At 35.3% G+C, this 576,716-nt stretch overlaps 8 protein-coding genes and 1 long non-coding RNA gene across 14 annotated transcripts; 4 read left to right on the plus strand and 5 right to left on the minus strand.

The window, feature by feature from the left end:
- The first annotated feature begins 9,739 nt into the window (after positions 1–9,739).
- On the plus strand, positions 9,740–15,531 carry LOC126976416 (epidermal retinol dehydrogenase 2-like). 4 transcript variants are annotated; one of them, XM_050824737.1, is made up of 6 exons: positions 10,911–10,926; positions 11,567–11,712; positions 11,920–12,108; positions 12,642–12,974; positions 13,788–14,032; positions 15,175–15,531. In XM_050824737.1, exons 2-6 carry the CDS (start codon positions 11,710–11,712, stop codon positions 15,365–15,367), a joined length of 963 nt encoding a protein of 320 aa, XP_050680694.1. In that variant the 5' UTR covers positions 10,911–10,926; positions 11,567–11,709; the 3' UTR covers positions 15,368–15,531. The 4 variants fall into 4 exon arrangements, with proteins under 4 accessions (XP_050680695.1, XP_050680694.1, XP_050680693.1 ...); XM_050824736.1 differs by lacking the exon at positions 10,911–10,926 and adding an exon at positions 11,016–11,286; XM_050824738.1 differs by lacking the exons at positions 10,911–10,926; positions 11,567–11,712 and adding an exon at positions 9,740–9,920.
- A 2,392-nt stretch (positions 15,532–17,923) lies between these two features.
- Positions 17,924–240,385, plus strand: LOC126976380 (protein lin-10-like). 2 transcript variants are annotated; one of them, XM_050824680.1, is made up of 25 exons: positions 17,924–18,078; positions 56,926–56,972; positions 161,997–162,025; positions 180,143–180,289; positions 192,250–192,378; positions 193,927–194,089; positions 194,716–194,788; positions 195,828–196,150; positions 196,742–196,894; positions 197,633–197,776; positions 199,284–199,518; positions 200,402–200,508; positions 202,054–202,153; positions 203,974–204,313; positions 206,515–206,579; positions 207,041–207,120; positions 214,782–214,907; positions 215,659–215,695; positions 219,075–219,208; positions 226,522–226,776; positions 227,987–228,154; positions 229,670–229,823; positions 230,864–231,057; positions 234,046–234,186; positions 236,305–240,385. In XM_050824680.1, the coding sequence occupies exons 4-25, from the start codon at positions 180,168–180,170 to the stop codon at positions 236,374–236,376; spliced, it is 3,315 nt and encodes a 1,104-aa protein (XP_050680637.1). In that variant the 5' UTR covers positions 17,924–18,078; positions 56,926–56,972; positions 161,997–162,025; positions 180,143–180,167; the 3' UTR covers positions 236,377–240,385. The 2 variants fall into 2 exon arrangements, with proteins under 2 accessions (XP_050680637.1, XP_050680638.1); XM_050824681.1 differs by lacking the exons at positions 17,924–18,078; positions 56,926–56,972; positions 161,997–162,025; ... (11 more) ...; positions 206,515–206,579; positions 207,041–207,120 and adding an exon at positions 211,757–212,472.
- Positions 79,521–240,385, plus strand: LOC126976452 (uncharacterized). Its single transcript, XR_007731913.1, has 2 exons — positions 79,521–79,564; positions 238,610–240,385. It is a non-coding gene; the product is annotated as an uncharacterized LOC126976452 (long non-coding RNA).
- On the plus strand, positions 108,024–110,678 carry LOC126976406 (putative nuclease HARBI1). Its single transcript, XM_050824720.1, has 2 exons — positions 108,024–108,648; positions 109,639–110,678. Exons 1-2 carry the CDS (start codon positions 108,241–108,243, stop codon positions 110,446–110,448), a joined length of 1,218 nt encoding a protein of 405 aa, XP_050680677.1. The 5' UTR covers positions 108,024–108,240; the 3' UTR covers positions 110,449–110,678.
- On the minus strand, positions 108,664–110,797 carry LOC126976420 (uncharacterized). The gene is made up of 2 exons (XM_050824741.1): positions 110,471–110,797; positions 108,664–109,390 (listed from the first exon to the last, which is right to left on the minus strand). Exons 1-2 carry the CDS (start codon positions 110,795–110,797, stop codon positions 108,782–108,784), a joined length of 936 nt encoding a protein of 311 aa, XP_050680698.1. The 3' UTR covers positions 108,664–108,781.
- Positions 240,386–244,565: 4,180 nt separating the features above from the next.
- LOC126976433 (ubiquitin-conjugating enzyme E2 N) lies at positions 244,566–245,938 on the minus strand. The gene has a single exon (XM_050824763.1). The coding sequence runs from the start codon at positions 245,721–245,723 to the stop codon at positions 245,268–245,270; it is 456 nt and encodes a 151-aa protein (XP_050680720.1). The 5' UTR covers positions 245,724–245,938; the 3' UTR covers positions 244,566–245,267.
- Positions 245,939–251,854: 5,916 nt separating this feature from the next.
- Positions 251,855–266,342, minus strand: LOC126976430 (calcium and integrin-binding family member 3). Its single transcript, XM_050824760.1, has 5 exons — positions 266,261–266,342; positions 263,512–263,546; positions 262,089–262,206; positions 255,469–255,596; positions 251,855–252,746 (listed from the first exon to the last, which is right to left on the minus strand). Exons 1-5 carry the CDS (start codon positions 266,309–266,311, stop codon positions 252,509–252,511), a joined length of 570 nt encoding a protein of 189 aa, XP_050680717.1. The 5' UTR covers positions 266,312–266,342; the 3' UTR covers positions 251,855–252,508.
- Positions 266,343–267,391: 1,049 nt separating this feature from the next.
- Positions 267,392–273,724, minus strand: LOC126976439 (uncharacterized). Its single transcript, XM_050824769.1, has 3 exons — positions 273,617–273,724; positions 271,350–271,437; positions 267,392–268,597 (listed from the first exon to the last, which is right to left on the minus strand). Exons 1-3 carry the CDS (start codon positions 273,672–273,674, stop codon positions 268,465–268,467), a joined length of 279 nt encoding a protein of 92 aa, XP_050680726.1. The 5' UTR covers positions 273,675–273,724; the 3' UTR covers positions 267,392–268,464.
- A 10,261-nt stretch (positions 273,725–283,985) lies between these two features.
- Positions 283,986–464,828, minus strand: LOC126976412 (galanin receptor type 3). Of its 2 annotated transcripts, none has more exons than XM_050824732.1 (5): positions 464,588–464,828; positions 291,317–291,441; positions 289,696–289,871; positions 289,008–289,149; positions 283,986–284,820 (listed from the first exon to the last, which is right to left on the minus strand). In XM_050824732.1, exons 2-5 carry the CDS (start codon positions 291,420–291,422, stop codon positions 284,141–284,143), a joined length of 1,104 nt encoding a protein of 367 aa, XP_050680689.1. In that variant the 5' UTR covers positions 291,423–291,441; positions 464,588–464,828; the 3' UTR covers positions 283,986–284,140. The 2 variants fall into 2 exon arrangements, with proteins under 2 accessions (XP_050680689.1, XP_050680687.1); XM_050824730.1 differs by lacking the exon at positions 464,588–464,828 and adding an exon at positions 378,473–378,563.
- Positions 464,829–576,716: the final 111,888 nt, after the last annotated feature.

Here is a 576,716-nt window from a genome sequence, read left to right on the forward strand (position 1 = left end):
ACGCGTTTGGTGGTTAAAAAATTGATGAATAATATAATTTACGCGACGATACTGAAAGGAAAATTCGAAGGTGAGGAAGTTCTCATTCCGAGGATCCCGATGATCCCAGCCGATATGCCGTTTGAATTTAAAAGACTTCAATTTCCGATCCATCTTGCATTCGCCATGACCATCAACAAATCACAAGGCCAATCCTTAAAAGTTTGTGATTTGAATCTAGAACATCCATGTTTTTCCCATGGTCAATTATATGTGGCATGTTCACGGGTCGGAAGACCATCGGCGTTGTTTGTTTTTGCGCCTGATAAGAAAACAAAAAACGTCGTGTATCACAACGTACTTAAGTGAAGAGCAACCTATGTACTGAAATGCAGAAACAATAATAAATGATTAATGTACTTCATTTTTTTTCTAATAAAAAAAATTAACTTAATAAGTATATTCGAAAATCTGCTTATTTATTGCCTTTAAGGCGGAACAGAGTTCGCCGGGTCAGCTAGTATACTATATATATTATTAGTTAATTATCGATAAAAATTATGTATTGATTCCAACCCTATATATTTATTATATTGGCAGCTCTGATATTACGTCATTAGTTGATGATGTTGGTATCAAGTTTTAGTGCAACACAATACAAACGACATTTCTCATTAATTTGTATGGCACTCCCGTCTCTTGAATGAAGTGTTTAAATTCTCTTTGTTCTGTGATGACAGAACAGTCAAAGAGAATTTAAACACTACGTTCACGGAACACTTTTGCTCTAACGAGAAGAACGACATAAATACAAACACGATACTAGCGCCAGTTTGTTCCACCGGAACTAATCAGTATAAAAAAGGTGGGAGATTTTGAATATTGCTAAGGAAGTTTAGGTATTGTATTGTAAGCATATACATTATATGGCCCCCTAAATGGTCGCTATAGAATAGACATAGTAAAACAACGTTTTATACAACATAAATAGTCCACATTATCTCCTGACCAAATTCTTACATACAATAGGAACACTAGAATTTACTAAATAATTGTTCTTGAATTCTTTAGAATATAACCTTACATAATTTTTAAATTTTGCACTTGTATTAAATCGCCTCTCTTCATATAAGTTATACAATGTTTGTCTACGTTTGTGTGAATCGACGGAAGCCCAGTCATTAAAAGATAAAGTATTTTTTGGAATAAATGATTTTGAAATGAAAATAGAGTTAAACAGTTTAGTAAATGATTAAAAAAATATGTTGTACATTGCATTGGCATCTTAGTTAAGTTGAGGTAGGAATAGAGAATTGGAACTGAGGCAATTTTACAATTGATTTAAACGATAATTTGTTACAGGAGTACATTTAACTTGTTTTTTCAGAATAGATCTGATGTCTTTTATTTTTATTAGTTGACCAAAATGGTCTGAGTCTAATTTACTAATAATACATTTGTTTATTGGAATAATGTCAGTGAATATATTGTCAATACACGTGGAGCTAGTCGCAGATATTCTAGTAGGCTCCGCAAACAAATGAGAGAGATTAAATGATTTGAACAGATTCAGCAATCGCACACTTGAGCAGCAGTTATTTATAATATTAACATTAAAGTCGCCACATACAACTAATTTCTTTAAAATACAAATTCTTTTAAATACAAACACGATACTAGCGCCAGTTTGTTCCACCGGAACTAATCAGTAAAAAAAAGGTGGGAGATTTTAAATATTGCTAAGGAAGTTTAGGTATTGTATTGTAAGCATATACATTCTATGGCCCCCTAAATGGTGGCTATAGAATAGACATAGTAAAACAACGTTTTATATAACATAAATAGTCCACATTATCTCCTGACCATATTCTTACATACAATAGGAACACTACAATTTACTAAATAATGTTCTATAATCTGGACGGCTTCTTTCAGCAATAGCCTCTAAAATGGCTTCAATGATTCTTCTCCAGCGGCTCCAGTCCAATCTGAGCACCTGAGTGAAAATAGATAATATTTTAGAAAACGAACTTATAATTAATGTAGGTGATGATAGCAGTGACGACAGTGAAAATATGGACGAACTGATTAAATCTGGCCTTTTGTTACACCTTTTTTGAAGTTATACTTCTTTTGGCGCGATGGAGAAAAATGATGAGACTGAATTTTTACAATGCGCGCGCACACCGCCACCTGAATTCTACATCGTGAAGTTAGTTCTAGGTGGCATGAAAATTGATAACTATGTTCAAGTTGTATATTCTAGTATTTTTATATTTAGAACACGTGTTTCGTAACAGTACAATTAAACAGTGTGAATAAATAATTAATATTATTTTGGTGTTTTTATTAAATCAATTTCATATACGACGGTGATAGTATTTACTAATAATTTATTAGTATATCTGTTTGCGCCGTTATTGTGCGCATTTAATAGCATATAACGCCACCTGGGGGGCTGATGTACAATCCGAGCATTGGCATCGCCATGGTCTTCGCATCGGGCGCTGAACGACTCTCTGGCCGCTTACAACGCGCCACTTACCGATTGGTCTTGTTCGAGTGGACACCGCTGACCACGCTCGCGCCGCGTTACGCATTCGAGCATCATTGTCGCACGTGGTTTTTTATACTACTTTTTTATACCAGTATCAGGTGAGTACTTCAGCCACTTGGCGTATTAAGTTATTTGATTGTGAACAGGCCAAACCCGCAACCTCACTTAACCTGGACATCTTGCATTACACCGCACCCCCTTTTAGACTCCCTCGCATCAACAATATCTATATATATTGAATATTAGTGATAAAACTGATTTAATAAACTGTTTTGAGGGCATTTATAGATTTAAGGTTAATTGTCGATATGTATAATTTATTAACATCGTTAATTAAAAATTATTACATAATTATCTAAAAAAAAAAAAATTTTCTGGTATATTAACAAATTTAATGTATAAAATTTGCTGAGTAGCTAGTTGTGTATGCTACAATTATATTTATATAAATACACACAGACACGCGCACACACGCGCACACACACACACACACACACACTTGCACACTAAACACTCATTTCCCTTCTTTCCCCTTTCTCTGATCATGTCTATTTTATATATAGTAGTAACGTAACGTATAATGGTAGAACTTTCATAAATAGTTTTAAAGTACATATTATTTCATTTGTGTAATTTGCATTGTAAAAAAAAAAAGGTCAAAATTATATTTTTATTAGTTAACTTTTACATGTATGAATAACTCTTAAGTATAATGTAATTTTGTTTGTTATAAATAAAGGTTAAAGAGCGGTGACTCCCAACACAGGCGATAAGCTTAACGGGAAACACCTGCCCCTAGTTTTTAAGTACTTTTTGTTAAAGAAATAAACAATTTATTATTATTTATTATTATTAAAATATAAAAAAAAATCTATACTTGTTTATATTAGGTCCTTACATATGAAATTGGCGTTTTGTATGGGAGGAACAAAAAGTCGAATATTTTTAAATATAATATATTTAATTAATCAAAGTATGAAAACCATTGTTTTCTATGCACTTTTGCCATCTCATAGGTAGTTCATTGATCCCTTTACTAAAAAAACCAGTCGGACGGAAATCAATAAAATCTGTGAAGGCGATTTGGACTGCCCCATCAGAGTTAAATTTTTTCCCTTGCAAGAAGTTGTCCAAATTTCGGAAAAAATGGTAATCTGTTGGAGCAAGGTCCGGGGAGTACGGAGGATGTCTTAGACATTCCAATTGAAGTTCTTATAATTTGGTAGCTGTCTGTTGTGCCGTGTGTGGTCTAGCGTTGTCGTGAAGTAGCAGTGGAGTGGAGCGATTGACCAGCCTAGGTTGTTTAGCCACTAGCTTTTCCATCATGGTTTGCAATTGCTGACAATAGACATCAGCCGTAATAGTCTGGCCAGATTTGAGAAAACTGCAATGAACAATACCGGCACTAGTCCACCAACGCTTACAAGTAACTTTTATGGGGTTAATTTTCGCTTGGGGCAGGATTTGGCTGGCTGGCCAGGATCCAACCATTGCGCTGAGCGCTTCCGATTATCGTAAAGAATCCATTTTTCATCACAGGTAATGATTCAGGTTTAAAATACCTTCATTATTGTGCCGGTTCAGTAATGTAACGCAGCAGTCGACGCGCGTTTGCCGGTTTGCTTCAGTCAATTCGTGAGGTACCCACCTTTCAAGCTTTTTAATCTTCCCAATTTGCTTCAAGTGAATTAAAACAGTTTTATCACTAACACCGCAGCCTGCAGCTAACTCGGACGTGGTTTGCGATGGATCCGCTTCCACAATAGCCTTCAATACTTCATTATCAACTTGGGTCTCAGGCCGTCCATGGGGCTTGTTCTGTAGGTCGAAATTTCTAGAACGAAAACGTTGGAACCAAAAACGAACTGTGTTTTCTTTTGCAACATGACCGCCATACACATCATTCACCCTTCGAGTCGTTTCCGCAGCACTAGTGCCACGGCGGAACTCGTACTCGTAAATAATGCGATACTTTAAGTTTTCCGTTTTGTAAAATGAGTGACGCAAACAGATAAAAACGACGGTCATCAAAGCACAAATACATGAGTAAATAGCTGTACAAATTTGAATTTGGAATTCCTTACCAAAGAGGAGAGCATCGTGATTAAAGTGGCCAGTACGAAATACGCCCATTTCATATGTAAGGACCTAATATTAACCCTAAATGCTGAGTGTTTATACTGTCTTTGATCTTAACTATTTGTTAAAATTTGATTTATTTTTTCATACGCCAAAGAAGTATAACTTCTAACGCGTGTACATAAGTACACACACACATTTTTTTAAGTTAATGGAAGTTTTAGATATTATTATGTTAATTAATGACAGGTAATAGCTATTCAGTAAGGCTAATTAATTTTTTATTTATTTTTTCATGACCATGGAAGCTAGTCCTTCAGTCGAGATAGTAAAATAGACTTCTTATATTGGTATTACAATATAAAATCATTAAAATAAAATTTTACTTAATATGCTTATTAATTATAAGCCAAGATAATTTGACACTTTAATCTTCTCCACAGTGTTCAAGATATATTTATAAATTGGAATGAAATAAACTGAATTTGGTAGTAATTCTTCAACGGCGGGAAATACTTACTGAATGTCCCTCTGCTATATTATTAATAATTTCACTGACAATGATTTGCAATCTAATAACATAGAGTAGGGATGGAGACTTACGTATTAACTTTCGAATGTAAGGTATTAACCAATAATATATGATGTAACCTGATGTTACACATATGTATATATCCAGCCCGGCGCAACTATCTATTAGACTTGAAAATGTATGAAACGCGTACAAAAAAATAATGGCGGCAAACGCTGCCTTGCTCTAACATATCTAATCGACTCTTTTTTTTATGGAATAGGAGGACAAACGAGCGTACGGGTGACCTGGTTTTAAGTGATCACCGCCGCCCACATTCTCTTGCAACACCAGAGGAATCACATGAGCGTTGCCGGCCTTTAAGGAAGGTGTACGCGCTTTTTTTGAAGGTACCCATGTCGTATCGTCCCGGAAACACCGCACAAGGAAGCTCATTCCACAGCTACTACGAGGAAAAAAGCTCCTTGAAAACGGCACTATGGAGGACCGCCACACATCCAGATGGTGGGGATGATATCCGTATTTGTGGCGTGTCGTGCGAAGGTGGAATTCGGCGGCAGGAATCAGGTTAAACAGCTCTTCGGAACACTCCCCGTGATAAATGCGGTAGAAGACACTCAATGAAGCGACTTCTCTACGCAACGCTAAATGATCCAGCCGTTCACAGAGCACTGGGTCCACGACAATTCGAGCTGCTCTGCGTTGCAAGTGGTCAAATGGATCGAGCAGATACTGGGGTGCGCCAGACCAGAGATGACAGCAATACTCCAGGTGTGGCCGGACCTGCGCTTTATAGAGTGCTAGAAGTATTGCCGTGCTCTATTAATGATCCCCAGCTTCTTCGAAGCCAATTTGGCTTTGCCCTTCAAGATGGCCACGGAATTGGCAATCGCTCGAGATTTCGAGACCCAGTATTCCGATACTAGGCGAGGCTTTAAGGGAAGTGTTGTCGAAGAGCGGTGATACGGCAAATGGGTTTTTTTGTGCTAAACGCGCAAACTTGAGTCTTCTGGGGGTTATATTGGAAAAGGTTCAATTTACCCCATTCCGCAACCTTCTCGAGAGAGGGCTCGATAGAAGACACAAGTTTCTCCCGGCACTGGTCGACGATTTCCCGAGAGAGACCTGCATGGCCCATGTATACGGCATCACCAGTGCTGTCATCTGCATAGCAATGAATGTTGGAGGTGTCCAACATATCATTGATATGCAGAAGAAACAGCGTGGAAGATAGCACACAGCCTTGGGGCACTCCAGCGTTCACGGGCTTTGGAATCGAGCAATAACCGTCGACAACGACCTGTATGCTGCGCCCAGTGAGGAAACTGGAGGTCCACTTGCATAAGCTCTAGGGAAGCCAAAGCGATGGAAGTTTTGAGAGGAGCGCCTTGTGCCATACACGATCAAAGGCCTTCGCTATATCCAGGCTAACTGCCAGGCCTTCCCTCTTGGTTTCAATAGCTGCCACCCATCTATGTGTTAGGTATACCAGAAGATCGCCAGTCGACCGACCATGGCGAAAGCCGTACTGCCGGTCGTTGATCAGCTGGTGACCCTCAAGGTATACCGAGAGCTGGCGGTTAATTATGCTCTGCATGATTTTGGAAAGCAGGGAGGTAATCGCTATAGCCCTGTAGTTTGCTGGATCCGAACTGTCTCCTTTTTTTTTTGGATCGGATGGACAAGGGCTGACTTCCATGAGTCAGGGACTACGCCTTTTGAATAAGAGTGCCGGAATAAACGCGTTAGCACCGGCGTCAACTCAGGGGCACACGTTCTAAGCACGATTGGAGAAATGCCACCCGGCCCGCTCGACTTCCTGACGTCCAACGAAAACAGAGCTCGCTGAACAGTTTTTTGTCTGAACTGTACTTCAGGCATGGAGCTCTGACACCGCGGGATGGTCGGCGGTGTTTTTCCGTTGTCGTCAAGAGTCGAGTTGGAGGCAAAAAGAGTGCACAGGAGATCGGCTTTCTCTTTTGCCGTATGGGCCAGGGTGTCATTCCTCATGTACAACGGTGGCATGGACGGCTGGTTGAAGTTACCAAGAGCAGCTTTCGACAACGACCAGAACTTGCGTGTTCCGGTCGGGTAGCTGGAAAGCTGCTCGCCAATTTTGACGACGTGCTTCGATTTCACACGGGCGACTTGCCGCTTAAAAAATCTGGAGGCACGGTTATATTTCCTCTTCAGAACTTTGCCCCCCCTGATTTTTGTAGTCAGATGGTGCTTTGAGTGACGCATCGAACCAGGGCTGTGATCTGCCACCGATTGGTACTACAGAGCTTGGTATAAAAATATCGAAATCGAAAATATAAAATATATATGCCCTGCAGTATCACATAGGCTACTGCAATGGCGCAGGCACTAGGATCATACGAAGGGAAACAAACCTTGCCCCAAGGGTAGAATGTAAAAAAGGAACGCATCCTAACCCAATCTGCTGACTTGTAGTGCCAAACGCGGCGGGTCGCTGGTGGTCTGCGACGTTGGCGTCAGATAGGCACTACACTCCTGACCAGGCAATGGTCGGACGTTCCGAGAGGGGCGTCGACGAAGACCTGGTAACCATCGGGATGTGTAGTCAGCAGAAGATCTAATAAGGACGGCATTTGGCTATCCATATCCGGGAGCTGCGTCAGCGACTCAACCAATTGGGAAAGACCATACGCCAATGCAAAATTATGCACAGATCGCCCTGCGTAGTCTGTGGTACGTGATCCAAGTCATTCGACATTGTGCCTGTTGAAATCACCCAAGAATACGATTTCAGCGGAGGGGATCTGTGCAAGCACGTCATCAAATGCCGCTTGAACGCAGCCCATGAGGTGATCCGTTTCCACTATGGGACCTGTAGACACACGCATAGATGCGGACGCGGTCCTCTAAATCTACTACCCTCAAAATTGCCGAGACGGTGACAGCAGATATCCTCCCTAACGTACACACATACCCCGGCATGAGGCAAAAAATTATGCTCAATTTTGTACCGGGGTACGTTAAATACGACGTATCACTAGGTCGAGATATCTGCGTCTCCGTAAGGAAACACAAGGCCGGCTGCGCCGTCTCAAGGTGGTGGTGACGGCGTTTAAATTGGAGTGAATGCCCCTGATGTTACAGAAGTCCACATTTAGCGGGGAGCGGGGTGCCGTGGTGTTGCTGCCCTGTTTGTCCTGTGAAATGCGCGGTACTGTGCCCTCCCCAGAATACGAGGGGCAGCCCGAGCGCGAATGCTCGGGGAGGGATTCTCCGGCTCTGGTAGAGCGGGTACCCTCCTGGGGTAATACCTTTTTAGGACCGCTCTTATATTTTTGTTGGGGGGTGATGGGGAGGGGGAGGGGGGGAAGGGATGGCCTCCGGTCCTCGACACTAACCTATGCGAAACATAGCGGCACTAGGCCGCTACTTCACGCCGGTATTCTGTGCGAGTGTGGTAAGTAACCCGGACGAGTCTGGCCCGATTGTGCTGACGTCATAAGACGGTAGCGTGACTCTCCCACTTTCAATAAGCCCGTAGTGGCCTCTTACGACACCCTTGGGCCTGGGATTACCCTATTATTTTTACACCCCGGGCAAGTACAGGTTTGAATTTTTAGTGTCATGTAACATGTCATTCATCCAAAATAAAAGTGATTGATAACAATTTTGGTACGAATTGTTGTTTTTTTTTATTTATTTATATCGTTTTTATGGTATCTATATTTTTGATTAATAAGTTTATTGAACTTAAAATTATTTATAAGTTTACTAACCTTTTATATTAAATTTATTCCTACTGAGTTCTTTTTACACTTCTTTAAAAAAATAAGAGTGTGTTTATTGATTTAACACGAAAAAACTTCTAATTGAATAGATCTTGATCAGAAAGTAGGGACAGACTAACAAAAGTAAAACTTATAGCAACCCTCTTTTTGGGCAGGGTTAAAAAAGTACCTAACTGATACTCCACTGATGCTACTGTTCATATCGGGTTCTAAATTCAACATACACAGCTTAATACACGTAAAATAATACGCATTGACAAGCCGCTGCGCGCGCGCCAAAATGGTGCCGATCTATGGCATACCGCGCGGAGGCACTTGCCGATCACGGAAAGTTAAACTGAAAAAATATTTACATTGCTGCATATTGAGTATTGACCATTAATTTTTTTAGCAACTGGAATAAAAGCAGAAATGTATAGATATCGGAGTCGAAGCTTATTATGGTGTCATTAGTGGCATGTGCCATATTTCGGCTTTGTTTTTGTATGTCGTGAATATTCTGACCTTTCCACAAAAACTACAATATAAAGAATAGACGTTAATAGTCTTTATGTACAGAACATCATTGATCTGCATAGTCAAACAAGGAGTTTTTCTTTTCTCTTTTATTTCAATTGATAGGTTAATTGGATAATATTAATATAAATAATTTTTCAAATATTTTTTTAATATAGGTTAAATTAGGTTAAAAATAGGTTAAATTTTTAAAAAATATTTCTTCTTTTATCTCTGTTATTTTTTAAATGAAAACTTATTTAGCATCGTTGTGATTTGAAAGTCGATGAGACGAAAAAGCGAGACAGTAAAAAGAGGCAGGACACATAAATTCATTAAATTTAACGTGGGAGAAAATGAAAAAGGAAGCATTATACAGTGTTTTGGTACCAGGCGATCATAGTTTTAGTTGAAGAAGATATTGTCTTATGTATGACGCGAGTATACCTTAAAATTGTGACGTCATGAACTCAACGTATTACTACACAGACACCAGGAGAACATAAATATGGTAGCGTTGATAGTAATCTTTTTCATAGCGGTTGAAATCATGTGCCATTCTAGCAACCATATACCAGGACTGATTGAGTTTTTGGACGACAAATTTTATTTGAAAATGTGCAGCAGGCGCACTGTATCATCAACAAGATCAAAAACAGTCATTGACGCAGTATTCCGAAGATATATTGACCATATTAAGACCAAAGTATTTATTTCATACTTTATTTACCATAGCCTCTAAGAATTTAATTAACTTCTATAATTTTTGAAGGTTTTACTTCTACCACGTATAGACAATACATATTTTTATTGTTGTAGCAGTTTACACTTTACAGTATTACTTTTATTTTTTAATAGTAATTATGGAGTATTTTTTATTAATTTTTATGTTTACCATAATTATTGTCCTTTACTTTGGAATAACAAATTGTAACACAAGACTTAGAAAATCGTATATTATGATGAGGTGTAGTTATATAAAATAAATAAATAAATTACTTATGACTTAGCGATAGCGATTAGCGACTTGATGGGCTGTGCGCGTATAAGGTGTGCGCAAACAATAAAATTTTGTTAATTACTCTACAAGTCTCTCCATTCCTTCTAATTTCCATTTAGCCTCGCTACCTCGTTAGAATAGAAAAAATATTCTTTGCTCAGAAGCTCATATTTTGAGCAGAAAAATATCAAAAAATTAAAATAGTGCTTCTCGCCGGGTGCTTGAACGCGCGTACACTAGTACGCGCGTGCCGTTTTTTTTTTTACGAGAGCCGCCAATGTGCCTCTTGGGCATCTTGGGCAATGAACAAGCATTGAAATTTTGTTAATTTTATTGAAATTAATAAAATTTTCTAGAATGACTAGAAGTGGAAAAAAACTGAGACGTAAAAAACAAAACCTATAAAATTATATGAAAAAACAAAGATCATGACGCGTGGAAGAGAATAACGGAAGTTTCAAATTTTTGAAAACACTCTTTGACGAATTGAGGGCTTAATGTGAACGTGATATAATATGTATGTTGGGTTTTTAATACTAGGTACAGCTGACTACAGTTAAAAAAGAAACTTCCTAAAAAAACTCTACTACCCACGTAAAACGACTTAACATCTATAAATCTTAAATCTTTGCATCTTAAAAGTTTGAAATAAGAACAAAATGGCACACAAGTAGGGCTCGAGTTATGACCTCGTCAACCCCCATAACTAGTCAATCATCTTTCAAGATTTCATTTTATTTGAAGATTTTAAAGTTTATTGTAGAGTGTTGTGTCGACTGTCGACCCCTGTAAAATCGATTTAGGATTGTTGACATCGATAACGACAACATTCGGAATCCCTATCCCTATCCCTGGTTTGGACCATGACCATGTCTAAGTACACACATAAATTTAATATTATCAAACAATGACATTTAAATTTTGTGTAGATTTCAGAATTCAGATAATTATTACCTACGGTTGCATTCAATACGAGCAATTATACTTAACATAATATTATCAGTAATTTATTATCTTATCTTAAAACTAAAATATAATCATTCGTACACTTGACCTTTTTATTATAATATCCGTTTCAAATTTAGAATAGCTTTGTTGCTCATAAATTTATACTTGTTTTATATGGAGTTGAAGGTGTAATAGTTATTTTTTTAAAGGAAATTTCGGTGATAGTGGTAATACATAGAAAAATTGTTTAATATTGGTTAGCTAAATAATTTTGGACATAGTGACTACTGACTTGTATAAGTTCCTGTAGTATTGAAAGTATTATTGAATTGGTTTGAAGTGCTAACAAAGTATGGTAAGTAGAACATAGAAATTTTTGTTCAACATTTATTACTAGTTTATTATTAAAAATAGTAATATGTAAATTAAGTATCATGCTTTTTTGCTACTTCATTTAGCATTAAACTTTTTAAGTAGGTACCTACTCAATATTTTTTTTAATTAATATAAGAGCAATATAACATACTTCATGTTCATATACCTAATTTTATTTTGTTTACAGGCATCTGTTTTAAGCAGTATATTAAACCCTATGCTGCCCTTTCAGATGTTATTGAAACTTTATTCACTGTGTGTTCTAGTAGTGGACATAATATGGGTTTATTTAAATACTATATATGCAATAATAGGATCTGTTTATGGATTTTTCAACCCACCACAGTTGAAATCTTTAGTGAATGAAACAGCACTTGTAAGTGTTATATTATTACTAAAATTGTTCTTACATATAAATAAATATATTTCAAAAATGGGAATAAATTTCCAAATAATTATATTTAGTAGAATTTTAACTGGAAACTACACTGTTGAAAGGGTTAGGTTTAAGTATTCTTCTTCTTCTGTACTCAGTTACCAGTGAGAGGCTCCATTGCACACAGGATGCCTCCTAGATTATGGGTACCACACACCACCTATTTTCGTGAAGCAGCAATGTGTAAGCATTATTGTGTTTTGGTCTGTAATATCACTGGGCAAATGAGACTTAACATCTTATGTCTCAAGGTGACAAGCACAATTGTAGTGCCATTCAGAATTTTTAGGTTTTTCAAGAATCCTTAGCCGCACTGCTTTGTAATGTGCAGGGGGTATCAGTAAACATCAGCTGTTGAACATCCTGCTTGTCTCATCCATTATTTTCATAAAAAAAAGTTAAATTCCTTTTCTGTTATAATACTTATAATTACTGGCTGTTTTCACTACATAAATAATTAAATAAATTTCTAGGTGATTGGAGCTGGGAGAGGTGTAGGACAATCAATAGCACTACAGCTTGCTGAACTTGGGGCGGTTGTAATATGTGTTGATATAAATGAAAAAAACAATAGAAATACTGTCAAGTTGATTAAACACAAAAGTACTTCTGCTGTACACAGTTACACCTGTGATATTACTAAAAAAGACAATGTAGTTGATTTGAGCAAGAAAATAGAAAAAGAAGTTGGTTTTGTTAGCATGTTGTTTTACTGTTGTGGTATTCCGAGCCCCAGGTCATTAGTAACACAGCCACCTCAGGACATACATGTTACATTAGATCTAACACTGACTTCATATTTTTGGGTGAGTAGTCATGTTAAACGAAATCTTAGTTCAATTATTAATTTTTTCAAATAAACTAAAATAAAATTCAATAAACTAGTTTAGAATTAAGTAGGGATTCCTACTAGTGAAGCTTATTTTTAGTTGTCCACATCTGCATCCAGAATCCCTACTACCATTATGATTCCATCCCATAATTCGTAGCAAGCTGTGATCAACAATCAACACCAACTTGAATTGAAAATGTTCTTTACTCCTTGCCACTTTAACTTACTGCGAACTAACTTACTTACTTACTAGTTTTTACTGCGAGCAACTTAATTATGGATTCTGTTAAATTGTTTTGTCTAAAACTGTTGCACAAATAAATTCAGATCATAACTCTCTCCATAGCTCTTTGAGCGACTGAGATTCTGTGTTAAACAATAAGGACCATGGTTTAGACCATATGTCATCACTGGCAATACACACAAATCGAAAACTGTAGTCTTCTGGCACAGCTTGCCAAATGCTGCCCAAGTGAGTTGAATTCTTCATTTGATTTCTTTGTCAAAGGTGGTTTGACTTCTTTGTCGAAGGTGGACTTAACTACCCAATATGTGTACTAGGTACATGTAGTCATCAATAATTTCGAGGATACAGTTATCAACTACTATAAGCATCGGCGCTACATGGATGTTACATATATATATATATATATTTTATTTAAAAAAAACTGCATATTACTAAACTAATAAATAAACTACCTACTGTTTTATCTGATCAAATGAGATATCGTAAGTAATTAGTGTTTGATCACATTACTTAGTATTTATATTATGTACAATATTTCAGCTTATAGACCAGTATATGCCACAAATGAAAGCCAAAAATCACGGTCATATAGTAGCATTGACATCAGTAGCTGGCCTCAGCTATTTAAAGGATCAGATGCCACTGAGTGTTGCTCAGTTTGCTGTTCAAGGTCTTGCTGAGTCATTGATGGAAGATTTAAGGGTGAATAAGGTTAATGGTGTCCATGTCACACTTACGCATATTTACCCTTTCATTGTTGAAGAAAATTCTCAACTGCGGCTAAAGTAAGTTTTACATGATGTTTAAAAAAATGTGATGTTTGTTTTGTAAAAACATTAGATTTTGTGCCCTTATTTGTGAGTGATCTGTAGTCTCAGTGGAAAGAAACAATACAGCATCAATTTCTAAATCTCTACTAGAACTCCAGCTTCTTAAAAGCTCTATAATATTGTGATGATCTGTAGAGATCTCGATGGCACAATTTGAAAGAAAAATTATTGTGTATGTCGCCGCGACTTTCCGTCAAAAACTAACATTTAAGTTTAATATTATGTGTTAGGATTTAATTTCAAAATACTTATCATCCATTGCATTGAAAACCGTTATTTAACTAGGTGGCGATGGTTTTGTCTTGTTATTGAGCGCCATCGCCATAACGCCATCTGTATGATTACATGTGCAGCTGCAGGCATTGCTCCCACCGCCGGTAATTTTCCATGTATTAGCGTCCGTTGGTGGGGCAAGCGCTTGGGAAAGGTAGGGCTTTGAGTCGGGGATTCAGAGTAAAAGTGTTCTTTGCTCACTTTGGCTCGAGGTTTTTGAGAGAAAACATTGAAAGTAGAAGCTTTGTCGGTTTTAACTAAAACTGTAATTAATTTTGTGAACTCGCCTTAAATTCACTATATCAAAACAGAAAGGCTGGATAAAAATAATAATAAAATATTTTATAATTTTCACAAAAATGCTCATGTAGATGTATGTTAGGAAATGGCAACCCTGGTGTCATGCCACGGTCAGATTGTAAATATTGGTGAAAAGATCCGACTTCTAAATCCGGTAGGAAGAAGCTAGGAAATTATGCCAGAGGCAAGCCTTCCCAAATCGTCAGTGCTCTAAGGCACTAGATTTTTCAGATACACCAAAATCGAGTTCTGACCCTTATTTTGTTTATAAGATGGTTTATTTTGCATGGTATTTAATACCATTGGTTGTCATCATCCTAATTATAAGCATTCTATTAGTACAGGTAAAATAATACGCATTGACAGACCGCTGCGCGAGCGCTAAGATCGCGCTGATCTACACCGTACCGCGCGCCGATTATAGAGCGCTAGGCTAGTAATTTAGATTGATTAATCTAGATTTATATCGATACAGAAAGTTAATAAGCTCAATAAAAAAAAATGCTGAAATACATTTGTTTCAGAATATCGAGTTTCTTTGGTTCAATAACACCAGAGAAGGCAGCTGCCTCTATCCTGGACAGTGTGAGACGGAATTATCCTGAAGCTTCCATTCCAAAACATTTCTTATACCTTGGTCATTTACTACGTATCCTGCCACGCAAAGCTACAGTATTAATTAGAGACCTGTTGGATACTGGGGTGGATTTCGCATAGAGATAAAATATATAGCTTTTTTAAATTATGTAAATTTAACATAATTATGAAATAAAATTTAGTTAAAAAAAATTAGACTGATAATCCTATTGTATTAGTGCCTTGACAAATGTGATATTATAAATATATAACAATGATGATAAATAAAAAATATTATTTTAGAATGTAATTTTGATGACTTATAAATAAGGCCTTCTTTCACCATCTTCGAGTATAATCGCTGAGTATAGTCACCAGTTTCTTCGCAGGCGAATTTCACGACCTTCAAGTAGGTAACACTAATTATACGATTCTCTCTCGAAACTTACATACCGCGTCCCTTTTCAATAATAATTACCGTGGTAACTAAACGGTTGGCAGTCACACACTATTATTAGTTATCGTTTAGCGGATCAAAAAATAATCGGATTAGCGGAACGGAAAATCAATATTTGGACCAATAATATAAATAATAGGTTTCTAAGACATAAAAGGGCGAGAAACAGTACAGTGAAAACTGAATTACAGTTTACACGAAAAACAATCTGCAATTACAACCGATAAGTATATTTGACGTATGATGGAAAGTTTCACAAACGAGCTGGTCACCTGATGCTAAGTGATCACCACCGCTCACATTCTCTTGCAACATTAGAGGAATCACAGGAGCGTTGCGCATCGTCCTAGAAACTCCATAGTTTGATGTACGTGGAAATAAGTACCTTGAATAACATAGAGGAATGCCAGGCATCTAGAGAGTGGGGATGATATCTCTATCAGTGGCTTTTCGTGCAGAGGAGGAATTCGGCTGAAGGAATCAGGTCAAACAGGTCTTCGAAACACTACCCGTGATAAATTCGGTAGACACAATGAAGCAACGTCTCTACGCAACGCTAAGTGATCTAACCGTTCACAGGGCACTAGATCCCTGACAGCTCTGCGTTGCAAGCTTAGACTGAAGTGCGCCAGACCAGAGATGACAGCAATATATGTGACGGGACCTGCACTTTGTAGAGCGCTAAAATGTATTTGATGTATTGCCGTGCTCTGTGACGCCAAGCTTCTCCGAAGCCAGTTTCGCTTTTCCCTCCAGATGACCGCGGATTTGGTAAATTGGTCGAGATTTCGAGGAAGTGTTGTCAAAGAGCGGTGATACGATACATGTTTTTTGTTGGTAAACGCGCAAACTTGATTATTCTGCGGCCTAAATTAGAAGAGATTAATTTTACTCCATTCCGAATCCTTCTCAAGAGACGACTCGACAGAAGACACAAGACACAATACGGCACTAGTCCGAAAGACGTGCAAGGCCTTTGTTTAAGGCATTCATTGATATGCAGATGAAACAGTGTAGGAAATAGCACTCAGCTTTGGAGAGGATGTAATAAACGTCAACTACGCACTGTATGCTATGCTCTGTGAGTAAGCTGGTAGTCCACTTGCATAAACTCTCGGGAAGAAATCGGAAAAGATCGGACGGACAAGGGCTGACTTCCATGAGTCAAGGACTAAGCTTTTTGAGTATGAGTGCCGGAATATACCCGTTAACACTGGCGTCAGCTCAAAGGCACACGTTCTGAGTATGATAGGAGAAATACCACCCGCCGATCCACTCGACTTCTTTACGTCCAAAAAAGAGCTCGCCGAATAGTTTACCGTCTGAACTGTACTTCCAGCATATAGGAGAAATGCCATCCGCCCATCCTCTCGACTTCTTTACGTCCAAAACAGAGCTCGCCGAATAGTTACCGTCTGAACTGTACTTCCAGCATATCGGAGAAATGCCATCCGCCCATCCACTCGATTTCTTTACATCCAAAAAAGATCTCGCCGAACTGTTTACCGTCTAAACTGTAATTTCAGCATAGAGCTCTGACGCCGCGAGATGGTCCAGGGTGTCATTCCTCATATGAAGCGGCGCCAGGGACGGCTGTTTAAAGTTACCAAGAGCAGCTTTCTAGACCACCCATAACATATATTTTCCAGTCGGGTAACTTAATAGCTGCTGCCGACAACGTGCTTAGATTTCGCACGTGAAATTTTCCGCTTAAAAAATCTGGAGGCACAGTTGTATTTCCTCTTTAGAACGTTGCAGTTAGGATCCCTTGTGCCGAGCGTTGCAACCCAGGTTCGAAGCATCGAACCAGTGGTGCTATTCACGTAATTTCAAAACCGTTGACCTTAAGTTCCAAACCTATCCACGTTTTGCTCTACTTTTGTATTCTCCTATCATTTCCCTTTAAATTAACTTAACAACTAAAACAGTTACTCCCAACAATTGACGTTCTATCGTGTAACGAGAATACGCGTAATACGATTTCCCTAAATCGGAATGTAACTTCACAATCGGAACTGAACGGTCAATTTGTAATACAAGAATCATACGAAATTTAACTTTTTGACATAAGGTTGCTTTGATCCCATTCTCGTTTTGATATGAGAATAGGGGTAATAGTTAACTAACAGCTGCAGGTAATTTAACCGTGAACGCAATGTAGATAGACCCGCCCCCCCAATCTGGCATCTGCAAATTGTCAAAGTCACTGTCAATGCTAGTGCGCTAAAGTACCTGTTTTGTTTTATGAAATATTGTCAATAGTGTACTTTAATTTCTCACTTAGCTTATTGTTTTTATTTTATTTTGATTACTTAATTTGTGATATAAATAAAAGTACTGTGTGAAATTGTGTAATGTGGAGGCGGCTTCCTCAAGGAGGTGCTGAAGTTTGAAGGTAAGTCATAATATTATAATCTCGTAGCGCAAGCTGGAATCAACATTCGATCGATATATGAAAATTTATGTTTTATTGGATAATTAGAACTCTCACCTCTTAAAACTTTCTTGTAGTTGTTACCCTGTTTAATAGACTTAGTATTACTTACATATTTATTATTCATATATCCGAATTTAATTATTTAAGAGCTTTACATGTATAAGCTCATCCTTGTAAAAAATGTTTTTGGGTTAGTAAACTTGTGTTTGATGAAGTATTTCATTTATTACAAAACTATAATTTATTATGAGGAGGTATTTATTACAAGCAAAAATGGTTAGTTTTATGACTTTTGAAATAGTTGCACATTTCAATATGGTAAGTAATATGAAAGTTTAATGTCATGTGCATGTTATCAATACCCATCTATTGTTATTGAAATTGTTATCATGGAGGAATGTTTAATTTTTTATTTTGGGCAAATAAAAACATGCTTACTCCATAAAATATTCATATTATAAAAATATTTATTACAAACATATCTTCTTTGTTTATAATATAGAATATTGTAGAATCTTTAACTAATATTCTAAGAAAATCTTTTTGCATAACGCTTCATAACTTGCACAAAATTGCACACAATATTCTTTTATACTTTAAATCAAATTGATTGTGCTCTGTGTTACACTGTTAGTTAACCAATCCTGGTGGCTATATGCCAGGACACCATTCCCCTCATATATTACAATAAACAAACAACAATATACCTAACCTTAATGAATCGGTGCTCTTTGATCCTCACATGTCACATGGTGTAGATTGGCACAATTTTGGCATTCTGTCAATGTGTATTATTTTATGTGTAGCAATAGATTGCTTATAATTAGGATGATTTGAAATAATGTATCAGAAAGCTATTGAAACAAGCTATAAGACCACATATAATAAACCATCTTATAAACAAAATAAGGGTCAGTCCTTGATGAGAGAATAGGGTGCCATATAGCACACTTGGTTTTGGTGTATCCGCTAGAAGAGATGCTCATACCAAGTGAATTATGGATGTGTATGCTCTGCAGTTAATGTTACCAATGTGGGAGATCAATAGGTCAATTTCGATTAATAAATGCCCTGTATCACTTTTGTAAGATGTGGTCAGTATGTACTAACCTTTCTTCCATACTCACTGAAGCTGAATAACAAATGTAACAATGAACGTAGACTCCGGTGATAATTATTAACGAGCAGACGTAGGCGCGGACGATTCTCCAGTCCATGTCCTGGGACAAACTACATGTGAGTGCCTGATGGAGTCACTTACTTGTGACTTACTGTCATAATTGGTTTGAGGTACTAGGTACTTCAGACCTTGATGTGAAATTGTGTGTGTAGGTTATATTGAGGTTTTCAAAGAGGCGCTTGGTACTTACAGAGGGTTTAATGCCAGCTTTTCTAGGACTTTACAATTTTTGTGGTCTACTGGATGTGTCTGAAATTTTAATTTCACAATTTGAAATAATGTCCAGAGGTGAAATTTAGCTGCTGGTCTTCAGAACACTCCCCAAGATATAATGTGGTAGAAAATACAGAGAGACCTCACATCAACGCCAAATTAGAGCCGATCCGACTTGAGTGTTGATGATTCAAGCAGCCCTTCATTGTTGTATGCGGTGGAAGAAGCACACGACGTGAGCTGGAAGGACCATTCTTGGTTATTGAACATGGTGTTGTTAAGGGTCTTCACTACCTTCTCAATATCTTGATACACTTTTGCCGATGTTTTTATACCTTTTTCACAAAAGTATGGCTCAGTTGCTCCTTCACAGCTAATACCCCACCAAACCATGAAGTCGGATAGTGCCCACGTTGCACTCTGACGACTAATTGGGAAGCTTCCTTAGAGCTTTGAGCATAAAAACGTTCATTTCATTTGTTAAAATGTTGCTCAATTGTAAAAAAAAATCTGATCTGTAAACAAAACTTTTCTGTGACCTTCCTTTGCATTCCGCTTCAGTAGTTGTTTCGAGTTTACCACCCTATTCTTTTTTCAATTATCAGTTCAGAAATTACCAGTACGTTTCTTATAGGCTGCAAGTCCTAAGTCATCTTTCAAAATACGCGACATGGTTCTAGGTGCTATCTTCATCTCCCGAGATCTCTCTCTTGCTCGCTCTCTTTTGCTTTCGGACAGGTTTTCTTCGAATTCTTTCCAGTAATGGAGTTTTGACCACCTTTTTCGTACGAATACTACGTGGACGGCCAGATCTTTTTCTGACACAAACAGAGGCCTCATTGTACCTATTAATAGCTCGGTACACAAATATTTTACTACTACCAAGCATATGAAGAGTTTTAAAAATGGCAATTGGCTCCATACCTACTTTGTGTAATGCAATCATAGTGATTCGGTTATCTTTATCATCCCACTCCATTATATAATATCGCAAAGTATGCTACAATGTATTGGCGCCAAAATAAGAAAACTCAATGAACAATCATATAAATATGACAGATTCCAAATTAAAATGTAATATTTTGTATATTTTATTATTTTTATTGTAACAGTATTTATGGCCAGATTAAGTATACGGACGCCACGTATACACATACAGTCTGTGGCAGCTATTAGAGGAATGATCTCACATCGAGGGGATACGACAAAGAGAGACTTAGTAGGGAATGAACAGAATTGTGTCTTCTTAAGGTTGAAATGGACAACATTTTGCCGGCTCCATTCTGAGAACTCGCATAGCATAGTTTCGATTTTATTCGGCAAAACGGATTTTAGCAAGTTTTCACTCAGATCCATAAAAATGCTTGCCTGGTTTGTTCTGGAAAAGATTAAGGTTCATTCGGCTATTATTGACAGGAAAATTGTATGTAAAAGCATCACAGTGAGATTATAATTCATGGCCTACTTAGTTTATTGCAATGATAATACTGTTATGGTTCAGTAAATATTTCTTCGATTCCTATTCATCAATTTCTTGATTAATTGCTCTCTAATGGCTGAGAGCATTAGCAGAACATTTTAATGCAAAATTTTGACATCCTTAATGCTTTAAATATTTATTCTAAACATATTTTGCGCTTTGAGAACGAATGTAAAGCGTATTTTGATGATTGATTCTCTGAATTTTTATGATGTCTTATTTGACATAATTTCAAAATCTGTATTAATCTTAAGCATTCACATGTCGTTTCTATACTATTTATTTTATTGTTGCCTTTTGGGTTTATCCACCGGATACTTGATATTTATTTATTTTTTGAGTATGTAAGAGTATGTGTTGTTTCATTTTTTACTTAGAATAATAACTTTGATCACACGTTTCCGATGGATTTTATACTACATTATACCCGAATACCTTAGGTACAATTTATTTTTTCTATTGACAGAACAGTGCAGCGTCTAGTGGTCAGCTAGTATATCTATATATATAAAAATGAATTGCTGTTCGTTAGTCTCGCTAAAACTCGAGAACGCTTGGACCGATTTGGCTAATTTTGGTCTTGAATTATTCGTCGAAGTCCAGAGAAGGTTTAAAAGGTGAATAAAAATGAAAATGCTCGGAGTTAAATAGAAACAACAAATTTGTTTTACCTTTGATGTGTCCCCGTCGCGGTCGTTCAGAAATCAAATTGAAAGAATAGTTTAAAATGAATAACTTACTAGAATTTATATCTTTCTAACTTTCTCAGGAGGTAAAAAATAAAACTTAATTTATATATATAGAACAACGTGTGTCGGGTCAGCTAGTTACAAAATAAAGTCCTCTGCCGCGTTTGTCTGTTCACGATGAACTCTATAACTACTGCAGTGATTTTCATGCTGTTTCCACCAATGAATAGCGTGGTTCTCGAGGAAGGTTTTAGTATATAATATGTTAAGTTTTTATACATTTTTGTTTACATTAAAGATATTTGTTGGAGGTGTCGGAAAAAAATGTCTTCTAGGAGCTTTCAATGAAAACGCTGTCTAAACCCTTTGAGATATAACAAAATAATGTATGGTGGATTGTGTATCTTATAATAGATCTACAGAAAAGTCCGCAATGGCATATGTCTATCTCTTATGGATAACAAACCATATCCATTTTAACACTGTAAAAAGTTGGCAATAATGAAGCGGTAATGTAACAGCTGTTTATCTACACCCATGCTTTAAATCCTCTATTAAAGATTCTGAAACAGAGCTTATTGCCAACATTAAAACACCCAATGTTCTAATAATCCACATTCGTGTTTTAATACCCCTTATTACACAACAGTTGCATAAATAACTATTACACAAATACGATATTACTCCTTATCATTTTTTATTACTACATATAATAAAATCATTCAATATACGTTTTTGTTACATTTTTTACTCCGTAACTTTGATTTAACATTTTCGATGACTTTAGACAACGTTATTACCGAATACTTACATAATTTTTTTACACGCTTTTATTAGCTTCACCTGTATGTATGTATGTTTGTTTGTTTGTAACCGACTCATTTGGGCGCGATTTTGACCCAATTTAAACGGCCAGATTTCGTTCAAACTTCATAGATTTATCGAGGATCGATGACAAAACATTAAAACGGTAAAATTATTATATTTTTCAATTTGCAAAATAAGATTTTTGTTAATTTATATATTTTTTTCATATATCATCAATAAGACAGGGATTGATGTTAATTTTAAATTTCAAACATTACATTTTCAACCAAAGCGTGCTATTTTAGTTTTTTCAAACTATTTTTATACTATGTAGGCACGGACGTGTAAACAAAGAAGGACTCCGCGCCGTGATATTAGCAAGTGAAGCACCTTTATGCTAGTGTGTGTGCGGTTACGGGGGATACCATTTACACAACTTTTTCTCTCTAAAATAATCATATAAGGCCACAAATACTTTTATAGTATCGTTTTTATACTTTATCACAACGCACGACGGCATTTTTAAAATATTTTGTTGCGACGCAAACTGATCTGTCAGACGATGGCAAATCTCATAATGGCGGCCGATCGGCTTGCATTAGTGTAAGTGTGTGCGTGGGGCTATGTATTTACACGTTTACCGGCTTGTTTTGGTGCTTCACTGTTATGTAAGGTGACACGGAGTCCTTCTTTTTTACTCGTCCGTGTATGTAGGTATATTTTAGTGATGATATACTGAGATTTGTTGTAAACTACAGTTAGTTATTTTCTATTGACAGAACAGTGTCTGTCGGGTCAGCTATATATTATTATTTATATATAAGCGTCCAATCGTACCGATTTAGTAAAAATTTATCTCGAACCAGCATTTTAAAAGGCCTTAATTGTAGCAGGTGCGCTATCCGATCGTTTTCCGAAGTACGGTGCTTGAAAATTTTATTATGCCATTATTTTGTCTCGCCTTAATACTTGTTTTGGGTACACTCGACTATTAAATAAAATTAATAATTAAGTTTGTATATAAGGATAAAGTTATGAAAACATTGTGTTATCTTCGGTCTTTGGTAAGTATTCATATATCAATTTATTCTGATATTTTGATATACAGGTGAAGCTAATACTTAGTATAAAGCGTACCTATAATTAAATGTTTACATTTTTTAATATTTGAATCTACACGATATATTGATACTTCATCAGAAGAAAGTTTTTTTTTTATGAAAATAAGGGACGTGACGAGCAGGACTTTCAGCTGATGGTAATTGATACGCCCTGCCAATTACAATGCTGCTCAGGATTCTTGAAAAACCCTAAAAATTCTGAGCGGTACTTCAACTGCGCTCGTCACCTTGAGACATAAGATATCAAGTCTCATTTGCCCAGTAATCTCACTAGCTACGGCCCTTCAGACCGAAACACAGTTATGTTTACACATTACTGTTGAATGCTGTAATTAATATCGTCTTAACTGTTAGCTCAGTTGGGAGAGCACTGGCATGGAACGCCAGAGGTCGTGGGTTTAGCCCCGCATCGTTCATAAAATTTTGTTATTCAAATTTTATTTGTGTAATATCGTCTTACGGCCGTTCCCAATATTCAGTCTATCGCTTAGTTGAGATAAAAATCGTAACTATCGTTGACATTTCTGTCCCAATAAACTTATCGACGTACACGCTGTCTGTCAATGGGACGACGTATAGCTTACCAGCGATAGAAGTTTGTATGGAAATTGCAATTCACGCGTCCCAATATAAGGCGATAAGAATGACTTATCGGGTATATTGGGACAGCTTCAGATTATTGACATCTAATTACTGAGAGTAGAAGGTAGTAATTTATCTCTATCTGTATATAGTACTAGCTGACCCAGCAAACGTTGTATTGCCGATATTAAAATCGCGATACAAAAGTAACTGTTGATCGTAGATGGGTGAATATTTGAAGTTGTATGTATTTTTTAATGCTGACTCATAATGAAACAAATTTAAAAAAAATGTCAAAAAAATTAAAAAAAAAATCTTGTGGACCACCCTTAAAATTTAGGGTGATGAATAGATTTTGTCCGACCTACCCAGTATGCACTCAAAATTTCATGAGAATCGGTCAAGCCGTTTCGGAGAAGTTCAAAGTTGAACACCATGACACGAAAATTTTATATATTAGATATTGGGAACGGCCGTAAATAATTAATGGTTTACCATCACCATAACTCCGAAACACGTGAGCAGCCGTGTTTCAAGCAAAACTTCTGTTAGTTCTCTAATTGTGCGCTCGTGACTTGTCAAATTGTTACACTGTAATTTATTTTCGGTAGAAAATAGGTCTATAGTTCGCGTACATAGCTATTGTATGAAAATGGGCCGTCATGGCATTCGAATTAGAATTGGAAATTGGAATTATCTGAGGTTTTCGCCGCACTGTAAGAAAAAATACCTTATTTTTTTTCATAATCTCTTGCCCATCTCAATTAAACTCGACTTTTCCAAAGTCGACAAATATATCGCACTAAAACAAGTTGTCACATGTTATTGTCTATAAATTCTTAATCAGAAAGTATTACTTACTGGCCTTACGAAGAATAAACTCCGATTAGCCATAGTTTGTAAGCTTATAGCTGTTATAAATCATTGGTAATTTGTAATTAGAGATATATTGTTGGTCTTTTAAAATTTAGGCTGGAAAAAGCTAGAAAGCTTTAAATACAATGTAGTTAAATGGGGGGTGGAAAATGTGTAATGATGCCATGTGAAAAGTTGCTCAATGTTTGTCAATTGTAATTTTTTTGCTAATTATAATAATATATAATAGATTTATTCCCTAATCGATGATAATCTAAATCCAGAAAATTAGTACCTAACATAAAAAAAACATAGGTTTACCTACTTTCATTAGCAAAAACAATCAACGTGTGTATCTATAAATGAATACATGATGTAAAAGGCATAAAAGGCATTTATTTTCTCAAAATGGATTCCTTTACAATTATTTTTGATGTCATTTCTAATAACTACGAGATACTACTACCGCTTCGGAAACAAATGGCGCTCTGAGAGAGAAGAAGCGGCGCAAGAAACTCTCCCAGCATTCTTTTTTTGCGCTCTTTTCAATAAAAATATACAATATTGTACAGTCATTTCTATCGCTATAAAATAATCACAATCTGGTCCCAGGCTGTCCGATCATTTAGATATTCAGCAGTGGAGTTATAGGATTTACGACAGAGCCATTTTTTTATAAAACATTTAAATTTATTTATAGATAATGCCTGAACAGTGGCTGGGACTTTATTATAGAAGTGTATACATTTACCCTTAAAGCTATTATGTATCTTATGATGTGAAAACTAGATCCATATTTCGGAATGTTGTCGGACACAGGACAGTATAAATTTAAGCAGAGAGGAAGTGCAGAAGGCTAAAACCAAAGAGGATGTAAATACTGCGTAATAAGACGTTGGACTGCCTTAAAAAAATTGTTTAGTAAGAATCGTGTGGTGAGATTTGCCAAATTTTGAAATAGTTATTACAATCTGAGGCGACGAAGTGTAATCCGGCTACGTTTGAAAGCGAACAGTTGCTTAACACGTAGTGTATTTCGGCTATCTCCTTTTTTTGCAAGATTATACCAGACATCTGTCAATCCATCAATGACTACACGTTTCATACAATTGCATACAATCGCTTTTTTACTAGAGAGTTTCACTAGGGCGGCTCAAGCGAATAATTTTTTTACACATGTTACAAATAAATAAATTATTGAATTATTCTCTTTAACAATGTCAAACAAGAGTCTTAATGTCAGAAAGAAGACACATTTCTCTGTTATTGATCTATCGAAAACAAATACGACGAAGTCACTTCTAGTACATATAGTTCTTCCTCATATATTCCTACTTTTGTTAAGCGTATATCTGGTTGGTTCGTAGTTGGCTCAAAGTAATAATAGTTTTGACGAAGCAAAATGTTAATATCGTACGTAATATGTTACCGTTCCTGTGTTACCTATTTGTTAAATGGTTTGCGTTCCGGTCCTCTGTTGGTACAGATAATAAATTGTTTTGAGTAACATCCACAAGATTAATCGCTTTGTCTTGACATGCTTTAAGTGAAAGCAGCTCTTAAACTTGTCGAATAAATTCGTTGGTGGTTTGTGAGGTCAGCGGAAGGTCTGTTGAAGGTTTCGAGAGGCAATTTTTTATCTCGGCGATAATATATTTAATGGACTCGCGGGCTAAGCAGCCTCAATTCATTTTATATTTTCGACGCGAGGAATCAGTGGGGTGGGAGTATCTGCCGCGGTGCCACATCAGGCCGATGTTAAAAGCTTTTATGCTTTCCGGACAATGACTCTTAAACGATACTCTCCGCATAAATTATAATCGCTGCTCGCTTTCTTGAGAGCTAGTACATAATAGACGTAAAAATTTTCATGAGCCACACCAGCTCTTAAATTTATATTACGCTTTGGAATTTTACGAGTCGTAAAAATCGGACAAATGCGTTCTCCTCACGTGAAGTGTAGGGTTCTGTAGTTACCAGTCTCAATATACTGGATTAAGGCGACACTAAATGCCAGCGACCTTGAGCGATATGAGTTATGCCGGCATCTATGTAACAAAGCCAATATTTTCAAAATTCTTGCGTGGAAAACAGTTTATATGCTTACAATCCTCGTTATTCACTACTTATCTGAATAAATGAACCTACACATAAAAGTACAAGCTATAAGAATAACTTTTCTGAGAGAAGTACCAAAAAAATGCGTCACGCCATAAAAAAAAATTTGTTTAACTTCAAAGAAAAGTGGTAGTTCAAAAAGGCTCGGCAGTGTTAACTATAACCAACAGCAAGCATTAGCAACCTACAAATAAGACTTTAGGATATGTGTAACAGGATTAAATAGTGTTCATAGCTCGCTATGCTATATATACTTTCACCACAAAACTTGTCTAAAAACATCATGTTTGCATGTTTTCTGCTTACTCTTCGCCTTAAAAGTGGGCTGTTTTGCTTAACACGGTTCATGATATATTTATAACCTCTTATACAAAATTAACAACAAGTAGGTATGTTATTACATAATATGTGGATTTTTATATATGTATGGTACCTACGATTGTATCAATACAAAACCAGTATTAGGAAAATTATATGCAAACATAAACACATTCTGAAAGAACATTTACAAAAAACAAACACTTTCATAATAGACACAATAATGAGTATGACACTAATTAAACTTAGTACCAATAATTATGGACTGAAAAATTTATTTACCACATTTAAATTATTTATGTATTGCTTAGCCAAATGTATAACAAATGATAATTCCCTTCTTTAGTGCTTACACTTTGGTTACCTTACTAGAGCTGTGTAATATGTTAGATAGAAGTAAGACCTCCGTAGGGCCTCCTGTAGCTTCGTGGAGTTTACCAAGTGTTGTTCAATTTGCTATGTTATTGTCACTCCCTATAGTAAATAAATAATATATTCTATTCTACCAACAGGATATTTATAAATATTGTTCTCATAAGTGACAGATTATGTTTTAAAAGAGTAGAAATGTTCTTTAAAACCTAATTATTCTTTACATGTTCCTTTATTGCCACAAATACTATATATATGAAATATTGATTCATTTGTAAAGAATTGTTGATTTTACTTTGGCAAATTCGTATAAAGCATCGACAATTAAAGAAAACTGTTTCGCCTGGGGCAACATTATCTGAATTTATTTCAACAATTTCCATTCTCGAGCTATCTCAAGAAACGAATAAGGCTTTAAGTAATTGGGAAGAAATATGAGGGCCAGGTGGTTCACGTTGACGATAAATAAAGCTTAAATAGACCGTTCATAAAAGTTGCGTTGAATAATTTGGTGTGCCTTCAAGATGTTGTAATACGTCTCGCATTGTCTCGCTTCTTCAAATTCTATTAATTTTTTTATGACAGAGAATACGAGTGTACGCATCTTATGTCAACTGATCACCGCCGTACACGTTCTCTTGCAAACTTTTAGTAAGTACCCGCATTTTTTGAAAGTATCCAAGTTTTAGGGTACGTGGAAGAAAGTTCCTTGAAACCGCATTGTAGAGGAAGGTGGGGATGATATCCATGCTTGTGGTGTTTCGTGCGAAGGTGGAATTCGGCGGCAGGAATCAGGTCAATCAGCTCTTCGGAACACTGCGGATAAATGCGGTTGAAGACACACAATCAAGCGACGTCTATACGTCGTAAATACTGTATGTATTTGTGCATATTATAGGAAGATTCTACATGTATTACTTATGGATCTAAAAATGTTGTTAAATACTTTAAATGTTTGCGTGCTCCTGCATTATTAATGGTATTATTATTTTAGATATAAGTTGGTTTAAGCGAACATCCCATAACACAAGTTTATTATATGGGTATCAGAATTTTCAATACAACATTGCACTTTATTTTATTTAAGTGTTGTGGACTATTATTTTTATTACACCAGGCCAAGTGATCTAGGTATTCACAGAGTACTGAATCTTATTACTTGGACCGTACAGTGCAGATTTATATAATAGATACCTAATAGTGTTTTGATATTCATCGTCGCATTAATTGATATAATATATGACTAAACTGAAAACGAAATAGTTGATAAGCTGTACACAACACTAGCTTTAATTATCAAAAAGGTCGGGTTAAGAAGTTTTTAGTGTTGGACATCGATAGGATTATAACATATTAAACTCATGCCTATAAAATTATAGACGTGATATTTATTTACATCATTAAAATACTACGTGCTGGTTATTAAGGCTAGGGACCGCGCCGATGGCCTTGGGCAGGGGTGCTCAAGCTTGAACAGCTGGCGATCTACCTCAAAATTGTTAGACTACGATCGATCGGCTCTGAGAGGCTTCAAGTATGTGTGATGAAGGATTGTCGTCTAGGTAGAGTGTCACGATGACATAGATATTAGCTTTGCGCAAAATATGCATTTTTTTAGTCAAGGTATTGTAAATTGTAAAGCATAGTTCTGCTCTTAAATGTCAATCAAAAAACTCGTAATTATTATTCAAAATTGCGAGTTTATTGGTTCTTACAAAACGAACGCGTTCTAAAGTTCTAAGCTTAACTAAATAGTGACTTTGGATGTTGAAACGTGACACTGCATGTCCTGAGCATACTTTTCATAAGATGGTACGTAATTACCGATTTTAGTTTATTATAAAATCGACAGTTTGAGCACCCCTGGCCTTGGGGAATCGAGGGGAGGTAAGTTTCCGCTCTCGCACAAGATCGCCATAAATTTAATATAATAAATTAGAACCATTTTTAATTTATTACAAACATAATACAAAACTATGTCATGTTAAATAGTATTTATTGAATGAATTTATCAATTTTCGAACAATTTTTATATAGATTGAATGATTAGCATCTGTATAGGTTATGGGTAGTTCGGTGATTTTTTTTCGCATTGTCTAATAAAGATAGAAATGTAAAGAAAAAATTAATTTTGTTCTTTTATTTTTATTTAAAAAAAATAAAAGCTTTATATAAACCGTTAAGAAATGGTTTCAATTTTGCGCTATTTAGGCGATTTTTTACGATAGCGGCCTTAATGAGAGTGTATCAGTGTGTAAACTTATCGGTGGCGGAGAGGGAGAAGCGTGGGGCCAGGATAAGGGTAGAGGGCGAGAGGTCAGTTCTGTGTTGGAATATATATATTAATACTAGCTGACCTAGCAAACGTTGTATTGCCGATATTAAAATCACGATACAAAAGTAACTGTTGATCGTAGATGGGTGAAAATTTGATGTTGTATGTACTTTTTAATGCTGACTCATAATCAAACCAAATTTAAAAAAAAAGTCAAAAAAAATTTCGTGTGGACCACCCTTAACATTTAGGGGGATGAAAAATAAATGTTGTCCGATTCTCAGACCTACCCAATAGGCACTCAAAATTTCATGAGAATCGGTCAAGCCGTTTCGGAGGAGTTCAAAGTTTAACACCATGACACGAGAATTTTATATATTAATAATAATAATAATAATAATAATCTTTTATTTGCGAAAAACTGCCACCAATTTTTTTACAATTACAATAGATATGAGCAATTAACATTTAATAAAGAAAAGTAAAAAATAACAATATAAATGTTAAAAAACAATAAAGACAGAGATATTAATGCTTTAAAACATGTAAGGATTATTTAATAACTAGAAAACGAGGCAGCAGCGCTATTAGATATAGATACAATGATGAATCGTACAAGCCCACACAAGAACAGTCATTGAAATTTGTCAATGCTTTGCTATTTTCTTGGGTTTAATTTTTGATAGTTTTGTAGCGAAAACGTCTTTAGGCCTATTGGGTATTTTTTGAGATCGAATAAAACCATTGAAATCGCCATACTATTGTTATCTTTGATGTTACTAACACCTCTGTGTATAAGTATGAACATATATTAAGTTATGTACATACATATACACATGCGTGTTGGAATTTTTATAAGATGAGAAAACATCAACTTGCGGCACTGTTACACGAGAAAACTTCATTTAAGGTATAACCCGCACAATCAAATATTTCCGGACGGTTAAAAAAATACAAACGCATTCGTTCAACCACTTCTGTCGGTCCTCCAGGAGCGCCACTGTTTTTTTTTACATAAATGTCTTTAGTAACTGATAAAGCAGTTATATAGCTCAAATCAAATCAAAAAGAATTATATTTTATTTGAAAAAACTTCTTGATGTTTATAAGTTTTCTACTACTACGCAGCTTTTGAATAAAGGGAAAACGTATCCTCGGCTAAAACGAAAAATACCTACACCAAATTGCATTGCAAAATTGATGCTACTTCTCTGTTAAGGATTTTCTTCTATACTTATAATATACTAGCTGACCCGGCAAACGTTGTTTTGCCATGTAAATTGTATTGATGTTTTCCTTGCTAGTTGATAAGAGATGGCGCTAGTTGTATTCATTAGTAGCAATCACACTTCTTTTATATTTTGTATAATTCACACTATAGTTTTATAAATTATAGCCTATTTGTTATTCTGGTATGTAAGCTATATTATTGTAAAGTTTCATCAAAATCTATTCAGTAGATATTGCGTTAAAGAAGTTCAACATACATCCAGACATACAAACTTTCACATTTATAATATTAGTAGGATATTCATAACAAATAAATTTTGGTAATTGATGTTTATAGGGGTGTGATATAAACCTTTAAGTCCTTATACAAATATCTCCCTTATATTCCACTCTTCGTATTCGTTCGCCGTCGTTCGTTGTATGTGTACCCAGCCTTATAAAAATAAGATGGTGGCTAACAACGTAACACTAAATAACAATAGTATAACTTTGCATGATAAAGCCATACGATATGTATTTGTTTGGAAGTGCGAGCCCTCCTCATACACGGGAAATAAAGCGGCATGTGTGTTATTAGTGGGTGAATATGAATCATTCATATTGTGTACATCAATTTACTCCGCCGGCGCTGGTGGGAGGGACTGCTCAGTGTATTGGTGTCGTCATTTTTTTTTTTTTTTTTTTTTTTTTTTTTTTTTTTTTTTTTTTTTTTTTTGTTATATAAAATATATAATATTGCGCTGTCATAATCTAGTCGCAGGCTGTCCGATCACTTAGATACTCACAACTCTGGAGTAGAAGAATTTACGACAGAGCCATTTTTAACCGACTTCAAAAAAGGAGAAGGTTCTCAATTCGTCGGTATTTCGTTTTTTATGTTTGTTACCTCAAAACTTTCGACTGGGGTAACCGATTTTGATAATTCTTTTTTTATTTGAAAGCTAGTGCTTCCCGTGCTGTCCCATTGCAATGGTCCAGACCTGACTATGGCATATATGAGAAAACCATAAAAGTCTTAAATTTGCTATACATACGTATAGCAAGTGGATGATAAATTTACGAATAACTCAATATTTGTGGCAGAATTTCTGTCTGTAATCAAATTGCAAAGCGCTTACGTTCATTGCTGCATTGAATAACTTAGTTTATTCACACATATTTAGACAAATTGTTAGTTAGTGTACTTCAAATTCACAAAAATAAAAAAAATAACAAAAAAACAACCGACTTCAAAAACACTATTCGAAAACAAAAGATATATACTAGTCAAAACAAAATAAGGGCCACCACGTTTTTACAGTATTCTCATGAATTCTCGAGGTTTAAAGGTTGATCAATGATTCAATTGGATAAATTGATTGATTTTTATTGTAGACAGAATAAAAAAATGATGCATTCCATTAAAAAAAGAAATTTTCTACATTTTTTCTAAAAATTAACATTTTTGCAAAAATAATTAGTTAGGAAAAAAATTCTGAAAAAAAAAAATCATAAAATGTCGGTTGATTTATGACTTTCCTCAATATCTAGTATGCCGTCCTCGATTACTAATGCACTCTTGAAGCCTACCACTGTTTCTTGAGGAATTTGTTCCTAGCTTGATTTCAGAACGTTTATTAGCTGTCTTTCATTGTGCACGGGTTGGTTTATGCTTCGAACACTGCGTTTCAGTAAATCCCACATGTATTCAATGGGATTTAGATCCGGACTGTTTGCAGGCCAGGCTAACACCTGTATACCTAGAGGAGTCTAGGGCTTCTCTGGTGGCCCTAGCTGTATTTGCGCGAGCATTATCGTGCATCATATGGAATCTTGCGCCGATTCTCTGTGCATATGAGACCACATGGGGTCTTATAACCTCCTCGATGTAACGTTGAGCTGTTATTGTGCCTTCGTTTAGAATTACCAGCTCGGTTCTGCCTGACATAGAGATTCCTCCCCATACCATAACATTGGGGCCCCCAAATCTGTCACTTTCATGGATGCAAGCATCCGAAAATCGCTCACCTTCACGCCTCCAGACCCTAATGCGACGGCGACGAAAAATTTAACGTTGCACTCATCCGTAAAGAATACTGTCCTCCAATCATTCATATCCCACGCCAGATGCTGCCTTGCGATTGATAATCGGTTTGCACGATGAGCACTTGTTAATGGTATCCGCACTACGCGTCTCCTGGAGAACTGCTGGTCCTCGTGTAAACGATTTCAAAGAGTTTAATCACTAACACGTGTACCGGTCGCCTGCCGCAAACGGTTTTTTAAGGAACGGGCTGTTATACAGCGTTCTCTACGCGCAGTCAAGCGCACGTAGCGGTCCTCCTGTGCTGTAGTTGCTCGAACTCTGCCAGATCCCCGTCTCCTGGTTAGTCTCCCAGTCTCTTGAAAACGATTCCAAGCATTCTGGATCGCTCGCCGGGAAAATCCCAGCTGCAACGCCACAGAACGCTGCGAATGGCCTTCTTGAAGCAATGTTACGGCCCTAGTTACGGTTGGCAAGTCCATATGACTTCGAATTCTCGGCATAACTTTTTTTAAAAGGCTTAATTCAGCCACTAGTCAAACAAAACTCACAGTGTTCCTGAGAGAATCGTCAATTTGACTGAGTTGAAATCCGTCTTAAAATCGGGTAGAATCAAGTGGTTACAATAAATTATCTAAAACTACCCACTTTAAAAATTTATGCGGGTGGAATGCTCAAAAAATGTGTGTTAACAAATAAGGTAACACCACAATAAATTATCAGCTACTTGAGAATCCATAAAAAATTAATTATCGCTAGCGAGGCCAAAAAAATCAAGGCCCTTATATTGTTTTGACTAGTATAATATGCACTAAAAAGTATAAAAATAATTTTTATACAATCTATTTATTTAACAATAATCGTAACTAGAATTAGATTAATTAATTAGGTTGTATAAAAATACGCAATTATTTTTATACTTTTTAGTGCATATTATATCTATTGTTTTTGAATAGTGTTTTTGAAGTCGGTTGTTTTTTTTGTTATTTTTTTGGTAATTAAACATTTAAATTTATTTACCGGTAATGCTTGAACAGTGGCTGGGACTTTATTATAAAAGTGTATACATTTACCCTTAAAGCTATTATGTATCTTATGAAGCCTTCTAAAATTTGTTACAAGCAACCCCTGATTTCTATGGTAGATTCAGTAACTTTAAAAAAATATTTATAGTGACGATTCAAAAGTGGGAGGCTCCTTTGCACAGGATGCCGGCTAGATTATGGGTAGGTACCGCAACGGCGCCCATTTCTGCCGTGAAGCTACTGCAGCACATTAGGCACTATGTGTAAACATTATTGCGTTTCGGTCTGAAGGGCGCCGTAGCTAGTGAAATTACTGGGCAAATGAGACGTAACACCTTATGTCTCAAGGTGACAAGCGCAATTGTATTGTATTAATATTGCTCAGAACTTTTGTGTTTTTCAAAAATCCTGAGTGGCACTGCATTGTAATGGGCAGGGCGTATCAATTACCATCAACTGAACGTTCTGCTCTATTCGTCCCTTATTTTCATAAAAAAAAGCGATTAGTTTACTCCTAATTGAATAAAGTACATTTGTCTTTGACTTTGATGAAATAGTGGGCACATTGAATAAAACTATCGAAACCAAACTTTTTATATACAAACAGACTGTTGGCCACAATATTTTCCTCTAAATTACACTAATGATTAACCAAACAAACAAATCAATATAAGAAGTTGTTAATGAAGATTGGCACGTGGATATTAATACGATTGAACACATCCATGAAGGTTTCGCTTTGGCTTATTTCCCTCATTAGGCCGACTATGGATACTATAAATCATTCTTACGTGAGTGCAAACTCTTGTTCCACGATAAACTTGTATGGCCAACATTGGGTTATTCTTACGCACCGTATAAGCTTTCGTTTGTCCTATATAAGGTTGGTTTCGTAATGGCTAGATATGGTTTATCTGGAATACAATTGGTGGAAATGGACACGTGGTTTTATTTAACTTATGGACATAATAGGTTGAAATCTGTTTTTTTTCTGTGTAGGCTTATTAATATTTTTACCTAATTCGAAGGATTTATTTTTAATTTAATTAATTGCGGTAAAAAAGCAAACACAGCGTATAAAAATACCTTAAAGGCCGGCAATGCATCTCTTGACACCTGTTGTTGCGGATGTCCATAGGCGGTTGCCTCACCACACCTCATCCCGTGAGCCTCTTGCCCGTTTGCTCCCGTTTATATAAAAAAAAAAATATATGTGTAACCTACTACAAATATTTGTAAGCTGTTGAGTATGTGACTCTGAAACACTACCAGGAAGTCGATGTATTGGCTGCCCGAAGACTGCAGCTTTTTGTGTCAAATAACTTCTGTGTTTGATAAAATCGTGGATAAAGTTTATATTGTGGCTCAAGCGTTAGACCGCTCATTGCGTACCTATGACTGTAAGTAGCCTAAGATTTTACTTCTGGGTGGGGGCTCCCCGCAACCATTTGACCGCTTCTTCCACTTGACCGCATACAACAAAGAGCGTCTCGAATGATCTACGAAATTTGGCGTTGCGTAGAGAGCTGTCTCTGCATCTTCCACCGCATTTATTATGGGGATCCCAGAGTTGTTCGGGTTGATACCCAGCACCCGAATTCCGCCATTGGAAATTACGTCATTAATTCAACCTACATCATATTGACGTCTGGCATTCTACAATCGTGCGTTCGACTTCGACACCAGGACTTGCTTGGAGGTACCATATTTGAGTCTGAAAATAACAAATTTGGAACAGACAGCCAACCACCGGCCCATGATAGATATGAAAGAAATCGCTTGAGTCATATTTGATTAATTTGATGAGGTTATAGATTAAGGCCGAGGGAAAAACATGTGTCTTAAAAAGTTCAATCTGTTGTAGGTAATTACAAGTTGGCTCGGTCAGACTGGTTGCTCTTGTAAGCGACGGGGCCGGCGGATCACGCTCCATTTCATTGCCCGAATCGATTTCGTGCACAGCTGTTACATACATATGTGAGGCTTGTCGAACATTCCCGAACTACTCTGAATTACTCTATGTCCATTTCATTTCTCTAAGTCATTCACATTTGAGTAGGAAATTTTTCTGAGTTTCTTTCGCCCGTTCTTCTCAAGTCGTGTGTGTGTTTTGAATGGGTGGTAGTTTTTTGACATAAGTAATTTTAGATAAAAATCTTTGAATTTGAATTCACTGACTATAGACATCTGATTAAATATCTAAATTTATCGAGCATACATCCAAAAATATTAAAGCGGTTTAGCCAGGCATTCTTATAATAGTCGGAGCGGCGGCGCGGGATGGATCTTGATTTTATTTCTAATTTAAGTAGGTAGACAGTTTTTTAGTAACCTCTCGATTCACGGGCGTCAAGTGAAAGCCTACTATTAAAGGAATTAGTATTGAATAATTTATAATGGCCTTATTTAATAATACATCTAAAAATAAATGAAAATTCGAGTTAAAAAAATTAACGTGAACTCCTGCAGGACGGGTTCTGCATAAAATCAATGACGTTCTTTTCATATTATAACAAATGATGTCGTATAAAAACATTGGAAATAGGGTACACGACACAAATAACACCATCATAAATTTCGACTGCTATATCTATAATACATTGCTGCATTTAGTCCAGTTGTTTGCAATATTTTTGGCCAATAAGCAGCAATTAAAATGTATATTCAGTTCAGTTTAAATATGTTGAATTCAGAACCCGATTCGAACAGTGACAGTTGCCACACGACTGAGAAAAAAATTCTGCTAAAATTGTCTTTTAGTACTTTTTTGCCGTTCTGTTATCAGACTGCGAATGAAGCGTTATAATAAATAAGCTGTTAAAAGCGTTGGCCCAATGTAACCCCCTCAGTAAGGCGAGTACACTCGCTGAGCCGTTAGCGAAATTCTGTGTCAACGTGTACAACCGCAGTAAACAACCTCTTTTTTATTTGAATGACGGCTATGTTTCTATTAACCAACTTGATTTTTATTACTTGTTGTTTTACCGGCAATAATTATACATACCCTGTCAAAGTTTTAACATTGACTATTACGGTTCATTAGATACAGGCCGACCCGTTGGCCATTCATTGACGTACAAAATCACTTTATTCATGAAGGTCACGGAAATCACATGAATGTCAAGAAAAGAAGTTTTTTTTTCTTATTGAATCTACTGCTTCTTCGTAAAGGGTTGAGCTAATGAGAAGATGTAGCAAGAAACTCATTGCCACTCCTATAAATCATGATTAACATTTTCATCGTTTTACAAATACATAATTTCAATTACAATATAATTTGTAAAATGATGCAACAAACATACTAGAATATAGATTCTCAATAACGCTCAAAAACTGTCCGAGACAAAAGTCTGCTTAACACATCTAGTTTTAGTCGACCTTGTTATAACGTATTCACGTTTTAGTAACAATAGCACATGTGTAACTATTTAGTGTGGTAATAGCTCTCTAGTGACGCGTGCGTATGTGCGTACGTCATTGCACTTTAACAGTGAAGATATAGGGTCTAAATCGAGTGCATTTATTAACGTTACTATCAATGTTAGCTGGAGAGGTATCCAAAAAGGTTCGGAAACTTTTTGGTCGCGCTATCTTAGCTTCATTTTCATTTTCATAGATAATAATATCTATCTAGTTAGTATTGTTAATCAAATCCCTTGGAACATGGAAAATATTGTTATATCTTTTACGGCCGTTCCCAATATACTATGTACAGTACAAGATAAATTACTTGCTCCTACTGTCAGTAATTAGCTGTCAATAATCTGAAGCTGTCCCAAAATACCCGATAAGTCATTCGTAGCGCCTTATATTGGGACGCGTGAATTGCAAATTCCCTATAAACTTCTATCGCTGGTAAGCTATGCGTCCTCCCATTGACAGTCAGCGTGTACGGATAAGGTGAGTTACCATCGATAAGTTTATTGGAACAGAAAAGTCAACGATAGTTACGATTTTTATCTCAAGTAGGCCACAACAGGAGATAGACTGAATATTGGGAACGGCCGTAAGTGGACTTGTCGATCGACCCCGATGAAAGGTAATACATACTCACAATTTGAAGAGGTTTCATCAAACATAATGACTCACGTACGTCGTAAGGTTTAAGAGCATAAATCTTATGAATGTACTCCATTAATCTGGGGATAATGTATTCCAGTCAATTCTCTCTCGTTTTATAATAATTTGTTGTTACCAAAAACTTAAATGAGTCCGAGAAAGTTGAACGTGTAGCAAGATCCAGCGACTTTTAATTACGAAATTCCTAAGCTCGTCTTATATTTTGCGAAAACTTAAATAGATACTGACTGTGCAGTGTCTGAAGCTAATGATTAATTTGGAACTGTAAGGGTCTCGTTCACCATGTCCAAGTAAAACGTTGATTAGTTACTTTTCAATTACCGTTAATTGGAATCTATAAGTTTTGAGTACCATTTGTCAATTTCACAAGCGATAATTACGTTTTCAGTTGGTAATTGGTAAAGTGAACGATGAATCTATCCCACGTTACATTCGTTCAATTTTACGTCAAACATCACTAATTGTCAAACGTATAGCTGACTGTCGTAGATGCTATAATTGTTCTGTGTTCTGTTTGCCGCTTGTTGGGTTTTGAAAGCGAATATTGGAAATAGTGTATAGTTTAATTGTTACTTAGATTTTGTGAGTATGTGTGGCTGAAATTAAAGAAGTGGAAACTTTATGCAAGAGATATTGGTTGCGCCAGGGAACTTTTAGTGGACTGTATTTATAAAAGGGGGTACTAAGGTGAACAGATCAGGAATCATTGGAGTAAAGGGAATAGCCGGTACTCATCTCTTCTGCAAGATTCTAGGTTCTTCTATATTCGCCTGAGCAAACCGCAATATATTATTTTTCGCGGGACACTTAACGAAGATATCACTATGATCTTACGGCGGATAATCAACAGAATACTAGGATTTTCTGGATTTATAATTAAATGTTGCGGTGCTTAACTTTTGCGTGCGGTTACATGACCTAATGTGTCATATGACTATAGATGTCGCGGCTCGCATTTTATTCTTAACTTGTACCGGCTAAGTTGCTAGGATAAAGGTGTAAGGCGTTAAGGAAAAGTTTGTGTGTTATTTGGACATCTCGATATTACTGATACCAGAATCATTGGCTGAAGATGCCACGATACTTGTTTATGACTTCATGTAGCATTAATCATCTGAAGTTGTCGAATTCATTCAATTTACTCAGTGATTAGCCTACTATACCTAACCGATCGGAATAATACTTATACCAAGATGCAGCGTGTTTCGGAGTAGGTATGGTCTTTACTTATCCGGAACCTATATTTTTTTGACTTGGAATTACCTATATTTGCAATACAAATCATACATTAAAGGACATTTCATTAGATACTAATATTTATTTATTTATTTATTTATTTATTTAGAAATACCAACATTTGTTTACATTGATGCGTTACATATTTATAATATAGACTAAATATAATGTGCTTAATGTAACAAACAATTACAGGTATCTACCACATGCTTTAATAATTTTCACAAAGTAAATATTAGTTTAAGGGGAAAAAAAATATACGCTAACAAGTAATAATGGTTAAATGATTTGGTTTGAAATTATTATTATTTAAGATTATTATATATTATATTATAAAACTAAGAAACAAAATTATTATGACTACATTTTATTCACTAAACTTATATACAAATAATTTACGAACTGTATAGACAGAAGTCGTGAAATTAATATCGATGTAATCGCTATATATGTTTACCATCTTGCACAGCCTAGGAATAGGAGAGTTCGCTCCAAACATACATCTTCGAACCGGTGGAACTAGCGGAGCAATTTGCTTCCGGGGATATCTACTAGGGACACGAAAATTAATTTTATTCAGAAGCTGAGGACAGTCAATCTTGTCATTTAAAAGTTTTAATACAAAGATAAGATCGATTAGAGTTCGCCTGTCTTCTAAGGAAGTCATTTTGGAAAAATACGAGTCTATTAGCATAGGTAGACAGACTTTTTCTTGAAAGTCCGTTCGAATAAATTAAATGCCAAATAAATCTTTTTTGAATTCGCTCTATTCTTAACATGTGTGTCGCATAGTGAGGTCTCCAAACTACCGATCCATATTCCAATATGCTCCGTACCAATGAGTTGTAAAGTGAAATTTTTAAAAAGTTGTCACGAAATACTTTTATGTTTCTAATTAAAAATCCTAACATTTTAGATGCCCGAGAGGTAACATACTCTATATGGGGAACGAAAGTTAACTTATCATCAAAAACAATGCCAAGATCTTTAACTTGATTTAACTTATGAATAGAAGTCCCATTAATGCTATAATTGTACGCTACGTTACTTCTTTTCCGTGAAAAAGTAATAAAGTGGCACTTATCTGAGTTTAATACCATACCATTATAATGGCACCATAAAGTAATGCTCTCGAGATCTGATTGAAGTCTGGTACAGTCTTCGATTGAATTAATTTCTTTTAATATTTTCAAGTCATCGGCATAGAGATAAGGTTTTGATGATTTTATGGAATTGACGATATCGTTAATAAAAAAATTGAAAAGTAGGGGCCCTAAATGAGAGCCCTGCGGTACACCAGATGTAATAAATTGAGGAGAGGAATTGAAGCCATTCACCACCACAAAAAAGTAGCGACTAGACAAATATGATCTAAACCATTCCAAAAATATGTTGGATATACCATAAGCTGATAATTTGGCGATCAAGATACTATGACACACTCGATCAAAAGCCTTACTGAAGTCAGTATATACAACGTCGACCTGTTTCTGTGCATCCAGTAATTCGGTTATAGTTTCACAAAAATCTACGAGATTGGTTGTTGTTGATCTTAAAGGTACAAAGCCATGTTGAACTTCATGTAAGAACAATTTGAAGTGATTTTGTAGAAAAGGACAAATTAAGGATTCTAAAATTTTGGCAAATGTGGACAAAATGGAGATTGGTCTATAGTTTTTAATTAATTCCTGAGGGCCTGACTTATGTATGGGGACCACCTTGGCTGTTTTCCAATATAACGGAAAGCATCCCGTACTGAGAGATTTATTGTATATAAATGAGAGGGGTACTGCCAACTGCTCAGCACATTCAACCACAAAAATTGAAGGAATTCCATCTGGCCCAGCTCCTTTATTTCTATCCAGTGATTGCAGTTTTTTTAAAATCATATTATCGTCAATCTGTGGCGGCATCAATAACGGACTATTATTCCTGACATTATAGAAATAATCAGAGTTTAGACAGTTATTGTAAGGTTGTCCACTGTTATTTGTATAAATAGAGCCAAAATATGAAGAAAAAAGTTCACAGATTTGGGGGCCATCTGAAGTTATCACCTCACCATCAGTCATAAGAGCCGGATACGCACTAGTACCACCACGTTTCGATTTAATGTAACTCCAAAAAAACTTTGGGTTATGCCTAAATTCTTTTTGTAAATTGACTAAATATCGGTTATAGCAAACAGAAGCCAGGTACAACGTGAACTTATTAACTTTAATTCAATATAATCTCGGGGGTTTCTGTAATGTTTGAAACGGAATCTTAACTTATTTTTTCTTTTAAACAATTAATTAATGAACGGTCATACCAAGAAGGATATTTATGATTACATTTATTTTTTAAAGGAACCGTTTCACGTATTATTTGTTGAATATTGGCGTAAAATAAATTAACCATATCATTAACGTTGTCATGTTTACTTATCATATCTTTCCAGTCAATCTGTGCTAATTTTGAGCGTATAATATCATATTCTGCCCTTCGAAAATTGAGTTGCGGGTTATTTTCATTAAAATGTAATTTATTTTCACGCATAAATAGCATATCAATTTCCAGAGGAGGATGCAATACATCAATAGTGCTTAAGGCATCGTGTGATTGCCTGACTGTGCAAGTTGGCAAATTAGTTAAGACCAAATCAAGAATTTTCCCAGAATGGTTAAAAATATAATTATTTTGTTTTAAATTATTAGTATGAATAAAATCAATTAAGGAGCGACCTATTTCAGGAATAATATAATCACTGGGAGCGTCATTCAGTAAAGGCCAATTAATGCTGCTCAAATTAAAATCTCCAAGTATACAATTCTCACAAGTTTGATTACATTCTAATATAGAGCTGCATTTATCCAAAAAGCCGTTCAGCCTAGAACGATTAACTGGTGGAGTCATGTAAATTACACAAAAGGCTATCTGACGAGTAATTTTAAACTTAGAAAAAGGTAAATCTATTGGTAATCGGTTGCATTGACGAAGTTGCTGTTCCATTTGATTAATACGCACACATAAGTCTTCTATAGTATTAGTAAGGGCTGCATTTTTTTTCCCAAGGTCGGCTAACTTTAATTTAGAACTTTCGTGATCTTTCTTCATTTCATCGTATTGGTTACTCATAAAGTTGATTGAGTCCGTAATTGAGGACAATTCTAATCTTATTGGCTTAAGCTCTTTGTTGATAGCACTCATTAAATTATCCTGCATCGAAGAGAAAAAGTCGTTCATAGTACTTTTGACAACATCTTTCACCACCTCTCGAATATCATCCCGAGTAAAAGAAGAGATGGATTTGTCCATGGGTGGTGAATTAAGGGCTTGTCTTTTACTCCCCCTCGTTGTAGAAACATTGCGTGCCGGCGTACTATCATTTTTAGCTGATTTGGGGATTGTACGCAAACAGTCAGGACAACTCCAAACGGCACGCATTTCCGAGTTAAATACGGCATCATCCAACGACATGCAGGCGTAATGATAGGTTTTAGTGCATTTTAAACATTTTATAAATTTATCTTTGTTGTCTTTGGCAGGTGTACAACATCCCCATTTTTTCTTATCCATATTATAATATAATATTTAATTGTAATACTTAACTGACAATGGTTAGCACAGAATACAATTCGATGCAAACTGGGTCCACAAAACATCCAACAGATCTGAGTTATTTTAATCTATGACAAAACGGCAGTAAACGAGCCGCAATGCTAATGCAAGCCGAACTCGCTCTTCAGACAAAGCGTACAGATGCCAAAACTGCACGGAGACACATTAAATTATTTTACATCACCGTCACTTTTATTTTACTAACTGCCCGCGCCCCGCACATAAAGTTACTATTGTTTATTGTTAAAAGTTTATAAATGAATTAGAAGTTCGTACGAAATCTCTTTATCACTGCACAATCTAAAATCGCATTTATTCAATATAAACTATGGATAAATTAAAGCCGGACTTCAAAAAGTAAGCTTTAAACTATTTATATGATTTAAAAATTAGGAACTTATAAACCAATATGTTTACTTGTGAAACGTCAAAGACTAACTGACAATGCATACAATGATCGGGCGCGAGGTACCACTTTATATGGTTAAACAAGATTTGCCGGGTCAGTACTTCAGTATGTAATAAAGTTTGGTTTACAATTACTGCATGTTTAAGATCTTCTAATTCTTGTTGACGACATCTGAGTCAGCTACATAAAACTAGTCAACCCAATATACTATCTACAGATAGAGATAAATTACTGCCTTCTACTGCCAGTAATTAGCTGTCAATAATCTGAAACTGTCCCAACATACCCGATAAGTCATTCTCATCGCTTTATTTTGGGACGCGTGAATTGCAATTTTCATACAAACTTCTATCGCTGGTGAGCTTAATACGTCGTCCCATTGATAGACGGCGTGTACGAATAAAGTGAGTTACCGTCGATAAGTTTATTGGCACAGAAAAGTCAACGATAGTTACGATTTTATCCCAAGTAAGCTACAACCGGAGATAGACTGAATATTGGGAACGGCTGTAAACCATTTACTACCAATTAATAGTATTATTAAATAATACGAACATAATTTTGAATGATATCTGACTTGAGAGTTTCGTAAAGATGGCAGCTGACAAAAATGTTATATTTCACCCGGAAAATGTTGGACATATAAAGTTACAAACACGTAATAACGGCGAAAGGACAATTGATGTTTCTCTTACGTCTAATATAAATGACACATGCTTTTCTCAGAAGTCAGCGTTCGAATCATTAACTTAATATCTCAATTAAATTAAATCTTTTATCTTTAAACGAGCAATTCTTGTACATAAATGTATTTAGATTTTAATGAAGTTTAGTGTACAGGCAGTTTTGGGGGTGAGAAATCGATAGGCTAGGTTTCAATTTTATAAAAATGTACAAATGATTTGAGTTTCCTTTAGTGTTAATTCCGCCAATATTTGTCTTTAAGCAATTCGACACGTGTTTCGCCTCTACACGAGGCATCCCCAGGATGTGTTGTCTCGCCAAAATTTGGCACGAGACATTTGGCGGAATTAACATTTTCCGCAAAGCAACGCCTACTTCAATAAATTTTCTTAAAAAATGTAGTTTTATCCGTGTTTTAATGAGAAACAGTTACAATAACATTAGAATACAAAGGTAAATTTCGCCACTATATACAAGACTATAACAGCTCAGATGGGACATTGGGTGATCCGGAAAGCAGAAGACCCCCGTTCGAATCCAGATGTCCTATTATTATTTTTTTGTTCAAATCAAATCAAAATTACTTTATTCATGTAGGTCACGGAAATGATACTTATGAATGTCAAAAAAAATATTTTTTCTCATTGAATCTACCGCTACTTCGTAAAGGGTTGAGCTAATGAGAAGAAGTAGCAAGAACCTCATTCAAGTTTTGTTCCTTCTCAAAAATCCGAGCAAGGCTCGGTCGTCTAGGTACTAATGTATTATTCAAAGATGAAACTTGAAATGCTAACAATACCATACGATTTAAAATCCACTAAACTAAATTTTTATGTTGACCTCGGAGTTACTGGTCTGTGCTGACCATAAACACTCTGCAGTCATCTCACGTTCTGTCTACAAGTCTAGACTGTATATACAAATTGTATATTTATAGTCCAGGAGGGCACCGTCGGTAAGAGGTGGTTAAAGATATATTAAATATATATTCTTATTATTTACTTTCTGGGTGTGTCCAATTGTTTTTTTTTTACTTAAAGTGTTCTACTATCTTCTCGTAAAATAGATTTATGATATAATATAAGATTTTTTTTATTATTCGATGGAGTACTGATCAGCTGATGGTAATTGATACGGCTTGCCCATTACAATGTAGTGCCGCTCAGGATTCTTGAAAAATCAAAATTCTAAGCGACACTATAATTGCGCTCGTCTCCTTGAGACATGATGTTAAGTCTCGTTTGCCCAGTAATTTCACTACCTACGGCGCCCTTCAAACCTAAATACAATAATACTTACTCATAACTGCTTCACGGCAGAGTTAGACGCCGTTGTGGTACCTCATAATCTAGCCGGCATCTTGTGTAAAAAGGAGCCTTCCACTGGTATATCCAAAAAGTAATAAAATATATCTATGTACTTATATATTTTTATACCACCATTGTATGACGGTCTTCGCTTGGACTATAAAGCTCATGGAATAAGTTGTTAAGCTTGATTGATAGAATCTTAGAAAGCCTATAAGTGAATTTGCTAGAAACTGTCATAACAATAATAACATTATACATTATAATATATTATAATAACACCAGGAACAGACATAAACTTATAATGCCTACTACTCGGCTAAGTCGAGTTAGTTAGTCTTTTGTGGGGCGATGTATATGCTTTTACAACAAGATCCCAGATACCATAACTTAAATGACTTTCTTAATGATACCACAGATTGGGAATGAAGCGACCGCCCTCAGGATAATAAATACTAAGTTTATTTTACAATATTACTTTGTAAACATATTTTTTTGATGAAAAAAAAGCTCTCTGAGTTTGTTGCGCCCATTATTCTCAGGTCTGAGGCATTCGTTTTGGAATGGGTAGTTTTTGAATATCAATAAGTGATGTCACATCCTATCTATCTATATATATAAAAATTAATTACTGTTCGTTAGTCTCGCTAAAACTCGAGAACGGCTGGACCGATTTGGCTAATTTTGTTCTTGAATTATTTGTGGAAGTCCAGAGAAGGTTTAAAAGGTGAATAAATAGGAAAATGCTGCTAAATTAAATAAAAACAACAAATTTGTATTTCCTTTGATGTGCCCATACATAATTTCTATGAGAGAATTTATTGACGCACGGTTTGACAGTTCTGCTGTGAAACAATTTCATTACGACAGCAGGATGCATATTTTACGAAGTAATTTTTGATGTTATGATATATTATTGACAAATTCATACAAAAACATTATTTTATTTATTATATACAGAACATCGTCTGTCGGGTCAGCTAGTTTTGAATAAAAATATTTAAATTTCAACTTACTTTAAAGATACTTGTTTTTGTACGCCTTTCGTATATAGTTTCGGGCGAAGCTTCGATACAATTCTTATTGATGTCTGGCTTTTGAAACATAATACTTATTAAAACTTTACAGGGACGGGACTAAATAAGGCTAAAATCGTCGGGCTCTACTTGTGGTGGCTGTATGATCTTGTTATTGCGAACTCTACTTTGTGTAGTTAATTTTAAAGTAATTATATTTATAATGATACATGTATAAATTTTTTTTTTGTTTATATTATGCTTTCATAATACCTTTATTGTTTTATCTATTTTTTTATTTCGTTGTAAAAAAGGGGGAGGTTCTCAATTCGACTGTATTTTTTATGTCGATGATTCTTTTTTTGTTTGAAAGTGGCGTTCTCCGTGTGGCCCCATTGCATTTTGGTGCATATCATATCTATTGTTTTGGAATAGTTTTTTTGAAGTCTGTTGTTTTTCTTGTTAAAAACTTTATCTATTACTATAACTCTTGTGGTTTAATTTCAATTAATTTACATTTTTTTTTGTTTAAGTTTTTTTGTTGCGTTGCTTCACACGGATTTTTAAAGTATAATAAAATTAATTTGTGAAATTATGAAACTGTAAATATTGTTTTTTTTGTTTAAAACGGCTTTACTCAGGGTCTGTCAGAGTTGGTAACGACTAGTTTCTGACCATTCGGAGGTCCTTCATCAGAGTGAGTGTAGTAAGTTCACAATTACCCGTCTCAATCTGACGATTTGCGCTTGCAGTGCGCGGCTTGACGTTTTATACAAATAAAGTTATAATATTTTTTTTTTATGAAAATAAGGGACGAGACGAGCAGGACGTTCAGCTAATGGTAATTGATACGCCCTGCCCATAACAATGCAGTGCCGCTCTGGATTCTTGAAAAATATTAAAATTCTGAGCGGCAATACAATTGCACTCGTCACCTTGAGACATAAAGATGTTATATCTTTTTTGCCCAGTAATAGTAATAGTAATTTCACTAGCCCCCTAGCTCCCCTAGCGAGCTTCCCACTGGTAGATGTTTAATGCCTCACTAAAGTTTTAATAATTTAAGCAAATGTAAAATTTAAAAGAGTGGCACTTGCCACTTCTTCACACCAAATCTCAACCTTGTTTTTGTTACTGATGCCTCATAATCAATAAGAAATTTAATTTCTTAATACAAGACATGTTAATCTACAGTTAATGCTGAATTAATCCGTACGTAGACTTCGTTAGGGTTAATAGAATGCCCCAGATGAAAGGAAGCTGAGTTATTATCTAACTTGATTAAAACTGCTATTATTCTGTTATAACTCTCAGTGCGCTTAATAAAGTAATATATCACGTAGACGGTGCTAGTGTGGCTATGTTTACTGAGGCAATGTATCATGTTATATGTTTCCTAGAACTAATGCTGTTAGTGAGCGATGTGGTCTTGAAGAAGATGCAATGAATATTGAACAGAGAGTATGCAGGGAGGATGAATTATGATAGAGGCGATAAATAGAGCTAATGTGGTTGGACATGTTGGGTATGGAAGTTCAAGAATTCAATTAAATATGTGAGGACAGTAGCTAATAGATCCGTTAGCTCTTTCTGGTTGACAGGCGTGAATATTTGTATGTATGTGTGTACAATTGGAAGGAGGGGTTCATAATCCCGTTATATCTGATAATATTAGTGCTATCGCACGATTGCGTGTATTGCTGTGACAAAATTCTCAATTGTATCAGGCATTACTATGTGAATCTCCATTTTAAAAGATTGCTGTAAAAATATCTTAAAAAACGGGCACTAACCCATTCTAGGGTTAGGCACATGAAATGTTGTTGCAAGTATTTAAATATAGCCTTCTCATAACAAAAAAAAGTAAACATCTCTGAAGTTGGGTTTTAAAAGAGTTTTATGTAATACATGGGGCACACTAAAAGTTTTGCACTTCTAGCTGATTGGAACTATTTGAATTTCGAATGTTTAAATTTTTTGAAACGCTGCAACCTTTTTTTTTATCAAACATCAAAGTTCTACGTACGCAACGACTTTTTTGTGATTTTAAAAGTACTCTTCCTCCGCAAGCCTGCGCTGCTCGTCTTCAAAATGCGTTTGGGAGAGAAGCACCTTGCTTGAGCACCGTGAGGCGATGATTTGCTGAATTTGAGAGAGGTCAGGTTTCTTTACATGACGAATTTCGTGAAGGGCGGCCTTAAAGGTTTTAAGCCACGCTCCACCAACCTCCCTCTAACGGTAGAATCGCTCACAGTCAATCCTCGAACCTCACGGAGCCCCTTCTGCATTTGAATTGAGTTAAGGTGACAAAACTTTAGAGAATCTGATACAATATCTATTATATCATTATATACCAGGACGATTGACAAGCAAGCAAAATAATATTCAGGACGGTGAATTAACATACCAGTGTCCCGATAGGCAGATACACTCTTTTAACTGCAGTAAGGTGTCCACGAATTGCGCGGCTTCCGGGGGCGATGTATCCAATTTTGTTAGGAAAGAATTTAATTAACCAGCAGAATGTCACAAAGGTTAATGATAATCACCCTCAGGTCAGCTAAAACGATATTTAATGCGGTAATTCCGACGGAATAAACATTGAAAACAATCTATACATTCATTTATTGAATGAAAATTATATCCCAATTTGGAATCAAAAATGTTTATAATTACATATTATAAATTCATATGATAACAGAATTATTATGTCTCTCTGTCGACGCATAAACTAAGAGTTTTGAATTTTATAATCTATGGACAGGCTGCAATGCGCCAATGGCCATTCATTGTCAACGGCATTCCAAACTGTGATAGAATCAATTCGTCAGCCATGGCTTTCGGTAGCGAACGTGACCTTGAGATAAACCTTTCCGAGCTGTTTCGTATTCATGCATCCTTCCAGAGAATAATACAAATGACGTTTTAATCAGCATTATCATCATCCTCATCATCATCAGCCGGAAGACGTCCACTGCTGGACAAAGTCCTCCCGCAAAGATCTTCATGACTATCAGCATTATATATTAAATATATTCTACATGCGGCACAGTACTGTGCGCGTTTATCGCCGGTGCAATGTCAAGCTGCGCACTACGAGTGTAAATTCGCAGTGCCCGTCTAGCACTCGACCGCCTCAAACTCACTACACTCACCATGACCTCCGATTGGTCCGAAACTCGTCAGAACCAACAATAAAGCCGATTTAATAATAATAATAATAAATCATTTATTTTCAGGCATTTCACCCATAGATTTACAAACAATATTAACTTTAATTACAGAACTTAACTTTAATTGTTGAGTTTGATTTCAGTTTAATTAAATTACAGATAAATTTAAATCTGCTTAAATTAAGTTATTTTTATTAATTAATGCAATAGGCTTTATCTTTCTTTTTTTTCTTTTCAATCCTCTATAATTTGCATGTATCTATCATTTAAAAAATATCTATATAAAAGAATAATTAATTTTAGAAAGCTGGTATGTTCCCACCCTAATAACACGTTAACCTCGTAAGGTACCTCGGCAAAGTTAGGATCAAATTAAGGAACACATTGTTTTCAAGCACCGTCTACTAATCGGAGTGAGCTAGACTTGGTGCCTACGATCCAAAGTTTGAAACTCGACGTATTAAGACAATATCCAAGTTTTAAATTATGGCTTGAGAAGCTTAATCGTTGTAATATAATATATGTTTGTTCAGATCATATTAACAATTGTTTTAAATTAAATTAAATATATTATCTACACTGTTACTATAATGTGAATTGTTCAAGATATTTAAAAAAAAATAACTGTCATGATTTTCAAATATTACTTTAATTTTTTTAAGGAAAAGGAGGACAAACGAGCGTACGGGTCACCTGGTGTTAAGTGATCACCGCCGCCCACATGCTCTTGCAGCACCAGAGGTATCACAGGAGCGTTGCCGACCTTTAAGGAAGGTGTACGCGCTCTTTTTTTTCCGCGTAATCGTAAATATATATATTATATTATACATATATAAATAAAGCTGTGTTAGTTTCACCATAGGTACACAATAGAACGGCTATACCGATTGTTTGATCTTTTGAATTTGTCTTCTCTCCGAAGATAAAAATATCTATCTCATAATTTTTTTATGGATTGATATTAACATCTCGAGAATGATATTTCAATGTATGTTTTGTTCGCCTCACACTCCAAGGAATTACTACCGTATTGGAAAGGTGAGAAAAAGCACAATTTTTAAAAATCAAGTTTATTCTCATCATCTGAATATGAAGCAATCGGCTCTTCTTCGAATTTACGTTTATCATCAGAATAGTGTTGAACGCTTCTAATTTGTTGTTGGTAAATGTTTATAACTAACATAATTGGAATCACTTCACTATTAATAGGTAGATTGTAGTTTGTCCAACATTTCGTGCTGCACGTCAAGCAAATTGATTGCTTGAAAACGATTCCCATTGGGATGTGATATCCCTTCACGCTTCAGCTATTGTTTGGACATCTCCAACTCGGACGCGCCCAATATTTGCTACATGTATTAATTGAGACAATATTCCTATCACATGCACTGTGACACAATTACAAGAACGTTATGAAAATATTAATGGAACCTTTATTGAAATAAAAAATATTATTTAACAAGCAAATAAAATTTTGAAAAACAAAATTTTATGAACGATTCGAATTCTCCGGCGTTCCGTGCCGGTGCTCTAACCAACTGAGCTAACCGTTCGAGTACCGCCTCGTTATAAAATTCTGTTTGCTTTGTTCAACTCTCAGGTTGTGGCTTCATCTACAGGATCTACTTTACAGTTGATAACCTGCTCAACCCCAATATTTGCATATAAGGAAATTGACTGGAAATGTCGCCCTTGTGAATCTAAACAATATGTTATGTTTTTAAAGTGATAACCCTCACTTCTAGGATTAATACTATTATATATATATTTAAAAACATAACATATTGTTTATTTAACAAGTACAAGAATACAGTAACTACTTACTCAATGGGTCACCAGGGGGCTGCTGAAAATCAGCGCTGTGTTGTACCTATAATAGCAACGCAGTATGACGCTGAGTTAGCTCCTTTTGATAACAATAACTGCTACACAGTGCTTTCAAATTAAGATAACATACATACATACATAAAATCACGCCTCTTTCCCGTAGGGGTAGGCAGAGACCACTTCTTTTCACTTGCTACGTTCCTTACATACTTGTTTTGCTTCGTCCACTTTCATTATTCCTTTCATACATGCTCTCCGGTTTAGGGTACTCTTGACCTGGCCTTTTTTCAAGACGTCCCTGATTTGATCTTGAAACGTCCGCCTAGGTCTACCCCTTCCAACACTTTCATTCACACTGGCCTTATTCACTTTCTTCGTCAATCGTTCTTCATTCATTCTCTCGATATGTCCAAACCATCTCAGCATATTAAGATAATCACTATAATATTTACATATTATTATATTTGTTTATTTTTACTTTTTGTATTTTTTTTATGTTATTAGTTCTTATTTTTTTAACCTCTGTAAGTCGTTTTTACTTGTTATCACCCATTCAAAGTTCTCATTCACATTGGAAGACGTTTTATGAGTTTTCTTGATTGAGTTTAAGAGATCCTGAAGTCAATGTTAAGTAATAGGTACATAACTAGGCTTTGCTTTTGTTTGAAGACATGTGTGTAAAAAGGACGCGTTAAACGTTAATGAAGGCATTTGATGATTTAAACTTATTTGCATTCTTTACATACAATAATATACCTTGAATTTTTCTATAAGGGTAAGTAACAGTGTTCATAGCGTGTTTATGTAATCCGTTAAATTTTTCGTTCTCGCACCTCAAACCAAAAAAATAAACTATCGTACATCAATCAAGGCTGAATAAAGGGTACTGAATACAAAAAATTGATTAAGATAATAAATTAACAGCATTTGTTGTTGATTCTAAGGCGCCACGAAGTTCATCGTGTCAGCTAGTTAACAATTTAATGAAAAAAGAAATTGGAAAATCCAAAAGTGCACGCCTCGAACTCTCATGCTATATTTTTTTTTAAATAAAAGTTCAATTTCGAATAAAATCAAATCACCTGCGTAGATATAAAAAAAACAAGAAGGCCTACAGTAGTGATTTTCGAAAGGAACCTTCTCTGGTTAATTTTGAAAATTGTGAAAAAAAATTAAGTTTCACGCAGTTTTTTGAACCACAGACTAATGGACGTCCTCAATATTTTTTTTAATGAACTTTTTTTATATTAATTCGTATTCGACAACTTAAAAAAAGTATCAGGATTATTCATTAGTGTCTGAGCTTTATATCGATGTGCTTTTTCATATTTTTTTTCGGAAATTCTGTTATTTTAGAGTTGGGAGACTGTATCGTGTGATCAGTAACGCTATGAATTCCAATCCGTTTAACTTGTTATCATTATGCATTGCAATGGCGTATTGTATCATAATAAAATAGATTAATATAAAATAAAAAATAAAAACATGTGTTAGAAACCGTATCTAAGAGTGTGTGTGTGTGTATGTGTGCGTGTTATATGCGAGTACGTGCGTACGTGTAACAACAAATGTTTTTTTGAAATTCATGACCTACTTAATAATGCTATATGCTTAATACCTAAGAAAACAAAGCATTGTATGATTAATTATAGCCAAATGTTTTCGAGTTTCGAGTTTTCAAGTAGAATTTTATGTGAGCGAAAAATTATTGTGAATTTTGGTAAGTATATCTATTCCAAGAAATCAAGAACTCAAAAAAATATTTTTGATCATATTTAGTTAAATATATGTTGAAGGACTTCTTTTATAAGTTTTCAGACCCTGTGTTAGGGAAGACCGCTCTATCCACCGGATAAGAACGCTGACATATTATTATAATGAAAGCAGAAATACCTAAGAATAGTTATTAAAAAAACTTATTGACTACCTTTATCTATATTGTTCTCAAGCTTGAAACGAAAAAATAAATAAACATAAAACAAACATGAAATAAATTGTAAGTTTGTTTCAAATAGCTTCGAGTGTCTAAAACACAAGTTAGAGCGAGCTAACGCCTGTTAGGTCGTTGGTGCTAAATGACGTAATACAGTGAATGACCTAGAGTAGACACAATTACATGCAACTGCATTCGCCGAGTGATAAGCCGCTGAAAGGCTTCGTAATCAAGACTTAGGGACTACGCGCACTTATTCAGCTCCATTCGCGTTTCGCTGAACGATTTTGGTCACATTTATACAGCTCTGCTTCTATCAGCCGCGTACGGAACTTTAAATCACGTCTGCACTCTTTGATCTTTTCATGCATAATAATTTCGTCAAATCAATTCAGGAACAATATAGGTCGCAACTTGTCGACAAGGAGTCGCGAACCATCCCTGTAAAGAGCTGTTCCGCCGCATTCGACGCGAACAGCGCCGAACGCTCTCTATAGCATTCGTATAATAAAAACACATTTAGGGACTACTCGCACTTATTCAGCTCCATTCGCATTTCGCTGATCGATTTTGGTCACACTTATACAGCTCTGCTTTTATCAGCCGCGTACGGCGTCGTAAGAATGAGAATAATAACTTTAAATCACGCCTGCACTCTTTAATCTTTGCGTGCATAATGATTACATCAAATCAATGCAGGAACAATACAGGTCGCAACTTGTCGACAAGGAGTCGCGAACCATCCCTGTAAAGAGCTGTTCCGCCGCATTCGACGCGAACAGCGCCGAACGCTCTCTATAGCATTCGTATAATATAAACACATTTATCCTCATTTTATGCTGGTTTGCCGCGAAAGCAGAATGGACGCGGAAAGCTGAATCGACGCGTACCTACACGTCTCCATACAAAATTGTTGTTTTCTATGGACAAAAGCTGAAAAGAGCTGGACAAGTGCGCGTAGTCCCTTAAGCTCACATTAACAGCGGCTGTACACTATCCCTGTGGAGAGGCTTACGTCGCTTACGGCGTGTACTCTCTTTGTCCGCTGCCTCGTAAAAAACCGCCTTACGGCTCCATGCTTTATTAATCCCAGAACTTTCTCTCAGTACCTACTCATTATTGGGGATTAGTTGCGATTGGAATATTTTCCACTTAACTCACGCCGATGTAAATTTTACGCTGATAATTTCACTTATATCTAAAATGGCTTGATAACTAAGAGTCATACAACGAGATATCTGATTTAGTGCCATACTAAACTAGTCTCACGAGAGCGTTTCCTATAGCTAACTCTAGTAATGTGGAAACATTATTGTGTGTCGGTTTAAAAGACGTCGTCTCGCTAGCCAAAATACTGGGCTAAAGGGACTCAACATCTTATGTCCCAAAGTGATATACATGATTTTAAAAAATACTTAAATTTGATTCTTTACATCCTAATAGTTATCAAACACTTCAAATTATTGATAAAACGTTCTTATTTAATTAAAAAATAAATTATTTTCGGGCAATATATTTCGGCTATTCAAACGCCGCATTTTGCGCGGGGTTTCTGTGACGTCAAAGTCTATATCAACAATCTATATTATACTAATAAAAGAATGGCCGATTATTTTCTTCGGATATACTGTGAAAACTACTGAACCTATCGGAATAATACTTGTGCCATTAGACGCAGCGTGTTTTAGTATACATATACATAAGTTACGTGCATACACCCAATTGCGGTCAAACTGTTAGGTTCAGTGGGTTCAAACATGAATCCCGAGTCTTGTCACTTTTTATTATAAAAAAAAACCTAAACCTACCTCGACCATATTTATTTTTATATTAGTAGAATATCTCAAGGTATACATACACAAACATACTTCGTGACTTTCGTGTTGTAAGTTACGTTTCTTATAAGTAGATTGTAGAATTAACCCAGCCTTGAAGAAACAAAATTATATTTTTGGCGCTAAAGGTTTTTGAGTTTTTAGGACCTATTTTCGTAGCGATGTTAGCTTTTCTGTATAAATATGTTCTATGAATGTTTCTGCTCCGCGATTATTTCGTTACTTTATTCCGTTCCCAATATATTATCTACAGATAGGAATAAATTACTACCTTCCACTGTGAGTAATTAGCTGTCAATAATCTGAAGCTGTCCCAATATACCCAATAAGTCATTCTTATCGCCGTATATTGGGACGCGTTAATTGCAATTTCCATACAAACTTCTATCGCTGGTATGCTATACGTCGTCCCATTGACAGACAGCGTGTAAGGTGAGTTACCGTCGATAAGTTTATTGGGACAGAAAAGTCAACTGTAGTTAAGATTTTCATCTCAAGTAGGCCACAATCGGAGGAAATGTATGCGTCTTCTCATGAGATAGAATAGCTGTTAAATTTTATATTTGGGTCAAGGGGCAGCTGCTTGACACAGCTAAGGTTCTATTTTGTAGCTGTCTATTTAGTAGTCAGCTAAAATGTCTTTTGTCGTCGCTATGCGCATGTGTATACATTACTTTGTTTTGTTGCTTAGCTTGTTTTTGTTCCTCAGTGATAAGGTTGGTTTCGTTACCGACCTACATAATAGTTAAGGAGTGAATATCCTCATTTTGATTATTATCATATGTCTCGCTATTAACCATTCTATACCTTAATATATATAAATCCAGTGTCGTAATGTTTGTTTCCAGTGAACTCGTAAACTAATGAACGGATTTTAATGAGGATTACTTCATGGAGTGCAGTTTAGTCCAACTTGATAGATATGATAGTTTTTATTTTGATTTGGGACCCATAATTATTTTTATTTCCAATATTTCTTTTGTATGGACATATTTTCTATGAGAGAATTCATTGACGCACGGTTTGACAGTTCTGCTGTGCAACAATTTCATTATAACAACGGGGAGCATCAGCCGGAAGACGTCCACTGTTGGACACAAAGGCCTTCCCCAAAGATTTCCACGACAATCGGTTCTGCACTGCCCTCATCCAACGTATTCCGGCGATCTCGACCAGATCGTCGGTCCATCTAGTGGGAGGCCTACCAACACACTGCGTCTTCCGGTACGTGGTTGAATATTATGAAATATTATTGACAACATCATTAAAAACAGTATTTTATTTTCTATGTGCAGAACAACGTCTGTCGTCAGCTAGAGCAATTCTAAAATTTATTTATATTCTCATTTATATTTATAATATATTCTTATTTATAAGATATTTAATTTCTTGCACTCATCCAAAACGTTTGTTTCAGATTTTGTTTTGCAAGAGAAGAGTTGTTGAATCGGCGTTCTATTTAATGTAAGTATTAATTACTTATAAAGACATTTTAACAATTTTATGTTTACTTCTTTATCTGTTTATATATAATTATATTATAAAAAGGAAAGATTTTATTGTTTCTTTGTTTGGTTGTTTGCATTGAATAGGCTCCGATACTTCTGAACCGATTTGAAAAAATACACTAACCCCGGGTGACATACGCTATTTTGCTATAAAAATTGGGATCCTTACTAAAAGTCCAATAACCCAAGTTGTTTTACCAGTGAGAGGTTCCTTTGCACAGGATGCCGGCTAGATTATGGGTACCACAACGGCCCCTATTTCTGCCGTGAAGCAAAAACATTAATGTTTTGATCTGAAAGGCGCTGTAGCTAGTTAAATTACTGGGCAAATGAGACTTAACATCTTATGTCTCAAGGTGACGAGCGCAATTGTAGTGCCGCTCAGAATTATTGGGATTTTGCTGCCTTAGTACCTAAGTGGACTATGACGTCGCGATTTATATTAAGATAAAATAATATTACTATGTAATATTCATTTTTATGTACGACATAATATTAGGATTTTAAAAGGAAAAGCAATGGGCAATCTTGTAAAAGCTTGGGTATTCGTAACTCATATATATATAACTGAAGAAATATCGCAGTTTAATGAACCGATTCGACCGAAATTTATGCTACAATAGGTATTTCCACAGGGTTAGATTTGGAATCGACTATATTTCCGCCCAACAGAAAAAGGAAAAATTGAAAAATGTATTAGTTATGTCCACAACTCAAATAATGTTTATTGCGTAATATCCAAATGTGTTCACTGTACTGTAAAGTATATTTCTTTGAGCCCAGAACGATTAATTGTATAGGTGTAATAACATATAGAGGTTACCGAGTACTCAAAGTTCAAAGTTCTTTATTTGCAAGAATCATTTATAGTTAAAGATGTAACAAATCTTCATAAATTTTTTAAAATTCAAATTTTATTTGTGCATTCATCCTAGAAGTGAGGGTTATCACTTTAAAAACATAACAAATTGTTTAGATTTACAAGAGCGACATCTCAAGTCAATTTCCTAATATGCAAATATTGGGGTTGAGCAGGTTATCAACTGTAAAGTAGATCCTGTATATGAAGCCACAACCTGAGAGTTGAACAAAGCATACAAGATTTTATGACGATACGTCACTTGAACGGTTAGCTCAGTTAGTTAGAGCACTAAGTTACCACAATATACAATGTCATTTTTTAAGTCATAAAATGTTAAAAGAGACACTATAGTAATAATAATCACAAAAAAAAATATAATAATAAGAATTAGAAGTTTGCCAGTTACCACCTCGTTTGATAATATTCGTGTATTGAGTAAGAACAATATTTTATTAATAGCGTTAATTATTTAAATTAAAATCTATTTAATGTGATTAATATAGTTATTGAATATACATAGCATGACAGTATTTTTATGGTTCTAACACATTAGATTATTATGCTACTGTAGCCTGTAGGCTACTGGAAGTCTGGTAAGCTCACTAGATGGACAAGTTTTGTGTGGCTCATTTTAAACTCGCATATTTAATGCTTTTTATGAAAAGTAAATATTGTATTACTCATGCAGGAAAAGTAGTATCTTGGTACACGCTGTTGCGGTTGAAAAAGAGCCTGTTTGTGCGTGCATTAAGTGCAAAGTTTACTTGTCGCATGCATTAATTATACTTGGCACACGCAAATTTCGAAATATCAAAACTGAAATGAGGTTGACGCGTCCGACAGTTTAATGAAATATAATTATTATTTAAGTTACAAAAGTTTAAAAACTAATATGGAGTCGGAAATAATAATGATAATAATAAATAATACATAAATCGTCGCATTTGTAATAGGTACAAAATAGAATTTGCAACTCGTGCGACGTTGTCGATTACCCACGAAAGCGAAGTTAAACATTCGTCGGTTTTTTTTGTTTGTAACCTCAAAACTTTCGACTGAGTGAACCGATTTTGATAATTCTTTTTTTTATTTGAAAGCTGGTGCTTCCCGAGTGGTCCCATTGTAATTTGGTCCAGATCTGACAGTGGAATCCATGAGAAAACCATAAAAGTCTTAAATTTTGCTATACATACGTATAGCAAAGTGGATGATAAATTTACGAATAACTCAATATCGCGCCAACCGATTTCGATAATTCTTTTTTATTGGAAAGCATATACTTCAAAGAAAGTTTGATCGGAGTTTGGTTAGGTTCTGATTACGGGATCCATGACAAAGTCACGGAACACTGTCTGTAATCAAATTGCAAAGTACTTAAGTTCATTGCTGCATTGAAAAATTTTGTATATTTACACATATTTAGACAAATTGTCAGTTAGTATACTTCAAATTCACTACAAATCATAAAATATTTTTTTTTAACAAAAAACAACTGTCTTCAAAAACACTATTCCAAAACACAATTTTCTATACAATCTATTTAATTAATCTAATTCTAGTTACGATTATTGTAATTTTTGGAGTCGGTGTCATCCAAGATAGGTTTGTTACTACATACATAGTTGTAGGTGAGATGTGCTTGAGTCGTGAGGAGGCGAGAGGCGAGAGCGGGTAGCGGCGGAAAGACACCGATTCCAAAAATAACAATAATCGTAACTAGAATTAGGTAAATTAATTAGATTGTATAAAAATACGTAATTATTTTTATACTTTTTAGTGTACATTATATTATATATTGTTTTGGAATAGTGTTTTTGAAGGCGGTTGTTTTTTTGTTACAAAATTTTTTTGGTCATTCGCTTGAGTCTTGTCGCTCTTGTTGCACAATATGCTATTGTTAGATTTAATTAGAGTAGGTACAAGACAAATCTCGATATATCTCAGAAAAATAAAAAGCACTCAGTGTTGAGTTTTGTGAAGTATATATGTCCAATTCTATCATTTGCGTTAGTAAACCCATTTTAATGGTTACGTTCCTGATATTAAAAGGGTCTGCGACCTTCGTTAAAATATTAGAGAAATTTTAAGATCTTTCGAAAGCAATTTGCCGAAGTGCCGTTTTATATTTAATCTGTTATAATAATCTTTGTCATCTTTAGTACCAAGGTAACTACTCGATAATTTTGCTTTTACAAAGTTCGACTCTTATCACATTTATGAATCGAAATATACAATAATATACTTAATAAGTGGAAACAACATAAACAAAACTTGCATTGTAATGGGCTGGCGTAGTTACGATCATATCAATCTCCTGCTAGGTCACGTCACTTATTTTAAAAATTTTCTTAAAGATAATACTAGATTTTTTACCAGTGGGAGGCTCCTTTGCACAGGATGCCGGCTAGGTAATGGGTACCACAACGGCGCCTATTTATGCCGTGAAGCAGTAATGTGTTAGCATTATTGTGTTTCGATCTGAAGGGCGCTAGTGAAATTACTGGGCAAATGAGACTTAACATCTTATGTCTCAGAAAACGAGCGCAATCGTAGTGCCGCTCAGAATTTTTGGTTTTTTGAAGAATGCTGAGCGGCACTGCATTGTTATGGGCAGGGCGTATTAATTATCATCAGATGAAGGTCCTGCTTACTGTCATAAAAAAAAATTGAAATTGGAATCGTCGATTAAGATAACCTTCATCTATATAAGTATGTATAGGTACCTACATAAGATTACATCGTGTCAAAAGTTACATATAAGTCATGTTTCATTAAAAATTCAGTTAAACGAAATCAGTTTATGCGCAGACGGTAATACATCTTCAAATTGTGTTGCGAAAATAATAAAATTTGTTTCGGAGACAAAGCCTAGCTGACACCTTTTGTACATATTTTTTCATTCTGAAAAGCCTTTTCCGCTGATCCAATTACGAAGCGAAAAATTTAACACTTTAGGTGTTAGCTAAAACAGACCTTTGCCGTTATTTACCTACGGGCGGCTGGGATTCTTCATTTGTTGGTATGTATGTTTATTTTTATATAATTTATATGATCTAATAACTAGAATAATCCTATTATCCTATTAATATTACAAATGTGAAAGTTTGTATGTCTGGATGAATGTTTGAACTTCTTTAACGCAAACACTACTGAATGGATTTTGATGAAACTTTGCAATAATATAGATTACACACTAGAATAACATATAGGCTATAATTTATAAAAATATTGTGTGAATTATCTATATATTGAAATAAAATTGGAGTGTATGTTTGTAATATTGAAATAACCGTTTTTTACTAAATGTATATTATGAATACATATACGTACCGTATATGCACTAAAATAACATTTTTTACAATTTTTGTCTGTTTGCCTGTCTGTCTGTCTGTTTGTTCCGTCTAATCCGGTGACTTTTATTGGCAGGTAGCTGATGTAATAAGGAGTACGGTTATTTTAGAAATATAAAGCAATGTCCATGAAACGGTCTAACTCTAAAAATAATTTAAATGGCAAAACAACGTTTGCCGGGTCAGCTAGTTATTAATAACGTTAAACATTAATTGACTCACATTAAAAAATATATCTCTTAACATATTATTGAAATGATGAGTTTATTTCATTGCACTGCTGCCACACAATTTTCAAAACGCTGCCAAAGTGTAATAACAAAACACAATCACACAAATTTAATCTCAATATTATTAATTAATCTAATTCCAGTTACGATTATTGTTATTTTTGGAATCGGTGTCCTTCCGCCGCGGCCCCGCTCTCGCCCCTCGCTTCGTCACGTCGCGCGTGCGACTCAAGCACATCTCACCTATAACTATGTATGTAGTTACAAACCTACCTTGGCTGATACCGACTTTTACTTTTATGGTTTTCTCATGGATTCCATTGTCAGATCTGTAAAATAAAAAAGGGTTACGGGTTAAGGGAATTGAGAACCTCCTCATTTTTTTAAGTCGATCAAAAATGTAACACATTCTTTAAATGTTCTATTTTCAAATAACGTAATTATATTTTGATATAATTGCTTAACATCAGTATTATATAGGTACTATATCCAAACCAGAAACGTCAGTAAACCCCAATCACAAATTATCACACGGTACACGTTTACCTATCCTCCTATTCTTCGTGTAGTTTTTAAGCCCGTTACCTTATTTGTTCGAAGATTATGAAGATCAATGCGCAGCGATAACCATTTGCATGATATTATCATTTAGAATAATAATAGTCTGGGAGAAAATGTACAAATGCGTATTCTAGAGGAGTTCTAACAACACTAAGCTAAATTAACAATAAAATGTTTGCTCTGTTATGCTATATTTTGTAGATACCTAAAGATGGTATTTGAAACAAACCACACCTGGTTTGACTAAGTATACTTAATTTACAATTACAACGATCTGAGACTGAAAGGTCATCTTTTCATGTACCTTGTACTTGCACATGTAAATTAGGCTTCCACCCGTGACTTTTTCGTTATTGAATTAAGCTTCTGCCCGTGACCTTGTTGATATTAAATTAAGTTTCTGCCCGTGACTTTGTTTGGTATTAAATTAAGTTTTTTCCCGTGACTTTGTCGGTATTAAATTGAGCTTCTGCCCGTAACTTTAAATTCGTATCGCTTTTCCTCAACCACATATAACGAATGATGGTCCAAGAGAAAAGCTATGGTATTGTATTTTCCATTTTGTAAGCAAAATTGTACAAGCGAAGGTGCACTTCCGGAAAATGGTTGGAGCGGGGAATGTACAAATTCATTTATAAAAGATTCCATGCCTTGATGGACTGAAAGGTGTCAGTAATGGGGCTGCTAATGCCCCCAGGAATGGACAATGGAAAACCTTTTAGTAGAGTTATTTTCAAACATTAAAATTTCCTACCTTCTAATTGTTTTTGTGCCAAATCAACTTAATCCCTATGCAAGACGTTATCATGATTGTATTTCAGTTAACTGTGTTAGTTCTGTTGTATTAAAAAATAACACAGTTTTCTTCTTAATGCAAAAATGCAAAAGACGTTCCCAAATAATCTTATGTTAATAATACATGAGGGAAAAATACATTAAAGTTAGTTAGGTATGTTGAAGGAATTATAACTTTGACCACTAAAACTACTAACATAAACTTTAGATGGGGGTTTTATTTTTTAGTCCTATGTTTATATATATTGTACTTATATTTTGAAGCTCGATGATTACTTGATCTTTATCATCACATAAATCTACTTAAACGGTATAGTAATTCGTTTAAGTAATGCTTTTTTTCTAACACCACTTGCTATATCCAAATTTATAAACTTTCTTTAGTATCATCACAATAAATCCTGTTACGAGCATATGTTTTGCAGCTGTACTATGGTGTGGTGGCAGTATTTTCTCGGAGGAAACGAACACTCAAATATAAGACTTTAATATTCATCGACTAACTAAACCCAACTAAACAATTATACGTTAGATATTAGTAAATGTGGTTTCTTTCGACAGACAATTCAACTCATTTATGACGATCCCAATTTACTTTGAAAGTCTCCTTATGATAAATACTATTATGTCAAAGGCACAAACAACAAAGTGCTTCTCAATCTAATTCCAATTCCTTTATCGCTTACGTTTGTTTGTTCGATATTCAGTTTGATTCCTTTTGTTTCCTTCCAATACTATTCTTTGCATGTAGTCTTCGATATTCTATTTCCAAGTTTAGTCTATGTATAATTTACTAGATTTGAGATCGAATAACACAAATCGTTGGAGCTGTTTCCGATATTCAGATTATATATATATATATATATATATATATATATATATACAATATACAAATTGCTCGTTTAAAGATATAAGATTTGATACATTTTATTTTTGATTAAAAAATTTGGCTATAGCTAACTGTAACATACTACTTATGAACAGTGTTAATTTTGTAAACAATAATTTAGACAGGAATGTACGGAATAGTGGGTTTAATGTAGATTGAACTAAAACCACAGCAATTAAATGCTCGCAACACAGGCAGGTATGCCGCCTATCGTCTGATACAATCACTATATAAATGGCTTGCAAATGACAAGCAACGTTGGTGCGACCCTTATCAAAACGACGGAAACCGGTGAATATCGGGAATGGTTACGTGTTTGTATGTGACAAAGTGGTTGGAAAGTGTAATATTTGAATATCGGGCAGTTAACACGTGCAAATAATACACACAAAGTGGACCACTACCAATAACGTGATTGGGGTCTACATGACTTACGAGTGTGATACTCGATACGATGATTTGGGATATAACTACATTGTTAGGATTTTCTAGTCATAATATAAACAGATCGTTACTTTTAAGTGATATCCCTTACTTCTGGAATAAATAGACAAATTTAAAATGTATGTACCAAAATCACAGTTCTCAGACAGAGCCACAACACGAGAGCATGAGCAAAAACATTAAAGATCATGCTGCATGGGGATTGGTGGCTTAGTTGGTAGATCGCTGGAGCGTAATCCGAGAGGCGCGGATTCAAATTCCGCATCATCCATAAATTTCGATACTTGTTAAATTTGTATAGTCATAATATACGAATCTGGTTCTCTATAGTTGCAATGAAAGCAAGCATTATGAATCGTTTTTCTTTCCCCTTCAAATAGCTGGAATATTTCGCTAAAGTACTATGGCTTGCTCGTGAAGCTATATGGTAGAAATGTCGTCTCATTGTGTATGAATTCTCTTGACCTGATTTCTGTCACCGAATTCCACCCTCGTACGACACGACAACTATCATATCATCGTCACTTTCATGGGATTCCTCCACAGTGCGATTTTCTAGGGACTTTCGGCCATGCACTACCAAGCTGCTTCAAACTGCAAACGAGCTTCCTTGTGTGGTGTTTCTTGGACGCCACGAGTGTTCCTAAAAATAAGCAGGTACGCTTTTCTCAAAGCATGAGAGCGTGAGCAGGGATGATCAGGTGACAGGTAAGTCGTTTGTCTTCTTGCATAAAAAAGATTGGAATAAATTCCTCTTTTAGGTACAGTTCTGCAAGTTCATGGCACAACCATCTACCAAGTGTCTCTGATTAACTTGTATCAAAACTATATCTTTACCAGTGGGAGGCTCCTGCACAGGAAGCCGGTTAGATTATTAGTACCACAACGGCGCCTATTTGTGCCGTGAAGCTGTAATGTGTAAACATTACTGTGTTTCGGTCTGAAGGGCGCCGTAGCTAGTGAAATTACTGAGACAATGAGACTTAACATCTTGTCTCAAGGTGACGAGCGCAATTGTAGTGCTGCTCAGAATTTTTGGGTTTTTTCAAGAATCATCAGCGGCACTGCATTCTAATGGGTAGGGCGTATCAATTACCATCAGCTGAACGTCCTGCTCGTCACGTCCCTTATTTTCATAAAAAAAGGTTCCATTAAAACGCGATAATAATAAGACACGAACAGATCCATCAATATTGTGAGCACAACTCCGAATTTAATCATCTGTAAAATATGGCTGTTGTTTATGTTACTCAATATTCATTACAGGGGCGTGCGAGGAATAAAATCTTATAACTCAACGCAAGGACATTGCTGAACTTAATAAAGCCGACGTCAGCCCACGTATCTCGATCGCGTCGCTTCTGCGACTCATTAAATTCATAAGTCTGTGATGCTCGCGTACGTCTTGTCACTAAATGTCACTGTGCAAATCACTCGTGGAAGCGACTCGAATTGTTCGAACAACTCGCTGGTAATAAAGCGTAATGAGTTATTGTGCTGGCAGAATTGACAGGTTCGTAATTTATATTGGATTTAAAGAAATGGAATTGTTCCCAGCTTAGACTTATACTAGCATATAGATAAACAAAGGGAGAGAAGAACATCTCTAACGGAGATTCAGCGAGACAATCTATTGTTACTGTAACCAGTTTTGATTGATCCTCTGATGATCTCGATGATCTCCTTAGTATTTTGCATGTTAAACTACTATACTATAACACACACATTGACAAATCCCCAAACCAATTTTGGTCACGCATTATCAGCTGTCAGGTCATCTAGTATATTCTAAGTCTGCGGTGTCAAGTGAATTTTGATTGATTATCAATAACAACTAGATAAAAATAGTACTACAATAAGCAATGACGTTCTTATGTATAGAACGTCATTGGCAATAAGAGATAAACTAACACTGCCCGTGATCTTATGTTTCTATGTAAATTAAGGTAAAAAAATTATTATTTTTGTCATTGTAGTATCACAGCAGTATCCAAAAATTAAGGTTTAAACAATATAAAAGATTCCAACCTCTTCGTAAGCGTGTTTAGCCAATCCATAATTTTTTTTCCAGAGGAGGATTAAACATTTACGTATTTAGACCCTGAAACAGGGCTCATATGTCGGGCTCGCGTGTCCACCCCCTACCGACTAAAAACCTCCCTTGTGCTCGCTGTTGCTTGAAAGCTTTTCCACTGAGACCTGGCGTGGGCCGTGGAGGCCAATTTGTAGCTACAGCATGGGGCGTCTTGGAAGGAGTATCGAACCTCGAACCGACTGCTTGCTAGGCTGGATGGAGAAGATAACTAACGATCTAATATATTTGTTAGTCCGTTGATCTCGTTGGTCTTTTTGGTATCACAACAGTTTAAATATTATAAAAGATGCCAACAACTTCGTAAGCGTGTTTAGTCAATCCAGTAACTTTGCCTATCTAAATATTTCTTCTCGGATACTATTGCGTATAAAAAGCACATAATTATCTTTAATATCGGCATTATTGCGACGAGTGTCAGTAATTTGTTCGTAACGTCATCAGAGTGTCGTTTATAATCTATTTTACTTTTCTTTACTGATGATTTTAGTCTTAGGTTAGGTTGCATCATATTAGCTGTTATAGTTAAGGCTTCATTAAAATTTAACGTTAACAGTATCGCTGACTTTAAATAACCTGCAGAATGTGTTACACCATCGTATTCCTTTGCATAATTAAAGTTAAAAAGTGACCTGTGAGTTTACCTATTTAACATTAACAATACTATTAATTGCCGAATATTGGACGGTTACGGCTATCAAAAAATTGTCAAATGGTACAAAACATTTTTGCTTAAACGGTACGTTAAAAACATGTTTGTCATTCCTAAAGTTGGGTGGTGCAACCCAGACTTAGTATTTTACATTGTCATATAACAATTTGTAACAATAACAGTTTATGCTTGCAATTTCGTTTTCTTTAAAGGTGAAACAACCAACCTTCGTTCAGTCTTGTTCAAATAATAAATTTGTATAAAATTGGAAACTGTTAAGTACATTATTATTCGTACACAACTATATGTAATATTCGTATGACGTAATATCGAGAACGAATAATATCGAGTTCGGACACGTCTCCCGGCGCGAGAGTGAGTCCATTGAGTGCCATGTCCTGCATGGCAAAGCGGAGGGCACCAGAGGGCGTGGAAGGTCGCCCGTGCGATGGACCGGCCAAATTAAGTCTGTTGTGGGTGGTCCAGTGAACGAGTGTACGAGACTGTCGGCAAGCAGTTAAAAGTGGAGAATGCTCGTGGGGCGAATCACGTCTGCCCCGAAAGATGTCACTTCGTGATGACTATCAATCAAATATATAAATATCGAGAAATTATAATCTGTTGTAGAAATATCAGTGTTTTATTACGAGATAAATAAACTCCGCAACTTTCTTTTTATATGAGAGGGGGCAAACGGGCAAGAGGCTCACGGGACGGGGAGAGGTGAGGCAACCGCCCATGGACATCAGCAACAACAGGTGTGTCAAGAAATGCGCTGCCGGCCTTTAAGGTGGGAGTATGCTTTTTTCTTGAAGGTCTCTAAGTCGTATCTGTTCGGGAAGACAGCTGCCGGTAATTGATTCCACAAAGTGGTTGTGCGAGATAAGAAATTTCGAACAAAACGCGCGGTTGTGGAATGCCAGACGTGTACGTTACATTTTGTGTAACAAGTCGTTTAGAGGTTGAACCGTCCCCTTTTCACAAGCGCTAGAGCAAATTGAAAATTATAAATCAAAGTATATCTGTCGAAATATCGGACTCCACCTGACAAAAAAGTGAAGTTAAGTCGGTTCAGTGTGCAGTATTTCCTGCAAATATGATGTACCTTATGAAGTCATGTTACTAACATACAATATCAATCACATTTCTGATAGTATCTCAACGATCCAATATTTACTTCCAACTGCGGAATAGAGGAAATGTTATTTCCGAGCAATAACAGATTTAGGGACGGCTTACACACCGATATCACTGGCGCAATTAGTTTGATGGGCGTAAGAACTATTATTATTTCTATTGAATGGTTCATTGATAAACCTTTTAATAAGATCAAATAAGGCGTGACGAAATTGGTGTGTGTGCTTCTAGCGTTGAAAATATAAAATTGACATTAAATTTAGTTTAATTTCGCAATCGACTCTCTTCAAATTTTATAAAATCGATAAACCTATACATATTGCAATCAAATCATAACTTCAATTTCGCAATCGACTCTCTTCAAGTTTTATAAAATCGATAAACCTATACATATTGCAATCAAATCATAACTTCGAAAGTGTGCCATCTGGATGCGCCGTAATTATAATTTTTATCGTTTTTTGGATGTGGCAACTTAATTCCGCCGACGGTTTCCTGTAGTGTGTATATTAACGATTAAAAAAAAACTAACGAAATCAATACTCATGCAATCGTGGCCATAAAATATTTTTCAGAATTTTTATCTGTCTCTTAATGCACGCTTATTTCAGTCAAATCTAAACTGATTTAAATGTGGTGGCTTAAGTTCATTGTTGAGACAAGCTTACCGTAACACAAGTGTATGTTTCATTTATTGAAATATTCGTAGAATAAATTAAAAATTGTATGACGTATTAAAATGATTTAGAGTCATGCGATAGTGAGTAATAAGTTGATTAAATTGGAACCGCAACAATTACGTACCCGCAACACAACAACACTGGGTAACGGTTGAAATAATCAGTTTATGAAATGCATACATGCATGCCATGCAAGGTACCTCGTGATGGATTAACACATAGGACCGTGAGGCCCGGGCCTCACGGTCCTACGGGGTGAGGGTGGCATGATTTGGGGGGGCGCCAAAATTTTCAGAACGTTAAAATTTAAGAGCCGAAAGAAATAAACCAAAAGTTTATTTTACAATTGGCTTTGTTTTTTTTCAATTTATTAAAAAAATTCTATGGACATATGTATATATAATTGATGTATAATATAATTTATTTTTTTGTTGATAAGTTGTACTTTTCACTTTTGTATCTTTGATGAGATTACTCTTACATATATATAAAGCATTTGAAATTACATATTGGTTTTTATTTCCCGCTTTTTCTTTGAAAATCGAAGAATTTCAAAGCAAAAATAGGGAAGTTATAGGCTTCACCTCGATTTTCAAAAATCTTGTTCTCACCGGATCTTCACGTTCGATCAAAAGGGGCGGTATATCAGACAGCGCCAAGGCGGCAAAGCATAATCCGCCACTGATGATACCTTACCTTGCATGGTCTGCATGTATGTTGGTATGTTGTTATGAGCCGTATCAAAATAGCGGAAAAATGCGACCAATTAACGGAATGATAACGTGTTTGTATGTGACAATGTGGCTCGAAAGCGTTATTTTTAGATATCGGAGATAAACCCCGCGCGAATAATACACACAAATTGGACCATTACCAATAACGTGATAAAGATTGACGTAAATGTTGGTGTCGAGGTTTGAGAGGCGCTTATTTGAAGAATAATACTTGTATAATTATATTCGTTTTGATGATGGTCACGTAACATAGATGTTGTGTGGAAATAAAAATACAATTTAGTATTGTTCACGTTAAACTATCACTTAAAAAAGGCAACTCTGTGACAATTTACTTCTGCTAGTAATTATTGTTGCTGTTCTTAATTGCAACCATAGATCATACAACATGTGCAAGATGAATAATTGTTAGCAAACTGGGTGCGCTAAAGTTCACCTAAAATTTCAACTCCGATAATTGGAAATCCGAAAATGTTCTTCCTAACATTTTTCAACCTAACAATCACAATTCCTAATTAATTGTCTCTAATGTTAATTATTCCGTAGCATTCAACTTCATAATGTCAGTAGCAATAAATATCTATTATACTTTAATTTGTTTTCCTATATTTTCTCAACATAACCATCGTTTATACTATTATTCAAAGTCATATCTTTTTTGCTTAGATAACGACGGGAGAAAAAAGTTTTACACTACGTGACTTTTTACTACCACAGCGGTACCTTTTTCAGTTGGCAAGCAATAATTTGCATGCACTGTTTGTCCTTCGGTTTGAAGCGCCTACCTTAGTAATTGACTTACGGCCGTTTTCAATAACCTATCTATCGTAGACAAATCTATCCTTTTAAGCTTACTTACATTACAATAACCTATTGACATAAAGCATTGGACTATAATTATATTGGACATAACTATGGATAGATAGATCTTCTCATTGTATCTGTAACTAGGGATACGTTTTTGAAAACTGCCATAAATCTATCATTTAGTAGCATTGGTATGCCACAAATCCAATCTTGTAATGAATGTATGCGGTGAAAACGTTTAGTTTATTTATGTTTTCTAAAGTATTATGGGGAGTTGCATTAAAGTCGTCAAACTCAACGCAAGAACATTGTTGAACTTAATAAACTCGACTTCAGCCCACGTATCTCGATGATCTTGCTCGCAAATTCTGCGTCACATTAAAATCGTAAACTGTATGTGTCGCTCGCAAACAACATCTTGCCGCTGAATGACACTGTGTAAATCACGCAGAGAAGCGACTCTGATTATTTAAACATGTCGCTAGTAGGTATAATAATATTAATAAAACCGGATAAGTTACAGTACTGTCTGAATTGATAGTTGCGAAATTAGGTGAAAAATTGATTAAAGATACAGACGGTCGTTCACTATCAATAAATTAAGCTTAAATACATTCATATGTTTATTGACGTTGCAACAATAAATTCAAAGGGACAAATAAGTACTTACTACCCACATTCACCGATTCACCGAGAATTATTATTCATCCTTGAGATGAAAGAGCGACTACAAAATGCTCTAGTCATACTATAATTACAGAGGGACAAATTATTTTTAGAAGTAGACCGTTTCTTGGACATTGCTTTATTTTTCTAAAATAAACGAAGCCTAAGTTACTTATTACATCAGCTACCTGCCAATAAAAGTCGCCGGATTAGACGGAACAAACAGACAGACAGACAGGCAGACAGACAAAAATTGTAAAAAATGTTATTTTAGTGCATATACGGTACGTATATGTATTCATAATATACATTTAGTAAAAAACGGTTATTTCAATATTACAAACATACACTCCAATTTTATTTAAATATATAGATAATTCACACAATATTTTTAGAAATTATAGCCTATATGTTATTCTGGTGTTTAAGCTATATTATTGCAAAAGTTTCATCAAAATTCATTCTGTAGTCTTTGCGTTAAAGAAGTTCAAACATACATCCAGACATACAAACTTTCACATTTATAATATTAATAATAGGATCAGCTAGTCTTAAAAATACTTGAATAAATGCATACTATACCAAATCAATTTATCTTGTGCTTGAACAAGGTATCAAAGTGTCCTTTTCGATTTTGTCGAGTTGACAGATCTTCAAATTTTAAGCCTAAAATAATGAAAGATAACATCAGCATCGTAAGCATGTTCCGTTAATTTAATTAAGGGTTTGTTTTCAATTCTGAAGGCCTAATTTTGCTTATCAAAATATTTTTCGTCTTGTATACTTCAATGCTGCGGATAAAAAGGACGTAAATTACTTTAATAACAGAGCTGTTTCGTCTTGTGTCAGCATTTGATGAAGTATTGAAAGATATCTAAAGCTCTATCTATACTGATGTATCTTTTTGATCTATTTTGTGTAGAATAGATATAATACGATAAATGACACTTATTACCTTTTTACTATTACATTCCATTCATTTGAATGTCGGTGGATATTTCTTTATTGGCTTCTCTCGTGTTTTGCTTTTACATTCGTACCTGTTCCTTGGTCTTGCTCATTTTTGTATTGAGGTATAATGAAAACAGTTCACTGTAGAGCGTATTCTATTATTTTTTTGTTGTTATCAATAACAAATTTTTAAATAAATAGACCTGTCTGCGAATTAACCACTAGGTAGTTATTATATTTTGTTGTTACGTAAAAAAGAAAATCTAAATGGTCCAACCATTTGCTTTGGTTTTTTTTTGTTCTGATATAATTAAGATTGATTTAATTTTTAGATGAGCATTTCGTACGTATGTCAATCGCATTATTCGTATTTATAAACCCGTCACGTGAATAATTAAAATATCCTCTTAGTGATATTGGGAGATTTTCATTACTGATATGCGTTTTAAATGTATCCTGTAATATTGTTTCGAGTTTCGGCGTAATTAACACTTCTCATTATGGATTCGCTTTGCAGTATTTATCGTTACTCTTGATATGAATTATTATAATATATTACATAATAAAGAGAAATTAACTGTAAATGTAAAAGATTCTGATATATCATCATTTCTCAAACTTCATTTTTTTCTTTTATGTGGAGTAGATATTTGAAAAACTATACATCATTACAGTCAGTCATGTAAGAAGAGAAATAGAACAATTCCCGATTTTTTTCGAATTCTGTTTGCATGTTTGTACGGGCTAATCGTTGAAACTATTGGACTGATTTAATTGAAATTGTGCATGATGGTACCTTACATCCCCTCCCTCAACATCCTAGATACTGTTCATCCCGGAAAATTAAATAGCTCCCGTGGGACAGTTAAAAACCTATAGTAACTGAAATAGCTTAGTACACAACAACGTGTGCACGATATGTAGTAAAATTTGACATGTTGATACCTTATATTGCCGGCCAACATCTTGGATACTTTACATCCCGGTAAATTAAAGGGTTCCCGTGTGATAGTTGAAAACTAGTAAATTATATACTTTGTGACAATAACTTGTACAGATAATTTGATAAAATATGGCATGTTGATTCATACCTTATATTGCCGGTCAATATCTTGTATTCTTTTCATTCCGGCAAATGAGTTCCGGTGGGATAGTTAAAAAATTTAGTAACTTATATAACTTATATACTTAAATTATACTTAACTTATATAACTTAAAAGAGCCCATCTCTAAGCTCCCTCTTTGGGCTTAAGTTAAGAAAAAAAGAAAAATTAAAAAGCGCGTACACCTTCCTTAAAGGCTTGTTGGCCGCTCCTGTGATACCTCTGGTGTTACAAGATAATGTGGGTGGCGGTGATCACTTAACACCAGCTATAAAAAAAGAAACGAGCTTATAATACGGAAATGTTTGCGACTTTATTTGGATCTAAACATTTCACCATAATATTTCGATAATTTTTTCGTACTGTTAGACAGAATATTAAAAACAATCTTTTAAACTAGAAATAATTGAAATGTATGAGTGTCTCAGGATCCGGAAGGAGACTGACTGCTTTTATATATTAATAGGTGACGCCTTGGTCTTAAAGTGCTGACCCTAATGTTATGTCTGCATTAAAGCATACATATGTACCTACATATCTAACAGTAAGTCTCCACCAATTATTTATAGACATCAAGTTTATTAAAGATTTGTCTGCCCAATAGTGCCCATCACACTACCTACCTGATGCAATTAATTTTATATTTATAATCTTCAGTTTTAAAAGTTATGTTTTTTTCACCATCAGTCAACGATAGTATTAAAGAATATATCCTATAGAAACCCCAGAAGCACTATGGTACGTATTCAGATTTCATTGCTCCTATTTTAAATTCGGACTTATATAGAAGGTCAATACTTAGTTAAGAATTTGTGACTAGTTTCATGCAATAGCATTTATTAAATTTATACATGTTTCGATCTTGAAAAGTTGAAGTTAAAAGCACTTCGAATTCTTGTCATTTTTCGTCGGCATGCCCTTAAGGTAAGCAGATTTTATATTCATGAGCGTGGGGGACTTTTAAGAGTCGGTTACGCTTTTTGTACGAGCACCTGCACTGGCACTGGATGCTAATACTAAAATAACAATAGGTTTACAGTGATGATACGCTTTTCTCAACGGTTTTATATAATTGTTTGCACGAAGAAAGGCAAGTACCTACCCAAAGCTAAATAACAATTCGTTTCAATTAAACGGTAATATAAGACGACACAAGACCATATTGGATGAACTTAACTTAAAAAGTCGGTTTTTTGCAGTTGTAGAGTGCGAAAATGGTTGTCTGTTCTTTTTTAAAAACAGTTTTTTAACAGTAGTTATTATAATAGGAATGTTTTCATGTTAAATTATTAAAACTTTCGTGAGTCATTATAAACTTTATTTGTAAAACTCAACCTGATCACGCCTCCGAATGGTTAGAAACTAGTCGGTGCCTACTTCGACAAACCGTGAGTAAAGCCGTTTTAAACAAATACAGTGTTATTACAAAAAAAAATATTTAAGCATGGCTTAGACTCGTGTTTTGTTAAACAGTGAACTAAATGTAACAACGTGAGTAACCTAACAATAACGACGCGGATGTCTATAATGTAGTTGATCTTTTTCTTTTACAAAACAGTATTTAGCTTATGTTTAACGATAACTTCGTTAAGCACGACATATTCAGGAACAAAACGGACGGAACGCAAATTTGTCAGCTGTCATCATATAATCTAAATCTTCCTTGAATATGCTCTATCCGGTAGACACACCTTAAACAAGCTGCGACTCGTGTTTAAATATAATCAATGTCTAAAAATTGTTTAACGGTAAACAACAGAATTTGTAATAGAACTTTCTTAAAACAAGTGTTCAACACATGTTAAACTTGTTTGTAAGAACACAGATATTCATTTGTAATTATTATGACGGGTACTCACGATATGTATTTTATTGATTTCATATAATACATTTCTCGCCACCTCCGCAGTCCCATCGCGACCACGATTCATGCAATTGGCTTGAAATAACGGCATCAAGTCATAATAATTAAAATGTTAAAGTTCTGCGATTATAAAAGTTTAAAAACACAGATAATGTTTTCATGTTTACAAAGCCCGAGGTAAAGTGTAAAAGGGATTTATTGACACCTAAAATCTTGTAAGTAGGAGTTCTGTCCTCGACAAACTCGATAAATTGAATTGGCAGCCGTAAATCTAGCACTCGATACCCTGAAGTAAAACCAGCACTCTAATAGCCACTCTAATGAAACTTTCCGACTTCGCTTCACGTTGTTGTCGGGCGTTCAGGTAAATTAATGTTTATTGTTAATCTATTCTCAAGTCTACAGAACCCTATGGATATATTGGATGATAGTGAGCTTCGGATGTCCACTATTTTCGTGAATAATTTAAAATTGGAAAAAATATTTGATAGAGAAAGACTGTAAAGAAAGTGGAAGGCTCTTTTGTATATGATGCCTATATATAGACTATGGATACCACAATGGCGCCTATGAATAATAGGCAAATGAGACTTAACATGTTATGTCTCAAGGTGACGAGCGAAATTGTAGTGCAACTTAAAATTTTCGGGTTTTTCAAGAACCCTGAGCAACACTGCATTGTAATGGGCAGGGCGTATTGTTCGTCTCGACCCTATCATAAAAATAATGAGATGAGATGAAAAACATGTTCTCAATATAATTTCTTTCAAAAAATTTTTGTATAGAAAACGAGAACAAACGAGCATATTGGTCACCTGGTGTTAAGTGATCACAGCCGCCCACATTATCTTGCAACACCAGAGGAATCACAGCAGCATTGTCGGCCTTTAAGGAAGGTGTACGCGCTTTTTTTGAAGGTACCCATGTCGTATGGTCCCGGAAACACCGCACAAGGAAGCTCATTCCACAGGTTTATAGTACAAGGGAGAAAGCTCCTTGAAAACCGCACTGTGGAGGACCGCCACACATCCAGATGGTGAGGATGATATCCTAATTTGTGGCGAGGTGTACGCGGTTTTTTTTAAGGTACATCGCACAAGGAAGCTCCTTCCACAGCTTTATTATATTCACGTACGTAAATGTAATCATTAGCGCTTATTAATGTTAATTATTTGCTACATGATGTATGATGAAAGTATTGACCTCTTAAAGATAATCTTTACAACGAGCCCAAGATGTCTGTTAAAATATAAACTACACAAAATATTTGTAGCCTTACGATATTTCATCCCATCTTCCCACTCCCTTAGGAGGTAGAATTTTATATCGTCTTTCTCGGCGAAGTTCTACTTTGTTTATTAATTTAAAATTTATTAAAAAGTCCTTCGTTGACAATTTATAGTTTCCCGGCCAGCTGTGCATTGATCGTTTATTTTCTTAAGATATCTTGAACTATTTGAAGACTTGGCGAGTTGTTTCTCGCAATTTTCCCAGCGGACCTTACATCTCGTTCGAGTTAGTGACGTACGAGTGGATTCACTTTGATGTATCGCGGGACCATGAGTAAGGCGTGCGAATATATCAATTTTTAATATCATAAGGTTAGAGATAAGATTAAGTTGTCTATTAAAATAATCGTAAACTTTACATTTGTAAAGATTTTTTATACAGTTCATGAATGATTATGCTTACAAACATATTTCTTACTTACGAAGAAACAATGCAGAAAATATAAATCGTTCTGTTTGAAAAATAATAACTTATGTAGTTTATTATGTGTTTAATATAACTCAATAGATTAATATATAAGAATAATAGAATATAATAATAAATATAACATATAGTGGAACATGTAGAACAAGATCGTATGAAACGGTCGTGTTCAAAGGTCACCAGTGGGAGGCTCCTGCACCAGATGCCGGCTAGATTATTGGTACCACAACGGCGCCTTTTTCTGCCGTGAAGCAGTAATTTGTAAGCATTACTGTGATTCGGTCTGAAAGTCGCCGTAGCTAGTGAAATTACTGGGCAAATGAGACTTAACATCTTATGTCTCAAGGTGACGAGCGCAATTGTAGTGCTGCTCAGAATTTTTGGGTTTTGGTGAATTTGTGTGTATGAGCTTTTACCGCCGGGCAGAATTCGGATCTCTACTGCCAACAACTGATGAGATCTAAGCAAACAGTTGAGAGAAAGCGACCGGAATTGATCAATAGAAACGGTGTGGTCTTTCACCAAGATAACGCTAGAGCATACACATCTTTAGCAACTCAGCAAAAACTAAAAGAGTTTGGTTGTGGTGTAAATATCGATCCATTTGACCGCGTGCAACGTAGAGCAGCTCGAATTGTCGGGGACTCAGTGCTCTGTGAACGGCTGGATCACTTGGCGTTGCGTAGAGACGTCGCTTCATTGTGTGTCTTCTACCGCTTTATCACGGGGAGTGTTTCGAAGAGCTATTCAAGCTGATTCCTGCCGCCGAATTCCACCTTCGCACGACACGCCATAAGTTAGGTTATCATCCCCACCATCTCGACGTATGGCGGTCCTCCACAGTGCGGTTTTCACCCAATGTCCCATCTCAACTATTACTGTTTTGTAAATAGTGGCGAAATTTACCTTCGTATTCTAATGTTATTGTAGCTGTTTCTCACTAAAACACGGATAACACTACATTTTTAAATTGAAACCAAGCTACATCGATTTATCGCCCCCAAAATCCCCTGTTTCAAATCGAAATTTCATGAAAATCGTTGGAGCCGTTTCCGAGATTCAGATTATATATATATATATATATATATATATATATATACTAATCGGACATCTGGATTCGAACCGGGGTCTTCTGCTTTCCGGATCACCCAATGTCCCATCTGAGCTATAATAGTCTTGTATATAGTGGCGAAATTTACCTTTGTATTCTAATGTTATTGTAGCTGTTTCTCATTCAAACATGGATAAAACCATTTTTTTTAAATTGAAACCTAGCTAGATCGATTTATCACCCCCGAAATCCCCTGCATACTTAATTTTATGAAAATCGTTGGAGATTCAGATTATATATATATAAGATGATCGTTTAGTAGCATAAGATAATAATATTGGAAATATTATATTAATAGTTTAGCAACTAGGTTTATCAGGAATAATGCTTGCATCCAAGGGGAAAAACAACTCTCAAAATCAAATGTGGCATAAACTTTGTGTAGGCGATTTACTTGTTGCTAATTCCTTACTGTTGCTAACGACAGTCGCTATCCTGGATTTAGGTCGCATTAGATCTTCCAAATGAGCAAATTGGCCGTGTATTTAAATGAATGTATCAATGTTGTTGTGCCTCGCTGGATTAATGAAAGAGAGATCTCTACGTAAATGTAATAATAAAACCAACTCTACCCTCATTTTTCCCGTCAGTGTTTATTTTCGTGTAAAAATATAATATGATAATAATTTCACGAACCATTCTGTTTAGTTGATTCGTATATTTCTCTTTGTTTGGTAGAAAATGTGAACAATTTGATATTTTTTAAAGTGATAACCCTCACTTCTGGGATTCATTACACAAGTTCAATTTAAAAACAAAATTTATGAACGATATGGGTCTCGAACACGCGACCTCTCGTTCCGTGCGAGCGATCTTCCACTGAGCCAACCGTTCCACTTACGTAAAGTTCATAAATTTTGCTATTAAATTTAACTTGTGTAGAAAATGTGAAATTAAATTTGAAATAATACCGTTAGAGTTTCATAAATTTAAACTGAAGATATGTTTTTTTATTGTTTTTTGGTAACTGATGATTATAACACTACTTAAGTTATTAAAAAAAATCACCTCAAAGGGATCAAAAATAGAAAGCTACATTATCAGCAAGCAAGGACTGTATTTTACCTTGAAAATAAAAAATTGTTCTTTACGATCTTTGCAATAGTGTTACTTAAAGTATTGATTTATTTTTTATTAAAGAGGAGGACAAACGAGCATGCAGACGGGTCACGTGATGGTATGTATCACCAAGGCCCTAACTCTCTTACAACATCAGAGGAATCTTATAAAGTGTTTTTTTTTTATGAATATAAGGGTCGAGTCGAGCAGGACGTTCAGCTGATGGTAATTGATACGCCCTGCCCATATCAAAGCAGTGCCGCTTAGGATTCTTGAAAAACTCGAAAAATTATGAGCGGCACTACAACTGGGCTCCTCACCTTGAGACATAAAATGTTAAGTCTCATTTGCCCAGTAATTTCACTAGCTACGGCGCCCTTTAGACCGAAACACAGTAATGCTTACACATTACTGTTTCACGGCAGAAATAAGCGCCGTTGTATTACCATAATCTAGCCGGCATCCGGTACAAAGGAGCCTCCCTGGTATTGGTTTTAAACTAATTCGACACGTGCTTCGTGTAGAGGCATCCTCAGGAGATGTAAAGAAAACGCATTGGTAAGTGGCGGGCGAGGATTGAACCCCGGTTTCGATCGAACACGGGCTCCGTGCTGAGTTTCAACTGTGTTTGTCTTTAAAAATAATGCTCCTGCGTTGTGAAATGTGAGGAATAGATTTTTTTATTTTTTAATAATTAATTTTATTTTATTTAATGGAATAGGAGGACAAACGATCGTACGGGTCACCTGTTGTTAAGTGATCACCGCCGCCCACAATCTCTTGCAACACCAGAGGAATCACAGTAGCGTTGCCGGCCTTTAAGGAAGGTGTACGCGCTTTTTTTGAAGGTACCCATGTCGTATCGTCCCGGAAACACCGCACAAGGAAGTTCATTCCACAGCTTTGTAGTACGTGGAAGAAAGCTCCTTGTAAACCGCACTGTGGAGGAAATTAGGAAGCCGATGTGCATACATATCTTAATCTAAGGATAATTCCTTTATAATGTTGTACACTCCACTTATAGGCTAACTCGAAATGCATAATAGGTATAATATACATTCTTTGTTTAACTAAAACTTTTTACTTTGTGTAACCTTAAGCTAAAGATAACTTTGAAAGATATATCAAAAATAAAGCTACAAGCAAAAGGCTGATAAAAATAATAATTTGGTACTTACTTAATAAACAATGAAAACAAAAGAAAAAGCCAATAACTACGAACAATGACTAACCATCTTGCAGTATTTTCATAAATTTTTTAACTTATTTTTTGAAACATGGGGCAGAGTGCCGAGAAATATCTATGCCAGCCAGTTAGGTGGTAGATACACTGGATTTTATTTGATCACGTAGCGAGGACGTCTCACTAGTAAAAAATATACATAAATCATTTTAGAAGATCACTGACTTCATTAATATAAAATTGTTATGCTCTGTAACCCAACGATACGGTCCCGACACTCGTACGTAGTCAGGTGAATTAGTCTGCAAATGGACCCCAAAGGGCACGACATTTTCATTTGAGCTTTATGAGTACGTTGACATTGTCAACTAGCTTTAAGCTGACGTTTATTTAAGGTTGTCATGAAATATATTATCACTAGTGGACCCGACAGACGTTGTCATGTACACACGTCTTAAATTTGAAAAATCGGCCCAGCCGTTACGAGGAGTTCACTAAAATACACATGAGCAGGAGAATTATATTATATGGACAGAATTGAGAATCTAAACCAATCTCAAATTCACTGAAACATACAAAAAAATCATCAAAATCGGTCCAGTCGTTTAGGAGGTAGTTTAATTGTGAATCTAAACCATTCTCGAATCCACCTGAAAACACACACCAATCTCAAATTCACTGGAACTCACAAAAATATCATCAAAATCGGTCCAGCCGTCTAGGAGGAGTTCAGTGACATACACACGCACACAAGAAATATACATGTAAAGATAAATAATTTATTAGATTTGATGAAGTCGGAACATGTATTTTTTTTATAAAATGTATATTTTTATTTTGTTAATATCTGAAGTCAGGTTTAACGTAGGTAAAAATAACATTAAAGATACTGCTTCGTATGTAGACCACTGCCTCAACCGGTAATCGGAATTCGGAAACGGCTCTGCAAGGGAAAATTGATATAGTGAGCTGTATCTATTTTCAATTGAGCCTACTTATTAGAGGCACATTAAACTTTCCTTCGTTAGGCTTTTTGGCTCAGGGTCACTTTTGTACATTAGGCTTAGTATTCACGGTGCAGCTAACACGGCCATTACCACAGTGATCAATACAACACTGACGACCGTACGTTCACACGACGCATTGACTGAAGACTTAAGACGGCGAAAAATCGTGTGCATGCAAGAGGCCTCACTCTCCAATGGCCTATCATGCTCCTAAACATCAGGTAGGGTACTGCTCCGGTCAAGAGCTAGTCCAACTCGCAGTCAAATCTTTCCTTGCTTCGTACATTTTTTTTAAATTTGCGGCTTTTTATATTTATTCTTAGCGGCAATATTCAATCAATTCATGCATACTCTACGTCAACATTTTAGCTGCCTAACTAGTTTCCTTAGGTTACCTTTTGTACGGAACCATAGAAATGAACACCTTTCAGGTAGAAATAGGTTCAAGATTTTTTCAATTAGGCGTTACTTTGCGGTAATCTATAATTATCCAAATGGTACGAGTACTTGAGTGTTAATTCAGCTAAAATTTGTCTTAAACTAATTCGACACGTGCTTCGCCTCTACATACATATCCCCAGGAGATGTTTACTCGCCAAATTCTGGCACTGACTGTCTCGTAGGTTAAGGCAAAACTTAGGCGGACTTAACACTCATAGAAACTTAACATTTAGAAATAATTTTTATATTAAACGTATCGCACACAGGCAAATAGGCGCATAACTCATCCATTGTCGATAATCGAATTAACGAACATTGAACCGCTCTGTCGGGCACTGCCGCCTGCGTGCCTGCGAGAGCCTCGTCAACTGAATTTCGCATGTCGACTTTATTACTTTACTGTTTCATTTATTGCAATTTGAATATTCACTATTGGCCTGGCTTCGTTACGTGGAATATCACATTCGTTACGTTTGACAAGTGACGGATCACATGAGATTTAATTGCACAGATTCAGCTGATGTATAATTCTGTGGCCTGGTGCTAATAGGGCCAATATCAATAATCATTATTTTCTTAGCGGCTTAAATATACTGCAGCCCTTTTTATCATTTTTTTTTTACTTAACTGTATGAAAGCTACATTGGCCTTTTTTACATAGTAAATTTTGAAAGATTGTTAATACACTAACGCCCTTTTAGCACAAAAAATATCATACTTTTACAATAAACTGGCATTACAATCTCGTTTCATACGAAAACATACTTTGGCCCTTTTAGCACCAGGCGACAGAATTTATCCATGATATTAGCTGGTTGGTGCTAGCATGTGGTTAAAAATTATGTCAAAATTATTTTACGCGCGTTTAGCTCAAATATTTCTCCACTGAGTTACGTATATGTTCGTGCGAGGTAAAGATGCTTGCAGCAACGTGAATATTTTGAATAAAAGTCACAGTTGAGATCACTTGGCGTTGCGTAGAGACGTCGCTTCATTGTGTGTCTTCTACCGCTTTATCACGGGGAGGGTTCCGAAGAGCTATTCAACCTGATTCCTGCCGCCGAATTCCACCTTCGCACGACACGCCATAAGTTAGGTTATCATCCCCACCATCTCGATGTGTGGCGGTCCTCCACAGTGCGGTTTTCAAGGAGCTTTCTTCCACGTACTACAAAGCTGTGGAATGAGCTTCCTTGTGCGGTGTTTCCGGGACGATACGACATGGGTACCTTAAAAAAAGCGCGTACACCTTCCTTAAAGGCCGGCAACGCTCTTGTGATTCCTCTGGTGTTGCAAGAGAATGTGGGCGGCGGTGATCACTTAACACCAGGTGACCCGTACGCTCGTTTGTCCTTCTATTCCATAAAAAAAAAACAGTTTTAAATGCATATAAATATATTTCCCGCTGGCTAGTCTAGGCTAGGCTAGGCTAGTAGTAGGCCACAGAAGTTTCGAGTACGAGCTTGACCTAATTACTATTCAATAATGACCTTCTAGAGTTACCAATTTCATGGAAGCATTTTACTAGCTTAGTAAATGTAAATGTATAATACTCAACTTTGTTTAAACATTATTCAATTCTGATACAAAACAACCATCAATAACATATTATATAGCTACAAACTACTACGGGCGCTACGGGTGCAACTCTACAAAAATCATGCCTAGTATAGAAGATTCTAGGCGCCATCGTGTGTCAATGTCATGACACAACTACAGTACACTCGAAACGCGTGTAGGAACTTAAAAAAAAAAGGTATTGCTGAAACAACCAAAAAGCTAATTTATATATATAACTAGCTGACCCAGCAAACGTTGTATTTCCGATATTAAAATCGTGATACAAAAGTAACCGTTGACCGTAGATGGGTGAAAATTTGAAGTTGTATGTATTTTTAATGCTGAATCATAATCAAACAAATTTAAAACAAAATGACAAAAAAATTAAAAAAATAATTTTGTGTGGACCAACCTTAATATTTAGGGGGATGAAAAATAGATGTTGTCCGATTCTCAGACCTACCTATCCAATATGCACTCAAAATTTCATGAGAATCGGTCAAGCCGTTTCGGAGGAGTTCAAAGTTTAACACCATGACACGAGAATTTTATATATTAGATGTATACTTTTAAAATTAGAGAAAATTTCAGATTGGTGGATATCCTGCGGAGATATAACAAAACAGCACATAATAATATAGTCGAATTGAGAATATCGCTCATTTTTTAAAGTCGGTTGAAAAGAGGTTTATAAATTGGTCGGTTAGTCAGTTTGCATTCAGTTTATTTATGGTTATGCAATAAATGGGGGACATTTGCATTTTATCACACGCGATTCATTTCAAGTCGGAACCTCGCAACTGAACGATGCATGGTGATTTGTAAAATTTTATGACCAGTAACTAACTCCTTGATAACTTATTTAAAATTGTTTGTATACTTATTATCACTATTGTCACAGACAATAATAATAGACTATGTACCGGTACCAATCAAAATGTCTGTACGGTGCCTGCTATGTATTTAATTTCTTTGTTCTTTAGCAACATTACATTTAGAACTTTTATCAATAAATATTTTAAATGGAATAATTAATTATAACAGAATGAATTAAATTGTGTTCTTTCTTATTTTCTCCCAGTTTATAATATCTAGATAGGCCATATAAAAATTATGTACATGTCTTTTAATAGTTGTGTAACAGTCAAACAGAAAAAATACTTCTTGAAACACTTTGCAAAAATCTACTAACAGCTACAATTCTACATAATAATTCGGTGATCCATCTCAAGTGTCTTAAATAAAATAAAAGCTAAAGAAATGCGACCTTTCATTTCCAAACCGATCTATAAATATATGAATGCTTTTTTAAAATGAGACCAATCAGACGTTTCTTATAGCAGTTGAATAACGGCCGTTTTCAGTAACGTATCTCTAGTTACGGATAAATTGCTGTCATCGTTTAATGACAAGGTCTTATGTATCCATAGTTATGTCCAATATAGGTTTGATGTTAGGCGAAAAGGAAAAATTTGTTTACCTCTAGTAAGTTAATGATAGATAGATAGATAGCTTATTGTAAACGGCAGTAAATGTCTATAATTTCACACCATTTCCTATCCAATAATATCGATAAAGTGCTCTCTCATATATATATATATTATAGAAACTTCAATATTTTTTATTATGATTATTTAAGGGGAAAAAAAATTGTGTAACTGGTATACCCCGTAACCGCATACACACTAGCATAATGGTGCTCTTGCTAATATCACGGTGCTTCCTTCTTTTTTTACTAGTTCGTGGTCTGAAAGAGGATGTTGTGACAAGGACTAAGAAAGGAGTGCTGAAATGGGTTGGACACGTGGAGCGAATGAGTGAAGAAAGAATGACGCTACAAATATATGAGACAAGTGTGTGTGGGTTAGTCGGGCACGGGAGACCTCGTAGAACATTCGTCCACGATATTGGGGACGATTTAAGAAAAGGAAAGGTCCGGAGTATCCGCAACCGGCGAGCATGTATGAAAAGAGTATTGAATGTAGAGGAAGCGCGTGAGGTTTGTAAGGATAGAAGCAAATGGCATTCTATTGTCTCTGCCTACCGCGACGTAACAAGGCGTGAATGTATGTATGTATATATGATACCGGTAGCTGTAGGTGTTTGGTTACAATTGACTCTATTTGCTGTTGCTGACGCATATATTGCTTGATTGAACGATATTTGGAGTTGTATCTGACGCTAATACTATCAAGTAGGTACTTGTCTTATCAGATTAACAAAGTTCAAGTACCGTAGTATCTAACTGACGATAGATTATTGCGATTGCTACTGGTCGATTAACAAAAGCTGCGACGTTTAACACATTAACACCTTACCCATGTGTAGTGTCTGTGAATAAGCTCGGAGCATGACATCTACTTCATGCGCATTATGAGTATGAACATAGACTTGTAGCAGTTGGAGGCTCCTTTGCACAGGATGCCGGCTAGATTATGGGTCCTCACAATACATCCAACATTACTAAAACAATAAAAGACTAATAGTCACATATTTTAAAAAACAACTATTCTATCAAAATCGTTTAATTTTTAACATACGTCATATTAAACGTACCCCGAGTACAAATTTGAGCATAATTTCATGCCTCATGCCGGGGTATGTGTGTACGTTAGGGAGGATATCTGCTGTCGCCGTCTCGGCAATTTTGAGGGTAGGGACCTGTCTACTCTCTGGCTCCGCGTAGATTTAGAGGACCGCGTCCGCATCTATGCGTGTGTCTACAGGTCCCATAGTGGTAACGCAGAAACGGATCACCTCATGGGCTGCGTTCAAGCGGCATTTGATGACGTGCTTGCTCAGATCCCCTCCGCTGAAATCGTAGTCTTGGGTGATTTCAACGGGCACAATGCCGAATGGCTTGGATCACGTACTACAGACTACGCAGGGCGATCTGTGCATAATTTCCCACATCCGATCCGCAGATCCCGATGGTTACTAGGTCTCTGTCGACGCCCCTCTTGGAACGACCATTGCCAGGTCAGGAGTGTAGTGCCTGTCCGACGCCAACGTCGCAGACCACCAGCGACCCGCCGCGTATGGCACTACAAGTCAGCAGATTGGGATAGGATGCGTTCCTTTTTTGCATCCTACCCTTGGGGCAGGGTTTGTTTCCCTTCGGATGATCCTAGTGCCTGCGCCGTTGCAGTAGCCGATGTGATACTGCAGGGCATTGATATTTTTATACCAAGCTCTGTAGTACCGATCGGTGGCAGATCACAGCCCTGATTCGATGCGTCAGTTAAAGCAGCATCTGACTGCAAAAAACGGGCGCATCGAACTTGGGTTGCGGCGCTGGGCTCAAAGGATCCGAACTACAAAGTTCTGAAGAGGAAATATAACCGTGCCTCCAGATTTTTTAAGCGGCAAATCGCCCGTGCGAAATCGAAGCACGTCGTCAAAATTAGCGAGCAGCTTTACAGCTACCCGACCGGGACACGCAAGTTCTGGTCGTTGTCGAAAGCTGCTCTTGGTAACTTTAACCAGCCGTCCATGCCCCCGTTGCACATGAGGAATGACACCCTGGCCCATACGGCAAAGGAGAAAGCCGATCTCCTGTGCACTCTTTTTGCCTCCAACTCGACTCTTGACGACAACGGAAAAACACCGCCGACCATCCCGCGATGTCAGAGCTCCATGCCTGAAGTACAGTTCCGACAGAAGACTGTTAGGCGAGCTCTGTTTTCGTTGGACGTCAGGAAGTCGAGCGGGCCGGATGGCATTTCTCCAATCGTGATTAGAACGTGTACCCCTGAGTTGACGCCGGTGCTAACGCGTTTATTCCGGCACTCTTATTCAAAAGGCGTAGTCCCTCATTCATGGAAGCCAGCCCTTGTCCATCCGATCCCAAAAAAAGGAGACAGTTCGGATCCGGCAAACTACAGGCCTATTGCTATTACCTCCCTACTCTCCAAAATCATGGAGAGCATAATTAACCGCCAGCTCTTAGTATATCTTGAGGGTCACCAGTTGATCAACGACCGGCAATACGGCTTTCGCCATGGTCGGTCGACTGGCGATCTTCTGTTATACCTAACACATAGATGGGCGGCGGCTATTGAAAGCAAGGGGGAAGGCCTGGCAGTTGGTCTTGATATAGCGAAGGCCTTTGATCGTGTATGGCACAAGGCGCTCCTCGCAAAACTTCCATCATTTGGGTTTCCCGAGAGCTTATGCAAGTGGACCTCCAGCTTCCTCACTGGGCGCAGCATACAGGTCGTTGTCGACGGTTATTGCTCGAATCCCAAGCCCGTGAACGCTGGAGTGCGTCTCTCTCGGGAAAACGTCGAGCAGTGCCGGGAGAAACTTGTGTGTATCGAGTCCTCTCTCGAGAAGGTCGCGGAATGGGGTAAGTTGAACCTTGTCCAATTTAACCCCCAGAAGACTCAAGTTTGCGCGTTTACCACTAAAAAAACCCCATTTGCCGTATCACCGCTCTTCGAGAACACTTCCCTGAAAGCCTCGCCTAGTATCGGAATACTGGGTCTCGAAATCTCGAGTGATTGCCAATTCCGTGGCCATCTGGAGGGCAAAGCCAAATTGGCTTCGAAGAAACTGGGCGTCATAAATAGAGCACGGCAATACTTCAAGCCGGCCCACATTCTAGCGCTCTACAAAGCGCAGGTCCGGCCTCACATGGAGTATTGCTGTCATCTCTGGTCTGGCGCACCCCAGTATCAGCTCGAACCATTTGACCGCGTGCAACGCAGAGCAGCTCGAATTGTCGGGGACCTAGACCTTTCTTCCTCGCACAACGAAGCTGTGGAATGAGCTTCCTTGTGCGGTGTTTCCGGGACGATACGACATGGGTACCTTCAAGAAAAGCGCGTACACCTTCCTTAAAGGCCGGCAACGCTCCTGTGATTCCTCTGGTGTTGCAAGAGAGTGTGGGCGGCGGTGATCACTTAACACCAGGTGACCCGTACGCTCGTTTGTCCTCCTATTCCATAAAAAAAAATACTGTATAGTGAAATTGTATTAATGTATGTTTAAATTATGCATGAATATTAAAAAGAGGTTGGGACAAGATACAGGTTACATTACATAATATATATATATGTAGAAGGGGTTGGTAATTTAAACGCACTTAATAAAATTGTAATATCTGTATTTTACGGTTTCCACTAATAATTATAATAATTACTGACTCAATTCAATTTGGGCAGCGTTACCCCTTAGAATTCACAATAAGTAATGCCTCCTTGATTTTTTTTTGCGCCCAAACAAAGGGAAAGGGCTACCCTCCGGGATAACGACGGGAGGCAGGTGGTGAATGCTCATGCATACCAACGCAGCCTAAGTCTGCGTTGGTTATGTGGCACTCACGTGAAAACCTAGGTGCTTACCCACTAAACACCACCTGCAGTTGGCTTTGGGCAGGTGCCCTCTAAGCATACATCGAAGGCGACCTTCTCTTGAGGAGAGAGAGGCGCAAGCGGCATTGCCTGTGGAGTATCCGCTGAGATAAGCAACCACCTCGAACTGAGTGCTCTGGCTTATATAGGGCACGACCGTCTACCGTGATGATGCTACCAACTGCTGCAGTGCCAACTAACTTACACGAATCAAGTTAACTAAAGATCTAAATATGATATTACAGTTATTTCTAATCGTAGTGATAGTTATATTAAATAGTATTTAAATATTAACAGTAGTTAAAGAAATGTAATTATTTATTGGGATATCTTATGGCGTTGCTAGCGCTTGTTAACAAATCAAGCTATAATATTTTTTCTGCTTATGGCGTCTGCGCGGACGATGTCACGGGCAGCAGCTAGTATATAAGTTTAATTTTTCGTAGCCTCAGCGTTGAACTCTTTTAATTTGTGTGTGTTCGTGTAACTTTTTCGATGTGAGAATTGACTGATTGTAGTACAAATATAATTAAGATTGCACGCGTGAAAGTAAAAGATGCGATGAAATCTTTCCAGTCGAATAACAGTAACAATTGGAACAAAACCCTTATCGGGTATACCCGATATTATAATAAGGTCGTCCGAAAGAAGACCCTTCGATAACTCCTCCGACATTACGAAAACGACGGAAAGGGTTACAGCACTGGTTTGTGAGGAAAACTATCCTAAGAGGATTCATACGACAAAATGCAATCTTTCGTATAAATTAACGCGTGGCACACTGAGCAATCGAGCGTATTTGTGTGGTGAAGTTTGTAGTTTTTTTTTAAATAATGCTGCTTTAGAGTCTGGAAAATTTGTCTATACAACTTGTCCATACAATCCCGTAAATTTAATTCAAAAATGATTATCCAGTATGAAGCTAGCTAGACATAAGAAATTAAAATAGAGTCACATTCAGAATTTTTTTACGCCATGTAAAAATACTGTTAATTTAAAAATCCTGCTTCAGTGTTAAGTATCATCTAGTTTTGAAAAAAAAAAATCTCTTTTTATGTAAATCCTAATGCTCCACAGCTGAATATCTGAGTGATCCGATAGCCTGGGACTAGATTATGATTATTTTATAGCAATAGCAATGACAGTGCAATATTGTATATTTCGTTAAAAAGAGCGCAAAAAAATAATGACGGGAGAGTTTCTTGCGCCGCTTCTTCTCTCTCAGAGCGCCATTTGTTTTCGAAGCGGTAGTAGTATCTAGTATATTAGAAATGACACCTTTTATGCCTTTATGTCTTTTAAAAAATATATCAATTTTCTTTCTATAGACTCCTCCGAAGAAATTTATGTGATGATACACTGTCTTACATCAATGTTTCTTGGGATTAAATTGTATTCTGTATGCAGATTTCATATCGCGCCCCCTTTGTATCTTGTTTATTTGCATTTGTTATTTTCAACTAAAATCCTCGTTCGATATGCATAAGCAATTTGTGTTATAAATCGTATCTTGAACGGAGATACATCAAAAACCTTGTTAGGTTCCTAGCGTGGATGTGAATTTGACTCCGGATAACTTAAGGTGCTGTATTGATGAGTTTGTTTATTTATTTGTTTATTAGGGCAACTAAAAAACAAAGAACAATCATTAATTCAATAAGGACAAAATTACACTTTTGAGTGTCTAAGTTTTAACTACCATTTCGGATGAGTTGAGCTTTCTTTGCTCTTAATAGAGATTTTCATTATTATAACACTAGAAATAAGGGATTGCTTGCAACTAATTCTAGTAGGCTTCATAAGATACATAATAGCTTTAAGGGTAAATGTATACACTTCTATAATAAAGCCACTGTTCAGGCATTATCAATACATAAATTTAAATGTTTTATAAAAAAAAATGGCTCTGTCGTAAATCCTATTACTCCACTGCTGAATATTTAAATGATCGGACAGCCTGGGACTAGATTGTGATTATTTTATAGTGATAGAAATGATTGTACAATATTGTATATTTTTATTGAAAAGCGCACAAAAAAAGAATGCTGGGAGAGTTTCTTGCGCCGATTCTTCTCTCTCAGAGCGCCATTTGTTTCCGAAGCGGTAGTAGTGTCTAGTATATTAGAAATGACATTAAAAAGAATTCTAAATGAATCAATTTAGAGAAAATAAATGCCTCGCCTTTAATGACAAGAAGTAGCAAGAAACTCATTGCCACTCTTTTTAATCTATATTTACCGTGTTAGGATTTTAGATTATATTTTTTACAATGTATTGAAAGGGATGCACCAAAATTCCTTAAATTATTTCCTTAAAAAATTTGGCTTTCGCGTGTACCTAAGTCAAAAAATAGAAGTGGTTAATAAAAAAAGAAACTCAAAAGAATAACGTGTACGGTAGATGTATCAATTCGCCTACACTGTACAATTAGTTATGCCAGTGGTAGGCTCCTTTGCACCGGATGCCGGCTAGATTATGGGTACCACAACGGCGCTTAATTCTGCCCTGAAGCAGTTATGTGTAAGCATTACTGTGTTTCGGAACTCTTGTGAAGGTGAAACATGTGTCGAATTGGTTTTATCAAACTTAGCGAAATTAACACTAAAGATTATCATTAATAACATTTTTTTTATGGAAAATTTGGCTTTACCCTTCAGATTGCCACGGAATTGGCAATCGCTCGAGATTTCGAGACCCAGTATTCCGATACTAGGCGAGGCTTTAAGGGAACATTTTTAACTGACAATGGATTTTACCGCAATATAACGCCTAATCTACGAGTCGATTTATAATGTCGAAGGTAATGGAAAAGATTACAAAAATAACCAAATCAAATATGAATTTAAACAAAGAATTTTAACGCATTGCGAATTGTAAATTTGCTAACGTACAATTTGGCGAAGCTCTCACAACACAAGTCTGAGAAGGTTTAACTTTAACAACTCCTTGACCTGATTTTTAAATAATCTCTGATAAAGAGGTTGCAGGGGGTAATCTCTGGATCTACCGTAGCGATTTTGTAAATTCTGCTACCAATAGAAAGCCACATTATTTGTAGAAAAATTAAAAGACTTTTTCGTGGTAGTCGGATTTGCAAAGTAAGTCAGAGAAAAAACGGTCGAACGATAACATGACTTACGAACGCTGCCTTAGCGATAAGAGATATAATATGATTGTTTAAACAATTCGTTATGTTTTTAAAGTGATAACCCTCACTTCTCGAATTAGTTACGCAAAAAGAACTGGAAACAAAATTTTATGAACGATGTGGGATTCGAACTCTTTTCAACTGAGGCAACCGTTCGAGTGACGAATCGTTTATAATATCTAGTATGCTATGTTCAACTCTCAGGTTGTGGCTTCATCGACAGGATCTAGTTTACAGTTGATAACCTGCTCAACCCCAATATTTGCATATTAGGAAATTGACTTGAGATGTCGCTCTTGCTAATCTAAACGTGAGAGGTTGCGGGTTCGAGTCCCGCATCGTTCATAAAATTTTATTTGTATGATTGTTTAAGTTGTATATGCATGTAGTAGGAACAGCAACTAATATGGTAACACTGGTAAATGCGGACAAACTCGCGGGTAACAGCTTCATAAGTAGACCTGACCCTGTATATATCGATTAGCCATTAATTCTTCATTACTATCATAAAAATAACTTGTTACATTAAAAACCGGTTAAACAACGTGATCGCACAACAGAGTGCCATCCTCGTTTCCCCGAATAAAATATGGAAGCATAAAATTCAAGCGGCGTAATGATGCAAACGTTACGCAGGCAAAAAGCTCGTAAAAATCAAAACGTACACAGAGCCGTGTTCAAAAGCTCGTTTAGCCTTGTGCCGCAATCAATACAACAGCGGTGTTACGTGGCACGAGCGTTGATTTTTTCGTCGGCCAGTTGGTCTCGGGGGAAATCATATGTCGGCCAACGTGATCGCCGACAGGTTACGAAATTGTTATGCCGCATGCTAGAGCTGGACGTGATGCCGGGATCCGAGATGCTCAAGTCATACGGGAACTGGCAGATTACATGTTAGATACCTTTATAATACGCTTTTATTAGCTTCATACGTGTGTCAGTATGTAACGGAATCTTTGAACATGATTTTGACCCCCTTCAAGACGTCGGATTAACTCGAATTTTGGCATATTAAGGGCCAATGACAATTCAATATAACAAAAAGAAAACTAAAAAATTAAAAGTAAATAAAAGAAAAACTAAAAAAATACGCTTTTATAGAAAATCCCACTAAGTATAGAAAATAAATCTTAAAAAAATTGAATTAAAAATAGTGTAAGAAAAAATGATTTTATTGTAAAAAAAAGCGTGGGGTGCTTTTCAAGATATTATCAAAATAACCCTTCTGTATATCTGTTCATAAAATATTTATAACTATTGATACCATGTACTCCTCGCTTTTTTTTTACAATAAAATCATTTTTACTTACACTATTTTAAACCATGATTTTTTTAAATGTCTTATTTAAATATAATAATTTACAAAAATTAAAAAAAAAATTGTAAAAACCACAGAGGTTTAAACTCAATGCATTTTCTTAGTCAATGCCTTATGTTGCAAAATGTACAAAATAAATATCATATAAACTTAACATTAAATTCTATATCTACATCCAATAACTAATATCTATAAATAAAAAAAAATTCAACAAAAAAAACAACCGACTTCAAAAACACTTTTCCAAAACAATAGATATAATATACACTAAAAAGTATAAAAATAATTGTGTATACAATCTAATTAATTAATCTATTTCTATTGGAAACCATCTCCGAAGCAACCAAAAAAAAAAAACATGTGTCAAACATTTCCCAGCCATAGGTATATTGTTTTTTATAAGTATTCTTTAACTCGAAACAATAGCTTTATATCGTTCTGTCATTGTTGTTTTGTTGTTGTCATTAGTGTGACGTGGACTATGTTTCTATATTAGATAATTTGTACATCTAGATAGAGCCTCTTTCTGCTAGACAAGCGATGAAAACAAGCCAGGTTTATTACTTTAGTGTGCGTGACAAGCTAAGTTTTACACACGCGATTTATGTTACCTTGCGTTACTATGCGTACATTACCCAAAATTTCGTCGTTTTCAGTCTATATAGATTCTGGCCGTCTAGAAACTTCGGAAGCATTTAATTCGCAAAAACTTTTTAGGAGACTGAATCTTAAATCGATATCATCTTGTTTTGTATTAAAAAAAAACTGAAGACTTGTTTACAAAAACTTCATAAGCACAAAATATTACGCATGTGTCTCACAGTAGTAGACTGTGATTACGGAACTCGATTTTCCGTGGCTATTATATATTTATTTTTATTGACAATAAGGGACGAGACGAGCATGACGGTCAACTGATGGTAATTGATAAGCCTTGCTTCATTACAATGCAGTACCGCTCAGGATTCTTAATAATACCCAAAAATTCTGAGCGGCACTACAATTGCGCTCGCATGATAATCTTAAGTCTCATTTGCCTAGTAATTTCACTAGCTACGGCGCTCTTCAGTCCGAAACACAGTTATGCTTACACATTACTGCTTCACAGCAGAAATACGTGCCGTTGTGGTACTCATAATCTAGCCGACATCCTGTGCAAAGCAGCCTCCCACTGGTAGGTAATTTTCTACTAGCATCGACACTTTCATGCATGCCTCGACCAGGCCGAATCAAGGAATTCCATTGGAACACTTTGGCTCGTTAAGTTTTTAGTTATTTTTTTCCTTTCCTTCCTATAACTGTGATTAACATCTGTACAATACACACATATAGGGAAAAGGTTTGTATTTTGGTATGTATGCATTTTGATTTGTAATCAATGGACCTAAACACTACTTGTCAGATTTTAACATTCTTATACCAGTAAAATAGTTAATTATCACTGAGTAACATAACATGGACTGTAGACAAGAGATCGTTACTTATATTACAATATCGTAGAAATAAGTAAACATCATATGTATGACACACTTTATTTTTAGTACATTTATGAAAATGTAATATATACGTTCACAAAAAACCTTCCGTCACAGCCACTGTTCAGGCATTATCTATAATGCGATTTTAAATGTTTTATTAAAAAATGGCTCTGTCGTAAATCCTACTACTCCACAGCTGAATATCTAAGTGATCGGACAGCCTAGGGCCAGATTGTGATTTTTTTATAGCAATAGCAATGACAGTGCAATCTTGAATATTTTACACAAATAAAATTTGAAAAACAAAATCTAAACAATTTGTTATGTTTTTAAAGTGATAACCCTCACTTCTAGGATTAATACACAAATAAAATTTGAAAAACAGAGAGAGAATTGGATTTACAAGAGCGACATCTCAAGTCAATTTCCTAATATGCAAATATTGGGGTTGAGCAGGTTATCAACTGTAATAAAAGTAGATCCTGTAGATGAAGCCACAACCTGAGAGGTGAACAAAAAGCAAAACAGAATTTTATAACGAGGCGGTAATCGAACGGTTAGCTCAGTGGTTAAGAGCACCGGCACGGAACGCCGAAGGTCGTGGGTTCGAGTCCCGCATCGTTCATAAAAATTTTAATTTTGTTTTTCAAATTTTATTTGTGTATTAATCCTAGAAGTGAGGGTTATCACTTTAAAAACATAACAAATTGTTTTGAATATTTTATTAAAAATAGTGCATTAAAAATGAATGCTAGGAGATTTTCTCGCTCCGCTTCTTCTCTCACAGAGCGCCATTTGTTTTCGAAGCGGTAGTAGTATCTAGTATATTAGAAATGACATGAAAAATAAGTGTAAAGAAATCAATTTTGAAAAAATAACTGCCTTTTCTGCCTTTTAAACTTTGCTGTTAAAAAGACCAAGGCTCTACTTTATCCAATTCTTATACTCTTAAATCAGCCCGTAAGCAGTCGAAAGAGTTCTTACACTCTGAGTCTCAATAATAACAAATCTAATATTTATTAAACTTTATTATATCATCCCAGTTAAAAAGGAATTAACACCTGACATTTTCCGCACAACTCGCTCAAATTCTATCAAAATGTATATACAGAGAACAAAGGAAGTTGAACTAGTTAATAATAGCACAGCATCGAGACGGTGCTGAAGTAATTGTAAGTAATGAGTGTCGTGAGACGGTTTCCCGTGCTTCGTCCGCGCCTGGTCGATGAACCCCGAGAACTTCTCGGAAGGGAAAGAAGGTCCCCTGCCGAAATACCCGGGACGCATAATTAATGTACCCCGAGCGAAGAATATTTGTTACTTTTGGCGGTTTTTGGCTGTTACCTACTTTGTTTAACTTTATTGCGATGTGCGTGTTCATTTAAAGCCTTAAATTTCTGTAATTTTGTATTTATTTTATGGTGTTGTATTAAAAGGCATAAGAGACATTTATTTTCTCAAAATTGATTCGTTTAGAAATCTTTTTGATGTCATTTCTAATATACTAGATACTACTACCGCTTCGGAAACAAATGGCGCTTCTGAGAGCGAAGAAGCGGCGCAAGAAACTCATCCAGCGTTCTTTTATTTGCACTGTTTTTAATAAAAATATACAATATTGTACTGTCATTGCTATTGAGACTGACTTCGTATTTGCTTAGTTCAGCTTATTTTTATAGAAGTAATCACAAACAGCCAATGTGTCGGGGAATTCCCAGGACATTACGAGACCATTTTCAGCCTTTAAAGGAGTCATTAACTCATTACGCACTTATTTACCTGACTGCGTGTACGTTTATTCGATTTTAGCTTTCCAGAGACCAAACCTATTGGCTGATTTAGATGTCACCTGTTTTTATTTTGCACGGCGTGTTTGACACGATAGTCGGTTTTTTTTTCATGATACTTCTATAATATTTTGTAGGTTTGTATGTAAGTTTGAAGAGGTAATTTAAGGGTTTTTCTGGCTTTGGTCTTATGAAGTTATATTTTTTTAGTACGAAGAATTTTTTTTGCGATACGTTTCTAACACTGTTGTGGTACTACTGGCGATACTTTGGCCCATTTGCCCCACCCCGAGCTATGTATGTACATTATGCAGAGATATTTGTAATACGAGCTTATGCTTTGTATTTTTATCTGTTTCGACTTCAAAATTTACGTGTGTGTTAGTCTGGTTAGATTCTTTGTTATGGTCTTTTCTACCGCAACATACATTGATAGTCAGAAATTTACGCTAAAAGGTTTACCGATATCATATTGTTATATAATCATTATAATGATTATACAAGTACTTACTTTATTATTATACGTATTACCATACTAATTTACATCAGGGCAGTTCGTGACTTATAGAAGGACATGCACACACATACACACACAAGCTCTACCGATTTATATAATAGTATGCATCCTAAATTGATGTAGATTTTTACATTTTTTGGGCTTTGAAAAGATAAATGAAGTATCAAAGTTTAACAAAGATTATTATCGATATAATTTTCAGTCGCTGCTGCTATAGATATCTTTTAAACTGCTTCTGTATAATGAGCGTCTGTATACTTAAAAGATTTATCGTCAGCGACTTAAAGTATTACGTATCTATAAGCCTGTTTTTTTATATTATTAATGCGCGCGATGTTGATAAAACACAGTAATAATGATCTCTATAAAATGTTTAGTAGGTATATCAACTAATATATTATATAAAATATGTATGGAAATTGGCACGAATATGTGTTTTCCTTACCAGCCAAACTCCATAATTCATTCTTTTCATCATCATTATTATTTTGCCGTAAAATTACGAACCACCAAAAGAGTTGTGCGATTCCAAACCATTTTTGTTAAGTAATCTGTTTTTTTTTTATGATAATAAGGGACGAGACGAGCAGGACGTTCAGCTGATGGTAATTAATACGCCTTGCCTATTACAATGCAGTGCCGCTCAGGATTCTCAAAAACCCCAAAAATTCTGAGCGGCACTACAATTGCGCTCGTCACCTTGAGACATAAGATGTTAAGCCTTATTTGCCCAGTAATTTCACTAGCTACGGCGCCCTTCAGACCGAAACACAGTAATGCTTACACATTACTGCTTCACGGCAGAAATAGGCGCCGTTGCATAAAATCGGATTACTTTAAGATTCTTATTTTTGACTCATATTTTTTTAGTATTAACCCAACTAGCTTTGTACCATTTTGGAATTCTGATTAAAGGCGCCAACTCTTGATGGCAATTGCCAAGACACTCTAGTATATATTTTTTTTTCAGAGGCTCTGTCATAGTTGAGATATTTAAAAAATGTTTAATTTGTTGTTTGGTAATAAGTGCTACTTCTAGGAAAATTTGTGGCAATTGTGTTATTATTTTTTATTGTGATCAAAGATACATTTAGGGTCATGGTGACATGTTTCAAATGGACAAAAATAACCAACATTAACCGCAATCAGCAAAAAATGGTTAAAAAATTGAGGAAATTTAATGCCCATAATTTCTAAAGAACATGGGATGGATACTTTTTATGATTTTTTCTGATAAAGTTAACCATCTGTCCTATCGACCCGTTTCGGCTTCACGTTAAATTTTGGGACATCTTTTTAAAGAGATTTCCACACCACGATATCTCTGGAACCATTAGGTGTAGAGACTTGAAATTTGGTAGGAATATTCCTATCGTCGAGTGGAGGTCAGCTTACGAGGAAGTTAAGGAATTTACAACATTTATTAGTTTTTATTTATTTTGAACAAAACAACGTCTGTCGGTCGGGTCAGCTAGTTTTTCATATATATTGTTTTAGTAACCAGGCTTAAAAACTGAATGTAAATTACATATCCATATACACGCTGGCGATTATAAAAAAAATGTATGAAAATTCTGTTTTTATTTGTCGTTTATTATCATTGCTCATCAAACTCCCAGTCGTTATCAGCCGTGGTATCCTGACACGATGTGGAAGTATGTAGATGGTATTCTCAAATTGAGTCATGTTGCTATTTACTTCTTTGAATACCATTTCATGCATACCTTCTCCAGTTGACCAATGCAGGAAAGCTTTTCGCCTGACTATCGCTACAATTTATAAAGAATCCAAAACGAAGGTTATGTATACAATTACACTTCAGAAACTCGTTTGTTTTGTAATCAAAGTCAATGGCGAGGACATTGCTAATACAAATTAATGGCTTACTTTATGTGGCTATCGGTATTAGAAGCTACTCGATACGTGAGGAGGAGGACTTAAAAAGAATCACCTGTATTTCGAGTCCGCTTGTCTAAAATCATCATTATCATCATCATTTCAGCCGGAAGACGTCCACTGCTGGACAAAGGCCTCCTCCAAATATCGTCATGACGATCAGTCCTGCGCTGGCGTCGTCCAACCTACTCCGGCCATCTTGACCAGATCGTCAGTCTATCTTTTAGGGGTCCTATCAACACTACGCCCTCCGGTACGTGGTTGCCATTCGAGGACCTTACTGATCCAACGGCCATCTGTCCGTCGAGCTATGTGCCCTGCCCACTGCCACATCAGTTTCGCAATCATTTGGGCTATTTCGGTGATTTTAGTTCTCTTACAGATCTCCTCATTTCTGATTCGATCTCGTAGGGAAACTCCGAGCATAGCCCTCTTCATTGCACGCTGAGCAACAATGAGCTTCCTCATAAGGCCCATAGGCACTGGCAACACACATTGGTTAAAAACTTAGAGTGAGAACGTTTAACGTGAGATAAATGGAAAATGCTTGTCTAAAAACAAGAAAATAATTAGTTATGTGATCTTTTTCTGAAATGATCTGGAAAAGGGAACTTTTAAACACTGTCATGAATATACAATGTGGAACTTTTACTAATACTTTTTAGTGGACCACAATGTAGCACGATTTATTAATGCATCATGTTCAGCTGCCTTTATAGAGATAAGTTAACCGTATGAAAATGCGTCCGCCATATGGCAGACGAGACGCGCCCTAGTACGAGAAATAATAATAATAGACAATGAAATGGAAAAGTCCAGACAGTGCCCCTCTAATAACAAAAACAAGAACAAAGTTACATTTCTTTTGAAACAACATTTAGCCCCGCGAGTTTCGAAATAAGTTTCGTGATTATGGAATTAAAATATTTACAAATGAGAATCACAAGAGCTTACCTTTTATATTGGGAGACGAGCATTCACATAAGTCAATATAAGAGTATAAGTGTATTTTACAAATGACACCCATCTTTCGATCTGAATACACTGCGAAGTAAGTTCGTTTTTAATTTTGATACTGTATATGAACGCCACATATTCAGATGGTGAGGATATATATGAAGCCATAGTTTACAAAAATATGTTTCATGATGTGCATATTTCATTCACCTCCCTTCGATAAACTAGGGGATTTATAGAATTTTGGGGGATTTATAGAATTTTGAAATCTACTTATTCTGCCCATTAACGCCACACAACCAGATGGCGATGATATATCTAGCATTAATTTGCACACATAGTATTTGATGGTGTCAATATTACCACTTATTACCTTCCTCCCAAATAGAGTTTACAGAATATTGGAGTGTCGATGTGCAATATAAACTTTTCTTGTACTTAAACGCCACATATCCTGATGGTATGGTATGGTATGGATGATATATCTAGCAATAATTTGCACACAGAGTATTTGCTGGTGTCAATATTTCCATTAATTACCTCCCACCCACAAAGAGCTTATATTATTTTGGAGTGTCGATGTGTAATATCAACTTATCTTCTACTTGAACGCCACATATCCAGATGGTGATGATATATCTCGCAATAATGTGCACACAGTATTTGATGGTGTCAATAATTCCATTAATTACCTCCCTCCCACAAAGAGCTTATAGAATATTGGAGTGTCGATGTGTAATATCAACTTATCCAGATATATACCTAGCATTAATCTGCAAAAATATATTTGATAGTGTCAATATTTTCATTTATCTCCGTCGAAGAGCTCACGGAACAATGGAGTATTTATCGCTATGTAATATCAACTTATCCTGTACATGAAGGCCACATATCCAGATGGTGAAGATATATACGTGGAATTAATTTGCAAAAATATATTTGATATTGTTAATATTTCCAATTAATATCCCTCAAAGAGCCCTCGGAATGATGAAGTATTTACTGAAATATAATTCAAATTCAAATTCAAATATTTTTATTCAAAATAGGATGTGAAATTACTTATTGAAAGTCAAAAAAAAACAACCACCCATTCCAAGATGAATGCCTCAGGCCTGAGAAGAATGGGCGCAACAAACTCAGCGGGCTTTTGTTTTTCATCAAAAATATGTTTTAAAATTAAAGTAACATTTACAAAGAAACAAAGTAACATTGTACAATTAAACTTATTATTTAATAGCCTGAGGGCGGTCGCTCCATTCCCAATCTGTGGTATCATTAAGAAAGTCATTTATGTTATAGTAACCTTTACCACACAAACGTTTTTTAACAATTCTTTTGAATAACGTAATACTTTTGTTTTGAACATTTTCTGGGATCTTGTTGTAAAAGCATATACATCGCCCCACAAAAGACTTACTAACTCGACTTAGCCGAGTAGTAGGCATCATCAGTTTATGTCTGTTCCTGGTGTTAACATTATGGTTATGACAGTTTCTGGCAAATTCACTTATGTGCCTATGAACATACATTACATTATCAAGAATATATTGAGAAGCAACAGTCAAGATGTTAATTTCTTTGAATTTTGCTCTCAATGATTCTCTAGGACCTAGGTTATAAATAGCGCGAATAGCCCTCTTCTGCAGCACAAATATTGTATTAATATCAGCAGCGTTGCCCCATAGCAATATACCATAGGACATAATACTATGGAAATAACTAAAGTATACTAGTCGCGCCGTATCCATGTCAGTTAATTGTCTAATCTTTTTAACCGCGTATGCTGCAGAACTAAGTCTGTTCGCCAATCCTTCAATATATCAACTTATTCTGAAAATTCTTCGTTACAGATATGACATGTGTCTTTTAAGTTTTAATTTTATGAATAAAAGATAATGGAAAAGCTAAGCGAATACATTGTTACTGTAACCGATTTTGATTGACAACTCATAAACAGTTAGCCACGCTTGGCATTAGCTCCTTAGAATTTTAAATATTACTGTGATACTCTGTAGTGACCTTTCTGGACCATAATGAAGAAATAACTTGATTGTTTTGTCTTTTACAATAAATTTTTATAACAAATCTAAACTGCAGTTGAAGTATGTAGTAATAGAGGGTGCGTGATTTCGACTCCTGCTTGACTGGTTTATAATTGCGTCCGCGTGCCATACTGTTATATAAGTGTGGCAGGAAGCGAGGTCATTGCGTGTGTGCTATGCCAGGATCGATGGCGGCCGATGTACCCTCGCTGCAAAACACAGTACTTATGTAATAAATAAGTTCGATTTTTGTAGAAAACTCTCAAAACGTGAGATTGATAGATTTATTGGTTGATTGATTGAACGACTCCCGTTTCCCCTTAAGCCCCTCGAGCTCGTCCTGCAGTTGCGTCGGTACGGTTTGTAGTTTCATTACCGTTGGGTACATGTCGTGATGTTTTCGTGATATCACTGATTTGTTTTTGAAGTTTTCATTGATTAACCTCTTCAGACCTGAGTGTTATAGAAGCAAGTTCAAAGTTATTTTAAGCTAAAATATTATTATTTAAAATATTAGTTTTATCAAATAAAATATTTTTTTAAATGAAATAATTATTTTATTTTTATTTTATTTGAAAACATAGGTACACATTTGTGTACCTCAGGTTCGAAGATGCACTTTAGGCACTAAGCATATTAATAGCTCTGTAGTTTCTGCTGTTCTATGTCGTTATAATAGTGCTGCCAGAAAAATACATATTTTTTTACTTAACCCAGATTTTAAATACTGAAGTTCATTTTGATAACACTATAAATGAGGGATTGCTTGTAACTAATTCTAGTAGGCTTCATAAGATTATGAAAAGCTTTAAGGGTAAACTTTAATAATAAAAAGTACAAGCAACTGCCAATAATGCCTGATTATCTGTAAATAAATTTAAATGTTTCATTATAAAATGGCTCTGTCGTAAATCCTACTACTCCACAGCTGAGTGTCTAAGTGACCGGACGGCCTGGGACTATATTATGAATATTTTATAAATGACAGTACAATATTGTATATTTTATTAAAAAGAAAAAAAAAATCCTTGGAGATTTTCTTGCGCCGCTTCTTCTCTCTCAGAGCGCTATTTGTTTCCGAAGCGGTGGTGGTGTTAGAAATTACATCAAAAAGAATTCTAAAGGAATCAATTTTGAGAAAATATATGCCTTTTTATGCCTTTTATCTGTACAGTGACTAAAATTCTTCTTAATTGAGTCTGAGTGTAAATGTAACATTTAGTTATTAGTATATATTTAATTTAATTTTACAAATGATTTAAGTTTTCTTTAGTGTTAATTCCGCCAATATTTGTTTTTAAACAATTCGACACGTGTTTCGCCTCTACACGAGGCATCCTCAGGACGTGTTGTCTCGCCAAAATCTGGCACGAGACTGTAGTACTTGAGTCAACAAATATTGGCGGAATTAACACTAAAGAAAACTTAAATCGTTTGTATAATTATGGATTTCCTCAAAGTAACGCCTACTTCAATAAATTTTCTTAATTTAATTTGTCATTCGCTCAGTTGTCATTGATCGAGCTTTTAATTAACATTCAATTTTATTATCTGGCGGCTTATTGTCGTTGTACAACAGAGCAGCGGCACTTTGTTAGTAGCAAGTAATGTTATTAGCAGTAGTAATTATTGTTACAATTTAGTTACAGTGTAGCGGATAAATATAGACATTATTCCAATACATATAAAATTCTTAGTGTTTGTTTTTCTGTTAAAAAGTAACTGGGAATTTGGGGTATACTGTCACCATATTGTCCGTCTAAAATCGTGCCTCTTTCAAGCATAAAGCAAGTCTCCTGATGATTCCTCGGGTAGAGGCGATTCACTTGTCGAATTGTTATTGTGAAACTGAAATAACGCCTGAATAATTTTCACGATTTTGTGTTGAGAAGTAGTGATTGCACATTTCGGCTTCAGTTTGTAAAATCCGTCTATGATCACATACTCGTACATATAGCAAGGCATATTAAAATAGGAGCTAATTAATTATGGTTCTAACATGGAATGAGCTTCCTTGTGCGGTGTTTCCGGGACGATACGACATGGGTACCTTCAAGAAAAGCGCGTACACCCTGCTTAAAGGCCGGCAACGCTCTTGTGATTCCTCTGGTGTTGCAGGAGAGTGTGGGCGGCGGTGATCACTTAACACCAGGTGACCCGTACGCTCGTTTGTCCTCCTATTCCATAAAAAAAAAAAATGAGCAACCTTACTATAATCAATACCAAAGGCCATGCATAGGTCGTACATGATTCGTTCAAATCTATACATCTTTACATATAAATAAAATTGAAGTGTCTGTTTGTAATATTGAATAACCTTTTTTTTACTACATGTATATGAATATATATGTTTAACGTGATTCCTGCCGCCGAATTCCACCTTCGCACGACACGCCACAAGTTAGGATATCATCCCCACCATCTGGATGTGTGGCGGTCCTCCACAGTGCGGTTTTCAAGGAGCTTTCTTCCTCGTACTACAACGGTGTGGAATAAGCTTCCTTATGCGGTGTTTCCGCGACGATACGACATGGGTACCTTCAAAAAAAGCGCATACTGATTCCTTAAAGGTCGGCAACGCTCCTGTAATTCCTCTGGTGTTGCAAGAGATTGTGGGCGGCGGTGTTCACTTAACACCAGGTGACCCGTACGACCGTTTGTCCTCCTATTCCATAAAAAAAAAATTATATACGGAACGGTACATACCCAAACACAGACATACACCAAAATATTTTTTTTTACAATTTTTTCTGTCTGTCTGTCTGTTTGTTCCGGCTAATCTCCGAAATGTCTGGACCGATTTTGACGGAACTTTTACTGGGAGGTAGCTGATTTGATATTTAAGAAAAAAAAATTTATTTTAGAAAAATAATGTAGTGTTAAAATAATAATTTATATGGCTAAAAACAACGTTTGCCGGGTCAGCTAGTTTTAACAGAAAACTTTAATGAGGTTTTATTTTGTATCAATAGCAAGAAAACAAAGACCTTTGACTAATTGTTATTTGATATTAGACTGTGATGGACTTATTTAATTTAATTTATCAATTTGAAATATATTGTACAAAGTTTCGTTAGTTTTAGCTTTCAGCACTTCTCTATGTAAACTTACACTACTCGGTGTCGAACAAAACTTTTGAAAGAGGTATAAAGTTATCGTGTAAAATTACAATATTTAATTAAAAACATTATATTATGTTAATTCGTACTCAAACAATAGTACTTTTTTTATGAAAATAAGGGACGTTCAGCTGATGGTAATTGATACGCCCTGCCCACTACAATGCAGTGCCGCTTAGGATTCTTAAAAATTCTGAGCGGCAGTACAACTGCACTCGTCACCTTGAGACATAGGATGCTAAGTCTCCTTTGCCCAGTAATTTCACTAGCTACTTCCCGCCCTTCAGACCGAAACACAGTAATGCTTACACATTACTGCTTCACGGCAGAAATAGGCGCCGTTGTGGTACCCATAATCTAGCTTAAATAAGAACAATGGGTTCCTTAACCATTGATAATGATAAATAAATGAAATCAACGTTATATATATTGTTCTATTAAGATTTATTAGAATTCTCGTTTATCCACCCCGTGTAAAGTGTACAACAGTGTAACCTGGCAAGTGTCCAGTATTAAGTTATCCGGAAACGCTCAGAAGTAATTGCAAAAGGTTGTTGCAATGTTAATGAAATCGATAGAAAAACGGTCAGCTCTACTATGTATTACCAAGTATATTAAATGCATTACCTAATGATCTAATAGATATATATCTGCAAAAGAAAAATTTCAAAGAAAAGCTAAAAAAATACTGTCTAGAAGCTAATAACCAGGAATACCTATGATGTATATTTTTAATAATACTACTATATGTTATATTAAGTCTTAAGTAATTAAAACAATTATTGTAATGCGAACTTACCGCTCGCACATAAACCTTAGAGGTTTTGTGAGTATGTCTTTATTATTATATAGCTTAAGATAATTTTGTTCATTGAATAAATAAATAAATTATAAAGTTTTGCAGAAATAATATCTGTTATCGCGTGGCGTTTGAATAGTCAATAATTTATTATTTTGACTTGAATTATTGTGCAGATGTGCAATGTAACGTAAGGCGCAGTGCTTCCAAACTTGGATATATTTTATTTCAAAGCAATCAAACCTTTCGGGAATTTTGTAGATAATTTATTCCACGAACGTTTGATTGAAACTGGCTGCCGGGCGACGACCGCGACGTGTCAATCTCCTCATTACGTCTGCTCGTCTCTAATTAACGTCAGTTTTCATCACTAAAATCCCGATGGCACACATTGGCTGCAGTACATTCGAAAATTTCTATAACGCTGCCTTATCAAAACAATATCCTATCCTGGGGGCCTACTCCTAAAATCGATATTCGATAAATCGTGGCATTAGTCGTGTCGAATTAGTTACATCGTATTCAATGTCGAAACGATGATTGAACGAACGAAACATTATTCGATATTATCGGTCCTAACCCTACTCTTAGTTGAAAATGTCAGAGACGAATATTCGAATTTCACAAATAATCAAACGCCACTTTTACGATAATCTCAACGACACCATCTAGGCTGTCGTTGCTATTATCGTTTCAAGTTGTATAGATATTTTTGCCATACAATATACATAGTTAATAAATATTATTAAAATAATTATATGTGATTTACTATTCAACAGGATTTTTTTACTACTAAGTTATTTAAGTCATTTTGTTGATCGTTTATGCGTAGAAATAATGCAAATGGCCGCCTGAGAAATAGGAAGTCGACGAGAAGGTTATTATCCGCGAGTTTTGTATTATTTATTTTAAATGGCCATATTATATTCATTACATATTTTTTTAACATTTACATTATGTGTAAATGATACCAAATTGGTGGTGCAGAGTCTGGCATGGTCCTTAGCGCCTAAACTATGTTTTGACTTTTGACACTTCACAGCGACAAAGCACAGATAATGTTAAGGTTTGAACATATTACATTCACACTAACATCGTAAAAAAATCAAAATATTAGTCTATGGTAACGATAAACGATATGGAATTCGAACATTTGTTAGAGTAGGATAGTTGCGATATATTCGGAGTATTATCGTATCGTTCCGAATGTATCGTTGTCGATTTTGCGAGTAGACCTCCTGTTTCAATTGGCGCCTATTTCTGCCGTGAAGCAGTAATGTGTTTCGTTCTGAAGGGCGCCATAGCTAGTGAAATTACTTGGCAAATGAGACTTGACATCTTATGTCTCAAGGTGACGAGCGCAGTTGTAGTGCCGCTCAGAATTTTTGGGTTTTTCAATAATCTTAAGCGGCGCTGCATTGTAATGGGCAGGACATATCAATTCGTATCAGCTGAATGTCCTGCTCGTCTCATCCCTTATTTTCATAAAAAAATAACTGTTGATTTTTTTTCATTTTAAATTTATAAAAACTTTAGCCCAATTAAAATTGGTAATGAGCGACTGTTGGAAGCTACTGAGCGCAATTGTTTCGTTGCGATTTGTGATGAAAAAATACGGCCAGGGATCCTTTTGTGTGCTTTTCAAAAGACCGAGTCCGACCTACTCTTAACGTTCATTATTGTAGCGTGAAGCCAGTGGCACTCAAAGGTCCAAGGATCTCGAATATCGGTACAAAATTTGTATAGAACATTGGCGACGCTATAAGTCTGTAGATTATTAAAGAGAATCTGTGGAGAATCTTTGAATAAAGAAGTATTATAGGTCTTATCTTAATATATATAAATTACGTGACACGTTGTTTGTCCGCGATGGACTCCTAAACTAATGAACGGATTTTAATTGGGATAACTTCATGGAGTGCAGTTTGGTCCAACTTCAGAGATGGGATAGTTTTTTTTTTATTTGGGACCCATAATTATTTTCTATGAGAGAATTTAGTGACGCACGGTTTGACAGTGAAACAATTTCATTGTAACAACAGGGAGCATTTTTTGCGAAATACTTCTTGATGTTTTGAAATATTGTTAGCAAATTCCTATAAAACAGTATTTTTTTTATTATCTACAGAACAACGTCTGTCGGGTCAGCTAAGTAATATATAAAGCGTCAGTAATTTTTTGTTTAAGTTTTTTTTTATTAATAAAAAACAAATTTTACATGGAGGTTTCAAAGTAATAAAAACCATTGAGGTTTGTACAATTGCTAAGTTAGGAACACGAACAGAGTTAAATTAACAAAAGATAAAATAGATCACAATCGTTAGAAATTTAGGATAGTACTTATAATCTTACAAATAAAAGTAAAAGTACTGGATAAACGAAGCATAATAAGTTGATCGGCGGTCAGTCAAGTCTTAAAAAGTATTCTTTTTAAATTTTGTATAAAATTTGTCTCATTTAACGAGTCGATCAAGTCACGTGGCAATCTATAGTGGGAAGGTATAGTGCTTGTGAGCGCGTTTTGATCAACATAAAAGTAATAACCACACTACGTAACGCTACCGAAACGAGGTCGCTCCAGTTGGCAGTCCTGAATTACGTGTAAATCAACACCAAATAATAATTAATTAGATGTGGTTATGTATGATTCCTAATTTGAATTTGATGACGATACTTATAACCAAAACAAGCCTTTTCTTTTGGTGCTCCCACATTGCCGTTATAAAATGTTTGTAAACATTTTATAACACCAAAACATTTACTAACAAATGTTAACAATTGTTGCACTTTGTTAGAAACTGTTACATGTTATAAGTGCTCCTACATTGATGGAAAATGTTTAAACATTTTATAACATCTAGTATTGGCTCGCAGTTTGGTTTCGCCTTCTGAGGGCTGAGGACGTCTACACGAAAATGGAAGAAGATTTGCTCATTGGAATAGCTTTTATTTTTTGTTTAAAAAAGAAGAAAAAGCGCTCTTATTGGATGCGCCAAACGCTAAAAGCTAGAGGAAAATATAGTGCCACAGACTATCTCAAGGATTTAGGTATTGATGGTTGCTTAAAAGATTTTATAAGAATGAACAGTTCCGAATTTGAATATCTACAAAATTTAATTGGGGCAAAAATAGGCAAACGAGACACTACATTTAGAAAATCTGTAAGTGTGACGGAAAGACTTGCGGTAACGTTAAGATTTTTGGCAACTGGTAGCAGTTATAAAAGTCTTGGAAATGTGTTCAAGTTGTCAGACCAAGTGATATCTATTATCGTACCAGAAGTGTGCGAGGCTCTCAATGAGGTTTTAAAGGAATACATACAGGTAAGTCAAACAACATTTTTAATTATTTTTTTATTTACTTTTAATATGATCTAATCTAATCATACTTTAGGTAGGTACCTATCTTACCTTACTAATAATTTTTTTAATACTTAACAAACCAAACATGTATTTTTTAATTTTTGATTGATTCCAACAAATCGTTTAATGATTGGGTCGAATCTTGGCTTGATTCCGATAAATTAGACGGACTCTGTGTTCTTGCGCTGGTACGAGTATGTGTCCTGGAGTTATCCGAAGAACTGGTTTCAAATGAAGCCGAGGGACTCGGTGCGGTGTAGTATCCTCTCGAGCTACAGTCAGCATTATTTTCCGAAAAAGTGGATAGATTTGGTTCAGAGTTGTATCCCCAGGAACTACTAGCGGTTGGGTCTGTAAAGGTTGTTGGAAAATCATATTGTCCCATTGTCGCATTGTACAAAATATTGTTAATGTGATGTTGAGCAGTATTCTTAGCATGACTGTTTTTTATTTGTTTCAGTTTCATCGAGACATACTCTCCAAATGCGTCATTTTCATCCCTGCTTTTTCTAGATTCGTACATTCTTTGTAAAATATTTACAGCTTCTTGTTGTGTTGGATCTTGTTCTACTTCAGGCCGTCTTCTTTTCCGAAATGGTTTTGGGGTGGCGAAAGGCGTGCCCGTAGTTTCATCAGTGACAGTATTTCCTGTTTCGTTCAAACTGAGAGTGTTTTCTGAAGCAATTCTGTTTTCTTCGTTACCCTGAAAGAATAGAACTAAACGATAATTTCAAGTTATAGGCGCGTCAAATTAGCTAAAATTGTAAAAAAATCTATAACCGCGATTTTCTTTTTCTATTACTTAACAACCCTTAACTGAAATCATATTTTTTTATAGTGTATTCTATTAATATTTCATACTTAATAAAAATATCCAATAAAATTTGTTAGAATAACGAGTTATAAATTTATTTTTCGCGCCTATTTCTTAATCTTCTATTTTTGTTCCAGATACCAACAACACCTCAAGAGTGGCTACACGTGGCAAATTCATTTGAAGAAAAATGGAATTTCCCAAATTGCTTAGGAAGTATCGATGGAAAGCACGTAGCCATACAAAAGCCAATTGATAGCGGCAGTGAATATTACAACTATAAAGGATTTTACAGCGTTGTACTTTTAGCGATAGTGGACGCAGAATACAACTTTCTGTACGTGAATATTGGCTGCCAAGGACGCATAAGTGATGGCGGAGTTTTCGCAAACACAAAATTTCGAAATAAAATTAACGACAATAGTTTAAAAATACCCAGTGACAGCTCACTACCAGGCAGAAACAAACCTCTTCCTTATGTGTTCGTAACAGATGATGCGTTCCCTTTACAAAAACACTTATTAAAACCTTTTCCAGGACCACAGGATAGCAATTCTAAGGAAAGAATCTTCAGTTATAGACTGAGTCGTGCGAGGAGAACAGTAGAGAACGCATTTGGGATTTTGTCAGCCAGATTTAGAGTTTTACGAACTACAATATTATTAGATCCAGAAAAAACTACTACTTTAATTATGACATGCGTGCTACTGCATAATTTTATAAGAAAAACTGAATCGAGCATGATTTACGCTCCATCTCAATACTATGATGGAGATGACATAGTAACTGGTACACGTATCGATGGACAATGGAGATTAGAACAGCAGCAATTAACACCACTTGAAGCATGTGAATCCCTGACAGATGATGGGAAAGAAATAAGAAAAGAATTCGCAGAATATTTTTCAAATGAAGGGTTTTTGGACTGGGCATCTAAATATTATTAAAAGACGTTAAAATAAAACTCACCTGCAACCCTCCATCGACAGTTAAACTTGGAATATTTTTGCCTTTAAGGAACATGAGTTTTTTAAATGCAAACCATTTACTTGACTCATTAGCTCCTGCACCAGATTTATTAGATTTACATTCTCGGTTAAATTGACCTACGAGTGATCGAATCTTTTTTTCAATTACTTTTTTATCCATATTAAATTCACTGGCAATTTCCATCCAAGCATCGTGTTTTTTATTTCGGTCTTTGTAGCTCTCTGACATCGTGTTCCATAGTACTTCTCTTGCTTGAAACATTTCAATCAGTTTGTAAACATCATCGTTATTCCAATTACCGGACATATTTTATTGCTTGGCGCACGCGCAACCACTAATACACACGCACAGCGATGCACGCTGACACAAAGGAACTGACAAGCGAGACACCACGCGCAGCGACCTGCGTACTCTAACCCCCACCGCACCGCACCGCCTATCCCGCCATCACCCTTATAAAATGTTTACAAACAAAAGATAACACATTTTACTAACATTACTAAACATTTTCTAACATGAAAATTTATTTGTGATTAAATGTTTGCTAACAAATGTTTACTAACGTTATTAAACATTTTCTAACGGCAATGTGGGAGCACCATTTATCGAATAAGAGGACAAACGAGCGTACGGGTCACCTGGTGTTAAGTGATCACCGCCGCCCACATTCTCTTGCAACACCAGAGGAATCACAAGAGCGTTGCCGGCCTTTAAGGAATGTCGTATCGTCCCGGAAACACCGCAAAAGGAAGTTCATTCCACAGCTTCGTTGTACGAGGAAGATAGCTCCTTGAAAACCGCATTGTGGAGGACCGCCACACATCCAGATGGTGGGGATGATATCCTAATTTGTGGCGTGTCGTGCGAAGGTGGAATTTGAATGAAAGTATTTGATTGAAGAGTGATATCGAGGATTGGTATCATTTGATATCGGGAAAAGTGTTTAATTCTGAGAATAAAATAGAACTGCCACGCCGGCGCCGTCTATCTTATTAATAATAGCAATGAATGATATGATATGATATTTATTTCAGTAAATAGATCTTCGCAGACAGTTTTACATGTCTTTGTATTACTAGATGAAACCGGCATTTCCTATTTTACCAGTGGCAAGCTCCTTTGCACCGGATGTCGGCTAGATTATGGGTACCACAACGGTGCCTATTTCTGCCGTGAAGCAGTAATGTGTAAGCATTACTGTGTTTCGGTCTGAAGGGCGCCGAACCTAGTGAAATTACTGGGCAAATGAGACTTGACAACTTATGTCTCAAGGTGACCAGCGCAGTTGTAGTGCCGCTCAGAATTTTTGGGTTATTCAATAATCCTGAGCGGCACTGCATTGTAATGGGCAGGGTGTATCAATTACCATCAGCTGAACATCCTGCTCGTCTCGTCCCTTATTTTCATAAAAAAAATATGACGAGCCTTGAGATGATAAAAAAAGTTACTCCCAAGTATAAATTACTTCTCCCTGTTATGTAATTCTGTAATGATAAAGAATAAAAGTGTTTATTAATAACACAGCATATGTTTGAGAAACACGGCAAATTGGCGACCGCAGAAAATTCGAGACTTGAGTTATGAAACGTTTTACAAATGAAAATACCTCGCAGGAGATAGTTTTGATGCAAGCAGCAATGAATATAGAGTTCTCGACGCAAATGTGGAATGAAAACTAATATTATTATTATATTAGCTAGCACCTGAGACTTACTTTACACTTAAATACTTAGGGTTTCAATAAGTTGTTACTATGAAAGATAGGTTCACTAATAAAAGCATTTAGCATAATTTATATCAATAAAATGATAGAGGTTCTTGTTTGTGCGCGCATCACGGATTTTTTTTTATATATTTATTAATAAAAAACAAATTTTACATTGCGGTTTCAAAGCAATAAAAACCACTGAGGTTTCTACAATTGCTAAATTAAGACTACAACAACAGAGTTAAATTAATAAAAGAAAAAATAGTTCGCAATCGTTAGAAACCTAGCTATACATTATAATTTTACAAATAATAGTAAAAGTACTTGATACAATTAATAGTTAGCACGATAAGTTGATCGGTGGTCAGTCAAGTCTTAAAAAGTATTTTTTTTAATTCTGTTTTAAATAGTAATAATTACTGTATAGATTTCAATTAAGTCCTTTAAGTTTTATTCCTTAGTATTCTGGCCCTTATAGTTATAAAAAATATTTCGATATCTTCTTTTATTAAAAAGTTGCTACAGTTTCAAGAAACAACTTTTATAAGCACTTCGTGCTATGCAGACGAAGTCGATGTTATCTAGTATCTATCTATCTAGTAGCTGGCTAGTATCTATTAAATAAAAATTTTAAAGGATTAAAACACTTGTTATTATATTATAATTAGAACATGTTTAACATTATTTATTTACTCGACGTTTCTTGAACGTTCATACGCGTTTTATCCTTTGCTAGCTGTGCCCGGTATTTCGGCAGCGAAATCTTAAATCTTTTGACATATTAAATATTGCGCGGCTAAATTATTTGGACTTCATATGAATTTCATGAGTAGTTCCTTCTATAAAAAAACGGATACTAATAATAGCAATAATCATTTATTTCAGGCATAACCAACCCAAAGAAAATAAAATTGAAATAAAGAAAAAAATTAAGATGTAAATTTATTACAATTAAATTTATACGAATAGCAAGTTAAATTAAACTAATTACAATTACTTACGTGTGTAAGAAAATCATTTTCTATTTTTATCCATAAATACGTCTATCCGTCTTTTGTAAATATTATTATTATTAACATTGTTAGAGACAGTGTTCAGAATTGTGTCTCATTTGGTCCCAAAAAGATGCAATTCTTGTGCGAAAAAGTCGGGTACCTTTTCTCGGTCTCGCAAACATATTTGTATGTGACTGAAGAAACAAAAAACCGTATGTGCATTCAGTCATGAAAACTTCATCATTGACGTTCATTTTTTGTTTAATATTCATAAAGTAGTAATAATAATATTAACAATCTATGTAAGTATTACATAATAATTTTATGTTTATTAATTATTAATTTTACAATAATCATTATATCCGATTGCCATCTTGCAACTCTCTTGCGTATCTGTGGATGGAAGAGAACAATATTAAAATCGCGATACCAAGTAAGTGTTGAACGTAGATGTGTGAAAATTTAAAGTTGTATGTATTTTTTAATGCTGACTCATAATCAAAAAAAAGTCAAAAAAAATTATAAAACATTTGGCGTGGACCACCCTTAACATTTAGGGGGATGAAAAATATATGTTGTCCGATTGTCAGACTTACCCAATATGCACTCAAAATTTCATGAGAATCGGTCAAGCCGTTTTGAAGGAGTTAAACTACAAACACCGCGACATAAGAATTTTATATATTAGATTATACGATGCACCTATTATTTTAGTTTTAGTATTTATAGTATTGGCATTACTAAACGCAACAATGTAAAAACTGTACATGTAATATTTTTGTTAAAGATATGACTTGCAAAGTATTCCACGCAAACACCGAATCAAAAAAGTTCTTTATAGATTTTTGTTTCTGTTTACTGGATATATTTAATTCGTATTTCGCATGAATATTAACAATAGTTCGGAAAAACGTATATATTACATATTATTAGCGAGTTTCAGTCACAGTACTTTTGTTGCTTTATACACGCGGACGACGTCGCGGGCAACAGCTAGTATAAAATATTACTGAAAATATATTATGTTGACGTTTTCTTTACTGATTGCGCTCCCTTACGGCCGATTTCTTAATGCTTATTTTAATTCATTACCTGCTTTTCGGCATTTCAAAAACCGCTCTGTGGAAAGTTTTGGTGATGGTTTTTCAAAGCATCCATTTGCTGGCAGATTGGTATGAATGTGATAAAATATTAACATCTGTATTGTATATTGCAGTGCTGCCGATATTAATACCATCTTTGTGCCTGTAGAAGATGGCTATTCGTGCTATTTATAACCTAAGTCCCAAAGAATCATTAAGAGAAAAATTTAAAGTTATAAACATTTTGACTGTTGCTGCTCAATATATTCTTGATAATAAAATTTGAAAACAAAATTTTATGAACGATCCGCGACTCGAACCCATGACCTCTGGCGTTCCGCGCCAGTGCTCTCACAGCTGAGCTAACCGTTCGAGTCATAAAATCTTGTATGCTTTGTTCAAATCTCAGGTTGTGGCTTCATCTACAGGATCTACTTTACAGTTGATAACCTGCTCAACCCCAATATTTGCATATTAGGAAATTGACTTGAGATGTCGTTAAAGTGATAACCCTCACTTCTAGGATTAATACACAAATAAAATTTGAAAACAAAATTTTCGACATCTCAAGTCATTTTCCTTATATGCAAATATTGTGGTTGAGCAGGTTATCAACTGTCAACAAGGTTATCAACTTTAATTAAAACAAATGTGTTACGAAATTAAAAAGAATTATTAAAAAACGTTTGTGTGGGAAAGGTTACTATAGCATTTTTGTTAATGATACCACAGACTGGGAATGAAGCGAACACCCTGAGGCCCTTTAATTATAAATGTTTATACGATATTACATTGTAATCCATATTTTTATAAAAAAAAAGCCCGCTGAGTTTCTTGCGCCCGTTCTTGTCAGGTCTCAGGCAGTATATTTTGAATGGGTGGTAGTTTTTGACGTTCAATAAGTGATTTTGAATCCTATTTTGAATAAAATAAATGGATTTGTAAGTGATCTTAAAATAGGGATTGAATATTGACAGCGACCGTTAACAAGCTCTTTTGTATTTTTCTAATATGGATCTAAGAGCTACAGTGCTAACAGTTTGATTCTCCTCGCAGCTGTTGTCGCTCAATATAATGCCACAGTTCTGAACTCTCGTTTGATATGACGTCATCGTTCCCGCGCCACTCGACATCAATCATAATTTAAAGATAAATAATGGAAACTTCGTAACGGTTTTGTAGCGCCCAAGTTCCTCAAGATCGCGAGACATTAGAGGCTTATGAGTTAATTGCTTGATGTTTCAAGCTGTCGGAACGTGAAAATTTAATGCCGTCAATCTGTGTGACGACGACGTTCGTACCGGGCGGGGCCTGCCTACGATTGTACGAAGGTTTGTCGAGACATGGTTATTGTATGTATCAAATTTAAAAAGACAGTTAATTGACTAAATACTGATCTATTGTGAAAGCTCTTTACAAATTTTATTACTTAGACGCGGTAGTTATGGTTAGTGTATATTTATGACTAAAATTGAAAAAAAAAAAATATATCAGTATCAAGTTTGCCGGTATATAAAATATTGTTTGTTGTTTTGGGCCTTTTGTGTGACTTATTGACCAAAGTCTGATCTATAATATTGTGATAGTTCTTTTCAAATTTCTTTACTTAGACTGGGTGCATTATATGGTCATTTTATATATTAATATTTAAAATTTTTAAAGAAATTTATATAAGTGTTAAGTTTGTGGGTATATAAAATATTGTTTGTTGTTTCGGGCCTTACTTGTGTCATATTGACCAAAGATTAATCTATTGTGATAGCTCTATTAAGATTTCACTACTATGTAAAGTGTCTTACATTAGTAATACATACTGGTATAGTCGTCTAAAATTTAAAAAGAAAATGAAATGTTTTAAGTTAGCAGTTATAAAATATTGTTTGTTGTTTTGGGCCTTTCGTGTGACACACTGACCAAGGACTGATCTATTGCTATAGTTCTTTTAAAATTTCACTGCTTAGACTAGTTACATACATCACTATCATGAATACGTGTATAATAATATAATATTGTTTGTTGCTTTGGGCCTTTCATGTTTTCTTCATTAGTGAGTGATCTATTGTTTACAAATTTTACTACTTAGATTTGTTACTTTCAACAAATTCTAGATAAATTGGGTCGTAGTAAGTTGTGTCTGTTTTGGTTGATGTACCGTCCAAAATGAACATTTTGTGTACGAAGTAGGGGCAAGCAAGAGCAGATGGTGTGCATTGTTGTTTCTTCCGCTTCTTGACCACACCACGACCTATAGTCTCTTGTAATACCAAAAATTCATTGTCACGTGTTTGACGGGTATTGAACCGCAACACTGGCATGAGAATCAACGGTTCTACCTATTGCGCCAATCAGGAGACTGGAGAAACAAGAATTCAAATGTCACTCTAAATATATTACCGACAAAGCTAAGTTTCTAATGACACACTTATAAGATTAACTTCGATTCGACACTCTACTTTGTTGGCTCTATTTACCTGATTCCCTTGACAATATTTAGCTGTAGTGGAAATGTAATTGATCGGGCTGACTGTATTCAGCTCTTGTTCATTGTATAGCTGAGCGGCTCCACTGAACGCACTGAAAGCAACAATACCTATCACGATCGAAAGAATCCAATTTCATTTACCATTCGACTTTGTGGCTTTATATTCGTATTATTTATGAATTATCTGTCGCATTTGAAGTTTTTGTACTACCTTCATTAAAGGCATAAAAGGCATTCATTTTCCCAAAATTGATTCCTTTAGAATTCTTTTTGATGTCTTTTCTAATATACTAGATACTACTGCCGCTTCGGAAACAAATGGCGCTCTGAGAAGGAAGCGGCGCAAGAAACTCTCCCAGCATTCTTTTTTTTTGCGCTCTTTTTAACGAAATATACAATATTTATTGTACTGCGCTATTGCTATAAAATTATCATAATCTAGTCCCAGGCTTTCGGAACACTGTGATAGATATTCAGCTGTGAAATAGTAGAAAATAAAACATTTAATTTTATTAATATAATAACAATATAATCAAAATGTTCCTTGAATATAATCTATCCGCTAGACATACATTAGACAAGTTTTGACTCGTGTTTAAATATATATATAATGAAAATGGTCTTTGTTTCAGGCTCAATCACGCCTAAACCACTGATCGTATCGACATGAAACTATCACCATTCGATGCGAAATTTAATTTTTGAATTCCTACGTTCTTTCCTTTTAAAATTCGCCCAGTGAAGCGGGCGGGAAAGGCTAGTATATATAAATATAAGCAATGTCTAAAGATTGTAGGTATAACGCTTAATAACAGAAAGACACAGTTTTGTAAAAGACGCTTTTTAAAACAAGTGTTCAACACGTGTTTAACTTTCAGTAATAATATAGATAAAGTTTAATGTTTAGAATTTGACGATCCATACAGCCCAGTTAGTGATTCTGCCTACTGAGTTAGAGATCCCGGGTTCGAATCCCAGCATTTAAATGTTTGCACTTGCTGGGAACATGGAAGTTTCCGAATCATGAATGTTTATAATATTATGTATGTTTAAGTATGTTTACCGTATTAAATATATCGTTGTCTTGCACCCATAGTACAGACTGTGCCTAGATTAGGGCAAGATAATTTGTGTAATGTGTCAGTATTATAAATTATAAATTCTGATTAAGTGGCAGATACACTTTGCACAGCCTACTGTTAAAGAAACTCATGGAGTGGGTAAAACTCACGTTCGAAGGATCCGTTACATACATATATACAGAGGAAGCTTATAAAAAGCCTCTTAAAAGTGTCTAATTAACAAAATAATCGATATTTTCTATTTCTGTCTACACTTTGCTGAACAGTGACAAACGAAGCGCGCTTCAGACGTTCTTTTCCAAGTCAAAGAATTAAGAGTGCTGATTGAAATGACAGTAGCTTTAATTAAAAGTCGGGCATATGGATGAGGCGCTGGCACAAAGAGCGCGCGGGAGCGACCTACTAACGTGCTGACATACAAACATACTTAGCCTGTAACGACGAGCTTTTAAACCGATTTTGTATATTTTTTTATATTAAGGGACGAGCCGAGCAGGACGTTCAGCCGATAGTAATTAATACGCCCTGCTTATTACAACGCAGTGCCGCTCAGGATTCTTAAAAAACTCGTCAACTTGAGACATAAGATGTTTAGTCTCATTTGCTCAGTAATTTCACTAGCTACGGCGCCCTTCGGACCGAAACACAATAATGGTCACACATTACTGCTTCACGGCAGAAAAAGGCGCAATTGTAGTACGGCTTTCTGTTCAAAGAAGCCTCCCAGAATATTTACACCCAGCCATTGTTAATTGTTACCTTTATGTATATGAAGACTGTAATAAAGTGTAATTAATATTCAGATGTAAGAAATAATTTCAATAACTCTAAATCTAACTCTAAATAAAAACGTCTCATACAACCTTGTACTCATGAAAATAGTCGTCGAGTATGATGATTTTGAGATATAGAATGTCTCTTTTATATATATGCTCGTCTCGAGATAATGTTTTTGTTGAAATGGAGTCATTGTTTTAGTTACTATTTCAATCCCTTAATTAGATTCATAATTATTGTAATATTTGTCCGTAAAACCAGTGAACTATATTATTTACACTAATATGTTAAAAGGAGATGGATACCCTTTCATACATTATTGGGCCAAAATGTAAAAGGATGATATTAGTGTCAATAAATAGCTTATAAATTAAAAAAGCATCACTGAGAATTTGATGATTTTTGGCAATCTGAAAGCTGAGTTATTGGAGGTTTTGTAAAATTGAGGTTATGCAATATATGGGCAACAATCTATATTAAAACAGATGATTTTTGAAATGCGATTGTTTTTTGTTGTACTATAATGACCGTACAAGTTTAGCAATATCAGAAGTCATATAGAAAGAAGGCAAATATCAATTAAACAACGGGAAACACTCAAATGACAAATCGCGTAGGTACGCACAGACGATACTACGAAACGAGTGATTGACAATTGACATTCTAGACAATTCTGTGCGTATGTCACCAGTGTTGCCAGATACGAAATGTGAAAATGCGGCAGCGGTACTTTAAAAATGCGGATTTTCAACAAAAAAAGCGGAACTATATATTATAGGGACATTATCGATTGTTCTTTCTCCATAAGCTTTATTTTTTTTATATGTTTATTCATACCAGGACAAGAGATTTTTTAAATTAAAGGGAATATGTCAGTGATCATAAAAAATGTGAGTGTTTAAAAGGAATTTTATTCTTATTCCTTATTCGATGGAAAACACATCCTGAGCATTGTCCTCCGACTCTTCGACCTCTGCTTTTGGAATGTTGTAAATCTGATTCACAGTCATCTTTGCCAACATGTTTTGAGAAGCTTTGGAATTTTTGGAACAGCCTTCATTTTTTTCTTACAGCCTGGTCCGCCAAATGTGGAGTACATTTTTGATTGACTGTTTGTGTAATTAGACGATTTCGCTTGTCAGTTTTATATTCTTTATTACTGAGAATTTCCTATCATGATCAGCATTTGAAATAGAAACTGACAGAGCTGTGAGCGCGAAGTTAGGAAGATTTTTGAACAGCCGTTCATCAATTTCGTCTTTCACCATTCATTCCATAAGTCACCATTTTTTCGTGTACTACTGTTACAACAGTCTTTTCAGATTGGAAGTATTCATTCAACCAAGTAAATTTTCAACTGTTCAATGTTGAACATGACATGGAACTAACTAGTCTCAAAAAGAGCGGAACCGCGTCAGTTAAAAGCGGAAGGTGGATCCATTATCAAGAAGGCGGTGTAAAAAGCGGAAAAGCGGTCCATCTGGCAACGCTGCGTGTCACTGTCAGCAAAGATTAAAAATATCCAGAACGAGAATCGGAATCGACTTTTTCTTCGATCGATTTCTTTATAACATTAAGTTGATATTTTTTTTAGAAAACAAATTAAGTATGTTATGTTAATTATAATGTATTTTTTAGGTACTTTTATTGAATCAATCATATGTTGCGAGTGGTTTTGGGTTGAATGTATTAACTCATTCACATTAATCGCTTATAGTAATCGATATCCCATTATTAATCGTGAATTGTAAGATAATGAAAACTTAATTTTAAGATTTCTCGTTTTCTATATTGTGAATTAGGGTAATTTTCTATATTTTGAAATAGAAAAATATGGCAAGTTTTTAAACCATATCTCAACTTATTACATTTTGGCCCAGAAATCCCCGTCTCCTTTGAAATTAAAATGTTATTCCAAACTATCCAACTAGTTTAGTCTCGCTGTATCCTACTACCAAATTTTGAAGAATTCAACGGCGATTTATTTATCATAGCTAACCTAGATTTTGTTGTATTTGTCACCAAACAAACTGTGCCTTTTTAGCGACATTAAAGTACGGCGAACAATGTTTTTTAGGCCATAGAGAATAGACTTGTTCAATAAATTATGTACTTATTTTCTATCCTTAAACGAGCAATTCTTGTATACCAACATATATATTACACATATAATCTCGGAAACGCCTCCAACATTTTTAATGAAATTTAGTATACATGTAGTTTCGGGGGCGAGAAATCAATTTAGCTATCAGTGTTTTTATGAGAAACTGCTACAATAACATATGATACTGACAAGATTACATACAACACTATAATAGCTCAGATGGGATATTGGGTGATCCGGTAAGCAGACGACCCGGTTTCGACTCCAGATGTCCTATTAGTTTTTTGTTTTGTTCAAGTTTTGAACATTCTTATAAAATCCGAGCAAGGCACTGCCGTCTGGGTATTATTAGTGATCGTGCCTGTATAAATGGATGATAAAAAGGAGTAGAAAATACAATTTTAACCGAATGTAGTCACGGAAAGTCTAAGCAATGTCTACAGTAATAATGCACTACTTTTGTAAATCACATAACAGCGGTGTGACTCCCGACTTCCGCGCGGGCGTGAGTGATCTAGTTTAAGCGTCGCGTCTGTTCTTAGCCGTCTTCTCCACCCAATCCAGTATCTAGAACATCACACGTAACAATATACCGAATGTGGAATATTTTTCGCCTCCGCGTTCATGTTAAGCTGCTATTATGACTGGGATTTATCTCACACAGGCGCGCTCTCAAATGACACGTTGAGTATTGCGCCCGCTTTATATATACGTGTTTATTTTATGTCTTCTGTATTAAGTTACAATTTTTTCCCGTCATATTGTTGGATTCGCGAATGTTCATGTTGATTTATTAATTTCTTTTGTCGTTTATTCCTTATTTTTGTTTGATGCCTCTGTTTATTGATATTCTTTTCAATGTACAAGATTTTGTTCACTTATATTTGCAGTTCGTATCGAATTAGTTAATGATATTAGTTATCAGCTTTCGGGATTATATATTTAGTGTGTATTGTATTTGGATGTACATATATATTAAATGATTTAGATTGGAAACTTAAGACCTGCACTGTGGATGTATTTAATTTTTATCACGCTTTTATTAGCTTGGTATGTATCTATGTAACTTATTCTTTTAACTTGATTTTCACGGCTTGACGTGAAACTTTTCACAATGAACTAACACTGATGACAATGCAATGATTTATGTAGTGGCATGTTCCATTTTACCAAAATCTTAAGCATTAATGATTTTTTGTATCCGATACCCGATATTATCTTTGCGCAGAAAACCCAGGCGCTTGCGCACACCATAAAGATGTTATAAAATTATTATTCGATGTTATAAAATTTGTAATCGCTCAATTCAGTCATAATAGCTAATGCCGTAATCAATTATTCTCAATTGAATAGCGATAACAAACAGAAGTATGTAATACTATCTGACTCGACAGACGTTGTTCCGTCATGACATGCTGATCTCTACTCAAAAAAGGAATATTCCTACCAAATTTCAATTCTCTGGGCTTTAGGGTTCCATAGATATCGTGATGAGTCAATATATAGGTGAATATCTTTTATATATATAGGTACTAGCTGCCCCAACAGACGTTGTTCTGTAGATAATAAAAAAAAATACTGTTTTATAGGAATTTGCCAATAATATTTAAAAATATCAAAAATTATTTCGTAAATGCTCCCTGTTGTTATAATGAAATTGTTTCACAGCGGAACTGTCAAACCGTGCGTCACTAAATTCTCTCATAGAAAATATGTCCATATAAAACAAATATTGAAAATAAAAATAATTATAGGTCCCAAATCGAAATAAAAACAATCCTACTTGGAACTAAACTATTTTAAATATAGTGTCGGGTGTCCAGTGAATATGTCAAACTAAAGGCTAAGAAATAAAGGCCAGTTTTGTTGTCACTCGGAAATAATTTAGATTTTCTTGACAAAATGGGTCCGATGGTCCTTGAGAAAATTTTGTAACCCTGACCACTATTGAACAAAATTTAAAGTCATGTAAATCAGTTGAGAAAAAAAAAACACATGTCCATTTATAATATTAGTTAGGATTGTGGACAAGAATTATTCATGCAAGTAAGTAGGTACAAATAGGCACAAAGTTACAAAGAATTTCCATCAGTCAAATGGCGATTTTATAAATACCACAGACTGTTTGTCGTCTATGTTTGACTAACGCAATATGGTGTGTCGACTTTATCTTTGTCTGGCCGCTGTATGAATATGCCATATGCGTTGCATACTTGTATTTGAGTCCTTAAAAAGAGATGGAAACAGAAAAATGAGAAGATTTTTGACTGATTTTGTGAACTCATCAGTTTTGTGACATGGCTTTTAAAATGTATTATAATTGCAATTATAACCCCTTGTTTACACCAAGAAACAAGTCAAAAACCTGTTTTGTACAAAACATGTAGTATACTTGCCAAAACATAATTACTTGTTTTAAACATGTATTGCAAGTGTCTGAAACATACGTTCACACTGTGTTGCCAACAACTCTTTTTACAAGTATAAAACACATTTGCATTCACATACAGATCTGAGACATGTTTGATATAGTCTGATACATTAACAGCGTTCACACCAACATAAAATATACATGTTTTTAAGAAGTATTGTTAATTTCATTGAAGTTTATGTATAATACATATTTAAAATAAGTTTTATACTCTATCCATGCTTGTTGGATAAAGTTTTAAACATTTACCGGACAGACCGCTTTTTTTTAAAGTTAAAGAGAAGAAGATAATGGAATGGTCAAATAAACAAACTTTATTAGCAATATTTATCTCGGCTTGCATTAAAGTACTCTTTCAATACTTTCATAATCGTCTCGCAAGCATCAGTAATGCATTGACTCCTTTTTGCCTTTGATATTCGATGCAAATAAACTAAAGAAGAATATGAATCTGATGAAATCTCAAACAAACAACCAATAGTCTTTTTGAAGCAAATTCTCCAAATTTACTGGTGTAAGTGTAATTGTAACAAAGTTTCTGAATCCACTTCTATCTTCTGTTCTTAAATCATTCATTAAGGAACTATAGGCCCCTTCTTGCAGTCGTCTGTAAAATGATCGCGAACTGTACTTGCGTGGTTTCCTTGAATTTGCCTCATTTTGTAAGATGTACAAGTATAATGCACTCATGAAGCAAACTTACGCAGTACCTTCACTTCCATTGTGAGTACCTGTAGTTGAGATTAATGAATATTTATTAAACATCAGGACTGACATGTCCTACTTTAGGTCTGACGTGTATTAATATACAAATTTAGCTAAAAGTCCACAACAAGTATAAAACATGAGATCATATATATGTAGATAACTAGTAGTTGACAAACAATTTCATCAGACAAGTTTCATACAAATTTTGTCTACGACAAGTTATATATTTTTGTGTTTTGAAAACATTGCATACAACTTGTATTTGAAATTTGCATGAAACTTGTAAAATACATGTATAATTCCTTCGTGTAAACGAGGTGTAACCTGATAGATCTTGATGTTAAAAATCATAAAGTTACAAATTGCATTCTGTCTTTTATAAAAAAAAACACCTTTCAATGACAAAAAGCTGAATCACGGTTGTCAATATTTGAGTTTAACTCTTTTCAATGTTTGTAGACAAAAAGTTATCTGGTCTCCCATTCTGTGAGTCTTTATAGCGAGATTTCGCAAACAACTGTGCCATTTGTCACGCAAACAATCCCTATTCTTGTATCATCGTGAGCATCGTAAATTCACCGCTGCTCCTAAAAAGTATATGATACACTCGCTAACATATTGCCAGACGTAGTTTTGTACGCTTGAAAGTATCTTATCTCCAAAACTGAACTAGCTTCGTGCTGTTTCTGTGTGAATTTAAGAATATTCAACGCAATCAGTCCTGTGCTAACGTGTGTTGAGTTATAAGCTGTCGGTGGGAGAAAATCACATGCTTCGAAATAGGACGCTATTACCTGTATAGAAATTCGTAAAAATTTATTTCCAATATGACAGCGACAATTTTCGCATCGCCTGTACAGCGGATCACGAAATCATCCCCTTTGGAAGCTATAAGCGGGGCGCATGCGCGGAAGCCGGCGAGCCACTTCCCGCAGTCGTCATTAAGTGTACCGAGAAAAGCACACGTAACCTCTGGGTGCCATTTGACCTGCAGTGACGACACTGTAACTCTATCCGCTCCTAATCCTCGTGGAGAAGTCCCTTGTGAAGTTGAAGTGCCATAGACCAGCCGAGACCTGACTGTGCAGTGTTCGTTCGTATTGATTTTAAATTAAATATTCATTGAGGTTATAGGGTTACGAAAATCGCGGCTTGAATTCTTATGATGCCGACGTTCATGTAAGTTTCTTTGTAATTGTCGTGTTATTATCGAACTTGCATAATCATTGTAGAGTTTAAGAAGGCTTCTGTCAAGTATTATGTTTATATTTATTGCAAATAACTTATATTTATAATAACTCTATACACTACCACCAGTAAAGTGTTTTAAAATACGCACCCCTAAATACAAGAACATAGTTTTAATAAAATATAATACCAAAAATGTAACATTCAATTCTACATATTTCTGTAAAAATTCATTTTCCAAATAATATGTCGTTAAAATTATTTAAAGAAAGAATGATTCAACAACTGCAAGAATATCTTGGACTATAACGTGTAAATATTTTACGCAGTGTAGTTGGTCGATAAAAGATAATCTAGAAACCTAATGGTTATCGATTGGCAATGAAAACGAATGAGTCACGAAGGGGCATCCCGTGTGTTGATTAGTTGGAGGGTCTGTCCCCCGTCGTCATCGCTGACGTCTGGGGGACCACGGCCGAATGGTCGCTCTTTTATTGAATGCCCTTTGTTTGGATAGTGCTCATGAACATGTCTTGTATCTAATACAATTACGTATAATGTTAACACGAGGAACAAACATAAACTTGTTATGCCTACGACTCGGTTGGGTCGAGTTAGTAAGTCTTTTGTTGGGCGATGTATATGCTTCTACAATATGATCCCAGAAAATGTACACAACAAATATGTTACGAAATTTAAAAGAATTGTTAAAAAACGTTTGTGTGGGAAAGGTTATTATAGCATAAACGATTTTCTTAATGACACCACGGACTGGGATTTAAGCGAACACCCTCAGGCTCTTTAATTATTAATGTTTATTGTACGATATTACATTGTAATCCATATTTTATATATAAAAAAAAGCCCGCTGAGTTTCTTGCGCCCATTCTTCTCAGGTCTGAGGCAGTCTCTTTTGAATGGTTGGTAGATTTTGACGTTCAATAAGTGATTATAAATCCTATTTTGAATAAAAATATTTGATTTTGAATATAATTGTTGAAAAAATCTTCACAATTTGCTTCACTAATCAATTTCAAGTAACTATTTATGTGAATTTTTTCCTGTATTACCTTAATTTCTACTCGTTAAAGTACAATAAATAATACGAATTTAAAACCAGCATTTACGGGTAGATCGTTTCGTCATTGGTATTTTAAATAAGTTTTAAATTAATTTAATTATATTTTAAATATCCCAGTTTATTATTATTTATTGTAATTAATTTGATTATTCGTTTTCTATGCATTGTATGCAAAATTTTTTTTACCCGCTTTTTATTAGCTTCACCTGTATGTGTGTTTGTTTGTAATCGACTCATTAGGGCGCGATTTCGACCCACTTAAACGGCCAGATTTCGTTCAAACTTCGTAGATTTATCGAGGACCGATGACAATACATTAATTTTACAAAATTATTACATTTTTCAATTTGCAAAATAAGATTTTTGTTAATTTATATAATTTTCATATAATTCATATCATCATTCATATAAGGCAGGAATTGATGTTAATTTTAAATTTCTTTACTATTTTGTAGTTCGGTTTTGTATTAAAAACGTGTTTTTTTAGTTTTTTTAACTACTACATATTTATTTTACAAAAGAATGTTAATTGTTGATTTTGCATTGTTATTTGGCATTATTACTGTGTTACGTACAATGTGGCAGTATTATAGAAAATTCGTTTCGGTGTAAATTATGTTTCTTAGGTTAATACAGCTATGCCGCAAATCATCATCAACACGTGGTCCGGCCACAAACAGGGCATCGTCAAGTTAGCTGAATGTACGGACTGGTGAACTCAATTGCAATTTCCGTATTGCCGTTCATGCATGTGTATGTTCCCTTTGTGTTAGAGAGGTTCTATATACACATATATATCTATAGTCACTCTTCCTTAAAATAAGTTAAGAGGGTCTTTATCTATATCAGGTTCGTATGAACCCCAGCGAAGGAAATGGAAATCGGAAGTCGCCGCAAGCCGCGAAAATAATTTGCAGTTTATGCAGTGTCGCCAAGTGTAGCATGACATCGGTATACCTAAGCGTTTTAAATCGTTGAATTTTCTAATCCTTTGACATCTTAATACACGTCGCTCTGGTCACACTGTTACGGAAAAATGGAAAAAATTTCAAGAATCATGGGTGGGCCAAAACTTTTCTGTTCCATTCGTACACACTGGTATTCCATAAAATAAACATAAACGCAACAGGAAAAGTAACACTTGAAGTAAATTTAGTCAAATTTAAGTTCAGAAATTGCAAGATACGACATTCAGACTACAATAATTGGTGGCATGCCAGCGAACGCTGGTCCCACAGACGGCAGGCACAAGAGCTTACACTCGTTCCAAGGATAACTAACATTTTAATGTACCCATAATTCACATCCACCCGTATAAGTCTGAATTTATGATTATAGTTTTCATGGCCGAATATTCAAATTTCGTGCCGGTCTCAAATCTTTAATGTACATTTTATCATGACGACGAAGAACATTTCTTTATTCAAATACTTTAAAGTTACAGTTTTTCTTTTAACTGACTCAGTTGTGTGTGTTATCTTAACATACGTAAAATCGTTGTATTTTACATCGTAACTACGCAGTGGTTTTATGTTTATAAGCACATCACACGTCATCTTGATGTATAAGAAAATCCTACGATGTTACTTATATTCAAATTCAAATTCAAAAATTTTTATTCAAAATAGGATTTATAATCACTTATTGAACGTCAAAATCTACCACCCATTCAAAAGAGACTGCCTCAGACCTGAGAAGAATGGGCGCAAGAAACTCTATATGTTTTCATTACTGTGTTAATCTGCCTGATGATCGATAATCGATACTTAGCCAGAAAGAACGTCTTCTCCGACTGGAAACTATATTTGGTCTAGATAAAATATATTAACTATATGACCTGTTTATACCGTCTTTGTGTCTCTATGGAATATTAGTGATGTATTAGTTTCCTTAATGTACTCCATTAAAACTATGTTACAAAAGAAAAAAAAAGAATTTACGATGATGCAGTCACGGATATTTGTAGTAAATAAGCCCCAAACCTATTCATCATCGCAATAATTCAGGCTACAGCAAATAAAGAACGATGCCTCGCAAAATTGTGTCTCAACTCGAAGGCTATGTTAAATAAAGGGGACTGCAGAATTTACTCTCATTCGATCCAATGAGGGGAGACGGCAACTTTAACTATTTTCTTTGAAACATTTACAATGTATTATTGAAAGCCGTATAAGTGTCGGTGCATGTCCGTATTCCGTGTATCGAGTGCGTACACTAAGTCCGCGGAGGTGGTATTACAGTGAACTATTATGACAGGGTTACATGGGGTTTTTCTACTTTAAAAAATGATATGATAGTATAAAAGACAATCATACAGCTTACTACAGGGTTGGGTAAATACAAACAGGGTTGGGGAATAGGTATGCTTGTGATGAAATCTAAATTATTGGAAAAGGTGTAATAAACATTGGACTTTTATTAATTTTATTATTCGGAAAAACGTATTTGGAATATTATTTGGAAATACATCAAATTAACGTAGGTACATGAGCAGGCTGTTTTCACCCACTAAATATTAAAAAACTGTAACATTACAAATGGCCAATGGTTTGTGTTTTCTATCTATTTGCAATTTCAAGTATCCCAAGATTCTTTTAATTATTGGATTAGCACAGCTAAACAAGTCTGTATTGCTAAGTCAAAATAATAACTTATAACTGATTAGTATCCAATCTTACAAATCAGTCGCAAAATCAATTGTACCAATAAAATTTTTAAGAATTTGCATATCGTCATCATTCAAACTGTTAATATTAATTATTATAATAAAGATGAGAACTACAATGCTGTCGCTTTAAATAAACATTTGATTTATGTTATCAGAATACGGCAGAGTGCCAAGTCAAGTACGAAAAGAAAGAAACTGGCGATGCATAAAGTCGTGTTTTAACAACTAATTAAAATTAAGTATAGCCATTTGTAGATTTAATGATATTATTGATTTGTATTTATATGTATATTTATATTTGTTGTGGTAGTCATCTATGGTATGATGTCACATATATATTTTGAAAATTACCGAGAACTGAATAACTTTAAACTACATCTAAACTATTGCAAAACATTTTTATTAAACATCGAGAACCAACCAGGCACCATAATAAAACACAGCGAAAAGGTTGTATAGTTTAAATATATAAAAAAAAACATATTCATATACTTTATATGTTTTACGTTTATACTGTTATTTTTTTGTGTTTTTAATCACTATTACAATGACGTCACGAAACTTACGGCGCCTCACCCTTTGTTATATTTTTAACACTTCGTTGAACTTAATATATCGTGACAGTAATTTATGCAAGAAACAAGAAATTAAGTTTAAATTTATGAATATTGCAGTCTATTATTAGTCCATCCTTTTAGTCAAAATCATGAAATGAGAGGATTGTGACAGTGTGTAGGCAGAGGGATCATGTAAGCCTTCCCTTGGCGGTCGTTGACATGCGATCGTTCCCTCTATTCTGAAAGCCTAGTCAATATGATAACTAGATTTCACTCTCGGCTGCTCCTTTTCAATCCCTACTATACCTACTGGCTTCATATGTAAATTAGCTCGCTGCGTAATGCTGAACTTTCATATGCACGAGTTCCGTGATTATGTGTTTACTCAATGCTTGAGCTTCTTTGTGTTCTGACTTGATTGGATTTTTCTTTTTACCATAGTTTTATCACATGATTATCACCATACACTTTAATTTTATACTGTTACCCCCTTATTCATAATAGTCTACTAACTTAAAGCATTACTAATTCTCATTCTGTCTTCTTCTATTGACCTAAGTCAGAATGAGAAAAAACACTCCTTAGCGGCTGTTATAAGTTAGCGGACCATTATAAATAAGGGGGTTATTGAATAATACGATGCAGCATAATAAAGATGTCTAAATAAAATGAGTAGTCTTAAGTATATAATTTTCATTATAACTTTTGACACTTAAACATTTGAGAATGATGAGGTTTTAAGCATTTATTATTTACATTCATTATTTAGGTATAGTTAGGTAACTATATATACTTTTGTTGTAATTAATTTATTTATATATTTTTTTGTAATTAAATAGGTGGACTAATACGTCAGCGGCAGAAATATAATAGCTATGCTCAGGTTTTTGACTGCGAAAGTAGCATAAATAAATTTAGCAACTTTATTTTTAGAATTTTCTATATTATTGTATTTTTCCATTAGATTTTTGCGTAAAATTTACATGTATATTATTATTTGTAATTTTATTCACGCCACATTAATTTAATCCTTTCAAAAGTGCTTTATTTAAAGTTTGTTTTTTTCATTTACTGACGGAATTATTTCAATTCATTAGATAATATTATTGATAACAAACCAAGAGCGGCGCTTTATTTCTTGATACTTTTGTATAAAATATAATTAATAATAGTTATAATATAATAGCATTATTTTAATGGTACTAAAGCTTTTAAGTGATTATTTAATGCTTACTCAACAATACTCTGACGTTTTCATTTGTTACGATGAAAGGCTACTATGGCACTAGTTGACCGCCCGGGGCTCTGCTCGCTAACGCCTTTGTCTCACGTCTCAAGTTCTATTTTTTTTTTATGGAATAGGAGGACAAACGAGCGTACGGGTCATCTGTTGTTAAGTGATCACCGCCGCCCACAATCTCTTGCAACACCAGAGGAATCACAGCGTTGCCGGCCTTTAAGGAAGGTGTACGCGCTTTTTTTTGAAGGTACCCATGTCGTATCGTCCCGGAAACACCGCACATGGAAGCTCATTCCATAGCTTTGTAGTACGTGGAAGAAAGCTCCTTGAAAACCGCACTGTGGAGGACCGCCACACATCCAGATGGTGAGGATGATATCCTAACTTGTGGCGTGTCGTGCGAAGGTGGTATTCGGCGGCAGGAATCAGGTTAAACAGCTCTTCGGAACACTCCCCGTGATAAATGCGGTAGAAGACACACAATGAAGGGACGTCTCTACGCAACGCCAAGTGATCCAGCCGTTCACAGTATTATAGTTATACAGTAAATATTATAATTTAACAATCTAATGTTGTTCGGGATTCGTCGGCGCCTGGATAATTGTGGGGTCTACTTTACATACATGGCTCGTGATAACTTTCTATTTGTTGGCAACTTTGATATGTATATGTAGTACCTAGCTGTCGTCCACGTTTTTTTTATGACAATAAGGGACACGACGAGCAAGACGTTCAGGAGATGGTAATTGATACGTCCTGCCCATTACAATGCAGTGACGCTCAGGATTCGAGAAAAAACCCAAAAACTCTGAGCAGCACTACAATCATAAGATGTTAAGTCTCATTTGCCCAGTAATTACACTATCTACGGCGCCCTTTAGACCGAAACAAAATAATGCTTACTGCTTACTTATCTGTTTCACGGCAGAAGTAGGCGCCGTTGTGGTACCTATAATCTAGCCGGCACCCTGTGCAAAGAAGCCTCCCACATGGAAGCTATAACCAGCAAAAATACTATGCCTGCATATATTATATAGCATGATAATACAAGGCATTTAGTTTGTCCCGACCTCTTGTTAATATTTGCAATCCCCCTTGCGGGTAAAAATTCGTAAAATCCGTCCTCAGGCCTTAGGTTCCAGAGATATCTTAATGGGTCAATACATAAGTGAAAATATCATATATATTAAGTAAAATAATAATATGAGTTTTTCGTTATTATTTACAAAACTCAACAGAAATTATATTTTATTTCCAAAACGATCGAGCCTTTAACCAAGGAGAATACTTCTCTAAGATCTCTGGTATTGCAGAGGTACAGGCATCAAGGGATATCTCACAACCAGTCACCCTCTTGTTCTTACGCTAAATATAAAGAAAATTAATAGAAATGCGACAGACAATAAAATAAACAAAACAATATACCTATTTACAGCACCGATTAGATTATATAATCCTTCCAGATGGGGATTTGTTTACGAGACTCATAGAATTTTTCTTTCTTTTTCAGGTAAGTAGTGCGTCTGCCTACATGTTGACTTATCCTGGCCAAGAATTTGTTAAAAAAAAAACGAGCAAGAAATTATAACGTGAGAACTGGGTATGTATGTGTTATCGTTAGTACCAGTGTTAAATACTCAAATAAAATTATATTCAAGGAAAGGGGAGCAAATTCATATAGAAACGCTTTATGTGAAAAGATGTTCATGTCTTATCTTATCTTTTTCTACCTATATATATATAATGAAAATGGTCATTGTTTGAGGCACTTTCACGCCTAAACCACTGATCGTATCGACTTGAAACTACCAATATTCGAAATTGCGAAATTTATCCTAGCTGGTTTATGGCTACTTATTTTTTTATTGTATTTGTAATAAGACGAATAAAATTTAATTTATTTCCTTCTAAAATTCACCTGTCTAGGAGATTTTCTTTTTCCCACAACTTTTGTTATAAACACCTACTAAATAATACCACGTATTTCTTTTTTAAGGGCTGCCAACGGTTTGTTATTTCGCTGGTTTTGCTAGGGAGCATGGGTAAAAGTGATAACTTTGTTGTGGCTCGTAAAGTTTAAAAAAACCTTGAAAGTACCCGTAATTTTGTTTATGAGAATTGTTTTAAAGTACATTCGATTATGTGATATGATAACATTTAAAACTAGCTTATTGACGAAGAGTTTTTCGTATTTTACAAATAATTCAGGTTTATTATATGTAAGACGTGTTACAAAATCGCTTTTGTCATTTGTTGGTCCCACATAGCTGGTTGCGTTAGTAATCATCATCATTATGAAGAGTAACCAATTAATGATAAACATTTTATGTGCAATACGAGTACTGTATTTGGTTTGTTTTATGTTATGCGCGCTATTATATTGGGCGCTTAGGAAGAAGAATGAAAGGAAGATTGCCTTCAGCGAGAGAATAATAGAAAGGAGCATGCTAGGGATCCGAAAAAGACATAGAAAATAAACAATAAATATATAAGAGAAAAAACTAAACTCACGTAGCAAGGAACAGACGGCTGAAATTTAGTTGGGCAGATCATATATGCAGATTAGACGATTCAAGATGGACGAAAAGTGTTACGGAATGGATAGCATGGGAAGGCTCTAGACAAAGATGGAGACAAAAGACGAGATGGTGTGAGAATTTTACTCAAAGAGTTGGATTGGACTGGATGAGAAGAGCCCGAGATAGAGATTATTGGGAAAGTTTAGGGGAGGTCTTAGCTGTAGAGGCAACTAGACTACTTATTGCAAAGTAGCAGTAATAAAGCTTTTTTTTACGTTTTTTTATGTAATTATTTAATTAAAATGTTTTGTTGCAAACACTTAATATTTCTATTTCTTTTTTAGATTCTCGTACGTAATACTATTATCTCGCCATAGTTACATAGCGTAGTATTAAACCCGTCTATCAGCTATTTATTTCAGGATATTTATAGTTTATCCGTACGAAAGCCCCGGATGTGAGATAACCCTAACGGGATTTGCTGTGATGTGAGTGTGCGACCGGGATGAAACGTCTTACGCATCGTGGATGCCAGGGGACCGCCCTCTCCCTATCGACAAGTTATAAGTTGGAAGGCTCGAGACTCGATGTAGCTGTATTAAAATGACTTCATATGTGTATGATAAATTGCGTTACAATATTCTCTCTCTTTTCTTCGATTTTGCTTAATAGGCGCCTATGTTTCACGAAATATCTTTTTTTCTTTATTTCTGTAACTGGTAGTCATAAATAGGAACTTATTTGTTTATAGTTTCGTCTATTCGTTTTCATGTCTGCATCCATATTGTACGTATGAGTTTCTGAACTCAGTACAGGATTAACAGCGATTACGATTCATGCAATTGGGTCGAAATATCGGCTTCAAATTAATAAAATATATATTGTGAGTCACAGTAATATTAACAACGTTTGGTGGATCTCGAAGTACTTAAATCCAAGACTATTTTATGTGAGAATATATTCCGAGAACAAGTATGTGAGCCAATTCAATAAATGTGATTAATGTTTGAACTAAGAGTTAGAACGTATTGGGGAATACAGTTAAAATTGTCGGAAGAGTAGGTACTATATCACCTACCGTGTAGTGAGCCCAATGGTAGACAGGCGGTTACCACAAAAATAATTTCACATTTGGTTGTTCAATTTTAATTATCTATTAATACATAGTTCGTAATATTCGCAATATGGCCAAATGTTGATTTCACAATAAAATTTACAATGTAAAGTTTAACTGTTCCTGTGTTGTGTGTAGTAGAGTATTGCTGTACTGCTTAACGCTTCAGATTATGATGCAGTCCAACGTCAGGTGGCTCTTTCTTTGACTTATATAAAATATTGCATCAGATCATTTTGCTTAGTGAGCAGTCTGCACTGGTTGCTAAGATTATGTTTGTGTGTCTATGCCATCTCGATAAAAATAAGTGTGTGTGTACTTACGTATGCACGCAAGAAGTTATACTTCTTTGGTGTAACAAAGCAAAAATCCTTAAAATTATTTATTCCTCGTGCTATTCTACGTTTGTAGAAAGAACAATATTGTAAATATCTTGCAACGATGGCTTTGACAATTAATTATTGAATAACTTTAACCCTTTGCCTGTCCTAATAATGGACGAAGAAACCAAGAAAATAACGAACGTCGCAAACGTCAGAAAATTTGAGGAACCAACTTCACCCTGTTACTTTTGTGTTGCAGTGATGCGCGCTCATCTTAAAATTTCACTCTCATCATTCTTCATCGCGCCTAAACAAGTATAACTTTCGGACAGGCTTGTTAAAAGTAATAGGCGTACGAAAGGCGATAAAGATACAAAGCAATATCGTACCGATCAGAAATATGTAGCATTTGTCTGTCCTTACTAAAAAGCAGCCTGACGAATATGTTTACACAATGTATGCCACAGTTGTATTGAACATAATATCAAGTCTGGTCTCGGTATGTAGGTCTGCGCGATAAATTCTCTACTTTATTGTACACATAAAAAGTATAGGAAAGGCGACATCGTCTCAATCGAATTACTGCTACACGCTGCGTCAGCAGTTTTATAAGTTGTAGTTTATTCGGTCTTGAGCCGAGCAATTTAGTTTAACTAGGAATATTCTATATTGCCTCTAATGTTAATAAGGTAGTAGTAAAATCAATAATCCTGTTGGGATTGCTATATTTGAAAAAACATTGAAACACGTGAAAAAAATGTGACAGAGTTAGATTAAAGATTGGTCTTCGCTGGGCTCCAGTCCTACCGCACTACCTAAGAACAACAGCTTTTTATTACGGCAACTATTAGAAGATGATTGATGTAACATACGCTTCGTGTTATTTTACATTGAAATAAATAAAATAAAAAGTACATACTGATGATATGTGATCCCAGTGTCTTTCTTATTTCTTGAAGTATTATTTTTACACAATTTTACCACGCAACCCGGCATTTTAGTTTCAATTATTAGCAAAGTTTAACAGAACATGTGGCACGTCAACGTTACATATTGTTCGAGACTGGCTCGAGTTCCATTTGGGCGTATTACTTGCCGAACTTTGTGACTACGCCTGCGACCAATCTTGAATGTAAGGTGACAGAATTATTATTATGTGATGACATTATCGTTAAATATTCGTAAAAGACCCGACTTATAAAACGATTTTGCAAGATAGCGTAGTCCATGCTATCTATAAGGGAATAGATTTTTTTTTTCTTTGTTTGAATGAAAATATAGGCACGCCGAGCCAGTTAACAATTGATAGCTTTTAGTGATCATTATTACTGCGAACTTTTTTACCTTCTGCAGTATTTGTTCAAGGTTCAGAAAAGGTCGAAGATGGTGTGAATGAACTCTTAAGATCAGTACCTAAGCTGACAGAGGAGTGTGCCTGAAATAAATTCACCGCAGCTACTTTTCTGGATTGTCAATATGTGTTTGAGTGCTCTCGACAGTGGCGAATGGTAAAATTTACTTACAAAGCATTAATAAACCGATGAAGTATATGTATTGTTCGAAAAAACTATTCAATTAGCTTCCATTTTGGGGAAGTTTTATTGCGTTCTTTCTTCTTTCACAGAATGTCATTTTTTCTGAATCGGTGGTGGAAAAAATTCCAATAGAATTAATTTTTTAGGAAAAAATGTCTTTTGTAAATTTTCAAAGCATTGCATACTATTAAAAATTTGGTCATCTTCACTAATCACGGCTGTTTATAATATTGACACACTTTTTACACAAATTATCTTGCCCCAAGTTAAGCATTTATAGCCTGTGTTATCGGTTAGAAGACAACGATATATTTAATACAATATACTTACTTAAACATACATAAATACATTTAAACATCCATGACTCGGAAACAAACATCCATATTCATCATATAAATGCTTGCATCTACCAGGATTCGAACCCGGGACCTCTAGCTTAGTAGGTAGGATCGCTAACCACTCGGCTATACAGGTCGTTGTTTATAGACAATGGGGATCTTCAGCGTCTCCATTCGCTCTTCGAGATCTTTCTTAGGAACTTTTCACGTACTTTTCTGAATAGACCAAGCAGCCCGCACTATCAATACGTAGTTGGAACATTAATACTTAATCTGCACTTTACTGTCTGCACTGTGTTATATTGGTGTAGGCAAATATACTCTAAAATACTTTCTTTTTAATATGAATAGGAGGCAAACTGGAGTAAACTAGAGGACTAGTCGCATGTGATTACCGATTATGTCGAATTGACTTGGATATACCGGATATACAGGTCAAATAGCTTATTGAAACACTTACCGAAATATACACAAGAAGAGACAATTAATAGTTATTTATGCAACTGTTGTGTAATAAGGGGTATTAAAACACGAATGTGGATCTCACTAGGCGAAGCCGAGTGTGATAATAGTATCACATGAGTGTTTTAATACCTAATTATCAACAGTTGCATACAAGACTTTATCTACACCCAGAATATGAATCCTCTTAAAGATTCTGAAACAGTTAGCTTACTGCTAACATTAAAACACCAGTCCTAATAGTAACTTAATATCATCCAATACCGATTATATACTTATACTAAGTTTTAATGAAAGAATTATTTATTTTAGTAGTAATTTACATTTTGTGTAGAGCAATAATTAAAATTCACTTGAATATTATGTTTTTTTGCAGCCTTTAAAATCAAACGCTCATTTTTTGTAAACAAAACAATAAAAATATCTAAGAAAAATGGCGGGGATTCGAATTACCTACTTTTTTTTACGGCGCGCGACGTTCTGGTGGTGTGGAACGCGCGTAAACGAAAATGTTCTTTTTTTGAAATTCATACAGATACATTCATACGCATCGAGCAATAAGAATGTGGCTGTCTGTTAAAACTCTTTGAGCACGAAGGGATTGAAAAAAAAATTAGGGAGTGTTGTTATGAAATTCAGTACAACATTACAACACTCGTTTGGATGATGTAATGGTTATTAGAACATGGGGTGTTTTAATGTTGGCAATAAGCTAACTGTTTCAGAATCTTTAATAGAGGATTTATAAAGCATGGGTGTAGATAAACGTCTTTACGCAACTCCAAGCTATCGAGCCGGCTCTTAATAGATAAGTAGATAATCCGAGAAGGACCTTCACAAATCTGTGTGACAGATGAAAAGCATTTTATATCAAATGAAATATGTTCATGAAAATATATAATCCCGAGTGGGTTGTCTGAATATTTCTGTGATGACCAATCGGAAGTCTTTATTAGTTTTGTAATATACAATATCATCATCTATCCCCGCTATGATCGAACATTGTGGTATTCCCGATGCGGGGTTAGTTTTTTAGTTTTTTGCAGACCAAATAAGTAACAGCTTTAAAACTCTTCTTTCTCAGAGTGTTTAGACGTCTGTGATGGTAGAGTGTGTCTCGCATATAGAACATGGAGACGTTAGGTTGATTATTTTTTCCCTGTAATAAGTATTTATTGGGTTGGCAATTAGCATACCTGGAGATTAATAGGTAGGTAAATATCAATAATTTGCACTCATATGTTTAATATATAAAAATGAATTGCTGTTCGTTAGTCTCGCTAAAACTCGAGAACGGCTGGACCGATTTGCCTAATTTTGGTCTTGAATTATTTGTGAAAGTTCAGAGAAGGTTTAAAAGGTGAATAAATATGAAAATGTTCGGAATTAAAAAGAAAACAACAATTTTGTTTTTCCTTTAATGTGTCCCCCGTCGTTCAGAAATCAAATTTAAAGAATACTTTAAAATGAATAGCTAATTAGAATCTTTGTATCTTTCTAACTTTCTCAGGATGTAAAAAACACACTTAATTTTAGCTACCAATAGTTGGTATAATAACTACAAATGTTGACTATGATAGCAATGCAACGTTTGATGGGTCAGCTAGCGTTAAATAAAAACCTTGGTATAAAAATAAAGATAACTTCACTCCAAAAAATGATATTGAGAACTGCGAAAACTTGAGTTAAGGTTCAATTTTTTTAAAACTGACAGCAATATTTCAGACAACCTCCTCGTGATATATATTTATATTTTTAAATTTAGAATAAAAAAGTTGGCTGAACACCAAAGACTATCACAGAGTTCTGGCTCTCCGAGCAATTGTAAGCTTAATTTATTAATGTCCTAAATTACCTGGAAAATGCTATCTTGCCATGTACACCTAACATAGATATTATACATACTACAAAAACCAATCAAACACTATCTCAGTTATATGACAAATATCAACAAAACAAAATGCAAATATTTATTTTTAATTTAACAAGCGACTGGTTCGAAAAATGTAAACTGAACTATATCAGTATTTTAAACGCTTTATCTACGCAGAGTACGCGTCGGAATGAAGAGTCTAGAAGAGGCACTCGAGTGGAATGCAATTTATGCGAACCCTCCCTCCCTATGTATATATCAGCCATTTGAATATAATCTACCATTATTGAGAATTGTGAACTATTAAGTTACTCTATTATCGATTGGATCCGACTGAAGTTTCATTAATATAGAAGAATTGGGAATTTATTTCTTATTTATTTTATATTTATCTCTCCTTCTTTTTGTTTTGCCTTCTTCTCTCTGTTTATTCGTTTTTTCTATATATTTATACAGTTGTGTTATCGTTGCTAAGAAGTATATGATTCTGTATTTTTTTAATGTATGTTCCTTCATTTATCCCCGCTGTTTCGGAACCGACTATGTAAGTGCGAAAGGATAATATATATATATCCTTTTGTAATAAAATCTGATCTGATGATGAAATCTATTTGTAATTGAGGCCACTCTTCAAATTTAAAATTTATATAGCGAGAAAGTATTATTTGGTGAAGACCACAAAATACCAACAATTAAATGATAGTCAAAATAATTATAGTAAGATCATAATAACAGATAATGAAATATTATTTCTTAAAATCGTTTTTTTTTTTATTTACTATCAGTCTATTCCATAAAAAAGATTATTTGTGTAGTGATTCTGCTTTAACCACACTTAAGGATACCCAAAATTATAATATCGGCCTTAGATTGAATCTCAAATGAATCAGAAATAGCGTTTTTATACCTCGATCTATCTTGTTTCTAATAATTTCCCATTTAATTCTCAACGTGATCAGATTTTGTGAGTTTATGTTATGTAATAATCATAAAAAAGGACTAGGACAAACTCTTTTCATTGCAGGTGTAGATTTAAGTGTAAGTTGCTTTTTGTGCTTCTATTTAGAAATACCGAGAAGTATTCTTGGAGATATTAGATGGTACATTAGTTGCGGCTTCACCGCATATCGAAACCAATATCTAAAATCACGGACGAATAAAAAAAGAAGGACTCCGCGCCGTGATATTAGCAAGTGAAGCACCTTTATGCTAGTGTGTGTGCAATTACTGGGGATACTAGTTACACAATTTTTTTTTCCCTTAAAATATAATCATATATGGCCACAAATACTTATATAGAATCATTTTTACACTATTTCACAACGCACGACGGCATTGTTAAAATATTTTATTGAGACGCAAACTGATCTGTCACAGACGATGACAATTCTCGTAATGGCCGCCTATTGGCCTGTAGTAGTGTGTGTGCGTGGGGCTATGTATTTACACGTTAATCGGCTTGTTTTGGTGCTACACTGTTATGTAAGGTGACACAGAGTCCTTATTTTTTTACTAGTCCGTGTCTAAAATATGTCCAATCAACACACGTCAAGAACAATTTTGCAAAATGTCATACTAACGGACAATCAAAGACATGTTGCGCTGATGAAATAGCGGGCACAGCTATCTGTTCAAGTACATAAAAGCCCACACCATAACCAAGTTATTTCAATTTCATTATAACAGCAAATAATTGGTTATCGAACCTATATAATTGATCTGGGAGCGACAAAATCAATCGCCTTTCGTATCGTCTACACCTATTTTCCTGTAACTAAAGCAATTAAGTTCGCCACGTCCCGGTCGGGAGAGTCACTTGAAGTATAGTTGATTTAATTTGAGAGTCCTTCCCGCTTTGGCTGTCGGTCGCGGGTCGGTACTAGCCACTCGCTGGCGCGGCGCTTTGGCCTCGATAACTTTTAGCTTTTGTGGTCACACATAGTGTTGGAGCCTTTTTTGTGTTCGCGCAATGTAGGAAACATTGGTTGATACAATTCTTTTAATACAATTTCATTTGCCATTGTGATTAATGCACTATTGGCTTAACAAGTTATATTTCGTATGATAAAGGTAGGAATGGCGATGTGGTGTCCGCAATTTCTCTCAATGAGAGGAAAGCGAGACGGTATATTGTGCGTGAAGTTTTCGATAGGCAGATTCTGACTTTCAGAAAGTGATAGGGAAAAAAATATTTTGAATAAAAATATGTATTTGAATTTGAATCAAAGATATTCATGTACAAACTCGATACCTACGAGTACATGCATTGGGAATTTCTTCATACAAAACCTTTGATGAAAAAGGTGCTTCTTAGATTCCAATAGCTAGTTAGTTCTTTTTGGCTGGGTTTTTTACACACGTAGTTCCTAGATTAGGCCATTGTGCATATCGGCCAATCTTTTTACTTTACCGTCCCAGAACGCTAGCAACCTTTTCAGACCGCTGCAGGCGTCCGGAAGTGATCGTTTAATTTTACTAATTTTAATAACTTTATAATACCACTGGAATTGCATTCTTTGTTTGCTTGCATCTCTCACTTTTTCTCCATTTTTATATGTAACCCATATATAAGTCTATCTTTGTTTGTGAGCAGCCATGTTTTAATCTGGGCATACATCTGCAGGCTCAGGTTCCCTATTCCCTAATACTAATAAATAGTCTGCAGCATCATTACCCAGTGAACTATTCCTACCTATAAACATGTATAAAAGCTATTCATCGCCGTTATAGTGATAGCACTTATACTTTTCACACTATTATTACTAGGTGTTAAAATTATCACCCTAATTTTACAAAGCTTACTGAGCAGCATTGTTATAGCTACCGACCAACAGAGGGCGCTTTTACAATATTAAAAAATGTTCTAGAACAATTCAGACACCTTAATTTTTTTTAAATTATTGAGTACAAAGTATTTTTTCGAAAACAAACTTATCTATACCATGTCCAACCGTTTTAGCGTAGACCGTCTCGTCTCTAATACCACAGTGTCTGAAGACGAAGGTTTTTAACCAGTGTGTGTTGCCGGTGATGACTATAACTATTATGAGGAAGCTCATGGTCGCTCAGAGAGCAATTAAGACGACTATGCTTGGAGTTTCCCTGTCAGATCGAATCAGAAATGAGGAGATCCATAGGAGAATCAAGAAATGCAATAACAGTTACCGTTACTATTTACATGAAAAATAATCTCCAGCACTTTTAACTCTCATACAGCAAAATTCTGCCGTGAAGCAGTAATGTTTGAGCATTACTGTGTTTCGGTCTAAAGGGCGCCGCAGCTAGTGAAATTACTAGGCAAATGAGACTTAACATCTTATGCCTCAAGGTGACGAGCGCAATGCTTACATTGTTATTGGCAGGGCGTATCAATCACCATCAGCTGAACGTTCTGCTCGTCTCGTCCCTTATCATAATCGTCTGTCATAATGAAACCCTTCGGATTATTCGGCGAAATGAGAAACGTTCCTAAGTTCTAGCTCAAACAGTCTTGAAAGAACTCTCCGAAGTGTGAACACTATGCTATCGAGTTTGGCCTGTTAATTTTGTCTCTTTGAGTCGTAAACAAAAATTATAGACATTGGTATAATTAAGCGGACGAATAGCGGAGCTTTATCGTGTTAATAAAAGTCGCCGAGTAAGTATAGCTGAAAGTGGACGTTTTTATTACTAACGGCTTGTGTAAAATTTAAAAATAAACTTTATTTAGATATAAACACTTTCGAATAGAGTGTGAATTTATTTTTTTGTCTTAAGCTAAGATAAAACCCGTCAATAATTAGTCTTCGAAGCTCTTGACAAATTTCACGGCGTGTTTATTTTGATAATTAAAGTAGTATTATTTACAATTGAGAGGTCACAGGGAGAACGTCTTGCCAGTCTCGGCAACATTTTCTCATAACAATTAGAATCTGCATTAAATAAACTTTTATTGAACATCTTATATATAAAATTCTCGTGTCACAATGTTCGTTCCCGTACTCCTCCGAAACGGCTTGACCGATTCTCATGAAATTTGTGACCATATTGAGTAGGTCTGAGAATCGGCCAACATCTATTTTTCATACCCCTAAATGTTAAGGGTGGTCCACACGAATTTTTTTTTTAATTTTTTTGACATTTTTTTTTAATTTTTTTGATTATGAGTCAGCATTAAAAAATACATACAACTTCAAATTTTCACCCATCTACGATCAACAGTTACTTTTGTATCGCGATTTTAATATCGGCAATACAACGTTTGCTGGGTCAGCTAGTATTGTTATAAGATTTTTGTTAGTAAATATAACGTCATACACGTTTTTTAATTAATATAACGTCATTTGGCAGACAATTATATACTTTTTACAACAGCAATAATATGGGCTGTAAAAAGGTATCTCGTTGGTTATTTTTTTTACACAAGTACATGATTTATCGAAATATAAACATTTTTCTTCTTTCTATTCTTGAATTTTTTAAGCTTTAGAGTTACACTTCTTTATGCGCGTTATTGGTTAATATAGGCAGTTTTACAGACGCCCGATAGAAGTGAAAACTTAGAGCTTTTAGTATTAAAATTTGAAATTTTAATAAATACACACATCAAAAAAGTCTAACCAACATGCATGATACTACAAATTTACCATTTATATTAATTAATTTCTAAGTCTTTATTCGATTATGTTTTGTTTTTTTTTTTTTTTTCATAAAATTAAATGAAAGGGAATTTGTGTGAATTTAAGTGCGTTTTTATTGCTACGTTTAGTCTTGATTTTATAATTTTACCAACCATTTAAATAAAGTTAGCGACAAAATTGAATTGTTAGATATTCTTTACGTCATGGAGCGACGTCATTTGACGGCAAAAGGACATGGACCCAGGAACAATGGGATAAAATTATATTTTCCGATGAGTCGCGATTCGGGTTTAGGCCTGATACAAGAAGGGTGCGAGTGTACCGTCGGCCCGGAAATAGTGAACTGAACTGATTCAGGAAGTTCATCCGGTTATGAAGAACAGGCGAACTGAGCTCGTTTTTGTAAATGGAAACATGAACGTTGAAAATTACGTTGAGGATATTCTCAGACCTTATGTCCATCCATTTGCACAAACCTTTGGCTTAGATCTTACGTAAAAAAAATTACATACAAGCCTCTATTGGGGAATGTATTAGTATAGTTCTAATGTACAAAAATATAACCAGAAAAATTTCTCTTCAATTAATTTAAATTAAGTTATTCGACAAGGGAGGACTACTCTTGCAATATTATCTTGCAATATTATCTTCAAAATAGGCAACATTCACCAAATGTAATATCTGAAATCAAGGCTCTATCGTAAATCCTACTACTCCACAACTGAATATCTAAGTGATCGGACAGCCTGGGACTAGATTATGATTAATTTATAGCAAAAGCAATCACAGTTCATTATTCTATAATTTATTGAAAAGAGCGAAAAAAAATTGAATGCTGGGAGAGTTTTTCTCTCTCAGAGCGCTATTTGTTTGTGAAGCGGTATAGTATAGTAGAAATGACATCAAAAAGCAGTTCCGCAGTTCCGCCGCGACCACGATTCATGCAGTTGGATCGATATATCGGCATCAAATCAATAAAATATATATCGCGAGTACCCGTCATCACAATTACAATTCTAATGGAATCAATTTTGAATTATGCCGACGTACCTGGTATTCCTGGACGCGATGATCTGCAGTTGGGGGACCCCGCTAGTCCTTTAGGAACTCCTGGTGCTAAGGTGCGTGCTACTTCCTCTCGAGGTGCGTCGAAAAAGGGTTTTGGGATGCGTTACAACGAGAATCTATCGATTAGATCCTTGATCACTGATGAAGTCTTCTGAAGAACTTGCGTAATTATATTAAGATTATATATATGCGTAGGTGACGATTTGCGTGACAACTATATTGCTACAATTTGTTATGTTATTAGGCGGCGAAATAGACACTGTCATTATGTTAATGTTTGCGTCTGTTGTCTATGGTATTTCTCTGTCTACAGGAATCGTCGGCAATAAAAATAATAACTGCGGCGCATCCATGTCTAAAAAACACTGTGTTCAGTGAATATGCAATAATGTAGTGAAAACGCATGAGTCCTTGGGCGGAGTACGCTTGACCCAGTGCTATGCGAGATATATTAAATCAGCGAACGAACACGCCGTATAATATGAGAAATAGTTGAGAGACGTTTAACGAGATGTGTTTCTATATGAGAAATGGAACAGCAATTACCTTTCATATATACAGTTTGTTCACGGTTTTTTGAAGCGAGTTCGCGTGTGCTATTTATTATTGGAACTAGCTTGTTGATAGTTAGTAAAGTTATTTTTTTCTATGATTAACGCGAATGTCACATGTTTATTTTTTATCTACACCCATGCTTTAAATATTGCATTGAAGATTTTAAAACAGTTAGCATATTGCCAACATTAAAACACCCAATGTCCTAATAACCATTACATCATCCAAACGAGTGTTGTAATTAAATTCATTCGTGTGATAAACCCACATTCGTGTTTGAATACCCCTTATTACACAACAGTTGCATAAATAACTAAAAAAATTTTTTTTAAAGTTGCATTTTTACAATCCTCCTGAAAATTTCAATAAACCTGATTGTTGATATTTTTATTGTTTAATACAATCTTCGCCTGTATCTGTTTTCTCTTATAAATTTAAATAAAACTGTTTTGTTGATATATTTATACGTTGAATATAAGTTTTTATGTGGGTAGCGGAATCTTTGAACGTGATTTTTTGGTGAAAGGGCGTTGGATACTTGAATATTCCCACACATCTCAAGGACTGCCGATAGAAGATTATTTTTCTTTGGCCTTGTATGAGGATCACCGGGACACTAATACTATATAAAAAAAAAACATTTAATTTATATGTTTGTTCCATGTTTCGTTAATCCAAATAAAGCTCTATTAGTAGTATTGCAAACACGGAGCTAGAGAAAAAAAATGGCAGTTGTAGAGACTGCCGATAGAAGTGAAAACTTAAAACTTTTTGTGTTGAAATTTGAAATTTCACAATGTTAAACATTAAATTATTGATTTCAATATCTTTTGAAACTTATATTCAATAATATATTAATCAAACACAAACACTATTTCAATAATGCGCAGTATATACACTTTGAACTTTTTACTAAATCCATTTAATTTCATTTAACAATAAAGGCATAAAAGGCATTTATTTTCTCAAAATTGATTCCTTTAGAATTCTTTTTGATGTCATTTCTTATACTACTAGGTACTACTACAGCTTCGGAAACAAATGGCGCTCTGAGAGAGAAGAAGCGGTGCAAGAAACTCTCCCAGAATTCTTTTTTTTTGCACTCTTTTCAATAAAAATATACAATATTGTACAGTCGCTATAAAATAATCACAATCTAGTCCCAGGCTGTCCGATCATTTAGATATTCAGCAGTGGAGTAATAGGATTTACGACAGAGCCATTTTTTTATAAAACATTTAAATTTATTTATAGATAATGCCTGAACAGTGTCTGGGACTTTATTGTAGAAGTGTATACATTTACCCTTAAAGCTATTATGTATCTTATGAAGCCTACTAGAATTAGTTACAAGCAGTCCCTTATTTCTAGTGTTATAATAATGAAAATCACTATTAAGAGCAATAAGGTGACGATTTTTGTGAACATATATTAAATTTTCATAAATGTACTGACAATAAACAGTCATAATATTTATTTCTTCAAATATTTCTTTGAGAGACTGTCTATAACCAAGCTGATATATAGCACGAACAGCTCTCTTTTGCAGTGCAAACACTATATCAATGTCAGCAGCATGACCCCATAGTAATATACAGTACGTCATGATGCTGTGAAAATAACTAAAGTAAACTAATCTAGCGGTCGCAACATTCGTGTACTCTCTAATCTTTCTAACTGCATATGCCGCAGTCTATCTGCTAGATGGGTAATATGTGGACCCCACTGAAGCTTTTTATCTAACGTGATACCCAAGAAGACCGTAGTGTCCACAAGTTCCAATCTCTGGTCATTTATAAGTACGTTGGTTTGTACCTCCGCTGTGTTTGGTGCAATGAACCGTAAACACTTTGTTTTTTTACTGTTTAAGTGCAGATTATTCGTCTCAAACCAACGCACTATCTTTGAGAGTGCATTGCTTACCTCGTCATCAATATCCGCACGTCGCTTCACTTTAAAAATAAGTGAAGTATCATCAGCAAACAATACAATCTCATGGCTATCATCTACCACAAACGGTAGATCGTTAATATATATAAGAAACTAGAAAGGACCGAGAATAGAACCCTGTGGAACACCTATTCCCACAGGTTTACCCGAAGACCGTTTGCCATTTACATCGACTATCTGAACTCTTTCGCTTAAATATGATTTTAACAGATTTAGGGCTCTATTTTTCACTCCATAATGCTTTAGTTTTAGGAGTAAAGTTTCATGGTGGACGCAGTCAAATGCTTTTGACAAATCAAAAAAAATGCCCAATGCATCCTGTGACTCTTCCCAGGCGTCAAAGATGTGCTCAATGAGTCAAGTACCTGCATTAATTGTCGATAAGCCCCTAGTGAAACCAAACTGATTTTTGTTCATTAATTTACAAAAATGCATTTGGAGCTGTTGAAGCAAAAGTTTTTCAAAAATTTTACTAAAAACAGGCAGCACTGAAATAGGTCTGAAATTAGCAGGGTCAAAAGAACTGCCCGATTTAAACAAAGGTATAACTTTGCTGTATTTCATGAGGTCAGGGAACACACCCTCATCTATGCATTCATTAAATATTACTGCTAATTCAGGTGCTATAATGTCAAGTATGTATTTAACAATATTAGCCGAATGGCCCCATAGGTCTTTTGTATTTTTTAGGTTAATTAGTTTGAAGATTTTTATTATATCGCTACCTGTAACATACTTAAATTTCAAGTCAGTAGAAGATACTGGTACGTGTAATTTAAGCATATCATATGCTGCTTTTGGCGAAGAGTTAAGGTATTTGGTCGTGACAATCGGGATTTCGGAGAAGTATTTATCAAATTCATTTGCAATTTCTATTTCCGAATTTATAACGCGATTATTAATATTTAAACAGATAGAGGTGTTACGGCAATTCGATCTACCAGTTTCATTGTTAATTACACTCCAAGTCGCTTTTACTTTATTATTACTGTTTTTAATTTTATCTGCAATGAAACGTGTTTTCGCTTCATGACAAACTATTTTAAAGAGCTTGGAGTATTTTTTTACATATATTTTAAATTCTTCACTATTATTGTAATGTTTCTCATAATAAAGGTCATATAAGCGTTTACGACTTTTGTGGATACCCATTGTTGCCCAATCATTAAAACTATGTTTGTTGTTTACTGTCACCGTTACTGGAGTAAAAATCCTGTCAAATTCCTCACAGAAGGAATTGAAGACTAAGTTGTAGTGAAAATTAGCAGTTTCGCCACAGTGTAAAAATGGTATTGTATTTACCAAATTATTTCTAAACCTCTCAAGACGGCTACCCGTAACTGGTATAATCGTCACCTTTTTTGGTCTGACATTGTCCAATCTTGTATTTACTTTTATAAGTTGCCCACTATGGTCGGACTGAAGATTATTAATTATGAGTTTACTAGTAATAGTAACATCTGTAAAAATATTATCTAAACAGGTTGCTGTTGTAGAAGTGATTCTAGTAGGTTCCCAAAATACATTGAACAAATTAAAACTTTGAAATAAATTTTTAAGGCTAGTACAATTGGCCGAAGGTTCAAGCAAGTTTATATTAAAATCTCCACACACTATAATTGACTTGCTAGTTTTGCTAAATTTTGATAGTACCTCCTCCATTCTATGTTGGAATTGTTCATATGATGCAGTGGGGGGGCGGTATACACTTACAATAATAAATTGCTCTAGTTCTATACAAGCTATCTCAATTAGTTGTTCTATAGAGAGATTAACAATATCTCTTCTATTTTTACATTTTAATTTATTATTAATAATAATTAGGGAACCTCCATGTATTGCCCTACTTCTACAAAACGAACTGACTACTTTATGTTCTCTAAAACTAAACTGGAGCTGATGACACTTACGCCAATGTTCTGTAATACATAATATATCTATATTACAGCAGCTCAAAAACAGTTCAATTTCTAATTCCTTACTTGAGATACCTTGTATATTCTGGTGAACAATATTTATGAGCTTTATATTATGATTATCTATAGCAGTAACATTTATATTTGGTGAATGTTGCCTATATTGTATGATATTGCAAGAGTTGTCCTCCCTTGTCAAATAACTTAATTTAAATTAATTGAAGAAAAATCTTCATTGTTATATTTTTGTACATTAGTACTAATACATTCCCCAATAGGGGCTTGTATGTCGATTATTTTACAATTTTGCCCAATAGAGGCATGTTTATTAAATAATACTACAGAGGAAGTAGTTTGTTGACTAAGACTATAAGCTACTAAAGTAGCCAGCTGAATACGTCAGCTGTATAGCTACAGATATATGCTATAAGCATTTCGTAACGCGAACCCATAAGATTTTCTGCTAACAAAAAGTGCCCAACGCGGCTAAAGAATTTTCACTTCAAAATTTGAAAGCTGGGTGCTCAAACAACTAGATAATATGTAGAATTATACAACTGTCAAATTCTGAAATCATGTTCCCGTTCCAGTGAAATACTCAAAGGGAATACAAACCCAATAATAAAGTACATCAAAGCTGCCGAATCACATCGAATCGCTTACTCGGATTTGTTCCGGCGTAATTGTAACTGTGATAACGGTGCGTTTATCGAGACGCATTTGCATATTGATTTCAAGTAATATATCCAGCTGAGTCGCGGCGTTTCGTTTATACGTAATAATTACTTGTGACGAATGAGAAACGTTTTCAGTTGGGTATTTGACTAATTTTTTTTTATAATTTTACTACTTAGTATTTTCTTTGATTAACGCGAGTGTTACAAATTTAAATAAAACACTTTTTAAAGTATTAAAACGCGTGTAATTGTAACTTTCTTTTTAGAGTAGATTCTTGCATAAAAGTAACATTTTTATTATTATTATACGAGTAGTTAACCCGAGACGTTTCAAGACCTTTCCAGATCTCGTTTTCCGCGGGACTGGAATCCCTTAAAAACTTTTAATCTTTTAAAAAGTGTTTTAATTAATTATTTTACTATAAACTAAGATTGAAATAATGATACACGCTGAAAATAAATTTAGAAGTTATAGGCATTTAAATTTTTGGAGTGTGGTTCTACTGTCCCTATCTTGCAGTACTAAAAATAGTATAGCTGCTTTGGCAAAAGTCACGTCACGTTTTGTTATGGCTATCTTTGTCTATTTAAAGAAATATTGAAATCCTTATAACTTTTCATGTAATTTGATCGATTGAATTAGTTTTTTTCATAATTTTATTTCAAACTAGCGACAAACGCGACTTCGTCCTTGTACACACATGAGCAAGTAGTGCTATTATACAGGGTGTTACGAAACTACCCGTAAAGCCAAAAAGAGGTTAAATTTTAATATTTAAGAACCGTAATTACGCTGTCCAAAATTACGATTCCAAAAAAAAAATATGATTATTTTCACTGGTGTGCAAACCCTATTTCAGTAAAATTAAAAAGTAACCTACGCAATATGTACCTACATTTCTATCTAATTTTTACGTCTGCGGGGTCATAAAGCCGTATCCTACTCAAAAGTGAAACTTCGCTAAACGAACATTGAATACGTTAAAACTGTTCGTGCTCAAATGAAAAGTAACACGTAGAAAGAGCAACATGTGTTTGTAACAAAAAACACTCAATTGTCCATGTACTGTAGGATATTTGAGCGGCCGTTTTGAGCGCTTAGCTTTCAATTCCATGTTACAATTTTTTTCTCTATATTTTGACGCTCTTTAAGATTATCGTCATAGTTAACCTTAACGGTAACATTTACCGGTATTTTAGTGCACCCTTAGGCTAGGTTGCATTATATTAGCTGTTATAGCTAAGGTCTAAGCCAAATTTAACGTTCACAGTAACGCTATCATTAATGTGGACTACGGAATGTGTTGCACCAGTGTATTCCTTGGCATAGATAAAGCTAATGTTATCTATAAGTCAATATTGACTATTCATTGGAAACTTTTGACATGTCGCTAATTAACATTACAATGGATTTAACAGTTAATAGTTATTTATGCAACTGTTGTGTGATAAGCCCACATTCGTGTTTTAATACCTAACTATCAACAGTTGCATACAAGACTTTATCTACACCCAGAATATGAATCCTTTAAAAGATTCTGAAACAGTTAGCTTACTGCTAACATTAAAACACCCAATCTCCTAATAACCATTACATCCATACATTATCCAAACGAGTGTTGTAATGTTCTACTGAATTTCATAACAACACTCCTTTGTTTTTTTTTTTCGATCCCTTCATGCGCAAAGAGTAGAAGATTTAAAGCATGGGTGTAGATAAAAGTTATTACAACATCAAAATTTGTCAAATGGTGCAACTCATTTTTTATTAACCCGTACTTTAACATGTTTGTTATTGCTAAAGGTAGTTGGTGCAATTAGCAATTTAGCTACTAATATTAAAAAATTCATAAGCTCTTTGAAAAAGTTACTTTTGGAAAAAAGTTACTATTTTATTAATGAATACTTAGAGAAAAAAAAAATTTGAATCTCTGCCCCTCTGTCGTTCATTGCTATGCCTTATTACGAGGTGCATGTGATAATTATTTATAACTAAAATTTTGTTTAGTAACTAATTCGCATGCAACGCAATTTAAATAAATAAATAAATAACAGTGGTTAGCTAGTTTATTATTACCGCTATTACAATTTAAACTAGCTAGCTATCAAAATTCTCATTCGCTCACTAATTCTTTTCCTCAAAATTACCTTTTAACTTGATTTGCAACATCATAAGGCTCGCTCAACCAAACGGAACGTTATTAATTTTTTGGAGATGTTTTGGTCTTATTCGGTCTCTGGTATTATTGTCAAAATAGCTGTTTGTGATGAACACGTCTGTGAATATAACCAGTATGTCTTCAAGATTTTATTTTCATATAAGTCACATTTGAATATTCTGAAACTACTTTTTTAATTTTACTCTTTAGCAATTTTGCCTTGATGTTAGATACTATCATTCATATTTGCTTTATTTGTTTGCGATTTCAACACAAACATCAAAGTTGTAGTTATTGGAATTTATAATGAATCAGATAGATGCTAGAATGATTGAAATTTAAATGTTTATTCAACGGACTAAGTTGAAATTCCTGAATATTACATCTCTTTGATGAGTTTCACAGTGAACACGGTGTTGAGTGGTGGTGGAGACGTCTCGACAAATAGAGACGGGGTGGCTTAAGGGGGTGCAGGTTGTTGTATGGTATTAGAATAATAACACTGTGTTGATATGAAGCAATTACCAACTAATTATGTATGTTCCACTACTTACAATCACAAACCTATTATTAATAATAACAGTATAAGTATACCTATAAATAATACAAAGAGAGAGTGACTTTTTTGTAAATTAATTGAAGTGGATTCAAGGTCTATAATTTTATTAAAAATATGACGGTATTTTCTTTAAAGGATTAAAACGCGTGTGATTGTAACTGTGTTTCAGATCACGTGTTCGGAGCAGTCCCCCTGAAAACGAGATCTGGAAAGGGCGAAACGTCGGGCTTACTAAAATAATAATAAAAATGTAACTTTTACGCTAAAATCTAATGAAAAAACACAGTTACATTTACACGCATTTTAAACCTTTGAAAAGTGTTTTATTTAATTGAAAAATGATTTTAAATCTTTATTTGAATCTCAAAATCTACTTACCCAATTGAAAATAAGTATATTCCACAGACTATAAAAGAACGGGTGTAAGAAACTCAGCGGATCTGTTTTTTCATCTTAAACTTGCCATCCTACAGCGCCGCAAAATGATCAAACATGCATAATATCATAAACTCATTACCATCCTTTGTGTCGCGCACCAGGGAACAAGCTTACAACGCTATGTTATCTATTACAGTAACAATTTTATCTACCTTATACGACCAGAGTGACGTCAGAGGTTCATCTAGTATATTAAAGACAACTCAATACACCTATCTTCACATGAGTTTATTGTGTATTCTGTATTATTATTTACCAGTGCTAGATTATGGATAGGTACCACAACGGCACCTATTTCTGTCGTGAAGCAGTAATGTGTAAGCTTTTTTGTGTTTCGGTCTGAAGGACGTCGTAGCTAGTGAAATTACTGGGCAAATGAGGCTTAACATCTTATGTCTCAAGGTGACGAGTACAATTGTAGTGCCGCTCAGAATATTTGGGTTTTTCAAGTATCCTGAGCGGCATTGAAATGGACAGTATCAATTATCATCAGCTGAACGTCCTGCTCGTCTCGTCACTTATTATCATAAAACAAATATTATACTCTACTCCATGCTTATTTCAAAAAAGACAAAGGAAATACCTCGAATCTTTAGACATGGGTCGCATCCGTGATTGACAACAATTGTTTTGTTTTAGTTGCAACTCTTGTATAATTCAGAACCGTCCAACCAGTGCAACAACATTAAGCAAGAATATTGTACAATTGTGTATGTGGTTCCAATGAGTTTGTATTATTGTTTTTTTTATATTACCTAAATTCTTCGCCAATTACATCCCGATTTGGGTTTTATGAAACTTAATTTTTTTTATGAATGCGAAACTAAAATGGCAGCGGGCAGCGTACATAGTTCCACGGACAGGTTGTTGGGGCAGTAAAGTCCTTAAATTTCGACCATGTACCGGAAGACGCAGTGTTGTTAGGCCCCCGATAAGATGGACCGATGATCTTATCAAGATCGCCGGAATACTTTGGATTTTTGAACGTTTTCCAGCAGATATGATGATCCGTTTTTATGAGTATTTTAGAGCCCCGCTCGACAAAACCTCGAAAGTTGTACGTATCTGAATGGATTGATATTAGTTATCCTGTTTTAAATTTATATTCAAAGGTTGTTTATTTTCAAGTTTATTTTTACACCTTCTTCTGATAAATTTACAATATGAAGAGCAAACTCAAATTTCAACAAATGTTTAGAAGTTACACGATTAAACGATCCCATTTACTAATCGGACGAATAGCCTTGGGAAGTGCTTTTTCCACCTTCGGACGACACGCCACAAGTTAGGATATCATCCCCACCATCTGGATGTGTGGCGGTCCTCCACAGTGCGGTTTTCAAGGAGCTTTCTTCCACGTACTACAAAGCTGTGGAATGAGCTTCCTTGTGCGGTGTTTCTTGGGTTGGCTGGGACGACATATATTTCTTAAAAAATTCTAAATGGGTGGCCATGCTTCTGTTACTCCTTTGGTGTTGCAAGAGAATGTCAGCAACGGTGATCACTTAACATCAGGTGACCCATGTCCTCGCTCGTTTGTCCTCTCTTCCGTAAAAAAGAAAATCTCTAACGGAGACACAGCAAGATAGAAAAGGAAAGCGAAACTATTATTACTGTAACCGATTTTGATTTACAAGTCGTAAACAGTCAGCCACACTTGGAATTAGCTCCTTAGTATTTTGAATATCAAACTAGCTAATGCATAAAATGAAAATTATAAATCGGTCTCGCATTATAAGGCTGTAGGGTCATCTAAATGCTATTAAGTCTATGGTTATTACTGCGCCAAATTTTCAGGAGGATCCGGAGTACTAAAGGCATAAAAGGCATTTATTTTCTCAAAATTGATTCCTTTACAATTCTTTTTGATGTCATTTCTAATATACTAGATACTACTACCGCTTCGGAAACAAATGGCGCTCTGAGAGAGAAGCAGCGCAAGAAATTCTCCCAGCATGCTTTTTTTTGCGATCTTTTCAAAAAAATATACTATATTGTACAGTCATTTCTATCGCTATATAACAATCGTAATATAGTCCCAGGCCGTCCGATCACTTAGATATTCAGCTGTGGAGTAGTAGGATTTACGACAGTACCATTTTTTTAATAAAACATTTAAATTTATTTATAGATAATGCCTGAACAATGGCTGGGAATTTATTATAAAAGTGAATACATTTACCCTTAAAGCTATTATGTATCTTATGTCTACTAGCAGACCTTAGGATCTCACTCGAAGCGTATCTGACCCCCTTGCCCGTTAGTTTTAATTATAATATGATGGCTTCATCACGTAGGTCCGGCTAAAATGTTTGTTCGGTAAACACGTTGCCCAATCTGCTACTGCTTGCTGCTGAGCGTAAACATTAGAGCAGTGCTTGCAGCAAAATTGATTAAGTACTTACCGGCTTGTACGGTGCGAATAAAAATACATTTTGTACTATGTTTTTATACTGTACCAGTTTTATCCCGACACTATTAATTTAATTTATATAACGTTGACGTCTTTATAATTTAGGGCTATATTGCAACGGGACATCACGGTGGCGCAACCAGCCGCCGCTACCAATAAAATGTATACAGCTCTACACGGACGAGTAAAAAAAGAAGGACTCCGTGTCACCTTAAATAACAGTGAAGCACCAAAACAAGCCGGTAAACGAGTACATACATAGCCCCATGCACACACACTAATTCAAGCCGATCGGCCGCCATTATGAGATTTGCCAGATCAGTTTGCGTCGCAATAAAATATTTTAAAAATGCCGTCGAAAACGATACTATTAAAGTATTTATGGCCATATATGATTATTTAAGGAAGAAAACATTTGTGTAACTAGTATCCCCCGTAACCGCACACATACTAGCATAAAGGTGCTTCACTTGCTTATATCACGGCGCGGAGTCCTTCTTTTTTTACTCGTCCGTGACAGCTCTATAGAGATTTACTCACCCGGTGTCCATTTGGTAGCGCAACCAATTTGATTGGCGCGATCAGCTCGTACGCGTTATGACTCTGGTGGTCTAGTTTGGAAGCTTACGGACACCACATTGGCGCGACTGGTTGCTAGAGTCCCGGTGAAATATAGCCCTTACTGTTACGAATGTATTTGTTATATTAAACTGAAATTAAACGACTGATAAACAATAATTGAGAGCGGAATGTCGGAAATAACTGGTCGCATGGTCCTCCGTTGTCGGTTATGTTCCCAAAAGTTGAGTTCAGTTCGTGTAATCACATTTTTTCACGAAATCGTTGCTCCAACATTATGTATGCCGAATAGGTCGTGGGTTCGATCGCACGTATTTTATATCCTCGAGTCGTGTCGACGACAGTTCACAAATGAAAAGAACAGGAATCGCTGATTGCATGATTCAGCCTTAGAGTGTGTTCTTCCACATGATCGAAGGTAAAATGAAATAGAGCTACGGTGATTTGTGGTTGGTAAAAATGTCCATGTTATACTACTGTTTTATTTCCTCGCAATCGAAATGAAACGCAGAGTTTATAACTCGTCCACAAAACCTTTTTATCCTCGACATTACTATCAGTTACAATGATGTGGGTTACCCTTTTGTGGGTTCCTTATAGAATCACTTTGTTATAAGACCATTTATCTCGGGAACGCGTGGAGGTATCGAGTTGAAATTAATACGATTTACTCGAGTCTCTTGAAGCTATAAAACTTATGAACTAAAAAGCAAAAATAAACTTCTAAATTAACGTTAAAGAAGATACGGCCGTTAATGCCGCAAAAAACATACATTTCGACACTCTCAAGGATTCCCTTAGGATATTTTCCGTTGACCTGGCACTATTAGATTTGGCAAGTAATACTGTCATATACTACAATTAGTATAGGTAGACGATACGAAAAGAAATCTGAAAACTATATATTTGTAAATAAAACATTAAAATCAAGGTCTTTATGCAAGGAATGTCGGTACAAATTTTGATTTAAGTTAACCGTGTCATGTGGGGTATTGTATGAAAGGTCTTCATTCGCACAAGCTTTAACAGATTTTTAATTACACAAATTAAATTTGAAAACAAAATTTTTGAACTATGCGGAACGAAGCCTCGAACCCGTGCGCACGGAACGCAAGGGTTCGCCGGTTCGAGTCCCGCATCGTTCATAAATATTTATTGTTTTCAAATTTAATTTGTTTAATAATCCCAGAAGTGAGGGTTATCACTATAAAAAATAAAAAAATATTTAGATTTTTAATGATTCTATTATATGACCAAAAATGAAAAAAAAAATGCCTTTTCCCTTGTTTATAAGTATAAGTCCCTACCTAATAATATGTGCGGAACCCTGCGTGGGCGAACCCGACTCTCACTTTACAGGTTGAAAAAACTGATCAACTTACGGCGGTTCCCAATATACTATCTACAGTTAGAGATAAATTACCCCCTATTTATGTCAGTAATTAGCTGTCAATAATCTGAAGCAGTCCCAATATACCCGATAAGTCAGTCGCCTTATATTGGGACGCGTGAATTTAAATTTCTGGTAAGCTATACGTCGTCCGAGTGTACGGATAAGGTGAGTTACCGTCCATAATTGTGAGTTATTTGGGACAGAGAAGTCAACGATAGTTACGATTATTATCTCAAGAGATAGACTAAATATTGGGAACGGTCGTTAGACTCGAAAGATAAATTGCTCATTAAATATACCAAATCATGATCTATATCGCATATACAGTAGTGCCTATCATAGATATGGTGCACCGCAACATGCCCGCTCCGGTATGTTATTCATGTTAAAATATATCAACGTTGATATTACTGCTCGTATATTTGGAGCGGCCAGTTGTTTAATTAACGTTTGCGGTGTTATCATATATCTCATCATCGTAACATGGCCGTGTTCCGTGTTCAACTCGATGGCTGAAAAGGAGGCTGTTTAATATGATACGTGAAATTTGAAATATTTCGCTGTAAATTCTAAATCCAATACACTAGTTGCAATTTGAAATGAAATTAGGAAATTCGGTATACTGGTTGTGTGGGTTAGCGCCAATCTTGATTGAGAATGCGTTGGACATTGGTTACATTACATTAACGATACATTTCTCTCTCATCTCAATACATTTTTGATAATGTTCTGCATGTTCATAAGTGCATTGAGGAATTTTCTAGAAACTGTGACATTCATAATGTTAACACGAGGAACAAACATAAACTTGTTACGCCTACTACTCGGTTGGGTCGAGTTAGTAAGTCTTTTGTTGGGCGATGTATATATGCTTCTACAATATGATCCTAGAAAATGTACAAAACAAATGTGTTACGAAATTTAAAAGAATTGTTAAAAAACGTTTGTGTGGGAAAGGTTACTATAGCATAAACGATTTCCTTAATGACACCACGGAGTGGGAATAAAGTGAACACCCTCAGGCTCTTTAATTATGAATGTTTTTTGTACGATATCACATTGTAATCCATATTTTACATATTAAAAAAAAGCCCACTGAGTTTGTCGTTTTTTTTTTACTTTATAACATTTATTTCTCATATTCTTCATATTGAAATAAAATATTTTTAACCTTACGTACAGAAATGCTACCTAGCCTAGCGCAAATGGAGAGTTTCATTTCGTTCCAGAACCGTGGATTAAGATAAAACACCTAAATAAAGTACCTGGTGTTAAACCGGACGTGTCACGGAAAACATTTCACGTTTAACTGGATCTAAACGACTGCATCGGGATTGTCTCTTTATTGCTTCATTTGCGGGGTTTTAAAACCAGATAAGTGGTGTCAGCGCATCCGTTATTAGCGCCTATATACACAGAGGGCGTCACTATAAACCTTTTAACCCCTATACAGCACGTATTGTCACCGGTACTGGTCCTATCCTTATTTTATATGTTAAATTTGTTTATTTCGATGCCTTATTGCCTGCGGCAGGTACCTACAGTTTTTATTTTGGTTATTTACTATTTTTTTAAGTCCATCCATGAGATAATAATTTGTATTTATGTATGTTTAAGTAGGTATATTGTATTAAATATATCGTTGTCTTGCACCCAGTACATGCTATGCCTAGTTTGGTGCAAGGTTGTGTAAGAGGATGTCAATATTATTATTATTATTAAAATTATGATTTTTTATGGTTCACCAATATATTGTGGATTACCATGTTAGAATGTAGAAGTCAAATTGTAGACAAACAAAACTTGTTTACTTTAGGTCTAATTCATTTCATAATCGAAATGCTATTTTTAATGCTAGCAAGCATTAGATGTCAAAGTACGTTTTGTATTTTAAGATCGTTTTTTTTATATTTACTTATTTCGCTAAAGTATGTCTGGTTTTTGGTAAAACGTATTACGATCGCGGCAAATCCGTGGGACCAAGCTATTTAAGGCCAAATTTGTTCTGTACTCTTTTACAAATTTAAAAAAAAATGTAAATTTTAAAATAATTATAGCGATACGTCTTGGAACAGCGAAGCCAATACCAGCCTTCATCCGTGAACAAACAATTAGTGACTTATCCTTATTTAGTACCCGTTCCATATCTCTGGACATGCCGTCGATGACGTCACATCGTCGCTTTTTTACGGTGTGCAAAACAAGCATCACTAGGATATTACTATTAATAAATAAACTACGATTTATTTTTCAGTATAATAGATTGATGTAAAAGTGTCGTGTTGTGATCCTGATTATTATTATTATTAAGAAAAATCAATGAAAGTGACTAGGTTAAGTACAAAGTCTTTATTTTTCTGACAGAAATATTATAGCGACACAGAACAGCGGAATCTACAGAACTATTAACAAATAAAGTCAAAACGTAGCAATGAAAACTTCAAAAACAAAATAGTGGTAGTACGAAAATATCACGACATGTACCTGACGGTAATGAAACTGTAAAACGTACGGACGAGCGCGAAGGTGTGAAAGGGGAACGGGAGGGAACTTCACGTTCCAGCGAGGTCCAGAGATAATGTGGCCGTATAGTAATATTACATATTGAGGCTTTCTATGATTTAAATCTAAACGTTCCAAACAAAAAACAAACATTTTTAACAGTAAATCTTATACGCTACGATTTCTAGCTGATTAATATTATTGTCTGACTCTGCATTTTTTAAAAAAACCTACAATAATATCTGCTCTTCCTATTTAGTAACGCGCTGTAGCTTAAATCGAGGCTCTACGCCGTAGCTTCTGGATTTACTTGTGAATAAGCTGTAGCCTAGATGTAAATATACATTTATATGTCCGCCCATTATTAATGTACGAACAGGTGTTCATATTCTACCATCAAGTGATCTTCATTCTCAGTCGTTAACGTCTTGCAAAATAAATTTACACTTTCACCATCAATTATAATATTGTTAGCGAGACGTCGGCCATGGATTTTGTTTTTCGATCTCAATATTTCATCAGCATTCTTCATTATGAACGTGAATGTGTAATTTAAATAGATATTTGATATGTTCGATTGTTCGTTGATAGCTTGTTCTATTTATAGTAGCAAATATTCGGTGAATTCAATTTTTTGAAAAATAATTAATTTATAAGTTTCATTTGATTTGGTCAAGTTATACCGCATTCAATATGTATATTATTTTATGACAATAAGGGACGAGACGAGCAGAACGTTCAGCTGATGGCAACTGATGCTCTGCCCATTACAATGCAGTGCCGCTCAGGATTATTGAAAAACCCAATAATTCTGAATGTCACTACAACTACGCTCGTCACCTTGAGACATATGATATTAAGTCTCATTTGCCCAGTAATTTCACTAGCGGCGGCGCCCTTCAGACCGAAACACGCAGAAGTAAGTGCCGTTGTAGTACCCATAATCTAGCCGGCATCCTCCTACTGATGGAAACACAAGTATCAGTTTTACTGTTGCGAGTTGAACGGAGTCCTTAATAAGTCCGCTCCGCTCGCAAAAGCGGCTGTGCTCTGAAACACAAAACGGTAACTGAATGTACGCGCACTTTCAATAATATTTCCATGAGTTTTATAAACACTGTATCATATCATTGACCTAAAACAGCACAGGCGGCTTTCTAGCTTAAGCTCTAAGTGCATTAAAATTAGAATCCGCTTTGTATAATAATCAATGTTTGTACGAGCCCGCCTAAATGTCAGCAGTATCAAATGAACTGGCTTTTGTCTTCGTGTCCATTGTCGTCGGCAATAGAGGCTCTTCACTATGGGTGTATTGTCATCCGTCTATTCAAATATTGTATGGAATTTAATCTATACTGAATGCGTCATTTTTAATACTCTTACTATAAATCGCTCTCGTCTATCTCGTGATTAATATTGCATTGAATGCGTTGTAGAGATAACTGAACATACAATAGTTTTCATTTATAAATATCCTGCAATTATTTTATAATTTTGTTCTTGCTGTACTTTTATTCATTACTAGGTAATGCCTGCAGCTTCGGCCGCGTAGATAAAGGGTTTTAAATAATAATAAGTAAGATTGGAATTGAAGATTATCTCACGTCCTATTTCCTTAGTCCTTAGCTCCCGTTTCCAACATATTAAATAAATCTTATTTCGAGGAAGATTGCTATGGCAAATTAAATCTACTATTGGTATAGTTATAGCTCATCGACGTTATTTTCAGATTTTCAAAATCCCACGGGAACCATATTTTTTTCTGGGATACAATGTTACTATATGTATATTATATATTATGTGACAGTTATAATATTAATAGGGATGTGTCATAGGTTGCTAATGGAATAGAAAGAACCGTTACTAATCAAGTTGAGTGTAAAATGCACGGTCCAGTTTCACTTTTTAAGTATTGGTTTTATATTTGGAGGTGGCACTGTTTGATACATTCAGACGGGGCCCTAACGAAATGTTAAGGAACGTTAACTCTTAAGGACTCTTCTTAATTTTCTTTGTTGTTTTTTTTTGAAGGGCGCCAGAGCTAGTGAAATTTCTGAGCAAATGAGACTTAGCATCTTATGTCTTTAGGTGACAAGCGCAATTGTAGTGCCGCTCAGAATATTTTGGTTTTTCATCCCAACATATTTTGAATCTTGAGCGGCACTGCATTTTAATGGGCAGGGCGCATCAATTACCATTCGTTGAACGTCCTGCTTGTGTCATTCCTTATTTTCATAAACTATCAATATGTAACACATGAACGAAAATGACTATGTGGTTATAGACGAGAAGAATACAACTTGAATGTAGGCTGTAGTCTTTGGCTGGCTTCGCTGGCATAACGCCCAGCTCTCATCCCATTTCAAGTGGCTGTACAACCATTTTAATAATCGTTTTTTGTTTGTTACAGGCTTAAAGCGGACACAATGATCACCGAAGGTAAGTAGTTTTATTCGTTTGTCTGCAGAATTATATGAACTCACTGTTCAAAATTATTACTCTTTAAAATTTATCAAATTTTAATACTCTTAAAACTAAGACATTTGAATTTTAACTTTTAACTGGCAAGTGTTAGTGTAAATTCGGAATGTGTCATTTCAGTTGCCAAATTTTACCAGTTGGAGGCTCCTTTGTACAGGATGCCGGCTAGATTATGGGTACCGGCGTCTATTTCTGCCGTGAAGCAGTAATGTACAAGCATTACTGTATTTCGGTCCGAAGGGCGCCGTAGCTAGTGAAATTATTGGGCAATTAATAACTGAGAAAATACGTTCTGAAGTTTTGGGTTTTTCAAGAGTCCTGAGCGGCACTGCATTGCAATGGGCAGGGTGTATCAAATACCATCAGCTAAATGTCCTGCAGCTCGTCTCGTCCCTTATTTTCATAAATCAAACAAATAGCACGAGAGAGTGGTGGTGGGAGAATGACTTCAGACTAAGATTATTGGATACGAGTGGCATGGGACAGAGCACAGAGCACACTGTGAGAAGTTGGAGGAGGTCTATAGAAAAAGGCACGCCGACCTGATGATGCTTACTGATGTATACTATTTATCATTAACTGTTAAGAGAAAATTTATTGGATTGGGCGTTATTTTGCTGAGATCCATAATTATCCACATGTGAGAATACTATGAGTCTCGTGACAGAATTTGGCGTGTTCAGCAACTCCTGACGATGCGTCCTCTACACGAAACACGTTTCGGATTGATGAAGGACAAATCTTAGCGGAATATACACTAAAGAAACTCACAACATTAGGTTAAAATAAAAAAAATCTGTGCGTACAAAGTACACAAAACCAAAGTACCTACCACAACCTCTTAACTGCATAATATGAAGTCTTGGTACATGTTGCTAGAAAGTCACATGATTTCAACCGCTATGAAAGACATTAGTATCACCGCTACCATATTTATGTTCTCCTGGTATCTATATAGTAATACGTCGTGCGCATGACGTCAGAATATATTAAGGTATACTCGCGTCCATACACCCGTACACTCCCATGTTAAATCGTGTCTGTCTCTTTTTTCTGTGTCGCTTTTTCGTTTCATCGACTTTCGAATCACACCAATGCTAAAGAAGTTTTCACTTCAAAAGTAGCCTTGGTTGCTTCAGCAACCATAAATCTTAGTTAACAGTCAATTTTAGCACAATTTTTGTCTGCAATAAAGTATTTATTTCTTAGAAACAAATTAAACTAACAAAAGCAGATCTTTTGATTTTAATAAGGTAAAATAACTCGTTTGCTAATGCGGCTGGTTTACATTAAAAGCTTTGAATTAGGCGACTACGTACCTCTTGTTTTCCATTTACAGTAGAAACATAAAACACCGAATAAAACTTTAACCAGTCTCAACATAACCCATTTAAACGCTAAATGTTCCGTTGAAATTTTCGAGAAACAATTTTTGTGCTCTTGAAAAGTTTTTAATTTACACTCCCCTTTAAGAGCTGTTTGACCAAAATTGGACCTTGTTGAGTTTTATGTAATTCACTCCAGTGTTTCTCTTTCTTGGCACAAAGAAACAACTCCGCAGAAAGGGTTCCCTTGTTCAAAGTTTTGTATTTTTACCACTTTATTAACATTCTATATTTTATTTTGCGTGTTAGAAATTGTGTTAGAAAGTTCGTCAAACTTTTGAATATTGTTATGTACGTGTATGGACACATTCTCAATTGGACGTAGTTCCTGAAATTCGTGTTTAAAGTTTATTAAATATTAGTATATTCCATACACATAGGTTCGATTACTAAGTCATGATGTGATTTAAAGAGTGACAGTAGCGCTGCCATTTTTGTCAGTCCGTTAATATGAAGCACGTGACCAGTTATGTGTTCTTTACTCAATTTTGACATAATCGTGGTTTGGAACGTTTTTCTGGAATTACGTCCAATTGATAAAGAGATTACAAAATCAATTTGTCTGCATTAACTTTAACGACGCTCTGAAACGTAAATTATCTAATAGTCTTTCTATTATGGCTCAGCGATTAACTATTTAAAATACTTTACTACTTTTACTAAGATAAATAATAAGGTTTTATTAGGTATTTTAATTTATTTCTTTGGGAAATTAAATTATAATTTAGAATAATATCTTTTTGTCCTGTATTTTGCCGCATGTTAATCTAGCCATTCTTCTGTTGTACGATTTCAATTTTTTTATATGAAAATTGCAAATATTCACTTTTAAATAAGAAAGCCTTTAATTTCAATTTCAAGAAAGATTTCAATTAACTTATCATACAATTAAGTTATCATTATAAATTTAAGTGTTTGTTGTGTTATTTGTTTAGATTTGTGTTAGGTAATTTTTAACTTTTCTACCCCTGAGTGGGTGAAGGCTTCTTCCAATGAACACCAAATGTATCTATCCTGAGCTGTGTGTATCCATAAAGGTCGGCTGTTATTTTTACTTCATCCTGCTGTTTAATATGTGTGTCAGTACAAGGTTGAAGGTACGTTACATACGAGCGCTTAATGCGAACGTACGCTTCATACGATTAAAAGAATTACCTTTATGTAACGTGTTGCTAACAGCGCAGATAATTGGTGAAGCGGAGATGTCGAAGATATTTTGTTGGAAAAAGTACGATACAAAATCAAATAAGCTACATTGTATACCTACATTTATTTCTACTCGTGAGTATTGTCAATAGTGTTACTATTTAATGAAGTCTTCTCTCGGTTTCAGCGTAGTCATAATTTATTTATGGTTGAATGTCGGCATATTCTAGATAGGTGCTCACTGTGTATACTCTAGAGCATAGGTTCTCAACGTGGGCGATAACGCCCCCTTGTGGCCGTTTGAGACTTTCGGGGGGGCAGTAGAAGACCCAGAGAAAATTAGGGAGCATTGAGATGGCGCAGATGGGGCGTGGGTAGATTAAAAAATATAGTCTAAAAAGGCAAAAAATACACGCTAATCACGTACTAAAGTAAAATAAAAAAACATATTCTCAAAGTGGGCGGTGAGCAAAATAAGGTTGAGAAACTATGCTTTAGAGCATTTCAAATGAGACAGACTATAATTTTAAGACGACAACGACTTGGCACGCGATTATTGATCAAGGTTTTGTTTAAACTGTATAACAATATGAAGACATAATACGCCATTTTGCTTTGCCCCAAATCCGGCTCGACATTGATCGATGATTGTTTTTTTTTGTGAGAAAAAGCAATGAGACGTTTAAGACATTCGCCTGATGATGATACGCTCTGTCCGTTATAATGAAGTGCCGCTTAGGTGCCGCAATTGCGACCGATACATTGCTTGACGGCAGACAAAATCGCCGCTGGGGTACCGACCAATCCGGCACCCTGTTCAAAGAAGCCCCGCACTGGTTAGAAAACTCAAAACTAAAATATAAAAAAAAAAATATAATGAAGTATGTATACTTACCGTGGCACATCTTTATGATAAAAATAGTAATAATGCAACTATTAGAAGAAATTGTTTCATTACAATCGCAGAACGGCTTTTTTTTAATGAAAATAAGGGACGAGACGAGCAGTAGGTACAGATGGTAATGGATACGCCCTGCCCATTACAATGCAGTGCTGCTCAGGATTCTTGAAAAACCTCGAAAATTCTGAGTGGCACTACAACTGCGCTCGTCACCTTGAGACATAAGATGTTAGGTCTCATTTGCCCAGTAATTTCACTAGCTACGGCGCCCTTCAGACCGAAACACTACCCACAATCTAGCCGGCATCCTGTGCAAAGGAGCCTCCCACTGGTAAATGATGGCATGACATGACAACGTATCAAACATACATTAAGTTTGCTAATATATTCAATATTGACAAGAGAGGTTGCGCAATACCATGAACTAACCTAAACCTCCCAATCAGTCAGCGTACAAATTCAATTAATTAACCGATTACTTGCGATGCGACAAATTCTGAATAATTAATATTAGTATTCTAGACTGTTGTAGCTATTTTCTGGGTTCTTCGTTAACTTGTGAACGTTGATGGATTGCAATCTACCTACATTTTATATAAAGCACAAACACGGCGATGAAAATTAAAACAATAATTAGGTATGATTCACAATTAAATATTCACCGAAATAAGAATATGTTGATCTGAACTATAAGAAATGACAATCTTACGGGTAAAAACGGTTAAAAAGCAAATTTCACAGGCAAAATAACAAAATAGCCCTGAGTGGACTATATGTTTCGGTCTGAAGGGCGCCGTAGCTAGTGAAATTACTGGGCAAATGAGACCTAACATCTTATGTCTCAAGGTGACGAGCGCAATTGTAGTGCCGCTCAGAATTTTTGGGTTTTTCAAGAATCCTGAGCGGCACTGCATTGTAATGGGTAGGGCGTATTAATTACCATCAGCTGAACGTCCTGCATCTATATATTAAACAAAGCACGAAGATGGTGCTGGAAATCAATCAAACCCCCACAATATATCGTTGAATAGGTCTTGATGAGATAAGCTTAAAATAGCTCTTGAAAAGTTTTTAATTTACACTCCCCTTTAAGAGCTGTTTGACCAAAATTGGACCTTGTTGAGTTTTATGTAATTCACTCCAGTGTTTCTCTTTCTTGGCACAAAGAAACAACTCCGCAGAAAGGGTTCCCTTGTTCAAAGTTTTGTATTTTTACCACTTTATTAACATTCTATATTTTATTTTGCGTGTTGGAAATTGTGTTAGAAAGTTCGTCAAACTTTTGAATATTGTTATGTACGTGTATGGACACATTCTCAATTGGACGTAGTTCTTGAAATTCGTGTTTAAAAGTTTATTAAATATTAGTATATTCCATACACATAGGTTCGATTACTAAGTCATGATGTGATTTAAAGAGTGACAGTAGCGCTGCCATTTTTGTCTGTCCGTTAATATGAATCACGTGACCAGTTATGTGTTCTTTACTCAATTTTGACATAATCGTGGTTTGGAACGTTTTTCTGGAATTACGTCCAATTGATAAAGAGATTACAAAATCAATTTGTCTGCATTAACTTTAACGACGCTCTGAAACGTAAATTATCTAATAGTCTTTCTATTATGGCTCAGCGATTAACTATTTAAAATACTTTACTACTTTTACTAAGATAAATAATAAGGTTTTATTAGGTATTTTAATTTATTTCTTTGGGAAATTAAATTATAATTTAGAATAATATCTTTTTGTCCTGTATTTTGCCGCATGTTAATCTAGCCATTCTTCTGTTGTACGATTTCAATTTTTTTATATGAAAATTGCAAATATTCACTTTTAAATAAGAAAGCCTTTAATTTCCTGCAGATTTCAATTAACTTATCATACAATTAAGTTATCATTATAAATTTAAGTGTTTGTTGTGTTATTTGTTTAGATTTGTGTTAGGTAATTTTTAACTATTCTACCCCTGAGTGGGTGAAGGCTTCTTCCAATGAACACCAAATGTATCTATCCTGAGCTGTGTGTATCCATAAAGGTCGGCTGTTATTTTTACTTCATCCTGCTGTTTAATATGTGTGTCAGTACAAGGTTGAAGGTACGTTACATACGAGCGCTTAATGCGAACGTACGCTTCATACGATTAAAAGAATTACCTTTATGTAACGTGTTGCTAACAGCGCAGATAATTGGTGAAGCGGAGATGTCGAAGATATTTTGTTGGAAAAAGTACGATACAAAATCAAATAAGCTACATTGTATACCTACATTTATTTCTACTCGTGAGTATTGTCAATAGTGTTACTATTTAATGAATTCTTCTCTCGGTTTCAGCGTAGTCATAATTTATTTATGGTTGAATGTCGGCATATTCTAGATAGGTGCTCACTGTGTAAACTCTAGAGCATAGGTTCTCAACGTGGGCGATAACGCCCCCTTGTGGGCGTTTGAGACTTTCGGGGGCGCAGTAGAAGACCCAGAGAAAATTAGGGACCATTGAGATGGCGCAGATGGGGCGTGGGTAGATTAAAAAATATAGTCTAAAAAGGCAAAAAATACACGCTAATCACGTACTAAAGTAAAATAAAAAAACATATTCTCAAAGTGGGCGGTGAGCAAAATAAGGTTGAGAAACTATGCTTTAGAGCATTTCAAATGAGACAGACTATAATTTTAAGACGACAACGACTTGGCACGCGATTATTGATCAAGGTTTTGTTTAAACTGTATAACAATATGAAGACATAATACGCCATTTTGCTTTGCCCCAAATCCGGCTCGACATTGATCGATAATTGATTTTTTTTGTGAGAAAAAGCAATGAGACGTTTAAGACATTCGCCTGATGATGATACGCTCTGTCCGTTATAATGAAGTGCCGCTTAGGTGCCGCAATTGCGACCGATACATTGCTTGACGGCAGACAAAATCGCCGCTGGGGTACCGACCTATCCGGCACCCTGTTCAAAGAAGCCCCGCACTGGTTAGAAAACTCAAAACTAAAATATAAAAAAAAAAATATAATGAAGTATGTATACTTACCGTGGCACATCTTTATGATAAAAATAGTAATAATGCAACTATTAGAAGAAATTGTTTCATTACAATCGCAGAACGGCTTTTTTTTAATGAAAATAAGGGACGAGACGAGCAGTAGGTACAGATGGTAATGGATACGCCCTGCCCATTATAATGCAGTGCTGCTCAGGATTCTTGAAAAACCTCGAAAATTCTGAGTGGCACTACAACTGCGCTCGTCACCTTGAGACATAAGATGTTAGGTCTCATTTGTCCAGTAATTTCACTAGCTACGGCGCCCTTCAGACCGAAACACTACCCACAATCTAGCCGGCATCCTGTGCAAAGGAGCCTCCCACTGGTACATGACAACGTATCAAACATACATTAAGTTTGCTAATATATTCAATATTGACAAGAGAGGTTGCGCAATACCATGAACTAACCTAAACCTCTCAATCAGTCAGCGTACAAATTCAATTAATTAACCGATTACTTGCGATGCGACAAATTCTGAATAATTAATATTAGTATTCTAGACTGTTGTAGCTATTTTCTGGGTTCTTCGTTAACTTGTGAACGTTGATGGATTGCAATCTACCTACATTTTATATAAAGCACAAACACGGCGATGAAAATTAAAACAATAATTAGGTATGATTCACAATTAAATATTCACCGAAATAAGAATATGTTGATCTGAACTATAAGAAATGACAATCTTACGGGTAAAAACGGTTAAAAAGCAAATTTCACAGGCAAAATAACAAAATAGCCCTGAGTGGACTATATGTTTCGGTCTGTAGGGCGCCGTAGCTAGTGAAATTACTGGGCAAATGAGACTTAACATCTTATGTCTCAAGGTGACGAGCGCAATTGTAGTGCCGCTCAGAATTTTTTGGTTTTTCAAGAATCCTGAGCGGCACTGCATTGTAATGGGTAGGGCGTATTAATTACCATCAGCTGAACGTCCTGCATCTATATATTAAACAAAGCACAAAGATGGTGCTGGAAATTGTATTCCTCAGCAACCACAATACACACACAATCAAACCCCGATAATATATCGTTGAATAGGTCTTGATGAGATAAGCTTAAAATAGTTGAGTTCGGGTTTCTAGGTGATCAAAATCTATTCAGTTTCAAACATCTCCCATAGAGTTGCATTTAATATGAGCATTTTTTTAAGTTTTAACTACCATTGCATATGCTTAAGACATGCATACACGGGCAGGAGACACTAGGGTCGCCAGTACTTAATAAATAATAAAAAAAAAAAAACATTAATAAAACATCCAAATGATTTGAGTTTTATTTAGTGTTAATTCCGCCAATATTTGTTTTTAAACAATTCGACACGCGTTTCGCCTCTACACGAGGCATCCTCAGGACGTGTTGACTCTCCAAAATCTGGCACGAGTCTCAAAAGATGCGGAATTAACACTAAAGAAAACTCAAATCATTTGGATAGTTATGGTTTCCACAAAGTAACGTATTTTTTTTTAATAATAAAACAGTTTGTTATATTTTAAAGTGATAACCCTGGGATTAATTACACAAATTAAATTTAAAAACGAAATTTATGAACGATGCGGGACTCAAACCATTGACCTCTCGCGTTCCTTGTGCTCTTCCACTTAGCCAACCGTTCATAAATCTTGATATGTCTTTGTTCAACTCTCAGGTTGTGGCTTAATTTACAGTATCTACTTTACAGTTTATATTGTGTAATGATAAAACAGTTTTGCACTTAGCGATATCGGGATCGTAGCCGGATAATACCTCTGTTATAAATCTAATTCTTAATCCTATAATGGGCACTTTTCCTCATCCTATAAACGAATATTAATTCACCGTCAGCGGAAAGATTACGTTGAAATAAGGTTTGGATGTAATTCCCAAACGGCCAGGAGTGGGAACGCCTCTAGATATATATTGCGCACTCCACGAAAATTTACTTTGTGAATTTAACTTGCGTGACAACATTTTATTAGAATTGTATTATAGCTTTATTAAATTTGTGAGGAAGATTATCTATTCTTATAACAATTTAAATGGTTTTTATAAATCTTATAATTATGGGTCAGGTTACGGGTTATTCTGCCTAAAATTGGCAGCCCGTATCAGTCGTCACGCGAGTATTAATGAAGTCAACCGCAGGGTATTTGCCGTTTTTAATATACTAGTGTTTTAGAGCCAAATGCTATTACCCGCCACTATGGCAAGCGTCGTGATGAAATGACCCTGGTGGCTTGGGCATGGGGAAGGGTGCTGGTGTGGAATGCGACTTGCGTCGACACTCTGGCTCCTTCTCATGTCCAAGTTACGTCAGTTGGTGCTGGGGCTGCTGCTTCGACTGCTGAAGACAGCAAACGTCGTAAATATGTCGGTCTCAGTGAGTCTTACATCTTTGTGCCATTTGGTGTCGAGGCACTTGGCCTGTGGGGCCCAGAGGCGTGGAGAATGTCCAAAGTACTTTTTTCGCGCCTCAATAGTGCTACTGGTAACCCATGCGCTGGCAGCTATCTCGGTGAATGAAGCAGCCTAGCTATCCAACGTGGACATGCTGCCAGTATTTTTGATACACTTCCCGTAATGATAGTTTTAATTTCATCGTTTTTATTGTATTGTTGAATAATTAGTCGGTTTCAAAAAAGCTTAAATTTATTATAAACATTTAAGTAAAAGATTTCCACGTATATAGTCACTCATCGCGATATCTCTGGAACCATTAGAGCTAAAGACTTGAAATTTGGTAGGAATATTCTTTTCACCGAGTAGAGGTCAGCTAAGATTTTCCAAAATTCCATCCGCAATAGTTTTTTTTTATTATGAACAGAACAACGTCTGTCGGGTCAGCTAGTTTATTATAAACACTTAAATTACCAGTGACAGTTGTGTTGAGTCTTTCAATTGGGGTTTTCTAATATATTTCCTTATTTTTACTAACTCGAGTAGTCGTGACTTTTGAGTATTTTTATATTCTAATTAAACAGATCTGTAAACACGTGATCAAGGTGCAAATATTTTGGCATTATAAATAATCCATAAGTTTAAGAGATCCAAATAACATAATTAGATATTATTAGTTGGCTTAGAAAATTTATTGAAGTAGGCGTTACTTTGCGGAAACCCATAATTATCCAAATGTTTTAAGTTTTCTTAAGTGTTAGTTCATTCGCGTGCCAGAGTTTGGCGAGTCAACATGTCCTAAGGATGCCTCGTGTGGAGGCGAAACACGTGTCGAATTGTTTAAAGACAAATATTGGTGGAACTAATACTTAAGAAAACTTAAAACATTTTGACTTAGAAAATTGTAAAGTCCATTCAATATAAATATCATTAAATAACTGACAGTGTAATTGTGAACTTTGCCAACAATATTGTAGCGAGTGAAATCGATGTCTAGTTGTGTCTTAGTTTTATATAACTAGCTGACCCGACAGACGTACTGTACATAATAAATAAAATACTGTTTTTTTTTTTATGAATTGTCAATAAAATTTTATAACATAAATAAATATTTCGTAAAATATGCTCCCTGTTGTAATAATGAAATTGTCTCACAGCAGAACTGAATGAAACCGTGCGTCAATAAAGTTTCTCATAGAAAGAATGTCCATACAAAACAAATATTGAAAATAAAAATAATTATGGGTCCCAAATCGAAATAAAAACTATCCTATCTCTCAAGTTGGACTAAACTGCACTCCATTAAATAATCCCCATTAAAATCCGTTCATTAGTTTAGGAGTCCATCGCGGACAAACAACGTGACACGTAATTTATATATATTAAGATAATAAAACGACAGTGAATTGAAGGCTCATATTAATTGAGAAAATCCGTGGTGTGTTACTTTAATATTAAATAAACATTATTCCGGTAAGATAATTATTTCGATATATCCATAAACACAGACACACGGACGTCAGATAAGATTATTTTTAATGTTATTATTTGCTATATTAAACAGAATTATTGTAATATATATTATGTATCTGTACAAATTATTTGACTTCATATAAATACACGCATATTAACCTGTAAATGCGATGTAAATAAATAAAATCAATTTTAGCTTCGAGAAAACTGCTTTTGTTGACATGTTGGTACGCTTCGCTTATGAAACGTGCAATATATCACAATAAGACCTGTCAGCAAACGACATAATGAAAACTGGAGAAAATTTACGTAGAGATTTTTTTTGTGATTCGGTTCTAAATAAAATTCTTGTTTTGTATTTTCCTAATCCAAAACGGGTAATGAAATAATCAATGCCCCGACCCACAAATTACCAGCCACTGTTCAGGCATCATCTATAAATAAATTTAAATGTTTTATAAAAAAAAATGGCTCTGTCGTAAATCCTATTACTCCACAGCTGAATATCTAAGTGATCGGACAGCCTGGGACTAGATAATGATTATTTTATAGCAATAGAAATGACTGTACAATATTTAAAGAAATATGTATTTTTATTGAAAAGAGCGCTTAAAAAGAATGCTTGGAGAGTCTCTTGCGCCGTTTCATCTCTCAGAGCGCCATTTGTTTCCGAAGCGGTAGAAGTATAATAGTATATATTCTAGTATATTAGAAATTACATCAAATAGAATTCTAAAGGAATCAATTTTGAGAAAATAAATGCCTTTTATACCCTCCTCAGCATTTTTGAGATATTTTCAGCCTTTGAGAAGAAGTATTATATAATAAAATAATTTATTCTCATAAGGGATGTAATATAGAGTCGCGCAACGGATTTTAATTATGAGGCAGGAGATAAAAGCCTAAATGTCGTTCCGCATATAAAACTATATGCGATGGGAAATTCTACAGCCATTCAGCAAATGGAGTTTTAATTATATCCGGGTGCGAGTGCTCTTGAATATCCTTTTATCTTGACTAGCTTCCTTACCGCGGTTCCAACCGCGCGGAATGGATAATTGCGTGAACGGTTGAGATTATATTAATGAAGATGGTTTTAAACGACTTTAAATAGGAGGCGGTTATCAAGTCGTGTGTAAGTCCAGGAGCTAGTAACAGATTTATATGACCACTCCTACCAGTGGGAGGCTCCTTTGCACAGGATGCGGGCTAGATTATGGGTACCACAACGGCGCCTATTTCTGCCGTGAAGCAGTATGTGTAAGCATTACTGTATTTCGGTCTGAAGGGCGCCGTAGCTAGTGAAATTACTGGGCAAATGAGACTTAACATCTTGTCTCAAGGTGACGAGCGCAGTTGTGGTGTCGCTCAGAATTTTTGGCGTTTCAAGAATCCTGAGCGGCACTGCATTGTAATGGGCAGGGCGTATCAATTACCATCGGCTGAACGTCCTGCTCGTCTTGTCCCTTATTTTCTTTAAAAAAAAAAACTCAAAAGATTATTATTAGCTGGTCGCTTTAATATTAAGAAAAGTAACTTTCAATGCTTTCTTTTCAAATAAAAATTTTCAAAAAAGCTTAATTGCCACTTTTTATTATATTTATATGTCAGCTAGCATATAAATATATCCAAAGCTATTATTATTGTATATGACTATATTGGATTTGGCCGAAAGGACACAACCTTTTATAAAAAAAGCTGCGGTTAAAATCACACCCTTTCAATTCGCGAATGCTGGATATCTTGCGCTGAAATAGAATCCTTAAGCTTTATATATGATTGAGTAACATAGATAAGCTAAATTAATAAAATAATAATCTTTATTTTATTTTATTTATTTACTCCAAACAGATTACAATAATATCTAACTTTAAGTCTTAATGAAATTATATTTTGTTTTTACAATTATTATTATATTATTAAACTTCGCACGACACGCCACAAGTTAGGATATCATCCCCACCATCTGGATGTGTGGCGGTCCTCCACAGTGCGGTCTTCAAGGAGCTTTCTTCCTCGTACTACAAAGCTGTGGAATGAGCTTCCTTGTGCGGTGTTTCCGGGACGATACGACATGGGTACCTTCAAAAAAAGCGCGTACACCTTCCTTAAGGGCCGGCAACGCTCTTGTGATTCCTCTGGTGTTGCAAGAGAATGTGGGCGGCGGTGATCACTTAACACCAGGTGACCCGTACGCTCGTTTGTCCTGCTATTCCATAAAAAAACTGAATTAAGCTTGAATATTAGATTTTATAATCAAATCAACTACAAAATTCCTAATCTACTTAATTATTTCACTTAGTTTATTAAAAAATAACGAAAGTCTTGAATCGTAAACATCTATGTCTAATTTGGCTATTTTATTATAATATGAGCGGCACACATTTAGCGAGTTAGTTGAAGGAGACCTCGTCAGCTGATGCATCGTATATTCCATCAGGTAATATTTCGGTGAGAGGAAATCAGTGAAACTATGCTGAAGTTCACACACCATGTTGTAGTCAGCTGATTGTTCTTTTTTCAGTGAAATATTGGGTTAATTGCAATTAAAAAAGTTTTTATGTAGAAGAAATGATTGAATGAATTCAAAAGTTAGTCGTTTGTATTTATTATTTCTAATAAAAGTGGTCTAGTGGTCTGAAAATTTCGTATCGTATCTCTCAAAAAATTTGAGTCTCGTGCCACATTTTGGCGAGAGAACACGTCCTGAGGATGCCTCGTGTAGAGGCGAAACACGTGTCGAATTGTTTTAAGACATATATTGGCGGAATTAACACTAAAGAAAAACTCAAATCATTTTGATATCATACTGCAATAGTGCAAGAGGAAATTATAAAACTTAAAGATGACTTCGAAGTCCTGCCTGTCTATGAGTATAGTAGTGGTTTTCAAAATCAAATTGAAATAGATAATAGATGTATATCTAACGGCGTTTCCCAATATATACTATATACAGAATAAAAATTCCCAGTTTCCCAATATACAGATAGAGATAAATTACTACCTTGTACTGTCAGTAATCAGCTGTCAATAATCTGAAGCTGTCCCAATATACCCGATAAGTCATTATTATCGCCTTATATTGGGACGCGTGAATTGCAATTTCCATACAAACTTCTATCGCAGGTAAGCTATGCGTCGTCCCATTGTCAGACAGCGTGTACGGATATGGTGAGTTACCGTCGATAAGTTTATTGGAACAGAAATGTCAACGATAGTTACGAGTATACTTACGGCCGTTCCCAATATTCAGAATATCTCAAGTAAGAGATAGACTGAATATTGGGAACGGCCGTAAGTATACGGTACATTGTAGGTGTAAAAAATGTAAAAATACTAATGCCATTACGAATATTCCATTTCTGTTGCGAGAGTTGACCGTTCTATTTGTGATTGCAGGGTATTTCTCTATTGTTCTCTTTGATTGACGCGAGTGTTACACATTTAAATAAAACTCTTTAAAAGGAATAAAATGCGTGTAATTGTAACTGTGTTTTTACATTCCCCCTCAAAATGAGTTCTGGAAAGATCTTGAAACGTCGGGTTAGCTAAATATTAAAATAAAAATGCAATAACTTTTACGCAAAAATCTAATATAAAAATACAGTTTCAATTACACGCGTTTTAATACTTTTAAAGTATTTTATTTAAAAAGCTATTTCTGTTATTTGTGAAGGTATTTGTGATAGACGAACAATCTCCCTGCAACAATTATCATGAAACAGTCGTTTTCCGTGACGCTGACAGTCCGAGTAGTGTCTGCACGACATGCCCGACCGAGCCAAGCATAGGAGACCGAAGTTGGAACCTTATGTAACGTACTGTGCTACGATAAATCTTTTTTACTTTTTTTTTGTACTATGCAGCTTTTGTTAAATAAAAACGTTTGATTAATGTGTTTGTATTTATGTCCACTGCCGTTATGTAATCAAATTGCGAATCATTAAGAGAAAAATTTAATGAAATAATAGTTATCTATGCAACTGTTGTGTAATAAGGGGTATTAAAACTCGAATGTGGATTTACCACACGAGGCGAAGCCGAGTGTGATAATAGTATCACATGAGTGTTTTAATACCTAATTATCAACAGTTGCATACAAGACTTTATCTACACCCAGAATATGAATCCTCTAAAAGATTTTGGAACAGTTAGCTTACTGCTAACATTAAAACACCAGTCCTAGTAGTAGCCTAATATCATTAATTACTGATTATATACAAATAAACTAAGTATTAATTAAACAATTATTTATTTTAGTAGTAATTTACATTTTATATAGTGCAATAATTAAAATTCACTCGAATATAATGTTCTTTTGCAGCGTTTAAAATGAATCGCTCATTTTTTGTAAACAAAACAATAAAAATATCGAAGAAAAATGGCGGGGATTCGAATAACCTATTTTTATTTTACGGCGCGCGACGTTCTGGTAGTGTGGAGCGCGCGTAAACGAAAATGTTCTTTTTTTGAAATTCTTACAGATACCACGCATCGAGCAATAAGAATGTGGCTGTATGTTGAAACTCTTTACGCATGAAGGGATATAAAAAAAAACATAGGAGTGTTGTTATAAACTTCAGTTGGATTCACTCATTTGGATGATGTAATGGTTATTAGAACATTGGGTGTTTTAATGTTGGCAATAAGCTAACTGTTTCAGAATCTTTAATAGAGGATTTAAAGCATGGGTGTAGATAAACATTTTAACTGTTGCATCTCAATATTTTTTGAATAAAGTTCTATATGTTCATAAACATATTAAGGAATTTGCTAGAAACTGTGACAATCATAATGTTAACCCGAGGAACAAGCATAAACTTGTTGTGCTTACTACTCGGTTAAGTCGAGTTAGTAAGTCTTATTGGGCGATGTATATGCTTCTACAATTAAATATAATCCGAGAAAATGAACATGAAGCGGGTACCCCCAGGCCTTTTACATTACATTTTAATCTATATTTTTTTATAAAAAAAAACCCGCTGTTTTTCTTGCGCCCGTTCTTGTCAGGTCTGAGGCAGTCTATTTTGAGTGGGTGGTAGTTTTTGACGTTCTATAAGTGATTTTGAATCCTATTTTGAAAAAAAAAATATTTGAATTTGAATGATATGTCCTTATATGTGCATAGAACGGCATTGTACATAATACGTTGATTAAGGAATCAAGTAATAGTTAAAATATAATGTATTCACCTGTCTTTCCCTATCACTTATTCCCATAAAATCCTATTGTATATAAAGCTGTTAACAATTGCGCAACTCAACCAGCACACTCAGTTGTATTTGTAAAGATTTCATGTTAGGAAAAATGCGAAGCAGTACGAACGTCACAATGTCGTAAGCAATGTTTGCTTAAATTTAGTCGCAAGTTTAACACTGAGGTCTTCTCGCTTAGAACGTAGGGCCATGAAACTTGCGGTTACTTGAGTATTGAAGATACTTTTTAATAAAGTTTATTCTGTAATCATAATTATTATTTTTTATGAAAATAAGGGACGCGAAGAGCAGGACGTTCAGCTGATGGTAATCCGCTCAGGATTCTTGAAAAAAATTCTGAGCGGCATTACAATTGCGCTCGTTACCTTACGATATGAGGTGTTAAGTCTCATTTGCCCAGTATTTTCACTAGCTAAGGCTCCCTTCAGACCGAAACACTTACACATTACTGCTTCACGGTAGAAATAGGTGCCGTGTGGTACCCATAATCTAGGCGGCATCCTGTGCAGAGGAGCCTCCCACTTGTATTATTATTACACAAGCATCATTCTTACAAAGTACCTATAGCTATGATATAAAAGAGTTGACAGTTTTGAGAAATATGAACTGGACTATTGCCAATCATACTATTCATTTAGAATCAGGTTAGAAATAAATTACCAAATTAAACCTTATAATGCAAGTTCGAGAAAAAATAAAATCACTGACTGAATGTCATATCAGTGTGCGCTTACAAAAAAAAACAGTAGCAATACTCATCAAAGGGTAATGATAGAGGTTGAAAAAGTGGGATGTTAATTAGGTTGAAAAGGTTTATTGAATACCGGGAAATGTGTTGATTTGAAAGATTTTCTGCAGACTTTGGAATAGGTTGAACGAAATGAAAGAATGTCAAAAGAAAATCTCCAAATAAATTGCGTTTTACGTTGATCAAATCATATTAAGTAAAAAAAGCAAGACATAATTAATATAAAAATGGATTAAGCTTTTTAATTATATCTTACCATGAAACCAATGGAATGCTTCTTCACCAGATGATTACTCATGTATGTATCAACGGCGCCTATTTATGCCGTTAAGCAGTAATGTGTAAGCGTTACTTAATTTCAGTCTGAAGGGCGCCGTAGCTAGTGAAATTACTGGGCAAATGAGACTTAACATCTTTTGTCTCAAGGTGACGAGCGCTGTTGTAGTGCCACTCAGAATTTTTTGGATTTTCAAGAATCCTGTACGGCACTGCATTGTAATGGGCAGGGAGTATCAATTACCATCAGCTGAACGTCCTGCTCGTGTCATCCCTTTTTTTCATAAAAAAAAATAGGTTACCGTAGTTACCATGCTAATTTTTTTCGGTTTGAAGTGCGCCGTAGTTGTGATATTACGGGGCTAATGAGATTTACCGTCTTATATTATTATAACTTATTATTAATTATAACTTACTTTGGATTAGAATTTATCAAATCTATTTATAAATGTAAAAAGATAATATAATACTGAATCAATATCCTTTCTAATGAATGAAAAATATACAACTATTTATTATAAGGTCAATATTGGATAGAGCGGTTCAAATAGATCGCTTTCAGTTTGCGGTGGTGGCCACAATGCTAATGTAGTATTGATCTTATAGTTTGGCAGCGGCTTCCGGCCATGGCATGCGGCACGCGTCGCCGCTGCGGCCTCACTCTTGCTGACTAATGAAACCTTTATACTGCATCTGATGTGTGCCCTGTTTATATTAGCTATCGCTCTCTTGGTTAGGGTGCCAGGATCATTAAGCATTGACGATTATCGCTACTGCTTATTAATTACCTTGTGAGAAGGGTAAATTTTAATAGAACGAAAGAATAATTATTATTTGCTACAATATGACCAAGCAAAATAAAGTAATACATCACAAATATATACTATTTGCCGCAAATGGGTCACACTTCAACATGACGCTGACTACTGGCGTAACCAGCGCTGATCTTCCAGTGACTCCTCACTGCACAACTTTTTACATTTTTTTTTAATTTGTTCGCACTGTAACAGTAAGGAATTTTTTGGGTTTTGTAAAATTAGATGAAATTTCTTGCAAGGTCAGGATCAAATCGAACAGAGAAAAACGGATGGAAATTGTGTAAGCAGGATATAAAATTACCTGAGTGTGTTGCAAGTCCATGGTTTTACAGTTATACCAGTGGGTGGCTTCTTAGCATAAGATGCCGGCTAGATTATGGGTACCACAACGGCATCTATTTCTGCCGAGAACTAGTAATGTGTAAGTATTATTGTGTTTCGGTCTGAAGGGCGCCGTGGCTAGAGAAATTACTGGACAAATGAGACTCCACATCTTATGTCTCAAGGTGACGAGTGCAACTGTAGTGCTGCTCAGAATTCTTAGGTTTTTCATGAATCCTGAGCTAAGGCACTGCAGCTGAACGTCCTGGACGTCTCGTCCCTTGTTGTCATTAAAAAAAAAAGCTTTTGTCAAAAATGGATATGATGGCATAGCTTTAGATATGAATTGATATTGTTGTGCAGGTGAAGGAGTGAGGGCTGAGGCGCCATGAGCGCGGGAGTGTTGCGGAGCGGCGCCGCGGGCGACGCCACGCCCGGCTCCGACGGCGACCCCATCACGCGTCTGTTCCCCAAGTGTAGGCCCAAGTACGCGGGCCAGCATCACGAAAGGTAAGCTCCTCCTACGCTTTAATGTGCCACACTTCTGGCGCCAATTGATGGGAGGTAGATACCTATACCTAAGGAAACGTTGTGGTCTGAAAGACGATGTTGTGACAAAAATCGAGAACGGTATGCTGAGATGGTTTGGCCATGTCGAGAGAATGAATGAAGAACGATTGACGAAAAAAGTGTATGAGGCTAGTGTGAATGAAAGTGTTGGAAGGGGTAAACCTAGGCGGACGTTTCGAGACCAAATCAGGGACGTCTTGAAAAAAGGCCAAGGCAAGAGAGCCCTAAATCGAAGAGCATGTATGAAAGGAATATTGAAAGTGGACGAAGCGAAACAAGTATGTAAGGATCGTAGAAAGTGGAAAGAAGTGGTTTCTGCCTACCCCTACGGGAAAGAGGCTTGATTATATGTATACAGTATGTAGATACCTATATGAAATTTGCCACAAAAAATAGTTTTTTGTCGTGGCAAAGCCTTCTCAACCGACTACACAAAACGTCAAGTAAACGTATTCCAAAATAAAGGGGTAGTAAGTGGCGACCACGTACTAGAGGATAAAGTGGTAATAGACCCCCACAAGATGGACCAATGATCTGGTCAAGATCGCCGGGATAGTTTGGATAAGGCAGCGCAGGACCGATCTTCGTGGAGATTTGGTGATGCCTTTGTCCAGCAGTGGACGTCTTTCGGCTGAATTGGCACAAAACGGAGATGGTTTTCTCACTTTGTGTATTATTTGTATACTCAGATCTCCGACAAATTTTCAATTTGAATTTCATCAATAGACAGGCTACAATAGATAGTTGAAGAAATACTTCTATTCAAGTCACAATCAGGTTGGGCCTTTTTTTATGGAGTTTTGCTTTTTTATATAGTGTGATGAACGGTGAGTGGCAAGTGAGAGATGTTACTATTGTTAATGATGATAAACTATATGAATAAGTAAAACTTATACAATCTCTACTAATATTATAAACGTGAATGTGTTTTTTTGTTACGCTTTTACGCCGGAGCTACTGAACCGATTTTGATGAAATTTGGTACAGCGATACACTAGAGCTTGGGAAAGGACATAGGCTTCATTTTATCCCGAAAAAATCCATGGTTCTAACTAAACCTACCATTCGTATTGACCAATGGTAGTTTAAGTTTGCCATAGCAATCTTCCTCAAAATAAGATTCATATATTATGTTGGCAACGGGGGCGAAAACGGGAACCGAAACTGGAATAGGACATGAGATAATCTGCAATTCCAAACTTGCTTATTACTTTTAAAAACCTTTTATCTACGTGGACGAAGTCGCGGGCATCAGCTAGTTAGTTAGTTAGGGCATAAAGAACTTAATGTAGCATCAACAAAGTAAATCTTCCAAAATAAGCCTATCTGAAGTACCGTGTGCGTAACACCGTAAAGTTCCGATTCCGTCACGCTGGCAACTGATTCATTAAATGTAACGTAGAACTCGTAATTACAGTCATCAAATAGGGTCTAGTCCGACGCAAATGTTAATTCCGCTTGTTTTTTTTGTCACATCTTTAGTTACCTACTGTTTTGTAACAAGGTATTAAGAATAAGGATAAGAAAAATTTATTGCATGGCAATTTAAATACTTCGTACATATATTCCAAATCTAAACTTAATGAAATATGCTCTGTGGCAAAAGAAAAGGCCGACGCTCAGCTTTTACTTTAATTCAGTAGTGGCTGCAGCGCTGATTTTCAGCATCTACCTGGGTAACTGTTGGAGTGCCAGTATATATATATATATATATAATATATTAAAGTAGTGTACATTGTATCTGTGGCTAAGATTGGTTCTTGTACTCGGTATATATAAGTTTTTTATATTCGTAATTCATCATACATAAATACTTCGTAGCAAACGCAACTCATATGACTTCATTATAACTGAAATTAAGTTGACACTTTTGAAAGATCACAATATGTGCCATTCCAATGTGTCGTGCGCAGTGAGAATCGTGACGGTGTATTACACAACACTTAAAACCTTCTCCTCGTTCCGTTATTTATTTTGACTTACTGTTCCTTCTTTTACTATTGTATAGTGGTCTGTAAATAAACCTTCAATTTATTTCTTCTATCTGACTATGAGGCTGTGGACTTTGAGCAGCGCAAGCAATCAACGAAACAGCATGAAACGTCCGTCCTCTGTGGTCGATTTCTTGAACGCCATTATACTTGTCCACTCGACTCAAATGGTTTAATTTTCGATATAACATTTAACAATTAAATACGATGCAATTTATGATTGTCGTGCACACCTACAAAAGGCGAGCTTCTCATTCGTACCCAAATATGTAAGGGAGTCTGTAAGGGAGTTAAAATGGTAGCACATTTTCATAGAATATTCTATAACGTTCTCAACTAAAGCGGTTCTAGTACGCGGCTATGGGTACGTAAACAAGCAAATTATGATGTTAACGATACAGTGATTTATATGTATATTATAGTCTCTGTGTGCGGCTGGCTTGTCTTTATTTACACCGTGTTGCCGCCGAGAAATATTACTTCTTTGACCCAAATGAATTAAGATTTTGATTTGATTTGATACCCGTTCTAGCGGATCATTTTTGCTCTTAATAGTGATTTTCATTATTATAACACTAGAAATAAGGGATTGCTTGTAACTAATTCTAGTAGGCTTCATAAGATACATAATAGCTTTGATGGTAAACGTATACACTTCTATAATAAAGTCCCGGCCACTGTTCAGGCATTATCTATAAATAAATTTCAATATTTTATAAGAAAAATGGCTCTGTCGTAAAACCTTTTACTCCATTGCTGAATATCTAAGTGATCGGACAGCCTGGGACTAGATTGTGATTATTTTATAGAGATAGAAATGGCTGTACAATATTGTATATTTTTATTGAAAAGAGCGCAAGAAAAGAATGCTGGGAGAGTTTCTTGCGCCGCTTCTTCTCTCTCAGAGCGCCATTTGTTTCCGAAGCGGTAGTAGTATCTAGTAGTTATTAGAAATGACATCAAAAAGAATTCTATAGGAATGAATTTTGAGAAAATAAATGCCTTTTATGCCTTTTATTGCTATCCAGCCATTTCATGACTGACTCACAGCCCAGACGGCTATAACCAACAACGACATTTTAATGAGTCTCTTCTTTCATGATACAATAGGAACAGAATATACCTTATTACAGAATCACCTATTAACCCAACTACTGACCCTAGTTCAGGCAAGTTAAAAAAGGCAACGACATGTTTTATAAGTTAAGAAGTGATGAGACCAGCAAGACTTTCATATGATATGCCCTGAACAGTGCAGCTCAGGATTTTGTTGCACTCGATATTTTTGGACAAAACACGTTGATTTGTTAGCCTAGTAATTTCACTTACTGCGGTGCCCTTCAAAACGAAACACATATAGTTGTTGAAATTTCGTAGACGAATATAAAAGCATAGAAAAAAAAATTTTGATAGACTATTCTATAACGTTCCCAAATAAAGCAGATCAGACAAGCAAATTATAATGTTAATTTTGTGTTCTTACTAGCACTAACGATAGAGTGTTTTTGATATTATCATCTCTGTGTGCGGCTGGCTGGTCTTTATTTACACTGTGTTGCCGCCGACAAACTGTTCACAAATTTTCTGTTAAGAGTATATATAATTTCTTTTAAGATACACGTAGCAATGCACAAATAAAATTTTGTATGTGAAATAGATGAGATGAAAGCACCAGCACTGAGCAATCGAGCGCATTTATGTAATAGTGAAAATTGTAGTTTTTGTTTATTTAATAATTATTAGAATTTGTTTTTTTTTTAAATGTTGCTTTAGTGTCTCGAAATTCCAAATTTTATTCCAAAATAATAATAGCTTATTAATTTTAGTTAATTTTAATTAGCGCTAAGAAATTAAAATAGAGTCAGATTCAGACATTTTTTTCACCATGAAAATATACTGAGATTTTTAAAATCCTTCTTCGGTGCTTACTTTGAAAAAAATATATTTTTTTTCTTATATCATGTAGTTCATAAAACAATAGATTTATTTGAAGTTTTAAAAATATAGCTTTTTACTATAACATTAAGCTATAGTTTTCTGTATGTTACTTGAAAATTCCATTAATTCGTTCGATCAAAGACGGCGAGCGTACATTTTGACGCGGCTTTGTACACAGCAGGATGTTCTTAAAAAATCGTTTATTCATTATTGTTTTTCAATATGAATATTTGATATAAACAGCTAATAATTTTCTCAATTCTTACTCCAAAAAATTTTAGTTCTGCATTGATCGAATATTTTTTTTTATTTCTCGTGCTATTTTATGTTTGTAGAACAAACAATACTGTACAATAAAGAATGAAATTCATATTAAATACAACCAATGACAATATTATTATACCGCATAATTTGTGTTCATTTAGTCTGAAGTATGATACAAATAGTCTAGTTGACCAACGTAGACAACAGCATTGTAAAAATTCATTCAGCATCCTCATAATTTTTCCCCAAAGACCCAAAAGAAGAATAGCTAGCTTCAAAATATACTCTCCATTATAGCCCTGCAATAGTCGGCGTGATAGGATATTAATTCCTTTCAAATATGAAGTGCGGGTTTCAGATTTCACTCTAAATTTGTACATCTTGAATGAGCTTCCTTGTGCGGTGTTTCCGGGACGATACGACATGGGTACCTTCAAAAAAAGCGCGTACACCTTCCTTAAAGGCCGGCAACACTCTTGTGATTCCTCTGGTGTTGCAAGAGAATGTGGGCGGTGGTGGTCACTTAACACCAGGTGACCCGTACGCTCGTTTGTCTTGCTATTCCATAAAATAAACATCTCTCCGGTATATAAGAACTCGAAGTATAAATGATGTTGCTAAAGTTGGTAAAGACGATTCTACTCCACACAGTTTATCTAATGCACCTAGAGTCTGCCTCAGAGTGTTTACTGGTGGAGGGACAAATTAGAAATAGTGTCAACAGCTCTGAACTAAGTGGATTGAAACAAACACTTAATGTTACGAGGATCTTGCAACAATACATCAGTGAAAACCGCATTCAAATCGTTTAAATTAAAATTCAAAAACTAGTTTTTTCGCCTCGGTTATAAAAGTAAGTAAGTGATATTAGTCTTTCTGAATAAATATTTAATATAGGGACAATGGCATTCAACTATGGGGAACTGCCAGTGACAGCAACATAATATGTCTTCAAAGAGCACAAAATAGTATCTTGCGGACAGTACTAAATGCACACTGGTTTGCTCGCAATGACGAGACACATAATTATCTGGACATAATACTGCCCACTATAAAGGAGGAAATAAAAAAACATTCCAGACGCTACGCCGAACGCCTAGCCACTCACCCAAATCCCTTGGCTACTAAACTGCTCGAGTCCTCTCAAGCCATGAGAAGACTAAAACGAAAGCAAGTCTCATTAGAATAAGGGCTGGTTGAGGCGATGGCTTTCAAAACCCAAATCGTTTAACCAAACTCTACGGAACTGATTATAGTCGTTACCGACTGATGGCAGTTAATAATATTATAAAAAAAAATATAGGGACAAGGTACATCTTCGATAGTATTAAATGTTTAACCAATGGGATACTCCTTTGCACAGGATGCCGGCTAGTTTATGGATACAACGGCGCCTATTTCTGCTCTGAAGCAGTAATGTGTAAACATTACTGTGTTTCTGTCTGAAGGATGCCGTAGCTATTGAAATTACTGGGCAAATGTTAAGTGTAGTGCCGCTAAGAATTTTTGGGTTTTTCAAGAATTCTGAGCGGCACTGCATTGTAATGGACAACGTGCATCAATTTCCATTAGCTGAAAGTCCTGCTCGTCTCGTCCCATATTTTCATAAAAAAATGTATATACTGCAGTATAAAAAGATATAATAACCCGTCCTGATTCCTGCGTCTAACTCTATAATATAACGTCCCCCAGGTTCATTGTCCTGAACGACCCTTTAGATTTCAAAGTATTTGTTCAGCAAATGAAACTATTTCTATTTAATCTATAGCAGAGTTTAATCACCCTTTCGCGTGCACGAATGCTAGCAGCCGAGACCTGCACGTAATGACCTAGTTGAGTCTAAAACTTCGATTTGCGTCGACTCACCGCAAGTTCTTGGGTTCTAAGCCATACTAATCACGGAGAGGGCTGAAGCCAACTGATTAGTATAACGTTTTGCTAGCGATTTTTTTTTTATTTAGTTTTGAATTTGCTGTAAATGCTTAAACTTTTGCTTCTTTTGTCGGCTCCGTATCTGATAGTCCATTCCTGATTAGTATTAAATAATCTTTGCTTAAAATTAATTTTTAATTTATTTTTGATGTTGCTGTAAACGCTTTAAAATTTTGCTTCTTTTTTGAATTCCGTTTACGAATTACCACTCCACTGTCCGTCTGTCCGTCGGTAGAGAACTGAAATTTTGACAGATTGTGTTTAAGTGTTTTTATTTGTTGTTATAACAACAAATAAAAAACTAAGATGGCGCACTCCAAATTTTCTTTTGCAAATGGTAATAACGAGCGCCCTCTCTTGTTCCTTCTAAAACCCCAGATGGTGAATTCCACATTATTACATGTTATGCCCTCCTTTCCTGTTCCATTCACAAAAGTTTTTTAAATGTGGTATATTAACTATACCTATAGGTGTAGGTAACCTTGTGTGAGCAGTCCCACTCGCACTCGACCGATTTTTCCCATGTGGATAGATTTGCTTGTAGTGTCTACAACTTGTCAAGTCTACCTTGTACAATATTTTCGAGCATGTAGACTTTAAATTAATGGATAGAAGATTTAAAATTTAAAGCCTGTCACCACAGAGCTCCCCGCCCGCGATTTACCAATGTGTTTTCGAATTTAGAATCCATATGTACGTTTATTTCACGATTTATAATGTTGGCAACGCTCTTTTGTTTTCTCTGGTGTCACAAGAGAGTTTGTGCCTCGGTGATCACATACCATCAGGTGACCCGTATGTATAGTCGTTTGCCCTCCTTTTCCAAAAATTTTTTTTTTTATTTTTTCACTAGAGAGGCTCACGGCCTGGGGATTAGTGAGGCAACCGCCCATGAACATCCGCAACAACAAGTGTCAAGGGATGAGCTGCCGGCCCTAAAGGTGGGCGTATTCTCTATTCTTGAAGGTCCCAAAGTCGTATCGGTTCAGGAACACAGCAGCCGGTAATTCATTTCACAAAGTGACTGTCCGAGACAAGAAATTTGTTGAAAAACGCGCGATAGTGAAATGCCAGACGTCAACGTGATGCTGGTGGTTTATTTTGACCGTAATGTCTGGTGGTGGAATTCGGCCGCTGGAATCAAACCGAAGAGCTCCCCTGAGCACGCCCCGTGATAAATGCGGTAGAAGATGCAGAGAGAACCCACATCTACGCAACGCCAAAGAACCAAGCCCATCGGAGATGACTTTATCGTAGATGATTCGTATTGGGTCTTGTGTCTTGGAACTTGTGTCTTCTTGGGGTTGAATTGGACAAAATTTTGTCGGCCCCATTCCGAGACTTTGCAAAGCATAGTCTCGATTTCAGACACAAGTTTGTTCGGGTTCACGTCGACGCTATCCCGGGACGTGTTGGCTGCATAGCAATGACTACTGCTGATTTGCGGCATATCATTGATACGCAGAAGAAACAGTGTAGGGGACAGTACCGCAGCCTTGCGGGACTCCAGCGTTTATGGGTTTTATGTCGGAGCATGCTCCGTTGATGATAACCTTGATGCTCCGATCGTCTCAAATGCTGGTGACCCATTGCACAACTTCTTGGGAAGCCCAAGGATGGCAGATTCGCTGTAAGCGCTTTATGCCCCGATCGAAGGCTTTCGCTATATCCAAACTCACCGCCAACGCTCTCCCTTCAACTCAACCACTTCCGCCGATTTAGATTGAGTGGATTGAGAGGTATGCAATATGCATGCATAGTGGTATATCAGTTTGCTACCGGGGTCAGTAGAATAGTAGTAACTACCCGTCTTGCCGGGTCTTACATACATACATATAATAATTTTCTGTGCCCCAGAACGGTATACAAATGTATTTATGACTAACCTGCCATGATGCCATGATAACCTGACATGGAGGTGCATTGAATCATTGCTTAATGGAATATATCTTTTTCTTGGCACTTTGCACTTATCAACAACCCTCATTTTCAACATTCATTTTTCCAAGTGATTAGTGACCCTGCCCACTGAGCTAGAGGTTCCGGGTTCGAATCTCAGAATGTATGATAATAATGGATGTTTGTTTCCGAGTCATAAATGGTTATTATGTATTGTGTATTTTTAAGTAAGTATATCGTATTAAATACATTGTTGTCTTGCATAGTACGGCTGTGCCTAGTTTAGTATAAAATTCGTGAATATTAAAAATTTAATTCACCTATATTGTCAAATCAAATCAAAATAACTTTATTCATGTAGGTCACGGAAATGACACTTATGACTTAAAAAATATTTTTTCTTATTGAATCTACCGCTACTTCGTAAAGGCTTGAGTTAGTGAGAAGAAGTAGCAAGAAACTCATTGCCACTCTTTTAAATCAAGATTTACATTTTCATTGTCATTTCACAAATCATTTCAATTACAATATAATATGAAAAGTAATGCAACAAACATACTCAAACGTCAAATAGTCAATGCCTTACGTCAAAAAAGTAAATGTAAATTAGTACAAAACAAAATTTATTCAGTACAGTAGCTGCATCATCCACACACACCGTAAATAAATAAAGTTATGTGAACATTTTATAAGGGATTATATATATAAAAAAATATATAATAACTATTAAGAATCTGCAGCCGAGCCTCCCGCAACAGGATCATCCTGCCAACACAAATAACGCCCGTTCACGAGCATGATGCATGAGCCAGCCATCGCCTCCCTCAACCATATTTTAGGGAAGCAACGACCCGTCCCATGTCGCCGCCACAAGCAGTGGCATTTAAGCGAGCATGATGAAAACTGTCACATAAACCAAATAACAAAAACACGAATGTTCATTCAATCTCATTAAATCTATTTTCACTCATTCTTCTACATGACCGAACCATCTCGTGATCCGTGAGTTCCAAGTCACTGTGTTTAATTAATATCAGCGCGGCAACACATGGGCTTGACACATCACTAAAAATGCTTCATGCTCAACCCTTAACAAAAAGCCCTTACAAGTATTTATTTTACTTGCGAGAAATTGGAAAAAATTGCTATTTATGAAATCTAAAATTATTAACACTTGCAAGTTTAAGAAAATATTATTGTATTGATTTCCTTTGAAGTATTCTAGGAATTATTGAGTCTATAATTCAAAAGTTCACCCCAAGATGCATCACGATATTATTCTAGTATCTTGACGGAAATACTTTGAAAACTCGTAAATCAAAAAGATGTGCTGTTCTGGCAGGAACGAATGCGAGAAACAATATCTCAGTGTCGATTATTTTGGATTATTGATAGATTTTGTATTTCATATTAGGTATAATAATGATAGGCAGTTTTGATGATGTTTGAAATAGAACTATATGTTTTTTTAACTCCATGAGAATCTTGAAATGCTTAAATAAATTTAATAAACATCTACATACAGGGCCTCCCAGACGTTTGAAACAGAGCTAGATGCTTTATGGGAATCTTGAAAAGCTTTAATTGATTTCATTTACATATTCATACAGGGTCTCCCAGACGTTTGAAACAGAGCTAGATGCTTTATAAGATTATTGAAAATCTTTAATTGATTTAATTTACATCTTCATACAGGGCCTCCCAGACGTTTGAAACAGAGCTAGATGCTTTATGGGAATCTTGAAAAGCTTTAATTGATTTAATTTACATATTCATACAGGGTCTCCCAGACGTTTGAAACAGAGCTAGATGCTTTATAAGATTATTGAAAATCTTTAATTGATTTAATTTACATCTTCATACAGGGCCTCCCAGACGTTTGAAACAGAGCTAGATGCTTTATGGGAATCTTGAAAAGCTTTAATTGATTTAATTTACATATTCATACAGGGTCTCCCAGACGTTTGAAACAGAGCTAGATGCTTTATAAGATTATTGAAAATCTTTAATTGATTTAATTTACATCTTCATACAGGGTCTCCCAGACGTTTGAAACATAGCTAGATGCTTTATGGAATCTTGAAAAGCTTTAATTGATTTAATTTACATATTCATACAGGGTCTCCCAGACGTTTGAAACATAGCTAGATGCTTTATGGAATCTTGAAAAGCTTTAATTGATTTAATTTACATATTCATACAGGGTCTCCCAGACGTTTGAAACAGAGCTAGATGGTTTATGGAATCTTGAAAGGCTTTAATTAAATTAATTTACATATTCATACAGGGTCTCCCAGACGTTTGAAACAGAGCTAGATGCTTTATGGGAATCTTGAAAAGCTTTAATTGATTTAATTAACATCTCCATACAGGGTCTCCCAGACGTTTGAAACAGAGCTAGATGCTTTATGGGAATCTTGAAAAGCTTTAATTGATTTAATTTACATATTCATACAGGGTCTCCCAGACGTTTGAAACAGAGCTAGATGCTTTATGGGAATCTTGAAAGGCTTTAATTAAATTAATTGACATATTCATACAGGGTCTCCCAGACGTTTGAAACAGAGCTAGATGCTTTATGGGAATCTTGAAAAGCTTTAATTGATTTAATTTACATATTCATACAGGGTCTCCCAGACGTTTGAAACAGAGCTAGATGGTTTATGGAATCTTGAAAGGCTTTAATTAAATTAATTTACATATTCATACAGGGTCTCCCAGACGTTTGAAACAGAGCTAGATGCTTTATGGGAATCTTGAAAGGCTTTATTTGAATTAATTTACATATTCATACTGGGTCTCGCAGACGTTTGAAACAGAACTAGATGCTTTATGGGAATCTTGAAAAGCTTTAATTGAATTAATTTACATATTCATACAGGGTCTCCCAGACGTTTGAAACAGAGCTAGATGCTTTATGGGAATCTTGAAAAGCTTTAATTGATTTAATTAACATCTCCATACAGGGTCTCCCAGACGTTTGAAACAGAGCTAGATGCTTTATGGGAATCTTGAAAAGCTTTAATTGATTTAATTTACATATTCATACAGGGTCTCCCAGACGTTTGAAACAGAGCTAGATGCTTTATGGGAATCTTGAAAGGCTTTAATTAAATTAATTGACATATTCATACAGGGTCTCCCAGACGTTTGAAACAGAGCTAGATGCTTTATAGGAATCTTGAAAGACTTTAATTGAATTAATTTACATATTCATACAGGGTCTCGCAGACTTTAGAAACAGAACTAGATGCTTTATGGGAATCTTGAACGGCTTTAATTGATTTAATTTACATCTTCATACAGGGTTCCCAGACGTTTGAAACAGAGCTAGATGCTTTATGGGAATCTTGAAAAGCTTTAATTGATTTAATTTACATATTCATACAGGGTCTCCCAGACGTTTGAAACAGAGCTAGATGCTTTATGGGAATCTTGAAAGGCTTTAATTGAATTAATTTACATATTCATACAGGGTCTCCCAGACGTTTGAAACAGAGCTAGATGCTTTATGGGAATCTTGAAAAACTTTAATTGATTTAATTTATATCTACATACAGGATGACCCGGTAGGAGTCGAGGAACGGCATGGAGGTGATAGAAGGGAGATTTTTTAGCTGTATTAGGTGCGTTCGATAGGAGTTGTGTGACCTTATTATTTTTTTTTGAATTGTTATTAAATATAGATATTTTAGGATAAAATTCCGCAATGGGTTTCCACAATTTTTGGGTTTTTCAAGAATCCTGAGCGGCACTGTATTGTAATGGGCAGGGCGTATCAATTACCATCAGCTGAATGCCCTGCTCGTCTCGTCCCTCATTGTCATAAAAAATTACAGTTTAAAATATTATACAGTGTATAATTTTACGTTTCAGACTGAATTCTGGTATAGAGAGCCGAGATATGAACAATTACATCAACAACGCGTCTTCGGACGACGAGCGTGATAACGACGGCCATGTCATACTCAACAACAAGGGAGCCTATAAGCTAAGGGATTCTAGGTAAGAAGTCAATTTGATTGATAAATTAATCATTTCATAATTACACAATCTAAAATTTGTATACCATTTTGATTGTATTGAAGACGAACTTACAGGAACACCGATTCTATTAAATAGAAACTTCGATAGTGAAAGTTTTTGAAAAATAATAATATAATATATGAACTGATGAAAATATTCGCAGTAACTTTTTATGTTTTTCGCTGTATGTCAAATCAGCAAGAAAGTTGCCATGAGACTTTAATTGGGTTTTGGTGGTGAAGATGAAGATGAATTGTTATAGTCGTGGTTAGTGGTTATTTCTGTAAAGATTTTCGTAAAGGTCGTCCGGCGATAGCTGTTAGTAAAACTGATATTGATACCATACGCCAACTGATAAAAAACAATACAATATGTCAGTAAATTCGTTCTGTATTAGGTATTGATATGAAACAAAGTGGGCGAAAAACCTCTCTGTGTCGCTTCTTCACATAGAGTAGCGCTCGGCCGTCAGTCGCGACGTTAGTCACGTGATATTAGTTCGTTTGTTCCGGTTGTTCGGACATTCTGAGAATTTATTTCACCAAGAAATTAATTCACTGTATGTCTGTCCTTCAGCTCTATCATGTCATGTTGGCTCTCTCTCTCTCTCTTTATGTAAGAGGGGCAAATGGGCAAGAGGGTTACGTGATGGGAAGTGGTCCATGGACATCCGCAACACCAGGGATCTAGAGATGCGGTGAATGTCTTTTAGTAGGGAGTATGCTCTAAGCTCGAAAATCCCTAAGTCGTATTAGCTCTTTGTCATGTTCCAGCTAACGCGTAGCAAAATTATTATCACTATGAGATTAAAATACCTATTATGTAAATTTTCAAGCCAACACTAATATGTATTTCAGAGATCTTTCACATTATAAACAGGGAAATGTAACGAGTAATAATATATTCACTCATCGTCTTGAAAACGTATTTCTTCGGCCATAAGCTTGGGATATGCATGTACGTGGTAGTACGTACCACATCGGCAAGTTATATTAGAGCAGATTCTACTTCATAGGAGTTTTACTGGTTGCATTTTCAAATTATTCCTGTAACCGCGAATAAGTATATTCTCGTCGCTTTAGATTTAGTAATAAATCATTGGTAGGGAATATCTGGAAAATGTTTTTTGGTATACGTCAGATGCATTAAGTCCTGTAAACCATCGTACGACTTTTTCGGAGGTTGTTGCAGGTTGGAATAATTTATAACATATTACAATAATGTCTTCTACATACAACACTTTTGCTTTTATAATAACACTTGCAAACGATGAGAGAAAACTGAGATATAATATTCAGAGTCACTTTGAAAATGTTATGTGTAGAAAAACTGCGGTCGATTATATTCACGTTACTTAACAAGCAAATATTCAAAAGAGAAACGAGTTAGTGACGTAGTAGTTGTTAAATATGTTGTATTGTTACTGAAAAGTATTAAAAAAACAACACATTTCCTCTGATGAAGTGATTTAAAATATTTCATTCTAAAGTCGGTTTCTTAACTTGAACGGAGTAATCTTGTTAACAGAATAATAGAAATCGCCGGGGGCCGAGAGCTTTACTCGCAGAGTAGAACAAAGGCGGTGAGGAAATTACGGCATAACAATACACATAAGCACAACCTGAGGAACAAAATAAGGTCTATCAGCAAAGAAGCTATTGAGTATGGAATGGACAACGTTTCACACGAGGTAAGAACTACATTTTCGCATTGATAATTATTATATATTATATAACTCAGAATGCTCTGAAGTATTTATTGTTCGACGAAATTTTTACGCTAGGTTTCAGATTGTTCACTCGCACATGATTTCCAAAATTGCTTATATGGCAGATTTATACAGTATCTCCAGTACAATCGTCAGCTCAACAATGCATTCTGGTGATATCTATAATATTATAAACTAACAAATTAAACTGCCTCGGTGATACAGCTTCCAAACCTTCACGGGCCTCCGAGCAACAGTATTAAAATAAATAGCAATAAATATTACTTGTACGTTAACAAAATCAATGAAGATGGTGATCCACTCAGCAGTGTCAAGGATAGTCTTTTTTTTTTATGGAATTGGAGGACAAACGAGCGAACCTGGTGTTAAGTGATCACCCTCGCCCACATTATCTTGCAACAGAGGAATTACAAGAGCGTTGCCGGCCGAGTCTTATGAGATAGGAAACAATATGAAGGAAGCTACAAAACAAGCGCCCTGTGCCGTGCACTATCTAGTATCCAAGTAGTTACAACTTAGTAATTTATTGAATCTTAAATTGTATTTGTAGTGTCCCACTTAAATAAACACTAGTATTTTGATTTCAGATATCGCTACACCGAATTAACAGTGAGCCTAAGAAGATGATATCCAGACACACGTCGCCAACATACACGAACGGTGATAGAGATATTCTAATAGACCAAACAATGGGCATTCCCAAAAATAGTTCACCAATACTTGATCCTCATAAGACTAATGACGTTAGCGCTAAAAGTAGTCCCATCGCCGTTGTAGCCGACGGCGAGGTCGTTGTCTTTGACGGCGATGATGATTGGAAAGGTGATTTCGCTAGTTAGCAGAACGACCTGTCTTCAGTGTAGTTGCTTTATATGCTTTCAGTTTAGCATTCCCAATGATCTTTTTATCGAAACACTGAATTATTTATCATAAACATTTTAAAAGCAATCTTTTAAACAGATACACTTCTTAATCATTTTCAATATTGTTCACTTCCATTAAATTTGATTGATTTTCTTACTTGCATCAGAAACATACTTCTCTGTCTAGTGAATTTTTGTATTCTTACTAAATCAGTTCCACTTTAACTTTAATATATTAAGTATTCATCCTACCACAATGTCAAAGTAAAGTTCCTGAAAGGCTACTAAGTTTTTTTAATATTTACATTTCATCAAACGGAACTATTGACTGCGAGGTTGCCTAACTGATCTGCCAGATAAGTCATCTAGAAATTAAATATAGTGATTGTGAAAAGCAATCTGTTATATCTGGAACTTTTATGTAGCTATTAATTTATCTAGCCAATCCTTTGGTAATCTGCTACTTTACTGGGACATTGTGAAACAGCCCCTAAATACAAAATACTTTACCGATTTAAATCGTTAGGAGTGTGTTGCTTGTGTGTTGCTTATTTTGCTTCGACAGTCGTCTACTTGTAATCTGGGAGTCTATTGTGAAATTCTAACATAATTCATTTTGAATTGGAAACGACACTATTATCATATGAATTACAATCAAATTCTCAAGATCAAATTGGAAATAGAAGAACGAATAGACAAAATGAAAATGTTCGAAATTTGTAAAAGGCTTCCTGTTCTCAAATGTTTTACTTAATTGAACCTTAAATTGAACCAACTCATACAACCATATATTATTTTTCTTTTATTTTCAGTGATATTGAATTCTGTGTCTCTAGGTCTGAGGACGGAACCGGACGCTAGTGACAATGAAGTAGATATGAGTGTTAAAAGGACTTTAGACAGTTTGAAAAATGGTGATATTGACCTTGTTAATAATAAGAGTGTTACTAGTGGAAGTGATTCGAGTCCTTCGAAGGATGATGCGAGGCTTAGTGATGGCAGTGCCACGGGTGCCTGGCTTTCGGGTGATGAAGACAAGAACAGGGTGACTAGAGTGATAGGCGAACTGCCGATAGCGGAATACGAAGGGTCTCCTAGAAGATACGGAGTTGGAAGTCAGAAGAATCAACTGCGCTCACCAAGGCCAGGATTCCCGCAGGTAATTAATAATTTCTTTAACATCTAAAGTAAAATACAAAATGTATAATTGCTGGCAAAGTACACTTGATTGATCTAGTATCAGAGCATGGTGAAGGTAAATAGTTATAGGGTGACCGTAAGCTAGTTTAGTTAGACTAGAAATGGTAAACACTTATAGGCTAAGAAATAATAAACCGATTACGAGGAGGTCGGGTATGATGACGTAACCCGGGAACATAAGGGCGCGTGTACATAACACGCCTGACACATTATATAAATATTTTAAATATGGAACATGCCACAAATTACATTACATAATAAGCTTCGACTGCATTATCTATACATTGCCGCATTTACTCCAGTTGTTTAAAATATTCTTGTTCAGTAGGCGGCAATGTACAATAATTATTCAGTTCAGGTTCGATTCGGAGAGTTAAGTTGACATACTACTAGGAGAAAAGTGTGTTTAAGTTGTCTTTTAGATAACTTTTGCCGTTCCGCTATAAAACTGCGAATGATATATCCTTATATGTGTATAGAACGTCATTGATACAAACACTCAAAAACTAGGGTGAAACATTCTAAATATAGTGTAATTCATGATTCGCAGCGAATTATAACGGAGAGTAGGGACGAGACGCCCCCGCGCAGCTCCACCGCGTTCGACTATCTCTACGAGTTCTCGGAGACCAGGAAGGTACTCGAGGAGTTCTTCAAATGTCCCCAACAGCAGATCGGCACCGATGAAATTGTTAATTTTCAAGTGAGTACCGACTACTTTCAGTACATATTTATCAAGAGCTGTTAAATATAATAATTTAGGTAAATGATAAAAAAAAAGTTTTAATACATAATTCTATATCTTGCATAATTCATTTGATCGATACATCTAATCTCTTTAGACTTTTGGGTTGTTTTTCTTTTTCCCTTTTTTTTAACCTTCACTTAGTAATTCAAAACGTTTGAGTAATTTTGGTGCATCACTTAGGTATAAAAAAAATAATGTAAAATGTTGAATCTGTAAATATAGATTTAAAAGAGTTGCAATGATAGTCTTCCCACTTTTTCTCATTAAAGATCAACTTTTCCGAAGGGATGGTAAAATCTTTGACATTCATAAGTGTCATACTGACCGAAGTGAATAAATGATGTTTCTTTCTTTCAAAACACCCTGGGTTCCAATCTAGGTAGCCCACGTGCCACTTAGTAAACTTTACCACAAGAAACTCAGCGAGCAATATTTATTTGCAAAAAGAATTTAATTTATTACGTATGTTACGTAACTCAAGCCCTATAACTCAATTTACTTTAAACATTATGTTTAAATCTATTAACTGACAAATTTTTAGTATCATTTGACTGAGTATAAAGTTTTTATAAAGTCTAGTGTTCGGCACTTCGAGTTTAACCTTATTTCTTAAATTGTTATTAGGGTCGTTCACTCATAGGTGCAGCTATGCAAGGGTACAAAAGTAAAGAATAATGTAAGTTAATATTTCAGGAGTTAGACTACGAGCTGAGACGACAGACGCAAGAGTGTCCGTCGGAGAACAGTATCGACGACAGCGAGTCAGAGTGGCCGCCGGCAGACAGCCTGCATTCACCACATACCACACACAACCATACCAACTTCCTCGGCCTACAGGTACTAAAGTGTCTCCGACAGCTGTCAATTGAACCTCAGACTTTCTTACTTCCTTCCTTGTGTGGTGTTTCCGGGGCGATACAACATGTGTACCTTCAAAAAATGCGAATACACCGGTGTTACTAGAGAATGGGCGGCGATTATCTCATAACACCAGAATACCCGTACGCTCATTTGTCCTCTTTTTCCATGAAAAAAAGAAAATAAAGGTCCATATTGTGTTAGGAACCAGGCTTAAAACTAAATGTTAGTCTAATGCTAAGGTGTTTGTCCAGCGTGGAGGTTCGCCCAGTGCCTAATTATGGGACAATCTAGTCTACTCGCCATCACACCAATGACGCTGTTGGTGCCCTGTATTTTTACTCAACATTCCAGATAAATTTATCAGTGTTCGTTCGGGGAATACTATGCCCAAATATCTATTTCCGTGGCAAACTCACTTTGTTTCGGTATAGATAATTACCCGCATGAAATATTGTTAAGATAAGCTTGTAAAAGGTGCAGTCTGGTGTGATTGGATCATATAGTGTGCAAGACATCGTTCGATTTGTGATGCATAACGATTTAGCAAATATTTTTATCTTTATGGGTAAGAATATCCCGCAAATTATATATTATTTAGACTAGATTTGCATTAGAGATGGAAATAAATATGTATTGTTTTGAGTTGTTATGTTATTGTTTCTGTACTGTACAAAATACATCTATTGTTAAATTTAGCAGAGTTTTGTGATGTTTTTTATATAATGGAGTAGAAATATGGGCAAACGGCTCATGAATGAATGATTTCAATTGAAAATAGTGGATAATGGACATCTGCAGTAACACAGATCATGAGATAGATCCTATGGCTAGCTCAACCGTATCGGTTAGTGATAATATTGTTGTCTGGCAGATGATTCTACGTAATGGCTGTACGAAACAAAGAACTTCCTGCGAAACGTGGGGTTCGAAATACCAGTTAGTTCAATACATCCCCAACGTGTGTGGTAAAAATATTACAAAATGATATCACTCCTTTTGAATGGGAACCGCAAACAAGTTATTTCACTTATCAAGTAATATTTACTATTATGTAATTTGTCTTTAAAAAAAGTCTCAGTCTCAAAATTACCAGTGAGAGGCTCCTTTGCACAGGATGCCGGCTAGATTATGGGTACCACAACGGCGCCTATTTCTGCCTGAAACAGTGATGTGGAATCATTGCAGTGTTTCGGTACGAAGGGCGCCGTAGCTAGTGAAATTACTGGGCAAATGAGACTTGATATCTTATGTCTCAAGGTGACGAGCGCAGTTATAGTGCTGCTCAGAATTCTTTGGTATTTCAAGAATCCTGAGCGGCACTGCATTGTAATGGGCTGGGCGTATCAATTACCATCAGCTGAACGTCCTGCATTAAAAAGAATCTTCTCCGTATGCTATTTCGTTGGTAGATTCAGGCTTGCGTTCAGAAACTGATTAAATTTAGTTAAAATGTTTCATTTTGATTTTGTGTATTTCTCTGTAGCAACAGTGCACCCGCTACGGTGCACCGGACATGTCAGCCCTGCGCGCTGGTCACTCAGCACTAGCAGACAAGGCCACCGATATGCCGCTCGAGGACGAGGAGGTGATCGGGGACGGGGCCAGCGGGGACACCTCCCCTCGCCGCGAACTGGCCCTTGCCATGTCCTCACCCGGCAGCGACTCGGACAGCGATCTGTCGCTGGCGTTGATGGAGAACGAACTCTCCGAGATGAAAGGTCTGTGCTTCACTATTCTGGCCATTGACAAATTATTATTATGTCGTGGGTCGTGTCATACCGATCATGATAGAGTGCAGTGTCGTGTCATATTGGGGTCTTAAACTAAAGGCTAAATAGACCTAACTATAACAACGTCAGTGACCTAACAATAACGACGTCTAAAATGAAGTTTATCCTTTTCTATTACAAAACAGTGTTTAGCTTGTGTTTAACTAAAACGTCTCGAAGCACAACATAAAAATAAGTGTACAGGAACAAAAGGAACAGAACGCAATTGTTGTCAGCTGTCATCTATCTGTCATCATATAATCTAAATCTTCCTTAATAGATCTATATCCGTTAGACACACCTTAGTTTCGTCTTTCGTTAGAAAAACAGAAAGACACAGATTTGTAATAGAACCTCTTTAAAACAAGTGTTCAATATGTTTGATTTTTTTGTAATAACACAGTTACTTTCTTACTAATTAAGGCAGTGTAAAGTTAGTTAAAGTTTAAAATTACTTCTCCCTATCATGTACTTCTGTACTTGGAATACTTTCCTTCGGGTGTATAAGTATCACATTTATTATCTTAATTGCGTATCTTTGATTTCGTTTTTATAGCCATTTGACAGCTGAAATTATACAGAGTTTAAGCACAGTAGACATAATTATGTACCAGTACGGAAGTAACCTAACAAGCGTTCGAAATGACACACTCGCACATACATGCGCATTACTGAGGCCCCTAAGCGGTTTTCGCGGTCTTGCAGTAGCGAGTGTGTTATGAGTATGAGTGTACTATGTGCTGTTATATGATGTAATATAATGTACGGGGCTATTATTGAATATTGATAAATGGGGGTATTAATATATATTACATTTGAAGTGTATTTGCAGTTCAAATGGAGTTAAACCGCATCATAGCCTTACCTGTGGTGGAGGACGGCCTGTCGTCGGGCCACGCGTCTGATTGTGACAATAACAATGAGATACTGGCAATACAGGTATGTTTGACAGACTTGCTTATATGTTATAGTTCATGAAAGACACACACACACGCCTTTTTCCTGTTGGAGTAGGCAGAGACAACAATGCCACTTGTTTCTATCCTGACAAACCTCACGCGCTTCCTCCTACATTCATTACTATTTTCATACATGCTCGCAGGTTCCGGGTGTTTCGGACCTTTCAATACATCCCCAATTTGGTCGATGATTGTCCTACGAGGTCTTCCGCGACCGACTTGCCCACACATCCTTATACGTTTGACACGTGTCCAATCCATTTAAACATTCCTTTCTCAATCATTATCACGACATCTTCTTTCAGCCCACAGTGCACTCGTATTACCGCATTCGGAATTCTATCTATCAGTCTCACCTCAAACATACACAACTGCGTTTATTTTGCTTTTATTCTTCTTCTACGACATCCAGCTCATATTTCCGTACATTAACGTGGCGACGAGCACTCCATTATGTACTGTCAGTCGCGCCACTTTTGGCACAGTCTGGTGCTGTGCTGTGCACAGTTTCCCGCAGTTACTCTCCTTTCAATGTCTCCTTCACATTTTTCGTCTCTTATAAACATGCTACCCAAATACACTAATTCTGTAACTTGTTCTACCCTTTCATCTTCAATCGCAATATTACGCTCAGTCAAACTTTCATCCGTCTCAAATACCATCACTTTCGTCTTTCTTGCATTCACTTTCATATCTCTCGCTTTAAAACTCTCGTTCAAGCAATCCATCATTTGTTGCAACTCATTCGCCAATTATACAGAAATGACTTGGTCATCGGCGTACAAGAGATACTTAACAAACGATCCGAATTCTGCAGTGGATTAATGAAGAATTATTTAATAAGGTTTCATATATGAACTCATTATTGTGTTATGTGAATATCTACAAATGATAGTACTGATAATAATGCAACTAATATTTCAAATCCCCTGGACTCCCGCTGAACCGTTGTCTCCATAATTGCTCATCACAAACTGGAAACTTACCGAGAGTTGAGGCTCTCCACCATCTGCTTCCGAGGTGTCCACTTAGGTTTATTATGCTGGGCACCAGGTCTGGGGAAAGAAGCCCAACTTTTCTTTTCGTAACTGAACTGACAGAGAGAAGTGGAGAGCGGCAATCAGGAAAATTGGCATACACGATCCTCAGCAGTGAGGGATCTACTTAGAAGAAAAAAAAGAAATGCTAAAACAGGTGTATTTGTACATATTATGTGCATTACGTACTAACAAATGAATTATCTTAGTTATTTAACTGCGAAAGGTTAAAAGTTATCTACTTACTACTTGTATGATACAATTTATATCTTAATATTATTATAATGTAATAGATAATTACGCGCACTAACCCCCTTTTTCATAATAGTCTGCTAACTTAAAGCATTGCTAATTCTCACTCTGTCTTCTTCTTTTGACCTGACCATTATGAATAAGGGGGTAAGAGGCTAAGCGAGAATATGTTACTGTAATATTATAAAGATTATTATGTTCAATAAATAAATATGCATACGTTTATTTCGTCACAGAATCATTCTCCGATGAGGGTGCAGGAGATAGTGGACAGCGGCACCAACACGGAGCCCCACGTGCTCACCGATGCAGACTTACACTCACTTGATCCTCTAGGTATGTCTTACAAATATTATTTATGACCAGACGGCAACGGATAGGTGGCTCATTTAGTGGAAAGAGAAATCCGCAATACCAGAAGCCAAGTTATATGTTGCTGGCCTGTGAGATGGGATGCTCTGAGTTTTAAGTTACTTAACTTATTTAAGGGAATACAGCCGGAAGATGATTCCGGAGAAAAAGTTTCTTCCGAATCGCGCGGTTCTGGAATTCTAGCAGACATCAATGTGATGCGTGTATTTTATCACATTTTGATATTATAATGAGTGGTGGTGGAATTCCGAAAAAAATTTAATGGTGCAGAAAAGTGGGAGTGCAATATGAGTAATCAAGAACTTATAGGGGCTCCATCAACTTCCGGTCGAGTCATAAGTCTCGGGCACAGCTTGGACTTGTTTGCTGTACCACGCGAATCCATAGACTTTTTTTTATGATAATAAGGGACGAGCAGGACGTTCAGCTGATGGTAATTGATACGCCCTGCCCAATACATTTGCTCGATTCCAAAGCCCGTGAACGCTGGAGTGCCCCAAGGCTGTGTGCTATCTTCCACGCTGTTTCTTCTGCATATCAATGATATGTTGGACACCTCCAACATACATTGCTATGCAGACGACAGCACTGGTGATGCCGTATACACGGGCCATGCAGGTCTCTCTCGGGAAATCGTCGACCAGTGCCGGGAAAAACTTGTGTCTTCTATCGAGTCCTCTCTCGAGAAGGTCGCGGAATGGAGCAAATTGAACCTTGTCCAATTTATCCCCCAGGAGACTCAAGATTGCGCGTTTACCACTAAAAAAAACCCATTTGCCGTTTCACCGCTCTTCGACAACACTTCCCTTAAAGCCTCGACTAGTATCGGAATACTGGGTCTCAAAATCTCGAGCGATTGCCTATTCCGTGGCCATCTGGAGGGCAAAGCCAAATTGGCTTCGAAGAAGCTGGGGGTCATTAATAGAGCACGGCAATACTTCAAGCCGGCCCACATTCTAGCACTCTACAAAGTGCAGGTCCGGCCACACATGGAGTATTGCTGTCATCTCTGGTTTGGCGCACCCCAGTATCTGCTCGATCCATTGGACCGCGTGCAACGCAGAGCAGCTCGAATTATCGGGGACCCAGTGCTCTGTGAACGGCTGGATCACTTGGCGTTGCGTACAGACGTCGCTTCATTGTGTGTCTTCTACCGCATTTATCACGGGGAGTGTTTCGAAGAGCTGTTTAACCTGATTCCTACCGCCGAATTCCACCTTCGCACGACACGCCACAAGTTAGGATATCATCCCCACCATCTGGATGTGTGGCGGTCCTCCACAGTGCGGTTTTCAAGGAGCTTTCTTCCTCGTACTACTAAGCTGTGGAATGAGCTTCCTTGTGCGGTGTTTCCGGGACGATACGACATGGGTACCTTCAAAAAAAGCGCGTACACCTTCCTTAAAGGCCGGCAACGCTCTTGTGATTCCTCTGGTGTTCCTCCTATTCCATAAAAAAAAATACAATGCAGTGCAGTGCCGCTCAAGATTCTCGAAAAACCCAAAAATTCTGAGCGACACTACAATTGCGCTCGTGACCTTGAGACATGAGATGTCAAGTCTCATTAGCCCAGTAATTCCACTAGCTACGCCGCCCTTCAGACCGAAACACAGTAATGCGAATAATATATTACGCTTTAATATTACGCTTTACTGCGAAGACAATCTACAATACTCGAACTCTGAGTGACAAATAACATATACTATGCAATCTAATGTTATAATTATGACTTGAATTACTTTGTTGTTGTTGTTATTATTATTAACTATATCATATTGTTGCAGCGTGCAGTGCGGCACCCCCTCCCCCCGCGCCCGCCCCTCACCGGCCCCTCGAGCACACGCACACCTTGTCACCGCACGCTCACACACAGCTCACAAACTCGCACGGGGCCGTATCCCCGCATGGCACCGTCTCGCAGCATGGCGCCATCTCGCCGCACGGCACGATCTCTCAGCATGGCGCCATCTCGCCGCACGGCACGATCTCCCAGCATGGCGCCATCTCTCCGCACGGCACGGTGTCGCACGGTGCGGTCTCTCCGCACGGCGCAGTGTCACCGCATGACACGCACTCACACACGCCCCACCATCACCACTTGCAGCACGATGATGTGTATCCCAGGTGAGTCCACATAATATAAGTATTATTTATTATTGTTTTCATAAGTATTATTTTAAATACACCTAATTAAATAGAATATAGATACGTGTGGTGTCGCACCGGAATACCACAACCCCATCTCCTGTGGGTGTTGTGCGAGGCGACTAAGTGATACAAAGAACGGAGGATGGGCAGCAGCTCTTCCAAGAAAGCACCACCATCAACTGCGATCGCCAAACGTGGCAAAAAACCGTGGGATTTTTCAAAACGAAAAATGATGAGAAAATGAGGGTCGCTCAGAGATTGGAGAGGGCTATGCTCGGAGTTTCCTTGCGAGATCGAATCAGAAATGAGGAGATCCGTAGGAGAACCAAAGTCACTGACATAGCCCAAATGATTGCGAAGATGAACTGGTAGTGGGCAGGGCACATTCCTCGAAGGACAGATGGCCGTTGGGGCAGCAAAGTCCTCGCTCGATTGGCGACCACGTACCGGAAGACGCAGTGTTGGTAGGCCTCCCACAAGATGGACCGAAGACTTGTTCAAGATCGCCAGAATATGTTGGATGAGGGCAGTGCATGACCGATCGTCGTGGAAATCTTTGCCTTTTATCTAGATGTGGGCGTCTTCCGGCTGATATGATGATAGAATATCATCGCCACAGAAATATTACAAATAGTTTATAATAAATCATTAGGATAGTGAATGTCATTGAGGAATTTTCGCACGATACATGCCGATGAACTCCGTAGGCACCAGTATAGGCATACAGAATAACTTTACTAAAAGTAAATTAACGATTAACGCAGTAGGCACAGGCTGTACAATAGGTGCCAGACAATGATATATAAACCTACTTAAAATCATCATGCAATTATTTGTACCTACTCGGATTCTAACCCGAGACCTTAGCTTAGAGGTGAGTGTAAGTAGGTTATGAATAGGTCTTATAAATGATAATGAAATCAATAACGATGAGTAAGTTTAAAATTAACTTGTACTTAAATAAATTAATTTATAAAATGATTCACAAAATGCAAAAATTCTTCGATTGCGTCTGTTCCCGCATTCCGGTCTGTCGTTCCTTTATGAAGTGACGAGACGAATGATATGCCCTTCGACTTTGTAATGCCGCTCAAAGTGCTTAAAAATCACAAAATTGATAGCGCGCCATAATTGCCCTCGTCTTATAAAGATGATGTTAAGTCTCAATAGGCCAGTAATTTCATTAGCTACCGTGCCTTTCAAACTAATCAATAATTATGCTTGCTCACTATTGTGCCACTAGGGCGGCGGATAAAGGCATCGCTTTGATACCCATTTACGGCCGTTCCCAATATACTATCTACAGATAGAGATAAATTACTACCTTCTACTGTCAGTAATTACCTGTCAATAATCTGAAGCTGTCCTAATATACCCGGTAAGTCATTCTTATCGCCTTATATTGGGACGCGTGAATTGCAATTTCCATACAAACTACTATCGCTGGTAAACCATACGTCCTGCCGTTGACAGACAGCTTGTACGGATAAGGTGAGTTACCTTCGATAAGTTTATTGGGACAGAAAAGTCAACGATAGTTTCGATTTTTTATCTCAAGTAGGCCACAACCGGAGATAGACTGAATATTGGGAACGGCCGTAAGCCGATATCCATCACCGGATATTACGCCAAAATGCAAAATTCCCCCCCGCATCATGTTGACACCAGATGTCAATTACAGTTGAATATCTAAGTGATTGTGATTATTTTATAGCAATAACAATGACAGTACAATATTGTTTATTTTATTAAAATAGCGCGAAAAAGAATCCTGGGAGACTTTCTTGCGCTGCTTCTCTCTCAGAGTGTCATTTGTTTCCGAAGCTGTAGTAGTGTTAGAAGTGACATCAAAAATAATTCTAAATGAATCAATTTTGAGAAAATAAATGCCTTTTATGCTTTTAATACAACCGCTTGCCTCAAATCACATACCGGCTATAGTTTTCCCGAACTTCAAGCATAGAGAAAACTCCCAAGTTAAAGATTGCCAGCATTTCTTGACCCTGGTTTTGCGGGTGTCCATGGGCGCCTGTATCCTTCTTCCCATCACGTGAGCCTCTTGACGATAACATATAAGGGGAGAAAGAGAGTGAGAGGGTTTTATTTTTTTAAAAGAGTGTTCTAAGAAGATTCCCAATGGTCACTTCACGGTTGTTCTTCATTTCACATGTTTACAGAAAGCGGCCGACGTCTGCACAAAGTACAGACTCCGTTGACATCAAAGCGGCCAGTGGAGATGAAGGTAATCACATTTTATATAAATTATAATATTTTAAATATTACATCGTTTTGAACGAGCGGTCGACCGCGAATTTCTGACGTGGAAGTCAATCAAACCACTGGCATTATACAAGCAAAAAACCTTTCAAAATGGATCAATTGCAAAATTATTTTATATTATTATGGCAACTTTGGTACTTATTTTGGAAGATTATTTAGGGATTTTTTTTTGCAAAAAAATAACCATTAACTTGTGAAACAATTCAATACAAAAAATTACGTTTTCTTACAAAAATCAAATTGGTTTTAAGTATTTTTTTTTAATAATTTGTAAACACCTAAATATTTGTATTTCGATACAATATTATTGTGTTAAACAAATGAAATATTCTTAATAATTAAACTTAACACGCTTTTTGGTTATGAATCAAAAACATGTTTTACTAATTATTTGAATATCTTTAAAAAGTTAAATGTTTGTAGACGAGGCAGACACGGACCTCGAGACAGACCGACTGTTGGGTCAGCAGCGAACTGATGATCAAGGGTTCTTTGATGATAAGGTAAGTGCATTTTATGAATAAAGTCACAAAAATGATTCTTATAACCTAAGAATAATAGTTACTGCTGTCCACGTTATGAAAAAAAGTATGTATGTTATTATGTATATTTGGCCTAACAAAACAAAAATCCTTTTAAAAATTATTCCTTAAGCTGTTATACGTTTATAGAAAGAATTTGTATTAAATATATTCATCATTCAGTCATAATTTAGTTAAATTATAACGTTTATTTTAATATTATTATTATCTTAATATATATAAACCCAGTGTCCTGATGTTTGTTTCCAATGAACTCCTGAACTAATTCAGGGATATTAATGGGAATTTCTTCATGGAGTGCAGTTTAGTCCAACTTGAGAGTTAGGATGCCTAGTTTTTATTTCGATTTGGGACCCATAATTATTTTTATTTACAATATTTGTTTTGTATGGACCACTTTTCATGGTATTCACCTCCGCAAACTTAGTAGGTCAGATCAAGTGCCATCTATAAAAAACCTGTATCATTAAAATGTTTTTCGCGTTAGCAAAGAATTTTATACGAATGTCGTCCACACAACAGATGTCGCTATTAACCTAAATAAATGTTTGTATTATTTATAAAATGAAATCTATCATACTTTTAAAGTTAGTGAATAACTTTGATACTTTACATAATAAAATAATATTCAATATAAAAAAAATAAGTATCCGTTTATTATTAAAAAAAAACATGTTTACACTGATGATTTGCACCATACTTCAGACTAAATTATGGTCATAAAGGTCTAGTTGACCAGCTAACGTCAGGGTGTCGAAATTGCGTAACAGTATCCGCGCATATCGTAAAAATTCACTCTGTTAATTTGGCTCCAAAAGAAGTATAACTTCAAAAATGCCATCGTGTCTTGAAAGTAAAAAGAAACGAAAATGTTATGCATGCAACCCCCCCATCCTTACACCACAATGACAGCAATTCTCATTATTTTACCCCAGGCTTCCGGCAGGTACCGGCTCTGCCAGAGTCGAAGAATCTCTCTCGTTCGAATTCTATGGTGTTTTCCAGTACCGATCACCGCTGAAGAGAAACAAGGCATGAATACGGCGGAACCTCCAATAAAAGAGCGTACACCTTTCTTAAAGGCCGGCAACGCTCCTATTCGTCTGGTGTTGCAAGAGAATGTGGGCGGCGGTAATCACTTAACACCAGGCTACCCGTATGCTCGTTTGTCCTCCTTTTCCATATAAAAGGGTTGGGATCCGTCTACTCTATAGCTATGCGTAGAATCTATACGCGTGTCTACACTCTACAGGTTCCACAGTGGTAAAGCAGAAACAGATCGTCTCATTGACTCCGTTCAATTGGCAATCGACGACAAGCTTGAACATATCCCCCGTAATCGCAGTCTTTAGTGAATTCAATGGGAAAAATGGCGTGGTCGCGTACCACATACTAAGCAAAGCGATCTGCGGATAACTATCCATTGTCGCAGAGGACAAATCGGTCCCAACTGGTTGTTTGGCCTACGCGGCACCCAGACGAGGAAGGCCACATGCTGTCCTTATACTAATTATACACATTCATTTCAAACGTTGAACAATTTTATTGAATATCTTAACACATTTGTTTTAGGTACTCTTAGCTTCACCGAGTAGAAAGTAAAGTTTATCTTTGTGCCTGGTGTTAACAATTATGATTCTCACAGTTGCTGGAAAATTCGCTTAATTGCATGCATATACATATAATGCAACAGTTAATAATAATGTTATTTATTTTTTAATTTTTCTCTTGGTACTTCTTTAGGACCTACGTTATAAATAGCGCGAATAGCCCTCTTCTAAAGCGCATAGCGTAAGTACCAGAAGAAACTTGTATCTTCTATCGAATCTCTCTCTTTTTTATTAAATGTGCGAAGGCGTAATTTTGTGGTAGGAATCAGGTCAAACAGCTCTTAGGAAAGTTCCCTCTGTCCTTAATTCCTCGCCTAATATCGGAAATACTGGGTCTCCATATCTCGAGCTATTTTCAGTTCCCCGGACCAACCAAACTGTGGAATGAGCTTCTTTGAGTGTTTTTCGGATACTATGACATGAGTACCTTCATTATAAACGCGTACACCTTCCTAGTAGGGCCTTGTGGCTCCCCTGGTGTTGCAGGAAAGTGTGGGCGGCGGTGATCACTTTATCTCAGATGACCTATACGTTCGTTTATCCACCTAAAAGATTTTATTTTAAAATCTCAAATATACATTTTAGCAAATGTACCATTGATAACACTTTTGATAAATATTATATTTTTTATAAATTTTTATAGTAATTTAATATAAGGTCGATATAAAATGTACATACTATAATAAACGTATATAATATACATACGGTTACATATAATATATATATAGATAGGCTGCACTAAAAGTATCAGGAATGGAATATTTCCACTGTTCCTGTCATATTGAAATCTTTTTAATTGAAAACTCCTTGGTTTAAAAAATCGAATGCCATTTATTTATTAAAAAAAAAATTCTCGGTCTTGTCACAAGGTCTTGTCAAATCTGTTTAGTCGTTGAGAAGATGGAATTGACGCGAGAATTTTCTAGAACGATGATTTATTGTGACTTTTGAAGTGATTTAACACAAAAACAGTGTGTTGACCGGATGATTTCTGCATTTGGCGATGAAATCCCATCCATAACCACAATTTATCGCTGGTTTGCTGAATTATAACGTGGACGTGTCAAGCTCAGTGATGATCCCCGTCAAGGTCGTCCAAAAACTGCAGTCACCAAATAAAACGTTGATGCTGTGCGTAAGCTGATTGAGGAAGATCGACAAGTGACATACCGCAACAAACAAAAAATTCAGGCAACCTTAGACATTGGCATGAGTCAAATACAAATAATCTTGCATGAACAATTTGGTGCAAAAAAGTTGTTTTCCCGATGGATACCGCATTTGCTCTGCGAAGAGCAAAATGCGGCTCGCGTTACTTGGTGCGTCAGAACTCTCGAAAGATTCAACCTCGTATCAGGTGACGAATCCTGGATATACGCGTACGAACCCGAAACAAAAAACCAGTCACGAGTTTGGGTGTTCGAAAATGAGTTAAAGCCAACAAAAATTGTTCGTTCACGGAGTGTTGCAAAAAAAATGATGGCCACGTTTGTCTCCAAAACCGGCCATGTTGCGACTATTCCTCTTAAGGGACAAAAGAACGGTTAATGCAGAATGGTATGCTAGCATTTGTTTGCCACAGGTCGTTTCTGAACTCCGTAAAGAGAACTGCAATCGCCACATCATCCTCCATCACGACAATGCGAGCTCTCACACCGCGCACAGAACAAAAGAGTTTTTAGAGCAATAAAACATATAATTATTAGACTATCCGCCGTACAGCCCCGACCTAAGCCCTAATGATTTCTATACTTTCCCTAAAATAAAGAATGAATTGCGTGGTCAGAGATTTTCATCACCTGAAGAAGCTGTGGACGCCTACAAAACGGCCATTTTGGAGACCCCAACTTCCGAATGGAATCATTGCTTTAATTATTGGTTCCATCGTATGGAAAAATGTGTCAAATTTCGCGGAGAATACTTTGAAAAGCAAAAAATACATTTTTAAATAGTAATGTTGAGTCACTTCCTTCATTCCCGAAATTTTCAGTGCTGCCCTCGTATATATATATATTATATATAATATAATACTTATTTGCAATACCATTTTAATAATGATTTGTGAATAATTTTTAATATGAGTATTTACCCCAGGGATGAACTAATTTGCACGAGAGTAGCCTTAGCTTAACATGTAAAGTCTGACGTTGGTAATTATTAATTATTAAACGATTCCCATTTTTGTTCTTAACAACGAAATTATTAATAATAATAAAATGAAATGAAATAATTTACGTAATTGTTGTAAATTGATATTATATTGTGTTGAAAACATATTGAGTGAATACGTAAAGATAGTTGCTAATAGTAATCAGTAGGTAATCTCATAATATGAGAGATGAATGGACGACGATGATTCAGTGCATGAAGTAATCACAAGTAAGACACCATACGGTCGCGAGCTATATATGCGTAGTGACCGACTTGTCTCTGCGACCTTGCTCATTTGTTCTACTTGCCATAGAATAAAATTATTAGGCAGACGAGTTTAATGCACCGTTTGCTGCCTAAGTTTTCGTGACTCGAAAGCGGCAAACTGTTTGTAAGATACTTTTCGACTATTATGCATGTTATTCATTTTAATTAATGTGTTCTTCAAATTTAACTAAGTATACTATATTATATGTTCCTTTTGGCAATACGCGCGTAGTATCTACTTAGATGCTAAGATTAATCATTAGGAATTACATAACCTAGGGGGCGATGTCCGATTCTTGCCGTTCTTTTCCTTATTTGAAAGTATATTTCTATCATCTGTTAAAAATTTAGACTCAAATCATCTAGTTACCTTGAGGCAAGTTAGCTAAAAATAAGAATAAAACGCGTACACTTTTCTAAAAGGCCGGCAACGCTCTCACTAACGCTCAATAGTTAAAATTGTACAGCAATAAAAACTTTATAATACCGATTCCATTATTATGTTATCCATTAAATAATAATCTTTGACAATACAATATGTTGGTTTAGTAATCAGTATGCAATTGGGTGCCGACCGTGCGCCGTGGCCGTCAATATTATCATAACGTGCTCCAACGCCGTAGTATTGTAAGCGCGATGGTGTTATCACGAGAAACGAACACCTGTGCTAATACATACCGTCTAACGTGCGTACGATAATTTGCGATGAAGAGTGCGACGAATACTTGATACATACCACTAGTTAAATAGCTACGGCTAATTTGTAGAAATGGTAGTGATGACATAAGTACTGATAATAATTCGTGTTGTTGTGCTTATGATACTAATAGCTGTAGGTCATGAAAATAATTCCCTTCTGAAAACTGTTAATTGTTAAAGTTATATGGAGGCCAAATCTAACTATGAAGCTATAGATAGTAGTGGTAGTGATGAAATTAGTATAGTGAATACCGTTGATGACACAAGCCATGTAGAAAAGTATAATGATATAGCGCGGTGTAAAGAATTGTCTAATGAACGAGTTCCAGATATTGATAAACAAACTGATGTAAACAATGCTAAAAATAGAGTCAGCGTTAACGAATGTAACGTTCAACTGGGTGATTGTGAAGACGAAGAGAATGATATCGATAATTTGACTAATGAACTTCGTAATGAAATATATATTAATGATTTTGATGTATGTGTCGCTGTCAGTAACGACGATAGCGACGGTTTGTCGAGTTTGTTGGTAGAGGAAAGAAATGATAGCGGTTCGTATAATGTGAAGGCTGATAAGAAAAAGGTATGTATTATATTATTGTATGGTATATGAATGGGCTATTGGTGATGATAAGATGTTAGGGGATTACGTAGCAAATTACGATTTTGTTTAATCACCTACACGTTATTCCTTATTACATGAGCTATGATCATATTTACCGTGAAAACATTGATATAGATATAGCATATATAAAATGATGTTACTTTGATATTAAAAACCGACATTTATTTATATGTATTGATATAAGTTTTTTATTTTGCTACTTTCACATCCATAACATACATGTAACGAAATGTTTTATAAGCTTGAGCAGAAGCGTGCAGTGCTCACTTCATGACCATATCAATGATGGACTCTTTGTACAGTATAAATTAATTGCCATCGTAACACTCTTTTGTAAAGGCTCGAAATAGGAAACGATTCAATCAGTCGAGCATACACAATAACGGATCCAGGGCCGTGTTTTTAGAAACATATTTCCGCTCGATGAGAAAAACGAGTGGTCGACATTAACGGCTAAACACGGAATAATTTCAAGATAATTTTCACCCAATTGAAACCCAATTATGTTTTTTATAATATAAAAAGTACTTCATGTGACAGTAATTGTGAAAAACGGTGCTGTGTTCAATTTAACCTCGACCACTCGTCTCTTAATTCGAGCGCCTGGAATCATGGATTCCGCGATATCATCACACAAGGCAAGTGAGTGCATTATCGCCTAACTAACGGGTTCATCAAGATTTGCTGTTCCTTCTGACAATCGCAATATATCTTAACAACACCGTCATGCTCTTGAAATTCACAGAATGTAAGTCATTGTTATTTTAGATTTAACTGAAGCATCTATATTCTATAGTATACCCAGATATACTGCTAAAGGGTAAAGCATTCGCGCTATTTATAAATTAGGTCGTAAATAGATTTGACTGTTTTCTCACAATATTTCATTTATTTATCGATGTTGGTATTGTTAAGAAAATATATTGATATATAATCCTTGATAATGTCACTTGTGCTGTACCTAAATTAATGCATAATGATTCGTTTTTGAGAAATTGTGATTATCACTATATTAATGCCCAGATCAAACGTAAACTTGACATGCCAGCTACTTGGTTGAGTTAGTAACTCTTTTGTTGGACGAACTACAAAATACATGTTTTGCAAAACTATAAGTCAGAATTTTAACCGAATTACGATGTCTTAGGACTTGTATGATAGCAATATAAACCTTTCAACGCATAAAAGCAAATATTTTCTCAAAATTGATTCGTTTAGTCTTCTTGACGTCATTTCTAACACTACCACCGCTTGGGACGCAAATAGCACTCTGAGAGGGAAGAAGGGGCGCAAGAAACTCTCTCAGGATTCTTTTTTGTGCTCTTCTTGATAAAACATAAAAAAGAAGTGAAGTTAGTGAACCTTACCTTCTCTGACGAGTGATGATGACTCCTTTGAGGTTGAAACTCGTGTGGGTTGCCGTCGTGCATCTTCGGGTTCTTGGTGCCTGAGAATACATTGAAACAGATTCTTTACTTGGGGATAAACAGATTTTGAATTAATGAATGAGCTATATGTGCACGACACTGCTGTACTTAATAAATTATTGATAATATTGACTAGATCCCTACCCTCTTACGGTAGATATGTCGTTTCGATCACACTTTAGGCAACTACGTATCGAGGTACAGGCACAACCACACAAACCATAAAGTAATATTACGTAGAGTTGATTCTATTGGCAGGTGAATTTTATATGATTGACCTATGAATGTTTGTATTTAGATTCGCATTTACCTGGTTTATTTATGCCTATGACCAACAAAATCCTAGCTACGCTCTTGACTATAGCTATGTCATATATTGAAGTACCTACCATCTGATACTCTGTGTGTATTCCGTTCCATTTCCAATCCAAGGGTTCAATATTTCCAAATTTAAAATCCAGAGGTTCAATCCCGCCAAACAATGAATTTCGATTTTTGCGGGTCGGTCCAAGATAGATTACAGTGCGGAAACTTTGAAAAAGAAAGGCTAACTTTTTAAGGCGCTTTTCAAAGAGCTTCCTTTTTTAAATGAGCTTCCTTGTGCGGTGTTTCCGGGACGATACGACATGGTGCCTTCAAAAAAATGCTCGTACACCTTCCTTAAAGACCGGCAACGATACTGTAATTCCTCTGGTATTGCAAGAGAATGTGGGCGGCGGTGATCACTTAACACCAGGTGAACCGTACGCTCGTTTGTCTTCCTTTTTCCATAATAAAGGCCTCTTTGCTCAATCGTATTACTTATGATCGTTTAATTCTAAGCGTACGCTATTGTTCCAGGGCTGGCGCAAACCGAAATCTCGCACCGTGATGCCGTCGGTGGGGTCTGCGGGAACCAACCGCGAGACGCATGCGCACGAGAACAACGCGGAGTTCAGGGACGAGGAGACGCTGCACAATGGGAAGGTGGGCCGGGTTTATAGCTAAATTTAACCGACTTCAAAACGCGTAAAAGACATTTATTTTCTCAAAATAGATTATAATTCAAATATTTAATTCAAAATAGGATGTGGCATCATTTATTGAAAGTCAAAAACTATCACCCATTGCAAAAAGAATGCCTCAGACCTGAGAAGAATTGAGATTTATGTTATACACCTTTACCACACAAACGTTTTTTAACAATTCTTTTGAATACCGTAATAACTTGTTTTGAACATTTTCTGGGATCTTGTTGTGAAAGCACATACAGCGCTCCACAAAAGACTTACTAACTCGACTTAGGCGAGTAGTAGGCATTATAAGTTTATGTTTTCTTACAACTACGAGCGTCACTACAACTACGCTCGTCACCTTGAGACATAAGATGTTAAGTCTCATTTGCCCATTAATTTCACTAGCTGGCGTTCAGTTCGAAACACAATAATGCTTACACATTACTGCTTCACGGCAGAAATAGGCGCCGTTGTTGTATATGTTTCAAGTCGGTATTTAATTTATAAAACGTTTTTTTTTTATTGATAGCCGAAGTATATAACTTAATGTTAGTTCATTTAGAGATTGACTTAAAGCAATGGTAGTGTTGATAAAGGTCTATCTAGGCTAGTAGCACGATAAGATCGAAGATAGACTGATTAGGAGTCAGATCAAGAGATCAAACATCAATAGAGATTTATTAGTTATAACACTGTTTCTAATACCTTTCCATGTTTTTCAGGATAAGGACGGAAAGAAGAAGAACAAAAATAAAGAAGGTGTGTATTTTTATAAATGAATATTATAAATGGTTGGTTCCGAGTCATGGATTTATTTATTTGGATTAAGTTCTACCACCATTTATTACAATAAAACTTATAGCAACACAAGTGTACATAAGTAATTGTATAACAAAAAGCGAAAAGTGATATTACTTATATGTTATTAAATTTTTGTACAACGCGTAACGTTTATTACGAACAAAATTAGTATAAAACAATTCACAAAATTAATTGATAAAACCCACGAGGAATATTTATAAATACTAATAAACTATCGAATAAAATATGTTTTGTGTTTATAGCCATCATAGTTTTATGATAATATAAAACAATTCATATAAAAAAGCCTATTTTTTCAAAATATAAATCTATCGAGATTTTTTTTCGTAATCTTGTTTTCGAAACTGCAATAATTTAGATAAAAAAATAAAGAAAAACATGTCAAGAAATTGGAACCGTAGTAGGAAGTATTTTAAGAAGATTTTCAAAAATGTTACTTTTTAGGACTATAGCGCCTTAACACAAATAATACATGTATATAATATATTTAAAATAAGATAATATAATTGATGTCTATATATGTATAGTATATAAGTCTGTATGTTATGTTAAATGTATCGTTTTCTGATACCCACGTTACAGGCTATGCCATACTATTATTTAAAAACATCAATACACCGACTTATCAGTTTGCTAAAAATATTGATTTAAAAGTGGCAATGAGGTTCCGTCCACTTCTTCCCATTGAAGCTCAACTTTACCCAAGTGGTGGTAAATGGTAAAATACATAACTTTGACATCCATAATATCTGGATGGATGTGTGGCATTCATCCACAGTGCGGCTTAGGAACATCTTCCATCCACGTACAATAAAACTTTTCAACGAACTTTATTATGCGGTGTTTCCAGCTCAGTATAAGATAGATACCTACAAAATTAAAATACGGAAATGTAGGCAACGCTCCTGTGATTCCTCTAGTGCTACAACTGTGCGGTGTTCATGTTCCATAATTTTTCATGCATTCGAATTTGAATATATAGATAAAATAACTGTTTAAGGTATTGTTTTTTTTGAAAACAAAATTCATGACTCGAACCCGCGCGACCTCTCACGTTCCGTGCAAGAGTTCATGATTTTTTTTTTTTAATTTTTTTTGTGTAATTAATCCTAGAAGTGAGGGTTATCACTTTAAAACAAAACAATTTGTATTGATTTTATTAGATTTTTATTAAATCGTATGGTATCTTTTGGTATGTGGTTTATGTGTATCTAATTAACTTTACAAATTATTTGATTTATTTTCACGCGCCCTTTTCATGCAACGGAAACTGTCATGGTAAGTTCTTATTTTGAGTGGTAATATTGTAGTTATATACATATATATATATATATATATATATTTTGTTATATAAAGTTTGTTCTCTTTTAAAAACAAACTTAAATCTTTTCTATTAGAGAAACAAAAGTGTTTAGAGGCACAAAAATAATAATAATCAGAAAATAAACAGCTTCAATAATAATAATAATAAAAAAAAACACAAAATATACCCTATTTATTTTGATAAAAAAAAAACCTTTAAAACCCCCATTAAATTCAATGTAGTTTAGTTTAGTTTCTTCTCTTTTTGTAATATTTGTAGACGGTCACTTTTAAGACCTATAAATAAAGGAACCGTGTTGTCTACAGCTGCTGTCAACAGGTCGACTTGCTAAGTACCTACTGAAAATCAGTGTTGGAATTGGGGTGATCCTTATTTCAATTCCAAAAAATGCTGAGTGGGTGTCCTTTTCATGACGCCGTATTTTTAAAATTGTATATTTAATATGTATGTAATGTTTTGTGTTGTCATGAATAAATGAATACTTTACTTTATTTATCTTATATCTTTAAACGAGCAATTCTTGTATATTTATATATAATCTGAATCTCGGAAACGGCTCCAACGATTTTAATGAAATTTAGTATACAGGTAGTTTCGGGGTCATAAATCGGTATAGCTAGGTTTCAATTTCAATAAATGTAGTTTTATGCGTTTTTTAATGAGAAACTGCCACAATAACATTAAAATACAAAGGTAAATTTCGTCACTATATACAAGACTTTAGTCAGATAGGATAGCTCAGATGGGGCTTGGGTTATCCGAAAAGCAGAAGACCCCGTTTCGAAACCAGATGTCCTATTAGTTTTTTGGTTTAAGTTTTATACCTTTTTAAAAATCCGAGCAGAGCTCGGTCGTCCAGGTACTATATATTTATAGGAACATAATGTTTTTACACAAGTAGCGTTTTTTATTTTTTTCCTAGTTCCTCTGTGGATCTCGAATTATTAAATTTACGATAAATGTAAAATATTGATATACTTATCTGATTTTTAATACGTGTGTTACGATAGGTGAATTTTGTCATTGGTTATTTCGAAATAATTCACACTCGTTTTAATACTTTAAAAAGTTTCTATTTTATTAAAATGAAAGCCATGCTCGATAATCAAATAAAAATCCATGCAGACTTTATTATGATTAAAATAACTTTTTGATCCCAAATTTATAAATGATTCGAGAATTTAACTTGTGGCCTCCAACCCAATAATTCCCCAGTTGTGTCGAATTTTCGATACATTTTGGTAATGATAAATATTGGTAAGGTGCATCAGAGTAAGCAATCAGGGATAAAGAGTAAGTCCGGATAACTCATCCTTCTTAACTTTTTTAGCTGACAATATCACGAAACGTTATTTTGTTCTGTCTCTCGCTTTTGTTCCCCGCTTCTATCTTCGCGTTGCCCTGTTTGTATGCGATGTGTCATGTGATACTAAAATAACTGAATTATCCGGTTTTATCCTGTATCCGAATTAACCCTAGTGCACTATTTATATTTATAATACTATAATTGGATAAAAACACTCTAAAATAACGAATTGCTTTAACCAGTGGGCGGCTCCTTTGCACCGGATGCCGGCTAGATTATGTGTACCACAACAGCGTCTATTTCTGCCGTGAAGCAGTAATGTCTAAGCATTACTGTGTATCGGTCTGAAGGGCGCCATAGCTAGTGAGATTACTAGGCAAATGAAACTAGACATCTTATGTCTCAAGGTGACGAGTGCAGTTGTATTGCAGCTCTGAATTTTTGGATTTTTCAATCATCTTGAGCGGTGCTGTATTGTAATGGGCAGGGTGTATCAATTACCATCAGCTGAACGGCCTACTCCTCTCGTCCTTATATTCTTAAAAAAACACCAATTTAGTGTGTTACAAATGGAAAAAAAAATAAGTTTTTAAATTAATAATAATATAAAATTAATTAATTTTAGCTCTAGTTATCAAGAATTCGCTAATAGATCATTAATTGTATTTAATATACATTCGTTGCAGATATGGCATCAGTGCTGATTGAAGGTGTGCTATTCCGCGCAAGGTACCTGGGTTCAACCCAGCTGGCATGTGAGGGGCAGCCCACCAAGGCCACCAGGATGCTGCAAGCCGAGGAGGCTGTCTCCAGAATTAAGGTAATGACGTAAAGGTATGGTTAGAGAACTAGTTACATTAACGATTATTCGGTTAGTACAATAAGTTTGCTTTTCTAAAAACATATTTAGCTCCGTCTACTATAGAAGTAATAATATGTGACAGTTTAGCTAAAAGCCTATTTTATTGATAGTCAGAGTTCATACTAAAATACAGTATATTAGATTTTCTAAATTATAGGCTATATATATATATATATAACAGTTGGAGGCTCCTTTGCACAGGAAGCCGGCTAGATTATGGGTACCACAACGGCGCCTATTTCTGATGTGAAGCAGTAATGTGTAAGCATTACTGTGTTTCGGTCTGAAGGGCGCCGTAGCTAGTGAAATTACTGGGCAAATAAGACTTAACATCTTATGTCTCAAGATGGCGACCGCAGTTGTAGTGCCGCTCAGAATTTTTTCTTTCAATGTAATGGGCAGGGCGTATCAAAGCTGAACGTCCTGCTGGTCTCGTCCCTTATTTTCATGACTTAATATGGCTCAATTCTAGTATGTTACTGGGTAAGTTAATTATCATATAACTTCAGCTGTTCCTACGAGTGCCGAACGAAATAATTAATATTTTTAACATACCAATGTGACAGCTTAAGTAATATGCTATAAACATCGAGGTAATTTGTGTACTAGGTACTAGAGAAGCAAAGGTCTTGCTTCTTTAGAGCCAAAGCTCGCTACAGCGCTAAAACATTAATAAACTATACTTGAACTATTAAAACATGCAGCGCTAGAAAGCGCTTATAGCGTAAATTTATCTCGCGATCAAAACGTCGTAAGCGCCAATTATTCAATTCCCATATTATAACAACATCTGTAACATTCACTTTCATTCAATATTTATTAATATTTATCAGTTATCGCGATGAATTAAGCTTGTTTTAAAGATAATCAGTATAAAATAAAGTAGTGTTATCGTAACCAAAGCCATAGATTAAGGCCTGGCATCTATAGAGCGTACTTACTCTTTGCTCAGACTTTACTTACGCAAAACTTAGTTGAGTGTGATAAAACGCGAACTTGACTTTTGCATTTTTTTTTTGTATGGAATAGGAGGACAAATGAGCGTACGGGTCACCTGTTGTTAAGTGATCACCGCCGCCCACAATCTCTTGCAACACCAGGGGAATCACAGGAGTGTTGCCGGCCTTTAAGGAAGGTGTACGCGCTTTTTTTGAAGGTAGCCATGTCGTATCGTCCCGGAGACACCGCACAAGGAAGTTCATTCCACAGCTTTGTAGTACGTGGAAGAAAGCTCCTTGTAAACCGCACTGTGGAGGACGGCCACACATCCAGATGGACTGTCTCAACTTCGCTCAGCATAATTTCAGCTGTCAATGACTATAAAAACAAAATTAAACATTACTATGTTATGCTTAACTAGAGCTAACCAAACCTCGTGATCAGATGCTCACAGAACGAGGTGAGACGTTTTCTCTAGTACTACGTACCTACATATTACCTCAATGGATATATCTACTAATTTACTATTGTCTATTCATTACCAAATCTGGTCAAACTAAATACCTACTCCGTCTGCATAAAAAAATTATTATATCTACGTTTACTCAATAGTTATATGAGCGATAGTTGAAGCAACCGCTACTTCAACTGCAGGCATTGACTTAATGCTCGTGTGAATCGGTTGTTATTATTGTAGATAGATGCATACAATTATCTACACCTTATTTATTTATTGGTAATTGGTTAATGTTACTAACTACAGACCTACCAACTGCTACTATCATGCAATATAAATAATTTAGCTTCCCAACTAGAGGGCTTTTATAGTGTCATATAACAGACTGATGATCCCTAACCTTGCTGATAGATTCACCACCGGAGCTGTCTCTAAAAATAAAATACATTTATTGAAGTAGGCGTTACTTTGCGGAAATCCATAGTTATACAAATGATTTGAACCCTCTTTAGTGTTAATTCCGCCAATATTTGTCTTTAAACAATTCGACACGTGTTTCGCCTCTACACGAGGTCTCGTGCCAGATTTTGGCGAGACAACACGTCCTGAGTATGCCTTGTGTAAAAAGTGTCGTGTCTCGTGTTTAAAGAAAATTATTGACGGAATTAACACTAAAGAGTGCTCAAATCATTTGTATAATAAAATACATGACAAAATATACCCACCAAAGAGACAAAAAAATGGCTTATTATTAATTGGCATAGATCGCCAAGATGGCAGAAAATTAACAGAAGTGAAAAAGAAAATTGGTTAACATATTAGGCAATTTAAAAAGATTAGTGATGTACATAATGTCGATACTCGAAAGATACATAAACTCGCAATTACATCTACAAGGCTCCGTAAACTTGCTTAATTTTTTAAAGTGGGTTATTTTATATTTTATGAAATGTTATATAATCAATATAATCTCCCAAATTATATAAAAATATTACTATAAAAAAATTCAATTGTATCGTAAAATTAACATTTAAAGCCAATTATAATATGAAAAATTATTTGAATGATAAAGATAGTTGGGACTGATGTTTCTAAATTTATTGTTATTGAATATTGTTATACTTATTTGAAAACTATTTTTTAATTAAATTTTGTACATACTTCATACTTGCACAAAATAACTCATAAAGTTTTACAGTGAATGAAGTTTTTTTTTTCAATTTGAATTTGAATTATTGTGATTGGCATTATGTGGGGCTTCAACAAAAGACGGAACGGGCCTATGGAAGTTTTAAGATTTAATGTGTATACAAAATCCAAAAAAGAAACTTTAAGGCTGGACTTTGCCTGTGATTCCTTTGTGGTTGTTGACTCATTGATTTATTCCATTTATGCTCTACGGCGTGAAGCTACAATGGCAAAAATGATTTAAGAAAATACATATTATACTTTAATAAATTTTCTATACTTTAATTTCAAATCAATCTGTAAGTAATCTAAACGTTGCGCATCGAAAATTTCAAAATTCAATCCAGTCACTTACTTTAATTTTAAGATATTTTTAATGGGTAGTTATACCCGTATGTTGATTTACTGTTGCCATTCTAGTACTAAGCTGTATATAAAAAAAAAATTGTCAATATGAAACGCAATCCGTGTTATCAATTTTGCATTGCGATTTTTTGTTCACTTTCTTTCAAGAATCAATATTTTGGTACTTCGTTAGAGAATCTGGTCAGTGCTGGTTTATTTACCAATGACAATGTAGATAATTGTATGCTAATAGTAATGATTAGTGTATTGAGAATGCTAGTGGGAGACCCTCTATCCCTTACCCTTGACTAATTAATAGTATAGAGTGTCGGCTCCAGCCAGACCACTTTCGCTCTTATTGATTTGGCACTAGAGTATGTTTTCAGTGTGCTCCTCCACCCCGACCCGACCCAAGAAGATGTCGGTCCCGTATTGGCCGGCTAGCCTCCGCTGGATATGTTTTGTTTTATCTATAGCTTTGTACGCTTTTCGCTATGCTTTTTCTTGCTTGGTCTTGTTCGCAGCGTTACGGCATGGGATTTGCGTTCGCTTTGATACGAATGATTTTTTCAAGGACATGAACTAAACAAGACTTATTTTTGAAGAAGAATAACCAAGTCCCAGTGTTATTACCTACACGTGACACATGACACATTACAGTCCATTTAAAAACTCAACGTGACAGCACGGATTAGTAAAAAAGTAAGGACTCCGTGTCACAAGCCGGTTAACGTGTAAATACATAGCCCCATGCACACAATTACGCTACTATAGGCCGATAGGCGGCCATTATGAGAATTGTCATCATCTGTAACAGATCAATTTGCGTCTCAATAAAATATTTTAAAAATACCGTCATTGGTTGTGAAAAAGTGTAAAAACCATACTATATACGTATTTGTGGCCATATATGATTATGTAAGGGAGAAAAAATTGTGTAACTAGTATCCCCAGTAATTGGACACAAACTAGCATAAAGGTGCTTCACTTGCTAATATCACGGAGCGGAGTCCTTCTTTTTTTTAGTAGTCCGTGCGCTATAGGTTTGTTGTTAAATGAGTTATTGCTTAGAATACTGTCAATTTTATGTTCCGGTAATGCCGCTTTACATAAGGTGGGCCATCTAGGTCCGTATTCCAGGTGTGTTAATACGTAATCGGTGTTCAAGAGTGTTTTGTCACTGTCTTCATGTCTGTCCATAAAAGAGACAAAACACAATCGATCACGGATAACGTATAGAGACGCCTTTAGGATTACAGAACTTGGTCGTTCTGTTACTAACACCCATAGAAAAGCTCTTAATTATCAAACCAATATAATATAATATTTTGCAATTTACATTTTATATTTTTCAAGGAAATACTTTATCAAATTGAAGTTGAAGACCAGTTATAGTCTAAAAAGTTTATCAGGTATAGTCTAAATAGAAATCCTTAGTTTTTCTGGTTCTATAGAATGTCTGTCCTTCCATAAATATAAATAAATACAAAGCTCTTATATAAAGTGCATGTAGAAGTTAAGTAAGTACTGCACTTAAAATTCGCTTCCCTAGTCTATTAAGTAAATTTGAGTTATTAATTGCTAGTATAATTAAAGTTATTGCTTAAATACCGGCAGTTATCTTGCTGTCTCACTCGCGTTCTAGTGAAGGAGATAGTGTGCGAGTGAGAAGGCATGATTAGCGTCGCCATTTTGAATTAGTTTGTTGAACGCATTGTCTTGCATACGTCATGTTTCACGTCTGGCATGTTCGTGACCCGATTCACACAGGCTCAGGCCTTCGCGGAGACGCACAAACATCGGTCGAGCTTTAGCACAGTTTAATTTGACCTCTGTGTGTAATGGTGTAACGTTTATTTTCGATTGGACCCGCTTTCATGACGAGGTTTGCTTCTCACATACCATTCAGTGTTCAGAGTTGTTTTGCTTGCTTATGCGCAACATTGTGTCGAACAATTGGCTTTTTATGAAATCATTTGCAAAAGAGAAAAAAAATGTTTGAGTACACATTCGCTTAATTACATAACTTAGATTAACTGAAAATCTAACCTAATTGTTTCTGGTGAAATAAAATGTGAATCATAAAATTTTCTATAAGGATACTTCAGCCAAATTATGTGGTTCAAAGCATGCGCCAAATTCGCAAATAATTAGATGGTACTTAACTTAGTTTTAAACTCATTTGAAAAACTTTCGTTAAACACTTGTCTTTTTACTGACAATATCAAACTAAAAGATAAAGAGAACAAAATATAAATTTGTAATGTCAAGCGTTTATTATCAGTTCTTCTTCTCACGTCAAAGCCCGTTTACGAACTGATGTAGCATCATGATCACCAAGTGTTGTTGCAATATGTTATATTATTGTCGCTCTCTATGGTATAGAAATATATTTCTATTCTATTCAAAAACATTCATTGCTTGCGTTTTTACTGATAATATCAAACTGGAGCACAAGGACAACAAAATATAAATTTGTAATGTGAAAGTTGACTAAATGACGAAAAAGGAATATATTTACGGTCGAATTACGAATACTAGCACACAAACGAGCAAACAACTGTTAGCTCCGGAGGATATGTGAGAGGCACAATAGTCGAGGGAGGTTAGCCGGTGAATACGCAATGTGGTACGCACGCAGTGGGTGGAGCGAGAACGCGAGCGGGATGGGCCGTACAGCGGCGTGTACGCGGCACCCGCGGCCGTCTTCCGGCTCACGTTCCTTGGGTCGGTCGAGGTGGAAGAGGACTCGCGCCGCCGGAAACGGCGACCCAAAAAGTACATGGTCGAGGAGGCCGTCACCAAGATCAAGGTGCTCTGGTCTTGCACTACTCTAACTATACTACAGAAACTGCGGATCTGTGAATTCACTTTAACTTTATTCCTAGTGAAATTACTGAGCAAATGAGTCTTAACATCTTATGTCTCAAGGTTATGTAAAGGACAAAAAATCCATTTTCAGGGCAGGCGGAAGATATTACAATGAACCAATGGCATCATTACAAAACGACTTTTCATTGAAATAGGTTTATCAATTCTTAACAGTTTAAACTTGCTTACAAAAAAAAAGTTGGTTACACCATTATAATCCTCAAATGTCATTTTGTATTTCCACTTGCCCTAGAAACTATAAGTTTTATTTTCATTCAATTAAAAGTTATTGGTAATTTTCGTTGAATTTTTATGCAGTTTAAGTTATTTCAAACACAATAGGTGTAAAAAAATATTTTCTTAATGGTTGTGTCTTGTAGAATTAAAAATTACACAGGAAAAGTACAATTATTGCATTTAAGATATATTGAATTTCAAAGAAAGTACAGACTGGCAAGGCCGCTCTGAATTTTCACGAATTCTTACCGTTACTGCATTATAATGTTTCTTTCAAATAAAGAACTTGGGTTTTGACTATAGGACTTCCCATCAGGTGAATGTAGTTTTTCCCGCCAATAATTATTATATGGTATTCGTTATACACCAATTATTTGGTTGTTGACTGTATCGAACAATGTTAGATTCTGTTTAGAGTTTTCTCTATTACGAGTGAGTCATTTACAACGTGTTAGTAACTTGCTGTCTGTTCTCATTACTAACTTCTATGATGGAGTCATAATAAAGAAAATAAAATTATTTTTTTTGTATCACAATTTGTATTTATTTAATGCTGATTCGTGATGGCTTCATGCTCAGATGCTTAGCCTATCAGTTAGGTGATCTTAAAATAAAATATAAATGTTAAAAAGTTTCGATGAAATCTTACTTTTGGGTATCCTATCCTGTTAGGATAGTATTTTAAGAATTTCAAATTCTTTTCAAATTTTGGTCATTAATCTATCATTATTTTTTTGCGATCCTTGGAAAAATTAGGCATTGGTAAGTTTATCAAAAATTTAATTTTATTATATATTTTAATGATAACCAAAACTTACACTTATGTATTATTATAGCATTGAAGTTTGTTTACAGTGCAGCTAACTTCACAGTGTTCATTAAGACTGACGCTTGTAAAGGCATGTAATGACGTGATTTCTACGCAATCATATGCAGAAAGTTACGTCCCAATATCATCAAAGATTGAAAAAAAATATATGTGAAAGAAATTTAAAAATGTAGAGTGTGTCTAAAATAGTTCTAAGTTCAAGCGAATGAACAGATGATCTGTTGGTAAATGATCACCGGTCACGATCTGTGACTGAATGATTACTCGAGCGTTTCAAGTCTTTTAACAAGAAAAACACTTTTAGTAAAGATCTTATATCAAAAATTAGAACCGCTCAAGGAAAAGGTACTTTTCACCAGCTGTGTTCCTGATTAACTTTAATGCAACAACAACTTTTGATTTCAGGCACCGGAAGGTGAGAACCAGCCCAGCACCGAAGTGGACCTGTTCATATCCACCGAGAAGATAATGGTGCTGAACACGGAGCTGAAGGAGATAATGATGGACCACGCGCTGCGGACTATCTCATACATCGCGGACATCGGAGACCTGGTCGTACTGATGGCCAGGAGACGGTTCGTGCCGCACGAGACCGACTCCGACCAACCGAAGCTCAGTCGCACGCCCAAGATGATATGTCACGTGTTCGAAAGTGAAGAGGTAACAATTTGACAATAGTTTTTCTAAACTAGCTTGATAATCGATACTCTACATATAATTTATTTTCTAACAATAAGGGACGAGACAAGTTGGACGTTTGGCTGATGGTAGTTGTTACTCTCTGCCCAATGTAGTGCCGCTCAGAATTATTGAAAAACCTAAAAATTCTGAATGACACCATAATTGCGCTCGTCACCTTAAGGCAAAAGATGCAAAAAAATCATGAAATAGCCTTGTATTTAACCATTCCCATGGCGTGGTTATTTTATTTACGCTATTTATATTGTAAATTCAAACTCGCAACTAATAAATTCTAAGAAAGTACTCACTTTGTACGATACGTTAGTGTGTGCACTAGGTAAGGGGTTCCAGTCTAGTCGAGGCAAGTCGCCTTGGTATCTATTTGATTGTTTGGGACCCTTTCGATTGATTTGGTCCATCCAGCTCTATTGAAGATTGTTTTGATCTGCTGGTCTTCACATTCACATTCCTCAATTGAATAACAAAATTTCTATGTGATATACAAATAAAGTTGATGTATTTTTTTCTCATTGTTTACGATATTATTTTTATTACAAGGTTTATTTTGCATAAAATATGTATCTTTATGGAATGAATAACTACTGTTCTAACAGAATTGATTATAGTCTATCGGCCTTACAAATAAAATTGGCATAAACCTTAAACCTTAGCATAAACCAATAATATGCAAAATGTGTACAAATAGACATTTTGGTTCGATTATTTGGATGTCTATCCCGCGTTTATTTGCAAGGCTGCTTGATATTCGGAAAATTCGGGAAACGGTCAACGATATTGTAAACATTTTGCATATTCTTTGTTTATCCTCAGGTATAACTTTATACCAAGTTTATTTGTAAGGCCGTATTTGTCTAAGAATGACTGCTTACAGAATTGTCTGTTAAGTATTAATTTATGTTTAGCATGATGGCTCGATGTCTAACGATTTTGGGGCTCGTAACAACAGTTTTGTAAAGATAAACATATTTGTTAACCATTGCTAATTACTTCTACAAATATGTTTATCTGCAAAGTTCTCACTTTGAGTTATATCTTCAGTAGGTACGATCAGTCATAACGTGTTAAAATGGTGCAAAATCGGACATTTACAGAGAACTGTAGTTTATTAGGAAATAAGAAATCACAGATAAATCAAAAATGTAAAGTAAACTTGAAAGTACAAATACAGGCCCAGTTCATAGCCCAGTCCATTGGGCAAGCGTTCCAAGTTGCCTACATGGAGTTCCTGAAGGCGAACGGTATCGAGGATCACAGCTTCGTGAAGGAGATGGACTACCAGGAGGTACTGAACAGCCAGGAGATATTCGGTGACGAGTTGCAAATGTTTGCTAAAAAGGTTGGTAGAGAATCTTTTAATAATGATATGCTACACGATTCTACAATTTGTGAAGATTCAAGAAGGCCGACACAAGTTATGTAATGTATTTACGAATAGTTTTTTTTTTAATGAAAATAAGGGACAAGACGAGCAAGGCGTTCAGCTGATGGTAATTGATACGCCCTGCCCATTACAATGCAGTGCCGCTCAGGATTCTTGAAAAAACCCAAAAGTTCTGAGCGGCACTACAACTGCGCTCGTCACCTTAAGACAAGATGTTAAGTCTCATTTGCCCAGTAATTTCACTAGCTATGGCGCCCTTCAGACCGAAACACAGTAATGCTTACACATTACTGCTTCACGGCAGAAATAGGCGCCGTTGTGGTTCCCATAATCTAGCCGGCATCCTGTGCAAAGGTGCCTCCCGCTGGTGAATAGTGAAGTTTTAATCTTAGATAATTTTAACGTCTGGATACAGCCTCTTAGTGCTAGACAACCGAAGAAAACAGGCCAGATTTATTACTTTAGTGTGCGTGACAAGCTACGTCATATACTTGTATACACCACTTAATTATACCATATAAATATTTGTAAGCTTCATAATAATTCTGCCTTAAAAGATAATGCATTTAGAATTAACTTTAGAATGGATATTGTATTGATGCATGTGTTAATGTACTTACCATTGGTGGATTGAATAAATAAGTACTCGCGATTTGTATGTCACTTTGTGTTAGTGTGCGTGGATTGCTCAAAATAGAGGTTATGTGTCAACCTGAAAGTTTTCGACGTTTTCACAGGTGTCTATCTAGACGTATAAATGATCTAAGATTTAACGATATTCATTTTTAACAAGATTTAAATAACGATCAAATTACCTGCCATCAGTAAAAGTTTTATAAACAACAAAGTTATGTAATTGTTAAAATATTTCAATTTACACAAGTATTTTATATATTTTTTGGTATTTATATTAATGTCTGATTGATAGCTTCTGATATACTTTCTAGTTTATAAAATACTATATATATAACCAGCTGACCCAACAGTGGTTGTTGTTGTATGAATTTGTCAAAACATCAAGAATTATTTCATAAAATATGCTCCCTGTTTGTTTCACAGCGGAACTGTCAAACCGTGCGTCAATAAATTCTCTCATAGAAAATATGTCTACGAAAAAACAAATATTGGAAATAAAAATAATTATGGGTCCCAAATCGAAATAAAAACTATCCTATCTCTCAAGTTGGACTAAACTGCACTCCATGAAGTAATTTTCATTTAAATCCGTTCATTAGTTTAGGAGTCCATCGCGGACAAACAACGTGACACGTAATTTGTTTAAATTAAGATTTTAAAAATCGAAATACTAGTTTTGACTGGATTAAGTTATAGTATAATTCTCCAAACTGATCGGAACTATTAATGAAACTCCACCTACAGCTTCCTGGCGAACACGAAAAGGATTGCTCTCAAAAGTATTAGCCTCCACTCCGGAGTACCCTTCGTGTAAATAAAAATGTCTCATATCAGGAGTTACAGAAAGAGGTGGTGGTGCCGAAGACGAAGGGCGAGATCCTCGGCGTGGTGGTGGTGGAGTCAGGGTGGGGCTCCATGCTGCCCACGGTCGTCATCGCCAACCTGGCGCCCGCCGGAGCCGCCGCGCGCTGTGGCCAGCTCAATATAGGTGACTGACTACAACACAGTGTTTCAACATAATCGAATGTTTGGCTTTCGTACATAAGTGAATTTGCTAGAAACTGTCATAACCATAATGTTAAGTCGAGTTAGTAAGTCTTTTGTGAGGCGATGTATATGCTTTGACAACAAAATCCCAGAAAATGTTCAAAACAAAAGTATTATGTTATTCAAAAGAATTGTTAAAAAACATTTGTGTGGTAATGGTTACTATAACATAAATGACTTTCTTAATGATACCACAGATTGGGATTGGAGCGACCGCCCTCAGGCTATTAAATTATAAGTTTAATTGTTCAATATTACTCTGTAAACATAGTTTTTGTTCAGTTGTGTTTTGACCGCGCTTTGAATACAACGCCACGCAATGACAAAGTGTTCAGTGAAAAACTGTCCGAATAACAGCATATCCGAACTTAAAAAGGATTGAGTGTATTATTTCAGGAAAGTGCCCCCTTAAATTAACAATATTATGTAATTAACGTGACATTTTGAATCATTTTACTAAACAAATGCATTTCAATTGCTCAAACAAATTGCTCAATGGTTCAATAAGTAATTTAACATCCCATTTTGAATAAAAAATATTTATATTTGTTTATCTCAAACTTATTTCATTAAGAATTGCCACAACACTTCCGAATAACACTTAACACAACAAGTAACACGTCTTCCAAATCTAATATATAAAATTCTCGTGTCATGGTGTTAAACTTTGAACTCCTACGAAACGGCTTGACTGATTCTCATGAAATTTTGAGTGCATATTGGGTAGGTCTGAGAATCGGACAACATCTATTTTTCATCCCCCTAAATGTTAAGGGTGGTCCACACGATATTTCTTTTTTTAATTTTTTTGACATTTTTTTTAAATTTGTTTGATTATGAGTCAGCATTAAAAAATACATACAACTTCAAATTTTCACCCATCTACGATCAACAGTTACTTTTGTATCACGATTTTAATATCGGCAATACAACGTTTGCTGGGTCAGCTAGTATTATCATAATGATTGTCACTGTGTCCAGGTGATCAAATAATAGCAATAAACGGCGTGAGCCTGGTGGGACTGCCGCTGTCCACCTGCCAGACGTACGTGAAGAACTCCAAGAACCAGACGGTGGTGAAACTGACGGTGGTGCCGTGCGCGCCCGTGGTCGAGGTCAAGATCAAGAGGCCCGACACCAAGTACCAGCTGGGCTTCAGTGTGCAGAACGGAGTGGTGAGTACACCGCTCTCAGGGAGGATCCTTTGGACGGGATGCCGGCTAGATTATGGGTACCACAACGGCGCCTATTTCTGCCGTGAACCAGTAATGTGTTAACATTACTGTGTTTCGGTCTGAAGGGCGCCGTAACTAGTGAAATTACTGGGCAAATGAGACTTAACATCTTATGTCTCAAGGTGACGAGCGCAATTGTAGTGCCGCTCAGAATTTTGGGTTTTTGAAGAATCCTGAGCGGCACTGAATTGTAATGGGCAGGGCGTATCAATTATCATCAGCTGTCCTGCTCGTCTCGTACCATATTTTCATAAAAAAAAGCCTGTAGCTATTATGGGTGCAAAATAACAATATATTTTAGTTAAAATATATCGTATTCGTAACATCGATATATACATTATTAAATATAGTTACTCAAATACATATATACAGCCATAACTCCAAAACAACATGTATATTAATCATAAGTCTTACCTACTGGAGATTGAAAACCGGAACCTCTATTGAGTGGGCGGGGTCACTAACCACTGAGCTTATACTTATACCCACATATTTAAACAAACAAACACAGGTATTTATCATTTATGTGTCCGATACAATGACTTTCTATACATATAGACAATGCACCTCATACATAATCAAAGTCGAAATATGGCACATGACACAAATGACACCATAATAACCTTCAACAGCTATGTCTACACATTTCTCATTGTATCCTTTCATCTGTCCCATTCTGACAAGCGGGTCTTGTCTGGGGACTTGTCAATAATATTGTACCATATTTAATGAAAATATATTCGTTTTATTAAATTACTTCTGCTTTTAGCATTTCAATCTTATAATATAATAAAATAACCTTACCGATGATAAGTCACACCATCTTTTTTTTGAGTTGTTAATGTATTATTTAAGCACTTTTTATAGCACACTTAGGCTTGATTGACATACGACTTAGGAGAAAAGTGTGCTTCCGTTATCAGACTGCGAATGATATGTCCATATGTGTGATGTCCTTTTTGCTCTTAATAGTGATTTTCATTATTATAACACTAGAAATAAGGGATTGCTTGTAACTAATTCTAGTAGGCTTCATAAGATACATAATAGCTTTAAGGGTAAATGTATACACTTCTATAATAAAGTCCCAGCCACTGTTCAGGCATTATCTATAAATAAATTTAAATGTTTTATAAAAAAATGGCTCTGTCGTAAATCCTATTACGCCACTGCTGAATATCTAAATGATCGGACAGCCTGGGACTAGATTGTGATTATTTTATAGCGATAGAAATGACTGACAATATTATATATTTTTATTGAAAAGAGCGCAAAAATAAATGCTGGGAGAGTTTCTTGCGCCGCTTCTTCTCTCTCAAAGCGCCAATTGTTTCCGAAGCGGTGGTAGTATCTAGTAGTTATTTAGAAATGACATCAAAAAGAATTCTAAAGGAATCAATTATGAGAAAATAAATGCCTTTTATGCCTTTTATAGAACGTCATTGGTCCGGTACAAATATAGACGTATTCGCCGTACAAATGCCGCCGAAGGTTGCAAACAAAAAGTTTGCAAACTTCTATTTTGGGATCACGAAGTAAATAGTCACTATATCTAACCTTTGGGCCGAAAGGTGCCAATACATAAATTTAGATTTAAATTCTTTCTATGCGCCATTTTTAAACTAAATTATTGATCATTTTTAATAATTAATTTTTAAGATTTATGCAATTTCCAAACATTCTCAATGGGAATAACCACTGCTGTTTCTTGACAAGTTTTTGTTGTCCCCTTGTCGTTTGGTTTGTATATAGTGTTTCTTGCGCCGACTCTTCTCTCTCAGAGCGCCATTTGTTTCCGAAGCGGTAGTCGTATCTAGTATATTAGAAATGACATCAAAAAGATTTCTAAAGGAATTAATTTTGAGAAAATAATCGTCTTTTATAGGTTTTATGCAAAAAAATTAACATTAGTAGGAATTCATAGTCCGAGTAGGAGTCATAAAAACGGAACGCGGAGGACGCGGGTTCGAGTCCCGCATCGTTCATAAAATTTTGTTTTTTATTTGTCGAATTAAAAGAGGAAAAACTATTCTGGAGATAATTTATTTAATTCTAACACAATATGTTTCACATACAAGCAAGCAACGTACTGTAATGGCGAACGAAGACATGAGCGACAAATTATGTCTGTGTTTAGTCTTAAAAAAACTAGAGGGCGCTGCTTGAACCATTTAGATAAATACGATTATAATATTTATCACTTTTTGTTTTTCCATTGATATTATAATATCAAAATAGCAATCACTTTAAGACACACTGATATAGTAAGAAGACTCAAACGTACAAAACCATTTGAGTTAGTGTAGTGCTAGTGAATTAGTGTAATACACTATAAAAATAGTGATATTATAAAAGACACATGAACAAAGTGACTTCCCCTTAATAGATACATTAAGAAATGGACACATTTTTAGTTTAATTTATCTAACATTTTAAATTAAAGTGCAATCACTTATTACTCTAAGTTTTAAGGCTAGATTGTAATGCAAGTGGGGCAACATTATATAACAACTATATTATTATGTTCCTTGAGGCACAAAAATAAATAAAATTTGAAAAACAAAATTTTATGAACGATGCGGGATTCGAACTCACAACCTCCGGCGTTCCGTGCCGGTGCTCTAACCAACTGAGCTAACCGTTCGAGTACCGCCTCGTTATACAATTTTGTTTGCTTTGTTCAACTCTCAGGTTGTGGCTTCACCTACAGGATCTACTTTACAATTGATAACCTGCTCAACCCCAATATTTGCATATTAGGAAATTGACTTGAGATGTCGCTCTTGTAAATCTAAACAATATGTTATGTTTTTTTTTAAAGAGATAAAAAAACATAACATATTGTTTAGAAAAGAAATTACTTTAAGACATATTGAGCTATTTAATTTACCGTATGCTCATACTGAACATGAACTATGTAATATCCAGATATGCAGCCTGCTACGCGGAGGCATCGCGGAGCGTGGCGGCGTGCGAGTCGGTCACCGCATCATAGAGATCAACTCACAGAGCGTGGTGGCCGTGCCGCACGAGAGGATCGTCAACCTGCTGGCGACATCTGTCGGAGAGGTGCGACTCCCGGCCATGTATTTTATTGGGAACAACAACTGTGAACGGCTGGATCACTTGGCGTTGCGTAGAGACGTCGCTTCATTGTGTGTCTTCTACCGCATTTATCACGGGGAGTGTTCCGAAGAGCTGTTTAACCTGATTCTTGCCGCCGAATTCCACCTTCGCACGACACGCCACAAGTTAGGATATCATCCCCACCATCTGGATGTGTGGCGGTCCTCCACAGTGCGGTTTTCATGGAGCTTCCTTCCAACTTCCTTGTGCGGTGTTTCCGGGACGATACGACATGGGTACCTTCAAAAAAAGCGCGTACACCTTCCTGAAAGGCCGCAACGCTCCTGTTATTCCTCTGGTGTTGCAAGAGATTGTGGGCGGCGGTGATCACTTAACAACAGGTGACCCGTACGCTCGTTTGTCCTCCTATACCATACAAAAAAAACAATTATACATGACATCTTATTTTATAATTACAACTCTTATTGTATAAATGTATTTTATCTACACCCATGCTTTAAATCCTTATTTAAAGATTCTATAACAGTTAGCTTATTGTTACATATAATCATATACTCATAAATATTTATCCATATTATATAATAATATCAGTCAAAGATTATGTAATTATTATTTTAAGCAACTTATTAAATATCAATTTCTTGAAGGTAACCCACTCTTGTTTCTAGAATTTCAATGTCAAGGAAATTTTTGTTATAAGATAACACCATCCCATGAATTGGAGAGCGCCCCAAAACAAATTGTAACTATTAAGTCCATATAGAAGCCCAGTTTAATATGAACCCACTCAACACAACCTGTGGGCACACATTTTCAGCTTTTACGGCCCCTCAAATAAACTTGGTATTCCGAATAAACCAATCATAAGCAAAGTATCTGTTTGTATAACTATACCAAGTTTATTTGTAAGGCCGTTAGAATATTGAAGTTTTCTTCAATATTGTTTTGCTAAAGGTGAATACGTTGTTTCTGGTTCAGTTTCTTCTAGTGGAGTCCGCTATATTTAATAATAATAATACTTTATTTCAGACCCTTGATCCATAGTATAGACACAGTATAAAATATGTAATTAAAATAAAGTCAAAAAATATAAATTACAAATAGAAACTCGGTTGCAATATTTACCCAGCGTCGATACATTGCTGAAAGCATCAGCCTATCAGACAGATTTCTGATAATGCCGTTGTTACACGTCTCAACCCTGGACATGAACGATGCAATTCTTTTACGCTGGACAGAATTAAACGAATCAATCCTAGCCTCGCGTACATTTCTGAAGCGCTACAGAAACGTTTCAGGCCCATGAGGAATCTAAAAATGTTATTGTAAGCGACTCGTATGCCATCATGCGACTTCTTAGAATAATTAGTCCAAAGCTGACACGTGTGAAACGACTGGCAGAATGACTTAAAGAGAGTAATTCTCACGTCAGGCGCTGAACGGTTAAACTTTCTCGCAATCATATTGCCCACCACACAAAGAGCCTTTGAAGTCTTCATTATCATCATCATATCAGCCGGAGGACGCCCACTGTTGTACAAAGGCCTCCACGACGATCAGTCCTGCGCTGCCCTCATCCAACGTATTCCGGTGATCTTGACCGGATCATCGGTCTATCTTGTGGAGGGCCTACCAACATTACGTCTTCCGGCTTTAGTATTGCAAAAGACAAATAAATAAAATCATACATGTTAACTTGGGAACTTTCAAGCTATAGAATACTCGCAGCATAAAGTGACGCTGGTTTTGCGGATGTCCATGGGCGGTTCCCATCACTTCAACCACTTGCCCCCCCATATTAAAAATAATACTTTAATATTGTATAACTTATAAAAATTTAAATAAATTAATATTTTGCCTTACAGGACTTAAATAATACTATATCGTAATATTTCTGTAATTTTTTGGATGGATATAATGACACGAATAAATAAGGAAATAGATCACAGAGAGTGAAAAAGAAAAAGCATAAGGGGAGATATCACTTTTTAACACTTAACTCACGAAAGTTTAAAATATAAAATAAAGGCCTTTTCAACTCCCGGAGGTTCCCCGCGCGCATTGCTCTAGTTTATTAATATAATTTGATAAACATTTCAGATACTGATGAAGACTATGCCGACGTCCATGTTCCGGCTGCTGACCGGACAAGAGAACCCCGTGTTCATCTGAGCATCTACACAGAAGTGCCTCGCCCGCTTTCGTTCATCGCACTACGCACCAACCTAATGAACTCCTTGTCTGGGCTTTGGTCTTGAGATAATGTTCGCTTGATATACCGCGTAGTGTAAAGGTGTATGCGCATGTATGAAACGCACGCACGGGCGTGTAAATGTAATTGTCCTTTTATTAAAACAATTTACGATACACAGTAGTACATATGAAAAATCTAAAATCAATTTTCATTTTCGAAATTCAAATGATCATTTTTCTTTTTAATGTGTTCAAATAGGTTATTACGGTTAAAACATCGACCTGATAAGCAATCATTACTTTACGATACGTTATGATTATTACCTGACCAATCACGATATCTTGTCATCAATCTGACCAATGAGCAGTCAGCATTCCGCGCCAACTTACCTCGGTTGTTTGATTGGTTTGTTTGCATTGTTTATTTTTCAGTTCAGAAGTTTTCGAGGCTCTAGTGAATTACTGGGATAATATAATATATCCCTCATATAATTACAACACACACACATTCATACATTCTTCTTTTTTTTTTTTTTTTAGATTATCACCATAATAGTTAAAAGAATCTATAGAATGTTATTTGATTATAATTTAAGCTTTCCAACTGTGTAATCGGCAATACAATTATATAATTTAAAGAATTAGTTTGTGAAATAGAAACGCTGTAAAGTGAACATCTTATGTCTCAGTGTCGAGTGTAATTGCGGTGTCGCTCTATGGGAAATGGTTAATTTTTCTCATAAAACAATAGTTTAGTTAATTTATAAGGTCTCGATGGTATAGAATCGGTCATAATATTAAATAGCTCAAATATTTAACGTGCGTGCGTTGCATTCCAGTGTATAGTTCCCTTTACTTCACTTAAGATATGTTAGCTGTGGCTGAAGAGTATTTTAACAAAGATATCTAACAAAACATTTTGGTACATAATTAATGTTGAGTTGAGAATTATTCGTGTGTTTATAAGATTACAAGATACCTAAATACTTATTTTAATATAAGATCGACTTTCAAAATATTCTATTTATTTGTGATAATTTCTCTACGTGACAGAACTGGTCATTTTTTAATGTGTTAATCAAAGTATAACAAGAGCGGAAACATGAACCACCATTGGATAATATTTATCAAAACTATTATCGCGACTGGTTTTTAACATTTCTTATTTCTATTACTTACTTCGGTGCGAAAGAGAGATGGGTGATGAATGAGTTGCGCGCTTATCGCAGTGAACACACAGCCTAATTAATAAATTCATTAATAAAACTTGCCGTTCATCAACGCCGACTGTTATTTAAAGGTAATTTTTATTTATTTACAAAAACTTGAGGTCACGTGGCAAACTTTTACTTCTACCCTCAAGTGATTAACAACATTAAAAGAATATGTTAAAACTCGGGATTATTTATACTTACCTCAAGATAGACTGAGACAGTTTGGGAAAACGTCATTGAAGTTGACAGTTAACCTCTATTTTAAGCAATGCTAACAAAAAGTGACATACAAATCGCGAGTGTAAGACGTAGCTTGTCACTCTCTAAAGTAATAAACCTTGCCTCTTTTCATCGGTTGTCTAACAGCAAGATCTAGACATATAAATTTTTTAAAGCTCGGGAGGATGTTTAGGCTGTGTCAACACTGGTGAAGGTTAGCTTTGCAACAGTACTCATTACAATTCACGAGCTCAACAATCGTGATCGCTACAGTGCTTAAGTAATAAGTAAATATATATTTAGATGTAAGTTGTACATTTTACACCGAAGGCTCGGAGGTGCTGCCACAGTGTTTTAATGTGCCATTCTATCCAACATAAAATAAAACAATTTAATATATTTTATTTTATTGCTTTGCCGTGGGCGTTCTATTATGAAGATTAAAAATGTTGTTATCCTTTTTTCAGGGTAAATTTTGCCTAAAATCTCGTGCCCAATGTAACCAAGAGTACTTATGAATTTATAGTAGTAAGCTTAGCTTATAGTAGTAAGATAAGCTTACTATATAATTATTACTATTATGCTGGTAAGTCAAGAGCTTGCTGGAGGTCAATTTATTTTTTTATAGATAACACCTTTTTTTATAGAATAGGAGGACAAACGAGCGTACGGGTCACCTGGTGTTAAGTGATCACCGCCACCCACATTCTCTTGCAACACCAGAGGAATCACAAGAGCGTTGCCGGCCTTTAAGGAAGGTGTACGCGATTTTTTTGAAGGTACCCATTTCGTATCGTCCCGGAAACACCGCACAAGGAAGCTCATTCCACAGCTTTGTAGTACGTGGAAGAAAGCTCCTTGAAAACCGCACTGTGGAGGACCGCCACACATTCAGATGGTGGGGATGATAACACCTTTAAACAGCTAAATATGTCGTGCATTCAGTGAATAGGTTTATGGTTTAAAGCGTTTGACATTGACACCTGTCAATGTCTTACGATTTATGATGAATAAGCTACCTCTCAGTGTACTACAGCACTCACGATTCAAGCTTACTAAATATCACAATAATATGCAAAATGCCTAAGCATTTATACATCTAGAATCTAGATAGACTGTGACACTTGTGAAAAAATCGAAAATAATTGAGGTTGACAGTTAACCTCTATTTTGAGACACTAACACAAAGTGACATAGCGAGTGTAAGACGTGGCTATTCACACAAAGAAAAACTAAACACTAAACTGTCACTACGCACTAAAGTAATAAACTTGGCCTGTTTTCATCGGTTGTCTAGGAGCAAGAGGCTCTATCGAGACATATAAATTATCTAATGCAAAATATATATATTTGGCTTAAATTAGCCACTATTAAATAGTAATTGTAAAATTTTAATTGAGTTCTTCGTTTCTTAATATTTAATACTAGCGAGATATATCTTAACCATTCTGTCAAATGTCTACTATGGCAGCGCCTGCGACGTCTGGGATGTTATCATGACAATTGTATACATAATATTGCATATTCCATTAAATAATTTATTTCTATATTATATTATTATGGATTATATTATCAAATGACTCATATCTGCTTAGATATTGTTAATATAAGTGTCACAGTTGCCATTTAAATTATGTACTTTATGTCATACCATTATAGAGTCTATTTTGATTGCTGTGTTTTATATTCGTATTAATCTCCTTAATATTAGTAAAAATTTGCCATATTTTTAACAGCCTTTAGGAGCATAGATTTGTTTTTATACGTTTTTTACATTGTGTTGTTTTCGATGCATCCATAGTTTATATAAGTTCAAATGTACAGTTGGATTGTTATCAATTTTGATATTGTATCTCGTGTTGTATGTATGTATGTCTATCATAATACAGAAACCAAGGAATCTCAAGTTATGTGAAGAATTGATAAAAATATAAAGCATTTTTTCAAGTAGTATTTCAAGATACATGTCATATTTTGTATATTATATATTGTGGCTACAGCAGTATATACATATATATGTAGTCTATGTTTCTTAGCTAATGTCGTGACTATAACTATGCGTAAAGAATGATATTTTGAATTATGTAACACATAAAGTAATATGTAAGTTTAAACCCCGCTTCCTTGTAACCAAATTATTGTGATTGTTCTAATTTGATGTAATTTATTTCCCTTAATTATTATGCTATTAATATATTCCCAAGTTCAGTGTCTATAACATTAAATAATTGAAAATAATGAAAAGGAGATGTTGGATTCAGTGTATCAATATATATATTATATATCCTCGCTTATCTTGCTGTAATTAACTGTATAACAATATGGTCAATAAATGTCCCATATTTAAGTATAGATAATACAGTCTTATATGTAATTTTGTATCGCTAGCTGTTGTGAATAAGATTTATTTACATTGACATAAATATATAGTATAGCATATTGTCGTGGAAGCTGGTATATAGTAGGAACACTGTAATATGTGACAAAACTATTGTTGTTCTCATTTCTAAGAGTATTATCTAGTCTGCATTAAAGTTAAGAATAAATTGAATAAAGTTATGCATTTTATTTAAAACCAACCCTTGGGTTTCTTTTTAATAATGTCATATCATAAAAAGATGTGAGGCCTAAAGCTAAAAAGTATATTTATATAGTTAATAATTATGTTATTTCATTTGTTTGAGCCATATATATTACAATATATTGTTCACAATTATGTCGATTAGTACAATCCCACTCGTTTATGATTACATAATTCATTTTTATGCAATCGCGATCGAGAGACAAATGAGCATGATGAAAAGTGATCACCCATACCTACTCTCTTGCAAAACAACACTATTCACAAAAGCATTTCTGGCAATTATGCATTTACTCACATAAAAAAAAATCCTGAAACTTTAAAACCTATGTGACTTAAAAACTGTGACTTATTGATAAAAGTTAGAACCACGCGCTTTATCAATTTATTTTTTGTCGGCCGATCGTTGTATTGGCCACATCGTGATCTAGCCATTTTACACCAGCCATATCGTTCAACGCTTAACGATTTGGCCAGCAGTACCTACTTGGGCATATCGCTTGTGTGAGGTGTCCAAGGCTTTAAAACAAAACTTTAGATACAATGTAACTTGATAAAAAATATTTTGGGACTTTGAATAACAAGGGCCGATTCGATTCTAGCCGGCCGCTACAGCGGGACGTTTCGCTCGGTTCACTAACCTAATCACAACACACTTGTTGTGATTTAAAAAATATTTTAGCGACCTACTAGTGAACAAGGGCTGTTTTGATTAGATAACAACTAAAACTACTGTATAACCAAATTAAATAAATAAAATCTATGTTTTAATAGTATGTTATTAGACTCCGATACCTACTTCCCTCTTTATTTCTCTATTTCTAAAGTAAGTTTTGCTAATTCAAACAATTAACAAGCAATGAATTTTGTCAAACTTTATCTAAGCTGTCATTGCCAATTCACATTATAATAAAAATATTAGCTATAATTTTTTTTTCTTTTAATTATTAAATTCAGTTGTCAAATGAGTTATTTCTTCTTTTTATTTGTTCAAAAAACTAAATAAATATGGAGCGTTAACGTACAATCATTAGAATAGTTAATAAATTTACTAACTTTAAAACATAGAGACATAAGAGAAACACATTACACTATTATTATCTTTAGCGAAAATCTAGCTTACAATGGCGTAAACAAAGTGGAGAGTGTGAAGAGAGCGCCACCATCACGATCGGAGCGAAATGCAACAACTTCACGATCGGCCCAGTGATCAGCTGGCACTATACAAATACGTTGTTGTCGTCGATTCCCCCGGCTTTTTACTGGCTACATCGCGATATGGCCGGCCAAATCACAAGGTGCCGGCGTTTCAAAAAGTTCCCAGGCATATGTCATGACACTCCATGACACATACAAGCCGGTCAAGCCATCTCAGCACCCGATTCAAAAACCCACCGTCCGTCCTAGTCGTAAGTGCGAGTTGAATTCGCCCATGAAGGGTTCCGTAGCAGTGATTAATAGAATATAAAAGTTCTTGTAGTTCGTTACATACAGTTCAGAAAAAATGATATTAAAAACCTCAATATCATGTCATTTTTGAATACCTATCCACAAACACCCCACACTTATGGGTTTGATGAAAAAAAATTTTGAGTTTCAGTATTCCCAAAAATTTTTTTATCTATTTTTGTGTTAAAATCTTAATTCACAGAATACATCTACTTACCAAGTTTCAACAGTATACTTCTTATAGTTTTGGAAAAAAATGGCTATGACATACGGACGGACGGACAGACATGACAGTTGGCTACGGAACTAAAAATCGAGCAACTGTAAATAATCAACAATAAAATACCTGTTTACACGTGGCAACCTTGCGGTTGACTGAGAGCTGTCAACCATATTTTTTCAATTCAATAAATTGTAAATTTACATAATTTTCTTTAAAATGACGTAAATCTATTAATTTATTTATTTAGCATAATTGATTTAAACCGCTTTTGTAGAGTTTTTCCTGCTGACCGTACTTACTAGAACTTCATTTGAGCCAGATGCCGAGTTAAGTTGACCGACTTATATTCATATATTTTGTTGAAAATAAAATGTTATTGCGAAAAATTTTGTTATAATTAACGGGTTTTGGTGGGTATAATTGGGCCATTATTTTTGTACCAAAAATATTGCAACAACTTTAATATAACTAATATGGTCATCACATTTAGGGAAATATAGGCTTCAAAGCAGTACATTTTAACATCCCTCTTCCTCCCAACCCCAGTTCCAACTAGTTTTTACCAAAACAATATATCATACTGATGATACTGAAAGAGGATAAAATTAAGGCACGAAAAGGAAATATTGGATAAATCTGCAGTCTGCTTTACACATCATCATAGGTAAAAGTGCCCACAATCAGAAAGGTATGTAAGCAAATTGCGGCTGCTGTTACACAAAATTAATTTATTAGTTAAATTGCAAAATAATGTTCCCTTACGGTCATTCCCAATATACTATCTACAGATAGAGATAAATAACTACCTTCTACTGTCAGTAATTAGCTGTCAATAATCTGAAGCTGTCCCAATATACCAGAAAAGTCATTCTTATCGCCTTATATTGGGATGTGTGAATTGCAATTTCCATACAAACTTCTATTGCTGGTAAGCTATATGTCGTCCCATTGACAGACAGTGTGTACGGATAAGGTGAGTTACCGCCGATAATTATATTGGGACTGAATATTGGGAACAGCCATTAGTGTATGCATGAGCATTATAAATGGTTGTCAACCAAATGTCTGTATTACCATTTGATAATTATTAATTATAAAAAAATGCATAGAACATAATATTTTATGTAATTCTATGTCTTTCTTCCACCTAAGATTCTCCAGGGCAAATGTTCAAGACAGCTGTTTATTTCCATTTTATGATGTTATAAAATATTTAGTGTGGTGTTTCTCGACAATGTGGTTTTCAAGAATTTATTACCACATACTACCAAATTATGGAATGAACTTCCTTGTGCCTATTTCCAGGATCACTAAAAAATGCTGGCACAACTAATGTGATTCTCTGGTGTCCCAAGATAGTGTGGGCAGCGGTGATCACATAACCCATACACTTGTATGTATAAAATAAAAACAATAAAACAGAAGTCTGACAAGTATTGAAATAATTGATGTGAATATTTTTTCAACATTCATCTTTTCTAATACATGTAAGTTATATGTTCATTAGAAAGTCTTTTTTAACACAAAAGTTAAGATTTTGAAGTATTTTTTAATAGAATGTTATTTTACATTAAGATTTATGATCTTCAAAAAATACTTAACGACAAAGTTTAATGCCAACCTTATTACCTAGGATTAAACAAAAGCTTCATAAAATCACACCACAATGTGTCTAATTCCAATGTAAATAATGTTAGATAATGAAGCCCTACAAATGATCAAAGCAGATAAACCAGTCATGCTTCTTTCGTAATGTCATGTTTACTAGGCTATTTATAGTTTCAAAGAAAATTTTGTAATTTATATAATGATAACATTAATGTTACCTACTAAAAACACCAGTTTTATTGTCCTAGCGCTAGTTTTGCTTGTGGAAATTTAAACCTGTTATAACACCAAATTATAAGTTTAAAATAATGTATTTCTTTTGTTATTAGCTAACAAAGCATTTTTCTTCCAAAGAAATATGTTTCATGTCAAGATCATCATCATAAGACAAATAAGAACTAGAATCTTAAACCTCAATAAATTTTTATTTACAAAATATTCAAGTTGAACTTTGACTAAAGCTGATGAAAAAAGTGTATGACAACAGAGTGTAACTTTAAAAACATAAGTAACAGTTCAACCATCTGCAACTTCTGACCAATGAAGGTTTAACTACACAACACTAACACAAGTTTACAGCTTAGAGGTGTAAGTATAGCCACACAAATATTATAAAGTATAGCCTCTTAAGCAAATATTATTTAGTTATGTTAACTATATTCTGAACAATTACCACAATAAAGTGCTATGAGAAGCTATCTTGCCATTCTAAGCAAATATTGTTGCTAACAATTTTAATTACTCTTTTATAATTGCAATTATCATAACATATTAAAATAAAACTAAAAAGTTTAATAAAACATGTTAGTTACACATTAATTATAGCCTAAATATACATCTTTATGTATATAAATGCATAGAAATAAAATATTGGTTAGCTTTTGTATATTTGTATTTCGAAGTTGCTCACAAAGCCAAATTAAATTTACATAAATACAATTTTACTTTATACAAAAAAAATAATGGTACATAAGATTCACAGAAAAATAATGATGACATAATATTAAGATCACTGGGAATAAAATAACATAATATGTCCACTTTCTATGATGAGAGAACAAAACAATCTGTATCACTAGAGATCAGTTACTGATAACATATTGCATTTACTTAGCACTTAATGATAATTGATAAGATTCTGACAAAGCCAATGAACTTTGTGGCATCACACACTATCCTTTGTATAAAATTAATTAATTTCATAAACAGGAATATATACATTTCATTTCTCCCAATGTTTTAATTTGCTATTTAAAATACAGTAAAAAAATATGCATACCTAATATTGTAATGAAGCTACATGTGTAAGGGTAAACAATGATGTGTGGGAGCTATCGAGCTTTGTTTTGACAAAGTATGAGGTTATGGTCAAATGCAAACCCGACCGTGCAGACTGTGCCACACAGATATAAGAAAGCTCCAGCCCAAGCCAATATTTGGTCTCAATTGTCTCTTCACGAGTTACTGTTCTCATTGTAACAAGTGTTGCACTCTTAAATCATGATAATATTATAATTATGTTAGTTTCTACCACTTGTCTCGCGAGGGGGGAGGCACTGGATATTATACTTTTTGTTCAGTTGTCCATGGCGTATCTCCTTGTCCACTCTTTAGCATTTCGAATCGCCTCACTTTCGTTTACTTTCCAAAGCTCTGCAACGTCGTTAGCGAGTGGGTCATCGGGATTCGGGGCCGATAGTAACGCCTGAATAGAAAGCAGTACTGTACGAATCTGTAGAGCAGGGCTCCATTTGTCTTTCAATATATCCAAGCATATGCGACCGAGTCGATCTATATTCGGATGGTATATTTTGGTTATAAACCTAACCTTAGGAGCCGACATTGGATAGTCTTCTGGCAGGAATAGTTCTAATTTGAATAGCCCTCCTTCGAATGGCGAGTCCTCTGGACCAGTGACGATTACATGAAAATAACGTGCATTTGTTTCGCTTGGCACTGCACTAATACCCGGCACAGGTTCTTGCATCAACCGCTGTGTCTCTTTGATAATTCTACGTGGTAGGGCTGCCATTTTATATGCGGTCTAGCGCAATTTGTCAAACGAAACAAGGTAATCATAAAATTGTAAAAAGTAACTAACTGTCTCTCCACTGCACGTGTATATTACGATTATTGAGGCACGTTTTTAAGACTTTTAAATTATAATAGCATTTTATCCATCATAATGCTGAAAAACGCGATTACAAAAGCGATGAAAGAGCTCACATTAATTCTTTCATCTTTGTCTATGATTGATCATAGATAACAACTTTTTTTTTTAATAGACCTATAGCTTAGGCTTAGCACGCACTGCGATTAAGCGCATGCTTTTAAACGTAAATCTGAAAAACGCAAAAAAAATTAACACATAGCTTTGTATACAAGCGCACGCAATAGCGACTTTTTTCAGTGTCTGATTTTAAATAAGCAACTTGCTACATTTTGATCGCGATTTGTAAAAGCGCGTTTTTTCGGCTCATCACTTATTGGCCGTATAAGTTAGCCGTGTCAAAGCTTAATGTGAAAATTTATTAAGATTAATATTTTAGTAAAATTTTTAAGCTAAAGATTTATGATTAATTCTTCAATCTCGAGAGATGAATGATAAAAAATAAGCACAATAAGGCTTATCGTTTATTAGAAATTCACTTCCAGGTATGGTAAATCAGAAGGAGATTTTATTTATATTTCTTTATTTATTTATAATACACCTTGTTCATTTTAATAGTTTATTGACAGCTTACGCCCACGAAGTGTCGTGTTGTTTATGTTAAAATTTCCTACAATTAATATTGTACTTCACGGATGGCTACCGCACCTTTAGTGATATGCTACTCTCAACGATTACTACGATTGTGCCACAGATTACAAATAATCTGTAGAAATAATTAATGCATAGTAACATTATTCATTATTCAATCAGGAAGATCAAATTTAATGAAATTCGAAGACAAAATTTAAAGGTTGAAACCAATAAAGTAAAATATTAACATTATAATATAAAATTCCATGCTCGTGATGTGACAGCAGTTGATGATTTTGACGCGAATGCATTTCATGTATATGATACTACAATTTGAAAAAAGAAATTACAACTTTCTTGTTTCTTTGGAAAGAAGTGATCTATTTTTTTATCAAAAAAAATTTGGGTGGTCGTATAAAAAATCAGATAAAAAAAATTAACGGATCGCACTGGCCACTGATGTTGCTTTGGCACGATGTGACTTTATAAGAGAGGTGAAAAAAATCAAGATGGGTCAAATATTGTCCTTACGTATGAAACATGGCTCAACGCTAACCACACCGTATCCCAATCCTGAATAAAGGACACTGCTGCTTCCACCTCCGCAGTTATTCAACAGAATAATTAAAAAAATTATATAAATATATTGTATTTATATAAATTAGACACTTTTTGGACGGGTGAATTAATTACGTCACCCAAATGCAAGCAGTATTTATATACTGCTATATAGCTACCAGTTATCTGTAGCTATATAGCTGACGTATTGTAGAACATTAGTGCTTTGTATATAACTGAAATCGAATGGATTTAGTGAAAAAGTTCAATATGTATAATATTTTACTGTGCATTGTTGAAATAGTGTTCTTGTTTGATAAATATAATATTCATATTAGTCTTAAAAATAAATTGAAATTTTTATATATGATTACAATTTCAAAACGAAAAGTCTTCACTTAATACTTCGGCTACGTACACTCGTACTCTACAACTGCCAAACTTTTTTTGCTTATCGGTTATTGTACGCTGTCATTTAAAAATAATCCTTTAAAGAAGGGCGGGAATCGTCGGATTGAAAAGTCGGCAAATGGACGGAACGTGCGAGCCAAACTCTCCAAAAAATAGTGGAATAAAAGCTATAATTCGTGTCGTAATGACATTGACTATTGAATGACAGCTGACAGTGACAGGCAATGATTGTCAACTGTTGTTTTGTGCTTCCAAATTCCAATATTTTGTTTAACAATGCTTGGAAAATGTGAAATGTCGACATAGGCCGCTATCATTATTTTCTCAATGTTTTTGATCCTCGACCTTCTGGTCATTAAGTGTTATTTTTCATACAGATTTATTGGGAAATTAGTGCAATGGTTTCGCCTTGCCTTCTGCACCAGATTTTCTATGGTTTATGAGACCCCAAGGTCATTGAAACCTCACCAGCAGGTTGCTCAGCCTAGTTTATGGATATACCGCCATTGGTCGGTCGCCAGAGCCTCGTCTTTTTCCAGCAGGGGGTACCGCGGTCAGGTGTGGTTGACAATTGGGGCCGACCAGATGTTTCATGTTAATGTTCCTCTGCCTCTTACCCCCTAACCAAGTGACCAACGGTACGAAAACCTTGGATTACGGACACGACTTTACATACACTTACCAACAATAACTACACTTAACATTCTTGTAAGCACATTTTTAGGTTATTAAAATAAATAAAAAAAAGAGAATATTCTTATATTTTTTATTTATTAAATCCAAAACTTATAACATCAATTTATTCTTCAAAAGGGTCTCTTTTATTTCTGTCTATCTCTCTCTCCAAAGGTATTTAGTTTAAATGTTCAGTATTTGATATATTGTTGTAGTTATCTAATCTAAGCTAATATTATAAAGAGGAAACATTTGTGTTTTTGCATGTATGTTTGTAATTGTATCACACAAAAACTACTGGACCGATTTCAAAAATTCTGTCACCATTAGCTGCATCTTCACTGAGTGCCATAGGCTATATAGCCTAATGATAAATGTTATATAACATTTAAAAAATAGGGATCTGATAAAAATTCAATAATATTATAACCGAAGTTGTGAAAAAATTAGTCATAAAAAAATCTGTCATTTTGTGCGCTGCGGAAACTTGATGATAGAATAAAAAATATTCTATAGTACTAAAGAACATATCAATATAAAAAAAAAGTCTACCATATGTCAAACGGCTGCCACGAGTTGTACTATTTTTTGCAGACAAAGCTCCAGATATTATTTTTAAGTGTTGTACACTTGGAGTGTGGTGCAATTTCTAATTCCCAAGCTGTAACATCTATGTTAGTCATCATTATAATGTGGCCAGATGATGGTTTATCTTTCTGTGCATTGGGATCATAAGATGGCGATTGTAGAAAGTATATTCAACCAAGCTCAAGCAATGGTTGTTTTACTTTAATTAAGTAATATAATACATGGCACATCTCCATTTGTTGGTCTCAATCTCCACCAACTCAATTGTTAATAGATTATGGCTCACAAAACTCCCAGTCAAAAATACATTGTTAAAACCAAAATTACATCCTGAAATCAGAACTATATTAGCAGGAAATACAATAAAAACTAATTATATTATGACCAACATACAAGTCTTAGGACTCACATATTTAAGGAAGAACAGAAGGTAGTATTCAAAGAAAATGAGCGTAGCAATATATGGAAACCAGCCACCATTATCGAAATAAATAAAAATCCCCGATTAGTAACTATCAAAGATTATTGGAAATCTTAAAACCAGCAGAACATGGTTTATCAAAATAGATCAGGGTCCAGTAAATGGCAGTATGAATACACAACCAATGTGGTCTCAAGTTGTTGCCTGAACAATTATCAGTCCAACCAACATCTGTCATGAAACCTCCTACTCCTCCAGTTCAATTGAGAAGGTCTAACAGAGATGTGAGACCCTCATATCACATGGATTATGTTACAGACATAAATAATTAATATATACCTTATTTTAATAAGAATAAAGAGGGAGAAGTAACATATCTATGTAAGTCATAATTATAATGTAATCTGTGGCCAGATGATGGTCTATGTTTCTGTGCATTGGGATCATAAGATGGCGACCAGCCTAGCGAAACTCTCTAAGAAAAAAGTCATTCAATCGATTGTATGAAACATGCAGTAGTTGATAGAATGACAGATAACGGCTATAATCTTGTAAAATACGGACATAGCCGAAATCCACTACGTTAAAAGCAACTGTTTGCTTTCAAACTAAGCCAGATTATACTTTGTCGCCCAATTACAGTTACCTATTTCAAACTTATTTCAAATCAATGCACGTTTCATACTAAACTAAATTTATACTTTTTCTTACGCAGTCCCGCATCTTCTTACGTAGTGTTTACATCCTCTTTGATTGCGACTGTAGAAAGAATATTAAACCAAGCAAGTATGGTTACCATTGTTTTGCTTTTATTAAGTAATACAATACACAAGCATTTTATTAAACATGCTTGCGTATGGTCCTTCGAGCCGGTTAAAAACCAGCGACCTATGGATACAACGAAGTCGAGTTTTACTTCGTAGTAACTTCGTTATTCCCTGTCCAGAAACCGTGGCGTGCCCTTTTTCCATTAACTAACCTACTATCGGTGGTTCACGCAGATATCGCATTTAAGAAAAAATCTTAAATCGGTCTTTTTTGTTCTTAGCTTAGCTATGACATCTAATCTGTATCTTACACAAACACAAAATTTCGTGGTGACTTTTTGATAGCTTAATGATGATCGTCGGCAAGCATCCTCTTAAACCACCACACCGCCTCTTCCCACTTGTGTCAAGATAAAAACGGCAATTGTAAGACCAGGTTATTAATAATTATTGAAGCTATCGACATAGCGTTAGCAAAGAAGTCCCAAAAACTCGCTTCATTTCATTTGATTATGTAATACAGTAATATATTATATAAAATTAATATGTAATTTTAATTAAAGAGCAACTTATTGTAAAAATAAATTAAATGATTGTATGATAAGTAATGTGTATTTAAAATTTCGTGGTTGTATTTTTATGTGATGTATATATAGTTCCTATATGAGGAGCTAATTCTGGATCCAGATATCTACTTATAAAATGCAATGTCATTAGAACTACCTTTAATAATTTACGTAAATATGTCTTTAAATTTGATTCAATAGTGAGAGATAAACCAGAAACGTTATTATAACAAACTATATGAATACTATAGTTTGGTGTTGCAGTTACATATCAATCATTCACGTCCAAAGTTTAATTGTATGACTCGAAAGGTTATGAATCAAAGAACTTGTTACATCGAGTGAAGGCTGTGAATTATTGCGCCTGGTGGAGGGGAAAATATCTCTATTTTGAGGTATTTTTTTATAAATTTTTATATATGACGATCGTTTATATTTCAGTTGTCAGCGCTCGTTGGATCTATTGACTGAAATATATCTAAACGATCTTAGGGTTCAAAATAAAAATGGCACACATTCAGTAGGAAACGGAATCTACAGGTCTACTACCCAAAACACACGGCCGTGTTTAACAATACCGCCTTATAGCGATTTTTTCTATGGAAGAGGAGGACAAACGAGTGTACGTGTCACCTGCTGTTAATTGATCACCGCCACCCACATTCTCCTGCAACACCAGATTAATCAATAATTAATTAGGGCAGTGCCTACTTCGTTAAGTACCTAAATAAATATAGCATCAGTGTTAAAGTTAATTTAGTTTAATTTGGCTCCGTTATTTTATTACCAAACTTCTATTGAAAACCCACTCATAAATTTTTTCCTTACACTTGATACTAAATACCTGCGGTAAGCAATTTTGCTTATTCCAAAGCTCAATTACGACTAGTTGGATCCACAGTGCCTACCTTGTTAGAAAGCCAATGCACGCCCCTGGTTGGTGGTCTTTTAGAAATGTGTAGATAGGTACGCGCTTTTTTGAAGGTACCCATGTCGTATCGTCCTGGAATTCAGATGATGGGAATAATAAGCTAATTTGTGGCGTGTCGTGCGGAAGGAATCTGGCCAAACAGCTCTTCGGAACACTTCCAAAGCCAAGTGATCTAGTTGTTCACTGTTCAAATGGTTCGACCTGATAATGGGAGCGTCAGGTACACCAGCAATACTCCATATGTGGCAGGACCTGCGGTTTGTAGAGCGCTAGAATGTGGGCTTGAAGTATTGACGTGCTCTATTTATGACGCCCAGTTTCTTCCAAACAAATTTGGTTTTATCTACTAGATGACCGAGATTCTGGTAATCTCGATATACTGTTTTATAAGTCTCTGTACCTATTTATACTTGTAAATACTTATAATTCATTTTCTCGATAGAGAAAAAACAACACAGTCAGTCACAACAAACAGAATTCAGTTACATTTTCTTGACGTTTAATTTATTACTTACTACAACCACGACTATTACAACATAACCAGAACATAATGCAACATAATAGTTATGAACTTCAAAATAGGTTTGGTACAGTCTATTTACTAAAAATTTATAAGAAAATATTTTCACTCAATTGATTAATATTATCACGAATAGTAAAACAATTTCATTGGGCTCTTATGTTATTTTTTTCGGCTTTTTTTTACACTCTTGTTTTCTCTTTTACTTGGTATTGGGGTGAAATGGATTCCCACGCGGGCAAACCACACCCAAGTCATTTAAATTTATTTTGAATGTATACCCTTCAATAAAAGCTTGTATATTAGGGCTACTTATTGAATATAGGATTTGAATGAAAATTCACCAGTTTCACCAGTGGGTGGCTCCTTTGCACCGAATGCCGGCTCGATTATGGGTACCACAGTGGTGAATATTCCTGCCGTGAAGCAGTAATGTGTAAGCATTACTGTGTTTCAGTGTGAAAGGCGCCGTATCTAGGTGACATTACTGGGGAAATGAGACTTGACATCTTCTGTCTCAAGGTGACGAGCGCAGCTGTAGTACCGCTCAAAATTTTTAGATTTCAATCTTGAGCAGTACAATTACCGTTAGCTGAACGTCCTGCTCGTCTCGTCCCTTATTTTAATAAAAAAAAAACTAGACTCTTATATGGAATGTCGAAAGGAAGTCGGGCGCGCGCACGACCACGTGTTCGAAGTCCATGAAGGAGAGTTTCCCATCGCCGTCCACATCTGCCTCATCCAGAACGCTGGCCACTATCTCGTCTCGTTCCGTCTGCTGCAGTTCCCCCCGCGTAAGCAGTCGCGCGGCCTCTAGCAGGTCCCCGCGCCCGATGTACATGTCGTCATCCAGGTCGTAGATACGAAACGCGTACCTGTAACGAGGTCCAAATAAAGCCGCTTTTCTAAACATGTCATGACGACCCCTATAGCCCAGTGGTTAGTGACCCTGCCTACTGACCTTGAGGTCCCGGGTTCTATGAATATATGATGAATATGAATGTTTGTTTCCAAGTCATGGATGCTTATTTGTATTTATGTATGTTTAAATAAGTATATTGTATTAAATATATCATTGTCTTGCACCCATAGTACAGGCTATGCCTAGTTTGGGCCTTTGGGGAAATATAATTTGTGTAAGAGTGTGTCAATAATATTATTATTATGTTCGCCGTGAAAATCTACGGTTAATTCGCAATGAACAGGCACGGTTACACCCTCAGTATGTTTATTCTGATAAATAATTGAAATAACTATTTCATACAAATTAGAGAAATAAATCAATGTTGAATATCAGAAATGGGATATTATACTAATTGAATTGGAAACGGAGCAATTTTGCCGAGCAATTGGCAATTAATGGCTTATCTTATCTATGAAGCTCAACCGATACACTCTACCCGTGGCCGATTTCACCCTCCCATTGTGTGAATCTGGCTTAAGGCCGCTATCCCAAGAAATCGTCAAAGTAGTGAATAATTGTGATTATTTGAAACTCTTAAATTATCTAGAAAATCATAAGAAACAAGAGAAACTGATTAGGAGGCCTACTTATTTATTTTTAGGCGACTTCGAAAAGGAGGAGGTTTTCAATTCGATTGGTATTTTTTTATGTATATACACCGATTACGCTGACATTTATGATCCGATTTCTGTGATTCTTGTTTCTTTTTTGAGGTTGGTATGGAATTTGAAGTCGGTGCCAAGCCAAATGTAATAGCAGGCCAAATGTACTCGCCACCCGTGCCATTGAGCGGGATAGGTTCGTCTAGAACCAAACAACCCAAGCGGGCAACACCGACTTCAACCCTATCAATAGGTGCACATACAAATAATAGTATTTTATTAATATTAAAGGTATGAGATTTGCATAAGAGGTGTATTAAATTAAATCTCTTTTATGTTATTTTATACTTTTGAGTTATTTAAGTCGGGTATTTTAAAAGTAGTTTTTTTATACTATTGCAAGTACACTTTGCCAGTGATGAGTGTAAAAATTTACAGCAAGATCTCAGCGCTTTGCTTATTAGGCATGAGGAAACTTAATACATCGCTAATTACTTTTAGTCGGAAAGTGAAAAGAGAAAAATTAAAATACTATCATAACATAATAATGGTAGTTGTTCGGTGGCTCTACCTAACTGAGAAACTGAAATAATAAAAAAAAAACATTGCGTGCGTACAAAATACACATGTCAGAAGTGAAACCTGCATGGTGCATGAACCTCTAAACTGCATATGAATTCTTGGTACGTGTTGCTAGGATGACACATGATTTCAACCGCTATGAAAGACATTCCTACCACCACTAATATATATAATAATATGTTCTCCTGGTGTCTATGTAGTAATACGTTGTGCGCTTGGAGTCAGAATATATTAAGGTATACTCGCGCCATACTTAAGACAATCTCTTTTTTAACTATGATCGCCTGGTACCAAAACATTGTATTATGCTTCCTATCTCATTATCTCCCATGATATTATGAATTGATGTGACTGCTCTTTTTACTGTCGCTTTTTCGTTTCATCGACTTTCAAATCACAACGATGATAAAGAAGTTTTCACTTCAATAGTATGCATATTTTTGTCTCATTCTTTGCCGGCTTCATCCTACACATTTTTGTATTTGTGTCTCTTACCTGTCGTTTTTTCCGTTGCATTCGGTTTGAAATCACAACGATTCTAAAGAAGTTTCACTTCAAAATTTATTACAATCACAATTTTTGAATAATATCCAATAGTACTTCAACACTCTTCATTATTTAACAATAGTAGTTGTATATTATTAGTATTCAAAAATAATTGAATCATAAACATGAAAAAAGTCATTACTACTTTGAATAAATATTGCCCTATACTTATAAAATATATTTTTTATAATATCAATTACGACAATTTTTACATGAAACAACTTTATGTATTGCATATTTATTTATTAAAAGTGTATTGTGGACATAATAAAAAAACACTTTTAAACCGTTGCGCCATTGTCCACCTAGAAAAAAAAGTTAGGTTCTGTAAACGAACCTTATTTACATAAATATAGATTTACCCCCTTATTCATAATAGTCTGCTAACTTAAAGCATTGCTAATTCTCACTCTGTCTTCTTCTATTGACCTAAGTCAGAATGAGAAAAACACTCCTAAGCGGCTGTTTAAAGTTAGCGGACCATTATGAATAAGGGGGATAATCTTCCCTAAAAAACTATTTTTACACGACTTTTATTAGCTTCACCTGTATGTACTTAAATTTGTTTGTAACCGATTCATTTGGCCACCATTTTGACCCACTTTAAACGGCCATATTTCGTTCATACTCCGTAGATTTATCGAGGACCGATTAGCAAAATAAGATTTTTGTTACTTTATATAATTTTCTATTGTTATATATTCATTTTAAATTTCAACTATTATCTTTCCAACCAAAGGAAAATAAAATAAAATGGAGATAAAACATTACATTATTAAATTCAAGATAGTTACGTATTTCACAAACATACTGTAGGCACATACGAAAAATTTCAATTTCTTGTATGAGACTTTTATGAGAGAGAATTTCTTTTATAAAACTCTTCTAAAATAACGAACATACCAAGCTTTAATATCCCGCGGAGCCGACTCGCTGAAAACCGACATCATGTCTAGGAAATCTTCGAACGTAAGGTTTCCGGAGCCGTCGTGAGAAAATACCTGGCAGATTCGACGTCTAAATGGGTTTTCCTGCGGGTGAAATGAAAACCATTTATAGTTATTTGATGCCTGAATGTATATTACCTACATTCTCTCCTCTGCTTTATGTACTTAAATTACTTTTGATTTTTATAATGTCGCTGATATGTTGTGATAAAATGGAGGTCTACCCTTCATAAAGAACTTTTATGCCCATAAACCTATTGGGGGTGTTTCTTGTAATCGAGTATATTGAAAATTATTTAAATAGTCTCCTTTTATTTTTTTTTTGGTTTGAGCTGATAGTCTTGCTACCAATGCTATAAATAAATTAACAAAAAAATGTCACTGATGAGCTCTAAAACTAGGGACCTACTTCAATATTATTATGTGAAATCTGCCAAGTGATCGGACAGCCTGGAGCTAGATTATGATTATTTTATAGCAATAACAATGACAGTACAATATTGTATATTTTATTAAAAAGAGCGCATAAAAGAATTCTGAGAGAGTTTCTTGCGCCGCTTCTTCTCTCTCAGAGCGCCATTTGTTTCCGAAGCGGTAGTAGTATAAGTAGTATTAGAAATGACATCAAAAAGAATTCTTCAGGAATCAATTTTAAGAAAAGTAATTGCTTTTTATGCTTTTATTCTTAAAATGGAGATGATGGATTTTTTCCTGTTGTTATAAGTATATATAATATAGTATTTTATTGGAACTCTGCATATTATTGTTGGTGTATCAAATGTATTGCTGATTTACTTATGAGTTTGGACTGCTTAATGTTAGCAAAGGTAGTTCTGATGTATTCGTTGGTTCAACAATCAATTGTCGTCCCAAATTTTAAGTAGTAAGATTGTGTCTTCGAATATTCAAAATATTATTTGAGTCCAAAAATAATCGCTCCACACCCACTAGGCTGTAACTGGGCAAAATTTGAACTTGGGTGCATATATTTTCTGATATTAGCACTTATATTTTCTGGCGAAAATTCTGCCATCGAATAAATAAAACTATTAATTTGACACAGAGATTCAAAGCCTGGATTTTTATTCAAAATGGTTTCAAACTTTTATGCGGCAAAGCCATTGGCAACGTGGCGTTCATTTGGCGGGTAAGATTCATTGTTTGGTGGATTCAATCAATGCCAAACCATGAGTTTCAAGCGTTTTAATACTTTCAAGTATGTGGAAAAAATGAGTGCAAATAACAGCTTTGTTTTTTCTCACAAACTGCTACCAAAACAAAAGACGCGCGGCGTAAATGCATCTTACCTAAGTTTGACGGAAAATATGCAATGAGCGTTGAGGATGGTTTAAATATGCAAATGCATATGCATATATGCAAAATCTGGACTCTACTAATTATGCTTAGGACAGGGTTCAACATTTACTCATACTCATAGAGCCTTGCATTAGAAGCCATGACGAGGACATTCCTAATTTTAATAATTTAGACTTCGGTAGTTACTATTGGAAGTCTATCAAATCGATTATTATTCGCTACAAACTATTAAATTGTTTCACATTATATTCTAAGTATTGTTAAATAAAGGAAATTTTATAAAAACAATGAGTTTTGTAAAGGAATGTGCTCTTACGTGGGTAACATAATATACATAATTCACTACAAATAGGTATATATTATACAAATAGCTCACCCGTCAGACGATGTGCTGTACATAATAAATAAAATACTGTTTCTTATAAATTTATCAATATTTATATTTAATCATTATTTTGAAAAATATGCTCCCTGTTGTTATGATGAAATTGCTTCACAACAGAACTGTCAAACCATGCGTCAATAAATTCTCTCATAGAAAATATATCCATACAAAACTAATATTGTAAATAAAAATAGTGATGGGTCCCAAATCGAAATTAAAACTATCCTATCTCTCAATATGGACTAAACTGCTCTCCCTGATGTAATCCCCATAAAAATCCGTTCATTCATCCGTCCGTAACTTGATTTTTATTAGTTGCTGAAGATAATCGTTCGTTTTGTACACTCGAAGATACACGCTTACCTAGAAAATAATGAATACCTAACTGCATTTAGTAACGGTTAAGAAAATATACTCTCATTGGATAAAATACCGCTACACATCAAATTGTAAACTTAATTCGTATAATTCGATTACAGATCAAAATCCAACCTTGTGGTGTAACTGAGACTTGGCGATCTGTAACTAAAGTTCCCTAATGATGTCTACCAGATAACGACTTACTCGATACACTGTTCATTGCTGACTTGTCACTTTTTGTTCAACTAGTACTTGGGAAGTTCTTGTCGTTACGGAACTTAGATATCTTCAAACCGATTTAACTGAAGAGATTAATGATTATCTAAATTGAAAACAGCCGCTGTATCGATCTTAAAGGTTAACAGAATTACTGTTGAGTAGTAGGAATATGGAAATAAGTGGAAGTGGGCAAATGAGACTTAACATCAAAAACTTATGCACATTATATAATAAAATTTGATCCCAGAAAATTAAAGAGTTCCCGTGGGATAACAAATAACTGTAAAGTAACTTATATTACTTAGTAAACAATATGGCGGTAAAGGAATGTGTAAGTATTATAAAATTTGAAAATCCCATAAAAGTGACGGGTTCCCGCGAGAAAGTAAAGCATTACAAAAATATAGCCCAGCATAGCGTCATTCATATTAAATCAATTGTGTGTGACGGACATCATATCCAACTGAGGCAAAAAGTGAGAACGACAGTTCATTTAGGTCAGACATAATATATAGGTACACCGATACAAACTAAACTTAATCTTACAACCCTGTGAAAATCTCAGCCCTACTTTCTACCTTTCTAAAGAAGTATCTACTAATATTATAAATACGAAAGTATGTAAGAATGTATGCATGTCCGGATGTATGGACCACAAAAATCTCAACCCTACCTTCTGGCTTTCTAAAGAAGTATCTACTAATATTATAAATACGAAAGTATGTAAGGATGTATGCATGTCCGGATGTATGGACTACAAAAATCTCAGCCCTACCTTCTGGCTTTCTAAAGAAGTATCTACTAATATTATAAATACGAAAGTATGTAAGAATGTATGCATGTCCGGATGTATGGACCACAAAAATCTCAGCCCTACCTTCTGGCTTTCGAAAGAAGTATCCACTAACATTATAAATACGAAAGTTTTTAAGAATGTATGGACGTCTGGATGTATAGATGTATGGACGTCTGGATGTATGTTTGTTGCTCTTTTATACGAAATGTACTAAATAGATTTTTATTGAAACTTGATAATTAATTCAATTGTGGGACGGGCTTGCGGGTGACCGGACGGCTTGAGGGGTTATTAGGCGAAGAGTAAGCAGAAAACACGCAAACATGGTGTTTTGAGACAAGTTTTCATATCCTTAAGTCTTATTTGTAGGTTGCTAATGCTTGCTGTTGGTTATAGTTAACATTGCCGAGCCTTTTAGAACTTCCACTTTTCTTTGAAGTTAAACAAGTTTTTTGTCATGGCGTGACGCATTTTTTTGGTACCTCTCTCATAATATTCATTTATTCAGAGTAGTAGTGAATTACGAGGATTGTAAGCATATAAACTGTTTTACACGCATATATTGCTTTGTTACATAGATGGCGGGCCGGCAGCGGTGAACTCATATCGCTCAAGGTCGCTGGCATTTTGTGTCGCCACGCCTGCAGTTTCTGTTAATTAGCATTTTCAATGACTATAATACAATGACTTGCGCAGGCGTTTTTAAATCGCAAAATCTGCATGTTTATGCTGAGTGAAATAAATCATTTAACATAATTTAGGAGCACATAGGAATATATTGCAGTAACTACCTTTAACTTTTGCATTACTATCATTCATCATATACATACATCCGACCTATTTGTCCTTACAAACTATAGCGTTTATAATACCTATTGGTGAAATCATCATAAAAATTCTAATTACAAATTAACATACATTACACAATAAACACTTATATCTGGAGAACGGCTGGACTGGTTTCATGATTTTTAATTTGTTGGATTTGCCTCCGTCCCGAATCGCAGAATAATATATAATCATTGAAAAATTTACGAAAAAAGAAAATATTATCTTTCATTTAAAATCATTATCACAATTTATAGAGGATAATCTTTTTTTATGGAAAAGGAGGACTAAAGAGTATATATACGCCAACTGGTGTTAAGAGATCACCGCGCCGCCCAGAGAATGTTCTCTTGCAACACCAGAGGAATCACAAGGGCATTTGCAGGCCTTTATCTCTGGATCTACTAAGCTGATTTTGAATATTCTGTTACGAATAGAAATTCAAATTTTTGTGAGTGTCCTATATACTTACACGAGAGTGGGTCAGGGATTGGAAATAATACTCCGCTTATAAGAACTAGTCTTTATTTGCGTTCACTTTTTCTGAACTTGCACTTCGCCGGTCTGCCGCTTTTCCTCTTGTGGGCGGCGGTACATTCAACGCGTCACACCGCACCGAACACTAAGTCTCTTCTAAGTTCTATCTTCTGCTTCTTGGAACACTTCCACTTTTACCTACTTCTTCTTTTTTTCTTCTTCTTCTTTACACTTTCGAATCAGAACTCGAACTGCCGAAGGCCACGCTTAGTACGGCTTATATACCCCCGGATCTGTTCCATTTTGAAAATGATTCTCCCATTCCATCTCTAAATTTAAATTGTACTAGAAAATTCTTTTAACTATTTTTATCCCGTTTACACATTTTCCATCCCTTTTTTTCTGTTCGATTTGATCCTGAACTTACTAGAAATTTCCATTAATTTACAAAACCCAAAAAAAACCCATTCACTGGTAGGTGTACCGAACCCGGGTCTACAGCGTCTAAAGTAAACACTTTTACGCCAAAGCTACGAGTATTGCTGACGGAGCTGTTGAAATTATCAATTTTTTGATGTTTGACAACTCTCGTCATGTACGTTGCTGCACGATATGACGTTTGACAATTCTCGTCATACACGTCGAAGCGTTGCTACGCGACAATACTATATACTAATCCAAAAATGAAAATACTTTTTCATAGTAGTTATATTTGTAAAATACGTCGGAAAAAAATCCGTCGAACCCTAAAAATAAATTATATGGCAAAACAAACAAGCATTAATAAAATTTTAGTGATTATAACATATTTTTTTTTCTTAGTTACAATTCTGGAATATGCACATTAGAATTTTGTGTATGTACATTATTAGTATTATTATTTAATCCAAAAAAAAGTATCAGTTAGTTAGAGTGAGAGAGGTGGAGCCTGCCAACCGATGCCATATGCGTGAGAGAAAGGGAAGCCTGACTTACGGTGCCAGTCTGTCTGGCTGTTATCACTTCTATAAAATAATACTGATACCAATAAGAATGTAATTTTTAAATTATTATATATCGTTATTGTTTGTTTTTGATTAACTTGTGGTTGGTTATTTTTCAGTCCCTGTATCATAAATAAACTCCAACAAAACTTCTTTAATAAGTAGGTATTAGAGAGACGACCCAAAAAGTAAGTTTTTAATTAAATTTTACCTCCGCGTATAACAGAGGGGACAGCGACTGGCGACAAAACACCCTATTAATGTATTGTGTAGTTGATACTTTTATATATTATACTAGCTGACCCAGCAAACGTTGTATTGCCGATATTAAAATCGCGATACAAAAGTAACTGTTGATCGTAGATGGGTGAAAATTTTAAGTTGTATGTATTTTTTAATGCTGACTCATAATCAAACAAAGGTCAAAAAAATAAAAAATAAAATTTCGTGTGGACCACCCTTAACATTTAGGGGGATGAAAAATAAATGTTGTCCGATTCTCAGATCTACCCAATATGCACTCAAAATTTCATGAGAATCGGTCAACTCGTTTCGGAGGAGTTCAAAGTTTAACACCATGACGCGAGAATTTTATATATTAGAGATATTCTTATTTCAATGTGACATTTCTAATCTCAGATTATTTCGAATCCGTTCTTATGATGTCAATCTTCAGTTCCAAATTCATGAAATATATAGTTATTCAAAATAGGACTTATAATCACTTATTCAACTTGAGAAGAGCGGGCGCAAGTAACTGCGGATTTCTGACTCTCTAAGAAAAAAGAGATTCACGCGATTGTATGAAACGTGCAGTCATTGATAGATTGACAGATGACGGATAGAACCTTGTAAAAAATGAAGATATACGAAATCCACTACGTTTTAAGCAACTGTTCGCTTTCAGACTAAGCCGGATTATACTACGTCGCCAATCGCCATACTGTAATTACTACAATTTCAAACTTATGTCAAATCACTGCACTGCACTAAATTTAAACTTTTCCTAAGGCAGTCTCGCCTCTTATTTCGTAGTATTTACATCCTCTTTGGCTGATATTATAAATACCAAATTTCTAGTTCTCGTTATGTGTTGACCTGTCATCTGTCATCTTTGACAGGACAGTATAACGTACTAGACGTAACATTTCAAGTCCTTTGCCGACAACCAATTCAGCAACATTCGTTACTAAGCAACTTCTTCTCATTACCTTCAACTCAGGAAGCTTCTCAATTTCTTCTACAGGAACGGCTATAGTATGTGCTTGGTTTGCTGTCATGCTTTTTGGGATTCGTTCCGGATTTACCTCCCTGAAGCGCTTGAACACTCTGAAGAAATCAAATAATTAACTATTATTTTACGAGTTATAACTTGATAATTACGTATGCGTGAGAGATAAAGATCTCTAACGAAGATACAGCAAGAAACAAAAAGAAAGCGAATCCATTGTTACTCTATCCAATTTTGTTTGACAAGTCGTAAATAGTCAGCCACGCTTGGAATTAGCTCCTTAATATTTTGAATACTAACGCACACATTGAGAAGACAAAATTGGTCTCAGTCTTTCGGGCTGTCAGGTTGACAGGTTGTCAGGGAGACTATAGGCATTATAATATATATTATATAAAAAAGAGAAACCATAGATTATTGCACGGATGTAGTCAGCTATCGTTCAAAGTGGCGATGATTTTATTAGATGAATGGCAAAACGACTAATTGCCATTCTTTTAAATAAATATTTACAGTTTCATCGTTTCACAAATGATTATAATTACAATATAAGTGAAGCGATTTAACAAAAATACTCAAAACAACATGACTTACACGAGTATGTTAAAAAATCAAAAAAATTGTATATTTATTAACAAAACCACAAGATTTACTGATTAAGTAAATGGCCATTAAGTAATGGCATCCCACTGGCCTGTATGAGTACCACAAGACAGGCTGTTCCATATGTTTGACAGCAAAATTTTTGTGCCTATTTGAAGCGCCACTAGCGAGCGTCCAGAGAACAAATTTTAAGGTGTAATACAAATGGCTGTAAAGGAACGTACAATACTCTGAATTATTTTTGCAATTTGAATTAATTTCGTTCCTTTTCCGTGTTATTTATACTTCACCAATCAACGTAATAAAGTACACACTTTTTGTTTTGTTTATAGTATCCCACCATCTATCGATGTTTGCTGAGATTATCATCACTAGTTTTAGTACCGCAGACTCTCGCTACATGGCCAACAGCGCCAAAATGGCGAATATCAAACTGGCACTTTGACAGCCGCCAGTCCAGTGGTATATAGTAGAGGTCAGTGATGCATCCACACACACTTTAAACCTTAGATAATTTATACGTCTAAATAGAGTCTCTTACTGTTAGACAACCGATAAAAACAGGCCCAGAATATTAGTTTAGTGTGCGTGATAAGCTTCGTCTTAAACTCACGATTTGTATGACACTTTGTGTTAGTGTGCGAGAATTGTTCAAAATAGAGGTCAGTTCTAAACTCAATTTTTTTCGACGTTTTCACAGCTGTCATTGTCTATCTAGGCGTATTAATGATCTAAGCTTTAAATTAATAAAGGTTGGTAGTATAAGATAAAGAGAGTCATCTAACGAATGCAAAACTCACCGCAATATTTCCTTCCTTGTGAAGAATGTACAGTCCTAGTGAAAAATGTAACTGCTAAGATAAATTCATAAAAGAGATACGTGGGATACTCTAAGAAATACAATAAAACATGTCAAATATTAGAAATAATTAGGAGTCATCGGTTTCTCCAAATATCTCGAAATGCTCGGGGAGAGAACGTAATAGCAAAATCGCTATAATTTATTGGTATTTCTACTAATTTGTGATAGTAAGTAAAGATTGTGTTGTTTTCTGAATGCTACAATAGCAAAATACAGGCAATACTCCATTTTCCTTAACAAATTAAGAATTTAACTTTATTTATTTAAGTATTATTCAAGGCTTGGAAGTGGCTATAAATTTAACTTTACCGATAGATTAAAACTAATTATCATCGGTATTTATCTGTTGTTTTGTTTGTGCAAAGTTGTAAAACAAAATATATTATTACCTCTGAATATATTCTTGATAATCTTACACATATACTAGCTGACCCAGCAAAAGTGGTATCGCCGATATTAAAATCGCGATACAAAAGTAACTGTTGATTGTAGATGGGTGAAAATTTGAAGTTGTATATATTTTTAATGCTGACTCATAATCAAACAAATTTAAAAAAAAATGTCAAAAAAATTAAAAAAAAAACTTGTGGATCACCCTTTACATTTTGGGGGATGAAAAATAGATGTTGTCCGATTCTCAGACCTACCCAAGATGCACTCAAAATTTAATGAGAATCGGTCAAGCCGTTTCGGAGGAGTTCGGTCCCGCATACCGTGACACGAGAATTTTATATATTAGAAGATGTAAATAGGCACATAAGTGAATTTGTTAGAAACTGTCATAACCATAAGTCTAGTTAGTAAGTCTTTTGTGTGGCGATGTAGGTATATTCTTTTACCACAAGATTCCAGAAAATGTTTAAAACGTGTGTATTACGAAATTCAAAACAAATGTTTAAGAAAATCGTTTATGTGGTAAAGGTTACTATAACATAAATGACTTTGTTAATATGCCACAGACTGGGAAACCGCACTTCAATCTGTAACAACAATGCTATCACTATATACTACCCACCCAGATGACAAACGGTGAAGATACCTAAAAACCGTAAAATTCGGTTGAAATCAAATCAAAATAACTTTATTCATGTAGGTCACGGAAATGACACGTTTAAAATATTTTTCTATAGAATCTACCGCTACTTCGTAAAGGGTTGAGCTAATGAGAAGAAGTCGCAAGAAACTCATTGCCACTCTTTTATATCAAGATTTACATTTCCATCCATTTACAAATCATTTCAATTACAATATAATATGTAAAATGATGCAACAAACATACTTTAGGTTAGTGTTATAATAAACCGAATGAAAGGTTCTTGAAGTACATAAATGTTAACCGTTTAGAATAATTTTCAGTTTCCAAGCCTTGATTGGTTTAACGGGTTTGCTGCGTCATAAAAAAGGTTGACCCAAAACAGTTAAAAGATTTACCTTCATGCGAACAAAGAGAGAAAGAAATACCTAGAAACCGACGGGCGTGAAAACTTGTAAAAACGCGTTTTCCCAGAAATAAGCACTATATAGATTGGTTTATCGCCTACAATAGCCCCCCGTGTAGTAAATTTCATCCAAATCATTAGAGCCGAGATACGAAAAATTTATTTACCAAACTTTCTCGTTAAATATTTCTTTTTTATACATCTTCCTTCCATATTCGGGAATTACCCTTATATGTTGGTTATCTAATACAAGGGACGGAAGATCGATCACTATGAAAATTCATTTATCATAAATACGTAAAGGGATTCGAACTTTAGATCCATTATTTTTAAGAATAATATTGGGTAAAGGATGTTATAAGTTTTGGCATATTGAAAGTTTACGTAGAGAAGAATTTAATGTTCAACCATTATTTACGTTAATTTGAACAATTTTTACGAGAGCTAATTTCTTCTGCTGTTGATGAATACATAACCTCATTCATGTTATATTTTAGAATCATTCTGAATTATGGTTGAATTATTACCTATGGGTGACCTAAAGTTATAATAAATATGATAGAGTAAACGTAAATATAAGAAGATAAAGGTAGAAATTTTGGCACTTGCAATAATACTTCCTGTTTAGGTAAAATTATGAAATTGAAAATGAAATTTTAATTTAATATAACAGCTTAATAACGCTGTCATGAAGTCCCAATTGGGACAAATAAAACGCCGCAAATGGAGCTGGATAGGCCACACACTCCGGAGGGATCCCAACCATATAACAAGGCAAGTCCTAGATTGGAACACACAAGGAAAACGCAAAGGTGGCCGTCGAAAGCAAACCTGGCGGCGGACTGTCATTGACGAAGCGAAGGAGATGCACTGTGGATGCCCTCTGCCCCAGCTAGGGGATACAGGAATTTAATGAATGAATGAATTGTGTAACGCTTTCAGTTATTTTAGCTACTTGTATGTCGGTTTAGTACAACTTTAAAATTTTAATGTTATGGATGCTAATGCCTAAAATATTCATTATAAAATAACATACACAAAAGAGATAAGAATAATTTCAAAAATGTCTGGTGGATTCTGATTCTCGTTAAATGATTTAAATCTAATTTGGAATAAATATTTTAGAATCCGAATTCAGTAGAGAAATTTCAATGTAATTTTATATTCTCTTTGTTCCGAACAATTTTCAGCGAGTGTGAATTTTGTAAGTACATTGTAGTACACTTGAGAATCTTGTTAACACTGTACCTGGTAGTCTTCAAGCTGTTGCTCCGTAAAAGTCACTACCTTGTTTCCCATTCTGCGAAGAAATAATGAGAATTGTGTAGTCCGTAGCCTCCACAACTAAAAACTGACGGTCATAGGTTTATTGTGAACCTGGGTGTGACAGAGATAGAGTAATGCAACCATAGAGACTGCAGCATTGATCACTTTCCGAGTGAAAATTCGATTCGTTCGAATGATAGCTGTGTTATAACATTGTGTTGAGACAAGGGATCAAGCTTAATTTTAAGCATTATTCTACTACAGTCAGAGTCAAAGTCATACGTGGTGTTTGACGTGATATTTATTCAAGTAAGGAGGCTTATAAAAACCATTTCGAAACTTCAACTAATTAATTAAAACAAACTTATAAAAAAGAACATGACATTTATATTTGAGTTCGTCTTTACCTACCTATTATATCTAAGTATATGAATAGAATGATAGAGGTTTTCATTTGTATCTTTTCAGTTGTATCGGAAAACCTATTGCTAAAATATATGTCAGCCTATTAATAAAATAAAACAAAATAAAACAAAACAAAACAAAGACTTCGAGCCAAATGGCCCTTAATTAAAAAAATACGATATCTTCATAGTTTGATATGAAGTTATTAAAGTTTTAAAAAACAACCATTTCAAAATTATGTAGACAATGTGCTGCAATTCTAAATTAAAACGTTTTCTTGATCAAACGTCAATAAACATTTTTCTTTCTTTCTTTATTACTTTCTAGTTTCAATAATCACATATTTTGTGTACTTAATAACAGTATTTAAGACAAGAACCTTAGCTCCTATAGTAGAAAGTGAGGAGCATCCATCTACCTACATAATACATAATTTGAATATAATTAAACTGTTCCATTATTTTCACAAAATATTTTATAATTAATCTGTCCACTCTGTATACTTCTAGTCTGTGTCGTGGGGGTCGGTTTCGCCGCGCCCTCGTCTACTCTAATACCGAATCCCATTTGTTAATTACGCAACATTTATTAGATTTACATGATAATTGTAAGATTTATGCAAAGAACAATTAACACGTGTTTCATTTCTGATTAAAACAATACATTTCAATATGTTGAAACTTTTTTATTATATTGAAAATACACACAATAAATTTAAAATAAGAACACACAATTTTACGCATAAAGTAACTTAATGAATCCTGAATAATGCTAAAGCAAGATATATTGATTTCAGATGGGCTGAAGAAGCTAGGCATTACGTAGTTTTAATGCCTACCTTCTGGCTCCAGCACCAGATAGCTAAAGGCCAAAGAAACTTTAATCAAATAGGTTTAAACTAAGCGCTTTTGAATTCACCTTATCTTCGGGAAAAGTAGAGCTCGTGAGAAGAACATACAAGAAACGCCCACTCTTCAATCAATAGAGTATTTCAATGGTTGTAATATACATAACAAATTTGTTTGTAAGGTGCTGCATTCAATATATGAATAGCGCTTAAATAATATAAATTATTTCATTAAAAAAAAAAAGAATAAACTGTATAAATATAAATTATTGTATATTGGTTGCATCAACCTATTCAGCTTAAATTCATTAGTATAAGGATGCTTCGTGAACAGGTCTACCTGGCACCAAATCAGCACCCGTTCACGAGTTGACGTATGGACTAGTCATCGATCCCTTCGCACATATTTGACGGAAGAAGACCACCCGGCAGACGACGGCGTGGGCAATTCGCAAATAAATCATCCAGTGCGCATGACGAACCATGTTGTACCAAATTATTATTTATTATATAATATATTTATTACACATTATCATCTAAAAAAAGGTATTAACATAGTAATACTAATTTGAAAAATAAGATATTATTAATATAAAATAAGATATCATATTATATATTTCGAAGCATTAGAGTGTTCCCAAAATTAACAGAATCAACTTCGTTTACTAAGTGCATCATTACCAGCAGCAGATTTTTTTTATTGGCGTTTCTCAGGGACACCTCTCATTAGCCAGACTCTAAAAGTAAGCATCCAAATATAAATTCACATAAACTGTAATAAGAAACACATCATTGAATCCAATTTTCTAACTCAATTACAAAATTGCGCAGACAAGCTTTGCCAATCTCATTGCCCATATCCTTTGACAATATCATGTTGGTTGTCAGTAGTTCTGTCTTCATGAACCTTCACAATTTATTTTGTAGCTATACGCTAAGCCCATCCACCGCATTCTAGATAGCAGATTGCTTCCGATTCGAAATTATTGTCTGACAGCGGAGCGGTGCCGCAATACTCCGCCCAACGAATCATTCGACAGGATCTCTTCTCCCAGTTGTAAAAAAATCTGTTGGTAAATAATTAATATCTTCAAACTACTGAAGTACGTTTCAAATAGCCTAAATACAAGATCGGATTTGGTACGGCCGGACCATCAGACGGTCCGGTCGGCGCCTCGCACCAATCGGTCCGGCGTCGTACTTGGTCCGGACTGTAATAATAATAATTTTGTGCAATGGATATCGCGACATACCATCGAATATGGTTCGCTAGACCGAGTTCGATGGTTTGGCCGAAATCCGATCATGTTAAGCTATTGCATAGCTTCTATCGCGGGCCTTGAGCGTGGGGACCGAATCTAGAAATTCCGTAACGAAAATAACCTAACACTTACTTACTACATGCATATAGATATTTCGGCACGCTTTTTACAGTTGCCGTGGAACAGCGGTAATCACATATGCAGAAGGTCCCAGGTTCGAGCCTGGGGTACATCTTGATTTTTTTTTAATTTCTTTATTTTATTTATCACGTTTTTTAATTTTTATTATTTTGACAAGCATTTTTATTTAGTTTCACCTGTCCCGTTGTCTGTCTGTAATCAAATCTTGCAAGTTAAATTTTACTCAGTTCCCGTTTCCTTTTTTTAAAATTAATTTTATTAAAAAAAAATACTGCATAAATAATTATAATTGCATAAGTTGATGAAAGATGCTATGCAATAGCTTTACCGCGGCAGTCCCCGAGTGCCACACGTCTTTTTTTATTAGCTTAACCTCCTAAATTGGCGTCCCGAGATTTTATGTTCACATCTTCAAGCACTTAGTTTTTTTCAGTAAATTTTAAGATGTCTGTCACTATTATTACTTTTTATCTTAATTTTAAACTTAATACACTTGTATTTTTAAGCTTCTTTTAATCTAAAAAAACTTCAATAATTTTGCTAAAAATCAGCGGGACACGTGGTCTAGAAGTTGAAGGAATTTTTAATTGCACATAATTTAATCACAATCCACTTACTACCTGTTTATCTATATATATAAAAGAGATTTTTTTTGTATGTTCCCCAATTACTCCTAAACTATTCGACCGATCTCAATGAAATCTTTTGTAATAGATTCGTTGAAGCACAAGGAAGGTTTACATATATAGTTTGTCGTGTCACGATTCCACCCACGCATTTACCACATCTCTCGAACCGTTTATTGACAGAACAATGTCTGTCGGGTCAGCTAGTATTCTAATAAAATATTAATCTTATTATTGTATTAAAAATTAAAAGCTTTGTTAATAAAAAAAAATACGCTTGTTGGTAGTCATCAGTAAAATTAAAAGCAAAAGAGCATAAATACTATTAGAATGAGATTATGGGTAAAAAGACAAATTTGTAAACTGCTGAAAAGAGTCCTTTCTTGGTAACCAGTCAGCTATTAATGCATGAATAAATCGTATACAGGTTGATACGATTGTAGAACCTTTATTTGTCATTCAGCTTTAAGGGTCTTTTGTATATATGAGATCAGTTATATATTATTATTAGTTGTGTTATTGTTATGACATTCACAGAGCTGTTTTCAGTTTCGGCGAGATAGCCTATGCTGTATATTATGTCGGCCGATGGTTGGATTGGCCACATCATGATATGCCAGCACATCATGATCTAGCCATATTACACCAGCCATATCGTTCAATGCTTAACGTTTGATGGTTTCGCCAGCGACACTTGGGCATATCGTTTTCACCTCTTCAGTACGAAAAGGGCGCTATAGCTACGTGAAAACTCGCAGCAAAAAGCATGAGTCAATGTGATTTAAATTTCGAACCCCACGTGACCATACATTCGGGAATCACTCCGCGTTTAACAAATAAACAATGCGATCCGGTGCGTTCCGAAACTCATTTTAGCCTAGCGTATTATGTCATTGTCACAAAAAAATATTATTTTAATTGTTTCTTTTACTATATTATATAACCTATAACACTTTTCTCGCTAGTCGAGGTGAAAAGTTGTCTGTTTCACACGAGAGTAAATTTTTTTGTCTCGTGCCTTTAAATCACTTACTATTTATATATTAAATCACTCGCTACGCTCGTGATTCAATTCTAGACTACTTCGCCAATTCGTGATTTAAAGTCAGCACTCACAGCAAAAATAACTTTACTCACTTGTTGAACAAATAACTATTGTGTAGGGTGTCCAAGGCCTTAAAATTTGTGATTATATAAAATGAAGGTACAAAGCCGATAGTGCGAAGAGAGCGCCACCATCACGATCGGAGCGAAATGCAACAACTTCACGATCGGCCCAGTGATCAGCTGGCACTATACAAATACGTTGTTGTCGTCGATCCGCCCGACTTTTTACTGGGCACATCGTGATATGGCCGGCCAAATCAGGAAGTGTCGGCTTTTAAGAAGCGCTCAGGCATATCACGATTTGGCCAATCCAACGATCCGCCCACGACATATATATTGTACACATATAAAATTTGAAAACTAAACTTTGAATTTTTTTTTACGAATTATGCCACAACCTGAGAGTTGAACAAAGCATACAAGATTTTATGACGATACGTCACTCGAACGGGTAGCTCAGTTGGCAGAGCCCTGACACGGAACGCCAGAGTTCTGAAATTTTGTTTTCAAATTTTATTTGTGTATTAATCCTAGAAGTGAGGGTTATTATTATATATTTATACTATTATATATTAATACTTTAAAGATATAACAAATAAATATTGTATTTTTTTATTTTTCAGCGTTGTTTAGATAAATCTAATAAAACAAAATTTGGGAGATTTCACTATAGATCTACTTACCTGTGGGTATGTGCCCATCGGTCTTTCGACATGTATTCGATTACGCACCATTTCATTTTTGGGTAATGCTTACAGATATCCGGAGATACTAGAATGAGAAAGTAAATTAATTTCAATATGCCATATGAAAGACTATTATAATATCAATTATGAATTACAAATATATTTTCGTTATAATTATAATGTAAAGTCAGCTTTTTTCTTTCAGAAAAAGGTTAACAGCAAATCTATTTTAGCTAAGCCCTTAAGTTCTACAGCTGTCGCTCGGATAAAATCTTCGACAATAGGACCTCAAATATAATCTTGTATTCTGCAAGCAACCGTCTAGAATAATCTGATATTCGTCTATTATATTCTGTGCGATTCGATATCAGGATATGAAGTTAATCCTAAATTGTCGACAAATGATACGGCCTATCGCTTTATCATACTTGTTCATTGTTTTCATTGTTTTGTTCACTGTTGAACAAAAATTATTTTTGTTGTGTGAAAGATTCCGCGCGTATTATAGTGATGAAATAATAAAAATGATGCTTTTTATTATTTATTTCCAAAATTCCTTTTATGAAAGGCATTTGTTTTTTCAAATATTACTGACACTAACTAAATTGCCCCAAACCTGAATCCTGATTCGTAAATAAACATCAATTTTCATCATATAAATTTTTGCACCAGAGATTCGAACTAGTGTTGCACATCAGCAATGATACTCAAAGGTTGTGTGTGAAGTTGAACAACCCCTACTTGAGAAAAACACACCACAGGCTCAAAAGCGTTGCAACCATAGACTAAGATATATTGTTTAATACTCAAAGTACTAAGGATCTATTACCTGGCAGACTGTTTCAATCAGAATCGGTTACAGTAAAGAAAGGACAGACGAGCGTACGGATCACCTGGTGTTAAGTGATCACCGCCGCCCACATGCTCTTGCAACACCAGAGGAATCACAGTAGCGGTGCCGGCCTTTAAGGAAGGTGTACGCGCTTTTTTTTGATGGTACCCATGTCGTTTCGTCCAGGAAACACCGCACAAGGAAGCTCATTACACAGCTTTGTTGTACATGGAGGAAAGCTCCTTGAAAACCGCACTGTGGAGGATCGCCACACGTCCAGATGGTGGGGATTATATCCTAATTTGTGGCGTGTCCTACGAAGGTTGAATTCGGCGGCAGGAATCGGTTGAAACAGCTCTTCGAAACACTTCCTGCTATAAATGCGGTAGAAGGCACACAATGAAGCGACGTCACCACACAACGCAAAGTGATCCAGACGTTCACAGAGCACTAGGTTTCCGATATTTCGAGATGCTCTGCGTTGAACGTGTTGAAATGGATCGAGGTGATGCTGGGGTGCGCCAGACCAGAGATCACAGCAATACTCCATATGTGGCAGGACCTTCGCTTGCTTCGATAGATTGCTTTCGGTGTAACATTTGAACAAAGGCTTGCCTTCCACGACCATATAATAAAAGTTACATAGAGTCACGAATGAACCCACGACCTGAGAGTTGAACAAAGCATACAAGATTTTATAACGAGACGTCACTCGAACGGTTGGCTCAGTTGGTTAGAGCACCGGCACGGAATGCCACGGTCGTGGGTTCGAGTCCAGCATCGTTCATAAAATTTTGTTGTTTTTTAAATTTTATTTGTGTATTAATCCTAGAAGTGAGGGTTATCACTTTAAATACATAACAAATTGTTTAGATTACCAAGAGCGACATCTCATGTCAATTTCCTAATATGCAAAGATTTTATAACGAGACGTCACTCGAACGGTTGGCTCAGTTGGTTAGAGCACCGGCACGGAACGCTACGGTCGTGGGTTCGAGTCCCGCTACGTTCATAAAATTTTGTTGTTTTTTAAATTTTATTTGTGCACATTGAGTCATTTATGAGACTAGGCTTCATGTTAATGCAGGTATATTTGTTGCTATAGAGAGTCCACCCGCCAACGTCGCGGGTAGCAGCTAGTATGCAATTAAAACAAAAATCAACAGCCTGAACGGAATAATAAAATAATGTAAGCCAATTTATGGCATAAATTGATTTATCATCAATAACAAAACACAAATTGATGAAATACGTGCAAAATATGAATTAGTGAACATGAGCAATACATTACGCAATTATTTACATTGCAAATAATATTTAATACGTCACATATTGTTTATATTATACACTAACACGTTTTACAGAGAAAATATTAATCTACTTAATTACACTATATCTTACAGATAAGAGAAAAACAACAATAATTACTTACACGCCTCTGTTGTGTAACTTGAGATACCGATAACAAGAAATATTTTGTAAACCAGCATTTCTGATGAATATTCGAATTAAATTAACTAATATACAGTGTACTACATATTACTGATGTCATATTATATCTGTTTCACGAGTGCGATAAGATTGTTTTAAATAGTTATAACAGATTTTATGGACCGATGATTGCATAGACACATCGTCGATTTTGTTTAATGTTTTCTTCGTTTTTGATAATTCTTCCTATGGTTATAGTTTGTAAAGTGATAGTGATAGTCACTGTTAACATTAAATGCTGTTTAATTTGATGTGTAATACCCGGGATTAACTTAAAATTAATTTTGAAGAAGAATAACGTATTCCTTTCTTGTTGCTTATTTATGTGGTAGCTCTTAATGCTGCTAAAATATTATGTAACAAATAAGTGTATCTCTCGAGTTCGTAATAAAAACAGAAAGACAAGAAACCGGACGAGAAGACAATAATATTACTTTGAACGAAGGCACTTTTCATTTAAACGAGTGCATAAGCTTTATTAACCGACTTCAAAAAAGGAGGAGGTTCTAAATTCGTCGGTATGTTTTTTTTAATGTTTGTTACCTCAAAACTTTCGACTGGGTGAACCGATTTTGATAATTATTTTTCTATTTGAAAGCTGGTGCTTCCCGTGTGGTTCCATTGTAATTTGGTCCAGATCTGACAATGGCATCCATGAGAAAACCATAAAAGTTTTAAGTTTGGTTAGGTAGTCGAATATGATGAACAATGGGACTCCTGAACGACTTACAGTAAGGGTGCGATCTGTGGCAGAATTTTAACTGCCTGTAATCAAATTGCAAAGCACTTACGTTCATTGCTGCATTGAAAAATTTAGTATATCTACACATATTTAGACAAATTGTTAGTTAGTGTACTACGAATTCACTAAAAATCATAAAAAAAATAATTACAAAAAACAACCGACTTCATAAACACTATTCCAAAACAATAGATATAATGTGCTCTAAAAAGCATAAAATAATTGCTTTTTTTATGCAATCTAATTAATTAATCTAATTCTAGTTACGATTATTGTAATTTTTAGAGTCAGTAGAATCCAAGATTTGTTACTACATACATAGTTATAGGTGAGATGTGCTTGAGTCATGAGGAGGCAAGAGGTGTGAGCGGGTCGCGGCGGAAGGACACCGTACGTGTGAGATTTTTTTTACAATTTAGCAACAATTTTAACAAACAAAATGACCATATTTATGCTCAAAGCTCTGAGGAAGCTTCCCAATTAGTCGCCAGAGGTTTTTCTTAGAATTCTATTGAAGTAGGTAACACATTTCTTGTGGACTTTTACCAGAAAATAGCGATGTATCCGCCTTAAAATCATTTTCTGGGATCATGTTGTTAAAGCATATACATCGCCCAATAAGACTTACTAACTCGACTTAACCGAGTATTAGCTATTACCAGTATATGTTTGTTCCTGGTGTGAAACTTAACATTATAGTTATGATGGTTTCTAGCAAATTCTCTAATGAGGTTATTATTAATATAATTTTATATATTGTAATTTAAATAATTTGTAAAACGATGAAGCTAAAAAAATTGATTTTTGTCAGTATATTGTTATTAGACATTTTTAATTTTATTGTCCCGTCCCCTAGTTTGGCGTTGACAGTCAAAACAAAAACATGAATTGAAAGAATTATTTCAGTGAAATGCATTTGCGATAAAATAATTCAAAATTTAATTGTCTAGTACTCATCTCCGTAGCAACTATTTATCTACTTAGACAAACGAGATAGACTTAGATAACTTTTTGTAGAAAAATTAAATTAAAATTCAATAAAAATATGTTCCATCGTAATAGCTGTTCGCTGCCGTGACCAGGATTCCAACCTGGGTTACTATGGCCACAACGTAGGGTCCTAACCACTAGACGATCACGGCTATCGGAGCACTTACCAAATCTCGTAAAATAAAAAAAATATGCTCCACCGTAACAGCTATTCGCTGCCGTGACCAGGATTCGAACCTGGGTTACTACGGCCACAACGTAGGATCCTAACCACTAGACGATCACGGCTATCGGAGCACTTACCAAATCTCGTAAAATAAAAAAAATATGCTCCACCGTAACAGCTATTCGCTGCCGTGACCAGGATTCGAACCTGGGTTACTACGGCCACAACGTAGGGTCCTAACCACTAGACGATCACGGCTATCGGAGCACTTACCAAATCTCGTAAAATAAAAAAAATATGCTCCACCGTAACAGCTGTTCGCTGCCGTGACCAGGATTCGAACCTGGGTTACTATGGCCACAACGTAGGGTCCTAACCACTAGACGATCACGGCTATCGGAGCACTTACCAAATCTCGTAAAATAAAAAAAATATGCTCCACCGTAACAGCTATTCGCTGCCGTGACCAGGATTCGAACCTGGGTTACTACGGCCACAACGTAGGGTCCTAACCACTAGACGATCACGGCTATCGGAGCTTGTGTTAACAGTATTGAAACAACGCTATATAATACAAAACTTGTATTAATCTGCAAACAGCCAGAGTACTGCTGGGTAGTTGATATTACACTAGTTACAGTTATCTCGAATTTGGTCGGCTAACTGGAGCACTTTCTCTTGTCAGTTACGCGGCGAATATCGCAAGAATCAGAGTTTGATATAATGTGGAAACTACGACAGTTTAATGACATCGCAGTAGGAAAACAGGCTTTTAAAACTATTACAATAGAATTAACGCACAAATTACATGAATTTAAGATTATGATCTCAGATCATTTAGTCATACGACTAGTTATATGTCACTTTGACAGCTGAGAAAACTTTGATAAAAAAAGAGGTTGATTGTTTTTATTCATTTATATTTATTTATTTGTAGAAAAAAACAGAACAGTTACCTAATATCTAGGTACATATAAGTGGCTTATAATATATTATGCTAAAACAATTGTTTAAATGGCAAATGGCAAGTTTAATTGTTTTTATTTGTTGTTAGTTTTAATTTTAGATCCGAGTTTCACTATTTTTTGTGCTTTGTGCTCATAAAAAATTAATAGTTTGTACACCTTCGTGTGACAGGACTGTGCGTTAGTAGCGCTCTCTTCGTTTCCACGGAAGACCAGCGTTGTGGATTCTTTCGAAACCACAACTATGCTGAGTCCATTGGCGTCATTAGATCATAATTAGATTAGTATAACTTTAAGAACTATTATCAGAATGTATAACGACGTCAATAAACATTTTTTTCTTTGTTTCTTTATTTCTTTGTGTCGTAGAAGTTTCTCACTAGATTAAAAGTTTCTTATGTGACAAGAACACTTTGATGAACTAAATATTACTGAAACAGAATATTAAAAGAAATCCACCAATTCTTCATAATATATAACCTTCATTATAGATCACGTAGTGTTGTAATTCTATTGTTTATTATACTTTTAAATTGTGCTTATTTCATTAAAATCTAAATCAAAACCAACAGAGACAAAGTTGTAATGGAATGAATTCATTAGCCTAAGAAAAGTTAAACTCTATTTTAAGCTATGCACGTACACTGACACAAAGTGACATACAAATCGCATTTGTAAGACGTAGCTTGTCACGCAACTAAAGTTATTAACCTGGCCTGTTTTCATGTATAGTCTAGCAGCAAGAGCTCTATCTAAAGGAATAATTATAATCAATCTCGAATCACAAATTCATTTTATATAATGACAGACGACTGGATGGCAGACATGTCAAATGACATACGTGACTGTAAGACAAATATTGGCGGAATTAACACTATTTGTATAATAATTATGGATTTCCGCAAAGTAACGCCTACTTCAATATTACTTTTCGTAAGACTTGTTTATTTTTCAAATAGACTGTATTTTATTTTTAAAATATGCCAAGCTTTTGATTTTCTAGCTACTCAGGGACATGTAGTCGACGCCTACGAACTATTCATGAAATAATCATGTTTTCCATTCCTTTAAAATATAGTAAACAGTTCTACGCTAAAGTTTTTTGTAATTTTTTGTGTAATATGTTATTTCTAATGTAATTTTTGGCTTGTGATGTATTATTTAATGTTATTGCATGTTTAGTTTATTTATTTATTTAAAACATCACAAAATCCACAGAACTTAAATTAGGTTATAATAATAATATTTTGTAGGACTTACATCTAATAACGGATTTACAATATTTATAATAAGACATGATATTTGTGCGTGTTTGGTTTGGTGAGAGTGCGTGTGTATATGTGTGTGTGTGTGTGTGTGTTTGTGAATTACTCTAAATTAAGATGGATTTACTTGTTTTTGGCATATATTATACCTGTTTGTTTGTTACTGTCGCATTAGGTCCCCTGTAATGACAGTTGGTATGTGTGGTAAATAAATAAATAAACAGTCATATATAAGTAATATTATAATAAGCACATGACCACTACTTCGAAATCAAATAGTCCTATGTGAAAGAACAATAATCGCAAGATATTCTGCTACTATTTTTATATGATGTGGCGGAGAATGCACAAAATAAAAAATCACCTTTTCTTCTTCCTAGTCGCATTCTTCATTTCTGAAGGTCGTGTCCGTACTTCAAAGTTTTCGTAACGTTTGTCACTAAAGCCTTCCACTCATTTCCATTCAACGTTCGCACGACACGCCACAAGTTAGGATATGATCCCCACCATCTGGATGTGTGGCGGTCCTCCACAGTGCGGTTTTCAGGGAGCTTTCTCCCTCGTACTACAAAACTGTGTAATGAGCTTCCTTCTGCGGTGTTTCCGGGACGATACGACATGGGTACCTTCAAAAAAAGCGCGTACACCTTACTTAAAGGCCGGCAACGCTCTTGTGATTCCTCTGGTGTTGCAAGAGAATGTGGGCGGCGGTGATCACTTATCACCAGGTGACCCGTACGCTCGTTTGTCCTGCTATTCCATAAAAAAAGAGTTCGGTCCTCGGACTTACACGGTCGTAAGTGGCAGGCCAGTGAGTGTCTTCGTGTGGTCTGGTGGTGGTAATCTAAATTACTGGGAAGACGTCGGGAAATGTTGCCAAAATAGCCCAAGATCTTTTGATAGCAGATTGTGCTAATGCGAAGTTGTTCCAGGATTGGCTTGTTTGTCCTCTTAACCGTCCACAGTATGCGAAGAATCCTTCTGCAACACCACATCTGATCTCGGATCGTCCACGCTTCAGATCCATAGAGGACTATTTTTTTATTATGGAAAAGAAGGATAAACGAGCGTACGGGTCACCTCATGTTAAGTGATCACCGCCGCCCACATTCCCTTGCACCACCAGAGGAATCACAGGAGCGTTGCCGGCTTTTAAGGAAAGTCTACGCGCTTGAGAAGACGATGGGATTGAGAAGACTAAAGTATTCACTAGTCTCTTTTTGGTTAACAAATCTCCTAAGCCCCCAAAATCCCTTTGGCTGTCATTTTCTAAATGGTCTAGTGGAAATTGCAAACAAATAAATAAGAAAAACTTGAATTCTTACTAAACATTTTTTTCTAAATTTAATATATCCGAATTTATAGGTAACTTAGATAATTTATAATTCTGTATAGACCTCTATTATCACCAACGAACACTCACTAACGGCTGTTTTCAATATTCAAATTCAAATATTTTTATTCAAAATAGGATTTAAAATCACTTATTGAACGTCAAAAACTACCACCCATTCAAAAGAGACTGCCTCAGACCTGAGAAGAATGGGCGCAAGAAACTCAGCGGGCTTTTTTTTTAAATATAAAATATGGATTACAGTGTGATATCGTACAATAAACATTTATTATTAAAGAGCGTGAGGGTGTTCGCTTTATTCCCAGTCCGTGGTGTCATTAAGAAAATCGTTTATGCTATAATAACCTTTCCCACACAAACCTTTTTTTATCAATTCTTTTAAATTTCGTAACACATTTGTTTTGTACATTTTCTGGGATCATATTGTAGAAGCATATACATTGCCCAACAAAAGACTTACTAACTCGTCCCAACCTAGTAGTAGGCATAACAAGTTTATGTTTGTTCCTCGTGTTGACATTATGAATGTCACAGTTTCTAGAAAATTCCTCAATGTGCTTATGAACATACAGAACATTATCAAAAATGTATTGAGAAGCAACAGTCAAAATGTTTATATCTTTAAATTTTTCTCTTAATGATTCTTTAGGACCTAGGTTATGAATCGCGCGAATAGCCCTCTTCTGCAGCACAAAGATGGTATTAATATCGGCCGCACTGCACCATAACAATATACCATAGGACATAATACAATTAAAATAACTAAAGTATATGCTGCAGAACTAAGCCTATCCGCCAATCCTTCAATAATAACTATATATCCTATCTATCCTTAGTTTAACTTACTAGAGGTAGACAAATCTATCCCTTTACGCTTATTTACATTTCAATAACCTATCGACATAAAGCATTGGACTATATATATTGGACATAACTATGGATAGATACGATCTTGTCATAAAACGCTAACAACAATGTATCCGTAACTAGAGATACGTTATTGAAAACGGCCGTAATTCAAGGTAACATATGTATCGCGAGTGTAAGCTAGCGAGTATAGCTTGTCATGCACACTAAATTAATAATCCTGGCCTATTGTCATGCGTTCCTTAATAGCAAGAGGCTCTATCTATACTTATAAATTACCTAAAAGGGTAAATGTATACACTTCCATAATAAAGTCCCAGCCACTGTTCAGGCATTATCTATAAATAAATTTTAATGTTTTATAAAATAAATGGCTCTGTTGTAAATCCTATTACTACACTGCTGAATATCCAAATGATCGAACAGCCTGGGACTAGATTGTGATTATTTTATAGCGATAGAAATGACTGTACAATATTGTATATTTTAATTGAAAAGAGCGCAAAAAAGAATGATGGAAGAGTTTCTTGCGCCGCTTCTTCTCTCTCAGAGCCCCATTTGTTTCCGAAGCGGTAGTAGTATCTAGTAGTTATTAGAAATGACATCAGAAAGAATTCTAAAGGAATCAATTTTGAGAAAATAAATGCCTTTTATGCTATTATCTAGGGTAACATCTTCCCAAATTTAAATCGCAAATTCAAATCAAAGCACTTATAAAAAGATGACAAGAAATAACTAAATATCGTAATAACTATTTATCTTAAAAGAAAAAGCAAGAACATATTATTTATATGTTCAAACAGCAAGCATAAAGGGACCAAGATCAAAGTAAAGGTAAGCCCTTTGTAATTGTCCCCTTAACCCTTCTCACTTAAATTTATTGTGGGCTTTTATGTAGTGGCTATTCGGAAAACTTTCTTCGCGTATCCTATTATTTTTTCAATTAGTATGTTGAAAATGAATATTTAACACTTCGAAATGTAAAATTTCAAATGGTAGGTAATCCAGGTTTTTTTTATTCTATTTTGTGATAAAAATAAATCTAGTGATTTTGTTTCTTAATCAAATTAAAGGAATTTAAATCACTTTAATTGATCTCTTAGCAGGGTCCTGTCACTGTTCGCGATGAACAAAAGAAAGATTGATATCTTCGCAAAGAGAATTTAAACACTACGTTCAATTTGATGGGTTCAGGTATACACCTATAGCCGTATGGCTCGATATAATAATTAAATTAAATTTACCTAATACAGTCGCCGATAAGAAATCAGGGGGCCTACTCCTAAAATCGATATTCTATATATCGTCGCATTAGTTGTGTCGAATTCTACTCTTAGTTACATCGTATTCAATGTCGAAACGATGATTGAACGAACGAAACATTTTTCGATATTATCGGTCATAACCCTACTCTCAGCTGTTGAAAATGTCAGAGACGAATATTCGAATTTGACAAATAATCAAACGTCACTTTTACGATAATCTCAACGACACCATCTAGGCTGTCGTTGCTATTATCATTTTAAGTTGTAGTTGTGCCTTTATTTTGATTGTGGAGTCAATTTCTTAAACATTAATTACATATTCAACAGGATTTTTTTTTACTACCAACTAATTGAAGTAGTTTTATTGATCGTTTATTCGTAGAAAGTAATGCAAATGGCCGCCTGCCAAATAGGAAATCGACGAGATGGGTTGAGTTACTTTTTTTAGATTGTATTTATTCGCAATTTTTGTATTACTAATTGAATTTTAAATGGTCATAGTATATTCATTACATAATTCTTCAACATGTACTTTTTTGTACAAATGATGTAAATTTGCCCAACAGAGTCTGGCATGGTCCTTAGTGCCTAAACTATGTTTTAACTTTTGACACTAAACAGCGACAAAGCACAGATAATGTTTAGTTTTTCAAGGTTTGCACTTGTTTCATTCACACTAACATCGTAAAAAAATCAAAATATTAGTCTATGGTAACGATAAACGATAAGGAATTCGAACATTTGTTAGAGTACGGTAGTTGCGATATATTCGGAGTATTATCGTATCGTTCCGAATGTTTCGTTGTCGATTTTGCGAGTAGACCTCCTGGCGTCGACAATCATGTAACACTGTTATTGGGTATTTTATAGGTGATTGATAGGTATTGTGTACATCTATAATAGTTATATATATAATACAATATAATATTGACTCACTTTTTACACAAATAATCTTGCCCCAAGTTAGGCATATATTGCCTGTGTTATGGGTTACAAGACAACGATATATTTAATACAATATACTTACTTAAACATACATAAATACATATAAACATTCATGACTCGGAAACAAATATCCATATTCATCATATAAATGCTTGCACCTACCGGGATTCGAACCCGGGACCTCTAGTTTAGTAGGTAGGACGCTAACCACTCGGCTATACAGGTCGTCGTCAGGTATATAACAGTACTTATTCTTTTTTCTAATTAATTTATTAACTAAAACTCGTGATGTTGATGTTCCGTATAAATAAATGAATGATTCTTAAATGTTTGATGCCGAAATTCTACAACCACGTGCGGCAAGAAACAGAAGAGCTATTTCACCTGATTCGAAATTTGAATTAGGAATTAGGATATCATCCCCACCATCTGGATATTTGGCGGGTCCTCCACAGTGAGGTTATCAACGAAGTTTCTTGCACCTACAACAAAGCTGTGGAATGAGGCTTCCTTGTGCGGTGTTTCCGACATGGGTACTTTAAGAAAAAGCGCGTAAACCTTCCTTAAGGGCCGGCAACGCTCCTGTGATTCTTCTGATGTTGCAAGAGAATGTGTGCGGCGGTGATCACTTAACACCAGGTGACCCGTACACTTGACCTCCTTTTCCATAAAAAAAAAGAAACTCTTCCTCATATAACCACCTTATGGAATCATTTACCGGCTGCAGCATTCCCGAACCAATACGACTTACGGAACTTAAAGTATAGTACATCCCACTTTAAAGGCCGGCCACTTAAAAAATACACACATCTTGATCACTGTTATTTCAGATGAACATGGGTGACTGGTTTTTACTTACTATTAGGCGAGCTACTAATCCGTTTGGATTTTTTTTATAAAAGAGTTGGCAAATTGGTGTGGAAACAATGTATGGACATCCGCAACACCAGGGGTCAGGTCTGTTGCCGGCCTTTATGTTGGCAGTATGCTCTAATCTTAAATGTCTCTAAGTCGTATCGGTTCGGGAAAACGGCAGCCAGTAATTGATTCCAGAATGTGGCTGTGTAGTAGAAAATTAAACTTACCTTCCAGCCCTAGCTCCTACATTGATATATAAAATCAGAGCGCGATCCAAACTAAATATAATGCATTTAATACACATGCTGTTTATTAATGAAAGAGCTGGACGAACACAAACGAGCGTACGGGTCATCTCATGTAAAGTGATTACCGCCGCCCACATTCTTCTTCAACACTAAAGCGATCACAGAAGCGTTGCCGGTCTATAGGTGGACGGTGTATGCAGATTTTTGAAGGAGATCTTTTTCCTGCTAGTGTGCTTAAAACCATTGCTTGAAGTATTTTAAAATAATCAGGGGTCTGTATGTACAAATTCAAACAAAGATAATTGAGAAAAACGATGCTTTTGATCTTGTATTATATTTCCAGAGAAAAATCCAGATGTTTAAAATGTAATGAGAACTTTGTTACTTCAAATATTCTCATAATTACGAATATTCCCGGTACAAATTCCCCAGTAACCTGACTGCACTGTTTTATTCAAGAGAACAATATTATAAATGAAATAACATCAAAGTAAAAAATTGTTTTGCCAAATGCTTGTTTCCATTTTAACCTTAATCCTTCATTGTGACAGTGAAAAATATTTATAGATCACATCACAAACATACTAAAAAGGTCACCACACATTTATATAAGTCCGGCGTGACAAATATGCCAATAAAACACAATTCAGTGTTTCGTACACTTTATTGCTTCACGTATATAATTCACCATTAAATCTTAAACAATCTTACAACGACGAAACGAACGCGTAGACTAAACGAGGCACAGAGACAGGAATCACAGATCGAAAGAGCTTAGAAGATAATAATTACAATGTACATCAATATAGGAAACTGGATGGAGGAGGTCGCGGGGAGGGGGCGGGTCTCGCGAGTCGAGGGTGGAAAGCCCCGAGGGCCGCTTCATTCGTAGAAGACGGTCTTTCCTCTCGGACTCGCAGCTGTGGTATCCGCCAAGCCGTGCACGCGGCTGTGAGGGCGTGTCTATTCAGAAGCCAGTACGCCGCCGCGTTCAAAGCTGAGTGGGTGAGACCAAGGAGTAGTGCATACTGAGCTAATATCCGCGGAGCATTGAGGCCGAACGCGTTGCAGATGACGATTGCCGCGTGTGGACACCAGCTCACTGCGAATAGCAGCGCTATACCGATGAGCACATTGCCGAGGCGCCGCCGGGAGTGCAGCGTCGATGTTTGTGGTTGAGGTCCAAGGAGGCTCGGCTGCAATTTCTTTCCCCGAACATCGCCGACGTCGACTGCATCACGGCGCTCTCTGGGCCCCACCCCGGCGACTATGATGACGTGTGTCGGGCGGCGCATCAGTGGGAGAGGGAGAGGTAGCTCTCCGTGAGCTGCGCGGGCTGTTAGAGACAGAGCCGTGAGTTTGACCCTGACTGTCCAGTGGCAGCGAGTGACCGCAATCACGGGGACGCAGTACGTCAGCACAGCGTGGGCGGCGGCGAGCGGTGGAAATGACAAACACGATGCTATTAAAGTTACTCCACCTGTAACAATCCAAAGCTCAGAATTAAACAATATTTTAATAAGTCAACGCTTGTCTCTCCCCAGTCCTTGAAAGAAGAATTAAGTTGGTGCTAATCATTGCTAATAGAATTATTCTAAAGCTCAAATAAAATTTGAAAACAAAATTTTATGAACGATTCGGGGCTTGAACCCGCGACCTCTCGCATTCCGTGCGAGTGCTCTTCCAACTGAGCTAACCTAAGCTAAAGTTCGAGTGACGTACCGTCATAAAATCTTGTATGCTTTGTTCATCACTCAGGTCGCGGGTTCGAGTCCCGCATCGTTCATAAAATGACGGGTTATCATTTTAAAAACATAACAACTCATTCTAAAGCTGTTAGGGCAATATCTTTACGAATATAACTTTCGAGTTATATCGGCTATAGCAACAATATCAGTTTTAAACATGGATATGCCTACAAATCTCAAAGTATGGAACTTTAAGAGAAGGTATTCAATGTTATAACGTCTTATGCATTCTCATATCTTTGTATTAAATATAATCTAATATATAAAATTCTCGTGTCATGGTGTTAAACTTGTTAACTCCTCCGAAACATTCATGAAATTTTGAGTGCATATTGGGTAGGTCTGAGAATCGGACAACATCTATTTTTCATCCCCCTAAATGTTAAGGGTGGTCCACACGAATTTTTTTTTGACATTATTTTTTAAATTTGTTTGAAAAATACATACAACTTCAAATTTTCACCCATCTACGATCAACAGTTACTTTTGTATAGCGATTTTAATATCGGCAATACAACGTTTGCTGGGTCAGCTAGTAAAAGTACAAATGACTCGCTAGTAACCATTTTAGTTGGTGTTTGTGTTGGGTGTGCCACATACATTCATGTACATATACAAAAAAATGATGTGGTAGAATAGAATGTAGAATCGACACAAATTCTACTCGCTTCTGTATGCGACTGTCGCGCCTGCGCACGTCTCATTTAACGGTTTTGTTCCACGCACTTTTTCACGGATTTTTTCTTACGGTTTAACTATCACATTTTTTTCAGTTCGGTCGCGCAGTAAAATCCCTATCCCCTCCAAGCCTGCCGTAAGGAACTTCGTTCCAATAATGATATTATATCCTCATCGTCATCATCATCACCACTGTGTCGTTAAAGTAGCGTTAAGATGTGTTTTCGTTCGAAAGTTTTTTCTCTAACTCACTTTGCCAATATAACTGCCACGTTATATTGGCAAAGTGAGTAAAACAAAAGTAAAGTCTTTTTATTTTTAGGGTTAATGTGTATATGTATGCCTGTGATACTGACAAACAATGTGGCATTCTATTAGTAAAATAATTTTAAAATAATTTCAGTAGATATGATATTTTATATTGAGAGAGATTACCCTCTGCAACCTCAAAAACTTCAGCTCTTTATAACATTATACTTTATAGTATACATAAGTGCTTTTCAAATTCAAATTCAAAAACTCTTTATTCATATAGGTCCTGGAAATGACACTTATGAATATCAAAAAATACTTCGTAAAGGGTTGTGCTAATGGGAAGAAGTAACATGAAACTCATTGCCATTTTAAGTCAAGTAAACATTTTAATTGTTTTACAAATCATTTCAATTACAATATACGCAAAGTGACGCAACAAAAATACTCAAATGTCGAAATCTGAAGGGCTTACACGAGTAAGTTATAAAGAAAAAAAAGTAAATTAATACTTCTAAACACAAGAGTATAGTAGATGCATCAATCCACACATACCGTAAATAAATAGAGGCATTATGTGAACATTTCATAAAATAAAATATATAATAACTTTAACTTTAAAGGAAATAATAATAAAAAAAAAACACATCAAGCAGACCTCGCGATTACAAGACCAGCCACCACGAGTAGCACCCGTTCACGAGCATGACGCATCGCCTCCCTCGACCATATTTTAGGGAAGGGAACGACCCGCCCCACATCGCCGCCACAAGCAGAGACATTTAATCGAGCATGACGATGCCTGTCTCGAGAAATCTACCGAATAACAAAACAATGTTCATCTACATATTATGCAATACTAAATGCCTCTACTTACAATTTTGTTGCGTAAAAAATAGTAAAAAATGGCATGTTCGAGTTTTGGTTACGTCACAAATTATATTACGTCATTAAATTACATTGCAACAAGATTGATGTCCTTAATGGTTCTTGCAAGTCACCTTAAGTCCCAAGTTACAGAGCGTCGCCATTTTGATATCCTGATAACTTAATAAGTACTGTCATTATGTTATCTATTAAGGAGATTAAACGCGGTTCGCGCTCGTCATAAATTCATTCATCAAGATGAATACGGTTGAAAATATTAATGCCTGATTTGTCTATGAGCTTATGCAGAGTTGGGTGACAATTTTGTCTGTAGCGCGGAGTTCTGAAATTTTGAATGGAGATAAATTACGGGTAGCAGATTAAACTGTGGTATTTATGCACGTTTAAATATACACGGACGTGATAGCCGTTGGGGCAATAAGGTCCTCTAATGATGACCGCGTACCGGAAGACTCAGTGTTGGTATGCAAGGGGGGCCGACGATATGGTCAAGATCGTCGGAATACGTTGGATACGCCAGGGCAGCGCAGGACCGATTGTCGTTGAGATCTTTGGGGTAGGCCTTTGTCCAGCAGTGAACGTCTTCCAGCTGATATAATGACTGTGCTACATACATAGGATACTCATGTTTACAGCACAATCTCTGATTGCGCGTGGTTTGCCTCATCGTTCTGTCAATGCGTACTATTTTACGTGTACTAATAGATTGCTTATAAATACGATGATTTGAGTGAATGTATCTGAAAGCCATTGAGACAAGCTATAAGACCATGCAAAATAAACCATCTTATAAATAAAATAAGGGTCAGAATATGGTGACGGAATAGTGTGCCGTACGGCACTTATCCGCACCAAAGTGGTGCCTTTTTCTGAAGGTGCGTGCTGAAAGCAGTAATGTTTGAAACATAATTCTGTTTCGGTTTGAAGGACGCTGTAGCTTGTGACATTACTGGGATAATAAGACTTAACATTGTTTGTCAAATCATTAGGAGAGATTATATTGCGTCTCGAAATTTGTGAGCCTGCCAGTTGGAATACTAATTTGTCATTAGAGTTCTGATGCCAATACTTAGAAAAGCTTTTAGGGAATATTACTATATAGTAAAGGGGGGCTATTTTTGGTAATCATGGGCTTAATCAAAATGTATGGCTTACCTAGGCCAGATTAAACAAATACCTGGAAAATTTAAAAATTGCTTTTTCTAATAAATAGAGTGTTGTAGAAAGTTCTTTGATTAAAGTGAGGGTTACACATTCTTCTTTTGTATGACAATAAGGGATGATACATGCAGGGCGTTCAGCTGATATTGATTCGCCCTGCCCATTACAATACAGTGCCGCCCAGGATTCTTGAAAACCCAAAAATTATGAGCAGCACTACAATTACGCCCGTCTCCTTGAGACATAAGGTGTTAAGTTTCGTTCTTATTCAAATAAAATGCTTTTTAAAGAAGGACAGTCTCCCTGAAAGCGTGCTCTGGAAAGGTCACGAAACGTCGGGTTAAATAAAGTAACAATAAAAATGTAATTATTACGCAAATACCGAATGTACAGTTACACGCGTTTAAATTATTTTAAAAGTATTTTATTTAAATACAGTTCTGCTTTGGCACACACTAAAAATTACGCTTAGTTGGAAAGAATTATGAAATAACTTGTCGAAGAGACATAAACTTGGGCGCAGTATTAGAATATAGGAAAGGCTTTATGAAACATAAGAGAGACTCGAATAGGTATGACTATCAATTTCTATATTACTCACATTCATATATTATGATATATTTGTAATACAAGATATTATCCTATCAAAAACCTAAGCTCTTATTCAAATATTTAAATTTTGTGAATGTGTTTGAGCGGACTTCTAGAAGTTTAGTTTACCACTGACCTGATGGGTGGCGCTGCACTTGATTTCTAGGAATAATTTTTATTTTTTCAGACTTCACAGATAACTTACTAACATTTCAAAAATCTCTGGGGCAGGACAATTTTAACGATAAGATTTTCCCTGCCCTATTTTGTATGTCATTTGTTAATTTGAAAACTTTCCATGTGGCAAAGTTTTGAAATGATGATTATTGTTTATGTTAAGTTATGTTACCAAGTAAGAAGGCCATGATCCACACAACAGCCACGGCGAGATAGGGCCTCGCACATAGCGACCCTCGACCACGCCTCACCGCGCCACATCTGTCTGCAGCCATGGCGACCAGCGATAGAGTGCTCGCTGCCACCGGCACTGACTGCGAATTCAACACATTTCAACTGCATAACAATCGGGGCTACTATTAACCATTAATGACTTTTTAAACGACAAGTAAGCGTGGAAGCAAGCTCTTATCTGCCCAACATGGGCAACCAACAAAAAACAATGTCAATTCTCTAAAGTACGTGCCAGATCTTTGGTCACCCCTCTTTGTAAGGCGCCTGGACAATAGATTATCTAGATATGCTTCATTTGTTTTCCATTAAATGAGTCAGTAAGAATAGTTCCGTATCGAGATATTCCGTTTATAATAAAAGAGAGCCTCTTTCTGACCGAATGATTTGCCTTTAATTTCTTACATACCAGAAAGGTCTGGTACATACCTCTTTATACCTTTGAGAGGTGACTCTCAAATCGGCTAGGTGCCTGAATAACTCTGTTATGAGTTTTTGTGCCGAATAATCCCAAGGACGCATCGTCTTCACCCCAAAGGGAACAAAAATGTATCCATCACCGATTGATGCATATTTTCCGCTATTATTTACATACATATTCTTTAATAAATGAAGTTGAAAGTGCTCACCTCGATGTAGTATATGATATGACAAGGCAGATGGTGGATCCTAGCAGCCCTGGTGGCAGCAAGCGGAGCGCTGGCAGCACACACCAGCAGGTCAGCCGTGCACGCGCTCAGTAGCTGCGGGGTTCTCAGGCGAGAGGCGCCGCTTGAAGCCAATGCGGCCATCAGGCTCACATTGCCTGCAAATGAATGAATTAATGAAAATTGTGTTTTATGAAAATACGGGACGAGACGAGCAAGACGTTCAGCTGATGGTAATTGATACGCTCTGCCCATTACAATGCAGTGCCGGTCCAAATTCTTGAAAAGCCCAAAAATTCTGAGCGGCACTACAATTGCACTCGTCGCCTAGAGACATAAGATGTTAAGTCTCATTTGCCCAGTAATTTCACTAGCTACGGCGCCCTTCAGACCAAAATACAGTAATGTTTACACATTACTGCTTCACGGCAGAAATAGGCGCCGTCGTGGTACCCATAATCTAGCCGGCATCCGGTGCAAAGCAGCCTCCCACTGGTAAAAGAGTAGTATTCCAAAGAGTTGTTTCGCCTGATTCCTGCCGCCGAATTCCAACTTCGCACGACACGGCTAATATTAGGATATCATCCCCACCATCTGGATTTCAGGCGATCCTCCACAGTGCAGTTTACAAATTACTTTCTTCCACGTACAACAAAACTGTGGATTGAGCTTCCATGTGGGGTGTTTCCGGAACGATATGACATGAGTACCTTCAAAAAAAGCGCGTCCACTTTTCTTAAAGGTCGGCAACGCACCTGTGGTTTCTCTAGTGTTACAAGATAATATGGACGGTGTTGATCACTTAACATCAGGTGACCCGTACGCTTATCCTCCTTTTCTGAGAAATATTAAAATCGGTTAAGTCTACCTTAGCCGACAACTTGAAATCGTAAATTGCATTAGTTAATCTTTAGGATTTTAGGATCATTTTTTTTTATAAAGTTAACGCTCACTTCTGGGATTTATACTCTCTCACACACACAGCGAGGTACGTTTATTGAAATGATGGGAAACCTCTGCTTGCGGCCATGTTTTAACTGGCAAATATGGATTATCGTTAGCGCATCGTGTCATATATATATATACTATGCACTGCAAGTCTTCAATTGTACTTCAAGAATCTATGATTCGCGTATGCCTGAATATATATCTAGCAAAAGACATAAAAATGATATTAGCATTCACAAACAAAGCGATTTTTAAATAGTTGCGGAACAATTATTTTTTTGGTTCTCTAATAATAATAATAATTCCAATCTAAGGCCTATTTCCGTATATTATAACATGCACCTATTGTCTGGGATCTTGTTGTAAAAGCATCTACATCGCCCCACAATAGACTTACTAACTCGACTAAGCCGAGTAGTAGACATAGCAAGTTTATGTTTGTTCCTCGTGTTAACATTATGATTGTCACAGTTTTTAGCAAATTTCTCAATGTGTTTATTATGAACATATAGAACATTATCAAGAATATAATGAGAAGCAACAGTTAAAATGTTTATTTCTTTAAATTTTTCTCTTAATGATTCTTTAGGACCTAGGTTATAAATGGTTAATGAGAAAAAGCTCCAATTGGAATGCCAGTTGAGTAGGAACTCACCAATAATACCAATGACAGAGACAAGTACGTAGAGCGCGAGGAGTACTGCGAGATGCACATGAGTGCGTTCCTCTTCCACCCCCTCCTCACTCCAGTTGCCGTACATCTTGATGCATCACTGGTGTCTGTAACAATACACAATTCTCAGCTTACTACTTAGATGTTAAATCTCCCTAACTATAAGCATTCTTTTGCTAAACGTAAAAAAATACGCATAGATACACTTTTGCAAAAATTCGCGCGCCAAAATCCAAGCAATATTCAAGGTTTAGAGTGCCTGGAATGCGGAGTGTTAAGCCATGACAAACATCCACATAAAACCCAATTATTGAAAACCATTTTACAATAACAAAACACGTAAAAATTGCCAATAAATTCAGACAAATTTTTAATAACAATTAGATTTTAGAAGATTAATAATTTGTGAGTCATCATCTTGTTATGCACTTACCCAAAATAAAAGATGAACTCAGAAGAGTTGAGATCCATCAAGTAAATTTTATCGCTTTAGCATGACATGAGCTTTTTCAGACGTTGATACTCCCAGCGTGGTAATTGATGCACCCTGCCCATTACAATGCAGTGCCACTCAGGATTCTTGAAAACCGCAAAAATTCTGAGCGGCACTACAATTGCGCTCGTCACTTTGAGACATAAGATCATAAGTCTCATTTGCCCAGTAATTTTACTAGCGACGGCGCCCTTCAGAACGAAACACAATAATGTTTACACATTCGTTCATTACACGTCGTTGTGGTACCCATTACGAGGGCGGCACTGATAATTTCGGGAATCTAGGAAGTGACACAACATCACTATTTAAAAATGTATTTATTGCTTTTCGAAGTATTCTATGCGAAATTTGACACATTTTTTCATACCATGGAACTAATCATTGAAGCAACCATTCCATTCGGAAGTTGGGGTCTCCAAAATAGCCGTATTGTAAGCGTCCACAGCTTCTTCAGGTGATGAAAATCTCTGACCACGCAATTTATTCTTTATTTTAGGGAAAGTATAGAAATCATTAGGGCTTAGGTCGGGGCTGTACGGCGTATGGCCTAATAATTATATGTTTTCTTGCTCTAAAAACTCTTTTGTTCTGTGCGCGGTGTGAGAACTCGCATTGTCGTGGAGGATGATGCGGCGATAGCAGTTCTCTTTACGGAGTTCAGAAACGACCTGTGGCAAACAAATGCTAGCATACCATTCTGCATTAACCGTTCTTTGTCCCTCAAGAGGAATATTCGCAACATGGCCGGTTTTGGAGACAAACGTGGCCACCATTTTTTTTGCAACAACAACACTCCGTGAACGAACGATTTTTGTTTTTTGGCTTTAACTCTTTTTCGAACACCCAAACTCGTGACTGTTAATATTATTTGTATTTGACTCATGCCAATGTCTAAAGTTGCCTGAATTTCGCGGTATGTCACATGTCGATCTTCCTCAATCAGCTTACGCACAGCATCAACGTTTTCTTTGCTGACTGCAGTTTTTGGACGACTTTGACGGGGATCATCACTGAGCTTGACACGTCCACGTTGAAATTCAGCAAACCAGCGATAAATAGTGGTTTTGGATGGGGCTTCATCACCAAATGCAGAAATCATCCGGTCAACACACTGTTTTTGTGTTAAACCACTTCGAAAGTCATAATAAATAATCACTTAGAATTTTCTCGAGTCGATAAAAAGATTTTAATATGACAGGAACAGTGGAAATATTCCATTCCCGATACTTTTAGTGCAGCCCTCGTATCTAGGCCGGTTTCCTGTGCACGGGACCCGCTAGTAAATGCCTTTAGCCACCTCTTACGACACCTTTGTGCCTGGGACTTTCCTATTCTTTTTATGTCCCGGGAAAGCATAGGACGAATGCCGACAGCGGGAAGCCCACGTCAGTCATATAATTTATTTATTTAACAAATAAACACAGTGAAATAAATAAATTGTGTTTTATATCGTATCATCTAATATTAGATTTGGAAACTATCATGAGTTTGTTCCCGGCCTGTCTAAACTATATATTCAAGTTAGTTCTCAGCCGAGTCACGTATTTCAATTCACTGATACGAATGGAAACATTCTCATGCAAATGGTTGATAGGAATGCCCGAACTTGTCAGGGCTAACTTTATATGGAACTTAGATAGCTTTTTTATTTACATGATCTAAATTTTCAACTGAAAGAAAATTTTAGTATATATATATAACTAGCTGACACAGCAAACGTTGTATTGCTGATATTAAAATTGCGATACAAAAGTAACTGTTGATCGTAGATGGGTGAAAATTTGAAGTTGTATGTATTTTTTAATGCTGACTCATAATCAAACAAATTTGAAAAAAAATGTCAAAAAAATAAAAATAAAAAAACCGTGTGGACGTAGTTAATAATAGTTATAGTTATATTATTATTATAGTTTAGTTTATATAATCCGTTGGACCACCCTTAACATTTAAAGGATGAAAAATAGATATTGTCCGATTCTCAGACCTACCCAATATGCACTCAAAATTTCATGAGAATCGGTCAAGCCATTTCGGAGGAGTTCAAAGTTTAACACCATGACACGAGAATTTGATATATTAGAGATTTATCACATCAAGAAGGCGCTGCACATTTTATAGCAAAATTTCAATAGGTATATTTCTGGGCGCGTTATATTTTTTCATCTAAATTAAAAAGTAAAGAAAATACAATACTTAATGTTATTATTAATAGGAGAGGTGGTAAAACCAGTGGAATCTGCTGTATTTCTTGGCATTACTCTTGATTCCTAATTGCAATGCCCCCATATTGAAGGATTGGCGAATAGGCTTAGTTCTGCAGCATATGCGGTTAAGAAAATTAGACGGTTAACAGACGTAGATACGGCGCGACTAGTATACTTTAGTTATTTTCATAGTAATATGTCCTATGTTATATTGTTATGGGGCAGTGCGGCCGATATTAATACCATCTTTGTGCTGCAGAAGAGGGCTATTCGCGCGATTTATAACCTAGGTCCTGAAGAATCATTAAGAGAAAAATTTAAATAAATAAACATTTTGACTGTTGCTTCTCAATACATTTTTGATAATGTTTTGTATGCTTATAAGCACATTGAGGAATTTTCTAGAAACTGTGACATTCATAATGTTAACACGAGAAACAAACATAAACTTGTTATGCCTACTACTCGGTTTGGTCGAGTTAGTAAGTCTTTTGTTGGGCGATGTATATGCTTCTACAATATGTTCCCCGAAAATGTACAAAACAAATGTGTTACGAAATTTAAAAGAATTGTTAAAAAACGTTTGTGTGGGAAAGGTTACTATAGCATAAACGATTTTTTTAATGACACCACGGACTGGGAATAAAGCGAACACCCTCAGGCTCTTTAATTATAAATGTTTATTGTACGATATCACATTGTAATCCATATTTTTATATTTAAAAAAAAACCCGCTGAGTTTGTTGCGCCCATTCTTCTCAGGTCTGAGGCGGTCTCTTTTGAATGGGTGGTAGTTTTTGACGTTCAATAAGTGATTTTGAATGCTATTTTGAATAATAATTTGAAAAACTTATTTGAATAATAAAGAAATTTTTCAGTTTTCAAGTTGATACGGCTTAATTACTAAATTAGTCAGGGGGCTTTTAAATAGGAAAAATTGTAACTATATTTTAGGATCAGTGTACTAACACTTGGTAAAATTTGTATTTTACTAATAAATTTTGATCCAAGTAGGTTTAAATGAATGATTTTTATTGTATTTATTTATTTATATATGACTTATTCTTTTACTGTAAAAAAAAAATAATCAAACCTAGCTTAATAATTAATATTTTTTTTCTCTTCTCTCTTTATTGCAATAGTCGCGATCTGTTGGTAATTTCAAACAATGAGCAACAATTTTGTCTGCTTGCGCTGGGATTTTATTTTTTACTTGAGAGTGACCCATTGGCCACGTGCCTCAGCAGGACGTTCAGCTGATGGTAACTGATACGCCCTGCTCATTACAATGCAGTGCCGCTCAGGATTCTTGAAATACCCAAAAATTCTAAGCAGCACCACAATTGCGCCCGACACCTTGAGACATAAGATGTTAAGTCTCATTTGCCCAGTAATTTCACTAGCTACGGCACCCTTCAAACCGAAACACAGTAATGCTTACACATTACTGCTTCACAGTAGAAATAAGCACCGTTGTGGTACCCATTATCTAGCCGGCATCCTGTGCACAGAGCCTCCCACTGGCAAATAGTCAAAACGTGTTATCAAGCTAGTCACACTATGTCTCCTTAGTCAGGTGAACTGAACACAGTCGCTGTTGATCAGATGTTGTCAAATGGATCGAGCTGATACTGGGGTATTGCTGTCATCTCTGGTCTGGCACCAGATATGACAGCAATACTCCATGTGAGGCCGGACCTGCGCTTTGTAGAGCGCTAGAATGTGGACCGGCTTGAAGTATTGCCGTGCTCTATTTATGACGCCCAGTTTCTTTGAAGCCAGTTTGGCTTTGCCCTCCAGATGGCCACGGAATTGGCAATCGCTCGAGATTTCGAGACCCATAATACCGATACTAGTCGAGGCTGTAAGGGAAGTGTTGTTCAGGGCCGAGGCCAATATGTTGGGATGATTCGAAATCCTTTCGAAATATCTTTGGAGATGAAATAATTAATATTAAGTAATTATTTACTCTTTGGTCTTTATTAAGTAATTATTTTCTTTCTCATCGCTATTATATGTCACTATATCGCTGTTATCTTAGTTATATATCAATGAAAAGCTAAATGCAATTTATTACATTGTGGACTACGGGTTATATTATATCTTAGAAAATTCTTTCATTCTTATCCTAAAAAAAATGTGTTATTTATATTTAATACACAGCGGTGGCTAACGTTCAAAATTGAACACCGCTCTGCTTAAGGAATTCTTAATCTTCCCTCTGTGTATTTTTCATTTTCTATAAAAGCCAAGATTTTAATACATACTGCGGTTTCATCAACATTCTTTTGCGTAAGGTTAAACTCCAACGATTGTATTTCTCGTCGATTTCTACAAATAATAAAAGCCTTTGTTACATCTGTATTGGAATTTTTTATTATAATTGTCAAATATATGAGATTTAACGAAGTAGATATGTTTTCGTGTTCCTCTAAAACTTATAAATTTAAAATAAAACAAATCTTGGCACAAACAGAGTAAGTGGCACAAATTTTGTGACTTCTAAAGTCACAAAATTTGTGATTGTAACAACGCCTTACTGTGTTTGATTTATTTATTATTTTCTATTATTTTAAGATCTTCAATTTTGTAAACTGGTTGTTTGTTACTAAGTGTAATTAAAGTGTAAATTTAAATATTAAGTGTACTTGGTGAAACTGTTTAAGGAGACATCCATATGTCCATATTTCTATTTCACTATATCTTTTTTATGTTTAAGGATGTATCTGTATTTGTTTCCAAATAAAAAAATAATAAATATATATATAAAAGGATTGCTTGTAACTTATTCTAGTAGACTTCATAAGATACATATCTGGGTAAATGTATTCACTTTTATAATAAAGTCCCAGTCACTGTTCAGGCATTATCTATAAAAATATTTAAATTTTTATTAAAAAATGACTCCGTCGTAAATCCTACTACTCCACAGCTGAATATCTAAGTGATAGGACAGCCTGGGACTAGATTATGATTATTTTATAGCAATATCAATGACAAAATATTGCATATTTTATTAAAAAGAGCGCAAAAGAGAAAGCTGGGAGAGTTTCTTGCACCGCTTCTTCTCTCTCAGAGTGCCATTTGTTTTTGAAGCGATACTAGATACTGCTACTACTACGATCTAGTATATTAGAAAATACATCAAGAAGAATTTTAAAGGAATTATTTTGAGAAAATAAATGCTTTTAATAAAAAATAAAACCCCGTAACAGCTGTTCGCTGCCGTGACCAGGATTCGAACCTGGGTTACTACGGCCACAACGTAGGGTCCTAACCACTAGACGATCACGGCTATCGGAGCACTTACCAAATCATTGTAAAACTGTTATAGTTTTCACGTCATCTTAATATAACACGAACAAAACATCGACACCGCACAGTTTGTACTTACTTACTTTCTAAATTGCGACACCGATTTTTTGTAGTATAGTATTCAGTTTAAGAGCATTTTATTAGTTTAGAGCGTTTGCGTGTAATTCTTCATTTAACCTTCCGAAATCGGCAAGTGCCCCAGGGCACTAGATTTTTCAGATACCCCAAAATCGAAAGGGCCGTACGCCCTGACCAAGTTCTGATCCTAATTTTATTTATAAGATGGCTAATTTTGCATGGTCTTATAGATTGTTTCAATGGCTTTCAGATACATTCACTCAAATCATCCTAATTATAAGCAATCTAATAATACAGGTAAAATAATACGCATTGACAGACAGCTGAGCGCGCGTCAAAATCACGCAGATAAGGCATACCGTGGCGCGGGGGCCATTACCGGTTTAAGAAAGTTAAGCTATTTTTTATTTTATTTTATTTATTTAGATTCACCAGTGGTAATTACAATAATACATTTATAATTATTATTATTATGCTAATTTACAAGGGTCTTATTACTAAATGCATTACCTTTTAAGGTGAATACCGCATGCTAAATTATATTGTGTGAAATAGTTACATAAAATAAATATAAGTTATAAAACAACCATTCTATAATGTAATGAAATTAAGAAATTAACAAAATCTACTAAATAAGTAAAGATAAACGTATTAAACAAATCAAGAATACTTATAAATTATTTATTTACAATACATTTTTTTACATTTTTGCGAAACCTTGGCAATGAATCACTGAATGGGTCCAAGCATTTATAATCGTTTATAATTTTGCATAATCGCGACACAGGTGAATTGATCCCCAAAATAGTTCTGCGAGATGGTTTTTCAAATAAGTTCACAGGTTTACGTGGGCGTCTAGGCACTCTAAAATTAAACATAGACACCAGAAAGGAGTTGTCATAAATATTGTTAATACTTTTGTATAAGAAAAGTAAATCCAATATGTCCCTACGTTGTTTCAGAGTTAGTATATTAAAATATGTAAATCTTTCAGAGTATGTTGCGAGTGATCTAGATTTCCCAATTGAGAAAGCCAAGTGATAAAGAAAACGCTTCTGAATTCTTTCGATTCTGAGACAATGGCAAGCGCAGTGTGGTCTCCAGACGGTACTACCGTATTCCAAAATACTCACAACGAGACTTTTATGTAGGATCATCTTCGTGCGACAGTTCCTAAAAAGTTTGCCATTGCGAATTACAAATCCCAGCATTTTAGAGGCTCTGCTTACAATAGAGTCTATGTGCGGTATAAACGTAAGTTTGCTATCAAATATAACACCCAAATCCTTAATAGTATCTACTGTACTAAGAGGCATATTATCTAAATAGTATTTAGTTGTAATATTATTTTTGCATTTTGTAAACGTTATATGAAAGCATTTATTTTTATTCAGTATCATACCATTAAGCTCGGACCATCTAAATAAACAATTTAGGTCTGACTGCAATGCGCTAACGTCATCGGGACCATTGATTATCCTAAGAATTTTTAGGTCATCAGCAAACATAAATGGAGTGCAATGTTTAAAGCAGTTTGGAAGGTCGTTGATAAATATGTTAAATAGGAGAGGACCTAAATGCGACCCTTGTGGTACTCCTGATGTTATTTCGTATTTTACAGATTCAAATCCATTAGCCACTACGTAAAAACATCTGTCAGTAAGGTATGAATTTAACAAATTTAAAATTGATCCAGCAATGCCATATACAGATAACTTCAAGAGTAAGATGGGAATTGGCACTAGATCGAATGCTTTACTTAGATCAGTGTAGATAACATCTACTCTTTTCCTCTTATCAACCGCGTCTATTAATAATTCTCAAAAATTTACCAAGTTTGTGCATGTCGACCTTCCATTTATAAAGCCATGCTGGTAAACACTAAACGTATTTTTCAAGTAGCCATAAAGTCGTAAATAAATTAAGGCCTCAAATACCTTACCAAGCAAAGAAAGTATGGAAATTGGTCTGTAATTCGTAACACTTTTTTATCGCCACTTTTGTATACTGGTACCAGCTTGGCAATTTTCCACTTTTTAGGAAATACTCCCGTTTTTAATGAATTATTAAATAATACTTGTAGTGGTAGAGCAAGTGTCTCAGCACAGTTGATTAGGTACACAGGTGATATTTGATCAGGTCCAGCACCCTTATTACGATCGAGATGTTTAAGTTTCTGAATTATCTCATCTCGATCAAACTGTATAGACGATAGACACTGACAATTGAATTTAACATTGCTTAGGTTATTTAGAATTTCATTTTTTTCATATGGATTGTAATTCCGCTGAACGTATATGGATGAAAAGTGTGATGCAAATAGATTACAAATACCTTGACCATCAAATACACAAGTATTATCTTTTGTCATTTCAGCAGGATATGAATTGGAAGCATTTTGTTTTTTACGTTTTGTGAAGGTCCAAAAAAATTTTGAGTTAGAAGCGATTGCTTCTTCAGTAAATTCAATATAAGCGTTATAGCATTGTGTTGATAGTCTTTCACATCTTTTCTCCAATACTGATAATATTATCGCGTCCATCGGATTTTTGTACTTTTTATACCTTTTTCTTACTATTTCTTTTTCTTTTACTCTTTTGATTAAAGTTTTGTTGAACCACGCAGGAAATTTTTTACTATTATGAATTGTGATCTTAGGTATGTAAAGATCCATTGATGTTAGGATGTGGTCATATAAGACATCCACCATCTCATCAGTGCTGTCACAAGCTGAAAGCTTACCGTTCCAATTTAAATTACTAAGGTATTCGTTGATTGCCTTGAAATTAGCTCTTGCATAATTATATTTAACCATAGATTTATTCGTGCCTAACTTTTTTTCTACTTGTTTAGTATAGCTAACGTTTATAAGCAGAGGTGGATGAAGTGGATCAATTTTGCTTAGTTCTGTAATTGCACTATCCACTGAAATCTTCGGTGTCTCACTGTTAAACAAAACAAGATCTAATATTTTATTTTGACTATTTTTGATTCGATTATATTGGTGAAAATTGTTGACATGACAAAAGTCTATTAAGGTTTTAGATATACCAGATGTGTGATATTGAGTAGAAACGTCGTCAGCCAAGTCCCAATCTACACAGCTTAAATTAAAGTCTCCTACAATAAGAGAACAAACCGTATTACTTTCGGAGAGATGATTATAATTATCTAGGAAATTGTCTAGAACTATTTTACTTACTGGTGGAGGAATATAAGCAGCACAAATAGCTATTTTTTCACTTTTGTTTAATTCTAATATAACCCACAAGTCTTCACACCTACTTTCCCAGTTTTTCATTCGCTTAGAATTTAATTTATTGGAAACGGCAACTATTACTCCCCCACCTCCTTTTTTTATTGAATTAAACTGATCCTTGTCTCTCCTATAAACATTATAATTATTATTAAATATTTCTGAATTATAAATGCCTGTACATAGCCAAGTTTCGGTAAGAATTATAATATCATAGTTATTACAACAAATGCTACTATATAAGTTGTGAGTTTTGGTACGCAGACCTCTCACATTTTGGTAGTAAATATTTAAAGTATCGAATTTAGAAGAACTTTTGTCATATTTACATGCACTTGTACAATATTAATTAAGTTAATTGGTTAAGGTAATTCATATTTGTGATCACTTTATAGTCAGAGTTATCGGTTTTTCTCATAAATATTTTGCCGCTGCGCACCCAAACATACTTGTAGTTCAATTCTTTAGCCTTGCGTCGAGCAGCCCCGTGTAGTAACTTGTTTGAAGTTGATAAATGTTCACAAACATATACAGGACATTTAGCCCCTTGTATACCCAGATGAGAAGCATTTAATTTTTCAGTTGTATGTCCCTTATTGAACTTTATCACAGCAGCTAGGAGATGATCACGTACCAAAGGACTATTGAGTTGGACTATGATAGACCGTGGGCGTGTTGAGGTCGGATTCATTTTAGCTATACGAGTACAATGAGAAATATTACTTTCAGTTATATCGTATCCCACTGTCTTTGATAGCTGTTTTGTGATAGAAATTAAATTTTCATTTTTTGACTCAGGAACACATTGAATTTCAATATTGTTAGAACGGGCTTGCTGTTCCATTAAGTTAATTTTGTTCGTTATATCTGTAACAGTGCTTTGAAGTGATTCATTTTCACGTCTTTGTTTTTCAAATATATCAGAGTATTTATCAATTTCCTTTTTTATATCATCATATTGGCTGCTAATAAATGATACTGAACGTTGGAGCTCTTCAATTTTGCTATCAATACTTTTTAAGCAAGTGCTGACAGTCAAGGTTATAGTTTTGTTTATATTAGCCATTAAGTTTGACATTTCTTTTTCAAAAACTTCATTAACGATGTTTCGTACTTCTTCCAACTTAACGATGTTTCGTACTTCTTCCAACAATTAACTGCTTACTTAAGATATATTAACGGCCTTAAATTTAGCATATTATTGGTTTATTCTCTGGTATAACTTTATACCAAGTTTATTTATAAGGCTGTCTATGTATATACACTGACGGACTCAAAAACTGCATTAATGTTCAAGGCGCCTTTGAAATAAACATTTTAACCAAGTGTTTATGCAATATTTTAATTGAAACCTATAGTTTGGTTCGATAACTTCATAACAGCTTAGAATCAAATTCAAGTTCAAATATTTTCATTCATAGGATGTGACATCATTTATTAAAAGTCAAAAACTAACACTCATTCCAAAAGAATGCTTCAGACCTGAGATTTTGTTCGGAAGAGCTGTTTAACCTGATTCCTACCGCCGAATTCCACCTTCGCAGGACGCGCCACAAGTTAGGATATCATCCCCACCATCTGGATGTGTGGCGGTCCTCCACAGTGCGGTTTTCAAGGAGCTTTCGTCCACGTACTACAAAGCTGTGAAATGAGCTTCCTTGTGCGGTGTTTCAGGGACGATACGACATGGGTACCTTCAAAAAAAGCGCGTATACCTTCCTTAAAGGCCGGCAACGCTCTTGTGATTCCTCTGGTGTTGCAAGAGAATGTGGGCGGCGGTGATCACTTAACACCAGGATCGCTCGTTTGTCCTGCTATTCCATAAAAAAAAGAAGAACGGGCGCAACAAACTCAGCGGGCTTTTATTAATATATGGTTACAAAGTGATATTATACAATTAAACTTATTATTATGGAAATAAGGGACGAGACGAGCAGGACGTTCAGCTGATTGTAATTGATACGACCAGCCCATTACAATGCAGTGCCGCTCAGGATTATTGAAAAACCCAAAAATTCTGAGCGGCACTTCAACAGCGCTCGTCACCTTGAGACATACGTTGTCAAGTCTCACTTGCCCAGTAATTTTACTAGCTGCGGCGCCCTTCAGACTGAAACACAATAATAGGTACTTACACATTACTGTTTCACGGCAGAAATAGGCGCTATTGTGATACCTATAATCTAGCCGGCATCCTATGCAAAGGAGCCTCCTTAATATAACCATATAAGCCTCCAACAGTATATTTGAAGTTTGTATAATAATACTGAGTAGTTTAAATTAATCTATCTATAAACAAGTATTTTAAAAACTTAAACTTAGATCAATTTTTATAAATGTTGCCGGGCACTGGTAAAGTATTGTAATTTCGGTAGGTACAGGGAAAGTTTAATCAGAGAACAAGTGCCAAAAGCTAAGACATTTTTAAGAAATTAATAAATTTTACAATTTTATACCAGGTTTTTGGCAAACTTTATTATTATTTTATTCTACCCAAACTAACAGAAAATAATTTTGTACGCTGAAAATAAAATTAAAATATAACAGTGATACAGGCATTCTATCTTTTATAAGTGTATTCTATCGATTTAAAGGCACGAGACAAAAAAAATTTGCTCTCGTGTGAGACATACAAATTTTCACCTCGACTAACGAGAAAAGTGTTATAGGTTATAGTAAGAGAAACAATGAAGATAATATTTAACAATGTTTATTATAAATATCATTACTAGTATTATTTTAAATATTAAGTCTTTAAAAAGGCAATAGTAAAATTTATAAATCTAAATTTCGATAAGTAACAAAATATAAATTTTTGTGACAATAAGATAATACGCTAGGCTAAAATGAATTTCGGAACGCACCGGATCATTACTAGTATTTATTTTAAATATTAAGTCTTTAAAAGGGCAATAGTAAAATTTATAAATCTAAATTTCGATAAGTAACATAATATAAACATAAAAAAAATAAAAAAAATTGTGACATTAAGATAATACGCTAGGCTAAAATGAGTTTCGGAACGCACCGGATCGCATTGTTTATTTTTGTCACGTGGGGTTCGAAATTTAAATCACTTTGCCTCACGCTCGCAGCAAAAACCGTTTTTGCTTTTTCACGTAGCAATAGCGCCCTTTTCGAGCTGGAGAGGTAAAAATATTTTTGTGTAGAGCTACTTTTAAATATAATTAAAATCCGACGTCACATTTTGTTATAGCTTTTCATTAGATATAAAAATCATTATAACTATTTTGCTATTTATTGAAATTCTCGAGGTGATGAGCGCAGTTGTAGTGCCGCTCAGAATCTTTGGGTTTTCAAGAATATTCACTGGCACTACATTGTAATGGGCAGGACGTATCAATTACCATCAGCTGAAAGTCCTGCTTGTCTCGTCCCTTATTTTCATAAAAAAATATCTCTCAACCCAACATTCATGAATCGACGGATTCACCACTCCTATGATATACTTCCTGATGCCTGGTGCCATTCGCATCATCTTGTTGAAAACTCACTTATTCCTCCTCTTAGGTTCAGCCTAGCCAGATTAGATTAGATAATTGTGCGGTCAATCCACTTTCACCTATCCTCTTTTTCATGAGCAAATCATCTCATCACGTCCTTTCCTAAATCTATCACACCTTATGGACAATATACCTACTAATCTATTACCTATAATAAAATCATGTAAAACCAGGTACATTGAATATCTTATTATAAAGAATACTTGCTCTGTTTTCTATAGCCAATACCGATTCCAAAAACGTACTTTGTTGAATTTATATATGTTTGTCCGTTTGTCTGTTTGTTTGTGAAACACTACTGAATAGATTTAATTCAAAATTTTGTATGAATTTTTACATGAGGTCGGGACAACATATAGGCTTCATATTAGATATCACGACAGACGCGCGCAGGCATTATTGCTGCATCATAACATCCACGTGGATATTCAAATTCAAATATTTTTATTCAAAATAGGATTCAAAATCACTTATTAAACGTCAAAAACTACCACCCATTCAAAAGAGACTGCCTCAGACATGAGAAGAATGGGCGCAAGAAACTCAGCGGGCTTTTTTTTTAAATAATGTCGCGGAAAGCATTTAGTGATTGATAATAATGCATAACTCATGTCATTGCTATTTGGCGTGATTGCTAACACATAAAGCTAGCCTAAGATAAATTACACAGTGTGTCCCATGCCTTATTTCTTCTCGACACAAAGTGAAAGTATTTCTGAGAATGGCTTACGGTATTATATTATTTGCATCACAAGCTCCGATAGCCGTGATCGTCTAGTGGTTAGGACCCTACGTTGTGGCCGTAGTAACCCAGGTTCGAATCCTGGTCACGGCAGCGAACAGCTGTTACGGTGGAGCATATTTTTATTTTTTAAATGTTTAAATATAATTGTTTTTACTATCTTTATTTTAACGTATCATAAAATTATTTGAAATTAATAAAATTTAGTATTAAATAGTCTGAAATATATATTATTAGCAGTCGCTCCATTACTAATCTTTGACATTCTTAAAAAAGTCATTTAAAATTATTCATTTTTATGGCGAAAACAAAGTATACTAAAATTATTTTCACAGACAACGAACAAATGGTTCCAAAGACAGTTTTTCTGTATCTCAGTTAAAAAAAGCACTATAAATGAAATATTCTTTTTAATGTATTTTTTTTTGCCAAAATGGTATACAGGGTGTCCCAAAGTTATGGGACATGAAGGGAAAGTACCTTAAATATCGTAAATAGGGTATTTTACTGAAAGAAGACTATGTTATTTTTAAAAGTTAGTAATTCTGCATTCAAAGATTTTCTAAAAATTACTTGCCTCGTCTGAGACTCGAACCGACTTAAATGTAAAAAAAATACACCCCTACTTTTATGATGCCCATCGAAAGAATGTCCAAAAACTAATAATTCTTCTTAAGTAACATTACTGTGTTATGTTATGTTATAAAATACTTTTTAAAAGAAAGGAACAAAGCAAAATGTTTGAGTCAAATTTCAAGAAAGTTATTTATTGCCGACGATGACGTTCGAAAAGTAGAGATATTATCATTCCATAGATAGCATTGATTATTCGTAAATAAGTACCCACTTCATAATTAAAATACTTTATAGCATAGTTTTTTTTTAGTTCAAAAGCGATACGAGAACGTGGGCGAGTTACAAACAGAATTGTGCCATATCATATCGAGTATTCACCATAAAATGATAAGAAAATCAAAAGACAGCGGACTCATTACAAGATTGGCGATTTGGGTAAGACAAGAGGGATCGTATTTTGAGCATTTAATTAATTAATTTACAAAAAAATACCCACATAATTGACTACTTTCTCATATCTACATATTATAAAATCAAGGGTGTTTTTTTTTTACATTTAAGTCGGTTCTATTCCCAAGCGAGACAAGTAATTTTTAAAAAATCTTTGAATGCAGAATTACTAAATTTTAAAAATAACATTTAGTCTTCTTTCAGTAAAATACCCTATCTACGATATTTAAGGTACTTTCCCTTCATGTCCCATAACTTGGGACACCTGTATACTATAAAAATTCACTAAAGTTAACTCTATGTGAATTTTAATATAGCGTTTCAAACATGACATAGAACCAGGCAAATTTCTTAATAAAACCGCATTGGGTAACAAGAGGATACACTTAATATAATTCAATTACTGTGTAGAAAGATATAAAAGGTTTTCACAATATCAAAGGTTGATTGAGTGAACAACGTCCGAACCAACATCTGGTCTGATGACAAAATGAAAATTTCGCTGAAAAATATCCCTTTTTGTGACGAGAATTGGGTTTTATGAAGATTTTATTAAATTTGTGCTGACATAATGGGCTGGTAGGCGGTTTGTTATATTTTAATTTAAATTTCTTTTCATTTCTTTTGTTGTGCTCATATTTTGTTAATAGTAAATAGGACTAATAATAAAAAAAATTGCCAAAAATACAACCGACTTCAATAACACTGTTCCAAAACAATATAATATATAATATGCTCTAAATAGTATAAAATGCGTAGTTTTATACAATATAATATAATAAATTAATCTTGTTTTAGTTACGATTATTGTTATTTTTGGAATCGGTGTCCTGCCGCCGCGTCCCAGCTGTCGCCTCTCGCGTCCTCACGTCGCGCGTGCAACACAAGCACATCTCACCTATAACTATGTATGTAGTTAGTACAATCGTAACTAGAATTAGATTAATTAATTTAATTAAAGATGTTTTTCATGAAGTTAAAACAATAAATACACTGTTTTCTTACTAGTTTTTTAATAATTTATCATGATTTTCACATAATCTTCAAAATATATAAAGCTAAAGTAAAGCTAAGGATTAAGTTCTTCTTTTAACTATATTTTTGCAAAAATATACCACATTTAATTAATTTTAAGGCATAATACAGACTATAAAACTTAAGCAAATATTTATTTTTTGCACTTTAACGTTAAATCATTTAAAATTGCATAAATATCTAGAGTTTTTAAGTGAAATTCCTTGAGATATGAACTGATAAATGTAATTCACGTGTGTCCGTTGTCGGCTTACAAACACACCTGCCAGAGAAGGAGAGGAACTTTTAGCAGCCTTGAGTTTTAAGCGCCTTATAATTTTGTTGCTGAACAGAATGGTGAACTTCACAAAAAGCTTGTTATAATCTGCTTTACACGGTACCATATTACGAAATCTGTAAATTTTCACAAAGTTGGTACATGATTGCAATAAAATATATAAAACGGTATTTGGGAGCTAAAAATAAAAATACAAAATACTAACGGAGCTAATTCCAAGCGTGGCTGACTTTTTACGACTTGCCAATCAAAATCGGTCACAGAAATAAAAGATTTGCTTCCCTTTTCTTTTTTGCTGTGAGAGGCTCCTTTACACTCCTGTACCGGCTAGATTATGGGTACCACAACGGCGCCTATTTTTGCCGTGAAGCAGCAATGTGTAAACATTACTGTGTTTCGGTCTGAAGGGCGCCGTAGCTAGTGAAATTACTGGCCAAATGAGAGTTAACATCTTATGTCTCAAGGTGACGAGCGCAGTTGTAGTTTATGGACTTTTCAAGAATCCTGAGCGGCACTACATTGTAATGGGCAGGGCGTATCAATTACCATCAGCTGAACGTCCTGCTCGTCTCGTCCTGTATTTTTATTAAATATATTAATATATAATATATATATAAAATTGCTGTATCTCCGTTAGAGGTGTATTTCTCTGTCGCACGCTCTGTTTGTCTACACGTTAGAGTATTGTAAGTCTATGCGGAAGACTCTGTGCAATTCGAGCTAAATTTGATATTTTTAGATTGTTGTGTTTCAATTAAAAGATGTTTTTTTTAATCTAAATGATGTTTTTTTTTTAACATAAATCGATATTGGTATGATTGATGATTGATTATTGTGAGTTAGGTACTTCCTAATCCCTACCTATCTAAAGAGATAATTAGAATTTTTAATTGCCTTACCAAGCCACTTACTGTTTACTTGTCATGCGGTAATATGCTATATATAGCTCATAAGCTATGGTTTGAAATTGGATGTTGTGACAAGGACTGAAAAAGGAATGCTAAAATGGTTTGGACACGTGGAGCGAATGAGTGAAGAAAGAATGACGCATCAAATATATAAGGCAAGTGTGTGTGGGCAAGTCGGTCTCGGGAGACCTCGTAGAACATTCGTCGACCAAATTGGGGACGTTTTGAGAAGAGGTCCGAAGCACCCGCAACCGGCGAGCATGTATGAAAAGAGTAATGAATGTAGAGGAAGCGCGTGAGGTTTGTAAGGATAGAAGCAAATGGCATTCTATTGTCTCTGCCTACCCCGACGGGAACAAGGCGTGAGTGTGTATGTTATGTGTGTTAATTGCCTTATTTTAATCTCTTGCTGGCAGCATAAAATAGCTTTTCCAGCGTAATCGAGTGTAGGGGGCGCCATGGGTGTTTTATAAGTACAGCAAAGCGGAGTCTACTTCGAGACTCGAGCTTCAGCCAAGCTGTATGTATGACTCTCTCAGAGCGCTATTTGTTTTCGAAGCGGTGGTAGTGTTAGAAATGACATCAAAAAGAATTGTAAAGGAATCAATTTTGAGAAAATAAATACCTTTTATGTCTTTACGGACAATTCAATATTTGAATGATGATTTATTGACGTATTGTGCTGAGCAGCTATCATTTAAAAAACTATGTAACCACAATTATTTCAAATAAAAAAAAATATCGGATTGCACTCTGGGAGTGCCGGTAGAAGTAAAAACTTGGTTAACGGTTAGGGAATAATTTCGCACGAATTGCATTTTTTATCAGTTTAAAAGTACTATTATTTATGTGGTTAAATAAAATATTCATTTATTGCGCTATCGCTCACAAAACTTACACGTTATATTACATTAAAAAGAGTATCTTTATATATAAAAATGAATTGCTGTTCGTTAGTCTCGCCAAAACTCGAGAACGGCTGGACCGATTTGGCTTATTTTGGTTTTGAATTATTTGTGGAAGTCCAGAGAAGGTTTAAACCGTGAATAAATATGAAAATGCTCGGAATTAAATAAAAACAACGATTTTGATTTTTCTTTGATGTGTCCCCCGTCGCAGTGGTTCAGAAATCAAATTGAAATAATAGTTTAAAATGAATAACTAATTAGAAATTTTAATCTTTGTAAGTTTCTCAGGAGGTAAAAAGTAAACTTAATTTTAGCTAACTGTAGTAGGTAGATTAACTACAGTTGTTAACTATCTATCAGATTATTTTTATGTAAATTGATAAATCTTAAGTTTTGTCCAAAAATTATATTTCTGAACCTAACCGCACCAACAAAATAAAAAAAAAGTTTATCAAAATGTTTTGAATTTATTAACACTGTATCATAGCTGTGTGTGTCTATCAATATCAAATTGAAACCTAATAAATAGCCAGTATTTTAGGAAAACTCTGTTTTGTAAGCAAGGATTATCGTGTGTATCATCGTGTATCGAAAATAATAATAAAATTTCATTCACACCCAGCATTTTTTTTATTTGTTTTTATAATTAATTCCTTTTGTTTGTTTTAAGTTTATTTTATTCAAAAGTTTAGGTATTTTATTTATCAATTGAGGCAGTACGAAGATTGCCGGGTCAGCTAGTCTCTAATAAAAATCAACTTTCATCCATAATATCAACGACTGTCTTATGAATTTTCAATCAGGCCACGTGTCCTGACGCGACTTTAACATTTTATACCCAAGAAAAGTGCTCAACGCCGCGGCCGCTAAATAAGTTTTCACAAAAAAAAATCATTTAACTCAGAGTTATGTACCAACAATTAACATTATAACACCTGAATAGTTTTACGATGAATATTTTATAATGATGCAAATAAAATAAAAACAATACATATCCTTTATATATTCGAAATAAAATGAGATCACATTAAAAACAAGGGTGTCGTTTGATTTGTAAATCTCAATCTCAATCAATCTTAGTCCTGATTGTTCCTTCCCTTCCATAAGTACGAGACGTAACATAAGTTCGAGATGGGGAACTATCGGAAGGCGTTGTAATATAATCTGTAGGCGTCCCAAATCGTTCACTTTGATTTCACACGACATTTACCACTTCGCTGACCCCATTGTGCGTACCAATGATATATGATAACAAAATAATATAAAATAGTAGTATGTGTGTGTGATATCTAAATAAAAGCTTTTAAGAAAATTTATTTGAAAGTTTACCAGTAAGCTGAATATATTTTTCACGATTCTAAAGGATTTAAACAAGTATCACTCACGGACGAGTAAAAAAAGAAGGACTCCGTGTCACCTTACATAACAGAGAAGCACCAAAACAAGCCGGTAAATGTATAATACATAGCCCCACGCACACACTTGCATTAATACAAGCCGATCGGCCACCATTATGAGATTTGCCATCGTCTGTGACAGATCAGTTTGCGTCGCAATAAAATATTTCAAAAATGCCGTCGTGCGTTGTGAAAAAGTGTAAAAACAATACTATAAAAGTATTTGTGGCCATATATGATTACTTAAGGGAGATAAAAATGTGTAACTGGTATACCCCGTAACCGCACACACACTAGCATAAAGGTGCTTCACTTGCTAATATCACGGCGCGGAGTCCTTCTTTTTTTACTCGTCCGTGGTATCACTATGGATGTCCGTTCGATTGCTGTGGAATTCCAGATTTTACGTTTTGCTGTAGCGTCACATTATGAGTGAAACTTTTATACAGATGTTCGGGCCGTACGCCGCGCCGCGGCCGCGCGGGTTGTCTACACAAAGCTAAGCGTCAGATCTTAGCGTTACCCGAGAGCGTCAGATTTAGGACCGTTACGTGATAATTAAACATATAAATATATAAGTATACAGAGTGGTTGCTGCCGATGCTGCCTCACGATGCTGAAGCCGTTTGTGTGAAAATATGGTCATATTCAGCGGCTTTTTATTACTAAAAGAATTGAGAGTAAGAAATTGAAGGTAAATCATTTCTTTTCTATTGACAGAACAATCTGTCGGGTCAGCTAGAAACTAATAAAACTCACATTATGAGGACAATGAAGCATGCACAAGCTGATAACCGCTTTGAACAAATCGTTACAAGTATGTTATTTTCAATCTACCTTCAATAATAAATTATTATCAAGATGAACTTTTTGCCTATACCATCCCTACTAATAATTTTATAAATGTGAATGTAGTTTGTTTGTTACTGAACACACTCTGAATCGATTTTGATGAAATTTTGTACAGAGATAGACAAGAGCTTGGGAAAGGACATAGGCTATCTTTTATCGCGAATGAAAGGCTTGACGAGGTTGATATAGAGGTGGAAGTTTGTCAATATCATAATAGCACCATGAAACTTTATATTTAGGCACTTGATAGGAAATAAAAAAATATTTGTTCTAGCGTTTTTAATATTTAGACATATGTGAGGATGAAAGAGGGGGATGAAAGTTCCATAGTAGGTAGTTTATAAAAATATAATAATGAACCACAGTAGTGTTAAAAAAAAATTATACGCGGACGAAGTCATGAATAACACATAGTCTATAATAAATTAATGATTACTTGATACTAAGGTAAACATGTTAATATTGTACTAAACAAGTTTTGCCTACCTCTCCAAAGGAATACATTAACGGCCGCTTTCAATAACCTATCTATCCTTAGTTTAACTTACTAGACGTAGACAAATCTATGCTTTTACGCTTACTAACATTTCAATAATCTATTGACAGATAGCATTGGACTATAACTAAACTGGACATAATTATGGATAGATAAGATCTTGTCATTAAACAGTGACAGCAATGTATCCGTAAGTTAAACTAAGGATAGATAGGTTATGGAAAACGGCCGATAAACATCAACTATCTGTTATTATTATAAGTTCTATAAATCTCAAGTGTCAAGTAATGTACTTCCTATATATTTTACTTAAATAAAGAAGTATTAAAATTAAATAAATGAATAAAACTCACCGCCGCACCTAGCCTAGGTAGCAGAGACCGCTTATGACCATAACTCACAGGATGCAAAATATACAAAATTTTTACCTTCTCAATGGAATTATCTTAGTGTTAATGTGTTTTGCCTCTACACGAGGCATCCTCAGGAGATTTTGACTAACCAAACTATGGCAGAAGAGTGCTCTCGTGTCGAATTAGTTGAAGACAAATCTTAGCAAAATAAACGATGATACGCCACAAACCAATAACGCCATTTACTTCAATAGAGATTACTAGCCATCAGGAAGTTGCGCACGGTTTTAAAGGCATAAGTATATGTTCTTAAATTTTTTCTTGAAAGTTTGAAAATCGTAAATATTTCCCAGGATATCTAACTAAGAATCATCATTATTATAATATTGACACGAGAGTGGGTCAGGGATTGGAAATAATACTCTGCTTATAGGAACGAGTCTTTATTTGCGTTCACTTTTTCTGAACTTGCACTTCGCCGGTCTGCCGCTGTTCCTCTTTTGGGCGGCGGTACCTTCAACGCGTCACACCGCACCGAACACTAAGTCTCTTCTGGCTTCTTCTTTTTCTTCACCTGGATCACTTGGCACTTTTCACTACTTCTTCTTTTCTTCTTCTTTAACACTTCCGAGTCAGAACTAGAACTGCCGTAGGCCACGCTTAGTACGGCTTATATACCCCCGGATCTGTTCTATTTTCAAAATGATTCTCCCATTCCATTTTTAAATTTAAATTGTACTAGAAAATTCTTTTAACTATTTTTATCCTGTTTACACATTTTCCATCCCTTTTTTTCTGTTCGATTTGATCCTGAACTTCTAGAAATTTCCATTAACATAACATTACAAAACCCAAAAAATTCCATACACTGGTAGGTGTATCGAGCCCGGGTCTACAGCGTCTAAAGTTAACACATTCACGCTAAATCTACGAGTATTGCTGACGGAGCTGTTGATATTATCAAAGTCTTGAAGTTTGACTACTCTCGTCATGTACGTTGCTGCACGATATGACGTTTGACAACTCTCGTCATATACGTCCAAGCGTTGCTACGCGACAATATCTTTAAAGTTAAATCTGAGCTTGCTGTTTTTTTTAATATCTTAGAAATGGTGCAAACATTCGAATTAACCCAATTCAAAAGCCGTACACAACTTCATACTATTTGTGCAAATTACTTTGCAACGTTTAGCCACTCTACACATATCAGCTTACAAATTAAGAGCAAATCCGATGCTTACCCTTTCTATTACAATGAACCGTCTCACAACACAATAGAGTCCTTTTTCCATTGTTATTGCTAGGTCCCGACCTTAACGCGTTGACGAAACCCGGGATCTTAATTCTTGGGATGAAATTTAGCGGTTCATTTGCCTCGAGGGATCTCATCCCATGGGATCCGTTTATAAGCATCGTTTATAGATCCTAAAATTTTGTGGAAGACACGTTTGCATAATACGGTTTCGTGCGGTATAACTTGATAATTATTCTGTATCTTAATAAAATTACTACAGATTACATTCCACTTTCTGAATATAATGTATAATTGCGGGTTAGTAGCAGAGAAACTCTCTAAGAAAAAAACGATTCACTCGATTGTATGAAACGTGCAGTCATTGATAGATTGACAGATGACGGCTATAATCTTGTAAAAAATGAAGATAGCCAAAATCCACTACGTTTTAAGCATCTGTTTGCTTTCAAACTTAGCCGGATAATACTTCGTCGCCAATCGCCATACGAACTTATGTCAAATCACTGCACGTTTCATACTAAACTAAATTCCCGCCTCTTAGTATCTATCCTCTTTGCGGGTTAGGGCTAATGTACGTTTATTCATGCTTTCTTAAAGTTTGGAATATTCAAATATATATGATATTTTTATCGGTAGGACATCTCAACTAATTTCCTCTTATATACAAATATTTTACGTTTAAAAATACAGTTGTACAGACCATTTCCCGGGTTTTATTATAAAGAAATCGAAAAGTTGTGAAGACTGAGTCTGATTTGCGTGAGGTAGATTTCTGTCTATAATTATTATAACTGCACATGTTTGAGACGATTTTAATGTTGATATTTGAATCTTTTAAAATTATTTATAAAAGTTATAACAACAGACAGTCGGAAATCTAAGTAGGTTAGGTTCTTTTGATATAAGTCTATGTGTAAGCGGTGAACATTCCCCTTTCACATTTGGCAGTTCACACTTTTTATATGGCTTTTTGGTTTGAAATGTATACAATAATATTGTGAGAGACACACCCTTTGATATAAAATTCTCGTTGAAAAATATGGCCGCTTATTAATACTCCCTTTGAAGCCATCCAATATAATCATATAATAATATAATTAATTCTTTGTTATATTTGAGTGTATGTTGTGAAACCATAAATTTGTTTGTATAAAATTATTAGAATTATTGCTAGAATATTAATATTATTATAAGGTTACAGGTGTATAGTCTATGACTTTAATCAAATCAGCAACTACGACTGTCCATTCTGCCAAAATATCAAGATGGAAGTTCAATATGACATATATCGCGTTTAAGAACCGAACTGTCGAAAGAACTACAAGAAATTCCATGGCACATTACGTTAGTATTATTAATAACGTACTTACTGATATTAAAGTTTACGAGGTTTTACGTTAAGATGATTTTTTATGACAATAAGGGCGAGACGAACAGGCAGTTCAGCTGATGGTACTAATGATGGTAATACGCACTGCCCATTACAATGCAGTGCCGTTCAGGATCTTGAAAATCCCAAAAATTCTGAGCGGCTCTACAATTGCGCTCGTCTCCTTAAGACATAAGGACGTTAAGTCTCATTTGCCCAGTAATTTCACTAGCTACGGCGACCTTCAGACCGAAACACAATAATGTTTACACATTACTGTTTCACGGCAGAAATGTTATACTCTGATTCAGAAAATTGAAAAAATATTACTAAAAGTATTTTGTTAACATCAACCCCAGGACTTGAAATCAATTTCTAATTATACACAACGAAATAAAACAGTAAAAAATAAATATTTAAACTACGTCAAAAGTTTACCTGGAAATTTTAAACATTTGCCAAATTGAATCAATAAACTTTGGGATGGAATAGAAAATGAATCTCACTTTGTAATTGATGAAAAACTTTATGTTCATTTGTTTTATCAACCAGTAATTTATTTTCTGGTGTTTGATGTAAGTTAATTCATGGAAGATTTTCATAATTATGTAATTTTGAGATTATTTGTTTTGCTCGTTAATACTTCTAACTAAGGGTGGGTTGCATAAACTCACTTTAGCAATAACAAACATGTTAAAGTACTGGTTAAGCGAAAAATGAGTTGCACCATTTCAAAATTTTTAGATGACTTTATAACTTTAACTGTTAACCGTATCTGTCCAATCTTCGGCGGTTAAAGCCATTCTTAATGTTAAATAGCGAACTGTCATAAGTTTCAAACAAATATTCGAAATTGACTTGGTATGATATTTCACTCTTTATCTTTAACTGCCTATGCCAAGGAATGCGATGGTGCAACACATTGTTAAAGTTACGTTACTGTTAACATTAAATTTGACATAAACCTTAACAATAAAAGCTAATATAATGCAACCTACCCTAAAAGTATTGAATCACATGCGATTCGACATGCCATTAAGCGCGTGATAAAATTAAAAAAAAAATCTGTAAGAAAAACCAGATACCCCTAGATAACGTGATCGTAGTCGTCTTTCAAGGAGTAATTTGATGTGAAAGGTCTATCTCAACAACTATTGAAGAAGGAAATATCTCAACGTAATTCAGGCATATGTAGGCAAAATGATCATGGAAGTTTTGTCAAAAAACAAAGTGTGCCAGAAAATCCGAGAGGGATATATGCTCTACATTTTCCATACATAACCATAAGCTGTGTATTTTAGAATTTAATAAACAAAATAACCAGCAAAGGGTAACAAAAACAAAATTTATAAAAAGTGTGTGTGTACTTATACACGCAAGAAGTTATACTTCCTTGGCCTAGCCGCTGACTGAGCAAAAATCATTAAAATGATTTATTCCTCGTGCTATTCTACGTTTAAAGAAATAACAATTTTGCAAAAATCTTGCAAAGATGGCTTTGACAATTAATTATTAAATAATGAATACGGCTGTATGGACTTGAACCCTTTGCCTGTCTTAATAACGGACGGAGAAAACAAAAAAATAACGAATAACGCAAACGTCAGAAAATTTTAGGAACCAACTTCAACCTGTGTGTTCAACTTTTGTGTTATCGTGATGCGGCCGCATCTTAAAATTTCACTTTTATTATTTTTTCATAACGTGCTCAAGAAGTATAACTTCAAAAATGCATCAATTTTACACATTAACAAACACCTACAGTCGTAAGTAATTCAACCCCTTCGAAGACTGAATATAACCAACGGTCCTTAACTTCTGAATATAGAAAATTTTGCTGTGATCCAATCAAATAGATCTGAAGGGAATTTAATCTTAAGGCAACTCCAGTAGACTCGACAGATTCATTTACAGTTGAAGAATAACGAGAAAGATTTTAAACTAAGCAACAAATATACATTAACGAAACGTTAATTAAACTGTACAAATGAAAGTCGAAGCAGACCAAAAGTTTAGAGTAGAATCATCTATAATTAGTAAAATTAAATGGCAAAGGGAATCTTGAATGGAAGAATTTAGAAGAGGCCTTTGTGGACCGGCAAACGGATTTAGAGAAAATATCAATATATACTTTAGATTGACTTTAGTTGGCCTGAATAAAAGACTATTATTATTAGATTAGATTAAGGATTGGTCTCCGCTGCGTTCCAACTAGATACCGCACTATCTAAGAACAATAGTTTTTTTATTACGGCTACTATTAGATGCTTGTGTGCGTGGCATCTTGACACTCAACACATCTTTCAAATTTTCAGATCTGACAATGACATCCATGAGAAAACCACAAAAGTCTTAAATTTGCTATACAAGCAAAGTGGATGATAAATTTACGAATAACTCAATATTGCGCCGACCGATTTCGATGTTTCTTTTTTTAATGGTAAGGATATACTTCAAATATTATAGTTTGGTGAGAGTTTCGTTAGGTTCTGATTACGGAATCCATGATAAAGTAACGGAACTCTTCAATTCTTAGTAGCAAATTAACGAGACTCGGCCGAATCTTTTTTATGCTATCTGGATATTTAAGTCATCTAACATAACATAGTTATGGTAAAGTAATTGTCCTAGTCGAATATGATGATCAATGGAACTCCTTAACGACTTTCAGTAAGGGTGCGATCTGTGGCAGAATTTTTAACCGTCTGTAATCAAATTGCAAAGCACTAACGTTCATTGCTGCATTGAAAAATTTTGTATATCTACACATATTTAGACAAATTGTTAGTTAGTGTACTTCAAATTCACTAAAATCATAAAATAAATAAAATTTTAACAAAAAAAAACACTATTCCAAAACAATAGATATGTTGTGCATTAAAAAGTATAAAAATAATTACGTATTATTATACAATCTAATTAGTTAATCTAATTCTAGTTACGATTATTGTAATTTTTGGAGTCGGTGTCTACACAATCAGTACATTAAGGGCCTTACATATAAACTTGGTATGAAGGTATATCTGAGAATAAACCAAGAATATGCGAAATGTTTAATAATACACACTTTACGTCATGTGATTGGCATGTTCGGATGTATAACATTCCCCACGATATGATTTTATTTTAGAGTTGTCAGCAATATAGTCTCGCAAACTCTGGGTTTATTCTCACGTATAACTTGATACCAAGTTTATTTGTAAGGCAATTAATGTTTAACTATTGATAAATTTATGCTAACTCAATTTAAATTGCATATAAATTCTATGTCGTGCGAGCGTTAAATCGACACTTCTGTCTCACAATACATCAACGTATTTACGCCTTTTAAAACAGAAATATCCAGATACTATTCTTCGGGTTAAGTGAGAGGACCCACAACGGTTTTGGAGGTATTCAAAAATACTTCTAAAATCTATAGAAACAAATACAAAATTCGTTTTCAGTGTGAATAGGGCTTGCCGTTTAGCGCCTACAAAAATATAGATAGCAATTTAGAGGCCGCAGTCTTTCTCTCACAAATATTGTAAGATGTCACTTATATGTTATCGTCTCGAGACACTTCTTATTGTACTGCTTAATTGCTTTTTGTTGTATGTAACTTAATATGTTTTTTCTAGTTATTCCTTCAATAAATGAAACTTTGTTGAGACAGAATAGTACGAGAGCGATTTTCGCACATCTATCAAAAAGGAGACTAATTTTGCAACAGAAACCTTAAAAGATTTCAATTTTGTCTTTAAATAGTCTCTCAGTGGATATATTTTGTGATGCTACATTTAAGAATTACCTACTTATGGTTAGCCCCCCCCCCCATTGGGCCCTTTTCTTACGATGGGTGTAAAATGTTAAACTCGCGTCAGGACACTCTCGTAAGACGTATGTCATATGATCGCGATTTTAGCACAACGAAATACAAAACTACTATTGATGCTGATTTATTAGACATTTAAATAGATCCCAATATTTTTTTTTATTTCTTACTTCACCACTTGCTACCATAAGCCTGTATCAGTTTCGGAGATAAACGATGATGAAAGAAATGATGCTGGTAATGAAGATGGTAAAAGCTACGTTGAAATTATGGATGAAAGTTGTAAAATAATTGTAATAGTTTTGAAGTGTTAAATTATTTATGTTATATAAATTGTCCTTTTTGTGTACGATAGCGCAATAAATTAATATTGAATATAACCACATAAATGCTGGTACTGATAAATAAAGTTGAAATTCAAAGAAAAAAATTTCAAATTCAATTCGTGCGAAATTATTGTCTAAACATTCCAATATATTTGAAAATGCACAACGTTAATGTTCCAGTTTTCACTTCTGCCGGCACTCCTGGAGTGCAACCCGTTATTTTTTTATGGAAGAGGAGGCATACGAACGTACTGGTCATCTGATGTTAAGTGATTACCGCAGCGCACATTCTCTCGCAACACCAGAGGAATTACAGGAGCGTTGCCGGAGGGATATAAGGAAGCTCATTACACAGTTTGGTTGTATGTCGAAGAAAATTCCTTGAAACCCCACTGCGAAGGAACACATCCAGATGGTGGGGATGGTATCCTACTCTATGGCGAATCGTGCGTAGCTGGAATTCGGCGACATGAATCAGGTCAAAGAGCTCTTCGGAATACTGTAATATCCCAATAATATCTTTATATACCGTAAGAATAATGTAATAAATAACAATTTTATAAAAGAGTATTTCATTTTTCACTAAAACATCTTATTGCAAATTCAAATACAGAATTCGCGAATTTAAAATCGCTAAAAAGCACCGCATTATGGAATGAGCACTCTAATGGCAATCCTCGAGAGAAAAGGGAAAAGCTATAAGTGGATATAACAGAGAAATCGCTTTGTCTAGACAACATTCAGTTTGATGTAGTGACTTTTTCCACACCCGAGTGTAATTTAATCTTTAAGTCTTTCGCGCTGTTAAGTGCAGTTTTAGTATTAATCTTAGTATAGCGTATGAGTTTGGATGATTTCTGATTCAAATAATTGTTAATAATAATAAAAAACCGTGTATCGGCAAGGAACTGGTTTGGAACAGACATAAGCTTATTATGCCTACTACTCGATTAAGTCGAGTTAACAAGTCTTTTGTGGGGCGATGTATATGCTTTTACAACAGGATCCCAGAGAATGTTCAAAACAAAAGTATTACGATATTATTTAGATTTAAGTTATTGTCGCGTAGCAACGCTTCGACGTACATGAAGAGGGTTACGTTCCGATCTTTTTTCCCGGTTAGGACACCCCTCCGCATCGTTCCATAAGGAACTTCGTGCCATTAATAATTTGTCATTTATTTCAGGCACTTAAAACCTATTACAATAAATTGAATGAAATAGAAAAAGATGTAACGATAAAATTATTATTGTCATGTGACAGTACTAAAAATTAAAACTAAAATTGCCCCAATTGTGCCTTACTCTTTGTACAAACCCCCGTGGTTTGTACAAAGAGTAATGTACTGATAAAACTATTTCCGGTTAATGTCACGATGCACCGGTAGCCAGTATTGGAAAAAAGGATTCTTAGAAGAGCATAGACTGAGAATTTCGTTTTCGGATTTGCGAATGCTAGATCAAAAAGCCGCAACTCGTGATCTTATCACTCAATATTCGGGACAATGGGACAGGAGATATAATATATTTATTTTGTCACACTTTGTCACAAATACTATATTTACGTTTCAAAATAAGTTATAGCTGCAACCACACCGGAGACAACTTGATTAGCAACGGTCACGCGATAAAAGTTGCGGCATAGATAATAAAAAGATAGAGTTCACGCCGCAAACAACTCGACCAATTTAAAATGTCGGTTTATGGCTTACTGCAATTGCGCTGCCTTAAGCTTTCCACCATGGCAGCATTATACTCAATTTTGTATAGAATCAAGAGTTTCATTGTTACAATCACAAGCTCCGACAGCCGTGATCGTCTAGTGGTTAGGACCCTACGTTGTGGCCGTAGTAACCCAGGTTCGAATCCTGGTCACGGCAGCGAACAGCTGTTACGGTGGAGCATATTTTTTTATTTTAAGTGATTTGGAAAGTGCTCCGACAGCCGTGATTGTCTAGTGGTTAGGATCCTACGTTGTGGCCGTAGTAACCCAGGTTCGAATCCTGGTCACGGTAGCGAACAGCTGTAACGGTGGAGCATATTTTTTATTTTTAAAAATTTTGATGCTTTAAAATAGAGCGAAGAGTTATTATAAAGAATTTTACCTGCTATTAATGAGAAGTACTTCTTAAACTTCAGTCAAAATACAAATTATGTTATTCATTTAATGTTAGCAATTTAAAGAGAAGCAAATGTACCAAAATTATACAGCCGATTCCTTTGAATACAGAACTAGCTAATGTTTCACACGGGGCACCTCAGTATGTAAATATGTACATATTATATTGTGTATGTACTTACATAAATACGCATGCATGTTGGGTTTCTGAGATGGGTAAATACCGATTGGAAAAATTCACGAGTAATTGTTCAAGTTTTCACTTCTGTCGGCATAAAGGAATAAAAGGCATTTCTTCTCTCAAAATTGATTCCTTTAGAATTCTTTTTGATGTCATTGCACTCCCGGAGTGCCACTGTTTCTTTATTTCTTACAGCATGTTCAGGTCTCATAAAGTAAGTTCGTTGTAGTTCGACTTTTTATAATACCGAATTTTAGTAATACGACACCTTCCATACAAAAAAAAGTTTTCTCGAGCGATATAGTCTCTAATTTCTAATTCATTCGCATCAGAATTCTTGATCTTCTCCAATGCAAATGGTCATCGCCATCATACCATTCTATAGTAGCATTTATCCTCTGGATTATGGGTATCACAACATCTCCTATTTCTGCCGTGAAGCAGTAATGTGTAAGCCTCACTGTGTTTCGGTCTGAAGGGCGCCGTAGCTAGTGAAATTACTGGGCAAGTGAGGCTTGACATCTTATGTCTCAAGGTGACGAGCGCAGTTGTAGTGCCAATCAGAATTTTTGGGTTTTTCTATAATCTTTAACGGCACTGCATTGTAATGGGCAGGGACTAACAATTACCATCAGCTAAACTTCCTGCTCGTATCGTCCCTTATTTAAAAAAAAATGACTTTCTATACACATATAACTACCTAAATATTATCATTCGCAGTCTGATAGCGGAATGGCAAAAGTGTGCTTAAAGAAGTGAAAAGTGTGAGCAAGCACACTTTTCTCCTTAGTCGCATGTCAAGTGTCACTGTCCGAATCAAATCGGAACCGAATAAATGTTTTACATTGCTGCTTATTGACCAAGATTATTTTAAACAACTGGAGTAAAGCGGCAATGTATAGATATGACAGTCGAATCTTATTATGGTGTAATTTATTGCATGATCCATATTTCGGCTTTGTAAAAACTTTGTTTAAAGTCTTCATACCATATATATCACCCTTCACACATACACACATCCCTACATATTCACCATACACACATAACAGTCATAACGTAAATATAATATAACACTTGATCGACTTTGAACACAATCAAGTACTTAGTTTGTATAAGTTTGCTAATTTCAAGTACACGCACCCAAGTATCGCTGATCTAAGGACGATGAATACTATCCTTTCGTGATACAGTTTTTACTATAACGAAACGATAGGGTTAATCAGTTTAATGACAGCCACTAAGTTACCTATACTAATGAAAGTTAACTTTGAATAATAATTAGTTCTATTGTGTTTAGTTAACTGTATAAATTAAGAAGCTGTATAATGGTTTTCTTATTTTAATAGAGATTATTATTATATTATATAATGTCTATCACATCGTAGATAAATTTTGCAAGTCATGGATAAATCATGTGGGAAAACAGAAGTGCAAATTCATTTCAATGTAATATACAGCTTTCTGGAAAGTTCTTTTGCGTATTTTAAATAAATGATTTCGTCGGAACTTTGTAATTGGCCGGTTCTAGAAACTTCTACGAAGCCCTTGTATTGTCACGCGGCTTGAGTTTAATGCACGTGACTCGTAAACGTGGATATTTCTGCGACTGTAATTTGTATGTTTTTTTATCTATCGATATAGGGGGAGGGGAGGCTCCTTTGCACAGCATGCCGGCTAAATTATGGGTACCTCAAACGGCGCCTATTTCTGCCGTGAAGCAGTAATGTATAAGCATTACTGTGTTTCGGTCTGAAGGCCTCCGTAGCTAGTGAAATTACTGGGCAATTGAGACTTAAAATCTTATGTCTCAAGGTGACGTGCGCAATTGTAGTAACACTCAGATTTTTTGGGCTTTTCAAGAATCCTGAGCGGCACTACATTGTAATAGACAAATCGTATCAATTACCATCAATTGAACGTCTTGTTCGTTTCGTCCCGTTTTTCATAAAAATTTTTATATATAAACTTGGGTATTAATTTCGAACCATCGTAGGAGATTGCTTATTCCCTACACACTCTATCGAGTTATTCCACAAACTGAAATACGTAAAAGGTAAAAGTAATATTTATTATTGTTAGAATATTAGTAGATGTCATTCAATAATGTTTATAATAATTATAAATGTTAAAAAAAACTACGTTTAAAAACACCGACTTCAAAAATTAAAAAATATAATATCTTCATATACTCGTATACCTATATAATTCTCGTGTCACAATGTTAGTTACCTTACTCCTCCGAAACGGCTTTACTGATTTTTACCAAATTTTATATGCATATACAGTAGGTGTTACAATCGGCTACTATCTATTTTTCATCCCCGTAAATGTTAAGGTCCACCCGTAAATTTTATTTTTATTTAATTGGACGTAATTTTTTGCTTTTATGATACAGCATTACAAAATACATACAATCTTAAATTTTCAACCCTCTACGATCAACCCCTATTTTTGTATCGCGAATTTTATATTATTCTGTTCCATCCATAAATCCGCTATAGAGTTGCAAGATGGCAGTGGAAATACTTACAATAATTGTAGTACGATAAATTTGGTAGGTCGGAGAATAGGTTGCATCTACTTTTTACACCCCAAAAATTATTTTACTAGTTTATATGGCAATACAACGTTTGCTGGGTCAGCTAGTAACTTCATAAATATTTATTTTAATACACGTCTTATGCTAACTTAATACATGTAATATTAATAAAATACTGTTATTTGTATGTGCTACGTTTGATTTTAAGTCGGTGCCAGTCCAAAACTTACTGATATTATCAACCACGTCTGCCCGCTTGGGTTGTTTTGTTCTACACTTTATCCCGCTGAAAGTTACGCGTCGCGAGTGTAGGTACCTCTATTACATTTGTCTCGGCACCGACTTCAAACCTATCAATAGGGATATACAAATAACAGTATTTTATTAATGTTAAAGGTATTAAGTTTGCATATGAGGTGTATTAAATTAAATCTTTAAAGTTATTTTACATGTAAAATTTTTTTAAGTCGGTTTTTTTAAGCGTAGTTTTTTTCATTTCTTCCTTTTTGTATCGTTACGTTAATCAGATCATAAATCTCAGCGTTATAAACATATATAGAAAAAATTGAATCGAATTGACAACTCCTCCTTTTTGAAGTCGGTTAATAATAAAATAATTTAAAGAAATAATAATAGAACGTTTACATTTTGTTTGGTCCTTTTATTCAATGAATAAATATAAATCTTCGATAGTAGAGCATCCTTTGTTGGCTAAGCTTTCTCCGAAGTATAATAATGCAATAACTAGAAATTTATCGCACTCATGAAAAAGAGTCTGATAGTAAATAATTGATGATATTATAAAATATCGTATTGTGTTCAAGAAATAAATACTTTTAAATTATCTGTAAATGATTAAAATTTATGTTAGAAGTGAATTTTTACATCAGTCGTTTGGTAAATAAATTCTCTATTTAACCCCACTTTTCGTTGTTTTTTAACTTCCCGCAAAGAAAATTGAAATTTTTCGAGAATTCGGGAATCGAGTCCAAATCGAGTTTTCATCAGATCTCGACGTTTTAGGAAGCTTCCTTGACTGTTCCCGCGATGGTGTCCTTACGTGTGTATGTATATAAGCCTCTAATCACTTTTGAACGGCTCGACCGATAATATAATCGCGGTTAGTGCCATTTGAAAAGGCTTGACCAAACTAAGATTCGAACGGGCCGGGACTTCCAAAAAAAATCAGCGTACGAGCATTAAGCAACCACGTCGATCGCCACAAAGCCGAAAGTTCAATCAACTGATACTCAAAGATTATTTATAAGGTTTAAAAAATTGGGTCGAATGCCGCCAAACGCGTAAAAATCGGTTCGTTCATACAAAAGTTATTGCCGTTTGAAAATGGAAAAAATAGTGTTTTATTAAACTGTTAGCAAAACGTAGAGGCGAAACACGTATCGAATTGTTTTAAAGACAAATATTGGCGGAATTAACACTAAAGAAAACTTAAATAATTTGTATACGTGTCGAATTGTTTAAAGACATATATTGTAGGAATCAACACTAAAGAAAACTCAAATAATTTTGTTTTACAATCTTTTATACAGGATTTATATTATGGGTGTAGATAAAGTCTTGTATGCAACTGTTGATAATTAGGTATTAAAACACTCATGTGATACTATTATATATAGGCTTCGCCTGGTGTGATAAACCCACATTCGTGTTTTAATACCCCTTTTTACACAACATTTGTATTACTTGTAACTATTACAATAGTTGTTAGTAAATACGAGTACTTATACTAAGCATCTGTCTGTAATGGGCAGAAGGTAAGCCCTTCCCGAGAACTATCATTAGGGAAGATTTATTATCAACCTGCGAACAGAATTACAATGGCACCTAGACACATAAAAGGAGTTAATATTTTATACGATATCAAAATGGAAATGGCCTCAATATTTCATTATAATTTTCTTTGAACTGTCACGCTGAAGGTCTGTCTGATTTACTATCTGCAATGTTGATTTAAAATAGTGGCAATGAGTTTCTTGTTACTTCTTCTCGTTAAAGTTCAACCATTTTCGAAGTAGTAGAAAATGTAGAAAATAGAATATTTTTGGAATTCATTAATGACATTTACTTGAACTATATGAATGAAGTGATATTGATTTATTTTTCGAAAGGCTATCGTTAGCTAACAGATTGGCCAAATGAAATACTTCCTGATTTCTTTATAAGAATTTTGGGTATGAGGTTAAGGCGTGAATAAGAGGATTACTAAAGGGAACAAGGGCACTAACCTGGAATATCACAGGGGTTGCTGATGGTATTCTCGTGCGCAGATGAAGATTCAATCCTCTCTTGTCCGGAAACTGTGGGTTTCCTTCACACTATACTATAGTTACCTATACCATATTAGTCGAAACACTACTACTATAATCTCATACTATCACTAGTAAATGCGTTGATGCGGCAATTTTACGATTTTAGGTGGTTACAGTAACAGTATGATAAGTCTCTTTAGTAAATACTCGAAATTTTGATATTATATTATCTATTTAAGCTCTACATTATTTTAGATCAGTAAGATTGCGCTTCCAGTAATAATGATAACGACCAAGCAAGACAGTTAAGTTAAGACTTAAGATTTTCAATTATAACTTATGGCCGTTCCCAATATTCAGTCTATCTCCGGTTGTGGCCTACTTGAGATAAAAATCGTAACTATCGTTGACTTTTCTGTACTCAATAAATTTATCGACGGTAACACACCTTATCCGTACACGCTGTCTGTCAATGGGACGACGTATAGCTTACCAGCGATAGAAGTTTGTATGGAAATTTCAATTCACGCGTCCCAACATAAGGCGATAAGAATGACTTATCGGCTATATTGGGACAGCTTGAGATTATTGACAGCTAATTACTGACAAAAGAAGGTAGTAATTTATCTCTATCTGTAGATAGTATATTGGAAACGGCCGTTAGTGTATGAAGAACCTTAAATACTAATTACGTATTATTTATCGAGGCATAATCGCTCTAGTTATTATACGACAATGCACAAAAGTCGCAATTTAGAAAGTACCTACAAATTTAGGAGCATACTGCTACGTGTTATACAAGTACTTGTAAAGTGTAACAGTTTTACAAATATTTGGTAAGTGCTCCGATAGCCGTGATCGTCTAGTGGTTAGGACCCTACGTTGTGGCCGTAGTAACCCAGGTTCGAATCCTGGTCACGGCAGCGAACAGCTGTTACGGTGGAGCATATTTTGATATTTTTACTAATGGTCTTAATATATTAGATTTATACAAAGGTTCTATAATAATTTTGTGGTATATTTGGTATTTTTTATATTGAATCATCCTAACATTATATTCAAGTCAAACGAAAATTTTATTACGCAGTGAATTTATGGACTAACAGCTTTAATTGCGTTGTAATTTATAGAACTCTATACAAATTATTATTAGTGTATTATTTAATTTTATGTACTAAAAATTATATTAATCGGAATACCACTTGTTAGGAATCTCTTTGTGCTTAAGAAAAAAAACCAATTATGTGGTTTTATCAAACCAAAATGCAAGTGAAACCTTTTCTCACAAAACAACATATTAATATTAGCATATAAAAACACAAATTAACATAGAACGCTTAACATATTCATAAAACAAAAATATAATGGAATAAAAAACCGCGGCCGATTGTAATGCGACATGCGATTGATGGGCGAATAATTTGCGGCGATGTTATAAAGGTTTCACTTTAAAAGGAAGCATGTAATAGTCCCCTAAATGTAAAAGTAATTTTTTTAATTTAAGTCAGTTTTACTCCCGATTAATCGGTGTTGGTACCGACTGGTATCACCTCGTCGCTCACCACACGTCATTACTTCCAGTGTACCCCGCGCCCCCCGCCCTTTCAGTTTTTTTTTATGAAAATAAGGGACGAGACGAGCAGTACGTTTAGCTGATGGTAAATGATATGCCCTACCCATTACAATGCTGTGCCGCTCAGGATTCTTGAAAAACCCAAAAAATCTGAGCGGCACTACAATTGCGCTCGTCACCTTGAGACAAAAGATGTTAAGTCTCGTTTCCCCAGTAATTTCACTAGCTACGGCGCCCTTCAGACCGAAACACAGTAATATTTGCACATTACTGCTTCACGGCAGAAATAGGCGCCGTTGTGGTACCCATAATCTAGCCGGCTTCCTGTGCAAAGGAGCCTCCCACTGGTCTCAGAGCTCAGTCCGCGCACTGCGAGGGCAAATTCGCAGTGCTAGACAGGTCGCGACCGCGACTTCACTACACTCACCCTGATGAAAGAACTACAATTGTTTCGAAACTGATCAGTATCAACACCAATTAACAGAAAGTAAAGGCCGATTAAACTAAATATTACCTGTAATGATAAATAAACGTTCAGTGAATATTGATATACGACAATGAAGCTATTTGTATTCTAGTCTTTCGAAACAAAATTATAAGAGGCTTAAAACTCAAAACTGCCAAAAGTTTTTCACCTTGACGCAACAGGTGTATTTTATGGAAAGGTCGCTACGGTTCTACGATGTAATCTGTCCTAATTACGTTTGTATTCCAAAGCAGGTGTTTAATATAAATATTCGTAATTTTTTTCAGAAATTACCACAATTATTCACAGAATATAAATGACACGTATGAAATCTAGAGGACTGAATTGAAGCCATTCATATCGATCCAAAAATATTAAAATTCATTGCATGAACTGGCTACTTGAGGAAGATGTTTCTGGTAAAGAATGATGATGGATGCTGAGAATGTTTTTTTTTTAAGTTTGTGGCGTGTGGTACGATGCTGCAATGGATGTCATCATCAAATTTTGATTGTTACAATAGATTATGCTAGCATTAAATTAAAATAAATTGTTAATGTCGTAAGAGGCGACACATTAAGGACATTTTCACCAGTGGTTTATCCTTTGCACAGGATGCTAGATTGTGGGTGCCACAACGGCGCCTTTTTCTCCTGTGAAGTAAGTCTGTGTTAGTATTGTTATTATTGTGTTTCGGTCTGAAGGGCGCTGTAGCTAATTATAATAATAAATTACTGAGCAAATAAGACTTAACATCTTATGTCTCACGGTGACGAGCGCATTTATAGTGCTGCTCAAGATTTTTGGATTTTTCAAGAATCCTGACCGGCACTGCATTGTAATGGGCAGACCGAATGAATTACTATCAGCTGAACGTCCATCTCGTCTCGTCGTTTATTGTCATATTTTTTTTGATACGTTCTTTTTCTCATATAAGTTGTTAAGCGGAGTTGGGTCGCTAATCGATGACTTGGATGCTTTAAGTAGAAAAAAATAGGCCTGCATATAGCGTTATAGTAAGTAGCCTATTTGGCGAAGTTTTATACGAATAAGTGCTTAAATATGTAATTTATTAATGGACGCCCTCTTGCACCCCACTTGCGGGTGAAATTTCATAAAATCCGAAATCGAAGCCACAAGTCTGGGCCTGGTGCGAGCGATATTGTGACGAGACACATAAGTGGAAATCTCTTATTTGTATACAGGATTTAGCCATATTTATTATAGTGGGGACTTCATAAGGCTGAGTATTCTATTTTGTGGGTCAGAATGAGATGTAACGATCGGCTACGTAATGCTTATTCGGGTAAAGTCGGCTCGCGACAATAATGTGAACGGGACCAATCCAATCAAAATTACACAGATCAATTTACTCACTATTATAATTAATTTTATTGTAAATGTTATTAATTTATCGATATAGACTTATAAAGGTTTGATAAATTTTCCACTTCTTTTTGTTGTGTTGAATTCACCATAACTCACCCGATGAGAAGTTTTTTTTTTATTTATTCAAGTAGCCATATGAAAATATACAATCTGCAAAACTACGTAAGTAGTTTGACGGCGGCAGCTCTTGTGGAACAATAATGCTACTGACATTAAACTAAATGATATTATTATATAAGATTTTCTTATGACAATAGAGAACGAGACGAGCAGGACATTCAGCTGATGGTAATTGCTACGCCCTGAACATGACAATGCAGTGCCGCTCAGGATTCTTGAGAAACCCAAAACTTTTGAGCGGCACTACAGTTGCGCTCGTCACCTTGAGACGTACTATGTTAAGTCTCATTTGGCCAGTAATTTCACTAGCTACGGCGTCCTTCAGACCGAAACACAATAATGCTTCACGGCAGAAATAGGCGCCGTTGTGGTACTCTAGTCGGCGAAGAACCCTCCCACTGGTAAGGCAGTTGATTTATAACAGTGGGCACTAGCCAGCGCTTTTCTATTTTTCTGTTTTTCCGAACTGTCCATGTGTAAACGTCGGACAAGAATATGGGTAATACTAGAGCTCATAAATCACTGAATAACAAACAAAACAAAGTGGTCAAATCGTAAGTAAAGGCATTTAGTGAGTATTGTATAATATTATGTAGATGAACATTGAACTTGTGGCGGCGACGTGGCACGGTTCGTTCCCTTGTGGTGAATGGACGGTCCTGTTACCGAGAGGTCTGCATCATGGTTTTTTTATTTACGGTATGTGTGGATTGATGCATTTACTGTACTCAATAACTATTGTGTTTATACTTATTAATTACCTTTTTTTTACGTACTCGTGTAAGGAATTTTGTATTTGATGTTCGAGTATTTTTACACGCTTTATATTAGCTTCACCTGTATGTATGTTTGTTTGTAACCGAATTATTTCGGCGCGATTTCGACCCACTTTAAACGGCCAGATTTTGTTCAAACTTCGTCCAGAGGAACGATGACAAAATATTTATTTGATAAAATAATTCTATCATTCAATTTGTATAATAAGATTTTTGTTAATTTATATAATTTTCATCTGCCGTCGATAAGGCAGGAATTGGTGTTAATTTTAAATTTCAACCATTATCTTTAACCGATTTATCTAATATTAGGAAATTTTCGAATACCATTGAGAATATTGAATTTAACAATGAAAATAATAGTTTAAAAAAATCTAAAAATACACGCCTTTATAAATAAACCAAATCGGTTTTCCATAAAAAGCGTGTTTTAAGTTTTTTTTTTGACTACATATTATTGTTGCATCACTTTGCATATATTGTAATTGAAATTATTTGTAAATTTCATTGTAAATAAAAACTTTTAATACCAAATCTATTTTGAAAAAGGGCAAACTTAGAGTTGCTTGCTCGTTCTTCTCTAAGGAAATCTGTCTTCCGAATGTGCTGTTTGAAAAAAAATACATAGTTAAAGTGTAATGTGATTTACCAATACAATATTTTTAATTTGATTTAAAATACGCTATTGTTGCCATAATAAGATCTATCTATCTGAAGGCAAAAATATAGGTGAGATTTTCCCTGGCTTGTGAAGTGAAGAGATTACAAATGAAAACGCGATTCGCATTAGAAGAGTCAGCAACTTAGCTTCCTGTAATTAACTCACTGTGACCCCGTTTGAAAATATCATTCAGCACAAAATTACTTCTTTGAAGCAAAATTTTTAAATATTTAAATTATCTACCTACCAACTCCATTGCGACTCCTTGGCGACTACACCCTGCTTAAGAAGATACTGCGTTTCGTAAATGCAGCAGGGCTTGACGACGGCGGTGTATCTAGGACTCATAAGGGCTATTTTTTTTAATGCAAATAAGGCACGAGACGAGCAGGACTTTCTGCTGATGGTAATTGCTAAGTCTCATTTGCCCAGTAATTTCACTAGCTACGTTCAGATCGAGGCACAGTAATGCTTACATATTACTGCTTCACGCCAGAAATAGGTGACGTTGTGGTATCCATAATCTAGCCGGTATACTGTGCAAAGGAGCCTCCCACTGGTAGACTAGACGAATAGGCACCTCTCTATATAAATATATACATGCTAGTAATACATTACTAGCTATAAATACTTCAAGCTTTTCAAGATTCGAACCACAAGGTTGGCTTAGCCGTTATTTTGTACATTCAAAGTTTTATATTTTAAATATAATAAAAACTCCTTTGTTGCTTTCTGAATAACTTTGTGCTAAATAATATGATTTCCTTTTCTAATTAAACGATCTAATGCGTGAGTGAAACATAATATAATTTCTCATGTGCACAGACTATAGATACTATAGAAATAATAGATAACATGAAAAATATATTTTTTAATTGAACATTGCAAATATTCTAAATATGAAAGTTTGTTTTGTGTGTTAGTTAATCACGTAAAAACTGAATACTTCGGGTACACATACCCGAAAAATGGGATACTAATGTCACCCACAGGTGACATTAGTATCCCATTTTTAAGAATGTTATTTATTTAAATTTCTTTGACTCATTTGTAAGCTTGAGAGTTGAAAAGAGAAAATACGTAATTTTCCACATTCTATTAATTAATACTTTTATAGCTTTCAACAATTATTTCGATAAGTCCATCATAATATTCAAGAACACGATGAGCGTCACAATTTAGAAAGTATACACAAACTCCGATTTGTTCCGTGTTATGCAAGTACTTACAAACTCTACCAGATTTTAAGAGATTTGGTAAGTGCTCCGATAGCCGTGATCGTCTAGTGGTTAGGACCCTACGTTGTGGCCGTAGTAACCCAGGTTCGAATCCTGGTCACGGCAGCGAACAGCTGTTACGGTGGAGCATATTTTTTTTATTTTAACAGATTTGGTAAGTGATCCAACAGCCGTTGTTGAAACCCAGATTTAATTACAATATATTTTAATCTAGCTTCTGGGGGCACCGCCTAGTCTAGCAAAAACAAGCGGCGACATACCATCCTTTTCTCTAAGCAGTTCAGGCTATTTTCGACCTATAACTTCGTTTTGTGTTAAATTAGTCCTAAATTTGCACTAAGCAAGCAAACATTGTATTTCAAATTTCATTCAATTTAAACCAGAAACTAACTAAAACAGTAACGCACTAAACAATCTTATATAATTTGTATTACTTGTGTTTTAAATAAAAAAAAAGATACACTATGTTTTCATGCGATGGCCACGTTAATCTATTTATTTCAAACTTAAAATATTTTCAATACTGTTGTGGTCACTATGAGATGTTGTTAGCTTAGCTAATTACGTTATAACTAATACAATATGTTATGTTTTTAATGTAATAAACCTCACTTCTAGGATTAATACACAAATAAAATTTGAAAAATAAAATTTTATTAACGATGCGGGATTCGAACGGGACGTAACCCATCGTTCATAAAATTTTGTTTTTTCATTTTTTATTTGTGTATTAATCCTAGAAGTGAGGGTTATCACTTCAAAAACATAACATATTGTTTAGATTTACAAGAGCGACATCTCAAGTCAATTTCCTAATATGCAAATATTGGGGTTGAGCAGGTTCTCAACTGTAAAGTAGATCCTGTAGATGAAGCCACAACCTGAGAGTTGAACAAAGCATACAGAATTTTATAACGAGGCGGTACTCGAACGGTTAGCTCAGTTGGTTAGAGCACCGGCACGGAACGCCGAAAGTCGTGGGTGCGAATCCCGCATCGTTCATAAAATTTTGTTTTTCAAATTTTATTTGTGTACGTTATAACTATTAAGTTATAACATAATTACAGAAGTACGTAAAGGCAGAAGGACCCTTAAGTAGGGACTAAATAAATTGACCGTCTTGGTGTTACATGGATCTAATGTCTTTTACCTGTTCTGTGGATCTCACAAATTTTTACGATAGAAGAACTGAGTTTTTGATGGCATTAACTTAAACTAAATGTAACGAAATCTTTGAACGATGTTTTTTTTTGTTTTTGTAGGAATAAGTGACGAATGATGATTTCTGATAGCAAGTTTACTGTTAATACCCATAGTGATGTCATTATAATCAAAGTCGTAACGCATCACTAAAAGATCTCAGGCGTAGTGCGCTACGGACTAAGCGGGTCGTATGCCTATAACTATGTTTCAGTTACGTATCCGTCATCTCTCTGTACTCTGTGGTTACTATATAATATGTAGATCCTCTTTGTTCCTATTTCTATATTAATTTATTTGCAATCCGATATTGACATATTATACTGAATTTCCTACTTTTGGTATTTCAATAACCATTTAGGAAACCTCTTTTTTCAAGTATTCTTAGATTGACAAGTTAGTATGTGACAAAAGTAGTACGATTTGTTAAAATTATATCCCTACAAATTTTATAAATGTTTGTTTGTTACGCTTTCACGCCTAAACCACTGAACGGATTGTGAGGAAATTTTGTACAGAGAGAGAGAGACACAGGCTACTTTTTATTGCGAAAAAATAAATGGAGGGGTTGCGATAGGGCATGGAAATTTCTATGTTTGTCATTATCGAAGATGACACCATAAAACTTTGTATTTAGACATTTGATATGAAGTCATTTAAAAGTATTTCATGGAGCATTTTCGAAACTTTGGCCTAAATGGGGATGAAATAGGAGATTAAAGTATGCAGGGAAATACTACTAAAGAGATTGAATTTCCTACTCGTACTTTTGGCATTTCAATAACCATTCCATGTCCACAGTGACAATGGAGATTCGCTATATAGTAAAAGAGCGCCGTCAGCAGCGGAAAGAGCAGTTTGTGTGTGTATTATTTGAAAAATATCCCAAAAAATAAATAATTCTGCAGGTAACTATCCCACGCTAATCTATATAAATAAAAATGAATTGCTCTTCGTTAGTCTCGCTAAAACTCGAGAACGGCTGGACCGATTTCGCCAATTTAGGTCTTGAATTATTTATGGAAGTCCAACGAAGGTTTAAAAGGTGAATAAATAGGAAAATGCTGCTAAATTTAATAAAAACAACAAATTTGTTTTTCCTTTGATGTGTCCATACATAATTTCTATGAGAGTATTTATTGACGCACGGTTTGACAGTTCTGCTGTGAAACAATTTCATTACGACAGCAGGGTGCATATTTTACGAAGTAATTTTTGATGTTATGATATATTATTGACAAATTCATATAAAAACATTATTTTATTTATTACATACAGAACAACGTCTGTCGGGTCAGCTAGTAGGTAATATAAAATAGTAATAAACCTATAAAATAAACATAATGTTAATGTAAAATATAGTATAGTGTTAATATAAGGCACGTCTAATATTTAGATCATATTCTAAAGCATAATATTTATTCAATATCAGTATACATGTGATGTAATGTAATAATAATAGGGATCCACTCGATCACTCCAATATCGAAGAGTCGTTCCCATCTACTATAATATGTATTCGGCTTATATAAGTGCGTGGATACACTAACATATGCTCAATATTTTATATTAAAAGCTGTTTCTTATCCCAACCTCGACCGGGAATATAATTTTCAGACATAAATATTGTGTTATTGTAAAAGGAATATTAAAATAACTCAGTTCCTGTTATATCAGAGAGTTTCCATGTATTAGAATTTACAATAAGTTATTGTGAATACTCAAAATTTTGCGCTCATCTTATCATCAGCTGGAAGACGTCCACTGCTGGACAAAGGCCTCCCCCAAAGATTTCCACGACGATCGGTCCTGCGCTGCCCTCATCCAACGTATTCCTTGGCGATCTTGACCAGATTGTCGGTCCATCTTGTGGGGGGCCTACCAACACTGCGTCTTCCGGAACGTGGTAGCCATTCGAGGACTTTACTACCATCTGTCCGTCGACCTATGTGCCCTGCCCACTGCCGCTTCAGTTTCGCAATCATTTGGACTATGTCGGTAACTTTGGTTCTTCTACGGGGAAAAATAATAATAAAATTGTTATTTTAATATAACAATAGTTCTCCTAGCGCTCATATAGGGCATGACAACTAAGCGTATTAATGCTAATAAATGACAGTAGTGTCAACTAACTTACATGAATCATATTAATGTTACTTTAACTGAAAACTGAATATTATTTATAATCACTGAACAATTGTTTTTATATTATTTCCTTATCATTACAATCTTTTCATTACCAGAATAAACAAATTATTAATAGTCGTTATATTATCATAGTTTGAAGCTAGTACTGTCGTGGAAATCTAGTGGTACATTAACCAATCAAATACTTACAAAGTAATAAATAATTTTCGTTACATAAGGTACTTACAAATTGGGATATCTTTTGGCTCCATGACCACTAGTGCTCAAGGTAGTGCTTTCTAAACATATACTAAAATTTTAATAAAACACTTTTAAAGTATTAAAACGAGTGTAACTGTGTTTTTACATTAGATTTTTGCGCAAAAGTTACATTTTTAATTTCTATTTTAGTTAACCTGACGTTTTGGGTGACTGTGGATGAAAATCCTTTAAAAGTGTTTTATTTGAATGTGTTTCACTCGCCTTAATCAAAGAAAATACTATATATTAAAATGTTTTTAAGGTTAAACATTAATAATACACAAACAACGGATCATTCTAAGAACTGCTAAAATTATGTTTTTGTTTGTGTGTTTATACATATCAGAACCAGAGACTAGATAATAACGCAAATAGCTCTCTATTTAGTCTATGAAAATGAAGTGATCTTAATTAAGTTTATGCAAACATGGAATGCACTTGATTATAAATTTAATCGGATTCCATTGAACAATTAAAATTAGAACTGACACAGACTAACAGACCGCATTTATCGTTTTAAATATCTTTTTAAATGGATATATAACCCGATCTACATTAACAACCAACCCTACGAGAATACAGCCACGTACCTTCCAATGACAGTAGAGGCAAAGCTTCGCCGGAAAGCTTATGTCAAAAAGTAACGATAGTAGTTGGAATAACATTACAAAAATGTGACAGTCAACTTATATGAACAGATCTTTGTCAGCCTAGCGAAACTCTCTAAGAAAAAAGTGATTCACTCGATGAACTACACTGTATGAAACGTGCAGTCATTGATAGATTGACAGATGACGGGTATAATCTTGTAAAAAAACGGAGATAGCTAATTTCAAAATGTATTAAGCAACTGTTTGCTCAAACTTAGTCGGATTATACTGCGTAGCCAATAGCCATACTCTAATTATTACTATTTCAAACTTATGTCAAATTACTGCACGTTTCATACTAAACTATATTTCAATTTTTACGTAGGCAGTCCCGCCACTTATTACGTATTAGTACATCCTCTATTATCTTTAAGTCCGTGTGAGTTTATGGTTTACCTTTGGAGTTGCACAAAACATACAAACACATTATACAATGCTTTTTTATGAAAATAATAGTAATAGCAATAATAATAATAATAATAATCATTTATTTCAGGCATAACCCATAGCAAATACAATTGAAATCAAAATTACAATTAAATAACCACTAATAAATCAAATTAACTAACCACTAATTTTACAAACAATTAAATTAAATTAAATCAAATCAAATTAAATTAATTACAATTACTTACTTATATTTAATAACTCATTTTCTATTTTTATCAAGATGGATGTCCATTCCATCCATTCATTGCGTCCATTCTATCAATGCATTCAGCTGATGGTAATTGATACGCCCTGCCCATTACAATGTAGTGTCGCTCAGGATTCAAAAGATATTAAGACTCAAGACAAAATATGTTAATCAAGTTTGCCCTGTGCTACCCCGGGGCGTAAAAAGAATAGGGTAGTCCCAGGTCCAAGGGTGGCGACTACGGGCTTTTTGAAAGTGGGAGAGTCACGCTGCTATCTTATGACGTCAACACAATCGGGCCAGACTCGTCCGGGTTACTTACCACACTCGCACAGAATACCGGCGTGAAGTAGTGGCCTAGTGCCGCTATGTTTCGCATAGGTTAGTGTCGAGGACCGGAGGCCATTCCCCCCCGTCCTTCCCCCAACAAAATATGAGAGCGGTCCTAAAAAAGAAATTACCCCAGGAGGGTACCGGCTCTTGTAGAGCCGGAGAATCCCTCCCCGAGCATTCGCGCTCGGGCTGCCCCTCGTATTCTGGGGAGGGCACAGTACCGCGTATGTCACAGGACAAACATGGCAGCAACACCACGGCACCCCGCTCCACGCTTAATGTGGACTTTTGTAACATCCGGGGAATTCACTCCAACTTAAACGCCGTCCACCACCACCTTGAGACGGCGCAGCCGGCCTTGTGTTTCCTTACGGAGACGCAGATATCTCGACCTAGCGATACGTCATATTTAACGTACCCCGGGTACAAAATTGAGCATAATTTCATGCCTCATGCCGGGGTATGTGTGTACGTTAGGGAGGATATCTGCTGTCGCCGTCTCGGCAATTTTGAGGGTGGGGGCCTGTCTACTCTCTGGCTCCGCGTAGATTTAGAGGACCGCGTCCGCATCTATGCGTGTGTCTACAGGTCCCATAGTGATAACGCAGAAACGGATCACCTCATGGGCTGCGTTCAAGCGGCATTTGATGACGTGCTTGCTCAGATCCCCTCCGCTGAAATCGTAGTCTTGGGTGATTTCAACGGGCACAATGCCGTATGGCTTGGATCACGTACCACAGACTACGCAGGGCGATCTGTGCATAATTTTGCATTGGCGTATGGTCTGTCCCAATTGGTTGAGTCGCCGACGCGGCTCCCGGATGTGGATAGCCACATGCCGTCCTTATTAGATCTTCTGCTGACTACACATCCCGATGGTTACCAGGTCTCTGTCGACGCCCCTCTCGGAACGTCCGACCATTGCGTGGTCAGGAGTGTAGTGCCTATCCGACGCCATCGTCGCAGACCACCAGCGACCCGCCGCGTTTGGCACTACAAGTCAGCAGATTGGGATAGGATGCGTTCCTTTTTTGCATCCTACCCTTGGGGCAGGGTTTGTTTCCCTTCGGATGATCCTAGTGCCTGCGCCGTTGCAGTAGCCGACGTGATACTGCAGGGCATGGATATTTTTATACCAAGCTCTGTAGTACCGATCGGTGGCAGATCACAGCCCTGGTTCGATGCGTCAGTTAAAGCAGCATCTGACTGCAAAAAACAGGCGTATCGAACTTGGGTTGCGGCGCTGGGCTCAAAGGATCCGAACTGCAAAGTTCTGAAGAGGAAATATAACCGTGCCTCCAGATTTTTTAAGCGGCAAATCGCCCGTGCGAAATCGAAGCACGTCGTCAAAATTGGCGAGCAGCTTTCCAGTTACCTGACCGGAACACGCAAGTTCTGGTCGTTGTCGAAAGCTGGTCTTGGTAACTTCAACCAGCCGTCCATGCCGCCGTTGCACATGAGGAATGACACCCTGGCCCATACGGCAAAAGAGAAAGCCGATCTCCTGTGCACTCTTTTTGCCTCCAACTCGACTCTTGACGACAACGGAAAAACACCGCCGACCATCCCGCGGTGTCAGAGCTCCATGCCTGAAGTACAGTTCCGACAGAAAACTGTTAGGCGAGCTCTGTTTTCGTTGGACGTCAGGAAGTCGAGCGGGCCGGATGGCATTTCTCCAATCGTGCTTAGAACGTGTGCCCCTGAGTTGACGCCGGTGCTAACGCGTTTATTCCGGCACTCTTATTCAAAAGGCGTAGTCCCTGATTCATGGAAGTCAGCCCTTGTCCATCCGATCCCAAAAAAAGGAGACAGTTCGGATCCGGCAAACTACAGGCCTATTGCTATTACCTCCCTACTCTCCAAAATCATGGAGAGCATAATTAACCGCCAGCTCTTGGTATACCTTGAGGGTCACCAGTTGATCACCGACCGGCAGTACGGCTTTCGCCATGGTCGGTCGACTGGTGATCTTCTGGTATACCTAACACATAGATGGGCGGCGGCTATTGAAACCAAGGGGGAAGGGCAGTTGGTCTGGATATAGCGAAGGCCTTTGATTGTGTATGGCACAAGGCGCTCCTCGCAAAACTTCCATCATTTGGGCTTCCCGAGAGCTTATGCAAGTGGACCTCCAGCTTCCTCACTGGGCGCAGCATACAGGTCGTTATCGACGGTTATTGCTCGAATCCCAAGCCCGTGAACGCTGGAGTGCCCCAAGGCTGTGTGCTATCTCCCACGCTGTTTCTTCTGCATATCAATGATATGTTGGACACCGCCAACATGCATTGCTATGCAGACGACAGCACTGGTGATGCCGTATACACGGGCCATGCAGGTCTCTCTCGGGAAAACGTCGACCAGTGCCGGGAGAAACTTGTGTCTTCTATCGAGTCCTCTCTCGAGAAGGTCGCGGAATGGGGTAAGTTGAACCTTGTCCAATTTAACCCCCAGAAGACTCAAGTTTGCGCGTTAACCACTAAAAAAACCCCATTTGCCGTATCACCGCTCTTCGAGAACACTTCCCTTAAAGCCTCGCCTAGTATCGGAATATTGGGTCTCAAAATCTCGAGCAATTGCCAATTCCGTGGCCATCTGGAGGGCAAAGCCAAACTGGCTTCAAAGAAACTGGGCGTCATAAATAGAGCACGGCAATACTTCAAGCCGACCCACATTCTAGCGCTCTACAAAGCGCAGGTCCGGCCTCACATGGAGTATTGCTGTCATCTCTGGTCTGGCGCACCCCAGTATCAGCTCGATCCATTTGACCGCGTGCAACGCAGAGCAGCTCGAATTGTCGGGGACCCAGTACTCTGTGAACGGCTGGATCACTTGGCATTGCGTAGAGACGTCGCTTCATTGTGTGTCTTCTACCGCATTTATCACGGGGAGTGTTCCGAAGAGCTGTTCAACCTGATTCCTGCCACCGAATTTCACCTTCGCACGACACGCCACAAGTTACGATATCATCCCCACCATCTGGATGTGTGGCGGTCCTCCACAGTGCGGTTTTCAAGGAGCTTTCTTCCTCGTACCACGAAGCTGTGGAATGAGCTTCCTTGTGCGGTGTTTCCGGGACGATACGACATGGGTACCTTCAAGAAAAGCGTGTACACCTTCCTTAAAGGCCGGCAACGATCTTGTGATTACTCTGGTGTTGCAGGAGAGTGTGGGCGGCGGTGATCACTTAACACCAGGTGACCCGTACGCTCGTTTGTCCTCCTATTCCATAAAAAAAAAAAATACTCATTTGCCCAGTAATTTCACTAATTACGACGCCCTTCAGACCGAAACACAGTAATGCTCACGCATTACTGCTTCACGGCAGAAATAGGCGCCGTTGTGGTACCCATAATCTAGCCGGCATCCTGTGCAAAGGAGCGTTCCACTGGTAAATATAGACGATCGGACACCATCGCGGGAACAGTCATGGAAGCTTCCTAGGACCTTAAAACTCGATTGTCGAAAAACAGAGTGAATCCAATACTTTCCCGAATTTTTTAAAATTTTAAATTTTTTAGATAAAAATATGAAGAACCTATTGCTATTGGACACTTTATTAGTTTTACTCTAATTAGTTAATTAAGTTGAAATTAAATTGATTTGTAGCCTGAGGTTTGATTGTAAATAAAATGATAAACAATATGTTATGTTTTTAAAGTGATAACCCTCACTTCTAGGATTAATACACAAATAAAATTTGAAAAACAAACTGAGAGTTGAACAAAGCAAGCAGAATTTTATAACGAGGCGGTACTCGAACGGTTAGCTAAGTTGGTTAGAGCACCGGCACGGAACGCCGGAGGTCATGGGTTCGAATCCCACATCGTTCATAAAATTTTGTTTTTCAAATTTTATTTGTGTAAAATGATAAAATCTAAGTAAAACCATAAAAGAAAGAAAACGTTGTGATAAAATTCTGCTACAATAATTACACGGTACAGTCTAAAGTAAATATTTCAACACAAATTAATGCTCCATTGAAGGAAATTTATATATAGCATTACTGAGAGCTGATTACAAACTTTAGCTATCGAGTGCCAAAGTTCTTGTTTGCTTGAAATGTCTTGCTTTGTCAGGTTGTTACATAAATTGCGGACATTAAATGTATTCATTATGTGGGTTTTGAAGATCGTATAAGAGCTAACAAGAATTCTGGAACGATCTAACATAGGTGGCGCTTTTATATCAATATTATTCACTGGAATATATGGACTTATAAAGCACCGATCACATTACCAATTGTCTTAACTTTCAACATTAAATTAAGGATTGGTCTCCGCTGCGCTTCAACTAGATACACGAGCCGGTCTTGAACAATGTGTGATATTAACGTGCCACATGTTCTGTTAAACTTTGCTAATAATTGAAACTAAAATGACGATCTGTGCATAATTTTGCATTGGCGTATGGTCTGTCCCAATTGGTTGAGTCGCCGACGCGGCTCCCGGATGTGGATAGCCACATGCCGTCCTTATTAGATCTTCTGCTGACTACACATCCCGATGGTTACCAGGTCTCTGTCGACGCCCCTCTCGGAACGTCCGACCATTGCCTGGTCAGGAGTGTAGTGCCTATCCGACGCCAACGTCGCAGACCAGCAGCGACCCGCCGCGTTTGGCACTACAAGTCAGCATATTGGGATATCGTTCCTTTTTTGCATCCTACCCTTGGGGCAGGGTTTGTTTCCCTTCGGATGATCCTAGTGCCTGCGCCGTTGCAGTAGCCGATGTGATACTGCAGGGCATGGATATTTTTATACCAAGCTCTGTAGTACCGATCGGTGGCAGATCACAGCCCTGGTTTGATGCGTCAGTTAAAGCAGCATCTGACTGCAAAAAACAGGCGTATTGACCTTGGGTTGCGGCGCTGGGCTCAAAGGATCCGAACTGCAAAGTTCTGAAGAGAAAATATAACCGTGCCTCCAGATTTTTAAGCGGCAAATCGCCCGTGCGAAATCGAAGCACGTCGTCAAAATTGGCGAGCAGCTTTCCAGTTACCCGACCGAAACACGCAAGTTCTGGTCGTTGTCTAAGGCTGCTCTTGGTAACTTCAACCAGCCGTCCATGCCGCCGTTGCACATGAGGAATGACACCCTGGCCCATACGGCAAAAAAGAAAGCCGATCTCCTGTGCACTCTTTTTGCCTCCAACTCGACTCTTGAAGACAACGGAAAAACACCGCCGACCATCCTGCGGTGTCAGAGCTCCATGCCTGAAGTACAGTTCAGACAGAAAACTGTTAGGCGAGCTCTGTTTTCGTTGGACGTCAGGAAGTCGAGCGGGCCGGATGGCATTTCTCCAATCGTGCTTAGAACGTGTGCCCCTGAGTTGACGCCGGTGCTAACGCGTTTATTCCGGCACTCTTATTCAAAAGGCGTAGTCCCTGATTCATGGAAGTCAGCCCTTGTCCATCCGATCCCAAAAAAGGAGAAAGTTCGGATCCGGCAAACTACAGGCCTATTGCTATTACCTCCCTGCTCTTCAAAATTATGGAGAGCATAATTAAGCGCCAGCTCTTGGTATACCTTGAGGGTTACCAGTTGATCAACGACCGGCAGTACGGCTTTCGCCATGGTCGACTGGCGATCTTCTGGTACACCTAACACATAGATGGGCGGCGGCTATTGAAAGCAAGGGGGAAGGCCTGGCAGTTGGTCTGGATATAGCGAAGGCCTTTGATCGTGTTTGGCACAAGGCGCTCCTCGCAAAACTTCCATCATTTGGGCTTCCCGAGAGCTTATGCAAGTGGACCTCCAGCTTCCTCACTGGGCGCAGCATACAGGTCGTTGTCGACGGTTATTGCTCGAATCCCAAGCCCGTGAACGCTGGAGTGCCCCAAGGCTGTGTGCTATCTCCCACGCTGTTTCTACTGCATATCAATGATATGTTGGACACCGCCAACATGCATTGCTATGCAGACGACAGCTCTGGTGATGCCGTATACACGGGCCATGCAGGTCTCTCTCGGGAAATCGTCGACCAGTGCCGGGAGAAACTTGTGTCTTCTATCGAGTCCTCTCTCGAGAAGGTTGCGGAATGGGGTCAGTTGAACCTTGTCCAATTCAACCCCCAGAAGACTCAAGTATGCGCGTTTACCACTAAAAAAACCCCATTTGCCGTATCACCGCTCTTCGAGAACACTTCCCTTAAAGCCTCGCCTAGTATCGGAATACTGGGTCTCGAAATCTCGAGCAATTGCCAATTCCGTGGCCATCTGGAGGGCAAAGCCAAACTGGCTTCAAAGAAACTGGGCGTCATAAATAGAGCACGGCAATACTTCAAGCCGGCCCACATTCTAGCGCTCTACAAAGCGCAGGTCCGGCCTCACATGGAGTATTGCTGTCATCTCTGGTCTGGCGCACCCCAGTATCAGCTCGATCCATTTGACCACGTGCAACGCAGAGCAGCTCGAATTGTCGGGGACTCTGTGAAGGGCTGGATCACTTGGCGTTGCGTAGAGACGTCGCTTCATTGTGTGTCTTCTACCGCATTTATCACGGGGAGTGTTCCGAAGAGCTGTTCAACCTGATTCCTGCCGCCGAATTTCACCTTCGCACGACACGCCACAAGTTACGATATCATCCCCACCATTTGGATGTGTGGCGGTCCTCTACAGTGTGGTTTTCAAGGAGCTTTCTTCCTCGTACCACGAAGCTGTGGAATGAGCTTCCTTGTGCGGTGTTTCCGGGACGATACGACATGGGTACCTTCAAGAATTGCGCGTACACCTTCCTTAAAGGCCGGCAACGCTCTTGTGGTTCCTCTGATGTTGCAGGAGAGTGTGGGCGGCGGTGATCACTTAACACCAGGTGACCTGTACGCTCGTTTGTCCTCCTATTCCATAAAAAAATAAAAAATAAAAAATGACGGGTTGCGTAGTAAAACTTGCCATTGAGTGTCAAGATGCCACGTACACAAGCATCTAATAGATGCCGTAATATAAAAGCAATTAACTTAGGTAGTGCGGTAAATAGTTGGAACGCAGCGGAGATCAATCCTTAATCTAAGGGATATCACATAAAAATAACAAACTGTTAAGAACACACTGTTGTAATGATTGTATTGTCATTGGTCCTTGATAGGTTTATAGAGTTTCATTTCAATCAACCATTTTAAGGTTACTAACACGTGTGAAGCTAATAAAAGTGTGCTAAAAATGGTATTTATCAATTTACGGCAGTTTTAAATAACCTATCTATCCTTAGTTTAACTTACTAAAGGTAGACAAATCTATCCTTTTACGATTACTTATATTTCATTAACCTTTCGACAGATACCATTGGACTATAACTTTATTGGATTTATACTCGTTAAATCTATGTAAATGTAAATCTTGATATAAAAGAGTGGCAATGAGTTTCTTTCTACTTCTTCTCATTAGCTCAACCCTTTACGAAGTAGCAGTAGTTTCAATCAGAAACATATTTTTTGACATTCATAAGTGTCATTTCCGTGACCTGAGTGATTTTGATTTGATTTACATAACTATAGTTCAAATTCAAATAGTTTATTTCTCAAAATAGGATAACTGCATCACTTTTTGAAGTCAAGAAAATATACAAATAATAGAATAATACAGTCCTACTGCTTATAAATTAAAATAGTATGCAGACCTTAAAATTATTTACATTGCTTTAATCCCAGTTAGATAAGATCTTGTCATTAAACGGGGATAGCAATGTATCCGTAACTAGAGATACGTTATTGAAAACGGCCGTTAATCAAATTAATTAATTCAGTTGTCAATAATATAATATTATGTAGTGTGTTACCTAATTGAACGTAAAGCAATAACGTTAGATTGCTCAGAAACTAGGCGAGAGCGCTATCGTTATTAATAGAACAGCTTTGTAATGGAAATCTTTGTGTACTCAATTTAGTATATCCTCTTAGGTGGGATGTGTTAACTTTGAGGTTATGCGTGTATTCGCTTATATTGTATTTCTTTATAGGGACTATATAACATCAGAGGAATTGTAGTCGTCGTATTGTCATTGAAAGTGAAATTTCGAAGAAGTGCTTTAGATAGTTTGGTACGTGGCAGAAAGATGACTTGCCGACGCATGAATTATACTTATCATTAGTTACCTACCTAGAACAGACCTCCTGTAAATGCTCCTAAAATTTTTCTTCTCTAAACAAAATAAAAAAAACAAGTTTCAGAGAAAATACGAAATGGTCATCTTCAAAAAAATGATTAAGGGTAAGAATCCTGTGATTATTATGTTTTAGTAGGAGAGCAAATTGTAATTATCAAGAATTGAGATATAGTTTCATTGAGTAACATATTATATAAAAGAATGTAAATTTTTTTTTTGTTGATAATAATGAAAATATATTATTTTTCGAAAAACTTACAGAAAACCAGCTCTCCACTAATTATCTATTGAAACACGAGAGGAATCAAAAATACTCGTCATTTACTTGCAAACAGACATCAATACTAAAGTTCCAGTAATATCAAATACTATTATTAATAATGCATTTTAAGCTATTTGCAGTACAAACATATTTCTAAAAAAGTAACTTTCATAATAAATAAAGCATTGTCAAATTTCAACGAGTTTTATAAAACCTAATAAAGAAATAATAAACACCCCAAGCAGTGGGCCCGCAGAGTGTTGCCAACTCAAATTTAATAATATTCTTGTCATAACTCGCAATTTCGGCAAATAGGAGAAATTTTTGCAACGGAGCTTTCATTGACGTGACGAGAGACGATGTTTCGTACGTAATAGAGCTCACTCAATAAACCTTTGATCTAGTTATTTTTGTATTTCTGTTATTCATCCGTTAAAAAGTGTTTCATTTATTCCTAAAATTGCGATTCATTCACCCGACGCAAAGATATATGCACTAAAGTAACTAAAATAACTTTAGAAATTCTATCTACTTTCATTTGAAAATTTCTGTGAGTAATTTTATGTTTTTTGGACTCAAAGAGCGATAAATATTTTGGAGCGTCGAACACAAAGCACCATGTGACATGTGTGATGTATGCGTCAAAACAAATAAGGGTCAGTAATACATGGAAACTAGCTAAATAAGACCACGCCGAGGCAGCGAAACGTGATTAAGAAATAAATGCCTTTATTGGCTCCCTTAACATCATATCGTTGTGATACGTAACAGAGCCCGACGTATAGAGCTCCTGCAGTTACAGGGGAATCATTCCTGTGATTCTGGCTGCTTAGAAAAGTGTACGTGCTTTTTATAAGGTACCCGTGTCGTGTCGTCCTGGAAACACCGCACAAGGATGCTCATTCCATAGTTTGGTTGTACTTGAAAGAAAGTTCCTTGGGCGGTAGAAGAACGCCAGATATTCAAATTGTGTGCTTGATATTTTGTGACGTATCGTGAGAGGGAGAAATTTGGAAATTAGGTTCCACAGCTTTTCAGAACACTCCCCGTGATAAATGCAGCAAAAAAACGCAATAAAGCAACCTATCTACACAACGCCAAGTGATCTAACTGTTCACAGAGAACTAAATCCCTGAAAATTCGAGCAGCTGAACGCGGTCAATATTCCGTACAAGGCCGAACCTGCGTTTTTTTCTTCTAGATGGCCACAAGGCAAGGCATTAAGCTTAACGGAAGTGTTATCGAAGAGCGGTAATCAGATAAATAGGGTTTTTAAGTGGTTAACGAGCAAAATTGAATTGAAAGGTTTATTTTATCCCGTTCCGCGACCTTCTCACGAGAGGACTCGATACATGTACAAGATACAATTTTCTTCCGACACTGGTTTTCCCCTATTTCCCGAGAGAGACCTGCATGCGTCTGCATAACAATACACATTGGAGGTGTCTAAGTCGCTATACATTTCAAGAAGCTTTCACGACGCTTCTTCGACAATGACAATTCACCTGAACCTAGAGCTCTATTACCAAAATCGAAATACGATGTTTTGGTTTATGGATCGTACATTTTCCTATTACGAAAGTGTTTCGGATCTGAAGATCGATACGAAATTTGTGATAAGAAATTTTGTCTCTCGTTTACCTTATTCCGAAATTCACTTGACATTTACTTTTTCGTTGTTTGAGATTACTAGTCGTAACTACAACTTCTTCTTTTTATGGTTATGCCTATGGTTCCGAAACGAAATCCGTCCGCACTATTCGGATATGAAGTACTTTGATGACAGGTCTTAATTTTGAAGTTAGTCGTTCTTTCTTTTCGGACGAAACTTCGGCTTTCGATTATGGTAATAGACCTCCTGGATGTTCGATGTGACAAACATGCATGGAAGAATGTTACCGCACCCGAGTGAGAAATACATACAACCCCGCCACGTTTTAATCGAGCCCGATGATGACATCTAATCTCTATTCACAAACGCAACAACCCAAGCATGGTCAATATACCGCTTTTGACAGCCAAGGTGGAGTCCCTATTCCAACCGCTGGCATTCCTCAGCAGTTCCTATTTCAATATGTTTTCACTTCTTTTTTTTAGCGTACAGCTAGGCCGAGGTTCAAGTCTCGCAGGAGAAGCTCCTACGCTTAAAACACACACGACGTCGCTACGATAAAAAAGCTATTCAAATCTGTCAGCCATTGAGTCTTTTCTCAAACAGAAACCCTGTGAATACAAAACAAAATTTCATTTAATTAAATCGCCAGAAAATCAAATTATCTTAGAATTTCTTTTAACCAAAACTTTTATTGTAATAAGTGCAAATATATTCGGCGGAAAGAATTTTATTAATATTTTTTCGGAAGAAATAAACTAATTTTAATTTCGTCGTTTGTAAAGCGTTCCAGTGGCTTTGTACCTGGATCATAATATCAATTTCCTTTGATGTCTGTTGTTACAAAATGTACAATGATAACTTTATACGTTAAGGGGTGTAAGACGGTTTACTTACAAAATCAAATGTATTGATTTATATAGCTCAAAAAGCGACAATTACGATTCTGTTGTGAGAAATAATGACGAGCGATACGCTTACATGTGTGGACACGCCAAGGATTCTTGATTGAACCAAAAATTCTGAGCGGCGTCACAATTGCGCTCGCCACTTTGATACATATTATTAAGCTGTTAAGGTATAATATAAGGTCTCATTAGCCTAGTGTTACATCAATTTAAAGCAGTCTTGATTCACACGAATGAACCAGCCATAAAGATATTATAGAATTGTTTGCGCGATGAAATGCTAGTTAATCATATATAAGTTGGGACATCTAACTGTGTTGGCGTCACTAAAATACTATTAGTTTATAATGCTTCAACTTTAAGATGACTAAGACTGGCTGTGTCTGACTAATGACTTATACTTAGTTCCGTGACATCAAGCCTTATCTATATATATATATAAGAAATTTCCACGTATATAGTCACTCATCACGATATCTGTGGAACCATTAGAGCTAAAGACTTGAAATTTGGCAGGAATATTCGATGTGTATAAACATTGCATTGATGATATAATCTTTCAACAATGCACAGTATATCATTTTTATTTGTTTAATATATTTTTGGATTGTTACCAAATCAATAAATTGAAATTAATAATTAATGTTATTGTTTTCAAAAATTATGAAATTTCAAATTTTAATCGTAAAAGTTGTAAGCTTTCACTTCTTTTGGCAGTCTCTACAACTTCCAAATCTTTAATATGTAAACAAAACTCTGGTACATAATCTAGCGTTAAGTAACATGTTTACTCAAAAATTAATATCATCTAATCAATAACCCAGTGTCAACACGAGTTAAGTTTTCCAATAACACATGTCTGTAAAGTTTATCGAATAAATAAACTTCCAAATGTATGACAAAATTAAGTAAAAATTATGTTTATCGTTGCGCAAAATGATAGCAAAGTTTAACGGAGCGGCAATCATAGGCTGTCTGTTATTGCTATTACTGAAATAGATCAGACATAGAGAGAAACCGGAAGTCACGAAATATCGAAGCATTGGTAAGGGAATAGTTGTCAAATGACACAGTTTTTTTATGACTGTAAGGGACGAGACGTGTAGCACGTTCAGCTATGGTAATTGATACGCACTGCTCATTACAATGAAGTGCCACTCAGGATTCTTGAAAAACTTTGTAATAAAAATATTTGTAATGATTTGTATGACAGTAAAGAATTTATTATTATTATTAAAAACTCAAAAATTCTGAGAGGCTCTACAGTTGTGTACTAATCGTTTCTTTGACACAAGATATGTTAAGTCTGATTTGCACAGTAGTTTCAGACTGAAACACAATAATGCTTACACATTACTATTTCACGGCATAAATAGGAACCGTTGTGGTACTCGTAATCTAGCCTCTAGCATCCTTTGCAAAGGAGCCTCCCACTGATAAATCCACTTAACAGCTGTTGTGCAATCACAATAATATCCACCATAAGGGGTTATTTCTTCAAAGCAAACTTCTGCGAAACGAAAAGACCTTATGAACTCAAAATCTCAAAATTAGAGTCAACGACTCCATCTTTTATTATTACGCTACTGTCGCTTTAAATTTAAATGCATTGAAGGAAATTTATATATAGCATTACTGAGAGCTGATTACAAACTTTAGCTATCGAGTGCCAAAGTTCTTGTTTGCTTGAAATGTCTTGCTTTGTCAGGTTGTTACATAAATTGCGGACATTAAATGTATTCATTATGTGGGTTTTGAAGATCGTATAAGAGCTAACAAGAATTCTGGAACGATCTAACATAGGTGGCGCTTTTATATCAATATTATTCACTGGAATATATGGACTTATAAAGCACCGATCACATTACCAATTGTCTTAACTTTCAACATTAAATTAAGGATTGGTCTCCGCTGCGCTTCAACTAGATACACGAGCCGGTCTTGAACAATGTGTGATATTGACGTGCCACATGTTCTGTTAAACTTTGCTAATAATTGAAACTAAAATGACGATCTGTGCATAATTTTGCATTGACGTATGGTCTGTCCCAATTGGTTGAGTCGCCGACGCGGCTCCCGGATGTGGATAGCCACATGCCGTCCTTATTAGATCTTCTGCTGACTACACATCCCGATGGTTACCAGGTCTCTGTCGACGCCCCTCTCGGAACGTCCGACCATTGCCTGGTCAGGAGTGTAGTGCCTATCCGACGCCAACGTCGCAGACCAGCAGCGACCCGCCGCGTTTGGCACTACAAGTCAGCAGATTGGGATATCGTTCCTTTTTTGCATCCTACCCTTGGGGCAACGTTTGTTTCCCTTCGGATGATCCTAGTGCCTGCGCCGTTGCAGTAGCCGATGTGATACTGCAGGGCATGGATATTTTTATACCAAGCTCTGTAGTACCGATCGGTGGCAGATCACAGCCCTGGTTTGATGCGTCAGTTAAAGCAGCATCTGACTGCAAAAAACAGGCGTATTGAACTTGGGTTGCGGCACTGGGCTCAAAGGATCCGAACTGCAAAGTTCTGAAGAGGAAATATAACCGTGCCTCCAGATTTTTAAGCGGCAAATCGCCCGTGCGAAATCGAAGCACGTCGTCAAAATTGGCGAGCAGCTTTCCAGTTACCCGACCGGAACACGCAAGTTCTGGTCGTTGTCTAAGGCTGCTCTTGGTAACTTCAACCAGCCGTCCATGCCGCAGTTGCACATGAGGAATGACACCCTGGCCCATACGGCAAAAAAGAAAGCCGATCTCCTGTGCACTCTTTTTGCCTCCAACTCGACTCTTGACGACAACGGAAAAACACCGCCGACCATCCTGCGGTGTCAGAGCTCCATGCCTGAAGTAAAGTTCAGACAGAAAACTGTTAGGCGAGCTCTGTTTTCGTTGGACGTCAGGAAGTCGAGCGGGCCGGATGGCATTTCTCCAATCGTGCTTAGAACGTGTGCCCCTGAGTTGACGCCGGTGCTAACGCGTTTATTCCGGCACTCTTATTCAAAAGGCGTAGTCCCTGATTCATGGAAGTCAGCCCTTGTCCATCCGATCCCAAAAAAGGAGACAGTTCGGATCCGGCAAACTACAGGCCTATTGCCCTGCTCTTCAAAATCATGAAGAGCATAATTAACCGCCAGCTCTTGGTATACCTTGAGGGTTACCAGTTATATACCTGAAAATTCGAGCAGCTGAACGGTCAATATTCCGTACAAGGCCAAACCTGCGTTTTTTCTTCTAGATGGCCACAAGGCAATGCATTAAGCTTAACGGAAGTGTTATCGAAGAGCGGTAATCAGATAAATAGGGTTTTTAAGTGGTTAACGAGCAAAATTGAATTGAAAGGTTTATTTTATCCCGTTCCGCGACCTTCTCACGAGAGGACTCGATACATGTACAAGATACAATTTTCTTCCGACACTGGTTTTCCCCTATTTCCCGAGAGAGACCTGCATGCGTCTGCATAACAATACACATTGGAGGTGTCTAAGTCGCTATACATTTCAAGAAGCTTTCACGACGCTTCTTCGACAATGACAATTCACCTGAACCTAGAGCTCTATTACCAAAATCGAAATACGATGTTTTGGTTTATGGATCGTACATTTTCCTATTACGAAAGTGTTTCGGATCTGAAGATCGATACGAAATTTGTGATAAGAAATTTTGTCTCTCGTTTACCTTATTCCGAAATTCACTTGACATTTACTTTTTCGTTGTTTGAGATTACTAGTCGCAACTACAACTTCTTCTTTTTATGGTTATGTCTATGGTTCCGAAACGAAATCCGTCCGCACCATTCGGATATGAAGTACTTTGATAACAGGTCTTAATTTTAAAGTTCGTCGTTCTTTCGTTTCGGACGAAACTTCGGCTTTCGATTATGGTAATAGACCTCCTGGATGTTCGATGTGACAAACATGCATGGAAGAATGTTACCGCACCCGAGTGAGAAATACATACGACCCCGCCACGTTTTAATCGAGCCCGATGATGACATCACTATTCACAAACGCAACAACCCAAGCATGGTCAATATACCGCTTTTGACAGCCAAGGTGTAGTCCCTATTCCGACCGCTGGCATTCCTCAGCAGTTCCTATCTCAATATGTTTTCACTTCTTTTTTTTAGCGTACAGCTAGGCCGAGGTTTAAGTCTCGCAGGAGAAGCTCCTACGCTTAAAACACACACGACGTCGCTACGATAAAAAAGCTATTTAAATCTGTCAGCCATTGAGTATTTTCTCAAACAGAAACCCTGTGAATACAAAACAAAATTTCATTTAATTAAATCGCCAGAAAATCAAATTATCTTAGAATTTCTTTTAACCAAAACTTTTATTGTAATAAGTGCAAATATATTCGGCGGTAAGAATCTTATTAATATTTTTTCGGAAGAAATAAACTTATTTTAATTTCGTCGTTTGTACAGCGTTCCAGTGGCTTTGTACCTGGATCATAATATCAATTTTCTTTGATGTCTGTTGTTAGGAAATGTACAATGATAACTTTATACGTTTAGGGGTGTAAGACGGTTTACTTACAAAATCAAATGTATTAATTTATATAGCTCAAAAAGCGACAATTACGATTCTGTTATGAGAAATAATGACGAGCGATACGCTTACATGTGTGGACACGCCAAGGATTCTTGATTGAACCAAAAATTCTGAGCGGCGTCACAATTGCGCTCGCCACTTTGATACATATTATTAAGCTGTTAAGGTATAATATAAGGTCTCATTAGCCTAGTGTTACATCAATTTAAAGCAGTCTTGATTCACACGAATGAACCAGCCACCAATCTAAAGATATTATAGAATTGTTTGCGCGATGAAATGCTAGTTAATCACATATAAGTTGGGACATCTAACTGTGTTGGCGTCACTAAAATACTATTAGTTTATAATGCTTCAACTTTAAGATGACTAAGACTGGCTGTGTCTGACTAATGACTTATACTTAGTTCCGTGACATCAAGCCTTATCTATATATATATAAGAAATTTCCACGTATATAGTCACTCATCACGATATCTGTGGAACCATTAGAGCTAAAGACTTGAAATTTGGCAGGAATATTCTTTTCTCAGATTTTTACAAAATTCCACCCCTAATTATTTTTATTTTCAATATTTGTTTTGTATGGACATATTTTCTATAAGATAATTTATTGACGCACGGTTTGACAGTTCTGATGTGAAACAATTTCATTATAAGAACTGGAAGCATTTTTTACGAAATAATAATTCTTGATGTTGTTATGAAATATTATTGACAAATTCATAAAAAATCAGTATTTTATTTATTATGCACAGAACAACGTCTGTCGGGTCAGCTAGTTCCTTATATTAGGTTTGTTACACGAGGATCAAACTGAAAGTGCTTAGAGAATCAAAAACTGATTAGCAAGTATTTCGTTATTATTTTTTCTTTTCAAAATAGTGTCCTGTCCATTGCTGCACCCGATGGAACCACTGAGAAGAAAAGCACTTTGCCCACTCATCCTTAGAAATCAACCAACGAAAAGTCATCTCCGATAGGTTTGAATATTTAGTGTTACGTGGAGATGTGGTCTTCTCTCTTCTACTGCATATATTACGGGGAGTGCTCAGAGGAGTTTCACAATTTTTTTTTCCTCAACCGCGTGTTTAATTTGTCACTTTTAGCATCGCAGAGTAACTTGTATTCTGCACTTGTATACTTGTTATACGCTTAGCAGAATGGAACCAGTCCACATGCAAACTAATCTGAGTATTTGAGGTCCAAAGTCAAAAGATAGTTATTGTTTTGTTTTGTGACTTTTATATTTTTGAATTGAATATTTTTTGTGAATGTGTTCAATATCTATGCTACAAATACGAGAAGTGAACTGGTTCCTTTTTAAATTAGAAATATCGGGTAAGTATTGTTCGTGGTGTCAAACAGTAATTTGTTTATGATTTTGTGGAGTGCTTCCTTTCTGCTAAGCACTATATATCATTGTATGAACGACCTGACAGCACGATAATCACGTATTATCGTGCTGCCAATGACCAATTTTAATTTTTCAATGTGTGCGTCAGCTAGTGGTTTAATATTCAAAACACTTAGGAGCTTATGCTACGCGTGGTTGACTGTTTACGACCTGTCAATCAAAATTATAGTAAAAATAGATTCGCATATCATTTCTATGTTATAGTATCTCTGTTACAGCTGATATCGTTCTTCTCTCTCACACGCTTTGTTTGTCTTTAAAAAAAATTACAAAAAATATGAATGGAGTTATCTGATATGTACACTAGTACATATTAGAAGTTTTAATTCCTGTGCGTTCAAAGTGCTGTTTTCTATGAAGACTACGTTGCGTCCATTACATTAATCGCTGCCCAAAAAATACCTGAGCCTCCACCATAAGGAGTTATATCTTCAAAGCAAACTTATGCGAAATGTTTTACTTGCCTTCGCAGTACTTGCCAACGTCACCATAGAGTGATATTCTGGCTTCATCCGAGAATAATACTCTACCCCAGTCCTCTTGCGTCCACGTCGCACAATATTGAGCGAAGCTAAGTCTATCAACTCTGTTCTCGCGGAGTAATTAAGCGGGCTTGGCTGGACGGTGACTTCATATATTGGCAGCGAGAAGCCTCCTCCTGACAGTCCATACGCTGGTTCACACATCTCTCACTTCCTCTAGAGTCTTTTTGAGGACGACATAAGAAAATTTGCGTTTTCTCATTGCCTGGTTCACCAGTAAGGGGTCATCTAGAACTTCTGTGCATGGTTTTCTTCCAGACCTTCTTCTTACGGAACTAGTCTCATTATATCTGTGCCAAATCCTCTGGACAGTCGAATGACTCACATTAAGCCTTTGGGACACATAACATTTACTAAATCCTTCCTCAAGTAGCACTTTAATTTAAGAGACTTAAAATTATCAAGGAAATAGAACAATCGGCAATAATTCCAAAAAATATGAATGGATTTTGTGAAAAATTCGATGTGTATAAACATTGCATTGATGATATAATCTTTCAACAATGCACAGTATATCATTTTTATTTGTTTAATATATTTTTGGATTGTTACCAAATCAATAAATTGAAATTAATAATTAATGTTATTGTTTTCAAAAATTATGAAATTTCAAATTTTAATCGTAAAAGTTGTAAGCTTTCACTTCTTTTGGCAGTCTCTACAACTTCCAAATCTTTAATATGTAAACAAAACTCTGGTACATAATCTAGCGTTAAGTAACATGTTTACTCAAAAATTAATATCATATAATCAATAACCCAGTGTCAACACGAGTTAAGTTTTCCAATAACACATGTCTGTAAAGTTTATCGAATAAATAAACTTCCAAATATTTGACAAAATTAAGTAAAAATAATGTTTATCTTTGCGCAAAATGATAGCAAAGTTTAACGGAGCGGCAATCATAGGCTGTCTGTTATTGCTATTACTGAAATAGATCAGACATAGAGAGAAACCGGAAGTCACGAAATGTCGAAGCATTGGTAACGGAATAGTTGTCAAATGACACAGTTTTTTTATGACTGTAAGGGAGGAGACGTGTAGCACGTTCAGCTATGGTAATTGATACGCACTGCTCATTACAATGAAGTGCCACTCAGGATTCTTGAAAAACTTTGTAATAAAAATATTTGTAATGATTTGTATGACAGTAAAGAATTTATTATTATTATTAAAAACTCAAAAATTCTGAGAGGCTCTACAGTTGTGTACTAATCGTTTCTTTGACACAAGATATGTTAAGTCTGATTTGCACAGTAGTTTCAGACCGAAACACAATAATGCTTACACATTACTATTTCACGGCATAAATAGGAACCGTTGTGGTACTCGTAATCTAGCCTCTAGCATCCTTTGCAAAGGAGCCTCCCACTGATAAATCCACTTAACAGCTGTTGTGCAATCACAATAATATCCACCATAAGGGGTTATTTCTTCAAAGCAAACTTCTGCGAAACGAAAAGACCTTATGAACTCAAAATCTCAAAATTAGAGTCAACGACTCCATCTTTTATTATTACGCTACTGTCGCTTTAAATTTAAATGCATTGAAGGAAATTTATATATAGCATTACTGAGAGCTGATTACAAACTTTAGCTATCGAGTGCCAAAGTTCTTGTTTGCTTGAAATGTCTTGCTTTGTCAGGTTGTTACATAAATTGCGGACATTAAATGTATTCATTATGTGGGTTTTGAAGATCGTATAAGAGCTAACAAGAATTCTGGAACGATCTAACATAGGTGGCGCTTTTATATCAATATTATTCACTGGAATATATGGACTTATAAAGCACCGATCACATTACCAATTGTCTTAACTTTCAACATTAAATTAAGGATTGGTCTCCGCTGCGCTTCAACTAGATACACGAGCCGGTCTTGAACAATGTGTGATATTGACGTGCCACATGTTCTGTTAAACTTTGCTAATAATTGAAACTAAAATGACGATCTGTGCATAATTTTGCATTGACGTATGGTCTGTCCCAATTGGTTGAGTCGCCGACGCGGCTCCCGGATGTGGATAGCCACATGCCGTCCTTATTAGATCTTCTGCTGACTACACATCCCGATGGTTACCAGGTCTCTGTCGACGCCCCTCTCGGAACGTCCGACCATTGCCTGGTCAGGAGTGTAGTGCCTATCCGACGCCAACGTCGCAGACCAGCAGCGACCCGCCGCGTTTTGCACTACAAGTCAGCAGATTGGGATATCGTTCCTTTTTTGCATCCTACCCTTGGGGCAACGTTTGTTTCCCTTCGGATGATCCTAGTGCCTGCACCGTTGCAGTAGCCGATGTGATACTGCGGGGCATGGATATTTTTATACCAAGCTCTGTAGTACCGATCGGTGGCAGATCACAGCCCTGGTTTGATGCGTCAGTTAAAGCAGCATCTGACTGCAAAAAACAGGCGTATTGAACTTGGGTTGCGGCACTGGGCTCAAAGGATCCGAACTGCAAAGTTCTGAAGAGGAAATATAACCGTGCCTCCAGATTTTTAAGCGGCAAATCGCCCGTGCGAAATCGAAGCACGTCGTCAAAATTGGCGAGCAGCTTTCCAGTTACCCGACCGGAACACGCAAGTTCTGGTCGTTGTCTAAGGCTGCTCTTGGTAACTTCAACCAGCCGTCCATGCCGCCGTTGCACATGAGGAATGACACCCTGGCCCATACGGCAAAAAAGAAAGCCGATCTCCTGTGCACTCTTTTTGCCTCCAACTCGACTCTTGACGACAACGGAAAAACACCGCCGACCATCCTGCGGTGTCAGAGCTCCATGCCTGAAGTAAAGTTCAGACAGAAAACTGTTAGGCGAGCTCTGTTTTCGTTGGACGTCAGGAAGTCGAGCGGGCCGGATGGCATTTCTCCAATCGTGCTTAGAACGTGTGCCCCTGAGTTGACGCCGGTGCTAACGCGTTTATTCCGGCACTCTTATTCAAAAGGCGTAGTCCCTGATTCATGGAAGTCAGCCCTTGTCCATCCGATCCCAAAAAAGGAGACAGTTCGGATCCGGCAAACTACAGGCCTATTGCTATTACCTCCCTGCTCTTCAAAATCATGAAGAGCATAATTAACCGCCAGCTCTTGGTATACCTTGAGGGTTACCAGTTGATCAACGACCGGCAGTACGGCTTTCGCCATGGTCGGTCGACTGGCAGTTGGTCTGGATATAGCGAAGGCCTTTGATCGTGTATGGCACAATGCGCTCCTCGCAAAACTTCCATCATTTGGGCTTCCCGAGAGCTTATGCAAGTGGACCTCCAGCTTCCTCACTGGGCGCAGCATACAGGTCGTTGTCGACGGTTATTGCTCGAATCCCAAGCCCGTGAACGCTGGAGTGCCCCAAGGCTGTGTGCTATCTCCCACGCTGTTTCTACTGCATATCAATGATATGTTGGACACCGCCAACATGCATTGCTATGCAGACGACAGCTCTGGTGATGCCGTATACACGGGCCATGCAGGTCTCTCTCGGGAAATCGTCGACCAGTGCCGGGAGAAACTTGTGTCTTCTATCGAGTCCTCTCTCGAGAAGGTCGCGGAATGGGGTAAGTTGAACCTTGTCCAATTCAACCCCCAGAAGACTCAAGTATGCGCGTTTACCACTAAAAAAACCCCATTTGCCGTATCACCGCTCTTCGAGAACACTTCCCTTAAAGCCTCGCCTAGTATCGGAATACTGAGTCTCGAAATCTCAAGCAATTGCCAATTCCGTGGCCATCTGGAGGGCAAAGCCAAACTGGCTTCAAAGAAACTGGGCGTCATAAATAGAGCACGGCAATACTTCAAGCCGGCCCACATTCTAGCGCTCTACAAAGCGCAGGTCCGGCCTCACAGGAAGTATTGCTGTCATCTCTGGTCTGGCGCACCCCAGTATCAGCTCGATCCATTTGACCACGTGCAACGCAGAGCAGCTCGAATTGTCGGGGACCCAGTACTCTGTGAACGGCTGGATCACTTGGCGTTGCGTAGAGACGTCGCTTCATTGTGTGTCTTCTACCGCATTTATCACGGGGAGTGTTCCGAAGAGCTGTTCAACCTGATTCCTGCCGCCGAATTTCACCTTCGCACGACACGCCACAAGTTACGATATCATCCCCACCATCTGGATGTGTGGCGGTCCTCTACAGTGCGGTTTTCAAGGAGCTTTCTTCCTCGTACCACGAAGCTGTGGAATGAGCTTCCTTGTGCGGTGTTTCCGGGACGATACGACATGGGTACCTTCAAGAATAGCGCGTACACCTTCCTTAAAGGCCGGCAACGCTCTTGTGATTCCTCTGATGTTGCAGGAGAGTGTGGCGGCGGTGATCACTTTACACCAGGTGACCCGTACGCTCGTTTGTCCTCCTATTCCATAAAAAAATAAAAAAAATAAATAAAATAAAATGACGGGTTGCGTAGTAAAACTTGCCATTGAGTGCCAAGATGCCACGTACACAAGCATCTAATAGATGCCGTAATATAAAAGCAATTAACTTAGGTAGTGCGGTAATTAGTTGGAGCGCAGCGGAGATCAATCCTTAATCTAAGGGATATCACATAAAAATAACAAACTGTTAAGAACACACAGTTGAAATGATTGTATTGTCATTGGTCCTTGATAGGTTTATAGAGTTTCATTTCAATCCAACATTTTAAGGTTACTAACATACGTGTGAAGCTAATAAAAGTGTGCTAAAAATGGTATTTATCAATTTACGGCAGTTTTCAATAACCTATCTATCCTTAGTTTAACTTACTAAAGGTAGACAAATTTATCCTTTTACGATTACTTATATTTCATTAACCTTTCGACAGATACCATTGGACTATAACTTTATTGGATTTATACTCGTTAAATCTATGTAAATGTAAATCTTGATATAAAAGAGTGGCAATGAGTTTCTTTCTACTTCTTCTCATTAGCTCAACCCTTTACGAAGTAGCAGTAGTTTCAATCAGAAACATATTTTTTGACATTCATAAGTGTCATTTCCGTGACCTGAGTGATTTTGATTTGATTTACATAACTATAGTTCAAATTCAAATTCAAATAGTTTATTTCTCAAAATAGGATAACTGCATCACTTTTTGAAGTCAAGAAAATATACAAATAATAGAATAATACAGTCCTACTGCTTATAAATTAAAATAGTATGCAGACCTTAAAACTATTTACATTGCTTTAATCCCAGTTAGATAAGATCTTGTCATTAAACGGTGATAGCAATGTATCCGTAACTAGAGATACGTTATTGAAAACGGCCGTTAATGAAATTAATTAATTCAGTTGTCAATAATATAATATTATGTTGTGTGTTACCTAATTGAACGTAATGCAATAACGTTAGATTGCTCAGAAACTAGGCGAGAGCGCTATCGTTATTAATAGAACAGCTTTGTAATGGAAATCTTTGTGTACTCAATTTAGTATGTCCTCTTAGGTGGGATGTGTTAACTTTGAGGTTATGCGTGTATTCGCTTATCTTGTATTTCTTTATAGGGGAAACAGAAAACCTCATAACATCAGAGGAATTGTAGTCGTCGTATTGTCATTGAAAGTGAAATTTCGAAGAAGTGCTTTAGATAGTTTGGTACGTGGCAGAAAGATGACTTGCCGACGCATGAATTATACTTATCATTAGTTACCTACCTAGAACAGACCTCCTGTAAATGCTCCTAAAATTTTTCTTCTCTAAACAAAACAAAAAAAACAAGTTTCAGAGAAAATACGAAATGGTCATCTTCAAAAAAATTATTAAGGGTAAGAATCCTGTGATTATTATGTTTTAGTAGGAGAGCAAATTGTAATTATCAAGAATTGAGATATAATTTCATTGAGTAACATATTATATAAAAGAATGTAAATTTTTTTTTTGTTGAATATAATGAAAATATATTATTTTTCGAAAAACTTACAGAAAACCAGCTCTCCACTAATTATCTATTGAAACACGAGAGGAATCAAAAATACTCGTCATTTACTTGCAAACAGACATAAATACTAAAGTTCCAGTAATATCAAATACTATTATTAATAATGCATTTTAAGCTATTTGCAGTAGAAACATATTTCTAAAAAAGTAACTTTCATAATAAATAAAGCATTGTCAAATTTCAACGAGTTTTATAAAACCTAATAAAGAAATAATAAACACCCCAAGCAGTGGGCCCGCAGAGTGTTGCCAACTCAAATTTAATAATATTCTTGTCATAACTCGCAATTTCGGCAAATAGGAGAAATTTTTGCAACGGAGCTTTCATTGACGTGACGAGAGACGATGTTTCGTACGTAATAGAGCTCACTCAATAAACCTTTGATCTAGTTATTTTTGTATTTCTGTTATTCATCCGTTTAAAAGTGTTTCATTTCTTCCTAAAATTGCGAATCATTCACCCGACGCAAAAGATATATGCATAAAGTAACTCAAATAACTTTAGAAATTCTATCTAAAGTAGATTTTCAAATGAAAGTCATTTGAAAATTTCTGTGAGTAATTTTATGTTTTTTGTACTCAAAGAGCGATAAATATTTTGGAGTGTCGAACACAAAGCACCATGTGACATGTGTGATGTATGCGTCAAAACAAATAAGGGTCAGTAATACATGGAAACTAGCTAAATAAGACCACGCCGAGGCAGCGATACGTGATTGAGAAATAAATGCCTTTATTGGCTCCCTTAACATCATATCGTTGTGATACGTAACAGAGCCCGACGTATAGAGCTCCTGCAGTTACAGGGGAATCATTCCTGTGATTCTGGCTGCTTAGAAAAGTGTACGTGCTTTTTATAAGGTACCCGTGTCGTGTCGTCCTGGAAACACCGCACAAGGATGCTCATTCCATAGTTTGGTTGTACTTGAAAGAAAGTTCCTTGAGCGGTAGAAGAACGCCAGATATTCAAATTGTGTGCTTGATATTTTGTAACGTATCGTGAGAGGGAGAAATTTGGAAATTAGGTTCCACAGCTTTTCAGAACACTCCCCGTGATAAATGCAGCAAAAAATACGCAATAAAGCAACCTATCTACACAACGCCAAGTGATCTAACTGTTCACAGAGAACTAAATCCCTGAAAATTCGAGCAGCTGAACGCGGTCAATATTCCGTACAAGGCCGAACCTGCGTTTTTTTCTTCTAGATGGCCACAAGGCAAGGCATTAAGCTTAACGGAAGTGTTATCGAAGAGCGGTAATCAGATAAATAGGGTTTTTAAGTGGTTAACGAGCAAAATTGAATTGAAAGGTTTATTTTATCCCGTTCCGCGACCTTCTCACGAGAGGACTCGATACATGTACAAGATACAATTTTCTTCCGACACTGGTTTTCCCCTATTTCCCGAGAGAGACCTGCATGCGTCTGCATAACAATACACATTGGAGGTTTCTAAGTCGCTATACATTTCAAGAAGCTTTCACGACGCTTCTTCGACAATGACAATTCACCTGAACCTAGAGCTCTATTACCAAAATCGAAATACGATGTTTTGGTTTATGGATCGTACATTTTCCTATTACGAAAGTGTTTCGGATCTGAAGATCGATACGAAATTTGTGATAAGAAATTTTGTCTCTCGTTTACCTTATTCCGAAATTCACTTGACATTTACTTTTTCGTTGTTTGAGATTACTAGTCGTAACTACAACTTCTTCTTTTTATGGTTATGTCTATGGTTCCGAAACGAAATCCGTCCGCACTATTCAGATATGAAGTACTTTGATGACAGGTCTTAATTTTGAAGTTAGTCGTTCTTTCTTTTCGGACGAAACTTCGGCTTTCGATTATGGTAATAGACCTCCTGGATGTTCGATGTGACAAACATGCATGGAAGAATGTTACCGCACGAGAGTGAGAAATACATACGACCCCGCCACGTTTTAATCGAGCCCGATGATGACATCACTATTCACAAACGCAACAACCCAAGCATGGTCAATATACCGCTTTTGACAGCCAAGGTGGAGTCCCTATTCCGACCGCTGGCATTCCTCAGCAGTTCCTATTTCAATATGTTTTCACTTCTTTTTTTTAGCGTACAGCTAGGCCGAGGTTCAAGTCTCGCAGGAGAAGCTCTTACGCTTAAAACACACACGACGTCGCTACGATAAAAAAGCTATTCAAATCTGTCAGCCATTGAGTCTTTTCTCAAACAGAAACCCTGTGAATACAAAACAAAATTTCATTTAATTAAATCGCCAGAAAATCAAATTATCTTAGAATTTCTTTTAACCAAAACTTTTATTGTAATAAGTGCAAATATATTCGGCGGTAAGAATTTTATTAATATTTTTTCGGAAGAAATAAACTTATTTTAATTTCGTCGTTTGTAAAGCGTTCCAGTGGCTTTGTACCTGGATCATAATATCAATTTCCTTTGATGTGTGTTGTTACAAAATGTACAATGATAACTTTATGCGTTAAGGGGTGTAAGACGGTTTACTTACAAAATCAAATGTATCAATTTATATAGCTCAAAAAGCGACAATTACGATTCTGTTATGAGAAATAATGACGAGCGATACGCTTACATGTGTGGACACGCCAAGGATTCTTGATTGAACCAAAAATTCTGAGCGGCGTCACAATTGCGCTCGCCACTTTGAAACATATTATTAAGCTGTTAAGGTATAATATAAGGTCTCATTAGCCTAGTGTTACATCAATTTAAAGCAGTCTTGATTCACACGAATGAACCAGCCACCAATCTAAAGATATTATAGAATTGTTTGCGCGATGAAATGCTAGTTAATCACATATAAGTTGGGACATCTAACTGTGTTGGCGTCACTAAAATACTATTAGTTTATAATGCTTCAACTTTAAGATGACTAAGACTGGCTGTGTCTGACTAATGACTTATACTTAGTTCCGTGACATCAAGCCTTATCTATATATATATAAGAAATTTCCACGTATATAGTCACTCATCACGATATCTGTGGAACCATTAGAGCTAAAGACTTGAAATTTGGCAGGAATATTCTTTTCTCAGATTTTTACGAAATTCCACCCCTAATTATTTTTATTTTCAATATTTGTTTTGTATGGACATATTTTCTATAAGATAATTTATTGACGCACGGTTTGACAGTTCTGCTGTGAAACAATTTCATTATAAGAACTGGAAGCATTTTTTACGAAATAATAATTCTTGATGTTGTTATGAAATATTATTGACAAATTCATAAAAAATCAGTATTTTATTTATTATGCACAGAACAACGTCTGTCGGGTCAGCTAGTTCCTTATATTAGGTTTGTTACACGAGGATCAAACTGAAAGTGCTTAGAGAATCAAAAACTGATTAGCAAGTATTTCGTTATTATTTTTTATTTTCAAAATAGTGTCCTGTCCATTGCTGCACCCGATGGAACCACTGAGAAGAAAAGCACTTTGCCCACTCATCCTTAGAAATCAACCAACGAAAAGTTATCTCCGATAGGTTTGATTATTTAGTGTTACGTGGAGATGTGGTCTTCTCTCTTCTACTGCATATATTACGGGGAGTGCTCAGAGGAGCTTCACAATTTTTTATTCCTCAACCGCGTGTTTAATTTGTAACTTTTAGCATCGCAGAGTAACTTGTATTCTGCACTTGTATACTTGTTATACGCTTAGCAGAATGGAACCAGTCCACATGCAAACTAATCTGAGTATTTGAGGTCCAAAGTCAAAAGATAGTTATTATTTTGTTTTGTGACTTTTATATTTTTGAATTGAATATTTTTTGTGAATGTGTTCAATATCTATGCTACAAATACGAGAAGTGAACTGGTTCCTTTTTAAATTAGAAATATCGGGTAAGTATTGTTCGTGGTGTCAAACAGTAATTTTTTTATGATTTTGTGGAGTGCTTCCTTTCTGCTAAGCACTATATATCATTGTATGAACGACCTGACAGCACGATAATCACGTATTATCGTGCTGCCAATGACCAATTTTAATTTTTCAATGTGTGCGTCAGCTAGTGGTTTAATATTCAAAACACTTAGGAGCTTATGCTACGCGTGGTTGACTGTTTACGACCTGTCAATCAAAATTATAGTAACAATAGATTCGCATATCATTTCTATGTTATAGTATCTCTGTTACAGCTGATATCGTTCTTCTCTCTCACACGCTTTGTTTGTCTTTAAAAAAAATTACAAAAAATATGAATGGAGTTATCTGATATGTACACTAGTACATATTAGAAGTTTTAATTCCTGTGCGTTCAAAGTGCTGTTTTCTATGAAGACTACGTTGCGTCCATTACTTTAATCGCTGCCTAAAAAATACCTGAGCCTCCACCATAAGGTGTTATATCTTCAAAGCAAACTTATGCGAAATGTTTTACTTGCCTTCGCAGTACTTGCCAACGTCACCATAGAGTGATATTCTGGCTTCATCCGAGAATAATACTCTACCCCAGTCCTCTTGCGTCCACGTCGCACAATATTGAGCGAAGCTAAGTCTAACAACTCTGTTCTCGCGGAGTAATTAAGCGGGCTTGGCTGGACGGTGACTGCATATATTGGCAGCGAGAAGCCTCCTCCTGACAGTCCATACGCTGGTTCACACATCTCTCACTTCCTCTAGAGTCTTTTTGAGGTCGACATAAGAAAATTTGCGATTTCTCATTGCCTGGTTCACCAGTAAGGGGTCATCTAGAACTTCTGTGCATGGTTTTCTTCCAGACCTTCTTCTTACGGAACTAGTCTCATTATATCTGTGCCAAATCCTCTGGACAGTCGAATGACTCACATTAAGCCTTTGGGACACATAACATTTACTAAATCCTTCCTCAAGTAGCACTTTAATTTAAGAGACTTAAAATTATCAAGGAAATAGAACAATCAGCAATAATTCCAAAAAATATGAATGGATTTTGTGAAAAATTCGATGTGTATAAACATTGCATTGATGATATAATCTTTCAACAATGCACAGTATATCATTTTTATTTGTTTAATATATTTTTGGATTGTTACCAAATCAATAAATTGAAATTAATAATTAATGTTATTGTTTTCAAAAATTATGAAATTTCAAATTGTAATCGTAAAAGTTGTAAGCTTTCACTTCTTTTGGCAGTCTCTACAACTTCCAAATCTTTAATATGTAAACAAAACTCTGGTACATAATCTAGCGTTAAGTAACATGTTTACTCAAAAATTAATATCATATAATCAATAACCCAGTGTCAACACGAGTTAAGTTTTCCAATAACACATGTCTGTAAAGTTTATCGAATAAATAAACTTCCAAATGTATGACAAAATTAAGTAAAAATAATGTTTATCTTTGCGCAAAATGATAGCAAAGTTTAACGGAGCGGCAATCATAGGCTGTCTGTTATTGCTATTACTGAAATAGATCAGACATAGAGAGAAACCGGAAGTCACGAAATGTCGAAGCATTGGTAAGGGAATAGTTGTCAAATGACACAGTTTTTTTATGACTGTAAGGGACGAGACGTGTAGCACGTTCAGCTATGGTAATTGATACGCACTGCTCATTACAATGAAGTGCCACTCAGGATTCTTGAAAAACTTTGTAATAAAAATATTTGTAATGATTTGTATGACAGTAAAGAATTTATTATTATTATTAAAAACTCAAAAATTCTGAGAGGCTCTACAGTTGTGTACTAATCGTTTCTTTGACACAAGATATGTTAAGTCTGATTTGCACAGTAGTTTCAGACCGAAACACAATAATGCTTACACATTACTATTTCACGGCATAAATAGGAACCGTTGTGGTACTCGTAATCTAGCCTCTAGCATCCTTTGCAAAGGAGCCTCCCACTGATAAATCCACTTAACAGCTGTTGTGCAATCACAATAATATCCACCATAAGGGGTTATTTCTTCAAAGCAAACTTCTGCGAAACGAAAAGACCTTATGAACTCAAAATCTCAAAATTAGAGTCAACGACTCCATCTTTTATTATTACGCTACTGTCGCTTTAAATTTAAATGCATTGAAGGAAATTTATATATAGCATTACTGAGAGCTGATTACAAACTTTAGCTATCGAGTGCCAAAGTTCTTGTTTGCTTGATATGTCTTGCTTTGTCAGGTTGTTACATAAATTGCGGACATTAAATGTATTCATTATGTGGGTTTTGAAGATCGTATAAGAGCTAACAAGAATTCTGGAACGATCTAACATAGGTGGCGCTTTTATATCAATATTATTCACTGGAATATATGGACTTATAAAGCACCGATCACATTACCAATTGTCTTAACTTTCAACATTAAATTAAGGATTGGTCTCCGCTGCGCTTCAACTAGATACACGAGCCGGTCTTGAACAATGTGTGATATTGACGTGCCACATGTTCTGTTAAACTTTGCTAATAATTGAAACTAAAATGACGATCTGTGCATAATTTTGCATTGACGTATGGTCTGTCCCAATTGGTTGAGTCGCCGACGCGGCTCCCGGATGTGGATAGCCACATGCCGTCCTTATTAGATCTTCTGCTGACTACACATCCCGATGGTTACCAGGTCTCTGTCGACGCCCCTCTCGGAACGTCCGACCATTGCCTGGTCAGGAGTGTAGTGCCTATCCGACGCCAACGTCGCAGACCAGCAGCGACCCGCCGCGTTTGGCACTACAAGTCAGCAGATTGGGATATCGTTCCTTTTTTGCATCCTACCCTTGGGGCAACGTTTGTTTCCCTTCGGATGATCCTAGTGCCTGCGCCGTTGCAGTAGCCGATGTGATACTGCAGGGCATGGATATTTTTATACCAAGCTCTGTAGTACCGATCGGTGGCAGATCACAGCCCTGGTTTGATGCGTCAGTTAAAGCAGCATCTGACTGCAAAAAACAGGCGTATTGAACTTGGGTTGCGGCACTGGGCTCAAAGGATCCGAACTGCAAAGTTCTGAAGAGGAAATATAACCGTGCCTCCAGATTTTTAAGCGGCAAATCGCCCGTGCGAAATCGAAGCACGTCGTCAAAATTGGCGAGCAGCTTTCCAGTTACCCGACCGGAACACGCAAGTTCTGGTCGTTGTCTAAGGCTGCTCTTGGTAACTTCAACCAGCCGTCCATGCCGCCGTTGCACATGAGGAATGACACCCTGGCCCATACGGCAAAAAAGAAAGCCGATCTCCTGTGCACTCTTTTTGCCTCCAACTCGACTCTTGACGACAACGGAAAAACACCGCCGACCATCCTGCGGTGTCAGAGCTCCATGCCTGAAGTACAGTTCAGACAGAAAACTGTTAGGCGAGCTCTGTTTTCGTTGGACGTCAGGAAGTCGAGCGGGCCGGATGGCATTTCTCCAATCGTGCTTAGAACGTGTGCCCCTGAGTTGACGCCGGTGCTAACGCGTTTATTCCGGCACTCTTATTCAAAAGGCGTAGTCCCTGATTCATGGAAGTCAGCCCTTGTCCATCCGATCCCAAAAAAGGAGACAGTTCGGATCCGGCAAACTACAGGCCTATTGCTATTACCTCCCTGCTCTTCAAAATCATGAAGAGCATAATTAACCGCCAGCTCTTGGTATACCTTGAGGGTTACCAGTTGATCAACGACCGGCAGTACGGCTTTCGCCATGGTCGGTCGACTGGCAGTTGGTCTGGATATAGCGAAGGCCTTTGATCGTGTATGGCACAATGCGCTCCTCGCAAAACTTCCATCATTTGGGCTTCCCGAGAGCTTATGCAAGTGGACCTCCAGCTTCCTCACTGGGCGCAGCATACAGGTCGTTGTCGACGGTTATTGCTCGAATCCCAAGCCCGTGAACGCTGGAGTGCCCCAAGGCTGTGTGCTATCTCCCACGCTGTTTCTACTGCATATCAATGATATGTTGGACACCGCCAACATGCATTGCTATGCAGACGACAGCTCTGGTGATGCCGTATACACGGGCCATGCAGGTCTCTCTCGGGAAATCGTCGACCAGTGCCGGGAGAAACTTGTGTCTTCTATCGAGTCCTCTCTCGAGAAGGTCGCGGAATGGGGTAAGTTGAACCTTGTCCAATTCAACCCCCAGAAGACTCAAGTATGCGCGTTTACCACTAAAAAAACCCCATTTGCCGTATCACCGCTCTTCGAGAACACTTCCCTTAAAGCCTCGCCTAGTATCGGAATACTGAGTCTCGAAATCTCAAGCAATTGCCAATTCCGTGGCCATCTGGAGGGCAAAGCCAAACTGGCTTCAAAGAAACTGGGCGTCATAAATAGAGCACGGCAATACTTCAAGCCGGCCCACATTCTAGCGCTCTACAAAGCGCAGGTCCGGCCTCACAGGAAGTATTCCTGTCATCTCTGGTCTGGCGCACCCCAGTATCAGCTCGATCCATTTGACCACGTGCAACGCAGAGCAGCTCGAATTGTCGGGGACCCAGTACTCTGTGAACGGCTGGATCACTTGGCGTTGCGTAGAGACGTCGCTTCATTGTGTGTCTTCTACCGCATTTATCACGGGGAGTGTTCCGAAGAGCTGTTCAACCTGATTCCTGCCGCCGAATTTCACCTTCGCACGACACGCCACAAGTTACGATATCATCCCCACCATCTGGATGTGTGGCGGTCCTCTACAGTGCGGTTTTCAAGGAGCTTTCTTCCTCGTACCACGAAGCTGTGGAATGAGCTTCCTTGTGCGGTGTTTCCGGGACGATACGACATGGGTACCTTCAAGAATAGCGCGTACACCTTCCTTAAAGGCCGGCAACGCTCTTGTGATTCCTCTGATGTTGCAGGAGAGTGTGGCGGCGGTGATCACTTTACACCAGGTGACCCGTACGCTCGTTTGTCCTCCTATTCCATAAAAAAATAAAAAAAATAAATAAAATAAAATGACGGGTTGCGTAGTAAAACTTGCCATTGAGTGCCAAGATGCCACGTACACAAGCATCTAATAGATGCCGTAATATAAAAGCAATTAACTTAGGTAGTGCGGTAATTAGTTGGAGCGCAGCGGAGATCAATCCTTAATCTAAGGGATATCACATAAAAATAACAAACTGTTAAGAACACACAGTTGAAATGATTGTATTGTCATTGGTCCTTGATAGGTTTATAGAGTTTCATTTCAATCCAACATTTTAAGGTTACTAACATACGTGTGAAGCTAATAAAAGTGTGCTAAAAATGGTATTTATCAATTTACGGCAGTTTTCAATAACCTATCTATCCTTAGTTTAACTTACTAAAGGTAGACAAATTTATCCTTTTACGATTACTTATATTTCATTAACCTTTCGACAGATACCATTGGACTATAACTTTATTGGATTTATACTCGTTAAATCTATGTAAATGTAAATCTTGATATAAAAGAGTGGCAATGAGTTTCTTTCTACTTCTTCTCATTAGCTCAACCCTTTACGAAGTAGCAGTAGTTTCAATCAGAAACATATTTTTTGACATTCATAAGTGTCATTTCCGTGACCTGAGTGATTTTGATTTGATTTACATAACTATAGTTCAAATTCAAATTCAAATAGTTTATTTCTCAAAATAGGATAACTGCATCACTTTTTGAAGTCAAGAAAATATACAAATAATAGAATAATACAGTCCTACTGCTTATAAATTAAAATAGTATGCAGACCTTAAAACTATTTACATTGCTTTAATCCCAGTTAGATAAGATCTTGTCATTAAACGGTGATAGCAATGTATCCGTAACTAGAGATACGTTATTGAAAACGGCCGTTAATGAAATTAATTAATTCAGTTGTCAATAATATAATATTATGTTGTGTGCTACCTAATTGAACGTAAAGCAATAACATTAGATTGCTCAGAAACTAGGCGAGAGCGCTATCGTTATTAATAGAACAGCTTTGTAATGGAAATCTTTGTGTACTCAATTTAGTATGTCCTCTTAGGTGGGATGTGTTAACTTTGAGGTTATGCGTGTATTCGCTTATCTTGTATTTCTTTATAGGGGAAACAGAAAACCTCATAACATCAGAGGAATTGTAGTCGTCGTATTGTCATTGAAAGTGAAATTTCTAAGAAGTGCTTTAGATAGTTTGGTACGTGGCAGAAAGATGACTTGCCGACGCATGAATTATACGTATCATTAGTTACCTACCTAGAACAGACCTCCTGTAAATGCTCCTAAAATTTTTCTTCTCTAAACAAAACAAAAAAAAACAAGTTTCAGAGAAAATACGAAATGGTCATCTTCAAAAAAATGATTAAGGGTAAGAATCCTGTGATTATTATGTTTTAGTAGCAGAGCAAATTGTAATTATCAAGAATTGAGATATAGTTTCATTGAGTAACATATTATATAAAAGAATGTAAATTTTTTTTTTGTTGAATATAATGAAAATATATTATTTTTCGAAAAACTTACAGAAAACCAGCTCTCCACTAATTATCTATTGAAACACGAGAGGAATCAAAAATACCTGTCATTTACTTGCAAACAGACATAAATACTAAAGTTCCAGTAATATCAAATACTATATATATATTAATAATGCATTTTAAGCTATTTGCAGTACAAACATATTTCTAAAAAAGTTACTTTCATAATAAATAAAGCATTGTCAAATTTCAACGAGTTTTATAAAACCTAATAAAGAAATAATAAACACCCCAAGCAGTGGGCCCGCAGAGTGTTGCCAACTCAAATTTAATAATATTCTTGTCATAACTCGCAATTTCGGCAAATAGGAGAAATTTTTGCAACGGAGCTTTCATTGACGTGACGAGAGACGATGTTTCGTACGTAATAGAGCTCACTCAATAAACCTTTGATCTAGTTATTTTTGTATTTCTGTTATTCATCCGTTTAAAAGTGTTTCATTTCTTCCTAAAATTGCGAATCATTCACCCGACGCAAAAGATATATGCATAAAGTAACTCAAATAACTTTAGAAATTCTATCTACTTTCATTTGAAAATTTCTGTGGGTAATTTTATGTTTTTTGGACTCAAAGAGCGATAAATATTTTGGAGCGTCGAACACAAAGCACCATGTGACATGTGTGATGTATGCGTCAAAACAAATAAGGGTCAGTAATACATGGAAACTAGCTAAATAAGACCACGCCGAGGCAGCGATACGTGATTGAGAAATAAATGCCTTTATTGGCTCCCTTAACATCATATCGTTGTGATACGTAACAGAGCCCGACGTATAGAGCTCCTGCAGTTACAGGGGAATCATTCCTGTGATTCTGGCTGCTTAGAAAAGTGTACGTGCTTTTTATAAGGTACCCGTGTCGTGTCGTCCTGGAAACACCGCACAAGGATGCTCATTCCATAGTTTGGTTGTACTTGAAAGAAAGTTCCTTGAGCGGTAGAAGAACGCCAGATATTCAAATTGTGTGCTTGATATTTTGTAACGTATCGTGAGAGGGAGAAATTTGGAAATTAGGTTCCACAGCTTTTCAGAACACTCCCCGTGATAAATGCAGCAAAAAATACGCAATAAAGCAACCTATCTACACAACGCCAAGTGATCTAACTGTTCACAGAGAACTAAATCCCTGAAAATTCGAGCAGCTGAACGCGGTCAATATTCCGTACAAGGCCGAACCTGCGTTTTTTTCTTCTAGATGGCCACAAGGCAAGGCATTAAGCTTAACGGAAGTGTTATCGAAGAGCGGTAATCAGATAAATAGGGTTTTTAAGTGGTTAACGAGCAAAATTGAATTGAAAGGTTTATTTTATCCCGTTCCGCGACCTTCTCACGAGAGGACTCGATACATGTACAAGATACAATTTTCTTCCGACACTGGTTTTCCCCTATTTCCCGAGAGAGACCTGCATGCGTCTGCATAACAATACACATTGGAGGTTTCTAAGTCGCTATACATTTCAAGAAGCTTTCACGACGCTTCTTCGACAATGACAATTCACCTGAACCTAGAGCTCTATTACCAAAATCGAAATACGATGTTTTGGTTTATGGATCGTACATTTTCCTATTACGAAAGTGTTTCGGATCTGAAGATCGATACGAAATTTGTGATAAGAAATTTTGTCTCTCGTTTACCTTATTCCGAAATTCACTTGACATTTACTTTTTCGTTGTTTGAGATTACTAGTCGCAACTACAACTTCTTCTTTTTATGGTTATGTCTATGGTTCCGAAACGAAATCCGTCCGCACCATTCGGATATGAAGTACTTTGATAACAGGTCTTAATTTTAAAGTTCGTCGTTCTTTCGTTTCGGACGAAACTTCGGCTTTCGATTATGGTAATAGACCTCCTGGATGTTCGATGTGACAAACATGCATGGAAGAATGTTACCGCACCCGAGTGAGAAATACATACGACCCCGCCACGTTTTAATCGAGCCCGATGATGACATCACTATTCACAAACGCAACAACCCAAGCATGGTCAATATACCGCTTTTGACAGCCAAGGTGTAGTCCCTATTCCGACCGCTGGCATTCCTCAGCAGTTCCTATCTCAATATGTTTTCACTTCTTTTTTTTAGCGTACAGCTAGGCCGAGGTTTAAGTCTCGCAGGAGAAGCTCCTACGCTTAAAACACACACGACGTCGCTACGATAAAAAAGCTATTTAAATCTGTCAGCCATTGAGTCTTTTCTCAAACAGAAACCCTGTGAATACAAAACAAAATTTCATTTAATTAAATCGCCAGAAAATCAAATTATCTTAGAATTTCTTTTAACCAAAACTTTTATTGTAATAAGTGCAAATATATTCGGCGGTAAGAATCTTATTAATATTTTTTCGGAAGAAATAAACTTATTTTAATTTCGTCGTTTGTACAGCGTTCCAGTGGCTTTGTACCTGGATCATAATATCAATTTTCTTTGATTTCTGTTGTTAGGAAATGTACAATGATAACTTTATACGTTTAGGGGTGTAAGACGGTTTACTTACAAAATCAAATGTATTAATTTATATAGCTCAAAAAGCGACAATTACGATTCTGTTATGAGAAATAATGACGAGCGATACGCTTACATGTGTGGACACGCCAAGGATTCTTGATTGAACCAAAAATTCTGAGCGGCGTCACAATTGCGCTCGCCACTTTGATACATATTATTAAGCTGTTAAGGTATAATATAAGGTCTCATTAGCCTAGTGTTACATCAATTTAAAGCAGTCTTGATTCACACGAATGAACCAGCCACCAATCTAAAGATATTATAGAATTGTTTGCGCGATGAAATGCTAGTTAATCACATATAAGTTGGGACATCTAACTGTGTTGGCGTCACTAAAATACTATTAGTTTATAATGCTTCAACTTTAAGATGACTAAGACTGGCTGTGTCTGACTAATGACTTATACTTAGTTCCGTGACATCAAGCCTTATCTATATATATATAAGAAATTTCCACGTATATAGTCACTCATCACGATATCTGTGGAACCATTAGAGCTAAAGACTTGAAATTTGGCAGGAATATTCTTTTCTCAGATTTTTACGAAATTCCACCCCTAATTATTTTTATTTTCAATATTTGTTTTGTATGGACATATTTTCTATAAGATAATTTATTGACGCACGGTTTGACAGTTCTGCTGTGAAACAATTTCATTATAAGAACTGGAAGCATTTTTTACGAAATAATAATTCTTGATGTTGTTATGAAATATTATTGACAAATTCATAAAAAATCAGTATTTTATTTATTATGCACAGAACAACGTCTGTCGGGTCAGCTAGTTCCTTATATTAGGTTTGTTACACGAGGATCAAACTGAAAGTGCTTAGAGAATCAAAAACTGATTAGCAAGTATTTCGTTATTATTTTTTATTTTCAAAATAGTGTCCTGTCCATTGCTGCACCCGATGGAACCACTGAGAAGAAAAGCACTTTGCCCACTCATCCTTAGAAATCAACCAACGAAAAGTCATCTCCGATAGGTTTGAATATTTAGTGTTACGTGGAGATGTGGTCTTCTCTCTTCTACTGCATATATTACGGGGAGTGCTCAGAGGAGTTTCACAATTTTTTTTTCCTCAACCGCGTGTTTAATTTGTAACTTTTAGCATCGCTGAGTAACTTGTATTCTGCACTTGTATACTTGTTATACGCTTAGCAGAATGGAACCAGTCCACATGCAAACTAATCTGAGTATTTGAGGTCCGTAGTCAAAAGATAGTTATTATTTTGTTTTGTGACTTTTATATTTTTGAATTGAATATTTTTTGTGAATGTATTCAATATCTATGCTAAAAATACGAGAAGTGAACTGGTTCCTTTTTAAATTAGAAATATCGGGTAAGTATTGTTCGTGGTGTCAAACAGTAATTTTTTTATGATTTTGTGGAGTGCTTCCTTTCTGCTAAGCACTATATATCATTGTATGAACGACCTGACAGCACGATAATCACGTATTATCGTGCTGCCAATGACCAATTTTAATTTTTCAATGTGTGCGTCAGCTAGTGGTTTAATATTCAAAACACTTAGGAGCTTATGCTACGCGTGGTTGACTGTTTACGACCTGTCAATCAAAATTATAGTAACAATAGATTCGCATATCATTTCTATGTTATAGTATCTCTGTTACAGCTGATATCGTTCTTCTCTATCACACGCTTTGTTTGTCTTTAAAAAAAATTACAAAAAATATGAATGGAGTTATCTGATATCTACACTAGTACATATTAGAAGTTTTAATTCCTGTGCGTTCAAAGTGCTGTTTTCTATGAAGACTACGTTGCGTCCATTACATTAATCGCTGCCCAAAAAATACCTGAGCCTCCACCATAAGGAGTTATATCTTCAAAGCAAACTTCTGCGAAATGTTTTACTTGCCTTCGCAGTACTTGCCAACGTCGGTCCTCACCATAGAGTGATATTCTGGCTTCATCCGAGAATAATACTCTACCCCAGTCCTCTTGCGTCCACGTCGCACAATATTGAGCGAAGCTAAGTCTAGCAACTCTGTTCTCGCGGAGTAATTAAGCGGGCTTGGCTGGACGGTGACTGCATATATTGGCAGCGAGAAGCCTCCTCCTGACAGTCCATACGCTGGTTCACACATCTCTCACTTCCTCTAGAGTCTTTTTGAGGTCGACATAAGAAAATTTGCGATTTCTCATTGCCTGGTTCACCAGTAAGGGGTCATCTAGAACTTCTGTGCATGGTTTTCTTCCAGACCTTCTTCTTACGGAACTAGTCTCATTATATCTGTGCCAAATCCTCTGGACAGTCGAATGACTCACATTAAGCCTTTGGGACACATAACATTTACTAAATCCTTCCTCAAGTAGCACTTTAATTTAAGAGACTTAAAATTATCAAGGAAATAGAACAATCGGCAATAATTCCAAAAAATATGAATGGATTTTGTGAAAAATTCGATGTGTATAAACATTGCATTGATGATATAATCTTTCAACAATGCACAGTATATCATTTTTATTTGTTTAATATATTTTTGGATTGTTACCAAATCAATAAATTGAAATTAATAATTAATGTTATTGTTTTCAAAAATTATGAAATTTCAAATTTTAATCGTAAAAGTTGTAAGCTTTCACTTCTTTTGGCAGTCTCTACAACTTCCAAATCTTTAATATGTAAACAAAACTCTGGTACATAATCTAGCGTTAAGTAACATGTTTACTCAAAAATTAATATCATATAATCAATAACCCAGTGTCAACACGAGTTAAGTTTTCCAATAACACATGTCTGTAAAGTTTATCGAATAAATAAACTTCCAAATGTATGACAAAATTAAGTAAAAATAATGTTTATCGTTGCGCAAAATGATAGCAAAGTTTAACGGAGCGGCAATCATAGGCTGTCTGTTATTGCTATTACTGAAATAGATCAGACATAGAGAGAAACCGGAAGTCACGAAATGTCGAAGCATTGGTAAGGGAATAGTTGTCAAATGACACAGTTTTTTTATGACACGTTCAGCTATGGTAATTGATACGCACTGCTCATTACAATGAAGTGCCACTCAGGATTCTTGAAAAACTTTGTAATAAAAATATTTGTAATGATTTGTATGGCAATAAAGAATTTATTATTATAACTCAAAAATTCTGAGAGGCTCTACAGTTGTGTACTAATCGTTTCTTTGACACAAGATATGTTAAGTCTGATTTGCACAGTAGTTTCAGACCGAAACACAGTAATGCTTACACATTACTATTTCACGGCATAAATAGGAACCGTTGTGGTACTCTTAATCTAGCCTCTAGCATCCTGTGCAAAGGAGCCTCCCACTGATAAATCCACTTAACAGCTGTTGTGCAATCACAATAATATCCACCATAAGGGGTTATTTCTTCAAAGCAAGCTTCTGCGAAACGAAAAGACCTTATGAACTCAAAATCTCAAAATTAGAGTCAACGACTCCATCTTTTATTATTACGCTACTGTCGCTTTAAATTTAAATGCAATAAACATACGCTGTTAATCTTAATTTAATAAAATTGATTACAAATAATATACATACTCTACACATTCAATAAGGTTTGGAATTCGATTATAAATTTCCATTAAACGCAATGAAAACGAGTCACGAATGTAATTAATTACCGAAATATAGTTGTCATCAGCAGCTTTGAAATCCACAATAACAACTTTGAACTAGGTAATTAATTTGCTAATAAATCATTCAAAATTTATCGGTCCTGTGTTTTAGGATATTTTAGCTGCTTCAAAAGTATTAAGACCTTGTTTAGATTTTATGTGTTATTATTTGTAGGAAATATTGACAACTAGGACAAATATTGAATAAGACTTTGTAACGTAGATACGAGTAGAAGATGAACAGTATATGCGTCACTAAAAATACAATAATAATATGACAGATAAATTGGTATTGAGAGTAAGCGAGATACACTACAATATCTACTATCCCTTTCGCGTTTGCGATATTTTTATACCTATTGCAACGTCCGACCAATGACAGCTGGCAGGTAGTGAAACGTCCGATGACGCGATTAAGATTATCCGACGGCGACGGCGAGATTCATCATTATTAAAAGCGATATAATTACATAACGACTGCACCTATGGCTATACAAAAAATACATTCACGTAGTTAAAAGTATAGAAATATCAACGTGTAAAATCAAAAATTATGTTTTTGAACCCAAGTTATTTAAATAAAAGGTTAAAGCTCGAGATTATAGGTAGACATGTGATAAAATTTTCATTATATTAAGTTTTTATGTAAAATATTAGCGCGCAAATTAATAAAACTTGATTATTATTAAATAGACTATATAACCTATTTTTTGATATTAATATGTCATTACTTCGACTTACGGGATTGTTGCATTAAACTAAAATAAAGCACCCATTCTTAGCCATATTTTTTAGCTACAATTTATCTGCGGAATGCACAAGTAAAACGTGAAATACTTGGTTGTCTCAATACATCCAGATTGTTGAATATTATAAACATTATATTAATGATATTTTGTCCCTATTACAAGCAATGATTTACTGTTAATTAATTGGATTACAATAAAAATTTGATATTTAAACCAAATCGATACAGTAGTATCGATCATACTGTTATAACTTGTCGATTTAATGTCGTAAGAAGAATTTTATATGTAATTTGTAGATAAAATCGGAAACTAGATATCATGAGGATTAATTTCATATATAAAACAAATATGTATAATACGTAATTAAAATATTACACTTACGTGATACACAAAACACTTGACACTACAAAAACAAACAAATGACAATTCCGCCCACAAAGCGATTTTCAATAAATTATTTCTTTTAATTTTTGCTCGGATACTTGATATTTAAAGATAAGCCTATTACAATTACTTACCATAGAATCTTAAAAAAACGTATTTGACAAGCTAATTCATACATAATTCACTCTGGTTGCCTGGACGTTTGACTGTCTCAAGAAAAAAGCCGCTCTAGTTGCGCGGACGTTTCAGTAGGTATGGACCCAAAACATGAAAACATAGCACACTTCATAGACTATTGCTATCTCATTTACTTATGCTAACAGGGAATCTAGTGTTCATCTTCTATCTACGCGTTGTAAGGTCTGCGTATCGAAAAAATATACAACCGTGCCTCCAGATTCTATAAACGGCAAATAGCCCATGCGAAATCGAAGCACGTTGTCAAAATCAGCGAGCAGCTTTCCAGTTCCTGACTGGAACACGCAAGTTCTGGTCGTTGTCGAATGCTGCTCTTGGTAACTTCAACCAGCCGTCGCTGCCGCCGTTGCACATGAGAAATGACACCCTGTGCGTATTTTTCGCCTCCAATTCGACTCTTGACGATAACGGAAAAACACTGCCGACCATCTCACGGTGTCAGAGCTCTATGCCTGAAGTACAGTTCAGACAGAAAACTGTTCAGCGAGCTCTGTTTTCGTTGGTCGTCAGGAAGTCCAGCGGGCCAGATGGTATTTCTCCAAACGTGCGTAGATACCGATCTCGTTGTAGTGGAAAGTCTACTAAGTCGGTCTATAGATTTATTTTTTTAACATAAAAGTTTTATTTCATTTAGTTATATTTTTCTTTAGATGAACATTTTAAAATTCGTCTTTTGAAGTGAATGGGCGATTTTAATGATATAAAAAGTATTTCGCTTAAATGTGTTAGAGCAATTAGAAATAATAAAACACAAAAATAACGTGTTTACATTGTTGAATGAACAAACAAATTTAGTCCCATCACCTTTGTTACGTATCTCTTCCGGGGAGTAATACGTCACAACAGCCGACCAATCACAGCGCGTCATTTCATGGGACGATGGTATAAAAGAGCGGCTTCCGACTCATTTGATTCAGTCTCGTGATAGATTTTGGCGAGACAACACGTCCTGAGGATGCCTCGTGTAGAGGCATCACGTGGCGAATTAAGTAATCTAAAGATAACTCAAAACATTTGTATAAAAAGTATTGAAACGGTCTTTAATAAAATTTTATGGGATAAGGATAAACACAGAGGTATGTATAATATGGTTTGATTATTGTCGGCACTTTTATCAACTTTTAAAATCTAAAAAATTGTTATATTGGCATAACTACAGTAGTTGGACTCTTGCAAGACCAGATAAATCACAGGAGTGTTGCCGGCCTTTAAGGTGTATGCGCTTTTTTTGAAGGTATTCATGTCGTATCGTCCCGGAAACACCACACAAGGAAGTTCATTCCACAGCTTTGTAGTACGTGGAAGAAAGCTCCTTGAAAACCGCACTGTGGAAGACCGTGACACATCCAGATGGTGGGGATGATATCCTAACTTGTGGCGTGTCGTGCGAAGGTGGAATTCGGCGGCAGGAATCAGGTAAAACAGCTCTTCGGAACACTCCCCGTGATAAATGCGTTAGAAGAAATGTGTGTCTTACTAACTACAGTAGTTGGACACATGGCATCGCCGACTTTTTTTGTAGATATTGTTACAATATGTTGTGTTTTTAAAGCGATAACCCTCACTTCTAGGATTAATACACAAATAAAATTTGAAAAACAAAATTTTATGAACGATGCGGTACTCGAACGGTTAGTACAGTTGCTTAGAGCACCGGCACGCAACGCCGGAGGTCGTGGGTTCGAATCCTGCATCGTTCATAAAATTTTGTTTTTCAAATTTTATTTGTGAGATATTGTTACGTTCTATAATACTGTAGAACATTTTTTTGTTCTATTATCAATAGTTTCCGCAGCGCAGACGATGACAAATTTTTTTCACACCTTTGGATATATTATTGCATTTTTATTAGGTATCCCTGTTTTTTTGACAATGTAATATATTCCATGTCACTAAATGAAGGTGCAGCTTTCCTATGGTGGAAGAATTTTTGAAATCGGTCACTGGACCGTTAAAACTACTACTGAGTTTTTGTGTAAAAACATTACAAACATACATACAAACAATAGAATAGAATAAAAATTTATTGATAACATACCACCACCACACAATTATTAAATAACAAACCAGAATGACTAATAAATTCTTAGAACTTACAAATAAAACAAATAAAATAATACAATTTATAGCCTTAAAACGAAAAAGGTACTGTGCGGCAGTGAATGTCACCGAATGGAGCTAACTCAGTAAAAAGCTGCAATGGCGTGGTGCCAATGTAGCACTGGTTTTCAGTAGCCTAATATTATTGAGTCTGGGAGTAGCAGCGACTAGTAATTTTTAAATTATAATTATGAATATAATTCTATGAATATAAATAAATAAAGGCAAAACTAATTTTTGTATTTAACTCTTTAAAAAATTAAATAAAAAAATTTAACGTCAAAAGAAGATCATTTAGATCTTAACGACTGAAAAATGAAAAAATATAAGGTTATTAATAATAAATAAGTGTTAATATAAATTATGGTTCGTATAAATGTTAATATCTAATATATAAAATTCTCATGTCTCGGTGTTTGTAGTTAAACTCCTTCGAAACGGCTTGACCGATTCTCATGAAATTTTGAATGCATATTGGGTAGGTCCGAGAATCGGACAACATTAATTTTTCATTCCCCGAATGTTAAGGGTTACTCCAATTATTTTTTAATTTGTTTGATTATGAGTCATCATTAAAAAATACATACAACTTCAAATTTTCACCCATCTACGATCAACAGTTACTTTTGTATCGCGATTTTAATATCGGCAATACAACGTTTGCTGGGTCAGATAGTTTATAATATAAAATTTAAAAGAGGTACAAGCAGTTAAACAGGTTTATAAATGTCATTAAGTAGCTAATTTTTAGTTTTTATTTTGAAATTTTGAATGGTATTACTAAGTTGAAGTGGAGGTGGCAAATCATTCCAGCACTTGGTGGCTTGATATCTAAAACTTCCCCGAAACGCAGCAGTGCGTTGGCTAGGAATAGATAATATACGAAAAGCTGACCTCCTATCCATATTCAAAGCTTTATGCTATCCAAGCAATTCTAACTTTTGATAAAAGTATGCTGGTGTTTTCCAAGAAATTATGCCAAAGAGTAACACAGCAAGATGTAAATGCCTTCTTCCGTCCATCTAACTAAATAGATACATAGATAGAATAAGAAGTCCATAAAATGAATTCGAAAACCGATAACACCTCGGTACGTGGCGAGGGTCGAACCGAGAGCTCCGTGGTATGAGGCAACGGTACTAATTATTGCACCACCGCCGCTTTTTATACGCTTTATATTAGCTTCACCTGTATGTTTGTATGTTTGTAACCGACTTCTTTGGGCGCGATTTTGACCCACTTTAAATGGCTAGATTTTGTTCAAACTTTGTAGATCTATCTAGGACCGATGACATTACACTAATTTGACTAAAAAATGAAAAATAATTAATAGTTAAAAAAAAAAAAAAGCACGCTTTATATAAAATTCAACTGAAAATAAATTTAAATTGAAAATAGTGTAAAAAAAATATATTTTAATGTAAAAAAAGCGTGGGGTGTAGAAGAATTATTATTTTAATAAAATCTTAAAAAGCTAGTTGAATTTTATATAAAGCGTGCTTTTTAGTTTTTCTTTAACTATTATTTATTTAATTTGATTCGGCATAAGCAAAAGATCATATATGTATAGAGCATAAAAGGAAACCCTTCAACCAGTGTATGCGAACCCCTAAGAGGGATAAGTAATTCTTATTTACCCTTCTAAATTCTTTTGTGGAATTTAATTTCATACGTGCTTGAGCAATTAGGTTTCAGATTCTATGTCACTCATGTTTAACGGTTAATCTTTTCAGATTGATGTTTTTCTATTAGTTACAAAGTACACTATTTTATTTATCTATTTGGATTCACCAGTGGTAATTACAATATTACATTTATAAGTATGCTAAGTCACAAAGGTTTTATTATTACATATGATACTCAAATCCATCATCTTTTAAGGTGAATACCACATGCTAAAATGTGTGAAATAGTTGTATAAAATAAGTATAAGAAATCAAACCATTCTATGATGTAATGAAATTGCGATATTAACAAAATCTACCAAACAAGTCATGATATAGGTACCAAACAAATCAAGAATACATTTTAATTATTTATTTAAAATATATATCTTAAATTTTTACGAAACCTTGGCATCGAATCTCTGAATAGGTCTATGCATTTATAATCGTTTATAATTTTGCATAATAGCGACAAAGTGAATTTATCCCCGATATAGTTGTGCGACAAGGTTTTTCAAATAGGTGCACAGGTTTTCGTTGGCATCTAGGCACTCTAAAATTAAACATAGACACAAGAAAGGAGTTGTCATAAATGTTGTTAATACTTTTGTATAAGAAAAGTAAATCCAATATGTCCCTTCGGTGTCCCAGAGTTTATATATATAAATATTTGCATGTATCCTTCCCAGAAAAACACGTTTAACATCTAGTAAATTTCTGCCTAGAAATTGACGTATCAATGGATAAACTTAACAATTATTTTACAATGAATATCATTTCCAGGCATGTCAAAAGCATATAAGTGATCGTCAAAACACTGAATACTTTCAACGAAAACGTTTTCAAACGTTTCGAACAATATTAATTTAAAATTTCAATTAATGCATTTCAAACTGAAATCATGCAACTCCAGCAATTATAAATGTCGTTTCCATTGCTTCAAAAATCTTATGACTCAAAATATTAATCGCCTATGTTTCAAAAATGTATAATTACACTAGCCGAGCCAGCAAACGTTGTATTGCCATAAATTATAAAGTAATTTGAAAAAAATTAAATAAATAATATTTTTGGGTTATATAATAAGTAAATGCAACCGATTTTGAGACCTACCGAATATATCGTACTATAATAATATTGTATTCGATTGCCATCTTGCAACCCTATATCGGATTTGTGGATGGAACAGAATTATATAAAAATCGCTATACAAAAATAGTTGTAGATTGTAGAAGGGCGAAAATTTGAAGATGTATGAATTTTTCAATGCTTAATCGTCATAAAATAAATATAAAAAAATTGTCAAATACAGTCAAAATCTGTTATAACGACATCGAAGGGACTACTCATATTGAGTCGTAAAAACCGATAGTTGTAACAACCGGTGACAGGTATTAATAGGAAAGATAATATGTATATTCATGTAGGAAATTAAACTGCATTTTGTTTACTTCAATACAAACGTATAATATAAAAGAACAATATCATTTTTCCATCATTTTTGTATGCATAAAATCTGTAATTTTAGTTTGTTTGAAACACTTCTGTCGTGCATACACATTTTGTAATTCACGTTGGATTTTAATCAGCGTATCGTCACAATTTCCCCGCATGTGGTACTCTTCATTAAAAAGAACTATCTTTCGTAATACACTAACAGCATTGAGACCGTCAATCAAAGTTGGCACTGTAAATTGTTCTTCCGAGTCTTCCTGTTCATTTTCATTTTCCTCTTGAACTTCACGTACAATAGCATCCTCCGTAGCTGGTGCACAAATTGCAATAGACTGATCTACATCAATGAACTCGTCTGTTTCAGTAGTAGATAAAGCAGGTCGTAAATTTTGGGCTAATTGAGCCAAAGAAATATTGTCCTCTTCATCGTCGTCAATCACATCATCTGAGGTTCTTGTTATAATTTTATCCACACTGGCAGCTTCACCACTCATTTTCCCGCCGACAATGCCATGTCGAGCCCGGAAACGTTGAAGCCAACTAGACGAGCAAACAAAATCTTCACCAAAACGTTGAGCAAAATCGTTTGCTTTTTGTTGAAGAATTGGTCCATTTATTGGCACATTATTTGTCCTTTGATATTTAAACCACTTTAACAAAGCTTCCTCAATCTTCGTATGCCGCGTTGTTCTGGCTCGTTTCATTTTCAAAAAATTCTTGTCGTAAAGGATTTGAATTTTCTCCCTTTCTTTCCAAATGGTTGAAATTGTCGAGTGAGATACACCATATTCTTTTGCCAGGTCTTTGTTTGGAATTCCTTTCTCTAGCTTTGAAATAATATGCGATTTTTCTTCGATACTGATTTGTTTTCTTTTTTGCGACATGTTACAATTTGCACAGTTAACTCAACAATAATGTTTTGGTGCGTCTTGTGTAAAGATAAGTAACAAACTGACTTAAGAGATATGACGAAGCGGGCCTTGAGGCTAGGGCATGCATGTGCTTTGTTTCTAAGAATTACAAAAGACCCTAAACTTTGTTTACTTTTACGATAATAGCCATTGACTATTATACTGTGCCAGATGTGGATACAGTTACCTATTCAAATTGTTTACAATACAGCTGAGCCGGTCGTTCTACAGATATAATTCTCCGAAAACATTAACCAAATGTGGTCGCTTAATGCGGTATGTCGTAGTAAACAATGTTGTAAAAACCAATGTTTTAGATAAGGTGGTCATATAACATTCAGCCAGGACCTTTGATTTTTGTAAATTTAACCGGTATGTGGTTCTAAACGATGTCGCCATAAACGGTTTTGACTGTAAATATATTTAGGGGTGGGCCAAACTTTGATTTAGGGGTATGAAAAAAAGATGTTGGCCGATTGTTAGACCTACCCGATGTACACACAACATTTCAAACAAATTGGTTTAGCCGTTTCGGAGGAGTTTGGTATTCATACACCGGGACACGAGAATTTTATATATAGGTCTAACCGTTAACATAAGCTCTGGACCTAAAGTGGATGACGTCACATCTCGCTTTCTTACGTTTTGCAAAGCATCATGACTAGGATATTATTATTAATAAATAAACAACGATTTATTTTGTCAGTATTATAGATTGATGTGAAAGTGTTGCATTGTGATGCTGATTCTTATTATAATCATGAAGAAAAATCAATGAAATAATCTGGGTTAAGTAAAAAAAGTATTATTGTGATAGTACTATTATAGCGACACAGAACAAAAGTCAAACGTAACAATGAAAACATAAAAAACAAAACAGTGATAGTACGAAAATATCATGACCTACCTAACGGTAATGAAACTACAAACCGTACTGGCGCAACAGGACGAGCGCGAGGGGATGAAAGGGGAACAGGAGGGGGCGTTCCAGCGAGGTCCATAGATAATGTGGCCGTGTCGTACATATAAATAAAGGGTATGTTCCGATATGCACTGCGACCACTGTACAGTGTGACGTCAATTTAGTAGTATACTGTGAAGCCGTTCCTTTATGGTTAGTTATACTGGTTACTATTTAAAACGGAACGCAATCCCGTATACTGTATTATAGCCGCAGCATTCAAATGACTGTATTAAGTTTTCGAGTTCATTAAAAAGAAACGTTTGTTGGAGTACTGTCAAATTAAAAATATTTGGGATTAAACTGTAGCTATTGTTTATAAAACGTTAGGCACTCGAGTGGTTTTGACTGATCACGTGATCAAAGTACTGCGAGTACCTTACCTCGGTAACGCCAGTGCTCACAGAAGAATAGTGGTGGCTATTTATGATGTCATATATTTCCCTAGGGTACTGCAGCAGTATACTGGCAGTCCACAACGGAACGAATTTTTCTACAGTGATAGCACTGTGCAGTGGTCGCAGTGCATATCGGAACATACCAAAAATTGCCCACGTTCCTGTTGTCAAAATATTAACTATCTCCATCAAAGCCTGTGTTACTTTGAGGAGTAATAACTCCATCCCTACTTATAGGTTCATATAATGTAATCATTGGATATTCCGGCTTTAAATGTTTACCATCATTAAACTTATTGTACATTCAAAAGGACTTATATGAATCATGTTACAAACATATAAGTAATCAATTGAATTTTCTGTGAATCCATAATCTGGTAATTATTACTTACTTACATTACATACTCATTAATACAGTTTCATCTACATCAGATGGCTGAAACATCACATTTGGAAAATTTGTTGCAAAATGTGCTAAATGCTGACCAGAACCAGAATACGTTTCTCGAGTACTGTTTTAGCTTCGTGTACTCTATAAAAAGAATTCATTACGCAGAACAAATAAATATCCCGTTAATTAAGTAGTATAATAAAAATTCACAGACCCTAAACCATACCCCAAGCCGAAACGAATTACAACGATAATTGGTTTACACAAAACATCTGTGGACCCCGTTTCTAGAATGATAATACGAATAAATTGGATTGTCGTGGCGGATATAATCCGACCTAAGCAAAGAGGTGCTCGATTGTGAGTTGTATAACCGTAAGGGTTTCATTCTCGTGTTACTTTGTTATATTTCATACTCAGAGTCGCGTTAATAGCTGATATATTAATGTGTTATAAAATGAAGAACATCAATATTGGGAACTTAGATAATTTGTGAAATTAAAAAGAAAATTTTAATCTGATCGCATTTTGTTTTTGTTCTATATACTGTCACTGCGTGGCGTTTCCTTTGTGTAAGAAGTTCTTAGCTTCTGTATTGTGCATCGATATTAAATTAAAGAATATTTATAATGATGAAAACATTATTTTATTAAGAATCCTATCCTATAAATCGAATATAAGTTTTACCACTAGATAGAGCCTCTTGCTGCTAGACAACCGATGAAAACAGGCCAGGTTTATTACTTTAGTGTGCGTGACAAGCTGCGACTTACACTCGCGATTTGTATGCCACTTTCTGTTAGTGTTTGTGTTAGCTCAAAATAGAGTTAACTGACAACCGCAATTTATTTCGACGTTTTCACGGCTGGCACAGTCTATCTAGACGTGTAAACGATCTAAGATTTTAAATCAGAAATTTTGATTTGATCATAAATTTATAAATGCTATTAAAGGTGTGTTTTGCATTAGTTGCTTTTTATTTTAATACGCTTATGTTTTTGTAAGCTTAGTTTTTATGGTTCACGAAGAGTTACGGGAAATATAACGAAAACTCCATTGTTGTCGTCTGTTTGTAAACAGCCTGTGTGACTTTTTTTTATTAAATAGAAAGCCAACGTAGGTATCTATGATAAAAATAGTATACCTCACTTACAGGGTAACTCAACTTGTATAATTAATATTGTCGCGTAGCAACGCTTCGACGTATATGATGAGAGTTGTCAAACGTCATATCGTGCAGCAACGTACATGGCGAGAGTTGTCAAACTTCAAGACATTGATAATTTCAACAGCTCCGTCAGGAATACTCGTAGCTTTAGCGTAAAAGTGTTTATTTTAGACGCTGTAGACCCGGGTTCGATACACCTACCAGTGTATGGAATTTTTTGGGTTTTGTAAAGTTAATCGAAATTTCTAGTAAGTTCAGGATCAAATCGAACAGAAAAAAAGGGATGGAAAATGTGTAAGAAGGATAAAAATAGTTAAAAGAATTTTCTAGTACAATATTAATTTAAAGATGGAATGGGAGAATCTTTTTGAAAATAGATCAGATCCGGGGGTATATAAGCCGTACTAAGCGTGGCCTACGGCAGTTTTAGTTCTGACTCGAAAGTGTAAAGAAGAAGAAAAGAAAAAGTAGTGAAAAGTGGAACTGTTCGAAGGAGATAGAAGAGACTTAGTGTTCGGTGCGGTGTGACGCGTTGAAGGTACCGCCGCCCACAAGAAGAACAGCGGCAGACCGGCGAAGTGCAATTTCAGAAAAAGTGAACGCAAATAAAGACTCGTTTCTATAAGCGGAGTATTATTTCCAATCCCTGACCCACTCTCGTGTTAATATATTACAAAGAAAAACTGTAAAACAATCTACATATTTAAATAAATTACTTTTCAAAGGATTAGGACCCGTGTAAATGAACTATTGTTTTTACATTAGATGTCTCCATGAAAACGTGATCAGGAAAGGTCTTGAAACGTTGGGTTAGCTAAAATAATAATAAACATGTTACGCAAAAATTGAATGAACTACACGCGTTTTAATCCTTTAAAGTGTTTTATTTAAATGTTAAACACTCGCTTTAATCAAAGAAAATACTAAATACAATATATTATTTACAAGTAGTAACAACAAAATGAAAATAAATTTATTTCGGGAGAAAAACTTCACCACACAACACTTAAACAAAATAAGTTTATGAAAACAAATATTGGCATAATCTTAAATACAAAAGTAAAAAGATAACAATACTAAATATTTTTTATGGCACTGGTCTTCCAAAACTATAGTCTCCTTAGTTTAACTTATTTTCAGTGAATTGTGTGACGTTTGGAGCTAAACATTCGATCGGTATTTTTTTTAATGTATGTACACCGATTACTCTGAGGTTTACGATCCGATTTACGTAATTCTTCTTTAGTTCGATTTTTTTTTAAAGATTTTTTATGAAATCTTTTGTCTACGTGGATGATATAATGGTTTTTTGTGTACGACTTTTTTAGTAGTTTTCATTCAGGTTGATTATATATTATTATTAATAACTGATACTAAAAAGTAAAAAGAACTACGTTTAATAAAACCGATTTCAAAAACTGAAAAGTATCAAATAACTAAAAATTTTATTTAATACACCTCTTATGCAAATCTTTACCTTTTATATTAAAAAAATACTATTACCATATTAGTGCCCAGCCGTCAACAAAATAAACTTAATTTTATAAACAGCTTACTTACTGTAATTATTAAGTACGTCTAGCCACGCGTGTCTGCCCGCTTGGGTTGTTTTGTTCTAGACGAAGCTATCCCGCTCAAAGTCACGGGTGGCGGGGGTAGGTAACTAACATTACATTTGGCTTGGTACCGACTTCAATGCTATCAGTATGTAGCTTATACAAATAATAGTATTTTATTAATATCAAAGGTAAATTTTGCATAAGAGATGTATTAAATTAAATTCTTAGTTATTTGATACTATTCAGATTTTGAAGTCGATTTTTTTAAACGTATTTTTGTTTTTACTTTTTAGTGTCACTTAATAATAATAATATATAATCAAACTGAATGAAAGCTCCTAAAACAAGTCGTACACAGAAAACAATTATATCATCCACGTAGACAAAAGTTTTCATAAAAAATGTTCATAAAAAAAAACTACAGGGCCAAACTATGTGACCAAATAGCATCTATTCTGCATCGAACTAAAGATTACGTAAATCGGATCATAAATCTTAGAGTAATCGGTGTACATACATAAAAAAAATACCGATCGAATTGAGAACCTCCTCCTTTTTGAAGTCGGTTAAAAAATATAGTTATATTCTTGCTACTGAACCCATCGTTTGTTGAACGCGTACCGCTTTTTGTATTTGCAAACAAAATTTTCAGGATCTCAAATTTTCAGCTCTCATAAACCGCTGTAACAATCATTTTGAATAGGTAACAACATATCTATGTTTCTCTAATATTTACAGACGTCACAGATTCAGTACGGTGACGAACTCATAACACATCTCGCAGACATAATCTGTCAACAACATTATGCAAATACATTGTCTGCTCATAATTACTGTACGAGATATTCCTGTCTCATTTGAATATCCGTATTTCCAAATAGGATTCTAGAACTATAAGAATACGAAGCAAAATAATCTATATATATAAAAATGAATTGCTGTTCGTTAGTCTCGCTAAAACTCGAGAACGGCTGGACCGATTTGGCAAATTTAGGTCTTGAATCATATGTGGAAGTCCAGAGAAGGTTTAAAAGGTGAATAAATAGGAAAATGCTGCTAAATTTAATAAAAACAACAAATTTGTTTTTCCTTTGATGTGTCCATACATAATTTCTATGAGAGAATTTGTTGACGCACGGTATGACAGTGAATGTGAAACAATTTCATTACGACAGCAGGGTGCATATTTTACGAAGTAATTTTTGATGTTATGATATATTATTCACAAATTCATATAAAAACTTTATTTTATTTATTATATACAGAACAACGTCTGTCGGGTCAGCTAGTATGAAATAAAAGTGATGGTTTAATTTTACTCATAAGTTGAAGTTGTTGATAGAATACCTCAATAATTCACGCATATAGTAATTATTCATTTAATAGTCACAGAGAACCGGAAACAATATTAAGTTGTAAATTATACTTAAAGGTTTAGAAAAAGATACAACGAGTTGTTAATAGCAGTGAGGGTATTTTTGAAAAGGGTGGAAATGGCCGGTTCATTAGCGATATAAATGCTACAGAAGATATTTAGGTAATTCTTTTCTGTGGTTCTATTTATATAATTTAAAGAACTTTTGAATCGTTTGATGATGGAAAGTGTTAACAGATTATTAATTTTCTGTTAGGACAAGGAAATTTTAAATAGTTGTTGCTAAGCTTCGACTTATAGGCTTGGCAAAGATTAACTTCAGAAAAATTATTGAAGTAGGTGTTGCTTTCGGGAAATCCATAATTATCCAAATGTTTTGAGTTTTCATTCGTGTAAATTCCGCCAGTATTTGTCTTCAAGCAATTCGATACGTGTTTCGCCTCTACACGAGGCATCCTCATGGGATGTTGACTCGGCATACTCTGGAACGAAACTTACGGCCTTACTTATAAAATTGGCATAAACTTATAACTAAGCATAAACCAAGAATATGTAAAATGTTTACAAATAGACATTCTGCTTACGAATGGTTTGTTCGGACGTATAACGTTTCCCGCGTTTATTTGCAAGGCAGCTTGTCATTAGGAAAACTTCAGAATTATCATTGTACTGACATTGTTGTCAACGATATTGTAAACATTTTGCATTTTCTTTGTTTATGATTAGTTATAACATTATACCAAGTTTATTTGTAAGGCCGTTAGTCTTTTTGAATTTGAAGACAAATATTGGCGGAATTAACACTAAAGAAAATTTAAAACATAAAGATTACCTTCAACAATTTGTACGCAGACAAGTATTGCTTCAGTCTTAGGCTGAGATCTATAATGCGTACTTATACTCTGCTCAGACTTTACTTACGTAGAACTTAGCTGAGTCTGATAAAACTCAAACTTGACTTTTGCATTGGGCTGTCTTAGCTTAAGCTCAGTATAACTTCAGCTGTCAAATGACTGTTAAAACGATATCGAAGATTATGCTTAGCTTACACTCAGCTAAGTTTTTCGTAAGTAAAGTCTGAGCAAAGTCTTAGTACGCTTTATAGATCTCAGTCTTAAACTACATGAATTATTCGTTGTTATCGAGTGATAATAATTTTTATACGTGAACGAGAAATGAGCATCCCATAAAAGTCACGTAATTCCATCTTACTGGGCTCCGTAAAATTGGTAAATCTTTTAAAGTGGACTATAATAAACTCCCAAATGATATTAAAATACTACCAATTTAAAAATTTAAATGGATTGTAAAAAATCAATTAACATCTAAGGCCTATTATAATTTGAAAGATTATTTGAATGATAAAGATAGATGGGATTAATGATTTTAAATTTATTGTTATTGAATATTGTTACACTTAATTAAATGCAATTGAACTATTGTACTTAATCGTGACCTGCACTAAAAACCTAATAAGTTTAACATTGAATAAAGATTTTTTTAAATTTGAATTTGAATATACGTTTTATGATAATAAGGGATGAAACGAGCAGGATGTTCAGCTGATGGTAATTGATACGCCTTGCCCGATTATTGAATCGCAATGAGGGTCAGAATTCTTGAAAAACCCAAAAATTCTGAGCGGCACCACAATAATTGCGCTCGTCACCTTGAGACATAAAATCTTATGTCTTATTTGCCTAGTAATTTCACTAGCTACGGCGCCCTTCAGACCGAAACACAATTTTTATTTTATTTTATTAAGAAAACCAACAGCATATTACAGATTAGATAAATAACTAATAGTAATTTACAATAATAATGCCAATAACAGGTTTCCCTTATATTATACTCTATTAAATTACGGTTTCCGAAAAATTTCAACATGGTGCAATACCTACTAAACAAAAATGAGATTTATTTTAAGATTATATTGTTACTAAATATATACATAATAGGTAATACATAAATATGTTTACTATAGGTGGTAAAATAAATAAACATATTAATATATGTTAGTGCATCAGTTACTCAGATGTATCATTGAAAGTAGCTATGAGTTTTGATTTGAATTTAGATACAATGATGCACTTTACTGCTTCACAGTAGAAATAGGTGCCGTTATCGTACCCATAACCTATCCAGCATCCTGTGCAAAGGAGGCTTCCACTGGTCAGGTAAGCCTGTAATAAAAATTTTTATTCGAATTATTGCGACATTGATTCCTCTGTTAGTGAAACGAAAATTAAATTTCTCTCGCACAGGATATGTTATTTAATAAGTATTTCAAAAAATATATTGTTAAGTAAAGTTTCCTGTAAATATAATGCAGGAACAGTAAATCAAATATATTGTAATCAATGGTATATACTGTGGATTATATCGACTGTACCCTGCGGATAACTGCTCTTCATTCGCGGAACAAATTACACTTTAACTGTTGTTTCATATCATATCTGTGGAACAATTACAGTTGTTCCAATATAGGTACGAGTGTGAGTTATATCTCTTCAGTGAAATTCTGTTTATTACATACATTTGTATATTTATGTCGAATACAATGTAATTAATTAATCAATTAATATATTGGGGAGTAATTTTGACTTCACTATTTATTTTGAATAGCGTTTTGATATCGTAGATAAAAATAATAAATATCGAGGTAAACATGGTTACTGCTTAGCCAATACTATCCGCGCTAGTGTCTTACATTACTTTCTGATACCACATATTGGGAATGGAGCGACCGCCCTAGGACTGTATAATAAAAAAGTATAAAAAAAAGAAGCTCGATGAGTATCTTGCGCCCATTCTTCTCAGGTCTCATGCATAATTTGAGGATGGGTGACATTCAATTAGTGATATAAAATCTTATTTTGAATAAAATATTTGAATTTGAACTGAATTATAATGGAAAGGATAATAGCAATAGAATAATGAATTGCTCATATCGACACTTTTTCTCACAATAAAATATTTTTGAAGGAATTACTTACCTAAATAACTTAAAATATAGAAAATAAATATATTAAGTAATTAATAAAGTCTATCAGCCCATTTAAAACAATACATCTACAATCCCGCAAGTTCAAAAATGGAATACTAATTTTGAATGAATACGTAGATATGGAAAACGTAAACCTTTGAGATATCTTAAAAAAATTATTAAATTATTGCTATGTAAATTAGTGGATCATCATTTCAGCCGGAAGACGTCCACTGCTGGACAAAGGCCTTCTCCAAAGATCGCCACGACGATCGGTCCCGCGCTGCCCTCGTCCAACCTACTCCGGCGAGCTTGACCAGGTCGTCGGTCCATCTTGTGGGGGGCCTACCAACACTACACTACTACACCTTCCGGAACGTGGTCGCTATTCGAGGACCTTACTGCCCCAATGGCCATCTGTCCGTCGAGGTATATGCCCTGCCCACAGCCACTTCAGTTTCGCAATTTTTTGGGCTATGTCGGTGACTTTGGTGCTCCTACGGATCTCCTCATTTCTGATTCGATCTCGTAGGGAAACTCCGAGCATAGCCCTCTCCATTGCCCGCTGAGCAACAATGAGTTAAAATAAGGTGGTCGGGATGAATTTGCATTTGAATTTGAAATGCCCTTCAAATGCCCTTCGTAAAGCCAAGGATCGCAGCAGATGGAGGGGAATCGTACGGGAGAAACTGATGCAGCGGGGGAGTCACGACCTTCAGTAATGAGGAAAACGACGCGAGGAGGGAGGGATGAATTTATTTATTAGATTTCAATATAGTCGTTGGCACCTATATCACTATATACATAGTGGTGTTATATATATTGTAATAATGCAAATTTTAGAATTTAACATTACGCCTATGTGCTGGTGATAGTCAATACTCTATGGCTTGTACCAAATGAGCTTTACACCATGACCACGAAGTAATAACCGTCGAAGATGAAATAACAAAATTCTCTTACAAAAACAGACAATCACCCAGACACACTAGAAAAAGTCTTAAAAGACCATTTACGAGAAGACATTCTCCAAGCAAACCCATGAATACCTATAATTATTATATGTGTATATCCATTTTATATGTAATGTATTACACTTATTTATATATTTATTTAATTCGCCACTCTGTGAAACTTGTCGCTATATCGTTTTTGCCGTCGCGATGTTTCGAAACTTTCTAATTGATTAGCGCTGTCTCCAAAAAGTAATTTTAGATTTTGTGTGTAACTCAAGAAATTTATTTGTTCTAAGAACTTTGCAGACATGTCCTATTCGAAGCTCGCCGACCCCTGTTGACACTGATAATTGTTATTTGATGATCCCTGTTGGGTTTCAAATTTTTCTTTGAAACATTGGGCACAAACTGGAAATCAGCTCATCTGATGGTAAATGAGAACCGCCTGACTGCGAGATGCAGCGCAAGCCTTTGAAGTTACAGAATGATTCTAGTTTGATTCCTTTCCTGTATTGTATTTCACAAAATGTGTGTGGCAATTCGTTACTTGTACACCTTGCAGTCAGTGCCAGTCCATAAGACGCAGATTAGTTTCCAATTTTTGACAATCTCGTGTTGTGTCTCGTTTGACAATATTTCGACTTTTATGAATACTCATCTAATATATAATATAGAATTCTCATGTCGCGGTGTTTGTAGTTAAACTCCTTCGAAACGGCTTGACCGATTCTCATGAAATTTTGAGTGCATATTGGGTAGGTCTGAGAATCGGACAACATCTATTTTTCATCCCCCTAAATGTAAGGGTGGTCCACGGCAAACTTTTTTTTTATTTATTTTTAAAATTTGTATGATTAAGAGCCAGCATTACAAAAATACATACAACTTCAAATATTCACCCATCTACGATCAACACTTACTTTTGTATCGCGATTTTAATATCGGTAATACAACGTTTGCTGGGTCAGCTAGTGGACTATAAAACTTGCAAATTGTAGTGTTATATCACCTGTTCGTGACTCTCTTTTTTTATTCATTTTTTATAAAAACAAGAGACAAGACGATCAGGACGTTCAGCTGATGGTAATTAATACGCCCTGCGCATTACAATGCAGTGCCGCTCGGAATTCTTAACCCAAACAATCTGAGCGGCATTACAATTGCGCTCGTCACCTTAAGATATAAGATGTAAGTCTCATTTGCCCAGTAATTTAACTAGCTACGGCGCCTTTCAGACCGAAACACATAGTTTTTACACATTACTGCTTCACGGCAGAAATAGGCACCGTTGTGGTACCTATAATCTAACCGGCATCCTGTGCAAAGGAGCCTCCCACTGGACTGGTGGAGTTGTCAAAATCAAAATGAAAAAAATAATAGCCTAAAATAGTGCATTGGTTCAATCTAGTCCAATTTCATTTAATGACATTTATTATCAACCAAGACCGAGAAATAATTAAACAAAAAACAAAAAAGGTTTTACCAATTTTCGACCGAAATTCTCTCTCGGGAACTCAAGCTTAAATCTGGTAATTTAGACCACAAACAATGTGACTTGTAAGCAGTAGTTTACATTAATTATTCAACTCTTACCTACTCCACGGGCCGCTGTAATGCAACATGCGATATATGTACGAAAAGTATTCGATGTAATAAAAGTTTCACTTTAATACCGGATTAACCACGTAGCAAGGGTAGCAATTGCTATTGGCCCCGCATTTTCCTCCGCCTGACCGTTCTTTGAATGAAATTTACTAAAACGTAGTACATATGTACTAGATAATAATACGTATCCTACCACCTATCGCTGCAATAGACAGTACTTATTTTTTTACTTTAATCTCGTAGCAGAATTTGCTACGGGCCCCGCGCTTGCCTAATACGTCACTGACTACAGCATTGTATCGCTGGCTACAAGCTCTCATAACATCCTAGCCATCTGAATATATTCCTCTTATCTAGAGTGCGATTCTAATAAAACTTTCTTCAGAGTGAAACCAAAGTATAGAATAGGTATCGAATAGAATAGAAAGGTATAGGTTACCTTTAACTAAGTTACAAAACAGCGTGGAAGCGGTGATAATTTAATACCCTGTGCTTCCCCGGGGCATAAAAAGAATAGGGAAGTCATAGGCCCAAGGGTGTCGTAAGAGGCGACTAAGGGAATTTACCGGTGGGCTTCTTTGCACAGGATGCTGGCTAGATTATGGGTACCACAACGGCGCCTTCCTTAAGTAATGTGTAAGCATTATTGCGTCTCAGACTGGAGGGCGCCGAATCAAGTGAATTTACTGTGCAAATGAGACTTATGTGACGTCTCAAGGTGACGAGCGCAATTGTAGTGCCGCTCAGAATTTGTGGGATTTTTCAAGAATCCTGAGCGGCACTGCATTATAATAGGCAAGGCGTATCAAATACCATCAGCTGAACGTACTGCTCGCCTCGTCCCTTATTGTCATAAAAAAATATTTATCGCTTATCCTAGAATAATAGAATAATTTGTGTAAGAAACTTTTTCTCAACACAAACAAACCCTTAAAATTCTGAACTATTGCTATTATTAATATTAATAGATTAATATTTTCCGTTCCATTAGATTTTTCTAGCGAACTGGAAATATTTTCCCTTAACTTATTCTATAATTGTTTACCAAAAAGGAAAGGAATGGCCATCTCTTTTCATTTTATAGACAGTGTTTTTAGAAATTCGCTATAAATATTATCAAAAATAGAAAGAGTTTCAGCCTGGAAAATTTATGCTACAGTACATTAACTTCAGTAGGACCTACAAAAAGGATAAGAAAATGTATTTGTTAAGAAGTGCGAAAAACAAACGCTGATATTTTGTTTTGGTTTCAATCAATGTTTTATAAACGTTGAAACAGTTCTAAGATTATAAGTAAGAATTTGAAAATATTATGTACTAGCTGACCCGGCAAACGTTGTTTTGCCATATAAATTGTATTGATATTTTCCTTGCTAGTTGATAAGAGATGGCGCTAGTTGTATTCATTAGTAACAATCACACTTCTTTTATATTTTGTATAATTCACACTATAGTTTTATAAATTATAACCTATTTGTTATTCTGGTGTTTCATCAAAATCTATTCAATAGATTTTGCGTTAAAAAAGTTCAATCATACATCCAGAAATACAAACTTTCACATTTATAATATTAGTAGGATTTTAAAGTACTTTCTAGAAGTCTGGAGGCCCCGCTATTGTCTCAAGGACATCTCACCTTTAACTATGTATGTAGTTACCTACCAAACATAAAAACCTACCTTGGCTGTCACCGACTCCAAAAATAACAATAATTGTAACTAGAATCAGAATAATTAATTAGATTAACGGAATTATTTTTGCACTTTTTGATTATTATATCTATTGTTTTGGAATAGTTTTTTTTAAAGTCTGAAGTAAACTAACTAATTTGTCGGAATATGAATTGACCTACTAAATTTTGCAATACAGCAAAGAACGTACGCAAATTGGCATTTGATCACAGACAGTTTGAAATTCCGCCACAGTTACTGTAAGTCGTTATAGAGTTCTATTGATTATCATATTCGACTAAAGTTATTTGACCATAATGACGTTACGGTAACTCACGGTTACGGTGACTCAAATATCCGGTTAGTATGTAAAAGATTCGGCTGAGTATCGTGTGTAATTTGCTCCTAAGAATTGAAGAGTTCCGTTATTTTTTCATAGATCCCATATTTTTATATATAAACATTTAAATGTCTACAAAACATTACCAGATACAAATAGTACAGCTAAAGAGATTTTTATAACAAGTTTATACGTACTAGAAGCGAAAAGACTTTTACCCGAACCATTGAATTTAAAATCAGCCAACAGCATTTAAAAACATGCCTTATCATTATGTGTATGTAACAACTGCCAACAAAGGGCCTAATGGATGAAGTTAAATTAATGACTTGGGATGGAATGGATTTAGATGACAGTTCGCGTCGACGCATTCAATTTCATTCAGAAAAATATTCGCACTTAAACATGATACTCGCCGTTTTAAATAAAACCGATGTAATCAAACAAAACACATCTTGTAACAAATATTTACAATACTATGATATCATTAAATTAAAACTATCATTACGGGGAAGCGTACCAAGAATACTGTCAGCATTTCCTTGTTGGATAGCTAGGCTGATCCGTTGACCGAAATAGCCAGCCCTTGGGTTTTCAGTAGCCCTATTGAAGCGCGAAGATAGTAAACTATAAATTCTCCGCGCCTCTGGACCCCACGGGCCAAGTGTCTCGACACCAATCGGCGCAAAGATGTATGACTCACTGAGACCGACATATTTGCGACGCTTGCTGTCTTCGGCTGTCAAAGCAGCAGCCCCAGCACCAACTGACGTTACTTGGTCATGAGAAGGAGCCAGAGTGTCGACGCAAGTAGCGTCCCACACCAGCGCCCTTCCCCGTGCCCAAGCCACCAGCGTCATTCCATCAGGACGCTTGCCATCGCGGCGGGTAATACCATTTGGCTCTAAAACAGCTGGTATTTAAGAGCGGCATAGTTATAAGATTTGTTTTATTTGAATAATAAACACAAGAAACTTGTATCGTACTGACATCGAGGTTAAACTGTATTAGACTTAGTGTTAATGTTGGAGTTTGTTGAGATTCGTGCTGGCGCCGACAAATTGTTGCTTAGGTAGATGATTATAATTGCAGTCACTAAGTGGGTTTTCGAAGACTGTGCTAAACTTTAAGTTATGCAGTAACTTTATATATGTCGCCGGTATATTGTCAAAGCCGTGATATTATAATTAATAATATTTATAATAATAGCTTTAATTGAAGTAGCACTCGGCTTGTATTTTTGTTAATATTATTTTGTATGTATTATAGTGTAATTATTATGGTCACTTTGGTGGTGCAATAAATAAATAATACATGAGGCTATATATGACGTTGGAATATATTTATTTCATTTAAAACTACAAAGCTATAAAGTGACAATAGTAATATCGGTATTTAATTTAGTATTTTAAGATTTTAATTAATATTGTAAATTGTTGTGTTTTTGTGTGAGTGTTTTTTGTATGCTAATAAAGTGTTTCTATTTCTATTTCTATTTCTATTTAATAATAAATTGGTGCCAAGTTAGAGCTAGAGTTATTGGACATAGTGGAGAAATCTTGGAGAGAAAAATGAATAATACTATCGGTGTCAAGTATTTTAGCTTGATTTGTTTCATAGCCACTAGAAAGCACTTTTTTTTAATTGAGCTTTGTTTAGTAATAATTTAGGTGAATTTAATATTCAACTTGTGAATATAATGATTTGTTCAACTATTTTACGAATATGTAAGTGTTTATTTCTATTGAATAATCCTATATATTTTAAGCCTTATCCTTAGAATTTTGTTTATAAACATACTCGTAAGACTCTTTAATAATGTGAAATTAATATGTTTCCTTTTAGTGTTAATACTCTTAAGTAGGCAGAAGATTTATTTTAATACAAGAATAGTTTTGTTTATCATATAAGTAAGTAGTATTGTTTTGCTAATGTTTTTGCAGGTTCTGTATTTCTTCCAGATTTTATGTTATTTCTTAGTAAAAAATATAATTGGTACTGTGTTATGTAATTATTATTATTTAAGTTTTTTATGTAAACACCACAGATAAAATTGATTTAAGTTGTCATTTAGCATGAATTTTTAACCGACTTCAAAAAAGAAGGAGGTTCTCAATTCGTCGGTAATTAAATCATAAAAGTCTTAAATTTGCTATACATACGTATAGCAAATTGGATAATAAATTTACGAATAACTCAATATCGCGCCAACCGATTTCGATTATTCTTTTTGTTTGGAAAGGACATACTTCAAAGATAGTTTGGTGAGAGTTTGGTTAGCTTTTGATTACGGAATCCATGGCAAAGTAACGGAACTCTTCAATTAAGCGCTTACGTTCATTGCTGCATTGAAAAATTTAGTATATCTGCACATATTTAGAGAAGTTGTTAGTTAGTTTACTTCAAATTCATTTTTAGTATAATATATAATATAGTAAAAACTATTATTATTTGTATAGAATGATTAAAATAGATACATTTTAACATACGTATATATCTAAAAATGTACTACATACTTAGCAAATGTAATACATGCATAGATAATTGTAAAAATAGATTTTGTACGGTTGAGAAGTATCTATCATATTAGCGATCTAGTCACGTCTCGTTGACGGCACGGTCGACAATATAATAAACGATCTTATTGGATATTGAATAAATATAGAAGGAAGAAAATAGAGAATGCTGCACGGATGACGTCACACAGCAGAACTGACTGCAATATTAAGGAACGATGTTCGACGACAGACTCAATTGCCGTGACAAACAGAACATGGCAACACTTTGCACTCCACTGTCAATTTAACTTTGGCGCCTTTTACACTCAAGCAATATGTCATCTTTCAACTATATTGAAATTACGTACTCTCTGTTCTCTCTTTTATAGTGTTAAGGATTTTTTAAATAATAAGTAAACTTTTTGCATGCTAATTTAAATTAGCCGAATAGAAGACACTACAATAAATTTAAGATATAGGTATAATGTATACTGTATTCAACGCAATAAATAAATTTCATTTCATTTCATTTTCTTATATAGATGATTTAAGAATAGTTATAATATTATAAATGTGGAATATTGTATGTTTGTATTTGTTACTCAATTCAAATTCAAATTCAAATATTTTTATTCAAAATAGGATTTATAATCACTTATTGAACGTCAAAATCTACCACCCATTCAAAAGAGACTGCCTCAGACCTGAGAAGAATGGGCGCAAGAAACTCAGCGGGCTTTTTGTTTTATATAAAATATGGATTACAATGTAATATCGTACAATAAACATTAATAATTAAAGAGCCTGAGGGTGTTCGCTTTAATCCCAGTCCGTGGTGTCATTAAGAAAATCGTTTATGCTATAATAACCTTTGCCACGCAAACGTTTTTTAACAATTCTTTTAAATTTCGTAACATATTTGTTTTGTACATTTTCTGGGATCATATTGTAGAAGCATATACATCGCCCAACAAAAGACTTACTAACTCGACCCAACCGAGTAGTAGGCATAACAAGTTTATGTTTTTTCCACGCGAACGCGAGTTCCCAATCACGAAAGAATGGCTGAATGAATTAAATAATATAATATTATAAATGAATTTATTATGAAATAGCACTCGTAAGCTACTTTTGATATCGAAAAAATTTACGGTACCCGTGGAATAGCTATTTGTTTTATTCGCAGAAGTACTTAAAGCCGAAATATGGAATATGCCACAAATTACTCCATTATAATCTTCGAATGCTATATATATATATATATATATATATATATATATATATATATATATATATATATATATATATATATGTCTGAGAATTAGAATATAAAAGTAATATGGCCTGCATGATTATATTCTACTCTGGGCTGAACTGATGGCGAACGTCATCTTTCAAAGTGTGTTTGAAGTTGTCACTGTACGTCACTGTCGGTGACGTGATTGAAGTTAGTTATTATTGTCCATCAGAAGAGCGCTAATTGAGAAGTCGCAGTCGTCTTCAAGCTAGCACCCGCGCCGGTTGTGCGCACTGATCGACTTAAAACAACACGGTGGAAACCAACACGGTGACGCCCGATTTTAAATCCAAATAAATCTCCGAGATATACATATATGCAGTTCAGGGCACATAGGTGGTCGTTGGGGAAGTAAAGTCCTCCAATGGCGATCACGTACCGGAAGACGCAGTGTTGGTAGCCCCCCCCCCCATCTGGTCAAGATCGCCGGAATACGTTGGATGAGGGCAGCACAGGACCGATCGTCGTGGAAATCTTTTGGGGAGGCCTTTATCTAGCAGTGGACGTCTTCTAGCTGATGATAATGATGCAGTTCTTTAAAATATTCATGTTACGTATGTCGAATTTAGTATCGAATTCGGACAGTGACAGATGACACACAACTAAGGATGAAAAGTGTGCTTACATTGATTTTTAAGCACACTTTCGTCTTTCCTATACCGAACTGCGAATGATAATATGTCATTGGTAGTAAGTATCTAATACATAAGAATTACTAGTTAAATACAAATTAGAAAATGTTCTTACACAGTTTTGACAACATTCTTCTAAGACTGTGTCTAAAATGAACAATCTTAGATCATTTATACGTCTGGATAGACTATGACAGCTGTGAAAACGTCAAAAAAATAGGCTTTAGAACTATAGAGGTTCTATTTTCAGCAATTAACGCACACTAACACGAAGTGTCATACAAATCTGGAGCGTAAGACGTAGCTTGTCACGCGTGTGCGTGTTAGTGTTAAAATAATATTCCTGGACTATTTTTATCGGTTGTCTAACAACAGCAAGAGACTCCATCTAGACGTATAAATTATCTAAGAAAACACGACAACTAAGGAGAAAAGTGTGCTTACAATGTTTTTAAGCACACATTCGCCTTTCAGGGATCGAATTGCGAAAGATAATAAAAATTACAAGTTAAGTACACATTAGAACATGTTTTTACACAGTTTTGACAACATCCATCTAAGATGTACCTACAATATTGTCTCATCAGAGCTTTCATAAAATAAAAAAACAAAATATAATTTCATGCGGAAAATATATTTGTTACACATTGTCAATAGGCTCTTCAATTACTTTGAAAATTGAAGCGTAACTTCACAATGAAATGCATTCATTCAAATGCCGACTTTAATTGTACAAAGCAGAATATATTCAAGTACTGAATTGCTTACAATAGTGATTTTTTTCATCTACATTTAAACTAAATTAATTTAGGTGTTGAAATTGTTTAGGTGAAAAAATGTAGGTAATTGAATTAAGGTTTTAATTTTATTATGTTTCGAATTGTTACTATAAGAAAATTGTTGTTTTTTTAATGGCCCTTTAAATTTATATTTAACTAGCTGACCCAGCAAACGTTGTATTGCCGATATTAAAATCGCGATACAAAAGTAACTGTTGATCGTAGATGGGTGAAAATTAAATTGAAATTCTATGTATTTTTTAATGCTGACTCATAATCAAAGAAATTTAAAAAAAAATGTCAAAAAAATAACTCGTGTGGACCACCCTTAACATTTTCTCAGACCTACCCAATATGCACTCAAAATTTCATGGGAATCGGTCAAGCCGTTTCGGAGGAGTTCAATGTTTAACACCATGACACGAGAATTTTATATATTAGAAGATTAATTTTTTAATCTCTTAAGAATATTTGATAAAATATTTTTCTTTTCTTCAAGCTTATGAATATTTTGAAGCTCCTTTTTCTATTTCAGACAGAGTTAATAACTAATTAGCTTCAAATACTACCACAAAGCGCTGTTCTCTCCACTGCACTGTTATATAAACTACTCAACTGTTCCTGTCACCTACAGAAAGCAGTCTTCAGGAAGAGATTCCACTTAAGGCGCTTCATATAGCAAAGCGATAATTTATTCAAATATCTATACTAATATTATAAAGCTGCAGTGTTTGTTTGTTTGTTTGAACGCGCTAATCTCTGGTACTACTGGTCCGATTTGAATGATTCTTTCAGTGTTGGGTAGTCCATTTATCGAGGAAGGCTATAGGCTATGTTTTTTTTTTCAAAATTAGGGATCCGTGATAAAATTGCTATTTTGTAACACAAGGTGTAAAATCGAAAACCTATTTCTGCGTGCGCTGCAAAAACTATTGACAATAGAACAAAATGATGTACAGGCTATAATATAGGCAATATTTTATTACTTATAAAACTATCGCGTGAATTATACTTTATATGGCAAAACAACGTTTGCCGGGTCAGCTAGTATTATATTGGTTTTAATTAAGATGATTGTAATTTGTAAAAATTTAAAACACAGTGTCTATTTTACACATCATTAACTTATTATGGGGTAGGTAGGTGTACATTAATACACAAACACAAAAATCAACTTATACATTAGTTAGCCACAGAAATTGTTGGACCATATTTATATTTATACTGGGTGACCCAGCAAACGTTGTATTGCCATATAAAGTAATAATAAAAAATCAATATTTAAAATTTTTATGGTAAAAAAGACCTACCAAATATATCGTACTACAATTATTGTATTCGATTGCCATCTTGCAACCCTATGCTATAGCGGTTTTGTGGATGGAACAGAATAATATAAAAATCGCGATACAAAAATAGCTGTAGATCGTAGAAGGGCGAATATTGGAAGTTATAGGTATGTGTTTTTCAATGCTGAATCATAATAAAAAAAACACTTTTAAAGGATTAAAACGTGTATATTTGATGATTAAAAATAGATGATGGCCGACTCTCAGATTGTTATGCACACAACATTTCATACAAATCGGTTCAGCTGTTTCGGAGGAGTTTAGTAACAAACACCGTGACACAAGAATTTTATATACATATATGATCATAAATTAGAGTTATATTTACATTTACTATTTTAAATAACGTATTCTTATTGCGTTTTATAAATCATGGATTCGTTGAATTTATATTAATTTATATAAAAAAAGCAACTAGATTTACAATTAATACAATCAGTACTTAAAATTTTTAAATTTAATAATTATTAATCTAAAAATAATTATAGGAATACACAGTGTTATATGTTATACACAGTGTTGTAAGTATTATTATTGTTATTTTTGTAGTTTAATTAAATCAAAATCAGGAATCACTAAACATAAATAGTTCTTGTGAACACTCCCCGAGATAAATGTGTTAAAAGACGAGGTATTGCGGGACTCTACACAGTGTCAATGGATCAATTTGACGACACATATTGCACGGCGGTTAGTAATCCTACCCTCTGAGATCGTGATAGATACGTTAGTAAAATGCATAAATAAATTGGCGTACCTCCACAGTGCGGTTTTCAATTAACTTTATTCCACTTAGAATCAACCAATGATGTGCTTCCTTTTTAAAAGGCTGGCTTGCTCCTGTGATCCCTCTGGTGTTCCAAGAGATTTGGAATTGGGCGGCGGTGATCACTTAACATCAGGTGTAAAGTACGTTCGTTTGTTCTCCTCTTCTATAAGAAAATGAAACATACCTTTTTTCAGATAAGCATTATCCATAATATGTTAGTAGGAACAAAGACCTTATAACGAACTAAATATAAAAAAGAACTTTTAACTAATTCTAGAAGCTTCATAAGATACATAATAGCTTTAAGGGTAAATGTATACACTTCTATAATAAAGTCCCAGCCACTGTTCAGGCATTATCTATAAATAAATTTAAATGTTTTATAAAAAAATGGCTCTGTCGTAAATCCTATTACTCCACTGCTGAATATCTAAATGATCGGACAGCGGGATTGTGATTATTTTATAGCGATAGAAATGACTGTACAATATTGTATATTTTTATTGAAAAGAGCGCAAAAAAAGAATGCTCGGAGAGTTTCTTGTGCCGCTTCTTCTCTCCCAGAGCGCCATTTGTTTCCGAAGAGGTAGTAGTAGTATCTAGTAGTTATTAGAAATGACATCAAAAAGAATTCTAAAGGAATCAATTTTGAGAAAGTATTTAGTGTTTAGAGATAACTTGGTTGCCAGTAATGCATCTTTTAATGATACAATTCATAAAAAAGCCTGCTATAGTTTTCGTGAACAGTGACGCAGATTTATGTCAGATGATGGCATGCTAACCATCGACTGAGTTTAGCCCCATCAGCATTCCGAATTCGTTGTTGTATTGCACCCGCAGATGGTAGACTACTTGGCAAAAAGCTTTAAAAACCGTAAAAGAACCCAAGTCACTGTCATAGCCCAAATAATTGCGAAACTATAGTAGCAGTGGGCAGGGCACATAGTTCGACGGTCAGATGGCTGTTGAGGCAGAAAAGTCCTCGAATGGCGACCACGTACCGGAAGGCGCAGTGTTCGTAGGCACCCACATGTTGGATCGGCGATCTGGTCAAGATCGCTGGAATACATAGTATGAGAGCAGCGCAGTACCGATCTTCGTGGAGATCTTTGGGGGCTACCTTTGTCCAGCAGTGGACGTCTTCCTGCTGCTGATAATGCAGATGATGTAGAAGCTTTAAAAAGCGTTATTTTAACTGATTTACTATATGCTTATGCATGCGACTTAAGGACTCAATATAAATATACTTATAGATTCATATATACATCAATCATAAATAAAACAGAATAGAGGTAAAACCCTTAAAATAATAAAAGAATGTCTTTTGAAGAAACGAAAGCCACAAAGTCAAATATTGTAGCTACTTAATGAGACGAGATTATCCTCGCAACTTGTATAAAACCGCACGGGCCTTCGTCACTCAGAATTCTTTGACATTTTACATACATAAGCCGCTTTCATGGCAGGGAAATATTGGAACCCTTTTAATGAGATCGTTGAGTCGTTTCAAGCTGCTTAATGATAGCCTTGTAACATGGGCTTATTCTTGCGTAGGATTTGTGATTGCTTAGGAAAATGCTTATCATTTATCAGCCAAATTCCAAAAAGGATCAGGTCATATCCGATGGGCTTGATTCTTTGGCGTTGCATAGAGATGTGGGTTCTCTTTGCATCTTCTACCACATTTATCAAGGGGAGTACTCGGAATTATTGTTCGAGTTAATACTAGCAGGCGAATCCTAACACCGGGCAAACTAATGAGTTGAGTATTCAAAGAGAATGATCGTAGGTATGAAAGAAAATAAAATAGTTCTTAAAAGGATTTAAGCGTTTGATATTAAAAATTTTGGACAGCCTTTTGGAAAGCATTCACCGCCACTTCAGGACATGTAACCAGTTCACCACCACCGGAGGCTCCTTTGTACAGGATGCCGGCTAGATTATGGGTACCACAACGGTGCCTATTTCTGCGGTGAAGCAGTAATGTGTAAACTTTACTGTGTTTCGGTCAGTGAAGGGCGCCGTAGCTGGTGAAATTACGGGGCAAATGAACGTAACATCTTATGTCTCAAGCTGACGAGCGCAGTTGTAGTGCCGCTCAGAATTTTCGGGTCTTTCAAGAATCCTGGGTGGCTCTGCATTGTAATGGGCAGGGTGTATCAATTACCATCAGCTGAACGTCTGGCTCGTCTCCCTAATTTTCATAAAAAATGTAAATCGTATACCTGTTAGCTCATATTTAATTTCCGGAAAAAATCACAAGAATTCAAAAACTGGTCCTGAGCAGAATACGATAACATGTTGATGAGATGAATGATGACTTTGAGCGAGGAAGTTTTTCACAAACTTCAAAAAAACTCAACCCTTGGGCAAGCAGATATTTACATACCAATCTGCAGTAACCGTCTCTTGTCTGTCAAACGTTGCTGTAAAGTTCCGAAAAAAAGGGCGACCATTTTATAACAAATGCTTCGACTTTTTTAGCTGTCGCAGACAAATCTTCTAAAGGATCACCAATTTCGCCGATTGGCTTTTTCTTTCAGGTGCAAGGCACTCGAAACTAGTGAAGTTGTATTTTAAATTCCTTAATGATACTGTGAAAAAATTATAAACGCAATATTTTTAGTTCTGAAAATTTTCAACAGCGATGAATAATATTAGTACTACAATTATCTGCGTATTAAACAAACAATCTTTTATGGATTGTGGCCAGGATTTAATTAAAATAACCACTAATATAGAAGACTTAAATCATACATCCTTAAAAGTTGCCGCGTATAAATTTTACCTGAGTTGTATTTAAACTAAATACCTTTATTAAAGCTCTAAATAGAAAGTTTATTCAATGTTAAAAAACACTTTGTTTCTATTTTAGTTACGTTGGAAGTTCTTTGTTTTTTTACTTATTTTCTTTCTTTCTATATTTCATTTAATACCTACCCATATAATGGTATAGCATTGACGTACGTTAGTAACGTTACGTAAGTATTTGTGCTTTTAACCGCTGAAGTGTGTGAATTAAAACTGATTTTGAACTTTAATTATGCGTGCACAAAATTAAATTCCAAGCATCATCACTCGGTGATGAATACATATTTGTTCCTTTGGGGTGGAGACTATGGGTCCTTGGGGTTCATCGGCACAAAATCTCGTAAAAGAGCTATCCAGGCGTCTAACCGATTTAACAGGTGACCCAAGATCTGGTACGTACCTCTGTCAAAGGATAAGTTTGGCTATACAAAGAGGTAACGTTGCCAGCTTCATGGGCACCTTACCTGCCGATAGCGATCTTAATGATATTTTCTATTTTTTTTTTATGGAATAGGAGGACAAACGAGCGTACGGGTCACCTGTTGTTAAGTGATCACCGCCGCCCACAATCTCTTGCAACACCAGAGGAATCACAGGAGCGTTGCCGGCCTTTAAGGAATGTGTACGCGCTTTTTTTGAAGGTACCCATGTCGTATCGTCCCGGAAACACCGCACAAGGAAGCTCATTCCACAGCTTTGTAGTACGTGGAAGAAAGCTCCTTGAAAACCGCACTGTGGAGGACCGCCACACATCCAGATGGTGAGGATGATATCCTAACTTGTGGCGTGTCGTGCGAAGGTGGAATTCAGCGGCAGGAATCAGGTTAAACAGCTCTTCGGAACACTCCCCGTGATAAATGCGGTAGAGGACACACAATGAAGCGACGTCTCTACGCAACGCCAAGTGATCCAGCCGTTCACTGAGCACTCTATTTGTAATTAATTAATTTTGTTAGATTATTTAAGTTTCATTTTATTATTATTTACATAAATAGCGTTATTAATTATTAAGTCATATGTAAATAATTTGAAATACAAAATATATTTTTATGTGGCAAAAAAAAAATCCAAAACCCCTATAAAATGTTACTAATTAACTTCTACATTTGGGTGTAGTACCTACTTACATTAAGACTCCATAGATATCTTTTACAATATTCACTTACATAAAAAAATATCATTTGCATGCGTTTGTGTTAACGATGTTTTCAGAAGTTTTGACGTACAGATAATAGAATTACAAATGAGGTTACGGTTCAGCGGGAATCCGTATCCGCCTTGAATGGCAACCATAATACAAATGGCGACAGATTATCGATTAAGAATTAGCTAAAAGGAACGATCTTCAATAAGTTGAATAGAATATTTAACAATAAGTATTATAACACCAAATTGATGATTGATGAGGATTGCTCAAGTTTGGAAGCGCTCCAAACCTTAATAGGATGATTGAACTGGTAGCTTAGACTTAGAGCTTTTTCACATAGAAAGAACAAAGCGAGAATACAACCGCATCTATCTTATCTCCACTATCTATCTCCTTTCTCTTCTTTTATTTGCTTACGTTGAAACGTAGACAATATACTAGTGTATAAATTAACTAAGGAAAACGATTCAATTGTTACTCTTACCGATTTTGATTGACAATTCGTAAACAGTCAGCCACGCTTGACATTAGTTCCTTAGTATTTTGAATATTAAACTATCCAAAAAGTTGTTTCACCTGATTCCTGCCGCCGAATTCCACCTTCGCACGACACGCTACAAATTAGGATATCATCCCCATCATCTGGATGTATGGCAGTCTTCCACAGTGCGCTTTTCAATGAGCTTTCTTCGACGTTCTACAAAGCTGTGGAATGAGCTTCCTTGAGCGATGTTTCAGGGACGATACGACATGGTGCGTACACCTTCATTAAAGGCCAGCAACGCTCCTGTAATTCCTCTGGTCTTGTAGGTGGCGGTGATCACTTAACACTAGCTGATCCGTACGCTCCTTTGTCCTCCTTTTTCCATAAAAAAAAGCTAATCACTTGCTAACTCACTAACTCAAAACTTAACAAATCAATTTTGATCATGTATTATCGGGACGTTGTCTATACGCTAGTGTATTCTAAGTCTATCGTAGACACACTCTTTCTCTTTCTTTCATTAGCTTTCTTTCACCGTTGTACACAACGGTGTAAGAAAGCTAATGAGTAAGCTACAGCTTACTATCTGATATGTGAATAACATTGTATTCGTCCAAATACATCTAAAATATATTCTGTGATTACTTTTTTCTTTCTATATATTTAAATATTTACTTGAAATAATATTGTACGATATATATTTGAAATATGTTCACTTACGTTCAATGGGTGCAGGGCGAATACTTTTGGACCAATCAGAGGTCCATCATCAGGGTGTGTGTGATGACGAGCCCATTAAGACCGCGACAGCGTACTAATACAAAGTTGATGATCTCTTACGAAAGCTTTATAATTACTTAATATTGTAACGTTTTTTTTATAATAATAAGGGACGAGACGAGCAGGAAACGTCCAGCTGAACGCAGCTGATGGTAATTGATACGCCCTGCATTGAGACATAAGATGCTAAGTCTCATTTTGCCCAGTAATTTCACTAGCTACGGCGCCCTTCAGACCGAAACACAATAATGCTCGGCAGAAAATGTCGCCGTTGTAGTACCCATAATCTAACCGGCATCCTGTGCAAAGGAGCCTCCCACAGGTACACAATATTTAAACAATTAAAATCTTAAGTTTTTGGAGAGTATAGGCATTTTAAGAATCAGAACATACAGCGTTTAAATAAACTCTCATTTTATTTTAGTAACGTGTGTGTCGCTAAGAATATAAACAAAATAATTAGACCACCTCAACATAAATTATCTAGCTACAAACTAGCTAAAATTTTTGTTCAATGGCTGATTATCGATAGATTAATTAATATGTACTTAGATAGAGATATATCCAGGACTTGGGTTTAATCATTATGTTATAAACGTTTATATCTACTGGGGTTGGAACCTGGGACATGTTCAGTAGTCAGAATCACAAACTAGAGAGTCAAGCGGTCGTCAAGTGATTGTACATTATGAGTTCACACTAAGACGGCGTCAGCAAACGAATAGTTTTAAATTCCCTTTAATATATTATATCTTAAAAACAAATGAATGTAAATAAGCAGATTAAAAAAAGTAAAGGCGACCGACGTTCAAAGCAATAGCTCACAATATTCGAATAAAACTATTGAAAATCTTAGACCAAACCTAAGAAACTTATTAGAACTTTACACAAATAAAATTTATGAACGAAGTGGGAGCGCTCTTCCAACTGAGCCAATCGTTCGGGTGACGTTTCGTTGATAAAACTTGTATGTCTGGATCAACTCTGAAGCCCCAACCTGAGAGTTGAACAAGACTTACACGATTTATTAACGATGCGTTACAAATTAATCCCAGAAGTGAGGGTTACTAATTGGTTCACTTTTAAAAATAACAAATTACTAGAACTTTGTGTAATTATTCTTAGTCATTGTAACAGCCCAGTAACGAAAAATAACAGTACCGTCTTAGGACGCTCGAAGGAAGCAATGCTTTATATTATAAAACCTCGCCTTCTAGGTGACCGCGGAATTACCAATCGCTTGAGATTTCAAGACCTTTAGAGAGAGGCTTTAAGGGAAGTGTTGTCTAATAGCGGTGATACAACAAATAAAGTTTTAAGTGACTTAATTATGACATAATATTTCGACTTTACGTTTTAAGTTTATTTGACTTTGAAGGCACCTTGATACTACTGCTGAAAGAGCAAATCGGATGCTAGGTTTTATCTTGCGCATTTCAAAACCTTTCAAATGCCAACATAGTGTTGTAATATTATATAAAAATCTGGTTCGTAGTATTTTAGAATATGGTTCAATAGCATGGTCACCTTTTTATCAAAACCACATTGATAATGAAAATGTTCAGAAACGTTTTTTGAGAATTTTGTGTAGCCGTTTCAAACTTAGAAAATCACTGCATAGTTATGAAGCTAGATTAAAATATTTTAATTAATTAAAATATTAGACTCAATTAATTAGATTAAAATATTTTAATCTAGACTCACTTGAAATGCGCCGTAAATTAATTGATCTAATATACATGTATAAAGTTGCAAATCATCATATTCATACTAATCTGTTGTCCAGGTTTTCTCTATACTGTAATCCTTGTAGAACTAGGAATGTAAGGACTTTCTTTGTTCCAAGTTCTCGATTGTGGACATCACATAATGCACCAGTTAATAGATTATCTCGTTCATATAATGACTTAGCAAATATCAATAACTGTATTGATATTTTTTCTAATAGTCTGTGTAGTTTTCGACGCCTAGTTTTAGACACTCTGCGCCTGTTAGAGCCTTAGCTTATCTTTACGTGCTTCATATTTATGTTTTTTGAAATTTGTATCAGTTTCGCTTTGTTGTATGTTATACTTATAATATTTAGGATATAATTTTAGTTTGTGTGTTTTAAATTTATGTTTATTTTATTTTAGTTAACAAGTTACATGCACTTGCCTAAGTCGTGATAGTAACATTAAATTATTTACTGTTTTATATAACTCTACATTTTTTTAAGTTAAATATCACGCCATCGTGTCCCGTGTTTCCATTTAATCGACGTATATGTTAATAATGGTTTACTTATAATAGCGTTATTTTGTAATTATTAATACATGTATGTTGTATAATGGGATGTTGTATGGGAACCAATAAATAAATAAATAAATTCCAACCACTGACCACTACTATATACTACTGGACTGGCGGCTGTCAAAGTTCTTTTGCAATTGTTTAATATTCGTCATTATGGCGCTGTTGGCCATGTAGTGAGAGTCTGCGGTACTAAAACTAGTGATGACAATCTCAGCAAACATCGATAGATGGTGGGGAAACTATTTACAAAAAAAAATTGTGCACCTTACTACGTTGATTCTTTAAGTATAAATAACACGGAAAACTAACTAAATTAATTCAAAACGCAAAAATACCTCAGAGTATTGTACGTTTCTTCGCAGCCATTCGTATTATACGTCAAAATTAGTTCTCTGGACGCTCGCGAGTGGCGCTTCAAATAGGCACAAAAAATCTGGTGCCAAACATATGGCCGATAACAGCCTGTCCAGTGGTATTTATACAGGTCAGTGATTCCAACTGTCATAATATTATGAAAACATAATTTTAAATCACTGCTACTATTTTCATATTGTTAATACATCGCCTCATTGTTTTAACTAAAAGCGTACCATTGTTTTCAATATGAAATTTAAATTCAGAATATAGATGAATGCATTTCATTGCGGATTCTCGTTGAGATTTCAAAGTAAGTAATTTAAATTTAGACAATGACTTTATTTTACGTAAGGTTTTTCGTTCTAATATATATGACAAGCTGATGCCTGCAAATCTCCGTTTAAAAACATAATAAGTAAATTTGGAATTGAAGATTATCTCATGTCCTATTCCAGTTCCGGTTCCCGTTTTCTATGAGATTGCTATGGAAAACTAAACCTACTTATTGGTATACATATAGCCCATCGACGTGAATTAAAATTTTTCAAAATGAAAAAAAAATATCGCGGTAACTATGGATTTTATTGCGATAAAATGTAGCCCTCTCCAAGCGCACAAAATTTCATCAAAATTGGTTCAGTAGCTCCGGTGCTAAAACGTAACAAACAAACTTTCATTCACATTTATAATATTAGTAGGAATGTTAACATTAGGTGTCCCCTACGCTCGTTGCTTCTTCTCTTCCATAAAAAATCATATAAGTTTATGAAGTGGAACGTTCTTTATGCGCTCAGTCATCAAGAGAGAGTCACTCAGTGAGATTTTTTTATTATTTGCCTCGCCTTGACTATTTGCAGTTTTAATATGATCCGAGTCCTAACGCATCACAAAACGTCCTGTAGTGTACCCTGACGCGGTATGAACCTGGTCAGATCACACTATGCCCTCCACCCTGAGCCCTAGGTTATATATATCTTATATTTCACCGTAACACATTGGTACAAGCGGAGACAATTTTAAGAAGGCAGAAATATATTTGATGGCAGTACTGACGCAGATACAGCTCTGCACAGGTTCTAGTGCTTTCAAATAAGCACTATATGTAACTTCATTGCAAAAACAATAATTATGTAGTATAAAATCATAATATAATAATGTTTATATGGGAACATCTTATATATAAAATTCTCGTTTCCCGGTGTTGTAGACTCCTCCAGTTTTTGTTTATATCGGTTAGGTCTGAGAATCGGAAAACATCTATTTTTCATACCCCTGAATGATAATTTTTTTTTTGTTCTTTTTGACAATTTTTTATTTTTATTTTATTATGATTCAGCATTAAAAAATACATATAACTTCAAATTTTCATCCGTCTACGATCAACACCTATTTTTGTATCGCGATTTTAATATTATTCTATGCCATCCACAGATACGCAATAGAGTTGCAAGGTGGCAATCGAATATAATGATTATTGTAGTACGATAAATTTTATGTACGATATATTTGGTAGGTTTGAGAATAGGACGTCATCTATTTTTACTCCAAAAACATTAATTATTGAATTTTTTTTATTACCCTAATTGGCAATACAACGTTTGCTGGGTCAGCTAGTTGTATATAAAAATGTTTATAAGATTACTAAACTAATTCTAAAATGGTTATGAAGAGTACAAACAAACCAATTATTGACAAACCATATATTGATTTATTGGAAAACTTACAACCGGTTACATTATCTCTGGAACTGACGTCGATGACGTCACATCCTCGCTTTGTTACGGTGTGCAAAACAAGCGTCACTAGGATAATATTCTTAATAAATAAACAACGATTTATTTATACACTGTCTTACTCATACTTAGAGGAGATTTAAAACATCGCTAATATACGCTTGTTGCAAATTGTATTCATAATCGCATATTACAGCTAAAACGCTCATTATCTCTTCGATAAAGCTGACGTGACTTATAGTAGCTAGGACATTCTATAAACCTGTTTTAAGCACTCAAACGCAAAAAAACATGGCGGAAATCGATCAGCTGTTTGTTAAGTAATGTGATAAATAGCTTCCCGCTCAAAGTTATTGGATATCCGTCATAGATTGACAACTGCCAGACGTCAAAACTTTGATTATTGAAGTTTGATATTATTTTGACATCTACTTTTGACAACTGACAAACCATTGACATTGAAAAGATGTCTGTTTCCATTGACAGTTTCACATAAAATTAGTTAAAATGATGTTTTTTTGTACGAAATGATTAAAATTGCGTACAATAGAGAATTATTAGTTTTGGTAGATTTATCTAACGAATATGAACAAACATTTTATCGAACGTTCGATAGGCTTAAAACACGTTTTAACTAATATAGCTTTATATCTTCGAAAAGCGTTTCATTATGAATAAGGCAGACAGTATTTTAGATTGATGTAAAGGTGTTGTGTTGTGATGCTGATAAATATTATTATAATGATGAAAAACCAATGAAAGAATCTGTGTTAAGTAAAAATATCTATCTTTCTGGCAGTACTATTACAGCGACACAGAACAACAAAAACTACAGAACTATTAACAACAAAGGCAAAACGTAACAATGAAAACTTCAAAAACAAAACAGTTATAGTACGAAAATATTCCGACATACATTTCGGAATATGAGATATTTGGTAATGAATCTGCAAATAGTACTTACGTAACAGGAGGGTGCTTCACGTTCCAGTGAGGTCCATAGATAATGTGGCTGAGTTTTAAATCACCCGGCGTCGACAGAAACTGTACTCGTTGACCATATACTAACATTCTGGCGTGTTCAATTATTAAAAGCAATTTATTCAGTCGACATTACGACGAATTTATTCAATCGAATAAATTGCTTCAAAAAAGAATGTGTTCTTATAAGCATTCACTAGAATTCAATAAAAGCCGCCATTTTGATATTGCATACAGACACTTTAATTGCATTTATTTACTGGCTGGCGACAACATCCGCGAAGACTCTTTATTTCAGCAAAATTAATATACCTGTATCTAGCGTAACCAATGTTCAAAATATTTTGTCCGGACTTCTTATAAATGCTCATGCAAAATTTGAATTAAACGTTTTCACTAGTTTTTGCAATTTTCCTTTACAGACATACAGGCAAAATTTTATCATACGAATAGATCTATAGATAGATAATGATGATATGATAAAGATAATGATATAATACCCACAATAATATTTTCACAAAGGTAAAATAAAGAAGTAAAGGCTGAATCATCCTAAACAACTACATTATTCTAAGAAATAGGAAATAATTTATTACAGACAGACATAATTCGTCATGTGTTGAGTGATAGATTTGTTGCCCTCAATACATTATGGATATTCAATTGAGGAATTATTATGGTTATGAGATATAAAAGTAAGTAGTAATATAAAATATTAATATTTATTAATATTAAATATAAGTATTTCTTATTAATATATTAATTATTATTATAAAATAACAAAATCCATAGGCTTTAATTCAATGTTTATTTTATTCCCTTGTTAATTAAAAATATCTTTATGATATAAATGAAAGCATACTATTGTTTTTGTACGAGTTACTAGTTACTACCTTATATTTGTATAAGCTTTTTCTATGTCATTCACCGCGATTTATATACGTGTGCACTTGTTTTCAGGGTTCCGTTAAAGGATCACTTTGATGTCCGCCCGTCTGTTCATCTGCTTGCCTGTCAAGTGTCAAGACTTTATCTCGGGAACGCGTGGAGGTATCGAGTTGAAATTAAAATGATATGTAGTTATGCTTACAATCTCTTGAACCTATGATCAGCTTAAATTCAAACTTCTAAGTTAACATAAAAATCGTACCATCGTTTAGGTCACAAAAACGTATATTTTGATACTCTGAAGGGAATCAAAATTTATTGGGATTTGTTCCAGTGACCTAGAACTTAAATCTTAAAAAAACAGGTTATTTATGCAAGGAATGGCAGTCAAAAGGAGAATGGCAGAAATGGACCGATATAATTTAAAAATTACAAGATCATCGTATCTAGGCAAGTTGATATAAATTATAATTACAAGGTTGGTCGAGCTGATACTAGGGTGCGCTAGACCAGAGATGAATGGCAGGACCAAGGCTTTGTAGAGTGCGAGAATGTGGGCCGGCTTGAGGTATTGCCGAGCTCTATTTATGACGCCCAGCCTTCGAAGCCAATTTTTTCCAGTTTCTCCCACTGTTTAACGAATTCCCGAGAGAGACCAGCATGGCCTGTTTATACGGCATCACCAGTACAGTGCTCTGCAGAGCATTGTTCATTGGAGGTGTCCAACATATCATTGATATGCAGAAGAATCAGTGTAGGATGCACACAGCCTTGGTATTGTGGAATTATCGGTTGTTAATCAACTGGTGACCTTCTTCTTATACCAAGAGCTGGCAGTTAATTATGCTCTCCATGATGATGGAGGTAATGGCAGATAGCATGAGCAGGTAATGTAACTGAGAGAAATAAATCTCAATGAATGTGTCTGAAAGCTATCGAAAGATAAACATCATAATATTAACTTTTAGCTACCGAATAATACTTCAGCTAAAAACTTATCACAACGAAATGTGTGGCTATATTCTAATCCCCTTATTCATAATGATCCGCTAACTTTAAACAGCCATTTATAGCCTTTAGGAGTGTTTTTTCTCATTCTGACTTAGGTCAATAGAAGAAGACAGAGTGAGAATAAGCAATCCTTTAAGTTAGCAGACTGTTATGAATAAGGGGGTATCTGTCTCTGACTTAGCGGAGATTTAGAGACTCCGCAAACTGCAAACTTTTGATCGGCCGATAGTTTGGTTGGTTTCTTAATCAGTATGAAGATGTATGAGAGTGCGCACATTATAACGATTCGGTACTGGCCGACAAAAAAGTTTGATGGGCTACACGATTGCCTTCAAACTGAACCGTCAGCAAACTATCGGCCGACTGTTAAATCAGTACAGCGCTCTTCTTGGCGCGCACACCACCGATTGTTTAGTCGGCCAGACTCATCAATAGCCGATTTAAAACTGATAGCGAATCGTCCCTAAAACTGTCGGCCGATAGTTGTCTAGTGTGCGCACTCATCACAGACCCACCTGTTTAGTCGGGCCAGTGTGCGCACTTAACAGCCGAACTCAACCAAACTATCGGCCGATCGAAAGTCTAAATATAAGTCAACTGTTGTTAATTTCTTTTAGGTATTAGTATATAAGTAATGTACTTTTAATTCTGATTGTGGCTTTTGATAGGGGCAGGGGCGTGCATATCATATAGGCAATTAGGCAGTGCCTACCTCGTTATGAATCTAAATAAATATAGCACTAGTGTTAAAGTTAATTTAGTTTAATTTGGTTCCGTTATCTTATAACCAAACTTCTATTGAACACCCGCTCATAATTCCTCGCTCGATACAAAATACCTACGGTAAGCAATGTCTGCTTATTCCAAAGCTCAAATACGACTAGTTAGCTCCACAGTGCCTACCTTGCTAGAAAACCAAAGCACGCCCCTGGTTATATGTAGGTATAGAATTTAATGTTAAGTTTATAGTATATTTATTTTGTAAAAAACTAACATAATTAATGCGTAGACTAAGATGCATTGAGGTCAAACCTCTATGGTTTTTACAATGTATATATTATTTGTTCATATTTTGTAAATTATGTATTTCGATAAAAAAATAAAAAATAGTTTTATAATTTGTTAAGTTATAATATTAGTTTTAGTAACACTCTAACATAATTATAATCTAAGTAATAACTATTCATGTACTGGTTTACCAAATTTTACATACCTACTAACCAAAATTTTAAATATTTTTTTTAATAAGTGTGAAATACAAATAATAATATAATAAAACAATAATTTATTTTTATTATTATTTAGTACTTACCTGTGAATTTTAAATACCTTACATGGGAATTTTAAGACACTGAAATGAATTAGGAAATCATGGAGTCGTAACATACAGACGTGGCTTAGTTTAGGCCCCTTTTTTAGCAATTATCTGTGATACAATTCTCTCAGAGAAGTGTTTCCGGTATATATACCATTGAGAAATAAAGTATTTATTATAATTAAAAGTACAAGCATTTCCATAGCTTTATATTTTTGCAGCTGGTATTAAAATTGAACTGTTAAATGTTTCGAAAATTCAGAATAACGTTTGAAACGAAGCAAATATGAAATTTCAAAGCTACTTCAATAACATTAATATTTACGGAATAGCGGAAACGAGACGTATAATTTAAAGAAAGCTTAACTTGAAAATTGTACAATCGGTGCATGTTTTCAGTTTTCCAATATGAGAGGTATTGATTGATTTGAAATTACTTTATTATCATAATTATTACAGTTGTATGTTTCCAGTGTACATTTAAACCTAGAAATACAAGTAATAACAGTAGTAACACATTTTAACAGATATCGCCTATATTACAAAAACTATTTACAGGAATTTAAAATTACAAATACTTAATTTATATATACTTAATTATTATAAATAACAAACAGGTAACTTATATAATTATGTGTATGCTTCAGTTCCTAAGCAGCATTACATTTTCTACAATAAAGGTAGATAATCCAAATTATACACTTGTCCATAAAAAAACAGCAAGAAACAAAGGCTAGTGCATGTTTTCAGTTTTCCAATACGTGAGGTATTGATTGGAAAACTTTAGTTTCAAAACATATATTATGAAGCTACGAAACTTGTTTCGAACGTTTTCGATCTTCAATATAAACTGGTTGTGTGGCGTTCCTCCACAGTGCGGTTTTCATGTAACTTTCTTCCACGTACAACCAAGCTGTGGAATGATCTTCCTTGTGCGGTGTTTCCAGGACAATACTAAATAGGTACCTTCAAAAAAATTGCGTTTACACCTTCCTTAAAGGCCGGCAACGCTCCTATGATTCCTCTGGTTTTGCAGTAGGGTGTAGGCGGCGTTACTTAAAATCAGGTGACCCGTACGCTCGTTTGTTCTCCTCTTCTCTTAGAAAATATAAACTTTCAATAAATATCATCAAAATCTAATATATAAAATTCTCGTGTCATGGTGTTAAACTTTGAACTCCTCCGAAACGGCTTGACCGATTCTCATGAAATTTTGAGCGCATATTGGGTAGGTTTGAGAATCGGACAACATCTATTTTTCATCCCCCAAAATATTAAGGGTGGTCCACGCCATTTTTTTTTTTTTTTGACATTTTATTTTTAAATTTGTTTGATTATGAGTCAGCATTAAAAATACATACAACTTTCATTTTCACCCATCTACGATCAACAGTTACTTTTGTATCGCGATTTTAATATCGGCAATACAACGTTTGCTGGGTCAGCTAGTATATCTAAATTATTGTTCATCAACAACTATGTAGATTAAGATTCACGTCTTACTATAGTAATTGAAATAAGGTGTTTGATGATTGATTCGTGGTGCTAATTTCACTATTGCACTAACGCCACAAACATCAACTTCATCCTTACCACCTGCGAATGTCACATTTGCTCACAGAGCGGTTTTCAAGGCTCTTCCATTCACTAACAACCAAATTAATTTACTTAGCTGTAAATTAATTATTTTCCGGCAGCATTATATGTATAATACAAGACATATAATGCGTGGCAACTTTAAATGAACACATGGGTATAGCTACTTCACTGTAACCACAAAAAAAAAAAAACTTAAAATTATGTATATATATATATAATTGATACGCCCTGCCCATTACAATGCATTGCCGCTAAGGATTCTTGAATAACCCCAAAATTTCTGAGCGGCACTACAATTGCGCTCGTCATCTTGAGACAAGATGTTAAGTCTCATTTGCCCAGTAATTTCACTAGCTACGTTGCCCTTCAGACCAAAACACAGTATTGTTACTGCTTCACGGCAGAAATAGGCGCCAATGTGGTACCTATAATCTATCTGGCATCCTGTGCAAAAGGAGCCTCCCACTGGTATATAAAATCACAATTAAAAATAGATAATTCACCTATATGAATCAATTTTCCATAATATAATTTCTGAACAAACTGTTAGTAATCTAGTTGCCATGCGCTGACCTACGGACAATGGAATAGCCAGATGTTTTTCAAGGCCACGTAGGTAGAGGGAAATCTTTTGAATACATGTTTTCAGAATAGTATGATATATATAAAATTGACATAAATAGGTATTTATAATTGTCTTAAGTGCCTGATGTGTATACGTGGCTCATCCCTAATTTTCATAAAAAAAATACACAGCACGAAAGAGAAGGAAGTACAGTGTAAAAGATAGAGAATAAATACAATGTAACGCAAACAAACATGTTAGTTGTGTTCTAATGCAATGAAAATGTTTTAATTTTTTTAATTAACTGTTTTGAATCAAGTCCTAAATAAAGCCGTTACTATACAGCTTCAGATAACAAAGAGCCCGAAGGAGTAAATTAAAATTATGATTTACGTGACAACCCGCTTGAACCGTCCTGCAAGGCCCGGAATTAAACTCATTTAATTTTACCCCGAAAAAATTGTAACACTTTTCCATAATTCTCGTCGCATTTATTTGCATTTATTAAAACTTGGGCTTAGAAATATACAGAAAACCATTTTTCAACTTAATTTGTCAGAAGATTGACAATGTTGCTACTCCTCCGAGGCTGTGTTTTTCTACTTTGGAATTATTTCAATTTAAAAATGAAGTGGTAAAAGACGCTGGAAAATAATTAAGATTTTATGTATGTAATTTTGAGCCTTAGATAATTAATGCGTCGAGAAAGATAGAGCCTCTTGCTGCTAGACAACCGATGAAGACAGTGACGTCAGAATGACCCTCCAAAAATTCTCATTTGATACACGGACTTGTAAAAAAAGAAGGACTCCGCGCCGTGATATTAGCAAGTGAAGCACCTTTATTCTAGTGTGTGTGCGGCTACGGCGTATAGCAGTTACACAATTTTTGTCCCTTAAATAATCATATATCCACAAATACTTTTATAGTATTGTTTTTAAACTTTTTTTACAACTCACGATGGCATTTTTAAAATATTCTATTGCGACGCAAACTGATCTGTCACAGACGATGGCAATTCTCATAATGGCGGCCGATCGGCTTGTATTAGTGTAAGTGTATGGGTGGGGCTATGTATTTACACGTTTACCGGCTTGTTTTGGTGCCTCACTGTTATGTAAAGTGACACGGAGTCCTTCTTTTTTTACTCGTCCGTGATTTGATAAAATTGCGTGGTACGAAGAAATTATAACTTCGAACTGTATTGAAGATTTTTCATCTTTCTTAAATAATGACTATACAATAAATGCAAGAAACAGACCAATCAGAGACGGGCTAATGAACTAACAATCAGTAAAATGTCAAAATATCATTGACTTACGGCCGTTCCCAATATTCAGACTATCTCTTACTTGAGATATAAATCGTAACTATCGTTGAATTTTTTGTCCCAATAAACTTATCGACGGTAACTCACCTTATCCGTACACGCTGTCTGTCAATGGGACGATGTATAGCTTACCAGCGATAGAAGTTTGTATGGAAATTTAAATTCACGCGTCCCAGTATAAGGCGATAAGAATGACTTATCGGGTATATTGGGACAGCTTCAGATTATTGACAGCTGATCTACTGTTGTAGAAGGTAGTAATTTATCTCTATCTGTAGATAGTATATTGGGAACGGCCGTTACAATATCACTTTGTTTCACGGCAGAACTGTCAAACCGTGCGTCAATAAATTTTCTCATAGAAAATATGTCCATACAAAACAAATATTGAAAATAAAAATAATTATGGGTCCCAAATCGAAATTAAAACTATCCTATCTCTCAAGTTGGACTAAACTGCATTTCATGAAGTAATTAAATTAAAATCCGTTCATTAGTTTAGGAGTCCATCGCGGACAAACAACGTGTCACGTAATTTATATATATTAAGATTAAACAGAGCGCAAAAAAAGAATGTTGGGAGAGTTTCTTGTGCCGCTTCTTCTCTCTCAGAGCGCATTTTTTTTCCGAAGCGGTAGTAGTATCTAGTATATTAGAAATGAGATCAAACAGTGTTCTAAAGGAATCAATTTCGAGAAAATAAATGCCTTTTATGCCTTTTAATATAGATGTTTGTTTCCGTGTCATGGATGTTTATATGTATTTAAGTATGTTTAAGTAAGAATATTGTATCAAATATATCGTTCTCTTGTAGCTATAGTACAGGCTATGTCTAGTGGGGCAAGATAATTTGTGTAAGAGTGTGTCAATATTATTATAAATATTATTAATTATAATATCACTAGTGAAATTGTAATATCACGGCTTTGACAATATACCGGCGACATATATAAAGTTTCTGCATAACATAAAGTTTAGCACAGTCTTCGAAAACCCATTTAGTGACTGCAATTATAATCTTCTACATAAGCAATTTGTCGGCGCCAGCACGAATCTCAACACACTCCAACTTTAACACTAAGTCTAATACAGTTTAACGTCGATGTCAGTACGATACAAGTTTCTTGTGTTTATTATTCAAATAAAACAAATCTTATAACTATGCCGCTCTTAATATACCAGCTGTTTAAGAGCCAAATGGTATTACCCGCCGCGATGGCAAGCGTCCTGATGGAATGACGTTGGTTGCTTGGGCACGGGGAAAGGCGCTGGTTTGGGACGCTACTTGCGTCGACACTCTGGCTCCTTCTCATCTCCAAGTTACGTCAGTTGGTGCTGGGGCTGCTGCTTCGACTGCCGAAGACAGCAAGCGTCGCAAATATGTTAGTCTCAGTCATACATCTTTGTGCCATTTGGTGTTGAGACACTTGGCCCGTGGGGCCCAAAGGCGCGGAGAATGTTCAAAATAGTATCTTCGTGCATCAGTAAGGCTACTGGAAACCCAAGCGCTGGCAGTTATTTCGGTCAACGGATCAACCTTGCTATCCAACGCGGTAATGCTGCCAGTATTCTTGGTACGCTTCCACGTAATGATAGTTTGTGTTACTTTAAATGATTCCTCTGTTGAGTGATCGCCTTGCAGAAACTAAACAGCAGTACATTTTATTCGTTACATCTAATGTGGTAATCACTTCTTATCTTAGATAATTACAACGTTACCAGTGGGAGGCTCCTTTGCACAGGAAGCCGGCTAGATTATGGGTACCTGGCGCCTATTTCTTTCGTGAAGCAGCAATGTGTAGAAATTACTGTGTTTCGGTTTGTGAAGGGCACCGTAGCTAGTGAAATTAATTGATTAATACTTTTAAATTGTTAGGTTTTTAAGAATTCTGAGCGGCACTACATTGTACTAGGTGGGGTGTATCAATTACCATCAGCTGAGCGTCCTGCTCGTCTCGTCCCTTATTTTCATAAAAAAACGTCTAGATAAAGCTTCTTAGACAACCGGATGAAAGCAGGTCAGGTTTATTACTTTAGTGTGCGTGACAAGATACGTCTTATATTCGCGATTTATATGACACTTCGTGTTCGTGTGCGTGCATTGCTCAAAATAGAGGTAACCTGTCAACTTCAATTTTTTTCGACGTTTTTAAAACTGTCACAGTATATCTAGAAGTAAATGATCTAAGCTCCTTATCTATCTACATTATTGAAGTGATGACAGTGACAAACTAACGGCCATTCCCAATATGCTATCTACAGATAGAGATAAATTACTACCTTCTACTGTCAATAATTAGGTGTCAATAATCTGAAGCTGTTCAAATATACCCGATAAGTCATTCTTATCGCCTTATATTGGGACGCGTGAATTGCAATTCCCATTCAAACTTCTATCGCTGGTAAGCTAGACGTCGTCCCATTGACAGACAGCGTGTATGGATAAGGCGAGTTTCCATTGATAAGTTTATTGGGACAGAAAAGTAAACAATAGTTACGACTGAATATTGGGAACGGCCGTAAGCTAATAAGTGTATATTCACCAGCTCACTTAATTGTACAAAATAAATCATGCAATTTCGGTCCCTTGCTACGAGTAAATAACTAAAGAAGTATTATACATATATAACTTTATACATAAGCAACACGTTATTGAGATAAACATATGAACATCGTCAATTAGTGAAACTTCACTGCATAATATCCGACGGGGTTGCATTGCATATCTTCACGGTTGACTCAACGCAATAACAACCAGCCTTGCATCTGGAGTAATCCCTTAAGTCAATTTCAAAATTTGATTTATAATCATTTAAGGCGAAGAGTAAGCAGAAAACACGCAAACGTGGTGTTTTTAGACAAGTTTTGTGGTGAAAGTGTAGCATCTCGAGCTATGAACACTACTTAATCCTGTTACACATATCCTTAAGTCTTATTTGTAGGTTGCTAATGCTTGCTGTTGGTTATAGTTAACACTGCCGAACCTTTTTAAACTACCACATTTCTTTGAAGTTAAACAAGTTTTTTGGCAAGGCGTGACGCATTTTTTGGTACTTCTCTCAGAAAAGTTATTCTTATAGCTTGTACTTTTTTGTGTAGGTTCATTTATTCAGATTTGTAGTGAATAACGAGGATTGCATATAAACTTTTCCATGCAAGAATTTTGAAAATATTGGCTTTGTTACATAGATGGCGGGCCGGCAGGCGTGAATTCATATCGCTCAAGGTAGCTGGCATTTAGTGTCGCCTTAATGAACGTCAAAAACTACCACCCATTCGCAACAGTAGTCTTCAGTCCTGAGAAGAACGGGCGCTAAAAATTTGACTTTCTTTCATAATTTAGTTACGATATTATAATATGTACTGTCGTACAGTAAACTTTACAATAGCCTGAGGGTGTTCGTTCCAAACCCAGTATGTTAATCTATCTCTATACATATTTATAATGAAAATTGTCTGTTTGAGGTTCAATCACGCCTAAACCACTGATCGTATCGACATGAAACTACCAGAATTCGATGCGAAATTTATCCTAGATGGTTCATGGCTATTTATTTTTTTATTGTATTTGTAATAAGATGAATAAAATTTAATTTATTTCCTTTTAAAATTCGCCCAGCGAAGCGGGATATTTAGAGCTAGTCTTATTATATAAGTAAGATCGACGACCAATGGTTAGTGACCCTACCTACTGAGCTAGAGGTTCCTGGTTCGAATCCCGGTAGGTGCAAACATTTATATGATGAATATGGATGTGTATAATATGTATTTACGTATGCTTAAGTATGTATATCGAATTAAATATATCGTTGTCTTGCACACCATAGCACAGACTATATAGACATATGTCTAGTTTGGGGCAAGATAATTTGTGTAGAAGTGTGCAATAAATAAAATAAGTGAACTTAGATAGGTAATTTAGAAATTTAGATAGAACATCTTGCCAGGACTTAATGATAACAGGCCAGGCTTATTACATCAATTTGCGTGACAACCTAAGTCCTACACTCGCGATTTTTATGTCACTTTGTGCTAGTGTGCGTGCATTGCTCAAAATAGAGGCAAACTGTCAACCTCAAGTTGACCGTTCAACCGTTTCTTCAGCTGTCGCACTGTGTCTAGACGTAAAATTAATGTAAGGGGCAAGATATTTGGGTAAAAGTGTTTCAATACATATTTATGTGTCAGGCTATAATGGCACATCTCGTACTCTGCATACCAGCAGCCTGCATCGAGTCCTGCATGGCTGGATGAGCGTCGCCATTTCACCCAGTTTAGCAGTTGAGGGAACTTTATGGATTTGTTTAAATTGCAATGAAATTTGTACCGAAAACGATCTGAAATACAGTGCAGTTTGCCTTTGCAATTATGTTACGGCTCATCGCCTCTTTGGCGCCAATCCAAGAACGCATGACGGAATTTCCTTTGAGGATACGAAGCGAGACTACGTTCGAAAGTATCGCAGCCCTGGCGTGGCGTCGTGTCGCAGTGGCTTCACCATCACTTCAATAAGCAGCTACCTGATTGGAAATTATATAATGCTCTTTCTCACTTCCGAGAAACCTTTTTTATATACTAACTGTCACCTCTAAATATATTATTTTTTATGTTTTTGTATGTACCTACATTGGCACATGAGTGAATTTTCCAGAAGTTTCTGGATATATAGTTATATATATATAATCAAAATCAACATTAACTTGTTATGTCTACTTATCGGATAAGTGGAGTAAATTAGAGCCGTGTTCACCAACATACATTTAAATAATGAACTACTGTTTTAGGTTTAAACACCCATTTATTAATATTTTAGTGTTCATCATGCGCTAACTATTGATTAGGTAACCGAATGATTAACTTAAATGAAGTAGCACACGTATGTTAACCATTGTTTTACTCCATGACAATTTATACGTCTAAATAGAGTCTTTTGCTGCCAGACACCGATAAAAACAAGCCAGGAATATTAGTTTAGTGTTTAATAAGCTACGTCTTACACTCGTCATTTGTATAACACTTCGTATTAGAGTGCGTGAATAGCTCAATATTGAGGTTAGTTGTTAAATGATCTAAGTGTGACATATGTCTGCTTCAAAATAAAAATGCAAGACAGTTTTTGTAGATTTTGAGCGGTGCTTCATTTTAATGGACAGGACTTCTTTTAAATTACCATCAGCTGAAAGTCCTGCTCGTCTCGTCCCTAATTGTCATAATAAAAACGTTGATTCGACGTGTTCTGCTAGAAACCCCGATTAAGTTCCCTGAAAATATTCACAAACCTAATTATAATACATGAAGGGTTCCAGCCGTCAGAGGTACAGCTGACAGAATTACAAATGAGGTAACGAATTCAATGTGGTTACCGTTCACCGGAAAACAGTTTCCGCTCTGAACGGCAGCCACAAAGCTAATAGCGAAATTCTGTTGTTTCAGTAAAAGTTTTAACTTAAAAATAGTGTGTTACAATCTTTATTTCTCATAATGTGGAAATTATTATACAACCTCCATAGTCATTTATGAAATTTAATAATTTAAACAACATTCCTATGTTCGTCGCGATTGAAGAACAGACTTAATTTCTTAAAATTTATGGATTTTGCAAAAAAATCGTTTTTATTTTGAATTTTTTTTTATTAGAGAAAATAGTTATTTGTTTAACAATTCAAATTCAAATTCAAATTCAAATATTTTTATTCATATAATAGGATGTGAAATCACTTATTGAAAGTTAAAAAACTACCACCCATTCCAAAGTGTCCACCCATTTCAAAATGCCTCAGGCCTGAGAAGAATGGGCGCAACAAACTCAGCGGGCTTTTTTTTTTCATCAAAAATATGTTTTACAATCAATGTAACATTTACAAAGTAACATTGTACAATTAAACTTATTATTTAATAGCCTGAGGGCGGTCGAAACAAGCGAGCAAAGTTATTTTTGCTGCGAGTCCTGACTTTACATCACGAATTGGCGAAGTAGTCTAGAATTGATTGAATTTATTTCTAATATAGACTACTTAGGTAGTGAGTGATTTAAAGGCACAAATGCTCTCGTGTGAAACATACAACTTTTCACCTCGACTAGCGAGAAAAGTGTTACAGGATAAGTAAGACAAACAATTAAAATAATAAATTTTTGTGACACTGAGATAATACGCTAGGCTAAAATTAAGTTGAGGATCGCATTGTTTATTTTTTTAACGCAGATTGATTCCCGCATGTATGGTCACGTGGGGTTCGAAATTTAAATCACTTTGCCTCACGCTCGTTTCGAAGGGCACTATTGCACGCGAGTTTTCACGTAGCAATAGTGCCCTTTTCGTGCTGGAGAAGTGAAAACGTAGATTATTATGGAGATACTAAGAATAAAAACTGAAATAATAATAATATTATGCAACTGTACTAACCTTAAATATTTCTCACAATACATTCTATGCTTTAACCATTTACTAAATCTGTGCAAACGGGACGAGTGTACAAATTAATAAATACTACTTTACATAATAATTACAAAATCTTTAAGAAAACTGAATACAAAATAAAAAGATACATACATACATACATACACTCACGCATTGCTCAATTATTTACCTTGCGACAGTAGAATGCCACTTGCTTCTATCCTTACAAACCTCACGCGCTTCCTCTACATTCATTACTCTTTTTTTTATACATGCTCGCCGGTTGCGGGTACAACGATAAAAAGATAGGTAGAGAGTAACAGGTGGACGTGAACCTTTATAAGTTTCTTCTTAGCTCACATTTTCAAGATCTTAAATAAATTTTCTTAAAAATAGCTGTAGAATCTGTTAACCGTTTAATAAACTGTTGTATTTAGCTTTACGCGTAGAACGAGCCTTATATTATCGTTTTGGGAAATAAAAAAAAAAATAGTTCTTAAAATGTTATTGTAATTCTCGTCACTATTTTGTAGAATATAATATTTTAAATCAATCATTCTAGCATATAGGTACTTATTTCTTTGTCGTTCGAACTAGTATCGTATTTTAGTTCAGTTTTAAGAATAAGAGAGCAGAATCAAATAATCTAAAATTATAATTACCTAGAATTAATTCTTTGACAATGTTAATGCTGGTATTTAAGAATTAAAGAAGAAGAATCGTCAGAAACCGACCAATAGTTTCATACCAATGAAATTTTGTATATTTATGTAGAAATCATAATTGATACCATGTGACAAGAGCACGTGCCCAAAAGATAACTCCTTATTTTTAAATGAAGTTAAATAGACCTTCTTATTAACTAAAAAAAATTTTAGTTAAGAAGAAGGATTTTTTTTTATTTTTTTCTTTTCTTCTCTTCATGAGGTCTGCTAAACGGATTGCTTTTTTATATAATTTAATCATTCAGCTGAACACGATAAAGTAAATTTTCTCGATAAAAATACCAAAGTAGACCAAGTGCCCAAGTATAATACCCAGCTAAATTAAACAATATTTAAAGTGATAATTTCTTTTGGTAGACTGATTCTGTATAGTACGAGAAAATACTTTCACTCCATTGATAAACATTATCAGAACATGTTTGGAAATTTGAGCATTATTATAACTACATTTTTCAATATATTATATCGAAATGCTGTTCTGGCAAAAAAACACTACTTTGCCGCTACCGCGAGTAACCTTCATACATGACTTTAAGATTACTCTTACTATTTTCAATTTAATTAATTCATACTTAATCTGCATTTGACAATGAAGTTCATAATTCTTAGTATAAAATAGAAATGCATTAAATTTCAATCAAATCTAAGGTTGGATCTGTGAGTTATGTTTCGAGGCTTTCAACAATAGATTTCCCTTTTGTTCCGCATTTTGTATCGACATAGAATCGATATTTCTTTCATGATATTATACATTATACACAAAGATTGAATGATGAAATGTAAAAAGTGAGACAAATTATTTTTCGCTTAAATGTGTTAGAGCAATTAGAAATAATCAAACACAAAAAGAACATGTTTACATTGTTGAATGAACAAACAAATTTAGTCCCATCACCTTTGTTACGTGTCTCTTCGGGGGGTAATACGTCACAACAGCCGACCAATCACAGCGCGTCATTTCATGGGACGAGGGTATAAAAGAGCGGCTTCCGGCTCATTTGATTCAGAGGTAGATTCCGCTACCTGCGCTTGAACGGACGAGACGTGTTTGCGCGCTGGTTTTTGTGGAACTTATTATCGCAATTCCGAGTATTATTAATTACACGCGCCCCTTTGGCGCGCTTTTTAACGGTTTCGAAGCAGTTGATTAATTAGTGTGTTGTACTCTGTGTCGCAGGACATGAAGAGGGGCTGCCCTAGCCCCGGTGAGCAACCCGCGGCGAAGGTGATCGCCGAGATGGATATGGACAGCCCGGCCTCGCCGCCGGAGCAGGGGTCCGGCCAGCGGCTGCACGGCGGCCTGCCGGACTGGATCGCCGTGACGCGGCGGTGTGCGGCCAAGCCGCGCCCGGACAACGGACGCCCCAAGCCGTTGGCGACGGCCAACGTTTTTAAGCCGCTCCCGGTACAGGAGACACCGGGAGCCAAGGTAACGGCCAAGCCCTCACAGGCGAGGCCGACTCCAATTATTATCTCCAAGGAGAACTTTGATTTTGAAAGGTGCCGAGCGGCGCTTCTCGCCGCGGGCATTAAAAACTTTAATTTCAATATCCAGCCACATATGGCACAGCTGTCCTGCAAGACTAAGGCCGATAAAGAATCGGCCCTTGCAGCGCTCAAAGGTGTGGAACGTTTGCAGTTCCACACATACACTGACAAGGACGACAGAGCTCACATCTCTGTCGTCCAAGGTCTGTACTACAGCTCCGCAGAGGAGCTAGGTAGTGCACTCCTGGAACTGGGGTTCAAACCCACGAAAGTGGTCGCCTTCAAGGGCGATGCACTGGTACCAAGGTACCAAGTGACGCTCCCGAAGAGCACTGATATCGGTGCCTTCAGAAAAATTAAATAGATTTGTCACCAATCGGTGCGAATCTATAAATATAATCCCAATAATAAATACGGCACCATGTGTTCCAGGTGCCAGACATTCGGACATGCAGAACGGAACTGCAACCGGGCCGCCCGCTGCGTCAAGTGCACGGGAGCCCACCTCACAGCGGAGTGCGACCGGAAGGAGGAGGCTCCAGTCCGGTGCTGCAACTGCGGTGGAGAACACACGGCCTCGTACCGCCAGTGCCCCCAACGCCGCATCTACCTTGCGGCCGTCAAGGAGCGCCAGGAGCGCTTCCAGACCCGCCAAAGCGCACCACCCCAGCCCCGCCTGTTCAAATCGAACATGGCGAACGGCCGCGGGTGGAACTCAGTAATGACAGGGAACGCCCCGTCACCGTCAGGCCTTCAGCCACAGGGCCTTCAGCCACCCACAACGCGGTCCACTGCCGGACCGCCGCCCCTCACGGGCACCCAGTCCGGAAGACAAATCTTCCCAGGCCTTAGGCCCACTGGCCCTATGCCAGGTGGCTTTAAAAGAGTCGAGACAGACTCAGCCCCCTTTAAAATAACCGAAGAGCCAGACTCTGAGGAAATGTCAACCCATGAAATTATAAAATTAATTAAAATCGCAGGTCAGCTGAAGCCTCTGCTCCGCCGCAGCATGAGCTACGAGGAGCAAATCATCACAGTATTTGGGTTCCTAAGCATCCATGGATGAAGAGACGGCGACCCCTCCCCCGACTGGCACTGCTCGTCCTCTACGAGTAGCGTCGCTTAACATAAACGGTATTGTGAGTAGGAAAAGAGAACTCATACATTTCCTAGGTACACACAACATCGACATTACACTCATACAAGAAATACACCTCGTTCCCGCACGACGTTTTTCAATTCCCGGTTACACCTGCTACAGACGTGACGGTCAGACAGACAACCGCGCCCGAGGTGGCGTCGCAATTTTTGTCAAGTCAAATATATCGCATCATTCACTTCCACCGGTGGAGCATGATATATGCGATATAATTGCAATTAGATTAGAGTCTCACCGCGGACAGACACCCATCACAATAGTTAACTTTTATTGCCCTAAGCAAGACAGTAGAATCACGACAGCCATAACGCCCGCTATAGACACTGGGATTGCAATCGAGCAAATTCCAATGGATCGCGTCTTTTTAATCACTTTGCAGGTCACGAATATTCACTTCATTTTAATGGACAGGGCTTTTAAATTACCATCAGCTGAAAGTCCTGCTCGTCTCGTCCCTAATTGTCATAATAAAAACGTTGATTCGACGTGTTCTGTCAGAAACCTCGATTGAGTTCCCTGAAAATATTCACAAACTTAATTGTAATACATGAAGGGTTCCAGCCGTCCTGTGGTACAGCAGACAGAATTACAAATGAGGTAACGAATCCAATGTGGTTACCGTTCACCGGAAAACAGTTTCCGCTCTGAACGGCAGCCACAAAGCTAATAGCGAAATTCTGTTGTTTCAGTAAAAGTTTTAACATAAAAATAGTGTGTTACAATCTATATTTCTCGTAATGTGGAAATTATTATAAAATCTCCATAGTTATTTATGAAATTTAATAATTTAAACAACAGTCCTATGTTCGTCGCGATTGAAGAACAGGCTTAATTTCTTTAAATTTATGGATTTTGCAAAAAAATCGTTTTTATTCTGAATTTTTTTTTATTAGAGAAAATAGTTATTTGTTCAACAATTCAAATTCAAATTCAAATATTTTTATTCAAAATAGGATGTGAAATCACTTATTGAAAGTCAAAAAAACTACCACCCATTCCAAAGTGAATGCCTCAGGCCTGAGAAGAATGGGCGCAACAAACTCAGCAGGCTTTTTTTTTTCATCAAAAATATGTTTTACAATTAAAGTAACATTTACAAAGTAACATTGTACAAATAAACTTATTATTTAATAGCCTGAGGGCGGTCGAAACAAGCGAGCAAAGTTATTTTTTGCTACGAGTCCTGACTTTACATCACGAATTGGCGAAGCAGTCTAGAATTGATTGGATTTATTTCTAATATAGACTACAGAGGTAGTGAGTGATTTAAAGGCACGAGACAAAAATAAAATGCTCTCGTGTGAAACATACAACTTTTCACCTCGACTAGCGACAAAAGTGTTACAGGATAAGTAAGAGAAACAATTAAAATAATAAATTTTTGTGACACTGAGATAATAAGCTAGGCTAAAATTAAGTTGAGGATCGCATTGTTTATTTTTTTAACGCAGATTGATTCCCGCATGTATGGTCACGTGGGGTTCGAAATTTAAATCACTTTGCCTCACGCTCGTTTCGAAGGGCACTATTGCACGCGAGTTTTCACGTAGCAATAGTGCCCTTTTCGTGCTGGAGAAGTGAAAACGTAGATTATTATGGAGATACTAAGAATAAAAACTGAAATAATAATAATATTATGCAACTGTACTAACCTTAAATATTTCTCACAAGACATTAAATGCTATTACTAAATCTGTGCAAACGGGACGAGTGTACAAATTAATAAATACTACTTTACATAATAATTACAAAATCTTTAATAAAACTGAATACAAAATAAAAAGATACATACATACACTCACGCTTTGCTCAATTATTTACCTTGTGACAGTAGAATGCCATTTGCTTCTATCCTTACAAACCTCACGCGCTTCCTCTACATTCATTACTCTTTTTTTTATACATGCTCGCCGGTTGCGGGTACAACGATAAAAAGATAGGTAGAGAGTAACAGGTGGACGTGAACCTTTATAAGTTTCTTTTTAGTTCACATTTTCAAGATCTTAAATAAATTTTCTTAAAAATTGCTGTGGAATCTTAGTAGTAGAACGAGCCATATATTATCGTTTTGGGAAATAAATAAAAAAAAATAGTTCTTAAAATGTTATTGTAATTTTCGTCACTATTTTGTAGAATATAATATTTTAAATCAATCATTCTAGCATATAGGTACTTATTTCTTTGTAGTCCGAACTAGTATCGTATTTTAGTTCAGTTTTAACAATAAGAGAGCAGAATCTAATAATCTAAAATTATAATTACCTAGAATTAATTCTTTGACAATGTTAATGCTGGTATTTAAGAATTAAAGAAGAAGAATCGTCAGAAACCGACCAATAGTTTCATACCAATGAAATTTTGTATATTTATGTAGAAATCATAATTGTTACCATGTGACAAGAGCACGTGCCGAAAAGATAACTTCTTACTTTTAACAGAAGTTAAATCGATCGATCGAAAAAAAAATTTTAGTTAAGAAGAAGGATTTTTTCAAAATTTTTCTTTTCTTCTCCTCATGCGGTCTGCTAAACGGATTGCTTTTTTATATAATTTAGTCATTCAGCTGAAACACGATAAAGTAAATTTTCTCGATAAAAATACCAAAGTAGACCAAGTGCCCAAGTATAATACCCAGCTAAATTAAATAATATTTAAAATGATATTTTTTTGGTAGACTGATTCTGTATAGTACGAGAAAATACTTTTACTCCATTGATAAACATTATCAGAACATGTTTGGAAATTTGAGCATTATTATAACTACATTTTTCAATATATCATATCGAAATGCTGTTCTGGCAAAAAAACACTACTTTGCCGCTACCGCGAGTAACCTTCATACATGACTTTAAGATTACTCTTACTATTTTCAATTTAATTAATTCATACTTAATCTGCATTTGACAATGAAGTTCATAATTCATAGTATAAAATAGAAATGCATTAAATTTCAATCAAATCTAAGGTTGGATCTGTGAGTTATGTTTCGAGGCTTTCAACAATAGATATGTCCCTTTTGTTCCGCATTTTGTATCGACATAGAATCGATATTTCTTTCATGATATTATACATTATACACAAAAATTGAATAATGAAATGTAAAAAGTGAGACAAATTATTTTTGCTTAAATGTGTTAAAGCAATTAGAAATAATAAAACACAAAAAGAACATGTTTACATTGTTGAATGAACAAACAAATTTAGTCCCATCACCTTTGTTACGTGTCTCTTCGGGGGGTAATACGTCACAACAGCCGACCAATCACAGCGCGTCATTTCATGGGACGAGGATATAAAAGAGCGACTTCCGGCTCATTTGATTCAGTCTCTTGCCAGATTTTGGCGAGACAACACGTCCTGAGGATGTTTCGCCTCTACACACGTGTCGAATTGTTTTTAAAACAAATATCGGCGGAATGAACACTAAAGAAAACTTAAATCATTTGTAAAATTATTTTCATCCAAATTTGAAATTCAAATGCCATCAAAAACAAAAATTGTAAAAAAAAAAACAAGTCTCGCAACTCAGTACTTTTACCGTAAAAGTTGTGAGATCCATGTAATACCAAGTCAGTCAATATATTTAGTCCCTAGCTAAGGGTCCTTCTGTTTTCAGTTATAACGTAATTAGCTAAGCTAACATTATCTTATTGTAGAAGGAGTTGGTAAATTAAACGCATTTAAAATATAAAATCTGTATTTTACTATTTCTACTAATAATAATTATTATAATAAATGACTCAATACAATTTGGGCAGCGGTGCCCCTTACAATTCACAATAATTAATGTTCTCTCGAATTTTTTTTTTTTGAGAGGAGGAAATACAGTTACGTATTTACGCCCCGGAACGGGTCGTTATGATGTGGTGATGTTTTGTGTAATGTATGTAAGTGTGTATGTATGTGTTTATGAGTGTATGTATGTATATAAGTAGTGTAAATGTTTGTGGTGGTGTCTGTCAGTCCGTTTGTGATCCTCTCGAACTGAGCGCTCTGCGCTAATATAGGGCACGACCGTCACAGTGATGATGCTGCCAACTATTAGTTGGCACTACTGTAGTGTCAATTAACGTACATGATTCAAGTTAACCAAAGAATTGAATACAATTTGCTATTATAGTTATTTCTAAAATTATACTTATAATTATATAAAACAATACTAACACAGTAAGTAGTTAAATAAATATTATAATTAATTGGGATGTCTAATCTAATAAATCATATATCGTGAACTTAAAAATGTCAAATAACGTCAAAAATGTCAAATGTCTTATGACGTTTCATGACGTTGGTAGAGTTTGTAAACACATCAAGCTGACATTATAGTGACCATATAATAATAATAAAAATCTTTTATGTTTTAAATAAATAGATTAACTTGCAATACAAATAACAACTGTATATGTATAACTTATGCGATTACAAACTTATTTATGCGGTTGGTGTATCTAGATAATTGGATAAATGATTTGAGTTTTCTCTAGTGTTAAGTCTTTAAACAATTCGATACGTGTTTCGCCTCTACACGAGGCATCCTCAGGACGTGTTGTCTCGCCAAAATCTGGCGCATCCTCAGGACGTGTTGTCTCGCCAAAGTCTCGTGCCAGATTTCGGCGGCAGATCGGCGAGACAACACGTCCTGAGGATGCCTCGTGTGGAGGCGAAACACGTGTCGAATGTTTAAAGACAAATATTGGCGGAATTAACACTAGAGAAAACTCAAATTATTTGTATAATTATGGATTTCCGCAAAGTACTTTAATAAATTTTAGATAATTGGACTGAAATTACAAAGTATTTTAGTTTTTCTTTGATTTGTACACTTTATACTAATTGTATTTAATTTAAAGTATCTATGTCTTGTAAAAGTGTCTAAAATCAGTCAGTCAGTCAGTGAGTGATAAAATTAAGAAACTTTGACTAGTTATAATTTTTAAGCAACTGGTTTATATTGAATGAAATTTGAAATATACTGTGTTTATACAATTCCTGCTTGGTTACTGAAAATTCGAGCTTCTAGTTTTACCCACAACGAAGTTATAGGGGATCGAAAATGGCCTGTACAGTTTCCAGAAAAAGATGGTGCAGCCGTGCCGCTTGTTTTTACTCGATTTTAGATAAAATAGAACCAATTTGTTTGTGTATTACGGGAATAAGACCCAAAAAAAAACAAAAAAACAAATCCATTGTTTATCTTATACATATACTAGCTGACCCAGCAAACGTTGTATTGCCGATATTAAAATCGCGATACAAAAGTAACTGTTGATCGTAGATTGGTGAAAATTTGAAGTTGTATGTATTTTTTAATGCTGACTCATAATCAAACAAATTTAAAAAAAATGTCAAAAAAAATTGTGTGGACCACCCTTAACATTTAGGGGGATGAAAAATAGATGTTGTCTGATTCTCAGACCTACCCAATATGCACTCAAGATTTCATGAGAATCGCTCATGCCGTTTCGGAGGAGTTCAAAGTTTAACACCATGACACGAGAATTTTATATATTAAATAATGCCTGGGAGAAAACTTGAGGAATAGTAACTAATCACAAAGATGTCATCTAAATACTCCCCAAGCTAACAATAATATATAAAATTATCGTGAGTTATTTAACATTGAGTCTGTTGACAAAGTTATCCAAAAATATGCTGAAGCTCATCAACATAGACTTCACCATCACATGAACGTCGAGACAATCGAGCTCCTTGACAACAATGATATAGTAAGTAGACTAAAACGAACAAAACCTTTTGAGTTAGTGCTAGTGAATTAGTGTAATACACTATAAAAATAGTGATATTATAAAAGGCACATGAACAAGGTGACTTCCCCTTAATAGAGACATTAAGAAATGTGTTAATGGACACATTCTTAGTTTAATCTATCTAGCAGTTTAAGTTAAAGTAGAATTACTTACTAAGTTAAGGCTAGATTGTAATGCAAGTAGGACAACATTATAATAACTATATTATTATGTTCCCTAATTAACAAAAAAAATTACGTGAGAAGAAAAACAAAGTGACTGACGTATCATGAATGTAAGACGTAGCTGTCATGCACACTCAAGTAATAAACCTGGCCTGTTGTCATGTCATGTCTAACAGCATAAGGCTCTATCTAGAAAAATTATCTAAAACTTATACCATATTTATGCGTTGTTTGCACGTCTGCCAGAATCCAACCTTACTCTGTGTATAATATTATAATTAGTGTCGTTTCCGTGACCTACATGAATAAATTGATTTTGATTTGATTTAAATTGATACTTATATGTACTTTTAACTTCTTTTTTAGATTTCTATGGTACTATAATATCCCTGTGACCCAAAGTGATTTTTAATAATATTAAAGTATATAAATACGTATAATTATTCATAATTCCACGGATGGCGTATAATGTAAATCATATCACATAAAGTTCTAGAAACTCATTAGTAATTAAGGTCTTAACTTGACGAGTATATCTCATAATTAAATTAATTTTGAGCAGACGATGTATTTGCGTAATGTTGGTGACAATATGTCTGCGGAGATGTGCCAAGTTCTACTTGAACTAATTCTGTGTCGTAGCTTGGTCGTAATCAAATACGTATTTTGTTTTAATTTGAGTGGATTGCTGTTTGATTTTGTAAGATAAAATCATCTATTGCCATCAACAGGTTTCATAACAGGCCACGCAGCTCAAGATATCACTTCGACTGATAAGCATACACTCTCTTATTATTAAACGCAGTTTAAAGTTACTCCAAGTTTAAAATTACTTCTCTTTCTCATGTAATTCTGTAGTGACAAAGGTACCTTACCTTTTACAAAAAAAAAAAACTAGGCTTAGACATGTGTTTTGTTAAACAGTTAGCTAACTTTAACAACGTCAGTGAACTAACAATAACGACGTCTAAAATTGAGTTTATCTTTTCCTATTACAAATCGGTGTTTAGCTTGTGTTTATCTAAAACGTTGTTAAACACTACATAAACTGAAATGTACACGAACAATTAAAGTAATGGAATGCGATTTTTGTCAGCCCTCACCTGTCTGTCATAATATAATCTGAATCTTCCACATAAATATCGTCCCGGAAACTTCTCTTTTCTAATGGAGATAATAAAAGGTATAATTGGAAATTGGCTTGTCATCATCATCAAATGATGTCATCAATAATAAAAAAGTTTACATATCCTATGCACTTTGAGTGAATAAAGACTTAGAAATTAACTAATATAAATGGTAAATTTGTAATATCATGCATGTTGCTTAGACTTTTTTGATGTGTGTATTTTAAATAAATAGATTAACTTGGCCATCGCATGAAAACACAAAATATAATTTTTTTTAAAACAATGTATAATTTAATGTTAAATACTTGAAATTATCTCTTCAATATTTTGAATATTATTAACTAGCTAACGCACACATTGAAAACTAATAAGTGGTCACGGAGTGAGCTGTCAGGTTGTCTAAACGATAGTTTTTAATATTAAGTCTATGGAGAAAACCAATCATCAAGCAATCCTTCTATGCCACATAGAACTTTAAAAATTACAAAAAATCAAATCAAATTTCTTGTTGAAAGTCACAAACTACCACCCATTCGAAAAAGTATGCCTCAGATCTGAGAAGAACGGGTGCAAGAAACTCAGTGGGATTAATTTATTTTTCATAAAAAACGGTTAAAATAAAATTTATTATTTAATAGCCTGAGGTCGGTCTCTCCATCCCCAATCTGTGGGTTTTGTATTAAAACTAAAACCGAAACAAACCTAGCAGTGACGTTAACAAAGTTCGACGCAGTAATGGAGAGAGAGGGTAGATCGATAAATCTGTCAACAACTACCAACAACTTGCTTTCACTATTGTTATAAATATCCGGTTATATATAGAAGATATATGTGTTCATTTATTAACAATATAACAATGCTTATACTAAAAAAAAAGAAAAAAAAATATATTGAATTAGGCGTTACTTTGCGGAGATCCATAATTATACAAATGATATAAGTTTTCTTTAGTGTTCCGCCAATATTTATTTATTAATCTGGCACGAGACTCGTGGTAAATTTGGCGAGACAACACGTCCTGAGGATGCCTCGTGTAGAGGCGAAACACGTGTCGAATTGTTTTAAAAACAAATATTGGCGGAATTAACACTAAAAAAAACTTAAATCATTTGTTTAATGCTTATACTGTAAAAGTTTTACAGCTAGGTTTCCTTAATTATATAAGATTTTGACGAGATTTTACAACTAAACGTATATCCTATCATAGAAAATTTAAATATATGTATTTCCAAACCTTTTTCTTTTCGTTGCATGAACTGAAAACACGATTGGAAGACAACCGATCCTAACTTTTAAGAATTTAGTTATTTGCTTGAGAATTCCATAAAAAAGAAAAAAATACTATCATATAGAAAATATGTTTAATAATCCGTTACCAATAGCAAATTTGCGTATGTTCCTTAGTATTGCCATAGTTAATTGAATAAGTTTTGGTACTTTTCCGAGAGGCAAAATGTGATTTTGCGGGGTAGGAGAGCGGATGGGCGGAGTCAACGTTAGAATTATTTTTGGGAGCCTTCTCTTAATCTTAGATAAATTGTGTGTCCAGATAGAGCAAAGAGTATAATAATATATAGGGAAAAGAGAGCCCTATCTACGCATTATGAGCTGTCTTTTTGAAAACTAGCGCCATCTGGAGATTGGCCCCGAAAATAACTAAAAGCTCGAAATTATTAAATTCATTTTTAATGTAGTGACGCAAGTAAATAACTAACTCTACTTTTTAATGTAGGTATTGCAATTTTTTACCATGTTGAAATTGTGCGTAGAGTTAGTTATTTAATTTTGCCACAACATAGAACATAAAGGATAGATTTAGTAGTGTAAATATGCAAAATGGAACATGAGAGCTACATTCATGCGCTAACGCTAGAAGTAGCCGCCATTTTATAAACAGTGGGCAGTGACACAACTAAAGAAAAGTTGAAAGATTTCAAAGCGAGTGACAGCTGACGAAGCTTTCATTTTCGGGCCAACTAACAGATGGCACTACAGTCTTCTGAAAACGTCACTATCAGGCGTCTGTCCCACCCCTGAGATAGAGCCTCTTACTGTTAGGTAATGCATGACAAGAGGTCGTTCGTCTTACACTCGCGATACGTCAGTCACTTTGTTTTAGTGTACGTGTTTTGCTGAAATTAGAGTCTAACTATTTTCTGCTGTTGTTTTGGACGTGTTCAAAGCTGTCATAGTCTTTCTAGACGTATTAATTATCTAAGGTTTTAATATTTGCAGAAAGCCAAAAACATATAACAATTATCTAGAGGTCAAATTCAAGTTTATACAAATGATCAAAATATCTGAACTGTTGTATAGTTTAATAAGATGAAAAGTGTGCATAAAGACAATGTAAGCACATTTTTCTCCCTATTCGTGTGTCAACTGTCACTTGTGTGACGTGTGTCCGAATAAAATAAGAAGTGAATGAATGTTTTACATTACTGCTTATTAAACAAGGATATTTTTAACAACTGGGGTAAATGCGGCAATGTAAAAGGTGTAATTTTTAGCATGTTCCTTAATTCGGCTTTGTTTATAAATATGATAGATTTGATATTTAAGATAGGTAAGTATTTTGCAATATAATAATAATATCTAATAAATAATTTATTTTCAGGCATTTTACCTATAAATCTACAAACAATCTTAACTTAAATTACATTATACTTTGATTTTAATTAAATTACAGATAAAAAAGAAAATTGAATATATTAAGTAATAATTACAATTAAAAAAGAAAATAATTAAATTATAGAAATAAAAATTAATATAGTCTAATACAATTCAATGATGATTAATTTAATTTCAGTTCTTACATTATTAAAAAATATATATTATGTCAAATATATAATATAAATAAATTGTCACAGGTCACAAATATCATATTTACAACAGTCATACACAGAATTAATTATTAAACTACAGCATTTTCTAATGCGGTAATAAAGGAAGCGGCTCTTTTTCTTAACACGGCATAGAAATCGTCAACCCTATTCTCCGCAATGGAATCAGTTTTACTTTAAATTCACAACGATTTATTCCTACTTGACTTACTAAGATTTACTATTTGTCGTGTGAGTATTTTTGTTGCATCACTTTACATATGTTGTCATTGAAAAGATTTGTAATGATGCTGTAAATGTTGATTTAAAAGAGTGCCATTGAGTTTCTTCTCATAAATCTATCTAAAAAGAAAAGAGAACATTTGACATTCATTAGTGTCATTCCCTTGACCAACATAAATAAAGTGATTTTGATTTGATTTACAAAAGAATCTCTTGATCTTAGACAACCGATGAAAACAGGCCACGTTTATAACTTTAGTGTGCGTGACAAGCTACATCTTACACTCGTAATTTGTAATGTGACACATTGCATTAGTGTGCCTGAATTGCTCAAAATGGAGGTTAACTGTCAACCCAATGATATTTAAAAGTATAGATAGGTTACCCAGACAACATTCGGTATTTGTAAATAATACACAAACGCACACATGAATAATTTAACCTTGCAATGGCACACTACATTACGATTACACGTCGAAGAAGGATAGTAAATACAATTATCGCAAGTGAAAAAGAGATAAGTCTAATTTGCTAATTGCTTCGTATTTGCATAGCAAAAACACAGAATCATTCACCAGATATGATTTTTTACCGTACACCGTGATTTATGCCTAAAATACGATTAATTCATGAGTTCATGTAATAAAAGTTATAAAGTGGTAAAACTACATTAAAATTAGGTATATTATTAGGTGTTATTGATTACCTTGAGGAGCTGGGGTGGCAGGATTAGCCGCCCTCCTCACCACGCAAAATTGGCGCGCTTTAGTCGTCGAGTTGCGGATAATAGCCCGATATAATCTATATAACCTATAGGTGTTATTGATTTAAAAAAAAATATTGATTATAATATATAGCCATATTAATTAATGATATAAATTATTTGTACATAAAATAATAAAAAACATATAGACATATCAAAACAAAACAGAAATGTATTAACAGTAAGGGTTCCATTTTTACAATTTTACTAACGACGGCTCCCAAAAAGGTTTAAGTTTACAATTATTATTTCTTGTATATTATATTATTTATGAATGTATTTTTGTTGAGCGTTTATTAGAATAAGATAATGGGAGAAACAGAAATTGATTCTTCTGCAAGGGATATACCGAAAGGGCAGTGTTACTGAAAAAACTCCTACGCAAGCAGATAGCACTTAATGTCTCCGTCCGCTACCTACCCTAAATCTTGTTTTTGTAGTTTGATAGTTCAGCTATACGCACTTGTTTATTAAAAAATATTAAATTTCGTAGTACATTCACTGCAACAACGCCCTTTTTACATCATTTCCTAAATTGTCCTAAAATATACTACCTCGATCATCCCGCAGCAGACAGGGTAGTTGCGGTATATTCGGAGTATTATTGTATCGTTCCAAATGTGTCGTTGTCGAATTTACGAATAGACCTCCTGGTACGTTACAGACATTCCAAGATTAAGTACTAATAAAGTAACAAATAGCCTGCTATTACTAATCTCGTTCAATATCATCTTTATTATAAGACTTTGAAAGCCAGAACTTATTATAATCATCATAATATTATTTAAGAAAGACGCTCACTAACTAACAAGAAAACTCAAGCGGTTACAAACGCTATGTATTCTGCCTACGATCTCACTTCTGGTTGATTAATCTATGACACATACTATTTGTCCTTGTCGCGCTGCAGTTGTCATCATATTCTCTATCTTGCTCGAACCAACACGTTAATAATTCGAGATTTATTTGTAAATAAGAAATAAAATCGTGATAAAATACAAATACGACGTTCTTTTATATAATTTCGTATGGTATGAAATACCTTGTCTCTTATAATATATCTCGCAAACATAGTTTTTACATTTTCGTAACACACAGGTTGGCATTTTAGATTGTTATTGTCACGCCACGATAACGTCCCGCTTAGCTCGCTGCTATTAGCCGACTAAATGAAATTACGACAATTGTCTGAATTTGTCTGCAACATTTTGCCCGCGCTAGTACGATATCTACCTCTTTATTGTATATAATATCATTGTGTCAATCAATAAAAACAAGCAAGGAATATTAGTTTACTTACTTATTACACTTTGTGTTAGCATGCGTGCACTGCTCAAAATAGAGGTTAGTTCTATACTCATTTTTTTTTAATTTTTAGTGACTATATCTGTCTAGACTTATGAGTGATTTAAGAAATTATACATCATAATTACTTCAAACACGTTGGTACATGCACTGAAAAGCTAAATTAAGGTAATTAAGGCCGAACAGATGTTTTTTGGACGAACACATAAGAGATAGTTTCAAAGTATAAAAAAAAAATTGAAAAAATCTATATTTGGCGCTAACTTAAATTTTTTGTAAAAAAAACGACAAAAAAATTTTTGGATCAAACATTGAAGAACAGTTAAAGAACAATTGAATTAGCCAAAAAAATTATTAAAAAATTAATTACCCCCCGCCAACTTAAGAGAGTCCCAAATTATTCAATATAATGTTGTTATACAATAAAGATTCCAAAATTGAATTCAATCGAAGACAAAGATTTAAGGTTGTAGCCTTATCTACACCCTTTCAATATTTTATTTGAAATACTGAACGAAGTAAGCTCTCGTCTTTATCTTTTTATTCCTCAGATTTATTTACCTTTAATATATTTTACATTCGCTAGGCAATAGAACCGGGGATCTAGGAACATATTGGTATAATGTGAATAATCATTATCTATGGGTACCTATTTATAATGTTAAATTCAAACTGTTTTCTTTTCCTTTTCTTTCTTAAAAGGCATAAAAGGCATTTATTTTCTCAAAATTGATTCCTTTAGATTTTTTTTGATGTTATTTCTAATAACTACTAGATACTACTACCGCTTCGGAAACAAATGGCGCTCTGAGAGAGAAGAAGCGGCGCAAGAAACTCTCCCAGCATTCTTTTTATGCGCTCATTTCAAATTTAAAATTTAATTATCGCGATTAAGCTGAGAAGCCACAAAAAACTGAATGAGCAAATATTTGATTAAAATTTGGCACATATAATGACACAGTATAAGTGATTATCAAATCAAATCAAATCGATATCATTTTATTCGTTTAGGTCAAAAAATTACATAATATGATAATCAAAAGTTATAATACTCTTTGCCATTTATCACCACATCGAAAAAGTTGAAAATGAATGAGAAGAAGTGGCAAGAAACTCATTGCCACTCCTTTAAATCAACATTTAAAGCTTCATTTTCATTAATTTATTATATAGGAGTATTATTTAACAGAACGTTCCAGCAATCTAATAAAAGAGGCAATACTTACCCCTTAGTAAAAAGATATTCCTATTGATGTTACTTTATGATGATGACAGATTTAAGAAAAAGTAATTTTTTTAAATTCCTATTCACAACATTAAAAAACCTTCAAATTGTGGTCCATAATTATACAAATGATTTAAGTTTTCATTAGTGTTAATTCCGCCAATATTTGTTTTTAAACAATTCGACACGTGTTTCGTCTCTACACGAGGCATCCTCAGGACGTGTTGTCTCGCCAAAATCTGGCACGAGACTCGTTTCCTGCCAGATTTACCTCGTGTCGAATTGTTTAAAGACAAATATTGGCGGAATTAACACTAAAGAAAACTCAAATCATTTGTATACCTTATTTTAATTGTATTATAGAAATATATATATTGTACGTCGTTCCTTTCCTTTTTTGTAAAAAATTATACAATAAGATAAGGGAAAATATTTCTAGTCCGCTAGGCAAAACTAATCGAGCGGAAAATATAAATCTATTTATTGCTCAGAATTTTAAGGGTTTGTGTGGAATAAAAGTTTCTTTTACACTTACATAAATTATTCTATTATTCTAGGATTAATGATAAAATCTGGTCCTTTTTATCACAATAAGAACCTTAATACCTTGAGACATAAGATGTTAAGTCTCATTTGCCTAGCAATTTCACTAGCTACGACGCCCTTCAGACCGAAACACAATAATGCTTACATGTTACTGCTTCACGGCAGAAATAGGCGCCGTTGTGGTACCCATAATCTACCCGGCATCCTGTGCAAAGGAGCCTCCCACTGTATAAGTGAATAATGTAATATTCTTCAGGGAAAATTAAGTTCTTCTTAAATTTTAAATTATATTATAATATTTCATTTCAACTTATTTTTTTTTTTTTAAGTATCATATTTATATTTACATGAAAAATAAAATATGTTTATATTTATATGTAAAAAAATATAGGGTCGGCTTTTTCATAAATAAAACATCCTACAAAGAGCCAGGGATCTAAAGCCTTAGAATTTTTCCGATGAAGCAGTACATTTAAGATGTTTGTTTCCCTTCGGATGATCCTAGTGCCTGCGCCGTTGCAGTAGCCGATGTGATACTGCAGGGCTTGGATATTTTTATACCAAGCTCTGTAGTACCGATCGGTGGCAGATCACAGCCCTGGTTCGATGCGTCAGTTAAAGCAGCATCTGACTGCAAAAAACAGGCGTATCGAACTTGGGTTGCGGCGCTGGGCACAAAGGATCCAAACTGCATAGTTCTTAAGAGGAAATACAACCGTGCCTCCAGATTTTTTAAGCGACAAATCGCCCGTGCAAAGTCAAAACACGTCGTCAAAATCGGCGAGCACGCAAGTTCTGGTCGTTGTCGAAAGCTGCTCTTGGTTACTTCAGCCAGCCGTCCATGCCGCCGTTGCACATGAGGAATAACACCCTGGCCCATACGGCAAAAGAGAAAGCCGATAATCTTGTGCGCTCTTTTCGCCTCCAACTCGACTCTTGACGACAACGGAAAAACACCACCGACCATCCCGCGGTGTCAGAGCTCCATGCCTGAAGTACAGTTCCAACAGAAAACTGTTAGGCGAGCTCTGTTTTCGATGGACGTCAGGAAGTCGAGCGGGCCGGATGGCATTTCTCCAATCGTGCTTAGAACGTGTGCCCCCGAGTTGACGCCGGTGCTAACGCGTTTATTCCGGCACTCTTATTCAAAAGGCGTAGTCCCTGACTCATGGAAGTCAGCCCTTGTCCATCCGATCCAAAAAAAGGAGACAGTTCGGATCCGGCAAACTGCAGGCCTATTGCTATTACCTCCCTGCTCTCCAAAATCATGGAGAGCATAATTAGCCGTCAGCTCTTGGTATACCTAGAGGGTCACCAGTTGATCAACGACCGACAATACAGGTTTTGCCATGGTCAGTCGGCAGGTGATCTTCTGGTATACCTAACACATAGATGGGCTGCGGCTATTGAAAGCAAGGGGGAAGGCCTGGTAGTTAGCCTGGATATAGCGAAGGCCTTTGATCGTGTATGGCACAAGGCGCTCCTCTCAAAACTTCCATCATTTGGGCTTCCCGAGAGCTTGTGCAAGTGGACCTCCTCTGGGCTCCGAGCTTCCTCACTGGGCGCAGCATTCAGGTCGTTGTCGACGGATATTGCTCGAACCCGAGGCCCGTGAATGCTGGAGTGCCCCAAGGCTGTGTGCTATTTCCCACGCTGTTTCTTCTGCATATCAATGATATGTTGGACACCTCCAACATTCATTGCTATGCAGACGACATCACTGGTGATGCCGTATACATGGGCCATGCAGGTCTCTCTCAGGAAATCGTCGACCAGTGCCGGGAGAAACTTGTGTCTTCTATCGAGTCCTCTCTTGAGAAGGTCGCGAAATGGGGTAAATTGAACCTTGTCCAATTGAACCACCAGAAGACTCAAGTTTGCGCGTTTACCACTAAAAAAACCCCATTTGTCGTATCACCGCTCTTCGACAACACTTCCCTTAAAGCCTCGCCTAGTATCGGAATACTGGGTCTCGAAATCTCGAGCGATTGCCGATTTCGTGGTCATCTGGAGGACAAAGCCAAATTGGCTTCAAAGAAACTGGGCGTCATTAATAGAGAACGGCAATACTTCAAGCCGGCCCACATACTAGAGCTCTACAAAGCGCAGGTCCGGCCACACATGGAGTATTGCTGTTATCTCTGGTCTGGCGCACCCCAGTATCAGCTCGATCCATTTGACCGCGTACAACGCAGAGCAGCTCGAATTGTTTGGGACCCAGTGCTCTGTGAACGGCTGGATCACTTGGCGTTGCGTAGAGACGTCGCTTCATTGCGTGTCTTCTACCACATTTTCACGGGGAGTGTTCCGAAGAGCTGTTTAACCTGATTCCTGCCCCCGAATTCCACCTTCGCACGACACGCCACAAGTTAGGATATCATCCTCACCATCTGGATGTGTGGCGGTCCTCCACAGTGCGGTTTCCAATGAGCTTTCTTCCACTTTCTACAAAGCTGTGGAATGAGCTTCCTTGTGCGGTGTTTCCGGGACGATACGACATGGGTACCTTATAAAAAACCGCGTTCACCTTCCCTAAAGACCGGCAACGCTTCTGTGACTCCTCTGGTGTTGCAAGAGATTGTGGGCGGCGGTGATCACTCAACAACAGATGACCTGTACGCTCGTTTGTGCACCAATGTAAAAAAAAGTTTGATCTAAGAAAATTTTTCAATCGACCTCAACAATAACTACAGTCCGCCGCCACGACATTGGTCCTTCGAGCTGTATTCGAAAAAGTGACCTATTGACAGTTAAGAAAGAATTAGGTATGTTGTCAGCACTGTTTCGTATAATACTACACAATCAGTTATTTTTACTTCTGCTACTTCAGAGCTTTATATTGTCCCCCTTACGTTCCTGCAGTAAAACACGAGACTCAAACGATATATATGATAACGATAATATCCTGAGCCAGATTAGAATATAAATTCCATATAACTGAAGCTTCTAATCTAACAGGCTCGTTAAATTGAATTCCTTTTCAGGTTTCAGTCCTGAGCAATCATCAGATAAGACATCTGCGGCCACTTTAGTGTTGTGACTATTCTTATGTTATTTACGTCGTTTAGAATTACAAATTACATAAAAATACATTATTTTAATCTGACTAACAAAAATATTTTCTATTGAAGTAATTCGAGACACAAATGTTGATAATAAATGAATATCTTAAAGAGAGAGAGATGTCTTTAATTTGAGTCTCCGAGAAACAAGCGATACAAAGTAGAAGTAAAAATATTGTTCAACGTTAACTATAAGACACAAAATTTAGTATTGATTATCATAAAATGACGCACTAAAATTTAAATGATTAATTTTATTTCTAATATTTAAAATTCTCGTGTCGCGGTGTTTGTAGTTAAACTCCTCCGAAACGGCTTGACCGATTCTCATGAAATTTTGTGTGCATATTGGGTAGGTCTGAGAATCAGACAACATCTATTTTTTATCCCCCTAAATGTTAAGGGTGGTTCACGTCAAAATTTTTTTTTTAATTTTTTTGATAATTTTTTTTAATTTGTTTGATTATGAGTGAGCATTAAAAAATACATACAACTTCAAATTTTCACCCATCAACATCCATCAACACCATCAACAGTTACTTTTGTATCGCGATTTTAATATCGGCAATACAACGTTTGCTGGGTCAGCTAGTTATATATAAAATTATCATGTAACGGTGTACGTAATTGAACTCCTCTGAAATGGCTCGACCGATTTTCGTGAATCTTAGCCTGCATATCGGCTAGGGTGGAGAATCGGACAACATCTATTTTTTTACACCCCAAAACTTTTTTTATTTTCTTGGATAAAATTTTTTGTTTTAATTTTTTTATGATACAGCATAAAAAATACATACCTACAGCCCTAAATTTTAACCCTGTACGATCAACACCTATTTTTGTATCACATATTTTTATAATATTCTATTCCATCCGCAGATTCGCATTAGAATTGCAGATGGCAATCGAATACAATGATTGTGATGCGATATATTTGGTAGATCTGAGAATCGGTTGCATCCCTAAAACTTTATTTAATTACTTTATATGGCAATACAACGTTTGCTGTAAGACTGTGCCAATAGAAGGGCGAATGGCTGCACATAATGGAGTGCTTGTCGCCACGACAGTATGTGTGGGGTAAGACTGACTGATAGAATTCCGAATACGAGCGCACTGTGGTTTAAAAGAGGATGTTGTGATAAGGACTGGAAAAGGAATGGTTCGGACACGTGGAGCGAATGAGTGAGGAAAGAAAGACGCATCAAATATAAGGACGCAAAAATAAGGCAAGTGTGTGTGGGCAAGTCGGTCGCGGGAGACCTACCCCGACGGGAACAAGGCGTGAGTGTATGTATGTATGTATGTACAATGTTTGCTGGGTCAGCTAGTTTTCATATAAAACTTTTTGAAGTGAACACTTATTTAGGCTGCCGTCGCCGTGTTTTGACGTATTTAAGTTCAGTTAAACTTATTACTTACAGGTAATTGAGTCTGTGAAAGCGTGCATTCGTTACTTCAAAAGATCAAACATATTGGAGGTATTTAAGCTTAAAGGGAATCTGTAGAAATGTTTCCGCTAGTTGCTAATTACTAAGTCACGTCGCACAATATCTTATAACAATTATGGGATAGGGATATTAAGCGAGCTTCGTTGTTTTTTCGATGAGTTCTTGGTGCAGGCTTCGTCGTGCTCACTTAAATATCATTGCTCGTGGTGACGTCGTGGAGCGGGTCGTTTCCCTTCCTAAAATGATCGAAGGAGGTGGTAGCTAGTCCACGCGTCATGTACTGTGCTTAATGTTTATACATATAATAATAATATATATTTAAATAATATTTATATTATGATGCTTTCAAATACACATCTACTCTACCTCTAGTGTTTTTAATTTTCTATTATTACTAGCTGACCCAGCAAACGTTGTGTTGCCGATATTAAAATCGCGATACAAAAGTAACTGTTGATCGTAGATGGGTGAAAATTTGAATTTGTATGTATTTTTTAATGCTGACACATAATCAAACAAATTTAAAAAAAAATGTAAAAAAAAATTAAAAACAATTTACCCAATATGCACTCAAAATTTCATGAGAATCGGTCAAGCCGTTTCGAAGGAGTTTAACTACAAACACCGCGACATGAGATTTTTATATATTAGATTTTTGACTTACTCGTGTCATATCGTTTGAGTATTTTTGTTGCATTGCTTTCATATTATTTATTTTTTATACTATTAATCATTTACAGAAAGAATCTTAAAAGCTAACATAGTCCCGCAAAACTGTTTGGACAGTTTGTCTGCAGGATCAAGTCTCTTGTAATAATATTGTTATTGAATTTTTCTTTATTTTTAATATGAATATGAAGTATTTACAATTCTTTTATTCTTATTTTTCTTCTACATGATGAAGCACGTCTTGTTATTTATTTATTTATTGTTATTATTTTATTAAAACTCAACTTTTTTCGAAATGATGATGAATAATGATTAATAATACTTAGTTTTCTACAATATTCATAAGTAGGTGTCATTTTTTTGTTTCACTGTCCATTCGTAGTTGGATGAAGGAAATGATAAAAAAGCAAATTTATAAATCAATTCTTTCGAAGGCGCCTACGCCTACAACTACTGAAAAGGTCCAATAAGCCCCTTAAAAACATTCTCTTACAGTTAATTTAAAACCAATTAGAACAGCTGAAATTTGGACATGTTCAAAAGCTCTCAGAACAGGAATCATATTATTTAACAAAAGGTTTTACGAACAATGAACAAAAGATGTTCAACTAAGTCTTGCCTATTACAAATCTGTCATTTAGGAAGAGTCTTTTGAATTAATAGAAATAATGAAAAGTAAAACTCTATTGTCCTCTGCATGAAAACCAAGAGAATTAAGGTAGTAGTAATCACATTAATTTTTATTATTACTACTTTGTTAAGTATTTTGCCCTGTTCTATACTTACTAGACGCGTAAATATGTCTCAAAATAAAGAAAAAGTACTTTTTTTTAATGAAAATAAGGGACGAAACCAGCAGGACGTTTTGCTTATGGTAATCAATACGCCCTGCCCCTTACAACTCAGTGCCGCTCAGGATTCTCGAAAAACCCAAAAATTCTTAGTCGCACTACAATTGTGCTTTTCACCTTGAGACGTAAGATGTTCAGTCTCATCTCTCATTTGCCCAGTAATTTCACTAGCTACGGCGCCTATCAGACTGGAACTCAGTAATGTTTACACATTACTGCTTCACGGCAGAAATAAGCGCCGTTGTGGTACCCATAATCTAGCCGGCATCCTGTGCAAAGGAGCCTCCCACTGGTACTCATCTAAGTTTAAGTTTAAGCCTGACAATTATAGACGTAAGAGAAATCACCATCTTGCATGGTAGCGCGGCCCGTGCCGCGGGTCTTGAAATTGTTTAATCGCCCCGTAGAAGCGGGAGGTTCCCTTGCACAGCATGCCTATTAGTTTATGGGTATCACAACGGCGCCGTATTTCTGCCGTGAAGCAGTAATGTGTAAAAATTAATGTGTTTCGGTCTGAAGGGCGCCGTAGCTAGTGAAATTACTTCGCTAATGTGATTTAATATCTTATGTCTCAAGGTGACAAGCGCAATTGTAGTGCCGCTCAGAATTTTTGGGCTTTTCAAGAATCCTGATCGTCACTGCATTGTAATGGGCAAGGCCTATCAATCACCATCAGCTGAACGTCCTGCTCGTTTCATCCCTTATTTTCATTAAAAAAAGAAGCCCAACCTGATTGTTATCTATTTACTAATAGACTTGAGGTGTTGGTGCAGTTGCTGCTCCAAGTTTGTGAGTCCTCGCATAATAATATCTAACAATAGCAATGTAATTGATTAGTGAAAATAAAATAAATAAATGAATAATGGAAATCGGGACTTAAGCACAAAATGATTTATAAGTATCTCTAAACCACCAAACATTGAAATCAACTTAGGCGTACGAGTATTTCTCCGAGCAACGTTGTCTTGTTCCTAAGAAAAGTTTCACACTTGAAATTCTCCCGGTGCGGTTTCCTAAGCATTAATTTTCAATCAGTTGACACGCCCATTTCTTTTCCCTGCTATATTTAAATCAATACACAACAAAACCGTTACAAAGAAAGAACATTGAATATATTTTAATGAATCCTTGCTGAATATATTCTACAAACATTATCGAAGCCAAAACAGTGGAGTTTGTCAAAGTTAAGTAAACTTAATTCAATGAGGCTTAAACTAAGCTCTTTTGAATTGTCACTATAAATATTTCTTTTAAATAAGTCATAAGACTGAAACCATTTTAAAAATTTCAAAACAATTAATTAAGAATATACTATAATTGTCCGCATGTTTGTATAGAACAGGGTCGATAACACATTGGAATAGGAAGAGAATAGAACATAACAAAAATTAAAGGAAAATAATTAACGAGCGATCTGGGGGGGGGGGAGTTGAAAGGCTAAGCGTAAAAAGTGGTTTATCTGGATTTCCGGCGAAACTACAAGCGCTTTTTTTTATTTTTATCATTTTCAAAGGCTTCCTAATATATCCAGGCAAAATCTAAAAACTAAGACAACTACAACTGAATATATTGAATTACTACAGATACAATTTTGAAATCATATTAACAAGAGCTTAAGAAACATGTAGGCATATCACACTAGATACAGGTAGTGTATTTTGGGTGCTTAATATAATCTATTAAAATTATAAAATCCTTATTTTGCTGAGTTTCTGCATTAGAACAATTAAACACGTCGGATCAGCCTTGCTATCCAACGCGGTAATGCTGCCAGTATTCTTGGTACGCTTCCACGTAATGATAGTTTTAATTTTATGTAGTCGTAGTATTGTAAATATAGTTATAAGATTTGTTTTGATTAAATAAACATTTATTCAATTAAACACGTTGCTCTTATCCATTAAATCCAAACTAATAGTTTTAGTATTTATCTATTTGTCATTTTGAATGCTTACTTGTATATGCCTTTCTCAAAGAGCACTAAACTAATGTGTATACAATTTTATGAAACGTTCCCAGAAAATTTAGTGTTTGTTCCATTCCAGTCGGTTATAATAAAACAGTTACTTGAAAAAGTATGCTGGACTTTTTGAAGAACAAACATTTCCTGTTGACCGCAAGTTCGGGTACGCTAATAAAACACGGTATGTGACTGAACTAAGAATTGTATACCTCTAAACATTGTCACATTCATTATATTAAATAAATTAAAATATAAATATGTAAAATCATCAAAGCGGCTACTTATTGTGAATAATATATCTAGATACTAGCTGACCCAGCAAACGTTGTATTGCCGATATTAAAATCGCGATACAAAAGTAACTGTTGATCGTAGATCGGTGAAAATTTGAAGTTGTATGTATTTTTTAATGCTGACTCATAATCAAACAAATTAAAAAAAAATTAAAAAAAAAACAATTGGCGTGGACCACCCTTAACATTTAGGGGAAGAAAAATAGATGTCCGATTCTCAGACCTACCCAATATGCGCTCAAAATTTCATGAGAATCGGTCAAGCCGTTTCGAAGGAGTTTAACTACAAACACCGCGACATGAGAATTTTATATCTTTAAACGAGCAATTCTTGTATATATATATATATATATATATATATATATATATAAGTATGCAGGGGATTTCGGGGGTGATAAATCGAACTAGCTAGGTTTCAATTTAAAAAATATGGTTTTATCCATGTTTGAATGAGAAACAGCTACAATAACATTAGAATACAAAGGTAAATTTCGCCACTATATACTATAGCTCAGATGGGACATTGGGTGATCCGGAAAGCAGAAGACCCCGGTTCGAATCCAGATGTCCTATTAGTTTTTTTTTTTGTTCAAATTTTGTACAGTCTTAAAAATCCGAGCAAGACTCGGTCGTGCGGATATTAAGATGATATATGAGCTAGCTCATAATTTGCGTTTCTGAATAATTTTTAGTTTTGTGAATTTCCAAGACACGCCTATCTTCAATGTCAATTTTACTGACAAAGAATCATCAAAATCGGCCCAAGCTTGATTTGGCCTAAATTGGCCCAACTAAGAGCAATCCTACAATGGCGACATTAAATAAACACTCTACTTTAAATTTATAATATTTCTTATAAGATAAGATAACTCTACCCGTGTGTTCATTTCATGTCACCATTATTGTGTCTCGCTGTATATATAATATATTATATTATCAATAAAAAATAATATATTATTTATCAAAAAAAAATTGGAAAGGACTTTACCAAATCAGTAAAATGACATGAATAACTTTTTTAAAAATCAAACGAATAGTATTCAAAATCTTATATATAAAATTCTCGTGTTCCGGTGTTTGTTACCAAACTCCTTCGAAACGGCTGATGCGGTTTGTATGAAGTTTGGTGTGCATATCGGGTAGGTCTGAGAATCGGCCTCATTGTTTAGATTTACAAGAGCGACATCTCAAGTCAATTTCCTAATATGCAAATATTGGGGTTGAGCAGGTTATCAACTGTAAAGTAGATCCTGTAGATGAAGCCACAGCCTGAGAGTTGAACAAAGCATACAAGATTTTATAAAGAGACGTCACTCGAACGGTTAGCTCAGTTGGTTAGAGCACCGGCACGGAACGCCGGAGGTCGTGGGTTCGAGTCCCGCATCGTTTATAAAATTTTGTTGTTTTTCAAATTTTATTTGTGTTTTAATCCTAGAAGTGAGGATTATCACTTTAAAAATATAACAAATTATTATCATTATTAAAATTTTCTCTTTCTTATTATTTATTAAAAAACTTCTCGGTAGAATACTTTTGATATTAAATTAAAGTTATTTTATCTGACGGAGTAATCGGTTGGTCACACTTAACGATTACACCCTGTATAGACTAATAAGCACTATACTCTCTATTATTCGTGCAGTCTAGCAATATAAAATCTGATCTAGAATCAAATATGTGGACTAGTATCAAATATGTGATCCAGAATCAAATAATATGTGATTTAGTATCAAGTATGTGAACTATAATCAAATACACATAATTACTAAATCACAATCTAGAATCAAATATGTGATCTAGAATCTAATATGTGATCTAGAATCAAATATGTGAACTAGAATCAAATATGTGATCTAGAATCAAATATGTGATCTAGAATCAAATATGTGAACTAGAATCAAATATGTGATCTAGAATCAAATATGTGATCTAGAATCAAATATGTGAACTAGAATCAAATATGTGATCTAGAATCAAATATGTGAACTAGAATCAAATATGTGATCTAGAATCAAATATGTGAACTAGAATCAAATATGTGATCTAGAATCAAATATGTGAACTAGAATCAAATATGTGATCTAGAATCAAATATGTGAATTAGAATCAAATATGTGATCTAGAATCAAATATGTGAATTAGAATCAAATATGTGATCTAGAATCAAATAATTATCAAAAAGCTATGTAGTACTAATAATCATAATGTATTATTATATCTCTTAAGACTTTGGTAATTGCCCAAGTGAATAGCATTCTAGATTACTCGATTTATCAATAACTGACATATCGAATTTTCTGTAGAACCTACAAAGAAAATATAGTTTTTTCCGTTTTATTTCGTAATAATGTCTCCTCATACTTTATGAACGTAATATTTTACGAGTTGGACAGGTTAGTAGGACAAGCCATAAGACGACGGTATAATAGTAATAACAAAACAGCCATATGAAAGTAAATGTACCATTAATATTTTATGAGGATAATACCAACGCTGACATTTAATATTTTCTTACAAAAATTCTAAGATGAATGTTGACGATCAAATCAAAGTTTATCGAATTTTTGGGAGTATTCACTTTTAAGTCAGCTATATTTAGTCGATCGGACAGCTTGGTACTATTATATTTCAAGCATAAGGAATTTTTTCGTGGTTTCGACGAGTGAAGAGTTCTTTCCCGAAGTTGGACCTGCCCAACTGGATTATTTGTCCAAAGTAGATGTACTCAGTAATCAACAACTTCGAGAGTACAGTTCCGGAAGTAGGGGTAACATGGACATTTGACATGATCTTCGTCTTGTTCATGTTCTTTTTAAGACCTACTCCTTGGGAAGCTGTATTTAGGCCATCGAGAATGTGGCGAGCATATCTTCCATGGTCTCTGCCATGATTACGATTTCGTCTGCGAATCGAAGGTGAGTGATGTATTCGCCGTTGATATTGATACCCAGCCGTTCCAGTCCAGAAGCTTAAAGACATTAAATTATTAAATATGATAAATTTATAGAATATCGGTCATATCTTGCCTTAAAACAGCATTAACAGCCTTTTTAGTTCTAACAGCAGAGAGTGTGTGTACCCACATATACTTCTTCATTTATTGACAGATAGAATGATGGTCTTCGCCCAGATATACGAATATGTAACTGAAACTTGAATCTACCAAGTGTCAATGTGTATATCAAAGAAAAAGTGGGTGACTCGAGCCAGTCTCGAATAATTTATGACGTTGACGTGCCACATGTTCCTAAAATGCCGAGGTGTGTAGTAAAACTTTGTAAAAATAAACTACAAGAAATAAGAAAGACACTGGGATCACATATTATAAGTAAGTATTTCGTATTTTATTAATTTCAATGTAAAATAACACGAAGCGTATATAAGTTACAAAATTTGAAAGATGCCACGCACACAAGCATCTTTACAAATAGCCAATACATACTACAATTTATAATTGCCGTAGTAAAAAAGCTATTGTTCTTCTAAATCAAAAAAGACCTATCCTAAATCTAAGTAAAAAACCATTAAAATTTTATAGCGTTATAGCTAGATAAGTTGACGTTACAGGAATTAATAAAATACAAATTTTCGAATTGGTTAAATAAAACAGGGGATGAAACTGTTAATAACATATTTCCTTACATGATATATACATGCAGGTAAGTAGTGCTCTGAAGTATATTTCATTATCTAATAAAGATAATATTATGCTATGTTAATAAAATGAATCACATTTCTGTAGATGTAACCAATATTTGTAAGAACGATGCACCAAAACACGTAAGTAAATAATATCTTCATATACTATATGAATTGAAAGAAATACATTATTTATACAGTGCCAAGAGACGGTGTTAAAGCAGATGGATTGGATACATTTCTTCCTCAAGGAATACGGATTTCACTTAATTAATAGAAACTTCCGTTAGTCTTCAGTTTTAAATTGTTCCCATTGGTATTTTTTTAAAGTAAATCATCACAAGCTTGTCAAAGAAAAAATGATTGTCAAATACTCAGAAAATCACCTTTTTATGTGTTTAAACACTCAAATGTAGTTAATTCAATGACTCTCTTGGCTCACTTAAAAATGAAATACTAACATACTTGTAAATCATACTATAAACGTGGCAACTTAAATGAAGTTTCACACTACTTAGTTATAAAACACTTACTTTAAACTATTATTAGTCAATGCTGTGCATTTCTCTTAAACGCATATTAGTATTTTAATTAATGTTACGTTTATATTTGTAAATGTATTAAAATGTATCACAATAAAATTTCAAGGCATTTGTTCAACATTTTGTGGCATTCCAAAAAATGGAAGTTCGGAGAGTGCCTTGTATCGTACTCCATCAAAAGTCTTCACTGTACACAGATCTGTTAAAAATTCTAAAGAGGGAACGCGAACCATCACGACGAAGTCAATTAGGATTTAGGGTTTAGTGATTGATAATGATTAACGCGACTTAGTAAAACGACTCTCCTAAGCATCAGAGTTTTAATAAAAACTACCACGACAAAATGCAAAACATAAGGTTTCAAACAAAGTGATATCAAACATTTTACTGAAAGTTTTATTAAAATACATAAAAACATGTAAGCGTTACAGAAACAAAATACACACTCAGCAGTGGCCTCGTTTTGTGCGTATTTAAAAGTCGTTCATTATTTCTATTGCAGAGAATTATAAAATGCATGAAAGCTTGTTAACATACATAAAAAATATTACACAAAATACCTTCTCCAAAAATGTATTTTAAAAAAACGCAAGTTAAAGTAAGCAAATATATTTTTACCTGTTTACAAAATAAATATAATGTTATACTCAAATAAAATTTGAAAAACAAAATTTTATGAACGATGCGGCATTCGAACCCACGACCTCCGGCGTTCCGTGCCGGTGCACTAACCAAGTGAGCTAACCGTTCGAGTACCGCCTCCTTATAAAATTCTGTTTGCTTTGTTCAACTCTCAGGTTGTGGCTTCATCTACAGGAACTACTTTACAGTTGATAACCTGCTCAACCCCAATATTTGCATATTAGGAAATTGACTTGAGATGTCGCTCTTGTAAATCTAAACAATATGTTATATTTTTAAAGTGATAACCCTCACTTCTAGGATTTATACACAAATAAAATTTGAAAAACAATATTTTATGAACGATGCGGGATTCGAACCCACGACCTCCGGCGTTCCGTGGCGGTGCTCTGACCAACTGAGCTAACCGTTCGAGTACCTGCTCGTTATAAAATTCTGCCACAACCTGAGAGTTGAACAAAGCAAACAGATTTTGTTTTTCAAATGTTATTTGTGTATTATTAATCCTAGAAGTGAGGGTTATCACTTTAAAAACATAACATATTGATATTATATTTATATTGTAATGAAATGCTAATACAAACTAATATAGGTATTATATGTTTTTAAACATTGAAATTATAATGACGGGTACTAACGATATATATTTTATTAATTTGGTGCCCATATTTCGATTTATTGGCATGAATCGTGGTCGCGGTGGGACTGCGGAGGCGGCGAGAAACTCTTGACACATTGCCACTTGACACTAATAGTACATCAATCTGTCCACGTGGTGCCTATTTAGTTTTGGTCTTTGATTCCTTAAATCACGACACACACATTATAGATATTATTCGCAGGTTTATAATTAGGTACCTCCACCTTTTTTATGAAAATGGCTAGTGGAAGCAAGTGATGGTCTCAATAAAGGAGCAATATATGCCCACTTTCAATACATTTCAAAATATTTCGATAGATGGTTTCCTGAAGGAATGGGGCTTAGTCACCAAATCATTCGTAGGTACTATTTTCCTATGATTAAAACCTTTAAAATTTTAGTCGGTCATATTTGCTTAACTAACTGTCTTTGTCATACCCGTGAAATATCTACTATCTATGAAATAGCCAGTGACCATTTGACGTCTTTCAACTCCATTTGAACAATTGATTCTTTTCAAATAGTTCTTCTTATGTTTTCTAAATCAATACTTATAAAAATGTCTTTGGTGATTTCCAAGCAATAAATCAAGTAAAAAGTAGTTCATGTCAACAGCAAGTAACATATACAAATCTTTACATAAGGCCTCGAATGGCGACCACGTGCCGGAAGACGTAGTGTTGCTAGGCCCCCACAAGATGGACCGACGATCTAGTCAACATCGCCAGAACACGTTGGATGAGAACAGCGCACTACCGATCGTCATAACGATCAATAAATCCATTGTCCTGATGTTTGTTTCCAGAGAACCCCTAAACTAATGTATCTATTTTAATGGGGATAACCCCATATGAGGATCGGATAACTTTTATTTCGATTTGGGACCCATAATTAATTTTTTTTTCTATTTTTTTTATTCATATTTTCTGTGAGAGAATTTATCGACGCACGGTTTGACAGTTCTGCTGTGAAACAATTTCATCATTAAAACCAGGGAGCATATTTTACTAAATAATTTTTCATGTTATGAAATATTATTGACAAAATCATAAAAACAGTATTTTATTTATTATGAACAGAACAACGTCTGTCGTCAGTCAGCTAGTATATAATATAATATGTATACTCACCATAAGGTTATTAGAACGTTGGCCATAGACTAAAGATAATTGGAAATGCCAAGGGTGACAATATATTATCTTTTTCTATCAGTCTACAAGAATAATGAGAACAAATGGTGATATATTTTCTATACATTAGTTAGGTTCGTTTGTCTTGTTAGACAAGTTTTTGCTGCTTTTAGTTCGTTTACAAAACTAATAATAGTTTGTTTATTCTCTTGAGTACTTGTATTATGAAGAGCAAGTTTTCCTTGTGATTTCTTGGTGTCGGCCCATTAAATAAGTTCACTTTTTCTGCCTGCCCATATTATTCGTTTTATTTATATGTACTGATTTTTCCAAGAATTTGCCCACTACTTCGATGGCTTTAAATTCGGTTAACCGGTTATCGGTCAAATTTTATCAATTTCAGATTAACATATGCCTTATCAAAGTATGCCCTTTATATCCTTCCTGTACCCCAACGTGTGTGTAAAATTTCTAGATGATGAGGCTGAACCCTGCAGATGTTGTTCTAATAATATTAAAAGAAAAGACAAATTGATTAATAAACGACGTTATGTTAAGTCTCATTAGCCCAGTATTATCACTTTCCTCGGCGGTCAGCTTTATTACTTTAGTGTGCGTGACAAGCTACGTCTTACACTCGCGATTTGTATATTACTTTGTTTTAGTGTGCGTGCATTGCTCAAATAGAGGTTTTCAAAAGTTTTCACAGCTATCACAGTCTATTTAAATGTATAAGTGATCTAAGGTTAAAATTTAGATCATTTATACGTCTAGATAGACTATGACAGCTGTGAAAACGTCGAAAAAAATCGTCGGAGTTTCGAATTAACCTTCGAATTAATTTCTATGAGAGAATTTACTGACGCACGGTTTTACAGTTCTGCTGTGAAACAATTTCATTACGACAGCAGGGTGCATATTTTACGAAGTAATTCTTGATGTTAAGATATATTATTGACAAATTCATAAAAAACATTATTTTATTTATTATATACAGAACAACGTCTGTCGGGTCAGCTAGTATATATATATATATATAAATATATATGTATAAGTATATATATATACACTAGCTATACCATAAAAGTAGATCTTACTTAAACTGAAAATCTTCTGTATTTACTTTTATGGTCAATTCAAATATTTTTATTCAAAATAGGATTCAAAATCACTTGTTGAACGTCAAAAACTAACACCCATTCAAAAAAGACTGCCACAGACCTGAGAAGAACGGGCGCAAGACACTCAGCGGGCTTGTTTTTAACAAAAATATGGATTGCAATGTAATGTCGTACAACATTTAGAAATAAAGAGCCTGAGGGTGTTCGCTTCATTCCCAGTCTGTGGTATCATTAAGAAAATCGTTAATGCTATCGTAACATTACCCACAGAAACGTTTTTTAACAATTCTCTTAAATTTTGTAACACATTTGTTTTGTATATTTTCTGGGATCATATTGTAAAAGCACATCGCCCAATGAAAGACTTACCTTAATAGCCGAGTAGTAGGCATAACAAGTTTATGTTTGTTCCTTGTGTTAACAATATGATTGTCACAATTTAATAAATAACTTATGAAAATTTTTTGAAGTAGGCGTTACTTTGCGGAAATCCATAGTTATCCAAATGTTTGAAGTTTTCTTAAGTGTTAATTCCCCCAATATTTGTCTTTAAACAATTCAACATGTGTTTCGCCTCTGCACGAGGCATCCTCCATGTTGACTGGACAAAATCTGGCACGAGACTATAAATGTTTATTAAACATATTGAGATTTGTTCGATTTGAGTATTGGTGCAAATTTCGTCGTTTGTCTTTATGTTATAATCACGCGATAAACCAAGAAAGTGGTTAAAGAATATAAAATTTTATCTGTTTTATCGTATGCTCCTTTTAAATAAAACACTTTTAAAAGATTAAAACGCGTGCAATTGTAACGGTTTTACATTAGGTGTTTGCGTAAAAGTTACATTACTACATCTGCAGTCCCCCTGAAAACGAGATCTGAAAAGGTCTTGAAACGTCGGTTAAACTAAAATAAAAATGTTACTTTTAAGCAAACACCTAATGTAGAACCGTTACAATTACACGCGTTTTAATCCTTTAAATGCGTTTTATTGTGTAACACTTGCGTTTATCAAAGAAAATACTACGTATCCTCCTTCACAACGTTTCCGTCGAAATAATAAGAAGGTGTTCGTATAATTAATTATATTATTGTCGCTACGTCATTGTTCTGCGACCGAACATTATGAAGCACATTTGTAAACAACCATTAACGCCGCACTTACAGCTACGAAATTCTGTCAGATTGAATATCATTTATTATCAATTAACAATAATTTTCATTACAAACTCTTATTTACTCACCAGTGGGAGGCTCCTTTGCACAGGATGGCGGCTAGTTTATGGGTAACACAACGGCGCCTATTACTGCCGTGAAGCAGTAATGTGTAAAAATTACTGTGAATTCGGCCTGAAGGGCGCCGTAGATAGTGAAATTGTCTTCTGAACAAATGAGACTTAACATAATATAGACGAACGCAATTGTAGTGCCGCTCAGAACTTTTGGGCTTATCAAGAATCCTGAACAGCACTGCATTGTAATGGGCAGGCCGTATCAATTACCATCGGCTGAACGTACTGATCGTCTAATGCCTTATTTTCATAAAAAAAATTGTATTGTTCATAACATAAAGCTTTCTCCCACACATTATTGTGTTAAATTTTAGGTTGGCAATAAGTTGTTGTTGTTTAATAAACGCTATTAATACTGTAAATAAATTTAGAGTTAACAACAATTTGTTTTTTGTTTCTGGAGTTTGAAAATAATGTTTTATCTAACGATAAAACAATGATTTTATGAAAATTTTTAATTTTATCGAAATATTAAAGAATAAAATTCCTTATTTCTGATAAGAATTTGTTTACAAATTCTATGATTTTATTTTAAATTAAATTCATTGAGCCTTTCATTACGTGTGTTTCAGAAGTATACAAAATATTAGAAAGTTTTAAATTTATTAGTAATTTGATTCAAAATCTGTAGAAGCTTAAACATACTTGATAAATTGCAAGCACCTGTAAACATAAACCTCAAAGCAGTGCTTTGAGAAACCGCTACTACCGTAAGCTTACCTCACAATATCCGGAAAAGCCTGTTGCACGAAGCTTTCCATTTTGAAACAATGTCCCAAAGTCCAATCAAACAGAATTCTAAACAGCAACACGAAAATATTTATTCTTAAACTAACTTCCTGTACTATCTATTTTTTTTTAAGTTCACTAAAACACATCTGAATAGTATTTTTTCGTAATTCAGTTTGCGCGACGAAAACTCTTTTCAAAACGAGTTACGGCGTACGTCCTCTCAGTTCGGGGTTCGTGGGCTTACTGATGCGACTGAAATCACGAGAACTGAAGGGTATGTTCACACTGAAACGTTTCCACAACAAACAAAGGGTACTCCGCTTTACGACTTTTCATAAAGTCGTTTTTCTTCGCGCGTGGTAATTCGAAGGCTGATGCCGCGATTACCCAACAGATTTTTCTTGACTGAGCTTTCGCGTGTGCTTTGGTACAGATATATAATATTAATGTGTTATTACACTTGTGCAGGAGGAGAGTTTGATAATTGGATGGCTTTCGAACACATTTAACGAAGGAACAAAGTTAACTCATTAATTTCATCAAGTATTTTATGACGATGAGTTGTTTTAATCATATTTGTTTGCTTTATTCATTCAAGTTGAATAATTCATTATTTATGTAAGTTATAAGAATTAATTCTTCTTACCATAGATCATTAATAGGTCTAGATAGACTATGATTTTGAATTTAGAACTAACCTTTATTTTGAGAAACGCACGCACACTAACAGTATGTAATGTGTCATACCATCGTGAGTGTAAGACATAACTTATCACTCACACTAAACTAATATTCCTGGCCTGTTTTTATCGGTTGTCTAACAGCAAAAGACTCTATGTAGACGCATAAATTATCTAAGCTTCTAACGTATTCTATTGAAAATCTTGCATTATTTTTGTTCTATTAGTTGTAATTTACCGCGCCAAATGTAGATGCGAATATTTTATTAAACGGAGAGTTGGTAAAACCAGTGGAATCTGCTGTATTTCTTGGCATTACTCTTGATTCCAAATTGCAACGGGGCCCCCATATTGAAGGATTGGCGAATAGGCTTAGTTCTGCAGCATATGCGGTTAAGAAAATTAGACGGTTAACTGACATAGATACGGCGCGACTAGTATACTTTAGTTATTTTCATAGTATTATGTCCTATAGTATATTGTTATAGGGCAGTGCGGCCTATATTAATGCCATTTTTGTGTTGCAGAAGAGGGCTATTCGCGCGATTTATAACCTAGGTCCTAAAGATTCATTAAGAGAAAAATTTAAAGAAATAAACATTTTGACTGTTGCTTCTCAATAAATGTTTGATAATGTTCTGTATGTTCATAAGCACATTGAGGAATTTTCTAGAAACTGTGACATTCATAATGTTAACACGAGGAACAAACATAAACTTGTTATGCCTACTACTCGGTTGGGTCGAGTTAGTAAGTCTTTTGTGGGGAAAATGTACAAAACAGATGTGTTACGAAATTTAAAAGAATTGTAAAAATACGTTTGTGTGGAGAAGGTTACTAGAGCATAAATGATTTTCTTAATGACACCACGGGCTGGAAATAAAGCGAACACCCTCAGGCTCTTTAATTATAAATGTTTATTGTACGATATCACATTGTAATCCATATTTTTATATTTAAAAAAAGCCCGCTGAGTTTGTTGCGCACATTCTTCTCAGGTCTGAGGCAGTCTCTTTTGAACGGGTGGTAGTAGTGATTACTTTTGCTTTATTTTACTTTATTTTACGAGCGCGCTGTGGTTTGAAAGAGGATGTTGTGACAAGGACTGAAAAAGGAATGCTGAAATTGTTTGGACACGTGGAGCGAATGAGTGAAGAAAGAATGACGCATCAAATATATAAGGCAAGTGTGTGTGGGCAAGTCGGTCGCGGGAGACCTCGTAGAACATTCGTCAACAAAATGGGGACGTTTTGAGAAAAGGAGAGGTCCGAAGCACCCGCAACCGGCGAGCATGTATGAAAAGAGTAATGAATGTAGAGGAAGCGCGTGAGATTTGTAAGGATAGAAGCAAGTGGCATTCTATTGTCTCTGCCTACCCCTACGGGAACAAGGCGTGAGTTTATGTATGTACGTATGCTTTATTTTATTTTTCGTTATAATGTCTTTTAGCATATTCAGTAAGTTTGTTTTCAGGGTTAGGACAGTTAATATATGTAGAGGACCACTCTAGTACGTCCCAATTAAATATTAATATTTAACGAGCCATAAAGCCCTTTTGTTAGAATAAGCCAGTCTATGCTCCTTATGTAACATTGTTAATACATTACAAAATCGTAAAGAGCCTTATAGACAGATCTGCTCTTAAACAAAAAAAAATTGAACAAAAAAACAACCGACTTCAAAAACTCTATTCCAAAACAATAGATATAATATGCACTAAAATGTTTAAAAATTATTGCATATTTTTATACAATTTAAATAATTAATCTAATTTTGGTTACAGTTCATTATTATTTTGGAATCGGTGTCGCGGCCCCGCCCCCGCCTCTCGCCTCCTCACGACTCAAGCGCATCTCACCTATAAGTATGTATGTAGTTACAAACTCCAAAAATTACAATAATCGTAACTAGAATTAGATTAATTAATTAGATTGTATAAAAATACGCAGCTATATTTATACTTCTTAGTGCATATTATATAAATTGTTTTGGAATAGTGTTTTTGAAGTCAGTTGTTTTTTTTTGTTAATTTTTTATTTGATTTTTTGATTTTTAGTGAATTTCAAGAACACTAACTAACGTAAGCGCTTTTAAATAACCACCAGCAGAAGTACCATCTTTTAAATAAAAAAAGAATTATCAAAATCAGTTCACCCAGTCGAAAGTTTTGAGGTAACAACCATAAAAAAAAATACCGACGAATTGAGAACCTCCTCCTTTTTTGAAGTCGGTTAACAATCAATATTATTAATTAAAACTGGCACACAAATGTCAATTGTAGAATACGTTCTTCTTAGATTATAAATACGTCTAGATAGAGTCTCTTGTTGTTAGCCAACCGACACAAACAGGCCAGGAATATTAGTTTAGTGTGCGTGACAAGCTACGTCTTACACTCGCGATTTGTATGACGCTTTCTGTCAATGATTGCTTTTTATGAAAATAAGGGGCGAAAGGAGCAGGACGTTTAGCTGTAATTGATACGCCTTCCCCATTATAATGCAGTGCGGCTCAGGATTCTTGAAAAACCCAAGAATTCTGAGCGGCACTACAATTGCGCTCATCACCTTGAGAAAGATGTTAAGTCTCATTTGCCCAGTAATTTCACTAGCTAAGGCGCCCTTCAGACCGAAACACAGTAATGTTAACACATTACTGCTTCATGGCAGAAATAGGCGCCGTTGTGGTACCCATAGACTAGCCGGTATTCTGTATAAAGGAGCCTCCCACTCACCAGTGGGAGGCTCCTCATGTGCGTGCATTCCTCAAAATAGAGGATAGTTCTAAACACAATTTTTTCGGCGTTTTCACAGCTGTCTATCTAAACGTATAAACGATCTAAGACGTTCTTATTCCCTAATGTTTAATAAATTTTATAGAAATAACTACGGCTTGTGTTATTCATACATGTTAAATTGTGTGTAGTTGGTAAGCCTAAGTAAATAAATACATTCTCTTAAGAAACATGTTATTTACTCATGATTCCGAACACAATAGTAGTTTATGTGACTGTACATAATGAATCCACGGGTTTTATACGGGTTCGTTTCATATTAACATTACACGAGTGTTTTAATGCCTAATTAGGTACGTACCGTTACATACACTACGTTATCTATTTATTTATTTATTTACTGACACACCAACAGCATTACATACAAAATAATACAATAATCATGGTCTTATACATAATCTGGTATGAATGCCAGTTACTGGTGCATACATCACTCTCATCTACCCACATATCATAAGCCTCCATAATGCATTCAGGAGCCGAATATGGTGAGCACCATAATTAATATCCGCATTAGCGATAATGAAAAATATTTTGACAGCTGTCATAGTTTTTTTCAGAGACAAAGAGTCGGCCCCCACTATCATATAGTTCGATATCATACTTACGTGCAACATTTGTCGAAGTTTGCAAATTGACATTTCATTTCGAACTAGGGGTCATCGCGACTGATATTAGAATAGAGATCATATCAAATTTCTGTGTTTTTCAGAGATGTTCGAAATTTGAAGTTCGGAGTCCGACACACCAACTGGGGCAAGTCTGACGTCTATATCCGAAGCCGACCGTCCCGGTACACATAAAAAACACTACACCATCAGATTATTTTAGGTACTTGTGTTTATTCTGTATTTGCAAAACAGGTACTTAAAGAACAGTATTGTATGTAATAACTTTGGGTATTTATTTATTTAATTAATACGGTTTACACCAATTACATTAATTAAAGAAAAAATTTATTAACTCAGACATTCATCTCGCTCACAGGACTTCAGGCATTCTGACATTTTTCCCGTCCATTAATCCGCAAACAAGTCACACTCAGGGTTTGCGTTTAGGAGAGCGTTGAGCGCGGTGAGGGTTCGAGTTATAGGCGACTGTCCCTGCGCTACTGGGCGCCTCTGCGGAACCGCAAACAGTTCATGCCTACGGTTGCGAAGGTATTGGTTTGGAACAAAAAACCGACACAGCTTATCACTTAACTCGGGTGCGTCGATCCTACCATGAAAAATTTTACAGGCCGTAGCAGAGTTGTAGATACTCCCGCCGAACTTCTAAAGAATTATAATTCAGAAACCCCAGATGAAATTTGGTTGGATATAGGTAAGGATAATATCCGTAGATGTGGAATACTACTAATAATTAATACTAATCTGGAAACACCAGAATGAATAACCAGGTATGTGGACAAACCCCCTAATTTCAACATATCACGTGGCGGGATTGATGTGGGAAACGATCTTAGCAAGGAATTTATAAGGAAAACGATATACACACGCTGACCTTGAAAAGACGTAAATCAAATCAAGATTTTATTCGCCACATGGCTTACTAATCAAACTCCCTAGAACAGAATGATTTGCGAATTTTTCAATCGGATTATGAATAACTGCTACCACAGATTATCTAACTCAATTCGATAACCACAGATTGTTAAAATCCGATCTTACAATTTTAAGGTGTTACACGGTAATGATTCATAAATCAGTTACTAAAATGTGAATGCTGGAAACGGATTGAAATTTTAAACTCGGATTGCCATTTTAGAACTGCGGTTGAAACTACAAATTAGCTGTTTCCCAGTCTGTATGCAGACATATTTTTTTAAATATAATTCTGCTTTTATAAAGTAATGAAATATGATCAATAACATTGGGCTCAGTACAATTTCGCCAGTAGACTGAATTTGAAACGCGTTTCACAAACATTATTTCAAATGCAGCGTGCTTTGTGGTTAATAATCTCTATTTGAACAACCAACAAACTTAAGTACTTAATTATGGATAGTTATAGATGTAATTATTGATAAATAGGAGAATTTAAAGCATCCGGGTGAACTGATGTTGAGTGATTATTGTCATGCAAGTAGGGCTGTCAACCGCACCCTAAAATTGAGTATTGAAGTCTTTAAGAGAAAAATACTATGTAATCTATTACACCAATAGAGTAAATTGATATAGTCTTTTTCAATAAATTACTTTTTGGTGGTTATATACATATACACATAGAGAGACACACAGACTTAGAGAAAATTAAATTAAATGATATGAAATTTATTTATTGCGTTGAATACAGTATACACTATAAATCTTAAATTTATAAAAGTGTATTTAATTTTTTGTGGATTAATCATTCAAACAGGAGTCCAGTAAATCGTTTCTGTGATAAGGTTTTCATTTCTAGAGCTAGATGATTAAATAATTTTCTACACATTGCGTACTATTTAGGTAAAATGTTGTTCTGGGAGAGTGGCCATAAACCAGTCTATCCGGTAATAAAAAAATTAAAAATATCTTCTTCTTGGTACCACAAAACCCTAACGCAGTCACAATAATAATGCGTCTGTATAATTCATTGTTTTTGTAACTATTATTTGAGATAAAAACAATTAAACATATGGTCTTTTTATCTCCTCCCTTTTTCTCATTAAAAATGTTATAATAAATATAAAAAAATTGTCTTCAGTTAAGCCACTTTAGTTAATGAAATGATAATCTTACCGCATTTATCACGCGGTGTGTTCCAAAGAGCCGTTTGACTTGATTTCTGTTGCCGAATTCCACCTTCACACAACACGCCACAAATTAGAATATTTATCTGGATGTGTGGCGTTCCTGTACAGTTTGGTTTTCAAGGATCTTTCTTCTACGTGAAACCAAGCTGTGGAATGAGCTTACATGTGTGGTGTTTCCGGGACGATACAACATGGGTATTGGGTACCTTCAAAAAGCGTGTAGACTTATTCTTAAAGTCCAGTTATCATCAGGTAACCCGTACGCCCATTTTCCTCTGCCATAAAAATAATATTTAAGACAGATAATCGCCTCAAGTTGTCAAATACCGATCATCCATTGGCTAAGTAACGTTGAGTTTATTTCCACGTGAAATGAAAATCATGTTACATTTTTATTTTCTCCGCTTTCAGAAAACAATGTTTCGCACTTTTAATGGAGCAAAGTTGAGAGTAGGATTAACGTGGGTGTTACTTTTAAAAGTGTGTTATCATGTATGTACTCACATTTTAATATACAATGAACGGTTTTAGATTTTTGAACTGAAAAATTATTTAGGCGTGTCGAGTACTTCATATTGTGTGTATTGAATAAAATTGAGTTGTCACTTTAGTCTAGACTTACATTATACCAGCGCTTAGAAAAAAGCATATAAAAGAGGAGAACATCTCTAACGGAGATATAGAGAGAAAGACAATGAAAGAGAATCTATTGTTATTGATAATAAGGGACGAGACGAGCAGGACGTTCAGCTGATGGCAATTGTTACGCCCTGCCCATTACAATGCAGTGCCGTTCAGGATTCATGAAAAACCCAAAATTTCTGAGCGGCACTACAATAATTGCGATTCTCACCTTGAGATGAGTCAAATAAGATGTTAAATCTCATTTATCCAATAATTTCACTAGCTACGGCGGCTTTCAGACCGAAACAAAAAATGTTTACTCATTACTGCTTCATAGCAGAAATAGACGCCGTTGTGGTATTCATAATCTAACCGACATTCTGTTCAAAGGAACCTCCCACTAGTACAGTGTACAGTTAAATTCATCAAATAATGTTACTTATACTTTTATAGCTTAAAAAAATAATTATGTATAATAGGAATGAAGCACGTAGGTGCAAAATGTATTCAAAATTTAACAGTAGATCTGTATCGACAGTGTACAGAATTAGTAACATGAAAAAATTGTGATAAAGAATTTTACAATCCATTGAAATCACAGGGCACCGCAGCGCTCGCAGGTAATGAAAGCTGTGCCATTGAATTAATTGTAGGTGTATTTGCTTCTTTTTGTCATGGGAAGTTGGGAAGAATAGAATCGGTCGTAATCTTTTGTATATTGTAAAACAACTTCATGCTAAATTTGTTGTTGCGATATTTATATCAGAAATTTTGAGTTCATTTTATTTTCGTTTCATAGCTCAGAAAGACAGGAGAATTCCAAAGTCAAAACGTTATAAAGAAATCAAATACTGTTTGCAACATGTTGGCAGTGGTTAAGCCATACTGATCACAAATACGATCACATATTTATTTATGGCCTTAATTACCTGGCTATTTTTAGAGGCCTTTAACTTTAACCATTCTTCTTCTCACTTACAAAACCAGAGCCAACCATTGAAGTTAAGTTTAAGTAGCTTATAGACCAACCTGGTGGCTATGTAGCAAAAATGAAAAAATGATCAAGGGATAGAGGAACCAATGGATTCTGACGAGGCGTTTAAATACCGTTCACAAATATTGAGGTGCCTTAAAATTTAGTTGGGAATCTAGTGCTCTGCAAACAAATTCAAATTCAAATATTATTATTTAAAATGGGATGTAAACGTTAAAAACTGTTAACAGTAATATCACTTGGCATTACGTAGAACCGTTGCTTGATTGTGATTCTTCTACCGCATTTATCATAGGGACTGTTCCGAAGAGCTGTTTGACCTGATTTCTGCAGCCGCATAATCACATATTCGCACAACATGACACAATTTTGGATATCATCTTCACCATCTGAAATTTGTGGCATTCCTCTCCTCCTCTCTGGTTTTCAAAGAAACTTTTGTTCCACATATAAGCATGCTATGAATTGAGCTTCCTTGTGCGGTGTTTCCAGGACGAAACGACATGGGTACCTTCAAAAGCGAGTACACTTTCCTAAAATGTTGGCGATGCTCCTGTGATTCCTCTGGTGTTGTATGAGAATTTGGGCTGCGTTGATCACTTAAGTTAACATCAGGCTCGTGTGTCCCCCGTGTGTCACACAAAAGGTGCAGTTAAACCATAATTCTCACCCCAATTTGTGAATTGAACCAGTTTAATGAAAAAATGCATGATCTTCTCAGATCTGAGGTTCAAAAAATAATTTTATTACCTATTTTGAACAAAACTATTTGTATTTGAATTTGTTTGAAGGCGTGAAAACATAAAATCAAGCGAGAGAGTGTGAACTAGATAGCTGACATAAAAAATATAACTAAGTATTTGTGTCAATTTAATTTCTGTCATCATAATGTATTTACGTTTCAAAATAAGATAGCTGCAACCACAACGGAGATAACTCGATTAGCAACGGTCACGCGATAAAAGTTGGCGCACCGATCATAAAAAGAGAGATTTCACGTTGCAACCAACTCGACCAATTTAAAATGTCGGTCTATGGTTTTCTGTGATTGCGGTGTCTTAAACTTTCCATCACGGTAGCATTATACACAATTTTATTTAGGATCAAGAGTTTCATTGTTACAATTACAAGCTCCGATAGCCGTGATCGTCTAGTGGTTAGGACCCTACGTTGTGGCCGTAGTAACCCAGGTTCGAATCCTGGTCACGGCAGCGAACAGCTGTTACGGTGGAGCATATTTTTTTATGCTAAAATATTTGATGACTATTTTCTAATACGGGAGACAATAAGCTGTTTTGAAACTGTTCAAGCAGTGTTGAATTTTCCGAGTTCGAGCCAACAGAGTGTGACATTGCTTAGAGCTTACCTAAGTAAATCTAAATATGGCGTATATGGCGTGATTACTGTGATTGTTGAATAGGACATAGTAAAGGCATTAGTGTATGGACAATAACTATTTTACAACTATTTCTGCCTAAATAGAGCAGGGCGGGTGGGCAAGATTGCGTGGGGTGTCGCACCAGAATAACACCACCCTATCTCCTGCCGTGTGTGTCGCAAGAGGCGACTAAGGGATACAAAGAACTGAGGATGTGCAGCAGCATCTTCTGCGATCGCCAACCCGCCTGCCAAGCGCGGCGATTATGGCAAAACCCCCAAAATGACAGACACTCTCTTTGGGTTAAGCCTTCCTCCAGCAGTGGACGACTCCCGGGTGATATGATGATGTTGAGAGCAAAAATCAATGTCAATGGTAAACAGATGTATATTTTTGTAACCTATTTATGTTATGTTATACTGTTTCATTTCCTAATAAGATAACTGAACGGTGCCGATGATACTATGCAGAATATGTCCCTATAAGCTCTCTTTCTTCTTGCGAAACGAAACAAATACAACATAAAACAGACCCTTGCATACAGTGCTCTAGAGTCTAGCTTACTAAGTTTATTGAAGTGCAGTTGTTCTACAGATTTAAAAAACCTGTAGTATTAGTTGTTGCCAAACAAACTAGTATCTTAATATACATATTTCTTTTGTGCGTCGGTTGTAACCGAACTCTTCCTTAACGGCCGGACCGATTTTAATGAAACGTTCTGTGTGTCTTCAGGTGGATTTGAGAATGGTTCTGATTCACAATTGAACTACCTCCTAAACGGCTAGACCGATTGTGATGATTTTTTTTGTATTTTCCAGTGAATTAGAGATTGGTTTATATTTTCTATTCCAATTATATAATTCTCCTGCTCATGTGTATGTTAGTGAAATCGTCTTAACAGCTGCACCGATTTTTCAAATTAAAGACGTGTGTACAGGACAACGTCTGTCGGGTCCACTAGTACTTTATATATTTAATCGAATCATTGTTATCATATGATGATGGAAAGTCTTTATACTGTCATTTACATTATCTCTATCTCTCTTTAATCACACGTTGAATGATAACCCCGATTACTTTTCATGTGGACAACTAGTCACCACTTATTCACTTCACGTATAGCTATCCTAGCTTTAGAGGAACCACCTGATCAGACTATCATTTCTAGACTTTCAATACTAGCATCTGAAAATAATAGATTTTTCCTGGTTGAGCACATAAAATACTTTTATTTCTTTCCATATCTTTCCCACCTTACTCTGCCAATGAAGCCACGCCTATTTGTCTTCTTTTTTCACATTCCGAGCCTTCTTAATCGGGTATGACTGAACCGAGGTGCGTGAAGTTCTTTACAGTGTCAAAACCACTCAGCTCAGGACTTCTTTGGAGTCCATTAGCCACGTCCATGACACTGATCTCGGTCTTTGCACGGTTAATCTTAAGGCCACGTTCCAGCGACGCAGCTGATCAGTCGTATTGGCTTGTGTAGCTTAAAAGGTAGTTTCATTGGGTTATCTCTATTTTGATAACTTAGTCCCATCCACAGACACAATGTAAAACCCAAAAACAGAAATATTCGAGATTTTAATTTTTCAGTAAACAATCCTAGTTTCCGAAATTCAAACCACCCATGCGGTGGTGCACCATTAATAAGTGCTACAGGTGATCTATAACAATTCTGTTAAGTTCTGTTCATGCTGTTTGTAAGTATTTTCGATATCTGAGAATACAGTATTCTTATTAGATCTTTAAAAAAATTAATTCAGCACTTGTCAGTTGTTACTTTCACTTTGGCTGTTGGCACTGGCAGTTACTACGTAGTAGAAAAACAATTAAATTTTTTGGCATTAATTATAATTTGACAGTTGACATAAGATGCAATAAACTGTCACCATTGCGACCACTGAGTATGCATCATACAAGTACAAAAATAAAATTATTCATTTGAGTTTATAAGTTTTTTAGTTAAATATTAATTTCTCGTTACGTTAATTTACTAGCTAAAATAAATTTTGTTTTATTTAAAATTATATTTATGGTGACGTCATCAAATGTCCAACGGAAGACCAAAGTTGGTTTTCACACCAGCAAACATGCTGAGTTGGTTGGTAGTATTCTTTGTTAAATTTTTATTTTAAGTTTTTTGTATATTTATGTGTACTATACGTTTCAAAATAAACATTTTTCATTCATCCACCATCATAGAAATTTTGAGAAGAAATCATGGCATGAATCCCCATAATTTCTGGTAGATAGAGTAGATCACCTCTTAGCTCTTATTAATGGTACCAGAAATGCAACCATACTGAAGTTGTCCTGTTCGCAGGTCGTGTTATACAGCTGTTGTTAAATAGATACTAGCAGAGCTATTTTTTTATTCGGTTATACCGCGAATACTACTGAACCGATCGAAATAACACTTAAATCATAAGATGCAGCATGTTTCGAAGAAGGTTTTAATATATAATGTGTTGGTAATTACTTATCCGAGACCTATATTTTTTGACTTAGAAATACCTTCATATTCGCAATAAAAATAATTCAGTCAATAACTTAACACGATATGACTATACTATGATTGTTTAAATCAGCTAATGATTTAAACCCGCGGAACCGACATGATCCACAGACACGTTCTGCACGATTTTCCCAAAATTACTAAATATAATAAAAGTTATGTATGTAATTGTGTTCGTGTTTATAATAAGTTACCGTGTAGCATTAACATTTAAATTCTAGATTCTTTTAGAATAAGCTATATAATAAAAATAAAAAAGCCTTTTATTCCCATACTAAATTACATACTTAATTAAGTTAAACTAAATTTAAAAATTAAAACAAAGTTATAATTATTGTTAGTAAACTTAACTTAACTTAAGCCTAATATTATAAGAATTTAAAAAGAGAATAGTTTTAAGTTAGTAATTTTTTTTTCTATTTGTTAATAATTAATGTTTAATTAGTAGTATGGGCCCCTCTTTGGGTGGAGGCTTCCTCCATTTTTTTCCACACTAACGGCCTTTGCTCAATATTAACCAGTCTTTTCCAGCGCATTCAATCACATCATCAGCCCAGAATAAGCTATATAGTCTTAAGGAATTCATGGATTACAAATTCTGATATTAATTGTATTAAGTTAAATATAGGCATGCTAGGAATAGTGCTAGCAAAACATATAAGCTCATTATTGTAATATTTTAACACCATTGTATACTATGTTTTTTGCAAATAACTGTATTATTATTATATGACAAAACAACGTTTGCCGGGTCAGTATTTGTACACTATAGTTGATCTAAGCCTACCTTTCTCATGTCCTAACACAGGATGCGTTGACGTAGAGAAACTCGAAAGCCATTCGAGTGTCAAATAATTTGCCCGCCCAAGCGTAATAACACGCCAAAATTAATACCTTGATATCTGTACCAAATCATTCGAGAAACTCAGTCAAGTAAAATACGTCGGCTAAATATTAATATGATCAACAATTATTGTATTTGTTAATATTAATTATAGTTATAATCTACATATTATTACGCTTTTCAATACATTTTCAGTGAATTTTACTCACTTGCTTTCTGTGTTTTTTTTTTCATGAAAAAAGGAGCATGACGTTCAGCTGATGGAAATTGATACATTGCAATGTAGTGCCGCTCAGGATGCAACCAGGAAAACCACCAGAGGCATGCCTCAGCGTAGGGTCACACTGTCACTGTTCTGGACAGTTGTCGTTGATGGACTGCTGCATTCCCTCACTGTACAAATCACAGCTTGCATAGGCTATGCTGACGACGACGTCATAGTGGTCAAAGAGAAAGTTGACAGTACTCTATGCGAGCTTCTGCAAACGCTCTCTCCATAGTAATCAAATGTTGAACATCGGTAGACCTGAAGTTGAATGTTACTAAAACGTGCATAGTCCCCTTTACGCACAGGAGGAAAACCAACTTCAAGCCTGTTACGGTACATGGTAAATCACTTGAATGGAAAACAGAAGTGAAATATCTGGGCATAACCCTTGATAGCAAACTCAATTTTCCACAAATACGTGCAGGAGGTGTCTATCTAATTTAATCTAAAGCAACCCGGGCACTCATGATCTGCAGACGTTTAGCTGGAAGAAAGGCTTTTCCCCAGAATTCTTCGTGATTCATCGTTGCCAGTATCAGGCTGGGGTGTCTAAAAAACACCTTCACTTAAAGCAGAGGATAAGCCCTGCCTGGACCCTCTGAGGATCCTACGCCTTTTAAAAGTAATCGGTCTCGAGAATATAATTTAAATCTCGTCACAGTAACACATTTCCTAGTTAGTACCCTCGATTTTCTTCCTTAACTTTTGAGTCGAGGACAGGCGCGCTAGCGCAAGCAGGGGGCACAGTAGATCCTAGGATTTAAGTGCATTTTAATACCCAAATCATAATAATAATAATGATCATAAGTGGACAGCGCAGGTGGCATGCAGTTGTCAGGTAAACCGTGGAATCGTACGTAAAAATATATTATAAATCAAAATCAATGTTAATAAAAGAGTTATTCGTAGTAATAAAGTGCCTTTCAAATATGAACATCGTTTGCACTGTTCATGGAAAGCTTTTAGCGGTAATTGAGTCTTCAACACGAGTGTCTACCTAAAAAGTTTACATATTTTTGATGTCTTTAACTTTATCAAAAATTTAAAGATGCACGCGCAGACACGTTTTTTTATTTTTTGTAAAATTAAAAACGAATTCATTATAACAATATTTTCCTTGGTTGTATTTTATACCTTCTTTTTTACAATATTGTTCTTTCTAAACACTTGAAATAGCACGAGGAATAATTTCTTATTATTTAGTATTTTTACTATATTTCAATTCATTAATTCAACTAAAGGTACGTTAATATTTCACCTCAATTCTTAAGGTAAATTAAATTTCTCTAGCTAATTATTCTTTATGGTTACGAACAGCCCCGTGATAATTAAGTATTTTTGTAATAAGTCGGTTAAAATAATTAATACTTTTTGGAATAACAGCATGTTGGATAACAGATACTATGTTTGCCTCCAATAGAATATTTCAATACAATAACGCGTTCCGGTTGCTGATGGGACTGCCGCGCCACTGCAGCGCCTATGTTTGCGGCAGCTCACACAGATGGCTTTGCGGCCATCATGCGCAAGCGGTGCGCTTCTACCATGCGCCGCATGCGCGACAGACCCAACACCATACTGCGTGCGCTGTCGGACCGGTGGGACTCCTCGATGCTGGATCGTTGGATACGGCTGCACGCAGTCGTATAGTAATTTACCGTCATCATCGGGAGGTCCATCCGGACCAGCCTGTAATTTTATTTAATTTATTTTCTAAATATGTGATTTAATAAGTTATTACTAACACTATTTTGTAAGTTTGCAAATTGTACTAACAAATATGGATGTAATCTCATGAATGAATCCGAAATAAATGATTATTATTATTATTATTAATAGCCGGTGACCGCCTCGCACTAAGTGATCTGGTGTCGTACTAGGGAGGGTCCGGACAGTAATAATATTAATTTAGTGCGATGGATTTTGCGACATACCATCGAAAATGGTCCGGTAAGGGATCGCGTAAGATAGTTCCGCCAGAACAAATCTGACGTTGTGCTTAGGCTATCGGAGGCAAACATAGTATCTGCAAACATGCCTTTATTCCAAAAAATATCAATTACTATTTCCAACTTACATAGGCTGCACTAAAAGTATCGGGAATGGAATATTTCCACTGTTCCTGTCATATTAAAATCATTTTAATTGAAAACTCCTTTTAAAATTTTAAAATTCGAATACCATTTATTTATTTAAAAAAAAGATTCTCGGTCTTGTCACAAGGTCTTGTCATACTTGTTTAGGCGTTGAGAAAATGGAATTGACTCGAGAAAATTCTAGAGCGATGATTTATTATGACTTTAGAAGTGGTTTAACATAAAAACAGTGTGTTGAACGGATTATTTCTGCATTTGGTGATGAAGCCCCATCCAAAACCACAATTTATCGCTGGTTTGCTGAATTTCAACGTGGACGTGTCAAGCTCAGTGATGATCCCCGTCAAGGTCGTCCAAAAACTGCAGTCACCAAAGAAAAAGTTGATGCTGTGCGTAAGCTGATTGAAGAAGATAGACATGTAACATACCGCGAAATTCAGGCAACTTTAGACATTGGCATGAGTCAAATACAAATAATCTTGCATGAACTTGCATGAAATTGTGTGAAATAGTTGTTTTCCCGATGGATACCACATTTGCTCTGTGAAGAGAAAAAACCGGTTCGCGTTACTTGGTGCGTCAGAACTCTCGAAAGATTCCACGCAGGATCCTCAAATGCTGTATACAACATCGTATAAGGTGACGAATCCTGGATATACGATACGAACGAACCCGAAACAAATAACTAGTCACGAGTTTGGGTGTTCGAAAATGAGTTAAAGCCAACAAAAATTGTTCGGTCACGGATTGTTGCAAAAAAATGGTGGCCACGTTTGTCTCCAAAACCGGCCATGTTGCGACTATTCCTCTTGTGGGACAAAGAACGGTTAATGCAGAAAGGTATGCTAGCATTTGTTTGCCACAGGTCGTTTCTAAACTCTGTAAAGAGAAGTGCAAACGCTGCATCATCCTCCATCACGACAATGTGAGTTCTCACAAGCAGAACAAAAGAGCTTTTAGAGCAAGAAAACATAGAATTATTAGACCATCCGCCGTACAGCCCCGACCTAAGCCCTAATGATTTCTATACTTTCCTTAAAATAAAGAATAAATTGCTTGGTCAGAGATTTTCATCACCTTAAGAAGCTGTGGACGCCAACAAAACGGCCATTTTGGAGAACTTCCGAATGAAATTGTTGCTGGATTGGTTCCATCGTATGGAAAAATGTGTCAAATTTCGCGGAGAATACTTCGAAAAGCAATAAATACATTTTTAAATAGTAATGTTTTGTCACTTCCTTGATTCCCGAAATTTTCAGTGCCGCCCTCGTATTACAAGAATACGTTAATATAACGGGGCTGTTCGTTACAATAAAGAACAATTAGCTAAAGCAATTTAATTACCTCAAGGATTGACCTTGAAATATTAACGAATATTTAATTGGCAATATTGTAAAAATTCCTTGAATATTTATTAACATTTTCTCAGTCATACAGTAAAATATATATTATTCGTTATACATTAGCGGCTTCAATATTAAACATAAATTGTATATTGCATACCGCTGGTCACCTGCGGCCTTTGCTGGGTTGTAAGGCTTTGACATCTGTCCATCACGTATGTTATTTCAAAAGGGAGGGAAAAATTGTAAATGACATGAAAGTCTGAACTTTTAAAGAATATATTTTAACGTTTATTTATTCACATTAAGCTGTATTGGTACCTACCATATTTTTAAAAGTATCTTAGATAGAGCACTAACTAAGAACAATAGCTTTTTTATTACAATAAATATTAGATGCTTGTGTGCGTGGCATCATAGCACTCAATGGCATCTTTAAAATGTTGTAACAATGAGCTTCGTGTTAATTTACATTGAAATTAATCAAATATTCAAATAAAACACTTTTGAAGGATTAAAACGCGTGTAATTGTAACGGTTTTACATTAGATTTCTGCGTAAAAGTTACATTTTTTATTTTAGTTAACCCGACGTTTCAAGACCTTTCCAGGTCTCGTTTTTAGGGGGACTGCAGATGAAATGAGTCAAAGACAAGTTGTCATTATGAAGTATAGCGCCATTTATTTCCTCGGAGGTGGTATTTGCTGTACACTGATAATTAATAAAATACAAAATACTTACTGATGATATGTGATACCAGTGCCTTTCTTATTTCTTGTAGTATTATTTTTACAAAGTCTTACTACGCAATCCGACATTTTAGTTTCAATAATTAACAAAGTTTAACTGACTGACTGGCTCACGTACGCCCACTTTGGCGTAGTAGTAGTTGCCGCGCTTTGCGACTACGTCTGCAGTATCTAGTTGGAGCGCAGCGGAGACCAATCCTTTATCTAAGTTATTAGATAACAAGCAAATACTATACAAATTACAACCTTACTATAAAAATATTAAATCAATAACTTTTGTTTTAAAATAAAAAATAATTACTAAAGAAACTTAAGAATAATTTATGGTTTTTCGTGCGAATGTGGAATTCGGTGGCTGGAATCAGGTGAAACAGCTCTTCAGAACACTCTCCGTGAAAAATGTGGTAGAAGGAGGCACACTGAGGCGATGTATCTACGCAACGGCAAGTGAAATAGCAGTGTATAATGCACTGGATCCTCAACGATTCGAGCAGCTTCGCGTTGCATGCGGTCAAATGGATGGAGCTGATATAGAGATAACAGCAATACTCCAGAATTTGCTAGAATTTGAGCCGGCTTGAAGTATTGTCGTGCTCCAAGCCAATTTGGTTTTGCCCTCCAGATAACCGCAGAATTGGCTCGAGACTTCGAGACCCAGCATTCTGATACTAGGCGAAGCTTTAAGGGAAGTGTTGTCGAAGAGCACAGAACAGTTTAAATTTATTTCACCAATTCTGTGTCGACGAGCGATGATACGACAAATGGGGTTTCTTTTTTGTTGTAAACGCGCAAACATGAGTCTTCTGGGGGTTAAACTGTACAAGTTTGAATTTACCCCATTCCTCGAGCTTCTCAAGTGAGAAGAGACTCGATAGAAGACACAAGTTTCTCCCGGCACTGGTCGACAATTTCCCGAGAAAGACCTGCATGGCCCGTGTATCGGCATCACCAGTACTGTGGTCTGCATAGCAATTGGCAATGGTATGTTGGAGGTGGCCAACATATCATTGACAATATTTATATCAATTTCCAAATGTACAAAACTTCTTGAATCATCTTTGTTATATTCATCAAACATAAAAAAATATGCTCCACCGTAACAGCTGTTCGCTGCCGTGATAAGGATTCGAACCTGGGTTACTACGGCCACAACGTGGGGTCCTAACCACTAGACCATCACCGCAATCGGAGCACTTACCAAATCTCTTAAAACAAAAAAAATGTGTTCCACCGTAACAGCTGTTCGCTGCCGTGACCAGGATTCGAACCTGGGTTACTACGGCCACAACGTAGGGTCCTAACCACTAGACGATCACGGCTATTAGAGGTGATAATTGTAAAATGAAACTTTTGCTTCCATACAGATTTGTGGATAATACAACCGCTGTAAAAAGTCGAAGATATATTAAATACACCAAAAATCAACCGACGTTTAAAATTATACGAGTTATAAGCGATATTGAGAAAGTTTTTATACTCGTTACGGTAATATTTATCACGTGACCATTGCTAATCAGAATACCTCCAGTAGCAGTGCTGGCCCGTTGGCCAGAGGTGTCAGTACACCACTGTTAAATAAAACGACATATTTTACAGGTATTTTTTATTGTTTACCACATAAAACCATAAAACTCAGTGGTTAGTGACCCTGCCTACTGAGCTAGAGGTCCCGGGTTCGAATCCCGGAAGGTGCGAACATTTATATGATGTTTGTTTCCGAGTCATGGATATTTATATGTATTTTATTTAAATAAGTATATAGTATTCAATATATTGTTGTCTTGTACCCATAGTATATATATTTTATATAGCTATGGATAGTTTGGGGCAAAATAATTTGTGTAAAAAGTGTGTCAATACTATTTAAAAAAAAACTTAAATCAATTAAGGGTTGTTTTATTAAATCTACTACTATCGGAGTGTCTGTCGGTCGTGACACTCAAGTCAAAACTTCCATAGATACGCCGAGGTTCTTTCTGTGTCTATCCAATGAGACTGACTCTACAAAAAAAAAACAAAGAATCGGCGATCAGCTTTCCAGCTACCCAACTGGAACACGCAAGTTCTGGTCGTTGTCGAAAGCTGCTCTTGGTTACTTCAACAAGCCACCCCGCCGCCGCGAGGAATGACACCCTGGTCCGTACGGCAAGAGAGAAAGCCGATCTACTGTGCGCTCTTTTCGCCTCTTTCTCATGGAAGTCAGCCCATGTCCATCCGATCCAAAAAAAAAGGAGACAGTTCGGATCCGGGAAACTACAGGCCTATTGCTATTACCTCCCTCCACTCCAAAATCATAGAGAGCATAATTAAACGCCAGCTCTTGATATACCTAGAAGGTCACCAGTTCATCAATGACCGACAGTAAGGCTTTCATCATGGTCAGTCGGCAGGTGATCTTCTGGTATACCTAACACACAGATGGGTGGCGGCTATTGAAAGCAAGGGGGAAGGCCTGGCAGTTAAACTGGATATAGCGGGTCTTTGATCGTGTATGGCACAAGGCGCTCCTCTTAAAACTTCCATCATTTGGGCTTCCAGAGAGTTTATGCTAGTGGACCTCCAGCTTCCTCACTGGGCGCAGCATACAGGTCGTTGTCGACGGATATTGCTCGAACCCGAAGCCCGTGAACGCTGGAGTGCCCCAAGGCTATGTGCTATCTCCCACGCTGTTTCTTCTGGATATCAATGATATGTATCCAACATATATTGCTATGCAGATGACAGCACCTGTGATGCCGTATACACGGGCCATGCAGGTCTCTCTCGGGAAATCGACCAGTGCCGGGAGAAACTTGTATCTTCTATCGAGTCCTCTCTTGAGAAGGTCGCGGAATGGGGTAAATTGAACCTTGTCCAATTTAACCCCCAGAAGACCGGCCAAACATGGAGTTTTGCTGTCATCTCTAGTCTGGCGCACGCCAGTATCAGCTCGACCGCGTGCAACGTAGAGCAGCTCGAATTGTCGGGACCCAGAGCTCTGTGAACGGCTGGATCACTTAGCGTTGCGTAGAGACGTCGCTTCATTGTGTGTCTTCTACCGCATTTATCACGGGGAGTGTTCCGAAGAGCTGTTTAACCTGATTCCTGCCGCCGAATTCCACCTTCGCACGACACGCCACAAGTGAGGATATCATCCCCACCATCTGGATGTCTAGCGGTCCTCCACAGTGTGGTTTTCAAGCTTTAGTCCACGTACGTGGCGTTCGAACGCTGGCGTTATTTGCATGTGAATAATGCATTTAAATACGTTTATACTAAAATAGCAAATACGTTTGTATATTTCTTAGTAATATCCCTTTAATATATATATTTCTTTTGTGCGTCTGTTGTAACTGAACTCCTCGTAAACGGCTGGACTGATTTTAATGAAACTTTCTGTGTGTCTTCACGTGGATTCGAGAATGGTTTAGATTCACAATTGAACTACCTCCTAAACAGCTGGACCGATTTTGATGATTTTTTGTGTATTTATATTCGCGTTTAGATTCTCAAATCCGTCCATATAATATAATTATTCTCCTGCTCATGTGTATGTTAGTAAACTCCTCCTAACAGCTGGACCGATTTTTCAAATTTAAGACGTGTGTACAGGACATCGACGTGTGCCAACCATCAAATACGTTATATTAAAACTGCTAATACTTTTGTATATTTGTATGTATTTCTTATTATAAAAAACTTCTAAGTAATTTTACTTTAGTAATACATGAATTACATACATTTTAATTACAAACATCAAATACGTGATATTATAAAAATCAAATACATATGACGACCTGTATAGCCGAGTGGTCAGCTATCCTACCTACTAAGCTAGAGGTACCGGGTTCGAATCCCGGTAGGTTCTAGAATTTATATGATGAATATGGATGTTTGTTCCCGAGTCATGGATGTTTAAATGTATTTATGTATGTTTATATGAATTTATGTAGGTTTAATTAAGTATATTGTTTTAAATATATCGTTGTCTTCTAACCCATAACACAGGCTATATATGCTAAACTTGGGGCAAGATAATTTGTGTAAAAAGTGTGTCAATATTATTACATATATATTTTTTATTTTTCTATAATGTATTTCTAATTACCAAACATCAAATAAATCATTTTAAACAGCAAATATCTGTGTATATTTCTTAGTAGCTAAGAGTAATTAATTGAGCAATATTAGATCCCAAGTTTTTATATTTTTGTATAGAAAGAAGGACACTAGAAACTTCACGGGAGGAAATATCACGAACGGCCATTAGGCTTGTTTGTTATTTGCAACGTAGCGATCCATCTCTAACCTAGTTTTCAGAACCCACGAACGACAGACTTTTTATTTTATAAAAAGCATCGAAATAGAACTAAGGTGACCATAAATTTATAAAATACCTCCGTGTAGACAAAAAAAGCGTGAAAAGAGAAGATAATTTCTAATATTTTTTTTATTAGGATTTGTATTTTTTAACGCTTAGATAATTTATACGTCTAGACATATTAAGCTTATGGTTTTACAACAAATAAACAAACATTTAAATTTGATAGCATTATAATAACTTCAAAACCTGAATAGAGATGTCGCATGCTGTCGAAGAAAAACCCAACAAATGGCCGCCACCGTCTGTACTGACTGCTGGACGTTGTTGTGTTTTGTAATTATTCTGGGAGAACCACGGAAACTATGTTTATTTTGTGCTTTACACCTATGTTTGTTGAGTTTGTTTGCTGACTCATATAAGATTACGTGTTTGTATTGTTCTAAAGCATCTAAATAGAACTAAGGTAACCATAAATTTATAAAATACCTCCGTGTAGACAAACAAAGCGTGAAGAGAGAAGATAATTTCTATATGTTGTTTATTAAATTTAGCATTAGTATTATTTAATGCTTAGATAATTTATACGTCTAGACCAATGACGTCGAACGTCATTGATACTAAACTAAATTTAAATTTTTACTCAGGCAATCCCGCCTCTTATTACACTAGTATTTACAACCTCTTTGACTTCATTTATGAATGCGATGCCAAGCGAATAACTTGGAAAAAATAAAAGTGAGACTCATCATCAACATTATCAGCCGGAAGATGTCCACTGCTGGACAAAAGCCTCCCCCAAAGATTTCCACGACGATCGGTCCTGCGCTGCCCTCATCCAACGTATTCCGGCGATCTTGACCAGATCGTCGGTCCATCTTGTCCAACACTGCGTCTTCCGGTATGTGGCCGCCATTTGACATGAGGACTTTACTGTCCCAACGGCCATCTGTCCGTCGAACTATGTGCCCTGCCCACTGCCACTTTAGTTTTGCAATTGTTTGGACTATGTCAGTAACTTTGGTTCTCCTACGGATCTCCTCATTTCTGATTCGATCTCGCAGGAAAACTCCAAGCATAGCCCTCTCCATTGCCCTCTGAGTGACCATGAGCTTTCTCATAAGGCCCATAGTTAGCGACCATGTCTGCGTACCGTAAGTCATCACTGGCAAAGTGAGACTATTGTCATTAAATTATTGAATGTGCGTAAATTCCAGTAATTAATGTCAGTGTATTGTGTGTGTGCTATGAGTCTATTTTCTTTTTTGTGTTATTAAAATCCCTCTTTTTTTTATTAATAAATCCTTACTGTGTTATTACAAAATAGTTAAACAAATGTGTGAAAACTTGTTATAAAAAAGTTCTATTTCAAATCTGTCTTTATTTTGTTTAGCGTTCAACAAACTTTACATATTGCTGATATATAAAACACGAGTCGAAGCTTGTCTAACGTGTGTCCAACGGATTGATCATATTTATATGGAATACTAGCTGACCCGGCAAACGTTGTTTTGCCATATAAAGTATAATTCACGCGATAGTTTTATAAGTAATAAAATATTGCCTATATTATAGCCTGTACATCATTTTGTTCTATTGTCAATAGTTTTTGCAGCGCACGCAGAAATAGGTTTTCGATTTTACACCTTGTGTTACAAAATAGCAATTTTATTACGGATCCCTAATTTTGAAAAAAAACATAGCCTATAGCCTTCCTCGATAAATGGACTACCCAACACTGAAAGAATCATTCAAATCGGACCAGTAGTACCAGAGATTAGCGCGTTCAAACAAACAAACAAACAAACAAGCAAGCAGCTTTATAATATTAGTATAGTATAGATTTAGATTATATGATGACAGATAGGTGACTATTGTAATACTGCGAATACTTAATCTATTAAAATTGCCTACATTTTAACAAAGAGTTGCGTAATAAATCTTTCCCGTTTGAACCATAGACAACTCAAGCAAAATTGCAATTTATTTTCACTAATTTAAAATTGAGGTACAACTTGGATGAAACTCGTTGATGAGAAATTGAAGTAACGATGAGGCTTTACTTGTGAATATCAAAGTTATTTGCGTCAAAAGTTTAATCTACATCAAACGATGAGGCGAAAACGTCAAGATATCCAGATTACATGACGGCGAGTAATTTAAATTTATCAAAAGTTTATTAGCTGCTTTGTAATAGTAATATTGTTACGAGCTAGGAGTTCGTGGATAGAAAAGACGTTAAACTTTTACGGTGCTATTGGCAAAAAAATAAGTTTAAATTAAATTAAGACACGTGTCTTGTTAAACAGTGACTTAACTATGAAACGTCAGTGACCTAACAACGTTTAGTGACGAAACAGTGTTTAGCTTGTGTTTAACTGAAACGTCGTTAAGCACCACATCAACTGAAGTATACAGGACCAATAATATTGGAACGAAAGACGGAACGCAATTTTTGACAGCTGTCACCTATCTGTCATCATATAATTTAAATATTCCATATAAATATGATCAATCCGTTGGACACACATTAGACAAGCTTCGACTCGTGTTTTATATATCAGCAATATGTAAAGTTTGTTGAACGCTAAACAAAATAAAGACAGATTTTTAAAGAGAACTTTTTTATAACAAGTGTTTAATACATGTTTAACTTTTATGTTATAACACAGTAAGGATTTATTACTAAGAAAAACATAAGAGGGATTTTAATAACTGAACTAAAGAAAAATTACGTAAATCGGATCATAAATCTCAGAGTAATCGGTGTACAAACATAAAAAATGATACCGATCGAATTGATAACCTCCTCCTTTTTGAAGTCGGTTAAAAAATACGATAGTGCAGAAGCTTGGAGGTAACAGTTGCTAAGCAATCGATTCAGGGTAACATACAATCTAAGTTGTAAAATTCAAAATTAAAAAGTACTGAAGTATTGCAGTGGTAACAACAAATAAACAAACATTTTAATTTGATAGCATTATAATAACTTCAAAACCTGAATAGAGATGTCGCATGCTGTCGAAGAAAAACCCAACAAATGGCCGCCACCGTCTGTACTGACTGCTGGACGTTGTTGTGTTTTGTAATTATTCTGGGAGATCCACGGAAACTGTGTGTTTTTTTGTGCTTTACACTTATGTCTGTTGAGTTTGTTTGTGACAATGTGATTTGTTATTGTATGATAACAAGTAGAAGTGTGATGTTGATGAGGATAAATTTAAAATGAACGCGAATAAATATTGATGAATGAATACTTGAATAAACTGATTTTGATTTGATTTGATTTGATTTATTATAACAGATGTTATAAAAGGATAAATAAATCACATTAAAATTATTTTCCCTTTTTATTATTATTATAAACATAGTTATTCATGTAATAATATAAATGACGTTGTTATGTATAGTACACCATTGAATAATGTTTGCAATAGGGAAAAGGTGTGTGCTATAGTTTTAAATACATAAACTAAGCAGAGCCCGATTTACCAATAAACAAGGATACCAACTTAGAAGTGTACAGGAAATAGAAAAGTATAAGAACAACCTTAAAATAAAACTATCTGAGGCAACAAATTACCAAACAAACGAATCGGTAAATACTTGTTATGATAAAATTAGTAATGCTATTTCTGAAAGCCTTAAATTTGCAAAAATAAAAAAGAGAAATCATAAACATAAAATATTACAAAAGAAAACTGAAAAACTGCTGCAAAGAAGAAAAGTACTACAATCAACCAAAAATAAAACTCGCTCCATGAAAAATGAACTCTCTGCGTTATACAAAATAGTTAACAAATATATAAAAAAAGATTATTTAAAATATAGACAAGACACTATAATGAGACACCTACAGCTTTGCGGTAGCACGAAGAAACCATTTAAGGAGCTTCGAACAAACAACGGCTGGATAAAAGGTTTGAAAAATCTGGACAAAGATGTATACAAACGAAACGATATTTTAAATACTGCTACGGAGTTTTATAGAAATCTGTCCGATAAATAAACCGACAACATCACAAACAAAGCACTGAAAGCTGCTCAGTTAATTCTGGCTGCACCGTTATCGAAACTCTTCAACATGATACTCCAACACTCGATAACTCCCACTCAGTGGTCGGAAGCAAACATCATATTGTTATATGAAAAAGGAGACCATAAAAATATTGGTAACTATAGACCAATCAGCCTACTTTCTAGCCTCTACAAATTGTTCTCTACAATTATTAATAAACGAATAAGTAAAACACTAGAAACAAACCTGTAAAACAAGCGGGCTTTAGAAAAGGGTTTACAACAATTGACCACATCCACATAATAGAGTCAATAATAGAAAAATACCAAGAACAGCAGAGAACTCTATATATAACATTTGTTGACTACCAAAAAGCATTCGACACCGTTTCGCACAACAGCATATGGGAAAGCTTGGCAGAGCAAGGAGTTGAAGAAGTATATATAAAAACTATCCAAAGTATATACAACAACAACGTAGGAAGGATCAAACTCGAGTCCATCGGCCCTCGTTTTCCCATAAAAAGAGGAGTAAGACAGGGGGACCCCCTTTCCCCAATACTGTTTATATCAATCCTGGAAAATATCATTGGCAAGCTGGATTTTCACAGACTAGGACTCTATATAAAAGGTGAATATTTAAGTCATCTTAGGTTCGCAGACGACCTAATACTTCTGTCAGAGACGGCCAGCCAGATGCAACACATGATAGTGTCTCTACACCATGCCAGTGCCAAGGTTGGACTTGAGATGAACCTAACAAAAACCAAGATAATGACTAACAGCAGCTGGAAAAACCCTATAATAATCAATGGAGAACCACTAGAACATGTTGAGAAATATATATACTTGGGAAAATTGCTAAGTTTTGCCAAAAACAGCGAAATACTTGAAATAGAAAGAAGGGTTCAATCAACATGGAATAAATATTGGAACCTAAAAGAAATTTTCAAAAGTAATATGCCCACAGACATCAAAACAAAAGTTATGAACTCTAGTCTCTTACCATGCCTGACGTATGGGTGCCAGACGTGGAAGTTCTCCTCTAAAGCCACAAATAAAATCAGGACCTGTCAAAGGGGGCTAGAGAGGAGTATGCTCAACATAAGAAAGATTGATAAAGTAAGACATACTAAAATAAGAAAAACCACCGATGCTCTAACTTTTGCATTAAAACTAAAATGGAAATGGGCTGGCCATGTCGCGAGATGTACAGACCAGAGATGGACTGCGATAGTAACATCTTGGAGCGGCCCAGCGGGCAAGGGAAGCCGAGGGAGACTACTAACCAGATGGGAAGACGACCTTAGACGGACAGCTGGCCCTAACTGGATAGACGTAGCACAGGATAGAGACGCGTGGGCATCTTTGGAGGAGGCCTTTACCCAATCCGGGGTTCTTGCTAACAAATTTACTTATAATTAGATATTAATCTTATAGTATATATCTAATAATTTACTTACAATATTTAAAAAACTTTGTAAAATCAAGAAATAAATGGCTTATATAATTTAATTTAATTTAATAGTTTTAAATAATTATCGAAACACGATAACAGATGGCGTTACTTCTGCCTTTCCCATTTTAACAGATGACATATGTCTCTTTATGTATAAAATATACAAAACTACTCTGTGCGAGTCACTTCCCCTGTATATATAACATAATATATTGTTTATGTCTCTTCCGATGCGTCGGCGGCTGGTTATTTAAATAGATACCGAGTTTTTAGTAGTCAATCCTTCCTATTATACAGTGACATAGAGACTACAAATATAAATGTACGAACCTCAAATTCATATTATTAAGCTAGTAAAATATGTGCTTCTCATATTTCTTATCAGTATATTTTGTACCTTTAAATTAAAATTGTGCTTAGATTAAGGATTGGTCTCCGCTGCTCACCAACTAGATACGGCACTAGGTATCTATCTAGTTAGAACAATTATTATGGCAACAATTAGTGCTACGCACACAAGCGTGTGTGCGTAGCATAGTGACACTCAATAGCATCTTTAATTTTTTTTTTAAATACGCTTTGTGTTATTTTACATTGAAATTAATTAAGAACATAATACTTCCTGATAATATTTGGTCCCAGTGTCTTTCTTCTTTCTTTTGTATTATTTTTACAAAGTTTTAATACGCAACCCGGCATTTTGGTTTCAATTATAAGCAAAGTGTAACAGAACATGTCGCACGTCAACGTCACACATTGTTCAAGACTGACTCGAGTACGCCCGCTTGTGCGTAGTATTAGTTGCCGCATCTTGCGACTAAGCCTACGGTATCTTCGGTATCTGCGGTACTTCTTGACCGGTTTTATCACTGCTACCGATTCCTGAAGCTTGAATGTTGAAAAAAATCGGCAAAAAAATCAACAATTGCTCTTGTATATATCTATATTTGCCTACAATAAATTTAAAAGAACGAAAAATTATCAGTAAGATAGTTTTTTAATACTTAGATAAAAATAGTACATATTTTAAGCTTTTATAAATTAAGATCTTATTTAAGTAATACAGCGTTAAACTTTTAATTAATTCGTTTGTGTTAATGTTAAAACATATTAATTTTGTTAGTTAAAACAAAATGGAAGATCGTTTATAAGTCATGTGCATTGAACTGCGCTAGATATGTATGTATGTATACATTTATACAGATGTCGTATCCATATTATAACTTTTGCTGTGTATAGTAACTTAAATTTTATATACAAATGCAAATTCAAATATTTTTATTCATAATAGGATGTGACATCACTTATTGAAAGCCAAAAACTACCACCCATTCCAAAAATAATACCTCAGACCTGAGAAGAATAGGCGCAACAAACTCAGCGGGCTTTTTTTTTTCATCGAAAAAATATGTTTACAAAGTAATATTGTACAATTAAACGTGGTATCATTAAGAAAGTCATTTATGTTATAGTAACCTTTATCACACAAACGTCTTTTAACAATTCTTTTGAATAACATAATACTTTTTTTTAACATTTTCTGGGATAGTGTTGTAAAAGCTTATACATTGCCCCACAAAAGACTTCCTAACTTGACTTAGCCGAGTAGTAGGCACCATAAGTTTGTCTGTTCCTGGTGTTAACATTATGGTTATGACAGCTTTTGGCAAATTCACTTATGTGCCTATAAACATACATTACATTATCAAGAATATATTGAAAAGCAACAGTCAAGATGTTAATTTCTTTGAATTTTGCTCTCAATGATTCTTTAGGATCTAGGTTATAAATAGCGCGAATTGCCCTCTTCTGCAGCACAAATATTGTGTTAATTGTTACAAAATTGTTTACAATTTAAGATATCTAAACTTATATTGTAAAAAGCAAATATTGATTTTAATAAAGATTTGATAAATATCAATATTGTATGTATTTATAATGGTCTCTCCCTTTGGACGGTTTTAAAAAATATTTCGCCTATAAAAAGTTACGTTATCATCGAGTAGCATGTGATGTACATAATCCCCCTTATTCATAATGGTCCGCTAACTTTAAACAGTCGCTAAGAAGTGTTATTTCTCACTCTGACTTAGGTCAATAGAAGAAGACAGAGTGAGAATTAGCAATGCTTTAAGTTAGGAGACTATTATGAATAAAGGGGAATATCTTTATCTCTAAGATCAGACTCTAAAAAAACTTCATTTTGAGCAATTGGTCTCCGCGTTCCAACAAATTCCTTAATCTAAGAAATTATGTAACAGAATTCCAACAGAAATGGAGTTATAACTGTCTTTTTGTTTTTGGAATAATGTACCTAAGTGGGTTATTTGTTTCTACGAAGCACGTCGACGACACTTCCATTACGATATTGTAAAGTTTATGTATTATTATTACAATCGTTATTGTAATTGAGGTTTATCTGGAGCGAAGTATTACACCATTAGTGTTATTGCTGTGTGTAATGAAGATTTGTAAGCTTTGAAGGGATTTTATTGTAAATTGGAGTTTGTTTAAAACCAACTATTTGTCCCCTAATATCATTTTAGCTTCTTATCATTAAGCTTATGGTTATGAAAATTATATATTTATTTATATAGTTTAAAGACTTTAAAACTTTTTCTTACCTTAATCTTAAAATCCTACATATCATCAGTTATATTTAGATAGTAATTATTTTTATTTTTTGTTATGGAAGAGGAGAATAAACGAGCGTATGGGTCACCTGATGTTACGTGATCACCGTTGCCAACATTGTCTATGTAACACCACGGGAATCACAGGAGCGTTGCCGGCCTTTTAGAAAGAAGGTACCCATGTCGTATCATCCTGGAAACACCGCACAAGGAAGCTCATTCTAGAGCTTGTGATTGAGTGTTGGTTTGATGGTTGGTATATTTAGGGGTGCATAAAAAATAATAATGATAGTGGCAATCTTCAGAAATGTATTTGTCTGAGGGGTGGATCCTTAATTAGCTATCTCTATATCTCAAATGGTAGTTGTGGCGCACGGCGCGTTGCGCGTACTGCCGCCCAGTGTCGAGTGACTTCAAGGTCACCACTTGACGCAACGGCTCGGGTTACAATATAATTTATTGCTCTTCAAGTGTTTCGGTTTGTTTATAAAAAGGACGTTGACGAGTCGACGCTTTTGTTTTTAAACAAGCTAGCTCTTTGTTAAAAACATAAACAATAGATACTGCGTAATGTAAACAAATTTCGTAAAATGTAGCACTATCATGCATTTTTTATGATTATTTTGGATTTACCTACAGATTACATTTCGATTATTACTGATGAATGTAGTAATTTTTAATTTGTAAAACATATGTCAAAGTTACTAATTAGTAATAGAATAGTTACTAAAAGAACATACATAATACAAAAAATAATTTTTCAATCGACTGCTACAGATAACTTTTACGGCTGACCGCATTTTGGCGGCTTGCCGTATTTTACACAGATACATTTTTAAAATTAAATATTTTTATTTTTATAGTCTGTTAAATTACCGTGGCCAGCAGGCATATTATGTCTGCTTGCCAGCTTGAAATGTAAGTAAGCGTAAATGGATAGATTTGTCTACTTCTAGTAAGTTAAACTAAGGATAGATAGGTTATTGAAAACGGCCGTATAACTACATTGGACATAACTATGGATAGATAAGATCTTGTTATTAAACGGTGATAGCAACGTATCCGTAACTAGAGATATGTTATTAAAAACGGCCGTAAGTCGATTTAGTAAGTCATTTATTGGGTGATGTACATATATACTTTCACAATATAATCTCAGATAATGTACAAAACAAACGTGTTATCAAATTCAAAAAAATGTTAGTGTGGTAAAGGTTATTATAACATAAATGATTTTATTAATGTGAGCACAGATTGTACGATTTAACATTTATTATTATATTGTAACGAACTTAATAAAAAAGTCCGCTGAGTTTCTTGCGCCCTTTCTTCTCAAGTTTGAGGCATAATATTTCGAATGGGTTAGTTTTTGAAGTTCATAAGTGTTTTTAAATCCTATTTTGAATAAAAATATTTGAATTTTCATATTAATTAATTGGAATATAATCGCAAAACATACATGACATTTTATTTAATTAATGGGATATTTTTTGAAAAAGTAAAGATTTGTTGATAAGAGCAAATGACAAAATGAGTCTATTTGTAAAGTACGGAAAAGCCATTTCATTTGCAAACACATAAATATAATTAATTTATTATTTGCATTATACGACCATATTAACACGCCGTACCGCATGTTAGTACTCGAATTAATTATTCGATCGAGTTCTTAAAGTAATAAAAGGGCAGTAAAAGTTAAAAGTTTTATATCCGGTGGCACACAGTGGTAATGCATTTTTACGATGAGAGTATGGTGTTCTAGAGTGTGCTATTATTTTAAGTTATGACTGCATTTTAACTGCTTCGTTCTTTATGAAGTTATACTTCTTTTGGCGCGTGAGGGAAAAAATAGGGTGAATTACGAAAACGATGCGCGGTGTGCACGCGCAAGTCACGCATTTCGACATCCTGCCGTAAGCTGGGCAACTAGACCATTTGTATCATACTTCAGTTACCAAGCCTCTTGTAATTGATATGCCTATTGAACCAAAACCAATGGACGAGAATTAAATAAATTTAAATATGTATTAGTTGTAAAATAAAAAACAGTTCTATGTAATCTTAATCTTAATATATATAAATTACGGAACGGATTTTAATGGGGATTACTTCATGAAGTGCAGTTTAGTCCAACTTGAGAAATAGGATAGTTTTTATTTCGATTTGGGATCCATAATTATTTTTATTTCCAATTTTTATTTTGTATGGATATATTTTTTATGAGAGAATTTATTGACGCACGGTTTGACAGTTCGGCTGTGAAACAATTTCATTAAAACAGGGAGCATTTTTATGAAATAATTCTTGATGTTTTGAAATATTATTTGGCAAATTCCTATAAAACAGTATTTTTCTTATGATTTATAGAACAACGTCAGTCGGGGCAATATATAAATAGTTAAATGATATAATAAACGTTATTATCTCAATTATAAATGACAATAATACTTTGATTGGTTTTACCTTCTTTATTATTGTATTGTTCTTTCTACAAATGTAAAATAACATGAGTAATATTTTTTATGATTTTTATAACTTCTTGCGTGCGTACATTTCCACAAACATACTTTTTTATGGAAGATGATGGTGATGAAGGAGTCCAATGGGAAGTGATCATCGCCGCTCATGCTCTCTTGCAACACCAGAGGTATCACAGGAGTGTTCTCGGCTTTTTAGGAAGCGCTTTTTATAAAGGTACCCATATCGTTACGTTCAAGGAACACCCCGCAAGGAAGGTGATTCCAAAGTTATGAAGAAACTTTTATGAAGTGGGAGGAAAAACTAAAATCTATATATCAGCTTGGTTATAGACAGTCTCTCAAAGAAAAAGTTTAAGAAATAAATAATATGACTGTTCATTGCCAGTACATTTATGAAAATTTTTAATACGTTCATAAAAATCGTCACCTTTTTGCTCTTAATAGTGATTTTCACTATTATAACACTAGAAATAAGGAATTGCTTGTAACTAATTCTAGTAGGCTTCATAAGATACATAATAGCTTTAAGGGTAAATGTATACACTTTTATAATAAAGTCCAAGCCACTGTTCAGGCATTATCTTTAAATAAATTTAAATGTTTTATTGAAAAATAGCTCTGTCGTAAATCGTATTACACCACAGCTGAATATCTAAGTGATCGGACAGCCTGGGACTAGATTATGATTATTTTATAGCAATAGCAATGACAGTACAATATTGTATATTTTTATTAATCGCAAAAAAAGAATGCTGGGAGAGTTTCTTGCGCCGTTTCCGAAGCGGTAGTAGTATCTACTAGATACTACTACTATTAGAAATGAAATGAAAAGAATTCTAAAGGAATCAATTTTGAGAAAATAAACGCCTTCTATGCCTTTTTAAAACGTTTGTGATTTTCAAGGAATTGTCTTCCACATACAACGGTTGTTGAATGAGCTTCCTTGTGCAGTGTTTCCGGGACGATACGACGTCGGTACCTTCAAATAAAGCGTGTACAACTTCCTTACCAATATTCATTCCACATGCATGACAGTACTATATTGTACATTTTTATTAAGCGCAAAAAAAGAATGCTCGGAGTGTTTCTTGCGCCGCTTCTTCACTCTCAGAGTGCCATTTGTTTCCGAAGCGGTAGTAGTATCTAGTATATTAGAAATGACATGAAAAGAATTCTAAAGGAATCAATTTTGAGAAAATAAATGCCTTTTTAAAACATTTGTGATTTTCAAGGAATTGTCTTCCACATACCACAAAGTTGTTGAATGAGCTTCCTTGTGCAGTGTTTCCGGGACGATACGACATCGGTAGCTTCAAATAAAGCGCGTACTACTTCCGTACCAATATTAATTTCACGTGCATTTTGGCGACGGCAAGGACGTCTTTCGGCTGAATTGATGATGGTGATAAATGTTCTCTAATATTTTATATAACTGGCAAGTTAACATATTTATATTATGAAAAATAAATAAAATAAAAATAAAAATAAAAATAGCCTTTATTCTTCTACTACACCAATATTTTACATCTTACTCTAGTTTGAACTATATATATATATATATATGATTTATAATTAGTTTATTAGGTTATTAAACGTATTAATATTTAAGAGTAGTAGTCGCTTCTGTAGCGTAGGTCTCTCCTAAATCCTTCCAAACATCTCTTTCCCGTGCCGTTCGCATCCAATAAGATCCACATCTATTGTTGAAGATGGCTCTCCATCTCTTACGTGGTCTCCCATTTTTCCTTTTTTCCTCTCGTGGTACCCACTCTGTTAAGCGCTTCGTCCATCTATTATTTTCCACCCTAAAAATATGTCCTTTAAGTCTTATTCTTTTCCGTGCATCTACTATTTTTGTTTTTCTTCTTATTTTTTCATTAATAATTTTATCGGATAATCTTAACCCAACTCCTTTCCATTTTTCGCTGACATACAGAAATTTTCTTTTCGACTAATAATATTTATATATATTTTTTTTATATTATGACTCATGTTTAAATATAAACAATCTCTAAAGATTGTTGAACGCTAATCAACGGAAAGACACAGCTTGAAATAGATTTTTTTAAACAAGTTTTCAACACATGTTTTACTTTTTTGTAGTACCACAGTTGATTTCTTAAAATTATTTTTATTTGTCTATTCGTGAGCAAAGCAGCGCCAAGGAATAGACAGCTCACCCGCAAGAATATTCTTACGTACTACTCTCGCGTTAGAACTATTTTATTAGATGGATCTTCGTTCGTCACATCCAGTGAGAATATATTGAAAACATAACAAACTAATTAAAATAAGCTTTGAATGATTATTATCTTTACTAAAAAGACTTTAAAATAAAGACAGACAATTTGTATTTTAATATTTATTTCTGTTTATTTGTACTAAATAAACTGAGGAAGAACGTTACTGATTTTTAAAATTCTTTCATCTGGTTTATTATCAAAAAAATTATGATCCCTGCGTAAATTGCACTCTGTATGTAGAATGCAATACTTGCTATTAGAATATGACAGGCGTTAACTTTTTTATTATTTTACTATCAAATCCAGCATGCACTTAGTCGAAACAAATTCCACAGCTTAGTAGTACGAGGAAGAAAGCTCCTTGAAAACCGCACTGTGGAGGACCGCCACACATCCAGATGGTATCCTAATTTGAGGCGTGTCGTGCGAAGGTGGAATTCGGCGGCAGGAATCAGGTTAAACAGCTCTTCGGAACACTCCCCGTGATAAATGCGGTAGAAGACACACAATGAAGCGACGTCTCTACGCAACCCCAAGTGATCCAGCCGTTCACAGAGCACTGGGTCCTCGACAATTCGAGCTGCTCTGCATTGCACGCGGCATGCACTTAGTCGAAGCAAACATCGAATATATTAATAAGTTATGAGTTCTCTTATCTAGTTAACAAAATATTTTTCCTAAGAAAGACGTGGAGTGGGAAGCAGTTGTAGTGTTTGAACTGGCATTAAAAAGAATTCCAAAGGAATTTTGAGAAAATAAATGCTTTTTATGTCTTCTGTAACATTACGTATTTAATACATATTTACAATATAAAAGTGTATAGACGACCTGACAGTCCGATAATGCGTGACCAATTTTGATAATACGTGGCTAATTTCAAGCGTGGCTGACTGCTTACGACTTGTCAATGAAAATCGGTTATAGTAACTATGGATCCGCTTTCTTTTTCTATCTTGCAGTAAAAGTGGTAAACCTCGCTTCTAGGATTAATACACAAATAAAATTTGAAAAACAACTTAATTTTATGAACGATGCGGTTTCGAACCAACGACCTCCGGCGTTCCGTGCCGGTGCTCTAACCAACTGAGCTTACCAATTCAATTTGCAAAATATGATTTTTGTTAATTTATATAATTTTCATCTATAGTCGATAAGGCAGGAATTGATGTTAAAGTACTTAATAGTTTTAAAAATACGCTTTTATAGAAAATTTAACTAAAAAATGAAAAATAAATAATAGTTAAAAAAAAACTAAAAAGCACGCTTTATATAAAAATCAACTAAAAAATAGAAAATAAATTTAAATTGAAAATAGTGTAAAAAAAAAATATTTAATTGTAAAAAAAGCGTGGGTTGCTTTTTAAGATATTATTAAAATAATAATTCTTCTACACCCTACGCTTTTTTTTACAATAAAATATATTTTTTACACTATTTTCAATTTAAATTTATTTTATGTTTTTTAGTTGAATTTTATATAAAGCGTGCTTTTTAGTTTTTTTTAACTATTATTTATTTTTCATTTTTTAGTTAGATTTTCTATAAAAGTGTATTTTTAAAACTATTAAGTACTTTAACATCAATTCCTGCCTTATCGACTATAGATGAAAATTATATAAATTAACAAAAATCATATTTTGCAAATTGAATAATTCAATAATTTTATCAAATTAGTGTAATTTTATCGGTCCTCGATAAATCTACAAAGTTTGAACGAAATCTAGCCGTTTAAAGTGGGTCAAAATCGCGCCCAAAGAAGTCGGTTACAAACATACAAACATACAGGTGAAGCTAATATAAAGCGTATAAAAAGTAACTTACCATAGCTGTCTGATAGTTATGGTTACTTACCCAAAAAAAAAACACTAATGAATTAAGATGAAAATAAAACAATAATAGTAAGAATGCGATAGGTTGTCATTTCTAATTCTAATTATTCACGACTAAAACAAACCAACTCAACTTTATATTTTTATGGAACAGGAGGACAATTAGCATATACACAAATAAAATTTGAATAACAACAAAATTTTATGAACGATGCGGGACTCGAACCCACGACCTCCGGCGTTCCGTGCCGGTGCTCTAACCAACTGAGCTAACCGTTCGAGTGTCGTATCGTTATAAGGGTTGAGCAGGTTATCAACTGTAAAGTAGATCCTGTAGGTGAAGCCACAACCTGAGAGTTGAAAAAAGCATACAAGATTTTATAACGATACGACACTCGAACGGTTAGCTCAGTTGGTTAGAGCACCGGCACGGAACGCCGGAGTTCGTAGGTTCGAAACCGCATCGTTCATAATATTTTGTTGTTTTTCAAATTGTTTTTGTGTATTAGTCCTAGAAGTGAGGGTTATCACTTTAAAAACATAACAAATTGTTTACAATCACCATATACTAGCCATCATACTAGCGTATATACAAACAAATCGTGCACGAGAGAAGAACATCTCTAACAGAGATACAGCAAGATAGAAAAAGAAAGCGGATCCATAGTTACTGTAACCGATTTTCATTGACAAGTCGTAAACAGTCAGCCACGCTTGAAATTAGCCACGTATTATCAAAAATGGTCACGCATTATCGGACTTTCAGGTCGTCTATACACTAGTATATTGTAAATATGTATTTAATAAATATTGTTACAGAAGGCATAAAAGGCTTTTTTTTTTTCAAAATTCCTTTGGAATTCTTTTTAATGCTAGTTGAAAATGGCGTAAAAAAATAAATTTATTTGTAAAAAAAGCGTGGGGTGCTTTCTAAGATATTATTAAAATAATAATTCTACTACGCTTCCCCACGCTTTATTTTACAATAAAAAAAATTTTTTCACTATTTTCAATTTAAATTTATTTTCTATTTTTTAGTTGAATTTTATATAAAGCGTGCTTTTTAGTTTTTTCTTTTAAGTAATATTTTATAATAATAAAAAAACTATATCGTGTTCGTAAATGTAAATATGCCAGCTCAGTTCCATACGACATAATTTTACGGCTTCATGGAGCTTGAAATACAAACACAGTTTCTCCGTGTAGATAAATTGCAGAAAATATATTCTCAGGCGCTCTAGTCGGTTACACTCAGAAACTTTCTAAAGATATTTCATGACATTAGTTACACACTTTATATAATATTTTGAGGGAAAATTCATATGATTTAAATGCTGATTTATTACTGCCTTATTTTATCGAAAATGTGTTTTTTTTTTGAGAACGGACATAACAAGAATTATATTGGACATTGTCAAAGAGACCTCACGTCAAAGAGACCAAAGGATATAAATGTTATAGAGTAGACCAGGGGTGCTCAAACGGTCGATCGGGATCGACAGGTCGATCGCGAGTGCTTTTTGAGTCGATCTCGAGAAAAAAATCCGGTATGATAAACTAAAATCTGTAATTACGTACCATATTATGAAAAGTATGCTCAGGACATGCCGTGTCATGTTGATTCAACATCCAAAGTAGCTCTTTAGTTAAGCTTAGAACTTTAGAACGCGTTTGTTTTGTAAGAACCAATAAACTCGCAATTTTGAACAATAATTATGAGTTTTTTCATTGACATTTAAGAGAAGACCTACACTTACCTTGACTAAAAAAATGCATATTTTGCGCAAAACTAATATCTATGTCATCGTGACAATCTACCTAGACGACAATCTATCATCACACATAATTGAAGCCTTTCAGAGCCGATCGATCGTAGTCTAACAATTTTGAAGTAGATCGCCAGCAGTTCAAGCTTGAGTACCCCTGGAGTAGACCATAGACCAAGTATAGTAACTAGACATCGGTTTGGCGTGGCCATCATGAGACAGATAATATCCTATATATATAGGTACATAATATAACACAAGTGTTCTTTCACTATCACTTTTACATCGTAAAACACAACATCGCACCATATTTCCTTCGAATCTACTTAAAATTGTACTGATGTTGAATAAATAGAGGATATTTCACACGTTTCACAACAATAATAGCTTATTTTTATAGACGCAAATCAAAGTAAACAAAATATCTGTGCAGCGCTGTCAAGTTTGTTTAGCACACCGGGTGTGCTGATCTTGATAAAACTGGCACGCATGGCGAAACAAAAAAATCTAATCACTCTATCTCATTTATTTACATAAGACTCGCATAAATAAAAAAATAAATAAGTTTTTCTTTTTCTCGTGTGAGTGAGACGGAAGCTATCAATTAGTCTAGTAACTATACTTGGTCTATAGAGTAGACAATATAAAGCATTTTGGAGGTGACACTTCTGGGATATGCTTACGTTAAAGATACCAAAGAATATAAATGACATAGAGTGATCAGCACGACACATTTTTGAATTGTAATTTATTTTTGTTGGCCACTTTTGCTAAATGGTCACGTTAAAGAGATCAAAGTCAAAGAGGATGTAAATACAATGTAATAATAAGAGGCGGCACTGCCTAAGTAAAAATTGAAATTTAGATTAGCATAAAACGTGCAGTGATTTGATATAGTCGTAATTACAGTATGGTGATTGGCGACGAAGTATAATCCGGTTAAGTTTGAAAGCGAACAGTTGCTTAAATTGTAGTGGATTTCCGCTATCTCCGTTTTTTACAAGTTTATATCCGGCCTTTGTAAATCTATCAATGACTGCACGTTTCATACAATCGAGTGAATCGCTTTAACTTAGAGTGTTTCTCTAGGCTGATCAAAGTATTTATACACAGAGCAAATAGCGCGAAATATTTTTGAATTGAAAATTTCTTTAGGCGCGCTGGTCACTGGCTTTGTTGAGGTTTTGAATGAAACCGAACCATCACGTTCGGCTATCTATATAGCCCACGGAATAGAAAAAACTAGATGTAGCGCCTGTTTGAGAAAAATTGACTCGAGTCGACTAAGGGAGACTTGCTCGGCTACCTGATGAAATTTCATATCTGTGGTGTGGTATTAACCATCCGTCTTTTTACGAAAAACATTTTGTAGACTCTTTGTAAGAGAACTCATAACTTATAATCACTTATAATAGACGTTTGCTTCGACTAAGTGCATGCTGGATTTGATAGCAAAATAATAAAAAAGTTAACGCCTGCCATATTTTAATAGCAAGTATTGCATTCTATATACAGAGTGGAATTTACGCAGGGATAGTAAATTTTTGATAATAAACCAGATGAAAGAATTTAAAAAACCAGTAACGTTCTTTCTCATTTCAATTAGTACAAATAAAAACCCAATATATAATAAATAACAATTTGTCTGTCTTTATTATTGGAACGAAGTTCCTAGGGCTTGTTTATTTATAGTAAAGATATTAATCATTCAAAGCTTATTTTAATTAGCTTGTTATGTTTTCAATATATTCCCACTGAATCTGATGGAACTAAGATCCATCTTATAAAATAGTTCTAACGCGAGAGTAGTACGTAAGAATATTCTTGCGGGTGAGCTGTCTTTTCCTTGGCGCTGCCTTGCTCACTAATAGACAATTAAAAACAGTTTTATCAACTGTGTTAATACAAAAAAGTAAAACATGTGTTGAACACTTGTTTTAAAAAAGTTGTATTACGAGCTGTGTCTTTCCGTTGTTTAGCGTTCAACAATCTTTAGACATTGTCAATATTTAACATTGCTACTAAACCATCACAGGCGTAAACTTTCTTAACTTTACCAACTATGAGTAAGAGCATGGTTCTCCTTCTTAACATTTCAACTTAACTAGAATTAAGTTGACTTATAATTAAGTTGTTTATTTAAAAGCTTTCAAGTTTATTGCTGTAAAGCAACGCTTAAAAACCCGAAGAAATGGGAAAGGGTCATTTATTCTTATAAGTGGACAAAACCCGCGAGATTTCTCTTAGCCACATAAATCTTTGTTAGCAGGAATTCAATTTGAAACATTCCAACAGCACTTCACTGCTCTTTCCGTAATTAGGCATCAGCGATGTTTTATTTGAGTACTTTCTTTACTTATAAAAAATATTAAAATACGTTATTATAACTTGCGTGAGACATATAAACTTTATCTATTTAAATTATGAAATCTTTATTAATAACAAACACAAACCGCACAGAGCAAAAAAGACTTACAGAGGAAAAAAAATAATTAAATAGGTATAAATTACACAAAAAAATAGAAAAAGTAAAAAATAAAAATAATATATCTATAATAAGTGATCATCACATTTAAATTCAAAAGTATTGTGTGGCAGTTATTGGTATCTTTTGTATTTGTTCAAACTACTTATACGTTTCAAAATAAAAAAATTCTTTCTATCAGAAGGAGCTGACTCAGCGTCATGCTGCGTTGGTATAATACCAGCACAGCGCTGATTTTCAGCAGCCCCCTGGTGATCCATTGAGTAACTACAATTGTTAAATAATATTTTTTGTTTTATTAAAGGTTCCATTAATATTTTTTTAAAGATGATCAACTTCACATCCGTGTTGGTATCGACTCGTTTCGAACACTGATGAACCTTGAGTAAAGCCGGATTAAATTGATAAATATACGTCCTTCCAAATACTAGAAATCGGTACATTTGCCGCAAACTACATGTGGTACAGCCTTAGTGTACATAAACATAATAAAAGAGAAAGCAAAATATCATCATCTATGGAAAAAATACAATAATCCGAACGACTATGCTTCCTTTTCTAAATTACGTCGGCGTGTTAAAAAAGTTGAAAAAAGTTGCTATTCAGAATATATTAGGAACTCTGAGGATAAAATAAAATCTACACCCAAATTAATCTGGACTTATGTTAAATCCAAAAGAAATAAAAAATCTGCTTACCCTGGCGTGATGCTTTATAAAAATGAGACTATCTCAAATCAATATGATATTTGTAATGCTTTTAATGATTTCTTCCTCAAAAATTTTATTTCACCTGTATCGCAATATAAAGATTTTTCAGAGGAACGATCTATTTATCATGATACAATCAGCAATATTCAACTTACGATTGATGAGGTAAGAAAATTACTAAAAACTCTTGATACATCAAAAGGCCCGGGTTGTGATAAAATTCCACCAAGCTTTCTGGTCGCTTGTTCTGCATCACTGTCAGCACCTATAACATCGGTTTTTAATCGCTGCTTTCTTGAAGGATATTTCCCAAAAATATGGAAAACTGCTAATATTGTACCAATTCATAAAAAAGGGTCTAAAGTATCCGTTGAAAATTATAGGCCTATATCAATTCTTAATACGTTAAGTAAATTAATGAAAAGGGTTGCACACAATTACTTGTACCCCATAATCATCCGTCACTTACCTCTAGAGCAGCATGGTTTCATGATCGCTCCACTAATACTAATCTTGCTATTTTTACTAATTACGTTCAGCGTGGAATGGATGATGGTCATCAAATTGACGTAATTTATACTGATTTTGAGAAGGCGTTTGATCGAGTCGACCATATTATACTTCTACGCAAGTTGCAGGAACTAGGGATTCGTGGTGATCTTCTTCGTTGGATGGAGTCTTACCTGTACAATCGTTTGCAAGCTATGGTCTTGGCTGGGCATCGTTCTGAGCTTGTGGATGTTCCTTCTGGAGTTCCGCAAGGGTCAATATTAGGACCATTATTATATTTATCCTACAAATATGATATTGGCGACTGTTTCCAGTTTGCTAAGTTTCTTATGTTTGCTGACGACACTAAAATTTACGCTCACATTAACACTGAAATAGATTCAACAAACCTTCAGAGCGATTTAATCAGACTGTGTGACTATTATCATGACAACCGTATTGGAGTCAATGTATCTTAATGTTTTCAAATCACCTTTACGCGAAAAAGAAATAAATTAGAATATCAATACACACAAAATGTCAATGTCAGATCACATTCACACACACAGAATCTAGGTTTCGTTATACGTGTAAGTCAACCTTTTTCAAGTTTAGAGTGCATAAAAGTTCTTTATTTCTCAAATGTTCGTAGCGTCTTAGAATACTGCTGTAATATCTGGAACCCATATTATAGGATATATATCGATGAAATAGAGAATATACAATCAAAATTTGTAGAAGTATTAGAATATCGCCTGCAGCATTATGGTTCTAGTTATGAGGAATCCTGTAGCCAACATAAATTAATGCAATTAAAAGACCGGCGAGCTTTACTCGACATGTTATTTCTGTATGATGTGTGCAATAACAAAATTGACTGCCCCGAACTTACATCTTTATTCACGCAATTTAGAGTCCCGAATAAGCGTACAAGGCATACCACCGTTTTTAATGTCCCAATTACTCACTCTATTTATGCCCAGAATTCGGTGGTCTGCCGTACGCTTAGTTGCTATAATAACATTTCTTACCAACAGATATATTCGCCCATTCTAAAAGCTCTTTCAAAAAGGAAATCATTTTAAGTATACTGTAATCGAGGAGTTGATAACGACTTAAGCCATACGCACATACACTCATACACACATAGGTACACTCATAGACACATACACACAAAATCTTTATATTTATAAGTTAATTTTTTATTTTTATTTTGATTTAATCATAGTTTAATTAGAGCGTTAAATCTAGGCTCTCTATTTGCTGCTTTCGCTACACATTCTAAAATATATTCGAGCGAGGGAAACTTTATATTAATACTCCCAGTATTCAAAGTATTTTCTCTGATTAATGCGAGTTTTACACATTTAAATAAAACACTTTTTAAAGGATTAAAACGCTGGTTAATAATAATAGTTAATAACATAAACGTAACTTTTACGGAAAATGTAATGTAATAACTGCGTTAATACATTACATTTTCCGTAAAAGTTAATCCGACGTTTTGTGACGACGACGTTTTCCATAGCACGTTTTCAGGAGGACTCCGGTTGAAATAAGATAGTATTTGTCGAATACTAATGTTTTATTTAAATGGGAGTATTTTTCTACGTTCTTTTTATTGAAGCTTTTCTTTTCAAATTATTATCAAAATTTTAAATTCATCTACTGCGTGAAAGACATTGCTGTTAAAACTGATAAGGCATTATATTTTATATTAATTATGATTATTTTTAATGTTTGTACCGCTTTAGTAATTTAATGCTACAAAAGTCTTGTAACCAAATTAACATCTAAAACAAGTAATTAATTATTTAAATGGATCGGTTTGTGAATATTTATTTTATACTAATAATTATTAACAATCATTATCAATTTTTTTTTCAATAATTTATTTTATATCAATCATTATCAATTACGCCCCAGGAGTAGCTTCTTACACTCACAAAAACACACAGTATCGCACGCACACACACACTCACACATAGTTACACATATTTATCATTTATGTTTATAATAATAAAAAGTGACTTACATGTTCGATAAGAATTAAAAATCGTAATTGTAAATCTTTGTCGCTGTAATTGTTAAGGTGTTCAAAAGTAACTTTCCAAATATTTAAATTGTTAATTTATATTCATTTCATAACCTTTTTAAATTTATATTCATTTCATAACTTTATTATTATTTCACCACCATGTCAATAAAACTTTTGTTAAATATAACACATTGCTGAATTGGAAGAGCGGAGACACCTGGTACAGGCATTATTTGCTTAAAAGGTGACTCCGGCCACTAGCTGCTGTAAACTATGATTTTAAGAGAAATAAATTATTATTATTATTATTATATAGTGCAGACTCTCAACCAATCCGCTGAAACTACACGTCTTGGGGAGGTCACGGCTAAGCACCACAAACCCGAACATCAACGAGAAGGAAAGACTAGCCGATGGATACAACTACAGCTGGTCTATCTGGAAGTCGATCAACCGCCTCAGAGCAGGAGTGGGGAAATCTAGGGCAAACTTAGCGAGGTGGGGTTTCATATCTGGTCATGATACGGAGTGCATCTGCGGTCATCCGAGACAGAACGTTGCGCACTTGACTGGGTGCCCTGCGTGCCCGACAACATGCACGAACGAGGAGCTACACGAGGCTACCGACCGAGCTATCACGGTTGCGGCTTTTTGGGCTGCCCGTATTTGAAGTGACCATCGATTTGATAAGAAGAAGAAGATTATTAACAAAGATTCAAGTACAAAAAATGTTGTTATTCTGATTGTTTATAACTAAGGACCTTGAGTGCCCACAGATTATAATATATTTTAGTACGTTTAACAAATTCACCTGATTCCTGCAGCTGAATTCCACGTTGGCACGACACGATACAAATTATATCATCCTGGTGGTCCTCCTCAATACGGTTTTCAAGGAGCTTTCTTCCACGTACTACAAAGCTGTGGAATGAGCTTCCTTGTGCGGTGTTTCCAATACGATACGAGATTGGTACCTTCAAAAAAACGCGTACACCTTCCTTAAAGTCCGGCAACGCTCCTATGATTCGTCTGGTGTTGCAAGAGAATGTGGGCGGCGGTGATCACTTAACACCAGGTGAGCCGTACGCTCGTTTGTCCTCCTTATCCATAAGAAAATTATACAGTAAGTATAAGGAAAGAAAGAATTTTACAATGCAGATACAAAAATAACAAGAAATATTAATAGTATTTTGCAAACATAACATTGATAAATACGTCTAAGTTATAAACTTACAATATACTAACGTCTAAACAAACAAAGCGTGCAAAAGAAAAGAACATCTCGAACTGAGATACAGCAAGATAGAAAAGGAAAGTGGATCTATAGTTATTGTAACAGATTTTTATTGACAAGTCGTAACCGTAACGTTGTAAAAAAATTAAACCAACATGTTAGTTGACAAACCAAAATTGGTGAATCTTTATATGTTTTTGTATATATTATTAAGGGACGAGACGAGCAGGACGTTCAGCTGATGGTAATTGATACGCCCTGCCCATTACAATGTAGTGCCGCTCAGGATTCTTGAAAAACACAAAAATTCTGTTCAGCACTACACTTACCTTCGACACCTCGGGTCATAAGTCGATTGAAAAGAATGTGTAAGCATTACTGTGTTTCGGCCTGAAGGCCGCCGTAGCTAGTAAAATTACTGGGTAAATGAGACTTAACATCTCATGTCTCATAGTGACGAGCGCAGTTGTAGTGCCACCCAGAATGTTTGGGATTTTTCAAGAATCGTGAGCGGCACTGCATTGTAATGGGCAGGGCGTATCAAGTACATCAGCTGAACGTCTTGCTCGTCCCGTCCCTTATTTTCATAATAAAATAGCCCCTCAGGCCAAAACACAATAATGCTTACATTTTGCTTCACGGCAAAAATAGGCACCGCTGTAGGTACCCATAATCTAGCCGGATTCCTGTGCAAAGGCACCTCACACTGGTGGCTATCAGGTCATATATGGCTGTCAGGTCGTCTATAAGCTAGTATATTCGAAGTAAAGAAATCTAAACGATAAATTTGTTGTATAATTGTTTTCACAGCGAATAAATAAATCGTCGTAAGTTGGGATTTTGAGTTTAAACTTTTCTATAAGGATTATGTAATGTTATGAATTCATGGTAAGAAACCGTATTATAATAACCGAGCACGCGAAATAATTAATAATTAAGGCTCTGTGGAACATAACAAAATCCACGTTTAGCTTCGGGCTATAAACTTTCTCCGGGAATTCAGCCATGTCTTTGAAGTATTATGATTTTTTATATTCATTGTTGAGTTGTTTTATCTTGTAACTTGGGAATTAACGTATATGTTTCTAGAGTAATACAGTATCATTTATTTTAACATTATACATGATAGAATATCTTATATAAATAAACAACTATACTAACATTATGATAATATTATTTCGGGGCAAAGGCACTTTGAAAACAAATTAGTATATTTTGAACCAAATAATGATTAATTCTGTTTTTAAGAGGAAATATTAGAAGCCACATTTCTATACAAACACTTTTAATTCTTATCTCTTTGGTTTTTAACCTTTAATCAACATTATTTTCAAATACGATATATGTATCTGTGTCTGTCTGTTTTGCTTTTTTTTTATATTTTGGTGTTTTGTAAGTGCTAGAAGTACTTGAAAAACATGAAATTAAAGTTCTTTATTTGTAAGAAACAATTACAGCTAAAGTTTTTGAAGTAAAACTTCTTTAGGCGTGACTTGGAGGTAACTCAGAATATTACTAACGTTAGAAGTACTAACGTTACTTCCGGCAGAAAAAAGTCAATTTAAACAATAATTTTTAACCATTATAATTTGATGGTTCAAAAAATGTTTCAAATTGCTAAGTAATATTTTCTGAAAATCTCCAAGTGTATTTGTATAGTTACCTAATAAATAGAAGTTCTCAGTCTGACGTTTGCGACATTCGTTAATTTTTCTGGTTTCTTCGTCCATCGAACAGGCAAAAGGTTCGAGCCCATACTGCCATATTCTTTAATATTCTATAACAATGTTATATTGATATGTGTTATAATATAAATTTAATCTTTAATTTCTTATTTTTTTTATTCAATTATTGATTAATAACACGGCTTTAATTAATATAAGCTTATATAAATCTTTTTTGTCTTTCAAATTTTTAAGAATATCTGATATATACTAGGTGTCTCAAAGTAGGTGGGGAAAAGGGCAAATGAAAAAAAACATTTGTCTATGGACATATATCAGATGAGCAAAAAAAAGTATATATGAAAAAATAATATATGTATCTGTTAATTATTCCTAAAGTTAATTATAATTAAGTTTTACTTCAATCGCGCGTAATGATAACACGCACACACTTTTTTAATTAACTTAAGACTAGGCACATATTTCGTTTTGACAGACATGCAAATATCCTATATATATATATATATTGTTTTTGATTTAACCATAATATAAATATTTATGATTGTTACCCAAAGTTGTTTAACAATTTAATTGGTTTATAATTTCACAATTTATTCTAACATTACCCAGCCAGTGTTGGGTAGACCTAGATCTATACGGGTAAACGTCGAATACAAAATGTAGTTGATTTAATTTTCGGACTTTACCCAATTGGGTAATACTAGTTATACCCGGGTAAACCCAAGTTCTAGTATTACCCGTAACATATAAATTTCACCTAGTAAGGTGTTTTTGGAGTACCATTGGGTCGAAGAATTTTAATTATTTATTTATTTGCTCCAACCAACACAAATCTCCAATATTTACCAACCTCAAGGAACTTTCCTACTGATTGCTTGCACAAATTCAGTTAGAGTTCAATCTCTTGGGAAATTAAAAAATACCAATTACTTGTTCACATTGGAACACGGATATCATACAAGTAATTTCTGCGTTGATTAATGCTTCAACATTTCTGTCCTGTTGTGTAGTTTAGAAATTATTATTATGTTTATTTATTCATTTGGGCAACTAACAAATTACACTCTTTACATGCTTAAACTTATAATAATAATATGGATAAGAGTTAATTCACTTATAGGCTACCACAGCAATCATAATTTTTACTACGTTTATAAGACAGTAATTTTAACAATTTAAAAACTAAAATCTAGAAATATTGTAATATATAATAGAAAAATAAAAATGAAATATGAAAACAAGGTGACTTGGAGTCAGTCACGTGTGTTAATTAAGTATTTTCATTTTATATTGAGTGGTGTGAATAAATAATGTTCTGCGATTTGGCCAGTGAGTTATATGACCTACAGAGCCTAGAAATAGTTGCGTTTTGACCCAGATTAGTCCTAGATTATTACTTATTAATTTTGTAGGAACGTTTATTTTGAATTTTTAAAGCAAGTATGGTGAATCTATTTAACCGCTAAAAATATTGGGTAAAAACAAAAGATCTAACATTATCCTCCTATCCGCCAGTGGGATCACACCGTAATGTTAATTAAAGACTCGTGAATCCTGATCGGTCAATATTCTATTTCTTTTTTTATTTATTTAGATCCACCTGTGGTAAAAACAATATTACACTTATAATTATACTAGCTACAAAGGTTTTATTACTAAATGCATTACCTACTTTTTAAGGTGAATCCGCATTAGAAAATATGTGAAAAATGGTTATATGAAATTAGTATAAATTATATTATAACAACCATTCTATGATCTTACTGAATTAAGAAATGAACAAAATGTTTCAAACAAGTCAGGATATACTAAAATAAATAAATGTATAACTTTTACATAGTTTCTCTCTTTAAATTGAAATAATATTCTTTGAAGTAGGTACTAGCCATCTAGTGGTGAGCTTCAAAGCGATACAAGTTGATATTGTTTAAACAACTTGTGTAATATCGAATAATTATTAATAGTAATTTTTGTTTATATTTTCAATTAAAATTCACAGAGTTTTTTTTATGACAGTAAGGGACGAGACGAGCAGGACGTTCAGCTGATGGTAAGTGATACGTCCTGCCCATTACAATACAGTAAGTTATTGAAGTAATATTCTACATCACTTCTTAATCAATAACAATACTAAAAAAGTATAATTTAATAGAATAACAGTTTTATTTCAATGTTGTATTGCTACTGAAAACCCAAGCGGTGGCAGCTATTTCGGTCAACAGATCCGCCTAGCTATCCAAGGCGGACATGTTGCCAGTATACTTGGTACACTTCCCCATTAGCATTATAAATAAGCATTGTTTATGCTAAAAAATAATTGCTTAACATGTAGGTACTTTATAATCTACACGTACTCTATATTCTGGGTAATTCTTCCACCTGAAATTGTCAACAATCAAACACACCACATAATATATACTTGAAAAAAATACAAAAATCAATATCCAACTATGACAAATATAATTTAATCTTCATAGAAATAAGTAAGAACAAAAAAGAGCTTCTTAAATTAAAATGGCAAAAGAAACGGCTAATTATTAATAAAGTGTAAAGTTACATTTCATTCATTAAGAAATAGAACTTAATCTTAGAAAAACCAACAAAATTAAAGCTAAAAGGCATCTGATCTGTTTACTTAATTTTAATTAGATATTTTAATTGAATTTGTTCGTAAGTATTTGCGATTTAATGTAATATAAAACAGACTCTCGGCAAGAGAAAACTAATTTAGTGAAACGAGGAAATGTAGTTTGTAATTATTTGCAAAGCGCACTCTGTCAAAGAAGTTACTCGAAGCGAACTAATATAAACATTTAAGCTCATTTATTACTATCGTTCTGGTAAGTATTCATTTTAAATGTTGTGCGGTTTAATTATTTTCCAAAATCAGAAGATAAATTAACAATAAATAGCAATAATACAATTAAAAGAGTCCCAATAACGGAATGTGTCGGAGACAAAAGTCTACTCAAAACATTGAGTGAGCAGAGTTTTTAATTGGACAGTCTTGTTATCAAAATAATGATAGCTATACTTGTATGTAACAAGGTTCAGACACTTTTTCGTCGCGCTTTCTTATAGCCTAAACACATGGTCGAATTTGGTACGGCCGGACCATCAGACGGTCCGGTGGGCGCTTCGCACCAATTGGTCCAAAGTTAAAATTACTACACGTTGCTATTTAAAGTGTTATAATGGGAATCTTTAGTGTTTATTCCGAAATTTTTTGTACGTGACATGAGCTTTTCAGGGCTGTTGACTTGCGCCACAGGCTGGAATTAGAGTGCAACTTAGTGGAATTTACACGAAAATATCAAGAAAATCACCGACATAGCCCAAATGATTGCGAAACTGAAGTGGCAGTGGGAAGGGCACATAGATCGACGGACAGATGGCTGTTGAGGCAGTAAAGGCTTCCAATGGCGACCACGTACCGGAAGACGCAGTGTTGGTAGGTCCCCCACAAGATAGAACGACGATCTGTTCAAGATCGCCGGAATACGTAGAATAAGGGCAGCATAGGACCGATCGTCGTAGAAATCTTGGGGGAAGCCTTTATCCAGCAGTGGTAATCTTCCGGCTGATGATCATGATGCTCAACATATTATTATTTAACATTTTATTTCCTCATATTTCATTGTCCTGTTAGTTTATATACATACATACTAGATGCTCCTATTTGACTTCGAATATCTTCCTGGCAAGCTACTATTTTCAAAAATTACAAGTTATATATACCTAATATAAAAACACATTCACCTACATTCTTTAAATAATTAACAAACTTCTCTATTATATTTTTTAAATGGTTATGTGTATTTAAATTGGGTAATTTGGAAAAATTACCGTATTTATTTCAATTAATCCGGCTTTCCAGTTTAACAATTTCCGTAGTAATGACACGGGCTCAAATTGTTTATAAATTATTTTATTTAAATATGACGTGTTAAACAACAAAATACAAAATTCTTATCAAAATTTCCATTCTATAAAAAAGTAACTGCATTCAAATGAAAGCACATAAATATATAAAAATTAAATTCCCAGCTTAATTTGAAGTCCTTATGATTCTAAATTAAAAAAAATGTTGATAAATTTGAAGACTCCGAAGACTTCATCAAACGCTGAACGTAATTGCATCTTCGGTATCAATCGACGATAGTAGAAGGCCCTTAACTCCGGTAACCTAGCTTTATGACGTCAAAATACTCATACAGCTAGATAACCAAAGACAATTAGCCAATCTACGAAATGCTTCGTATCTCTTCTTTCTTCTTCAGTTTATGACGTCCAATTCTTCAAAAGATGAATTGAGTCTTCTTCTTCGAAAAACTTATCTTCTAAATGCAACTATAATACGAGTATATTCCGAACCAAAAGATGGTATAGGAATATCTATAAAAATTACCATTAGAATAACAAAAAATACTAGCTAATAATTTGATTAAATGAATATTAATTCAGAATATTTTTTCTAGTACGTAGTACATATTATTTCAGTATACATATCACCGCTGAAGGCATATTTTATTACTTTGTACAAAACCGATAACTTAATGACAATATTACAAAATATATAAGTAACATTTGGGTGAAAATATGTTAAATTTCCTCCTGTGGTCGGCACATTTGTTGTATATATCTTCTGCTGCCACTGGAAACAGCCAAGGTGCCGATTACCCTGAAAATGATAAATAATTTGCTTAATCAATTATGTACCTAATGGTAAATGAGATTTTGAAACAGAATTTGAAAAATCTTTCCCTTATCACCTGTATTTAAACCGAATATATCAAAATATATATATATATATATATTAGGTGACCCGACAGACGTTGTACTGAAGATAATTAAGAAAAATACTGTTTTATAGGAATTCGCCAATAATATTTCAAAACATCAAGAATTATTTCGTAAAATATGGTCCCTGTTCTTATAATGAAATTGTTTCACAGCGTAACTGTCAAAGCGTGCGTCACTAAATTCTCTCATAGAAAATATGCCGATACAAAACAAACATTGTAAAACAAAAATAATTATGGGTCCCAAATCGAAATAAAAACTATCCTATCTCTCAAGTTGGACCAAACTGCACTCCATGATGTAATCCCCATTAAAATCCGATCATTAGTTTAGGAGTCCACCGCGGACAAACAACGTGTCACGTAATTTATATATATTAAGATTAAAAATACTAAAGTCAAATTTAAAGTTAAATTACTTTATTGACATAAAATCAAATAGATTGATAGTAATCGTCAATCACTCTAAAAAAAACTAATAAACATATTTAAATAAATGCAGATTTTACATAGTATGTATAATAATAATAATATTTATTTATTCAATACTAATAATATGCGGTACAGAATGTTTTGTGCCCTACCTTCTGCGGTAGGATACCCAGAGTTTCAGAGGCTAGGTCCTTCCGAAAGGCATTATTATACATAATAAGCAAACTCACTAAAAAGAGGTATGTGTGTGTGCGTGTGTGTGTATGTGTGTATGTATGTGTGTGTTTTTTTTTGTCAAACTGTACACGTATATACAAATATAATAAGGATTTATTATAAATAAATAAATAAGCCTTTTATTCCCATACTAAATTACATAATTAAGTTAAACTAAATTTAAAAATTAAAACAAACTTATAATTATTGTTAGAAAACTTAACTTAACTTAAGCCTAATATTATAAGAACTTAAAAAGAGAATAGTTTTATGTTAGTAATTTTTTTTTTCTATTTCTTAATAATTAATGTTTAATTAGTAGTATGGGCCCTTCTTTGGGTGAAGGCCTTCTCCATTTTTTCCACACTATACGGTCTTTATAACTATAAATATAAGGATACATTACTAAGGTTGAATTATTTATATATTTAGATATCTCTATATACATATATCAAAAAAAACTAATAGGAACTTCTATGAAAAAATGTTTTTCTGCAATTCAAACTGCACCGTGCAGTTACACGTGTAAAGTTACGGGGAAAGGTGAGTGTTGTTTAAATTGATGTAATGGCGAAGCTCAAAGGTTTCGACTTTCCTATCAAACAATTAATTCCGTCGTCTTGGGAAACGTGATGTGAAATTAAAGCCCCAACGACGTCTAAGGCCATTGTAATTTCTTTTTCCTTTCGAAATGAACGCACTTAAAGTATTTTGAGTTGAATTGGGATTTCTTTCCCTTTGAAGTATCTTCGTATAATCAATTCTTTGATTTCTTTTAGATAAAGTTAATTGTCACCAAGTTTAGCATTTAATTGGTTTACTTGGTAAGTTTGTTTGTCATTTGTAATGAAGCCTCGTTTTCGAGGTATTTTAAAGAGGATTCATAATACTAAACCAAATTACGATTTCGTTTGATATAGATGAGCGCGCGGCACTGAGTAATCGAGCGCAGTTATTTGAATATTGAAATTATTTTACCGACTTCAAAAAGGAGGACGTTCTCAATTCGATAGGTATTTTTTTTAAGTATGTACACTGATTACCCTGAGATTTTTGATCCGATTTACGTAATTATTCTTTAGTTCGATGCGGAATAGATGCCATTTGGTCCCATAATAAATTTACATAGTTTGGCTCAGTAGTTTTCATTTTATGAACATTTTTTATGAGTTTTTTGTCTACGTGAATGATATAAGTAATTGTTTCTTGTGTAAGGCTTTTCTAGGAGTTTTTATTCCAGTTGATTGTATATTATTATTAACTGACACTAAAAAGTAAAAAAAATAAAAAAAACAACGTTTAAAAAAACCGACTTCGAAAAATGAATAGTATCAAATAACTAAAAATTTTATTTAATACAGCTCTTATGCAAACCTTTACCTTTAATATTAATAAAATACTCTTATTTGTATGTGCTACATAATTATTTATTACGTATTTTTGAAGTCGATATTTTTTTGTTAATTTTTCTTACGTTTTTACTTCAATAAACTATTAAAGTAATTCGATAGTATTTGAAATGATTCTCGCTCCTACAAACTCATATAAGCTTTATGGTAATAAAACGAACAGGAACAGAATTCAATGACTATTCATATATATCTATTTCTTCGTACACTGTAACCATAAACAAAAAGAAAAACCAAACAATAAATCCCAAAGGCGTACTGAATGAGACGTCGCCCACGTTGTGTTAATGAGCTGAGTAAAGAATCTTCTAAGCGTTCGCGGAAACAGTATTGTTAGTTTAATATATTCTCCGTGGCCAGTTGCTCTTGACATGCGTCGCCTTCCTCTCTGTTAACAAATGCTACGGGCGATCTGATGCGGACAGGTCAAGGAGCACTGGTCCTCTCAAGTGACCGTGACAAGACAAAAAGGAAACAGCGGCCTAGAAACTCTATGCTATTGCTGAATTTTCCTTATAGTTTTTGTAGCGAATGTTTGTGAATAAGAAGTAAGCGTTGGCTTACGTTTTTTTTTCTTATAATATTATCACACTTTTTACACAAATTATCATGCCACAAACTTTTTTTATTACAATAAGGGACGAGACAAGTAGAAAGCATTCAGCTGTAATTAATACGCCCTGCCTTTGATTATAATGAAGTGCCGCACAGGATTCTTGATAATCCCAGAAATTCTTGACGGCACCACAATTGCGCTCGTCACCTTGAGACATAAGATGTATAGTCTCATTTGCCCAGTAATTGCCCTGCGCCCTACAATCTGGAACTTAATTATGCTTACACATTACTGCTTCACGGCAGATATAGACGCACATCCTGTACAAAGGAGCCTCCCACTGGTGAAACTAAGTAAAGCCTTCACTTAACATATTTAATACATATAAATATCCACGATTCTGAAACAAACAAACATCCATCTTCATTTTCTCACTTCAACCTAATCAATAAAAAGACCGGCTTAAGAAATTTCATAAAAAAAGTAGACAAAATAATATACACACACGACTTTTCTTATAATAAAATCGTTGCTAATACTTTTTCAAAACGATACAGAAAATATTGAGCATTAAAAATAAAAGAAAACTTATTGTTACACTGATTATGTAAATTTTAATTTATTCCTGCACAAATAATTCAAAATTCATAAAATTTTGATTGTGAAAAACTAATCCAAAAGTTACGATATTGTCTTTCATAGAAGCAATTTTAATTAAATATTTAAAACAATGGTAAGTAACTAATTTAAATCTATTAATAAATGGCAGAACATCGAATTATTTAACATATTTTTTACATATATGTGAGATTTAACCCCTATTTTCCAGTATTCATGCATAAAATTTATCAAAAGAGTGCCCTGTTTATTTAGTTAATTGGCAATATTAAAACATGACTTAATAATTTCAATTAAATAAGACGTTTAAGACCTAAGAATTTGGTCAAGTAAGATCTTTACAGTCGGTTGAAAGCAAAGAACACATTCTAATTAAATATTAAACTTATAATTATCATAATTTATCTAAATATATAAATCAACGTAACTATATAACACGTAAAAGTCATAGAAGCGTCACGTAAACGAGATCTGAAGTTTCTCAGAAAAGCAGTCTTCTAGATTCACGTACAGACGCAGATGTACGATAGGTACCTAAATCCGCGCACATGGTTAAAACATGAATTAATTATTTAAATTAAATAAGTTTATAGTCGTTTAAATAATGCAAAGTAATTCCTGGTAAAACTTTTCTATTATACGTTATATCTCATCTTGTTAACGAAAGTAATTATATATTTTTTTATATTACACTAGCTGGTCCCGCCCGCTTCGCAGCGAATTTTAAAAGGAAATGAATTAATGAAATAACGTTGCAATTCGAAAAATAAGTATCCATAAACCATCTAGGATAAATTTCACATCGAATGGTGGTAGTTTCATGTCGATACGATCAGTGGTTTAGGCGTGATTGAGCCTCAAACAAAGACCATTTCATTGCCAAACTTCAGTTCAATACCCCTGTTAGATCACTGCGACAGCATGATTTACTAAGACGTCCCCACCCTAACCTAAATGATAAAAGAAATAATTTTACTCGTTGAGCAAGCAATAACTTTGATCTGAATAATCTAGATCTCTTCTGTTGCGTAGACTCTGCAAGATGTATCTTAGCCAACAAATTATTTCATAATAACCCCCAAAGTCTTAATTGTTATGTTAACTTTAACTTTATTGATCATGTAAATTGTAATTTTCGAATTGTATATGCTCACGTTTTCAGTTTTATTTTTCTACTCTAGTGCTTATTGTAGAAACCTAGAATTATTGGCTCTCTCTTAAGTATCATTTAATTTTGTAAAGCTGTTAGATTTCCTAATAAATAACTCACGGGATGGGAAATGGTGAAACAACCGCCCAAGGACATGAACACCAGAAGGTCGAGATTCGTTGGGCAGCCTTTTAAGGTATACAATACCGTCTCTTTCTCTGGGGTCAGTCCCTCATGTTTGAGGATTGTGGTCAAGTATTAGGGATGCATCTGGAGCGGATGGATCTCCATCGGATTCTGTCATGCACGTCTCTAACAACCGTAGGGAATTTGGACGATGAGCATTTAATTCAGTCGGTCCAACTTATATGACAACGACCACGCGACCTTTTGCCTTCGGTATTTCCAATCACTATTAGTTTTTCCATACTTTCGTCGCCTCTGCGAAATGTGTGGCCAAAATATGAAGGAATACGTTGTCTGCATAAGGTACAAATACCATACAATATCGTACCTTGAGTTGTTAATTAAGTTTTAATCCAGCAAAGCGATCCAGTGCAAGTGATTCTGTAATTCTAAAATACTTTTGTAAAAGAAAAAACAGGGCATCTCTGTTACGTTATCAACTCCTCATTATATTACCAACCTTATGGAGCCATAAGATATCCCAATTAATAATTATATTTATACCTATTTATACGCTATTATTTATAACTGTGTTATTAATGTTATTTCATATTATAATTATTTTAAGAACATGTTAATGAGTAGCGACTTAATGAACCATAGATTTCCACTACAGTACCAACATTAAATAAATCATAAAACAAATATTAATAATTTATATTTATTCTGGTAATTAACTGATTGTAATTATAAGGAAATAATATAAATATTTATTGTGTAGTGGTTATAAAGAACTATAATAGCGCGTAATATTTAGATCTTTAGTTAAAGTAACTTCATTATTATTCTTTGAAGTTAGTTGGCAGTTGGCACTGACGTCATTTGTTGGCATTAACACAATTGAATATGTTTCGAGTACTCATCACTTATTGTAATTTCTAACAGGTAAAAACTCTGCCCATATATAGTGATAACAATAATTGTGTTTGATTTAAATTTTAAAATTGTGTGGTTACTTAAGTTAACCACACAATTTTAAAGTAAAAACAAACAAATTAACGACAATGCGAGACATGAATCCGCACCCTTAGTGTAAGCCTCTAACACTCTCACAGCGTGCCACAACTGTTGTATTAAGATTGAGATATAATCTACACAGTAGCGTGACGAATCTCGGATAGATTTTCGAAGGAATAAATATTCGTATCATACGTAGTTTGATTATATAAACGAAGAACAGTAAGTAGTAAAGGTTGTGTGTTGTGGGTATAGTGTAGTCTAAACAAGCGATCATTTTATTCTGATTAGCTTTAAGGTATAAACTATGTAATAGCCCAAACACATGGTCGGATTTGGTCCGCTTGAACTATCGAACGCGGTCCGGTACCAAACCGTATTCGATGGTATGTCGCATTGAACATCTCACAAAATTGTTATGATTACCGTCTGCACTGTACCGAATATGACGGCGGACCATTATATCCTAACACATGGTTGGATTTGGTGCGGTTGAACTATCGGACGCGGTCCACTGCCAGAGCATATTCGATGGTAATTCGCATCATCATTGCACAAAATTATTATTATTACCGTCCGACCATTTAACTTAAACACTTGGTCAAATTTGGTCCACTACCGGTCTATACTCAATGTTAATTGGCATTGTCCATCGCCATCCCGCCAAGTGTTTAATCTGTTTGGTGCGAGGCGCCAAACCTGATGATATCATCACCACCCTATGGATGTGTGGCGGTCCTCCACAGTGCGGTTTTCAAGGAGCTTTCTTCCACGTACTATAAAGCTGTGGAATGAGCGGTGTTTCACCTTCCTTAAAGGCCGACAACGCTCTTGTGATTCCTCTGGTGTTGCAAGAGAATGTGGGTGGCGGTGATCACTTAACACCAGGTGACCCATACGCTCGTTTGTCCTCCTATTCCATAAAAAAAAAACCACTCCCACCGAACCATCCGATGGTCCGGCCGTACCAAATCCGATCATGTGTTTAGGTTATTAGAATTAGCAAATCATAAGCATAAAGGTGTAACACAGGCAAAGTCACGTCGCGACGGGTCGACTTCAATTCGCCGAGGTACAAAAACGCCTCATTCGAACGGTACACAAGGTCTGAATACAAATAACCCTTGTGCTCGGAATCGAATTCAAATGGTTTCTTTTTAAACACACTTCACGCAAGTCGAAGGACGAAATGCGTAACGTTCAATCGTATCCTGGTAATAGAATGTGCTTTGTACATGAATGAATTGAATACAGAATACCTAGCTCTACTTATAAATATAATTTTGTAGAGATAAGTTTTGTATTTTAATGGAAAACTCGACAAATACTTAAACGATTTTAAAATTATTACAGCTATATAAAACTACATATTCTGAGCGTTACATTTATAAAAATTGCAACAATGAAGGCATGAGAGATAATTTATAGAATAATGTAGGTATCCCTAGATCATTTATACGTCTCGATAGACTATGACAGCAGTGAAAACTTTGAAAAAAATTGTGTTTAGAACCTCACGTCTATTTAGACTTTAGAGCAATTCACGTACACTAACACAAAGTGTCATAAAAATCGCGAGTGTAGGACGCAGCTTGTCACGCACACTTAAGTATTATTCCTGGCCTGTTTTTATCGGTTGTCTAACAACAAGAGACTATCTAGACGTATTAATTATCTAAGTAGGTACTTACCCAAATGTTTTGTTTAGTGTTAATGTTGACTCGACAAAATCTAGATTTTGGCGAGTGTGCCGAAACACGTGTCGAATTGTTTAAAAGATAAATACTGGCGGAATTAACTAGTCTCAGGCCAGATTTTTGCGAGTCAATATGTCCTGAGGATGCCTTATGTAAAGACGAAACACGTGTCGAATTGCTTAAAAACAAATAGTGGCGGAATTAACACTAAAGAAAACTCAAAACATTACATAGTTATGGATTTCCGCAAAGTAACGCCTACTTCAATAATTTTTAAGTAGGTACTATCAATTTAAGAAGATAGAAATCAATGGAAATATAACCAATAAAATTAATATATTTGAATTTATTTAATTGCTGAAATAAATATTTTAACTTAATTATAATTAAGCTAACATTGTCAAAATTTATTATTTAAAATTTAGTTTTGTCGCCAATAAATGATTAAGCAGTATTTATACGCGCCTTTATTATAATCTCCCAGTACATTACTGTCCTATTAGTAGGTATAGACGAATGAATCTCAGATCAAAAGATGCATGGATATTTTCCATTGAATATAAATGCTTGAATGAATATAAATAACTCAGGTGGAACTAATTTAGTACACCTTGCAACGTCGCGGACCAGACAGAATTTATTTAGATAAGTTGAACTGTGAACAAGCCGTGGCTTAGATTGTATAAAATAAGTAAATTTTTTATGAGTTACTGTGTCAAATTTTATAATAAAATGCCTGGTGAAATATTGTAACTAAAGAAAATTTCCTTTTATGGAAGAGGAGGACAAACGGGCGACCTACTTACCTGACCTTTTTGACCTAGTTGGTGTTAAGTGATCACTCCCGCCCATATTCTGTTGCAACACCAGAGGAATCACAGGAGGAAGGTGTATGCGCTTTTTTTTTGGTATAAGAAGGAAGGCACATATCACAACTTTGTAGAAGGATGAAGAAAGCTCCTTTTTTAAATTAAGACTTGTATTAAATCTACACTTTGTAAGAAAGCATACTACAAAGCATTAAATGAAAGACAAGAATGCTTGGAAGAATGCTCCACAGGACAATATGGACAAAACTAATTAGTTGTTAATTATTTATTTTATTGATGAGTATACAACTCATACATTATTTTCAATAATTTATTAATGTGTATGTAATTTAAATAAATATTTTGAATCTTAGAATATTAACAAATTAAAATAACATCTCTAGGTATACATAAAAACATGAGAGTATGTCCAAACTTTTTTAATCTCGCCCAGACGAGCCAAACGAAGCGTGGCACTATTGTCCATTTTGGGAGTGTTTCTTCGTTTTTTCCAAAGCTTATAAATTCCGAACTTTCATGGATTTTCGATCATGCATTGAAGTTCATAGTCGTTTATTGGAGGATCACAAAATGATCTTGTTAGTTAATTCGTTAATTTACTTTGAAATCTCATATATTATTTCTCTGTTTTTACGTAATAATTTTAATAATTCTTCATCAAATGTTATGATTCAAATACCGTTTTAACAGTTATATTAACCGCTATTGACAAAAATATGTAAAATATATTTTCCAAAAAGAAATATGAAAAAACGCAATCTGTTGACAGTATTATGAACTAATTTATTGTATTGTCTATCTATGTAATTGAATAAGTACTACAGTTATTGAAATCTAACGCAAATTTATCAACGTCATGGAATTTCATTGATTATATAAAATAATAAAGAATGGATAACCAACAGCTTGTGCGGAAGTTAGAAGAGAAATGTTCGAGACGAAAGAATTAGCGCGCTAGTTGACTCCGTACATGCAATATCTTGCAAGCGTGTTTCAACAGAGTTACAGTATTACTCGTTGCCCAATCCGGGGCAATGCAACACTCATGATATGAGATCAGACCTGTCTATGGAGCTCAATAAAACAGGCAATATATTAGCAATAAAATAGTAAGTTGTATCCTGTATTACTTAACTGTCTCGTTGCGTTGTTTTTAATAAATAATTTAAAATTAAATATCTATATGTAAGAAAGCGCTGTCTTGATTGATCGGGGCAAAACTTATATAATAAAAGGTATTGGATAATTGTCAAAAGTAAATTGAATTAGTTTTTTTATAGCAGTGCTTCAAGTTTTGATTTTTTTGATTTGAGGTGGCAAAAATGTTAAGTGGCTCATGTTTTGCCTTTGTAACATGATGGAGTGTAAAAAACAATCATTGAAAAAACATGCCTGTGAAAAAAACATAATTTATTTGGTTGTGGTTTTACAATTGTATGTTTAATGTTAATGAAATTCTCATTAAATAATAAATTATATTCGTATATTGCATTAAGAAATTAAATATGTTATAAAACCATTTGAAAAGTTGTTATGATAATACATGTGATAAAAATAATCTTAATTGGTAATAGTTAATTGAACTCACTATTAATAAATTACTTAACTAAGCGCTGGCAGCTATTTCGGTCAACGGATCAGCGTAGATATCCAACGAGGAAATGCTGACAGTATTCTTGGTACACTTCCCCGTAATGATATTGACACACTTTTTACACAAATTATGTTGCCCCAAGTTAAAAGTTATAGTTAGTTAGTTTTTATAGCCTGTGTTATGGGTTACAAGAGAATGATATATTTAATACAATATATTTACTTAAACATATATATATATATATATATATATATATTCATATAAACATACATAAATACATTTTAAACATCCATGACTCGGAAACAAACATCTATATTCATCATATAAATGCTTGCACCTACCGGGATTCGAACCCGGGACCTCTGATAGTGATAGTTTTAATGTAATGTAACCAATAGTATTGGAGATTATAATATGATTTGTTTTGTTTGAAAAAATAAGTATAATTAAAAGAAATCTTATTAATTTACATCTAGCGAATATAAAATAATTTAAATTGGACAACGCTGTTAATGTATTTACTTTCTACAGAGATGTAAATGAAACGTATTTCAGAGAATTATCTCCAGGTCACGAATACTTTAGGTCTAGAGTCTAGACATGGCAAAATGCGAGCATAGTTGCTATAAAGGATAAGGTATCGTGTATACTGCTCCGAACAACGCCTTAAATGGTAAAGCAATTGGTAATAGCTTTATTCAATTGAGAACTGGTTTCAAAGCCTTAACTAGAACAAGCTCAAGATAGTTGGCTGTAATTGGGTTTGAAGTGGTATAATCGTTTTTTATAGAACCTTGTATTATTTTATACTTATTCTTGATAAAATATACTATAACTTTGATCAAAAATTTATATTGAGTCACAGCGTCTATACAATTTTAGTGTAGTATAAACTAGTACTACGCTAAATTACTAGTAAAAATAGTACATATGTAATTATATAAAAGTAGTGTACTGTAAAAATGAGGCAGACTTAATGAAAACCTGAGTACCCAAATGTCGTGATTTTTCTTCTTCTTCTTCACCCCGTCACTGCTGAGGATCGTGACTCCGTGGACAGTCAACACTTCTTCTTTTTATGAAAATAAGAGATGAGACGAGCAGGACGATCAGCTGAAGGTAATTGATACGCCCTGCCTATTACAATGCAGTGCCGCTCAGGATTCTTGAAAAACCCCAAACATTTTTAAGCGGAACTACAATTGCGCTCGTCACTTTAAGACATAAGATGTTGAGTCTCATTTGCCCAGTGATTTCACTAGCTACGGCGCCCTTCAGACCGAAAGATCGAAACACACGAAGATCGAAAGGCAGAAATAGGCACCGTTGTGGTAGCCATAGCCATCTATCCGGCATCCTGTGCAAGGGAGCCTCCCACTGGTATACTGGGATTTGTGTAGTTAATCCCAGAAGTGAGGGTTCACTCGATCACTTTAGAAAAAAAACAAATTGTAAAGATAAATTAAGATATTCAAAATGTCACTTTTCGAGGATTCTAATGTTTCGGATCATTTCGACATTATTTCAAATGTCTTGATTATTTTTGTATATTTTATTGCAAATATCTATTTTAAAGTGCCTTGTCCCCGTTAATATATCGAAATATCGTATTGAATTGATCATTTAATATATATATATTACGCAATATATTTGCTACTTTAATGAACCGAACGTCTATAAATACACATTATCATTGATCATGAAATTGTTACAATTACAATAATTGAAACATTAACACAGAACACGATATTGTTAACGATTTATTATCGGTGTATATCCCTGTTACGAATGTGTTATTGATATTGTTATACGACACGGTAATGGCACCAAATAAACGTGACTTTTGACTGAAAATTACTTTTCAATGGATTACAACTTATATTTCACATAAAATTAATGCTATTTTTAAATTACACAAAAAAATAATGTTATTTAAAAATTACACATAAAATTAATGGTATTTATAAATTACACATAAAAATAATGGTATTCATAAATTACATATAAATTTAATGCTATGTAAAAATTTCTCATAATAATATCATTTGTAGTTCTTGTTGATTGTTGTAAGCAGACAAAGTTTGAGCAGGTAGGTGTCGAACAGGTAAATACACCTGCCTGCATCGTCCCAACCACTTTGTATTTCCCCCCTGTTACTGTTATTGGTATGTGGTTGTTTCTGAAAATTACTTTTCAATGGATTATAACGCTTATATTATCATTCCAGAATTGCCAACGCATCAATTAGAAGAATGATTCTGCTGTGTTACATGTGATGTGAATGATCAACTATAAAAATAAAATATTGAAATATCTGAATCTACATCAAAATAATAGCATTTTTCACAATCCATACGAATATGGTACTCGAACAATTTTTTATGTCTTACTTTGTAGGCATATATGACCATAATACCTATATATCTCCAAAATGGCTCGGACGATTTTGAAAGGAATTTCGTAAGCAGATAAAAGATTTTATAAGGAGTAAAATACTATTTGTATTAAAGACAGTTAATTTAATCTGAGATAAATATCCTATTATGTTGATTATTTATCATATTCAATATACAGATTCACATGTAAGTGACATTTACATGAGTCAAGCCACGGGATATTGCTAATATATATACTTTTGATACACCCTTAACAACCTGTTAAAATTAAATTATGATCAGAGGAATGCAACGAACAAATAGACAAATTCAGAGTAACACAAATTAAACAGCTTCCAAGAAATATAATATTAATTAGAACCGAGAGTCAAGCTAGATACACATATTTAATATAGAGGGAAAACAGATAACTGTATTTATTTTGTGAATTTCGAAATGCCAGCTTGATGGTCGCAGCATTTCATAAATTATTCCATTTAAATGTAGTTTCATATAACTCTACATAGAGCAACTCGCTGAATATAAATGAAGTCAATCTTAAAGTTATCAAGAACGCCTCAGACCATAAAAAACGCGTCACGCTCTACAGCACTGAACACCGCCTTATGAAAAACGAATTCTTTGACGCGAATCATAACATTTTTTATATCAACTCTTACAACTTTATAAATAGTATCATGTAATTGTTTATCCAAACGAGTTTTTACGACGCATTCCATGTCATTCCTGAATGACGACAAACGGGAGTGTTGAGAAAAAGTGAACGGATACAGGTGCGACCAATTATACTTTGTATATGGCAATAGTAATCTTGCTTATTAGTTATTCTGGTATCTTCTTCATTTTTTATGAGAAAGTGATGTAACAAGCAAGACCTTTACATGATGGTCAGGATTTTTAAAACTCCCAGATTCTGAGCGACAGTGAATTACTCTCGTCACTTGGAGACAATTTTACGCTTCATATGCGCAATTTTTAGCAGCGCAAAGGCAACTGCGGATATTGCTAGTCCGAAGTCGAGGAAGCAGGCGCAAGCAAATAATAATTTATGTTTATTTTCTCCTCTCAAAAGATCTTAAAGTAATACAGTACATAAGTGTAACATTTTTAACAGCTGGTATTACTGGCAAAACTTTATGTTTATGAGAGCCTGGTACTTCACTGAATTTACTTTCATATATTTTTTATTAAAGTTAATTATTTTTGGATTATAAAATGATGTATTGTACGTGCGCCCCGCACGTTTAATCATTTTCACGATTCAGGAGAAAAAAGCCTTCATATTAATAATATGAAGCCAGCATACATACTGAAAATTTACATATTAGATATGGATTGGAGTTTTTTCTAGCCTAGTATTATCTTCAGCTGCAGGTTCCTACGAACCGAAACAAAATCATGTATAACGGACATCCTGCGTAAAACTTTACAAGTTGGTAATACAATTTAGGCTTCCTAAATAATTATATTTTAACTTATTAGTATAGATAAAGTTAATCGAATAAAACCATGAGCTAATGAATAATATTTGTTTTGCTAATTAAGCTTATAATATAGTTTTCGTAACTTCTCTTTGAAACATCTAGACAAATCTTGAATAAGAAGTACCTAATAACAAAACAAAACTCAAACCATCATAAAATCAAAGTGGTTCATGTAACTCCTGGTTTCGGAATAATAACTGCCTCGTAAATTAACAAACTACGCCGGACCTACCTGCCTGTAACAATAAACGACCACGCACCAACAATAACAGGGGGGAAATACAAAGTGGTTGGGACGATGCAGGCAGGTGTATTTACCTGTTCGACACCTACCTGCTCAAACTTTGTCTGCTTACAACAATCGACAAGAACTACAAATGATATTATTATGAGAAATTTTTACATAGCATTAAATTTATATGTAATTTATGAATACCATTATTTTTATGTGTAATTTATAAATACCATTAATTTTATGTGTAATTTTTAAATAACACTATTTTTTGTGTAATTTAAAAATAGCATTAATTTTATGTGTAATATAAGCGTTATAATTCATTGAAAAGTAATTATCAGTCAAAAGTCACGTTTATTTGGTGCCATTACCGTGTCGTATAACAATATCAATAACATATTCGTAACAGGGATATACACCGATAATAAATCGTTAACAATATCGTGTTCTGTGTGTGTATCTGACAAGAATTACAAATGATATTATTATGAGAATTTTTTAAATAGCATTAAATTTCTATGTAATTTATAAATACCATTAATTTTATGTGTAATTTATAAATAACATTAATTTTATGTGTATCTTTTAAATAGCATTAATTTTTTGTGTAATTTAAAATTAGCATTAATTTTATGTGTAATTTAAAAATAGCATTAATTTTATGTGTAATTTGTAATAGCATAAATTTTATGGGTAAATTTTAAAAAGGACTCATTTTATGAGTCATTTTGAAAAAATTCTAACTAATATAATGCGAATGAAGTCTGTTTGTCTGATTGAGATCTTGCACGTATGTTGTCAAGGATTATAGAATAGAGTATAAAAACTTTAAAAAAATGGCTAGCAACACACATTTTAAGGGATTTTCAATAAACACATATATCTAAGTGTAAAGTTTAAGTAAATAAAACAATTGTAAGATATGTTATGTTGGTCGCTTTATGTAGGCACCTACTTGTAATCTCTTGGACACTGTAGATTTGTTTTTACTTTTAATTTTTACTTTTAATTTATGATATATTATTTATTTATGTAACATATATGTTTTTTTTCTTAAGAAAAATCACAGTAAGTGAATTTGTTCTGGGATTTATTTTTGGGATGAGTAAAGTTTCTGAAACGTTTAATATAGGGTAATATCCTGATTTTTTAAGAGGTCCCAAGGGAGCGCGTGATTCGAACTGAATGTAAGGTCCACATGGAACGACTTACGATGAAAGAAATGAAAGGAAGAGAAGAGTATCATTTTCTAACTTCTCGGAATGGCGTTAACCGAATGTGGGATTGTTTGCAAAATCCGATGACAAGTATTGAAAAGATACCTATTAACTGAGAATAGTGCTACCTATGCACGACATACGTAATCAGGCTATCAAAATAAGGTAAATTATTTCAATAAATCTACAGTAAGTAGTAGAGTACTCGCTAAACTTAAAATCTTCTCATAAATTTACAACTGAACTAAGTTCAACGAAGCCAACTCGCTATTTCCCACGTTTCACAAACCACGACATATCTCGCCTACAAAGCCTTATTTCAACCTAACTGAGCTTCACGAACCATTACACGAGATAAGTAGCTTTAAGAATCGTACCTCAAAAGCCACCATTTAAATGTTCAAATATATTCCTTAAAAATATTATTGACTATCAAAATAGAATTACTTGTCAACTTCTATCTAGTAAATCGGTACTTTATCCAATATAAATAATCAGCGATATATAACTGTCTCATTGGCCCAGTAACTTCACTAGCTACTGCGCCCTTCAGACCGAAACACAGTAATGGTTACACATTACTGTTTAACGGCAGAAAAAGCGCCGTTGTGGTACCCATAACCTAGCCGGCATCCTGAGCAAAGGAGCCTCCCATTATTATCCCAATTATTTAGTTTTCAATGACATGTTCTTCTATTACTACAAAATTAACATCTAACACCGAATTTTTTTAGATGTTTAAAGTATAGTTCAATATTTAGTAAATCGGTACATTTCGTAACTTGTATTCCCTATTAGCTCTTGCTTTATATTAAACTAGCAGATAATTCAATTAAAATTCTTAAAATAAAAGAACACTAATTATAAGATAAGCTGTCGCAACACTTATTGTAAATTATGACGTGTTCTGCAAAGTCGTAGTACATTATTATATTCTATCATCAATACTTTTCGCAGTGCACGCGATGTAAAGAATATTTTAGGTATTGTTTAACACCTTGGGTTACATTGTTGGAGTTTTAGTAAGATTTTTTTTTTTTATTTAATATAGCCTATGTCAACAGGGGATAATATAGCAGTGAAAGAATTATTCAAATCGGTTCAGTAGTTTCGGAGCCTATTCTATGCAAACGAACAATAAAATTTTTCCTCTTTATAATACCAGTATAGATTTAAGTATGTTTAATAATAATACATTTGGTGTAAGTTGTTTACACGTTATAAGCACACGATTTTTAACAATATTTTTCCATATTAGCGATTCTCAAAACCAAACCATCAAAACTTATGTATTGTAAAAGTAGCAACAAAGTTATTGTGTAGCTACAAAATCCTTTTGTAAACCTTAAAAATAACAATACAAAGTTATCTTCTACTTTACGAGCGCTCTAAAGTTTTCGAGGGAGGCTTTAATTGTGCCCTTTTGTTCCAAACTCAGTTTTAACCGCCACTTCAGGAGAAGTATATCTTTTTAAATAATACCTCGGGACAATGAGATGGTAAAATTTATATGCAGGTAGTTACGGGCCTTAAAATGGATAATGTCAAACTTCCATAAGAAACATGTAATTGAATTTGACTTATGTTGGTTGAGACAAGATTTATGGATTTTATGAATATTCTCAGTTTCTCCGAATATCTGATTTGGAGTCAATCAAATCAAATCAGATTATTATCAATCAAATCATCAATCAGATAATTCAAATCAATTAGAGGTTTTGCATCTTTGAATACTTACTTGTTACTTAACCTAAAATTTTGAAAAGAAAAATATATTGGCAATTTTTGCTTTCGTTACATAAAAGCTCTCATCAACTTTTTTAACTTTGGTTTGCATTTTAATAAAGCCTTTAAGTAAACCTTCTCATAATGACTACGTTTTGGCACAGTAATTAGGAACAGATCTCATAGATCTGTAACTTTTTATGCACTATTTATATACCTAAAACACTAAGAACGTAGTACAGACAATACTTTTTTTTCAGAAATATATATTTTTTTTATGGAAAAGGAGGACAAACGACCGTACCTGTCACCTGGTGTTAAGTGATCACTGCCGCCTACATCTCTTGCAAGACCAGAGAATCACAGGAGCGTTGCCGGTCTTTAAGGAAGGTGTACGCGCTTCTTTTTAAGGTCGAATGTCGTATCGTCCCGGAAACACCGCACAAGAAAGATCATTCCACAGCTCAACATGTACGTCAATCTAGTCAAGTTTTATCAGGTATCTTTTTAAATGATGTTAAAGCATTTTAAGATATCAAACAATGTATTAAAATATAATGTAACCATTATTGATATTATTAGTTCAAAAACAGGCTCAACTCAAAGTCAATACGCTTACAATATGTGGACATACAATTGAGTGTAAAAATCAGAAATTCAAATGTAACGCTCAAATTTAAAATCCACAAGCGTTTTCAAAGTCGTCCTTCCGCGTATAGCAATAGAGGCTATTATGTTGGTGTGCGACCGTGCGAACGACCGCTGATTCAGGCATAGATATGACTATATACCGGGCTTCGTCCTCAAGTCGTGATTATACTTCTAATGCAACATTATAAGAAACGCTATGGTTACCATTTTTTGCTGTAATAATTTTATTTTTATATTTTTACACACCTTAGAAGCGGCTTAAATTTCAACGTTTAATTTAGCTGACAACTATGTAGTATATAACTCACTTTAGTTCCTCTACAGTGCGGTTTTCAAAGAACTTTCTGCCACGTAGGTACAAGACCGTGGAATGAGCTTCTTTCGGGTGTTTACAGTAAAATACAGCTTGAGTGAGGAGGAATAGATGGAGAGCGATCATACTTGAGAAAGTGATACAGAGGGGTGGTCACGACCCTCAGTACTGAGGATTACGACGCAGGGAGGAGGAAAATTCCACGTAGTACACCTTCTTAAAAGGCCGGCTACGCTCCTGTGATTCTTCTGCTGTTACAGGAAAATGTGGAAAGCGGGGATCACTTAACATCAGGTGACCCTTACGCTATTTTTTTATTAATTTAGAATGATACGTGGATCTTATTTTTGATTGTGTAACTTTTTGTAGTTCTCAAATCTATTCACATAAAATAACAAATTTTCAGTTATAATATTTCATAGAGAAGTTAGTAAACGTATTTAATAAATAATTATAATACGTACATATTTAGATAAATATCAAAAGATTCGAGACATAAATAGCTTTATAAACAAAATTGCTGTCTATAATGCATAACTGTCATTATTATCATTCATATATAAATGTCATTTAGAATTAAGAAGTTTTAAAGTAGCCTGGAAAATAGTATTGATACAGATTAAGTTACATCTTGGAGTAATGTAATAAATCCACACAACAAATTTTAATTTAATAGATCCCTCAATATTATATAACATAATAAAGCATTAAAATAAAGATTAGTCGCTGGACTGATACCATTTCAAGACTAATTCGAACTTATACAGTTCAGTACCTCTAGCTAAATGCCAAGTGATAATGCAGGCTTCAAGATATTAAACTTAATATAAAAAAATAGTAGATAGGTATTTTCTACTACTCAGCAGTTGTACGCAAGTTGTTAATTAACACCAATATCAGATTTTCAAGAACTCTAAGCGGCACTTAATTCTTGTTATTATTTTCACATATTATCATAAGATGCAGTTAATTATTGCAAGTGCGGTAAGTAGTAACGTTACTTACATATATATAAACACCATATCGAGAGTTTTATAATATGTATTATTATTTTTTTATAATTTGTTCCAATTTATTAGAGTTATTAGAATGTGGGCGGCGTTGATCACTTAACACCAGATGAACTGCACGCTCGTTTGTCCTTCTTATCCATAAAAAAAGAGTTTGACGAGCTCTGGTGGATTACTTGTGTAGCAGAGGAACACATGTCAAATTGGTTTAACCAGGTTTTCACATTAGCAACTAACACGTTTGTTGAGTTGTGAGTTCAGCAGGAGCCGATTCTAAGGCTTAGCCTAACCTGATGCATTCCACACTCTTAACATTAAAGGTAACCCTTTTGACAAAAGGGGAACGTTGCAGTTAGACCCACAACAGTCTCAAAACAGTTTAAGGAACCTAATGTTATAGGCTTAATAAATAGTTTAGAAGAGAATTGCTGGACTTAAAAGAATTCTGATAGAACCTAGGTATTTATTAAGGAGGATTTATTTATTGAAATTATTTTTAGGCCAATCTATTTGCAAAAATTGCAAGCCGATTTTAGTTAGTATAAGTCACTGGTTGTTCCCAATAAAATTACAAATATTATGTTTTAACTCATTCTAACTCATGAGGTTTGATTGCGATAATATATAAATAAATCAAGAATTTGTATGACTGTAGTTTATAGAAATCAAATCATAATTAGTAAAAGTTTTATGAAACAGTAAATATTCATGTAGTTCGTGTACTAAAAGTCTAACTGCGATAATGTTGACTTAAATCAAGAATTTGTATGACATAAATCAATCATAATTAGTTTTATGAAACAACAACAACAAAATGTTTTATTCATACAGTTAGTGTAAATAACAATGAAAAACATCTAAAGAAAAATCGACAAACAATCAGTTTCAAATATAATGCAATACATCTTTATTTAATTATACATGTACAATAGTTATTATTCGTTCTTTATCTAGAATGATATCAAAATATGAAGTGGTATCTAAATGTTCTAGCGATCATAAAAAACAAAATTCATTACATTTAATTTAGTTAAGACAATGCACGGTGTTTTCACATGCCGGGTCACGGGTGTTGCCTATGTAAATGGACTGTACAGACGTTAATTTCTCACTTAGATATACAAAAATACTGTTAGCACAAGACATTGACACTGTACAATAGCTCGGTACTTGCACTGAAGGCTGTTTTCAAGTTTTACTAAATAAATACGAATAACAAACGAGACGTTTCAATTTGAAGTCTTTGAAATTTTCCGGTTAATATATTATGTGTGAAGAATGATTTAATTTTAGTTTTGTCTTATTTGACAGAACAACATAATTCTATCAATTTTATTGTTTTAGGATAATTCTTTCAGTAATAATCTTAATATATAAATTAGTTGTCACGTTCTTTGTCCGAGATGGACTTCTAAATTAATGAACGGATTTTAATGGGGATTACTTCATGGAGTGCAGTTTAGTCTAACTTGAGAGATAGGATAGTTTTTATTTCGATTTGGGACCCATAATTATTTTTATTTTCAATATTTGTTTTGTATGGACATATTTTCTTTGAGAGAATTTAGTGACGCACGGTTTGACAGTTACATTGTGAAACAATTTCATTTTAATAATAGGGAGCATTTTTACGAAAGAATTCTTGGTGTTTTGAAATATTACTGGCAAATTCCCATAAAACAGTATTTTTTATTATCTACAGAACAACGTCTGTGGGGTCAGCTAGTATATTAAATGTAGCTACTGAAAAGAAACAATGAAATTCTACTCAATCAATTTTCTTTCAAAACATAATATTTCCGTAACAGTAATAAAGTAGTAAAGCTGATATTGATGTATAAGTGATTTAAAAAGAACTTGACAAATAAAAAAAATATCCGATTTTATCCAACAAAAAGTATGGTCACCCCACGGTTAGTTACTATTTCCAGGCATATTTTCGTCGGATTCACACGAACACACACACATTCACGGTCACTGAGTATGTTAATACATACCTACACACAAACGTCAAGAATACGAACAATAGCGTAACGGATGGTACCTTCTCGAGAAATTCAGATAATCACATGATAGATTATAATTGAAATATAATTTTTTCTGAATAAATAAATATATTTTTACAAAGAATTCCGAGTTTTATTAACTTATGTAAAGAGATATAACCTGATATTTGTTTTCATAACATTTAAAACTAATACACTGAAGTAAAGTTCTAAGATACAGGCAGACTTTGCTTAGGCTACAGGCTATCACAATTACTTATGTATTTACTATTAACTGTTTGTTTAGTTTACATTTAGTCAATTAATGAGTACTCTATTTATAATAATATAATTGGTATAAATTTAAGGATCATACAAATTATTGCTACGATTATACAACCTTATACGAAACATATAATAACACGGTATCAAGGTTTTCAAGTTATATATAAAATGAAACTGTTATCTCTTTTCGTTCGTTTTAAATATCATTTTTAAGTGCCCGAGCAATGAGGACAACTTTATTAATACCACGTGACATATTATTCGCATTAATAGTGGAATTTTCCTTGTATGACTTGTAGCTACCATACCGCAGTGCTTTCGAATTGAACAATTTGAAGTCTTTTTTAAATTTTTGTCTTTTAAATTTATTTGCTAACCGTCCCTTATCTAAATCCACTCCATACAAAAGACATCAACGCGCGCTTCTGTAACGGGACGTGAACCTGGTTTAAGTAACTCAAAATATATTTTTATTATAAATTTTCGATACTAAAATAATATTAATATTTCTACTTTTTCTATTGCAATACCTACGGAATGGGTTTCTTAGTCACTTAGAATTATGTGTAATACTTGTATGGTACTGATGCGAGGCTTAATTATTTATAATTATTTTACCTAAAGAAATATGAAAAGCAAATAACCTGCAATGCGACTTAAAAACCATTTCGTAAACATATTTTAACAAGTTTACTTATAATACAGGATTATTATTACATTTATATGTTTTCTTTATATCTTGTTTTCCCCTTCACAAAGAATAAAGACATTTTGAAACAATGAAAACTAAATTTTGCCATATTCCATTGAAACTCGTAAATGTTTCACCATCGAATACCTATTCACCAATGCAAACTGATAGTTTAATTAGTATTTCATTTGTAACTCTCATATAAGTCGTTGCAGTACGACCGATCTCCCCCTGTACAGTGGGTGAACAGCCGGCAGTTTCACAAGTTATTCATTAAAGTGTCGACCGGAATAAGTTTCCAACTTTCTAATATCACCGGTCGCTGTCTTGGATACCTATCAAATGTCTCGACCACTCTCATAATCGATACAATATACACGTTCCTGATCTTACATATAGATTATAGACTATACAATATGTCAGTATTAAACTAGAAGGCAATTTTTTATTAGGACCTACCTACTATTGATGTTATATTGATCCGAATACAACATGCAGGGAAGTATATTCCATAGTTGATGTGGATTGGCAAGGTTCTCGAAAACCGCATTGTGGAGCCCACTCAGATTGTGAAGATGGTATTAAACTTTTTTTAAGGAGGTACAGGACAAACGAGTGTACGGGTCACCTGATGTTAAGTGATCACCGCCGCCCACATTGTCCTGCAACCTCAGAAGAATCACACTAGCATTGCCGGGATTTTAGGAGGGTGCCCGCGCTTTTTTACTACCCTTTAGTCCAGGAAACACCAATTAAGGAAGCTCATTTCACAGCTTTATTATATGTGGAAGAAAATTCTGATTTGGGGTGAGCAGAAATGACAGCAAAATTCCAGGCGTGGCAAGCACCTGCGTCTTATAAAGTTCTAGTGTATAGACCGGACCTTTTGTAAGTAATTATACATTTTATATCAATATTTGAAAATAATTCCAAATTTCATTTTTTTTAGGTCTAGCGTAATGTAAGTACCATGTCGTGTATCAATTTTGAAATAAAGAAAGTTGTAATTGCATTATAGTATTTCAAAATTTTAATTATATTACAAACCTGATAAACAACTCGTAAACTACACTGTCCTTCAAACTTTAAAGCCAACAACGCAAATGTTCAGAATAAAATTTATTTCGTTTACATTATAATTTTTAGTATTACGAAATTGAATTGAATTTTATGTAATAATTCCTATTTCGAAAGGTAACATAAGCAGTGTTTATAGCATTATATACCCGCGCTTTTTACATTGTTAATTCGTCGCCGAATAAGTTTAATTTACTTTCACAGAGATTCAGTATAGCTGAGCCTATACATTGTTGAAATTATTTACAAAAGATTTCAACCACCGTAGTATGTTAAAGCTATTTTTTTGCAACTTGCGCAAAATCGGAGGACATTTATATATTAAGCGTGATATTTGTAAATTTACAAAGCAGGTGGTGTTGCGAACAAAGGTTTCGTTGAAAGGACTAAGACTAAACAAGCGTATGCGTCACTCATAAGATTCGGCAAGTTGAGTTCACAGCGGTCAAGGTCTAACGTGGGCTGAGAACAGACCAACCCGGATCTCAAATACGCACAACATATTCTATCTGGTCTAGACAATTTACATTTTGTTACTAAAATAGAATAATAATGAAACAGCCACATTTTAAAACGATCACAAATTTTAGATTTATCTAATTTTCCATCTACCCTCGGTTCTAATTTATATCATTTAATAAAATATTTTATTGTGTGATCGCAAATTATGGATTTTATTTTAAGATTATAACTAGTAAATAACGTAAAAAATTGACAAAAGATGTTGTTATAGGTATAAAATGCTAGAAAATAACTAACCTCTTAGATACAGCGTTGGACGATCACCCGGTAAACTTGTGAAGCCGCGAGACAAATAACTTGGTTACATTGTACCGGTCACTCGAACTGTACGCGCTACAATGGGCCCCAACAGAATCGCGTACTCTCGATGTTCTCAACGTGCGCCTCGCTTACAGCGGTTTGTTCGGGCGTCGCGTTTGAGCGTCGTGCGGCGCGTGGAATGAGCACGCCATTGCGCGGGCGACGGCGGCCCGCGACTGCCTTCGTCCCGCAACCCCCCGCGCGTCCCGCCTACAGCCTCCGTCACACAGCCACGACACGATGACCACAGACAAACCATCCCAACCGATTCGAAATTCAAATTTTAATTGCTCGCGTTCGGTTTCCCCAACATGGCCGAAATTCCATTATGGCGGCGCAACCGGTTCGCACTGATTCGCGAACCTTCCTAATGTTGTGTACGTCCAACCGATTCAGGAGATATCGTGGTACTGAAATAACCGGTTATCTTGCTAATAATCTTATGATTGCTCTTCACGTTTAGCGAAGTGTCGAACGGCCTATTTAGGTATAATTATTACTTATACTCGTACATATGGTTCCGCGCTCTTTTTATCTCGTGGTCCGTCGTGTTACTTATATAATAATAATTATCATGTTATAATAATTAGCCTCTAATGCACAGCAGACACATTTCTACAGTTTTTTTTAATGATAACAAGGGACGAGACGAGCAGTACGTTCAGCTGGTAGTAGTTGATGCGCTCTGCCCATTACAATGCAGTGCCGCTCAGGATACTTGAAAGACCCAAAAAACCACAACCTTCCTAGTGTTGTGTACGTCCAAACCGATTCAGGAGATATCGTGGTACTGAAATAACCGGTTATCTTGCTAATAATCTTATGGTGTAATAATTATCATGTTGTAATAAATAGCCGTTATAATATTTATTCCAAAAGTAACTACATATGATAGTAAATTTATAACATATCCCTATTTCGGCGTGCCTATTTGCATAGACCTCTTCTAAAAATTTCGATTGGTTCCTGTCTCGCGTGAATCTCCTCCAGTTCGGACCTGCTGTTAACTTGATTTCATCCTCCCATCTGGTAAACCACCTCGATTTCGCTTGTAATCCCTTGGATACCATTCCGTCACTACCTGTATCCATTTTCCTTTTGTGTCTCGCATCAAGTTTAATAATAAAAATGCCTTTTACATTTTTTATCGGGAAAAAATGTGAAAATATTCATACAAAGGAGATTTTACAAGTTTAAAGAAAACTATTTCAACAGTTTCAGTTGAATGTAATTGTGGAAATATATTAATGTCGACCAGTCGTTGATTTATGTCGTTCACGACAGGCCATATTTAAGTAAATAATGCCCTGTGCTTTCCCGGGGCATTAAAAGAACAGTGAAGGCCATGGCCCAACGGTGTTGTATGCCTCCCACAAGATGCACCGACGATCTGGTCAAGATCGCCGGAATACGTTGGATGAGGGCCGAGCAGGACCGATCGTCGTGGAAATCTTTGGGGGAGGCCTTTGTCCAGCAGTGGACGTCTTCCGGCTGATGATTACGAATAAACTTATTCAAATATTTGTTTGTAAGACTATGCCTGAGTAATGGTTTTATTATACACTACCTGACCAGGCAGACTTCGTACTGCCTCAGTTGATAAATAAAAGACCTAAACTTTTGTATGTATGTCAAATAATATTGTTTGGATTCAGAAATTTAATTTTTGACAAAACTTAAGATATATCAATCTACATAAACATAATCTGATAGATAGTTAACAACTGTATTTAATCTGCCTAGGTACTATAGTTACCTAAAATTAAGTTTATGTTTTACTTCCTGAAAAAGTTAGAAAGTAATAAAAATTCTAATAAGTTTTTCATTTTAAACTATTATTTTAGTTTGATTTCTGAACGACGGGGGACACATCAAAGGTAAATCAAAATTGTTGTATTTATTTTCATATTTATTCATCTTTTAAACCTTCTCTTGGATTCCACAAATAATTCAAGACCAAAATTAGCCAAATAGGTCAAGCCGTTCTCGCGTCTTAGCGAGACTAACGAACAGCAATTCATTTTTATATATATATAGATAGATAGATTATTATTAGCCGCAGAAAAGACAATCGCTGGGTTCAACGTGTTCTTAACCTGAAAATTGGGACTTGGAAAAAGTAGTGTAGAGAGTTGGCAACAGCCGATGATTGATGATAAGTCATTTTTTATTTTGCTTTAAAAACCGCCTGCACCCACTTGGCATGAGTTCAAATTGAAATATTTCAAAAAATAATATTTCAATAAACGGTCGTCAGAAAGTTCTAGATCTCGATAACATTTAGAATGTTAAGTTAGAGTTCCGCACAAAAAATATATAATAAATCACTTTTTGTGAGAAACCCTAATTCATTTTGGTACTTATATAAAAGTAGCTTAAGTCATTCAAGATATCATAAATCATTCATTGAAGAATTAGACCAGAATTTGCTTCTGGCTAATAAATGATGGCAGATAGATAGGCAGACAACATTTTATCCTGTAAGTGACGTATACACATTTATAAGTATTAATTAAAAAGGTGTAGCAAACCAATTTCAATAATTATATCTCCGTTGGTCAAAGATATTTTTTTTTCTTTAGAAGATTACCTCCAGATTGGTCCCATTACAAAATATATCATGATGGAATCCAGAGTACATCCAAATATCATTTTTGGTCGTTTAATAATATCTAATTAATCATTAATACGCGGAAAGTTTCGTTTGGTGAAATGGAATTGATGAAGAAAACCACAATAGACTAACTAGAACGTATTAATATTTAATTCAAAGGTAAAAAAAATACCATCGAATTTATCCCTAACTTATTTTTCAGTGTGCGAGTGTTCCGAGAAGCTGTTTGAACTGATTCCTGTCGACGAATTCCACCTTCTGGATGTGTGGCGTTTCTGTAAAAGCTGTGAAATAAGCTTCCTTAATCGGTGTTTCCAGGACTATGGGTATCAAAAAAGTGCGGACACCTTCCTAAAAGCCCGGCAAAACTCGTGTGATTCCCAGTGTTGCAGAAGAATGTGGGCGGCGGTGATCATTTAATATCAGGTGACCCGGCACGCTCGTTTGTACCCTCTTCCATAAAAAAAAGAACTGATGTTGGCATCGGAATGCCTTAGTGCCTTAGCCTTTTAACCATGTAGCCATGGCTTTAATAATATATTTTAATATATATCTTATTATACCTAAAGCAAACATCAAAGGAATTTCTAATCTTCGAGTATTTAGCATCCCCGAGGCGAAAATGATTAACGATTAATGTTGCCATTGAGATAATTACTAATTAGTGTAGCTAAGCTGTTATGTCGTTGAGTCGATTAGTTTATTTAGCATGTCGCCTGAATCTGTAGGTACAAAGTTCTTTTGTTGTCAAATGATAGGTAACATTTTTGCAATATTATTGAACAATTATTCATATCTATATAAACGTAATGAAAGAAATTTTACTAAAAATTTGCGAGCAGGATGTCTTTCTACAAACACTGGGAGTTACGACTACGAAATTACCAGTGGAAGGCTCCTTTGCACAGAATGCCGGCTAGATTATGGGTACCACAACGGCGCCTATTTCTATCGTAAAGCAATAATGTGTCAGCATTCCTGTGTTTCAGTCTGAAGGGCGCCGTAGCTAATGAAATTACTGGGCAAATGAGATTTAACATCTTTTGTGTCAAGGTGACGAGCGCAGTTGTAGGACCGCTCAGAATTTTTGGGTTTTTCAAGAATGCTGAGCGGCTCTGCATTGTAATGGGCAGGGCGCATTAACTACCATCAGCTGAACGTCGTTCTCGTCTCGTCCCTTATTATCATAAAAAAAAAAACTGTAGAAATGTGTCTCCTGTGAATTAGAGTCTGGTCAGGAACGTGATATTTTTTGTGGAAGATAAAAACAATCCAGCATACATTTAGTTCCCCTGTTGGTATATGGTATTTGAGTGTTGCCGATTTGATAAAGCGACGAAAAAACGTACATATTGATGTAAAAACAGACCACATAGTGGTACGAGGTGGGCTAGAATTGACCCAGGGCATCGTGATGAGAGGCAATGTCTTCTAACTATCAATCCAGCGTTTGAGTCCCGCGTCGAACATAAATTTTAGTTACAAATTTAATTTGTAAAATTAATTAGTAATTAGAATTAGCTCAAATGTTGTTTGCGACAGACATTCACATAGAAAGGTGATGCAAGCAAAAGACATTCAACAAAAAGAAAATAAGGGCGGTGGAAAAAAGATGACAGCCTCGTTTTTTGCAAGGTTGAGTCATTTCGTCACGGATGAGTTTAAGAGTAAAGGGGCTTAAAGAAGGAGGAATGAATGACCTGAAGAAGAATGGTATCACGACAGAACAAATCTATACTAATATTATAAAGCTGCAGTGTTTGTTTGTTTGTTTGTTTGTTTGAACGCGCTAATCTCTGGTACTACTGGTCCGATTTGAATGATTATTTCAGTGTTGGGTAGTCCATTTATCGAGGAAGGCTATAGGCTATGTTTTTTTTTTCAAAATTAGGGATCCGTAATAAAATTGCTATTTTGTAACACAAGGTGTAAAATCGAAAACCTATTTTTGCGTGCGCTGCAAAAACTATTGACAATAGAACAAAATGATGTACAGGCTATAATATAGGCAATATTTTATTACTTATAAAACTATCGCGTGAATTATACTTTATATGGCAAAACAACGTTTGCCGGGTCAGCTAGTATCTCTATAACACGCTGAATTTATTATGAGGAACGAAAACCACCTCGAAAATAAAAATTAAATTAATAAGATTCGACATCATCATCAGAAATTAAAACCAGCTATGAACGATTGACTACTGCTTCAAAAAAATAATAGAAATAAAATTAAAGATCTACTTAGGTATATTTCAAATTCTAGGCGTAATATCTGGTGGCTGGATGATCTTGTTACCGGGAGGTCTGCTTGATGTGTTTTTTATTATTATTTCCTTTAAAGTTATTATATATTTTATTTTATGAAATGCTCACATAATGGCTCTATTTATTTACGGTATGTATGGATTGATGCATCTACTATACTCAATTACTCTTGTGTTTATAAGTATTAATTAACTTTTTTTTCTTTTTTTGACTTACTCGTGTAAGCCTTTCAGTTTTGACATTTGAGTATTTTTGTTGCGTCACTTTGCATATATATTGTAATTGAAATGATTTGTAAAACGATTAAAATGTAAATCTTGACTTAAAAAAGTGGCAATGAGTTTCTTGCTACTGCTTCCCATTAGCTTTCTATCTTCCCTTTACGAAGTAGCAGTAAATTCAATAAGGAACAATATTTTTATTTTTTTTTGACATTCATAAGTATCATTTGCGTGACCTACATGAATAAAGTGTTTTTTAATTTGAATTTGAATTTATCATATTGTTTTCCAAAAGCAAAAACTCAAATATACGTAGTACAATAAATACTATATTAGGCATTCATCAGATTACTGTGTACTTGTGCTTCAGTCTATTTCTTCTCGTCTGACACACTTTAGTTATTACTCGATTATTCAGAGGTCCAACCTATGACCAACTTTCTCTCTTGTCGTTTAATGCTGTAGAAAGTGCATGTTTTCTTGCAGCATAATGCGTCTTCTTTCGATTTTATTAGAGCGAATGTGTCTATTTTTTTTCTATTTTCAGCATTTCGGTCTAATCTGTCCATACTGCGTGAACTCAGGACCTCCTCGCGATTGTCTTCCGAATGTCTGCGCAGAGTTTTAGAATACTTCGGTCACAGCGCAAGGAAGGACGATGGAAACCTTGAGAGGCTCATTGTGGTCGGCAAAATAGTTGGGAAGAGGCCTTGTGGACGCAGTCCAAAACGATGGTCCGACCAGATCCACTCCGCACTCAACTCTACGGTTCACAATGCCTTTCACCAGAGATAGGAATAGATGGAGACCGATAAGAGAGAAAGTGATACAGAAGAGTGGTCACGACCCTCAGTACTGAGGATTACGACGCAGGGAGGTGGATGTCTCTAAATTACAAAATATAACAATTCACTTTGTAGAGTACCTAGAAGAATAATCAACACTTTAATTATCACTTATGTCAGCTGGATGTAAGCCCTAAAGAAAGTTGTCAGGGAACTTTCTTCCACGTACAACTAAACTACGGAATTGACTAATAAGGAAATATGGTCGAGGGAGCCGATGGCTGGCCCATGCGTCATACTCGTGAACAGGCCCTACTTGTGGTGTGGTAGTTGATCCTGTTACCAGAAACCGTGCTTCATGTTTATAAAATTAATGTTATTATATTTTTTTCAATCGCTAATAAAATGCTCACAAAATACCTTTATTTATTTATGGTGTGTGTGGTACTTTACATATAATAACTGCAAACTATATGTATTAATTTACATTTACTTTTTTGACTTCGTGTAAGGCATAACTTGTAATAATTTGACGTTTGAATATTTTTGTTGCGTCACTTCACATAATATATTGTAGTTTAAATTATTTTTAAAACGATGAAGCTGTAAATGTTGATTTGAAAGAGTGGCAATGAGTTTCTTGCCACTTCTCAGCCCAACTCAACCTTTTGCGAAGTGGCGGTAAAGTTATCAATTTTTCTAGGATTAATTTTGTAGGAGAAAATTGTAATGAAAGAATCTTAGACATTTTGAGTTTTGAAGTGCATAACTTCTTATGGGAGGGTAAGCTGCTTCGTAATGTGTATAAAAGTCTTTAAACATCTTTAAAAATATTAGACATTTGCCTAAAATTTAATGCATAAATAATCAAGATTATAGCTTATAGATATAAACTATAGTTTAAAGGAATTATATAGCCATAAATGCTAATATATTAATTTGCGAGTGGTATCTAAAAACGGTTTTATGATAATAGTAATAAAAGCTTAATAATGATATTTATGCCCATTTATTAGCCAATTCTGCTGTGCAACTACCAATTTCCAGAACAATGTGTACCTAATAACGATTCATACAAAGAAATATTTGTTGTAGAATACAGTTATATAAGTATATAACACATCTAGATATAGCGGTGTACGCATCTAGATATAGCAGTGTACACGTGACCGCTATCACCGCAGCACAATAGAAGGCGGGGTGATCACTCTAGAGTCGTGCCCGGGGCCCTCCCAGCTGACTCACGGCTCCATCTGACCTCGTTGGCTCACGGATGTCACACCATTTCTACGTCTAACATTTATAAGTCGTGATTATCTTATACAATCGTGGTGTCATTCATAATTCTTGGTTTTCAAGAAGCCCAAGCGGCTTATTACAACTTCGGAAAGTTTGAGCCTTAATGAGAATCAATGGTTAGAAAATTGCCATATATAAACCAATATTTTACAGTTTTAGCATTTGTATAGTGTATACGAAGTGATGCAACAAATACTCGTGTATATAAATAATAATAATATTAAATTACGTAATTTCTAAAAAAAAAACTCAAAATCGTTGTTTAAACAATACTTTCATCAACCTATACACATCAGAAATAAATTCAGGTATTGTGTGATCTTTGTATCAGCATGTTTATTTAACGTGAAAAAGTGGCAAAACGTTCAAGATTTTCACCTGATGGTAAATAATATGCCCTGCCCAGTAGAATGCAGAGCCGCTCAGGATACTTGATTGAACCTACGATTTTTTTTTATAGAATAGGAGGACAAACGAGCGTACGGGTCACCTGTTGTTAAGTGATCACCGCCGCCCACAATCTCTTGCAACACCAGAGGAATCACAGGAGCGTTGCCGGCCTTTAAGGAAGGTGTACGCGCTTTTTTTGAAGGTACCCATGTCGTATCGTCCCGGAAACACCGCACAAGGAAGCTCATTTCACAGCTTTGTAGTACGAGGAAGAAAGCTCCTTGAAAACCGCACTGTGAAGGACCGCCACACATCCAGATGGTGGGGATGATATCCTAACTTATCGCGTGTCGTGCGAAGGTGGAATTCGGCAGCAGGAATCAGGTTAAACAGCTCTTCGTAACACTCCCCGTGATAAGTGCGGTAGAAGACACACAATGAAGCGACGTCTCTCCGCAACGCGAAGTGATCCAGCCGTTCACAGAGCACTGGGTCCCCGACAATTCGAGCTGTTCTGCGTTGCACGCGGTTACGATTATGTGCAGCATCAGAATTGCGCTTATCACTTTAGGACTTAGTGACTGAAGACGTCACCGCTTTGCGCCCATGTTCATGTGAACGAGCCAACGAGGCTATACAAGTCTATACATTGCTGCAAAGACGATTGCCGCATCATAACCGTGTTTATAGTGGATAAGCACGGGCGACACACGTTCACGGCACGGTCGTGCCATGTGAAAGCTGTAATTGATCGTATGCGTGTGGAAAGGCACTTAAGGTTTTGTCTCATTAGGCATTAAGTAATTTCACCAACTTTTGCTGTTTTTTGTGAAAATAAGGGACGGGACGAGGAAGATGTTCAGGTGATGGTAATTGATACGCCCTGCCCATTACAATGCAGTGCCACTCAGGATTGTGGAAAACCCCAAAAATTCTCAGCGGTACAACAATTCTGCTCTTCACCTTGAGACATAAGATGTAAAGGCTCATTTGTCCAGGACTTTCATTAGTTACGTCGCCCTTCTGACCGAAACACAATAATACTTACACATTACTCCTTCACGGCAGAAAGAGGCGCCGTTGTGGTACGCATAATCTAGCCGGCATCCTGTGCAAAGGAGCCTCCCACTGCCCAGTACCAGCCAATATTTTCCAGCGTGTTTCATCAACCAACGTTATACACTGTCTTCTAACTTGTCTAATGCCTATTGGACCTTTCCATTTGGTTGGCTGTAGAGTCCATCTCTTGTCTGCGAGGCGTGATGTATGACCCGCCAATTCAATGCATCTTTTATTGTTTGTCTTATTTAATAATTTCTTACCTTTTGAATTTTTCTAATTCTTAATATGCTTTTTTTTATTGCTTTCTGTGTCATTCCAGTTTTTTGTTTTATTTTATTCGCGAAAGTCCATTTTAGATAACCATATAGAGGACAACCGGAATACGTTGGATGAGGGCAGCGCAGGACCGATCGTTGGTCGTCTTCCGGCTGATGATGATGGTGATGATAGAGGATAACGTAATAAGCTAGTATCAACTAGGATTTTATTCAGCTCTCCATTGAAATCTCCCTTTAGAATTTCTTTGAAAGACCAAATTTTTTTCCAGGTTAGATTCCTTTTTTTTTTTCGATTTCTTCTTCGTTGGAATGTTTTTCAAATGATAGTTGTTTGCCCAGATAGATATATTTTTCAACGTATTCAATTGTCGCTATTGGAAATGAGTATTTTAAAGCTGTTGGTCATCACTATGGTTTTATTCAAATTAATTTTTAAGCAAATTTTAAAACTTTCTTTGCCCAGTGAATTGATCATATTTTCTAGGTCTTTCGGTGGTTCTGCTAGCACTACGACGAACCAAAGATGACTCAAGAGATAGCCATTAACTATTATGCCTTTGTATACTCAGTCATTTGTTGAAATACATAATCTAGTACCAAAATAGGGGGACAGAGAGTCTTCTTGTTTTACTACTCGTTCCATTTTTACTAAATCACCTCTTGTTTCCAATTTAACATTACTGGTACTGTTAGAGTAGATGTGTTTTATTATATTCTGATATTCTTGAGCCACTTAAAGTGGTTTCAGAGCCTTCCAAATTGAAACGTGACTGATAATATCAAATGCTTTGTTATAATCAACGAAAGTGGTAAAACTGTGTAAAGTGGTCTATCGGACTCTTTATATTTTTCGAAGACTTGTTCTAAGGTATGGATATGACATCCATTATACTGAGATCTGAGTGAATTGAGTCAATTTATTGTTTATTCCAATAAAATGCTATAAATTTTATAATGCTATCCGGATCATATTGTTCTAAATATAATATATTTAACACACTCTTATATCACAAGCATCGATTGCAAACATATTTTACCGGAATGGCACGTACAGTCTGAATTTAAAACAAGTTGTACTTTATTTTAACGTAAAAACTATCACTTACCAAGAATGAGTAACTGTTGTTCTCCAATACAATGTAGAATGTATAAAATATGTCTGGTATACACAAGACTGGCTGAATGCCAATGCTGCCATCTTTGCAGTTTTCTCGTGTTTTGTAAAACGTAAATGGTTTAAATTTCAATCAGATTGTGAGTCATATAGAAACATATCTTAACTTATAAATTGCGAAACTCACTGGCATTTCAACAGTATGTTTCGCAGAAAGACGATGCTTTTATCCTTAATATATTTATGTTTAAATGCATTGCATTTAGGTGACTAAATAGTCTTAGTGAGAAATGAGATTTAGTTTTATGATCCCTTTTAAGCATGTTACTTAAATGTATTGAAGCACAACATAAAATTAAAAAAGTTAAGTTATTTCATCTTTTGTCTTTCTGTTTACTTCACTTTCGAGCTATTGCGGCTACTACTAAAAACGTAAATTGACACTGATCAAAAATAAATACTTCAGTGTTAGTATTGATTCTATATACCGTAGGATCTCAGGCCATAGCATATGTACCTACCTGGACATAGCCCATTCCCAAATTAAAACGTGGTTGCGTAAAAAGTGAAGAAGCACACTAAACTGAATGAAGAAATAGTGAAGGATGCATGCAGGCAAACTAAGAGTGTAGTTCCTTTAGCATCGACGATGCTTACCCACAACATAATCAGATTAGACGGTAAAATATACTGTATGGGAAGAACAACGGGCACAGATGTTGTGATGTCCAGCACTGATCCCACACGTCTTAGTTTCATCATTCCCAGTCTAAAAATGTAACTGGGTTTCTGGTAGGCCTAGATTGATTGGATTATAAAGGGAAATTAACCATATGATGGCTCGACTAAAAGTCTAAATGCATAAATAGTCAAACCATTTTACAAACACCGTAAGCCGTAGGTACAACTCTGTACTCTATAATTTTCATCTCTATAATTTCATTAACTAAGTCTTCGAATTAATATCACAACTTTAAGTGCAAGTTTTATATTATAATATGATCATCTATACTAATATAATAATGAGGTAATGTTTGTGAGGTTTTGAAAATTCTGCTACCAGGAGAAAGCCACATTGTTTGTGAATACCGAAAAATGCAAATTTGTAGCATTTAAAAAGAAAATATTTCTTACGAAGGCTGCCTTTACGTTGAGAGATATGATATGATTGTTTTATATATACTTTGTCTGGCCATAAATACTGTTACAGTCAAAAAATATTACATTTGAATTTAGAATCTGTCATTTTTATAATGATTGTTCATTGAGTTTTCTCATTTTGGCGCCAATACATACGCCATTGTACAATATTTTGCGATAATTAAATGGGTGTTAAAGAGAACCGAATCGCTATGATTGCATTACACAAAGGTTTGGAGCCAAATGCTTTTTTTAAAACTCTCCATACACTTGGTATTAGTAAAATGTTTGTGTACCGGGCTATTAATAGGACAATTATCAATGAGACCTCCTCTGTTTGTGACAGAAAAAGATCTGGCCATCCACGAGATCTTTTTGGTACGAACACTATCGTACCAAAAAGATGGTCAAAGCAGTAAGGGGAAAGAATTCGAAGAAATCCTGCCCGAAAGCAAAAGATCTCGGGAGATGAAGATCGCCTAGAACCATGTCGCGTATTTTAAAAGATGACTTAGGACTTGCAGCCTATAAGAGACGTGAAAGAGTGCGTTTAAAGGACTGTATTGCAGCCAATGGAGACCACTTCGGATGAGCTTTTTATATTTTAAATTGTTTTATATTTATGTATTAAACTAACACACTAAAAGTAATCAATCGTATTTGCAATAGAATTTTTTTATTGTTTCAGTATTTATTTCAAAACTAGGTATGCATGTGCTGAAATTAGGTATGCATTGAAACACCAACTAATATGTTTACACTAGTAAATACAGGTAACAGCTAGTATATCATGTAGAAGGTTTACAAATCAGAAACTACAAGTAGACTTGCACTATCTCGGAAATTGTATTACAGTCTCGTAAATGTCTCGTGAAATAATGAGGCGTGTCACAAAGGGGTATTAACCCTAGGTCATCCGCGACATGACTAAAATGTGTTCGCGTTAAAGTCGAGATTACTCAGTAAGATGTATTCAGGAACCTTGGTATCTTGCGTATTTCCTTCCTTATACTTTGTCTCAATGCGACTTCTCTTAAAGTCACGACTTGAATTGTTTTCGAGTTGATCTCGTGTCCTCTTGTGATACCTCAAGTCGGTTTAGTGTCATACTTTAATTTCATTGCGGACAATATTCATTATACCTGGCAGGAGATATTTTTATTTTAATCGCCGTCTGCGAAAGTCAGGAATGTATCGACAAAAGATATAATAAACTATATACTTTATTACACAATGCTTTAACCTCGTAAAGATGTAAATTTAAAAAAAAGTTGCTATAATATTAGAGTACATAGTGCAAGAGTAGCAGTAAAGGGCTTATGTTTTATATATAATATAATATTGACACACTTTTCACACAAATTATCTTGCCCCAAGTTAAGCATATATAGCCTGTGTTATGGGTTACAAGACAACGATATATTTAATACAATATACTTACTTAAACATACATAAATTAATTAAAAAATTTATAAATTAATTAAATTATAAATATAATAAATTCATAAATTTATAATTTATAAATATAATAAATTCATATAGACATACATTAATACATTTAAACATCCATGACTCGGAAACGAACATCCATATTCATCATATAAATGCTTGCACCTACCTAATAGGTACATGATACCTATTGGTTTTTTAAAAATTTGTTATTTGTTTTATGTATTTGGAAAAAAAGACTGACATATTGAAGTGTAAAATTAAGAATGAATAACAGATGACATGATATCCTAAATAATCTTAAAGTTGACTTTAAATTGAAAGCGATCTTTAAACAGAAAACACATCAATATTCGATGTATTTATTGATATAATTGATAAATATATTTTACAGACTACATTAATATTAGAATGGTGGGAAGATGATGATATGAACAAGCTAGATGATACTACAGCATAGACAAGCACTTTTTGTGATATCCACTGAAACATATAATAATAATTACCCTACTTAAAACGTGTATGGTGCGTCGCAATAAAAATACAGGTAGTGTGTCCTATCCTATATCCTATCGATCTATATCTAAAAAAATTCCAATGGTCTAGTCAATAATCTTTATGCAGATCTTCTTCAGAATTTATGTAAAAAGTTCTTTTTCTGTTAAATCATTATTTATTCTCCATCATAAGCGTTGTTTGTTCTCGTTATTAGAACGCATGAACATTTTTCTAAACGCTATTCCGTTACGTTTGCTGACTTTTAAATAGAGCCTGATTTAAATACCAACAAAACTCCCAAATCATGCTAGATTTCAATCGAGAAGTGACTGTGTAGGCGAACTTCTCAATAGTGTCCGCCATAAGTTATAAAATATTGTCGGTTTTGTACATTTTATGATAAACCATTTAATTTTTTGATAACAACAAGTCTGACGTGTCAAAATATTTTTATTTTGATGTTAACAATTGAAAGTTCTATAATTGAAGTCTTCGAAAATTATTAAATGCCTTTAGGACCAAAATACATCGCAGTATTTTTCATATTTGTCAGCTTGTGAGTCCCGAGTAGTCAAGATATATACTTATTTATACTTGCTTGACTATTTAGGGCGGATTGGACCAAACTGAAGTAAATTTTTATTCGCGAGTAACTACTGCTATTCTAAAATTCAAGCTAATTTTACCAACCATTAACCTAAGAATGTTATAACTACTGCGAGTAAATTCGAAGTTAAAATTGACAGACAGTTGTCAACTGTCACCTAGAAGACAAATAAAATAATCAAGCTGTCAACATTTGACATTTCACTCTAGTATCCTACAAAACTGATTTGTGATGGAATTTCATGTCACGTTTGAAGAAACAAAAGTGGATTTTTATCGGTTTATACATTCGTTCATCACTCACTTTTAAACCATAGAAGAATATCGAGATAGCATAGTCCGCAAGTACGTTTGAAAAACGGACACTAAAGTATCCAAATGATAAATAAATTTAAGTGGTAAAATTATCCCAGTATTAAGTTATCTTCGTGTAACATCGTGTTTGGTCGAATCCGCCCTTTGAGTACTATCCCTAACTAAGAATGTATGAAATTTGGGAGACAAGAGTTGAACTAGTATTTCAATTTAATATATGTTTTCCAATTTTATCAGGTATTTTTATATGTATTTACCAAGTAGATTTGGATTGATACACGTTGAACATAAGGTTTTTAGACTTAATGCGTTATTCACACACAGATCATAAGTTTTGAAATGCGTGAAAGTTGTTATTATAGCTGTGTTTTTAGTCCCAAATAATTTGAACATTAAATATATATATCATGGCTACCTTGACTAGTCTCATTCTTTTTTTTCTATTAACAGAATATATATGTTAGCGATACAGCGTTTTATCACTAGCCCGCCAGAAACAATACCTGATAGATATTGTTATTTAAAAGGCGTCAAATGCAGTGAGCTCTGTGTTCAGTTCCACACGATACGTCATGTCATATCGATTTACAGTGACGCTTAGTTTTTTTTTAGTTCCCAATATACTATCTACAGATAGAGATAAGTTACTACCTTCTACTGTCACTAATTAGCTGTCAATAATCTGAAGCTGTCCCAATATACCCGATAAGTCATTCTTATCGCCTTTTAATTATAATTACCATAAAAATTCTATCGCTGGTAAGCTATACGTCGTCCCATTGACAGACAGCGTATATGGATAAGGTGAGTTAATGTGTTAAATCTCAAGTAAGAGATATACTGAATATTGAAAACGGCCATTAGGCTGCATTTAGTGCTCGACCGAGCGCGTACTGTACGGGTTCATATTATGTTATTATAGTTATAGCTACGGTCGACAGACGTCAGCGCTGATCATTCGGTCGATCACCAAATGCAGCCTAAAGGTTGGAGGCAGTCGTAAACCGAAACTAAGTACACCTTTGTTGAACAAGCCGGCTTGACTCTTGAAAATAAGCTCAAGTATGCAAAGTGGTGAAGAGTGCGATCGGGATCGTTCGACTGAACGCTGCGTAAACAAGCATATTATATCACTTGTTTAAAGAGGAGACTACATAAGACATGTTGATACAGCCACTAATGATTTTTGCATTAAACGAATAGTCAAGTGGAAATCTCCAATCATTCGTCTTGGTACATAATAATAACAACGCTTTTAAATAAATATGAAAACAGAAAGCCGCTGCCGCTTAAGACTTAAGGCCTATACACGTGGGAGGTTGTAACGCTACATGTGAACCGCCAGCCAACGCATCTGCATCGGCCGGGCCAATGACCTTCTGATCGTTTGGATTAACTTGGACTAAGAGCGTGACGTAAGATTCGCCAACCAAAATACCAGTTCGTTTTAATTTTTATCTCATACATTTTGCATGACATTTTCATTTCTTATTCAGGACTTGATTTTACTTTTAACGAATATAATGTTAAGTTTTTAGAGCGTCGGTTTCTTTTTTCATGAAAATAAGGCACGATATCAGCACCACATTCAGCTGATGGTAATTTATAGACTCTGCTCATTACAATGCAGTGCCGCTTAGGATTCTTGAAAGCCCCCAAATATTCTGAGCGGCACTACAATTATTGCGCTCGTGACCTTGAGCCATAAGATGTTAAGTCTCATTTGCCCAGTATATTCACTAGCTACGGCGCCCTTCAGACTGAAACACAATAATGTTTTATGAATGTGAAAAATAAATATTTTTTCTTATTGAAGCTACTTCGTAAAGGGTTGAGCTAATGAGAAGAAGTAGCAAGAAACTCATTACCACTCTTTTAAATCAAGATTTACATTACAGATTTCCTTTCAATTACAATATAATATGTAAAGTGATGCAACAAACATACACAAACGTCCTATAGTCAATGCCTTACACGAGTAAGTCAAAAAAATAAATGTAAATGAATACAAAAAAAAAATATTGAGTACAGTAGCTGCATCATCCACACACACCGTAAATAAATAAATGTATTCTGTGAGCATATAAGGGATTATATATATAATAACTTTTAAGAATCTGAAGCCGAGCCTCAACAGGATCATCCTGCCTATGCATGAGCTAGCCATCGCCTCCCTCAGCCATATTTTAGGGAAGGAGACGACCCGTCCCATGTCGCCGCCACAAGCAGTGACATTTAAGCGAGCATGACCAAGCCTGTTATGAGAGCTTAAGCAAACAACAATAAAAAAGAATCTATATATACACTACTCACCAAATGCCTCTACTTACAATTTGACAATTTTGCTTAAATTTTTAATTAATACTATATATAATTAATATAATTTATAATAATAATTATTATATTTTTACTAACAGTAATCAAAAGCTCAATCCATTAGGGTAATGAAATAAGATCACTTGAAATGGTTGAGCTTTAAGAAGAAGAAGAATAATAATAATATAATATATATTGTTTATTTCCTCCCAAAATATCTTAGAGTTCCCAAAGACACGAATCTAATACATAAAGTTGATAGAATCGCAATATTTTTACTTGAAAGAAAAATATTCTCTTAAAAATTAATTTAAATAAAGATATAAATCTAAAGCCTGCAAAGGCACTTCGGAGGTTAGAAGGGGTTTTCATTAAAATATCAGGTTTGGTCATTTAACGAGCTCAATTAATACGTGTTCAGTTACAAAGTTAGCCGGGTCGTAATTTGAAAAACGAGTTGGGAATTTTCACTTTGTACAACAGAGCATTGTGTTATAGAGCTGGATAAAGCTTTTTTTATTACAATGCAGTGCCGCTCAGGATTCTTGAAAAACCCAAAAATTCTAAGCGGCACCACAATTGCCCTCGACACCTTGAGACATAAGATGTTAAGTCTCATTTTCCCAGTATTTTCACTAGCTACGGCGCCCTTCAAACCGAAACACAGAAATGCTTATACATTACTGCTTCACGGCAGAAATACGCGCCATTGTGGTACCCATAATCTAGCCGGCATCCTATGCAAAGGAGCCTCCCACTGGTAAAGCATGACTGCTTTTGATTTCATATCAACATATACTGTTTGTATCAATTTATTTTATGGTAATAGTTACGTTAATTTCTTAAATGAAATATCTTAATATAACCTCTTTATTTAAATAAAACCGTAGAGACCTCGCTTCATTGTGTGTCTTCTATCGCATTTATCACGGAAAATTACCTTCAAAGTTTAGTTAGTAAGTTGTTTGACCTGATTCCTGCCAAGGTATTCTACCTTCGCACGACACGAATTAGGATATCATCCGGGTGAGGCGTTTCTCTACCGTGCGGTTTTCATGGAGCTTTCTTCGACTTACAACTAAGCTGTAGAATCAGCTTCTTTGTGCGGTGTTTCCAGGACAATACGACATGGGTACCTTCAAAAACAGCGTGGACACCTCTCTAAAAGGCCGGCAACGCTCCTGTAATTCCTATGCTGTTGCAACCGAAATGGGTGGCGGTGATCACGTAACATGGTGACGTATACCTATTTGCCTTCCTCTTCCATAAAAAAGCTATTTTGATGATTCCAACACTAAAACAAGCATACATGAACAGAAAGTAAAGTAAGGCTACAAATAACCACCGGGACTTTAAAAGTAAGTATTATACGTGTGACAATAGTCAAGCTACTATAACGAACCAAATTCATACGTAATTAAAATAGTACATCGAACTGGTCTATACCATGGATACTGGAAACACCGCAAAAGGAAGTTCATTTCATAGTTCGGCTCTGCAACTTCTGTAACGTGTTTAGGAAGGTAGTTTGCCCCACCACAATACGCGAGGTAGCCCGGATATCCACTATTAGGTACCGTTCGGTACTACATATCTGGTACCATTTTGGAGTAGTCAGCCACGCTCTAAATTAGCTCCTTAGCAGCCATTATAACAATCAACAATTTCATACAACAACATACAATTCAAAATTGGTCACGCGTTTTCAGGCTGTCTAGTCGTCTAAATTAATATTCTATGATCCAAACTCTCTACCAGTACCATAGTACTACGGGATGGTCATTTGAGACTTAAAGAGTAAAAGACACAGTTCGGCAACCTTTCGGATATGGAATCTAATCATCATTTATGATCTTCTTATGTAGCAGTGGGAGGCTCCTTTGCACAGGATACCGGCTAATTTATGGGTACCACAATGGCGCCTATTTCTGAGGTGAAGCACTAATGTGTAAGCATTACTGTGTTTCGGTCTGAAGGGCGCCGTAGCTAGTGAAATTACTAGGCAAATGAGACTTAACATCTTATGTGTCAAGGTGACAAGCGCAATTGTAGTGCCGCTCAGAGTTTTTGGGTTTGTCAAGAATCCTGAGCGGCACTGCATTGTAATGGGCAGGTCGTATTATTTACCATCAGCTTAACGTCCTGCTCGTCTCGTCCCTTATTTTCATTAAAAAAATGTACTCTTGCAAAAAACCAGGTTTGCTTAATACGCTTTCGCGTCTTGGCCATTAATTTTGGGACACACTTTTGGAAAGAAAAGGATCCTTATCCTATTATATATCCTAACATTTTGTCTTGAATACTTAAAGAGTTTCCAACTGAGCGCTACAGCAAGCCAACAAGAGATAGCTATGGGGTTAAAGATAGGAAGAGTATGTGTAGCAAGAAGAGCGAAGAAGAAGAGTCTTTTGTATCTGGATGAGACCTAGTCTGACCGAAGTCAACGGCACAAGCTAGAAGATAAGAATACATATGGTAACTAGTCGACATGTTTAGATAAGATTGCTTGAAGCTAATGAACAGATAACCAAATTTGAACGGGCCAAGATTGCGTCGCGATTATTCGGTCTGTGAGTATCATTAGTAAAAGGTTAATGAACAAACAAAAAGATTCGCGCACGATAGTTCGATTTTGCTCAACACAGCCTAAGGTTTTAAGTAATGTTAGCTGGTTTAATTAACTTTAAGGAAATCTAAAACTACTTATGGAATCTATGAGTGTGGAAGAAAATCTTTGTGTGCTACTTTATCATTAAGGCTACACAAGCATTTTTGAAGTAGAACTGCTCTATGCACGCGTGACTTGGGTGTAAGCTGATGAATGCGTGACGACAGCGTTACGAACGAACGCTAGTGTTACGCGAACGGTGATTTCTTCATTATTTTGTAATTTAATTTCGTTCTTAAACAATTTTAAAAATAAGTATTTTGTTTTACTTCAGTCGTGTGGTCTAAGGCACACTCGTTTTTTATCAGAATAAGTGCGACGCTAATGTACACTTGTTTATAAAAGATACAAACTGCCCAAAATTTAGTGGCATCCATTCCATGAAATGGTATTTCTCATTAGCCCAGTATACGAATAAAATTTGCTTACCAAAGTTCTGGACATTGCTATATTCGAACTAGCGCCTCTTAGGGATACCAGCGTTGAACTGAGCTGTCCCGAGAATTGAACAAACGATACCAAGATTTTCGAGAAGTGCCCAACGTGTTAAGGGTAGTTAAGGTGCACTTTAAACACATTACTGTTTCACGGCTGAAAAGGCGCTAATATAATCTCCACCTCGCCTCCATCACCATCCTTCCAACCTTCCTGCAGGTAAACATGTTTAACCAGTGGCTCCTTTGCACAGGATGCCGGCTAGATTATGGGTAGTACCCATGTAACTAGTGGTAGTACCCCAGTAATGTGTAACTTGCCCAGTGAATTGTGCTACAAGTCACTGGGCCTCCAAAGTACATGGTTATAATGCTGAAAAGAATACCTATAGCTGTAATATGCATACATAACAAATGTGGTCTTAAGGCGCTAAATCCAATAAATGAATAGTGTTCAAATTGTTTTAAATATCCAATAATTTATATAAAATGTATTTTACACATAAATTTTCGTATATTCGATGCATCAAACAGTCGGGATTGATGACTGGTATTCGTACAAAATTCTATATATATTTAGTACTTTTGTTCAGTAAAATATGTCCTTTGTGTAATAAAGACGAATTTAATTCAACATTATTCTCATTAAAACTTAAGAGACACAAGAAATCTGAAGAAGTTGATTTCCCTGAAGAGAGAAACTTAAATTTTACAGCACACTCAAGTGTCTGGGATTAGTGAGCTCAGTGTAAACTTAGGATCAGCTCTTTATTGTAAGACTTTGTTCGCTGAATTGTTAAATAACTTTGTCTGTTTTCTTTCAGTTATTGAAAGTTTTATTAAAATTAATATTTCTCAGTTGCAAGAGATATTATTTCAATATAAGTTACCGTAATACTATCGAAGATGCTTCTTGGTGCTAATTATATAGTTATGGGAACAGCTAAAAAAATATGTAATAACATTCACAGATTTTTACACAAATAATCTTACCCCAAACTAGGCATAGCCTATATAGTATATATATTCTTCAATAAAAATAAACATCCATGACTTGGAAACATATAGCCATATTCATCATTTAAATGTATGCACCTACCGGGATTCGAACCCAGGCCGGCCGAACCTTTAGCTCGGTGACTTGTAGGAACCATCTTGCAACATGGGTTGTCTATAATAATTGAATAACTTTAGCAATGACTATGTGTTAATTCTGCATTGTAAGGAATCTTTTATAAATAGGAAACTTAAAATTCTTACCTGTCTTCTGTTCGTAATTGTTAGCCATGTCTATGACAATAGTCAGTTAGTTGCAGATGGATGTGATATGGGTACGTTCAAAAAGCGCCTAATCATGCCTTAAATGCCGTCAGAGTTCTCGAAACTTCTCTTATGTTACGATCTCTCGGAGGTGACCTGCTAGTTCATTGACTTCAGATTCCATATAATGAAAAACCATGCTTATCATGAATCAAATTAATACAGGAATAGACATAGACATATTTTTATTTCTTATCACACATGCAATTACGAAATATTACTTAACATTTACATAATAAAACAAAAACAGAAGGTAATAAAAATACAAAGCAAAAACGCGTATTTTTATTTATTGAATCATTAAATATTCACACGATAACAAAACCCTGCAAAACTGTTCGGAGAGTTTGACTCAACTGATTACAAATTGTAATGAGTACTTTCAGAGTAATTATAGTTAAAAAATAAAAACAATAATTGAACGCGCTACAGTGATGGTTTTCAGCGAAGACGATTGAACCGAGACGTTTGAACATAAATAAATAAATACGCAATAACGAAACAGACACAAAGAGTACACGCTTGTCCCCCAGTCGAAATCATTATATATATTTGGACACTACTATGTCCTTTCCTATCCTTATCATACAAGCTATCCAATCTTTTCAGACCCATTGGGGGATAGGCCACACACTCTACAGGGATTCCAGCCATATACTGCAACCACCAAGGAAAATGAGAATGTGGTCGTCCCAAGTAAGTCTTTCGGCAGACTTTCATTGATAAAGCGAAAGCCACCGCAGGGACTTGAAGGGAAATCAAAGGAGATGCTCAGTGCTGAGGGGATGGTGATGCACTGGGTCGAAGACTATCAATCACTCACGAATAGCATACACGCATGTCCCCCAGGGAGGTACTCGACATTATTATACTTATATATGTTTGGACACATACTATATCCCTTTCCTATCCTTATCATACAAGCTATCCTATCTTTTCAGACCCATTTTTGGATAGACTGTAACCCTCAAGGAAAATGAGAATGCGGCCGTCCCCAGTTAACTTTGGCAGACTTTCATTGATAATGTCAAATCTACCGGAGAGACCTAAAGGAAGATCAAGAGAGATGCTTAGTACTATGGGATGCACTGTGCCCCAGCTAAACGTTACAGAAACTTAAGTCTAAATAACCTAATTGTGCTTGACATGGTCTCTTTCTGGTACATGAATTGGGTCGAATAACAAGGAAGACAAGGTCGTGAATATTTGTTATAAATAAATAGCTTGGGCACGGGGAGGGCGCTGGTATGGGACGCGACATGCGTCGACACTCTGGCTCCTTCACATGTCCAAGTTACGTCAGTTGGTGCTGGGGCTGATGTTTCGACTGCCGAAGACAGCAAGCGTCACAAATATGTTGGTCTCAATGAGTCATACATCTTTGTGCCGATTGGTGTTGAGACACTTGGCCCGTAAGGCCCAGAGGCGCGGAGAATGTACAAAGTACTATTTTCGCGGCGCAATAAGTTTACTGGAAACCCAAGCGCTGGCAGCTATTTCCGTCAACGGATCAGCCTAGCTTACCAACGTAATGACAGTTTTAATTGTATGTAGTATTGTAAATGTAGTATAATATAGGGAATTTGTTTTGTTTGAATATATAAATAAATAGTCGCATGAACTCAATAAATAGTATTTATTACAGGGCTCATCCGAAAATAATCGAAACGAATAGCTGTCGTTTGGGACAAATAAATAAATTCAACGTTTTCCAACAATTCCCAACACATCTGCTGAAAAACTTACATCTATACTCCTTTACATGAGTAACGTCAAACATTTTGAATGTTTTAATATCCGCCACCTATCATTGGTAAACCCACAATAACGGTGGGTATGTAAAGTACCAATTAAGGCGCACGAATAGATTAACTTGCTGTTAGTTACTTCATGTCTAACTCGCTCAATATTCTCACGAAACACTGTACATTTGCTGTAGGAATGCCTGTCTGGGCGTTGGTGATTACTATTTACTATACATATTAGTTTATTATTACTATATTTTATCATTTCTATGCTTACGAGCTAAAACGCTTGGTTTAAAGTCGCTTGTTAAAGTTATTTGCTAACTAAACAAGTACATTGGACATAGAGAATAAATGTGATCGTGGTTTCTGTACGCGGGATTAGATACAAAATTGATTGCATCGGTTTGTCGTGAATGTAGCATCTTAAAAATAAAGTGAATTCTATAACTTTTTAATGAGAATTGCATAATATGTACCAGTTTCTTATGAAAGAGGAGGGTAAACTAGCATGTGGGTTGCGTATGCCTACTGATCACCGACGCCCACGTTCTCTTGCAACACCAGAGGAATCACAGGAGCGTTGCCAGCCTTTTAGAAAACTGTACGCGTTTTTTTGATAAACATATCGCTTCTAAAACTCTATACATGGAAGCTCATTCCGTAGTTTTGACATGGAAGAAAGTTCTTTGAAAACCGCAGTGTAGACGAACGCAGGGTTGTAGGGTATCGTACGAAGATGAAGTTGAGCGGCAGGAATTAAACAATTGAATATACTAATATATAGAACGTATTATTGGCGAAGGTTGCTAAATATCAACCTCTGCGCAATATAAAAACTAAATGTGTCGATTAAATAGTTATTTGTACAACAAGAAAGCAAATTTAAACTTTCTTGCGACTGCCTAGTTTGAATCCGGATGAAGCGAATGAGTGAATCAGGAGCGAATGATTCTTTGTAAGAATCCTGAATCTAGTGAATTCGTGTGACAATTCAATCTTAGTGTTAGATAGTATTAAATTAGTAACAAAAAGATTAAAGCCTTATTGAAAATACAAGTATTAACTCATTGTTATTTTGATCAAAATAATAGAAAACAAATCAAATCTATATATATAAAAATGAATTGCTGTTCGTTAGTTTCGCTAAAACTCGAGAACGGCTGGACCGATTTGGCTAATTTTGGTCTTGAATTATTTGTGGAAGTCCAGAGAACGTTTAAAAGGTGAATAAATAGGAAAATGCTGCTAAATTAAATAAAAACAACAAATTTGTTTTTCCTTTGATGTGTCCATACATAATTTCTATGAGAGAATTTATTGACGCACGGTTCGACAGTTCTGCTGTGAAACAATTTCATTACGACAGCAGGGTGCATATTTTACGAAGTAATTTTTAATGTTATGATATATTACTGACAAATTCATGTAAAAACATTATTTTATTTATTATATACAGAACAACGTCTGTCGGGTCAGCTTGTCATAAATAAAAAATAATGAATGTTATTTCGTTTTATAGAATATTGTAACAAATCATGTCCAATTACCGTTCAAACTACTGGCATCGAAAGCCAGAAATAACTTTACGATTCCCACAAATAACAATCAAATCAAATAATCAATCAAATCAAATAATCAATCATAATATTTCAACAGCCAACAGCCAGCACGATTCAATAACTAAAGCCCGTTCACTCAAATCAGACAGAGATTAAGAAAAACAGCTTAAATATAAAACCTGTTTAGACTTTTGTACGTTTGAAACAGGCTTGTGACTGTGTTCTATAATACCTGTTTAGCTAAACGACGATAATGTATTAAAACAAGATTGATCGAAGCTCCTATTCCCCGACGTTCTTCAGATAAACCTTATTTTAGAAAATATTTTAATGAATATTTTTTATACAGTACGCTCAGCTGATGGTAATTGATACGCCTTGCCCAATACAGTGCCGCTTAGGATTCTTGAAAAACCCAAAACTTCGATACGGCACTACAATTGCGCTCGTCAACTTGAGTCATAAGATGTTAAGTCTCATTTGCCCAGTAATTTCACTCGCTACGGCTCCCTTCTGACCGAAACACAATAATGTTTACACATTACTGCTTCACGGCAGAAATAGGCGCTGTTGTGGCATCACTCCCACTGGAATGGAAGTTAGGTTCTTTTGAAGTCAACAAATTCGTTTTATACGCTTATAGGTTGTGACGGGTGTGCTTCACCTAAACAATTGCGAATACATAAGAAAACTCATATCAAAATTTAAAATCTTTTTTATTTATTATGTAATTTGTAGAAGTTCATATCATTACAATAATTATTTAATTTTTCCAAAAGCAAATTGTTATTCTTGTAATAAAATAATATCACAGTCAAACTGAGCATCAAAAATTTATCTCTGAGAATTAGTAATAAGGTTTAAAATAATAATAACTATCCTATCTCTCAAGTTGGATCAAACTGCACACACTGTGCAAAGTGTGATTAAAATCGGTACAGCAGTTTAGGAGTTCATCGCGGACAAACAATGTGATGAAATTTTTATATATTAAGATAAATAGCCTCATCTTTATTGAGTTGTTGGGAAGATTGTAGTTCGTTTAATTGTTTTTCTTAAATGGTTCAATTTGGAGGCTTCACTGCTCTAAATACCAGCTGGATGGTACAAAGCCGCGCTTCTTTCTGCAATCAAGTTGTAAAAGCATTTGTCACAGACTTCTATGTCTCACGGTGTCGAACGTAATTGTGATACCAGCCAGAATTGTGAATACAATCAGGAATCCTGTATAGTTATGGGCAGGCCGCATCATCTACCAGTCTCCTTAGTTTTTTTTAGGGTTATTTGACACCCATATAAAAATACGTGTATACATGAATAGTGCTTCTTTAAGGGGCGAATAGTTCTTCTTTTTTTCTTCTCAAAATAAGAAGTGAAATTTCGAATTTTGATAAATCAACAATTTACAATCAGATAAATGTTTTGCTTAAACAATTTCTTTCAACGGTTTCAATATAAATTTGAGGCTTCTTGTTTGTCTGATAGACTTGAATAAAATAGATATAATATATTTATTTACCTAAAACTAAAGCATTATGGAGTGAAAAATAGAGCCCTAAATCTGTTAAAATCATATTTAAGCGAAAGAGTTCAGATAGTCGATGTAAATGGCAAACGGTCTTCGGGTAAACCTGTGGGAAGTGGTGTGTGGAACACCACAGGGTTCTATTCTCGGTCCTTTTTGTTTCTTATATATATTAACGATCTACCGTTTGTGGTAGATGATAGCCATGAGATTGTATTGTTTGCTGATGATACTTCACATATTTTTAAAGTGAAGCGACGTGCAGATATTGATGACGAGGTAAACAATGCACTCTCAAAGATAGTGCTTTGGTTTGAGACAAATAATCTGCACTTAAACAGTAAAAAACCAAAGTGTTTACGGTTCATTACACCAAACAGAGTGGAGGTACAAACCAACGTACTTATAAATGACCAGAAATTGGAACTTGTGGACACTACGGTCTTCTTGGGTATCACGTTAGATAAAAAGCTTCAGTGGGATCCACATATTGCCCATCTAGCAAATAGACTTAGCTCTGCGGCATATGCAGTTAGAAAAATTAGAGAGTACACGAAATTTGCGAATGCTAGATTAGTCTACTTTAGTTATTTTCACAGCATCATGACGTACGGTATTTTACGGGGTCATGCTGCTGACATTGATACAGTGCTTGCTCCTCAAAAGAGAGCTGTTCGTGCTATATATAAGATTGGTTATAGACAGTGTCTCAAAGAAAAATTTAAAGAAATAAATATTATGACTGTTCATTGTCAGTACATTTATGGAAATTTAATAACCGTTCACAAAAATCGTCACCTTTTTGCTCTTAAAAGTGATTTTCATTATTATAACACTAGAAATAAGGGATTGCTTGTAAGATACATAATAGCTTTAAGGGTAAATGTATACACTTCTATAATTAAGTACCAGCTACTGTTCAGGCATTATCTATAAATAAATTTAAATGTTTTATAAAAAAATGGGTCTGTCGTAAATCCTATTACTCCACTGCTGAATATCTAAATGATCGGACAGCCTGGGACTAGATCGTGATTATTTTATAGCGATGGAAATGATTGTACAATATTGTATATTTTTATTGAAAAGAGCGCAAAAAAAATGCTGGGAGAGTATCTTGCGCCGCTTCTTCTCTTTCAGAGCGCCATTTGTTTTCGAAGCGGTAGTAGTATCTAGTATTTATTAGAAATGACATCAAAAAGAATTCTAAAGGAATCAATTTTGAGAAAATAAATGCCTTTTATGCCTTTTTACCATAGGGACTGTCAATAACAACATATATTCAAATTCAAATTCAAATTGCAAACACACTTGGAACGCGTCATGAAGTTACGTTGACGTGGGGTGAAGAACTGATAAGAAACTCCCAGCCCATCTTTTAAGTCATATAACAACTTAGCATATATAATATAATACAATTTTAAGTGACTTGCGTGGACCCAGTCAAAAATAATGCATTACTGAAAATTTATTGAAGTAGGCGTTACTTTGCGGAAATCCATAATTAAACAAATGATTTAAGTTTTCTTTAGTGTTAATTCCGACAATATTTGTTTTTAAACATGTCTCGTGCCAGATTTTGGCGAGAAAACACGTCCTGCGGATGCCTCGTGTAGAGACGAAACACGTATCGGATTGTTTAAAAACAAATATTGGCGGAATTAACACTAAAGAAAACATAAATCATTTCTATAATGCATTACTATCTACTGTACTATAGAAAGCCTTCTTTGTCAAAGAAGCTATAATATTTATTTATTTATTTATACTTTAATAAAACGGCGTAAGCCAATTACAATATTAAAGTAAGAATTAATTACAAACTAGACATATTACACAAATAATAGTTAATAAATACAAAGTTTACTGTAAATAACTAACAATTAATTAACATCCAAATACCGTTAAATATATATCTTGAATTGAATTGAAACAAATAATTTGCGCTCAGTGAGTCCAAGACCTATGACAGAGCCCTTAACTCTAGTTAACTTATTAAAGGGCACGTTCAGTTTATTCTTTCTTCTTGATACTAAAGTCTTAACGATTATCATGTTTAATCAAAATCCAATCAAAGTCACTTTATTCATGTAGGTCAAGGAAATGACACTTATGAATATCAAAAAAAAAAATTTTTCTTATTGAATCTACCGCTTCTTTGTAAGGGGTTGAGCTAATAAGAAGAAGTAGCAAGAAACTCATAGACACTCTTTTTAATCCAGAATTACATTTTCATTGTTTTACAAATCATTTCAATTACAATATAATATGTAAAGTTATGTATTTTTAACCTCGTCTTAAAATTATGCTTTGGAACAAAATTTGACGTCGAGTTCATAAATACAAAAAATCTTATGAACTTCATTGGCCTTTCAACTCCTTTTACACAACAAAAATACAAAAAGCACGCCAAATTTGTACAACAAAGGGGCTTACAAAAGTGAGAACACAAGTTTATAGTCTGTCGGACGCGGCGGCCGTCGTACGATTTGACACGAAACCCGATTTGTGACGGTCGAATATTTGGAACCGTCTGAATTTACACATATCTCTCAACGACGTTAATTATTATTCCTTGTCTTAGTTGGTAAAAAATCGCATGCTTAAAACTTTAATATATTTTTTTCATACAATCGAATTTCACGTTTTGACTGACTGACTCTCGATTGACTGCCGTGCAGTTCTTTGCATTGAATTTCGCAACATTAAATCGTTTACAATAATGTTATGTTTTTAAAGTTAACACCCTCACTTCTAGGATTAATACACATATAAAATTTGAAAAATAAAATTTGAAAAATAAAATTTGAAAAATAAAATTTCCCACGACCACCGGCGTTCCGTGCCGGTGCTCTAACCAACTGACCTAACCGTTCGAGTGACGTATCGTCATAAAATCTTGTATGCTTTGTTCAACTCTCAGGTTGTGGCTTCATCTACGCGTCTTCATCCGGCATAGTTCATAAAATTTTGTTTTTAAAATTTTATTTGTGTATTAAATCGTTTGTTATTCATATCTAGAGATTTTTGCATGGTAATGTTAAGGTTTTTTATATGGAGTTTATAAGAAAAATAGAAAATATGTAATAGATTGATAAAAATATTTTCGAATAAGTTTCCAACCAATTATCCTATTCCTGGTTAAACAGTTAATTAAACCAAATCAAATTAGTTTAAAGTTTCATAAAATTTCAGTAGGTTATTTATTATCTCAGTTTATTAATTTAGGATATAAATATAATATTAATAAATCATTGTAACTGTCATAAATTAAAATGACATTGCACTACACCTTCGGGAACCTGAAAATATGATCCCATCTATTATTTCAAAAATTCTATTATCGTTTCTATTATGTACCAACAAATCTATTACGTTATATTATATACAAATATTCTATATGTGTATAGAACATTACAACTAATATTAAATTATTATTGTTGGTAGGCTCCCCACAAGATGGACGGACGATCTGGTCGAGATCGTTAAATACGTTGGATGAGGGCAGCGCAGGACCGATCGTCGTGGAAATCTTTGGGGGAGGCCTATGTTTAGCAGTGGACGTCTTCCGGCTGATGATGATGATATCTTTATATTTCTCAAACTAAAAATCAAATTAATTATCTCAATAAAGGCAAGATACACTGAAAATATTTTGGTGCCACGCGACTCACTTAGTGAAGCCTAGTGAACCATGTACTCTTTTTTTATTGCGACTTAAGAAACCAAACCGTTTATGGGCAGATTGATAACGGGTGATGGATGGACTGATAAAGACGGATCGCGTACAACAAGACGTCCTAAAAAGGCCGTGGTCAAAGGTCTGGTCAGGCTTTACATACTGATGACATAATGATTGATAGGATATTTATCATTATGAGCTTTTATAACTGGGCAGAACTATACTCTCTGCCCCTTGACGGAAGATCCAGAAGATTTGGATAACTAAAACCCACCTCACTTTATATCAAGTGAGACTTACCTGACAATCTTTGAAACCGAAAAGACCCTTAGAACACGTTGGCAATTAACGCAGAAAATTTACCAAGATGTATGGATTAAATGGAAGAACGAATACCAATTATCTGTAAGGACGAAATGGAAAACTTCTCAAAGTCATCACAACCTCAATGATATCGTGATCATTAAAGATGAAAACCTTCCTCCAGGCACTGGGGTGGATCATAGAACTTCAACATCCTGGAAGTGATGCGAGTATGAGAGGTGTCACATTAAAAACTAAGAATGGTTTTATCAAGCGACCAATAGTAAAACTATCATTATTGCCAACCAATAATATTAATATGTGGTACATATTACCAACACTCTCAGAAAAGAAACTTCAGTTTTCCGCGTAGCCGCTCCAATTACAGAGCTAGTGCATTTGTCCACGACACTATATATTTTCAAAAAATAAAACACTTGAATAATATCGACCTATTCTGTTCTGACGTGCAATAAGCTAAAATAATTTTGGCTAATTGCAATTAAGGGCTAGATTCTAAAGAGGATTGAAGAGTATATAATCTAGTTTATTCGTTTTAAATCTCGCCAATGTTAGACTTTAGTGTGCATTTTTTGTTGATTCCCTGCTTTGCTCTTTAACTCTATATTATGGCTGTCAGCATAATATAATAAATAATATAATCATAATAATATAATCAATGGATTCGGATCTCCACTGTTAACAACTGATAACACTAAATTAATATTAAATCAAGAAAGAAAAGTTGATGGAAAGAAACGGAGTTGATCAATAGAAAAGGTGCATGTTGTTTTTCATTACGAAAACGCTACACCACATACATATTCAGCCACCTTTGACAGTCTCTTCTGAATTCCTTAGGCAGTTTCAGGTCACCTTAAGAGGGGACTGGCAAATCTACTTATTTGATTTTTTTTGGGGTTTTCAGAAGTCTCGAATTGTCTACAGCAACCGGATCTTGTCACTACCTACAAGATGGCAAAAAGTCATCCAACAAAATGGCACCTACATACTGTAATCAAATGTAAATGAACTTAAAAAAAAGGTTTTAGTTTCATATCATGTGCGAAGATATTTAGTTTTTCACTATATTATTATTATTATTCACGATATTATAAGCGCGCGAATTATGCACTTTTAAATTTTCCTAAATATTTTACTACCCCTTATCTGTCCGTTGAGATATTTTAAAAATTTCGGGTTTTTCTGTTAGTACTCTTCCAAAGTGTTTACATGTTCATTTGAGTACTTAAGGCGTGGAAGCGTAACAAAAAAAAAGTATTTGCATAATGTACATTAAGATTATTAGATTCTATATTAGAAATTGTTAAAGTCAAAGTCAAACAAAATTTATTCTATTAGGGTAAGACTAAGCGCTTTTGAATCATCATTTTACATATTTATTTTAGATTATAGAATCGACCATATGCTCGGAAAAAGTAGAGCTGGTGAGATGAACATACAAGAAAATCAAACGACCAGGAATCAATAACTTAGGGAAGTAATTTCCAATTCCAGTACTTCCAGTAGTAGTGGCCAGGGCCTATCAATTACCATCAGCTGAACGTCCTGCTCGTCTCGTCCCTTACTGTTATAAAAACTGTCAAAATACTGTTACGAAGTGAACAAAACTACAGTCCAAGATGTTTGCCAAATAGGACGTAGTTAACAGCCGTTTGGAGGTCACGTTACATTGGTCGTGTACAAGTCCGCTAACGGTACACAAAACGAATTATAAATCATTATGACACAAGTGCAACGCACGTATACAAAGGCCATACATTTATCATTATTCAACAATTATAAGTTGAGACGTTGAACTCACAAAGAGTTTGTTTTAAACACAGAGTGTTTTGTGTACATCATTTTGCTTTTTGTGTTTCAATGGATTTCTGACTGAGTGTGTAATGTCGTTGGTCAAAAGATTATTAAAGGCATTTATTTTCTCAGAATTTATTCATTTAGAATTCTATTTGATGTCCTTTCTAATATTCTAGACACTACTACCACTTCGGAAACAAATGGCGCTCTGAGAGAGAAGAAGCGGTGCAAGAAACTCTCCCAGCATTTTTTTTCCGCTCTTTTTAATTAAATATACATTATTGTATTGTCATTGCTATTAAATAATCTTAATCTAGTCGCAGGCTGTCGGATCACTTGGATATTCAGCTGTGGAGTAGTAGGATTCACGTTTTAATCGTATTTGCTTAGTAAGTCATGTCTTCCTAACACGGTGGAGTTTGACCACAATATGTACCTATACATTATTATTTACACTTTTAAGCAAATAAAATTATTTATATGACGTAAGTGACAGACGTTAGGTAATAATTTATTTATTTATTACATCACAAAATCCACAGAACTTAGATTATAATAATACTATTGTATAACTTACTCCAAAAACGGATTTGCAATATTTATAATAAGATGTGGTATTCGTGCGAGTGTGTGTGTGTGTGTGTGTGTGTGTGTGTGTGTGTGTGTTTGTGGATTAGTTTTAATATATGTACCTTACTATAGAATATTATTTACAGTCCATATGATGCAAAGTTAACTGTTATTAAGAAGTTCAGAAGTGTAAGTGCACTGGATGCCGGCTAGATTATGGGTACCACAACGGCGCCTATTTCTGCCGTGAAGCAGTAATGTGTAAGCCTTACTACTTACTATTACTATTTAATAATAAAAAATATAACTTATTAACAATTGTTGAATTATACATATTTGAGTGCTGTGTTGTTCGAAAAAATTTTAACGAATTCAGTAAACAGGAAAACACTTCTCTTTTCCCACTCAGGCACCCCACCAAACTACAAGTACCTTGCTGTAGAACTACATTATTTCAGAGAAACTGTTTTAGTATGTGCATAAAAATCTATAATCACATCCCAAAAATAATAAGAGAGGTATCGTCAAATAGGAATTTCTCATCTAAATTGAAAATATACCTTAATAAAAATTGCTTATATTCATTAGACGAATATTTTCAACTAAAAACTTGACTATATATTATATAATACTGCTAATAATCTTTTGTTAAATTGATATAATTGTTACTAATGATTTAGAAATCTATTTTATAAAATTTGCACGTCATAAATGTGGCAAACATGTACTTTATAATATTTATGTAACATCAATCTAACATGTTTATGCAAAAAAAACTTTGACTTTGACTTTCTTAAAAAAATATATATTAATGAACATTTGATGTTAAGCAAATTCGGCACATAGGTACCTTTTTTAAGTATCCGAGTATCGAAACGCACCGCAAAATTACCTGAGGTGTAGTGCAATACGATAGGAACCTGATCACATCGCACATCAAGATGAAAGTAGATCGATAACACAAAATCGGGCGAGTGTGAATAAAATAGAGAGAAAAGAGAGAGAAGAATGGAGTTTATACGGGCCATGTCAAGAATAGAAGAAGATACCAAGAAGAAAAAAGATCTAGAATGAAAGAGTCCTGTTACTTGCTAGTGCAAGAAGCCAAGTAAGTATATCCTGCTAATTCAAATTCAAAATAGGCTATGACATCACTTATTGAAAGTCAAAAACTACCACACATTCGCAAAAGTATGCCTCAGACCTGAGAAGAACGGGCGCAACAAACTCAGCTGGCTTCATTTTTTTTTTCATAATAATATGGTTACAATGTAATATCGTACAGTAATCAATATGTTATGTTTTTAAGTGATAACCCTCGATTCTCCATTCCCTCACTCCATTCTAGGATTAATACACAAATAAAGTTTGAAAATACAAAATTTTATGAACGATACGGGACTCGCACCCACGACCTCCGGCGTCCCGTGCCGGTGCTCTAACCAAGTGAGCCAACTGTTCGACGCCGGAGGTTATGGGTTCGAGTCCCGCATCGTTCATAAAATTTTGTTTTTCGAACTTTATTCGTACAGTAATACTTATTATTTAATAGCCCGAGGGCGGTTACTCCATTCTCAATCTGTGGTATTATTATTATGATGGATTTTTATAGTATCTGCCATTTGCCACCCGTGAAGTGCATGTATAGAAATGTTTGTTGAAACTTAAACATTCGTATGGTGAAAATATGTATACAAACGGCATCAAGCTACAATATATCATGGCCTCCATCAATTTAACCAATTTAAATGTCAATAAACAAATCAAGAAACAAATATAAATGTTTAATTAAGAAATAGCTCTGTCGTAAATCCTACTACTCCACAGCTGAATATCTAAGTGACTCGATTATGAATATTTTATAGCAATAACAATGACAGTAACATCAATTTTGTATATTTAATTAAAAAGAGCGCAAAAAAGAATGCTGGGAGAGTTTCTTGCGCCGCGTCTTCTCTCTCATAGTGCCATTTGTTTCCGAAGCGGTGGCAGTGTTAGAAGTGACATCAAAAATAATTGTAAAGGAATCAATTTTGAGAAAATTAATGCCTTTTATCTACCATCGATAAGAGTGGCTTGGCTGTTGATAGCATAAAAATACTCCAGCTTTAATAAACGTGTTAAAATATAATTCAAAAAGAAAATTCCTCCATAAGGAACATTAAATGTATGTAGTGCTCCTAACAGGAAAGTATTATCGTAATAAAGACATTTCGAGACCATATAAAAAGCAAAATGCTCTGGAACAGATTACTCCGATGTTAGATCGACGAGTCCTACATAACAGTAACGATGGTATGCCACCTCTTCTATTTATTCCAATAGTTCTTGCAAACTGTGTCATATTAAGACGGGCGGACACTGAATAAAAAGCAGATCAATTTATTGGAATAAAAATAATCTCTTCGGTGACACTTGAAATCGATTGGCGTTCTGTAGAGACGTAAAGTAAAGTATGCATTTATTCATGACAACACCAAACATATATACATAGTAAAATTAAAAATACGACGTCATGAAAGGGACACCAACTCAGCATTTTTGGAATTGGTTTCCAACACTGATTTTGAGTGGGTACCTCCCAAGTCGACCTGTTGACAGCAGCTGTAGACAACACGGTTCCTTTTGTTATAGGTCTTAAAAGTGACCGTCTAAAAATAGTAGGAAAAAGAGAAGAAATTTTTATTTTTATTTTATTAAATAGGATAAGTTTTTTATTTATTCTATTATTTTCTGATTTTATGGCTCTGAACACTTTTGTTTCTCTAACAGAAAAGATTTCAGTTTGTATTTAAAGGAGAACAAACTTTTTTGATCTTTGATAGGTAGCGGCAAATCATTCCAGCATTTAGAGGCGCTGTATTTAAAGCTACCCCTAAATGCTGCGGTACCGTGTAGAGGCACTTCGAGGAGAATCTTGCCGTGACGCGTCTGATAACTCTCATTTGAGTCCGATAACCACTTAAGTCTTTTATGTATGTAAAATGTTATTCTATATTTATCCACGCTAAAAAGTATCGAGGCAAACTGTAATTGCCTAAGTAACGCCATCTTCATTATGTTGTTGGGGTTCAAAAAGGTTGTTATGTATGCGCGGTAAGAAATACGTCGCTTTATTGTTTGTCTTCAACCGCATTTATCACGGGGAGTGCTGATACAATACCCTCTTAGCACGACGCGCCACAAATTAGGATGTCATCCCCACCATCTACATTTGTGGCGGTCCTCTACAGTGAACTTTCTTCCAAAGAACTTTATTACAAAGATGTGAAATGAGCTTCCTTTGCGGGTATCTTCAGAAAACGTGCGTACTTCCTTAAAGGCTGGCAACGCTCCTGTGATTCCTCTGGTGTTGCAAGAGAATGTAGGCGGCGGTCATCACTTACCATCAGGTAAACCGTAAGCTCGTTTGTCCTCCTCTTCCATAAAAAAACGTCCGGTAATAGGCAGGGCGTATCACTTAGTATTATCAGTTTTTGTCATAATTAAAAACTCTATTTTTTTTCATGTACATCATGACTCTTTGAATATTGTCCTGTGAGCGCTCACCGTAACAATCTAAAGTGTTCAATGTCTTGAACACATAAGGTCAGCTCGCTACGTAACGGGTACTGCCGCCGATTTGCGGAGCCTTCCATTACTTCGTGTTCGATTCACCTTATTTACGTTGCATAAATAAATTATATTTGAATTCTTCCTAGTAGACAGCAAAATAACAAGTAATATATATTAATCAACCCAACCTATGCTAACGCGCAGGCATTGCCTAACTAGGCAAGTTGCAAGACAACGATGTACAAACTTTGACATACATATTTACATATAAACATCCATGACTGGGAAACAAATCACATAAATGTTTGCACCAGCCGGAATTGAGGACCGCCAGCTCATTAGGCAGGGTCACTAACCACTGGGCTATATGCGTCGTCAGAGATTTTATTACGAACACAAAGAGGTCTGAGAAAAATCTGTTTTGGATCCCGGTTCGATCTTCACTCAATCTAAGAATCCCTATTTCCAAACAAAAAAGTATTTTTGTACTTATGTACTCGTAGGCACGCAAGAATTTATACTTTTTTGGCGTAATAAAACGAAAATCCTTAAAATATATTCCTTGTGCTATTTTACGTTTGTAGATAAAACAATATTGTAATAAAGAAGGTATAATGGTATTAAATACAACGAGTGAAATTAGTGTAATTAAATATCATTAAATTATTTATACACAAATAGATTGAATTTTTTTAAACGTATAAAAATTTATATTATATATTGATTTTTATTTAAATCTCGTCCATTGGTTAATGTTCAGTAGATATAAGAGTTACAAGAGTCTTGGTAGCTAAAGTATCATATAAATAGTCTAGTTGACCAGCTAACTTCAGGGTGTCGAATTTGCGTGACATCGTAAAATGCACTCTGATAATTTTTCACTAAGGCGCCAAAAGAAGAATAACTTTAAAAATAAAATATGTCAAGGAGTAGAAAATGATATTGTAAACCCTGGCAAGGAAAAACATCATGCAATCTGAGGTCTCCCCAAACGGGAAATGAGCCCACTATCTTTCCTCGATGTGCAGCTCATATTTAAATATATAAAGAATGGATAGTTGTAGACAAGCATTGAATAACTATCGTTCGAGAGCAAGGCCACAGCGACGGTTACACAAAGACGCCGCGGCAGCCTCGCCCGATACCTTCCGAAAATACGACGATAAAAAACCGATATATTTTACAATTGTCTGCCATTCATAGAACAACGACCTCCGACCACATTAATATTCAAGTTTTCTTAACGATCATTAGGTTTGTTATATTATAATACGGTTCGACTAATTTATCATACGACTTATATATAATGAGTATCTACGGTTTTTTTTTTTGGATTAAAAAACTAATGAGCTGGCCACTCATCTGATGGTGAATCACCATCACCGTCATCCACGGTGATTCACAATATTATAGGAATTTGCGAGAGTTTTACCGACGAAGTCAAAGTTAAATAATCTTTATTCAATTAGGCTTAAATTAAGCGCTTTTAAATCTCGACTTTAAACTTATAAATTACTGAATCTATCATAGGTTCGGAAAAAGAAGAGCTCGTAAGAAAAACATACATGAAACTCAACGGCCACTCTTTTCAACTGTTTAATTTTACAAGAATTTTTTTATATCTCGCTCTTACCAACTAATCCAACCGTCCGAATGAGGCATGATCTAAAAATTTTGGCATGTTAATTCAATCCTCGAGTTGTGGCGCTATCTACAGAATCTATCTTACATTTGATAAACTGACTACCCCAATAATTAAATATTTGGAAATTAACTTGAGGTATTGCTTTTCAAATCTAGATACTTTATACACCTATAGACATAGATGAAAACAGGCCAGATTTATTAC

Source organism: Leptidea sinapis, chromosome 40 (assembly GCF_905404315.1).
Source record: "Leptidea sinapis chromosome 40, ilLepSina1.1, whole genome shotgun sequence".
NCBI classification, from domain to species: Eukaryota; Metazoa; Arthropoda; class Insecta; order Lepidoptera; family Pieridae; genus Leptidea; species Leptidea sinapis.

What these genes read in the sequence shown, in the direction of transcription:
- LOC126976416 (XM_050824738.1), top strand. An exon ending in CACTGACTTCATATTTTTGG is followed by an intron (nt 12,975 to 13,787) that starts GTGAGTAGTCAT and finishes ACAATATTTCAG; the next exon opens with CTTATAGACCAGTATATGCC. An exon ending in AATTCTCAACTGCGGCTAAA is followed by an intron (nt 14,033 to 15,174) that starts GTAAGTTTTACA and finishes CATTTGTTTCAG; the next exon opens with AATATCGAGTTTCTTTGGTT.
- LOC126976406 (XM_050824720.1), top strand. Translation starts at nt 108,241, where the DNA reads ATGGAAGAAGATTTGCTCATTGGAATAGCTTTTATTTTTTGTTTAAAA. An exon ending in TTTTAAAGGAATACATACAG is followed by an intron (nt 108,649 to 109,638) that starts GTAAGTCAAACA and finishes TTTTTGTTCCAG; the next exon opens with ATACCAACAACACCTCAAGA.
- LOC126976420 (XM_050824741.1), bottom strand. Translation starts at nt 110,797, where the DNA reads ATGTCCGGTAATTGGAATAACGATGATGTTTACAAACTGATTGAAATG. An exon ending in CTGTCGATGGAGGGTTGCAG is followed by an intron (nt 109,391 to 110,470) that starts GTGAGTTTTATT and finishes CTATTCTTTCAG; the next exon opens with GGTAACGAAGAAAACAGAAT.
- LOC126976380 (XM_050824680.1), top strand. Translation starts at nt 180,168, where the DNA reads ATGAGCGCGGGAGTGTTGCGGAGCGGCGCCGCGGGCGACGCCACGCCC. An exon ending in TGGACAACGTTTCACACGAG is followed by an intron (nt 194,090 to 194,715) that starts GTAAGAACTACA and finishes TTTTGATTTCAG; the next exon opens with ATATCGCTACACCGAATTAA. An exon ending in AGGCTGTCTCCAGAATTAAG is followed by an intron (nt 219,209 to 226,521) that starts GTAATGACGTAA and finishes TTTTGATTTCAG; the next exon opens with GCACCGGAAGGTGAGAACCA.
- LOC126976433 (XM_050824763.1), bottom strand. Translation starts at nt 245,723, where the DNA reads ATGGCAGCCCTACCACGTAGAATTATCAAAGAGACACAGCGGTTGATG.
- LOC126976430 (XM_050824760.1), bottom strand. Translation starts at nt 266,311, where the DNA reads ATGGGAAACAAGGTAGTGACTTTTACGGAGCAACAGCTTGAAGACTAC. An exon ending in AGAAGCTTCCTGAGTTGAAG is followed by an intron (nt 255,597 to 262,088) that starts GTAATGAGAAGA and finishes TTTCACCCGCAG; the next exon opens with GAAAACCCATTTAGACGTCG. An exon ending in CCGCGGGATATTAAAGCTTG is followed by an intron (nt 252,747 to 255,468) that starts GTATGTTCGTTA and finishes ACCTCGTTACAG; the next exon opens with GTACGCGTTTCGTATCTACG.
- LOC126976439 (XM_050824769.1), bottom strand. Translation starts at nt 273,674, where the DNA reads ATGCTGGTTTACAAAATATTTCTTGTTATCGGTATCTCAAGTTACACA. An exon ending in AAGTTACACAACAGAGGCGT is followed by an intron (nt 271,438 to 273,616) that starts GTAAGTAATTAT and finishes TTCTCATTCTAG; the next exon opens with TATCTCCGGATATCTGTAAG. An exon ending in CGATGGGCACATACCCACAG is followed by an intron (nt 268,598 to 271,349) that starts GTAAGTAGATCT and finishes ATTTACCAACAG; the next exon opens with ATTTTTTTACAACTGGGAGA.
- LOC126976412 (XM_050824732.1), bottom strand. Translation starts at nt 291,422, where the DNA reads ATGTACGGCAACTGGAGTGAGGAGGGGGTGGAAGAGGAACGCACTCAT. An exon ending in CTCTGTCATTGGTATTATTG is followed by an intron (nt 289,872 to 291,316) that starts GTGAGTTCCTAC and finishes ATTCATTTGCAG; the next exon opens with GCAATGTGAGCCTGATGGCC. An exon ending in ATATCATATACTACATCGAG is followed by an intron (nt 289,150 to 289,695) that starts GTGAGCACTTTC and finishes TTGAATTCGCAG; the next exon opens with TCAGTGCCGGTGGCAGCGAG.